The sequence below is a fragment of the Typopeltis vanoorti genome, chromosome 17, assembly GCF_054136105.1.
Source record: "Typopeltis vanoorti isolate ZY-2024b chromosome 17, IOZ_Tvanoo_1.0, whole genome shotgun sequence".
Taxonomy (NCBI): Eukaryota; Metazoa; Arthropoda; class Arachnida; order Uropygi; family Thelyphonidae; genus Typopeltis; species Typopeltis vanoorti.
The window spans coordinates 63,373,168-63,949,883 of NC_143565.1; the positions used below are offsets into that span (position 1 = coordinate 63,373,168).

General features: G+C 36.2%; 2 protein-coding genes across 3 annotated transcripts; both read right to left on the reverse strand.

The window, feature by feature from the left end:
- Positions 1-1,616: 1,616 nt before the first annotated feature.
- On the reverse strand, positions 1,617-293,446 carry Ctns (lysosomal cystine transporter cystinosin). 2 transcript variants are annotated; one of them, XM_090406887.1, is made up of 10 exons: positions 293,294-293,446; positions 246,127-246,236; positions 221,933-222,026; positions 186,809-186,988; positions 165,239-165,379; positions 56,730-56,829; positions 45,185-45,304; positions 28,403-28,582; positions 14,611-14,728; positions 1,617-1,945 (listed from the first exon to the last, which is right to left on the reverse strand). In XM_090406887.1, exons 1-10 carry the CDS (start codon positions 293,338-293,340, stop codon positions 1,794-1,796), a joined length of 1,242 nt encoding a protein of 413 aa, XP_090263013.1. In that variant the 5' UTR covers positions 293,341-293,446; the 3' UTR covers positions 1,617-1,793. The 2 variants fall into 2 exon arrangements, with proteins under 2 accessions (XP_090263013.1, XP_090263014.1); XM_090406888.1 differs by lacking the exon at positions 165,239-165,379.
- Positions 293,447-364,116: 70,670 nt separating this feature from the next.
- Positions 364,117-463,561, reverse strand: LOC150097445 (transmembrane protein 59-like). Its single transcript, XM_090407199.1, has 6 exons — positions 463,248-463,561; positions 447,666-447,774; positions 418,774-418,862; positions 412,813-413,005; positions 377,047-377,273; positions 364,117-365,536 (listed from the first exon to the last, which is right to left on the reverse strand). Exons 1-6 carry the CDS (start codon positions 463,371-463,373, stop codon positions 365,414-365,416), a joined length of 867 nt encoding a protein of 288 aa, XP_090263325.1. The 5' UTR covers positions 463,374-463,561; the 3' UTR covers positions 364,117-365,413.
- Positions 463,562-576,716: the final 113,155 nt, after the last annotated feature.

A 576,716-nucleotide genomic window follows, 5' to 3' on the forward strand; every position in this document is an offset into this window, starting at 1 on the left:
AAGCAATTTCAGGACTGGGCAACTCAGAGGCTAATAACTTCACATCGCTTGCCTTAGTATCCCATAATGCAAAGCACACATCCTTATTGACATGTATAATGCTAGGCACTATGGGAAGGGTCTGTGATGTGAAGTTATTAGCCTCCATATACCATATTTACTCGACTATAACTCGCCCTTACATATATCTCGCACCCCTGATTTTACTTTACAAAAAAAAGAAATTGAAAAGTTTCTCATATAATATCTCACACACAAAAAAAGTTTACAACTTTAAGAAATAAATAGTGAATGTTATTATGGCAGTTTCAGATATTTTGGAATTTGGTTGAAGAGATTCAGCATTTCAACTCAACAATCTTCAGCTTGCCTTTGTCATTGAGTCATGTGATATTTTGTTAATACCACACCAATCATATGTGAGACCAGAAGTAGCGAGAGCGAATAGGAGATTCTTGGTAAGTCATACCCATTTTCAGGTGTTTTTTTTTTTTGTTTTAAATTATGGTGATCTTATGATTCCAAAATGATAAAAGGACAAGCAATAATGAAACTGTTTTAATTTTTTTTTACACCGTCATTGTCACTAAAGATTCAAATATATTGCATGATTAAGTTGAGCTGCCAATCGCGTAAATAACGTTGATAATTAAAATACATTAATTTTATAAATAATACAAGCAATTATAAATTATAATGAATACTGAGAATTTAATTATAAATGTCAATTTAGTTTTTTTCCTGAAAAACTTTAGTTTCTGAAAATCCCAGCATATATCTCAGACCACGATTTTACTTTAATTTTTGGGGAAAAAGTGCAAGTTATATTCGAATAAGTATGGTATGAGTTGCCTAGTCCTGAAATTACTTCAGGTGCAAACTTTGTTTGCTTATACTTGGATAAAGGATTAAACCAAGAATATAATTTCTTGGCATCTTTATAGTATAGCCAACAAGTGGAAAAACTTCAAACATCTATCTCTAATCCAGAGTATTTTAGTAATAAGGTGTGACACCTTTATGCTACTCATATATGAAAATATGACTTCTGCATTACTTCAACCTTGGTATCACTTATGGATCTGGCTCCCACTGATGAAACCTTGATAAAGGTTGAAACTGGTCTGGGTAGTGACTTTTTCCATAATAGTATTATGGGATTATACATAGCATAGCATTATACATAGCATAGCATTATACATGTCCATAAAGGTATGTGCTTTGCATTATGAGATACTAATGTTAGTGATGTGAAGTCATTAGCCTCTATATACAAGTTGCCCAGTCCTGAAATTACTTCAGGTGCAAACTTTGTTTGCTTACACTGGATAAAGGATTAAACCAAGAATATAATTTCTTGGCATCTTTAATTTATAGTATAACCAAGTGGAAAAACTTCCAATAGGTAATACCTTAGTGCCAAAACACCCAGCCTTAACATAAAAAGTGAAATTAACTCTTACTCTTAAGGATAGAAGGTTAAGTGGTACAAAACCTAAGTGGTAATCAGTCACCTGAAATTAATAGTTCATGATGACTTAAAGAGCCTGCAAAATTTTCAAGTGTAAAAAAAAAAAATTTTTTTTTTTTTGCACAGTAAAAAAACAAAACACGTATTCACACAACTCAGTATTTTATTTCTGCATAAAGTTTTAAGTTAACGAACAAACTTTCTTTACCAAAAGTGTGCGTCTGTGAGAAAGGAAAGAAATTATTAGAAATACACATTTGCCAAGGGGTCAATTACAAAATAACAAATAACACATCATTTAGATAAATGACCTACATAATCTCTATTGTATAACAGCAATGCTCAGCAGAGGTCGTTCTTCTTCTTTGTCTCTGTACAAGCAGTAATGCTGAATCACGAATAATATATCAAACATGATTGATGCTAATCCCAATCCAAATTTAGTAAAATTCCCAAATATTGATGTCCAGTCATCTGAAATAAAATGGGATATTTCAGATTCATAAAATACTGCATAATTAATGTGGGAATAACTTCTTGAATCTATGAATCTCAAGTATTTGCATTTCAAGTTAGCTAAAATGTTTTGCAAATAAAAAGTAATTTCTTCTCAATGTATATTGTGTGTGCTATAGCTTCCTATGTTACCTTTCACAGATAAAAAAATATAAAAAAAAAAAAAAAAAAAAAAAAAAAATCAGTATCAATAAGTACAGGAGTGAGGACAGTAAAACTGGTACAGTACCTAACTCAGTCCAATTTTGTTAAGTGAAAGAAAAGCTTTTTTTTTTTTTTTTGGTATTTGAATCCCAGTTGTAGGTGCTACTTCTTTAGCTTCTTTCCACTTTCAAATATAGGTCTCTTAACTTTCCTAGATCATCCCTCCATCTTGTTCTTTGGTGACCTTTCCTTCTCTTGGTATCCACTCAGTGATTAATTGTGTCCACCTTTCATCTGGGTACCACAGTTAGCTAATTGAGAGTCCAGCTGTAGAAACCAAACATGGTACTTTATAAAGCTAATTTAGGTCTCAAATAAACATGGTGGTGATGATATTATCACATCAGACAGCGAAATCATCTATTACTTAGAGACTTTCACAAATATCTATACTACAGTGAGAGTCGGCCTCAGAACCAGTTGGTTAGAGAGTGGAAAGTTATTCACTTATATAACTTATTTATAATTTATATTTCCAATTAGTGAAAGTGAAAATTACATTTTGATTTGAGAGGTGACAAATCATATGAGAGCTTTGATTAAGATGAGATATATGTGAAACTATAAGCAGATAATTAAATTGGGAAGGCAGCTTAAAGCAGCACTTTTAAATGAAAAACATGAGGAATCAGCAGTGCATAAGAAACAATCAATGGGTGTGTCTGAAGGAAATTATATCTGAATGTATCCCAGAGTGAGGGGAATATGATACATGGAAGTTATACATAAAATTTGAAAGTGATTGCTGCTTAAGAAGAAAACAATGTGGCTCCAATATTATCAGAAGGGTAATTAATCAACAGGGCCAGAAGAGTGAAGCAATAGTGAGGAAGGCAAAACTGGACTACAAAAGGAAGTTAGCTAACAAGCCATGAAAATCTGAAAGTTTTTTTTTTTTTTTCAAGTGGCAATTAGTTTTTTAATATTATATTGTTTTGGCAGTAATTTTACCCAACCTTCTGCCCAAAGGAAAGTACAGCAATAGTTCTCAAGGGATTGAAGAATGCTAAACCAATCCTAAATACTCTGAGTATTTAAAAAAAAAGTTTTCCTGTATTCTAATATCAGCCACAGCAAGCACTAGCAGACAACATGCAGCTATACTGCAGCATGAAGCAAAAAAAGGTGGCAACATAACCAAGTGACAAGAGACTGCTGTTGTCACTTGGTTATGTCACTATGGCAAACAGGCCTCTTGAAACTTTAAAATGGCAACTGCAAACTAGGCATTTCAGAAAAGAAAAACGTTTTCTATGCAATTTTTGTTGCCAGTGGACTCAGGCCAATCATACCAAAATCAACAAATTGGCACTCACCTAAGCCAGCCATCAACCTGAATTTCCATTCTGAAACTGACACAATGTTAAATGATGACATTTGCAGGCTTGTTGAATAATGCAACTTTGAATCCAAGAAATTTGTTACGTGTCACTGCTTCAGGCCCAAGATTACAAACATCCTCTGCTTAATATAAAAGTGACCTGTGATATCCCAACAAGCAGATCTACATTCATATTGGCTGCAAACAAGTTGGAAGGCACTGGGAGTATTGTCAAAGTGGAAACAAAGCATCAACCTTTCATTATATAAAGAAGGAATAATGAGACTCGTGAAGTCAACAGCAAACTTCCACAGACTCTTCCAGATCCATTTCACAAAATATACACGAGCTCAGTTATTATTATTATTCAGGCCTCCATGGAGTCAAAAGACTCATCGCAGGAAGCCCTTCCTAAGAAAGAAAGTCTATCAAGATTCATTATGGGAGGTCACTCCTAGGAAACACAAGTCTATCATACCACTCCTTAAGCTCATTGACCGTTCTTGCTCTCACCACTCTATCAGGCAATGCATTTCATGGTTCAACCACCCTCCATGCAAAGAAACCACTCCTTACCCTCGTACTCACAGTTTCCTTTCATAACTTGAACTTCTCTTGGTTGAACAGCCGGAAGGAGTGATGACAAGAGGCCATCACTCCTTCTGGCTGTTCAACCAAGAGAAAGAACTCCCCAGTGTCAACCCTGTAAAAAACTCTCAACAGTTTAAAAGTCTCAATCATATCACCTCTCCTTCTATCCACCAAACTCTGCACTCCACATTCCATCAGCCAATCCTCATAACTAACATTGTACAGTCCTGAAACCATCTTTGTTATCCATTTTGTACCCTTTCCACAGTTAATTTATCCCCTTCAAATTCTGCAGACCAAATCTGAGAACAATAGTCTAAGTGTGGTCTGATCAGAATCTTATACAATGGAATGAAAACTTATCTCTGCAGATCAGTATCCTTCTCATTATTGCAGCAATAATGAGAAGGATACTGACAGGGGGATATTCAGTTGTTTGCGGATGATTCACAAACAACTGAATATCCCCCCCTGCAATCCACTGACAATGTCATTGATATAAAGGTTAAACAATATAGGTTTCAGTACTGAGCCCTATGGGACCCCACTTGTAACCTTCTGCCTCCTTGAAACTGCCATACACGACTCTCTGATACTATCGGACAGCCAATGCAGAATCCAGTTGACCAAACTGACATCCATACCCATGTGCTGCAACTTAAATATCAGCTTATCATGTGGTACCCTGTCAAATGCCTTCACCAAGTCCACGAAAATGGTAGTATATGCCTTTCCCTCATCTACGGCTCTTGTAACTTTATTATAAAAATATTACTAAAACAAGAGCGCCCCTTCACAAATCCATGTTGACTCTCACAGATAACATTACCCTCATCTTCCCAATGCTGTATACGGTCCCTCACTAATTTCTCCAAGATCTTAACAAATACCGATGAGACACAAACTGGCCTATAATTAAACACTTCCAGTCTGCTACTGCCCTTATGCAATGGCACTATCTTACCTTCCTTCCATTCCCTGATCACCTTTCCCATAGTCAGACTTTCACTGAAAAGCCAGGTCAAAGGAGCTGTCAGTTCTTTAGCACATTCTCTCAAAACTCATGATGAAATACCATCCAGTCCCACAGCTTTAATAACATTCAGAGTACTCAGTATTTGGAACACACTCTCCTCCTGCACCTCTAAACCTCGAACCTGCCCTATCCTTCTAGTATTAAAATTTACTCCTCCAGGATGAAATACTCCAATATAGTGTTCATTGAACAATTCCACTATGTCCTCTGCATCAGTCACTATTCCCATTTTTATCTCATGATGTCTTTCTTCCACAGCATTTCTCCTCCTACTGGCCACATAGCTAAAAAATTCCCTTGGATTTTCTTTGGATCTTAGGGCCAATCTCTTCTCATATTCCAGTTTTGCCTTCCTTACCATACTATTCAATCTCCTGGCCTGTGTCTTATATTCTTCATGCATCTTATCTTCACCTGTCTCCTTATATCTCTTCCATAGCCTCTTTTTCGCATGCAGTTCCTGTTTAACATTGTTTGTCATCCACTTTACTCCAAATTTTGTCCTCTTCTTCACTCATGGAATACAGCTTACTATTGCTGCTAACAAATATTCCTTCACAATTTCCCAACCACTAATGATATCTCATCTTTCCAGTTTCTCCTTCCATGAAACTTCCCCAAGTTGACATCTAAGACTATTATAATCACCTGCCTTATAATTCCACATACGTTCCCGTCTCTTTGATACTTGTGCATGTCTATTCATCTTCCAAGTCAAAACCATATGGTCACTCTCTCCAACTAGTGGACGAGATGTCATCTCAGTTATTATCAACTTTTCTGATGCTATGACCAAATCCAAAACTCTTGAACCTCTTGTTACTCTATTATGTGTTGCCTAAGACATTTGTCCCTCAAGAAATCTAGAAATTCCATTCCCATATTGCTACATGCATCTTCCTCTCCCCAATTTATACTACTGTAGTTAAAATCTCCCATAACAATCATTCTTCTTGCACTTGTCATGCTCAACTGTCTAAACATCTCCTGGTCCCCTCCTTGGTCTCTAGCAACAGCCCCAATAAATATCCTGCCTTGCCCACCTCTACCTCACACAATATGCTTTCAAAATCATTAGTGCCACTGCCTTCCAAAGCCTCTACTCTTAGAGTACATAAGTCGTCACTTATCATAAGCAGTACTCCACTACCACCACACTTTCCCTTCCTATCCTGCCAAAAAATGCTGTACCCTGCTACTTCTATTCCTGTTATTATATCCTCTTCTGTCAACCATGTCTCAGTGATCCCAATAATCTTTGGCCAGGCTGAAGCTATCAGCGCCAACAATTCCTCTCCTTTATTCCAAATACTCCTGGCATTAGCATAAAGCATAAAAATGCCATTGTTTCTATACCCAGCATTATCCCCTCTAGACTCCACTGGGCCCAGCGTTACCTCATGTCATCTCCCCTTCTCCCAAGTACCCATTCCCACAAGAGGCCACCCCTGCTACCATCCTGGGACACATTGACTCGTTCAGAACAGCAATCTCTCCAGATGCCTCCATCCTTCCTCATTCAAATGCAAGCGGTCTCTCGCCTCCAAGCATCCACATATTCCAATCCTCTCTTCTGACACATTGTAGCTATTACGTTATTCAATATTACTGCTCTTCTGCTCAGCTTGTCACTATAGGCTACACATACACTATCTTTTCTCTGTGTCTTCTTTCATACAACCTCAAGCAAGAATCTCATATCTCTCGCTGCCCAATTAACATTACCTCTCAAGTCATTTGTTTCTATCATCACAATCATCTCATCCACCCTTTCACCCCTCTTAATTGCCATCTTTCTATTGTTGCTCCAGACAAATACTCCTCACGCATCCTATCTTGAACACCACGAATCATTGAGTTCCCATACATTACACCTATTACCACCCTGTTCCTCGATTGCTCACATTCATCCCTCACTCTCTCTCTCCTTTAACACTTTCTCTCTGTGCACCCCTCCCTTCCTGACATCACTCTATCCCTGGTTTCAGTGCTCCCTTGCATTCCGCTCACTCCCTTTCTCCTACTGTTTCCATTCTCTCCTCTTCTATCATTCCCATATCTCTTTCTCTCATTCCCTCTCTTCCACTTATCCTATTCTCTCCTCTTCTATCATTCACATAACTCTCTCTCATTCCCTCTCTCCTATTGTTTCCATTTTCTCCTCTTCTATCATTCTCATAACTCTCATTCATTCCCTCTCTTATACTGTTCTTGTTGTCTCCTCTTCTACCATTCCCATAACTCTCTCATTACCTCTCTTCTACTGTTCCTATTCTCTCCTCCTCTATCATTCCCATAACTCTCACTCACTCCTACTCTGATTCGCCTTGCATTCATCGCTTCCATTTGCCTAATCTCATCTTTCACGCTTCTCATCTCATTCCTTAGACATTCCGCCGCTCTTTCAGCTCATCTCTCTCTCTCTCTCTCTCTGCAAGTCAGCCACTGTTATTTGCCATTCATCCTCTCAATTGAGACCATCTCTGAAAACTTCACAATCATTCAATCTTTCCATACTCCCCACTCTCATTATTTTATTCATATTTTTCTCACCTTCTATCATACCACTCATCTCTCTATGTGGAGAATATCCCGTCTCTGACTCAACGAGGTCAGTTATAGTCATCTGTAACTCACCAAGTTCCTCCCATTGCCTGCATTTTGCACATATATGTATTCCCCCTTCTCTAACCTGCCACATATACTACTGCCGGGATGCATACCTTCCGGAAGTCCTGCAAGGTACAAAATCCTTTATGATATCATGCAAAATGGAGTCCTTAAATGGGGGAGGACTTGGTGATGCGCCATTTGCAATTTTAACTGCCACTGTCGCCATTATTCAAAACAGTGTCGCTAATTAGTGTCAAAAATAGTGTTGCGAAAGTGTCACAACTAAACGCTAAATAAGTATAAGGGAGTACAACTATATAAGTAAAAGTACAAACAATTACAAACAAAACATTTAAGTATACTAAATATAAATAAAATAAAACTAAATAATGAAAACTTATGTTATCTTTGTCTTGTCTTCCACCATTATGCATCCGATTCTGACTCCATCTTCTCGGTAACCAAAATACACAATATAGCGACAACAACTAACTTCAAAAACAACCACTGAAGGACACTCATATTCCAGTAAAATAATGTAGCACTCCTTAATGATGTTGACTTCCACCTCCAGTCTCCAAAACATCACCTATTTTTCCTGAGAGAAACTCAAACCCTGCTCATGTCTGCTTTCCCAACTACGCTCTTTGACTCCTTTTGCCTTAGAGGTAGGGTTTGTGCATATTTTGCTCTAGTATACATTGCCAAAGCATATCTAACCTGGAATCTCCCAATTTTGGCCTCCTTTGGCTAAAAATCACTCTACCTCATTCTACCAAATTCATATACTGTCTCTACTACTCTCCTAATACCAACAACTACTCTGAACTCTTCAATTACCTTTCCCTAAATCTTGATTTTCTTTAATCCAACTTTCCTAACAGCTCAGTAATCTTCCTTGGCGACTTCAATGTTCACATTAGCAGGTTACCCTCTACCAACTGCACAGATCAAGCAGGTACAGAGGCTGAGATATTTGCAATCACAAACAATCTCAGTTCACATACCCACTAGAATACCAGATAATCTTAACCACTCCCCAAACAACCTGGATCTCTTCCTCACTAGTGACACATCTAAGTACACTATGAATGGTGTCTGACCTCTAGGCAGCTCAGACCACAATCTAGTGCAAATCTCTTCTCCCATGGAGTAACACAACCACTCATATCTATACACTGTATGGCATTACAAGAAAGCCAAGTAGGAAGATCTTTGCAACTTCTAGCCTCATTTCTTTCATCAGATTACTGTTTTCAGCCACCTGAACCAAAATTATGTGTGGAATGAATCACTGAAATAATTATCAGCATGGAAATATTTATTCCTTGCTCCATCCTAAATTCTCATCATCTATCCAAGCCCTGTGCAAAAGAAGAGTCAAACATATGGCAATTGACTTGCCTCCAAAACTGTATCTTCCTATACTGCTTGCATCAAAGCCTAGAATGGCTATAAGAAAATTATCACCACATCCAAAACTGACTTTGACAGAGCTAAAAGCAGGAAGCATTCTGCTCAAACAGCAGCCATGCCTTCTGCACTCTAGCCAAAGCTATTAGCAATAACTTCTGCTCAACACTACTCCCACCATTATTACACCCAGATGGTATGTATGCATTATCACCCACAGAAAAAGCCTGGTTTCCTACTCCACCTTCAATTCTTGCATAGCTAGAGTTGACTCATGCTGTATGTGACCCTTTTACATTTTCTTCTTCCACTACTAACTAGCTTGAAGTCTGGAAATTAGCCCATATACAACCTATTCCTAAGGAGGGTGACAAATGAAACTACCATCCAATATCTCTCTCTCACCTCAGTTCTTTTAAAACTAACGAGAAAAAACCATAATCACCAAATTTTTACACAAGCTCAAAGACTCATCTAAGAAATGACAGCACCCTCTTCTGTATAATGAATTCTATACAGAAAAGAGCAGTTAGATTGATCGATGACCCCTCTTTCACTAATACACTTCACTCACTTTCACGAGTGTTCAAGTTTCAACAGCCTACATCTTCTATTAATGCTTCTATGACCATTGTTCATTAGAATTGGCATCAGTGATTCCCCACCCTCTCTCAAATCCATTGAAATGCATACAGCAACCAATCAACATCCTCTCACAGTTCAACTTCAAAGCCACAGAACAAATTTCTCCTCTTCACTCATCCTTTCTGCCTGCCCACTGGAATAGTCTCCCACCATGTGTTTCCCAAAGAATAATCCATAGCATTTTAAGTTAATGCAAACAAGTTCCTTATTGGCCAACCATGGTACTAGTGCACTATGGGTTGGCCAACCTCTCGTGGATGAATTCTCAAAAAAAGTAAAATGAACATGGAAGAATAACTGTAGCAAATACAAATGGTTGGAAAGTGCTGATGCTAAGTCTATGATACAGTTATGATTTTTCTATTCTTGCAGGCAACTCTGCCACATGCTTCCCTTCAATCATTGTTTTCTTAAGCTGTGCCAAGGTTTGATCATTGTCTTCAAACTCTTTCATCTTTTCTAGTCAAAATTAAACGGTGATCACTTCTCATTTCATCATCATAAAATTCCTGACATGTACCCACAAGGGGTGTACAGGATATGATAGTACTACATGAAAAACTTACATCATTGCTAAATTCCTATCTACAATTTTCCTCCAGATCAATATGTTACCTGTCAAGATTCCAAAATTATCAGATCTTATATTCCTGTCTTCTAAGGCACTTTTTACTGTATCAATCCATCTACATCTGGGTCTTTTTTCTGTCGACCTGACCGAGAACTTGTTTTGCTAATCTTTCATCTCCCATTCTGTTTAAGTGACCATACCACCTGAGATTGGCTCTGCTAACACATTCCTAGATGCTATCAATATCAAGTTCTTTCCTAATATCCTCGTTTTTAATATGATATTGCCACTATGCCATCTGTTCATGCCCCTAATCTTTCTCAGGACTCTCATATCTATGGTCTCTAGTTTTTGGTCAAGTGTTTTATTTCTAACCCAGCTCTCAGATCCAAAGTTAAAATTGGTTTGAACACTGTCTTGTATACAGCTAATTTAGTATTATGACTAATTTCTCTCTTATTCCACATAAATTTGTGATTTCCTACCATACCAGCTTCGTTGAATCTGTTGTCTATTTCCATCTAAGTACTTGAAATGCATGCTGCAGTGACCCTTACTTGTTCTATAGGTTCTCCATTCACAATGCAGTTGATATTTTCAATGCTTCTGCCAATATTCATTGTCTTGTTATTGCTGACCTTCATACGAATTCTATTCAATCTTCTTACTTCAAATTCCTTATATACAAGGGTGGTCTGAAAAGTTCTCGACCTCGACCATAGATGGCAACACTATCGGCAAGATGTTTTTTTTATCTAAGTTGGTACATCTGTCATAAGCATCCGTGTGAAATTGCAAGTCATTCTATCAAGTAGTTTGTTTTATACAGCTGTCTGAAGCAAAAGTGTTGTCTGTACCCTTGAAATGGATAAAATTGAGTATCGTGTGGTTATAAAATTCTTTGTAAAAGAAGGTTTAACGGCAAAAGAAATTCATTCTAAGTCCATAAAAGAATATGGGCACTCTTCTCCTCAGTTTTCAACAATTAAGAAACGGGCTGCCAAGTTTAAACGTGGCCGTACCAGCCACATTTTTTTTTTGCTTGTTCATTCTGCCGATGTGATGAGATACTCCACATGAAATATAAATTTTTTTATATTCTTTGTAATTTCTGGGGGTATTATTTCTGGGAATTTCCCAGAAATAATACGTATGAAATATAAGTGTCTATATTAAATGCTTTATTTTGTCATTATGCAATTTACATGTATAGTAAGTTCATCAATACAGTACGTAGTTGGTAATAATTTCATCCCCAAACCTGACATTTTGCCACATTAAACCAACAACCATTCTTCTTTGCTTATACTGTTGGTTTCCTGAATCATCCTGCAATGTCTCTACATCATTTTCATCAACTATTGCTTTACTGCATTTTGCAACATCAGCAGACAACTGAATATTTCCTCTGAGATCATTTCTTATATCAGTAATGTATAAATTAAAAGTTCTTCTGGATTCTACTCCCTAATGTCTATCCATCAGCGACCCCCTTATCCATATCACCAGCATCATATCCATTCCATTTGCCCCAATTTATGTAAAACAGTTCCTGGTGTCCTATCCACGTCCAGCAGCATCACTGTGTAGCCATTCCAACTCAGCTGTCACTTTATTATGAAAAACAAATCCATGCATTCCTGAATTATGGCATTAATTTAACCAACTTCTCCAATATCTTGACCGGAACTCCTGAGATGTTGGTGGTTCTATCATTTGCTCCCTCTGTCTTGGAGCCTTATGCAACAGAACTATTGTCCCTTCCTTCCTTCCATTTCATTGAGAATGCAGTTTAAACAAAACTTCCATCCAAACAGCCTGGTCATAGGATTGCCTAGCACGCTAATCCCACAGTATTATTATTATTGGATTAGTGACTCATAAATAACTCACAAATGACTCATAAATGTACATAGAGAAATTAGTCAAAATACTAACAGCTGTATGCAAGGCTGTTCAAATCAATTTTAACTTATGGATCTGGGAACTGAGTTAGAAACAAAACACTTGATCAAAAACTGGAAATCACAGATATGAGAGGTTTTGAGAAAGATCAGAGGAGTGAACAGATGGTGGCAGAGGCAGAACCATATTACGAGGGCTGTTTGAAAAGTTTGGTAAAAATCCAATAAATGGCGACACAATTCATTGATACCAATGTCGGCACATATCATCTTTTTCATGATAAAATTTTAGCCATGTGTGACACATAGATGATACATAAACGAGTTTTGATCACAGATCAAAGCAGTTAAATGCAGTTCATGGGACTCCACACCAGCATTAAAGACTATTTTTTTTTGGATAAATGAGTTTAAATGTGGTCATAAGTCCATCGAAGATGAAGTGCACTCCGGACGTCCAACTGAGGTCACTACAAAGGAAATGATTGACAAAATCCTTAGTATTGTTATGGAAGACCTCTGAGTGAGATTGCAGGCATCTCAACTGAAAAGGTGTATAATATCCTACATGAAAATTGCACATGAAAAAGCTGTGTGCACGATGGGTGCCATGATTGTTGACTGTTGATCAAAAATACATGCGAAAAGACATTTCATCGCAGTGCTTGGCAATGTTTAATCACAATTCACAGGATTTTTTGTGTCAATTCATGACGAGACGAATCCACCACTACACACCTAAGTCCAAGCAGCAGTCAAAACAGTGGACAATGCCTGGTGAAAAAGCACCAAAAAAAAGCAAAGACCATTTTGTCAACTGGGAAGGTGATGGCAACTATTTTTTGGGATTCCCAAGGAATTATCATGATAGACTATTTTGAAAAGGGTAAGACAATAACAGGAGTCTATTATGCTTCATTGTTGGACCATTTAAAAGAAGAACTGAAGACAAAATGACCAAGATTGGCACATAAAAAAGTGCTCTTTCATCAAGAAGTGCACTGTCCCACACATCAACCATCGCAATGGCAAAATTGCATGAATTGAGGTTCAAATTGGTTCCGCATCCACCGTATTCTCTGGACTTGGCCCTGTGTGACTTCTTGTTCCCAAACTTAAAAATTTGGCTTAGTGGGAAAAAAAAAATTTTTCTTCAAACGGATGTCATCAAGGCTATCAATGACTATTTTGCACAATTTGACAAACCTACTTTTTAGATGGGATGAAAAAATTGGAAACTAGCTGAACCAAATGTGTAGACTTCAATGGAGACTATGTTGAGAAATAAATGCGATTTTTTCCAAAAAAAATGTGAATTTATTTTTTTTACCAAACTTTTCAAATAACCCTCATAAAAATTAGAATATTAGGAAGGAAATTGATACTTAGCATTCAGGAACGTGTAAACAGAGCTAATCTCAGGTGGCATGTTCACTTGAACAGAATGGAAAGGTTAGAAAAACAGGTATTTGTTGCCAGTATTGCAAAAAAAAAAAAAAGAGCTAGATGGATGATTGATACAGGAAGACGTGTCCTAGAAGATCTAAAATACTGAAATATAAAATTTGACAATATTGGAGTAACGACAGATAAGAGAAAAATTTGGCAGAAAATTGTTAATGGGAAGTTAGTGATAATGTATTCTTTTCATGTAATATTATCACTATGTCCTCTATTCCCTGCTGGCATGGTTGGCCAAATGGTTTGGGGAGCAAATCTGCTCTCCAAACAATAGAATGTGGATTCAAATCATACCATGAGCATGGATATTTTGTGATTCTTTAGGTGGGAAATGAATTTCAGAGCCTGGTGTGAGACTACCATCCCACTTATTGGAGGCCTGAAGTGGCATGAAAAGTTTTATGTTCTGTCTCTAGAGCTGTGTTTCCAGCTCTAGAGACAGAACAGAATAAAATTTAATTAAAATTTTATTTTAATTAAAAATAAAATAAAAATGTGTGTGTGTATATAGAATCAGTTAAAACAGAAAAAAAAATCCTTAGCTCATCCTCAGTAGAAATGTACTGTAGGTTTAGAAATAAATCTTTCGTGGATGGGAGCCACATAAAAAAAACATGTGGGTACATATCAAGAATTTGATTAAAAACAGCTGAATTATAGGAACCTAAGACAAACAAAACTGACTGTTATCAAATTTCACTATTTTTATAGCTCACCATTTGCAAGCATTCTGTAAGAAAAGTATAAAGAGAAATTTTTGAAAAGAGAGAGAGAGAGTGTGTGTGTGTATGTGTGAGTAAATTCTTTACAAAATTATTTTTGCAATTACTTCAATCCATGACATATAAGAAAATATATACTCACTATAGTTGTAAGCAGTAATAAACATTTGTAGAATGCTAAAAATTCCTCCTGTACAATCTGTAAGCACAGTACCAATACTCCACCCTTTAGTAGATTTTCTTCTAAAATTGTAATAAGCCTAAAATAAACACAACAATGTAATAATTTTTTAATGCACAGATAAAATTGCATTATATATATATATATATAGAGAGAGAGAGAGAGAGAGAGAGAGAGAAAGAGAGGGAAATACATGGATGCATAGATAAAATTGCATTTTATATATATCAATTTCACAGTAGCGGACCCTATGGGACTGGTGCCATGTATTGCTAAGGGTTAAGGAACTTATTGATATTTCTCTTGAAAACCTGAGGCTATAAATGATGAACACTTTACAAGAAAGGCTTTAATGGGGTATAGAGGCAGATGAAATGAAAATGGAAGAGGAGAAGTAGGTTTGATGGGTTTTTAGTTAGACTGTAAACAAATATGAGATAGCAGTTGAAGTGGGTCAGTAAGAAATCCCACATTTGGGATTTATACAGAGAATCAAAGTTAGTAGATGGAAGCTGGATAATTGGGAAAAAAAAAAAAAAAAAAAAAAAAAAAAAAAAAAAAAAAAGGAATCTTACATGAAAAAAGGACCATGTTTTTTTTTTTTTACAGGTTGATATTGTCTTGAAATGCCAACAAAGGCTAGAGGTGAATATCAGTCCAAGAAGAAAGATCTAATCGTATCTAATGATTTTGGCTATTATAAAAGGAAGGTGAATCAAGATTTTTCCCCCTCTTTTTTTATTTATGTCAAGGAGAAAAATGTTGGGTAGCTGAGAGTCTAGGTCACTCCTGGCTTGGTGAAGTTTGGAGAGAGTGAGGAAGTCATCCAGTAACTCACAAACAGTGAGGGCAAGAGGTTTGATAAGATAAGACATTTATCTCCCATTTTTGGAATGAACTGAATACTCACTTCATGTTGTTGAGGTAGCTGAGTATAAAAGAAAGAAACAATGCAGGATGCCATAAGACCAGAAGGCTTTTCAGCATCTAGGTAATATTATTATTATTTCGGGTGACTCCAGCAGTCCTTAGACTCATCGAGGGAGGCCCTAAACATCATGTCCACACAACTATGCGATTACATTCTCACAGTATCTATCATACCTTGCCTTGAACTCGTTCACCGTTATAGCACCCACAACAGACTCTGGCAGCTTATTCCACTCATTTACCACTCTAAAAGTAAAGAACCCAGCTCTAACACCCCTGCTAACCACACTCTTGCCCAGCTTCCGTAGGTGTCCCCTAGTTCTCCCACCACCAGTCCTGATCTCAAAAATATCCTATGAATTAATCCTATAGAATCCCTTTAGCAATTTGAATGTCTCAATCATATCTCCCCTTTTCCGCCAATCAACTAGTTTCTGCAACCCACAAATCTTCAACCTGTTCTCATATGGTTCATTCCATAGACCTGCTATCATCTTAGTCACTCACCTCTGGATCCTCTCCACCTCCTCCCCATCAAGAAGGAACCGAGGTGACCAAATCTGGGCACAGTAGTCGAGATGAGGTCTTATCAAGGCTTGGTACAGAGGTACAATAACTTGCTTGTCTCTGCTCATCAAGGTATTTTTCAACAACCAAGTGAGTTGATGAGCTGATTTAGCTACTTTTGCAATGTGCCCCCTAAACTTCATCTCCCTATCCACCAACACTCCCAAGTCCCTGGCCTCATCAATCTCTTGGAGTACAGTTCCACCAATGTGGTATACTGCTGCTGCTAATCTTTTCACCCCAAAATGCATAACCTTACATTTTGTCACATTAAATTGACATCCATTCTCCTTAGCCCAGAACTCCAATCTATCTAAGTCATCCTGCAAGACTTTGACATCTTCTGCATTCACTATTGCCCTACCCAACTTTGCATCATCAGTGAACAAATGAATTGTTCCATTTAGATCCTTCCCTATATCGTTAATGAACAGATTAAACAGCAGTGGTCCAAGAACAGAACCCTGCGGCACACCACTAGTCACAGGCCATCTTTTGGACTCTACTCCTGAATAAACTACTCTTTGATATCTCTCGATCAACCAACCACCTATCCATCTCACCAACCCTATATCCATTCCCATATGTTGTAGTTTATGGATTAGTATTCCATGTGGTATCCTGTCAAACACCTTTGCCAGGTCAGGCAGAATCACTGTAAACCCATTTCCCTTATCCAGTTCAGCCTTGTTATAAAACTTGAGCAAGTTACTGAAGCATGATGTACCCTTCACAAAGCCATGCTTTCCCCTGTACAGTATCTCATTTTCATCAATCCATTCCTGTATTTTTCCCTTGACTACTTTCTCCAAGACCTTGACAACGACTCCTGATATGCTGATCGGTCGGTAATTTGCAACCGTAGTCTTGGATCCTCCTTTATGCAGTGAAACTATTTTCCCTTCTTTCCACACCTTCGGGACTAAACCAGACCTGAGACTCAGATTAAACAACATGGTCAAGGGCACTGATAATTCCTTAGCCGCTTCATGCAAGACCCGTGCCGGTATACCATCCAATCCCACAGATGTGTTCACATTAAGGTTCTGTAATAGACTAGTCACCTCCACTGCATTCATCACTATTCCCGTATAAATTAACGGTTCCTTCATTTTTTCAATGTCACCACCTGGATGATATGCTTTTGCAAAGTGGGCGCTCAGTAACTCCACTATATTGACTGATTCAGTGACCTCCTTACCATTATCATTCCTTAAAACCTTTTGGCGTGTACAGTTTTTTCTTGCTTGCAGCATATTGAAAGAACTGTTTGGGATTCTCTTTTGCTTGCATAGCTAGTTTCCTTTCATAATCCGCTTTTGCTTTTTTTTACCACACTCGTTACCTTTCTGGCCTGCACTTTATACCGTTCGTGTGCCTGCAGGTCACCCCTTTCTTTAAATTCCCTCCACAGTTGTTTCTTTTTTTGCAGCTCAAGCTTAATGGTGTTATTCATGCATTTAACCCCTACTTGTTTTACTATTCGGACCCTAGGTATACAATCAGCCATAACCTCCTGTAAATGCTCCTTGACCACTTCCCATGCTCTATCGACATCCAGCCCTTGCAGTTGTACATGCCATGGCACCGATCCAAGCAATCTCCTAAGCTTGTCATACTTGCCAGCATGGTAATTCCACATATACCCTGTCCTACTCGAAAATTCCACACCTTTAGCCACCTTCCAGGTCAAGACCTTATGATCACTCTCACCAATAGGTGGCAACATGGTCAATATTCATTACAGTCAAATTCTCAGATGCTATTACCAGGTCAAGCACTCTCACACCCCTAGTATTTTTAATTACATGCTGTCTCAGATAGTTATCCCTTAATAATTGAATAAAATCCTTTTCCTTCCTCATATGTGTCCTCTCCTCCTTCCAATCAATGTTACCATAGTTGAAATCCCCCATAATAATTACCCTCCTTCCACTCATTTCATCAATTTCCCTATGCATACTATCTCCACCATCTATTCCATCACCTGGTCTATAGCAGCACCCAACTGTATATTTTATTCTGCCAGTCTCAATCTCACACCAAATAGCCTCAAATGAGCTCCTTTCACTATCCTGCGATACAACTTCAATTCTGCTTGGCTGCAGTTCATCAGCTATCATCAATAATACCCCTCTCTCCATTTTATTCTCTCTGTCCCTCCTAAACACACTATAACCTACACATTCTATCCCACTAACTATATCATCTTCCGTCAGCCATGGCACCGATCACTACATGAAATGCAGTGATCCCTTAGTCCCACCCCCATATTGATGCGTTATTCTAAATGACCCATACCCATTTTTTGTCCTTAGTGCTGGCTCGGGTACATTATATACATTCTTACACTCATCTGTCTCACTGATGTCTGCATATCCATTCCCCCCCCCCCTCCTTGGTAGTTCTAATTTCTCTGGTTTTGCACATCCATTTTCACTTCATTCAGCAACACTCTTTCCAGTCTCCGCACACCAAGTCCATTTAAATGCAGGCCATCCATCTTGTATAAGTCCTTTTGCCCTTCAAACTCATTCCACACATCCACGAATTCCACACCACATCGTCTGCATAACCTGCGCATAATGTCATTTGCGATTATGGCCCTCCTTCTAAACTCCTCTCTGTCATACCGCGGCAACAGACTAACCATTCTAACTCTGTCACTCCTTTCTTTCGCTACCTTTAACAATACTTTCAAGTCCTCTCTCATAAAAAATTTATCACCTTTCAATTCATTCGTACCCACCACAATTATTAATTCTTTCACCCAATATAAGAATATAAGATTCTTCAGACAGCTTTCTGCCAAGAGTGCACTCTGGTATGGCAGAAGATGATATTCCTTGATCACTATGTAGCAGTTGAGGAGAAGGATAATTCAAGGATCAGGTTTTTTTTTTTTTTTTTAAGATATTGCTACAGCAGTACCATCCATCTGAATGAGAAGGAGAGGAAGGTAGAAACATAAATGAAAGGTTGTGCTTAATGGACAGCATCAAACAAAAGGACTGCCACATTGCACAGAAGTTTCCTGCACAACATTTTTAAAGTCATTACTTACTAATATAATAACGGAATTAACTCACATAAATTATTCTTTATTCGTAGAATTTTTAAAGTCATTTGAATTTGTTAATGGTTATTTTGCATCTGCTGCATGCTTTAGTGAAGCTGAATGAATATGCTGAATTTTTTTTCTTGAACTTCTTTTGCATGTGTATGTTCTTAATTCATGGCTCTGTGTGCAAGAATATTGAATGGAAATGGAAAGGAAGGTGCAGACATTATTCCAGCAAGAATAATGTCTGCACCTCATCACAGAAGGTGATTAAGTCACAAGAATGAAAGCAATAGTAGAAGTCCAGTAGATCATCCCATATTGTGCTACTGTAGTGTCAAAGGATAAGGTTGAGAACTGCTAAGGCAAAGGTTTAGTAACAAGATGTCACACCTTATTGCTAAAATACTCTTGTTTAGAGATAGATGTTGAAAGGTTTTTCACTTGGTATACTATAAATTAAAGATGCCAAGAAATTATATTTTCAGTTTCATCCTTTATCCAAGTGTTTGCATGTGAAGTCACTTCACGACTGAGTTACTTGCATATAGATGCTCATGAGTTCACATCAATTGCCTTAGTATCCCATAATGCAAATATCCTTACAGACATGTATAATGCTATGCATTATGGAAATGCCACTACCCAAACCAGTTTCAACCTTTATTGAGGTCTCATCAATGGAAGCCAGACCCAGAAGTAATACCAAGGTTAAGGAATTAGAGTAATTTCTAATCCAGAGTATTTTAGTAATAAGGTGTGACACCTTTCAGCTACTTGTATATGCAAATATGACTTCTGCATTACTTCAACCTTGATATCACTTTTGGGTCTGGCTCCTACTGATGAGATCTCAAAAAAGGTCGAAACTGGTCTGGGCAGTGGCCTTTCCCATAATGCATAGCATTATGGGAAGTCATGAGCCTCTACATAAAAGTAACCCAGTCGTGAAGTGACTTCTCGTGCAAACTTTGTTTGCTTACACTTGAATAAAGGATGAAACCAAGAATATAATTTCTTGGCATCTTTAATTTATGATTCTCCTTTACCTAACATATTTGTTACCTTATCATAAAATGCAAGTAAATGCTAAAACAAGATCCACTCTTTACAAATCCATGCTGACCATCATAAAGAATCCTACATCCATCAACCCACTCCTGTAATCTATTCCAAATCAATCTTTCTATCACTCTGTTGTACAACTATAAACAACAAATTACATGATAACCACAGTAATTAACTTTAATGAAAATACAAATATATTTGTATTTTCATTAAAGTTAATTTTGTAAAAAAATAACAGAACATCATCAGTATGTAGAAAGAAAATCAAAGAACAGGAATACAAGGTACATACAACAATTGGTTTACCAATGAGAAATGGTTGCTGCAAGCTAGAAATTAATGTATATTAATAAATAATATTAAAACTATTTTTGATGTTTACATAAAATGAAAATCTCTCAAACTTTTGGGAGAGAGAGAGACAATGATTCCGATTCATGTTAGGCTGATGTAAAAGGGCTTTGCAACTTTCTTTGAAAAGGCTATGGAGAAGATGAGCTTCATCCCACCAAATACTGTGTTTAGTGTCAATACTATGCTGTGCTAGACAATACTTCTGAGGTTTCATGTGTTCAGTGTAATACTGATGTTCATTAATTCTTTTTTCAACAGAATGGCCTGTCTGCCCAAAGTATGTGAAATTACATTCAGAAAGTATCTGGTAAATACCAGCTAATAATAGAGGTGAAAGTTTGTTTTTTGTAGATAACAGACCAGAAATTTTGTGGATAGGAAAATATGTGGGAATAAGGTAATACTTCTTCAAAATTCTATCAATAGGTTCAGAGATACAAGGGATTGGAATCCTTCAGTGTTCTGTTGAATCCTTAGGTGTTGGAACATAGGAGCAATTATATGCTGGATTTGATGAGGGTTGTAACCATTTAATTCCATTAAAGTTTTGATAGCGAGAAGTTCTTGTTATAAGCATGAGAGAGAGGAGCATACATTATGTGCTCTATTAATTAAAGATTTGATTACACCAATTTTTCGAGAAATGTGATGAGCAGACTTTGATGAATGTATCTGCCAGTAAAGGTAGCTTTGCAATAAACATTGCCAGCAAAGGTTGGTCGATTGGTAAAGCCTTTGCTACTAATGGCTCACAAAAAGTTAAACAAGTTTCAGCGCGGTTAGTAGTTGGAAGGGGTTCAATCGTTCGCTGCTGTTGGCACACTCTCCCTCGATGAGTCTTTGGACTCCCTGGAGGTGTCACATAATAATAATAATAAGTACTGGAGGCTGTGCAAGTAAGAAGGATGTCCAAGAATGGTAAACTACCAGCATTTTCTTTTTCCATTTTTGCAGTTTGTTGTTTATAGTTATGTCACAGATACCTTCAAAGTGGTCTATAATTGGAAACTTCTCCTTAGAAACCTTATCCACAGCAAAACTTTCATTAAATAACCAGGTTAAGGATATAGCTAACTGTTGTGCACAATCCTTAAAAATACATGGTGATATGCCATCCATTCCCACATCCTTATTAACATTTAACCCAGAGGCGTATCAACACCTGATACTTTCATTTCCGACTCTCCTAATACTTGCCTCCCTTCTACATATTGCACAGAATCATTTACAGAAGTATGATACAGATGGTGAAGTGCACCTTCAATAATTCCACAATATCCTTTGCAATGGTCACTCTGAATGGAGCAAAGAAATCTTAAACTAGAGAAATTGAAAAATGGCAGATTTTGGCATTCTCTCACATAAAATATCAGATTGTACAAAGGCATAAGTCTCACCTGTGGCCAAACTAATATAGAGTGTACTTGGTATAGCTGAGATGGATTGTGGTTGATAAGGTCTATATTTAAGATTAGATCAGAATAAGATGTCAAGTCTGAATGTTTTTAAGTGAAGATATGCATAATTCAATTCATGTGCATCTTTGTGTTTATATAAAGTTTATACATCTTCACTTAAAAGCATTCGGACCCAATTTCTTATTCTGACCTAATCTCAAATATCAACTTACAATCACATACATCTCTACTATAAGAGATTTTTCTGCAGGTAGCCATTTCAAAGTCAGATTTCAATTTGTGGATGGTTATTATGCATTTGTTGTGTGCTTCATTGTATTCCAAGGATGATTCTGGGGTTTTCATCTGAAATCATTTGTAATATGCTAAACCTCTCTACTAAATATCCCAGGTAAGATTTATGCAACCATGCTTATGAAGAGGATAAGAAAAATTATGGAAGAGAAACTTGGAGAAGAACAAACTGGGTTCAGGCCAAATAGAGGCTGTCAAGATCAAATTTTTTCAACAAAGAGTAGTTGAGAAATAGTGAGAATATAACAAAGATCTGTACTTATATTTTGTAGATCTCAAAAAGGCATACACCAAGGTGCCCAGAGAAATCCTTTTCAAAACAGTACAATAATATGGGATAAATGCAAGATATATAGCGCAATGCATAGTCCATATTTAAGGTGTAAGTTAGCAGTTAGAATTAAAGGAAATACAGAAAGATGATTTGATGTTAAATCAGGTGTAAGACAAGGTTACACACTATCTCTGTTCTTATTCATCATCTATATAGATTGCATTATGAAAGAAAGCAGCATTAAATCTGACATGATTTATACTAAATCATGTGAATGATGAATGACATCTGTAACAAATTGGGCATGAAAATCAGCAATAAAAAACCAAAACAATGAAAATAGGCAAGAACACAGAAAACTTCAATTGGATTCTCAATGGAAAACCTATAGAACAAGTGAAATATTTCAGCTATTTAGGCACAGTTTTTAGTGTAGATGGCTAATAGATTATATAAGGAAAGTTGATATGGTGAGGAGCTAGTTTAATGAATTTCTATGGAATAAGAAAGAAATTAGCCAAACACTAAACTAGCAATATACCAGCAGTGTTCAAACTAGGTTTAAGCTATATATCTCAGAGTTGGATTAGAAATAAAGCACACAGATCAAAAGATTTGAAACCACAGATATGAGTTCTAAAAAAAAATTATAGGGGTGAACCGATGGCATTAGTGTAGAATCATATTAAGAATGTAGAATAAAAAATGAAGATATTAGGAAGGAACCTGACATTGTTAGCATTCAAAAATGTGTGAATAGGGCTCATCCGAGGTTGTATGACCAACTTATATAGAATAGGAGAGAAAAACAGGCATTTGATGTAAAAAAATCTAGATTGATTGATTCATTCAGAAGTACCCAGAAGACTGAAATGTTAGATGCAACAATATTGGAGAGCTGACAAGTAATAACTAATTTGAAGGGAAAACTGTTAATAGAAGATTAGTCATATAGCAGCCTGTACTCTCCACTTCAAGGTACATTATTAGGAAACTGACGACTCAGCTCTGAGAAAGTTCAAAGCAACTACAACGAACACAAAATAATTCTCTTACCTAAATAACACTGCAAGACAAAGGTAGAGAAACTATAGAACAATCAGTATCTCAGGAGTGATTAGTAAAGGTGGCAAAAGACAGAACTCAGGACTGAAGAGAAAGGAATAGGATTCTCTATGATAGAAGACAGAAAAGAAATGGCTATAAGATGATACTGTTGGACTTTGCAAAGGCATTTGACAAGATACTGTATAAGAAATTGAATTATGTTACATAAATGAAACAAATGGGAATGGATATAAAAGTGGTGACAAGCAGAAGAGGATTACAGAGAGAGAGAGAGAGAGAGAGAGAAAGACACATCGAAGAGTACTACATGGCAAAGTAGAATCCAGAAGAATGTAGGTGTGCCACATGGCTTTTGTACTTGGGCACAGCTATTTAATTATAGAATACTGAGTGAGGACAAGAGGTGACATCCAGATTTTTTTTTTTTTTTTTTTTGCTGATGACGATGCAGAAACTGGAGAGGGTAATAATTAATAAAGGTCATATAGAAATATCAAAATGATTTAAATAGATTGACAGTGTAGGCAAAACATAATGGTTGTCAGTTAAAGGTGGTGAAGTGTAAGGTTATCTGCTTAGGAATGAAAAGTGCAAAAGCTTTGTATTCCATTGACAGAACTAAAATACAGGAAACTGATGTGGCTAGAAAATTTGGGAGAGTGATGGTGGACAGAAGTGGAAAAATCAGCTTGATTTGTCTCTTTTTGTAATAGATTTCATGGTATGATATGAACACAGATGGATAAGAAAATAACTATTTATTAACTTATAAGCTAATATTTCGCTGGTATTATATCCAGCATCTTCAGAGCACACAACACAAAGTTTGTTACAAAAGCAAGACAATCACAATCCGGTGTAACAGTGGGGCTAGTATAAGTAATTGCAGCATGCAACACAAGACTAGAATCCTAATATGGCATCTAGGTAAAAAAAAAAAAAAAAAAAAAAAAAAAAAAAAAAAAAAAAAAAATTTAAAAAATAAAATAAAAGTAATAAATATTAATTTGGTCTTAGGATGACTGTCTCCCAAATCTTTGGTAGATTTATACAGCCATACTTGTTTAGGTTTGGAATATGTTTTAAGGCTTCTGTTGATTCCAGGAACAACCTATCTGACTTGTAGAAGATTTGTCTCTTTATATGGATTATGGAACTAGATTTTTTTTTTTTTTTTTTTTGCTTGAAGAGTGGTGAATAATTTGAATGGAATGCCAGAGTCAATCACAAGTGCCCTGTCAGTGGATCATATTAAGGAGCACCTATTAGTGGCGAATTCTCCATGCTTGCTGAGCAAGCTCATTAATTGAGAAAGAAGTAATATTTATTTGTTAATAAATGCATGCATTTATAAGCATTCCATTTAGGCTTTTATTTTTGTAGACAGAAGACGTCTTAAGCTTGCGTGGCAATAATTGAACTTTGTGTTGTGTATCGAAGGCCAATGCTTGCTCATCTAGTCAAAGCTACCTTGGCTTGCTTAGTTGTAGGCGCTTCCAGGTCCTCACTGCGGCACTGTGATTTCATGTGCACGCATAACCATTTCCACTCCCTTCATGTCGTCTTAAACACAAGGCCATACACAGTTAAAGTAGCTCTAGCCAGTGAGCTTCAGCCAGCCTTTACAAGTGTGCGTGTTGCTTGGAAAAATTAAGTTACAACCAACTTTTTATGATGTTATTGACCAGTTCATAAAGAAGAACTGTAGGGTAGAATTTGTATTCAAGTAGCTAAATTGAAAAAAGATAAAATATCATTTGTAAAATAAATGTACATAAATTTCTAATTACAGGTAACCCTCGTATAACGCAGATGTTAGGTCCCACAAAAAATGCCACGTTATATAAAACTTACATCACATAGAAAAAGTAGGGTTAGGTTCCGAAATCGTTTTTTTTTTAAGATTATATAAACAATGATATATCCAACAAAAAAATTTTTTATTTAATTCAGGTAATTCATGTAAGTTAAGAAAACAAATAAACTATGAAACAAATACATAGTATAAAATTATAAAAAGTAAGTAAACTTCATTGCACATAATACATAAATGTTTAAGGCAAAATAAAATAAAGTGTATATTTTAATCGTCATCACTCTCTTCAAAACTAACATTTCGTAGATATTCTTTATTTACGAGTGGCTGGATGTCGTCATCACTTGAAATCTCTTGGACATCATTTGTATAATTCTCATTGCATACTTAAGTTGGTTTAGTTATCAAGAAGTCAGTAATAAGATCTTGCTTACCACTATGCTGCAATTTTTTTTTATTAAGTTCATAATACAAAGCTAAACAAATATCCAATTGTCTCGTGAATTTTCCGGAGCACTCCATTGGGAGATCATTATTCATAAAATAACTTTCTTGTCAAGTCCAATCCTTCTGCTAATTTCTTTAAACTGAATTCTTTAATGGATTCATCACAATCAGAATCTTCAGCAGAACTTTCCCCGCCGTTTTTTTCAACGTCATCTATTAATTGTACCAGTTCCTCCTATTTAAATCTATTTCTCCATCAGTTAATTCACTAATTTCGTTTTCAACCATATCGCAAAAGCACTCTAAATGACCATTACTATAAAAATATTTTTTTTACATAAAAAAATGCATTACATATTGTATGTAACTCACCAAAAAATAACCTGCTCAGCTTGAGATTAACACACTTATGATTTTTAATGCGCTTTCCTGGCATAAAACAAAGACAATTTTCAACAATAAATACCTTATACAGTAAACAATTGAAGTACATGCGTGCTAAGGGGTATTCCCCCTAATATAAATTCGCTACTTATAACTACATGCATGATATGGGCAGACGCAAATTTAACAAAAATAAAATTTGATTTTTAAGTCACGCATTGAAAAATAAAGGGTTACTACAGTTTGTAGACCGTCTAATATTGAAACCACGTTGTATAAGTACCACGTTATACGAGGGTTACCTGTATATAGTTTTAAATGGTCAGTAATTCATTATTCCGCTAATCATACTTCAATCACACCTCTCACTCCCTGAACGATAACAAGAGTGTGAATTTCAAGACCAGCATTCACCCCTGGTACCTATAAAGGTAATTGTGTGAATAATAGTTAGTGTGGGTCTCCCATGATGAGCCCTCAGACTTTATATGTTTAAAAATAAGAATAATAATTAAAATTAAAGCAGTAGTATCATTTGTAAAATATAAAGCTATTACTGTTTTTTGCTATACAAGGTTAAGTCTTATAAAAGAAAGAAGAAAAAAAACAAATAAAAACTAATTATATTAATAAAGTACATATCAAATATTTTAAATGCTTTTTTTAACAGTCATAAATATCAAACAGAAGGCAGTAAAAATGCACAAATTAGTTGACCATCTACAAAACTATATAGGGTGTCCCAAAAGTCCTGGTATAGGTTTAAACTAACTTATAACATAAGATGTATAAATGTTGCAAACTTACAGTAAACATCATTCAAAAGCTTAATGAAGCATTAGTTTGCAAATTTTGATTTTTTTTTTTTTTTTTTGGTGTGTCCTTAGTCTTGCATTTTCAGTCCTTTCTGTAATGAAGTTAACTTTTTTTTTTTTCTTTTATGAAGAGTCAACGATTTTTAGGTGTGAGATTAATTTCATTGCCTGGTGTGAGACCACTGCCCTGCTTACTGGAGGTCTGAATGCTTGAAAAAGTTTTTTTTTTTTTTTTTTGCTGATGATGAAGAAACTGGAGAGGGTAATAATTAATAAAGGTCATGTAGAAATATCAAAATGATTTAAATAGATTGACGGTGTGGGCAAAACATAATGGTTGTCTCTTTAGAGCAGGGTTTATGGACTACGTAAAAAATAAAAAAATTACAAAACAAATATTTAAAATTTATGAAAATGGAAAAAAAAAATTCCTTAATTCATTCACAGTACAAAAGTACTATAGGTTTAACTAATAACCTTTTTTTGGATAGGAACCACATAAAAAAAAAAATCATTGGTTTGCAATGCTGCAGACATTATTTATTCCTGAATTCAGAGAGGTTAAATCTTTTAAATAACACATCTTTCAGAAAGACGAAGCAGCCTACCAGTATGCTTTGCTTGTGCAGCAGTTTCTGAATGACACTTTCTCAGATAACTGGATCGGTAGAAGAGGTCCTTCTTGGCCACCTCGATCCTTTGATGTAATGCAACTGGATTTTTTTTCTTTTTCATAATTTTTATTTTGGGGTCATATCAGTACAGTTGTCTGCACCAGAAACTTGTTCTTTGGATGATCTTAGGGTTAGAATTACAAATGCTATCCATTCAGTCACTGACCAGAAGCTGTGAATGTTTTCACAGAGTTTGAAAATTGTTTCAATAATGTATCGCACATGATGGTGATGTCAAATTCAAAGAATAAACCCGCACTGCATAAAGAACTTTGATAATTAAGCTTTCAAATGTTGTTTACCATAAGCTTGTAATATTTATACATCTTACATTATTAAAGTTTAAAATGCACAAGGACTTTTGGGGCACCCTGTATATCTAACAAGAGAAAATCAATCAATTACATATTGTAATTATACATATGTAATCAATTAAGATTACATATTATAAAAGCAGCATAAATAAAAATGCATTATTTTCAAATAACAATGTTTTTGCATAATCCTTCCTGCACTGTCCATACAAGAAATTTAATTTCATAAAATGAAACAGAAAGAATGATTGGGATTGATCAATTTTTACCTGAGGAATATATTTAGTGAGAGTAACCCCTAGCTTTACATATGAAAAAAAATATAAAAATGTGAGCCAAGGTGTTGAATCAATCACACCTATGACAATGAGGACTAAAAATATTCCAGCTGCAGACCACGAAAGGCTCAACACAAATATTACTGGATGAGAGACCATTTGATTTCCACGCTGCAAAAAATCAGATACATAATTATATTCAAATGTGTAGTAAACTATCCTTTCATTTTTAAAAAATTTTTTTTTGAAACTTAATGAAACAAATCAAATCAGTAAAAATAATCACTGGTAGTTAATTTCATGTGGGGATTATTAGTATTATTATTTTTTGGACATTTTTATACATTTGAAGACTTTCTGTGAGAGGCCAGTATTAACCATTATTCACACACCTTTCCTTGAAATCTAATTCAGCCAACAAAGTACTCACAACCACTTCTGGCAATTCAATCCAACCATTTACCACCCTCCTGACAAAAATCTAGTCTCACACTTACATAATTTCCTGCGGTGATATCTTGTTTGCTCACTTCCTACCATGTACTGAAAAAAAGTTGTTTCAATCCTATAAAATCCTTTTAATAACTTATACATGTGTTCTTCAACATCCAAGTAACCTGATGAGCTGTTTTGGCTATCACTGCAATAAGTCCTCTAAACTTCAATTTCCTGCAGACTAGTTCTAACAATGCAGTTGAGCAGTTTGTAATCTTTTGTTCTCAAATTTGCTCTCCAGAATTTGAAGGGTGATAAATTAACTATGCAAAGGATACAGAGGCAGATAATAAAGATGATATCATTACTATACAATGTTAGCTATGAAGATAGGATGAAGGAATGTGGACTGGACTGCAGAGTTTGGTAGATAGAAAGAGAGGTGATATGATCGAAACTTTTAAACTGTTGAGAAGTAGATATAGGGTTGACAGTAGGGAGTTTTTTTTGCTTGGTGGAAGGAGCGAGGACAGGTGTTGCAAACAATAACCAAACCTTACCCAGTGACAGACTCTGAAGAGAATACTAATTGATTCAGCTAAAGAGGCATTGTGGTGATGTTGTCTACAAAGATAGAAAAATCAGAACTCCATGGACTTGTGAAGGAATTTCAAGTGGCATGCATTTACCTTACACTTATATTAAAATGGCGGTTATTATCCTTTGCCAATATTTTCAACCTATTTAAGTAATCCTGCAGTATCACTATTTCAAGTTTTGGGTCATCAGTAATCAATAAAATATTTTCCCTTAAATCATTATTATTACCTATATCACTGATATACAAATTAAACAGCAGCAGTCCAAGTAAAGAGCCCTATGGTATGCTACTAATTAACTGTCTTCATTTCATCCATATACTACTCTTCAATATCAACTACCTTCTTATTCATTATTAGAAACAAGTATTCACAGTATCATGTCACAAGTGCAATTAAAAATACCTTATTCGTATCAACGGCCTGAACCTTATTGGCTCCAATTTATATAACAGCATTCCATGTGGTATACTGTCAAATGCCTTTGCAAGTATAGCAGTATCACTGTGCCTAAAACCTTTATCCAATTCAATTGTCACTTTATTATAACAAGCAAGCAAATTACTTGTGTAAGACTTATTTTTTCCAAAAACTATGCTGTCTCTATAAAGTATCATTTTTCTGTACACTCATTCCTAAATTTTGCCTTTTACCAACTTCTCCAATACCTTTATTGACGTAAATAGATATGGTGAATGATTTTTCTTTTTGGGTATTCATCTTCTTTAATGCCAAAATGTTAAGTAGATTTGTCCTTAGGATTAAGATACTCAATACAAAGAAACATCATCAATTTCCTGATATGTATCCTCAAGGGGGTGTTCAGACTGTTCTGTGAGATACGAAACTTTTATTTTTGGTGCATGTTCATGGTGAGGGTGAACTATTTTTTGCAAATCTTATTTACTTTGTTAAAATAACATATATTTATTTATTTATTATAGATACAAGGCTGAATTATGACGAGTGTCACTGTTGAAAATATTAAAAGAATTATATTTTTAAATTATCGTTACATGAAACAAATACACTGCGATCTAACACAGTGTCAGAATTATCACGTTTGGCGAAATGCAGCCATCTTGCCGATATTCATTTGCCCTTGTGATTGCACATTACAAGTCATTCCCGACACTGCTCGTCTGGGCAGTGTATCGTGTGCTTGCTGTTATTTTTGTGAGATACGAAACTTTTATTATTGGTGTTTGTTCGTGGTGAGGGTGAAATATTTTTAATATGTAAGTTTATTTATTAATAAATTGGTTACTGATTAGGAAAAAAATAATTTTTTTTTTTTTTTTTTAATTTTTATTTTGTATATGCAGCACTTAAAATTTTCACCGGCCGCCACTGGTTCAGACTACTATGACAGTGCTAAATGATTAAGTTTACACTATTACTAATCTCCTATCAACAATTTTCCTCCAAATTAGTCTTTTATTTGTCAGCACTCCAATATTGTTGCATCTAGCATTTCGTTCTTCTAAGGCACGGCACTTCTGATTGAAGCAATTCACCTAGACTTGTCTTCCTCTAGGTCTTTTTCTTTCCATCAAACCTGTTTTGCTAACCTTTTATTATTGCAAATAATAAAAGGTTAGCAAAACAGGTTTCCTTCCTTTTCTTTTTTTGCTAATCTTTCCTTTCCAATTCTGTTTAAGTGACTATACCATCTTAGATTAGCCCTACTCGCACCTTCTTGAAGCAATGTCAAGTTTCTTTTTAATGTCTTCATTTTTAATGATTCTGCCATTGATGCCATCTGTTCAGGACAGTAATTTTTCTAAGAACACTCCATATCTGTGGTCTCTAATCTCTGATCAAGTGCTTTATTTCTACCCCAACTTTCAGATCCATAACTTAAAAACTGGTTTGAACATTGTCTTGTACACTGGTGGTTTAGCTAATTTCTCTCTTATTCCATATAAATTTATTCAATTGGCTCCCCACCATACCAGCTTTGCTTATCCTGTTGTCCATTTCTAGATTTAATTAGTTATCTTCACAAAAAAATTATGCTTAAATAGTTGAAATATTTTACTTGTTCTATGGGCTCTCTGCTGAAAATGCAGCTAAAGTTTTCTATGTTTCTGCTAATTTTAATAGTTTTGGTCTTTGTATTGCTGATTTACATGCCAAATTTGTTACAGCAGTCATTCAAATTAGTGAGAGAATCCTGGAGACTAGCAATGGATGTGTTTGGAATACATCATCTGCATAAAGTAAAAACTAAGTTTGATATCTTCAATTCCAATATCAAGTTTAAATGCCACTTTCTTTCATAATGTGATCCATGTAGATGATGAATAAGAGTACAGATAATGTGCATCCTTGTCTTACACCTGATTTCAAATCAAACCATTTTCCTGTATTTCCTTCAATTCTAATTACTGACTTACAACTTAAATATAGATTATGTATTGCCCTGTACAATGTTCCTATCCAATACAACTGCAGTGTATTTGACCTAAATCCAGCTTGTTCTTTTCCCAGTTTCTGTTCCATAATTTTTCAAAACATCTTTTCAAGTATGCTTGCATAAACTTAACCTAGAACACGTAGTATAGAAATTCCCACATTCAGCTTTATTCCCTTTTATTTATAGATGAGTACTATGTGAGCTCTACAGCAATCATCTAAAATTCAACTTTCTGATCAGGCCCTCTGAATTTAGCAGTGTAACCACTGCAAAACTTTTATACCTCCATGTTTGAGCATTTCTGGTCAAATATCTTCTACTCCAGGTGCCATTCCACATTTCGAATTTTTAACAGCTTTTTCTTCTTCAAATATTGAAATGTACTCCTGTTTGTATTTCTTGAAATTTTTCGACTACAGTTCTGTCATTTCTTGTTTCATTTAACAGTCTTTCAAAGTAGTTACTCTAGTTTTTATGTCACCTTTATCATTTTTGATTCCTTTTACACTACTCTTTTCTCCATTTCTAAGCTTTTTCAATAACCTCCAGAACATTTTGCCACCTTCCTGATATTTACCTTCTATATTCTTATCCAAGTCTTCCATGAATTTTTAGCCACTTTCATACATACCTTAGCTCTCTTACATTTTTTTTCTGTGTATTCTTTTAGGGCATCTGCCGACTTACTTGCTGAAAAGTTTCAGTATGCTTTCTTCTTTTCCAGGATTGTTACTTTAACTTCTTGTGTCTACCATGGTGGTCCTGTTTTTCTATCCTTGCAGATAACTTCCCCACATGCCTCCCAAGCTGAATCAATGTTTTCTTCAGAGAGTTTGTCACTGGGCCTCCAAACTGTTTCATTCTTATTTCAATGTTTATATAGTTGAGGCTACAGTTCACCTGTAAAAATTGCTCAACTTTAATTCTTTTTAAATCTTTCTTACACTTTTATTTTCAATATGAAATTCAATTTTATACTACTTAAAACTAAATGGTGATCACTTCCAATTTCAAATCCTCTGTAGACTCATGTCCTGAACCAGTTTGAAAACATCACTATAATCAATAACATATCAATGAGACTTATTTCATGTTCTCTCCATGTGAATTTGTGCACATTTTTATGTTGGAACATGGTGTAGTAACTAGTCCATGTCCTTTGAACAGAAATCCAGCAGATACATGCCATTATTATTTGCCTTGCCCTTTTTTCCAAAACACTTCTATATGCCTGGTGGGATTCCCTTCCTACTCTGCTGTTTAGATTGCCAACAAGTACTCAAATAACAATAGGGTTTTTTATGTCAACTGCATGCTCTAGTGAATCAAAAAATTCCTGCACTTCTTCCTTAAAACTTTCTGTGGGACCATAGACAAAAATAAGTTTCATTATCCACTGCCCCATTTTGGAGTTTGCCTGCATAACTCTACTTGAAACTACCTTCCAGTACCTTGACCGATACGCTGATGTAAATAAGTAATATGGTAAATGATTTTTCTGTTTTTGTATTCATCTTCTTTAATGCCAAAATGCCAACTGGATTTGTTCTTAGGATTAAGATACTCAGTACAAACAAATATTATCATAATTATTATTCCAGCTGAAGTTAGAAATTACTCCAATTATATGCAAATAAAGAATTTAATTAATGAAATATTATTTGTAGTAATTTTATACAAAGTGATTTCATGCACATATATACAGAAGTATAAACTGTAAATTAGTAATTCATGCATGTTTTCTTTCAATTTAAACTGTACACAAAACAAATATAGCTGTGCACTAAGCTTAACTAAATTTAACACAGTGAGAAAAACATAAGTCAAGAAATACATCAAAATAATCCATCAAACTGCACTGCAAAACAAATTCAAGAAAATTTTCAGCACCATCTGCTCTCTGTTAGTGGACTAAGGAGTGCCAGTAAATTATTATTATTATTATTATTAAGAGACAGACCTCCAGGGAGTCAGAAACTCATTGAGGGAGGCAACATACTACACACACCAGCTATCATACTTATTCTTGAATTCATTCACGCTGCTTGCACTCACAACATCCAATGGCAATCCATTTCAATTATGCACCACCCTATGAGAGAAAAATTATTCCACACGCCCTTCTTAGCAGCCTTCATTCTCAGCTTCCAAGGATGCCCTCTCATCCTTCACCCTCCATAAATTGAAAAATTTCATCAATTGAAATATTGTATGACCCTTTCAGAAGTTTGTGAGTCTCAATCATATCTCCCCCTCTTTCTCCTGTTTGCTAGCGTACAAATTCTCAATCTGTCTTCATACTCAGTATTCCACAATCCTGATATCATTTTTAACACACTCCTTTGTACTCTCTCCAATATATCAGAATCATAATGGAAACCATGAGACCTGTGCACAATAGTCCAAGTGAGGTCTTATCAAGGCCTTGTAAAGAGGCAAAATAACATCCTTATCTTTGCATGTGAACAATCATTTCAGCATTGCAATTATCTTTTAAGTTGTATTTGCAATCTTTGCCACATGATCCCTGAACTTCAACTTCCTATCTATTAACACCCCAAGATCCCTAGCCTCAGTTTCTTCTAGCATAATCCCACCAATATAATATGATATTGGATATCTAATCATGCCAAAGTGAATGACATTACATTTACTGACAACGAACTGACACCCATTTTTCCATGCCCACAATTCCAGCCTATTCAAATCATTCTGCAAGTACTGCATATCAGCAGCATTCCTGATTACCCTACCTATCTTTGCATCATCAGCAAATAACTGCATGTTGCTTGTCAAATCCTTCCCAATATCATTAATGTACAGATCGAATAACAGTGGACCAAGCACTGATCCTTGTGGTACACCACTAATTACCTTAAATCTTGCAGACTTGCATCCCCCGTATACCACTTTTTGATATCTGTGAGTCAGCCATCCTCTTATCCATGCTAATATTCTATAACCCAGACCCATTTTCTCCAATTCATACAGCAGTCTGCAATGCTGTATTCTGTTAAAAGCCTTAGCAAAATCCAAAAGTATCATGGTGTATCCATTCCCCTTATCTAGTACAATGGTAACATTGTTATAGAATGTGAGCAAGTTGCTCATCGGCCAATAGTTGGATACATCGATCTTTGCACCATCCTTGTGCAATGGAATTACCATACATTCTTTCCATTCCTGCAGAATCTTCCCTGTTCTGAGACTCATATTAAACAGCCTAGTCAAAGCAATGGCCAGTTCAGCTGAACACTCTTTTAGCATACTTGCTGATATCCTGTCAGTCCCTATTGCTGAATTCTTATTCAATTTGTGCAACAGCTCTAATACCTCGAACTCATACACCTGTGTTTCTTCATCTAGTGAAGAGGTAACAGTGAGCTCAATGTTGCGTACACTAGGTTGATAACTTTTAACAAAATGGGTACTCATTAACTGAACAACCTCTTCTGCATCTATAACCCTCACGCCATAAGGATTTAGAAGAGTTATTCTTTCATATTCATTCTTTCTTTTACTTGCAGCATATTGATAGAATTCTTGTGGGTTGTCTTTAGCAAGCAGAGCCAGTTCTTTTCATACTCAGACTTTGCTTTCCGTACAACTATTCCAACCTGCTGCTTATAACGTTCATCATCCTTATGCACACGGTATTCATTCCACATCGTCCTTTTCTTACGAATATCTTGTTTAATAAGATTACACATCCATTTAACTCCAACTCTATTTATTCTTCGAACTCTGGGGACACATTCTTATATCGCATCATTCAAGTGTATCTATCTTTGTACTACATTATCAGGTTTTATCAGTCATTATTTCCTTTTTAACAAGACAGAGAATTTAACAGAAGAAACAAAATAGCCTTAACTTCCAGAAGTAAAAAGAATATTCATGAACACTTACTACTTTGATGTATGAAGAAATGTTAGTTCTTACATAGAATAACAGAAATAGGGTGTCAAGGATATCAAGTAAAAGAAATGCTGTTAAAAGATCTGTGATTTTGTTAATTTATTAACTGTTTTCTTAGATTTAATTGTGTATTTTTAGTATATTATTGTAGTTTTTTAGTTCAATTATTATACTACAGCATTATACACAGAAATATTATTAGTTTTTACTACTCTTAAGAATGGAGCATAAAACTCATCGTAACAAGGCAGTATCTAAAGCTATAGTTCTTACTACCAAGGAGAGAGTTTGTTCTGATGAACAAAAGTACTGCGGCAGTGATGATGATAATTTATCTGAGGATAAGTTGACATTAGAAATCAATTAAAAGAAATTATTTGAAAATCTACCAAAGAATTGGAAAAGGTGGAAAAACCTTTGAAAAAACTTAGACATGATAAGAAAAAGTATCAGAACAAGAATAGGCAGGAAAGTACTGAAATTGGTAATCATCATCATCAAATTCCTGCCATGTACCTTCAAGGGGTGTACAGGATATGATAGTACAACATGAAAAATTTATATCATTACTAACTTCCTATCTACAATTTTCCTCCAAATCAGTCTGTTACTTGTCAAGACTCCAACATTATCAGATCCTACATTTCTATCGTCTAAGGCACCTTGTACAGTATCAATGCACCTATATCTTGGTCTTCCTCTAGGTCGTTTTCCTACCAACCTGGCAGAGAACACTTGTTTTGCTAATCTTTCCTTGCCAATTCAATTTAAGTGACCATACCACCTGAGATTAGCTCTGCTAACGCATTCCGGGATGCTGACAATGTCAAGTTCTTTCCTAATATCCTCATTTTTAATATGATATTGCCATTGATGCCGTCTGTTCATGCCTCTAATCTTTCTCAGGACTCTCATATCTGTGGTCTCTAGTCTTTGGTCAAGTGTTTTACTTCTGATCCAGCTCTCAAATCCATAAGTTAAAACTGGTTTGAACACTGTCTTGTATACAGCTAATTTAGTGATCCGACTAATTTCTCTCTTATTCCATATGAATTTATTCAATTGACTTCCTACCATACCAGCTTTGTTGATTCTGTTGTCTATTTCCATATTTAATTTACCATCTTCACTAAAAATCGTGCCTAAGTAGCTGAAATGTTTTACTTGTTCCACAGGTTCTCCATTCACAACGCACTTGACATTTTCAACGATTCTGCCTATTTTCATTGTCTTTGTCTTTTTATTGCTGACCTTCATACCATATCTATTACAACAGTTATTCAATTTAGTCAGGGAATCTTGCAGACTTGTAGTGGATTTATTTAGAAGTATGACATTGTCTGCATAAAGCAAAGAGCTGACATCAACATCTCCAATTTTGATATCATGTTTAATACCACCTTTCCTTCATAATGTGATCCATATAGATAATGAATAACAGAGGGGATAATTTACATCCTTGTCTCACACCAGATTTAATATTAAACCATCTTCCTGTATTTCCTTCAATTCTAACTGCTGACTTACAACTAAAATAAAGACTACGTATTGCTTGATATAATGCCCCATTGACACCATAAAACTGTAGCATATTGAATAGCTTCTCTCTTGGCACCTTGTCATATGCCTTTTCCAAATCGACAAAACTTAAATATAGATCTTTCTTATATTCCCATGCTTTCTCAACTGTTTGTCATCAAGTGAAGATTTGATCCTGACAGCATCTATTTGGCCTGAATCCATCACAATCACTTTTTTTACATCAGGTGATTTCCTAAAACAAGATCATCGTCATAGATTTTTTTTTTATATATATACACTCAAGGGGGTGTACAGGATACTATGACAGTACATGATTAAGTTTACATTACTATTAATTGCCTATCAACAATTTTCCACAAAATTATTCAATTACTTGCTAGCACTCCAATCCATCAAGCCACCTAGATCTTGGTCTTCATTTAGGTCTTTTTCCTATCATCTTGGTATCAAACACCTGTTTTGTTAACCTTTCCTCTCCCATTCTGCATAAGTGATCATAGCATCTTAGATTAACTCTGCTCACACATCCTGAATGTTAATACTGTTAAGTTCTTTCCTTCATTTTTAATATGATTTTGCCATTGAAGCCATCTGTTCACACACTTCATTTCTTTCAATCTATGGTCTCTAGTCTTCTTTGATCAAGTGCTTTATTTCTAACCCAACTCTCAGATCCATAACTTAAACCAGTTTTGAACACTGTCTTGTATACTGCTAGTATAGTGTTTTAACTGATTTCTCTCTTATTCCACATAAATTGATTCAGCTTGCTCTCCACCATACCAACTTTGTTGTTGTCTATTTCCAGACTGAACTTGCTGTATTCACTAAAAATTGTGCCTAAATAGCCAAAATATTTTACTATACACTCTATTGAGAATATACAGCAACGCCTTAATTACGCTTCCCCTATTCAGAGCCTTATGTAGCTTGAGCTAACAAGTGGAATGTCACCAAATTTGGTAGTGAGGCTAATCAAAACATGGAAAGAAGGATTCTACACACTAAAAAAAAAAAATAAAAATCTTAGTTTTAAAAGTCACCAATAGGGAGAATATGGCATTGTTATAGCCCAGGAAGCTGAAAATTTGCATAAAATGAAGTTAGTTGAATACCTGTTTTTATGGCATCATAAGAGCTATAAATTCAAAAGAAAACTTTATAAATGCATTCCTATTGATAGTCACATTCAGCACATGCCTCACTTTACCTTATCACATATTACTTGTTAAAGTTATTTTACTTTAATGAGTATAATGCATCACCAGCTCTTCATGAGTTTAGAACGTGTGTAAATGTCCTCTGTCAGCTAACGCAGTTAGATCGATGATTCAGAAGTTTGAAAAAATAAGATCTTTAGAAAGTGCCGCTATTGGTAACTGAAGAAGTTGGCAAGGCGATTGTCGATTACATGAAAATGTTGCTGGTAGTAGCAGTGCCCATGGGGTAGCGTGACAATTGGATATGCCTTATTCCATGGTATTGAAAGTCCTATGCAAAATTATTACATTTTATCCATACATGATCAGCTGTGTACAGCAGCTGTTACATGATGATTATGATAAGCAACTGACATCTGCTCTGATGTTTCTGGTCAGACTGGAAGTCAACAATGCTTGGCCTTGGAAAATTCTGTGGAGAAATGAGGCATATTTGTATCTGAACAAGACTGTAAACACCAAAAATTGTCAAATTTTTGGTGTTTACAGTGCACTCCAGGAATGCCCATTACATTCATCGAAAATTACTGTTTGGTGTGGCTTCACAGCACATTTTATAATAGGGCCATTCATTTTTGAGAACATCACTCCGACAGGACCAGTAACTTGTTCCAATTACTACACAAAAAATATCACGTATGCTGAACAGTTTCATTATTCTGTAACTTCTGCAATGATGATATCTGGATGAGACCATTTTTATGCAAGATGGAGCACCTCCCCACATTGCAACACTGGTATATAGCAGCTTCTACAGCATCACTTCACAGAAGAAAGAGTGATTAGTCCTTTCTTTCCAGTCGTATGGCCACCTCACTCCCTTGATATTATTCCATGGGATTTTTGGTTCTGGTTATCTGAAGGCAAATGTCTATCGTCGTTGGTGTCTCAAAGTTGGCAGCCTTAAAAGATAACATATCACAGACTGTGACAAACATTCCTTCAGACATGTTACATTCTGCTGTTGCGAATGCTGTGTACAGGATACAGTTTCTGGTCAATGAGAAATGGTGGCCACATTGAACCAGGTCCTCTTTTACATGGGTGAACTCCATGTGCTCAAGTTGTGCAACAGGTTTGTGACAACACTTACACTCCAGTTACTGTAATACCATAATTACTATGCTAAATTAAATTGATATTAAATATTTTATTGCTGTGTTATCATAAATGCAACACATAAAGGTAATCTTTCATTTTAGTTTAGTGCTTGTTATTCATTTATCTGTCCATTTTAAAGCTTTTTTTTTACACTGTACAGCACCATATTCCCCACTCCCACTGGTGACTTTTCAAACTCAAAAATTTCTTTCATGGAATCCTTCTTCTCATATCTTGATTAGTTTTCCTACCGAATTTGGTGACAGATCAATCTACATAAGGCTCTGAATAGGAGAAGTTTAAATATGGAAAAGTTTCGAGAGAAGCAACAGGAGTTACATCTGGTTTTTATTGATCTGGAGAAAGCTTATGATAGCGTGCCAAGGCAAGAAGTCTGGAGGTGTTTGAGGGAGAAGAAGGTACCGGAGAAATATGTCAGGTTGGTGCAGGAGATGTACAGAAATGTGAAGACAAGAGTTCGAACCTACCTGGGAGAGACAGAAAGTTTTCCAGTGACAGTTGGCTTGCATCGAGGGTCAGCATTAAGTCTGTTCCTGTTTAATGTTGTGATGGAGGTGGTGACGGAGGAGGTGAGAGAAGACGTGCCTTGGACTATGTTGTATGCAGAATCAAGAGAAGTGGCAGCTAAACTGGAAAGTTGGAGGAAAGTACTGGAAGAGAGAGGTATGAGACTGAGCAGAGGTAAGACAGAGTATATGTGTTGAAGAGTAGATGGCAGCCAGGAGACAGATCTAGAGCTGGAAGGAAATGTCAACAGGAAGGTCAGTGACTTTAGATACTTAGGTTAACAATGAAAGAGGATGGTGAGGCTGAGAAGGAAGTGGGATACAGGATACAAGTAGGATGGAGGAACTGGAGAGAGAGAGAGATGGCTGGAGTGCTATGCGATAAGAGGGTACCGATCAAGCTTAAAGGCAAAATCTACAGCACAGTAGTGAGACCAGCTATGACATATGCTATGGAAACTGTGGCCCTGAGGAAAAATAACATCAGCAGGATGGAGGTAGCAGAGATGAGGATGCTTAGGTGGATGTGCAGTGTGACCAGAAAGGATCGTCTGAGAAATGATTATGTAAGGGGAACGGTGAAAGTTACGAACTCAAGAGCAAAGATACAGGAAGAAAGGTTGAGATGGTTTGCTCATGTGATGAGGAGGGAGGAAGAGTATGTGGGAAGAAAGGTCATGCAGATGGATGTGCAGGGGAAGAGGAAGCGCAGACGGCCAAAGAAGAGATGGTGGAGGAGGACTTGAGAATGAAGAACTTGGATGTGGCTACAGCTTAAGACAGGAGGTTGTGGAGGAGACTCACTACAAACAGCGACACTACTTAAGTGGGAAAAGCTACAGAAAAAGATGTAAATCTTTTTGTTCTGATATGAGTTGTTCTGCTTTGTTGATCTTTTAATCTCTTTTGTTCATTGATACAACATGGCAATCAGCATTCATTATGGATGGCAAAATTATGGACATTGCTGGAAATAATAATTGTAATTTAAGATAAACTAATTACTTAACATTTCAACCTTTATTTTAAGGACATTTTTCACACACACACACACACACACACACACACACACACACACACACACACACACACACACACACACACACACACACAGGGACACAAGCTACATTATAACTCGCACAGTATATCATGGCATTACTAAATTGCCTGTTGATCCTGGTCTAATCTCAGGTGAAAATGAAGAAGAGGAAGAATATATATATATATATAATGTGAATCCTATTCCCTAGGAAACTAGGGCTTGTTGGTTTTTAAAAACCGCCTATTTTTGGATAAATTTGTAAAATTCAAAAACTGGTTTTTAAATTAAAAAAAAAACATTAAACAGTTTTAGATACTAAAATTAATATGTAAAAATGAATTATTTAATTAAAAAAGTTAACATTTTGTTAACGTTTGAAAGTGAGAAATCGGAAGATGACATAGAGTGTGAAGATGACTATGGCGAGGATTTTTTAAATTCTCTTGAATTTAAAAAATCTAGATAACGACTATGGATTCCATATGTTGTCTGACAATTACAAACAATCAATTTCCCAAATTAGAAAAATTTGCAAATTTTTTTAGAAAATCTCCTGTAAGAGATAGCATCCTTCAGAATTATGTAAAACAAGAATGGAACAGTTTAAAGGCCACGATGAAAGATTTATAACATTAAAGGAATGTGTTGTTTTAGCTGAAAGAAAAGCTTGGTGAAGAACAAGCTGGATTAAGGTCAAATAGAGGCTGTCAGGATCAGATCTTCACTCTATGACAAATAGTGGAGAAATCATGGGAATATAACAAATATCTGTATTTAAGTTTTGTCGATTTGGAAAAGGCATATGACAAGGTGGCAAGAGAGAAGCTATTCAATACACTACAGTTATATGGCGTCAATGGGGCATTATATCAAGCAATACTTAGTCTTTATTTGAGTTGTAAGTCAGCAGTTAGAATTGAAGGAAGTACAGGAAGATGGTTTAATATTAAATCTGGTGTGAGACAAGGATGTAACTTATCCCCTCTGTTATTCATTATCTATATGGATCACATTATGAAGGAAAGTGGTATTAAACATGATATCAAAATTGGAGATGTTAATGTCAGCTCTTTGCTTTATGCAGACGATGTTATACTTCTAAATAAATCCGCTACAAGTCTGCAAGATTCTCTGACTAAATTGAATAACTGTTGTAATAGATATGGTATGAAGGTCAGCAATAAAAATAGGCAGAATTATTGAAAATATCAACTGTGTTGTGAATGGAGAACCTGTGGAACAAGTAAAACATTTCAGCTACTTAGGCATGATTTTTAGTGAAGATGGCAAATTAAATATGGAAATAGACAGCAGAATCAACAAAGCTGGTATGGTAGTAAGTCAAGTGAATAAATTTATATGAAATAAGAAAGAAATTAGCCAAAACAATAAATTAGCTGTATACAAGATAGTGTTCAAACCAGTTTTAACTTATGGATCTGAGAGCTGGGTCAGAAGTAAAACACTTGACCAAAGACTAGAGACCGCAGATACGAGAGTCCTGAGAAACATTAGAGGCGTGAACAGATGGCATCAATGGCAATATCATATTAAAAATGAGAATATTAGGAAAGAACTTGACATTGTCAGCATCGAGGAATGTGTTAGCAGAGCTAATCTCAGGTGGTATGGTTACTTAAACAGAATGGGCGAGGAAAGATTAGCAAAACAAGTGTTCTCTGCCAAGTTGGCTGGAAAACAACCCAGAGGAAGACCAAGATATAGGTGGATTGATACGGTACAAAGTGCCTTAGACGATAGAAATATAAGATCTGGTAATGTTGGAGTCTTGACAAGTGACAGGCTGGTTTGGAGGAAAATTGTAGATAGGAAGTTAGTAATGATGTAAATTTTTCATTTAGTACTATCATATCCTGTACACCCCTTGAGGGTACATGGCAGGAATTTGATGATGATGATGATGTTGTTGTTTTAGCTTTGAATGATATTGGAGCTTCTCATAGGTGGGTTGAAGCTCAATATCCTAAAATCATGGAGCTTCTTAAAGTGTTGGGACAAGTACATCTAGCAGCTGAGGCCTTAGAGTGGCGAGATGCCAATTTATTAACAAGTTATATTTGAATTTCTGTTAAATGAACTAAAAAATTTAAAGACTGAAATTAGTTCCAAATTATTAAATGCTTTAGAAGTATGAATTCAAGAAAGAAGACAAGTTGGATTGGTAACCCTTTTGCTACATTTGCAAAATCCACAAAACATTTCAACAAAGAAATCTAGTGTATTTCTTCTAACTTCAAAACTCGATATTATTAAGTTATCTGGAAAAATATTGTCTAGAAGAGGGGCCAGCAAACCTTTTAGACCATTGATCCTTTCATGGAATTCTTGATTACTCATCGACCCCCCCATCATGTTAAATAAATGTTATCAATAATAAATTTCTCAATTTAAAAATAATAATTCCTGCACCCTTCTACTTTATTACTGCTTCTCGATAAGAAATATTTAAGGAAAATATTTAATGAAATTTAAACCCCATTTTGACCCCTAGACATTTACTGACCTTGGATAGCCACATCAATCCCCAGGGATCAATATGGACCACTTTGCTGACCCTTGGTCTAGAATATATCCAAATTCTTGTGTGGAAACAGATTCCAATTATGAATATATTGAAGAAACTATTGATCAAGGCAATGTTCTAAAAGAAACCATGGAAAAATCAATTCATAGGTTTCTTGAGGAACCTGAAGAAATAATATCAAATCCGAAGACACTGAAGATTAAGTAATTGTTCAGTGGACATTTTATGTTTTTTGAAATCATATTTCCTGAAGAAAAATACTAAATGAAATAAAAATTTATAATTTGTATTTAGGACGGATTTTAGTTATTTCAGTTTTTTATTATTATTATTATTATTTGATTTTGTATGGAATACATTTTATTTTGTTATATTTTTGTAGTTCCATAAATATTAAATAAACTGAAAAATTTTAAAATAAGTATAAATATTTTTTACTGTCTTAATATTTTGTTTTGTTTTTTTGTAAAATTTCGAAACCAGTTTAACTGTTTTTTTTTGGAATACTGGAATTCGAAAACGGGTTTTTTCAAAAGTCGGTTTTTGTATAAACCCTATTGTAAACCTATTGCACATTAGTAATGTAGGTGGACAGAGTAAAATATTCTGGAAACCCTATTCTAGAGGCCAAACATGGAACTTTTTCAAGCCACTTAAGGCCTTTAATAGATAGACTGGTGATCTCACACCAGGGTTCATGCTTGAAGCATTCCTAAGCAGTGACAGCCGATAGTTTTATTCTTCCTTGATATCTGTGCTTACCATACAAACTGAGATTATTCTGTTAGGTGTCCAGAATCCTAGAATTCAAAATCGCTGGTAATCTAAATTCCTCATTTAGTTTATGTGAAACCTGGTTGACCTAGAATCCTATGACATATATTAAGAGCACTTTCAATTAGCCTGAACAGTGGACTGTCATTCCCGAACTGTTTTCTTGGGATCAATTGAGCTAAATGTTCCATGGACAGCACTAATAGTGTTGAAACCTTGAGCCTATCCTTGGATAATGGAAAAGGAAACTTCCTATAACACCACCAATTCTTTCAGGTAAGTTGTCTGATGGCTGAGTCATCCAGGTTTGCCATCTTGCTAAAGCAGTTCATGCACACTGCCAGATTTCCCCATTGCAGATTTCCATGGGTCTCACTGAACAGCAAATACAACAGCAGGATGTTGGAGTTCAGTGGTGTTCTGGAAAACAGAAAAGTAAAAAAGACTCAAAAAAGAGAAGAAGAGCAAAGCATACAGAAAAAAAAAAAGATAAGAAAAATAGAAGGGAAGATGAAAAGGGTTAGCATCATTAAGATCCCCTTCACCACAAACAGGTGCTTCCATATGGAAAGGGACCATTTCTGTTACAATATGCATTGTGATTTAGCTTAATTTCTGTGACTCAGAATAGAAGATTATAATAATACTTACCTCATAAATGAAGCACTGGAATATGGTAACAAGAGTAGCAAAAGCTGCATGTAGAGCAAATACAACATCATTGATTTCAACAGGAATTAGGCCAGTAGGAAATTTACTGTGGTACTCTTCCTAGAAACAATTTAATAACATTTATTTGTTAGCATTTATAAATTAACATTTATTTTCTCATCTACTTAAAAAATAAATAAAATAATAACAATGGTATAAAATGGAATATAGGAATAAATGGAATGGAAAAGATGGATAAATGGAACATAGAACATAAATAAGAAAATGACAAAATTGCTAAAAATAACAGGTGTAATAATTTCTGTGCTTAAACCCAACCTGGAACAAAGACAGATTCACCAACACTATAGTATGGAAATGAAATTTGAACAATAAAACAAAGATAAGCAAAATTAATAGCAACTGAAATGAAATTTATGAGAAAAACAGCAAAATATAATGAAAGAATTAAATCAGGAATCAATAATAAAGAAAATAAAAAATATATGAATGTAACTGGATTCAGCATGTTGGATTGAGCAGAATGCAAATGAAAAGTCTACCCAAACAAGTTCTTCATTATAAACTATAAGAAAAAATAAGATCAGATCACCCATTGAAGAGACTTGCTGATGGCTTCTGAGAGTGGAACAAGCCACAGTTCCTCATTGTTAGATGTAAACAGAGGTTCACGGACAATTCATCACGGGGAAAATTCATCGAGAGGAAAAATCATCGCAGGGAAAATTCGTTGCAGGAAAATTCATCGAAGAAAGAGTTATTCGCTAGAAAATTGAAGTCAGTTTAGTTTAACCCGTGTTATGTAAAGGTGCGTGATATTTGATAATAAATTGTATCTGAGAGATACCGCAAACTGCGATGTCAGTATAGTATTGGTTTAGTTTTTTTTTATTTGTTTCTTTTTTTTTTTTCAATAATTTCTAGATTGTATCTGAAAATAAATAAATCATCATGTATTATATTGTAGTCGTTTTTTTTTTTTTAAAGTTTTATTGCATTTCAGCACATACTAATAATGAATGCATCTCTCGGATACATGTGACCTAAGCTGCAATTTTTTCGCTTATGACTTCTGCAGGGTTAAAGAAAGTACCAGTGTAATTTATCCATAGTTGAAATAATGTACTTACTCGAATATAACTCACCCTCATGTATAACTTGCACCACGCCTGATTTTACTTTTCGGAAAAAGAAATTAAAAAGTTTCGCATATACCTCGCACATGAAAAAAAGCTTAAACACATGCAAGTTGGGGTGATAGTGACTGCTCCCGGGGTAATCAACATGCCCTTCCCAATAGCCACTATATTGCAGAGGCAAGAAAAACAATTACTTTTATTATGTCAGTAAATAAGGTATGAGCAGTCTGTGTAATATATTTCTCAACAAATAGTGTAATTAGAGACAACTTGGATAAAAACGACACTAATGAATGAATCACATGTCCCCTCATAGAGAAACTATGCTGTACAGACTCAAGCAAAACCATATGGCAAACACAGTATCTAACTAAAAACTATTGTCATTTATTAGATGTGTGCGAGTTCGCAAAGCAGCAATGAAATTCAACCGAATGTGTTAAAACTAAGAAATACATATAGTGAATGTAGTCATGACAGCTTCACATATGGAATTTGGTTGAAGAGAGTTAGCATTTCGACTCAACTGGCGGCTTGCTTTTATCTTTCGATTGCACGATCTTTTGTTAATACCGCACCAATCATATGCACTTCTTTATAACCTGTCATTGCTGTCTGTTTCACGTTAGGCTTAATTACCGTAAAAAGAGAAAAGTAACAAAACAGAAAAATGTTCCGGGTCCAGTGCATAAAAAAGTTCCAGGGCCAGGACCCGGAGAGCCCAGGCTGAATTTAACCACTGTTCCCAAAGTATAAAAGCCGCTGTTTCACTACTATGTTGGAGCTGCTACTGTGAATATATTCCTGCTTAGATATTTGAAAGTGAAGTTCTGCACTGGAAATTTCAAATTAAACAGTTTTGCGTCACGTGTTCTCAGAAGACCGATCCCAGACATTTTTTTCTTTTGGTAAGTGTTTAAAAGTTCGACATTTAAGAACCAATTTATAAATTAATTACAATTATTGCATGATGCCTCTGGAATTAATTTTAAGTGAGAAGCTGAAGCGTAAATTGAGTGATAATGGTCATTTATAAAAGACAAAGAAAATGAAGAAAAGATTTTTTGGAAATGTGATCGGTTTCAAAAAATGCACGTATTCATATAGCTGGTGACAACATTATCAAATGAATTAACCAACATAATCATGCTGGTAACATGGCACGGGTTGAAGCAGTGAAGCTACTTAATGAGATTAAAGATCGAGCCTGTACAACTAGCAATGGGACTTGTCGAATTATCATGGTAGCATACACAAAAATATCTCCTGCTGTCACCAGAAGTCGAATAGACGTCTTTATTACTCTGTAAAGAAGTCTATTCGAAGAACCCGAAATCAAGCAGGACAGGTACCACCAAATTCAAATTCGTTAAGTAATTTAATTATTCCGCCTATATATAAAATCACCTGTGGAAATGAAGAGTTCCTTTTGCATGACAGCAACAATGGCCACAACAGATTGCTGATATTTTCTACTAAACAAAATCTACAGTTATTGTTGCAATCGACATGGTATGCAGATGGCACTTTTAAAACTACTCCACCTCTTTTTGAGCAGCTGTACACAATTCATGGCATTATAAACGATAATGTGATTCCTGCTGTTTATGCATTGATGCCTTGAAGAAATGAAGATACATACCGTAGAGTTATAAACACGTTAAAAAATTTGGAACCAAATTTAATCATGACAGATTTTGAAGTGGTTTCAATAAATGCATTCCATGAAGCATTTCCAAACAGTCAGCAAAAAGGTTGCTTTTTTCACTTTTCCCAGTGTATATTTTGCAACATTCAAGCAAATGGTCTTCAACGATACAAAACTGATTCCGAATTTGCAATAAAAATGTGCATGATATCAGCAATTGCTTTTGTGCCATCTACAAATGTTGTATGTGCCTTTGAAGTGTTATGTGAAAATAATGACTATCCTGCTGAAGCTCAGTCTGTTCTACACTACGTAGAAGACACCTGGATTGGCAAACCTGATCGTCGATCACTTTGTCATCCACCTCGCTTTCCACATGCCTTATGGAATTGTTACCATGCTGCTCTGGAAGGGTTACCAAAAACAAACAATTCATGCGAAGGGTGGCATCATGCGTTCAGCGAACTAATTGGTGCTTCTCATCAGACAATATGGAAGTTTCTAAAAACTTTGAAGGATGAGCAACATTTCAATGAGGGGAAATAGAGCAATATATAGCTGTCACCCAACCTCCTCCTGGTAAGAAACCCTATCGAGATACTGCAAAAAGACTTCAGCTCATCGTTAGTGATTATGAAAATCGTGAAACTCTTGATAGAGGAGTTGCCCATAATTTTTTATTTTGAAAACTTTGTGGCTGTGCATTCACCTTTTTTGTTTCATATTTTTTTTCCATACTGCTCAACTTTGAATAGTATGAAATAAAAAGTGTTCCTTTTCATGATCATCAAAACAGTTCTTTTCAGGACTACAAATATTGATAGAGAGATGCCTGATTGTACTGATTCCAGTTCCTCTTGAAGATAAATTTTTAAGTTGTTTTAATAACAACAAAATAATAATTGCTCCTTCAAAGTGGCTAATAGTACAATTTTGAAGGAATAAAATAAAAACAGAACATCGCGACATTCATGCCTTCTAGGTGCACAACACTTGTTTTAATGTGATTTAGCAGATAACAAACAGTTCAAATAATTTTAATTTTCACTAATAGATTTCATATTATCTTTTCATATATAACATCATTTACCCCCTAAAAATAAGTCTCGATTATTACAGCTGTTGATTGTCAGAAATCTGACAACAATCAGCAGCTAGTTGGATATAACTATTCTTCCCAAATATTCTTAAATGTGGTGCTCTTTCTCCCTCACCACTCTATACCAGTTCTGTAACAATTAATATTCCATCTACAGAGCCTGTAGTAAGAAAGAAAATGAATAACTTTATATGTAAATTTTTTTAAAAAATTTTTTTTCACATATATCTGCAATGAATTATTGTGTGATTAATTTTCCCCACGATTAAATTTCCAGCGATGAACTGTCCAGACACAGTAAACAGATTGTTGAAATAAAATGATATCTTTTATATTTGGCTCTTTTCTTCAAGCAATGATATTGTTGTTGTTTGTAATTCTGTATGCTGATACATATATGAAGTTTACCTTGAATTACATGCAATTAACAGACAAAAAAAATACTATCAAATAGTATTACATGGTAGTCATGGCAGTGTGGATTGATGGAAAAAATGTAAGAGACAAAGGAGACTACTGTTAATAAAAATTCAACTGAACTGATGTTGACAGCTTCTTTTTTTGTTCCAAACTGGAGTATTTAAATCAGTCTGAATTAGATGCAAACGTATTAACTGAGGTGCATATAAAACTGATTGTGTGTACACACACAGTGTGGGCATGAGTAGGTGTTAGGTGTGTATTGAGGAAAACCAAACTAGCAATGTTTTCAAATATTTAACAAGGGTCGTATATATATATATATATCATTAAAATGGAGGTTTATTCGGTTTGTTGACATTCTTTTTTTTTATTTAATGACTAAAAAAAAAACCGAGATTTTGAGTAAAAAACTATTAATATACACAACTAGTTTCGTCTGAGGACAATCAGGTGTTTCAATCAGAAAGAACTCTGGCTGTATGAACATGGCTATGTGTGCATGTAAGATCTTGTGATCTCCAGTATCTGCTCAATCTCAAGCCATCCAAAGGATAGATATAATAATCTCCAACATCCTGGTGTCTACAGAGTTCTCTGCGAATGCAGCAAACCGTACTACGGTCAAATGGAAAAATTCATCTAACTCCATCTAGAAGAGCATAAAAGAGACATTTCCTACAACAGAACTCAAGCCAGTACCTTGCCAAGCCATGTATTATTTTTGGCAAACTCTAATGAAGAAGGCATACAACATCAAATACGCTGGGATTTAACTAACAGTGTTCACAGATCTTATGACGATTTAGAGAGACGGATTCTAGAATCTAAATAAATCGTTCTTGATCCCATCCACATAAATAGCAACCTGAGCTATAGACTCTCAACAGCTCTGCCATTTGATACTGGAGATCACGAGATCTTACACACACGCATAGCCAGAGTTCTTTCTCCCATTTAAAAGTTAACCTCTGTTATTTTATACGTCTGCTATGTAGAAATCCAGTATTCATATGGTTTTCTCTGATATTTTTTGTCCTTTTTAGCTTACACCTGATGAAGTCTGTCCTTCCTCAGACGAAACTAGTCGTGTATATTAATAAAGTTTTTTACTCAAAATCTCGGTTTTTTAGTCATATTAAAAAAAAAAAAATTTAATTTAATATATATATATATATATAAAATTTCAAACTTGATATTTTTGAATTATTCTTAAGATAAAGTTAAGTTTGTGCAGGCAGGGGATGTCTATGCATTTGTGTATCCCTATAAAATTTTAGTTAAATTCTATGTAAGTAAATGCATGTGTTAATTAATATGATGCAATTTCATGTGTTAATGATAATCAAACAGATACTTTTTTTTGTCTTATGAGTGAGATTAAGCTATTTTTTTTTTATTGTTACATTATTACTGTTACCTTTTTTTGCATTAAAGAATTTGGGTTTGCTTTCAAAAGAATTTTTTTCACTATATGACAAATAAGAGGAAGAATGATTATGGAAGAATAACTTCAAGTGATGGTAAGAAAATGACAATGTAGAAGAAATAGTTGAGTTACTAAGTGATCATTTCGCAAGTATGTATCATCCAGATAGGTTGCAGTTGTGGATTTGAGAGACATATCAGCCGAGGGATGAGCTGAACTATGTACTCAACATACCAAAAAATGCCATAAATACAGTAGTGGGACTGGATAGCATGTCAACCTGTGTGTTACAAGAATGTGCTAGAGAAAGGGCAGTGCCACTGACCAAGTTGTTTAATCCAATTCTCAACACTCTGACAAGGTTCCAAGGGAGTGGAAACAGAGCAAGATATTTCATCATATAAAGGAGGCTTCAAGGCAGGAGTCACAAATTACAGACTAATCTGTGTCTTAGGAGTGGTGGTTCAGGTATCACAAAAGTTTGTTAAAGATAGAATACAGGAATGGGTGGTTAATTATTCAAATTTTATAACAGAGTGACATTGGAATTGTATAAGGATAATGGCTACACCCAAGATACTGTTGGACTTTGCATTTGAAAGAATACTGCATAGGACACTATGCAGTATTCTTTCAGTCCTTTGCAATAGTGTAGTGCAGTGCTTCCCAAACTTAGGGATGTAAAGGCCCCCTTTGGAAAAATTAAAATATTTCACGGCCCCCATCGAAAAAAAAAAATCCTAATACAGACATGTATTTATTGTATTTATATTTAATGCAATTTATATTCAAGATTTTGCATTTGTGAACTTTTTTGTGCTTCTTATCAATATGAATAAGCATATATTTACTAATATTCATTAAGTGCCGAAATACGCAGGAAGCAAAATTTGTGAACCAACACCAATGTGTGATTTTTTTCCATTAAAATATAAAAAACAATAAAAAAGAAATAATAAATAATAAAAATTAAATACGTTTCTTTTAATATTAAAAAAAATCTACTTGGTCTTAAAACATTTTAAATTTGTTTTCATTATTTAAGCCCACAGTTTGGGAAGCGCTGGTGTAGTGGAATCCAGGAGAATGAGGCTAACCAACATAGTGCCTCAATGCTTTGTCTTAGGGACACTGCTGTTTAATTGTTATGCTAAATGCTACAGGAGAATTTGAGGAAAACATTCAGTTGTTTGCTGATGATGATGTAAAATTGAGGAACAATAATTGATAAAGGTGAGATAGACATTGTGAGGGTGATTTGAATAAAGGATAATGTTTGTAACTTCAATGGGGTAAAGCATAAAGTTAGATACTACAGGATGAAAAATTGCATACTGTGCATCACCTTCATGGTACTGAATTGCAGGAAACTGACGAGACTAGAAACTTAGAGATAATGGTACAGAGAAAATTGAAATTCAGAGCATATTATCCCTAAATGCCTAGCCTCATCAGTTTCCTGCATTCCAGTACCAGGAAAATGATGCACAGTACGATCATCTTTTTATAAGACTATGATATGTTTATATGTTTATGAAAATACATCTTAACTGCTGCACACAGATATGGTCACTTGAGTTTCTTGGAAATGAGGCTATAGAGAGGATTCAGAGATGAGTGACCACTTGGTCACTCATCTCTGAATCTCCAAGTGGTGTCACTGGGTGACTGGTGTGTTAAATGTTCCTTGTGAGGATAGAATGAAGATTTGTTGATTGCAAAGTTTAGTTGACAGATGGAAAAGAGAAAACACGATAAAAATTTATAAGTTGCTACAGTAGCCCCCCCCCCCCACTATCTGTGAGGGATATATTACAAGACCCCCTGTGAATATCTGAGCCACTGATTGTATTGAACTCTATATATACACTATGTTTTTTTTCCCTATTCATACATACCTATGATAAAGTTGAATTTATAAATTAGGCACAGTAAGAGATTAACAGAGCCTCTGTAGCTCAGTCAGTATAAACGAAGCCCTTTGGTTGGAAAGACCTGGGATCGATTCCCATCAGTGACATGAGGAACCTTTACCTGGCTCTTTCGACTAAAAGGTGAATTGTACTGGAATAAATGTATTAGTCTTAAGGGAGATTGTGTTGAAAAATAAAAATAATTTTTAAATTATAAATTTGTTTTTTCATTGTTAGGCTGAGAACTTTTCAGACCACCCTCATATTAACTTACTGCTCAACTCCTCGTTTTATGCTATGGCTCCAAGCTTGTCATAATCACCAGCCTTGTACTTCCACATATTATCCTTTCCTCACAGAAGTCATCATATGGCTAGCAACAGCCCATGTGATCACTTCATGACTACACCCTCTGATGAAACGCCTGATCTTCGCATGCCCTCCTGTACATGCTGTCTGAGATGGTAGTCGCGCAATAACTCGAGAAATTCATTTTCCTTATTCCCACATGTTATCTCTTCATTTAATCTCTACCACCATAATTAAAATCACCCATAATAATCACCCTTCCCTTGTTCACTAACCCAAGTTGCTTATACATTTCTTCATCACCCTCCACATTCTCTGGCCTATAGCAACATCCAATTAAATCTCTCTTCCTGTCAACCTTCTCCTCACACCACACTGCCTCAAAACCATTGCCACTATTTCCCTCTTTCATGTGTACCTTATGTGGACAATTTCCCCAACTATCATCAGCATCACACTCCCTTCTTATCCTTTATCCTCCCATTTCTATTCCCATCAGGATATCATCTTCATTCAACCTTGCTTTACTTATGCCAATTTTTGGGTGAATAAGCTCACTCAGTGAAACAATTTCATTTCCCTTATTTCTGATACTCCTGGCATTTGTAAATAAACACAGCAGTTCACTTTTAGGTCTATAACCAGTCCTACCCAAGCCATTGTTGGTTGTGATTTTCCTGCCACACCTGTCCTTGCCCAATTACTTTTATTACCACTTACCACATATATCTGTTCAGTATCAACTATGTCACTCACATCCTGATCTATTCCATTTCCACGCTGATCATCCCCATACATACGAGAGCTGTTCAATAAGTAATAAGACTAATTTTACTGTCGCAAAACCACTCATCACAATATTAATTTCTGTGGAATAAAGAAATGTTGCTGTCTGTATTAACAAAAGAGGTTGATAGATGGTGTATACGGGCTGATGTGCCAGAGTGTCACGTGACTAAATGCAGGCTCGTTTCTGCACGGCTACGAGCCGCGACCAGTCGTCGAAATGGAAGCGTCCTTGGAACAGCGTTATGCGATTAAATTTTGTGTGCATTTGGAAAAATCGGCATCGGACACTTTTAACATGATACGCACTTTCCACGATGAAGTAATGTCGAGGGCAAGTGTTTTTTGCTGGCATAAAACTTTTAAGGAAGGAAGGCAAAATGTGGAAGATCGTGAGGGAAAACCTTCAACGTCCATCACAGAGATAATGATCAACACAGCAGCGATTATCAGAAAGGAGGATCGCAGAATTACAGTACGCCAGCTGCATGTTGTCCTGAATATTTCTGTGTGAAGTGTTCACTCAATCATGGCTGAACATTTGGGACTGAAACGTGTTTGCGCCCGATGGATTCCCAAACTCTTGACACCGGAGCAAATACAGCATTGAGTGGATGTGTGCACAGAATGAAAAGAAAGACTGGAACAAGAAGGCGACAACTTCTTAAAACGCATCATTACAGCAGATGAAGCTTGGTTGTATCACTATGACCCTACAATGAAACAACAAAGCAGTGAATGGAAGCATCCGTCTTTGCCTACCCCCAAGAAAGCAAAAACTGTAAAATCGGCTGGTAAAGTTATGACCATAATGTTTTTTTGACTATGAAGGCATTGTTTACCAACATGCTGTAGAACCCGGGAATACTGTAAATGGCTCATACTATGCGGATGTTTTACGGACAATGGTACAGCACGTCAAAAGGAAGTGTCCATTGCTGAAGAATGGCTTCTTATTGCACCACGATAATGCAAGGCCACATATTGCTGGTTGTGTAGTGGACGTTTTGCAGAAGAACAACATAGATATCCTACCACATCTTCCATACAGTCCTGATCTCGCACTGTGCGATTTCTGGCTGTTTCCTCAGCTCAAGAAACCACTAAGAGGCTGCCATTTTGAAAGCAACAAAGAATGTGTAAAAGCTGCAGAGGTGGTTTTGAAAGAACTCTCAAAAAACGGACTTTCACATGCATTTAAGAAGTGGACGCAATGTTGAGACAAATGCATCGCGTCTCACAGTAGTTACTTCGAAAAAGACCATGTAAATGATGATGATGATTAAAGGTAATCTGTTTTCTGTATAAATATAGTCTTATTACTTATTGAACAGCCTATGTACATTCACTACCACTTCCAAAATTCATTCTTTGTCCACCCAGGCTCCCTCTCCATTTCCTCTTAATCTCTCACACTACTATTGTTTCTGTTGCCAAGCCTTCAGTCTCTTCCATACCACTCTCCTGATCTTTCACTTTACCTCTTACTTCTGATCTCTTGCTTGCATCACACACTGCACATACATCTAGCAACAGTTTCTCCAGTGTTCACTCACTCCAATTCAAATGCAATCCATCATGTCTGTATAATTCCATTCTTTCCTCAAATACATGCCATAATATTCACAAACTGCACTCCCTTCCCCTCAGCTCTGCCATCATACCATTCATGATTCTGGCTCTCCATCTCAACTCATCATTGTCATACCTCAGCAACACAATGAAAACTTTTCCCACTATACTGTTATCTTTCACTCTTCTTAATAACCTCCTGATATTTGCCCTTACCTTCTCTTATATCCACTTAAATCATTTGTCCCCACAACCACTACTAATTCTCTTGCTCGTTTCCCCCCATGCCCAAAGCCTTAATTATCTTGCTCCTTCTCCCTCTTGGATAGCAGACCTAATGGACTTGCTCATTAATCAATCCTCTAACAATGAAATCCCTATACACTACTCTTCTCAAGTCATCTTTTTTCCTTTTTTCTTTCATTCTATTTCTTTGCACTTTCATTTGTTTCCACTAAACATCTAATATCACTCCACATGTTCCCCGTTTCATTTTGAATAACTCTCTCTTCAAATCTTGCATTCCAGCAATTTACTCTCTGTCACTCCTGTAATTTTGCTACCTCTTGTTCTACCATACCTTACTTTCATTTCCTCGTTAATACTTCCTTTCACTCCCATATCACTTGCTTTTGGTTTTTCATTCTTGCATTCTTTCACTCTCTCAGTCTCATTGGCTTTCGTTCCATTTCCATTTCTTTCATGCAATTTGTCAAACATTCACTTCTTGTTCCCTTCTTTCACTTAATGATACGCTACAATCCATGAAGATGGCATACTTCTTACTTCCTAAAAACATAAACCTATCTCCTCACACATCTTATGTCACTTCTCTTATGAATTCTTTCCACATGCACACCTTCCCACATTCCCTACACATAAGCACTGACTCATAATAATGGAATCATCTTTTAAAAATATATATCAATCACAAAATTTGATTTTTACAGTGAACAATCGTGTCTCCAGCCTTGTTTTCATGGCTATTTTATCTTCTTTCACTGTAAAGTACAAACTATATAAAAAAAAAAATTATATAGTTCGTATTGTTTGTACAATCGTTAAAATTTGAAAATTTCATTGAAATACCACAGTATTCTCCAAATGTTACATAAATTTATGTAATCCATACATCCAACTGAAAATGCAGAATATGTGTTAGTCTCTTTAACATATTAAAGCTATTTATAACTGGAAAGAGAATCTTACCTGTACTTCAGGTACAAAGTATAGACCAATGTTGAAAATTGAATATGCAACAAACCCTGTAATATTCAGGCTAAGGAAATCAAAGTTCAGTCCAACAACACTATTAATAAATTAAAAAAAATATATACATAATTAAATATATGTTGTCAGAAGTAAGTAGCTTTCAAGTAAGTACAGTACTCAAAATCATTATTAAATTATATATGAGGAAAGTGTGAAAGCAATGCCTCCAATTTTTTTTTTCTTTCGATTTGAGTGCGGCAGAAAGTGCTACATGTCATCGAGTGGACAGCAGTAGTTTTTGGGTTCCACCATGGTGAGCAGCCCTGCAAATGGTCATATGAGCACAGTGCAAGTAGTTCAAATTGACTGTTACAGATGCATCTACAAAGCAGAGAATGGTGACTGATTTCTTTACTACAGAAGATATTAGTCCTGTGGCAATTCATAGCATCTAAAAATGTGTGTGGTGACAATACTGTTGACATGAACACGGATGATTGATATCAGATGCTTTAATAGTGAAACCACTCTTAAAGCATATGATGCCCAACTTCACATACCAATTTGCACATAAAGAATGCAAATAACATATGGCTGGACTGATCTTCCCTATCCCACCCACAGTCCAGCTTTGACATCCTCTGACTACCACTTGTTTGTCACTTTGAACAATGCACTGAGGACACCATTTTGCAGAGAGGCTTAAATAAACTATTCATCAAGAGCTCTGATGGAGTAAAGACTTGAGGTCAAGCATATAGCTCTCACTCAGTAATGACAAAAGTATGTTGGTCAATTGGTAGAGCCTCTGCTACTAATGGCTCATGCAAAAAGTTAAGCACATTTGAGCATGGTTAGTAGTTAGAAGGGAATCAATCGTTCGATGCTGTTGGCACACTCTCCCTCGATGAGTCTTTGGATTCCCTGGAGGTGTCACATAATAATAATAATAATAATAATATATAGGGAAGGATGGAGGCTTTATTGAAAAATGAAATAATGCTGATGAAAGATGATAGATTAATCCATCCAAAAGCCATTGTTAATTAAATTATATTTTCTGAGGGAAAAAAAAAATAGCAGGCTTTATTATATAAGTAAAGTGGATATAGATCCCAGCGTTATTTCAAAGCCGAATGTAGAAACTATTAAAGTTTCATAAAAGTTGCATTAGCAGGGACCACTTAGAAAACATAGGCACTGCTGAAGTGTCTATATGTCCACTTTCTATTAGTCCAGTTTGATAAGGTTTCACTGGCCTGACAGCTGTTTCAAACTGGTTGGTTCTCCTCAGAGACCAGGCACAAACCTTAAGAGAGCAAAAACTCTCGTTCAGTACTAAGGAACTTGAAATGTCCAACCAGTTCGAAGCAGCTGACAGGCCAGTGAAACCTTATCAAAATGGACTAATAGAAAGTGAATATATAGATGCTTGGGCTATGTTTTCTAAGTGGTCTCAACTAAGGCAATTCGTGAATGCCAGTGAGTGTATTCCTGTAAGCTCTCTGGTCAACTTATTTTTACGATGCTTTCATAGTTTTTACATTCAGCTTTGAAACAATGCTGGATCTAATATCCACTTTACTTATATAATTTTGCATCACTGAACTAAACTGAAGCCTTTTAGCTCTTTATTTTAGTAAATAGCAGGCATTACTTTCAATACCACACCTCATATAATAATGTCAAATAGTAAAAATTAGCCACAAATACTGTTCAATATCTGATAATTTTTATAGGGAATTTTATAGAAGCTGAGAGTACACACAATGAGTCAAAGATGGCAAAAAATGTAAAGCACATTTTATTAGATAAAATTACTGTCTTCAAAGTGAACAAATGATTGACTTGGGTTATCACAAATTGGGAAATTTTTTTACTAAAATTACAACACAGTTGTAAAGATTATAAACAACTATAACCTTATTAGTTATTTAATTATCTATTTTTTTATGTCAACCTATGGTAAATTAGTATTAGTACCGAAGGTGGGTTAATGGCCAGATAATTCAGAAATTCTTCTCTTTAGAAAGCAAACATGGTACTTTCTCAAGTCACTTTAGACTTCCAATAAGTAGGATTTTCTCACACTGGATGATGAAATTCATCTGCCATATCACAAAAAGACATTTGCAAATATCCATGTCATGGCAAGATTTGAACAATAGCCATAGGTATACATTCATCCATTCAGCCAGCATTTATTAATTTATTTATTATTATTATTATTTTGTAGACTTTTTTTTTTATTAGACTCTAAATGTCAGCTAGGACAGTCTGCTGTGTATTATTTCCGTTCATATCACTGTGCAATGTCACATCATTCACTGATTTATTCTAATCATTCTTTTTTATCTATTCCATTTTCTTAACTATTTATCACTGCACAAATATTGTAGCAAAATGATAAAAAATTCTGTTTAATAAACAACTTTCTCATGTAAGTAAATCCAATCCTCAATTTTCATTGTGAATTCTCTTACAAGTATCCTATCTAATCAAGAATATTATCCCCCTACCCTAAAACAAGTATCCTATGTAATTAGCTAAGCTCTTATTCATTCTATTAAACTTATTGTGAATAACAACAAAAGCATGTGCAACTTATGTTATATGCAATGTATACACAGAGCATTTATATCTAACAAAAGAAATACACTTCACATTTTTCCTATTTTCCCCCCCTAATTTAAACTTAAGTCAAAAAATAATCATATCATTATCATATTTATGCTTGAATTAAAATATAACACTACTTAAAATTTAAGAAAGCTTCAAGAGAGATTAATTAATGTCAAGAATTTGAAATCAGATATCAACCTCCTGTTTCTATGAAATCCAAAATATGACATACAACTGTATTTCATATACATTTATAGCATGCATATGTAAATTTGCTTCCATTTTTAAAAGGTCTTCCACTTATAACAGTTTCATTGACTAATCTCACTACTAACTATAAAATGTGAACAAAACTTGAATTTGAAGTGTCATTTCAGCTTTGTCATACATGGATAAGAATTCTATTATTATTGTATGACAACTCTAATACAACACAAATTCATCACAAGAGAGCCCACTACCAGGGTCATACACTTTTTGGGGATCCCCAGCTAGAGCCTTGTGTGCCTATACATAAGTACACCCCTGCCAACAACATAATCCACACTTGTGACACATCATTCCATCTAATATTCTAACAGTATTTTTTGTCTGTTTAATTGCATGTGTTTCTTGGCCACTTTTTCTGTATGAGGGATGAAAATCTCACATTTCACGATGAAAAATTCCTGCTACATCCATATAAGATCAGCAAACTCACATACAATTGAAAAAGCCCATATAAAGATTTCTCTTGTTGTGACAAAAATCGAATTTACTCAAGTTTGATTCTTGAGACATGCACCAATCAAAGGGCGCATGTCTCACTGTTGTTCCAACTACATTATGAAGGTGCTTGTCAAAGCCATCAACTATTTCCATTATGTAATGTGATAATCCTTTGAAGTCAGGAGAGCACTACTGGATTAACTTGGGCTTACAGGTGTGTTCTCAGAACAAGTGTTACTGGAAAGACACAAACTTTATGTAGTTCCCTACAATGAATGTAGACAAACATATAAAACTAAATGTATACAATACATTTTATAATAGTCTTTTTATCATATATTATGTTGCTAAGGGCAAAAATAAACAGCAGAAAAATGCAGGAAAAAAAAAATAATAAAAACACTTGTGACTATCAATGAGTAAGGCAGTATATGAAATCATTTACTGCACATGAATGCCTGTCAGCCTGAAAAATGCATAAATAGGAAGATAAGCAATTAAAGAGTCTAGAAGAGGATGAACATCATTATTATCTTTCTGTATTTTTTTTTTTTTACTTTTTTTTATATCCCTAACCTTGAAAGATTGTAAATGTATTGTACATTGGCACCATGGATGGACTTAAGATTTTTTTATATTTTTTATTTGTATTTTTATTTATTTTTTACATAATATAAGAAACCCTCCTTTACAGACTAAGCATGGAACTTTTTCAAGCCATTTCATGTTCAATAAGCAGGGTACTGGTCTCAGACTGGGTGATGGAATTCATCTCCCACTTAAAGACGATCATAAACATCCATGACTGTAGCAGGATTTTAATCCACAGCCTCTTGGTTGGAAAGTGAGGTATATTAACCACACAGTCAAGCTGGATTCATTCTGAGAATGCTGGCTGTTGACATGAAGGAGAAATGAATCTAGCGTCTGAGCCATATGGCCAAATGAATGTTATCTTAGCCAGATAGAATGTTTCTAAATGGTGGTATCAAAAGCATAATCTGTGTGTTAAGACTTAACTGTTGGGAAAAATTCATATTAGAAACTTAATGGAGTGAAACAGCACTGAGAAATGATTAAATTATTTAATTTTTCCAATATTTCTTCTCAGTCACTGAGACATCATCTGGGATTACAATATGAGACTTGTAACATACACACACACAAAACTAAGTGAAACAAATGGACGAAAGACTAGAGTAACTAGGTGGAGCACCCTCTGTGGGCATCTGTTGGCTGCAAACTGGGATCTCAAAGTATTAGTGTTTCTCATATTTTGGAAAGTTTTATGCAAACCAGATTTATTTAAATTAGATTGATTTCTGAGAACCACTACAGATTTCAAAAATAGTCTTTCTCTTCTAAATTTACTGTTATGGAGCATGGTGGTCTTTTTTCCAACTGATTCTATGAGCTGTATCTAAAGCATGGTCTGCAAAGCCAGATTGACCATAGTCATGACTGCAGATGTATTTTTTGTTTCTCTATACAGATGTTGGCTGATCTTCCTGTCTGTCCATAGTGGGCAAATTTGCAGGAACAGAATTTTGTTAGCAAGCTTTTAGTGGGGCTTGAAAGCCGTGCAGAGATTGTATTTCTTTAAGACTGGCTATTTTTTCTTAAGTGCCTCAGACAAAACACACCCACCCAATGACAACTTACCTTTTCAGTATACAGAAAGCCCACTCATACAGACAGATACATTCACAAACTTTCCCATTACCCTTTTAAACCTGGTTTTACTCCATTTTTCTCAAGTAAGCAAACAGACAAAATGTCAAGTTATTGCTTGGTATCTTTAACAATATACTTTCTATTTCCCATTACCCCTCAACAAAATATTAAAACACTGACCAATAGAGCCTATAACCTTTGTTTCAGTGAATCCTTCCTTACAACAGAACTTAATCATATACACCACCTTATCTAATGGCTACAGTTCTCACAGTATCAAAAAAAAAAATCAATCTTTCCCTCAATCCTTGACCTTCTCTTTAGAAAATTTTAGTAATGCTATCATCATCCCCTATGTCCGAGGAACTTCAGAAAAAAATAGCCAGTCTTAAAGAAATATGATCAGCTTTAAAGGCCACTGAAAACTTGCTAATCTTATACATTCCACTATAGATCAACTTCCTCCTCTCTCTGTGCCTGGAGTATACTGGTGGCCAAGTGATTAGCGTACCCACTCTCCAACCAACAAGTCATGGGTTAAAATCCCACAATAGACATGGATTTGTGATTATCTTTAGGTGGAAGATGAATTTCATCACCTGTGTGAGACCACCACTCAGCTTATTGGAGGCCTGAAATGGCTGAAAAAGATTCATGTTTGGTCTCTAGAACAGGGTTTCTAGAATATGTAAAAAATAAATTATTTAAAAATTATAAAAAAATATATAAAATTGATAAAAATGGGGAGGGAGGAAAATCCTTAGTGCACCCATAGTACAAATGTACTATAGGTTTAGCAATAACCTTTCCTTAGGGTGGTAACTAGGTTGAGAGAGAGAAAGAGGCATGGGAGTGCTAGAAGAGAAGTGAATGGAAACAGTAAAAGAGACGAAATGAGAGAGAGGTGTAGGAGAGACGGAATGAGAGAGAGGTATGGGAGTGCTAGAAGAGGAGAAAATGGAAACAGTAGGAGAGAGGGAATGAGAGAGAGAGAGAGGTCTGGGAATGAAAGAAGAGGAGAAAATGGAAACAATAGGAGAGAGGGAATGGTAAGAGGTATAATGAGGGGACTCAATGATCTGTGGTGTTCAAGATAGGATGTGTGAGGAATGTTTGTCAGGAGGAACGATAGAAAGTGTGGCTTTGGCAGTTAAGAGAGGTGGAAGGGTGGATGAAATGATTGTGATGGTGGGAACAAATGATTTGAGTGGTGGTGTAAATAGGGCAGCGAGAGATATGAGATTCATGATTGAGGTGGTATGAAAGAAGACAGAGAGAGGAAAGATAGTGTGTGTGTTGCCTAGGTATGATAATGACAAGCTGAGCAGAAGAGCAATAATATTGAATGACATAATAGCTATAATGTGTGACAAGAGAGGACTGGAATATGTGGATGCTTAGAGTGCGCTTGAGGACAGAGAGAAATTGTATGCAAGAGACCACTTACGTTTGAATGAGGAAGGACGTAGGCATCTGGAGAGATTGCTGTTCTGAACAAGTCGGTGTGTCCCAGGGAAGATGGCAGGGGGTGGCCTCTTGTGGGAATGGGTACTTGGGAGAAGGGGGACGATATCAGCTAACACTGAGCCCAGTGGAGTCTAGAGGGGATAATGCTGGATACAGAAACAACGGCATTTATATGCTTTATACTAATGCCAGGAGTATCCGGAATAAAGGAGAGGAATTGGTGGCGCAGATAGCATCAGCCTGGCCAAAAATTATTGGGATCACTGAGACGTGGTTGACAATGGCACTAATGATTTTAAAAGCATATGGTGTGACGTAGTGGTGGGGAAGACAGGATATTTAGTGGGGTGTTGCTACAGACCAAGGAGCACAGAGGGTGGGGACCAGGAAATGTTTAGACAGTTGAGTTTGGCAAGTGCAAGAAGAATGATTGTTATGGGAGATTTTAACTACAGTAGTATAAATTGGGGAGAGGAAAATGCATGTAGCAATATGGGAATGGAATTTCTAGATTTCTTGAGGGACAAATGTCTTAGGCAACACGTAATAGAGGGAACAAGAGGTTCAAGAGTTTGGGATTTGGTCATAGCATCAGAAGAGTTGATAATAACTGAGATGACATCTCATCCACTAGTTGGAGAGAGTGACCATATGGTTTTGACTTGGAAGATGAATAGACATGCACAAGTATCAAAGAGACGGGAACTTATGTGGAATTATACGGCAGGTGATTATAATAGTCTTAGATGTCAACTTGGGGAAGTTTCATGGAGAGAGAAACTGGAAGGATGGGATATCATTAGTGGTTGAGAAATTGTGAAGGAATATTTGTTAGCAGCAATAGCAAGCTGTATTCCACGAGTGAAGAAGAGGACAGAATTTGGAGTAAAGTGGATGACAAACAATATTAAACAGGAACTGCATGCGAAAAAGAGACTATGGAAGAGATATAAGGAGAGAGGTGAAGAGAAGATGCATTAAGAGTATAAGACACAGGCCAGAAGAGTGACTAGTATGGTAAGGAAGGCGAAACTGGAATATGAGAGGAGATTGGCCCTAAGATCCAAAGAAAATCCTAGGGAATTTTTTAGATATGTGGCCAGTAGGAGGAGAAATGACTATGGAAGAATGGTATTGTGGGATAAAAATGGGAATAGAGTGACTGATGCAGAGGACATAGCGGAACTGTTCAATGAACAATTTATTGGAGTATTTCATCCTGGAGGAGCCAGTTTTAATGAGAGAGGGATTGGACAGGTTCGAGGCTTAGAGTACATGTTTCAAATACTGAGTACTGTGGATGGTATTTCACCACGAGTTTTGAGAGAATGTGCTAGGGAACTGACAGTGCCTTTGACCTGGCTTTTCAACGAAAGTCTGGCTGCAGGAAAGGTGCCCATGGAATGGAAGGAAGGTAAGATAGTGCCATTGCATAAGGGCGGTAGCAGACTGGAAGTGTCTAATTATAGGTCAGTTTGTGTGTCATCAGTAGTTAGTAAGATCTTGGAGAAAGTAGTGAAGGACCATATACAGCATTGGGCAGATGAGGGTAATGTTATCTGTGAGAGTCGACATGGATTTGTAAAGGGGTGCTCTTGTTTTAGCAATATGCTAGCCTTTTATGATAAAAGTTACAAGAGCATTAAATGAGGGAAAGGCATATACTGCCATTTTCTTAGACTTAGCGAAGGCATTTGACAGGGTGCCACATGATAAGCTGATATTTAAGTTGCAGCACATGCAACTTAATGGGTCTGGATGTCAGATTGGTCAACTGGATTCAGGATTGGCTGTCCGATAGGTATCAGAGAGTTGTGTATGGTGGGGCAGTTTCAAGGAAGCACAGAGTTACAAGTTTAACCTTTTAACTTTTGTTTAACCTTTATATCAATGAGATTATGTCAGTCGATTGCAAGGGGATATTCAGATGTTTGCAGATGATGCGAAGCTGGGAAGGATTATTAGTAATAGTGCAGATGCAGCATCCCTGCAAGAGGATTTGAATAAGCTAGATATATGGGCAAATGAATGGGGTTATCAGTTTAATGCAGCAAAATGTAGGGTCTTGAGGGTTGGGAAACATCAATGGGACACTGCATACTCTATGGGAGGAGTTATACTGGAGGAAATGGGGGAGACAAGTGATCTGAGGTTGATGATTGATAGAAACCTGAAATTTAAGGGACATATTGCAAAGGTGGTGAAGGTAACACAGAGGATTGCTGCAATAATGAGAAGGACTTCTGACCTGCAGAGATAAAAGTTATCATTCCATTGTATAAGACCCTGATCAGACCACACTTGGACTACTGTTCTCAGATTTAGTCTCCAGGATTTGAAGGGGATAAATTAACTGTGGAAAGGGTACAAAGGCAGATAACAAAGATGGTTTCAGGACTGTACAATAATAGTTATGAGGATCGGCTGAGGGAATGTGGACTGCAGAGTTTGGTGGATAGAAAAAGGAGAGGTGATATGATTGAGACTTTTAAACTGTTGAGAGGTGGTTACAGGGTTGACACTGGGGGGGGGGGGGGTTCTTTTGCTTGGTTGAACAGCAGGAAGGACTGATGACAAGAGGCCATCCCTGGAAGTTACAAAAGGAATCTGTGAGCAAGAGGGTGAGGAGTGGTTTCTTTGCATGGAGTTCCATGGTGGTTGAACCATGGAATGCATTGCCTGATGGAGTGATGAGAGCAAGAACGGTCAATGAGTTTAAGGAGTGGTATGATAGACTTTGTGTTTTTTAGGGGGAGACCTCCCACAATGAGTCTTTGGACAATATGGAGGCCTGAATAATAATAATAACTACATTAAAAAAAAAAAATACAAAGTGTCTTGTTTCTGCAAGTTGACCTACTATGGACAGATAGAAAGATCAGCCAACATCCATATGGAAGAACATTAAAAACACACCTACAATGATGACTATGGTTAATCTGGCCTTGTAGACCATGCTTTAGATATGGCTCACAGAATCAGTTGGAAAAAGACCACCATGCTCCATCACAGTAAATTTGGAAGAGAAAGACTATTTTTGGAATCTGCAGCATCAGCCTAATTTGAATAAATATGGTTGCATAAAACTTCCCAAAATATGGGAAACACTAATACTTTGAGATCCTAGTTTACATCCTAAGCCATCAACTGGTGCCCACAGAAGGCACCCCACCTAGTTACTCCAGTCTTTCATCCATGTGTTTCACTTAGTTTTGTGTTGCCTCTGTGTATATGTTACTAGTCTCATATTGTACTCTCTGACAATGTCTGAGTGACTGATACTAAATATTGGAAGAATTAAATAATATTTTAATCCTTTTTCAATGCTGTTTCACTCCATTAAGCTTCTAATATGAGTATCAAAAGCATGTTTTTCAAAATGTTCCATATTAGGAAAGAAATGAGGTCCTCTTATAGTGTCGTTACAAATGAAGTAACTGGTTTGGATGGTAAAACTAAAGACATCAGTAACGTCAGTGGGAAAACATTTTTAAGTAATGCTATGAGTATAAGAGAATATTAGTAAATAAAGAAGTGATGCCAAAGATAATTATGATGTCAGTACTGCTAAAAATGAAATTTTGGATTAAAGATTTGAAATGGATAGAATTTTGTTAAGAATAATACTTAATGAACAGTAAGTGACGGTAAAGATTAGCTAATTATTTGACTATAAAAAGGAGGAGAGTAAGTAGCACATACTATGGGTCTGAAAAAACTATTAGGTTTATCAATTTTGGGTAATCTGTGTTATATCGGGGTGGGGGGGGTAGAACTAAAAGGCTTGTACTTGTAATTAATTCAGGAGATCATGAGGTAACACTTTTAAGTTATCTTTTTAATTTTCCTTTTTTGAAAATTAGTTGAGCCATCATATAAGGATTTGCAAGCTGTGCGGTCTCTGACCAAGACATTCATTTTACGATTGTATTTGCTAGCATTGAGGACCACAGTGGTATTGCCATTCTAGTAACAACTACATTTCTATCTTTGTATGATTTATAAGGCAGCGAGTTTGCTGTTAGAGATTTTCTTTTGGTGGGGGGGGGGGGGGAGCTCACATCATAAAGATGTTAACTACATCAAGTTTGATGTTGACAATATTTGGAGGCACACTGGATGCCACATTCTACATGAGGTCTAACATAAGAACTCGATATGGTGCTAATGAAAAAGTTCTGGCAGAGTTTATGGACAATCAGCTACAATTAATCCACTCCTAGCCTTCGATATTTCTTCAATTCCTCTATCATCTAAAGAATATCCATGCACAAAGCAGGATTCAAACTTAGGGCATATTGTGGTTGGAGAATAGAAACGTTAACCACTCGGCTAACCAGGCCATCAAATATCGAATACTGTAACAAATTATGGAATACAGTCATGAGAGATATCCAGTAAAATAACTTTTCAAAACTGGAAACATTTAGGCAGTTTCTGTTTAGGTTCAAATGCTGAATAAGGACTTCACAGTTTTCATTACACAGTTTACCCTTGAACATGGGTTGAAACTGTGCGGTCCACTTATACACAGATTTTTTTCAATAAATATATTGGAAAATTTTTTAGAGATTTGCGACAGTTTGAAAAAACTTACAGATGAACCACGTAGCTTAGAAATAAGATATTTATTATTATTACCCAAGACTCCATGGAGTCAAAGACTCATCTAGGAAGTCCTTTTATCATCCACACAGCTCATCATACCATGCTTTAAACACACTCAAATTCTCTGCAGACACACTCTCAGACAAGGTATTCCAATCAACAACTCTGCATGAAAAAAACCTGCTTTTCACTCCCCTACTCACACCCTCTATAGTTTTCAGGGATGATCCCTGGTTCTCCCCTGATCTCCCACTATTTTCTGTAGAACCTCTCCAACACTGATCCTATAACAAACCCTTACCAACTTGCAGGTCTCTATCATATCTCCCCTCTTCCTCCTGTCCACCAGACTCTGCAAGTTGCATCTTCTCAATCTTTTCATACTCGGCATTCCAGAGGTTAGAAACTACAATAGTCAGTCGCTTCTGGACCCCTTTCAAACATCTGTTCATTCTGAAAACCAGGTACCAAATCTGGGCACAATAGTCCATGTGTGGCCTAATCAAAGCCTTATACAACAGAACAAGAATCTCCTTACTTCTACATGTCACTGTCCTCTGTATCATTCCCAGAAGCCTTTGTGTTATCTTCACAATTTTGGCTATGTGTCCCCTAAATTTCAGATCCTTATCCACTATCATCCCCAGATCTCTTATTTCCTCCACCTCCGACAATATATCCTCACCGAGCATAAATTCTGCATCCCATTTTTGTTTTCCAAATTTTAAAACCTTACATTTTGCAACATTGAACTCACATCCCCATTCCTGTGCCAATCACTCAATTTATTGAAGTCTTCTTGTAAGGCCATATCTTCTCTATTCTTCATTGTTTGTCCCAACTTTGCATCGTCTGCAAACAACTGAATATCTCCATCGAAATCTTCACTAATATCATTAATATACAAGTTAAACAGCAATGGCCCTAAAACAGACCCCTGAGGCACACCACTAGTAATTTTCCTTTTCCTGGATATCACTGCCGATACACAACTTGTTGATACCTATCAGATAGCCAGTCTCCAATCCAATGCACCAATCTAATATCCAACCCCATCCGCTCTAGTTTGACTATCAACTTATCATGTGGTAATCTATCAAAAGCCTTTGCGAAATCTAAGTATATTACTGTATATCCTTCTCCTCTGTCCATGGAAGCAGTCACCTTATTGTAATAAGTAAGTAGATTACTAAAACATGACCTCCCTTTAGCAAATCCATGCTGTCCATCAAAGATAATACCATTGTTGTCAACCCAATTCTGGATCCTAGTTTTCACAAGCTTCTCCAACAACTTAACTACAACACCTGACACACACAGATAGGCCAATAATTTGATGCTTGAGTTCTATCACCTCCTTTATGAAGTGGCACAATCTTGCCCTCCTTCCACTCCTTAGGAACTTGACCCAGACTTGATCTGCACAGTTTCAACCCATGTTGTTCAAGGGTCAACTGTGTAATGAAAACTATGAAGTCCTTATTCAGCATTTGAACCCTAAACAGAAATGACTGCCTAAATGTTTCCAGTTTTGAAAAGTTATTCTACTGGATATCCCTCATGACTGTATTCCATAATTTGTTATAGTATTCGATATTTGATGGCCTGGTTAGCCAAGTGGTTAATGTTTCTATTCTCCAACCACATGCCCTGAGTTTGAATCCTGCTTTGTGCATGGATATTCTTTAGATGATAGAGGAATTGAAGAAATATCAAAGGGCTAGGAGTGGAATCGGGAGAATAAAAAAGTTCTGTTTTTGCCAGCCTGTATAGCCGAGTGGTTTGCATATCTGTTCTCTAGCCAAAAGGCTGTGGGTTCAAATCCCGCTGTGGGCATGAATGTTTGTGATTGTCTGTGAAAATACTATTGGTGGTGGGCGGTAGATGGTGTAGTTGGAGTTCGTTGTAGGTTGGTGGATTGAGTGGAGGAGATAGAGTTAGAGGAAGTGCCCACCCTCGATGAGTCTGACTCCCTGGAGGTGTCATATAATAATAATAATTTCATACTTGTATTAAAAAAATATGTCAAGGCTGATGTCAACTCCCTGGAACATTCCTTCAGAATATATGGTGATATATTATCAAGTCCCACAGCCTTATTTACATCTAGTTTGCTCAACTCCCCATACACCTCTTGCTTACTTACAGTCAGTCTCTCCTCCCCATCATCAACTGCTCTCAATCTCTCCATGAAGTCACATTCACAAGATTGAAAGACCTTTATGAACTGCTCATTAAGTATCTCCACCATACCTTCTGCAACAGCTGTCTTTATACCATTTTCTCCAATCAATGTCATCCTTCCATAATCATTCTTTCTTTTGCTGGCTACATATTGAAAGAACTCCTTAGGATTCTTTTTGGGTTCATTAGCTAACTGCGAAAGAGGCAGTCAATGTAGTATGAATAATGTAAGCACAATATGAGTGCAGTAGAAGTCGGGAATAGTGAATGTCATATAAATGTGGTGAATGACACAACAGAAAGTAGTAAGACAGAATAAAGTATTAAAGAGTAGAACAACAGAAGAATGAAATCAGAATAGTAAAGAAGGCTTGTATGAAAGATATGAACATGAGGAAATTAGAAAATAATTGTAAGATTTAGGAATGAATTGAGGTGTGCGTGAGATAGCACATTTAGAGCAAAGTTTGGTAGTTAGAGGTGTAAGAAGGAAGATGCTAGTGGTTCCAGTGGAAAGGAGACTATGCTGAAAGATGTGTAAATGGATCAGGAATCAAAAGTATGTCTGAGAGGAGTAAAGATAGGAAGAGTGACTGATGCTGTGGAGAGGAGAGGAAATTCAGAGTTAACTGTGTTGGGAATTTGTGAGTATTGCTAGAGACAGTGAAGTGGAAGAGTTTCAGTGGGAGAGTTCTGTCAAGCCATGAGAGTAGAGAGTTGAGGAGAAGAGCATTGATTATGAATGGCATGATAGCTGAAATGTGCAAGAAGCAAGGACATGCATATGTTGATATATCAGATAAATTTAAAGGTAGTAGAGAGTTGTTTGTTCCAGATGGTCTGCATTTGAGTGATAGTGGTAATATGAAGCTCTAGATTGTTGAGAGGAGGAGAGTGTGTGTGTAGTCAATCAGGGAAATGAAACCTAGACAGTGGAACTGTGTGTGAGTGATACCAGAATTGGTGTAAGATAAATGATGAAGGAAGGAAGACAAGGATGGCCTCAATGGGAGCACAACGGCTTCAAAGGTAAGGAACACTGGGAAGGAAAGAGGGACCAGGTGAAAGCTTATACATCTGCACAAGGAGATTAGGAATAAGGATGCAGTCGGTCAGTAAGTCATTCAGTCCAAAGATCACTGGTGTCAGTGAGCATGGTTAATGGAGAATGATGTACTTGCAGGAACAGAATATGTTGGTTATAACATTTTTAGAAAGAAAGATAAAAGAGGAGGTGGGGTATTACTGATGATTTCAGAAGAGTTGTGTTCCCTCTATGTGGACCTTTTAAAAAAACAGTAGTGATAATGACTTTGAGGCCAAATGTTGGTGTAAGGTTGAAGCATGAATTTTAGATATTTAGTGAGGCCTTGCTACGTTCCAGGAAGTGTAAAGAGAGATGATTCTAAAATGTTTAGACAGATGAGACTAGTGAATGGCAGGAGGGTGGTAATAATGGGTGACTAACTATAGAAGCATTGACTGGAAGCAGGAAATAATATATGAATAAGGAGTTGGATTCTTTGGGCTATTTAGGGATGTAAGTCCCTAAATAGACTAAATTTAGGGATATTATTATTATTATTATTTTATTATTATTATTACATCACACCTCCAGGGAGTCCAAAGACTCATTGAGGGAGGGCATCTACTCTACAACTCTTTGTCTCACTACTCCACCAACCTTCATCATCTAACACCAATGCCATCTACTGCCGACTACCACCACTAGTACTTTCACAGACAATCACAACATCCATGCCCACGGCGGGATTCGAACCCGCAACCTTTTGGCTGGAGAGCGGATATGCTAACCACTCACCCAACCAGGCCGTAAGTGGAAATCTTTTGAGAGAGTAGCATGGGTTTATTAAAGGGAGGTTGTACTTCAGTAACTTTGTACATTTTAAAATAGAGTGACTAGTTCCTTAAACAGAAGAGATGCTTATAAAATGCTTCATCTGGATTTTGCCAAAACATTTGATAGAGTACCACATGATAAGCTGCTTGCAGTTGAGCAGGATGAGGGTAGATAGTCATTTGGTAGCTTGATTACAGGAATTGTGTATAGTGCATTGTGTATAGGATTAAGTGTTCCGAAAAGGAAGGTAACAAATGTTAATTTACATATCAGTAATATAGTTCTAGGTGTGAGGAGAGTTACTGATGGATTATAATGGATGTTGTTGCAAGAGGATTAGGTTAATGCTAACTAGGAATGGGGATGTCATTTCAGTTGCTAAATGTAAAGTTATGCACTTTGGCCGGAGAAGATAGAATGAGGTTTATCATGTTGGAGGAATTTGGCTTTTGGTGGAAGAAATCGGGGATCTTGGTAGATAAGGAACTGAAGTTTAGGGGACATATCGAGAAAGTTTTAAGGGTTACCCAGAAAATTGCAGCTATAATGTGAAGAATGTTGACTTGCATGGATAAGGAGGTGATAATGCTGCTATATAAGGTTTAATTTGGATTTCTGTGTACACACTCTGGTTGATTTGCCACATTGATGAGGAAACAATGGAGAGAGTACAGAGGAGAAAAAGACTTTCTGAAATATTGAGTATGAGAACAAATTAAGGAAATGTGGTCTTCATAGACTGGCAGTTAGGAGAGGAGTGATATGATTGACATGTATAAGTTGGTGAGGGGAGCCTATCAGATAGATCATAGGGAACTCATTTCTTAGGATAATGGGTGATTTGAGAAGGAGATACCATTCCTGTAAACTGTATAAAGGTCATGAGCAAGGAAGTGAAAAGATGATTTTTTGCATGATGAGTGGTGAGTGGGTGGAATGCGTTGCCAGAATGGATAGTGAGTGCCCCAACACTGAATATCTTCAAAGCAAAGTATGATAGCTATTGTGGTTTTTGAGTGTTTGAACTCACAGGGAATGAGTCTTTGGACTCCATGGAAGGGAAGCCTGGAAGTAATGCTAATACTAACTATTAGTACAAGCGGAACGTTTGCAGTGATATCACTTTAATCCTTACTTTCTGAAATGAATCAGATATACCAGTGCGCTTATGATTTTTCAAGATAAACAGCATTCAATTTTTTTTCATTTATCATGAAAATACCATACTTTACATCTAATTCTTTAATGATAGAGCCATTAATTAATGGATTAACTGAAACGGAGATACATTTGTTGATATTACTCAAAGTAAATTGGTTTATTCTGAAATTCTTGTATCAGAAATCTGAATATCTTTCAATTGTTCAACTTTTTATGCTGTACATTATTTATTTCATTTGTTCTCGAAGAGGTATAAAAAGAATTTCACTTTGGAAGTATGTGTTAAAAATGGTTTTACATTAAATTAAATGTAAATTAATATAATTTTCTATTAAATCTGCATTTAATTATTAACTTCCAAAATTTTTATTACGTATTCATAATTTAAAAATGCTAACAATAAACAAAGTAATAAATCGTTAGAAATCAGTTTATTTATTACTGGACATAGTTATTATTATTATTATGTAACACCTCCAGGGAGTCCAAAGACTCATCGAGGGAGGGCATCTACTCCACGAGTTTCCGTCTCCACCAACCACAACTACCTTCATCAGTTACACCAACGCCACCTATAGTTCGCCCACCGATTTGAGGTCCCTCGACACTTCTGCACATCTCAGAAAAAGAAGAATCCATTCCGATAATAGGGTAATCAGTCCGTATAGTGGGATGAGTTGCTTATTATTACCGGTCGGAAAATTAATTTCTCTTTTATGATTATTGTAGTTAACTATGTTGCTTGTATAACAGTTGGAAAATTTTACCTATAAAGCACGTGATTTCGCGTGTTGGCGACCAATTCGGACGTCCTTCATTTTTTTCTCCCCTTCAGCATGAATCGACTATTCTTGGAAAGACGCGAAGCAGGGACCTGGAAACGGTGGGCGAACTATACCTCAGATCACCATATTTCACAGACAATCACAAACATCCATGCCCATGGTGGGATTCGAACCTGCAGCCTTTTGGCTGGAGAGTGGATAAGCTAACCACTCAGCCAACCAGGCCGGAATATTATTATTTCTTCCAATTTAATTATGCGATTGACTAACCGCGTTCTAGAAATACGAACACTGTTTACCATACATCAATTGCAGTTGTATTTTTCAGATTTGTATAGTGGAACAAGATATTTTGTTCAGTCATTTATTTAGGCTTACATGCTAGTTGAAGCTCTTATTTAATGGAATGAAGACATCACAATGAATGTAGTCATCACAAAGAATGAATTAAACAAATATCAATAATTCCATATATCCTTTCTCTGTCATGGAGACATCATCAGGGATACTGAAAATAAGCAGAAGAGATTGGTCCTAAAGTCCAAAGGGGAAGAGGACTGAGAAGTCTTGGGTGTTGGTTTTGGTTGGAGGTCTAAGAATTGTTTCCCATATCTCTGGAAGTTTTACATAACTATACATACATACATCTTCAAGGCCCACTCTTCCTAATTGGGTTGTGGGGGCAAAAGCTGCTAGAGGAACTTCCAATGGTCACAATCCTCTGCCACCAAGCTCAGGTGTTCTGGTGGGATTCCCAAACGTGTCCACCCAAAGTTTTGGATATTGTCTATCCAGCGAGTCCTTGGCCTTCCACGTGGCCTCCCACCCTCTGGCTTGGCAAAGAGGGCCTGCTGAGGGAGCCTCTCTTGTGGCATTCTGACCAGGTGCCCGTACCAGCGTAACTGTGATCTCTCAACACGGAGAAGCAGTGCTTGAGTATTGAGGGTTTCCCGAATTGCAGAGCTTCTGACTCTGTCGAGTTGTCAGCCCCGCAATCCCTCGAAGGAACCTCATTTCAGCCGCTTGGATTTGTGTCCGCATTCTTTCGGTCATTACCCAACTCTCATGACCATAGGTGAGGATGGGGACATAGACTGTATTGAAGACAGCCAGCTTTGCCTTCTGGCTTAACTCCCGCTTCAATACTACCGAACGGCCAAGCTCCCGCAATATTGAGCTTGCTAAGCCAATTCGAGTATCTAGCTCTACATCCCATTTTCCATCATTCGTGAATATGGACCCAAGGTATTTAAACTTCTCCACCTGTCTCATTGGGACTCCACTTACATTTAGAGTGCACTGGGATGGTTGTCTTGAGACCACAAACGTTTCAGTTTTGGCCACACTGATCTTCATTCCGGCGTCTGCACAAACAGCTACAAACCTATCCAGGGTCTGCTGGAGGTCATCTGTGGAAGAGCTAAGCAGAACTAGGTCATCTGCAAAAAGCAGACGTCCAATGCTACATTTTCCAATTCTGACACACTCACTGCCTCGGCTGTGCCTATCGATCCAGTCCATAAATATTATGAAAAGGAGGGGTGACAGAACACACCCTTGGCGGAGGCCAACGGAGACTGAAAGGTTCAGACTTTGTGCTGTTTACCCTGACACAAAACTCTGGGCATTCATACAGGGACTTGATGGCAGCTAATAGTTGACCATCCACTCCATACTCCTGTACTGCTTGCCAAAGCTTATCCCGAGGGACCCGGTCATATGCCTTCTCCAAGTCCACAAAACATGTGTAGACATTCTTGGCATATTCTCAAGATTTCTCAAAGACTTGCCTTAAAGTGAAGATTTGGCCAGTTGTGCTTCTACCAGGACGAAAGCCACATTGTTCTTCCTGGAACTTTGACTCAACTATGCTCCTGCACCGTCTTTCCAAGCACTTAGCATGCACTTTCCCAGGCAGGCTGAGCAGAGAGATGCCACGATAGTTACTGCAATCCTTCTGGTCTCCCTTCTTAAAGACTGGTATTATTATGCCTGTCTGCCATTGCTTTGGTGCTCGCCCAGATATCCAAGCAGCCTGACACACTCGAGTCAGCCAGAGAACACCGTCTCGATTTAAGGCTTTTAACATTTCGGGCCGAATTTCATCATCGCCAGCAGCCTTGCCCGATTTTAGCGATTTATTTTATAAATGGACCTCTTCTGCTGTGAGACTAGTCATTGCCCTGATCTGCACCTCTTGGATGTCCACAACTGCTGGGCCACCCAGGTTAAGAAGGCTCTCAAAGTATTCCCACCATCTGTGAAGGATATCCTTCTCGGTTGTTAAAAGTGCACCATCAGAGGCCTAAATTGTCCTTGCTGTGCACGATTTCCTCCGTCAAAGGCGGCAGATGGTCTGCCAGAATACTTTGTTCGCATTTGCATAGGATAAATCTAATCTTTCTCCAAAGGATTCCCAAGCCGTCTGCTTTGCTGTCTTTACTGCCTTAGCAGCAGCTTTTCGTGCCTCAGCATACCGCAAACACATCTCAGGTGACCTGACTCTAAGCCATGTTAGGTAGGACTCCTTTTTTGCCCGGACAGTTTTTTTACATAACTATACTTATTGAAATTCACTTAGTTTTTAAATCTACCATTGATTCCAAAAAAGTCATTCATGTTTGTATTTACTGCAATGAAGCATAGTAGTTTTTACTCATTTCATTCTGTGTGGGATGTCAAAGGTGCAATCTGCTAGCTGACCATAATTATGGTGGCAAATATATTTTTTATTTAAGTATAAAGAGCTAATAAGCTTCATTTCGGCAATGAAAACATTACTTAAATTAAGGGGATATTAAATCCCACATTGTTTTAAAACCGAATAAGAAACTCAAAGATTGGAATCAGAGAGTTTCTTGCCGAATATAGTAAACTATAAAGTATCGGCGAACACTAGCGTTAGCCAATGCAAGTGATCCTAGTACGTAGTACAATACCAGGGCAGCTCGTTGCAAAGGTGGGGGGAAGTTCAGATCGCTATTCTTAGGTATTTTCCATAATGTAAAAACACATTTCCTTTCGGTTTTAAAACTATGTGGGATTTAATATCCCCTTAATTTAAGTAATATTTTTTATGTTCTTCAAGAACATAAAAAATGGATGTTAGAAGATTCTTTAGTTTGTCCATAATACGACAAATTACAAGGAACTTTCAAAAATGCCGGCAAAGGTTGGTCGATTGGTAGATCTTTGCTACTAATGGCTCAGTTAAGTAGGTTTGAACGCGGTTAGTAGTTGGAACGTGTGGACAGACTTATGTGTTCGTCGAACATGTTGTTTATTATTTTAACAGTATAATAGAACACAGAAACTAAGTAAATAATTAATTTATTGACTTGATGCTGATATTTCGCTGGTATTATAACCAGCATCTTCAGAGCACAAAAACACTGTTTGTCACAATACGCGAGACTAAAACAACATGGTGTACTTAACCAAAATTGTAGCAGCAACACAAAGACTAGAGTCCTGATTTTGGCGCCCTCTATCTGAAGAAGAAAAAAAAAAAAAAAAAAAACGCTATCATATATTACTAGAGTCCTAGAAAAGTGCTAGTTTTTTCTTAATATGACTGTCTCCCAGATCTTCGGCAAGTTAATACAGCCATATTTGTTCAGATTTGGAGTGTGTTTTAGGGCTTCTGTCGCCTCTATGAACAATCTCTCTGATTTATATGGGTTTCTGTGTAGTACTTTTGTGTTTTTCCAGTTGATCCTGTGTGCAGGGGTATCCAGAGCATGGTCTGCTAGGCCCGACTTCCCATAATGATATTTCCGGACGTATCGTTTATGTTCGCTGATGCGGATATTCACAGTTCTTCCTGTTTGACCATAGTAGGCTTGATTGCATGAGCAGGGTACTTGGTAGACTCCTGGATGTGATAAAGGAGGAATGCTGTCCTTGGGTGAGCGGATGAGGGTGGCTAATTTGCTATATGGTCTGAATGTAGTGCGTAGTTTATGTTTATTGAGAATTCTTGAGATCTTTTCGGATGTGCCTTTAATGTAAGGGATGGTGACTGTTTTGTTGTAGTTCTCTGTGGTGGATGGTGGGAGGGGTTTCTTGGGAGTGTTCAGTAGTTTGTTTATTTTTTGTGGATTGTAGCCGTTGGCCAAGAAGGTGTGGCGTAAGTGAGTCAGTTCAGCAGTCAGAGCCTTGTCATTTGAACAGATTGCTCTCGCTCTATGGGTTAGCATTTTTAATATGCCATATTGTTGAGAAGGATGATGGTGTGATTGTTTGTGTAAGTATCTGCCTGTATGTGTGGGTTTTCTGAAAACTGAAAATGATAAGGAACCATCTGGGAGACGTGTGATGAGTGTATCCAGGAAGGGCAGACAGTTGTTGGCTTCCAGTTCCATAGTAAAGTGGATTTTTGGATGTTGGCTATTTAAATGTGCTAAGAATGTTTTCAATGTCTCAGGGCCATGTGGCCAAATAGCAATCACATCATCAACATAGCGTAGCCAAAGTGTTGGTTTGAGAGTGGCTGTATTGATTGCTTGTTTTTCAAGGTGTTCTATGTAAAAGTTGGCTAGGGGGGGAGAAAGGGGGGAGCCCATGGCTGTCCCATGGGCTCCCCCCTTTATTTGTGAGAGTGTTTGTGAGAGTGTAGATTGTTAGTGAGAGTGGCTAGTAGCGAAGCTACTAGCCACTCTCACTAACAATTCTCCCTCCTTTATCAAAAATTCAGCACACCTAAAAAGCATCTTACAACACCTCACCCTAAAAAGCTCAGACTTAATAGTAAGCTTTGACATCACTTCACTATTCACAAATGTACCACTAATAGAAACCCTCAATCTACTGAAGTCACACTTCCCCCCTGATATATTTGAACTATTCAAATTCACAATACATGCAGGATATTTCACATGGAAAGGGAAAATATACAAACAAATTGATGGGACAGCCATGGGCTCCCCCCTTTCTCCCCCCCTAGCCAACTTTTACATAGAACACCTTGAAAAACAAGCAATCAATACAGCCACTCTCAAACCAACACTTTGGCTACGCTATGTTGATGATGTGATTGCTATTTGGCCACATGGCCCTGAGACATTGAAAACATTCTTAGCACATTTAAATAGCCAACATCCAAAAATCCACTTTACTATGGAACTGGAAGCCAACAACTGTCTGCCCTTCCTGGATACACTCATCACACGTCTCCCAGATGGTTCCTTATCATTTTCAGTTTTCAGAAAACCCACACATACAGGCAGATACTTACACAAACAATCACACCATCATCCTTCTCAACAATATGGCATATTAAAAACGCTAACCCATAGAGCGAGAGCAATCTGTTCAAATGACAAGGCTCTGACTGCTGAACTGACTCACTTACGCCACACCTTCTTGGCCAACGGCTACAATCCACAAAAAATAAACAAACTACTGAACACTCCCAAGAAACCCCTCCCACCATCCACCACAGAGAACTACAACAAAACAGTCACCATCCCTTACATTAAAGGCACATCCGAAAAGATCTCAAGAATTCTCAATAAACATAAACTACGCACTACATTCAGACCATATAGCAAATTAGCCACCCTCATCCGCTCACCCAAGGACAGCATTCCTCCTTTATCACATCCAGGAGTCTACCAAGTACCCTGCTCATGCAATCAAGCCTACTACGGTCAAACAGGAAGAACTGTGAATATCCGCATCAGCGAACATAAACGATACGTCCGGAAATATCATTATGGGAAGTCGGGCCTAGAAGACCATGCTCTGGATACCCCTGCACACAGGATCAACTGGAAAAACACAAAAGTACTACACAGAAACCCATATAAATCAGAGAGATTGCTCTTAGAGGCGACAAAAGCCCTAAACACACTCCAAATCTCAACAAATATGGCTGTATTAACTTGCCGAAGATCTGGGAGACAGTCATATTAAGAAAAAACTAGCACTTTTCTAGGACTCTAGTAATATATGATAGCGTTTTTTTTTTTTTTTTTTTTTTTTTTTTTTTTTTTTTTTTCCAGATAGAGGGTGCCAAAATCAGGACTCTAGTCTTTGTGTTGCTGCTACAATTTTGGTTAAGTACACCATGTTGTTTTAGTCTCGCGTATTGTGACAAACAGTGTTTTTGTGCTCTGAAGATGCTGGTTATAATACCAGCGAAATATCAGCATCAAGTCAATAAATTAATTATTTACTTAGTTTCTGTGTTCTATTATACCGTTAAAATAATAAACAACAATTAGTAGTTGGAAGGTGACCAATCGCTCGATGCTGTTGGCACACTCTCCCTCGATGAGTCTTTAGACTCCCTGGAGGTGTCAAATAATAATAATAATAAATGCCTGGAAGTGAGAAGAGTGAAGGGGTATTTGTTTTCGTAGAGTAGATAAGGGCAACCAGCTTTTGTGCACAATTTGAAAGCAATGTGCAGAGATTATATTTCTTTACAGTTCTAGCTATTTTTCTGAGGTATCCCAGATTTAGGAAATAGTAATAGCATTACGTTACCTTTCTATTCTTGAGACACACTTGTGACATTAAATTAAGAATTATAAACATGTTAACACAAGAATATTTTATTTGACAAATATTTCAGTCTGAAACTAACAGACTATCTTCAGTGGCTTGATAGAAACAGTTTTTACAAGGTGGAATACAAACAATTGATCGTTCAAAAGTAAAACGAGCCATGCGATGTTACATTGCTAAGCATTAAAAAGTGGTCAACTTCATCAGGGTGAGGAATAAATTATAGGTATTAATTCACAATTTCATATAACAATCTTAATTTATAAATTCAATTAAAGATAACATTAGACTAATGTAAGAATTAAAGGTCTCAATTAAAAATAAAAAAAATTTTTTTTAGTGTGTTATCCAGATTAAACTTTGCCATATTTTTGACAAGGATATACAATCATTTCGATTCAAGTCAGGGCGTAGAAGTAAGGCCTCAGCACCTTCTTTAAATAGGCGTTCGAATTTATAGTGACATCTGTGTAGAAGGTGAGTCTTGGACCAGAGAATGTTGTGGCTTAGGATGGAGACAAGCCACAATGTTCTCTGGTCAGACTCGCCTTCTACACAGATGTCGCTATATATTCGAATGCTATAAAAATGCTGAGCCAATCCAGACTTATCGGATTTGTTGTGAAGAATGTATGATTGATGTTCTTGTATTCTTTCTTCTATAGTGTGTCCAGTTTGTCCAAAGTATGAGAGATTGCAGTTACAAGGAACTTGATATATACCAGGCAGAGACATAGTTGAGCATTTATCTTTAGAAGAGGGGAAATAGGTGAATATTTTGTTAATAGGGATATAAGTGGCTGTTAAATCATATTTCTTCAGAATTCTTGAAATCGGTTCTGAAATCCCGTAAATATATGGAATTGGAACTTGGCATATTGATTCTTTGTTGTTCTGGATTGGATTGTAGGAAATATTTGGCAAACATTAAAATATTCTTGTGTTAATGTGTTTATAATTCTTAATTACATTACCTTGCAGACAAGCAAGCAGGATTTAGGAAAGATAGAGATAAAGTTCAACAGAATTTGACAATGTGGTCAATAGCAGAGAAAGCTAGGAGAAAAAACAAAAACATATACACTTGCTTTGTTGATTATCAGAAGATATTTGACAGAATCAACCAGAAAGTGACATTAGCAGTGCTAGACTTCTATGGAATTGACAGAAAACTAATAGCTATATTAAAAGATCTTTATAAGAATGCACTGGCAGCAGTTAAAATAGGTGAGATTTGGGGAAATGGTTTAGAATATACAGAGATACTACACAGGGGGACCCAATATCACCAAGCATTTTCATTGCACATTTAGAAACAGCAATGGACAGAATGAAGGAAGATGCAAAAGGAAGATCAGTATATGGGATGAGAATTAACAATCTGAGATTCGCAGATGACATTGTTATTACTGAAGAAGACAGAAGAGAACTACAGAAAACATTGAAAATGTTAAATGAGGACGGGAAGAGATTTGTATTTGTTATGAACATGGAAAAAACAAAGGCAGTGGTATTTGGTGAGAAGAACATGAAACTAAAAATACAAGTGGATGGAAATGATATAGAAAATGTAGAACAATTCACATATTTGGGAAGTAAAATGATATATGACTTGGACTGTAAAAAAGAAATAAAGATCAGGATTGTAAATGGAAGAAGAAATCTGAAGGCCATGGATAACATCTGGAAAAGTAAAGCGATCAGCCTGCAAACGAAATTAAGAGTACTAGAAACATGCATCTTTAGTGGTGTACTGTATGGATCTGAAACATTGGTAATAAATAAGTAATCAATGCAGAATGCAGAAGATTATACAACAGAAACTACAAATATTTGTACACATCTGCAGAATGAGCGAGGATCGGAAGATAAAGACATTCATGTTTGGTATTATGGTTGTGTAAACAGAAGAGGTAGACCATACAGAGAATGGATAGCCAACATAAGGGACTGGTGTGGAATGGGTTTACAGACACTGCAACACTGAGGCATCGGACACCAACGGGCAGTGTGCTCATGGTTCCTGATGATGATGAAGAATAGCATTACTGCAATCTGCATTTATGGAAGGCAGGAGTTACAATTGTTTTGTTAATTTATGAATAAGAATATTATGGAATACAGATATGTAAGTAGTAGACATAACCATGGTCAGTTAATATACAGAATTCATTTATGTTGGAAATTTTAATGACTCAACTAGCCTTGACGTGAATACATGTTAAGGTTGCCATGGATTCCAAGTGCACATTAAAATTGTAATGCCACTGATGTTACAATGAAATATCATGGATGTGAAAACTATATCACTCCTCACATATTGTAGATATAGGGGAGTGATATATTTCATCCATATTGAAGTCAATGTAGTTAATATAAGCAGTGTTCTTTCATTTTCATATGAATTTTCTAGGATCTCCATTCCATATGTCAAAGGTGTGTCTGAGACTCACCAGACTTGTGTTAAATCTTGAATAGAAGGAATTTTAGTAATATAATACCTATTGTTCAGATTTAACAAGTATCAAAAATCCTGCTAAAATACTTGTCTGTTAATAAGAGAAATTGAGTGTAAATGAAATAACGTTAATGTCTTTTCCTTTAAATTTTGAATATTGTATTGAGTGTTTTGTATGAGAAAAATAGAAATTGTATATGTGGTGAATTGTGCATAAGTATACCAAGGTCAAGCTAAAGTTCCAGACAAAATAAGAGGATTAATTCGTGACCTGAGGCTAACACGAACGCAAAGGTCAACATTGCGAAGTGGTTTCCTGTCGAAATGCAATGACAAGCAAGAGTATCGGGTGGACGATGACGTAAGAAAGGGAAGGTCATCGGAGCCGGATATATAGAAGTTTACGACGCCAAAAAAGGGCTTTTTTTTTGCTGTTGTTTCCTGAGAGTCTAAGTTCCAGTATGGTCAGGAGTGGAGTGTCCGAGTGCAGTTATGTGGTCAAGTAGAATTCCGACATGAGATTTAGGACTCTGTACAGAAATGAAGTCAACATAACCCGAGGAGACTATGTGGAAATATGAGGTCGGACAATGGTAGCTGAGCTTCGCAAGGATCATGGGCAATGAATCGTGACCGTATTCCCAGACCTACATACAAGAAGCAAAGGCCAGAGGAATGTAGCAGCAAAAGAAACTCGTCTAGGAAGAAACTGATGTGAAATTATGAGCCACAGGAATTCAAAAGATGCTCGCAAGTAAAAGCCAGAGAGATCCCGACTTCAAGTAAGAACTTTCCATATGTCTAGTAGGAAGAAAATTAGTAAATTTTGTGATGGTGAATGAAAATTAACTGGAATTGTACTTTATGTAGTAATGCAGGACTTTAGGAACTATACCATTAGATGAGATCAATTACTCTGTGCTAGAGAATATAGCCAAGTTATAAAGTGTAATTCTAGAATCTGATGTTAATAGATAATTCCTGAACCTCAGTTTTATGTGATGATAATCTAAAATAAGCTAAGTTTTTAAGGGGTAAGTTTCTGGGCACATGGTCCCTGAAAAGTTCAAGATTAGTTAAGAGACAGGAGTGTATATATTATATCGAGTTGCTTAATAGAACCTATAAGCTAACCTCAGTTGAATTTATTGAATGACAATTGTATATCTCCTTTTCTTAGTAATGACTAAATTCTTTTCTTGTCAAACAAATAACTTGCCTGATCACTAAATTCAATGCACTGCTCATAAACAGAACCTATGCGTATGTATTTGGATATAGTCACGACTGCAAATTGAGAAACATATGTGATTATAGTATAGGAATAAGGTAGAGAATTAAGGATTGTGTGCCATACTGAGTGTTTTAATCTTGGATAAAGAAAGTCCTCTTATCCTGTAAATTTTGGTGGCGCAGCTTAAACAAATAAATTTCCAAAATTTTTAATCAGATTGAGCACTAGTAATCGAACAAAGAAATTGGTTCTAGCCCAAGGCACTGTCCTTGTTATCAGAGTTTCGCACGGTCGAACAATATATTAGTAGTGGCCATAAGTTTGAAGTACTACCAAGAATTAAGATTAGACAAGGGGCAAAACATAACATATAAGTAAATAATAAAATTAGCAGATTTTTCAAAGAAGAAGCCGAACAAGAATTAATTATAAGATTTAATTGATAACATAATATAAAATAACCAATGACTTTACACTTGCATTTACTGCCACATCTTCTTTGATTCAGTTCATGAACTAAATTCATTACTGCATTCTCCAAAGGATAAAATATCCTCTTCTTTCCTGTCCAGGAGTCTCCAGAATTCCTTACTTATGTCTCTCTTATTACGAACAAGCAGGTTAGGATGCTGAACTTTGTCTGGATGAATATGAAGATTATACCCATTTCTATGATTTTGATAAGTAATGCCTTGGCAGTTTATTTTTCACTTGGTTAGAGTATAATAAATTTAGTTTAATCCTTTATCCAAGTGTGAGCAAACAAAGTTTGCGCCTGAAAGTATCTTCAGGACTGGGGTAAGGTGGTACAACACCAGGGAAACTCGTTGCAAAGGTGGAGCAAGCTACCAACACTCCTATCTCAGTATCTCCTATAATGCAAAATTTCTCTAAATCCAGAGTAATTTATTAAAAAAGGGTGGCACACCATTTGGCAACTCCTATAGGTAGAGATGACCTGCTAATTCTTCTGCCTGGTATCTCCACTCGGGCCTGGCTCCCACTGAAGAGACCTCAATAAAGGTCGAAACTAGTCTGGGTAGTGGCCCTTCCCTTAATGCATAACATTATACATATCTGCAAGGAGATGTGTTTTGCATTATAGGAGATACTGAGATAGGAGTGTTGGCAGCTTGCTCCACCTTTGCAACGAGTTGCCCTGGTGTTGTACCACCTTACCCCAGTCCTGAAGATACTTTCAGGTGCAAACTTTGTTTGCTCACACTTGGATAAAGGATTAAACTAAATTTATTATACTCTAACCGAGTGAAAAATAAATTTTCAACATCTTTCTCTAAATCCAGAGTAATTTATTAAAAAAGGGTGGCACACCATTTGGCAACTCCTATAGGTAGAGATGACCTGGTAATGCTTCTGCCTGGTATCTCCACTTGGGCCTGGCTCCCACTGAAGAGACCTAGCCTAGCTCCCACTGATGAGACAAGTCCCAGATCCCAGATTTAGCGGCCCCGAGAGAAAGCTCCATGTTCCAGCTCTGCAGTGAAAGTATCCCAGCCTTGGATTCCAGTTTCCAGACCCCGAGAGAGAGAGCTCCTATTACAGTCCTGCTGCCTTGGTAAGAACCCTTTGTCTTTTTTTTCTTCTTTGGTTCTTTGTGTTCCCCCTGTACCTAAGTTTAACAGGTTTTTCTTATCTGCAAACAGGGAAAGCTTGGCCTTTTCTACAGGTCTGTCTTTTTGTGGACTTGGATCGTACAAGGGTCTACTCTTCCCTTTTTTTTTTTTGTTGAAGTATGTCTTCGGCTCTACCGAGAGTAAGAACCCTCGGGTTCGAAATCGATGCAAGTGTACACAAGAGGACGTTTGCAAAAGCGCTAATTGACTGCGTAGGGGCAGATAATATTTCTGGCTTTACCCCCTATGGGGGTGGCAGATATCAAGTAGTTTGTAAAAATACAACAACAAGGGAGAAACTACTCAAAGGGGTTGAGTGTGAAGGGAAACTTTGCCATCCTTTTGTCGTTGGTAGTATCTCTAAAAAGATGAGAATAGAGCGATTCCCTCTGGAATACCTAGAAGGAGGCAACGACATAATTAATCAAGTCTTTTCGAAATGAGGAACCGTACGAGATGTCCAAGTAGGCAAAGACGCTGACTACCCTGAATGGATGTCGGGGGAAGTCACGTTCTCGTTAACGATGAAAACAGAAGTTCCGAATTTTGTAATGATCGGATCGGCCAGGGTAATGGTGAGTTACCCGGGAGTAAAGAGGCAATGTTTTAAATGTGGAGCCCTGACTCATCTCGGGGCCCAGTGCCCGAAGTTAAAGTGTAAGAACTGCCTAACAGCGGGTCATACACTAGCACAGTGCCAATCGGCATGCCTAAAATGCGGCATTAACGGCCATAAAATAGACACTTGTCCGGACAGAAATCTGGCCGAAAAATTGGGAGGCACTATTACGCCCAACACGGAAACAACAGCCCAAAATGTTATTGGCGCAGAACTGAATGATTTCCCCACCCTGAAGGCTGCGCATGAGGGAACAACAAAGAATCATGCCGCCACCTCCGAAACACTGCCAAGTACACCAGTGGAGAAGCCTGCAACCAGGAGAGATGAAGGGCAGGAGGAACTGGCCACCGATCAAACCGCCACTACAGACGTAGCAACCAAAAATAACCAGCATCACCAACAAAATGGAACTATCACTGCAGTCACAATAGACAAGGACACGGAGGCAGTAGATATGGAAATCAACAATGCAGAAACCACACAAAAGAGGCCAGCCAGCCCTGAAGAAGTAAATATTAAAAAATCGAAACAAGGAAGTCCAGCACAAGTTGGAAATATAAAGTCAACTTCAGAACCCACAAAGTTCCCTCATGCAAAGGCCAATGCACCTATATTGCATCTCTTAAAAGATTTCCCCGAGGAGGAGGCAAGACTACGAAAAGCAATAGAAACATTCGGAGACATTCAACTGATACTCACAGGACAAAACGGGCCAAGAGTCGTCAGTGCAGAATGGAACGACGTGTTTGTCGATAATATAGATGAAATCACTCCTGAAAAGATCATTGGTCTTATCGATGCAGAGGACGACGTGGGACTAGCACTGCACAGAGGCCTCTACATGCTAAACCACGTCCGTGGAGACAAATTAGCAGATCTCATCATTAAAACCCACAACAACAGACAGCAGGAGGATTTAAACCTCGCCTAACAAGTCAGTCGACTCCTAGTATCGATCTGCCAGAGAGGAGGGAAAAAAAAATAAAAATAAAAAATTCTGGTTTGTTTTTTCTTCTTTTTGTCCTCTTTCAGATTAGAATTTTTGTTGTAAAAAAGGTCTATGTCTATTCCACACAGGAGGGGGTATCCTGAGAACCTGGGCTGCGAAGGCTTACACCGAGGCGGTGCAGCTCCTTGTGGGCTGCATCACCCAGGCCAGGCTCTGCCCCCGCTCTTCTCAGTATTAAACTGGTCATTCAGGTTGAAATTTCAGAATTTACCTAGTTTCTTACAAATTGTTATATGTAATTTTTAATGTTATTTACTAGTTCCTCTTTTTCATGTGGTGCTTCTTTCATTTGTTTTTCCCCACTTTCCTCGGGCAGACACCTGAAGAGGTGACTGACCGGGGAAAGCTGAAAAGAACGGATGAAGGGAGATAATGTTGGAGATCTGCTTGGTGCTGACATTTAAGTCAGGCCAAGTAGATCGATTGAGGCCTCTTTTAACTATCTACTACTATCCACTCTATCTTTTCTCCTCCTCTCTCACTATCAAGCTGACTCTCAGCACAACTTTTTTTTAAATCTAAAGAGGCCAGTGATGAAAGGCATGAACTCCCATTCGACCTCAATAAAGGTCGAAACTAGTCTGGGTAGTGGCCCTTCCCTTAATGCATAACATTAGACATATCCGCAAGGAGATGTGTTTTGCATTATAGGAGATACTGAGATAGGAGTGTTGGTAGCTTGCTCCACCTTTGCAACGAGTTTCCCTGGTGTTGTACCACCTTACCCCAGTCCTGAAGATACTTTCAGGCGCAAACTTTGTTTGCTTACACTTGGATAAAGGATTAAACTAAATTTATTATAATGTCTTGGCGGTTACACTATACCTATTAGGTGCCAGATTCACTGGAATAAGACTGAAGTTTTACATAAAAGCCAATTCTTATTAGGAAGATAGTGCAGTTGATTCTTGAACAACATGAGGGTTAAGGATGCCAACCCCCTGCATAGTCGAAAATTTGTGTATGTCTTTTGGCTCCCCAAAAATGTAAGTACTAATAGCCTACTGTTGACCTGAAGCTTTAACAATAACATAAACAATTGATTAACACATTTTTTTATAATATACAAAATATGTGTTAAATGGTCTATTAACACATATTTTGTATGTTACATGTATTATATACTGTATTCTTGCAATAAAGTAAGCTAGAGAAAAGGAAATGAATTAAGAAAATCGTAAGAGAAAATACATTTACAGTAGTGTACTGTATTTATTGATACCGTAAGTATACATCATCTGTCTGTCAGTACCTATATCAATATTGTCTTATATGATACAAAACACTGTAGATATTATATGTATTACTAACACTAGACATCAAAAATGAAATGATAATGTGAAAAATAAATTCATATTTATTTACAGGTATAATGATTCATGCACTGATAATGATGAAGCAGCAATATGATTGCTTTATGATAGCCTAACCTATACACCAATGAATGAATCGTTATAAAAGTTTTATTTTATGCTAATTAATTAAATTAACTAATTAATAAGTCTGTAAAAATCCACATCCATTTTGTAAGTGTTTGTGTGCATAAGTTTTGATAAATTTTAACTTTTTATAATATATTTGTGTATATTTCATGGTAGTAAATGACAAAATAGACTAGTATCTATATATAGTTTATGCATTCATGACATACCTAACTTTTCCTTAATTTTTTCATAAGATAAGGCAGTAAAATGAGTAGAGTGATTGAGGCATTGGATATGAGGAGGGAGTGAGCAAACGAGTATAGGTACGAATGACTTGACAGAGGACAAAGAGCACGTCAGAATGGATATCAGGAGGCTGCTCAGACAGATAAAAGAGAATAGTGTGACAGGAAACGTAGTAAGCGTGTTGCCTAGGTGCGACTGTGGTGAGATGAGGCAGAGAGCAAGGATTATGAATGATATATTGGCTGAAATGTGCGAGGAGAGGGGAGTACAGTTTGTTAATGTGTGGAATGAATTTGAAGGATGAAGTGAACTGTGTGGGAGCGATGGACTGCCTTTGAGTGGTTATGATGTGAGTCGCTTGGAGAGACTGCTGCTAGAAGGTTGAGAAGTGAGTACAGAGAATAAATCAGATCAAGTGGGAAGTGATGTTGGAAGAGCCGGAGAGTACGACAGGAGAGATTGAAGAGGTGGTTATGAATGAGGAAGTGAGTGGCATGATTATGGAAAATGAGAGAATGGGTGTGCAAGATGAACAGCGAAACAGGAGGCTCAGGGTGAACAGGGGTATACAGCATGAGAAAGGTGGATGCTCCAAGAGGATGTGAGAGCCTGTGTCGAAACTAATGGGGTGACCTGGGATCAAGAGGAAACAGTTGGAATTGAAGATGGTTCTAAAATGAATAAGCAGAAAGAGAAATGGCCCCAGTCGAGCATGGAGAGATCACATCGAATGAGTGGTATCAGTGGAACTAGTTGTAGATCCAGGAATGAGCTGTTGTGTTTGTATACAAATGCTAAAAGTGTAAGAAACAAGGCAGACGAAATGGTTGCACTAATTGAGTCTGTTCACCCAAAAATTGTTGGAATAAGTGAGACATGGTTAGATGAGGATGACATCCTGACAGGAATAGAGATGGAAGGGTATGATGTGCTGAATGAGGATAGAAGAGGTAAAAAGGGGGAGTGCTATTGATGATAAAGAGTTATGTCCATACAAAGTAGAGATGCAAGAGGGAAATAGTGCCAGTGGTTTTGAGGCAGTATGGTGTGAGATAGAGGTGAATGGAATGAAATACTTGGTTGGATGTTGTTATAGACCAGGTAATGTGGATGGTAGTGACTATGAAATGTATAATCAAATTAGCCAAGCAAATAAGAAAAGAGTGATCATTATGGGTGATTTTAATTATGGCAGTATAGACTGGAATGTTGGGATAGCAACTGGAAGTAAAGAAAATGAGTTTCTTGGGTTTTTGAGGGATAACTACCTCAGACAGTATGTAACAGAGGGCACGCGAGGATTGAGGGTCTTGGATTTGGTCATCTCATTCGAGGATGTAATTATAAATGAAGTGTCAAATCACCCATCAATTGGTGAGAGTGACCATGAGATGATTACCTGGGTGGTTGCAGCAGTGTGAGGACCTCTGTAAGAAAAGGGTATATGTGCAACTACAAGGGGGGGGGGTTGATTACGAAGAGCTCAGGAGACAGCTTGCAGGTGTAGCATGGAATGAGGAGTTAGCTGGAAAAGAGATCAATGCAGCTTGAGGATTTTCAGAAACTATCTAGTAGATGTAATGTCTAAATTTATTCCAAGGGTGAGAAGGTTAAATAAGGTAGGTGTGAAATGGATGAATAAAGAGATTAAGAATGCAATACAGAGAAAAAGGGCATTATGGAGGCAGTATAAGAGAAGTGGAAATAACCAATTCCATGAGGACTACAAAGACCAGATCACTCATCCAACTTCATAACTTTCTTACTGCTCTTTCAAAATCTCTCTCTCTCTCTTTGCCATCAGACAAGCAGTCATTCTTCTTGAGAGTATTCTTGCTACTCTCACCCTCAGGCACAAATACACCATTGCTCATCAATTCTGCATTCAAGTCACACTTTGCACAAACACACTCTCCTTTCATCCACCTTAAAAATCCATAACTTATTCACATAATCCAATGAATATATGTATCATACCTCACATTTGACAAATTGAAATTTAATTTGTGAATAGACAAAGCAAATGCCATCTTCCTTTTGATGCCCATTAGTATACACTGGTCTAAGTTTAAAGTGCTTTGCAAGAAAACTGAAATAAATAAGGATATACACACACACAGACAAATTCATCAAAACTTATCTGAACCTGCAGAATTCTTGTACGTCTTTCTCCAAAGTGCAAAATGAACGTATTTAAAGAGTAAAGAAGTCACACAGAATCAAGACAGGAATGTAACTCATCTCCAACCCTATTCCTTATATCAGGGTTTCTCAAACTGTGTTCCGCGGAAGGTGAATAGGTGTTCCACGAGAAGTCCTGAAATTTGTCATTTTAGTTTTCTAAGCATTTTTCATGAATAAATATTTTATAGTAAAAATATTCCGAGGAGGATAATATTCATGAATATGTCGAAAAGCTCAGACCCAGAACACCTAATAACATCTGTGTATCGTTAATTTTCACACATCGAAAGCCTTTCAACATTTGGGAGAGGGAATGCTGCTGTTTATGACGGGTCATAAAAATTGCCTGCAAGCCCATTACAACAATTGGTGTCATATCTTCTGTTCTCAAAACTGAAGGAAATGACATCTGTGTTGCAAATGTCAGTGACCAAGCAGCATATTTTTAAACATGGAAGTATTCATGAATTATTGTTAATTTTCACACAGTGAAATCTTTCAACAACGGGAAAGAGAATACCGCCGTTTATGACCGATCATAAAAATTGCCTGCAAGCTGATTACAACAATGGGTGGCGTGTTCTCAAAACTGAACGAAATAACATCTGCATTGCAAACATCAGTGACCAATCAGCAAATTTTTCCCCTGAAATTGAAGATCAAGGTAGTCTGTATCCGGTTCTCAAATCTCAAATCTATTACTACTGAATAATTTCTTCGCAAGTTCGTATTGCAGTGTGTAAGTGCTTGTTCTGAAACCGGAGTGCTGTGATTTTTTTAAAAGTAATAGGAATACAGAGTTAAAATCTGATATGAATAAGAGAAAAGGCACTTTGTTTAATTTTTGTATTGAGAAATCTCTTATGGAAGGTGTTTATGATGGAACAGAAGTGAGTCATCCACCTGAAGCCTACAAAGATCTCCAGGATGTAAAAAAGGAGGGGAAAACTACCAGCACACAGGAGAAAAAGTCTGCATTCACTTGTAAGTACTTATAATAATATTATAAATATATTTCGTGATTAGAATGGGAAATGTAAATGAAAATCAGCACAAATTAATTTAATGATGTTTGCCTGAATAAACTACGACATGCTACAACATTTCATTAGTCCAGTGATTGATAACTAATTTAAATGTAATTTATATTTGTCAACATGCCACACCGTATGAATAAGTGTACTAATACTCTTTATGATTATGCCATAATTAATTATTAATATTTATGTTAATGTATGAACTTTAAAAAAATTTGGAAAGGTATTTACGAGTAAATTTGTTGGGACCGGGCCCTCGGAAAAAAAAATCAGCTAATGCCTTTTTGTTCCCATATATAGGGAGTAGGCGAGGCGACTTTAAAAAAAAAGAATTCTTCTTACTCTTTTAACTAATTTTATAATTAATATCCGATTTATTTCGAACTGTTTAATTTTTGTTACTGAACATTTTATCAAATCATTCTTATTACAATTGCTTTTATATTATTTGACACGGTTTAGTACTTTTCTTACAAGTATTGTTACAATTCATATTTACTTTTGTGTGTTGCAGTCTTTTTTCACTATTTGCATTATTCATTTACTTTTATATTATTTGACATTTCTTATTTATAATCTTATTGTTTTTCATACTAAAGTTACCTTTACAACAAAATTCTATTTAGAAAGTATTTTTAACTTGGGTATAGTTATGTTAAAGATACCAAGCAATTTTAAACCTGGTTTTACTCCATTTTTTCCCAAGTAAGCAAACAGACAAAATGTCAAGTTTGCGCCTGCAATTTATGCAAGACTAGCTGATCCCACAGGTAGTGCAAGACCAAGGCAACTCGTGGTAAAGGTGGAGCAAGCTCTGATCACTAATCTTAATATTTACCCTTAATGCCAAAACACATCTCCAAGAAGGGGATGTATGATGTTTTGTATTAAAGGCAAGAGCTTTTAAGTATTTTACCAAAACAAGTTACCATAAGGTGTTATAACCTTATTAAATAAAAATCTCAGGAGGAGATATAAATGTAGAAAGTATTTTTAACTTGGGTATAGTTATGTTAAAGATACCAAGCAATTTTAAACCTGGTTTTACTCCATTTTTTCCCAAGTAAGCAAACAGACAAAATGTCAAGTTGGCGCCTGCAATTTATGCAAGACTAGCTGATCCCACAAGCAATGGAGAAGTCACATTTACCTATACGAATTGCAGAAAGGTGTCTCAACTTATTATTAAATTACTCTGGATTTAGAGAAAGATGTTCGAAGTTTCTTTTTTTTTTTCCACCTGGTCAGACTATAATAAATTTAGTTTAATCCTTTATCCAAGTGTAAGCAAACAAAGTTTGTGCCTGAGATATCTTCAGGACTGAGGCAACTCGTGGTAAAGGTGAACCAAGCTCTCATCACTCCTTGTCTTAGTATCTCCCATAATGCAAAGCATATCTCCTTGTGGACATGTATAATGCTATGCATTAAGGGAAGGGCCACTACCTAGACCAGTTTCAACCTCTTTCAGCTTCCACCTTAGTATCACCACCTCTGGGTCTGGCTTCCACTGACGAGACCTCAATAAAGGTCGAAACCGGTCTGGGTAGTGGCCCTTCCCTTAATGCATAGCATTATACATGTCTGCAAGGAGATGCGCTTTGCATTATGGGAGATACTAAGACAAGGAGTGATGAGAGCTTGGTCCACCTTTACCATGAGTTTACTCAGTCCTGAAGATACTTCAGGTGCAAACTTTGTTTGCTTACACTTGGATAAAGGATTAAACTAAATTTATTACACCCTATACGACAATTATAGAATAACGAATACCTACTTTAAGCATAAAGATATTCAGATATACTGGCAGGCAAGAAATACAAAAAACATCATAGATTATATAATAGTTAATATGAAATTATCAAATATGATCATAGACACCAGAGTATACAGAGGAGCAGCGATAGAGTCAGACCACTACTTATTGGTATGGAAAATTAAATGGAAACCAAGATGGGAGAGAAGGAAAAAACCAAAAGAAAATATAAACATATAAAAAATAAAATAAAAAATATAAGAACTATATAAGATTAAACTCTTTGATGATGAGAATATCAGAGGCTTGTATCAGAATAGAATCAGGGATTGGTTGAGTAAAATCGAGGAAAGTAAGACAGTGGAAGAAGAATGGTCAAACATCAAATATATATTAGAAAATGCTGCAAGAGAGAGTTTGGGAACAAAAAGAAAATGGATAAGACACAGATGTCTAAGACAATGGGGACGAAGAGATCAAACAGATAGCATATAAACAATGGCTAAATTTAAAGACAGATGAATCATTCATTGAATATAAAAGGAAAAGAGCAATAGCAAAGAAAGCATGTAGAAAAAAAAAATAGAGAAACATATGAAAATTTTATAGCAAAATTAGAATGGGACTGTAATTAAAAAGACCTAAAACATATAGAATCCTCAAACAAATGAATAACAATTTAAAAGAAAGAACAAAAATTGATATAATTGAACCAGAAACCTGGCATTAGTATTTCCAGAAGTTATGGCATGATAACTCTTTGATACAAGAATTCCCCTTGAAATACAACATCAGTAATATAGATGAATTTACGTATGAAGAACTGCAAAACATCCTAAACAAAGCAGAACAGGCAAGTCACGAGGAGAAGATAATATAAACACATAACTTATTAAATTTGCAGGTAAAAAATTTAATACCAGATTTCTAAAACTTATAAGCCAAATATACAAAGAGGGAAAATCCCCAAAAAGCTGGGGTAGAGCTCTAGTGATCCCAATTTACAAAAAAGGACAAAAAACTGCAATAACTATTGTGGCATCAGACCTCAATACAGGTTATAAAATCTATGCGAAGCTGTTAACAAACAAATTAATATCCTAAATAGAATCAAAGTGGAGAAGAACAGAACAGATTCAGTAAGGGAAGATTATATATAGACTCGGCTTTTATTTTAAAAATAATTATAGAAAAACATAGAGAATACTATATTGAAACATATACAGCTTTTGAGAAATAAACTATGGGAAACTCTAAAGGAATATCACATTCCAAACCAACTATACAATGCTCTATTGAACATATACCACAATAATGAAATAGCAATAAAGCAAAATGATACCATATCTACTTGGAAACCAATAAATAGAGGAGTCCGTCAAGGTTGTCCTTTATCACCTATATTATTTAACATATATATATATATATATATATATATATATGTGTGTGTGTGTGTGTGTGTGTGTGTGTGTGTGTGTGGACAATATTATCAAAAAAATGGAGAGAAGTAAATACGTGGATTCCACATTAATCGACATACAAAAATAGACATGTTACTCTTTGCTGATAATCAGATCATCTTTGGAAAGAATGAAGACAAACTGCAGAAATCAATTTATAATTTAAATAATATTATACAACAATATGGCCTGGAAATATCAACAGAGAAACTAAAGTAATGGCTTTTCAAGGAGATAACTCTGTCAGAAGTAAAATAGTAATAAACAATAAAATAATTGAGCAAGTCAATAATTTCAAATACCTAGGCTGTAAACTATCTTACATAAATGAAACAGATATTGATTTTAAGATGACAAACTTTATAAAAATTACTGGAGTAATTAAATTAGCAGAACCTTTAAACCTAATTACATACAGAAACACACAAGACTTAGAGTCTACAAAACAATATCCAAACCTACACTATTATATGAAAGTGAGATATGGGTCTTTGGAGAAAGATATACAGATAATTCAGGCAGCAGAAATGAAATTCCTTAGAAAAACAGAAAAAAAAAAAAAAACTAAAAGTAACCCTATTAGATAAAAAAAAGAAATAGTAAAATAATTAAAAATCTTAAAATTAATTCCATAACAGATTCGGTGATTAAATATAGGAAAAACTGGCTAGACCATATAGCAAGAATGCAGAGAGAAAGATTACCAAAAAAGATCTTAACATATAAGCCGAGAGGAACAAGAAATAGGGGACAGCCAAGAAGATGGACTGAGTCCAGAACAGGCCACTTGGCCCAGAACCTGGATAATAAGAAGAAGATGGAGAACAACAATAAAACAAAGTATCCAAGAAGTATAATGCTGTATGCAGATGATCACATTATTTAAAAGATAGTGAAAATGACCTTAAAAATCAGTTTATGAATTAAATAAAATAAGCCAACCATACAATCTAAAGATTTCATAGAAGAAAACAAAAATCATGGTAATCATGACATCCAAAATTATCATAGAAGATAAAATAATAGAGCAGATAACATGGTTTAATTCATAGTGAGGACTTTATGGAGACACAAACACTTGGTAGAATAATTACTTCACTTATTATTAAGAAAGTAACATTCGATGTTTCGACCTCTGTATTGAGGTCATCATCAGGAAAACTTACATATGTACAGAATACTAACTAATGTATCTATGTTAACGACAATACACTACACAAAAGTAAGATGAATCTAAATTCATCTTATAATAGTGTAGTGTATTGTCGTTAATTTTAATATTCTTATAATATAATAGTCTTAGATTATAATAGTCTTAGACGTCAACTTCGGGAAGTTTCATGGAGGGAGGAATTGGAAGGCCGGGATATCACCAGTGCGTGGGAAATTGTGAAAGAATATTTGTTATCAGCAATGGTAAGTTGTATACCACGAGTGAAGAAGAGGGCGCAATTTGGAGTAAAGTGGATGACAAACAATATTAAACAGGAATTGCATGCGAAAAAGAGGCTATGGAAGAGATATAAGGAGACAGGTGAAGAGATGCATGAGGAATATAAGACACAGGCCAGAAGAGTGACTCGTGTGGTAAGGAAAGCGAAACTGGAATATGAGAGGAGATTGGCCCTAAGATCCAAAGAAAATCCTAGGGAATTTTTTAGCTATGTGGCCAGTAGGAGGAGAAATGACTGTGGAAGAATGATATTGTGGGATAAAAATGGGAATAGAGTGACTGATGCAGAGGACATAGTGGAATTGTTCAATGAACACTTTATTGGAGTATTTCATCCTAGAGGAGTCAGTTTTAATGCTAGAGGGATAGGACTGGTACGAGGTCTGGAGGTACAGGAAGAGAGTGTGTTTCAGATACTGAGTACTCTGGATGTCAGTAAAGCTGTTGGACTGGATGGTATTTCGCCACGAGTTTTGAGAGAATGTGCTAGGGAATTGACAATACCTTTAACGTGGCTTTTCAATGAAAGTCTGGCTTTGGCAAAGGTGCCCAGGGAATGGAAGGAAGGTAAGATAGTGCCATTGCATAAGGGTGGTAACAGACTGGAAGTGTCTAATTATAGGCCAGTCTGTGTGTCATCAGTAGTTGTTAAGATCTTGGAGAAAGTAGTGAGGGACCGTGTACAGCATTGGGCAGATGAGGGTAATGTTATCTGTGAGAATCAACATGGATTTGTGAAAGGACGCTCTTGTTTTAGCAATATGCTAGCCTTTTATAATAAAGTTACAAGAGCATTAGATGAGGGAAAGGCATATACTGCAATTTTCTTAGACTTGGCGAAGGCATTTGACAGGGTGCCACATGATAAGCTGATATTTAAGTTGCAGCACATGGGTCTGGATGTCAGATTGGTCAACTGGATTCAGGATTGGCTGTCTGATAGGTATCAGAGAGTTGTGTATGGTGGAGCAGTTTCCAGGAGGCAGAGGGTTACAAGTGGGGTCCCACAGGGCTCAGTACTAGGACCTATATTGTTTAACCTTTATATCAATGACATAGCCAGTGGATTGCAGGGGGATATTCAGTTGTTTGCGGATGATGCGAAGCTTGGAAGGATTATTAGTAATAGTGCAGATGTGGTAGCCCTGCAAGAGGATTTAAATAAGCTAGATAGATGGGCAAATGAATGGGGGTGTCAGTTTAATGCAGCAAAATGTAAGGTCTTGAGGTTTGGGAAACATCGATGGGATGCTGCATACTCTATGGGAGGAGTTATACTGGAGGAAGTAGGGGAGACAAGAGATCTGGGGTTGATGATTGATAGAAACCTGAAGTTTAGGGGACATATTGCAAAGGTGGTGAAGGTAACACAGAGGATTGCTGCTATTATGAGAAGGACACTGACCTGCAGAGATAAGAGGGTTATCATTCCATTGTATAAGTCTCTGATCAGACCACACTTGGACTATTGTTCTCAGATTTGGTCTCCAGGATTTGAAGGGGATAAATTAACTGTGGAAAGGATACAAAGACGGATGACAAAGATGGTTTCAGGACTGTACAAGGATAGTTATGAGGATCAGCTGAGAGAATGTGGACTGCAGAGTTTGGTGGATAGAAGAAGGAGAGGTGATATGATTGAGACTTTTAAACTGTTGAGAGGTGGTTACAGGGTTGACACTGGGGAGTTCTTTCGCTTGGTTGATCAGCGGGAAGGAGTGATGACAAGAGGCCATCCCTGGAAGTTACGAAAGGAAACTGTGAGCAAGAGGGTAAGGAGTGGTTTCTTTGTGTGGAGGGTGGTTGAGCCGTGGAATGCATTGCCTGATGGAGTGGTGGGAGCGAGAACGGTCAGTGGGTTTAAGGAGTGGTATGATAAACTTTGTGTTTCTCAGGGGGGGACTTCCCCTCGATGAGTCTTGACAGACTTTATGTCTTAGAAAGGACCTCCCTCGATGAGTCTTTTGACTCCTTGGAGGCCTGAATAATAATAATAATAATAATAATAATAAATGTTTGTTAATCATTTGCCCTAGCCTGACCTCTGGTGGAAAAAACAGAATTACATTAAACAATTTCTCAAGTCCTCTCATATTAAGATTTTCTTCTGTTTGGGGTTGCTCTGGATGCTACATGGATTGAATATGGATACTCCATATTCTTGGAGTAATTAATCCATCATTCTTGTTCAGATTTGGATGATGTTTCAGCATTTTGCAGGAGTCTTCGAATTTTCTTTCAAACCAAGTTTTGGTGAGGTTGAGAGACTTGGTGCCTTTCCAGTCAATTTTGTAACATGATTGTAGTGCATGGTCTGACAGGCTTGTTTTAACCTAGTGCAGTTGTTTTTTCCCACCAGAGGTCAGGATATGGTTAATGATTAACAAACATATTCATCTTACTTTTGTGTAGTGAACTGTCATGTAGCTTGTATCCTGTACATATGTTTTCCTGATGATGGTTGAAGTGTCGAACGATAAGTACACCCTCTGTCCAAAAAGAAACCAAACTTTTGACAGAAAATAAAACAGGCAAATTATAATTATTCAAATTATTTATTTCAATCAATATACTCTCCCTCCGCTTCGATACAGCATTTGGCATAACTGTTGAGGGTTGTGATTACTGCCGCCACTAGAATGTTTTCAATGGTGTTGTATCGCTTTCCTTTCATCGGCAGAAAGAAGTCACAGGGTGCTAGATCAGGTGAATACGGTGAGTGATCGAACACACAATCTTCATTTTTGCTCAAAAGCTGTCTCACAATGGTTGAACAATGAGATGGTGCATTATCGCGCAAAAGTGACCAGCTGCCTGCATCATGATATTCATGCTGTACGTGACAAATTCTCACTATTAATCGCTTCAAAATTTTGAGATAAAACTCACCACCGACTGTTTGGCCAGGTGGAATGAATTCTTTGTGGATAATGCTCTTGGAATCATGAAACAAATCAGCATTGTCTTTACTTTTGACTTCTCCAAGCGACTTTTTTTCGGATGTCCCTCTTCTAGTGGTCTCCACTCAGCACTTTGTTTCTGGTTCATACTCAAAACACCATGTTTCGTCACCAGTAATGATCATTTCAAGGAAGTTTGAGTCCCTACGAGCGGTATTAATGAGGTCCTTGCGGTGTTCAATTCGATACATTTTTTGCTTGTCGGTCAACTTGTGGGGAACAAATTGCGAATTCAATTTACGAAGGTCCAAACTCTCAGTCAAAATGTTGTGCACAATTGATTTTGGAATCCCAAGTTCATCTTTAATCAATCTCATGGACGATTTCGGGTTTTCTTTGATGAAATCACTCAACTTTTTGGATGTTAACTTCGCTCAGTCCAGTTTTTGGATGGCCGGGCTTTTTGTCATCCTCAAGCATCTCACAACCACTTTGAAATCACTTAAATCACTCGTAAACTTGAGTACGGGATAAGCATTCATCACCGTATGCTTTTTGAAGCATTTGATGCGTTTTGGTAAAACTTGCACCAAGTTTAACACAAAAGTCAATCGCATCTCTCTGTTTGAAACTCATTTTCCGACAGTTCGTCAAAACACAATGCCACTATAACTCAGCTTCTAATGATAAATGTCATAAACAGTTGACACAACACTAATGAAGCTTTTGCTTTCGACAACAAAAAGATACAACAGGTGGCGACACTAGTTTCTTCTATTTTCAAAAAGTTAGATTTCTTTTTGGACAGAGGGTGTAAAGTAATTTTGTAATTTCTTAATGATAAGTAATTATTATAACTTGTTTTGTGACTTCTTAATGTCTTATTATTGTGAAGTGAGGTGGTTGAGTAAAGGTAAAATGTTAAAACAATTTTATGATCTGAGACAAGACATTGCAGATTTTATGGACATAAAAGGAAACACAATTAACCAAGTAAAAGATGATGAGTGGGTGTGTGATTTAGCATTCCTTATAGATGTCACCAGATACCTAAACAAACTGAATCTTAAACTGCAAAAACAAGGACAATTGGTTCGTGAATGCATGGACATGTCAAAGTTTTTTATAATAAACTAAGATTGTTGGAAAGTCAGATAAGAGCTAAAAATTGTTATCATTTTCCTAACTCTAGCAACTCGTAAAAATATCCCTTATGATTGTTATGGAGATGAACTGAAGGCACTAATAGAGCAATATGAAACAAGGTTTGCTGACTTCAAAAACAAAGACTCCACATTCGCTATATTTGTTCGTCCGATGGATGCTGATGTAAATAATATGCCAGAAAACTTACAGATGGAACTTATTGAGCTTCAGGCGGATTTAGTGCTAAAATCACAATTTAACAACATTGCTTTGATGGATTTTTATAAATTTTATTTGGTGGAAGAAAAATATACAAATTTATGCGCCTTTTCAAGAAAAATCATTTGTCTTTTTGGCAGCACATATGTGTGTGAACAGTTTTTTTGCAAGGATAAAATACAATGAAATCAAAAATTCGAACAAGAATAACGGACGAAAACCTCAAAAATTCTATGCAATTATCCTTAAGTAATATTAATGTCAATATTGATAGTCTCGTAGTTGAAGTACAAGGCCAATCTTCACATTAAACTGTTATGTCATTCATTATATTATAAAATTTATGTAGAGCTTTATACAAAGCATTATATTATAAATAAATGAAATATGAAGTAGCAACTTGTTTTAATTCATTTAATATTAATTTATTTTATTTAATAATTTGGTCCGGCCCTTGACTCAGAGACAGAATGATAATTTGGCCCCCGAACTAGGAAAGGTTGCCCATGCCTGTCTCCTAATTTAAAGAGTTAAGATCCTAGATTACCTACAGTCTTATTTATAATTGACTTTTAGGCAGAAAGGTTATGCAGGTAGAATATGTGCCTTCCATGTTCTTGCGATTTTTAGACTATCACTATTGTTAAGATTAGGGTGGTTGATAAGAATTTCACAGGCAGAATGAATTCTTTGTGGATAATGCCCTTGGAATTGTAAAAACAAATCAGCATTCTTTACTTTTGACTTCTCCAAGTGACTTTTTTTCAGATGCCCCTCTTCTGGTGGTCTCCACTCAGCACTCTGGCTCATACTCAAAACACGTTTCGTCACCAGTAATGATCGTTTCAAGGAAGTTATTTAGTCCCTACAAGCGGTATTAATGAGATCCTTGCAGTGTTCAATTCGATACATTTTTTGGTCGTCGGTTAACTTGTGGGGAACAAAATTGCGAATTCAATTTATGGAGGTCCAAACTCTCAGTCAAAATGTTGTGCACCATTAATTTTGGAATCCCCAGTTCATCTTCAATCAATCTCATGGACGATTTCAGGTTTTCTTTGATGAAATCACGCACTTTTTGGACGTTAACTTTGCTCAATCCAGTTTTTGGACAGCCTGGCTTTTCGTCGTCCCCAAGCATCTCACGACCACTTTGAAATCACTTAAACCACTTGTAAACTTGAGTACAGGATAAACATTCAACACCATATGCTTTTTGAAGCATTTGATGCGTTTTGGTAAAACTTTTCTCAAGTGTAACACAAAAGTCAATCGCAGCTCTCTGTTTGAAACTCATTTTCCGACCATTCCTCAAAACACACTGCCACTCGACACTATAACTCGGCTTCTAATGAAACAAATGTCATAAACAGTTGACACAACATTAATAAAGGTTGCTTTCGACAACAAAAAGATAGAACAGGTGGCGCCACTCGTTTCTTCTATTTTCGAAAAGTTCAGTTTCTTTTTGGACAGCGGGTGTACAATTCACAACTGAGATTGAAAGACAGAACACACTTCCTTTTAAATTAAAGATACCAAGAAATTATAAACTTGGTTTAATCCTTTATCCAAATGTAAGCAAACAAAGTTTGCACCTGAAGCATTTTCAGGACTGGGGCAACTCATATATAGAAGCTAATGACTTCACACCACTTCCCTTAGTATCCCATAATGCGAAGCACATATCCTTACATGTCTGTATATATTATCCATGTCTGTATAATACTGTTCATTATGGAAAGAGTCACTACCCAGACCAGTTTTGACCTTTATTGAGGTCTCATCAGTGGGAGCCAGACCCAGCAACGATACTAAATTTGAAGTAATGCAGAAGTAATATTTTCTTATACAAGTAGCCAATAGGTGTCACACCTTATTCAAATACCCTGGATTAGAGATAGTTGTTGGAAGTTTTTCACTTGGTTATACTATAAATTAAAGATACCAAGAAATTATATAGTTGGTTTAATCCTTTACCGAAGTGTAAGCAAACAAAGTTTGCAACCGAAGTATTTTCAGAACTGGGACAACTCGTATATAGAAGCTAATGATTTCACATTACTTGCCTTAGTATCCCATAATGCAAAGCAACATATCTTTCATATGTTGGGAAGGGACACTACCCAGACCGGTTTTGACCTTTGTTAACCTTAGTATCACCTCTGGGTATGGCTCCCACTGATGAGACCTCAATAAATTCGAAACCGGTCTGGGTAGTGACCCTTCCATTAATGCATAGTACACATACCTTTACAGATATTATACATGTCCATAAAGATATGTGGTTTGCATTATATTATGCTAAGGCAAGTGATGTGAAGTAATTAGCTTCCATATATGCGATCTGCCTCAGTCCTGAAAATACTTCAGGCACAAAGTTTGTTTGCTTTATACTCGGATAAAGGATTAAACCAAGTATATAATTCCTTTTTGTAATACTAAGCTAACCACGTCACCGTCAATATTGATAATGACGATATTGACGGTGACGTGGTTACCGTCAATATCGATAAAATACATCACTCCTCTACACTTCGTGTCCATCATATATTTTAATATAATATCAATGGTATTACAATTTTAATATGCACTTCGCATCCATGATAACCTGGACATATATATACATCTTGGCCGGTTGGGTGGTTAACAGTATAACCAAGTGGAAAACCTTCAACACTTCCTTTTCTAGATACACTTGTCATGTCTTCCTTCTAGCAGTCTTTCTTTCACTGTTTCCTGGAAGTCTAATGCATACTGGCCAATATATACACACATATACTCCTACCACCACCCAACACAAAAAAAGAGAGCTTTGAAGATTTGCTCCAATGAACAAGCACTTAAAGATGAATTAAAAGTTATCAGCAATACATTCCTGAAAAATGGCTAAAGAACCAAAATACTATCAACAAAATTCTTCACAAGACCTCACTTAAACACAAAAATAAACTAGATTACAATAAAACTGTAACCATTCCATACATTAAAGAGATATCAGATAAAATAAACAGAATACTACAGAAATACAATATGTGCTTTAAAGCCACCTTTAAACCTCCTGCAAAATTAAAGAACTTACTCAACTAATCCAAGGATCCACTTCCTCTGCTGGTCCACCCTGGGGGTATACCGTATTCATTGCATCTCTAATTTGTCCTATACTGTATAGGGAAAACAGGATGCACAATCCCTATCTGAAAAAAAGAAAACAAATGGCACATTAAAATTGAATTTAATAACTATGGTAAAGTCGGCCTTTCTGATCATGCCCTGAATACCATACATAAAATTCACTGGCATGGCACCTGTCGTTTACATGACACCAAAATGTGGTATGAACGTAAATTTAAGATGGTCTTAAATTTACGCCTTAAATCTTAACAATAATGATGGTCTAAAAATCCCAAGAAAATGGAAGGCACATATTCTACCTACATAACCTTTCTGCCTAAGAGTTAATTATAAATAGGACTGTAGATAATTCAGGATCTTAACTGTAATAAAGTTAATATGCACTTCGAGACAATGATTTGATCAACAGTTATTCTACTGGTTTGACCTCTAGTGAAAAAAAAATAAAAAATTAAATTAAATTAAAAAAATTAAATTAAATGACTACATCAAAGCTATATTATATTTATGACAACATCAGAGAACAATTTCATATAGATAGTTATATAGATAGTTATATGAAATTGTTCTCTGATGTTGTCATAAATATAATATAGCTTTGATGTAGTCATTTTATTTATTTTTTTAAATTTAATTTAATTTTTTATTTTTTTTTCACTAGAGGTCAAACCAGTAGAATAACTGTTGATCAAATCATTGTCTCTTTGGCATACTGTGTGAAATGTAATATAGCTTGTCTCTCTCTCTCTCTCTCTCTCTGTGTGTGTGTATGTGTGTGTGTGTGCACGTGCGCATATACTCCAGATGACCTTAATATGAAGTCGTGACGGGAAATTAAAATGATTGTTTCTAACACAGTTAGTCTGCATAATTTGTCTGAGATGAACATAGTGAGAAGCTGGAGTTTAGAAATTTGGTGAAGGAGGGACTCATATCGAGTGAGCAGAAGATATATGATGAATTAAGAAAACTTGATAAGGCAGTGGGACTTGAAAATATATCTCCACATGTTTGGAAGAAATGCTCAAGGTAATTAACAGCACCATTTATACACCTGTTTAATTCAAATTTTGCAATAGGGCAAGTTTCAAAGGAGAAAAATTGTTCCACTTCACAAACAAGGAGAAAGGGGGGAGATAGTGGTGAGACGTCTACAAATAATCACAAGAAATAGGGAAAATGAAATTGTTGTTTGGAGTTGTTGCTAAGATATTAGAGACTTTGGTGAGGAATAGGATTCAGCATTTCGTTGATAATAGCTGTATTCTTCATGATGGTTAACATGGCTTTGTTAGGAAGAGATTGGATTTTAGAAATCTACTTAGGTACTACAACAAGGCAACAAACTCATTGCATAAGGGATCTCCCTTATGCAATGAAATCCAAGTATACTACTATGCACACATAGTAGTATACTTGGATTTTTCAAAGGCCTGCGATAGACTGCCACACCAGAAGCTGGTAACTGAAACAGATGGGAATGGATAAAAGACCTAGTGAGTTAGGTAACTGGCTGTCAGACAGGTATCAGTGGGTTGTGTATGGGGGAGTGGTAACACAATAATATTAATAAAGCTAAACAATAATGGCACCTAAAGGAAGATCACTAGCAGAATACTGCAGGTTTTTCTTGGTGCTATTATTGTTTAACTTGTATACTAATGATAATGGGAGAAGCTTAATTGGAAATATGCACTTTTTTGCTGATGATGCAAACTTGAGAAGAACTATGAAGAGCAGAGCAGATGTGGCTTTGCAGGAGGATTTCAAGAAGGAAGTGATTGGAGCTATCAGTTTAATGTTGCAAAGTGCAAGGTCTTGAAATATGGTTAGCAAGTTGGGATGCAAAGTATATATACAGTTAAAGGAGGAATTCTCAAGGAGACCTGGGTGTAATATTGACAGACTTGAAGATTAGGTGTCACATTGCTAAAACTGTAAGAACATCACAAAGGATTATGGCAATGAGGAGGACCTTGACATGTAGAAGCAAAGAACTTATGGTTCCCATGTATCAGACCTTTATCAGGTTGCACGTGGACTACTGTGCACAGATTTGGTCACCTAGTGTTCAAGGGGATGAGAATATGTTAGAGAGGGTTCAGAATAGGTTCACAATGTCATTTCAGGTCTATGGAATGTAGAATGTGAGGACAGATTGAAGAAAAGCAACTTGCAGAGCCTTGTGATCAGAAGAAAGAGGGGGGGGGATATGATTGAGACATAAGTTAGTTGATTTCGTATTGGGTTTCTCCCCTTTCCTAACCATCCCTAACGATGGTTTGAGCCCTCCTAATGAGGGATTAAGTATATATTTTATGACTGTAGATCCGTGTGTGTTTACAGGGCCAGCTTGCCTGTTCTAAAGGATGAAAAACTTGAGTTTCTGGGTGATAAAAAAACCCTACCTCTGTATGAGATGGCTAACTCATCTTTAATCGAAAGAGAGACCAGATAACGGTTCCTCACGTCATGGACAGGAATCAAACCCAGGTCTTTCCAATCGAACGGCTTCATCTATACCAACTGAGCTATGGAGGCTCTATATAAGTGAGTGAGCGGTTGTTATCAGATTAATATGGAGGAGAGGGAGAAGAAGAGACCATATGAACAAGAGACCATTCCTGGATGCTGTATAAGGAGGATGTGTGAGAAGGTGCTTTGCATGGAGAGTGGTTGGTGCTCACCATGCCTGAAAGCATGGCGAGCACAGAAACTATGAATGAGTTTAGAACATGGTTCAATGAGTCAAAAGGCTCATCACAGGATATCCACACATTCATGAGAATGGGTGGATATCCTGTGATCAGCCTTTTGACTCTATGGAGGTCTGATGTTAAAAATAATAACATATCCAAAAATAAGTTATAATAAAAAATAAATGAATTTCAGAAAATCTGTGGAATAATTAATAGGACTCCAAATAATAATAAAAAAACTTAAAAGTATTGGCCACTCTCACTCTATTATATGGTTCAAAAATATGCACTTTTAAAAAGAAAGATAAAAAAAAATACAGACCGCAGAAATGGCATTTTTAAGAAAATGGATGCACAATATTAGACCATATATATATATATATATATATATATATATATATATATATATATATATATATATATATATAAAGAATTGAATGACTAGAACCGAGATTTAAGGAAAAAGGTTTTAATATAAAAACACGACTAGTTTCGGCTTGTAACAGCCTTCATCAGGTGACATTATAAAAGAAAGAAAAAAGAAAACACACTAAAACACTGAAGCTTAAATAAACTATGAATATCATAGAGAGTCTCTATACATAACTTCTTCAGTGTCTTGTTGAAGTTTCTTTTATTATTAATAATAGAAGCCTCATCATGAAGGTTATAGATGTAAGAATGATTATTAACTCGGTTAACATACATATTTTTATAAAGAATTGAATGACCAGAACCGAGATTTAAGTAAAAAGGTTTTAATATAAAAACACGACTAGTTTCGGCTTGTAACAGCCTTCATCAGGTGACATTATAAAAGAAAGAAAAAAGAAAAAACACTAAAGCTTAAATAAACTGTGAACATCATAGAGACTCTCTATGATGTTTATAGTTTATTTAAGCTTCAGTGTTTTAGTGTTTTTTTTTTTTCTTTCTTTTATAATGTCACCTGATGAAGGCTGTTACAAGCCGAAACTAGTCGTGTTTTTATATTAAAACCTTTTAACTTAAATCTCGGTTCTAGTCATTCGATTCTTTATAAAAATATGTATGTTAACCGAGTTAATGATCATTCTTTCACACACACACACACACACACACACACACATATATATATATATAAATTTTAGTGCTGATGGAGTCGAAAACAAGCAGATAATTACATTAAAGGCAAATAAAATGGAATAATAACATTTCGACGGTGTAAGCGACAGCCATGGCACTCATTCCAGCTGGATATGTGGCACGTTACAATGATGATGATAATAATAATAATAATTAAATTAAAACAACAACTTGCAAGAGACACAGAAATTAATGTAGTGATTGAACTCACAGAAAATAATGTTTTATTCATCAGAATCAGGGTCCCCTGGACCACATACATGATTTTCAATGTGCTGATCTTTCTTGTGTATGACAAATTGCATCCGGTATGCAACATGTTCTACAGCTGAGTATAAGGAGTCTGATTGGATGTTCATAACAGCCCATTTTATGTTCTCTTTCAAGACATGCAAGTCGGGAACAACACCAACATACACAACGGATTTCAAATACCCCCACAGCCAAAAGTCACATGGAATGATGTCTGGGGATCGAGGCAGCTATGCCATCGGAAAGAGCTGACTGATAACCAATCCTCTCATTACTGAAATGCTGTAGTAAAAGGCGTTGAACTGAACGTTCAATGTGTGGCCGTGCTCCATCCTGCATAAAAATTATGGAGTCCAAACATTGTTTTTGCTGCAATGCAGGAATGACAAAAGTTTCCAGCATTCATGGATAAATCTCTCCAGTAATGGAGCAGGTTACAGGACCTGTAGGGATAATACACTCAAAAAAGTATGGTCCTATTATGAAATCGCCTATGAAGCCACACCACACAGTCACTTTTGGAGAATGCAGTGGTACTTGCTGGATCACTGGGAATGTTCAGATGCCCAAATTCTGCAGTTGTGAGTGTTGACAGACCCATTCAGATAAAAATGAGCCTTATCACCCCACAATATTCTCCAAGGCCAGTCATTGTCGACCTCCATTCGGGCAAGAAACTTTAGCGCAAAGGTCATGCGCTTATCATAATCTGCGGTAGTCTATGTTATTTAGAATTATGTTATGTTAAAAGCATTTTCCATAAGATTTTCCAGACTGTACCATAAGCCATATCAAGTTTGCGAGCTATGGCACGAGCGTTTGGACCAGTACTGGTCCCTGTGTCGTCGAACACAGGAGTAGCAATGTCTGTTACTGTCTCTTCTTGCACTGCTTTCCATCCTCTGCCAGGTCTAACTCCTAGTGATCCATGTTCTTCAAACTTCTTAATGGCTCTCAGTGCTACAGTTGACACATGACCTATATGCAGGTTATGAAGTCTTCTAAATTCCTGAAGGGCCGCTACGGCATTGCCCTGTTTAAGGTAAAAGAACTTAACAAGTAAAGCACACTGAGGCAAGGTAGAATGCATATTGAGCACAATTCGTCAGTCATTCGAATAACTGCTGGAACGTTTCCAATCCCTTTTTAAGTGGAACTGGTGGCACTGCTGTCACATACACACAGTAAAATTTGCATAATCCTTTTTACCTGCATTTACTGCAAATATTTGACTGCTTTCGGCTCTGCCTGCGCCAAAATTTCCCCATCGCGATTTTTGGTACTAAATATTTTTTTGCGGAATTTATCTCCCCATTCCTGCGAAAGTCTCATTCCATGTATTAGTTTTAGTTACAGATACCTCCAAAGAGGGAAAGTTAATTTATGGCCACCCTGTATATATATATAAAAAAAAAGATATTAAAGGAAAGCTTGGTATTTATACTTTAAATTAAAAGATCAAAAATGGAGTTAAATGGAAAGAACATGTATATAAAATGGAAAGATATCAACTATCAAAAGAAGTAGGGATAAAAGAGACAGAAAACCAGTGAAGCCAGAACAGGCAAATGCCTAATCCTTGAAGAAAAGAAGTCACATGGGGTTTCTTCATATGGATAGTGTGCGACAAGAATACAGAGATTTGAAATGTGTAGAAGCATAGGCTTCAAGCTAAGCTTTGATGCATCTATAAATAAAAATCATTTAATCTTGTTTTCTTCATAGCAACTCCATTAATATCATTATAAAATTTACAGCCACACTCACAGAAAAAAACGACCTCTGGCGCTTTCAAAATCTAGTAATCCCCATGCACTTTTCAGCAAGGTTCAAACATAAGGTCTAGATGCTAAGATGATGGCTTATATGTGGGTAACAAGGTCACTCAAATCTGCACGACTTATTAAATCGGGTGGATACATAACCGGTAAAAGAAAATGTGAATGTAGTTTTCAAGATTATGCTGATACTCTGAGGCCATTAACATACTATTATTACGGGTATCTCCATGGAGTCAGTAGACTCATAACGGGAGACCCAAACTATCAAAACAATATTTATCGTATCTCTCCTTGAATTCATTTACTGACGAACTCGCAACTGAGTCAGGCAATGCATTCCATTCATTCACCCCCCTCCAGGTGAAAAACTTTGTTCTCCCAACTTTGTTAACCACACTTTTGCTTCAAATCCAGGGATGACCTCTTGTTCTTCCATCACTATCACACAGCTGAAACATTTCCCCTGCATCAATCTTATAAAAACCTTTTAGTAACTTGGCCAGCCAGCCTCGCTGACTGAGTAGTTAGCATATCCGCTCTCCAGCCAAAACGCAGCAGGTTCAAATCCCACTGTGGGCATGGATGTTTGTGTTGTCTGTGGAAATATTAGTGGTGGTGGTTGGTGGTAGATGTCGTTGGGGTAGTTGTGTGTAGTTGGTGGATTCAGTGGTTGAGACAGATTTGTAGAGCAGGTACCCTCCCTCGATGAGTCTTTGGACTCCCTGGAAATATCATCATCATCAAATTCCTGCCATGTACCCTCAAGGGGTGTACAGGATATGACAGTACTACATGAAAAAATTACATCATTACTAACTTCCTATCTACAATTTTCCTCTAAATCAGTCTGTTACTTGTCAAGACTCCAACATTATCAGATCTTATATTTCTATCGTCTAAGGCACTTTGTACCGTATCAATCCACCTATATCTTGGTCTTCCTCTGGGTCGTTTTCCTGCCAACCAGGCAGAGAACACTTGTTTTGCTAATCTTTCATCTCCCATTCTATTTAAGTGACCATACCATCTGAGATGAGCTCTGCTAACGCATTCCTGGATGCTGACAATGTCAAGTTCTTTCCTAATATCCTCATTTTTAATATGATACTGCCATTGATGCCATCTGTTCACGCCTCTAATCTTTCTCAGGACTCTCATATCTGCGGTCTCTAGTCTTTGGTCAAGTGTTTTACTTCTGACCCAGCTCTCAGATCCATAAGTTAAAATTAGTTTGAACACAGTCTTGTATACAGCTAATTTAGTGTTCCGACTAATTTCTTTCTTATTCCATATGAATTTATTCAATTGACTTCCCACGATACCAGCTTTGCTGATTCTGTTGTCTATTTCTATATTTAGTTTACCATCTTCAGTAAAAATTGTGCCTAAGTAGCTGAAATGTTTTACTTGTTCCACAGGTTCTCCATTCACAACACAGTTGACATTTTCAATGATTCTACCTATTTTCATTGTCTTTGTCTTTTTATTGCTGACCTTCATACCATATCTATTACAACAGCTATTCAATTTAGTCAGAGAATCTTGCAGACTTGTAGCGGATTTATTTAGAAGTATAACATCATCCGCATAAAGCAAAGAGCTGACATTAACATCTCCAATTTTGATATCAGGTTTAATACCACATTCCTTCATAATGTGATCCATATAGATAATGAATAACAGAGGGGATAATGTACATCCTTGTCTCACACCAGATTTAACATTAAACCATCTTCCTGTACTTCCTTCAATTCTAACTGCTGACTCACAACTCAAATAAAGACTAAGTATTGCTTGATATAATGCCCCATTGACACCATATAACTGCAGCGTATTGAATAGCTTCTCTCTTGGCACCTTGTCATATGCCTTTTCCAAATCGACAAAACTTAAATACAGATCTTTGTTATATTCCCATGCTTTCTCGACTATTTGTCGTAAAGTGAAGATCTGATCCAGACAGCCTCTATTTGGCCTGAATCCAGCTTGTTCTTCACCAAGCTTTTCTTCCACAATTCTTCTCAACCGTTTCTCAAGTATACTTGCATAGATCTTGCCAGGAACACTCAGTAGGGAAATACCTCTGTAATTCTCACATTCAGTTTCATTTCCCTTTTTATATATGGGTACTATGACAGCTCTACTCCAATCATCGGGAATTCGTCCCTCTGTCCAGGCTTTCTGAACTATGCAGTGCAGCCACTGTAAGACTCTTATACCACCATCTTCAGCATTTCTGGTCGAATATCATCTACTCCTGCTGCCTTTCCACATTTCAAGCCTTTGATGGCTTTTTCTACTTGAAGTATGGATATGTATTCCTGACTGCATGCCTGGTCAGTGTTTTTTATCACTGTGCTGTCATCACTGCTTGTTTCATTTAGCAGTTTTTCAAAGTAATCACTCCATACTTCAAGGATATCTTTTTCTCCTGTTTTCATTTCACCTTTATCATCTCTAATTCCTTTTACAGCACTCTTTCCTCCATTCCTAAGCTTCTTCAACAACCGCCAGAATATTTTGCCACCATCTTGATATTTATTTTCTATATTCTTGCCAAAGTCCTCCCATGACTTTTGTTTAGCTAGTTTTACACACTGTTTAGCTTTCTTACATTTGTCTCTGTATTCTGTAAGAGTAAAAGCTGACTTATTTGCCAGGAACTTTTGATATGCTTTCTTCTTTTCCTTCACTGCCTCTTTAACTTCCTGTGTCCACCAGGGAGTTCTGATATCTTTTATCTTTGCACACAACCTCACCACATGCCTCTCTGGCAGAATCAATCAATGTTTCCTTCAGAGTTTGCCACTGAATCTCCAAGGTTTGATTCCTGTTCTCAAACTCTTTCATTTTCTTTTCAATAATATTTCTGTATTTTAGTCTACAGTTTACATCTGAGAGCTGCTCAACTTTTATTCGCTTTAAAACTTTCTTACATGTTATTCTTTTCAATATGAAATTCAATTTTATCCTGCTCAAGACTAAATAGTGATCACTTCCAATTTCAAATCCTCTGTACACTCTGGTGTCCTGCACCAGGGAGAAAACATCACTATCAACAATAACATAGTCAATGAGACTTTTCTTATTCCGAGCCTCTTCTCTCCATGTGAATTTGTGCACATTTTTATGTTGGAACATGGTGTTAGTAATAACCAGTCCATGTCCTGAGCAGAAATCCAACAGATATTTGCCATTATTATTAGCTTTGCTCTTTTCTCCAAATTTTCCCAAAATATTTTTGTATGTCTCACAATCATTTCCTACTCTACTATTTAGATCCCCAACAAGGACCAACTTTTCCTTTTTCATTGTGTCAGTTGCTTTTTCTAAAGCCTCAAAAAATTCCTCCACTTCTACCTTAGTAGAACCTTCTGTGGGACCATAGGCACAAATAAGTCTCATTGTCCAGTTCCCCATTCTCATATTTGCCCACATTACTCTACTTGAGACTGACTGCCATTCAAGAAGATTAGCCTCGTATTTTGTGTTGAATACTATGGCTACTCCTTCTTTTCCTTGGTTGTTATTGCCTGAATATAACATTTTGTATTTATTGCTCAGAAAGATCTCACCAGTTTTGGTCTTTTTTGTTTCAGTCACCCCTATTATGTTGATCTGGTACTTATCTAATTCCTCAGCTAGCTCCATTTCTTTGCCATTCAGGCTTCTTACGTTGATAGTACCGATCTTTAACTGGAAATATTAAATAATAATAATTCGACCATATCCCTTCTTCTCAGCCTATCAACCAACCTCTGAACTCGCAAGCTCTCAATCTATCAATGTAGAGAGCATTTTTTACATCACTCACCAACTTAGTCACTCTCCTCTGAACGCTCTCCACAACCTCATCTCAAGAATCCAGGTGACCAAACCTGAGCACAATAATCCAAATGTGGAAGTTTCAATGCTTTATAAAGGAGAATAATAACCTCTTTATCTCTGGATGTTAGTGTGTTCCTCAATAACCAAGTAATCCTATGTGCAATCTTGGACACCTTAGCAATGTGTCCCCTGAACTTCATCTCCCTATCCACCAACACCTCTAAGTCTCTAGCCTCATCAATCTCTTGGAGTACTGTTCCATCAATGTAGTACACATCTGGTAATCTTTTAATCCCAAAATGCATAACTTGACACTTTTCCACATTGAACTGACATCCATTTCCTTTTGCCCATTTTACCAGCTTATTTAAATCATCCTGCAAACTCGCAACATCAGCTTGATTTTTTTTATTGCACTATACCAAACTTTGCATCATCAGCAAACAACTGAATATCTCCCTTGAAGTAAAATAAAATCTTAAACACCTGTGAAAGTCCATTTTTTGAGAGTTCTTTCAAAACCGCCTCCGCAGCTTTTACACATGCTTTGTTGCTTTCGAAATGGCGGCCTCTTAGTGGTTTCTTGAGCTGAGGAAACAGCCAGAAATCGCACGGTGCAAGATCAGGACTGTATGGAGGGTGTGGTAGGATATCTATGTTGTTCTTCTGCAAAACGTCCACTGCACAACCAGCAATATGTGGCCTTGCATTATCGTGGTGCAATAAGAAGCCATTCTTCAGCAATGGACACTTCCTTTTGACGTGCTGTACCATTGTCTGTAAAACATCTGCACAGTATGAGCCGTTTACAGTATTCCCAGGTTCTACAGCATGTCGGTAAACAATGCCTTCATAGTCAAAAACATTATGGTCATAACTTTACCAGCCGCTTTTAGTTTTTGCTTTCTTAGGGGTAGGCGAAGTTGTTGTTTAATTGTAGGATCATAGTGATACAACCAAGCTTCATCTGCTGTAATGATGCGTTTTAAGAAGTTGTTGCCTTCTTGTTCCAGTCTTTCTTTCCATTCTGTGCACACACATCCACTCGATGCTGCATTTGCTCCGGTGTCAAGGAATCCATAGGGCGCAAACATGTTTCAGTCCCAAATGTTCACCCATGATTGAGTCAACACTTCCCACAGAAATATTCGGGACAACATGCAGCTGGCGTACTGTAATTCTGCGATCCTCCTTGATGATAATTGCTGCTTTGTTGATCATTGTCTCTGTAATGGACGTTGAAGGTCTTCCCTCACGTTCAAGATCTTCCACATTTTGCCTTTCTTCCTTAAAAGTTTTATGCCAGCGAAAAACACTTGCCCTCGACATTGCTTCATTCGTGGAAAGCTTTGCATATCATGTTAAAAGTGTCCAATGCCGATTTTTGCAAATGCACACAAAATTTAATCGCATAACGCTGTTCCAAGGGCGCTTCCATTTCGACGACTGGTTGCGGATCGTAGGCATGCCAAAACAAGCTTGCATTTAGTCACGTGACACTCTGGCACATCAGCCATATATGCCATCTATCAACCTCTTTTGTTAATACAGACAGCAACATTTCTTTATTCCACAGAAATTAATATTGTGATGAGTGGTTTTGCGACAGTAAAATTAGTCTTATTACTTATTGAACAGCCCTCGTACAATCACTACTTAAGTTTCTCCCTCTTACATTCAACCTTTTCAATTTTAGTTTCCCTGCCCAATTACTTCAACTTGTTCAGAAAACAGTAATTTCTTCAATCGCTTATGACCTTCCATGTTCAGATGCAACCCATCTCTTGCATACTACTAAAGTCGCTCTCTCTATTGTTCCACCAGCCAAGCACTCCTCAGGCATACCACTTTCCATACCTTTAATCATAGAATCACCATATATTTTACCACTCATAACTTCATTCAAGTCCAAACAAGCGTCACTAATGGCTGCAATTTCTAAGCTATTCAGCATGACTCTCCCAGTTTCATTACTCGATGCTCTTCTACTACTTCCTCACTGTCACGACATCTCGTTTCTTCTAGACCTCTTGTGCTTTCATTCTGTTGACTCCCATACTATTTATTACTTCATCTATCACCAAAGACTCTCCCATACTTAATCCTGTTCTAGTTACTTCAGCTAAAGTAATCTCCATAGTCCTAATTTCTCTATTCAACACATTTAACTCAGTTTTAATTTCCAGAACCTCCTTACTGAGAACTTCCAATTCATCTTGCAGAAGATGAAGGTCACTTTTCATTTTCACAAACTACAACCAAAGTTCTTCCGCTATGGTCCTGACATCTGCTTCCATTCCTAATCGCTCCAGCCTATCCCGACACTTCTCACATATGTTGACGTTTTCATTCTTCTCATTTTGCCAAACAGTCAACAGATCCTTCACATTCTTCGGCGCATACATATAGCAGTTTTCGCAACGCATCCATTGCGAAAAATCCTACGCAGAGCCAGACTTTCATATAGAAGTCCTGCGAGCTGCTGACGTACGTCTCTTGTTTGACGTCATCTTTAGTCGCTGAAGTAGTGAAACAAAGAGCAGTGAAAACAATATATACAACAGAGTTTCAAACAATAACACCACTGAAGGACACTTGTATCCAACCAAAGCACAACTGCAGCATAATTTGAGACAAAAAGCTACGCTATACAGTAAAACCCCGAAGTTACGCAGTAGATGGGACCAACAAAAAGCGCGTAAATCGAATTTGCATAACTCAGGGTATAATTTTGCATGTAATTTATATATATAAACATACAATTGGGACCAAAGGTTTACAAAAACACCTATATTTTTTAAGAAATATAATCATAATTGTAGTTTTTCGAACATAAAAAAAGAAAGTTATTTCGATGTCGATGGTTTCATAAAATCTAATAGATTCGTCTGATGGCATAATGTCTTTTTCTTGTCACGCAAAATTTCTTCATAGCAAGCTAATGATTTTTTTATTCCTTGCCTTGTGGCTACAATTCGTTCCTCGTTAGAATCTATGTCCTCCAAAATCTGCAAACCTTTCTTTTATGATTGTTCTTACTGTGGATCGAACTTCTTTGCTAGCTCACAAATTTTCATTCTGCCTTCAAAATCGTTAACAATATTGAGTTTTGTTTCCAAAGTCAATGTTTTTCTTTTCTTGCTTGCTGTAAAAGAATCGGACTTGCTTCTTTTGGATGACATTATTATTTTTTATGTGATAAAATTTTTATCAAGAACATAACATTAAACAATTGCAAGGTTTGTAGACTATAAAAATCGTGTATGAATGGAGACTGCGCGAAACATGTCAGTGCTTGTTCACAGCATGTGCGACACTGGCGAATGCGGCCGGCACCTGAAAGATACGACTAGCGGTGAGGCGTGAAGCGGGACGGGAATACATACATATAAGAAACCACGTAACTCCGGATTCGCATACGTCTGGGTATCGTAAGTCGTGGTATGACTGTACTTTAATTTAAAAACGCGTTTTCTAGCATAACTCAACACGACTGCCACGTACTATCATCAAGTATTGGTTTCATGGCAAATAGGATATTATTTTATTACATGCTTTCACTTTGCAGAAAAGTTAGCAGAGGTAACAATTAAATGCATGGTCCGTAGGCTCCTTCTATACTTTGAGATGGCAAGTGGTATTGACTTAACCATTAATCATTTAACCATTAGTTAAATATCATACACACCTACTACAACGTATGAGATGAATTGAAGTCTATTTGCATTCAACGTACAATGTGTCACACATGCTTTCTTGATCAGATTTTTAATGATACTGCAATGTAGATAGCAAAATGTTCTATTCGTATGTTTATGAGGCACTGAGCAGCTGTAACTTCACACAGTGATCCAAATCATATTTTCTGGAAAATGAAGGAACAACTGCATGAAAATGCACTCTACAAAGTTAGTACATAATACAAATTAAGAGAAAGCAAATACTAACTGATATGGAAACAAAACAAGATGAAGTTATCAGAATGGTAGCAATATGCTGGATGATTCACTCATCAATATACAATCACATATGAGTGAAGTTATCTCACTGGAGAGTAAAGCAGCATGAATAGCCATATGATGTGATGACATGATCTTTACATGACTAAATGACCTGGAGAATGTCAATTTTAAACTGACTTGATGAATCTTGACACTGCTGACTTTTTCCAAACAATGAAAAAATACGGATATCATTTTTGTATTCAGTGCACAGTTATATTAAAATTGCCTTGTTTGCCTAAATGGCAATTTCACTGTTGTGCAGAGGTGTCAAAAGTATTGTGAATCAAAAAATATATATGTATGTCCTCAATACAGTACAATAACAGTAATTAACAAGATGCTGATCTGACAATGTAGCTGTGAGAGATAATAATAACAAAATGGTTGGAATAGTGAATGACATGTTGCCTATGTATCACAATAATAAGTTGAGGAGTAAATGACAGGAGTCTGAAATGTTGAAATGAAAAAGCTGAAATGACAAATGTATGGAGTAAATCTGAGGAAAAACTGAAGTAAAAAGATTTAAGAGAAGATGTTTTGGTGGTGGATATTTATTATTATTGTATGGGTACCTCCATTGAGACAGGAGACTCATCGCTGGAGACCCAAACTATCCACACAATCTATCATATCTCTACCTCTCCTTGAACCCATTAACAGACAAAGCACTCACAATTGACTCTGGCAACCCATTCCACTCATTCACACCTCTTCAAGCAAAAAATCTAGTCCTTACACCCCGACTAATCACACCTTTATTCAACTTCCCGGGATGACACCTTGTTCTGGCCCCTCCAGCCAAGTGGTGAAACATTTCTCCTGCATCAATCCTATAAAACTCTTTAAGCAACTTAAATGTTTCTATCATATCCCCTATTTTTCTCCCATCAACCAACTTCTGCAATCCACACACTCAATCTATTTTCATAGGGAACATTCCTCATACCACTCACCATCTTGGTCACTGAATCCACTCCACCACTGCCTCATCCCCAAGAAACCCAGGGGACCAGACTTTAGCACAGTAATCCAGGTGTGGACATATCAAGGCCTTATAAAGAAGAATAACAACTTCCTTATCTCTACTTGTTAGACATATGTCCTCTGTACTTTAACTCTCTGCCTACCACCACCCCTAAATCTCTAGCTTCCTCTATTTCATGGAGTACAGTGCATTAATGTGATACACAGCTTGTAATCTGTTTATCCCAAAATGCATAACTTTACATTTCTTCATATTGAACTGACACCCATTAACTTTTGCCCACACTGACAGCCTATTTAAATCCATCCTGCAAGCTCTCCACACCACCTTCATTAACTATTACTCTACCTAATACAACATCAACAAACAACTGAATATTTCCTTTCAAGTTACTTCCTATATCATTTATGTACAAATTAAACAGCAATGGTCCCAGCACTGAACCTTGTGGCACACCAGTCACCTGATTTTGCCTTGATTTACCACTCCATTTACCACTTTTTGATATCTGTCCAGCAGCCACACTCTTATCCATTTAACCAGTGTTATATCCATCCCCATTTGTTCTATGTGATATTCTGTCAAATGCCTTTGCAAAATCCAGCAGAATCACCATATAGCCATCTCCTTTATCCAACTCTGCTGTTACTCTATTGTAAAAAGTGAGTAAAATACATACAGTACCATATTTTTATCCACCTATTCTTGAATTCTCTTTTTGAACAATTTTTCAGTACTTTTACACCACACCAAACACAAACCAAATGAGTCACACCCAAAAAGTGGTGTTAGTAGGACTTGTTACAGAACCAGAGCCATTATGTTTGTTTATTTACAAATCCCAGAAGTAGCCAAAATAAGGGAACAAAATTGCTGCATTGATCAAGTTCATTCACTCAAAAATGGTCAGAATAAATTACATGCAATTGGATCAAAATGATAACCTAGAGAAACAGAAGGATATAATCAGTGGTGTGCTGAAGATAGTTCATATGAGTCATCTGTTAATTTTTTAAGAATTTTGGCAGCCTGTTGTTAATCCATGATGGCTAGCAGCATTTTTTTATTATTATTATTATTCAGGCCTCCATGGAGTCAAAAGCTTCATCGTGGGAGGTCCTTTCTAAGAAACACAAGTCTATCAAGACTCATCGAGGGAGGTCCCTCCTAGGAAACACAAAGTCTATCATACCACTCCTTAAATGCATTGACCATTCTTGCTCTCACCACTCCATCAGGCAATGCATTCCATGGTTCAACCACCATGGAGCTCTATACAAAGAAACCACTCCTCACCCTCTTTCTCACAGTTTCCTTTCGTAACTTCCAGGGATGGCCCCTTGTCATCACTCCTTCCTGCATTTCAATCAAGCAAAAGAACTCCCCAGTGTCAACCCTGTAACCACCTCTCAACAGTTTAAAAGTCTCAATCATATCACCACTCCTTCTTCTATCCACCAAATTCTGCAGTCCACATTCCCTCAGCCGATCCTCATAACTCTCATTGTACAGTCCTGAAACCATCTTTGTTATCTGCCTTTGTACCCTTTCCACAGTTAATTTATCCCCTTCAAATCCTGGAGACTAAATCTGAGAACAGTAGTCCAAGTGTGGTCTGATCAGGGTCTTATACAATGGAATGATAACTGTTTTATCTCTGCAGGTCAGAAGTCCTTCTTATTATTGCAGCAATCCTCTGTGTTACCTTCACCACCACCACCTTTGCAATATGTCCCTTAAAGTTCAGGTTTCTTCAATCAACAACCTCAGATCACTTGTCTCCCCCATTTCCTCCAGTATAACTCCTCCCATGGAGTATGCAGTGTCCCATCGATGTTTCCCAAACCTCAAGACCCTACATTTTGCTGCATTAAACTGACAACCCCATTCATTTGCCCATCTATCTAGCTTATTCAAATCCTCTTGCCGGACTACCACATGTGCACTATTAGTAATAACCCTTCCCAGCTTTGCATCATCCGCAAACAACCGAATAGCCCCTTGCAAAGCACGGACAATGTCACTGATATAAAGATTAAACAATATAGGTGCCAGTACTGAGCCCTGTGGAACCCCACTTGTAACTTTCTCTCTCTTTGATATTGCTCCACCATACACAACTCTCTGATACATATCGAACAGCCAATCCTGAATCCAGTTGACCAATCTGACATCCACACCCATGTGCTGCAACTTGAATATCAGCTTATCATGTGGCACCCTGTCAAATGCCTTTGCTAAGTCTAGGAAAATGGCAGTATATGCCTTTCCAGGTCAAGGGCACTGTCAGTTCCCTAGCACATTGTCTCAAAACTCGTGGTGAAATACCATCCAGTCCCACAGCTGTACTAACATCCAGAGTACTCAGTTTGCAGAACACACTCTCCTCCTACATCTCTAAACCTCGAACCTGCTCTATCCCTCTAGTATTCAAATTGACTCCTACAAGATGAAATACTCCAATAAAGTGTTCACTGAACAATTCCACTATGTCCTCTGCATCAGTCACTCTATTCCCATTTTTACCCCACAATGTCATTCTTCCACAGTCATTTCTCCTCCTACTGGCCACATAGCTAAAAAAATTCCCTAGAATTTTCCTTGGATCTAAGGGCCAATCTTTTGTCATATTCCAGTTTTGCCTTCCTTACCATACTAGTCACTCTTCTGACCTGTGTCTTATATTCTTCATGCATCTTCTCTCTTCACCTGTCTCCTTATATCTCTTCCATAGCCTCTTTTTCGCATGTAGCTCCTGTTTAATATTGTTTGTCATCCACTTTACTTCAAATTGTGTCTTCTTCTTCACTTGTGGAATACAGCTTACCATTGCTGTTAACAAATATTCCTTCACAATTTCCCAAGCAGTAATGATATCCCGGCCATTCAATTCCTCCCTCCACGAAACTTCCCCAAGTTGATGTCTAAGACTATTATAATCACCTTTATATGCTTTATAATTCCACATACGTTCCCGTCTCTTTGATACGCCTGCATGTCTATTCATTTTCCAAGTCAAAACCATATGGTCACTCTCTCCAACTGGTGGGAGAGATGTCATCTCAGTTATTATCAGCTCTTCTGATGCTATAATCAAATCCAAAACTCTTGAGCCTCTTGTTCCCTCTGTTACATGTTGCCTAAGACATTTATCCCTCAAGAATTCTAGAAATTCCATTCCCTTATTGCTACATGCATCTTCCTTTCCCCAATCTATACTGCTGTAGTTAAAATCTCCCATAACAATCGTTCTTCTTGCACTTGCCAAACTCAACTGTCTAAACATCTCCCCACCCTCTGTGCTCCTTGTGGGCTGTAGCAACACCCCACTAAATATCCTGTCTTGCCCACCTCCACCTCACACCATATCCTTTCAAAATCATTAGTGTCATAGCCTGCCAAAGCCTCCACTCTTAGAGGACATAGGTCGTCACTTATCATAAGCAGTACTCCACCACCACGCTTTTCCTTCCAATTCTGCCGAAAAATGCTGTACCCAACAACTTCAATTCCTGTTATTATATCCTCTTCTGTCAACGACGTTTCTGTGATATCAATAATCTTTGGCCAGGCTGATGCTATCAGTGCCACCAATTCCTTTCCCTTATTCCGAATACTCCTGGCATTGGTATAAAGCATAAAAATCCCACTGTTTCTATACCCAGCATTATCCCCTCTAGACTCCACTGGGTTCAACATTACCTGATGTCATCCCCCTTCTCCCAATTACCCATTCCCTGCTACCATCCACATTGGGACACACTGACTCGTTCAGAACAGCAATCTCTCCAGATGCCTACGTGATATTTGGATGATAATCTTGTATATGGTGACACAAAAATTCCTGGCATACTTATTTCAGCACCTTTTGTGTTCCCCCCCACCCCACCCCTTCCATATGTGGCAAGTTGTGCAAGGATTGCAAGAAGGGGACAAAAGGAAGGAAGCATGACTGATACTGTTTCATTGTAAGTGCAAGTGTTACTGACACTTGCACTTACAGCTAAAGACAAGCAAATTCCAAGTAAAACATAAGCAAGAGAAGTATGCCACTAGACCTGACGTAACAATCAATTAGACAGCCATCTAGATCTGAAGGTGTGAGCCACAAAAAAAAAACATCCAGAAAATATCAACAACCATTAGTTAATACTATAAAATAATAAATTCAGTGCTTTTCCTAAGAATGTGTTACTAAAAAATATAATTCAACACATTAATTTATGTCTTTTTTTTCAGATGATGAAAACAATTCAAATTATTTCAATTTATTAGAACTTGGTGTTATGAAGTACTAATCCATGGATAATTTGGGAGAAAAAAAAAAATTGTACTATTTAAGTGAAATTTTCAAGAAATATGAAACTGATCTGAATAATTTTCAGGATTTTGTAGATAACAAATATTTCAATCCATACAAGTATTCAAAATGCTAAAAAGATGGTTAGCACTGTTGCAATCTGTAGTACTGATGCTGAAATAGATTTCATTTTAATGGACATAATTCATATAAGGGTGGTTTAACAATAGATCACATATCGGATTTAATAAAGATAAATTTATTGGGAAGAGTTAGCAAACCGGGATGCAACTCCAATTATCAATCCATGAACATAGCCAATGGTTGCTATGTTCATGGTTGAACATGGCAACCATTGGCTATGGATAAAAGTGCTCAGCAAAAGTCAATCAAAACATTTTGTGAGAATCACTTGCTATATGGAAGCTGCAATAAAAAATGAATATTTTATTAGAAATTTTTTGTATTCCACATTGTTATAAATTAATTTGAAACGCAAAAATTAAAACTATAATAAAATAATTTACAATAAATATTTTTATTTATTTATTTTTTTTTTAAAGTGAGCTGGTTGTTAAGAATTTACCAGCAAGCCCTGGAGATAAAATGTTTTTCATAAAGACAAACAACAGAAAAAGAGGTGATGTTGATGGTAGTAGAGAAGTTATGCCCATCTGAGGTGGAGATGCTGGGAGCAAATAGTAGCAGTGATTTTGAAACAGTATGGTGTGAAGTAGAAGTGGACAGAATGAAAATTTATTTGAAAGTTTCATAGACCTGGTAATATGGAGGGCAGTGAGAAGGAAATATATAGACAAATTAGCCTAGCAAATAAGAAAAGGGTGATCATTATGAGTGATTTTAATTAAGGTAATACAGGCTGAACTGATTAGATAGCATCTAGGGGTAAAGAGAATGAATTTCTGGAGTTTCTGAGGGATAACTATCTTATGCAGTATGTAACAGAGGTAACAAGAGGACAAAGGCTTTGATCATATCATTAGAGGATATTATTATAAATGGTTACAAATTTTCTTCTAGTTGGTAAATGTGACCATGAAGTGATCACTGGGCAGAGACCAGCAATATGAAGACTTCTCTAAGAAAGGTATATATGTGAACTTTAAAGCTGGTGATTATGCCAAACTCATGTGACAGCTTGCAGCCATATTACGGAATAAGGGAATTGGATGGAAAGGAGATCGTTGCTGCTTGGGCCCTATGGGAGAACTATCTGGCAGAGGCAATATTGTAAAATGGATAAGACAATCCAGAAAAAGAAGAAAGCATTTTGGAAGCAGTACATAATGACTGGAAATAATCAGTTGTATAAGGAGTACAAAGAGCAGGTAAGGATGATAACTTGCATAGTAAGGATAGTAAGAGTGAAGTATGAGCAGCAGTTGGCAAATGATGCCCCCCTCCCCCCAAAAAAACTCAGGGAGCTCTTTTAATACTTGGCAATTAGAAGAAAGAATGAAAACTAGAGCTCTGAAGCCAGAAATAGATACAAAAAATCAACGCTTCCAAAACAGTGTTTGAAAGAGCAAAAAAACAGGAAACTAGCAGCCTGTCCAAACGGCAGCCAAGCCTTTTGGTCTCTCACCAAAGCAATTGGCCGTAACTTCTTCCCAACACTATTCCCACCTCTATCATACCCAGATGGCTCTATTTTGCATCATCATCCATAGAAAAGCCAATCTTCTGGCTTCCAATGCATGTATAACTGATGATGGTAAATGTTCCCCAACATAAAATGCCCCTATATCCTTTTGCCAGGATGAGATCAGAAAAATACTGTCCAAATTACACACAAAAAAAGTCTCCTAGCCCTGATGGCATTCCTCCACTTGTCCTGAAAGTTTGTGCACCAGAACTGAGTCCTATCCATGTCGCCTATATATACTCTCTTACTCCACTGGAATCTATCCCACAAACTAGAAACTGGTCTATAATCAACCCATTCCCAAGAAGGGTGCCAAGTCGCTGCTGTCCAACTACCACCTTATCTCACTTACCTCAGTCCTGCTTAAAGTAATGGAAAAAATCATCAATTCCCAACTTCTACACTATCTTGAAGACACCAATCTAATAAATGACTGCCAGTATGGATTCTGTCGCTGCCGATCGACAAGAGATCTGCTCACATGTTGCCCATCTCTGGAGAAATGCCATAGAGAAGTTTGGTGAATCTCAAGTGATTGCACTTGATATCTCCAAAGCCTTTGACCAGGTCTGGCACAAAGGCTTACTAAGCAAACTACCAGCATTTGGTCTAACCCAGGACTTCTGTAGTTGGACTGCCAGATTTCTGTCTGGATGCACACTGTGTGTAATGTTGAATAGCTCCTATCCTCTCATCATTCAATTAATGCTGTGCTTCCACAAGGTTCTGTCCTCTCACCAACCTGCTTCCTGCTACTTATCAATGACTTACTTCAGTTGACCTCCAACCCAATACACAGTTTTGCAGATGACAGCACATTACATTCCTCGCTTTCATTTGATAAACCTTACCCTACACAACTCACCTCAACCTAGAGAACATCAATCACCACCACCCTCAATTCCGATCTCCAAGCCATACATCAATTTCAATGCTAATGAAACCCAGTTCTGTCCTATTTCCCATAAAAAAAGGACCATTTTTCCCCAGTATCCTTTTTGACGATACCCAAATTTTCAGAGTCTGAGATCTCTTCTTGGAATTACCCTCACATCAAACTTCTCCTGGCATAAACACATCACAATCACTGCATCCTCAGCTGCAAAAAAACTAGGATTTCTCTTTCGCTCAAGATGTTACTTCATCCCTGAACAGCTGTTAACATTATACGTATCACGAATCCACCTAGCTATTGAGTACTGCTCCCAAATATGGGATGGGGCCCCCTAAAGCTCCCTCAAAATGCTTGACTCAATTCAGAGGAGAGAAATTACTTATTAATGACCTATCTCTTACCCTCTCTCCTCCCCCCCCCCAACTTTCCCACAGACATTTAATTTCTGCAATCAATATATTCTACAATTACTTCCATGGGAAATGCTCATCTGAAATAACATCGATAATTCCTCCACTCAATACTAAGGTTGTTGGAACAAATGCAGCTGCTGCTCAACATCCCTTCACAGTACACCTAGAAAAAACAGAACAAGCTTATTTTCCTCCTCTTTCATCCCTGCAATTGCTGCACTGTCGAACAGTCTCCCCCCATGCTGTTTCCCAAGGAATACAATTTACATTATATTACATTAGCCAGGTGCTATCAGCCCTGGGGCGGGGCTTTCGGCCTCAAGCACCACATGTCGCCACTGGGCATGGTCCTCTGTGACTGTCCGCCACGTTCTGGTCTCCAGCCCAACAGCCTGTAGGTCTTCCTTCTCCTGATCCACCCATTTCTTTCTCGGTCTCCCTGGCGGCCTCCCTGATCGGGGTTGGGCCTCCCATGCTTGTCTCACAGTCCTTTCGGGGCTCATACGATACAGGTGCCCCAGCCACTGAAGACACCGGGCTCGCAGCTCCATCAAGACATCTGCCGAGTTGTATAAAGCATGTATGGCAGCATTGGACCGCCTCCTCCAGACTCCGTCTGCCATGACCCCTCCATAGATACGTCATATCATCTTGTTCTTAAATACTCTCAGGGGTGATCGGCTTGTCTCGCCGTGAGAGTCCATGCTTCAGCACCATAGAGGAGAACAGGCCTGATCAAAGTCTTGTATAGTCCCACCTTTGTAGTCCAAGACAGCAAGCGCGAGGCAAAAAGGGGACGTACCTAATAATAGGCCACATTCGCAGCATTTACCCGACTCTAAACATCAGCCTCAACTTTGTTGTCTTCAGTCACGAAAGAACCCAAGTACCTAAATACCTTCACCCTCTCAAACTGTGCAGCTCCCTCTGGATCTTGAGCAGCATGGCAACTCATAAAAAGGTATTTTGTCTTCTCGGCATTTATTTTCAGGCCAACTTCTTCTTCAGCTTCTTCAATAGCAGTAACCAATGCCAGCGAGTCGTCCCGTTGATGCGCCATAACGTTCAGGTCGTCAGCATAGCCAAGAATCCTAACTTGCACCCCCATATCGACTCCACCTGCCACTTGCTGTGTGTTTCTAATTACTTTTTCCAACACTAGATTGAAGAGAATCAGAGAAAGCCCATCACCCTGCTTCACACCGGTCTGTACTTGAAATGGGTCCAAAAGGTCACCTTCTGCTTTCACTCTTGCTCTTGAACCAGCTACGCACACCTGCGCCATTTTTCGGAGTTTTCGAGGAATTCCCAGCTCTTCTAACACCTGCCATATTTTTGGGCGTATTATGGAGTCATAGGCTTTAGAAAAGTCTATGAAAATATTATGAACTTCCCGGTTATATTCCCAGCACTTTTCGAAAACTTGGCGCAGCGTGAAGAATTGGTCTATTATAGAACGGTTCCTCCTGAAGCCCATCTGGTAGTCACCAAGGCACTCTTCTGCATATGGTGTGAGGCGCATTAGCATGATGTTAGACAGCACCTTGTAGCCAGTCGACAGCAGTGAGATGCCCCTATAGTTGCCACATCGAGCCTTATCTCCTTTCTTATATACTGGGGTGATCAGCGACTCCTTCCATTCGTCTGACAGCCGTTCTTCTCGCCAGATCATCAAGATGAGCCAGTGCAGCTGCTCCAGCAGGAGGTCCCCACCATTCTTCAGGAGCTCCGCCGGTATACAGTCCACTCCTGGAGCCTTATTATTTATCAGCATGCGGATAGCACGAGTAATCTCACTAAATGTCGGCTCTTCAATAAATGGTTCAGCAGTTTGATAAGGAGTATAATCCTCTGATATTGACGTTCCAGCATTGACATTCAGCAAGATTGCAAAATATCTATGCCACTGAGCGAGAGCATCTTTTGAGCTTGTTAATAAGATTTCTGCTCTCATCTCTTATGGTTGCCGCTTGTGTCTGGGCACTGCACATGGCTTTGATCGTCCGGTACATCTCCCGTCCATTATTCGTCACCCTATTTCTCTCTATACTAGCCACTTTCTCATTAAGATACTGCCACTTTTCCCTGCGTAGACATGTATTCACCACTCTTCTCACCCTCTCATATGCAGCTTTCTTCCTGCTATCCGCTAGGTAGTTCAATAGTGCTTCCCTTTGTTTCGCTACAGCTTCTTCACACTGTCTATTAAACCATGCTTTTCTCCTCCTCTCTTTCCCACAGTTCTCAAGGCAGCTAACTCGACAGTATTTTTGATGGTGTCCCACATCCCATCCGGATCATCCTCTTCCTCTTGTAACTCCCCAAAACGATTCTGCAACTCTAACTGGAAAGCCTGCTTGCCTTCCGCTGTTTTCAGCTTGTCCAGGTCCCATGCCAATCGTATGGTAGGACACACGGGCTTCCGAATTGCAATTCTATACCTGAAATCATAGGCTACTAGATAGTGGTCACTATCCCCATCTGCTCCTCTGAAACTTCTCACATCCAAGATGGAGCTGTGGTGATGTACTGAAAATGTGATGAACTGTGGTGACTAGTACACGGTCTATTTGGTTAGCTGTTCTACCGTCCGGCAATCTCCAGGTCTGTTTGTGGACGTCTTCATGTGCAAACATAGTGCTCTTTACAAAGCATCCCATAGCGGCGGCAAAACTCGCAAGTCGGATCCCGTTATCATTGCACTCCTCATGTAGGCTCTCACTACCCACGAAAGGGCGCCACACACACTCTCTCCCCAGCTTCGCGTTGAAATCTCCCACCACTAGCTTCACATCATAGGATGGTAGATTATTACAAGTACGCACAAGCACTTCGTAGAAACAATCTTTAGCTTCCTCCGAGCTCTCTTCAGTAGGTGCATAACAGTTCACAATAGACCCATTTTGAAAACGTCCCTTAACTCTAATAGTACACAGCCGATTGTTCACAGGTTTAAAATTTAAAATATTACACAAAAAGTTATCACTAACTAAAAACGCAGTTCTGAGGACTCTTTGTCCTCTGTCATCATCACTATAGTATAGCGTGTACCCCTGATTGCAGGTCGAGCCTTGTCCTGGCCAATGCGCTTCTTATACAGCACAAAGTCCAATTTTATACTGTCGTATGACATTTGTCACATTCTTTCACTAAACTACGTATATTCCAGGTCCCAAAACGATTAATAATCATAGTCGCAAAGGCATCCGAATTCCGAGGCTTCTGTGGTGCTTGTTTCGTAACCAATAGGGTTTTTACAGGAGGGGTGGTTGGCCCCTCGCTAACCCTCCCCTTACATTCCTTAACTAAATTGAACAGCATAGTACTAGCAACAGAAATTCTTAAGCAGTTGTATACAACAAAGTACTATAATAAGCTTCTACTCAAATTAGGCTTAGTTGCTCGCACATTCTCTACCACTACAGTTTCATAAAGTATACTCACTAAAAACCAATAGACAATTTACACAACCCTGTATGCAATGTGCTCAACTTAAACATCATAATTTTAAAAGAAATACTCCTCAAGAAAAATATTTTACTAAAATGCGTAAACAACTTTATACAGCTAAATCAACCACCAGCCACACATCACCAATACAATTTACAGTCATTTAAATAAAATGTAAACAAGTTCCTCCTTTCCCAACTCACTACCCATACACAGTACTAATGTACTATAGGTTGATCAACCAACCTCTTGTGTATGGGCACAACATAAAAATAAACTGGAAATTGATCAGGCCTTCTGAAAGGCAGCTGAATTATGCATTGCAGCCACAGTATAACTTTCATATCTGCAAATTTCAGCATTTCTGGTCGAATATCATCTACTCCAGTGGCCTTTCCACATTTAAGGTGTTTTTTTTTATTGATTTTTCTACTTCAAGTATTGATATGAATTCCTGATTGTATTCTAGCTGAGAGCTTTCTACCATCACGCTGACACTACTTATTTCATTTAGCAATCTTTCAAAGTAATTTCTCTAGACACCAGAATATCTTCTTCAGTTTTCATATCATATTTATCATCTCTATTTCCTTTTACAGTACTCATTCCACCATTTCTAAGCTTTTTCAATAGCTTCCAAAATATTTTGCCCCTATCCTATATGTCTATGTTTGTACCAAAGTCTTCCCATGACTTTTGGTTAACTAGTTTTACAAAACTTTACATTCTTACATTTTTCTCTGTATTCTCTAAGAGCACAAGCTGATTTACTTGTTAGACACTTTCTATAAGTTTTCTTCTTTTCCTTCACTGCCTCTTTACTTGAGTCCACTGCAGAGTTCTGATTTTTCTATCCTTGTATACAACCTCACCACATGCCTCTCTGGCTGAATCAATCAATCAATGTTTTCTTCAGAGTTTACCATGGATTCTCCAAGGTTTGGTTCTTCTTTTCAAACTCATTTTTTTTCTTGAATAATATTGTGTATTTTAGTACACAGTTCATCTCTGAAAGCTGCTCAACTTTGATTTGTTTTAAAACTTTTTTACACACTTTTTTTTCAATATGAAATTCAATTTTATCCTACTCAAAACTAAATGATGATCACTTCCAATTTCAAATCTTCTGTATACTCATGTCCTGACTCAATTTGAAAACATCACTATAAACAACGATCATTTTTATGATAGCAAATGAGACTTTTCTTATTCCTTGTATGTTCTCTCCATGTGAATTTATGCACATTTTTATGTTGAACATGGTGTTGATAATAACTAGTCCATGTCCTGAACAGAAATCCAACAGCTACTTATCATTATTATTAGCTTTGCTCTTTTCTCCAAATTTTCTCAAAACATTTCTATATGTCTGATAATTATTTCCTACTATACCATTTAGATCTCCAGAAATGACCAACTTTTCCTTTTTTCATTGCATCAGCTGTCTTCTCTAATTCCTTGAAAAATTCCTCCATGTCTTCTTTAGTAGATCCCACTTTCTGTTGGACCATAGGCACAAATAAGTCTCATTGTCCAGTTCCCTATTCTGATATTTGACCACATCACTCTACTTGATACTGCCTGTCATTCAAGAAGATTATCCTGGTATTTAGTACTGAATACTATAGCTACTCCATTTTCCTGATCATTATTGCCTGAATATAACATTTTGTATTTGCTGCTTAGAAAGAACCCACCTGTTTTTGTTTTCCTTGCTTCAGGCACAATTATTATGTCGATCTGGATATTACTTATTCAATTCTTCTGCTAGTTCAATTTCTTTTACATTGATTCTTCTTATGTTGATAGTACCAACCTTGAGCTTGGCTGATGTTGAGTTGGGATATGTTCTGGGCTTTGTTCCAGTTGCTGATTTTGTGCTGTTTGCACTGGTTCCTGACAAAAACAACAAGGGTCTTTTTTAACCAGATAATGCCCCAGCCGGCATGAAATTCTGTCATGTTGTACTATCATTTTGAATTAATTTGACTTTGTTTAAGTCAATAAGAATACAATTTAGTCAGCTAAATCCCAAATTACCAGCTCATCCTCATTCATTCATTCAGTATCCAGTGATAACCATGAAAAGGTGTGGTTTGGACATCAGGTCAGAAGCCCTAGTCAGTTTTCTGCATAACTTAAAAGGCTACATTGGAGATCTTCCAGTTTATAGCTTTGATACTTAAGTACCCCTATATATATATATATATATATAATGATCCATCTTTCATCCAGTCTTATGGGACAAATCAGAAAATATCTTTTGATGCTATGATGAACTGGAAAGAAGAATTGTAGAATCTAAAGAAATCGTCCTCAATCCAGTACATCTCTACACTAACCTCAGCTATAATATCTCAGACTGTCATTGCACTGCTATCCAACTTTGGCATTCATGAAACCTTGAATGCATGCACATGCATTCAAGGTTTCAATGCATGCAACAATGAAGAGATACACAGAACAGCTTCAAATATTAATATGTTAATACTTTAATGTATGGATTTTTTGTCTTTCGCAATGTTTGTTGGTGGTTCCCTCTTGTAATGCACCCAAAGAAGTCTTTTAATAAGATGAAACTAGTTGTGCAGTTTACTTAATTAAAATAGTGTTTTTCTATTTTTATCTCGGCTTATAGTCATTTAATTGATTTTTTAAACGTATGTATTGTATGTATGTGTGTGTGAGAGAGAGAGAGAGAGAATTTTAGCTATCTTTTTAGTTGTACACTCCAGATACACAGTTTGTTGCAATCTTGTGTGTTTGGTGTGCTGCAGGGGGGGGGGGGCATAAATACTTTGTCTCTTTTAAACAAATGGTTACAATCTGTAAACAAATGGTTACAAAATGGTTACAAAAACAAATGGTTTTTTTAGCCATTTGTAAACAAATGGCTAAAAAAAGTGTTGTGAAGATAACTAAATGGCAAGAGCTGTGTTATTAGAACAAATAGCCCTGGCTCCATGTGTAAATGTTTTGAGGATGCCCTAACAATTGGAATGGATGGATGATGACGTGCTTATGTAAGCTTATGGTAAGAACATTCTAGTATGTGCAAAATTCCTATAAAGAGAAATGGATAATGAATGATTTGGTTCTAGAGTAACTAATGTGTCTAGAAAGAGAAAACAGTTGTTCGTTTCTTTTTTTAACAGAAGTGTATATTTGATGCCAGATGTCGAAATGCAATAAAATTATATCTAATGCACCTACACCATTAGAATAAATAGCAAACACACCATGTAGAGTAGCCAGATTGTTGGTTTGTGAGTAGTGGTGCTAAGTGTTTGATTTATTAAAATTTAAAAGTGATTTCTTATTCATATTAAATGTGACTGAGGAAGGGGGAGAAAAGGAAAGAACTCATTGCAGTCCCATCTGTCTGTTTGAATATTTTTCCCTTCCATGAAAAATAACCTGGTGTATGGTGAATTTGAATAATTCAAATCTGTCAAGGAAAAAATATGGCTTTATAATTATAAAAACGAAATTCAATGGGTTTATTTTTATTTGACAATACAAAAATAAGAACTTACTAGTTTCACCACAGATACTTGTTGCTTCTAGGTTAGGATGAACAAAATATATAATAAAAGGATAACATAAACCATAACATTATTAACATATAAAAAAAAATCACGTAGGAACCATTGCAATATGAAGCCATGTAAAACGTAAGAGTTGGCACAAGCTAGTTATTGTTCAGTAATGTGTGCAGATAATCAGACTGAATGCAGCGGTTCTTCTTCCATCATATTGCTCGCCAAAAAGCAACATCAACTCCTCAGAATCAAAAGATCTCTTTCTAATTTAAAAATGAACAAGGATATTATAATAATCAAAGCTGACAAAGGCAACTCAACAGTCATAATAAATCCAGTTGATTACCTATCTAAGAAATTTCCATCTTGCCATCAGATATTCTAGCTAGTCTAGATATCATATCTTTATTCTTGCTCTCGGATTCCTCCACTTATGCTCGTTAGATAACAACCTCTCTTGGACAAACTATGAAAAGACCAACAATCTTTTACACAACATACTTATTTGGCCTAGAGCTCTAAATTATCTTTTAACCAAACATCTTGCCAGTCTTCTAAAGAACCACATCAGACAATGGACTCCTTCATTAAGAGCTGGCAACACTTTGTACAAAATCTATGGAAATTTCCATCTTGTCATCAGATATTCTAGCTAGTCTAGATATCATATCTTTGTTCACAAATGTTTCAGTTGATGAAGTCATGGAACTTATAATCTGTTCCCTCTGATACCTCTTCAACACTAGAATGGAAAAATTTACAAGCAGCTATCTGGCCTTGCAATAGATATCATATCTTTATTCTTGCTCTCGGATTCCTCCACTTATGCTCGTTAGATGACAACCTCTCTTGGACAAACTATGAAAAGACCAACAATCTTTTACACAACATACTTATTTGGCCTAGAGCTCTAAATTATCTTTTAACCAAACATCTTGCCAGTCTTCTAAAGAACCACATCAGACAATGGACTCCTTCATTAAGAGCTGACAACACTTTGTACAAAATCTATGGAAATTTCCATCTTGTCATCAGATATTCTAGCTAGTCTAGATATCATATCTTTGTTCACAAATGTTTCAGTTGATGAAGTCATGGAACTTATAATCTGTTCCCTCTGATACCTCTTCAACACTGGAATGGAAAAATTTACAAGCAGCTATCTGGCCTTGCAATGGGAAGCCCTTTGTCTCTTACAACTTGAATAACATTTGAAAAATGTTTTCTCACATCTACACATAAAAAAACCTTCAATTAATGGAGATATATAGATGACGTCTTTATCATCTGGAAATACAGTGCTACTGAGTTACATGATTTTCTTTTGTCTATCAACTGCTTCCATCAAAAAATAAAATTCACTTTGAAACTGGAAAATTACCTTTCTTAGCTGTTTTAATTTCCAAAAAAGCCGAAGAACGGTTCTCTTTTAGTGAATACCACAAATCCACTCATCAGGTGGATTTGTGGTATTCACCTGCACTTATCCTCATTGAATCATATATCACAAAAACTGGGTATTATACATATGCTCAAAAAAAAAAAGGGGGCAGTCTCTATCACAAGAGATGAAGAAAACTGAAGGAAGAATTACAGTGTCTTCTCCAACTACTGGTGTGCAAGGATATTCTAAGAAACTCTTACAAAAATTACTATTCTCTCTACTCCTGATCCATAGGAAAATTCTGACATTAAGTACAGAACTTCAGTTTCCACCCCTTATGTTGGTAGACTTTCTCAATGACATAAGAGTGGCTTTCAAGCCCATTTTGACTATATGAGATTTACTCCGTTCACCTAAAGACCTCAACCGTCTCTATAAGTATCCTGGGGTTTATAATATTCCATGTTCTTGTGACCTTTATTACATAGGGCAGGCAATCTATAAGTCTGGAAATAAGATGTCCTCCCGCGATGAGTCTTCGGACTCCTTGGGGGTATCAGGAATAATAATAATAATAATATTGGAGACATCAATAACAACAGAGAAGACAACTTGGGCCTAGCATTTCATTTTTCCCACATGCATCATAACAGTGAATGGAATAAGAGCTTCATGTATTACATGGACAACCTCACTGCTCATAATAACATAAAAGAATCTACCATGGTCATTTATTCATGAGGCACACTCAATAGGAATCAAGGATTGATTCTGTGTGATATTCAGAAATCACTCATTAGATATTTCCATGTCATAATAACTTTTCAATAGCTAACTCATGAACAACAGATAACTCATGCCAGCTCCCATGTTCAATGTGGTTTAATTTCAACTTATATTGTAACAATTCTTACATTTTTTTTTTTTTTTAGTAATGTTATGGTTCATGTTAGCCTTTTATTGTAGTTTTTGTTCATGCTAACCCAGAAGTATCTGTAGTGAAACTAATAGGTTTTTATTTTTGTACTGGTTAGATCAAAAATAAACCCATTATTATATTTCTTTTTATAATTGATTTTTAATGGTCAAACGTCTACATAATCATCGTGGCATTATAATGTCAAGGGTCGCTGTTAGTGATAAGAAAGTAATATTAAAATTGTTTGTAGTCTCAGAGTTTTTTTTTTAAATAAGATTTTTTTTATTACAGTTTTGAAGTGAACCAAATTTTCGATGAAGTTGGTAGAGCTGCCTGTGAAAGGACAAAGTGATTCTACTAACCATCTGGCAAGTTTGTAAGTGGGACCTTCTATACTAAATAAAGGATGAGATGTTTGGGGTGGGGTGTGTGTGTGTGGGGGGGGGGGGGGGTAATGGCTTGCAACTTTTGTTGATATATATATATATATATATATATATATACACACATACACATACAGAATGATTTAACATGACAACAAAAAGGGAGAGGGGAATGAATCACAGGTGATAAAGGTGAGATCATAACTGAAGATAAGAATATTCTGGATGCCTGCAGTACTTTGAAAACTTAATAAATGAGATAAGCAGTGACAGAAATATTCAGAAGAAATTCAATCCTGAGTACATTTCAGTACTGAAAGTGGTATAAACTCTGCAAAATCTGAAATGTGGCAAGCAGAGTAGATGATATTTGACAACAAATACTCAAATATGAGCTATAACATATTTAGTTACTGAGCATAATTCAGAAGATGAGAAGATAAATTTCCAGATTATTGGAATTCATAGCACCCATCTCTAAAAAGGGAAATAAAACCGAAGAATTACAGTAGAATTACCTCAGTGTTCCAGGTAAAATTTATGCAAGCATACTTAACAAGAAGCTAAAAAAAATATGAAAGAGAAACTCTTTGGAAAGAAGCAGCAGCTAAGTGGCCAAACAGCAATTGTTAGAACCAGAATTTTAATTTGACAACCAGTTAAGAAATCATGCAAATACAGAAGAGAAACGGGGAAAATTTTAAGATGTAATGGTAGGAGTAGCAGAAGAGGTGTGTGGAAGAACAAGTGGAAGCAGAAGAGAAAAAGAAATACGCTGGTAGAATAGGAGAGTTAAAGAGGCAATCAAGTTAAAAAATAAAACTTTTCTAGAAGTTCATGAAGATTAGATCAAATGATGGTAGAAGTGTTTATAATCAGAGAAAGAGCCATGTAAAACTAAATAAATAAATAGGAAAGATAGATGATTGCTGGGCTGAATTTACATAATCAGGAAGAAGATATTAATGGGAGCAAAAAAAAAAAAATGTATATGGACTAATGAAGAATAGAAGAAGCAATGAGGAACCAAGTTTTTTTTAATAAATAGGGATGGAATCTTATGATGACTACAGGAAGAGAGGATAGTGTGGCAAACATCATTTTAAGACCTCAAATACAGATGAAAGTCATATTGAAATAAACTGGAATGAATGCAATGATAAGAGAGATAATAAAGAAATAAGTCTGGTAAAGGTTGAACAAGATTAAGGAATGTGAAGAATGGAAAATACTCTAGAATAGATGACTTTCCTGTTGAACTGATCAGAGCTTCTGGTAGTACAGGATTGAAATGGTTATGTGACATCTTTAGATTGATCTGGAGAAAGAAGGTGATACCTGATGATTGGACAAAGAGGATTATTCTTCCAATATGTAAAGGAGGCTCGAGAAGGGAGTGTAGTAATTATAAAGGAATAACATCGTGTGTCACTGTGCAAAAATTTATGAAAGGATAATGGCAACAAGAATAAAAGATTAAATAGAGGAAGGTCTAAGTAAAGAGAAACAGGGAATCAATTGCTGATTTGATTGTCACTGGAAGAGAAATGATTGAAAGACACTGGGAATTTGGAAAATGCCTATTTATGGGATTTCTTGATTTGGAAAAAGCCTTTGATTGGGTTCAACAGGAAGTCTAGGAAAGTTGGGTAAAGGCAGGCATAAAAAAAGAGAAATAGTCATGATAAATAATATGTATGTTAAGCTTAAGAGCCATGTGAAGACTAAATTTGGTCATTTGGAGTGGTTTACACTTAATAATTAACTGTGACGAGGTAGTCATATCTCCACTGCTGTTCATTGGTGATGTTATAGTCTACTTCACCTTATCTGTGCCATTATATTATTCGTTAATACACTTCATACTCTGACCTTCTTACTATTTCTCACACTGTAATTTAATGAATTTATTTGTTTTATGACTATGCCAGCTAAATTATGGTGATGGACCCAGATAAGAGAAGGCATAAAAACCTAAGATGTAAGACACTTCTTTTTCGATGACTGACAGTGGACTTCACGTGCCGGTGGACCAAGGGAAGAGAAGGTAAAAAACCCACAGAAGTAAGATGCTTCTCTTTCAATAATTGACAGTGGGTTTTCACATGAAGGTGGATCCAGGTAAGAGAAGGTAAAAAAAAACTCCTGAGATGATTTCCTTCAAGATGCAAGAGCTTATATATGCCCCGGACTCTGTGTAGTGCACATGCGCAATTCTCAATATTACCATATGTGGAATTGTGTTAACATTGGGATGCAATGATATCACACACTTGGTTTAATATAGTTTCTTAATGAAATTATTACATACAAAGGATTTTTTAGTAAGCTTACAGGCAATGACTATTCTGTGTGTGTATATATATATATATATATATATATATATTTATCTTTAGACATAACTTGTAAAACAAACATGAAACATTATTATTCATGTGAGATTTTACAATGGCTTAATCTTTTACCTTTTTTTTTTTTTTAACATCTTCAGGAGATTTTTTTTAACACCTTCACTGTGCTTAGAATTAAACTCACTATCCTCCTTAGGGGATTAACATTAATCTCATGAGTTACTGGATCATTAGAACTAAGGCGATTTTATTTCCTAATCGTATTAACAAATTATTTATTTATTTATTTAGCGTATGGCAATCTACATGCAGTTATAAAGGTACATAAAGTCAAAATAAATATATAAAAAGAAGTGACAAACAATTAGAATAAAACAAAGACACTTATACTTTCAACAAACAAACAAAACACTTATAGGTTAAGATCAAGTTGTCTGATCCAGTCTACAACAGGCAGTGTCGCCTCCAGGAAATCATTTCTTTGATCTGTGTATGCACGAAGATGGCACGCAGTAGAGATGTGGTGGATTGATTGATTCGGGTGCCAGCAGTCACATTCCGGTGAGGGAATTTTTCCCCACTTGTATAGAGAGCTTGCACATCTTCCATGTCAGGTGCAAATCCTGTTCAGCATTGTCCATGTCTCTTGGCTCAGTTCCATCCCCGGGATGTTGAGACGATGCCTATCAAACCAAGTTTGGAGTTGAGCATTGGTATTTATACTCCACATTTGTTTCCATTGTTCTTTGGTATTGTAGTCGTTCTCAGGTGTTTAGCTTCACAGAGAGGAGGCTTTCTTGATTTCAGTCTGTTGAGCTGTAGCTCTGTAGCAATTCAGTATATGAGTATTTTATCATATTCATGTAGTAGAGCATCATGTCTTCGTAGGTTTGGTGGTGTTATGTTACTCAGCATTGGCGCCAGTAAATAGGAGTTGGTTTTATGGTTCCAGTGATAAGTCGCATTGTGGTGTTAAGCTGGCAGTCAATTAGTTTGGTATGGCAGCTGCTGAGCCAAACAGGAGCGCAGTAATCTGCCACCGAAAAAACCAATCCGAGTGCAGATGTTCTTAATGTGGTTGCTGCTGCACCCCAAGAAGTGCCACATAATTTCTGGATGATGATGTTTCTAGTTCTTATTTTTCCAGCTGTGTTTTCAGCATGTTTCTTATATGATAAGGTGTGATCAAGGGTAACTCCTAGGTATTTAGGATATTTGTTATGGTGTAGAACTGAATTTCCAAATCAGATGTTCAGCTCATCATGTGCCAATTTATTGCTGAGATGGAATGTCGACACTTCAGTTTTACTTTCGCTTGGTTGCAGTCTCCATTTTTTAAAGTAGTTATGCATACCAGCAAGGTCATTTGTGAGAATTTCCTCCGTCCATCTTAGTTCTCTATTTCTGGTGGCTAACACAATGTTATCCGCATAGCAGAATTACCTAGATGCTGTATCTGGCAGGTCAGCTATGTATAGGTTAAATAAGAGAGGGGTCAGTACTGAGCTTTGTGGTAGGCCATTGTTGAGTATTAACAAATATTCTTGTCTTATAGATTTCATGCTTAATATGAGTCATAGTCATAATGGACTTTCTCAGTCTTGTTGCTTGGGTGTCTCATTCACTTCATTTATTTTGATATTTCGGATCTGTTCGAACTCCTTCTGAAAAGGAATAGGAACAATATCTGTTTTACTAATTTTAAGAGTTAGGAGCACAATTTCCTTTTGAAAGAACTTGCATTCTGAACAATTCCAGGATAACTTTTCTTCATCTAGCCTAGGAAGAAGCTTTAGTAAGGTTTTTCTGTGGAATATCAGGTCCTTGGAGTACACTAGCAATTTGTCCTGGAAACAAAATACTCCTTTACTTAATATACCAGAAAGGACTGAATTCATTAATGCCCGAATTGGCAGGGCTGAAGTTAGATCTAGCTTAGTGAAGAACTCTGCTCTTTCTAAACTATTTACTATTCAACTTTATATGGAGAAAGAAAGAACTATTCCACTCTGACTTGAACTCTTCAATTGTCCCTGCTTTTTCACATTCCTTAAGCAACAGCTGAAATTTCTCTGCGAGTTTCTTTGGCATCCGATATTGTCTGATACAGATTGGTGTCTGACTGTTATTTTGCATGGAATGTGTAACTGCATTTGTACAGGGTATTTGTGCAAGATCCTCAGTGAAGACATCAAGAAACAGCTGGCATGCAGAATCAAAGAAGGTGTTAATCAACTTCTTCTCATCTACCAAATTTGTCAATTTTGTCAAATTATCTACCAGATCTTTTAATTTCGTTAAGTCTTACTTCTCATTCTTATGTGTTGTTTCAATTTCCAGCACTTCTCTTTGTTCATTTTCAGTGCATTCATTAATCTCTGTAACATGTAAACAGAATGCTTATTTGGTTTATACACCATCCCACAAAGAGAAATTGCACCCTCCAAGGAGTTACAGGTAAACTGTAATTTTAATTTACAGGTAAACTGTCAACTGGATTTCCTAAAGATTTTCTCTTTAGGAAAATTTTTAGGAATTACCTGAACATTAGGTTTTAAGGCCTCAGGAAGCACAACCAGCTCATGAGAAATTGTTAAAGGAAAACATGAAATGTTAAGTAACACATTTATCTTCTTTGTAGTAGAAATCTCTGAGACAGAGATTTCTACTACAAAGCTGTCAGTCTGATTGGATCATTTAAACTAACAATGTCATCAGGAATTAAGTTACTAACCTTGTCATAGAATGACCAAGACATTACTGAGACATGTGCCCCTGTAAAACAACAGAATCTCACAAGGACATTCAGACCTTGTATGACCATTAAGGGCTTTTCATTACTGATATGAGCAATTTCAGAGCCATTAAGTTGATCATGAGTTACTACTAAATCTTCTAATCTGATTATTTGGTAAGTTACTATCTACTAACACAATATTTGAATCATACCTTATTCCTTTTCTTTCTTTATACATGTGGATAGGCTTATGTGTTATGTTTATAACAATTTTTAGCTAAATGTCCTATTTTGTTATATTTGTAACATCTAGGCAGAACTCTTTCTTTCCTTACTTCATTACATTTAGTCTTATTCTTACTAGATGATCTATTTGACATGATATGGGTGTTGTTACTTACCTTATTTGAAAGTTCCTCTAACATTCTGATTAGTCTCTCTTGTTCTTCCAATATCAGTCTCTCAGTTTGTTGTCTCTCTCTCTATTTCTTTCTTAATAAAATCTTCTAAGATTTCTAAGTTCTAGAGAATCTATTGATCTAGTTTTGGAATTAACATCTAAACTAACATCTCTATCTTGATTTAAATCTTAAACATATTTCTTACTATTTCCTTCATTTTTTGTTGACTTATTTTCATTTTCATTATTTCAGATTTTCATTCTTGCCATCACAACCCATATTATCTACAGTAACACTTATTTGTTCTAACAAGTGTACTTGTTTAGGATTTGAGACTGATATATGTCTCAAAACCTTTCTTCTCTTTCTCTAATTGAGAACACTCATCCAGATTCTTAATTTTTTTTCTTGTAGGCTACCTCTTTCAGTTTGTCCTTTAAGCGTACTTTGAACTGATGAAATATAGACTACTCCAGGTGGTCTACATTTCATCTAAGACACATAATTTATGGGCTACGCTTAATAATCTATTGTAATATTCTGAAATGGTTTCTTTACTTCCCTGAACACTTTATGTAATTTCCATAAATTATGATTTACATCTCTTACTTTAGAATATTTCGCTATTAATGTACATTCAAATTTATTGTAGTCAATCATATCTCAAATTAGAATTACTTCATGAGGAAATGAAGAGATATTGGTGTGATATACTAGGATTGGCAGAGATGCCATGAACATCATCTGGAAAGATCAATGGATGCGAAGTAATATGGTCAGGACATGACACCAAGCATGAAGCAGGAGTTAGCTTCCTTCTTAACAAAAGAGCTTGAGAGACACTGTTAGGCTACAAACCAGTCAATGAACGAATCATAGTAGCAAGATTTCAGTCAAAACCATTTAACATATCAATAGTCCAGATATATGCACCCACATCTGACAGCACAGATGAGGATATTGACTTATTTTAAAAAGATCTGACAGAGACAATAGAAACAATACCAAAGCAAGATGTGCTAATTATTGAAGAAGATTGGAATGCCAAAGTTGGAATAGATAATGATGGTTGGGAAAGAGTCATGGGAAAATAGTTTCGGAGAACAAAATGAATGAGGTGAAAAATTGTTAGAATTTGCTGTGGACCACGAGATGATGTTTTGTAACACAAGATTCCAACAAAAGGAGTGTAGAAAATGGAAGTGGTGATCAAATGATAGGAAAACCAAGAACATGACTGATATGATTACGATTAAAAGAAGATGGATAACATCATTACAGCAGTGTGGAACTTTTCAAGGAGCGGATATAGACTCGGACCATAGTTTAGTGATTGCAAACATAAAGTTGAAATTATAAATATAAACCCCAACATCAGAATAGAATAAGTGAAGCAGAAATAGGAAGAAGGTACAGAACAGTGTTAGAAGAGAAACTTAAAAATGTGGAGGAAGACAAAAAAACTCGAATCTACGAGTGAAAAGAGTAAAATGAAGGCAATAGAAGATGCAGTTGAAGAAACAGTACCAGAAGAAGAGAAGATCAAGAAGAAATGGATTAGACAAGAAACACTGAAGTTAGTACAGAAGAAAAGAATGTTCAAGATAAGAAGGGATACATCAGAACAAATAGAGGAGCAATATAGAAGAAAGTGTAATGAGGTGAAAAAAGCAGTCAGAATGGATAAGATTCTTTCTTTTAAGGTTACAAGGTGATCAGCATTCATATTTATGAATTTAGGGACACAAAACACATTTAAATCGGACAACCTACATAGAAAAGATGAACCATTTGGTATCGGACCACAACACCTACCAAATGGTGAATTACAACCCCACGCAACGCAACAAAAAGAAAACAACTGAATTACTTAAATTAGTTAACACATGGCCGGAAGAAACAATTAAAAAATTAATACCTCAATATGCCTGCACACTCAGAATTTATGGCCTGCCAAAAGTACACAAAACAGACAGACCATTATGTCCAATCGTGGAAGGAATCGACAGCCCGAGTTACTACTTAGCCAAAAAATTAGCAGCCACACTGAAGGAATTGGTAGGTCATTTCTCTTTCTACATAAAAAATACACATTTCATAAACAAAATTAAAAACATTACACTCAACGACCAAGATCTATTAGTCAACTTTGACATAACTTCCCTTTTCACCAATGTAGAAATTTCACCAATTTGATATAACTTCCCTTTTCACCAATTCTTCTTTTACAGAACATATTTCCACACGACATCACGGCCCTCTTTGCCCACATACTCAACTCCAGTTATTTCGTGTGGCAAAACAATTTTTACCTTCAAAAAGAGGGTACAGCCATGGGCTCATCACTTCCCCCCCTCCAATAGCAAACTTTTATATGGAAGGCTTTGAGCAACAAGTTCTAGAATCGGCATGCCTAAAGCCCAAAATTTGGCTCAGATACGTCGACGATATTTTCGCCATTTGGCCCCACGGCCACGGAGCACTAAATACTTTCCTTAGCCACCTGAACAAACAACACAAATGCATTCAATTCATCATTGAAATAGAAAAAAACAACTATCTTCCATTCCTAGACACACGTCTTCCTTCAGGCTGTCTCTCCTTCTCAGTCTACCGCAAACCTACACACACAAGCCAGTACACACACAACTTCTTATCACCACCCAACACAAAAACCAGGGATCATAAGCACCCTTAAACACAGAGCTCAAACTATTTGTTCAAATGAACCAGCTTTTAACCATGAATATGAGATCATCAAACATACCTTTATAAAAAATGGATACAGTATAAAAACTATTCACAAGATCCTCCACAGAGATACCACTAATAACAAAAAAAATTTCAAGAATGCTATTGCCATACCATATGTTAGAGGCATTTCCCAAAAAATAGACAGAACACTACACAAATACAACATCAAAACCACCTTTAAACCTCCAACAAAATTAAGACACCTACTCAGTTCTTCCAAGGATCCTCTGCCACACCTAGCCTACCCAGGGGTTTACAAAATACAATGTGCATATAACATACCATACATAGGGGAAACAGTGCAAAACACCCCAATCAGAAAAGATGAACACAAATGACACATTAAATACCTCCATTTTGGAAAAACCGGCCTTTCTGACCACGCACTCCAAACATATCACAGAATTGATTGGAAAGGTACCAAGTCCCTACACCACACCAATACCTGGTTCGAGCGGAAATTCAAAGAAGCATGTGAAATGCTCAAACATAATCCAAATCTGAATAAAGATGATGGTCTAACCATTCCAAGAATGTGGAGGACCCATCTGCAACCTTCATATCAACCAGAAAGAAAAATCTCAATACAAGACTTGAAGTTTTTTTTTTTTCCTGAACATTCAATAGCAACCTGTACTGTACAAATCCAGAATTTAATCATAATATAACAATATAAACTGTACAATTCCAGAAGAATCTTAGTACGTGAGGACTTTAGCAGAGTTTATTGTAGTTTTTATTTATAATTTTTACTTTTATTTTTTTTAATTTTATTTATTTATTTATTTTTTTTTTTTTTTATCACTAGAGGTCAGGCTAAGAAAAAGATCAGTTAACAACGTATATTTAATTTACCTTTATAGAGTGCAACAGCATGTAGCTTGGTTCCTATACACATGTATCCTTCTGATGATGACCTCAATACAGGGGTCGAAACGTAGAGTTATTATTTTATTAATAATCAGTAAAATAATCTTTTCAACACGTGTTTTGTGTTCCTAAATTCATAAATATGAAAGAATGGATAAGATGAAATGGTTAGAAGCCCAATGCAACAACATGGAACAGTACTATGGAGAGCATAAAACAAGGGAGGTATACAAAATGATCAGAACCATTAATAGAAAGTGGCAACCAAAACAGACCACAATTAAAGATGAAAAAGGCAAAGTATTGATGAATAAAGAAAAAATTGTACAGCAGTGGACAAGATACTGTAGTGAGTTATATGATTTAGATAGCGTTGGAAACTGACTGTAGAGGGGTGTATTCCTAGCTCGCCTCCACATGGTGCACCCTGGGTAATGCTAAATGAGCTAGAGCAACTGTTGGCAGCCAGACCTATAGACACATAGACCTATAGCTAGAGCTATAGACACATGAAATTACAAACTATACAATCACCAAACAGTCCTTTTCAGGACCACAAGAAAAGAAAACTAGGTGCTAATTTCCGGATTTGCCAGCTCAACATTGAAGGAATCAGCTTTGCTAAAAGTCAATATCTCTCAAACATCCTTCGGGAAAATGATATAGACATAGCTGTCATTAAAGAGATGCACACAGATAATGAACAACAACTGAAATCTAGAGGAAAAATTGAAGGGTACGATATACTAAGAGCTACACATCACCAAGCTCATGGCTGTGCAAGTTACTTACACAAAAATATAGAGAATGCCCATTTAATATCAGCACATATTAATCAGAATATACACACTGTCATAGCCAAAATTGAAGATCTCACAGTGGTTAACATCTATAAGCCTCCCCTGGTAGAATGGCCACCTGAAGTAATTCCCATATTTCCACATCCTACTATTTACAAGGAGATTTTAACAGCCATCACACCATGTGGAATTACAATAATAATGATGGAAATGGTGAAGCATTATCAAACTCGGCTGAGCAAAACAATCTTAGCTTAATATTTGATGCAAAGGAACCTTTAAGGCTGCAGCATGGAAGACGGAATACAACCCAGACCTCTGCTTTGTTACCCAAAATTTGCAAAATCAGTCAATAAACACAAGACAAGTCCTTGAAGATTTTCCACACAGCCAACATTGCCCAGTATTGGTAGAAGTAGGAATACAAATACCAATAATACGGTCTATTCCACGACCAAGATGGAATTTTAGAAAGCGAACTGGCAGGATTTTTCACAAGAACTGGATAAAATAGTAAGATGGATACCTCCTGTGAGTGAAAACTACAACAGATTTATTGGAGCAGTCATATCAACAGTGAATAAGTATATTCCAAGGGGTTTCCGAAAGGAATACATACCTGGCTGGAATAAAGACTGTGAAGAGCTATACCAAATCTACTTAGAATCTGGCAACTGTGACATAGCTGATGAATTACTCCAGAAGCATGATGATGAGCATAGAGAAAAAGGGATAAAAACTACAGAGGACTTAGATTTATAAAAATCAAGTAGAAAAGCATGGAGCCTATTAAAGAAGTTAGGTGGAAGTAACCCAATCACTTGTAAAGATCCTTTGGTGACTCCAGATCAAATTGCCTGTTGAATAACCTCGACGTCCAGAGCCCCTCGAGATCATCAACACACATGGGAAGTTAAACGAACACTCAGAAACTTACGACAAAGTGCAGATGGCAGTTCCCAATTTTCAAGAGAATTTACCACAGATGAAATAACTGAGGCCTTAAAGGAGGTGAAAACTGACAAAGCATCAGGCTTTGATGGTGTTCACCTGGAATTCTTGGTAAACTGTGGAAAAAATGCTCATCAATGGCTAACAAGATTCTTTTCTCACATTTTAAAGACAGAAACCGTCCAACAGCTTTTAAGAGAGCCAAAATAATAGCCATATTAAAACCCAACAAGCCTCAAGATCAAGAAGAGAGCTATCGCACAATTGTGCTCCTCAGTTGCTGTTATAACCTCCTCGAGAGACTCCTTAACAGAATTGGGCCAAAAATATCTGAAGTTATCCCTGTTGAGCCAGGCTTTAGGACTCAACGTAGTTGTACGGACCAAGTACAACTATGTTGTACTTGGTCCGTACTAACTTGGTCGTTGTACTAAGTCTTACTACCCATATCGAAGCAGGTTTCCAGAGATGTTTGAAAACCTCTGTTGTGTTTGTTGACCTAACTGCTGCATATGACACAGTATGAAAAGAGGGGATGCTATACAAGCCATACCATTCCAATCCATCATAAGACTTATTGGTAACATGCTTTCTGACAGGTTCTTCCATGTGGTACTGGGAAACAAAATGAGCAAACTAAGAAAGTTGAACAATGGGTTCAGTATTAGCACCAATCTTGTTCAACTTATATACATCTGATCTACTGACAACTAGGTCAAAAAAAATTTGCTTATGCTGATGAATAGCCCTTGCCATCCAACACAAGAGCATTGAAGTAACTGAAGATATTCTCACAAATGACCTTAGAACCATTGGGGAATACTTTCATAAATGGAGGCTAACACCAAACCTCAATAAGACCGAGGTTAGCTCTTTTCACCTAAATACCAAATAGGAAACTTCAGGTCAGCTTTAACAACACAATGCTGCAGCACCAAGATTTCCCTAAATATCTGGGTGTTACCCTGGATAGAACACTATCTTTCAAAAGATATCTGGAAAATCTCTCTTTAAAGATCAGAACCCATAATAACATCATACAAAAACTGTGTGGTTCTACATGGGGTTCTTCTGCTATTATACTGCGATACTCCACGTTGGCCTTAGTCTACTCTGTGGCAGAATATTGCTCACCAGTATGGCTAAACAGTCCTCATATCAAGAAAATTGACATGCAAATAAATACAACGATGAGGACAATAACAGGTTGTGTCAAATCCACTCCCCTCTACTGGCTTCCAACTTTGAGCAATATTGAACCACCGAACCTGCGTAGACAAAATGCTCTGGTAAAAGAATACAAAAAAAATAAACAGCAATCTCCTGTTGCCGATACATGAAGACCTCCCGTATATAAATATGAATCGCCTTAAATCCTGACGGCCTCCACTAATGCTGGCTGAAGAACTAGTAAATAGCAATTTCAACGTTAATTCGAAATGGCTAGAAACTTGGAAAGAAAAATCGCCACCAGATTTAAACAATTATATCCTTCCCAACCAAAATCCAAAAGGGATTAAGCTTCCACATCATCTATGGAAAAGCCTAAATAGGATACGCACAGGGCATGGTATCTGTGCAGACAGCTTACACAAGTGGGGAAGATCACCTACACCCCAGTGCAACTGTGGGGCCATAAACCAAACCATTGTGGAGGACTGCAGGATAAGAGCCTACCCTGGTAACCTGAGAGACTTTTTGAGGCAGATCCTTCAGCTCTTGACTGGCTACCTGAACTTGATTTAAAATTTTAGACTTTATTTTTTTTTTAATCTGATATTTGTATATGTGCATTACTTGTATCATTTTTTATTATCTGCACAAATATGTATTTATATATTCTGATGTCATGTGTCTTTATTAAATTGCCATACACTAAATAAATAACTGACTGAAGAATTGAAGCAGATATCAACCACCAGGTAATGAGCATGATATGGGCATTTTAAGATGAGAAGTAGAAAAAGCAATAGAATGGCTAAAACACAACAAGAGTCCTGGTAACGATAACATCACTGGAGAAATGATTAAATATGGTGGTGAAAGTATGGTTACAGAAATGTACCAACTATGTAATATGGAAAGGAAAGAAGGGAAAATGACAGAGGAGTGGGTGAAATCAATATTAGTGACATTATACAAGAAAGGAAATAAGCTAGAATGTAAAAATTATAGAACAATTGCCTTGACAAGTCACCTTGGTAAAGTGATGATGAGACTGACAGAAAGATTGAGAACACAATTGGAAGCATACCTTGCAGATGAGCAAAGCAGGATTTAGGAAGGATAGAACTACAATTCAACGGATTTTCACAATGAGGTTAATAGCAGAGAAAGCTAGGAGAAAAAACAAAAACATATATACTTGCTTTGTTGATTTTCAGAAAGTATTGACCAGAAAGTGACATTAGCAGTGTTCTGGAATCCCATGGAATTGATAAACTAATAGCTATATTAAAAGATGTTTATCAGAATGCAGTTGCAGCAGTTAGAATAGGTGAGATTTGGGGAAATGGTTTAGAACAAGCAGATATCACCAAGCATTTTCATTGCACATTTAGAAAGAGCAATGGACAAACTGAAGGAAGATGCAAAAGGAAGATATGTACATGGAATGAGAATTAACAATCTGAGATTTGCAGATGATATTGTTATTATTGAAGAAGATGAAAGAGAACTACAAAAAACACAAACTGTTAAATAGGATGGGTACAGAAAATCACAAATGAAGAGCTCTATCAGAAGATACAACCAAAAGAGAATTTAATGCAGTAGATTATAAAATATAAGCTGCAATTATTTGGACACATCTGTAGAATGAGTGAGGAACGGAAGATAAAGACATTTATGTTTGGTATTTTGGATGGTTTAAACAGAAGAGGTAGACCATACAGAGAATGGATAGACAATATAAAAGACTGGTGAGGAATGAGTGTACAGAAACTGCGACACTGTGCAAAGAAACGTGGAAGGCATTGGACACCAACGGGCAGTGACCCATGGTTCGTGATGATCATGAATCATATCTCACAAAATAGGTGAAGTATTTAAGAATATTTTTGCCTTACCCACTAATTTGTTCCTAAGAATAATTAGTAAGTGAAATTCCAACCATTTTTCTCTCTTTAAGCTTTTCTGCAAATTTAAAATAAGACTATATTTTCATGGTCTTCTTCTGAAAAAACTGGAATTACGAGATTAGATTTACTGTTTTAAAGAACTCACTGCCCTCAATTTCATTATCATCACCAAAAGTATCACAATCACTTTCTGTATCCATTTCTTCGTTAGTTTATATAAAAACCTTTATACAACACACTGATTCTGATGTCAAAATTAATCCAATCAAGTAAAGTCATCCCTCAACTTACGTCCGTTCGAAGATACGTCCGTGGTCCCATAATGGAACGAATAACATTTTTGACTATACTTTCAGACAAGATGCAAGTAAGCGTAAAGTAAAAAGGTCTCTATTTAACAACAATGCATCATACGCAGTGGCAACAGCACATTCAGAGACAACCTACCTCAGCAGTCGGCACGCATCTTCAACAGTTCCTCTGTTGATTTTATGTTGAAGAAATAGATTATTTGTGTATTTATCATTAAATATTTTGCGATATTTTATGCAACATGGCCCCTACATGCCCAATTAAAAATCCTAGTGAAGAATCACAGAAAAAGAGGTGAGCAATTGATTTTGAAACGAAGTTGCAAATTCAACGATAGTGACGAAGCAACGACAAGGTCCTATCGGTGATTAGAAAAGCTACCTCCATCATGCATAGAGGACCTGAACCAAAAGCGCATACCTCTTATCACTATGACCATAACTGCTAAGGCACTAAGTCTTTTCAACATGTTGAAGGAGAAAGCAGGACCCGATTGCGACTATGAATTCAACGCTTCTTCTGGTTGGTTCATGAGATTCAATGCACTGCATAATATGAAAATGTATGGTGAATCTGCAAGTTCCGATGCGAAGGCTGCCAAAGAGTTTGTGGAGAAATTGGATAAAATTATTAGGGAGGAAAATTATTTGCCACAGCAAATATATGATATGAATAAGACCATCTTGTTTCAGAATAAAATGCCCGAGCGGACAATTCATCCACAAAAAGCTAAAATCTATGCGTGGTTTCAAAGCTCTTAAAGACCGTCTTATGCTTCTATTACTGAAACCATTTGTGATATGGCACAGTGAGAACACACAAGCCTTCAAAAACATTAGGAAGCATACTCCTCCAGTTCATTAGTGGCGATATAAGAAGCGTTGGATGACTCAAAAATTGTTTACAGATGCCTTAATTAACCTTCCATAAAATGGAAAACTATTGTGTGAAAGTAAATGCTGAATTTAAAATTTTATTAATTTCAGATAATGCCTCAGGTCATCCGTCTTATATCTGTGATCTTCACCAAGTTCAAGGTCATGTTTCTCCCTCCAAACACTACTTCATTGATCCAACCAATGGATCAGCGAGTTCTTGTAGTGTTTAAGACTTATTATCTATAGACAACTTTTTCACAAGCCATTTCTGCTACTGAAGGAAACAACCAGACTCTCATGCAGTTCTGGAAAGTATTCAATATTTATCATGCTAAATATTAAATTATTAAAATTATAAAAAATTAAATTCAATATTAAAATATTGCTGTAGTTTGGGATGAAGTGATCTCTCAATCTGTGAGTGGCATATGAAGAAAGATATTAAAAAGGTTTGTGCACGACTGTGGAAGTTTTGAAAAAAATGAAGACCTTTGCAAATTGAGTGAAGAAATAGTGTGCCTAGCAAACAATCTGAATCATGAAGTGATGATAACGACATAGTTCAACTCATAGAAAGTGCCTCTGAAGAGTTGACCAACGAAGAATTACTTGAACTGGAGGAACAACGTGTTGCAGAAAAGGAAAAATGAGAAGAGGAAGAGAGAAAAAAGAAGAGATAGTTAAACAATTTACAGTGAAGGGTCTTGCAGAAATCTTCTCTGCAGTTAGCGATGTTCTCAAAATGGTTGAAGACATGGACTCCAATGTTGAACACTAGTTACTAGTAGAAAGGAAAGTACATGATGCGTTTGCTTGCTATAAACAAATTTATGATGAAAAGAAGAAGAGGAATAAGCAAAGCACATCAGACATTTTCATAAAAAATAACAACAAAAGATTACACCAGAAGAGCTGCAGTCTGGTCCTTCACATAGGAAAGGTAATGAAAGTGTGATTGTGGAGGAAGATTTGGGTGACTATTGTCCTGTTTTATAGTGAATGTAACACACAGTACAGTTTCATAATAAGGTTTAAAAATTAAAATGACAGTATATTTATTACTGTTAAGTCCCTAACTCTGTTGATTTAATCTATCGACTTATGTCCGAACCAACTTACATCCTGCCGGATGGAACAGAACCCCGACGTAAGTCGAGGGATGGCTGTATTAGATTTACTTTATTTCTTTATTGGATTTTATCTTGTCAGCTGTGCCATTGTTAATATTCTAATTTATTTTATGTTGACTGCGCCATTTGTTATAATGTCTACTTTACTTCACGCTCTGTAGATTAATCAAATTATTTGTTTTACGACTGTGCCAGTTAAACTACTTATAGTGCGAGTTTGTAAGACATATGAACAAAGATAAAGGCAGATATTATTTCATGCTACAGTCTTCTAGATATGGCTAAAGATCAGAAAGTAGAAACAGCTGTGGTTGCAGACGATGTCGTCATATGGGCACATTCAGAAGACAAAGAGCTACAGAAGAAATTGGATAAATGGAACAGAGTGATACAGAACTATGGGTTATATATTAATAGCAGAAAGAATGAGAGGATGGTTTTAAATCGTAGAGAAAATGTAAACATTAACGGCATTAGACTGAACGGACAAGACTTGAAGAACAGTGAAAACTTCAAATATCTGGGAAGTAGACTTTCTAATGATGGAAGTTTACACCAGAGGATAATGAGGAGGATTTTTCTGGGCCAGAAATTTTTTTAACAGCATAAATAGTCTACTTTAGGACGGTGAGGTCCCACCAAAGTGCAAACTTTTGATTAAAAGAAGTTACTTTTTGCCCATTTTTGACTTATGCTGCAGAGACAAGGAGACTAACAAAAAGAGACATGAATGGAATACAAGCAATGGAAATGAAAGTTTTAAGAAAAGCAAAAACAAGGAAAGTAGAATAAGAAATGTTGACATTAGGAATAGTTTAGGACTAAAAAAAACATTGAAGAACTGCTTATGAACTCTCGCTTGAATTTGTTTGGATATCTAATGAGAATGAATTTAGAAAGAATACCAAGAAGAATGTATGAAATGATCATGAGGAAGAACCCAGAAATGATGGATAGACCAGTTAAGAGAAGATCTAGACAAAAGAAATCTGAAGTGATACAGTGTTCCTGAAGAAAGAATTTAAAATTTAAAAGGACAGAAAGAAATAAAGAGCACTGATCTGCATGACCTGACTGTTTCTGTTGAAACAGTTGCAGATAAAGAGAAGAAGATAACAGAGATATGTATATACAGTAGCGAAAAAATTAAGTACAAGGTGGTATCAAAAAGTTTCGAGACTAGGTTTGTAACACCCCAACAGATGGCAGCACAAGGCTGCATGCACAGTCACAGGGAGCACCTACCTTCATAAGTCAGTGTGCCAAAAGACAGTCCTGTGTACATCGAGAGCTGTGCAACTGATGCTATTCTGACCACCTGTGTTACCACATCTGCGATTTCATCATGGACAGCAAGTTAGAACAAAGAGCAGACGTAAAATTCTGCATGAAACTGGGCAAATCTGCCACAAAGACGTTTGACATGATTCAGCAAGTTCACGCCGATGCTGCAACAAGTCGTTCGAGGTGTTTTGAGTGGCCACATGCTTCAAGAGCAGAAGAACATCACTGGAAGACGATGAGAGATCAGGAAGACCTTCAACGAGCTCAACCCCCAAAAATGTAGAAACCATTCGGCAACTTATGCATGAGGATCGTCGGAGAACACTCCACAATATTGCTGCCATTGTCGGTGTGTCATACGGAACAGTCCAGGCAATCCTCACGTGTGATTTGAACATGCACCGTGTTGCTGCCAAGTTCGTCTCCAGGCTACTGACCCAGGAGCAGAAGGAACACCGTGTCAAAGTCTGCCAAGAACTCGGTCAGCGTGCCATGGATGACCCATCCTTCATGTCAATGATCATTACTGGTGACGAAACTTGAGTGTACGAGTACAACCCTTAGACGAAGCAAGTCTTCACAGTGGAAGAGCCCATCATTTCCACAACCAAAAAAGGCGAGGCAGGTCCACAGCTCTAACCAAGTGCATGCTCATTGTCTTTTTTGACATTCGTAGCATTGTGCATCGAGAATTCATCATAAGGGGCCAGACCGTCAATAGCAAGTTCTACTGCCAGGTTTTAAGGCATCTGAGGGAGGGCATTCGGCAAAAGCGACCAGATCTGTGGGGTACGAAAAACTGGATGCTCCACGACGACAATGCACCCTGTCGCCTAGCTCTCCTAACATGCGAGTTTCTCACCAGAAACAACATGATCTAACTTCCACACCCACCCTACTCATCAGATTTGACTCCTGCAGACTTCGCTCACTTCCTGAAGATGAAGATCCAGCTCAAAGGCCACCGTTTTGACACCACTGCAGAGGTCCAGCACGAATCACAGAAGGTGCTTGACATGCTCCGAAAAGAAGACTTCCAGGACAGATTCCATAAGTGGCGAGAATGCTGGGAGTGCTGTACTGATATGCAAGGGGACTATTTTGAAGGTGATGATGTGTAAAACGTAAATAAATAAAGTAATTTCTCGTAAACAGAGCTAGTCCTGAAACTTTTTGATACCACCTCATATCTCCCATGTGCTAACGATCCTTCTTCCTTTAAATTCTTTTATCCGATGCACTGCTGGAATATGGTTTCTAAGTCTACTATGATAGTCTCTGTAGCAACACCCCACTAAATACCTTGTCCTATAAACATCCATCTCAAACCATATATTCTTAAAGTCATTGATGTTATTTCCACTGAGATTCTTCATACCAAGAGTGCATAATTCATCTCTTATCATGAGTAACACTTCACCACCACGTTTACCTTCCCTATCCTGCCAAAATATGCTATATGCTGATTATATCCCTGTTAGAACATCCTCCTTAGTTAACCAACTTCCACTGATACCAATAACCTTTGGAGAGACTAAGTCAATCAATGCCACAAACTCATCCCCTTTATTCCTAATGTTCCTAGCATTGGTATACATAAAAACCAGTGTATTGCCAGCTTTCTCACAGCCATTATCATTCCCCTCACACTCCACCTGGCTCTGTAATACAGCAACCCCCCCCCCTTTATTTCTTAAGCCACCATCCCCACATGAGACCATCCCTGCAACATTCCACCTGTGCAATTCTAGTTTCCCTGTTCCGCACACTCACTTGCCCAGAAAACAACACTCTCCAAATGCCTGTGCCCTTCTGCATTCAGATACAATCTGTCTCTTGCATACATCTCCCTTCTATCCTCAAATATACTCTACATATTCCAGACCCTCTTTCCCTGCACATTCTCGCTATCATCTCATTAGTCATCACTGCTCTTCTCCTGAATTCTGTATTATCATACGAGAGCAACATGCCCACTATCTTTCCTCCGATACATTTCTGCTGGACTATGTCTAACATTACCCTCAAATCTCATGCTACATGATTCACACTACCTCTCAGGTCATTCATCCCAACCATCACTATCATCTCCTCCACATTTTCCCCCTTCTTCACTGCCATTGCCACACTATCATTCCTAGGCAATCATTCCTTTGGCACTCTACTCTACACAACCCGAATCATCAAATCTCCATACATGACACTCTGAATAGATTCAATCCTCCTCCTTCTCTCATTGGCATCTCTGACTCTTACAGCTTGCAATCTCTTTCACCTCTCTATCCCTTGATTTCACACTCTCTTCTTTCTGCAATTTTTTTTCTTCCACTGTCTCTCCAATTCTCTTGCCTTTTTCTCTGACGCTGTTTTTTTACACTTACTCTCATTCCTCTCACACTAGCCAACCTTTCTATCCTCCCAAGATCTTCATTCACCCTCCTCAATACAGTTTTCATTCATTCCATCTCCTTTCTCAGTAACTATTTCTCTCTCCTTCCATTCTGCTTTCAACTGCTATTCACACACACACACACACACACAATCATGACCATCAGACAAACCATCTCCATCTGCTAAACTACCCAAGGCTAAACCTACATGAGATCTTAATATTCTCTCCATCCTCCAACATACACTACTGGCATTCACAAACTGAAGATCACCTGTTTCCAAAGCACTATCTCCACTACTGCTAAATCCCAAGATCAAGACACTCATGTCTCCCAGTGTCTCCACCTCATGCACATATAAACATTGCTCTCTGGCAGCACCTGCCACAACATTCTTAAACAACAGGGTGCATGAAAAATCTTTAACTAGATTATGAATAACGTAGTTTTTAAATAGGGGGAGGGTTAGGGCTGTTAATGAAACTGGCAACCGCCATATTGAATATAACTGCTACATGTGGAGACAGTACTGAGATTGTAAAATCCTAATTAAATACTAAACAAATACCACACACTTATACAAAATAATCATCAATTTGAATAGTACAAACTTATATACCAGTATTAACACAAAATAAACAACAATATCTTTCCTTACTACTGATATGTATCTTTTTTTTAACAGCTTGTGTCACTTGTTGTATCAGTCTTAGCACACTAGCAGTCAGTAGATTATAGCTAAATTTTATCAAGACTTATATACAATAAAGCTAAAGTAATAGAGGACAACAATAGCAAAAAGGATAATGGAAACTATAATGAACATACAGTCAAAAATGATGAAGTAAAACATGCACTTACAAAAATGAAAAATGGAAAGACATCTGGACTTGTTGGAATACTAATAGTAATGTTAAAAAATGGAGATCTCTTGCAGATAAAGCTAGCAAAATTGTATACTGAGTGTTTAAGAAAAGGAAGAAACCCTAAAATTTGGAATGCTGGAAAAACCATCCTTCTATATAAGAAAGGTGATAAAACTGACATAAGAAATTATAGACCTATAACCCTTCTACCAGTCCTTCATAAGCTGTTTACAAAAATCATAAATGGCAGAATAAACAATATATTAAATTTTCATCAACCAAAAGAACAAGCAGGTTTCAGAACATCCTTCTGAACTTTAGATCATTTACAACCCTTAAATCAAGTAATGGAAAAAACAAAAGGATATAATATACCAATTTCTTCAGCTTTCGTAGATTATGAAAAAGCCTTCAACTCAATAGACCTGTGTAAAATGCTTGAAGCTTTAAAACATATAGGAATAGATAATATTTATATTAATATATTAACTACTCATATACATAAGGGAGGTTCATCAGTAATAAATTTAAATGGAAAAGCAAGAGAAATAGAAATAAAAAGGAGAATCAGACAGGGAGACAATCTCATCAAAATTATTTGCTACAGTCCTTGAATATGCTATGAGAAAATTGAACTGGGTGAATGGACTGAATATTGATGGAGAATACTTTAGCAATCTATGATTTGCTGATAGTATCATTCTAACAGCAATATCACCAAAAGAACTAGAACACACAATTATTGAATTAAATAAAGTAAGTCTGGCTGACAATCATCAGAAGAAGACAGATGAAATGATTCGGACATGTGGAGAGGGCTAATGGCATTCCAAAGCAAGCACTAGAAGGAATCGTTCTGGGACCAAGGGTTAGGGGCCGACCTCGATTAAAATGGACTGATAACATCAAAAAATGGACAAATTCCTTCCTTTCTTAACTGACATCACGAACAAGAGACTGAGATGACTGGAGGAGGCTAACCAAGACTATCACCTACTAGCCATGAATGATCCAATGGTCCATTTAGGACTACAAGAGAAGAAGAAGTCTGGATATAGGCCTACAAATACATATGGATAACTCAAAAAACAACTTTTAGTGGAAATACTTCAGAACAAAAACAAACTGAAATAAATCAAAGACAGATTGAAATAGTGAATTCATACTAATATCTAGGACAAATCATTACAAACAACCATGAACTGGATAATGAAATTTCAGCTAGAAGGATTGAAAGTTTTTAATCATCATAGAGAGATATTTAAAAACAATTTACCAAATTGTCTAAAAAGAAAGATCTACAACGAGTATACTCCCAACAATGACCTATGGTAGTGAAACATGGAGTCTGACTAAAAAACACCTAGAGAAACTAAAAACAACACAAAGAAACATTGAAAGAGCCATTTTTGGAATAACCTGGTTAGATAAAAAGAATAATATCTGGATAAGTAAGCAAATAAAGGTAATGGACATTACCTTTGTAATAAAAGACAACGAATAGCACTGGGCAGGACATGTGATGAGCATGTCTAACAACAGATGAACAAAGAGAACAGAATAAACACTAAGAACTGGTTATCAGAAACAAGGTAGACCAGTGGCAAGATGGGACAATAAGATAACAATGGACATTTATGGTGGAGAGATGCACAAGACCGGCTAAAATGGAAGAAGCACAGAAAGGGACTCATCCATCAGTGGACTGAAGAAACCTGTTGATGATGATAGATGAAATAGTAAAGAAATGGAAGAAAAAAAATAAAATAAAACCAGCATTTAAACTGGATCATGAAATATTGCAGATGATCAGATAATCATAGCAAGAAGTGAAGATGAACTACAAAGATCCATAAACTCCTTTAAACATAATTGCTAAAAAATCTGGAATACAAATATCAACAGACAAAACAAAAATCATGCCTTTTAAAGGACCATCTCTGGTCAGAAGTAAATTATGATTGAAAATAAAATTTTAGAACAAATTAATTGCTTCAAATACCTTTGTTGTGCTGTATTATATACAAAAGAAGTTGTCATTAATATCAAAATTTCAGACTTCTTGAAGATAACATGGATAATTAATAATATTTTCAAACCTAACCAAGTTCAAAAGCATACAAGAATAAGAGTTTAGAAAGTTTTGGCGAGACCTTCTCTACTGTACAGAAGTAGATTATGGACCATAAAACCTGCAGAATAAAAAAAGAATAGAAACCGGAGAAATGAAATTCCTGAAAAGGACAGTAGGCTATTCTCTCTGGGACAACAAAGCACAAAAATACATAAACTAAAAATAGATTTGTTATTGGACAAAATATACAAATACCAAAAGAAGTGAAATGAACATATTGAAAGAATGGGCAGTTCGAGTCTACCCTAAAAAATACTCCGATACCACCCACTTGGAGGATATGGAAGTCAGGATGACCAAGGAAAAGATGAAATGAGACTAGAACAGGATATTGAGCCTAAACTCCCGAAAGGATGATGACATCGATACACACCTCAGCCTTTAAAAAAGGCATTCTTTTCCACTAAAGATGCTATTTTACATCCATCCAGCTATACAAATTAGAAATTTGCCCATCCATAAAATACCGTTCAAACAATTTGGGTGGTGCACCTAAAACATCTCTGAAAATTCTTTGAGATGTACAGCGGAAAGCAATTTGCCTCATAGATGATCCTTCCCACACAGACTCACGTTAGCCTCAAAACAGATGCTTGTTTCAGCTCTATGTATCTTCTACAGGTACTTCATGGTCACTGCTCCAGTGAACTGGCAAATAACATTTCTTCTCATCATCACTGCTCTTGTCTTAACAGTTAAGACAAGAACTGCGGTGGCCTAACACCCTTCTCAGTATGACTGCAAACACAATGAAGTTGCTTTTCTGCTTTCTCATTTATTGCACCTATCTTCAAGAAAAATGTCAACATGTCTTTCTCAATTCCTACCTGCATCTCACACACAGCACTGATGTGCTATAGATTCTTGTACCTCTCATGTGTCGGTTAAAAAAACTGGAGAGAAATGCCCACTCACATCCTCTGATGAAAGGATCAAATCTAAGACTCTTGATCCTTGTGTGCCCTCCTTTACATACCGCCTGAGATGATCTCTCAAGAACTTGAGAAACTCCTGCTATCATCATCAGTACATCCCCTTCCTTCTTGTTCTTGCAATTCTCATGAAAAATATTATACCTTCTGTTTCTATCTCATCAAGATATTATCCTCATCCAATCATATTTCACTTATTCCTACAATTTTTAGGGGAATAAACTCAATCAGTGAAACAATTTCATCTCCTTTATTTATGATGCTCCTGGCATTTGCAAATAAGCACAGCAGTTCGCCTTTATGTCTACAGTTAGTGTTAGTTCTACCCATGCTGCCTGCTGATTGTGATTTCTTCAAACCTGCCCAAGCCACAATGCCTTTATCACCACTTACCTCATGAATCTCCACAGATTCAATTACCTCAATTTTTATGTTGACCATCTCCATACACACATTCCCCTACTTCCAATTATTCTCCTTGTGCTATTTTTCCTGCCCATCCCGATTCCCCATCCCCCATTTTCTTGTCACTCTTGCATTCTCATTCTCTCATAATCATCTCTCTCACTACTGCTACTATTTCCATTAACAATCACTTCAGTCTAACGTGTTCCACTCTCTTGATCTTTCATTTCACCTCTCAGTTCCTCTGATCTCTTGCTCACATCATACACCTTGTTCACTCTTTTATATTAGCCTACCATTTATATTCAAGATGTAACCAATTATCGACTTCATAATACCCTCTTCAGAGCCTCCATAGCTCAGTTGGTATAGACAAAGCCCTCTGGTTGGAAAGACTTGAGTTTGATTCCTGTCCATGACGTGACCTTTATCTGGTATTTTTCGATGAAAGGTGAGTTAGCCAGTCTCATACACAAGTAGAGGGTTTTTTTCACCAGGAAACTTGGGTTTTTCGTCCCTCAGAACAGGCAAACTGGACCAGTGAACCCACACAGATTTAAAGCCATGAATATTGAAAACACAGATTTACACCCATGAATCAGGCATGTGGCTGTGCTGTTAAGCACAGCCACATGCCTGATTCATCAGCTATATTCCAATCCCAAGCCTGGATAAAATAGGGAGGGTTGGGGAAAACAATGGTGAACTACCCTGTAAAAAGAACATCACCAAAACACTTTATGGCACAAAACACTTGCCTACAAAAGTTATCAAGGGTCGGACACGACTGAACAGTTAAATCATCATCATCAATGCTTTCTTCTTTGTTTTGGACATTCAGGCATTGCTACTGTTAAATATTTCTTGTCCAGTTTCCAAATAGCACTGATCTACTTATCACCTAATTCCTCATTCCATCTATTATTAGTCCAATATGTTACTTAAGTTTTCTATATAATATATTCCTTGTATTTTCACATACTGTATATCTTTTCTCACAAAGATCCTACTATAGCAGGCCCCCACCTTGGAGCCAGCTATATTAGGAATTTCTCTAGTTCTTACACCAGCTAGAGAAGATTCAATAAAAATGGACAAATGAGGATCAAAATTCTTAGATTTTATCATCTCATTACAAAGTGGCAAAAAATCTGTCTTCAAAAACTCAAGAGCTTCATTTTCCTTGCACCCAGAAGCAATTTCTTCATTCGAATCTATATTTCCACAATTAAATCTGCCCATAATAATTCCACTACTTTCATTTAGAAAACCAATTTGCTTAAACATTCCTTGTGATCACCATTCACATTTCCAGTTCTACAGAAACAGCTTTCTAAATATCTTATCATTTTTTGCATTCATAAACAAACATAGCAAACTCATTTTGGAGTTTGTAACCAGCCAATGCATGCGCGCTCTCTCTGTCTTAACTCCTCACCAGACTTTGTTCCCTACTCTTTATCATCATATTAAGACATCTCTCCATTGGATTTCTGGAATATCTTCTACATCGTTAAGCGCCTCCATAGTGCAATTGGAAGAACGACAGTACGTTGCATCCTTTAATCAGAAAAGGCCTAAGTTCAATTCTTCATGATGGGAGGAATCTTTATATGGACTTTTTCAATCAATGGTGAGTTAGCCGATCTCGTACGGAGGTAACATGGTTTTTTACTCCTGGAAACTCTGGTTTTTCATCCCGCATAAAGACAAAATTGGCCCTTCAGAACATACGCAATTTACAGACAAAAAAATACTAGCTGTGGTGGTGGCCAGTAGATGGCATTGATGTAAGTGATTGGTAGTAGAGGTTCTGTGTAATAGTGTAGACGGAGAGTTGTACAGTAGGTGTCCTCCTGTGATGAGTCTTCGGACTACTTGGAGGTGTCACAAATAATAATATTATGGTCTATAACAATTCCAATACTGCAAAGCAAGTTATAGGCCTCATACATTAAGCTCTTCAAAATAAAGCAGACCAATAAGAAGGAATAAAACAACACCTTATGGTAGCATTCAGCACATTGATTAGTTGAGCATATCATATGCAACTGCTACTGTAAGTGTTCTACCTTTATTTGGGTGGAAATGAGCACTGTCTTTGAGCAAAACAAATTCCTGCCAAGAAAGTACTATCTCCAAGTATTTTGGATAGTACTCTCTGTTAGAACTTCTTTGAAAGAAGGTATTTCCTGTTGCCTTGGCTCAATGCTTCCATATAGACTATTCAGCGACTTCAACTTCTTTGACCTAAATGGCTGGCTGTACTGTAATCTGTTGGCATCTGACTTAAGACATCCTATTTCCATAAGCTTTGATATTACATTTCAAATTGCATATGTACGAACAGAGTATAATAGGCACTTCCCAAATTGCAGTGTCCTAGCACTGCTATCATTCTAATAGTACAACTTCACAATTAACATGTTCTGCTAAGGTGAATGTCATTTTTGTTATAGCTACCACAACTACTCCTAACACTCCCTTTATACCTAACAGCAGCAGACTGTGCAGCAGCAGCATCATTATTACATAATTTTTGTTTGTTTGTATGCTTGTTTTAGTTTATACACTTGATAAGTTTTACTATACAGTGGAACCTCGATTGTCGAACTTAATTCATTCCTGAAGGCTGTTCGGAAACCGAATTGTTTGAAAACTGAAACCATTTTCCCATAAGAATTAATGTAAAATGGATTAATCCGTTCCCGAACTCCAAATGATTGTTTATTTAAACCTTTACAACAGTACTTCATGCATAAGATCGTATACAAACATAATGAAAATGCATAAAATCTTACATAAAAAGAATAAACACAATAAATAGATAAAATAAAAACGAAAACTTAACTTCACTTTAACTATACATATGGAGGAGAGTTGATGCCGTAAGTGGAAGGAGGTGAGTAAGGGGAGTCCCCTTCCATAAAAACATCAGGTTACTGTCCTTATGGAGTTTTTTCTCTTTCCTGTCTCTTGGCACCACTCAATTCTGCTTGAGACACACTGGGCCTCTGTCTCACTAAAAACCTGTCCAATGGCATTTGTTTTTGCCTGCGTTTTAAAATGTTTCTGAAGTGAGACATGCCACTGTCATTGAAATGGTTTATGATGTGGTTTGCTACAGCTTTGTGAGGTATCTTGCCACAAAACTTTGCACCTCACCCCATTTTGCACACATTTCTTTGATCAAAGAACTAAGAACATCCTCAATCTCTTCCTCTGTGTCTGAAGACATTTCCTCCACCTCCGTCTTTTGCTGCTCCTTCTGAAGGTGTTCCAGTTCTTCTGTGACGAGCTCAATCCTGTGATCCTCCACTAACTCTTTTAAGCCCATGCTTTTGTCAGCATTGTCAACTTTTAAGCCCATGCTTTTTCCCAGAGACACAATATCATCGACAAGAGCAACATGCTCAGCCTCAATGTCTCTGTCTGCTACACAGTCTGGCCACAATTTCCTCCAGGCCGAGTTCATTGTCACTTGCGCCCAAGCTTTGTCAAGGATACTTAAGCAATGGAGGATGTTGAGGTGATTTTTCCAGAATTCTCTGAGTGTTAATTCTGTATCAGCGGTCACTTCAAAACATCCTTGAAACAGTGCTTTGGTGTAGAGTTTCTTAAAGTTCAAAATGACCTGCTGGTCCATGGGCTGAATTAGAGAAGTTGTGTTAGGGAGCAGGAACTTCACTTCACTGTGATAAAATCAGACTCCTCCACTAACTTGTCCTCCAAGCCTGGAGGGTGAGCAGGAGCACTGTCCATTACAAAAAGGCATCTAATTAGTAAATTTTTTTCTTGAAGGTATTTTCTCACACTTGGGGTAAAGACTTCATGGATCCACTCAATAAACAATTGCCTGGTTACCCAAGCCCTACTATTAGCCCTCCACATAACAAGAAATTTACTTTTCATCACATTATTTTTCTTAAACACCCTCAGATTCTCAGTGGTACACAAGCAATGGCTTGACCTTAAAGTCCCCACTTGCATTTCCACATAGCAAAAGAGTCAGCCTGTCCTTCATTGGCTTGTGTCCTGGCAATGCTTTTTCCTCCTGAGTGATGTAGGTCCTCTTTGGCAATTTTTTCCAAAATAGGCCGGTTTCTTCACATTTGAACACTTGTTGGGTAAGAAAACCCTCAGCCTTTACACAGTCACTAAATTCTTGCACATATTTCTCAGCAGCTTCTCAGTTTGAATCTCACAGCCTCCCCATGCCTAACCACACTATGTATGCCGCTTCTCCTCTTAAATTTCTCGAACCACCCTCTACTAGCTTTGAACACATCAGTATCAGCACTCGTACCAGTGCTGATACTGATACAGGGTTTTTCTTTAACAGGTCATCATGTAATCGCCTTGCTTTTTCACAAATTATAGCCTGAAAAACACTATCACCAGCTAACTGTTTCTCGTTTATCCAAATCAGCAACAATTTTTCCACTTCTTCAATCGTCTGTGATCTTTGTTTAGTAAGAACTTTCACTCCTCTTGCAACATCAGCTCTCTTGATCGCCTCTTTATTTTTGAGTATTGTACATACCGTTGATTTCACCATACCGAACTGCATAGCAAGATTCGAGACACGAACGCCATTTTCATGTTTGGATAAGATTTCTTTTTTCATCTCTATCGTGGTTCTAACAACTTTTCATTTCACTTTTCTGCTATCACTATTCTTCTGTGGCCCCATGGTGGCTTAATTAATAATAATTTATGAAAAAAAAAAACAACAAAACACAAAGAAAATCAAGAAAACTCACTGCAAATTCGAGCAGGTGTCTGCACTGAATGAAGGTTGCTGCGTAACTGACGCTTTCCTGCTTTACAGCTCAGCATGCAGAGCACGTAGTTGCGTTTGCCTGTTCAGGAACCGAAAATTCTGTTCGAAAACCGGGGCATATTTTTGTTCAGAAAATATGTTCGGGAGCCAAATTGTTCGAGAACAGAGGCGTTTGACAACGAGGTCCCACTGTACTAGCACCAAATATTGGCATTCCAGACAGCTAGGAGTAGAGTCAGTTTTAATTATATAATCCAATATAAAAATTGATATACTTTTTTTTATTGATGCAATTGCCTTCATTAAAAATTACTGATACCTTTTTCTTTTCCAATTACTGATTATCTGTGGATAAAAGGAAATGGACCAACAAATGAAATAAAGCCAGCCTACGATGGCACTGATGACATTTAGCATATATACTTTATAGACGCTGATCCGTAGAAAAGCATCACTAGTTCTATAAATGGGGGAAAAAAATAAATAAATCATCCACACATGAGTATATAACAATGATTTTCAGAAGCAAATTCATCAAAATAATAATGTCACTCTGAAACATAACAGTAAAGAATATTTATTATTATAATTACAGCTATTATAGCCTGTTTTTGTTTAGCATCACTTTATTATTATTATTTATTATGCTTTTACTCAGTAGGATATCAGTATTATGTTCTAACAGCCATAATACAATTCATAGTGATAATACAAAATATAAATAATTGATCAAGAAAACTTCCATATGCTATACTATTTAGAAAAGCTGAAAATGTTTTAAATGGATTTTTTTTTTTTTTTTTTTTTTTTTTAACAATACTTCAACAACTGTACAAAGGGAGTGAGAAGACAGACTTCAAATTACATAACAGTCTATATATCTGGAGTTGTGGTTAAGGTGTTAGGTTAGGGTGACCAGACCTCCCTTTTTTAATGGGATTGTCCCCTTTTTTTAGACTCCCGACAAAACCTTAACGGGACAATAATTGTCCCTTTTTTATTAACTTTAGTCTCATTTTGTACCTTTTTGGAATTTGTGATATGACTTCATTCTTGTATGTTCGAATATGGAAAGGATAATGTCTCTGCTGGTGACATGTGATAGCTTCAGATAGAAAACATGCATGCTATGACAATTATCAACCATTATGAATGTGCTCTCTCTGCGATAGGATGAAAATGCTGCAACCACTGGCAGAACTGCTGCATTAGGGCAGTAACAAGGTTACATTGTCTATCATACCATTGTTTTGTGCTTCTTATGCTGGGCTGTTAGTAATTGTGAAAGTTAAAGCAAGTATATATTGTGAGTAGTGATATTTCATCCAGATTTTATCATCCCGAAAATTAAGTGTAGTTTCACTTGGGATTTAAAAGAAGAATATCCCTTCTTGAAAGACGACGAAACAACAAACAAGTTGCAATGTACTGTGTGTTGTTCCGTTTTTTCAATTGAACATAGAGATCATTCTGACATAAAAACAGCGTATGACGAAGCAAAAACATAAATTGGCAGCCACTGCTCACAGTTCAAGTCAAGATGCTACATTATTTTTCACGAAAAATTCAAAAGGGAAATTAACTGATGAAAGTAAATGTCTTGCAGTTTAAGGCTTGTTTGTGTTCCATGCAATGAACCATAACCTTTCTTTGAGGTCAATGGACTGCACCTTTGCAATAGTGAGAAATTTATTTCAAAAGAAATTTACATGTGGGCGAACAAAGTTCCAATCAATTTTCATGAATGTCCTGGCACCTTATGCAATGAGAGAAATAGCAATTGAATTGAAGCAAGCCAAATAGGTGTCAGTTATGGTAGACACATCAAACCACAGAGATCTGAAGTTGGTGCCTATCCTTGTTAGGTACCTCATCGCGAATAAAGATATTCAGGTTAAAGTGATAGATTTTCGGTGTACAAACAAGATGGTTATCATTACTACCAGCTGTGAATAGGATTATTAACATGTACAATGGACTCAGATCTTACTTTTTATCACAAGATAAATGCCCTGCATTGTTGAAATCATTTTCAGTAAGCAACGATCAATATTTTGGCTCCATTTCATGCAAAGCCAGCTGAAAATATTCTCAGCAACAATAATGAAAATAGAAAGGGAAAATATTTTGGCAACTGAAGTGGCAGAAGAATCGGAAGTGCTCAGACAGAAAATTACAAATAAGAAAGCTGAGAACATTCAAACATTTAAAACGTCATCAATTATTTCAGAGTTCAAAGATGAGGGCGTCTTTGATGAAAAAGAATTTTTAGGCACTACAAATTTATTTGATGATACTTTCCTTGAATATTTAAGCATATGGACTTATTTCCAGCCATTGAAAGCATTTCACTGGATTAAGTTGTAAATTCCACTAACTTGGGCTGAAGTTGCAAGCAGCCTAAAAGCAATCAATGATGCTGACAGCAAAATATTCAATATTATTGATGAAGATGAATTATTTGATGAAGTCAGCCATATAAATAATGTTGTGAACTCCAAGATTGAAGAATGGAAGGACACAAATGCTGAAGTGGACAAAAAAGTGGTGGACAAAAGGTGCTCCATGAAAAAACATCCACTACAAAAACATACTGCTAGTTGTTGTGTTTGTTATGACAATCCGGAACAAACAGAGCTGTAGAGAGAATTTTTTTCTCTAATGAGTTCTTGATGGTCTGATGAAAAGAGCCGCTTCAACGCCAAGACTGTGAAAACAATAATTGTAATCAAGACACACTGACATTTTGTGTATTGATTTTTATTAGTGCATCTTGAAACTTTTGGAAATAATGTCTTCATATAAATATAATGATAATGCTGATACTCCATAATTATAATGCACACTTCAGTCCTGCATACTGTAATTATATGTTTATATGTTATTCCATTTTTATGTAGAGCATACCAGAAGTGTCCCGTTTTTGTCCCTTATTTTAATTGCTGTAAAATTCAAAATATCCCTTTTTTTGTTTTGAAAATCTCGTCACCCTTTGTTAGAGATTGGTAAAGGCTAAAATCCATGATTGAATTACTAACAGCAGGATTCTCTATGAAGAGGGGGCATGGATTTATTATAGAGAAGTTAGGTTTAACAATTTATCATATTGGAGGCTTAATGGATTGTATACAGCACTCAGAAAGGATTAAAACAGAATTTAATACTTCCTATATATTTCGTCTCAGTAAATGAGACATCTTCAGGGATTACAAAAAAACTAATGTAACATAAAAACAAATCACACACACACAATACTAAGCCCAACCACGTGGGTGACACTAAAGTCCTATCTAGGTGGAGCGCCCTCTAAGGGCGGTTGTAGGTGGCCTGGAATGTAAAGTGGGACCTCTGGTGATAAGCGTTTTCCAAATCTTAGGAAGCTTAATGCAACCATATTTGTTGAGATTTGGTTGATTCCTGAGAGCAGCTGCTGATTCTAAGAATAGTCTCTCTTTTTTGAATTTGCTGTGGTGGAGCATGGTGGTTTTTTTTCCATGAGATTCTGTGGGTGTATCCAAGACATGGTCAGCCAGGCCTGACTGACCATAGTCATGTTTGCAGATGTATGACTTATGTTCCTCCAAAGTATGCCAGTTTACAGGAACAGGGTACTTTACAGACTCCACGCACTGAGAAAGGAGGGAGCTGATCTTTTATAGAACGGATAAGGGTAGCAAGTTTGCAGTGGGGCTTAAATGCTTTGTGTAGGTTGTACTTTTTTAAAATCTTGGCTATTTTTCTGGATGTGCCACGGATGTAGGGTATGGAGATGGCATTTCTAAATCCATTAAGCATACAATCCATTAAGCCTCCAATATGATGTCCTCACAGCACTTAAGCTTCTACACATGGGTTTAACAATTTACTAACATATTACAACAGGATGATATATGTGTTAGACAAGAAGACATATGCACAGTAGTACTGCATATCTAGATTTTGCAAAGGCCTCTATTAGTTGGTATTTAAATTGGACAGAAATAATTCAATGATACATTAGTGAGCTGGATGGAAGAATGGCTGGCTAAAAAGTACAAAAAAGTTGCTTATGGAAGAAGAGTAGATCAAAAGAGGAAATTCACTAATGACATGGTACGGAATCTGTTTCAAGAGACTGCTTGTTTAATACATTAATGATATCAAGAGAAGCTTAAATGGCAACATGCAAATGTCTGCAGGTGATGCAAAGTTGAAGAAAACCAGAAGGAGTGAAAATGATGTTATGATGTTCCAGAAGAATTAGAGTCAATGTCGTGAAGTATAAGGTTTCTAAGTATGAAGGAATGTACTAGAGAAACAAAGGAGATAGGAATCTTGAGGTGAAGGTAGACTAGAGCATGAAATTTAGGAGATGCAATGACTGCAAATATACCATAAAGGATCCATAGCATAAATTTTGGCAGTGATGCAAAAATAATAATAAGTAATAATAATATAATAAATAATAAGGTTATAGTTTCAACTACCAGCTTAGATCACGTTCAAATCTAGAGCTGCCATGGTCATGAATGTTTATGAATATCCTTGGGTGGGAGAAAAATCTAGGAGTTACATACTGCCTAGTATGCAACTGCCACCCAGCTTTTTTGGAGACTTGAAGTGGCTTGAATAGAAGGAATGGTGTGAAGTTTGTGGATGTGTGGAGTGAGTTTGATGGAAAGAAGGATTTATATAAGGTGGGTGGCTTGCATTTTTTAAAGATTTGGTGTCAGGAATCTTGGGAGAGTGTTGTTCAGTGAGCTTTCAGAAGTGCAGAGTTGGGGAAACTAGAATGTTGGTGGGGGAGGGGGGGTGAAAGTGAAAATGTATCCAGGGACCCTAAAGGTTCCCAAGTGGGAGAGTGATCACATGATGCTAAATGTAACATCCCAAGTTCTTAACTTTAGTGGGCTAAGCAACACAGGGTGTAAGGGAGGTTGTGGGAGAAAGGGAGTATTGCAGTTTAAGTATACTAATACCAGAAGTATTCAAAATAAGGTGAGAAGTATTGGGCATTGGTTAATCCAGGTATCCAGGTCTATGTGCAGTAGTCCAATGTGGCCTTGTTAAAGCCTTACATAAGGGAACAATAACCTCTATCCATGCAATCTTCAAAAAGCATGTAATTCAGCCCAACAACCAAGAATACTTACATAGCCTGCTAGGAGGGGGCACCATCAGGACTTTTAGGAGAAACGATAGCTTCCTGCTTCGTCCTCATTTACTGTATGTAGTGCCAGCATGCATGTGTCTTTATTGTAAGTTCCTTTAAAAATAGCAACGTGAAGTTGCCGAAATATTGGAAATATATATTAAAGTTTAATTTAATTTATATTCTATTGTATGCTGTGAATTCCTTAAGTCGATTAATAAGCATGTATAACCAGCATATAAGCCTTTCTACGAGAATAATCATGTAATCTGATGTGCTGTTTTTGGTTACCTTTGCAATATACTGTAAAATCTTGTATAGAAAGAATTTAGTACCAATTTTTTTTCTATACAGATTTTACTTGGGAAATAAGTCAATATAAAATACTTGTCATTTAATTAATTTAACTCATTTATGCTGTATTAAATCTGGAAAAATATTAGAATAATTTCTTAGATTATTTAAGAATCACTGAAATTGTACAAAGAAATAGCTCAGACAGGATTAGTCATGTAGACCTGAGACTAGCGCAAATCGCGAAGGTCAATGAGTTACGAGTTTTCCCGCCAAAACTCAGCGGCAGCAGGGTAGTGGAGAAGACCCCTCCAAGAAAATCCGGGTGACCAAATCTAAAGAGGTTCCAAGGTTGGGACAATAGGATAAAAGGGAAGAATCGAGGGGCCAAATCGCTCTGTTCCTGGCTCTCGCTTCAAGGAGGTTCTCGTGTGTCCAGCCGTTCCAAGGATGGGGAGTCACGTCCTGCCAGCAGAAGTCCGACAATGATAGGAGATTCGTACCAGCAGACGGTCTATTCCAGAAGTCCCACCGCTAAGTTCCTTGACGATCTCCAAGTATGCTGTATCATTGTTGCCGTGAAATAGTGCCCGTTTGTGGTTTTAACCAGAAAGAAGAAGAAGAATATGTTTGTGATCTCTAGGATCTTGTATACTGAACTGGCTGACAAAGTAGCAAGTCAGATTTATGTAGAACTTTCCTAGATTGTGAAATTTAGAGCAAAGATTGCTGATCCTATAGTTTGTTAGCATAAAGAATAGTTGTAAAGTCGGAAAGCCGCACTTCTTAGTAATTGTGAACTAGCTGTTTACTGAGTTCTGAGGAATTTAGCCCATGTTATGTGATGAGAAGAAAACTGAATAAAGTTTTAGTTGTGCCTAATTCTTTCTATAGTCTGAGTTAGATTAAGTTAGAGTGTGAATAAGTCTATTCACGTGTCTGATTTCTATGTGAACGTATACATTTTCTTTGTCATTAAGCTTAGGTGAGAATGCTAATTTAATCGAGAGAAGGACCAGATACGTGGTTTGATATGTGTAGTATTAATCTTTGTAATTACCTTGACTTAGAATGAATGAACTGCTTTGTTTGTTAATAACTTGTCTGATTTTGGCTTGCCAATGCACTGTCTCAGAAAAATATAGAACCTGTGTGTCCTAAGAAGATAAAATAGCTATGACTGACTAATATTAAGTTTTAAACGTTGCTTGAATTAGAATAAGTTTAAGAGATATTTCTGTGTTCCGCTGAATATTTCTCTTGCATGTATAGGAAAAACAAACAATTCCTTTGCGCGATCTGTAATGGTGCAGTCTAAAAAACAAATAAATTTTTAAAGATCAAAGGAAGAGAAAGTTAAAGACATTGGTTAAGCCCAAAGCACTTCCTGAATCTAGACTCCATACACATGAAAGCAGCAAGTTTACAACTTTGAGGGGGGGAGGTAAATTGTAGACTGAAAGGATTAAGAGTAATTGAACTGGCTCAAGCAACGACGACAAACTCGGTAGTACAAAATAAATGATAGAGATATTATTATAAAGGTGCAGTCCAAAATTAAATAATAATAATAAACAAAAATAATATCAATAAAGTAAATAAAAATTAAAGGATAGATATTATCACAATACCCTCTAAACTTGAACTCCCAGTACACAATCACATTGAAGTCCTTGGCTTCATCAGTTTCCTGCAGTTTAGTTCCATCAATATAGTAGACTCCTTACACTTAGCCACATTAAACTGGTGCCATTTACTTTAGTACATAATGATAGTCTATTTAAGTCTTTCTGCAAGATCTATATATCACCATCAGTTACCATTGCTATTCCAAGTTTAGCATCATCAGCAAACAACTGAATATTTCCTGTCAAATTATTTTCTATATCACTAATATATAATTAAACAACAGAGAACCAAATATTGAGCCCTGTGGTACATCACTAGTCACTTGCTTTCTCCTGGACTCAACTCTTCCATAAGCACTCTGATATCTGTCCGTCAGCCATCCTCTAATCACCAGGTCCATATCTATCCCCATTTGTACCAATTTATGCAATCCAGTTCTATGTGGAATCTTGTTAAATGCCTTTGAATGGCCATTTCCCTTATCCAACTCCAATGTTATTTTATTGTAAAAAGTAAGCAAATTATTAAGGCAAGACCTACCCTTCACAAAACCATTTTGTTCGTTATATAGTATTATATATAGTTCGTTATGTAGTGCCAGCGAAGGTTGGTCGATTGGTAGAGCCTCTGCTACTAATGGCTTGCAAAAAGTTAAGCAGGTTTGAGCGCAGTTAGTAGTTAGAAGGAGACCAATCGTTCAATGGTGTTGCCACATTCTCCCTCGATGAGTCTTTGGGCTCCCTGGAGGTGTCGCATAATAATAATAGTATCATATGCCTCTCCACCCAATCCTGAATTCTGCCTTTCACCAACTTCTGCAATACCTTAACCACCACTCCTGAGATACTGATCAGCCTCTAATTTCTACTTCTATCTTAGAGCCCCCTTTATGCAGTGAGACTGTATTGTCCTCTTTCCACTCCACTGGCACATTCCTAGTAGTGAGGCTTAAATTAAATAGCTTGATCAGAGGAGCTGATAATTCCCTTGCACATTCTCAGAATCATTGGGCTAATATACTATTTAATCTCACAGCTGTGTACATATTGAGGTTCTGAAATATTTTAAGCACCTACATTTCTTCAACCTCTATTCTCCCATCAGTCAATGTTACATCTGGCATTGCAACATCACCACCTAGATAGCACACCCCTCCAAACTGCTCACTCAGTAATTCAACTATTTGGTTTGATTCTGTTACTTACCTCCTTAGCATCTGCACTTTTTTAAGTCATCTTTTCATAGTCATTCCTTCTTCTACTTGCCACATAGAAAAATTAACACTCTGCTACTAATGGTTCATGCAAAAAGTTAAGCAAGTTTGAGCACAGTTAGTAGCTGGAAGAGGATCAATCATTCAATGCTGTTGCCACACTCTCCCTCGATAAGTCTTTGGACTTCCTGGAGGTGTCACAAAATAACTTTTCGTTAAAATCTCCTCTTCTTCTTCTGCAGCTTGTCCCACTTAAGTAGGGTTGCTGTTTTCAGTGGGTCTCTTCCACATTCCCCTGTCTTAGGCTGTAATCACATCCAAGTTCTTCATCCTCAAGTCCTCCTCCACTGGCTCCCTCCATCTCTTCTTTGGTCACATGACCAAACCATCTCAACCTTGCCTACTGTATCTTTGCCCCTAAGTTCATAACTTTCACTGTTCCCCTTACATTTTCATTTCTTGGATGATCCTTTCTGGTCACACAGCACATCCACCTAAGCATTCTCATCTCCACTACCTCCATTGTGCTAATGTTATTTTTCCTCAGGGCCACAGTTTCCATAGCATACGTCATAGCTGGTCTCACTAATGTCCTGTAGATTTTGCCTTTTAGATTGATCGGCACCCTCTTATCGCATAGCACTCCAGCCATCTCTCTCTCTCTCTCTAGTTCCTCCATCCCACTTGTATCCTGCATCCTACTTTCTTCTCAGCCTCTCCATCCTCTTTCACTGTTGAACCAAAAATATCTAAAGTCCCTAATCTTCCTGATGACATTCCTTCCAGCTCCAGATCTGTCTCCTGGCTGCCATCCACTTTGCAACACATATTCTGTCTTACCTCTGCTCAGTCTCATACCTCTCTCTCTTCCAGTACTTTCCTCCATCTTTCCAGTTTAGCTGCCACTTCTTCTCTTGATACTGCACACAGCATGATGTCATCCACATACAACACTGTATAAGGCGTGTCTTCTCTCACCTCCTCCATCACAATATTGAACAGGAACGGACTTAATACTGACCCTTAATGCAAACCAACTGTCACTTGAAAACTTTCTGTCTCTCCAAGGCAGATCCAAACTCTTGTCTTCACATTTCTGTACATCTCCTGCACCAACCTAACATGTTTTTTTACGGTACCTTCTCCCTCAGACACCTCCAGACTTCTTACCTTGGCACTCAATCGTACACTTTCTCCAGATCAATAAACACCAGATGTAGCTCCCGTTGTGTCTCTCGAAACTTTTCCATCATCTGCCGTAACCCAAAGATAACATCTGTCATCAATCAATCAGGCATGAAGCCAAACTGCTCCTTTGCAATCATCCACCTCCTTCTTCAGTCTTCCATCAAGAACTCTTTCTAGAATTTTCATTATGTGGGACATCAACTTCATTCCTGTGTCTTACAGTCTTGTGCATCCCCTTTACTCTTGTAGATGGGGACAAGAATACTTTCCCTCCATTCCTTGGGTATATTTTCCTATTGGTAAACTTTTATGAACTATTCTTCATCCTCTTTATGACCTCCTTCACTTCCACTTTACTGATGTTCTGCACCATCCCTTTATAATGCTGCCCATCTTCTCTGTGAATCCTCACATTTGCCTCATTCAAAAGCCATTCAAAGTATATTCTCCATCTGTTTTTTATATCCACATCCCTCCTTAATACTCTTCCTCCAGGGTATTTGATCTGCCTCACATGTAAGATGTCCTTTGATGCCATATTTCTACATTTTTCCAATCTATAAATTTTTTTCTGTCCTTTATTTCAAATCGATCACAAAGATCTTGATATGCCATGACCTTTGCCTGTGCAACAACTCTCTTGGCTTCTTGCTTTCTCTCTCTCTCATGTCCTCTTCCATTCATCCCACTTCGTTTTGCCTTCCTCTTAGCCGTCACTACTTCTTGTACATTATTATTCCACCACCAACCCTCCTTCTGCTCTCTAATCTTTCCAGATGTTTCACCAAGCACCTCGGTTGCACAGCTCAGAAATGCTTTTAAATTATGTCTCCATCACTCTTGTACACTTTCTAGTCCATCCAAAATCCTCCCTAACACCCTCTCCCTAAAATGGTTCCTCACACTCTCTTCTTTTAAGCAAAACCACTTAACTGTCTTCATCCCATGGCTTCCAAAAGTTCTTATCTTTGACCTTATTTTAAAGTCTGCAGAGTAGCCAGTGTTGCTGTGCCACTTGTTCTGTTGGGATTAGATTACCTTACAATTTGTTACTTCCATAAGATGTTTTCTTCTAGTCAAAATGTAGTCAATCTGTTACCACTTCTAAATGTTATCAAATGTTCTTCCCTCTTGCAGAAAAACGAGTTCACAATTGCCAGATCAAACGCTAGTGTGAAGTAAACATCCTCTCCCCCTTCCTGGTTCATCATTCCCACTCCATACCTCCATGGCTGCCATGCACCCTTTCACAGTCCCTATTCTGTCTTCTTATGTGTCCGTTCAAGTCCCCTCTGACAATCACCATCTCGTTTCATCTAGTTCCCTCATTTCTTCATCTAGCACGTCTCCTCTGCTGTACAGCCAACTTGCAGGGCATATACACATAAGATGGCCACTTGCTCTTCTCCAAGACCCAGTTTCATTTGCATGATCCTGTCATTCCTCCTACCCACTTCCAGTACTTCGCCCTTCATTCTGCCACACACCACAATTCCAATCAAATTCCATTTTTTCCCTCTTTATTCACTCCACAGTAGAACAATTTATACCCGTTTCCCAGTTCCTTTGCCTTTTCGCCCTTCCCCCTTGTCTCCTGTACACAAAATGTCCAACTTCCTCTTCATGCCTGCCACCTCTCTTTCCCTTCCAGTAAAATCACTAAAATTCCCCTTCCTGTCATTAAAATCTCCAATAATCATACAGCATCTCCATTTTACTGAAAAACTCTCTTTTTTTTCATATTATCCTTTTTTTTTCTGCTGGTGTATGAGCATTTTTAATTCATAAATTTGTTCTGATCCTTGCTGCACATAATCTTTCATTCACAGGTCTAAAATCTAAAAGATTCTCTTTAATGTTTCCATCTACTATAAATGTGACTCCAAAACCATGTCTCCTTGATTCTTTCCACTTGGAAAAAATTGTGAATTTTCCAAAATTTTGGATCTGTTCCAATCCATTTGGTTTTGTGTACTGACACTAATTTTAGTTTATATCAGTAGATTGCTAATATGTGTTTAAGTGTTCCTGTCTTATATAACAGGGGTGGCCAGAGTTTTTGCAGCAAGAGCCCTAGTTACCTACCAGAAATTGTTAAGAGCCACATCCCACACTTACTAATTTACTTTTTGGAACATTTTTAAGGACAACATCAAAAGCTTCCTTAATATCAATGCCACGAGCACTATCTTTTAATGCTATTAAATCTAATAATTCTTCTCACTTCACTATGTCCTCAAGAATGAAACGAATAAAAATTGCTAATTGTGGTTGGTCTGTAATGTCAGTTGATTCGTCAAGCGCCAAACTAAATGCTACACAATCTTTTATATCGTTTTCTAATTTTGATAATAAATCCACGTTTATTTCTGAAATTCGACATTCATTTGTATGTTGTGAAGTAGGAATGTCGGTAATTAACTTTAAAAGTTTTGAATTATTAGGCTCCCTTGACTCAATTTTATCAAAAATGTTAATAAAAAATTAAGAAAAATTATAAATATTTTTTATTTGAGCCGCAATAAAACTTAAGAAGAGCCACATGTGGCTTGCGAGCTGCACTTTGGCCACTGTGGTTATATAATGTTCTTGTAGTCCATGTCCCAAAATCATAATCCAATAGTTGTTTCTTTGGTCTGTCCAGTTTGAGCCTTTTCCTTTCCAGGTTGCTTGACAAGTAATAGTTTTCTGGGAAAGGGTTGTCAGCCTAATGCCGAACCTCCAACCTCCAGGTAGGATGGGGGGGGGGGGGGGGCATTACAATAAGTGCAATCAGGAGTGCAAACTGATACTTAAGACAAAAAAAGCCATCAGAAACCTAAAATGTGAAAAGGCAGCAGGAATAAACAGTATTCACCCAAAAATGGCCAAATATAGAAGAACAAAATTTTACATATTTCAAAATACCTGGTCAGAAAGTCAAATTCAAGATGATATGAGGAGAGCTCATAGATTATGAAATCAGCTTGTTATATCCTGCTGCTGAGCAAAGATCATGACCAAATTGTTCACTCTTATCTTCTGAGCTATCTTCATCCAGTTGTTTTTTGCTATTTTTATGATTTCACCTCTCCACCTCATCCTCTGTGTTCCTCTAGATCTCTCTCTGGGAATCCAAACTGTACTGAGGATCCCTATTTCTCATTTTTCATTCAGCAAGTTACTACTTTAATTGGTTGGCTTTTTAATTCAATAATTTTTATGACCTGAATTTTTTACTTTTTCTGCTTTTTTAATTACCAAAGTACTTCTCAACAATGCTTACTACAATCAGCTAAGCTACCACTTTTTTTTTTTTTTTATATATTCCACGGTAAGCAATATAATGGAATCCAAAACCTTCATTTTAAGAGAAAGAGAAAGAGATGGATTACCAAATCACCATCCACCCACTGGTCCAATCTCCAGTAAATATATTATGCATTGGAATGTAACACTAACTGCCAATAACTGTCTGGACACCCCTGTTATTTGAAGTTATGGTCAGTTTTTATGGAACTGACCCATGTTACTATCAAGATGACAATTCCCCATGCAACAAAGCTGCATTCCAGGTTTGTTAATAACATAAAAACTGGTATACAGATAGCAGGAAGCAGTATTTCATCGTAGCAGTTGAGCAACATGATGCGAACTCAGTGACTTCGAGAGAGGTGTCATCATGGGCTGTCACAATGGTAGCATGGCTGCTCAACTGGAGCATCCAAAATCAATAGTTGGTGATGTGATCAACAAATGGAGACATTTAGGCATCACTAGTGCAGGGAAACACCCAGGGCGGCCACCGAAAATGACTGACAGAGACAGGAAGGTGTTAAAAACGGCTAACATGCAAAAACCGACAGCAACTGGCACAGACCGTCTGTGATTAGTTCCAGAGCACCAGTAACACCATGGTGAGCACTAATACTATATGAAAAGAACTCCAATTACTGAGTGTCCACAGAAAAGCAGTGGCACACACAAGCTGAACATCACAACAACGAACAAGGTGGCTCATCTGGCCTGGTGCAAAGAGCATGTGAACTGGACAATTGACTAGTGGAAAACAGTACTCTGGGGCGATGAATGAAGGTTCACCCGTTTCATCTGATGGCAGAGTGTGGGTGTGAAGGCAGCCTAGTGAATGCATGTTACCACAGTGTGTTGTACCCACAGTAGAGTTTGGTGGTGGAGTAATGGTTTGATTGGATTCAGTTGGTTTGGAGTGGGACCACTGGTTGTTGTCCATTCCATGAAGGCAGCTCAGTACCTTGATATTCTGGATAATCAGTGCTGCTTACACTGTAGAGTTTTTATGGAACTGACCCATGTTACTATCAAGATGACAATGCCCCATGCAACAAAGCTGCAGCTGTTATGGAATGGTATGAAGAGGTGGGTGTTAAACTGCCCTGGCTTGTGCAGAGTCCTGATCTCACCACCACTGAACATCTGTGGGAAGAATTGGAGCAGTGATGGAGGTCCAGAGGAGCACGTCCTCAATCTGTTGCTGAACTCAGTGCTGCTATGATGGAGAAATGGAGACAAATTTCACCTTATGTCTGCCGAACATTGGTGGAAAGTCTCCCTCAAAGGATGCAGAAGCTGATCAAAGCCAAAAGGTGGACACACTCGATATTAGGGTTCATCTTCTGGTATCAACTGTAAATTGCTAAAGTGTCCAGACAATTATTGGTAGATAGTAATTAAAAGAAACACACGTATTAGCCACAGTGAAAATTATTTAATGTAAATATTTCATCCTAAAGTATCTTAGGACATCATCAGTACAGTAGTTTAAACAATAATAGAAATAACATACAGTTAGGGCGCAAGATTACAATAGAATCTCATTAAACGTGCGTAATGTGTTACATAAGTAAAAAATAATAATAATAATAATAATAAAAATTTAAAAAATTGGTAGATAGTGTACTTCTAAGTCTTGTCAAATTTTCAAAGATATTAATTTTCTCAGATAGGTATACCTGTGGCAGCATATATAATGCTGATGTCAATAGCAAAGGAGGAATTTTTGATTTATTGGTCAGGACTTTTGTTTATAAAACTCATTTCAAGTTTTACAAGTTTGCTTATGTTCTTCATTCTGTTTATCATTTGCATCGATTCAGAGATGTCTTCTGATAAGATAGCAATATCATCAGCAAATCAAAGATCGTTTAGCTTCTTTCCTAAAGATGCTAAGACCCTTGCTGATGCAGTCAAGTTTTTTCAATGGACTTGTCAATGACTTCAAATGGACCATTATGCACAGGTCTCATCTCCAGGTTTCCTTTGCAATGCTGATACAATGAAGAGAATGCAAAGGAGAATTAAAGATGATATCGGGAATATGGAATACAGAGTGAGAATTTGTGTACTGCAGATACTAGCAAACATGAGAAAGATGATGATGATATGACTGAGACTTACAAACTTCTGAAAGAATCATACAGGATATCAGTAAACAGAATTTTTCATTGTATGAAGGATAGGGAGAGGACAAGAAAGCATCGATGAAAATTGAGAATGAATGCAGTCAAGGAGGACAGAGCTAGATTTTTTTCTTATAGTGGTGTGGTGTAAATGATTAGAATGAGTGCCTTTGAGGTTGTGAGTGCAGGTAGTATGAATAAATTCAAGAAAAGGTATGACAGCTGTCATTGGTGACATGTGGCCTTCCTCAATGAGTCCCTGACTTCCTGGGGGGTCTTTTAAAAATACTAACATGCTCAAGTATAGCTGCTAAAAGTCTAGAGCTGTTGAGTTACCTTATTTAACACCTTTATTGACTGAGAAGTAATCTCCCTTTCTTTCTATGCAAACAGCTGCTTGATGTTTACTGTCAATAATTTAAAATCTTTAATTCAAATGCCTTGTTATTATTATTATTATATAATAATAAGCAATGTACACAGATTTGTTATATTCATTACATTTTTCAACAATTTAATTTATTTTATGTGAGTGATGTAGTGTAGAAAAGTTTTTTTATCCTAAATTCTTAATTTTCAAAGAGGCTGCCACTATGCATTCAGAGTATACCTTAAATTCTATTATGTTTGCTTTACATACTGATCCTTGTTTTTTCTAATACAACAGAAAAAGTTTTCAATCATTCACTCTTCAAGTCAATTATCTACTCTGAGTTACTCCTCATTTTTGAAAGACCAAGATGTCCTATTTCTTTTTACAGCTCATGCAACCTGTCAATGTTTTGAACTCTGGGATTAATAGAAATATTTTTGAAGATTTTATCTTGGCAATTTTAGCTAATTGTCTTCTCTCTATGCACATTGAGTTTCAAGAATTTGATTGAAATATGAGTGGTTTATTTGGGTGTGTGTGTGTGTGAGAGAGAGAGAGAGAGTGGAGTGTATATGTGTGTTTAATGAAAGAGAGAGATAGTACACTTAAATGAAGTTTTTCACAAAACAAAATGTAAGATATAATAGTAAGAGAAATGCCTGGCAGGTGACATAGCATTGAAGATAAAAGGGGAGGGGGGGGGGATACATGAGAAGAGAAAGAGTATGAAAGAGCAAAAGAGAGAGAATAAGAATCAAATTTTGTATGATGATTCCATGATAAGAGGAGTGGATGAATAAAGTAGGACAAAATCTTGTTTCCCTGCAATCAAGATTAAGGATGTTAGCAATGCTGTAAAGATGCCGAGAGGGAAAGGGAAATTGTGGATTATTTTCACTGTACTGATAATCTAGCGGGTGACAAGTGTGATATGCAAATGAAAGAGTTATTGCTAGTACAAGAGAATAAGTACAAATTATGCGTCTGCTTCCATGGTGTGGTATAATAGGGGCAAACTGAGAAGAAGAGCTACAACTCAATGCATAGGTTGTGCAGGAGGAACAACCTATGTATATTGCTTCAGGCATAATTACAGTCATTTCAATTCACTCATGTCAGAATGAGTTAGATGGACAAAAATACTTGTGTTTAGGGAAGATACAGGTGAGTGGGGTGCATGAAACCTAGAGGTGAGTAAATGTGAGAATGATCACATGACAAATGCTGCTCCCCAGGTTTTAACTTTAGTGGGAAAATCAATACAAGGTTTACACTTTATATTAATTCTTCATCCTACAATTCCAAAAACTTGCAGTTTATATGTATACTAAAGTATTCAAAATAAGGGATAATAGGGAACTTGAAGTTCAAGAGTGCTTGATCTGGTGATGACAGAACTTATCAGAAACTGTGAGACACACAATTCTGTTAAGAAGGTGTATATGTGGAATTACAAAGCAGGTGATTATGATAAACTGAGAAGTCAGCTTAGAGCAGTGCCACGGCATAAGAATGTGGAGAAGAGAGATGTCAGTAGTGAATGAGAGATGATGCAATATTTGAAGCAGCAGCAGCATCAGACTATTAGCTGAGTTAGGAAGAGTTATATGAAAAAAACAGCATCATTAAGCAGGACATATAGAAAAAGAAAAGAGTGTGGAGGAAATATATATATATATATATAAAAGAAGCAATTAGCAAGTCTACAGACAATATGGCAAGACCTGTAATGCAAGGAAGGCTGAAGCTAATGAAAAAGTAGTTGACAAGGCCAAAACAAATCCCAAAGAGTTTTTTTTTCAATGTGTGATGAGTAAAAGGAAGAACTATGGAAGAATGATTTCAGTAAGTGTTGAATGTAAGGTGGTTTAGAAGCAAATCAAAGAGTTCTGTTACTTACTGATCATTTTGTAATGGTGGAAACACTGAAATTCCAAATGACATTGAATGATGGAAGAATAGAGGTAGATGATTTGGAAGTGCTTACAACATTACAGAACCTTAATGCAACATGGACATGAGATTAGATGGCTTATCTGCTCATGTACACTGCTTGGAAAGAAGTCAAAGAATACCATAGAGTGAGGAACAAACAGCGATGGCATCTACATTAATAACATGTTCTTGTAGATAGGCTTAAGCATTGGTAACAGGACTATTAAATTATTTTAGGAATTTACATTGTACACTGGAATATTAATTAACAGAAACTATAATAAATACCTCCTATATTTCGTTAATGTCACATCGCCATTTTCATGGGAACATACAACTATGACATGTGCACGCAGGCACTACAAAAAGCAAATGAAGCAGAAAGAGAAAACTAGAGCCCTAAAGGTGCCCCCTAGGGCTATATTGCGTTGTCTTGGCTGTTGGGCTGAAGTTCTCATGATGCAAGCTTCCCAAATTTGGGGCAATCTCATGCACCCAAATTTGTTGAGGTTTGGAAAGTTTTTTTAAAGCTGAGGCTGATTCCATGAATAATCTTTCATATTTAAATTTGCTGTGGTATATTAAAGTGGCTTTCTTCCAACGTATTCTGTAGTGGGTATCCAGAGCATGGTCTGCAAGCCCAGAGTGGCTGTACTGGTGAAACTGGATGTAGTCTTTGTGTTCCAAAATCCTGACATTTGCTGTCCTGCCTGTTTGACCAAAGTAGGACAGTTTACAGCTGCAAGGGACTTGGTATACCCCAGGTATACCTAGGGGAAGTGGTTGGTCTTTGGTGGATCAGATAAGAGATGCCAATTTTTTATATGGTTTGTAACAAGAAGTAGGTCATATTTTTTTAAGATTTTGGTTAACTTTTCAGAGGTGCCCCAGATATAGGGAATGGTGATGGATTTAGTATAATCTTTGTTATGAGGGAGGAAGTAGGGGGTTGTGGTTAACTGGTTTTAATATTTTTGGGTGGTTGTAGCCATTGGCTAAGAAAGTGTTAAGGATTTAGTTCAGTGGTTAGGGCATTGTCATCTGAACAGATTAATTTTGCCCTGTTATATAGTGTTTTTATAACCCCATATTGTTGTGTGTGTGTGTGGGGGGGGGGTTGCTGGTGAATGTATCTACCTGTATGGGTGGGTTTTCTGTAAAGAGAGAAAACCAAGGATCCATCAGGCTGGTGAGTGATTAGAGTGTCTAGAAAAGGGAGACTGTTGTTTTCCTCTTTTTCCAAGGTCAACTGGATTCTGGGATTTTGGTTGTTTAAGTGTGTTAAGAAGGAGTGGGGCTGAGTTTAAGGCTTTCTTTTCAAAAGTCTTCATAAAGAAGTTTGCCAGGGGTGGGGAGAGTGGTGAACCTATGGCTGTCCCCTCTATCTGTTTGTAGCATTTTCCTTGCCAAATGAAATAGCCTGAGTTAATTGTGAAGTGAAATAAGGCTGAGATATTGGGAGGAAATTTGGTTTGGATGAGCTCTAAGGTTTCCTTGAGTGGGACATTTGTGAATAAGGAGGAGACGTCAAAACTGACCATTATGTCAGTATTTTGGAGTGAGAAGTTTTCTATACTGGCTTTGAAGTGGGCTGACTTTTTTTTTTTTATGTGCGATGGTGTATTGCCAGTATAGTGTGTGAGCGCATTGGGGTGCCAAGACTACCCAATATAGCCCACTAGGGACACCTTTAGGACTCTAGGAACAACAGTAGTTTTCTCTCTTCTGCTTCATTTGCTTTTTGTAGTGCCTACGTGCATGTGTCATAGTTGTATGTCCCATGAAAATGGCAATGTGATATTGCCGAAATATAGGAGGTATTTATTAAAATTTCTGTTAATTAATATTCCAGTATACGTTGTAAATTCCTTAAATAATTTAATAGTCACATTAATAACATGTAGGACCTCCTTTTGCTGAAATGGCTGCAACAATCCTATGGGGCATACTTTCCATTTGGACCATTCTTCCTGAAGGTAGTGAGAAGAGTGGATGATGAATACAGGAGGAGCAGATATGTAAGAGTACAAGAAAGGATTAAGATGAAAAAGGATGTGGGGGGAAACAAACAGGTCTGAGAAGAGGTGTAAGGATCAATGTTCACAGAGAAGAATGCTGGGGTAGGGAAGATATGGAGGAGTTATATATGAGAAGTGAGGGTCAGTGAAAGTCTTTAGAGAACCAGATATAAGCTAGTATGTGTCTACAAATGCAGAAGTATTCAAAATAAAGGAACTACTCATCTTAACTTTCCTAACTACACAAAATATTTTCAACCCAAGTGTGGTATCTACACATATATCCACTCTGACATACCATGCCAGAGCACCCAACCTAGAACTGCCTGATTTTGACCTCCTTTGGTTGAAAATCTCTCTGCCCCACTCAGTCAAATTCATCTGTCTCTATCGCTCCCCCAATGCCTCAAACCATGAGCTTTAACTTCCTCTCCTTAAACATTGATCTTCTACAGATATGCTTCCCTAACAGTGAAATCATCTTCCTTGCAGATTTTAATGTCCACAACACCAACTGGCTTTCCTCTTCCAGTTGCACAGACTAAGCAGGCAGAGATGCTGAAACATTTGTCATCACTAATGACCTTACACAAATTACCAGATAACCCTAACAACTCCTCAAACACCCCCAGATTTCTTCCTCACCAGTGACCCTTCCAAGTACAGAGTGAATGGAGCAGGCCTCCTAGGTAATTCAGACCACAATCTAGTGCCAAGTCGGATGGCTTGCATGACTTCTATGTCTCATTTCCATGGTTGGACTATTGTTTTCAGCCTTCTAACCCAAACATATCACTAAATCCTTACTGGCATAGAAACATACATTCCCCACACTACTTTGAACTACCATCCCTTAAGCCTAGATTCTCCAAAAAAATATGCCAAGGCTAGACAAACCAAAAATCAAGCATACCATAACTGACCTACACCAAGAACTCTATCTTCCTTTAGTGATTATACTCAAGCCCGAAATAACTGCAAAAAAAAAAATTATCAATGCTTCCAAAACAGAGTTTGAAAGAGCAAAATTCATTTAATGATAGGCAGAAAAAGAAGGTATATGATAGGAATATATAACTTACTAATGAGGTTTTATGGAGTAGCCTGCAGATGATGATGATGAGAAGTGTGGTAAACTGGATTTTTTGCCAGGGGATTGGTGAATGAATGGCATGGGTTGTTTGTCAGTGGTAGTGGTAGGAGTACTTTGTTAATGAAGTCATTTAAAGAGAGATACGATAGCTATTGTGTAAATACTGATTAATGTGGACCTCCTGTACACAGTCTTTGGAATCCCTGGGGGATCCAGTATTAAAATAAAATAATTATTATAACCAGCTTTTTTTCTTCCCCTGCAATTCAAAATTTCCCAAAACACTTCAGTAAGTGGGATTAATTTCTTACTCTATATTTAATTTACGTCTTGCCTTCTTAATTGTTACATCACAATTTATTCTTGTAACTAATTGGGAGAAAAACTCTTATACCATTTCTTTATTAGAATCTTCAATGGGATCACAAATGTTGCAATATCCAGTTTTCCAATTTAAAATGTGACCACATCCTTGAAAGTGACTTATTCAAGAAGAAAACTGTCAGCATCTGCTATAGTACGCCCACACATGCGAGAGCTTCACTTGGCGACTTGCCAAGAATAGTCTATTCGTGCTGAAGAAGAGAAAAAAAATGAAGGATGTAAGAACTGGTCACCAACACGAAATCACATGCTTTCTTGTCTGTCGCCGTACTAGTAGTAACTTGATTTTTGTTATCGTAGAAGACGGATCGATTACCCTATTAGTGGAATGAATTCTCCATCTTGTGACATGCGCAGAAGTGTCGAAGGGTATCGCATCTGTGGGTGTACTATAAATGCTTTAAATTAGGCAATATCGTCGGATGAAATTTTTCATTATATAAAATAAAAATTGGGGAGAGAACATGGAGGCATCCATGGAAGTCAGGTTTGTTCACAGTCAAGAAAGGGGGGGGAAGGTAAGAGCTAGGTTATCCTCTCACAGAGCAGTGAGTGAGTGGAATAGTTTGCCTTTAGAGATAGTGAGTACATCTAGTGTGAATGAATTTAAGGGAAGGTATTACAGCTGGTATGGTTGATTTTAGCTTTCCTTGAGTCCTTGACTCTCTGGAGGTCTCAAATAATAATTTGTGTGTCACCAATGATTAAGAAATAAAAAAAAAGTTCTATTCAAAATAACTTTTAATTATGTCATAACATCAAGCTTGAAGCTTGAAAAAGATATTGGTCTCTTAAGCTGAGTCTCTAATTATCTAACCCTTAGGTATCCACAGTACTGATGTATTTACTATTAGTTAAACAACAAGTGGGTAGGATTCACATTTAAAAAATTGTATTAGGAACAAGCATCTCTAGTTGGCAAAGCATCTAATCCACAAAGTACAAATCCCTAATACTGCAACCAATAAATTTCCAATACCATACTTCAAGAGCATATATATTTTGAAAAAATAATATTGAAAAGAATATAAACCATTTACTATTTAAGTTTACTGTTTTTAACAAATTATATTAAATATTGAATAGGAAGCTTAAGCTTTCTTGGAAATATAACTGTAATGAAACTTACAAATAATATTATATTTCATTATGTTATTGCAAATAATAATATAATGAAATGTAGAAATAATATTTTAAATCAAAAAAGTACTTACTCAATCCATTTTGGAGTAACATTAAGTTTTAAGACACTGTGTCCAGCTTTCCGTGCTGTAACCGTATAATTTACAGGACCAGTAGTGCCTATGTCTATCTTGCAGTTATTGTGTAAATTATTTATGATGTTATGATCAGGATATATGAAGTTCAAGAATACTGTTGCATTTGTTGAGTTGCTATAAAGAAAATATTGGAAAAAAATATTTCCAATTATTATTGCATCACACCTCCAAGGACTCAATGCAGGAGGGCACTCCACTCCACTACAAACATACATCTGCCACACATAATGCTACCATTAAAGTTGACATATATTTACATAATAAGGATATATACAGTTTTTGTTTTCACAATATGATAGTAAAATTGGAAATATATCATAAAAAAACTCTTCTATAATACTAATCACAAGAAAATGTGGGCATTATAACCAGGAATTATACTGGATGTCAATGAAAAATTGAGGTATTCTCTCTAAATACATGTCAAGTTCTTTCACTATGTTTTGCGTTTATAAATTTATACAAATCCATATATAACAATAATGTTTAATAATGTATTGTTAAATAATTAAACATTACTTCACAATAATGTTAAATAATGTTTATAATGAAAACAATGATTATAAACATTATTTAATGATTAGACTTGACAACAGTGGCTGTATTTTTATAATGGAAGTCTATGGAGTTCTCATGCTAATAATAACAATAAATATTAAAACCTTTTTATGAGGGGAGGGGGGGGGGTAAATAACAAAGCTAAGTGCCAGAGCAGTCTGCACAAGCTATATATTTAAAGTTTTCAATAAACTGATCCCATAAAAAGAAAAGGAGCTTACTGTAGATGAGCTCATAAGTTGTTGGTTGGAGGACATTTAATGGGAAAAGAAAAGATTTCATTTACTTTCTTTTAGGCTTGCACGGTGATTCGAATGCATTTTTGGAAATTATGGAGACAACTACCGTGTTTGAATAAAAACTTTAGTTTAATATTACTAAAATTTACAATTCCATGTTTCGACCTTTATGTCAAGGTCATCTTCTGGAGCGTACAAATATACACAAGAAACAAGCTATACTACAATCAGACTGGTTCGTTAAAGACACTGACCAACCGCTACCACAATTGTTGGCCTGACCTCTGGTGAAAAAATGATTATAAACATTATTTAATGATTAGACATCATTTAAACTCGACAACAGCTAAATAACAAAGCCAAGTGCCAGAGCAGTCTGCACAAACTATATATTTAAAGTTTTCAATAAACTGATCCCATAAAAAGAAAAGGAGCTTACTGTAGATGAGCTCATAAGTTGTTGGTTGGAGGACATTTAATGGGAATAGAAAAGATTTCATTTACTTTCTTTTAGGCTTGCACGGTGATTCGAATGCATTTTTGGAAATTATGGAGACAACTACTGTGTTTGAATAAAAACTTTAGTTTAATATTACTAAAATTTACAATTCCATGTTTCGACCTTTATGTCAAGGTCATCTTCTGGAGCGTACAAATATACACAAGAAACAAGCTATATTACAATCAGACTGGTTCGTTAAAGACACTGACCAACCGCTACCATAATTGTTGGCCTGACCTCTGGTGAAAAAAAAAAAAAAAAAATTATACATCAACGCTAGAGTCCTATTATTTGTGTTGTCTACTATATACATATATTAACATCATTCCAGCCATTTGGAGTGGAATGGTTTCTAATACTAGCAGATTGGCTAGAGTCCTGACTTATGTTGAATCTTTCATATTAGGTTGACTGAATGTGTGCCATCCAGATCCTTGGAATTTTCATACCATCTTTATTGTTGATATTTGGGTGGTTTATCAGGATTTCGAAATCCTGATACCTTCCCTTATTGTCATGTTTGATTTAATCAAAGCATTTGAAGTTAAATTACCAATTTTTAATCGTGACGTCATTTCCAATACCTTCCGATATTTTCCAAATACAAAAAAAGTCTTTGCAGATCTAGAATCCCATGAAAAAACAGATCAAGTTAAATTGACAAAAGAGTTTTCTACAGTTATTCAGTCGATAATCAACGAATTTTCTTCAAGATTTATGTAGTTTAGGCAATTTGCAGAGACATCAAAATTTATTTTGCATCTGGACACAACATCAACAGATAAACTCAATTTGGAGATTTTTGAGTGGCTGAATTTGGAAGATATAGAAATGCAACTAATCGATTTTCAATCTAGTTCTATATGGAAACAAAAGTTTGTTGATATGAGAAATGACTTGGAAATAATGGAAAATGATCGATTATTGGGGGCAATTAAAAAGAATGCAGAAGAGGAAATACTGAGAACTTGGAATGCCATTCCTGAAACCTTTTGTTTAAAAAAACTAGTGATGGCTATATAATCAATTTTCTCCTCTACATATGCCTGTGCATCATTATTTTTTGAAATGGATTTTATAAAAGACAGTTTAAGAAATAGAATGACTGATGAATCTAGTTCCGTGTGTGTATTACTAAAAGTGACAAAATATGAACCTGATATAAAGCATTTGGCATCTAATGTACAACAGCAAAAATCTCATTAATAAATTGATATATTGATATTGATAAATTAATAAATTGATAATAGGTTAATAATAATACGACAATGTGTATGTCAAATTATGTATTCATTATTATGAAATTCTATATTAATTTTTAAACTTGTCTCAATAAAATTCTGCAATTAATTTTGTATTAATTAATGTTAATCAATTAGTGTTGTATTAATTAGTTGCTGACGTGACCGCCGCGTCAGCAACTTGATTTGTAAATTTTTGGCACACGCTGGCACGTCAGCAACTCAATTTGTAAACTTTTGGCACATGGACATAAAAAGGTTCGCCACCACTGCACTAGGTGGTGAAGAGAGAACTGTGTTCATGGAGATCTCTGTGAAAAGACAAGTTTAAAATTTAAAATTGTGTGTGGCATTAACAATAATTAGTTTTTTGAATATTGTTATATGACAGTTGTGATCAGTAGGCAATGTTTGGTGTAGTTATACTTCTGTATTTATTAAATTTCTTTGAGTTTCTTGTGTGCAGCTTTGAGCGTGAGTAAAATGACAGTGAAACATTAGATGGCACAAAAGACGAATGCAAGTGGCATGGATTTTTCAAAAAATGGTGAGATATGAATGCAGTGTGTATGTTTGGGGAGAGACAGAAGATATTTATGTGGAGAAGAAAAATAGGAGAGATGAGAGAGTTTGGGTGTGTAAGAAGTGCAAGCATACTTATGGATTATGAAATATCATTAAATGTAAGTAGTAGCAAGCAAAAGATCGTGGATATAGCTATAGGAGTAAACAGAGTTGACGGTACGGTTGAGTTCTTGAGTGGCAATGGTAAGACAGCAAGTGAAAGTGGCAATGAGTTAGTGATGTTGAATGGTAAGATAGCATGCATAGGTGGAGGCAAGTTAGTGGCATTAAGCAGTAAGAGAACTGGTGGAGAGTTAGCAGCAATGAGTTGCAAGAGAGCGGATGTGAAAGGTAGTGAAAATGCAATTTGCATAAATGGCACTGAAAAACTAACTGAAGATATGAAAGCAGAGTTGGTAAAGATGAGGTAAGAGATTAAACATATGAGGAATGAACTGAGGAGAATTACAGATTTGCATGGGGATGTAAGGAAGAATGGGACAAAAGATTTAAAAGAAATATTGAATGATTTGAGAGTAGCAATGTATGGATATTCAATGATAAGAGATGTGGTGAGTAAAAAGGTGCACAAAGTCTGTTTTTTGGGAGGTAGAATGAGCAGGGTGGTTGAAGCATTGGATAAGAGTATGTAAGCAAAACAGTTGATATTGGTAGTAGACACAAATGATTTTGACTGGTAACAAGAAGAATGAAGAAGGGATGGCATGAGGCTGTTGAGGAGAGTGAACGATAACAGTGTGGTAGGTAAGATAGTCAGCATGTTGCCCAGGTATGATAATGATGAGTTGAGAAGACAAGCAAAGATTATGAATGGTATGCCAGCAGAGTTGTGTCAGGAGAAAGGAGTTCATTTTGTGAATGTGTGGGATGAGTATGAGGGGTGGATGGAGTTGTATAAAAGAGATGGCTACATTTGAATGGATCTGGTGCAAGTCATTTGGAGAAACTGTTGCTGCAAGAGAGAATGACTGAAGTGAATGTAAGACCAAGAGCCTCGGTAGCTCAGTCAGTATAGATGAAGCCCTTTGGTCAAAAAGAATTGGTTCAATTCCTGTCATCTAGTCTCTTTCGATTAAAGGTGAGTTAGCCGGTCTCATAGAGATCATGTATAGAGGCTTAAGTGCTGTGAAGACATAATGTTGGAGGTTTAATGGATTTTTTACAACACTCAGAAAGGATTAAAAAGAATTTAATACTTTTTATATTTCGTCCTCGTCACTAGGACATCTACGGGGATTACAAAAATAACTAATGTAACATAACACAAATATCATACAGTACTAAGCCCAACCACGTGGGTGACACTAAAGTCCTATCTAGGTGGAGCGCCCTCTAAGGGTGGTTGTAAGTGGCCTGGAACATAAAGTAGGATCTCTGGTGATGAGTGTTTCCCAAATTTTCGGAAGCTTAATGCAACTGTATTTATTAAGATTTGGTTGATTTCTAAGAGCTGCTGCTGCTTCTAAGAATAGTCTCTCTTTCTTGAATTTGCTGTGATGGAGCATGGTGGTTTTCTTCCATGATACTCTGTGGGTGGTGTCCAAGACATGGTCAGCCAAGCCTGAATGACCATAGTTGTGTTTACAGATGTAAGACTTGTGTTCATCTAAGCGGATGGATTGTTCCTGTAAGCTGGCGTACTTTGGACAGACTGGCAGATCAGGATTAGTCATGAATACATCGCAGTCAAATGCCAGTCCTGAGCCCGAATAAAATTGGGGGTTGGTGAAAGAAATGGTGAACTACCCTGTAAAAACTCACCAGGAATACTTGGTGGGCAATGCCTACAGTCACCTACAGTCGGAAAAGACCGAAATGGAAAACCAGCCAGGCAATGCAAGACCTCAGGCAGCAAGAGGTGTAAGAGTGTGTGTAAAAATATGTGGAACAGCAGGAGAGTAAGGTAGGTAAGTTTGTGAATGGAGAGGTGAGTGAAGAGAATAAGAGAGAAGGAACAGAGTGGACAAAGAAATGGGGAAGGTCTGGGTGGACAGGGGAATACTACATGAAAAATGTAGATGATGATTTCAGGAGTAGATGTGTGAGTGCACAAGAAAGGATTAAGACAGTCAAGGAAGTGGGGATGGCATTTAGGTCTGGGGAGGAATGAACAGGGGACAGTGTAAAGAGTCATGTAAACCCTGTAAAATTCTCACCAGGAATACTTGGTGGGCGATGCCTACAGTCAGAAAAGACTGAAATGGAAAACCAGGCAGGCAATGTAAGACCTCAGGCAGCAAGAGGTGTTGTGGAACAGCAGGAGAGTAAGGTAGGTAAGTTTGTGAATGGAGAGGTGAGTGAAGAGAATAAGAGAGAAGGAACACAGAGTGGACAAAGAAATGGGGAAGGTCAGGGTGGACAGGGGAACACTACATGAAAAATGTAGATGATGATTTCAGGAGTAGATGTGTGAGTGCACAAGAAAGGATTAAGACAGTCAAGGAAGTGGGGATGGCATTTAGGTCCGGGGAGGAATGAACAGGGGAGACAGTGTAAAGGAGTCAGGTCCGAAAAGTGGGGTTACTGGGACTTGTTATAGAAATAAAAATAAGCTAGAGTGTATGTTTACAAATGCTAGAAGTATTCAAAACAATGGGAATGAAACTGTAGTACTGATAGTTCATTTACCCAAAAATTGTTGGAATAAGTAAGACATGGTTGAACAAGGATGACATTCTGACATGAACAGAGATGGAGCAATATGTAGTCTTTTGTGAAGACAGAGAAAATAAAAAGGCAGGAAGAATGTTATTAATAATAGCAGAGGAGTTGTGCCCATCTAGGGTTGAGGTGCAAAAAAGCAAATACTGACAGTGGTTTTGAAGCAGTATAGTGTGAAGTGGAGGTGGACAGGATGAAATGTTTAGTAGGGTGTTGCTATAGACCTGGTAATGTGGAAGGCTATGAGAAGGAAATGTTTAGATAAACTGGTCTGGCTAATTATTATTATTATGGGTATCTCCTTGGAGTCAGTAGACTCATTGCAGGAGACCCAAACTATCAAAACAATATCTATCATATCTCTTCTTGAATTCATTTACAGACGAAGAACTCGCAACTGAGTCAGGCAATGCATTCCACTCATTCACCACCCTCCAGGCAAAAAACCTCATTCTCAAACCCTTGTTAACCACACTTTTCCTTAATTTCCAGGGATGATCTCTTGTTCTTCCATCACTATCACACAGCTGAAACTTTTCCCTGCATCAATCTTATAAAAAACTTTTAGTAATTTAAATGTTTCTATCATATCCCCTCTTCTCCACCTATCAACCAACCTCTGCAATCCACAAGCTCTCAATCTATCAATGTAGGAAACATTTTTACATCACCTCGCCAACTTAGTCACTCTCCTCTGAACCCTCTCCACAACCTCCTCATCTCCAAGGAATCCAGGTGACCACACCTGATCATAATAATCCAAATGCAGAAGTATCAAAGCTTTATAAAGGGGAATAATAACCTATTTATCTCTGGATGTTAATGTGTTCCTCAATAATCAAGTAATCCTATGTGCAATCTTGGACACCTTATCATTGTGTCCCCTGAACTTCATCTCCCTATTTACCAACACCCCTAAGTCCCTAGCCTCATCAATCTCTTGGAGTACTGTTCCATCAATGTAGTACACAGCTGGTAATCTTTTAATCCCAAAATGCATAACTTGACACTTTTCCACGTTGTCATACCTTCCCTTAAATTCATTCACACTAGATACACTCACTACCCCTAAAGGAAAACTATTCCATTCACTCACTGCTCTCTAGGAGAAAAACCTAGCTCTTACCCCTTTCTTGACTGCAAATAAATTTAACTTTCATGGAAGCCCCGTGTTCTCTCCCCACTTTCCATATAATGAAAAATTTCCTCAGATGATATCCTATAACACCCATTCAAAAGTTTATATACATTTATCATATCACCCCTCTTTCTCCTGTTAACTAGAGTCTGCAATCCACATACTCACAATCTGTTCTCATAATCTAATACAGTGCTAAATAATAATAATACAGTTAAAATTTTAATAGCACATAACAATAAACACATAAGAAACAATAAATGGAAGAATGTGATTAGAATATATAAAGACTCAAGTCTTATGAGGGACATCCTCTATTGATGGTGTTGACCAGCCTTAGTTGTTGGACTAGAGGCCTAAGAATTAAGTTTCCCAAATGTTGACAAGTTTAACAATGATATTTATTAAGATTAGGCTGGTTTTTCAAATCTCCTACTGATTCTAAGATGAGTCTTTCAAGTTTTTTTATTTACTGTGATGGAGCCTGATAGTTTTCTTCCATCTAATTCTGTGTAAGGTATTCAAGGCATGGTCAGCTAGACCTGATTGACTATAGTTGATGGATGTATTTTTTGTGTTCGTCTAGGTGGATGTTAGCAGATCTCGCACTCAACTAAGGCTAGCCAACAGCACCTGTAGAGGGCTGCCCACTCATAAGACTTTATTGTTTATATATTCTCATATCATTTCTCTCACTTATTGTTTCTTATGTGTGTGTGTTATTACAGTTTCAACATTGTATCCCTGAAGATGTCTGTGACAGATGAAATATTGAAATGATTAAATTATATTTAATTATTTTTCTTTGTGCCGTAGTTATTATTATTACGGGTGACTCCAGGGAGTCCTTAGACTCATCGAGGGAGGCCCTAAACATCATGTCCACACAACTATACGACATTCTCACAGTATCTATCATACCTTGCCTTGAACTCACTCACCGTCATAACACCCACAACAGACTCTGGCAGCTTATTCCACTCATTTGCCACTCTAGAAGTAAAGAAATCAGCTCTAACACCCTTGCTAACCACACTCTTGCCCAGCTTCCATAGGTGACCACTAGTTCTCCCACCACCAGTCCTGATCTCAAAAATATCCTCTGAATTAATCCTATAGAAATCCTTTAGCAATTTCAATGTCCCATTCATATCTTCCCATTTCTGCAACCCACAAATCTTCAACCTGTTCTCATAAGGTTCATTCCATAGACCTGCTATCATCTTGGTCACTTGCCTGGATCCTCTTCACCTCCTCCCCATCAAGAAGAAATCTAGGTGACCAAATCTGGGCACAGTAGTTGAGATGAGGTCTTATCAAGGCTGGGAACAGAGGTACAATAACTTGCTTGTCTCTGCTCGTCAAAGTATTTTTCAACAACCAAGTGAGTTGATGAGCTGATTTAGCCACTTTTGCAATGTGCCCGCTAAACTTCATCTTCCTATCCACCAACAAAGTCCCTGGATTCATCAATCTCCTGGAGTACAGTTCCACCAATGTGGTATACTGCTGCTAATCTTTTCACCACAAAATGTATAACCTTACATTTTGCCACATTAAATTGACATCCATTCTCCTTAGCCCAGAACTCCAATCTATCCAAGTCATCCTACAAGACTTTGACATCTTCTGCATTCACTATCGCCCTACCCAACTTTGCATCATCAGTGAATAAATGAATTGTTCCACTTAGATCCTTCCCTATATTGTTAATGAACAAATTAAACAGCAGTGGTCCAAGAACAGAACCCTGTGGCACACCACTAGTCACAGGTCATCTTCTGGACTGACCTCCTGAATAAACTACTCTCTGATATCTCTCCAACAACCACCCACCTATCCATCTCACCAACTCTATATCCATTCCCATATGTTGCAGTTTACGGATTAGAATTCCATGTGGTGTCCTGTCAAAGGCCTTTCAGGTCCAGTAGAATCACTGTAAACCCATTACCCTAATCCAGTTCAGCCGTCACTGTGTTATAAAACTTGAGCAAGTTACCGAGGTATGATCTACCCTTCACAAAGCCATGCTGTCCCCCGTACAGTATCTCATTATCATCAATCCATTCCTGTATTTTTTCCTTGACTACTTTCTCCAAGACCTTGACAACGACTCCTGATATGCTGATCGGTCGGTAATTTGCAACAGTAGTCCTGGATCCTCCTTTATGCAGTGGAACTATATTCCCCTCTTTCCATACCTTCAGGACTAAACCAGACCCAAGACTCAGATTAAACAACATGGTCAAGGGCACTGATAATTCTTTAGCTGCTTCACGTAAAAAGACCTGTGCCGGTATACCATCAATCCCACGTATATCACATTAATTCTGTAATAGACTATTCACCTCTACTTCATTCATCACAATTCCCATATAAACTAATGGTTCCTTCATTTTTTCAATGTCACCACCTGGATGATATACTCTTGCAAAGTGCTCGCTCAGTAATTCTACTATATCGACTGATTCAGTGACCTCCTTACCATCGTCATTCCTTAAAATCATTCTGCTGTTACAGTTTTTTTTTTTGCTTGCAGTATATTGAAAGAACTGTTTGGGATTCTCTTTAGCTTGCATAGCTAGTTTCCTTTCATAATCTGCTTTTGCTTTTTTTTTTTTTTTTTTTACCACACCCGTTACCCTTCTGGCCTACGCTTTACACCGTTCATGTGCCTGCAGGTCACCTTTCTCTTTAAATTCCCTCCACAGTTGTTTCTTTCTTTGCATAATGGTGTTATTCATCCATTTAACCCCTACTTGTTTTGCTATTCGGACCCTACGTAAACAATCAGCCATAACCTCCTGTAAATGCTCCTTGACCACCTCCCATGCTCTATCAATATCCAGCCCTTGCAGTTTTACATGCCATGGCATTGATCCACAAGCAATCGCCTAAGCTTGTCATACTTGCCAGCATGGTAATTCCACATATACCCTGTCCTACTCGAAAATTCCACACCTTTAGCCACCTTCCAGGTCAAGACCTTATGATCACTCTCACCAATAGGTGGCAACATGGTCAATATTCATTACAGTCAAATTCTCAGATGCTATTACCAGGTCAAGCACTCTCACACCCCTAGTATTTTTAATTACATGCTGTCTCAGATAGTTATCCCTTAATAATTGAATAAAATCCTTTTCCTTCCTCATATGTGTCCTCTCCTCCTTCCAATCAATGTTACCATAGTTGAAATCCCCCATAATAATTACCCTCCTTCCACTCATTTCATCAATTTCCCTATGCATACTATCTCCACCATCTATTCCATCACCTGGTCTATAGCAGCACCCAACTGTATATTTTATTCTGCCAGTCTCAATCTCACACCAAATAGCCTCAAATGAGCTCCTTTCACTATCCTGCGATACAACTTCAATTCTGCTTGGCTGCAGTTCATCAGCTATCATCAATAACACTCCTCCCCTCATTTTATTCTCTCTGTCCCTCCTAAACACACTATAACATACACATTCTATCCCATAACTATATCATCTTCCGTCAACCATGTTTCACTAATGCCAATAACCTGTGGCCAGGAAGAGCCAATCAAGGCCAAAAATTCTTCCTTCTTTTTCTTAATACTCCTAGCATTAGTATACATGAAATGCAGAGGTCCCTTTGTCCCACCCGTATCTTGAAGCGTTATTCTAACTATCCCATTCTGATTTCTTGTCCTTAGTACTGGCTCGGGTACATTATATACGTTCTTACACTCAATTGTCTCACTGATGTCCGCATATCCACCCCCCCCCCCCTCCTTGGTAGTTCTAGTTTCCCTGGTTCTGCACATCCATTTTCACTTCATTCAGCAACACTTTTTCCAGTCTCCGCACACCAAATCCATTCAAATGCAGGCCATCCATCTTGTATAAATCCTTTTGCCCATCAAACTCATTCCACACCACACCGTCTGCATAACCTGCGCATAAAGTCATTTGCGATTATGGCCCTCCTTCTAAACTCCTCTCTGTCATACCGCAGCAACAGACTCACCATCCTAACTCTGTCACTCTTTTCTTTTGCTACCTTTAACAATACTTTCAAGTTCTCTCTCATAAAAAATTTATCTCCTTTCAACTCATTCGTACCCGCCACAACTATCAATTCTTTCATCCTCTGTTTATGCACTCTAATACTCTCACTTACATCCTTAAATTTCGCACCTGGTAAGTATGATTTAGTTAAACTCCCATCTAATCACTCCTCTTAATGAGTCACCATACAACACTCTTTCCTTCATTTCAGAAACTCTCCCACTCTTACGCTTATTTTTCCTTTCAAACACTTGTTTATTTCTGTTAGCCGAGGCACTCTGGAAAGAGTTTTGCAGGTGCTCCAACTGCCTCCAACTAGTTATTGAATTAAATTGCATTATAAGTGTAAACCAGCACCTAAGCCTCGATACTCATTATTTTTTATTAAATAAAAAACACTATTTTGTTCATTCTGCTGCTAATCATTAGGTAGCAAAATCTACTCACTACAGGTGAGTGAACAAGCATATTTGTCGAGCACTGATTATTATCATCATCATGGCCTCAGAACTGCCATCAGGAAGTCTCTTCAATGGACAATCTTTCTTTTTCCTGATGGTTGATAACAAAGAACTTGTTTCGGTAGTCTTTCCATTTGTATTTGTTTAACGTACTCCATTAATATTATTTATGTATATAAATTAATATAAAAATATTTAGTTAGCAATTTATACTGAATCCTTGAACAGCGTGGCAGAAGATGATGTGTCGTATGGCTGTGATCATGCAAGTGAACGTTGAGTGAAAGCAGGATGTGTGGAGATAGAAGTAGACCTGCTAAGAAAGGAGATGGAAGGCATGAAGTCTGAGTTGAGGAGGATGAATGAAGAGATTAGGAGGCTAGCAATGTGGGCTAGTGTGAGGGAAATGAGAGTAGGCATGAAATACGTGTGTGGGAGAGCAAGGAGAAAAGAAGGAGGAGAGGAACGTGGGATACATGGGAAGTCGGAAGGAACAGGGATGCCAGTGAGAAAATAATGAATGAAAACAACAAAATTACACGATAACCACAGTAATTAAGTTTAATGAAATGAAAGTACAAATATTTCATACTGAAAATAACAGTACATCATCAGTGTATAGAAACAAGCAAATCAAAGAATCAGGAATATGTGTGTGGGAGATTGCTCCCACACCATTTACCAATTAAAAACTGTTGCTACATGCTATAAATTAATATATTAATATTAATAATAATATTTATAATATTAATGTCCTCGCTGTTAGCTTGTGGCAATGTGCTTTGCAACCATATGCCTGGGAAAGGAGTGTCCTGGGTTCAATTTCCATTGCTGATGTGAGGAGCTTAACCCCTTCACATACAAAGACGTCTGTGACACATCTTTTGTTTATTGCACCAAAATTGATTTTGAATTTTGGTTTCACATATAAATATAACCGAATATAGACGCTAGACAATCTTGTGCCTATTTCCTTTCAGCCAATAAAAGTTGCCAACAGCGTGTATCGGCTATTTCGTTTGCGTTTGCACAATTTGATCCAGCAAATCACCCTCGCCAAAACTCGCCCAAAAAATTGGCAGAAAAACGAGTGCTTTCTGATTTTTAATTGGTACGTTAAGGGGTTAAGAATCTTTCTCAGACATAGCCAAGTTAGCCTGTCTTGGGTGTGGACAGCAGGGTTTTTCTCCCCAGTTTATCTGGGGGTTTTCCTCCCACAAAGCAGGCAAACTGGTCCCGTGAACACATGCAGCTACAGCCATGGAGTATACCGAGAGGCATAGGGCTAGTTACCTTATCCTCGGGACGGGTCCGACTTATAAGGTCTTAAGATAGCTCTATAACAGGCCAGTAGGCCTAACACGTAGAAGGGAGAAGAAGATAATTGGCAGAAGAAAGACTGATATAATATTAATAATATTTATAAATGTATTAATTTCTAGTACATTGTAATAGTTTTTAATTGATAAACCGATTGTTGTATTTACCTTGTATTCTCATTTCTTTGATTTGTTTGTTTTTATGCACAGATGATGTACTGTTATTTTCAGTACAAAATATCTGTACTTATTTATTTACCTTGTATTTTCATTTCTTTGATTGTTTTTATGCACAGATGATGTACTGTTATTTTCAGTACAAAATATCTGTACTTTTATTTCATTAAAGTTAATTACTGTGGTTATTGTGTTAATTACTGTGGTTATTGTGTTGTTTATAGTCATGTCACAGGTACCTTTTAAGATAATGAATGAAGTTGTTCAGAGTGTCATGTATGGAGATTCAGTGATTTCGGATGCACAGACTTGAGTTCCAGAGGAGTGCTTGCTAGGAGGAATGATTCAGAGTTTGGTGATGGTATTGAAGTGAGGTGAAAATGTAGAGGAGATGATAATGATAGTTGGCATGAATGATGCAGGAGCAGGAATTGTGTAGCAGGAGATTTGAAATTGATGCTATGAATAGCATAGCAGAGTGTGGCAAAGGGAAGATAATGAGTTTATTGCTTCAGTATGATAATGCAGAGTGGAAGAGAAGAGCAGCTTATTCAAATCCTCTGGAAGAGCTAAAACATCAGCACTATCACTAATAAACTTCCCAAACTTCACATCATCTGCAAACAACTGAATATTTCCCTGTAGTCCAGTGACAATACCACTGACATAAAGGCTGAACAAGAATGGTCCCAGTAAGGAACACTGTGGAACTCCACTTGTAACCTTCCTGCTAACTGATACTGTTCTCCATATACAAGTCTGGTATCTAAACCCATATGACACAACCTCAAACCCAACTTGTCACATGTCGCTTTGTCAAATGCCTTTGCAAAACCCAAGAATTACAGTACCTTCATCTACTGTTCTTGTTACTCTATTGTTAAAAGGTAACTAGATTAAAAAAACAGGAACACCCTTAACAAATCCATGCTGGTCTGCTTAAATAATATTGCTCTCATCTTCCCAGTTCTGTATACAAGCTCTCTTACTAATTTCTCCAAAATCTTAACTACAGAAGATATGCAAGCAGGCCTATAGTTTGATACTTCCATTCTATGCAGTAGCATTATCTTAACCTCTTTTCAGTTTTCAGGAAGAACTATTTCTCATTCTAAGACTTTTATTAAACAACCAGGTTAATGGCACAGTCTGGTCCACAGCATATTCCCCTAAAATGCATGGTGAAATTCCATCTCTAGTTCTCGTACTTTACTGACAATCAGTAACTCAATATTCAGAACTCATCCTGCACTTTACCACTCCTTATTCGCCTAGGAATAAAGTCTGCTTTACCAGGCTGCAACATTCTAATAAAGTGATCATTAAATATGAGGTGTGGCTATTAATTAACAAGACCGGTTGCAAAAATGTGGTTTATTATTACAATTGCATAAGAATTTTCAATTGTTGGAATCTGTGCTGCAAGTCATCAGGTGTTATCTTCTTCAGTAGTGCAGCAATTTTCTCCTTTCTTTTAGTGTTGCACGGTGATCAGCATTCATTTTAGAAATTATGTACTGTACAACAGTGTTATAAAAAACTCTTAATTTCCCGACGTTTCAATTTTCATATTAAGATCATCATCTGGAGCATATACAAATATACAGGACAAGCTAAGTTACATTACATACAGTAAGCTAGAGAAACAATGATTTGATAACAGGTTATTCTACTGGCATAACCTCTAGCGAAAAAAAAAATAATAATAATAATTATTTAGAAATTACATCAAGCTAAATTCTATTTATGATAACATGAATAAACATTCTTTCTTATAGATAGTTTTCTTTCAGTAAAAATGATGTCCTATTTTTAGTATGCTTTGTTGCTACATTTCATGAAAACAAACACTCCTCCATCTCCTACCTGCCACATTTTTAAATGATGGAAAGCATATGACACAGATGCAACATGCTACAAAATCTTGAATAATACTATTCAAAATGTATACTCTTCAAACAGCAGCAGGCAGGGCAATAATGTAACAATAAATGGCCACCATCATCAAGAAGAAGAAACAATACAATGCACACAATATATTAGAAAAGTACATGAAACTCAAAAAACAATACACAATCACAACTAAACAGGCTAAATATTAACTTTAAAGTTATAAAATTGCTAATAATATCAAAACCTTTTTTGTTTCACCTCACAGTGCAGAACACCAAACTCTTCACACCCCTAGCAGGCAATACATCCCTTATACACTTTCTTTTTTTTCCCTCCTTTTTTTTAAAGAGTAATTCCATTATTCTTTAAAATTCCATTATTTTTGTCAGTCACATGCATCATGTATATTAGAATCACAGTACTTTTGCAGTTATGAGATTACTGTTTACTGGTGTTTGCAAGTGTCTTGAATGTAAAGCAGTTTTTGTGTTCTTTTTTTCTTTGTTTTGATTTATATATCAAAAGTGGAGAGCAAGGATTATGAATGATATGCTGGCTGAAATGTGCGAGGAGATGGGAGTACAGTTTGTTAATGTGTGGAATAACTTTGAGGGATGAAGTGAGCTGTATGGGAGCGATGGACTGCATTTGAGTGGTTATGGTGAGTCGCTTGGAGAGACTGCTGCTGGAAGGTAGAGAAGTGAATAGAGAGAATGAATCAGATCAAGAGGGGAGTGATGTGGAAGAGCAGGGGAGTAAGACAGGAGAGATTGAAGAGGTGGATATGAATTGGGAAGTAAGTGGTATGAGTATAGAAAATGAGAGAATGGGTGTGCAAGAGGAGCAGGAAAATGGGGAGGCTCAGGGTGGACAGGGGTACACAGCGTGAGAAAGGTGGATGCTCCAAGAGGAGGTGACAGCATGTGTAGGCAGGAAAGGAATGGGATGACCAGGGATCAAGAGGAAACAGCTGGAATTGAAAAGGGTTCTAAAATGAAGAAGCACAAAGGGAAATGACCCCAGTCGAGCATGGAGAGATCATATCGAGTGAGTGGTATCAGTGGAACTAGCTGTAGATCCAGAAATGAGCTCTTGTGTTTGTATACAAATGCTAGAAGTATAAGAAACAAAGAAACAAGGCAGATGAAATGGTTGCACTAATTGTGTCTGTTCACCCAAAGATTGTCAGGATAAGTGAGACATGGTTGGAAGAGGATGACATCCTGATCCTGAGAGGAATAGATATGGAAGGGTATGATGTGTTTTGTGAGGATAGAAAGGGTAAAAAGGGAGGAGGGAGTGCTATTGATGATAGAGAAAGAGTTATGTCCATACAAAGTAGAGATGGAAGACAGGAATAGTGCCAGTGGTTTTGAGGCAGTATGGTGTGAGATAGAGGTGAATGGAATGAAATACTTGGTTGGATGTTGTTATAGACCAGGTAATGTGGATGGTGGTGATAGTGAAATGTATAGTCAAATTAGCCAAGCAAATAAGAAAAGGGTGATCATTATGGGTGATTTTAATTATGGCAATATAGACTCTAATGATGAGATAGCAACTGGAAGTAAAGAAAATGAGTTTCTTGAGTTTTTGAGGGATAACTACCTCAGACAGTATGTAACAGAGGCCACACGAGAATTAAGGGTCTTGGATTTGGTCATTTCATCAGAGGATGTAATTATAAATGAGGTGTCAAATCATTCACCAATTGGTGAGAGTGACCATGAGGTGATTGCCAACCGGGTGGTTGCCAGCAGTGTGAGGACCCCTGTGAGAAAAGGGTATATGTGTAACTACAAGGGGGGTGATTATGAAGAGCTCAGGAGACAGCTTGTGGGTGTAGCATGGAATGAGGAGTTAGCTGGAAAAGAGATCAATGCAGCTTGGGGGATTTTCAAAAACTATCTAGTAGATGCAACGTCTAAATGTATTCCAGGGGTGAGAAGGTTAAATAAGGTAGGTGTGAGATGGATGAATAAAGAGATTAAGCATATGATACAGAGAAAAAGGGCATTGTGGAGGCAGCATAAGAGAAGTGGAAATAACCAATTTCATGAGGTCTACAAAGACCAGGCAAGGAGGGTGACTTGGTTGGTGAGAGTAGCTAAAGAGAGGTATGAACAGCAGTTAGCTAATGAAGCCAAAAAGAATCCTAGGGCGTTCTTTCGACATGTAGCCAGAAAAAGAAAGAATGATTATGGAAGGATGACATTGATTGGAGAAAATGGTACAAAGACAACTATTGCAGAATGTGTGCTGGAGATACTTAATGAGCAGTTCATAAAGATCTTTCAATCTTGTGAATGTGACTTCATGGAGAGATTGAGAGCAGTTGATGATGGGGAGGAGAGACCGACTGTAAGTGAGCAAGAGGTGTTTGGGGAGTTGAGTAAACTAGATGTAAATAAGGCTGTAGGAATTGATAATATATCACCGTGTATTCTGAAGGAATGTGCCAGGGAGTTGACACCTGCCTTGACATATTTTTTTTAATACGAGTCTTGCACTTGGTCAAGTTCCTAAGGAGTGGAAGGAGGGTACCCCTTCATAAAGGAGGTGATCGAACTCAAGCATCAAACTATAGGCCTATCTGTGTGTCAGGTGTTGTGGTTAAGTTGTTGGAGAAGCTTGTGAGAACAAGAATCCAGAGTCGGGTTGATTATAATGGTATTATCTTTGATGGACAGCATGGATTTGCTAAAGAGAGGTCATGTTTTAGTAATCTACTTACTTATTACAATAAAGTGACTGCTTCCTTGGACAGAGGAGAAGGATACACAGTAATATACTTGGATTTTGTAAAGGCTTTTGATAGAGTACCTCATGATAAGTTGACAGTCAAACTAAAGCAGATGGGGTTGGATATCAGATTACTGCATTGAATTGGAGACTGACTATCTGATAGGTATCAACAAGTTGTGTATGGGGGTGCAATATCCAGGAAAAGGAAAGTCATTAGTGGAGTGTCGCAGGGGTCTGTTTTAGGGCCATTACTGTATATTAATGATATTGGCAAAGATTTGGATGGAGATATTCAGTTGTTTGCAGATGATGCAAAGTTGGGACGAACCATAAAGAGTAGTGAAGATGTTGTGGCCTTACAAGAAGACTTGAATAAATTGAGTGATTGGGCACAGAAATGGGGATGTGAGTTCAATGTTGCAAAATGTAAGCTTTTAAAATTTTGAAAACAAAGATGGGATGCAGAATTTATGCTTGGTGAGAATATATTGTTGGAGATAGAGGAAATAAAAGATCTGGGGGGGTGATAGTGAATAAGGATCTAAAATTCAGGGGACACATAGCCAAAATTGTGAAGCCAACACAAAGGCTTCTGGGAATGATGCGGAGGACACTGACTTGTAAAAGTAGGGAGATTCTTGTTCCGTTGTATAAGGCTTTGATTAGGCCACACATGGACTATTGTGCCCAGATTTGGTCACCGGGTTTTCAGAAGGATGAAGAGATGTTGGAAAGGGTCCAAAAGCGACTGACTAAGATAGTTTCTGACCTCTGGAATGTCGAGTATGAGGAAAGATTGAGAAGATGTAATTTGCAGAGTCTGGTGAACAGGAGGAAGAGGGGAGATATGATAGAGACCTACAAGTTGGTAAGGGGTTGTTATAGGATCAGTGGTGCAGAAGTTCTACAGAGAATAGCGAGAGATCAGGGGAGAACCAAAGGTCATCCTTGGAAACTGTATAAAGAGAGTGTGAGAGGTAGGTTTTTTTCGTGCAGAGTTGTGAATGATTGGAATGCCTTGCCTGAGAGTGTGGTGTCTGCAAAGAGTTTGAGTGTGTTTAAGACATGGTATGATGAGATGTGTGTGTGATAAAAGGACCTCTCAGATGAGTCTTTGACTCCATGAGATCTTGGGGTAATAATAATATCACATGTCCAGACAAAGAAATCTTCACATCACCTTAATGGATTTATAATTTTTATGCCTTTTTATTTATTTTATTTATGCATTTTTATAATATCTTATATTCATGGTTGTTGATTAATCAACCTCACTATCACCCACAAAGATCCAATGTTGTTTTTAATAAACAACATTGGATCTTTGTTGTTTATTAAAATATTGGACCTACTATAATGTAACTGCAGTAATAAAAATTTATATCGCAATTTCAATGTTAGATCCGATCCTAATCAATCGTAAACTATATTTATCATTGTTGATTTATAGCACGCTGCTGGTAGCATACTGAAAAAGTTGAATTCTATTGGCTACCAGCTGTTCACGCAACGCGCAGCATACGCACTCATGGGAATCCAGCTATGAGTTTATAATTGTCTGCTACAGTTAATCAGTGATATTTGAAGTTCAGTGCGCACGATTCAAAGACAACCTAGCAGTGAGAGAATCCCTTTTATTATTATTTTTTATTTTTAATTGCAATAGTATTGTGCACTGGTCTACAGATTTGTGCGTTTTTATTCAAACATTTTTATAAAAATTGTTAATAATATTAATAATATATTTATTCACCGAGGCAATGTCGCTTTCCAAGCCAACAAGAAAAAGAAAAATTGCTGATGAGAGGAGAAAATTTCAAGAAAAATGGGAATTAAATTACTTCTACACTGATACAAAGAACAAAATTGTGTGCATTATTTGTAACAAAACAATTAGTGTCACCAAAGAATATAATATAAAAAGGCACTACGATAAAATTCACAAAGAACAATATTCACGCTTTGAGGGTAGACTGAGAGAAGAAAAATTAAGAAGTATGAAGAATTCACTTGAAAGTCAACAAGTATTTTCAAAAATTATGAAAGATAATGAATCAGCAGTGAGAGCCAGTTATGAAATCAGCTATTTATTGGCGAAACATTCCAAACCTTTTAGGGACAGTTCCTTGGTTAAGAAGTGTATGATAAAAGCAGCCGAAAACGTATGTCCCAAAAATGTGCAAGTATTTTGCGATATTTCTTTGTCCAGAAATACCTTGATGGAAAGAACAACCGAAATGGTAGATAACCTGCATGACCAGTTGCAAGAAATATCCTCAAACGTACAGTGCTTTTCAATTGCACTTGATGAAAGTTTTGATATTCATGACGTGGCTCAAGTTACTTTGTTTCTTCGGGCTTGCCACAACAATATGAATATTACTGAAGAGTTCTTGGAAATGATTCCCATCCATTGAACCACTACAGGGGAAGACATTTTTGATGCCGTGTGGAGCATTTTTGAAAAATACGAACTTCCTCTGACTTGTAGCAGTGACAACTGATGGTGCTCCAGCAATGACAGGCAAAAATAAAGGTTTCGTGTCAAGACTTGCAGCTAAGTTAAAGGAAATGTAACCAGACATTCCAAAACTGCAATCTTTCCACTGCATCAGGGTCCTGTGCTCCAAAGTGTTGGAAATGAGCAGTGTACTCAAGCCTGTGACAAATACTGTGAACTTCATCCAATCCAGAGGCCTCAATTTGCTAGTTTGCACAATTTCTAAAAGACTTGTAGAGTGAATTTGAAGGGCTACCTTATTACACAGAGATTCATTGGTTATCTTGTCATAAGGTTCTAAAAAGCTTTTTTTTACTTTTAAAAGAGATCAAATTGTTCCTAGAAATGAAAAATCATGATGTTGCATTTCTTAATGATCAGACATGAGTACGGTACAAGATCTAGCATTCTTAGTTGGTATTACAGGACATTTGAATGATTTAAATGTCAAACTTCAGGGAAAAGATCAGTTAATTACACACACACACACACACACATGTATGATGCACTGGCAAGTTTTAGATGTAAGTTAGTTTTGTTTCAAAATCATTTAAATGAGAATATCCTAAATTACTTTTTTATGTGTGAACAGTTAAACAATAAGAATCAAAGTTTTACCTTTTCTCAATATTGTCCCAAACTAGAAAAAATAAAAGAAGAATTTGTTAGGTGATTTAAAGATTTTAAAGAGCAAGAAGAAGTTTTTCCGCTTTTTACAGATCCTTTTTCCTTTAATTTCAAAAAAGCTCCTATTTGTATTTAAATGGAACTTATTGATTTCCAAAATGATTCCATTCTAAAAGTGAAATACCAAGAAGTTGGTGTACCAAAAATATACAGTTATTTAGGTCAAAAATATCTGGAAATAAAAAAGTTTGCAGCAAATATTCTATGTTATTTTGGAAGCACCTATTTATGTGAACAATTATTCTCATGTATGAAAGGTAACAAAACAGCCCACAGATCAAAATTAACCGACATCAACCTTTCGTCGTATGGTCACAGTCTTTCAGTCCAAATTTTGGCAGGCTGGTTAATAATAAACATTGTCAACTGTCGGGGAAAAAAATAAAATACTGAAATTAAATTATTATAATTATATTATGCAAATATATATTGGGTTAATATATATATATATATATATATATATATATATATATATATTAACCTGAAAATATTATTTTTCCCCAAAATATTTTCTGTAACATTTAAAAAATTCCCCAAAATATACTCCCCCTCCCCATAAAAAAAATATAGAAGTATTTTATTTCAACACAAACACAAAAAATTTCAAACTAACAGGAGGCTCTGTAAATTTTTGTGATGGCTATTAATGAGAGTTTATAGAATGTATAAATATATAAATATTTGATTTATTCAAATAAAATTTAATTTCAGTTTAATTTGGATTAAATGCTATCTAATGTAAATATTAATATAATAAAAATATTCTTTATATTATTATTTTTTTTGAGTTGTCATAATCATTATACTATTATTTTATGTCTTGTAATGACTTAGAATAAATAAAATTTTTGTTATTAATTTTCCAATTTATTTATACTAATTTTTTCACTTCCCTTTGATTCTAATTAGTGGTTTTTTTTAGTAGAAAATTTTTTGCGGCCCACTTGAGATATACTTTTATAGCAAATGGCCCACGGTCCAATCGAGTTTGAGACTCCTGGTGTAGACTGTAGTGAGTTTGATGGAAAGAAAGATTTATATAAGGTAGATGGCTTGCATCTAATTGAATTTTGTGTCAGGATCTTGAGAAAGTGTTGTTCAGAAGTACAAAGTCAGAGAAACTAGAATGTTTAGGGGAAGGGATGCAGGTGAGCATGGTTCCAGGCAACCTAGAAGTTAGCAAGTCAGAGAGTGATCACATGATTTTAAATGTAGCACTCCAGGTTCTTAACTTCAGTGGGCTAAGTAACACAAGGTGCAAGGGAGGGTGTGGGATGAAGGAGGTGTTGCAGTACATTTATGCAAGAAGTATTTGAAATAAGGCTGAGGAGTTTTTGACACTGGATAGCACGACTTGGCCAAAAGTTATAAGCATCAGTGAAATGTTGGTGACCAAGGACAATATGCTCATATAGTGTCTTCAGAGAGGACAGGACAGGGTGAGGGATTTTGATAATGATAGCAGAGGAATTAGAGTGTAAGGTATGGGTAGTAGGGGTAGCACCTCTGTCTGCTCAGTAGTTGCTTCAAAATGTTTGATGGATGGGTGGAATTGGTCTCTACTATTCATACATCTCTCACTTATGGCTCCAAATAGCTGTTTGAGTGAACCAATGGCCACACCCTAGGAAAGTGCCTCGACTGGCATGTAAAACTAAGTGAGGGCATCAGCATTTTATGCTATAATGAAGAAAAATGTCTCCTCCTTGTTAACAGATGATCAAAATTTAAATTGACAATGGTAACAAAGGCATGACAGTAAACTATGTTACATAGTCCAGGCACACTCCAAGACAAAACAGAGATGTGGCCAGTCACACTGGAAGAGACGGGAACCTTGCCACGTAGCCATCCATAGTAAACAATGAAACAGAAAACCATGTCAGATTTAAGCAACAGAGACAAGGTTGGACCCTCTGCAACTTTTGTCTCCTGGAAACATTACAGGGAAGAAGAGAAAGAAACTGGGGAAATGTAAGACAGATACTATGAAAATAGCATATGAAGAAGATACCTTAAACCCTCCTGGGAGGATATCTCCTGATCTTTCATGTCAGAAAACCAAGAATCTTCTCCTAAAACTTGCAACTTGGAATGTAAGGACCTTATATGAAGCTGAGATGTCGGATAACCTTATACTAGAACTTGAAACAATGAAAACTGACATTGCTGGTATCAGTGAAGTCGAACAGACTAATAGTGGAAAAATAAACAGAAAGTCATTCAATTATATATTCATGTGGAGACAGTCATAGGAATGGAGTAGCATTTGTACTAAAACATAAGTTTGCCCAATCCTTACTTGGATTTTGGCAGAGTGACAAAGCAATTGCATTAAAACTTGCAGCTCAACCTGTTAATATTTTTGTCTAAATATATGCACCTACTTCTAATTACCCAGATGAAGATGTAGAACACTTCTATGAAGACATTCAAAATGCACTTAACAATGCCAAATCAGACAACTATCATAATGAGAGATCCAAATGCTAAGGTAGGAGGCTCTCTCCCTGCATGGGAAACCAAGGCCTGGAACATAGAAATCTAAGAGAAGAAAGATTAATACAGTTCTGTGAAGAAAACAATCTGATAATAACAAATACTTTGTTTAGCCAATCTCCTAGAAGACTTGACACATGGAAAAGCCCCAGAGACAGCTATAGGCAGCTGTCTATAATGATTAAAAAAGATTTTGAAATAACATCTTACAAGGCAAAACATACCCAGAGGCTGATACTGGATCAGACTACCACCCTAAGGTCATTCAAAGGCAGCAATAAAATTAAAGAAAACAATGACATGTCTACACATAGAAAAATATGATCTTGCCTCCCTTAAAAATTCAAGAAATACAAGATAATTTTTTTAAAAGAACTGGCACAATCCACTGCTATTAACATTCCTGATTCCACCAAGTATCTTTACCTTAAAAATGAGATTGAGGATAGATGGCAGAAATTTAAAGAGAGCATACAAAAGGCAGTAAAACAAACAATTCCCAAATTTAAGAAGATGAGTAAACCCTGGATGAATGACAAGATACTGATACAAGGGAGGTCATATTTTAGTAATCTATTTACTTATTACAATAAGGTGACTACTTCCATGGACAGAGGAGAAGGATACACAGTAATATACTTAGATTTTACAAAGGTTTTGATAGATTACTGCATGATAAGTTGATAGTCAAACTGGAGTGGATGGGTTTGGATATTAGATTGGTGCATTGGATTGGAGACTGGCTATCTGATAGGTATCAACAAGTTGTGTATTGGGGAGCGATATCCAGGAAAAGGAAAGTTACTAGTGATGTGCCTCAGGGATCTGTTTTGGGGCCATTGCTGTTTAACTATATCAAGTAACATAGTTAAACATAATAAGTATATTAATGATATCGGTGAAGATTTGAATGGAGATATTCAGTTGTTTCCAGATGATGCAAAGTTGGGACACACCTTGAAGAGTAGAGAAGATGTTGTGGCCTTACAAGAAGACTTGAATAAATTGAGTGATTGGGAATGGGGATTTGAGTTCAATGTTGCAAAATGTAAGGTTGCAAAAATTTATGCTTGGTGAGGATATATTGTAGGAGGTGGAGGAAATAAGAGATCTAGGGGTGATAGTGGATAAGGAATCTGAAATTTAGGGGACACATAGCCAAAATTGTGAAGACAACACAAAGGCTTCTGGGAATGATGCGGAGGACACTGACTTGTAGAAGTAGGGAGATTCTTGTTCCATTGTATAAGGCTTTGATTAGGCTACACATGGACAATTTTGCCCAGATTTGGTCACCTTGTTTTCAGAAGGACAAAAAGATGTTGGAAAGGGTCCAGAGGCAACTGACTAAGGTAGTTTCTAACCTCTGGAATGTTGAGTATGAGGAAAGATTGAGAAGATGCAACTTGCAGAGTCTGGTGGACAGGAGGAAGAGGGGAGATATGATAGAGACCTACAAGTTATTAAGGGGTTGTTATAGGATCAATGCTGGAGAGGTTCTACAGAAAATAGTGAGAGATCAGGGGAGACCAGAGGTCATCCCTGGAAACTGTATAAAGAGGGTGTGAGTAGGGGAGTGAGAAGCAGGTTTTTTTCATGCAGAGTTGTGAATGATTGGAATGCCTTGCCTGAGAGTGTGGTGTCTGCAGAGAATTTGAGTGTGTTTAAAGCATGGTACGATGAGCTGTGTGTTTGATAAAAGGACTTCCTAGATGAGTCTGACTCCATGGGGTCTTAGATAGTAGTAGTAGTAATAATAATAACAATACTGAAAATGATGGATGAAAGAAAGAAACACAAAAATCGTCCTGAATACAAGGACTTAAATAAAGAGATCAGGAAAGAATACAAGACTGCAAAAGAACTATGGCTCAACAACAAATGCCAGGACAAAAAACAAAAACCAGAAACTTCATGAAAAAGTTAAGGAATTTGCTAGTTATTACTAACTAGAAAATCTGGGGAAAGAGTAGGCTCTCATTGCATTGAAGATGCCAGTGGAAACATCCTAATGGAGAAAGACAAAATAAGGAATAGATGGGTGGAGTATTCAAAGGAACTCTACAATCGCAATAGAATAGATATGCTACTGCAAAAAAATTTGGAGGGGGTCTACTATTCTTACCTGGGAAGTAGCAAATGGCATCAGGAAAATGAAACTGGGAAAAGCTCCGGGAACAGATAGAATTATGGCAGAATGCCTAAAGGCTTTAAATGATAAGGCCATAAGATCACTGACTGATATATGTAACAAAATATACAAGAATGGGCACTAGCCAAAAGATTATAAGCACTCAGCATTCCTACCAATACCTAAAAAATCTAAGAAAGGAATGTGTCACAATCAATCGAATGTGAAGAGAACAGAGCAATCTGATCAGTAGGATAGCAAAAATTATGATATATATCATCCTAGAAAGAAATAAAGATAAAATGAAATTGAAAATTAATGAGACACAAACTGGTTTTCAGAAAAATAAAGGGACTTCAGGACTCTTCAATGTTAGAACTATTATAAAGATACTTAGAGAAGCAGAAACAAGTCTATGTTTTATTGACTACACAAAGGCTTTTAACAATAAAAACATGAACAACTGATAGAATGCATTAAAAAATTAGGAGTAGATGTCAAAGATACCAGATTACTGATAAAAATATATTGGGATCAAACTACCTCAATAAAAATTGCAGAACAAACAGTGGAGGAATTCCCCGTAAAGAAAGGTGTCAGACAAGGCAGTATTCTTTCTCCTATTGAAGTTGAAAGTTTATTTTTCACTTGGTTAGAATATAATAAATTTAGTTTAATCCTTTATCCAAGTGTGAGCAAACAAAGTTTGTGCCTGAGAGTATCTTCAGGAATGGGATAAGGTGGTAACAACACCGGGCAACTCGTTGCAAAGGTGGAGCAAGCTAACATCCCTCCTATCTCAGTATCTCCCATAATGCAAAACACATTATTTGCGGATATGTATAATGTTATGGATTAAGGGAAGAGCCACTACCCAGACTAGTTTTGATCTTTATTGAGGTCTCTTCAGTGGTTACCCCAGTCCTGAAGATACTTTCAGGCACAAACTTTGTTTGCTCACACTTGGTTAAAGAATTAAACTAAATTTATTATAGTCTAACCAAGTGAAAAATAAACTTTCAACATCTTTCTCTAAATCCAGAGTAATTTAATAAAAAGGTGGCACACCGTTTGGCAACTCCTATAAGTAGAGATGACCTTGCTAATGCTTCTGCCTGGTATCTCCACTGGGGCCTGGCTCCTACTGAAGCGACCTCAATAAAGGTCGAAACAAGTCTGGGTAGTGGCCCTTCCCTTAATGCATAACATTATACCTATCTACAAGGAGATGTGTTTTGCATTATGGGAGAAACTGAGTTAGGAGTGCTGTTAGCTTTCTCCACCTTTGCAATGAGTTGCCTGGTGTTGTACCACCTTACCCCAGTCCTGAAGATAATTTCAGGCGCAAACTTTGTTTGCTCACACTTGGATAAAGGATTAAACTAAATTTATTATAGTCTAACCAAGTTAGACTATAATAATATTTAATAATATTATTATAATAATAATAAACTATAATAATAATATAATAATGAAAAATAAGCTTTCAACATCTTTCTCTAAATCCAGAGTAATTTAATAAAAAGGTGGCACACCGTTTGGCCGTTCCCTTAATGCATAACATTATACATATCCGCAAGGAGATGTGTTTTGCATTATGGGAGATACTGAGATAGGAGTGATGTTAGCTTTCTCCTATATTGTTTAACCTCTATACTGAAAATATCTTCCAAGAATTAGCAGAATTTAAAGGAGTCAACATAGGAGGCAGAAATATAAACAACTTAAGAAATGCAGATGATATGGTACTGCTGGCTGAAAACAAAAAAAGATCTTCTAAAACTACTAGAAGAGACACTGAAACTAAATGAAAAATATGGACTTAATTTCAACTTCAAAAAAAAATCAAAACCGTGCTGATAACAAGAAAAAAGCAAAATTACCCAATATAAATATTAAGATCAGAGGAAATATTTGATATCAAGTAGAGAGTCATATATATTTGGGTCAACTAATTATAGATAATGGAAAGTGTGATAATGAAATATTAAGAAGGATAGAAATTGCTCGATCAACCTTTATTAGCATGAAAAACATTCTGACCTCAAAGGAAATTCACATAAAAACAAAAATTAGGCTGTAGGTTTCTGTGGTTTAGCAGTTCAAAAGAAAGATTACAGTATTGTGACCACATGTTTATTAAGATAAATAAAAATAAACAAATCTGACAAGTTTCGTATGTCGTTTGACTTACACCTTCAGGGGTTAAAGATAACTAAAAGTTTAAAACAAAAATGAGAAATTACTCAAAATAATCCATTCTATGATGATATGGCCGTCTAACTGTTCATTAAATTAAAAAATCTGAATGCAGAATCTGTGCATGCTAAGCTTGAACAATGCTGGATGTTGTCCCATTCACACTGTCCGAAGTACATTTTTTATCAATGCTGACCAAACTTGGTGTAGAATTAGGGCCTGGTTTTTGTTGCATTGAGTTAGAATTCTAAGCACATTTGCAGCTTCTTTAAATTTCCTCGTGAAACAGTTTTTTTTCAATATAAAACATGTTCGTTTTATGCCAGAGTACATTATGACCAGTGGAAGTTGTGTGGGATGCTAGGCCTGATTTGTGTTCTCTCCTTTTTTGCACATCTTTTTGTTGTTTGTTCATAGAAATTTCCCCTGATCTTTCCGTCTGGCCTATGTAGCAGATGCCACAGGAACAATGAATTTTATATACACCTGGTTTTTTTAAAGGGTGATGTGGAGGTTTTGGAGAGATGTAGAAATCTTGATATTTTTTCTAGCAGAAGAAAAGCAAATTTAATGTTATGTCTGCTTAGTAATTTGGCCAATCTGTAACATTCTTGATGTATGGTAGCATGATTGTGTTCTTGAAATCTTGCTTTTGTGAAATGTTTGTAGGAGGTGTGTTGAAGATTTTCTTGATTATCTTAGGTTCAAAACCATTTTTTTTTTTTTTGAGGATCTGTGATAAATAATGTAATTCTTCATTTCTCTTTTTTTCTGTGCTGGAAATATTGTAAGCTCTATCCCTCAAGGTTTTTATTAAACTTATTTTTTTGCCTGGGGTGGTGGTGTGAGGCCGCATTAAGAAATCTTCCTGTGTTGGTAGGTTTCTATAAATGGAGAATAAAAAGATAATCTATTATGTATGTGTGTGTTGAGGCTTAAGTGCTGTGAAGAATTCATGTTAGAGGTTTAATGGAATATTAACAGCACTGAGAAAGGATTAAAACTAATTTTAATACTTCCAATATTTCGTTTTCGTCACAGAGACATCTTCGGGGATTACAAAAACTTTTTGTAACAACACACACACACAAATACAATACAAAGTGAAGCAACCGTTTTTGTTTAAATTAGGTTGAAATCTTCAACCTAATTTAAACAAATACGGCTGCATTAAACTTCCCAAAATATGGGAAACTTTAATTATCAGAGATCCCTCTTTACATCCCAGGCTACCTGGAAATGCCCACAGAGGGTGCACCACTTAGATAGGACTTTAGTTTCACTTTGTATTGTATTTGTGCGCATGTTGTTACAAGAAGTTTTTGTAATCCCCGAAGATGTCTCTGTGACGGAGACGAAATACTGAAAGTATTAAAATTAGTTTTAATCCTTTATTAGTGCTGTTAATATTCCATTAAACTTCTAACATGAATAATTTATTATATTTTTCATTGATTTCTATTAGGATATCAAGAAAAGGAAGTTTTTTTATGTTCTTCCTGTTCCAAAGTGAATTTTATGTTGTTGTGTAGATTATTAAGATAATCTTTAAAAACAGTGACGTCCTCTGTTGTTCCTGGCAATATGATGAAAATATCGTATACATAACGAAGCCAAATTTTCTTTTTTTTATGATAGTTGTTTAAAGCATTATTTTCAAAATTTTCAATATATAGGTTAGCTAAACATTGGGAGAGCACATTGCCAGTCCTTTTAGTTCCCAAAATGTATCTTGATATATAAAAAACGTATTTTTTATGCAATGTTTATATAGTTCTACAATGTCTGGTGGAAAAAGTCTTCAAGGAGATTCACTGTTTCATTTCTGGGAACATTTGTAAAGAGGCTGACTACATCCAAACTTGCCAAGATATCTGAAGGTTCTATGTACAGGGTGGCCATAAGATAACTTTCCCTCTTTGAAGGCATCTGTAGCTAAAACCAATAAATGAAATGAGACCAAATTTTATATTGAGACTTTTGACGGCATGGGGAGATGATTTCTGCAAAAAAAAAGATTTAGTACCAAAAGTTGCCGATAGGGGAAATTTTGACTCTGGCGTAGCCAAAAGCAGTCAAATATTTGCAGTCGACGCAGGTAAAAAGGATTATGCAAATTTTACTGTGTGTACATGACAGCAACGCCACCAATTCCTCTTAAAAAGGGATTTGGAACGTTCAGGCAGTTATTGGAATGACTGACGAATTGTGCTCAATATGCATCCTACCTTGCCTCAGCGTGCTCTACTTGTTAAGTTGTTTTACCTTAAACAGTGCAATGCCGTAGCAGCCCTTCGGAAATTTAGAAGGCTTCACAACCTACGTACAGGTCCTATGTCAGCTGTAGCACTGAGAGCTATGATTAAGAAGTTTGAAGAAACTAGATCACTAAGAGTTAGACCTGGCAGAGGACGGAAAGCAGTGCAAGAAGAGACAGTAACAGACGTTGCTACTGCGGTACTGGTCCCTGTGTCATCAAATAATGTAATTATACACCTGTTTTCGGCTCCACCAGCACCAAAATTTCCCCCTATCGGCGACTTTTGGTGCTAAATCTTTTTTTTCGTGGAAATCATCTCTCCCGTGCCTTCAAAAGTCTCTATATAAAATTTGGTCTCATTCCGTCTATTAGTTTTAGCAACAGATGCCTCCAAAGAGGGAAAGTTATTTTATGGCCACCCTGTATATATCCTTTGCCTTCTCAATAAAATGTGCACCGTTCTTAACGAATGATGTTGTTTATCCTATGTGTGGTAAAATCATTGAATATATGCACTCCATATATTCTAGGTACTAATGGGTGTTTTGATTGTAGAATTCTTTTTAGTTCTTCAGTCCAATTGGGTATATTTTTAATTAAATCACTGGTTGTATTGTGAGCTCGCCAGGTGAGATCCCTAAGGGTGTATAGGTATTAGAATCTTCAAAAAGAATTTTCATTTTTTTTGTTATAATCCTCTGAGTTCATGACTACTGTCACATTCCCTTCATCTGCCTTAATTATAACGATGTTTTTGTCTGATTTTAGTTCTTTGAGTGCTGTCAATTCCGTGTATGGTAAGTTCCTGGGTGGAAATTTGCTTTGTAATAGTAATGCTGTACTTTGTATTCGGATGAGATCTGATGCATCCCCAGGCAAATTTCTTACTCGATTTGAGCTATGATGTCAATTTTTGGGATGTAGCATGACATTAAAGCAAAGTTGAAACCTTTCAAATGTAGATTTTTTTCTGTTCTTGATAGGACTCTTGGAGAAAGGTAATTACTACTTTGGAGTGATCTAGATGTTTTCTTTGTTTTTATTTTTCTTGAAGAATTACATTACATTTTTTAATTAAATTACATTTCTTTTGGTCAGAAATCGCTGCAGCTTTGTTGTGTGTAATATTGTCAATGTTATTCCAAAGGTCGGACAGAAGCGATGTGTCTAACTCATTGTGTAGAGTAAATGTATCTTGGCTTATTTGTGCTAGTTCTGATCTAGTAGCTGCAATTCTATCTCTCAAAGATAAGTTTAATAAAAAACCTTGAGGGATAGAGCTTACAATATTTCCAGCACAGAAAAAAAGAGAAATGAAGAATTACATTATTTAACACAGATCCTCAAAAAAAAAAATGGTTTTGAACCCAAGATAATCAAGAAAATCCTCAACACACCTCCTACAAGTATTTCACAAAAGCAACATTTCAAGAACACAATCACGCTACCATACATCAAGAATGTTTTAAAGGGCGATTCCACATCACCCTTTAAAAAAACTAGGTATATAAAATTCATTGTTCCTGTGGCATCTCCTATGTAGGCCAGATGGGAAGATCAGGGGAAATTCGTATGAACGAACACCAAAAAGAAGTGCAAAAAAGGAGAGAACACAAATCAGGCTTAGCATCCCACACAACTTCCACTGGTCATAATGTACTCTGGCATAAAACGAACATGTCTTATATTGAAAAAAGCTGTTTCACAAGGAAATTTAAATAAGCTGCAAATATGCTTAGAATTAGAATGTAACAAAAACCAGGGTCTAATTCTACACCAAGTTTGGTCAGCATTGATAAAAAAATATACCTCAGACAGAACGTGACAACATCCGGCATTGTTCAAACTCAGCATGCACAGATTCTGCATTCGGAGTTTTTAATTTAACGAACAGTTAGAGGGCCATAACATCACAGAATGGACTATTTTGAGTAATTTCTCATTTCTTTTGTTTTAAACTTTTTGTTACCTTTAACCCCTGAAGATGTAAGTCAAAAGACATACGAAACTTGTCGGGTTTTTTATTTTTATTTATCTTAATAAACATGTGGTTGCAATATCGGAATCTTTCTTTTAAAAATTAGGCTGTCCAAATGCTATGTTTGATCAACAGTGCTATGTGCAGTAGCAATCTGGACAATATCAAAATATTGTGAAAATAAACTGAAAGCTTTTGAAATGTAAATCCTCAGAAGAATCCTTACAGCACCATGGACTGCCAAAAAATTAATTTAGAAATATTAGAAATGAATGGAGAAGAAAGGACTAAAGTTAGAAACCATTAAGAAAAGGAAAACCACCTACCTTGGTTACATACTAAGGCATGAATTCCTACAAAAAAAAAACTTTTAGAAGGAATAATACAAGAAAAGAAGAAGAGGAAGCCAAAGAACGAATGGATAGGAAATATCAAGGACTGGACCTTTTTGTCTTATGAAGAATGCAAGAGTCAAGCACAAAACTGTACATGGTGAAAGTTCATGTAGTCAATCTCTTAGAAACAGGACACCTGATAAAACAAGAACAGAGGAATTAAAGCTGAAAAGAGTAGAAGTATATCAAGAGGAAACAAGTATCTGAGGGCAGTTTGTTTGAGGCTATATGGTGTGAGATAGAGACCGACAGGACTAAATATATAATCTGTTGCTGCTATAATCCAGGGAGTATAAGGGAGAATGTAGATGACATGTCCTCCCAAATTATCATGGTGATTACAGGTCAAGTAATTATTATGGGGAGGGGGGGGATTTCAACTATGGGGACATAGAATGGGAGAAGGAATGGTCATAGGCAGGGGAAGAAATGATTTATACCTGCTGAGAGATATCTACCTTATGTAACATGTTATGGAGGGGATAAGAGGTTCAAGAATGCTGAATTTGATCATTTCGGCAAAGAAATTAACACCAACCAATCTAACTACCTTATATAACATGTTATGGAGGGGATAAGAGATTCAAGAATGCTGAATTTGATCATTTCGGCAAAGAAATTAACACCAACCAATCTAACTGCTCTGCCTCCACTTGAAGAAAATGATCATGTAGTCTTGACTTGGGAGACGCCAGACATGCAGAATTTTCTATTAAGAAGGGATATATGTGGAACTACAAAGCAGGCAATTATGACAAGCTGAGGAGTCAGCTCTCAGCATAGCCATGGCATAATAATTTGGAGGAGAAAGATGCTGATTGTGCATGGGAAGAGATCCAGGGTTGTTTGAAGAAAGCAGTATCTGAATGTATACCTAGAGTCAGATGGATAAATCAGATAGGTTTTAGATGGATGGATAGCTTAGCATAATAGGTCAAAGCTAATTATGAGAAAAAGCTAGCCTGATAAGGCCAAAAGAAATACTAGAGTTCTTTCGCTATGTGGCAAGTAAAAGGAGGAATGACTATAGAAGGATGATTTTAAAAAGTAACAGAGCTAAACCACATAGTTGAATTACTGAGTGAGCATTTTGCAGGGGCATGACATCTAGGTGGTGACATTGACTGGTAAGAGAACAGACTGAAGAAATGGGATGCCTAAAATATTGCAGAACCTCAATATGAACACAACAATGCAATAACATGACATATCAGCCTGTGGGTTACATGAATGTGCAAGCGAATTATCAGTTCCTCTAACCAAGCTGTTTAATTTGAGTCTCAGTACTGGGAAAGGGAACCACTGGAGTGAAAAGAGGGGGGAAATAGTCCCAATTGCATAAAGGAGGCTCCAAAAGTAGCAAATTATAGACTGAACAGCATCTCAGGATTGGTGGTTAAAGTATTGCAGAAATTGGTGAAAGACAGTCTTTAGGAATGGGGTGGATATGAATATGATACTCTATAAGGGACAACATGTTCTATACAATATATACACGAAAACACAAGGTAAAAGTATTTATTAAATATACTGCCATATATTTCAGAGTAAAATATATGGCAGCATATTTAATAAATAATACTTTTACCTTGTGTTTTCGTGTATATATTGTATAGAACTATGGCACAAGTTTCTCTAAAAACAAAAAGGGGCAAATGATTTGGGGAGGGTAGCCTTGCCTTTGTAAGACACTTACTTTTTATAGTCAAGTGACAATAGAGTTGGATAAGGGAGATGGCTACTCAGTGATGCAAGACTTTGCAAAGCATTTAACAAGATTCCACATAGAATCTCTTTTGCATAAATGGAGATAGATATGAATCTGGTGATTTGGATTAGAGGGTGGCCGATGAACCGATATCAAAGAAAGGTTTATGATGAAAGAATTGGTCCAGAAGAAGGCAAGTGACCAGTGGTGTACTATAGGGCTCAGTACTTGGTCCTCTGTTGTTTGATTTGTATATCAATGATATAGTAAATGACTGACAGCAAATGTTCAGTTGTTTGCCAATGATGCTAAACTGGAAATGTTATGTAATGGTATATGAAGGTGATTAAGAGATCCTGCAAGAAGACTTAAAACAGACTAGCAGCATGGGCAAAGGTAAATGGCTGCCAGTTTAATGTGACCAAGTGTAAGGTGGTGATACACTTTTGAAAGAGATCAAAAGCTAAGCTTTGTACTATACTGATAGAACTGAACTACAGGAAACTGATCAGGCCAGGGACTTGGGTGTGATTGTGGATGGGAAGTTGAAGTGAGGGTATATTGCGAAGGTAACCAAAACAGTACATTAGATTAGTAGTTATTGAAGAACACACTAACAGGCAGGAATAGAGAGGTTATTGTTCCCCTATATAAGGTTTTAAAAATGCTACATTTGGACTACTGGTACAGAGATCTGGACTCCGACGATTCTGTAGGGATGAAGTGGCAGTCTGTGGAATGCTCCCTATGAGAATAGACTGACAGTCTGTAGGTTTCAAAAATTAGCTGATAGGTGAAAAAGAGGAGATATAATAGAAGCATTTAAGTTATTAAAGGTGTTTTTATAGGATTGACAGTGATGACTTTTTTAAAGTACATGGCAAGAAGGGAGATAACAGGGGGTCACCAGTGGAAGTTGTATAAGAGTGTGGTTAGAAAGGGTGTTAGGACTAGATTTTTTGCTTGGAGGATGGTGAATGGGTTGCCAGAGGTGGCTGTGGGTGCTTCATCAGTGAATGAGTTTAAGGAAAGTTATGATAGGTATTGTGTGAATGCTGGCTAGTGTAAGTTTATGAGTAAGTTTATATATATATATATATATATTTTTTTTTTTTTTTTTTTTTTTAAAGATAACTAACCTCAGATGCACTGAGAATGATCCTCCTCCTTTTATTCCAAATGAAAGATCATGTGACTGGTGACTATCAACCCACATTAAAGCAGAAATACTTGCTGAAAACAAGACTTCTTATTAATTAAAGTGAAAACTTATTTTGCATAGTTCTAAAATAATTCTTAATTTAAACTTAGTACTGACCTGGTACAGTAGTGACTATGAAATATATATGCAAATTAGCCATGCACATAGGAAAAGGGCGATTGTTATAGGTGATTTTAATTATAGCAGTATAGACTGGGATGACAGGATAGCATCCAAAAGTAAAGAAAAGGAATTTCAGTTTTTGAGGAGCAACTACTTCAGGCAGTATATAACAGAGGGCATGGAAGGATTGAGGATCTTGGATTTGATCATCTCATTAGAGGATGTCATTATAAATGAGGTGTCAAATCTTGATCTGGTTGGTGGAAGTGACCATGAAGTGATTATCTGGGTGGTTGTCAGCCCTCAGGAGAGAGCTTGCAGCTATAGAATGTAATAAGGAGTTGGGTGCTATTTAAGAACTATCTAGCAGAAGTAATGTCTAAATATATTCCAATGGTTGGAAGGTTAAATAATGTAGGCAAATTAGCTCACTGTTGCTCCTACTGCATTTTTGCTGCCTTTATCATCCAAGTTACTTTTCTTGCCTGTTCTTTGTACTTATCATGGAGCTGATTATTCCCAGAGCTCTTTTGATATGTAGCCAGCAGAATAAAGAATGATTATGGTAGGATGACAATGATTAGTATAAGGACAACTGCTGAAGAGGATATAGTTGAGATATTTAATGAGCAATTTATAAAGGTCTTTCATCTTGGTGAATATGACGTCATGGAGAGTTTGAGAGCAGTAGATAAGGAGGAGAAACTGACTGAGTCAGCAAGAGATATATGGAGAATCAAACAAACTTGATGTTAATAAGGCTGTGGGACTTGATTATATCACCATGTATTTTGAAGGAATGTGCCAAGGAGCTGACATCTGCTTTGGCATATTTATTTAATATGAATTTTACACTGTATCAAGTTCCAAAGTTCTACCGCTTCATAAAGAGGTGACAGAACTCAAGCTTCAAATTATAGGCTAATTTGTGTGTTGGGTGTTGGTTAAAGTGTTGAAAAACTTAGTGAACACCATGATGCAGAAATGGATTGACAACAGCAGCATGCTCTTTGATGGACAGCATGGATTTGCTAAAGGAAGGTTACATTTTAGTAATCTATTTACTTATTACAATAAGGTGGCAGGTACATTGGATAAGGGAGATGGATGCATAGTAGTAGTATACTTAGATTTTGCAAAGGCTTGATAGATTGCCACATGAAAATTTGATAGTTAAATTATAACAGATGGGGTTGGATATTAGACTAGTGCATTGGATTGGAGATTGTATATTTAATGGATGTCAGCAATTTGTGTATGAGAGAGCAGTATCCCACACGAGGAACATCACTAGTGGTGTGCTTCAGGATTCTGTTTTAGGACCATTGTTGTTTGGTGCAAAAACCAAGTGATGCCACTAGCAGTCACCATGATATAAAGGAAATGTGCAAGATCCCTGCAGTCAAACATATGACCCACAAAACCCTACAAATCCACTTCAACATTTGTGGCCTAAACTCCAACCTTAGGTGTCCACTACCACCTTCAGTCTACCAAACCCCACCTACTTTTTCTGGTAGAAACTTAAATCTCACCTTCCCCCAGCACTATTCATTTCAACTGTCAAAACTACACACACTTTTTAAATCCTTTTGACCCAAGGGTGGTATCTGTGCATACATCCGCTCTGACATACTTTGCCAGAGAGTGCCCAACTTAGAATCGCCCAACTCTGACCTTCTTTGGATGAAAATATCCCTACTCAACTCAGTCAAATTCATGTGGTGAACAGTATTGCATAGGAAATGGGCAAGACCCCTGGCAGTCAAACATATGACTCACAAAACCACTTCTCTATTGCTGCTCTAATGCAACCAACCACTCTGAGCTCTTTAATTTCCTCTCCTTAAAAACTCTGAGCTCTTTAATTTCCTCTCCTTAAAAATTAAACTTTCTCCAGTTCCACTTTTCCAACAGCGAAATCATCCTCCTAGGAAATTTTAATATCCACAACACCAACTGGCTTTCCTCCTCCTCCAGCTGTACAGATCTTGCAGGCAGAGATGCTGAAACATTCGCCATCACGAAGGACCTTACAACTAGTTCAGATGCCAACCAGAATACCTGATAACCTGAACACCACTCCTCAAATACTGTAGATCTCTTTGTTACCCCTCCAAATACACAGTGAATGTAGAGGGCCTCCTAGGCAATTTTGACCACCACGTAGTACTCATCTCCTCCCCCATGCAACAACACTTACACAGCCACTCCCATACAAGAATAGTTTGGCATTATAACAGTGCCAAGTGGAACAGCCTCTTCTAACCATGGGGGGGGGGTTAGAAGAGGCTGTTCTATGCCTCATTTCTATGATAGAGACTATTGCTTCCGACCTTCCAACCCAAATGCATCAAACTCATAACCAAAGTAATCCTTACTGGCATAGAAACATACATTCCCCACAGTACTCTGATCTGACGTTCCATAAACTAAACCCTGGTTTTCCAAAAGATGTGGCAAGGCTGTACAATTGAAAAACCAAACATACCATTATTGGCTCAAATCAAGATACCCATGCCTGAATAAATGCAAAAAAAAACAATCAACGCTTCCAAAACAGAGTTCGAAAAAGAGCAAAAAGCAGGAAATTAGCAGCTTGTCCAAATGGCAGCCAAGTCTTTTTTGTCTCGCCAAAGCAATCGGTCATAACTTCTGCCCAACACTATTCCCACCTCTATCATACCCAGATGGCCCCATTGCATCATCACCTACAGAAAAGTCCAATCTCCTGGCCTCACTCTTTGCTTCCAATGCACACATAACTGACAATGGCAAATGTCCTCCAACCATTCCAGATGCCCAACGCCAACTATATCCTTTTGCCAGAAAGAGATCAGTAAAATACTGTCCAAATTAGATTACACACAAAAAAGTCTCCTGGCCCTGATGGCATTCCTCATATTGTCCTGAGGTTTGTGCAGCAGAACTGATTCCTGTCCTATGTTGCCCATATATACTGTCTTACTCCACTGGTATCCAGTGGTGAGCTATGGAAATTTTAACAAAGGGCTCGCATCATCGAGCAAAAAAAAAAGCCGTATTTCACACAAAAATGTTTATTAATACAACTTGTGTACAAATGGCAATCAAAAAGTATCAGGGGACAATCAACCTGTAAAGGCTATCATTTTTAAACAAATATTTCATGATATAAACATGAAATATTTACACACAATCATCTGTGTTAATTTATCTTACATAAGAAAAACATTTTTTAACTATCAAAATATAATAAGAATAAAATCTTTTATAAATCGCACATATGAAATAGTCCACATTTTTTATAAACAAAATAAATTTCTTTTGTTTGCGATAGAAGTTTTAATGACAAAAAATCTATAAATAATAAATATTATCTAAACACAATAATACTGAAGTATGTTATATTTCTCTTTTGTTTTTATACTTCAAGTAATAATCAACGGTACCAATCAAGGGGCATTATTTTATAGTCCTATTTATTTATATGTGATTACCAAAAGTGAATTCTTATTTGTAAAATGGTAGTAACAGTAGCTATAATATTTTATTTAATAAAATCACTTTGTTAGGTTACTGTATGAGTTTTTCACTTAATATATTTCAAAAAATTATGTTTTTTTTTAATTTTTTTTGAAAAAATAAAAAAGTAAACAAGAAGACCAACGGGCTTGCAAATTTGAGAAAAATTTAACAAAGGGCTCGGGCGAGCCCCTTAAAGCTCACTACTACTGGTATCTATCCCATAGCCTGGAAATTAGCCTATATTTAACCCATTCCCAAGAAGGGCGACAAGTCACTGCCGTCCAACTACCGCCCCATCTCGCTCACCTCAGTCCTGTCCAAAGTAATGGAAAAAATCATTAATTCCCAACTCCTACATTAACTTGAAGCAACCCATCTAATAAATGACTGCCAGTATGGATTCCGTCACTGCTGATCAACAGGAGATCTGTTCACATGTCACCCATCTCTGGACAAATGCCATAGAGAAGTTTGGAGAATCTCAAACGGTAGCACTTGATATCTCCAATAGGAGAAGTCTCATGAGAACTGTAAATAACCTTGTTTGTTTCTATGTATATTTTGCTAAATATTAATGTAGTTAACCCTATGGGAAGTGACTGTATTTATGTTTTAACGTCAAAAACAAAGGCAATGCTTTGCCATCGGAACTTTGTATATAGCTATATATATAAGAGCACAAGAAAGTTGTTTACAGTTATGTGTGTGAGAAAGTTGTTTGCGAGCTTTGTGCATAACACCTTTAAAGTTAGTATCTAAGAGTGGCGCTAGGTTCAGACAAGTTTCTGCTGACCGGCAAGAAAAAAAAAAGAGAGTGCTCGGAGGAGAACAAAGAGTGGGTCGAACTTAAAAGATGAAAGAGTCAGGCCAAATTCTTCAGGGTTTACCACCCTTAGTGCAAGGACCCGAGATCGCAAAATAAAAGGGGACTGAGCCGAGCATAAAGGGCTTCCAGTCGTCGGCAGAGAAGAGGCAGTCAGAACCAGAGTAGTGGCAGCAGAGAAAGAGGAGAGGCAAGGCCCCAGTTACAGTCCAGGCTCAGTTACGAGAGAGGAGTGTCCAAGTCCAATTACCAACAGAGGAGAGCCGAAATCCAGTTGCCGAGAGAGCAAGGCGAAGAGCTGTTACTGAAGAGAGCCAGAGCCAGTCGGCGACAGTTACAGTCATCGGCAGTAAACAGTTAGAAGCACAGTCGTCGGCAGAGAAGAGGCAGTCAGAACCAGAGTAGTGGCAGCAGAGAAAGAGGAGAGGCAAGGCCCCAGTTACAGTCCAGGCTCAGTTACGAGAGAGGAGTGTCCAAGTCCAATTACCAACAGAGGAGAGCCGAAATCCAGTTGCCGAGAGAGCAAGGCAAAGAGCTGTTACTGAAGAGAGCCAGAGCCAGTCGGCGGCAGTTACAGTCATCGGCAGTAAGCAGTTAGAAGCACAGTCATCGGCAATTAGTAGCAGAAGTTCCCGAAGTAGGATCCAGAGGAAGATTTGCCTGTATGCTGAAACCTCTTGCATGTACTATTTGAGTACCGCAGATTGCAGTCCAAAAGCCCGCCAATATCCCGACATGATGCCGCTGAAGCAAGACACTCCTGAAGGAAGTCCAAAACTCCAGATGAAAAAAATGCCATAAAAACTTTGGTGCAAGACTCTTGAATGAATGTGCTATACAGAGCCTCTGTAAGTTCCATCCTTTTGTACATTTTCTCTTATAATCTAGGAGATATGTTATATATGGACTGTTAAGAATTAATTTAATAGTAATAAGAAGTGTCCATGTCATCATCATGTCATCACGTCATCTTCCTTATACCCTCTTTTACCTTGCGGTGTCGAGGGTCCATTGATCATCGGACCTCACTCCGTTTACAGGATAAGGTGGTCAGCCTTATGCCCTGGTGTATCCTATGGCCTGTAGTGTTGAGTTCTCAAGGCCAGTTTTGCCTGCTTTGCGGGATGAAAAACCCCAGAATAAACTGGGGAAAAAACCCTGCTGTCCATGCCCAAGACTGGCTAACTTGGCTATGGCTGAGGAAGATCCTTCAAGCTCTTCACGTCACCGACGGGAATCGAACCTAGGACACTCCTTCCCCAGGCATATGGTTGCGAAGCGCATAGCCACTAGGCTAACCGCGCGGACAAGAGAGTCAAATTGGCATGTTAAAAGTTGATATCAAATTTGTAAAAATAATTAACAGAGAGCTAGCTAACCTCTTTGCAAGTAAACTAGAAATTTAATAAGTTAAATTTGTAAGCAGAGAGTAAATAAGTTTTGAAGTTAAAGAGATTATTTAGTGTTGAAGAAAAGGGGTTCTAATTTTATGCTAAAGATTTTATAGATGGGTAGAAAAAGCAATCTCTGACATTTAATTCATGTATATTTCATATAAATGTAAATAAATATGTTTTAATTATTTGTTAAAAGTGCTGCCTGATCCTTTATTTTACAATGCACTGTTTCTAAAAAGAATCGGACTTGTGAGCAGGAAACAACTAAGGCATTAAAATAAGAACATACTTAAGAACTACGACTATTTATGTAAACTTTGTTGAAGGAATTTACAGGAGTAAGAGAGAGATCTACCAGACGTTTTATTGAGTCTTATGCCGAATATTGATATACTGGATGGCGCAGTCTAACAAATAAATTTTCCAGTGTTCATAGGCATATGAACACTGGAATATTCACAGGATGTGATTTATCATATGAAGATGAAAAAGACAGACATTAAACTATCAAACTTTGTTGAAGTAAATGGCATAATAAATAACATATTTAAGCCATCCTTAGTACAAAAACACATGAGATCATACTATATAATGTTCTGTCTAAATAAACTTTATTATATAGAAGTGAAACATGAATCATAAAAAAGAAAGATAAAAAATGAATTCAAACAGAAATTTTCCCAGAAAAACAGGCAGCTGGATATACCATGTGAAACTATAAAACAATTGAAAAAATTTTACAATCTTTACATATAAAAATAAATTATTACATAATTTTAAATTACATAATTGGCAATATGCAATATCAGGTTTAGATATTAAGCCAAATGGACTGAATATTGGGTGATAAATATCATTCTTATACAGAAAAGCAATAGTAATAGTAAAGTTACATGTGAGATCTGCAGAGACCTGTGGTGAGACTATTACTGTTCAATTTTTATGTCAATAATATTGTTACCGTATTGTAAGAAAATATTCAACTATTTACAGTTTATATGAATCTTAGGAGGGTTATTAGCAATAGTGCCAGTGTTGTAGCTCTGAGCTATGAGTGTGGGTAGAAACTAGGAATGAGGATATTGGTTTAATGCAATTATAATAGTGTAAGGTTTTGAAATTTAGGATTCACAGATGGGAGGCTACATACCCTACTGGTAGAATGATCTTGGAGGAAATGGAAGAGCAAAAGATCTTGAGTTGATGATGGATAGAAATTTGAAGTTTAGGGAATATATTGAAAAAGTAGAAAATTAAGACAACCTGGAGACTATGAGTCATACTGAAATGGCTGTTGACCAACAAATATAACAGGATGGTAGTTCCACTGTATAAGGTTCTGATCAGACCACATCTAGATTACATGCTCAGATTGTTACCAAGATTTTTAGGAGATAAAGAAAACTAGAGAAGGCTACAAATGCAGATAACAAAAATGACACAGGATGTGGAATAATGGTTATGAGGACAGAATGAGAGCTATGTTAACCCACAAAGACTGGTAGAGAGAGAGAGAGAGAGAGAGAGAGAGAGAGATGACAAAAGGATGGTATTTAAGCTGTTGAAAGATGTTTAATGGACAGACACTAGAGAGATTTTTTCATGTGGTTAGACAAGGGGTAAGGACAATGACAAGGTGCTCTATCCCTTGAAGATGCACAACGAAGTGGTTAGTAAAAAAGTGAGCAGTGAGCAGTAGCCTTTAGCATGGAGTGTGCATGGAACATGTAATGCATTATCTTAAGATGGTAGTGAGAATGCAGGCAGTGCATGAGTTTCAAGTATGACAGACTGCATGTCTGAGAAGGAGCTTTCATGATGAGTTTCATGATCCAATGATAGTCTCTGAATAATAATTAATAGTTTTATGGCCTGTGGACATAATTCCAAAATAATAAACAGCCTGAAATCTATATACTTCACCCACAAAAGGTTGAAACTTATAGGCATTAATATTTTAAGTTGGCTAAGGATTAAATAATCTGGAGACCCTATGCTATAGACCAGGAATCTCAAACACAGCAAAGGGCCAGTCAATTAGATGTATATCAGACACGGGCCGTATTCAATATTATTCTGTGAACCAAAACAAACTAAAAAAAGGAAAGGCTCTAACAAAGGCCCTTTTGTTGCTGGGCTTTTACGACTTACGCAAACAGTTATACCACCATTTAGATTTTAAATTTATAATCATTTTTATTTTTAAATTTTAAAAATATAACAAGTTTAGAAAATATAAGTTCAATTACATTTTATTCCTACTTTAAGAAAATTATTTAAATACATAATTTTGACTTACAAAAATAAAGATTTTTATCTACGAGTCCCTTTTTTTAATTTGATTTTGATCATGAAACCTGATATCTTTTGCTCTGTACCAACATGTCAATATCTGCTTTTTCGTTTCATGTTGCAATATGAACTATTGCATTTAATCTAGACTCATTTATCCGTGAGCAGAACTTTGACTTATTAAGTTTCATAATTGAAAATAACTGCTCACATACATAAGTGCTTCCAAAGATTGACAACATTTTTGCACAATAAATTTTATGTGTTGGATATTTACTGCCAAGGTATTTATAAACATTTGGTATGCCAATTTTGTTATGTTTATTTTTTAGTTCGGTATTGCACTGGAGTTCAAGTACTTCCATTTTGTAATTCTTCGTTAACATTTTCAATATTAATTAAAAAAGGTGAACTGAATAATAATAATTCATTTTCAAACTGGTTGAAATCAGAAAATCTTTTTTTCAAATTCAATTCTTCAATTTGAGGAATGTACTTTTCAGCATCATTATCATCATCATGCATATCAAGGATTTAGACCTAGCATGGCCTGTTCCAGCCTTAGAAGTCATCGTTGAATCGTTTAAGAGGACGTCCTGGTTTTCTTTTTCCTAATGGCTTGTACTTTAAGGCTTGTTTTGGTAATCTTTCTGTTTTCATTCTTTGAACATGTTCCATCCATTTATGTTTATATTTTTTAATTTTTTCTATTACTGGGTCTTAGTTTAATTCTTTCATAATTTCTTCATTTCTTTTGTGATTAAATAGGGTATACTTTGCAGTTTTTCTCATAAACTTCATTTCTGCTGTTATTAATCTTTGTTTGTCTTTTTGTTTTATTGTCCAGATTTCGTTTCCATACATTAAGACTGGTAGGGCTAATGTATTGTATACTTTTAGTCTGGTTTGATTTTGAACTAGGTTTGGTTTAAATATAGAGTTAATTACACCTGCTATTTTTAAATATTTTGCAATTTTTATGTTTATATCTTTTTCATATGTGATCATACATCCTAGGTAGTTAAATGAATTCACCTGTTCTAAGATCTTGTTATCTATTACTATTTTAGTTCTTACTGGATCTTGTCCTTTAAAGGCCATAGTTTTTGATTTTTCTGTTGATATTATCATACCATAATCTTTGGCTATTCTCATTTAGATCTAAAATGGCTTTCTGTAAGTTATTTTCAGAATTTGTAATTATTATTTGGTCGTCGGCAAACAGGAGAGTGTTTAAGTTCACAGTAGGAGAAAGTTTAATTCCTTGATGTAAATTTCTATTCCATTTTATTATTATTTCATTTAAGGATATTAAAGAGTTGCTGAGAGGGGACATCTCTGTCAGACCCCTTGGTTTATCTCTCTCGTATATGATAGCTCATGATTTAATCTTATTTGTATTTGATTATTTTCATATATACTTGTGATAGCTTTTAGGATATTATTTGGTATTTGTCTTTCTTTTAATATGTTAAATAATAATATACTTTTAACTTTGTCAAATGCTTTTTCAAAGTCAATAAATGCAATATGTGTTTCTAAATTGTATTCTCTTCTTTTCTCTATTATTAATTTAGGAAAAGGCCGGGTCTATACATGATTGTCCTTTTCTAAATCCATTCTGTACTTCTAAAATAAAGTTTTCGGAATATTTCATTAGTTTGCTATTTAAGATTCTGCTATATACTTTGTAACAGGAATTTAGTATACTGATACCTCTATAGTCTTTAGGGTCATCTCTATTACCTTTTTTAAAGATAGGAATCACAATTGCTTTTTTCCATTCTATTGGGAGGATACCATTTGAATAAATTTCATTTAAAAATAATAAGTCTTTCTCTGAATCTTGCTCCTGTGTCATTATTATTATTATTCATTATTATTGCGAGAAATCAATTTAGGTGTAGGAAAGTGGGCTTAATTATTCTTTGCCAACTGGGTTTGCCAAAGATAGTTTTGCCAGAAATGACTTAATTGAATCATACATATGACATATTAATTAACTGTTCATGTCCTTGCAGAGCAGTATTCAAAGTGTTTAAGTGGCTTGTTATGTCAACTAAAAAGGTCAAGTCTTTGCACCACTCTTCATTGGTAAGCTGAGGAATCAATTTTCCTTTGGATGAAGTAAATATATCAATTTCTTTTAAGAGTTCAAAAAATGCAAATCCAATTCACCCAACAAAGCATTGAATTGTCAATGATTCCAGAAGTGAAAGCATATCCAGTTTACTGTTTTAATTACTACACTCATGACGTGTTCTATCTTTAGTTTTTTGCATAATACACCAGGAGACACAAATGACTCCTGGTGTATTATGCAATGAAACGATTTCAGTTTGTTTCATTTGAAGTTTTGTAACAAGTCCGATGTTAACACCGATCATAGCAGGAGCCCCATCTGTAGTCACACTTACTAATATTGACCAGTCTGCGTGAGCATTTTCAAGACTTTTCTCAATATACAAATATGTCATTTCCTGTCATTGTTCCTGACATAGGCACTATATTCAATAGTTCTTCAGTCACATTCATATCGTCATCAATGCCACAAATAAATATTGCTAACTGGGAAGTATTAATAATGTCTGTACATTCGTCAACTGCAATGGAAAACACTACAAAACTCTTTATTTTTTCACACAATATATCTTGGAAGTTCTCTGCTATATCTTCAACATGCTCCGCAACTGTATTTCCTGATAGGCTTATACTTTGAAATGTTTGCTTTGAAATATTATCACTTGTTGAATGTTATCACTTGTTGTGATAACATTCAAAAATATCCTCTGTTGAAACTTCAGTTCATTTTTTAAATCTTTAAGTTAGTCATCACATCTTTCCGGTATATTCACAGTTCTTATGGTTTGTTTCATAATGGCATTTTAGGTTATATTCTTTCACCATGGCGACACTTTGTCTACATATCAAACATGTTGGAATATTTTTTACTTCCACAAAGAAATATGCCTCTCCCATTTTCCTTGAAAAGTTCTGCCTTCTTGATCTATTTTTCTTTTTTTAACTTTAAATTCAGACAATGTTATAAGCAAAAAAAAAAAAAAAAGTTATTGAGGTAACTTTTTATTAACACACTATCATATTACAATGGTAACCTGTAACTTATTGACATTGAATCACATGGCTTAAAATGGCTGCGTGACAAGTAACTTCCATTCGGTGTTGCCAACATTGGATGATAGAAACATGGTACAAAGAATTGTAGTAATAAGTTTTACTTTTGTTTAAAGCTGTCATAAAACATTTACAAGTTTGAATTTTTTCTGTTTTAATCACAGCACGATGTTAGAAACATTGATTTTTAAAAAAGAAATCATTAAGGTCATGGGCTGGATACAAAGCCTTCACTGAACACCAGTTTGTGACCCCTGCTATAGACAAAACATGAAACTATTTTAAGCCACATGAGGATTCCAGTTAAAGTGTGGTGGTCTTGCAATAAGCTTCACTTACCACCTAAAGACATCCACAAATCTCCATGCCCACAACCTGCTGGATAAATAGCAGAAATGTTACTCACCGGCCAACCAGTCAGCATAAACATAAATATCAGACACTAGCTTTGGGATTTGTGATGATGTCTTTATATAGTTTCTTTCAAGCCCTAATTAAAGTAAGTCATACAGCATCCAGCCTTGTCTCTCACACACTTATGGTAACAATTTTGAACTGACACAAGCCAAAAAATTTTATTAGCTGATAAACTAGTCAGACTGTAAAAATACTGTTCTCTTTCAGACAGAGCAAAGAATAACGTGCTGATTTTAATATTTCTGCCTAATGAATTCATTTTTGATGTAAGAGATGCACTGTAACTCTTTTTAATAAAAAAAAGAGACCTTAAATCACTTGCCACTAGTTTTCCTTATGAACAATTTTCCATACTTCATGAAAATCTTTATTGTAATTATAATAAAGATTTTCATGCTTAATAGCACAGCTTAAAGAACAACAAGGCAATTGAATCTGTATTTTGGATAGTTATGCATTCAAAGTCATATTTTGAAAATAAGGAGAGGAACTAAAGGTAACATATTTATTAACACGTCCGTTGCTCAAATGGAAGAAAGATAGTATACTGCACCCATCGATTGGAAAAGGCCTAGGTTCAATTCTCGTCGTGATGAGAGAAATCTTTATATGAGTTTTTTCAATCGAAGGCGAGTTAGCCAATCTCATATGGAGGTAGCAGTTGTTTTTTTTTCCCCCAGAAACCCAGGTTTTTCATTCCACCTACAGAAATCGACTATGAGAAGACACGCATTTTACAGACAAAAAATACTAGTGATGGTGGATGGTATTGTGTTTAGATGGCAGTGGCATTCTGTGTAATTGGTGGATTAAATGATGGAGACAGAGCTGGATAGTAGAGTGCCCTCTTCAATAAGTCCTTACACTCCTTGGAGGTGTCACATAATAATAACAACAAAAGCAATCTTCATATTTTGAACTGAAAGTGAGTTAGCCAATCAAATATGGGGGTAACAAGGTTTTGTCCCTCCTGGAAACTTAGGTTTCCAGGAGAGTTTGTCTGTTAACTACATGTTAACATGCAGTTAACAGACAAAAACACTATTACAGGTAAGTGCCATCAATTTTCCAGCAACCTTTGTTCCACTCCACAGCCTTCCTGTAGTAGTCATTTCATTGGAACAACAGAAGTCAGGTAATAATAATTCATCAGTATACCTCTGATCCATTAATAAAACTCTCGAGTGTCTCTAAAGCACCATGGACCTCTAGAAACTTAATGACTAAATGTGAACCAAGTGATTAGATGAAATGCATTAGTATAAATTATACAGTGCAAGTGGATATGGACTTGTGTTCATGCTTAATACCACCCACTTTTGCAGCCCACTGAGAACTGACCCTTGATTAGAAGTCCTAGCTAAGGTTAAATGTAAGCAAAATAAGCTTAGAATCACTCAAAATCAAATGATCACCATTAAGTGCAAATGTCGATTAAGCACAATTAAGCGAGAATGAGCATGCAAACACATAACACCATCCACGGCAGCCAGTGAATTTGTCCGGTAGTCATGTAATTTCAAGTACTCTTCTCATAATTTTGTCCAGACTTAAGGAGGTGCTGGACCATCCAATGCCAGAAAATTGGTAGTGTACCTGTAGTGAGTAGCAGATGGCATAATGTACTGGTGGCTGGTGGATAGTATGGTACAAATGGTAAATTATGTAGTGTGTGCATATTGAAAAATTGCTCTCCTGTGATGAGCCTTTAGATGCTATGGACATGTTACTTATAATAATAATAAAACTATCAATAATCAGTCTCCTTTTTTTTTTTTTTTTTAATTTGAAGCCCAAAGATCCCCATATGATCACCTCCATTACCTTATTAGATTTCTAGAGTGGAGCCACTGCTAGAGGAAGGAGTGGTAGGATCACAGATGCCCTTTCCACACAGAATAAGTAAAATTAGTGTGAGCATCCATGACCACAGATGCTGAATGGATATTGCATTCTGAATACAGTAAACCCTCGATTTTACGGACCTCGGGCAAAATTTCTGGTCCATATGACACATATAAAAATTAACACCCTGTTAATTTAAAATGCTTTTAACCAAGATTTGCTTATAATTAAATTAACAATTTTTTTGTTATTAATTTCTGTTATTTTTAACAAATTTTGGCAAACAGACCAAAATTTTCATGTAACATATTTATTAACACGTTATGTTGGAAAAACACTGTAGTAATTTAGCCAACATAAATGAGTCACTGCTCATAAAACATGTTCGGGAATGATTAGTATGGGATCACACCAATCACGCTGTAATTGGTTCTTTTTATTATTATTATTATTATTATTCAGGCCTCCATGGAGTCAAAAGACTCATCGTGGGAGGTCCTTCCTAAGAACATAAAGTCTGTCAAGATTCATCGAGGGGAGGTCCCCCTTAAGAAACACAAAGTCTATCATACCACTCCTTAAACTCATTGACCGTTCTCGCTCTCACCACTCCATCAGGCAATGCATTCCACAGTTCAACCACCCTCCGTGCAAAGAAACCACTCCTCGCCCTCTTGCTCACAGTTTCCTTTCGTAACTTCCAGGGATGGCCTCTTGTCATCACTCCTTCCCGCTGTTCAACCAAGCGAAAGAACAAATTAGCAAATTTGTCAATTTTTTAACATACACATTCCGAAAATCTACATTCACATACAGAAAGTTCATTATTATATAACAGACTTTCGGATTTAACGGACACCCCTCTCCCAAATTAGTCCGTTATAGCAAGGTTTTTATTGTACTGCTGATTCTCAGTGACACCAATTTTTTTTATACTATTCCTATACACAGGAGGTCAAAAAACATACCTAATTAAAGCAACTATAAAATTTTTTTAGAATTGTCTGTTACCGTTTAATTGCCATTTCTGTGATCTTGTACTGATGGTACCTATGATCATCAGTGTTCTGTCTCTTGACAGGTCCAATGGTATATCTCAGCAAATTCTCATCCTCTAATTTCCTCTGTCTCTTGCTTCCTCCTTCATTTCTTGATATCCTCTTGTGCTCAATATATCATCAAGCATAATTAGTCATCTCCTTCCTCTTGGTTGCTTTCCTTCAATTTTTCCCTTCTATCATTCTTTTTCAATAGGCTGTCTCCTCTTAATACATGTCCTATCCAGTTATGCTTTCTTTGTCTTATAGTCTTTAGCAAAATTCCTTTCTTCTTCAACTCTTTGTAATACTTCTTCATTGGTAATTTTTTCAGTCCACTTTATTTAATTCATAATTGCATTTCAAATGCCTCCAACATTTTAGCTTCTTTCTTCACAACTGTCCATGTTTCTGACCCATATAAGGTCATATTCCAAATATAACACCCAATAAGTCTTTTCTTTAAATTTTTATTCATTTTATTAATAAACAAATTTTTCTTCCTATAAAATGGACATTTTCCTTTGTTAATTCTTTCTTTTATTTCCATGTCACATTTTCCATTTTCTTGTATTATACTACCAAGGTATTTGTATTGTCTGACTTGCTCTACACTTACTCCATTCATCATCACCTTGACATTTTCTGGAGACTCTCATCACTCTTGGTTTTCTTTGTGTTAATTTTCACACCATATTTCTTGCATATACTTAAATTTTTGCATTAGGTGCTGTAGTTCATCTTCAGTATTAGCTAATATTGCTTGATCATCTAATATTTTGTATTGTTCTTCCTCCAATAGTGATTCCTCTTTTCTCTTCATCAAATGCTTCTTTTATCATTTCTTCTGCAAATACATTATTATGAGCAACTCCAAGGAGTCCTTAGACTCATCGAGTGAGGCCCTAAACATCATGTCAAGAACAACTATTCAACATCCACATAGTATCTATCATACTTTGCCTTGAACTCATTCACAGTCATAGCATCCACAACAAACTCTGGCAGCTTATTCCACTCATTCACCACTCTCCAAGTAAAACACCTAGTTCTAACACCCTCGCTAATCACACTCTTGTACAGTTCCCATGGATGACCCCTTGTCCTCCCACCACCAGTCCTGTTCTGAAAAATATCCTCTGAATTAATCTTATAGAAACCCTTCAATAGTTTGAATGTCTCAATCATATTACCCCTTTTCCACCTATCAACCAATTTCTGCAACCCACAAATCAACCTGTTCAACCTGTTTTCATAAGGTTCATTTCATAGATCTGCTATCATCTTGGTCACTCGCCTCTGGATCTTCTCCACCTCCTCCCCATCAAGAAGAAACCCTGGCGCCCAGATCTAGGTACAGTAGTCAAGATGGGGGTCTTATCAAGGCTCGATACAGAGGAACAATAACTTGCTTGTCTCTGCTCGTCAAAGTATTCTTCAGTAACCGAGTGATTTGATGAACTGATTTAGTCACTTTTGCAATGTGCCCCCTAAACTTCAACTCCCTATCCACCAACACTCCCAAATCCCTGGCCTCGTCAATCTCCTGGAGTACAGTTCCACCAATGTGGTATACTACTGCTAATCTTTTCACCCCAAAATGCATAACCTTACACTTTGTCACATTAAATTGACATTCATTCTCCTTAGCCCAGTCCTCCAATCTATCCAAATCATCCTGCAAAAATTTAACATCATGTGCATTCACTATTGCTCTACCCAACTTTGCATCATCAGCAAACAAATGAACAGTTACTCTCATATTGAAGAGCTTCAGTGACAGGCAGCATCCCTATCTTACACCTTTGCCAATCACACATTTTTTTTTTTTCCTATTTTTGTTTTTATTATGGCAGTCTGGTACACTAATGGCCAAAATTGTGGAAACCTTTTGGAAAAAGTGTATTTCTGAGGTTTGATGGCTCATAACACCACTTTTTTTTTTGGAGTAATACCATAAAATTATATATCAATGGAAAGATAATTTAATCAAGAATGTAATGCAATAACTTTTATGAAGAATTTTTTTATTAGAACAGCAATTATAAAGAAGAAAAGTGAAACACATAGAAAAAATGAGATATACAAAAATTCCCACAATGTGAGTTAATACTAAGTTGGGTAACCTTTAGCGTTAATTAAGGCCTTACAAAGCCTTCCCATGGAGTGAACCAAGTTTTTTTAGTTCTGCAGTTGTTATAATATGAAACCAAGATTGAATTATTGCTTCTATTAATTGGGTTTCATTACTGGGTTGCTTATGACTAACAAGCTTCTTTAGTCGGCTCCATAGATTTTCGATTTGGTTAAGGTCTAGGCTATTCCAGCAGTGGAATATGATTATCTTGAAACCACTTTTTGCACACAGCAGCAACATGACATGGAGCTGAATCCTGTTGAAATATAAATGCTTCATTATCTTAGAAAAGATCACGTGCGGAAGGCTTCAGTTTGGGCTGAAGTATTTCATTTATGTATTTTTGGGCATTTATATTCCCATTAATCATGCGAATTCTGCCCACACCTTTTGATGTCATACAACCCGAGATCATAACACTAAATGGGTGTTTCACGGTAGGTATAATGCAATCAGGATGCAAATCTTCTCCGATTCTTCTCCTTATGTATTTCATGCCATCACTACCAAACAGGGAGATTTTGGTCTCATCACTCCAAATAACACTGTCCCATTGTTCAGTTAACATGGGTTTTAGCCCAGTTTAATCTTTTCAACCTTTGTTTGAGAGATAAAAATGGCTTTTTTCGTGGAATTCTAGCATTTAGACCAAATTCCTTCAGTCTGCGCTGAACAGTCCTTGCACTCAACTTCACATTGCATTGCACCATTTCATCTTATATACATCCAGATGAGTTTCTTCTGTCACGTAAGCACAATCTCTCAATTCTTCTATCATCACTTGCTGTTGTGCACCTTTTCCAGTCTGGTTTTGTAGTGACTGAATCTCCTTATACCTCTTCAAAAATTTAGAAATGCCACCTTTGGTTAAGTTTCCACCAATTTTTCTTTTAATTTCTACATAACTGTAGCCTTGTTCACTTAATAGTACTATTTTACATTGCTTTCTGGGTGACCAGTCAACTCTTTGCACCATTTCTTTAATTTTCTTACATTTTACAAGCTCACTAAATGAAAGAACACAAAAAAAAAACAATCAACTTGATAGCGATCACATAACACACTGACAAATGCCCTCCTCTCAGCTCCAATACATGACATCAATAGCTGAATCCTATTGTGACCTTACTGGCTCATTGCCAAACCAAGATGACACCTGATTGGCTCTCTAAACACTCATGCTCATTGGCTACATTCAAATAAACGAAAGCTACTTCATATCAACCTAAGCAAGTTGTGCTTCTGTTTTCTGGTTATTTGGCTATAACTTTTCATTGGATACAGATAATTGAAAACTTTGTTGCATTACATTCTTGATTAAATTACCTTTCCAATGATATATAATTTTATGGTATTATACCAAAAAAAGTGGTGTTACCTCAAAAATACACTTTTTTCAAAAAGTTTCCACAATTTTGGCCACTAGTGTAATTCAGCTATTAACCTTCAGTCTCTCCAATCTAAACCTATTTTACATAACACTTCCATCATATTTTCCCATTTCACCATGTCAAATGCTTTTTCAAGGTCAAAGAAACATGTATAAACTTCTCTATTTATTTTATATTCCTTTTGCATATGGTCCTCCTTACTCCAATTGCATCACTAGTTCCTCTGTCTTTTCTAAATCCAAACTGATCATCCTCCAGAAATACTCCACTCTATTATCCAATCGTCGATTTAATATTCTTAGCAGTTCTTTAGAGGCATGTGAGAGTATTCTTATAGTTTGTAGTCACTGCATTAGTATGATTGCTTTTCTTTTCAATTGGTATAAGAATACTCTGTGTGAAATCTTTAGGCCATTCTCCCGTTTTGTAAATGAGGTTGCATAGTTTCCATGTTTCTGTTATACCTTTGTCCTCTAGCTGTTTTAGGATTTCACAAGGTATTCCCATCCACTCCTTCCATCTTTCCAATTTTTAATTCCTTAATTGCTGATTCTACTTCTGTCTTTAGTATTTCAGGCCCTCTTTCTTCTGTTGAGATTTCATTTTGCTCTTCTAATTCAATTTTCATTGATCTTTCATTTTTTGCATAAAGTTTTTCGATGTATTCCTTCCATATTTTACCTTGTACTTTAATATCATAAATTAATTTTTTTTGCTTATCTTCTAATGGCAGATTTCTTATGCTTTTTTTTTTAATATTTGTAAGTTCTTTTGCTTTTTCAAACGTTTTATCGTATCGCCACCTTTTATCCATTTCTTCAATTACTTTATATTCTGCTTTTAACCATTCCTCTCTTGATTTATCAGTTTGTCGTCTCAGTTCATTATTTAATACTTTGTATTTTCCTCTTCCCTCTTCAGTGTTTACATTTTTCCCATCTTCTTCTTTCTTGTCATTTCATTTGTAAATCCTTGGCTTCTTAATTCTTTTCCCTTCCACAAAACCTATCTCTTCAGCAGCTGTTTCATATATCAAGTTTTTCAGTCGATTCCATTTTGCATTAACATCACTAGTCTCTTCAGGTATATCTTCTTTGTTTCTTCTTTTATTCTTCAGTTCTTCTCTGAATTTCTCACCAGCATCTCCTTTGAGTTTTTCTAGGTGCCACCTTTCCTTGCTTTGACCTTTGTTTATTTTCTTAAATCGTATACTTAATTCCATAACAAGTAAATTATGGTCTGAGTCAATATCAGCTCCTGGATGTGTGGATATCCTTTTTAAACTGTTTCTATACCTGTTTTGTATTAACATATAACCAATCTGGTATCTTGCGATATCTCCTGGCATTTTCCATGTATATCTTCTTCTCTTGGGAAGTTTGAACCAAGTATTACCAATAATTAGTTTGTGTCTTTTACAAAACTCTATAACTCTTTTGCCTCTCTCATTCCTTTTCCAAGGCTATATCTTCCTGTTATTCCCATCTCTACTTTTTCACCTACCACTGCATTCCAGTCTCCCATCCAGATGGTATACCTTTTAGTTCTGTCTTCTTCCATTATCTCTTCTATTTGATTATATATCTCTTCCACTTCATTTTCATCATGGTCACTTGTGGGCATATATATCTGTATAATCATTATTTCCACAGGCTTTGCTTTCAGTTGAATCATAATCACCATATCACTTTTATATATATAGTTATTTCTACTGAATTTTTAACCTTTTCATTCAACACAAATGCTACTCCATGTTTCCCTCGTGTTCTTCAGGAATATATAATTCTATAAACATCACTTTCAAAATCTCCTATATCTTCCCATCTAACTTCACTTACACAACCACATCCAATTGATTCCTCTCCATTTCTTTCTTCCTATGATACTTAGGTGAAAATTCTATGTTAATAAAGTTTTTTTATGCGAGTTTTCCTCTGTTTTTATAGTTCTTTTAATTATGTCAACCCATTGTATTTCATTATTGAAACAACAACAAAAACATACCATGACAGTGGAGAGTGTGTGGGCAAGTGGTTAAAGAGAAAACAGGAACTTGTTAATATCTTTCTCGCATAGCTATAAGTTGTAGCATTTGATAGAACTATGTGAGAAAGTCTATCCTAAAGAATCAAAGTAGACTGAAAGAAACAGGATGGTGAGAAGCTGGGTTTGAAGTTTGACAATGAATGAATATAAACCAGCAACTATAGATATTTTTATAGGCCTAAAAGAAAACTGGAGTAATGACAACCACCAGCTCAGAAGAACAGTGCCAACCAGATGTATATAAAAATACATAAAATGGAAAACATCTAGAAAAAAGTGAATGAAGTGACTTTATGAAAGTGAATGGAGAATCATATATTAAACAAACAGTTCTCTTTTGGACAGCACCAAACATTTTTAGAGAGGTTTCTGATGCTTCATCCCAAGTACTAGAAAAATATTCTAAGGATGGACATGTATAAGATTTCTACACTGTTAGTAGTGTAGTTGTATGTGAGAAAAGAAATGTCTTCAGTGGGAAAGAACACTAAGTTTTTTTTTTTTTTTTTTTTTAAGGTTGAGGAGGTATGGATAGAAGTGTAAGTCAGTCCTAAAATAGAAATTTGACTTTAACTGGAGAGCCAAATATTGAGATCTCTCTCTCTTATGAGAAATAAGAGAGGACTGGGTTTACTAGCACTGAAGGTAACAAGGTTGCCTTTGCCCAGCAGGAGAATTCCAAAGAGATCAGTTTAACATCAATAACATGACCTATAACAAGACCCATAAAATGACAGTGCTGTGTGGACAAGTAACTAGAAGAGAAAATGAATTTGTTCATGTGTTTCTTGAAGAGTTGTATCTATATGTTTTTGATGTTGGCAAAGATTTTCTAACATCACATATCAATATTCAAAACACAACTGTCTATTCATAGGATTGAAGCTGGTAAGAAGAATGAGTTTTACTTGTAAAAAAAAAAAAAAAAAAAAGTCAGAAGAATTTCGTCATTATTGCTGTCAAATGTTAGTGATCATTTCAGCATATCATTCAAGAAGAGTGTCTTGAATAGACTCAAAGAAAAATTTTTTTCTTGAGTTTTGGTCAGCACCACTTTGATTTGGGAATTTGTCCTGGAGAAAGATGGTGTCAATTTGACTGTCTAATGTTGAAATGGATCTACAGTCCAGACTTTTATCAAAAACCCTAAGAATCTACACATAAAAGAGCTCTAGAAGTGCAAAAATATATTCCAGCTGACCGCACATGGTTCTATAACCCAAATTGTTTAAGAGAATAAAAGGATGCTCCCAAGCCTGATATGTAAATGATATAAGTTGTTAGGAGCATATAAATAATGATCTCGACTTGTTTTCTTGTTTATTTATATTTATGATCCTTGAAAGGGCTTATATGCATTAACACTTTCAACCATTCTCAGTACGAAATCAAAGCCCACGAATTTGTTTTTTGAATACTGCACCAGATAGAAGTGAAAAAAGTAATAATAATAATAATTGTAATAATAATATATGAAATTTAGAAAATACATATGTTATATGAATATCAGGGCAAAATCTGTGTGATTTTATCTCTATATTAGTGAAGTTTTTCTTCTCCCCAAAAAATTTCAAAATGAAACTACCTCCTTTTTCTGCACCAGTATATTCAATTTCTCCTGGCATAACCAATGATAACCCAGCATCTACATTAGCTTGCATAGCCCTTTGCATGCTGGCTTTTCAATGAAAGTCTGGCTATGGGAAAGGTGCCCATGGAATGGAAGGCAGGTAAGATACTGCCATTGCATAAGGGTGGTAGCAGACTGGAAGTGTCTATTTCTAGGCCAGTTTGTGTGTCATCAGTAGATCTTGGAGAAATTAGTGAGGGACCATACGCAGCATTGGGCAGATGAGGGTAATGTTATCTGTGCGAGTCAACATGGATTTGTTAAGGGGCACTCTTGTTTTAGTAATATGCTAGACTTTTATAATAAAGTTACAAGAGCAGTTGATGAGGGAAAGGCATATACTGTCATTTTTTTTGATTTAGCAAAGGCATTTGACAGGCTGTCACATGATAAGCTGATATTTAGGTTGCAGCACATGGGTTTGGATGTCAGGTTGATCAACTGGATTCAGGATTGGCTGTCCGATAGGTATCAGAGAGTTGTGTATGGTGGGACAGTATCAAGAAGGCAGAAGGTTACAAGTGGGGTCCCACAGGGCTCAGTACTGGGACCTATATTGTTTAACCTTTATATCAATGACATTGTCAGTGGATTGCAGGGGGATATTCAGTTGTTTGTGGATGATGTGAAGCTGGAGAAGGTTATTAGTAATAGTGCAGATGTGATAGCCCTGCAAGAGGATTTGAATAAACTAGACAGATGGGCAAATGAATGGGGGTATCGGTTTAATGCAGCAAAATGTAAGGTCTTGAGGTTTGGGACACTTCAAACTCTATTGGAGGAGTCGTACTGGAGGAAGTAGGGAAGATAAGAGATCTGTAGTTGACGATTGATAGAAACCTGAAATTCAGGGGACATATTGCAAAAGGTAGTGAAGGTAACACAGAGGATTGCTGCAATGCCGAGAAGGATGCTGACCTGCAGAGATAGGAGTTATCTCCATTGTATAAGACCCTGATCAGACCAAACTTAGACTATGTTCTCAAATTTGGTCCCCAGGATTTGAAGGGGATAAATTAATTTTGGAAAGGGTACAGAGGCAGATAACAAAGATAGTTTAAAGACTGTACAATGTTTTATGAGGATCGGCTGAGGGAATGTGGACTGTAGAGTTTGATAGATAGAAGGAGAGGTGATATGATTGAGACTTTTAAACTGTTGAGAGGTGGTTACAGGGTTGACATTGGGGAATTCTTTCATTTGGTTGAACAGCGGGAAGGAGTGATGACAACGGGCCTTTTCTTGGAGGTTGCGAAAGGAAGTGGCGAGCAAGAGAGTGAGGAGTGGTTTCTTTGCATGGAGGGTGGTTGTACTGTGGAATTGCATTGTCTAATAGAGTGGCGAGAGCAAGAATGGTCAATGAGTTCAAAGAGTGGTATGATAGACTGTGTTTCCTAGGAAGGAACTCCCGTGACGAGTCTTGACTCCGTGGAGGCCTGAATAATAATAATATTCACATATAAACAACCTGGTATAGTGATGTTGTATGGAGTAAAAATAGTGTAAAAAGAATGTGTAAAATTTCTACACAGTTTGTGATAATAGACATATATGAGTTCTTTTAATGCAGAGTTTGATTAGAATACATTTAGATGGGTCAAGTAAAATGTATGGCAATGAAATAAGCAACAGAGTCTTGCCTGGAGATGAATGATGAGAAGAGGATGTGGTGGAAACTTCTCTAATGGAAAAATTCTAGTGACCAGAATAATTCTTGATAAATTCTTCATGTGTAAGTTTCATAACCTGGTACCAATGTTATGTACTTTGTAGGATCCTGGTGAAAACAAAAGCATCTTAGATGTCTAGAGCAAAGTGGTGTGCTTAAGTAATCTTTCCAAAATTGACAGTACCAGTAAGCTATAGATTCCCAGTCCTTGATTAAAGAACTTAGCATTATAAAGGCTCCATAGCTCAGTCAATACAGACGAAGCCCTTTGGTCGGAAAGACCTGGGTTCGATTCCCGTTAGTGACATGAGGAACCTTTATCTGATCTCTTTCAACAAAAGGTGAGCTAGCTGGTCTCATATGAAGGTAAGGGTGTTTTTTCACCCAGAAACTCAGGTTTTTCATCCCCTGAACACACACAGATTACAGTTATGAATATTGCCCTTAGGGATTGCAGCAGAGGAGTGACATACTGACTGCATTAATTTGTCGTAAGCCCCTCAATTAGGGGAGAGGGGGAGAACTCAACCCATCCTAAGGGATGGAAGAAAAGGATAGATAGAACATTATGAAAAAAAAAAATTGTGACGGTATGCAGCTAGGACAGATCTGCCACAGTGAATTAAAAGATTCCATGGATATCTTTTTGTAATAATAACAGAAATTTATCAAATGGCACTTACCATTAATTAGCTGGAATCCAGTTCCAACAAGAATACTATAAAACAGGTACATTCTTGCAGCACTTGATGTTTTTAATAACTTGAAACAGAAGACACTGGAAAAATTTATGCTAAAAATATATAGAGAAAAGAAAAATTATTTAGACAGATGTAATACTTTTAGAAAGATTCTCATATTTAAGAAATATCTAATATAAAATCCTACTTGGAACAAAAATAACTTGACCAACAGAGAATATCTGTATCAATTTATTTTCTAATCAGTGAAATACTTTCATTAATTTAATCAAGTAACTGATGTCTTATTTTTCAATCACTGACATCAATCAACCACATGAAAGATATTTCAGTAATTATGAGACATAATGAAATAACATGAATATTTCCAAGTTACACTATCATGTAACTTTATTTATTCTGACATACAGATATATTGACATTTCAACAGCTAATGTGTTTCATTACTTTCCTCAGGAGGAAGTTAAATGTCTACACAAATACAGCAAACTGTCACTAAAAGTGCAAGGGACAGAGAAAAAAAATTCATCACAATGTAGACTGCTAGTGTGAACTTGAGTGAGAGAAAGGTATTCTCCTCAACACATCAGAATGATTCTTGATGATGAATATCCTTCAGAAATATCAGCATTCGGTGGGAGGGAGTGGAGAGCCATGACTTTCTTACTAGAGTGGTTTGAAAAGTTCTCGGCCTAACAATGAAAAAACGAATTTATAATTTCAAAATTATTTTTATTTTTCAACATAATCTCCCTTAAGACTAATACATTTATTCCAGCAATACTCCAGTGCCATTATCCTGTCACTGTAGTGGTTCTGAGTAAGATCTGCAAAATATCCCTCTATAGCTGCAATCATCTCTTGATTTGAAGAAAAACACTAACCAGCAAGGAAGAGTTTTACTTTTGGGAAGAGATAGAAGTCAGAGGGAGCCAAATCTGGGGAATAGGGTGGATGTTACAACAATTCATAGTGCAGATATGAAATATCTGAAATATTTGTGGGCAGGTGCATTGTCCTGATGAAAGATGATTTTTTTCTTCTGCAAACCGGGTCTTTTCATCTAGTCTAGTCAAAAGATTGGAATAATATTCCCAGATTATTGTTTTACCCTTTTCAAGATAATTAATAAACAAAATGCCTTTAGCATCCCAAAACATGCCCTTTCTTGCTGATGGAACCGACTTTGTCTTCTTTGGCAAAGAACAACCAGCTTCTGTCCACTGTTTTGACTGCTGTTTGGATTCTGGTGTGTAATGGTGAATCCAAGTCTCATCCATAGTAATAAATCAACATACAAAATCAGTTTTATTCTTGTTAAAACGTTCCAAGCACTGTTCAGAGATTTTCATGAGAGTGCATTTTTGATCTGCTGTGAGCAAGTGCAGAACCCATCTTTCACAAAGCTTTTTCATTTGCAATTCTTCATGCAAAATATATCCTACACGTTCTTTTGAAATGCCTATAGTCTCAGTAATTTCACGCACTGTGACTCGCCAGTCATCCAATACCATATCCTGCACTTGATCAATGATTTCTGGTCTTCTTAGACTTTTTTGACATCCTTCACGTGGATCATCTTCAAGGCTGGTACAGACACATTTAAACTCGGCAGCCCATTTCTTAATTGTCAAAAACGAAGAAGAAGAAGAGTGCCCATAAACTTTTATGAACTTCGAATGAATTTCTTTTGGAGTTAAACCTTCTTTTACAAAGAATTTTTTAACCGCACGATACTCAATTTTATCCATCTTAAGGGATACAGACAACACTTTTACTTCAGACAGCTGTATAAAAAAACTACTTAATAGAATGACCTGCAATTTCACATGGATGATTATGACAATGATCAAGTGTACCAACTTAGGAAAAAAAAATCTTGCTGATAGCATTGGCATCTATAGTCGAGGCTGAGAACTTTTCAAACCACCCTCGTAAGCCATTATATTCAGGCAATAATGATCAGAGAAATAAAGGAAGGAGTAGCTATTCTGTTCAACACTAAACATGAACATAAATTTCCTGAATGACAGGCAATATCAAACAGAGTGATATGGACAAACATCAAAATGGTGAATTGGACAATGAGATTTATTTTATTGGTGCCTATGGTCCCAAAGAAAATTTACTAAGAAAGAAGGGAGGAAGTTTTCAAACTAGGTGATACATAGAATAAGGAAAAGTTATTCTTTGTTGAAAATCTTAATAACAAAATGAACACCAGACATACAGAAATCCATCACTATACATTTGAAGAAATATTGTGGAGACAATAATATATTATAAAACACTCAACACACTGTTTTGAGTGTTTTATAAGAAAAATGTAAGAAAATTAGAATGCAATATCAAATCCTAATATATTTTATTAATTGTAACATAAGCATCATTCAGGGAGAATGCCAAAGAGTGATTACAATATTCAGATTAGGAAACAGAAGAATGAGTCATATAGCATGAGTATATTTCCTTGTGTTGCAGTCATAGCTGTTAACAGGAGAAATAAAAGTTCCAGGGAACAAGTATAGTTATGCAATCAAGGTTAACAAATATATATATATATTTGTGTGTGTGTTGAACAATTTATAGCTATTAGTTCCCAAACCATTGAGATAGACACACAGTCTTATTGATTAAAATCAGGGTGATGATACAGGGTTTTGCAAGTTTCAAGGAACAGACAATCAGTTTAAATCTACAGCAGTGCAAAAATCTTGGTTTGATTCCAATGAATGTCTAGGATACGTGACATGAGAAGCAAGGCTAGAACTCCGATTCTAAAAATCTTATACAGTCTTGGTTGGTTTTTGGAAGAACAGTTAGTCTGTCCAATGTAGCAAAGTTGGCAGGAACAGAGCACTTGATAAAAAAAATAGGTAAGGATAGGTGATAATTTATCATTAATAGATGGTAGGAAAGAAGATAATTTCTTTGTTGAAAGTGCTTCAACTTGGTTATACTATAAATTAAAGATACCAAGAAATTATATACTTGGTTTAATCCTTTATCCAAGTGCAAGCAAACAAGTTTGCACCTGAACTATTTTCAGGACTGGGGCAACTTGTGGTAAAAGGTGTATAACTTCACATCACTTGCCTTAGTATCCCATAATGCACATATCCTTACTGGTATGTATAATGCTGTGCATTATGGGAAAGATCACTACCCAGACCGGTTTTGACCTTTATTGAGGTTTCATCAGTGGGAGCCAGACCAGGAGGTGATACCAAGGTTGAAATAATGCAGAAGTCAGATTTTTACATACAAGTTGCCAAAAAGCTGTTTGCACTTTATTATTATTATTCCTGATACCTCCAAGGAGTCCGAAGACTCATTGCGGGAGGACACTTACAACTGTCTCAACCACTACACCAAACCTCTACTACGAATCATCTCCATCAACGCCATCTACCGCCCACCTCCGCCACCACAACTAGTATTTTTTGTCTGTAAATTGCGTGTGTTCTGAAGGGCCGATTTGTCTGTATACGGGATGAAAAACTCAAGTTTCTGGGAGAAAAAACCCTGCTACCTCTGTATAAGATTGGCTAACTCACCTTCGATTGAAATCGTCCAGATAAAGATTCCTCCCGTTGCGACGAGAATCGAACTTAGGCCTATTCCAATCAAATTAGTTGTTGAAAGTGTTTCCAGTTGGTTATACTATAAATTAATGATACGAAATTATATACTTGTAGGAGAGAATAAATTACTACTAATTGGGTTTTTTTTTTTTTGGTCAAATTTATTTTTAAACAAAGTTATACCAACTAGTTTCACCAACTGTGGCTGCTGGCTTCATCAGGGTAAAAGATGTATAAAAATAGTAAGAACACTTAAATGCTAAAAACTTAATGCTAAAACCATAAAATAAACAATACAATTGTATTTTACACAACAACGTTCCTACACAACAACTAGCAGATCATACACGTGCTATGCGTGTGATGTACGCATTCTTCTGCTTATAAAAAATACAATTGTATTCAGTTTATTTTATGGTTTTAGTATTAACAGTTTTTAGCATTTAAGTGTTCTTACTTATTTTATACATCTTTTACCCTGATGAAGCCAGCAGCCACAGCTGGTGAAACTAGTTGATATAACTTTGTTTTAAAAATAAATTTGACCAAAAGAAACCCAAATAGTAGTCATTTATTCTCTCCTATAGTTTGTGTGGTCAAAAATAACAGTATTGCCATAATTATTATTATTATTATTATTTGACACCTCCAGGGAGTCCAAAGACTCATCGAGGGAGAGTGTGCTAACAGCATCGAACGATTGGTTCCCTTCCAACTACTAACCACGCTCAAACTTACTTAACTGAGCCATTAGTAGCAGAGGCTCTACCAATCGACCAACCTGATAATGAATTATATACTTGGTTTAATACTTTATCCAAGTGTAAACAAACAAATTTGCTTACACTTGGATTTGCTTGAACTATTTTCAGCCCCAGTGCTGAAAATAGTTCAAGCACAAACTTGTTTGCTTATACTTGGATAAAGGATTAAACCAAGGACAGGGGCGCACCAGTAGTGCCAGGTGCCTGTGTGCAAAACTTTAGTTGGCATCCCTATACCTCCCCCCCTAATAAAAATTCACTTTATAAAAATGTATCAGTGAGTAAAAATGAAATACGAAATATATTAATTATAAGTTTATTGAACCAAAAGCAGAAATTACAAAAAAAATGTTTTTATGATATTAATAAAAAAAAAAACTTAGCACAAAACACAATTTTTACAATGAGTATTCCATGTATAAATTTACTAAATAAAAATTAATATTAAAAGAAAATGTCGAATTATTAAAATATATATATATATATATATATATATATATATATATATATATATATTAATTTCTTTAGTGAAATATCTAAAAGCGTGAAAATTTAATTTTTTCATGACAGCTTAAAAAAATTTTTAAATAAGGAATATATTACGTTATATGTACAAGAAAAGAATGAATAACTTACCTTAGATCTTAGTTCAAATTCAAATTTATTTCTTGTCCTTGTTATTACTGATGCACTGCATTTTACTGTCCTATCTCTAATTACAAAATCTTACAGTTGATACCTTTTGGATTAGTAATACGATCGAGTATGTACACCGTAACAGCATAATATAGAATAAAGTTAATAATTGCAGCAGCTTTTCTTAAATATGTTTAGAGCAAATGCCAGTTTGAACAAGAATAAACAAACTCAAACGCACGTCATCCTGTAAACAGTAAACTCACCAAAGTTAAAGTTTTTACTTCTTTACGCTAAACTACCTTGTTAGAACTAGGATCAGAATAAAATAAGATCTTAACACTCGGGGCGCTCGCATCTGATCTGACAGATACATGCTAATTGTTAATATGAATATTCTTTAACCTATCTATTGTATAGGCTGAAGGTCATGAGTAACTGCGTGCGAGTATATTATGGCTATTTCGCACTTTTGTTGCTGTCAGTTTGGTTTAACACATGTTATGCAAAGATTTGTGATATTTGACCCTGCGGAGGTCCTGGCAGATCTAACAGATACTTGTTAATTGACATAGATATTTTATTGTATAGGTTGAAAGTCATGACTAGCTGCACATGCATATTTTACGAGTGATATTCCGTACTGTTTTTTTTTTTTTTTGCTATCAGTTTGGTTGAACACGTTTTGTTTGTAAAGGTTTGTGATGTCTGACAGTAAATTGTATCTGAGAGATACCGCGAGCTCCAATGTCAGTATAGCTCATAAATATAAATGCTCAGATTATTCATATGCTAAACAACAATGTGAAAATACGGCGCAGAATATTTATTAGAAATCTAGTAATGCAGTTAGTGTCGGAACAAATAAAAAGGCATTCAGAAATCTCTACAGGTGTGGAAAATGTTGTAAATTTACTAATCAAGGAATTTTGATTAGTAAATAGCTTTACTACTATAATCAGTCGGTTTATTTTTAAAGAGGTCCAAAGAATCAGCTAAGTAGGTAAGTCAGCAAATTTCAAAACAAGGGCAATACGCTAGGCCTACTGCCATCAGTATCGCCATTGTTTCATTGCTTCATTTACTTCATTAGAAACCGTCTATTATTATTATTGTGGAAAGGGAAAGTCATGTCCTGCTCTACAGAACAAGACTTGGGTCTAAACATGGATGCACCATACAAAGAACTTAATTGTAAACAGCTTCTGGCAATATTTAAACATGTAGGAAATCTGCTTCACACAAAATGGCCAGGAAAGGTTGCAGTTCATGAAATAAAAGAAGTTGATACAGATGACTCTCAAACTCTTAGAACTTCTTCAAGACAGCGCTAGCGAAATAGCAACGACTGCTGAGAATAATCCCCTTACTGACCACACCGATTATCAGGAGGTTCACGCTCGCAAAAAACAAAACTGCAGCCTCTGAACCACCAAATGCAGATCAAATGGAAGAAGATGGCTCTGTCCCAGACTCTCCTACCTCCTCAAGGGAAAAGATACCCCCAATTATTCTGTGTGAAAAGAATAAATGGATGTCACTAAGGACTATGATGTACAACTTACAGATCTCATACAGCCAAGCAAAAAATGTCACAGACGGTATTAAAATCCAACCCAGGACAGTGATGGATTATTGACGGTTAACCTCTGAATTGAATACCAGAGGTATTCAGTACCACACTTTTTCACTGGGATCAGGAAAAAACCTCAAGTGATTAGAGGTGTATCTGAAGATGTTTCCACAGAAACAATCACTGCAGATCTATACCAGAAAGATTTACCACCCGTAAAGGTCAGCAGAATGACGAGGAGAGACAGGACTCCAATGCCACTGGTATTAGTAGAGATCAGTCAAACCTACAAGCACATATATGATCTGACGTCCATCTGTGGACTGAAAATCATTATAGAACCATTAAGAAAAAGGGCTTCCACAGGCCATAGATGTCAGAAGTTTGGTCACACCCAGAAAACGTGTAAGGCTGAATTTAAGTGCTTAAAATGTGGGGTCAGCCACCCAACAAATACATGCTCCAAGCCAAAATCCACCCCGGCTAAATGTGCCAACTGTGGTGGTCCTCACACTGCCAGCTAGAGGATGCACGCACAATCCAAGAAATAGAAAACCAGAAGAAGGAACATACTCTTCCTCTCTTAGCACAACTACATCAGCGACTACTCCACAGCCTCCTATAGTTCAACATAATGGATCAGAAGCCCATCTGCTTAAATCTGAGGCCCCTAAAAGAACAATTCAGAAACAACAGTCTAGGACATATGCAGATGTAACTCACCCTAAACAGACATCCCTGAACAGTCAACACCACATCCAAATCTGACAGCTATCATTACCTCTTCCTTGGCAAATATGCTGTTAGATTTTAGCAGATCCAACCCTTCACAAAGTTCTACTAACAGATTTCTAAAGGACACACGAGCCATTATTTCAGCACTCACTAATGAACAGTAACAAAGTAAAACCAGAATCTCTAGAGATCGTTGCATGGAACGTGAATGGCCCGAGGAGTAAGATTTTAGAACTTCAAAATTTCGTCCAAAGACATCAGCCAGATATCCTTTTACTAAATGAGACGTACCTAAGACCTTCAAGACAACCCCAAAATTTGTGGATACCAACTGTACAGAGCTGATAGATTATCCCACAGAGGAGGGGGCATGGCAATTTTCATTAAAAATTTCCTCTCTCATCACTCCATAAACATCCCTCCTACCACCAACTTCGAGGTCACCAGCATTGAGATTCTCACGAGTTCTGTCTGCAAATTAAAAATCTTCGCAGTATATCATCCTCCACATAAATCATTACTGTTCTCAGATTTGAACACCTTATTCGATACCGGAGAGCCTATCATTGTGGCAGGTGATTTAAATGCCAAGCATTCAACCTAGAATAGCCGTTCGACCAACAAAAATGGACAGATACTACAAAACTATGCTGGTTTCAACAACCTTCTTGTAATAGGTCCCGCTGATCCCACCCATCACAACACTTATGGTCGGGCTGATGTGCTGGACATAGCCATATTGCAGCACATCAGACTCCAATACAATTTAATGACGATTAACGATCTGTCATCACACCATAACCTAATACAATTAAAATTGGGAAACCTTGAAAAATTATCTCCACCCCCCTCACTCATTCATTCTTTGGGAAATGCTCTCCAAGGTACTTCCAAAATATATTGGTCCTGGTCCCATCATTAAATCAAAAGAGGAAATTGAAATAGCTGTTAAAAATTTAACAGAACAGATTAAAGCAGCCTGTGCAGCAGTTACTACCCCCTGCAACTACCCGCAAGTCCAACCACTTGCCAGAAGATATTATGAATCTGATTAGAGAAAAAAATAAGGCAAGAAAAAGATATTACAACACCAGGGTGCCACAAGACAAACGGATCCTGAACAGGTTCAACTCCGCAGTGAGAGATGCCCTTGCAGCCCATAGAAATCAACTCTGGGAAGAAAAACTAACCTCCATCTCTACTGATAACCACTCCATATAGAATCTCATCCGAAAGATTAAAAACAGAAATAAACCTCTTCCTCCCCCCCCCCCTCCAAACAGATTCAGGTTTCATCCACACGGATGCTGATAAAGCTGAAGCAATAGCAAATCATCTTGAAAAACAATGTACACCTGCATACGATCACCTCGATTTTAACCATATATACAAGATCCACCGTAATGTCAGATATTCACTCAATTCTGCTTTCACATATTCCACTCAAATTGCACCCACCTCACCTGCTGAAATATATGCTATTATTAAGAAGTTCAAGAACAAAAAGGCCTCCTGTTGTTTATTATTTTAACGGTATAATAGAACACAGAAACTAAGTAAATAATTAATTTATTGACTTGATGCTGATATTTCGCTGGTATTATAACCAGCATCTTCAGAGCACAAAAACACTGTTTGTCACAATACGCGAGACTAAAACAACATGGTGTACTTAACCAAAATTGTAGCAGTAACCCAAAGACTAGAGTCCTGATTTTGGCGCCCTCTATCTGAAAAAAAAAAAAAAAAAAAAAAAAAAAAAAAAAAAAAAAAAAAAAACGCTATCATATATTACTAGAGTCCTAGAAAAGTGCTAGTTTTTTCTTAATATGACTGTCTCCCAGATCTTCGGCAAGTTAATACAGCCATATTTGTTGAGATTTGGAGTGTGTTTTAGGGCTTCTGTCGCCTCTAAGAACAATCTCTCTGATTTATATGGGTTTCTGTGTAGTACTTTTGTGTTTTTCCAGTTGATCCTGTGTGCAGGGGTATCCAGAGCATGGTCTGCTAGGCCCGACTTCCCATAATGATATTTCCGGACGTATCGTTTATGTTCGCTGATGCGGATATTCACAGTTCTTCCTGTTTGACCGTAGTAGGCTTGATTGCATGAGCAGGGTACTTGGTAGACTCCTGGATGTGATAAAGGAGGAATGCTGTCCTTGGGTGAGCGGATGAGGGTGGCTAATTTGCTATATGGTCTGAATGTAGTGCGTAGTTTATGTTTATTGAGAATTCTTGAGATCTTTTCGGATGTGCCTTTAATGTAAGGGATGGTGACTGTTTTGTTGTAGTTCTCTGTGGTGGATGGTGGGAGGGGATTCTTGGGAGTGTTCAGTATTTTGTTTATTTTTTGTGGATTGTAGCCGTTGGCCAAGAAGGTGTGGCGTAAGTGAGTCAGTTCAGCAGTCAGAGCCTTGTCATTTGAACAGATTGCTCTCGCTCTATGGGTTAGCGTTTTTAATATGCCATATTGTTGAGAAGGATGATGGTGTGATTGTTTGTGTAAGTATCTGCCTGTATGTGTGGGTTTTCTGAAAACTGAAAATGATAAGGAACCATCTGGGAGATGTGTGATGAGTGTATCCAGGAAGGGCAGACAGTTGTTGGCTTCCAGTTCCATAGTAAAGTGGATTTTTGGATGTTGGCTATTTAAATGTGCTAAGAATGTTTTCAATGTCTCAGGGCCATGTGGCCAAATAGCAAGCACATCATCAACATAGCGTAGCCAAAGTGTTGGTTTGAGAGTGGCTGTATTGATTGCTTGTTTTTCAAGGTGTTCTATGTAAAAGTTGGCTAGGGGGGGAGAAAGGGGGGAGCCCATGGCTGTCCCATCAATTTGTTTGTATATTTTCCCTTTCCATGTGAAATATCCTGCATGTATTGTGAATTTGAATAGTTCAAATATATCAGGGGGGAAGTGTGACTTCAGTAGATTGAGGGTTTCTATTAGTGGTACATTTGTGAATAGTGAAGTGATGTCAAAGCTTACTATTAAGTCTGAGCTTTTTAGGGTGAGGTGTTGTAAGATGCTTTTTAGGTGTGCTGAATTTTTGATAAAGGAGGGAGAATTGTTAGTGAGAGTGGCTAGTAGCTTCGCTAAATGTCTAGCCAGTTTGTATGTGGGACTATTTATGCTGTCCACAATTGGGCGTAGGGGTGTGCCTGGTTTGTGAATTTTTGGTGATCCATAGATCCTCGGTGTTTTAACATGGAAAGGTTTGAGTTTGTTAACTGTGTCTTTGGGCCAGGAAGTGACTTTTTTTAATAATTTTCGTGCCTTATTCTTTTGTGTGTTGGTAGGATTGCGATCTATAATTTTGTATGTTGACTGATCTTGTAATAGTGTGTGCATTTTGTTTTCATATTCAGTTGTGTCCATCACCACGGTTGCATTTCCTTTGTCTGCTTTTGTTATGGTAATCTGGCTGTTGTTGTGTAGCTCTTTTATAGCAATGAATTCCTTATGTGGGATATTATTTTTTGGAGGCTTGGACTTGATTAGGATGTTGGCCACATCTAAACGTATGTTGTTAGCTATTGTTGGAGGCAGGTCGTAAATTCCTCGTTCGATGGACGCCAATACAGCCACTCTCAAACCAACACTTTGGCTACGCTATGTTGATGATGTGCTTGCTATTTGGCCACATGGCCCTGAGACATTGAAAACATTCTTAGCACATTTAAATAGCCAACATCCAAAAATCCACTTTACTATGGAACTGGAAGCCAACAACTGTCTGCCCTTCCTGGATACACTCATCACACGTCTCCCAGATGGTTCCTTATCATTTTCAGTTTTCAGAAAACCCACACATACAGGCAGATACTTACACAAACAATCACACCATCATCCTTCTCAACAATATGGCATATTAAAAACGCTAACCCATAGAGCGAGAGCAATCTGTTCAAATGACAAGGCTCTGACTGCTGAACTGACTCACTTACGCCACACCTTCTTGGCCAACGGCTACAATCCACAAAAAATAAACAAAATACTGAACACTCCCAAGAATCCCCTCCCACCATCCACCACAGAGAACTACAACAAAACAGTCACCATCCCTTACATTAAAGGCACATCCGAAAAGATCTCAAGAATTCTCAATAAACATAAACTACGCACTACATTCAGACCATATAGCAAATTAGCCACCCTCATCCGCTCACCCAAGGACAGCATTCCTCCTTTATCACATCCAGGAGTCTACCAAGTACCCTGCTCATGCAATCAAGCCTACTACGGTCAAACAGGAAGAACTGTGAATATCCGCATCAGCGAACATAAACGATACGTCCGGAAATATCATTATGGGAAGTCGGGCCTAGCAGACCATGCTCTGGATACCCCTGCACACAGGATCAACTGGAAAAACACAAAAGTACTACACAGAAACCCATATAAATCAGAGAGATTGTTCTTAGAGGCGACAGAAGCCCTAAAACACACTCCAAATCTCAACAAATATGGCTGTATTAACTTGCTGAAGATCTGGGAGACAGTCATATTAAGAAAAAACTAGCACTTTTCTAGGACTCTAGTAATATATGATAGCGGTTTTTTTTTTTTTTTTTTTTTTTTTTTTTTTTTTTTTTTCAGATAGAGGGCGCCAAAATCAGGACTCTAGTCTTTGGATTACTGCTACAATTTTGGTTAAGTACACCATGTTGTTTTAGTCTCGCGTATTGTGACAAACAGTGTTTTTGTGCTCTGAAGATGCTGGTTATAATACCAGCGAAATATCAGCATCAAGTCAATAAATTAATTATTTACTTAGTTTCTGTGTTCTATTATACCATTAAAATAATAAACAACATGTTCGACGAACACATAAGTCTGTCCACACGTAAAAAGGCCTCCTGGATGACCCGATGGTATCTCTAACAAAGTAATAAAGCTTCTAAAACGTAGAGCTATTGTCCATCTGATAAATATAATTAACTCTATCCGTCACTACAAACATTTCCCTTCCTACTGGAAACTGGCGGACATAATACCGATCCATAAACCTGGAAAAGATCCCAGATTACCTCAAAATTACAGACCAATCAGCCTCATCTCTAATCTCGGCAAAATTGCTGAGAAGGTAATTCTTACCAGACTTCAAGATTCAGTACTCCAATGAAATATCCTGCCTGAGGAGCAGTTTGGCTCCAGACAGTTGCATAGCACCATGCAACAAATACACAGATTGGTGGATTCCATCATCACGGGTTTTAACTGGCGTCAATGCAGTGGGGCTGTTTTCCTTGACATAGCCAGTGCATTTGACAAGGTTTGGCATTATGGTTTGCTATACAAACTGATATCATCTGGTGTACCAATCAGAATCATTCAACTTATAAAGTTGAATGATTCCAATTGGTACACCAGATGATATCAGTTTGTATAGCAAATTTAAATCATTCAACTTATAAAGGTATACCTCTACAATAGGCGCATGCAAGTCAGGATGCGTGGGGTAGTCTCGACACAAAAACGCATCTTGGCTGGAGTTCTACAAGGATCCTTACTAGCACCAATCCTATTCTCCTAATACTTGTATGATATACCACACAACCCATTATCTTCAATTAAAGCCCTGTACGCTGATGATACAGTGATATTAGCCAGATCTTTAAAGCCTCACCTAGCCATCAAGAAACTGCAAGAAAACCTACTGCTAATCGAACAATATTTTTCCAAATGGCAACTCCAAGTGAATCCCCTGAAGAGCGTAGCCATCCTATTCTCCAGAAGATCACTGCTTCCTAAAGAAGATATTCTCCTTTTCAACACTAAAATTCCGTGGAAAAAATGAGATCAAATATCTTGGTGTCAGTTTTCTGTCTAGAAAGTCAGTTTTCTAGACAGAAAACTGACTTTCAGCTCCCATATCAAGACTCTCTGTGCAAACTCATCAAAATCCATAGCCCAGCTCTATCCGCTAATTAACAGAAACAGTAAGCCGAGCACCAGAATCAAACTTCTCATATACAAACTGATGGTTCGTCCAATACTCACCTACGCATCACCAGCCTGGAGTCATACTTCAAATTCTAATATTCTCAAATTACAACGTATCCAAAATAAATGTCTCAGATTGATCCTGGGCACCCCATGGTTCATCCGAACTGTCCAGCTACATCGGGACACAAATGCCCCCTATATTTACACTTTCATGCAGACTATAGCAATCAAATTCTTCTCAAAATCATCTGTGCACCCTAACAAACTGATTCAACTGGCTGCAGATTATGATGCAATAGATTATTTCAAACATAAAAGATCTAAAGCTATCCTAAACTTCAACACTGAGGACTAATCTCCTAGCCCACTCAGGGCGAGCAATTAGCTCAAACTTTCTCCACTCACAGTTTCTCTCAAGATAGCCGGGAATATGAAAAGCTTTTGCTTGACCCCTTATGTCAGTAAAGTTGATAGTCTACAGGTGTGAATAGGTCTTTACACCTGAAACTTAATCAATTTCAGACACAGTTTGAAGGAAATTCTAATGACGAGATAGATACGGCTCCCTCGACAAACAGAAAAAGAAGTCTTATGTGCTATGCATCCAAAACGAGTCACTTATCAAAATATTTTTGCAAGCATTGCAAAAAGTATTTATGCCTTCAGCATAGCAATATTGTTTGCAATGACTGTTATGACAGTTCTGTAAATCCAACTATTGAAGATTCTGATTAATTAATATTAAATGCACTTGTTTAGTTTTATTTTCTTTCATTATCTATGTTTGCGTTATTTTGTAACAAAAATTTTTATTCTTTAAATTTCTTTGTTTCAATAATTTCTAGATTGTAACTGAAAATAAATAAACCATCATGTATTATTGAAATAGAGAGCCAAAGGCTTATTTATTTTTTTTTTTTATCATACATGTCCTCTAGAAAAGTGCTTCCCAAACTTCTGGATGTCAGGACCCCCTTTATAAAAATGAATCGAAAAAAAATCGTAATTGAGACATATTATTATAATATTTATTGTATTTATATTCAATACTAATTTATAATTTATATACAAAAACATATGCAGCGAATATTGCAAAAATCAAATGCAAATATTACATTTTTAGCATCTTACATACACATTTGACATGGCACATTATCTCAGATTTTTATATAGATAGATATATTGTTATTGTACATTTGCATATTGTACACAAGCACATGAAACGTAAGACGATTAGTAATAAAGAAAGAATTAAAAACATAAAAGAAGTTTAATAACAATTTAATGTGATGGATGTGTTTCAATACTGCTGCACAAAAAGTCAATATCACGTGAAATATTTGAAACAGCTATTCTTAGATTTCTTTCCAATTCTTCCATTGATAAGCAGGACATATGTTTATTTTTAATTATCAATAACGATGAAAATGCTGTTTCACAAAGGTATGTAGATGCAAAAGGAATTAACATATTTAAGGCTGCATTTGCTAATGGACATTCTTTTTGTCGTCAAATCCAAAATTCAGATAAATCACTGTTAAGAAATTCTGATTCGATGGTTGAATCAATTAGTTCTTCTTGGGATGACCATGGAAGATTGCTAAATTGTAAAGAAGGAGCAAATTGTGTTCTTATCCAATCATATTCTTTATCTTCATTCAAATTAGGAAAATATTTTTCAAAAAAAAACATAGAATTTGTGAGGTAGTTAATTATTATCCTTTTATTTTCTGTTGATAGTAAAATATTATTTTCTTTAACATATTTATGAAGAGAAGTAAACATTTCCATTTTATTATCCTTAAAACTTTTTAACCACGCAGAAAGTTTACTTTGAAATGCTTGCAATTTAATGTTTAGTGTTAATATATTGGTGCTTTTTCCTTGCAGAGAAAGATTCAATTCATTAACTTTTTTGAAAAAATCCAACAGATAAGAAATGAAACAACCAATTTTGATCACAAAAATGAAATGCTAACATGGGTTCTAATCAAGAAGAAAAATTCGTAGTTCATCTTTCAATATTGAAACTCGTTTTAGAACTTTTTCACAGGATAACCACCTTACGTCTGTCTGGTATAAAAGAGTGTCGTAATTGGAATCCATCTCTTGGCATTAAATACGAAACAGTCTTGTATTAGTAGCATTACTTTTTATATAATTAACTACAGTAGAAACTTCTGATAACACTTTACTCAGCGATTCTTCCATTTGTCGAAATACTAAGTTTTCTCTATGGATAATTTCTAGATTGTAACTGAAAATAAATAAACCATCATGTATTATTGAAATAGAGAGCCAAATGCTTATTTTTTTTTTTTTTTATCATACATGTCCTCTAGAACAAGGAGTTGAAGTTTAGGGGCACATTGCAAAAGTGGCCAAATCAGCTCATCAAATTACTTGGTTGCTGAAGAATACGTTGACAAGCAGAGACAAGCAGGTTATTGTTCCTCTGTATCGAGCCTTGATAAGACCCCATCTCGACTACTGTGCCCAGATTTGGTCACCTAGGTTTCTTCTTGATGGGGAGGAGGTGGAGAGGATCCAGAGGCGAGTGACCAAGATGATAGCAGGTCTGCGGAATGAACCTTATGAGAACAGGTTGAGGATTTGTGGGTTGCAAAAATTGGTTGATAGGCGGAGGAGGGGAGATATGATTGAGACATTCAAATTACTGAAGGGTTTCTATAAAATTAATTCAGAAGATATTTTTGAGAACATGGCTGGTTGTGGGAGGACTAGGGGACATCCATGGAAACTGGGCAAAAGTGTGGTTAGTAAAGGTGTTAGAGTTGGGTTCTTTACTTTTAGAGTGGTGAATGAGTGGAATGCGCTCCCAGAGTCTGTGGTGGATGCTGTGACAGTGAATGAGTTTAAGGCGAGGTATGATAGATACTGTATGAATGTCGAATAGTTGTGATGAATATGATTTGGGGCCTCCCTCGATAAGTCTAATGACTCCCTGGAGTTGCCTGTAATAATAATAATAATAATAATAATAATAATAATAAGGCAATGAACATGTCTTGCATTCGGATAAACTATTTTTACTTCTGCTACAAAACCTGAAATTCTCTCCATCATGGCTGTGACACCATCAAAATCCCAATGCAAATTCCAATGCACTTTTTCCAATCAAGTTCATATTCTTTAAAAAAATTATTCACTTTTTCAAATATATCTTTTCCTTTGGTTGTACTGGAAAGATTTCTGCAAAACAGTAGATCTTCATGAATTTGAAAATTATGGAGGTATCTAACAAAAACCAATAAATTAGCCTTTGTATTATCCGTAGATTCATCAAGCTGAATGGCAAATGCATTATTTTGTTTGATTCGTGAAATTAATGTAGACATGATATTATCGACAATGCAATCTATTCTTCTTTTAATTGTGTTATTAGACACAGGAATTTTTTTTAAAGGTTCTGATATTTCGGAACCATAGATAGTTTCGCAAATTTTTATTGCTGCTGGTAAGATGAGGTCTTAACCAATTGTATGAGGTTTCTTTGTTTTTGCAATTAACAAAGCAATTTCGAAAGATACTTTTACTAATTTGTCATTCAGTTTAACATGCTTTGAAAAACATTTAGTTTGCCGTTTTAATTCTTCAGCCTTTCTTTGAAAAAACTCAATTGTCTTATTCTTATATTCCCCATGAACAGTATCTAAATGGCGACAAAGTTTCCTTGGGTCGCATGCAATCATTTGATAACTGTTTACAGCATATTACACACATAGGTTTGTTTGGATTATTATATGATGATACAAACCCATATTTCAAATAAGGATCGTATTTTCGAATTTTTTCATGTGACGTTTTTTGCCCCTTACTGTTTGGTGCTGAAGACACGGGCAGTTCTGGTAAAATATGAAATACTGTTCCTTTTTTTTTTTTTTTTTTTTTTGAGTCTGTTTCTGCTTCTTCTGATTGTTCGCTGGATTTTTTTTTTTTTTTTTTTTTTTTTTTTTTTTAATCAGCCGCTTATCCATCTCGGGGTTAAATTTTTAATGTATAATAGATCAAATAATAGCACCACTTACCGATACTAGCACACCACAGAATAACAACATGGAAATTAGTGAATATTACCTGAATAAGGGAATCCCCGGACCAGGAACATTTTTCTCTTGTGTGATTTTTCTCCCTTTACGGTAATTAAGCCTAACACGCAACAGACAGCAAAGGCAGGTTATTAAAACGTGCTATGATTTGTGCGGTATTAAAAAAAGATCGCACGACCGAAAGATAAAAGCATAGCTGACAATCGAGTTGAAATGCTAACTCTCTCCAACCAAATTTCATATGTGAAACTACCATAACATTCACTATATATATATTTCTTAGTTTTAACACGTTCGGTTGAATTTTATTGCTGCCTTGCGAAATCGAATTCACACACATCTAATTAATAACAATAGTTTTTTTGTTAGATACTGTGTTTGTCGGTGCAACATATGGTTTTGCTTGAGTCTATATATACAGCATAATTTCTGTATGAGAGGACATGTGATTCATTAATTAGTGTCGTTTTTATCTTAGTTGTCTCTAATTGCACTATTTGTTGAGAAATATATTAGCAGACTGCTCATACTTTATTCACTGACATAATAATAGTACAGTACTTGTTTTTCTTGCCTCTGCAGTATAGTGACTGTTGGGGAGGGCATGTTGTTTACTGCTGCAAGCAAGTTACTATTGCCCTACATGAACTTGTTTAAGCTCTTTTTCATGTGTGAAGTATATGCGAAACTTTTATTGGTAATGGATGACAGTGATAATAAAAAACGAGTTTTGATATGTATATAAAGTCAATATCAACAGTCACTTGATTACGAACGAGTGATGAAAGGGACAGGAAGATTTGGAGCTTCCCCAGACAGCATTCAAAGTAAATACAATTAACCACTGCTTTGAAATGAAACTTATATAAATAAGCAAAGTTTGTGAACCAACACCAATGTGTGAATTTTTCCATTAAAATATAAAAAATAACAAACAAAAAAAAAATAAATAAATAATAAAAGTTAAATACGTTTCTTTTAAGATAAGAAAAATCATAGTCTTAAAACATTTTAAATTTGTTTTCATTATTTCACGGCCCCCTTCAACAAAATCTATGGCCCCCAAGGAGGCTGCGGCCCACAGTTTGGGAAGCGCTGCTCTAGAACAGTGCTTCCCAAACTTCTGGTTGTCAGGGCCCCCTTTGGAAAAATTAAAATATATCACGGCTCCCCTCGAAAAAAAAAAAATCGTAATATAGACATATTATTATATTTATATTCAATACAAACCATACACAGTGAATATTGCAAAATTAAATGCAAATATTACATTTTTAGCATCTTACATACACATTTGACATGGCACATTATCTCATATTTTTATATAGATAGATATATTGTTATTGTACATTTGCAGTACAAGCACATGAAATGTAAAATGATTAGTAATAAAGAAAGAATTAAAAACATAAAAGAAGTTAAATAAAAATTTAATGTGATGGATGTGTTTCAATACTGCTACACCAATATCAGGTGAAATATTTGAAACTGCAATTCTTAGATTTCTGCTTTCAAATGAAACTTATATGAATAAGCATATATTTACTAATATTCATTAAACGCCAAAATACACAGGAAGCAAAATTTGTGAGCCCGCACCAATGTGTGATTATTTTCCATTAAAATATAAAAAATAACAAAAAAGAAATAATAAAAAATAAATACGTTTCTTTTAAGATAAAAAGAATCTACTTAGTCTTAAAAGATTTTAAATTTGTTTTCATTATTTCAAGGCCCACCCCTCAAAAAAACCTACGGCCCCCAAGAGGGCTGCAGCCACAGTTTGGGAAGTGCTGCTCTAGAAGATGTGCTTTACATTTAAGGAAAATACTTAGGAAAGTGGTGTGGAGCTTTCTCCACCTTTATTATGAGTTGCCCATAAGGTTGTTTATGCTTGCATCCGCCGAAACTTTTAGTTTCTATATATTCGGCACGAAACTCTTGTAGTTTCGATATTCGGCTGAAATAATGTTGGATTCAATATTCACTTAATTTGTACCATCATGTATTATATTTGCAGTATTGTTTCTTTATGTTTTTTGCATTTTAGCACATACTAATAATGAATGTATCTCAGATATACCACGTCGTACGCTGCAAAATTACCGCTGCAAGCTGAAGCGTGTTAAGGAATAATAACAAATAAGTGATTATAAATGATTTGTTGAAGACAAATCTATAAAATATAATTAAAATTTAAACAAAAATGTAATTTATTTTGATATAATTAATGAATAATATTTTTTTTTAAGTATTTCCTCCACACCTGAAATCTTTGGCACCTTTACTATCCTGGCACCTGTGTGCGTTGCACACATTGCACACGGTGTCAGGATCATAAAACAACCAAATTTAAAGACATTTTTAAAAGCACCTGCCAGTGGAGATTATGAAGGAGGACTGACGGAATCATACAGCATCTCTCTCTTAATATAGCAAAGAAAGGAAAACCACATATCATTGGTGAAGAGATCATCATACCAACCATTAAAGATGTGATTGAAATTGTTATGAAGAAAGACTCTCAGCCTGTTTTAAAATCTATACCTTTAAGTGCAAAGACAGTGAGCCTGCATATTGATGAGATGGCCAATGATATGGAAAAAACTTTGGGGTCAGAGCTTCAACATTGCAAGTTTTCCATCCAACTTGATGAGTCAACGTTCAGTAGTTCAAATATTCTCATGGCCTATGTGAGGTATAATAGTCAAATCCTAAAGTGCATTGTTGATAAGTTTTTGTTTGCCAACTACCTTTAAAACTGATGCAAAAGGTGAGACAATTTTGTGATGCCTAGAGGATTATTTGAAGAAATTTAATGTTTCCCTCAAAAATATTACTGCAGTGACTACCAATGGTGCACCAGCAATGGCTGGCCGTTACAGAGGATTTGCATCCTTAGTCAAGAAAAAGGTTCCCAATGTGCATACTGTTCACTGTGTATTACACAGAAACCATCTTGTAGCCAAGAATCTAAGTGGCAAACTGCATGCTGCTTTAAAAGTGTGTATCAGGTCAGTGAATAAAATTAAAGTGTATCCTCTGAATTCGAGACTGTTTGCAATGTTGTGTGAAAAAAATGATGAAACCTTTAACCAACTTCTTTTGCACACAAAAGGTAAGGTAGTTGTCAAGAGATGATTCCCTGCAAAGACTTGTTGACTTGTATGACTCCACTGTCGAGTTACTTACAGATGTGGACCAATCAGTATGTGATGAATTAAAAAAGTGTAAAAATCATCTTTTCTATTTGGCAGACCTATATTCAAAATTTAACAAAATACGGAAACATCTGCAAGGTAAAGATGTTACAATTATTCAAGTCCAAACAATCCTAATAGGCTCACAAGCTAAAATAGACCTATTTAAATCTTCATTGGCACGTAAAGGTTACAGCTATTTTTTAAACTTACAGCAACTGGAAGATGGAGAAGAGGGAAAAAATTTCAGACTGTGATCTAGAGATATACATAAATCATGTAGAAAAATTAAAGGAAGACTTTAAAGTATGTTTCGAGGACTTGGAGAAAATGCACGTACCTGACTGGATTGTTACACCGTTTGATTTGGAAATAGAAAATGCAGACATTGAATTTGACTTACAAGATGAGTTCCCTGATGTGTGTGTGGATCATGAAGCTAAATCCTTGTTTAAAAACAAAAGCTTCGGTGACTATTGTTGCAATGTAAATACTAATAATAAACAGCCCAAGCTTAGTGCAGCAGTTGAACCCTTTTTTGCTTGCATTCCCAAGTTCATACATGATTGAACTTAGGAATGACTTAAGACTAAAACTCACCAATATCCAACCTAATATTGATGCAATGGCTACTATTCATCAAACACATCCTTCTCATTAACCATTCCAAGTAAATCAATAAAATGAATTTTTAATGTTCTTTATAAATTTCTTTAAGTATTTTCTTTAAATTTCTTATCAAGAAGCAGTAAAAAGGTGAAGGAATTATTTTTAAAATGAGAAATTTTTTATTGATAACACATATTCATTTATTTAACGTGATGGGGGGGGGGGGGGGCAATGATGGATCAAGGATTCCATAAAGGGGTCAATGGTCTAAAAAGTTTGCCGATTCCTGACCCAGATGAACATAAAAAATACATCTGTCACATAAATATGGTTAGTCAGGGCTTGCTGACCATTCCTTGGATGCTTTGCCCAGAATCAAATGAAAAAAAACTAGTATGCTTCACCACAAAAATACAAATTTAAAAGACTTTTTTTTTTAGAATCAGCAACAGAATTTAAAAAAAAAAAAAAAAAAAATCAACATAATCTATTAATATGGTTGTACTGAACTTCCCAAGATTTGGAAAACTAATTCTTAGGCCTCCCGCCAACATTGCTATAGCTAGCCAACAGCACATACAAAAAATGCCCTCGTAGGACTTTAGGCTTTCAGTTTAATCTTAGTGTTTGTGCAAATTTGTATGTGTTTTTTGCAATTTTAATATTGTTCCCCTGACAATGTCTTAGTGACTGAGATGAAATATAGGAATGATTAAATGTGTTGTTTAATTATTTATATGTGCTGTATTTAGTCCATTAAACTCCATAATGAACAAAGAGAGGAATGTGTTTTGATGGCAAATTTACTAATTATCTAATTGCTAATCAGCCAGTGAAAAGAATTGTGCAGGAGAAATAGTGTGTAGTTTATAGATGCATGGAATGAATTTTATGAAAGAAAGGACTTGAATATGCCTGCCAGTCTGCATTTGAACGATTTTGGGAGTCAGATATTTGGAGAAAGTGTTGATCAGTCTTGAGAGTGTTGATCAGTCTTGAGAGTGTTGATCAGTCTCAGTCAAGAAAGGGTTTATGTGGAACTAAAAAGACTGATTATAACAAACTTGGAATGCAGCTTGGAGCAGTGCCATGGCATAAGAAGTTACAAGGAAAAAATGAAAACAGTGCATGGAAAATGGACAGAATTGTTTGAGGGGAGCAATATAAGACTGCATACACAGGATCAAGAGGATAAACCAAGTAGCAGTTAAATAGATGAAGAGCAATATAAAGCAGGAACTGCAAAACAGGAAATATTGTGGAGGGAATATAAATAAAAAGGCAATGAGCATACTTATGAGAAATACAAAGCATGGGCAAGAATGGTGACTGGAATGATAAGGAGAGCTAAATGAGAATATGAGAGAAAATTAGCAAAACAGACCAAAGGAAATCTTAATTTTTTTTTGGTATGTAATGAGTAAGAGGAAAGTTGATTATGTAAGGATAATTTAAATTTATGCTGATGGTAGGGAAGTGACAGAAGCAGAAAAAAGAGTTGAGTTACTAAGTGATCATTTTGCAAGATGGTATCATCCAAGTAGTGACACAGCAATTGCCGATGTTACAGAGACGGGTAGGAGAACTGAGGTAGATGAACAAGATGTGCTCAGCATATTGAAAAATAGTGTGAATACAGCAGTGGTGTTGGATAGCATGTCAACCTGTGAGTTACAAGAATGTACAAGAGAACTGGCAGTGCCTCTGATCCAGCTGTTTAATCTCAGTCTCAGCTCTGGCAAGGTTCCAAGGGAATCTCCATTACATAAAGGAGACTCCAAGAAAGCAGTAGCAAATTACAGACCAATTACTACCAGGAGTGCTGGTTAAGGTATTAGAAAAGTTTAATGGTAGAATTCAGGATGGGCAAATAAGGATATGACATTCCATGATGGACGACATGACTGTAAAAGGTACATCCTATCTTAGTAATTTATTCGCATTTTATAAGAGTGACAGCAACACTAGATAAGAATAATGGCTATACCATGACAGCTGGACTTTGCAAAACTATTTAACAGAATATCCTATGGATAACTATTGCATTAGTTGCAGCAAATGGGAAAAGATATGAAGCCGGTGGCATGGATGAGAGCCTGATAGACAGGGACACCAGATATTAGTATATGATGGAGTGGAATTCTATGAAAATCCAGGTGACTAGTGAAGTGCTCCATGGCTCTGTATATTATTCTATATTATGCTATTAATCTGTATATTAGTGATATAGGGGATGATTTAATAGGGGAGGGTATATTGTTTTTTTGCTGATGATGATGTAAAACTAAGTAGGGCAATAGTTAATTTAAATAATTTAAATAAATTGGCAGTGCAGGTGAAAGATAATGGTTGTCAATTTAATGTTGCAAAATGTAAGGTTCTACACTTCGGAATGAAAAAAGATTACATATTGTGTATCACACTGATGGGGCTGATGAGGCTAGGAATTTGAGGGTGCTGGTGAACAGAGTTGAAGTTCAGAAGGCAAACTGCAAAACTTGGCAAAATAGTTCAAAGGATTACTTGAATGTTTAAGAACACACTGACAAGTAGAGACAGGCAGGTTATTATCCATCTTTATAAAGCTGTGATTTGAATGCACACCTTGACTGATGTGTATACACATTTGGTCACCTGAGTTTTTGGGAAACAAAAAGGTGGTGGAGAGGATCAAGATGTGTGATAAAGTGCTGAAAGATCTGTAGAATGATAATGCTCACTATGAAGATAGATTGAATGTGTGGATTGCAAAGTCTAGCTGATAGGTAGAAAAGAGGAGTGATAAAAACTATAAGTTACTAAAGGGGTTCTATAATATCGACAAAATAGAAATGTTTCAATACATGACAGAGAGAGAGAGAGAAAAGTAGGGGTCACCCCTGAAAGTTGTGTAACAGTGTGATTAGTAAGGGTCTGGAGACTAGATTGGTTGGTTGGTTGGTTAATCAACCAACCAATTTAGGATTTATGATTAGGAGTTTACTGGCACAAGGAAAGTAAGGTCATGCTGTGCCAAACCAGAGGTTACACTAGTACTCAAGGCAATAATAAACCATAGACAAATTAGTAAATGCATTATGTACAAAAAGCAAATTTTAAAAAAAATTAAGTATAGTAAACCATGTTCTACAGACTATATAGAATAAAAGCAGGGTACAGGGTGTCCCAAAATTCACGCAAGAAGTAATTTTGATAGAAAACACAGGTTTTTAATTAAAAATAGTAATTTCTTATTGATTCATAAAGTATACAGTATAGGGTTATGCATGGAATAGCATATTGGGTAAATGGCCTCCGTGGCTTTGCTGGCACATACGCACTCTTTTGTCGAAATTTTCCATGACCGTTTTGCATAAATGTGGCAAATTTTGTTGATATGGCGCTCAATTTCCTCCTTCAAGGCGTGGGTGGTCGTGGGCTTGTTGGCATAAACCTTAGACTTCAAAAAACCCCAAAGAAAAAAGTCCAACAGCGTTAAGTCACATGATCTGGGCGGCCAATTCTGATCACCAAAACGGGAAATTACACAACCAGGAAATGACTCATGCAGTAATTGAATTGTTTCTCGGGCTGTATGGCATGTGGCACCGTCTTGTTGAAACCACATGTCGTCCACATCCATATTTTGCAATTTAGGCACAAAAAAATGGATTATCATGTCGCGATAGTGAGCACCATTAACTGTTATTGCCTTACCAGCCGCATTTTCGAAGAAGAATGGACCGATGATGCCTCCAGCCCAAAATCCGCACCAAACAGTGACACGTTGTGGATGCATATGTTTCTCAACAATCACGCCTAGATTTTCTGAACCCCAAATGCGACAATTTTGTCGATTAACGAAGCCATCAAGATGAAAATGAGCCTCATCGCTGAAGATGATTTTGTTCGAAAAATAAGCATCCACTTGTTGTTGTTCCATAATCCATTCAACGAACTCTCTTCGCTGTGTGTGGTCAGTAGGCTTCAGTTCTTGAGTCAAGTGAACTTTGTAAGCATAAAGATGCAAATCTTTCATGAGAATACGCTGTAGAGAGCTTCTCGAAATGCCCAATTCAAGACCACGGTGCCGAATTGATGTTCCTGGACTCTCAGCAACACTCATGAACTGCTTCGATGTTTTCTATTGAATGACTTGTTGAAGGATGGCCAGAGTGTATAAGATCACTAATTCATCCAGTTTCCTTGAATTTTTTAATTAATCTTTTCACAGTTGATGAAGTTAAATCACTATTCCGACCATATTTTGTAGGAAAATTGCGAACTGTAGCTGCCAAACCTTCATTATTTTTAAAATATTGCTCAACAATGAAAATGCGTTGTTCTTTTGTGTAGCGCTCCATTTTTAATAACCCTGAACTGTCAACTGTCACGCTGTCTTTTTTTCTCGTTGGCAACACTTTACCGCACAAATGGCACTAAATTTAAATCTTGCGTGAATTTTGGGACACCCTGTATAAAGTAATTCTTTTTAAAAAGTTAAAATTTGTCTCAGTCTGATAAGATCTGTCTGAGGGTATATGGCTCAGCCAAATTAGTAAAATATTTATTCTTCTCGAGTAAAGTTTTGGCATTCCACCAGAGCATGACAAATGGTGAGATGCATTTTGCATTGTTCACACTTTTGGGTCATCAGCCATAAGTAAAAATGAATGTGACCTTACAAAGCCTACCAAGAACAACTTCTTCTCTTCTGTTTCTCAATTTGACTTGACTGCCAATTCTTAATTTTGGGCTTAATCTTGTACAATTTGTCAGTGTTTCCTGCCATGATGACTGTCAGTGAGTTATTAACTTTGACCTTATAAACTGCCTGTAGTCTGTATATGGGATTGGCAAAAGTACCTGAAAATGTGTGAGCTGATCTAGAAGCTGCATCTGCAGTCTCATTTCATCTAATGCCAGAAACAGGAATCCAGCCCAGAAGAATTTCAAAATTAAGGACACCTTCAAATTCATACAACTGTAGAATCTCACAAAGCACTGGATATGGATTATACACAAAATATGAGATGGCAGTGATGGTTTTCTTTCATGTGCACAAGTGCAAGCTGAAGCATGCATGCAGCCCTCTGTATAATTGCTACAATCAAGTGGAATTTGATTGGATATGATAAGGTCAGGAAATATAGCAAAACAGCCAACAGAGGTTTCAGATCTTGAACCATAAGACAGATGGGGAAGGAAATCAATGTTCTGCTCTGCACATTAACTAATATATGCAGACAGAGAGTGTGTCAGACTTCCTTAGTCTGACACACTCTCTGTCTCTCTATCTCTCCAGTTCCTCCATCCTGCTTGTATCCTGCATCCCACTTCCTTCTCAGTCTCACCATCCTCTTTCATTGTTGAACCTAAGTATCTAAAGTCACTGACCTTCCTGATGACATTTCCTTCCAGCTCTAGATCTGTCTCCTAGCTGCCATCCACTTTGCAACACATATACTCTGTCTTACATCTGCTCAGTCTCATACCTCTCTCTTCCAGTACTTTTCTCCAACTTTCCAGTTTAGCTGCTACTTCTTCTCTTGATTCTGCAGACAGCACGATGTCATCTACATACAACATAGTCCAAGGCGCATCTTCTCTTACCTCCTCCGTCACCACCTTCATCACAATATTAAACAGGAACGGACTTAATGCTGACCCTTGTTCAAGGTTCATGCCGATAGTTTGCATAATCTTTTTAACATGCATACCAAAAGGATGCATGGCAGTCTGATGTGTGTGATATTGAGCCTCCCAATGCAGAAAAAAGATAGGTCACATATGATGCTCTGGAAGAGACTTTATTTATAGAGCATAGTTAAGAGATAAGTTTCTGTGTAAGTAATAGAGCTAATTCATTTGCTTCAACATAGAGGCTAAGAGTGGGCAATGTGTAAAAAGCATCATAATCCCTGATGATGGATAGGATCCAACCATCAGAGACTACTCTGCCTTGCAGAACCTTAGACTTCTGAACCATAATCCAGCTTTGAATGTACAACTGCATGATACAGGTGTAGAAATGAAGATCAATCTGCACCTCAATCAGTAAAAGATAAAATGCAAAGGAGATTCAATGCTCTCTTGCACTTTTCACTTAATTGATAAATATGTGCAAGAAATGTGGGCAGCTTTCTGTCTAAGATAAGTCTCAAAAACTTGGCTTCTGAGGCTACTGGAATAATACTTTATTTGAATCTTAACTCAGGATCTGGGTGAAGAGTAAGTTTTTGAAAGAAGTGTACACATGCACACACACACACCAGACACTTTTCTTTGCTGAAAATCTGAACCCATTATTAAGAGCCCATGAAGAGAAGCGATCAACGGATTGCTGATTACCTTTTTTTCGATTACCCTTAAGAGTGGCAATAGATAATGAAATCATAACATACAGAGCATTGCCTACAGTGTGTAGAAGCTGTTCAGTGATTGAATAACTTTGACAGCAAAAAGAGCAAAACACTTAAGACAGAGCTTTGAGGAACACCTTGATGATATGGACAAGACAGCATACTTCCCACTCAGACTTGGAAGACTCAGCTAGACAAAGTTTTTAATAAATTCAGGAAGCTGCCTTCTGAGATCTAAGTTATAGAGGTATTTTAATATACCATATTGCCAGTCTGTGTGATAAGCCTTTTCCATGTCAAAGAACATTGAAACCAGATGTTCTCATTTCAGGACTGCATCTCTAATATAAATGGAACAATTGATCTAACATTAAACGATGACTACAAAAGCCACAGCGCATTGGAAAGAAGATCACCACTTTCTAAATATCACAGAAATCTGGCATTAACATTTTTCCCCAACACAGATTGCTGGTCAGGGCAATAGGTCAGTAATTGGTCGCTTGTGTTGGATACTTTCCTGGTTTTGGGATGACAATGACAATTGACTTACGAATCACAAACTTTTCCTCTGAAAGTATAATGTTGTACAGTAAGAGAAGATACATGGAAGATGAATGATGTTTTATAATCTCACATGATGTTTTATAATTGCACAGTTCCTCCTTAACAAAGGGTTGATTACGCAGTGTGCTTGTTAAGTAATGAGAGACAACAATTATTATATCAAAATAAAGAACTATATTTGGAATTGTCAATTACATAGATTCAAAATAATTTCCTTCCAACTTCAAATAATGTTTACATCTGTTGTACAGGTATTTGAAAGCATGGTGGAAGTCCTGAACGGGTGCCTCCTTCAGTGTCTGGGTCACACCACATTGGATGTTCTCAATGTTGCTGAAGCACTCCCATTTCAATGCACACTTCATCTTTGGGAAGAGGAAAAGTCTGCAGAAACGAAATCTGGTAAATGGAAGGGGGGAGAGATGTTCAATCACACAGATCTACTTTGAAGCCAGAAACTGCTTTGCAGGCAGTGCACTGGCATAAAACAGAAACCAACTGTTGTTATGAAACAGTCCTTTAATGACACATCACATGCATTATTACTCCTAAATAATACTGACCATTCACTGTGGTGCCCTCAGGAACAAATTCACAGTAGATAATTCCAGCAGCATCGAAGAAAACAATGACCATTGTCCTGACACGTGATTTTTGTAACCTGACTTTCTTCTGCCAAGAAGACATTTCGTGTCATTCCATGCTCTGGCGTTTCATTTCCAGATCAAACTGAAAACACCAACTTTCATCACCAGTGACAATTCTTTGCAACACATCACGATCTTGATCAACTGCATGGATGAAATTTTGACAATATGTTACCCATTGCTCTCTTTCTCTCTGCTCATGTGTCAACATGTGTAGCACGAACCTCAAACAAATCTTCCTCTTGTGCAAATCCCTTTCTAAGATTAATCTGGCTGTTTCCTTACCTACAGCAAGTAGCCTAGTGGTTATTTACCTGTCATGGGCAACAATTTCCCTAGCTTTCACCACATTTTCATTTGTCTGTGCAGAAACTGGCTATCCACAGTGTGGTTCATCATCCATGAACTCCCTCCCCGCTCTTTAAACGTTGAAAACCAATGGAACACCTGTGCATGGCTCAGACAGTCATTGACTTTTTTTTTAACTTTTTTTTAAGGTCTTGGTACACTTCTGTAGCAGTTTTTCCTAATTTATAGAAAAATTTTATCACAGACTTTTGCTCTATGATGCAACTTCTGACATGATCCACTCACACACTCTTACTTCAATGGCTGTCACACAAATATTGCTGCATACCCGACTTGAAAGTTGCACCAGCAATTACAACACACACTATAGCAATTAAAACTATAAACATATTTGTTACTTTTGTTCAAATGGCTGTCCTGTAAAAAATCAATCTCATTACTTAACAAGCACACTGTGTATACAGCTCTAGTGCATTGGTAAAGACATTTATCCATTGTTTCTCCTATTACTCTTTCAATATTAAAAAGTCAGGATATGAAGCTGCTGATGAGATTCTAGCAAAACTTTCTTCCAAAGTGTCTGCCATAGCTGTAAGAACAACACATCCAATACGTACCAAGGTATACAAATAGTGTATTTTATATATCTACCTTTCATTTTCCAGATTTTATCCCATATAATTTTTGCTCATTGTTTGAATAATCAATGATGTAAACTGAATCTAAGATTGGTTTTGACTCTGTCTCACATAACATGCTTTCATCTAAGCACATTTAAAAACTATTAAGTCTGATGTGGTAGAGAGCATAAAAAATTTGCCCCATGCTCTGTCTTGAACATTTTTGGCTGCTTAGGAATCTGAGTCCCACTAAGTCTTTGGATAGAGTGGAAATCAAGATGATGTTATTGGAATTGTAGTGGCTGCTACGTGGACGATACAATTTGTGGCATGCTTCATTGATAAATGTTTGACTGCTTCAGCATTAAATTGGGCAAGATGGGAAAAGAATGCCAGTCAGTCTGGCCAATTTTCCACATGGACATTTGTTTAGATGAACATGGTTCCTGTGAAGGAATGGTACAAATAAGAGGAAAATTATCACTTCCATAGATGTTCTCTTCAACATCCCAAATGAGCAGTGGAAAAATGGCAGGAGAGCAGATTCTACTGCAGAATATGAGGAGGTAGGCATATGGAAGAGGGTATTGACCATTATTGAGAGGGGTAATGATTGTCGAACATGCACTCAGTGACGTAACCTGTTCCATTTGTGTTGACATTACCCCACATAGTGTTATGTCCATTAAAGTCACGCATGAGAAATATGGGCTGAGGCAGTTGCAGTATATTATCATCAAATACAATCTTGTTTAACTCGCAACCTAGAGGTAAATAAATGGAACATAGTGTAATAAAAAAAAACCCACAGACAGGTGAATTGCTACTGCTTCCAGAACAGTATTAAGCTGGACATGCCGAATAGGAGGCATAATTGCCCACTAGGATGGCTACTCCAAGCATGAGAAGGACTACCTGCAGTTTGGTCCTTATGAACAACAGCAAAATGCCTTAGTGTTGAATGCTCTCTGAGTTCTAAATGTTTTCTGCAGTCAGACACAGAGGGTTTGGATTTCTGCAAAAGAACCTTAATATCATCAGTGTTTTTGTAAAACCAACAACAGTTCTATTGTAGAAATTTTCTTATTGTTTGGACTTTATAGATTTATCTGATGTCCAAGATGTTGAGGACTTACTTCATATATTAGGCTTATATTTATCTATAGATTTAGGGGAGTATGGACAGCCAATGTCATTTCTTCTGGAAAAATGCTTAATCCATCATCTGATGTGTCGGGGCTATTTTGGTGAGTTTAGTTCACTTTCTGTCGATACAGAAGTGTCCATTTTTTTTATAGGGGTGTCTGGTAGTTTATCTTTAGGAGAGATCCTCGCCATCATTTTCTTGACAAGCGAGTTCTCATCAAATGAGATCATTTCACTGCTTCATCAATAGGTGTTTGACTGACTGCTTCAGCATTAAATTTAGTGAGATAGAAAAAAAGAATTCCAGTTAACCTGGTCCATGTTTTAGATGGGCATTTGCTTAGGAGTTAATGATGAAGTAGCACTGCTAGCATGTAAAGATGGCAGTAACACAAGCTGTTAAAAAAAGATAAGTATTTGTAGTGAGGAAAAATATTGTGTTTATTTTGCTGCCAATACTAGTTTTCACTATTGTGCACTATTCGAATTGGCAATTTTTTTTGTATGACTGTGTGGTATTTTGTTAGGATTTTGTTGTCTCAGTATTGTATTAAACTATCTTGATTGTATTCAACATGGCAGCTGCCATGTTTTGGCACCTCATACAGCCCACTACCATTTAAAGACTACATTATTTATAGCAAAATTGATGATTTTGTAGCTTGCTACATGTACATTATGTATACATCCTGTTTAAAAATGTGGCAGGTGTGGGACAGGAATTTGTATGTGTACATGAAATGTAGACAGTGGGAAGTGCAAGAAAACATAAGTATCTCAATCTCAGGATTTAGGTGAAATTCAATTTGTGGATACCAGTAGTGTACTGGAGGGTGAAGAGATTATTAAAAATTTGCATACGGATTTAACCTTGGCCAGTGTAGCAGAAAGAGATGGTTAGTCTGGTGGGCATGATTGTGTGAATGCAAATTGAAAGCAGGGTGTGTGAAGAGAGAGAGAAACAGAACTGCTGAGAAAGGAGATGGAAGGAACAATGACTGAGTTGAGGAAAGTGAATGAAGATATTAGGAGGATGGAGAGGTTAACTAGGGTGAAGAAGAATGAGAGTAAGTGTAAGAGAACAGCATCAGAGAGGAATGCAAGAGAATGGGAAAGACAGGGAAAGAGGGAAATTGCAGAAAGTCTCGATAGAGTCAAAGCAAGAGAGGAGAAAGTGGAGCAGAAAGGGGAGAGATTGGAAGCTTTAAGAATCAGGGATGCCAGTGAGAGAAGAAAGAATGAATCTGTTCAGAGTGTAGAGTGACAGAGGAGTGCTTGCCTGGTGAAATGACAGAGAGTATGGCACTGGCAATAAAGAAGAGGGGGTTAAAATATGAAGGAGGTGATAGTAATGGTTGGGACATATGACCTGAGAGGTAGCATGAATTGTGTAGTGCAAGATTTGAGGTTGATGTTAGTGATAGTACAGCAGAAATGTATTCAAAGAAAGATAGTGAGAATGTTGCTCTGGTGTGATAATGAGGAGTGGAGGAGAAGAGCAGTGATGACAAATGAGATAATAGTGAGAATGTACAGGGAAAAGAAGTCTGGAATATGTGGATTCCTGGAATATGTGTAAGGATAGAAGATTGTTTTATGTGAGATGGATTACATTTGAATGCAGAAGGTGCAAGCATTTGGAGAGATTATTGTTTTCTGTGCATGTGAGTGTATCAGGGCAGAGAAACTAGAATTGCACAGGTGGAATATAGCAAGGATGGGGATAGTAGCTTGAGAAATGAGAGGGTTTACTATATATTAGAGAGCCAGGTGGAGTATGAGGGGGAGTAATAATGACTATAAGAATACTGGCAATGCACTGTTTTTTCTGTATACAAATGCCAGAAGCATTAGGAATAAAGGGAATGAGTTTGTGGCATTGATTGACTCGGTCTTTCCAAAGGTTGTTGGTATCAGTGAAACTTGGTTAACTTAGGAGGATATTCTTACAAGGGTAGAAATCAAATGTTTAGACAAATTAGTTTGGCAATTGCAAAGCGAGTGATCATTATGGGGAGAATTCAACTACAGTGATATAAACTGGCCAAAGGAGACAGTATGCAGCAATAATGGAACTGAATTTTTGGGGGGACAACTGTCTAAAGCAGCATATGGTGGAGGGAACACAATAATCAAGAGTTCTGGATTTGGTCATAGCATCACAGTATTTGATTGTGAGTGACATGTCATACTTGCTCATCATTGGTGAAAGTGACCATATAGTCCTGACTTGGAAAATGAATAGCCATGTGGAGGTATCAAAACAGAAAGAATTTATAAGATATGCAACTATCATATTAGACTTAGAAACCAGCTTGCAGCAGTGCATTGGATGAAAGAATTTAAAGGAAGAAGGATCATTAATGCATGGGAGATACTTAAGAAAAAATTGTTGACAGCAATGGCATATTGTATACCTCAAGATAAAGCAATTTGTAGCCAAATGAATAACAAGAGAAATACAAGAGGAATTGCAGAAGAAAAAGAGATTATGGAAGACATATAAAGAGAGAGAGGTGGTGAACAGTTGCATGAGAAATATGTGGGCTCAGGCTAGGAAAGTGACTAGTATTGTAAGGAGACAAAAATTAGAATATGAGAGAGACTGGTGTTGCAATCCAAGAGAATCCCATGAAATGTTTTTGCTATGTGGCAAGTAGAAGAAAAAATGACAATGGACAAATTACCTTGATAGATGGAGATGGGAATCGGGTGACCAAAGCAGATGACATAGTTGAGCTACTTAATGAACACTTTATTAGACTGTTCCATCTGGTACAGCAAGCTTTATTCCAAGAACAATAATTATTATTATTATCATCATCTGAGACCTCCAAGGAGTCAAGGACTCATCGAGGGAGGCTGTGAATTACCCAACCCAGCTATCATACCTTCCCTTAAATTCATTTACACTAGATGCACTCACTACCCATAAGGGCAAATTATTCCACTCACTCACTCTCTGGGAGAAAAACCTAGCTCTTAACCCTTTCTTGACTGAGAACAACCCTAACTTCCACGGATGCCCCTGTGTTCTCTCCACACCTTCCATATAATGAAAAATTTCATCATTTGAAATGCTATAACACCCATTCAAAAGTTTATAAACCTCTATCATATCACCCCTCTTTCTGCTGTTAACCAGAGTCTGTAATCGATATACTCGCCATCTGTCCTCATAATCTAAATCCCATAATCCGGATATAATCTTTGTAACTCTTCTTTGCACCTTTTCCACAGCTTCTTTATCCCCTTGGAACCCAGGAGACCAAAACTGCACACAGTAATCCAAGTCTGGTCTAATCAAAGCCTTATAAAGAGGCAAAATTATTTCCTTATCCTCACATGTCAAGGTTCGCTTCCATATAGCAAAAGTTGCAAATTCAACTCAGAGGATAATTGCTATGTAACCTTTGAACTTTAAATTCTTATCCACCAAGATCCCTTGCCTCTTCAGTTTCTTGTAGCATAACCCTGCTAATATAATATGCCGCTGGAATACTCTAATAACGCCAAAATGCATACCTTTACACTTACTAACATTAAACTGACAGCCATTTTTGTTTGTCCAGATTTCCAGTCTATTCAAATCATTTTGTAATTGCTGAATATCAGTAGCATCCCTGATTGCCCTGCCTATCTTCGTATCATCAGCAAACAATTGCAAATCTGATGATAGACCCTGCTTGATGTCATTAATGTATAGATTGAACAATAATGGCCCAACGACTGAACCCTGAGGTACACCACTGGTTACCTTAAATCTGGCAGATTCACACCCACTGTATACCACTTTTTGATATCTATCTGTCAACTATCCCCCTGATCCAAGTCATTAGATTATGTTCCAATCCCATATTCTCCAGTTTACACAACAGCCTATTGTGTGGTATCCTATCAAATGCCTTAGAAAAATCCAACATTATCATAGTGTATCCATTCCCTTTATCCAACTCGGCCGTAACATTGTTATAAAATATGAGCAAATTGCTAAAACATGACCTTTCTTTAGTAAACCCATGCTGTTCCCTGCAGAGTATAGAATGCTTGTCTCCCCCATTTTTGTATGCGAGTTCTTACCAACTTCTCTAAAATCTTCACTACCACACCAGAGATACTAATAGGTCGGTAGTTAGACACATCAGTTTCTGCACCACCCTTGTGAAATGGAACTATCATACATTCCTTCCATTCCTGTGGTATCATTCCTGAGCTAAGACTCAAGTTATACAATACGTGAAAGGCCTAGCCAATTAAACTGAACATTCCTTTAAAACGGGCAGATATTCCATTTATCCCTATTGACAAATTCTTAGCCAGGTTATGCAATAGTTCTTTAATCTCATTTTCATGAACCTCTAACTCTTCATCCAACATAGCAGTAGCACCATGTTACATACACCTGGTTGATATGCATTCAATAAAGTTATTCTTCCACATTCATTCATTCTTTTACTTGTGGCATAACGATAAAATTCTTTTGGATTGCCTTTATCTTTCATGCCCAATTTCTTTTCATACTCGGTTTTAGCTTTTCTCACAATACTCGTTACTTTTCTGGCCTGAGCTTTATATATTTCATAACTCCTCTCACTCTTATTCTCACGATATTCTTTCCACATCATCTTCCTCTTGTGGATCTCTAGCTTAATAAGGCTGCACATCCATTTCACTCCCAACTTATTTATTCTTCAAACACTAGGGATACATTCAGATACCGCCTCATTCATGCACTTTTTCAAAGATTCCCATGCATTGCTGACATTTTTTCCATTTAGCGACTGATACCATGGGACCAAAGATAGTATTCTTCTAAGTTGATCATAATTTCCAGCTTTGTAATTCAGCATGCAGCCTGATTTAATCAGAGCTTCAATACAAGTACAGCAATCCCTCGATTAGTGCACCTAATGTGTTTTTTAAAACAGGCGCATTAATCTAAAATGCACTAATCGAATATAATAACCTATGGGAAAAAGTATAATTCGTTCTTCAAATTTCTTTTTTGAACCTTAATTTTTTTATAAAAGAATTAAGGTATGTCTCAGGGCCTAGTTAAAGGAAAACCATGAAGCTGAAAGACAATAAGACATATTCAGAATATAAATTTTATTATTTTACTTCTTAACAAAGAATTGAGCTAATGTAGTTTGGCGGGCATTTTGTTTTTTTTTTTCATACAACCGACAGTATGGCCCTGTTGCCTCTTCTACTCTTCTGCAAATTTTACTGCTTCTCTCTTCATCAGGGTCAGCCTCTAAGCATTGCAGCTTAAAAACTTCGATTGTACAAAAAATACTTTCAAATTGTTTCTGTGAAATCTCTTTTGGCTGACTATCAGTGGTTAAATTTTCTTCATATTCTTCAGGATCTTCCCACTGTGCATCTAAATTTAGCAGGTCGGAATCACTCAATTCTTCAGAATGAGATTTAATTAATTCTTGGACGTTATCATTGAAGGAGAAAGAAATGAAGAACGTACGAATTGGTCGCCAATACACGAAATCACGTGCTTTATAGATAAAATTTCCCAACTGTTATACTAGCAAAATAGTTACTACTTTAAAAGAGAAGTTAATTTTCCGATGTTTGTAATAATAAACAACTCATCCCAGAAGACAGACTGATTACCCTATTATCGGAATGGATTCTCCGTTTTGTAACATGCGCAGAAGTGTTGAAGGGTCTCGAATCTGTGGGCACATAGCAGATGACATAAATTTTGGCGGTAAAAATTCGGAACATAGCGTATACGAAAGTAGTGTAGTATGCCATTAAAAATAACTGTAAAATGATTTAAATTGGTAACTAAATTATTTCATCCTGGTGAGTGATTTTTTAAAATAGTTAGCCATAAAAATGTATAGATAGAAAATTTTTAAAATCTGTAACATTTATTTTGAAGATGTGTGTAGGCACACTAATCGAATTTGGGTATCGAAAAAAAATGACGCACTAATCGGGAGCGCATTAATCGAGGGATTACTGTAGATACTTCCCAAGAAATATCAGCATGATCACTGTCACCAATTGGTGGTAAAATAGCAATATTCTTGACAGAGATCCCTTCTGACGCTATGAGCAAATCCAACACTCTTTGATCTCGAATTCCTTCTTTCACATGCTGCTTGAGAAAGTTATCTTACAACAATTCAATAAATTCCTGTTCTTCCTAATCATGAGATTTCTGTTCTACCCAATCAATGTTTGGAAAATTAAAGTCACCCACAATGATCATTCGTTTGGTACCCATAAGGCTAAATTGGCAATGCATTTCTTCATCCCCTAAAACTGAGCTGCCAGGTCTGTAGCAACACCCCACCATATATTTCATTCTGTTAACCTCCACTTCACATCAAATAGACTCAAACTCATTGCTACATCGGACATTGTTTTCTTGCATTTCTACCCTAACTGGACTTAAGGCATCTGATATCATTAGTAGCACTCCTCCTCCTTTCCTATCTCTTCTGTCATTCCTAAAAATAGTATATCCATTGCACTTGATCCCACTTACCATATCTGATTCTGATAGCCAGGTTTCACTAATGCCAACAATCTTAGACCACATCATATTCAATAAAGCAACAACTCAACCCCTTTGTTTCTAATGCTCCTGGCATTTGTGTATAGACAGAATAAATTACAACCTAGCTTATTCTTATAATTAGATATGCAATGTATTTGGTCTTGTTCTAGAATTTTCTCTTTTCCCTCCCCAGACATACTTAAAAGGTCCAAACCCAAAGCATATTTTTCCACTCCTTCGCCACATACATAACCATGTTCAAAGGCATTTATATCTTTATCATGTTTGTATACCATAGCTGAACTTTCACACACATTTTTCCCATTCCTCCCTTGATGATCTAGTTTCCCTGACTCTCTGCATTAAGTCTCATACCAAGAAGAAATTTCTCCAGGCTTCTGATGCCAAATGAATTCAAGTGCAGGTCATCGTTTTTATACAAATCTTTTCTGCCATCAAACACATCCCACACATCTAAAATCTCACATCCATATCTTCTACATAGCCTGTGTGTGAAATCATTTGCTATCATCGCCCTCTTTCTTAACTCCATACTATCATATAGAAGTAGTAATCCTACAATTTTTACTCTTTCACATTTCTTTCTCGCTTCTTCCAACAGACCTTTCATATCTTCTCTCATACTATGTTTGTCACTACTTAAATTATTAGTACCTACCAGCACTACCATTTCTTTTAAATTTCTTTTTTGGTTTTCAATTACATTTGTCATATTTTTAATTTTCGCTCCAGGGAAACTAAAAGTGGTGACTCCCTCGGCAAGCACAAATTTTAAAATTGAGTCACCATACCATATTACCTCTTTTTTCTTAGATATTAACTGATGACCTTGTTGTTATTAATATTTTGATTACCAAGTTTAGTATTTTCCTGCCTGTTCTTGTTCTCATCCTTTTTCTTATCCTGTTGAAGTTTAAACAAACGTTTTTCCACCTTTTCCAATTCCCTGGTCGATTTGCTAATAATTTCTTTTAACTGAGCTATTTCTAATGTCAACGTATCCTCAGATAAATTATTATCATTGTGAGTGATGAAGTGTGAGAAGTGAAAGGAGAGGTTATATTCTGAATACCGAGTATGCTAAATGTTACTAAGGCAACAGCCTAGATGGAATTTCAACTTGTGGTTTAAGGGAATGCGTTATAGAACTGAATGCGCATTAACTTGGCTGTTTAATGAAAGCAGGGTAAGATAGTACTATTGCATAAGAGTGATGCTAGAATGCAGGTATCAAACTATAGGCATGTTTGTATTGCTTCTGTAGTTAAGATTTTTGTGAAATTGGTAAGAACTTGTCTTACCAATTTCACGAAATTGGACATATTATTTATGCAGGCCAGCATAGATTTGTTAAAGGGCACTCTTGTTTTAGTAATCTGGTAACCTTTTACAACAGAGTGACAAGAGAAGTAGATGAGGGTAAGACATACACTGTCATTTTTTTGGATTTTTTAAAAAGGGCATTGGACAGAATGCTACATGAGAAGTTGGTTTTTAAGTTGTTGCAACAAATGGATTTGGATATCAGGTTAGTGGATTGTATTGGTGACTGGCTCTCTGATAGATATTAGAGAGTTATATATGGGGGAACAATATCAGGGAGTAAGAAGGTTACAAGTGGAGTTCTGTAGGGTTCAGTACTGGGACCATTCCTGTTCAAACTTTGTCAGTGATATTGTCACTAGACTACAGGGAGATATTCAGTTGTATGCAGCTGATGTGAAGCTTGGGAGGGCTATTAGTAATAGTGGTGATGTTTTGGCTCTTCAAAAAGATTTGAATAAGCTGGAAAGGTAAGCAAATAAAATGGGTAGTTTAATGCAACATAATGCAATGTTTTGAAATTTGGGATCCACAGATGGGATGATTCATAGTCACTTGGTGGAGTTATACTGGAAGTGGAGAAAGCTAGGGATCTTGCAGTGTTGTAGATAGAAATTTGAAGTTCCGAGGACATACTGCAAAGGTTATTAAAACAACTCAGAAAAGTGGAGCATTGTTGAGGAGAACACGGACAACGAGAGATAAAAATGTCGTGGTCTCCCACTGTATAAAACTTTGATCAGACCACATCTGGATTTCTGTGCTCAGATCTGGTCACCAAGATTAAAGTGGATGAAGTAATCTTGCAGAGGGTGAAGAGAGGGATAATAAAAATGATATCAGCCTCTGCAAGATTACTTCATCCACTTCAATCTTGGTAACCAGATCTGAGCACAGAAATCCAGATGTAGTCTGATCAAAGCTTTATACAGTGGGAGACCACGACATTTTTATCTCTCGTGATCAGTGTTCTCCTCAACAATGCTCCACTTTTCTGAGTTGTTTTAATAAAGAGGGTGAAGAGAGGGATAATAAAAATGATATCAGGACTGTACAGTTTGATTAGGACAGACTGATGATATGCACACTGCAGATTTTGATGGATAGAAGACAAAAGGAGGGGATAGGATCAAGACATTTAAGATGTCGAAGGGTTATTATCGTGTTAACACTGAGGAGATTTTTCATATGATAGAATGAGAGGAATGAGCAAGGACAAGGGAAGTTGCAAAAGGAAGTGGTAAAAGAATAAGAAGTAAATTTTTGCATGAAGATTGGTAGGAGCATGGAATATATTGCCTGAGAGGGTAGTGAATGTGCAGACAGTATAAGGGGTGGCATGATAGACTTCGTGTTGATGTCCCACAATGAGTTTTGTGATTCCATGGAGGTCAAGAAAATAATTTTTGTAGTTGCTTTGTTAGTGAGACGATAGGTGGTGTGATTGATGCACCCCACAGAGAAGCACTGACAATCATAACGTTCAGATGTGATGAAATTATCAGATGGTGGAACAGCCATACATGTTCGATATTGGTATTTTCTTAAGGGTCACCATCTCAGTATAAGATTTCAGGTGGTGGTGGCTAGCTTCCCTTCTGCATCCTGATATGACATTTTGTTCTGTTTTTATCTTTTATATTTCTTTTTTATTTTTCCATCATCAACATGCATGGGAGTAGCCTGGATGATCTTCCTGAGTTGATGCATTTAGCTTTTGCAGAGCATGATTTATCATTCCGCTCATTACTACCACATCTGGTAGAGCTATGATAGATACTTTGGGAATACCTATATTTCAATATACCTATAATAACAATACAATAATGGCTCATATGTGGCAATAATAATACAGTGTAATACTGTAATAATAATAATAATACTCCTGTACTGTAATAATAAGTTACAGAAACTCCTTCTTTTAATTCAAACAAACAGAACAAAAACAAACTCATACAAAAAGTTTATATAGGAGAAATTTCAAAAAAGAATAATAAAGTTACTTAAATATAAAGAGCCAATAGGCTTCATTTCAGCGATATAAACTCTCTGATTCCAATCTTTGAGTTTCTTATTCGATTTTAAAAGAATGTGGGATTTAATATCCCCTTAATTTAAATAAAAGAATAATAAAGGTTGCATCAATGTTTTGCTTATCGGAAGGGGCATTTCTGAGGCAAGAAGATACGCTAACATCAAGATTATGATGGAGATGGTGCTAGAGAGAGAATGGACCTGGCTGGAGAATCAGGATTTGATTCTGTCTCTGGAGAAGGGGAGCTTACCACTGAAGTCAGTTTCTTGAAAAGGTATACCTAAGGTTGTCTTGCACAGCCTTCTTTTTTTTCAACATAAATGGCCTTGTAGAAGCTGATGTTCTCACTAACTGCACGGTAAACCTTTGTAAACCACTGAATGTTACAATATAGCTGCTCAAGCTTAGAAATCCTGCTTCAATGAGATGAAAAGCTTCAGCTAATTCTTTTGTCATAAACATTTTGGCTCTGGATCTTCTGATTCTTCGTGTTCTTGTGTTTCTATCAGCTGCTGCTCTATCTCCTTAAGGTCTTCATTGGTTAATTCTTGTGAATGGGACTCTAGTAAGTCAATGACATTTTCATTGATGCCCAATTGCAGTGCATTGTCACTATCCACAACACGGCGATGTCTTCTGTGAAGCCACGAAAATCATCAGAGAATTGGGGGCACAGTTTTTTCCACACCCATTTATTTGTTGATTGCTTCACTTCCTCCCAAGAAGCAATGTTTTTGATGGCATCAAGGTTATAATTCTTTCTGAGCTCTCTCAAGGTCATCACATCATCTTCCACAGCCCTGAATGCTTGTGGGAATGTACGCCATAAGTAATAAGTCTTAAATGCAGAAATGACTCCCTGGTCAATGGGCTGTAGTAACGATGTAGTGCTGAGTGGTAAAAATACGACCTTTACATTAGGGTGAAGGTCATCTAAAGATGTTGGATGTTCAAGAGCACTGTCCAGCATAAGCAGAATTTTAAAGGGAATTTTCTTTTACGAACAATAACTTTCCATAGCAGGAATAAAACAGTTCAAGAACCAATCTTCAAACATGGCAAGTGTGACCCAGGCCCTTAATTTTGATTTCCAAATAACGGGAAGAGCTGCTTTAATAATGCAGAGAAATGCAGATTTGTTTACGTGGACGAAAGAAACTAGTTCCTGAATTATTCATTTAATTATTATCCTTATGGGGGGGGGGCCTTGGGAGCCCGTTCACAAGTCCAGAACACCATAAATCAGGTCGTCCATAGCCCAGGGGACCACGTATATAATATCCATTTCCAAAATAAAATGGATCTTGAAATAACCAGCATTATTCTTGATAATAAACATTTGGTGTTCAGATACAGAACTGTTTCAAATAGCAAAAGATATCTACATATCTAAAAGAAACTTAAGTCCTAGGATGCAAACTATTATTATTACTTGACACCTCCAAGGAGTCCAAAGGCTCTTCGAGGGAGGGTACCTACTCTACACCTCTCCATCTCCACCACTACAATGAACCACAACTACCATCATCATCTACACCAGGGCTGTCCAACCTTAGGTAATCCGAGGGCCACATTTAAAAAAAGATTTATCACAATGCGTATCCAATAATTTGGTGAGCAGCAACACAACCTCGACAGCTGAACAAACAAACAACACTGATCACGCGTTCATGTTCCTCGTGAGTGCCCAGAGCATGTGCGTTGGAACAAAACAGTATAAGAATGCTTCTTTGACACATTTAATGTTTGAGAAACATGTGGGTATACAGTGATGTAAAAACACCAAATAATGTTACCAGCATCGCGATTATCGATTAGTGATAGAATTAAAATATTTAATACACATCCGATTCAAATTGTTATTTTATTTTTTTCGCTCATGAAAATCAAAACCCACGGGCGGGCCGCACAAAATTGCACCACAGGCAGCCTGCGGGCAGTGCTTTGGACAGCCCTGATGTACACCAATGCCATCTACTGCCCACCACCACTAGTATTTTCACAGACAATCACAAATATCCATGTCCATGGTGCGATTCGAACCCGCAGCATTTGGCTGGAGAGCAGATACACTAACTACTCGGCCAACCTGGCCAGCTACAGAGGAGCTATGGAGGAAATTATTATGATGATGATGATTCAGGACCTCCATGGAGTCACAAGCTTATCATGGGAGGCCCACCCTAGAACATACAAAGTCTATCATACCGCTCCTTGATCTCATTCACTAATCATGACTATCAATCATATCAGGCAATGCATTCCACAGTTCAACACCCTTCCATGCAAAGAAACCACTCCTTACCTTCTTGTTAATGACTTCCTTTCACAACTTACTCGCTACTTCTCCTTGTTCCACCAAATGAAAGAACTCCCCAGTTTCAAATCTGTTAACACTGGGAAGTTCTTTCGACTACCTCTAAACAGTTTAAATGTCTCAATTATATCACCTCTCCTTCTATCTACCAAACTTTGCAATTCACATTCCCTCAGTTTATCCTCATAACTAACATTATGAAGTCCAGAAGATTGCAGCAATCCTCTGGGTTACTTTAATAACCTTTGCAATATGTCCATAAATTTCAGGTTTATATCAATATTGTTCAAAATTCTCTGTAAAGTACCTGCTGCTGCACTCTTTCCAAGATGAATTTATCCCCTTCAAATCCTGGAAACCAAATTTGAGCACCATCTCCAGATGCAGTCTGATCAGGGCTTTATGCAATGAAACAAATCTTATCTCTGCTGGTCATTATCCTTCTCTGTATTGCAGCAGTCCTACAGGTTACCTTCACCACCTTTGCAATATGTTCCCTGAATTTCAGGTTGCTATCAATGCTGTTAGGGAAAGGAGTCCTCTCAAAGTTGTGCTCTCTATTTGCTAGTTAAAATTTATTCTGGCAAGCAAAACAAACAGAATGAATGATAAAAAGTCTGTGAAAAAAATCTCACGTGAGTAAATCCTTGTTTACCAGCATATCTTTAGATATGCCGATAAACAAAAAAATGTTCAAATGGATCATTATGACAGATGAACCACAAGACAAAGTCCACCAATCTGTTTGTTCATCTCAATGCAAGATTTCTCAATGCAAGAATACTTTCATCTCAACAGTATTCTCAATGCAAGAAGTGACTGGCATATAAAGACAAAATGCAAGAAAAAACTACCAAGTAAGTTTATATTGGGGAGAGCCAATGCAGTCTTCCAATGGCTGGACTAGGATCTTAGGAAGACTATACAGCCTGGGAGGATGTCCATGGAAGCAAATTATACTTGATAAGAAATTATTATTATTTTTTATTATTATTATTCAGGCCTCCATGGAGTCAAAAGACTCATCGTCGGAGGTCCTTCCTAAGAAACACAAAGTCTATCAAGACTCATCGAGGGGAGGTCCCCTCCCCTAAGAAACACAAAGTCTATCATACCACTCCTTGACCGTTCTCACTCTCACTACTCCATCAGGCAATGCATTCCATGGTTCAACCACCCTCCATGCAAAGAAACCACTCCTCACCCTCTTTCTCACAGTTTCCTTTCGTAACTTCCAGGGATGGCCTCTTGTCATCACTCCTTCCTGCTGTTCAACCAAGCAAAAGAACTCCCCAGTGTCAACCCTGTAACTACCTCTCAACAGTTTAAAAGTCTCAAACCAAACTCTGCAGTCCACATTCCCTCAGCCGATCCTCATAACTATCATTGTACAGTCCTGAAACCATCTTTGTTATCTGCCTTTGTACCCTTTCCACAGTTAATTTATCCTCTTCGAATCCTGGGGACTAAATCTGAGAACAATAGTCCAAGTGTGGTCTGATCAGGGTCTTATACAACAAAATGATAACTGTTTTATCTCTGCAGGTCAGTGTCCCTCTCATTATTGCAGCAATCCTCTGTGTTACCTTCACCACCTTTGCAATATGTCCCCTAAATTTCAGGTTTCTATCAATCATCAACCCCAGATCTCGTCTCCCCTACTTCCTCCAGTATAACTCCTCCCATAGAGTATGCAGTGTCCCATCGATGTTTCCCAAACCTCAAGACCTTACATTTTGCTGTATTAAGCTGACACCCCCATTCATTTGCCCATCTATCTAGCTTATTTAAATCTTCTTGCAGGGCTGCCGCATCTGCAATATTACTAATAATCCTTCCCAGCTTCGCATCATCTGCAAACAACTGAATATCTCCTTGCAATCGACTGACAATGTTATTGATATAAAGGTTAAACAATATAGGTCCCAGTACTGAGCCCTATGGGACCCCAACATTATATTATATTATTATAACATTATATTATTGTTTAATTCTTTATCCAAGTGTATGCAAACAAAGTCCACACATTAAATATTTCAAAACTAGTCTACTATATACAGATGCTGTTGACTTCACATTAGTATCCCATTATAGTTATACAGTATATTAGTATACCACAACGCACACATCCTTTTAGATGTGTATATTTCACATCTAAAGGATATGAAATATTTAGATGTTCAAAAGGTTTTTCTTAAAGCCATCATGATACCCCACCTATAATTTTATTTATTCTGTTGATTTCAGGAAGATATGTCTTATTCCTAACTGCCTTTGTTTGTGCCAGCCTCTAATTTATTTAAAAAATAGCATTAAATACAGCAATAGAAATAAAATTAAATTCAGGAATAATAAAACATGCTAATATAAAGAAAAATCCTTTGGTTAATGGGATTATCCATGGTCAGGGTGAATAATGTATAAATCAAAGTTTTAAATGCATAATTAAAATAAAAGACAAGTCACTGATAAAATGGGAGAGAGAAGGAAGGAAGCTAGGTTAGGTTGTTGTGCATTAATCCCAAAGCAATGAAGACTATGAATGTACTATATCTATGTTCATTAATTGGGTGTATTATTATGGCTGGCTTGTCTATGTTTCAAGATAAAGGAAGCAAGCAAAATATGAAACATTAAAATGGGACTGTATATTAAGAGAAGTAAACAGGAAGGATAAAATACATATTATGAGCAAACCTTTCTCATCTGAAGGAAAGAAGTAAAAACAAATGAAAATTATTAGTAGTATCATTATTATTATTCAGGACCTACAGAGAGTCAAAAGACTCACCATTGGAGGCCCATCCTAGACAACACAAAGTCTATCATACCACTCCTTAAACTTATTCACTATTTTTGCTCTCTTACTATCTTATCAAGCAATACATTCCACAGTCCAACCACCCTTCATGCAAAAAAAGTCACTCCTCACTATATAGCATGGTTTTCTTGAGGGAAAGCCATACTATAAGACTGACTGAGTGGTATTCAGTTGAGTCAGCACTTATTAAAAAAAAAACTTCATGTCCTAGACTGGATTTGAGTCCAGATTTTTCCGATCAAACCACAAATGCTGCATAAAGAAAGTTTCATTAATAGAAACAGCAAATAACTTATAAAAGTTCCATGTTTTATGGTTAGAGTGGGGATTCCTGATTATTTAACTCTTAACCTATCCATGGTCACTAAATGTTCTATAGGGTATAAAACTTTCATATAACATAAATAAATAATACAGTGCAATTTACAAGCATTTTTAATTCGAAAAGGTTATGGATGAATAATGCTCATCATAATAATATAAAATTTTGTCTCTAAATTCAGAAAAGTTTAAGCTAGTCAAGATTCCCCCTCTACTGGAATCTGTTGCATTGCAAATATTAATTAGCACTAATCGCAACCAAAATTATAAAAGGAACCTGTCCTTACATTTTAATAAATTTACGATATAAACTATTCAGTATTGCATGCATTACATCTTATCTTGCAAATACGAAAATACAGTAGTGATTTTTTCGATATTAACCCCTCCACACACACACACACACCCTCGTTGTACATGAACAAAATTAATTGCCATCGTGTGTTGTGATGGCTGAAATTGAACCAAGTCTAAGTAAGTCTTGTGAAGTTATAGAGTTAAAAAGTACTGTATACCTCTTAACAGACTTAGCATTAGCATCTTTGAAGCCACTGTTTTAAAAAAAAAAAAAAAAAATCTGGTGTAGTTAGTCATTTCATTTATAAACTTTGGTAGATTATCTGGCCAATACGTAATCACATTACATTCTTATGCACTCGTAGGTAATATATGTTCCTTACAGTGTAAGTACATTACACGCTGTAATCGGTTGAGATTACAACGATTAGTGGTTACAACTTTCAGTTTTTAACCAGCTCGCTGAAAGATCATGTTCAAACATCTGAAAATAATGTTGGATTCAATATCCACTTAATTTGCATCTGAAAACTGTTATGAACCACGCTTTTCGACTTACATGACACGAAGCAATTAATAAGGAGCCCTACTTTATATTAATACATGATCACTCTGGTGTGCTAAAATAGGCAATCTCTATTAAATCGTAATTGGGAGTCATTAATTTGTTATAAATATAAATATGTGGATTTACGATGGGATACATCCCTTCAAACACAACATATACTTACTGAAGTCTATTAGGTGTTACATTCGGTTTGTTTCGGCAGTAAGGCATACATTATTGTATTCAAGACTTCGCCTTCTTTTGTAGAAAAGGACGATATCGAATTATCAAGTTCATTTTATTGCCTCTGGATTTTTTTTATGTTACTTCCTTTCAGATATGTTATCTGCTTTAAAAAAAAAATCACTGTAAACATATCGGACATACTTAGACTTTCTATCAGCAATGAATCTGGGTTAAACATTTGAAGAGATTATCGTGAATTCCATGAAAATTCTCGCGACTTTCTAATTTAGCTTATACGGAAGTTGAGGAACATGTAGTGTATAACAAATTAGTAAGTTTATAGGGCTGTTACCTGTACACTACATTATGTATTTCATATAAAAAGATAAATGTAGATCGATCTGATATCATTTACCAAATAACGACGAGAAATTACACAATACTGCTTCATTAAAGTATGCCGCACTATTTTTTGTGTTTTGTTTTTGTTTACTTAACACTTGTGTCTGGATGGACTTCAATCCCATGGATTATAATCCCTTCATCTCTATGAAAAATGGCTTAAATTAATGAGGATTTATCGAGCACCTGGCTCACCCATTTTAGGGCAGTGTGGGAGCGTCTGTACCGATGAGCAGAGCCGCTTTCGGACGCTTGTGTTTCCACCTATCGTTTTCATCTTAGTTAGATGACTCTCGAATGAGTTGATTGGGATGACTAGCTGCTTTGGTAAAATATGTAGTGGCAGTATCACGGAGAAGCATGTGAATATCAGGAATGTCAGCATCACAGTGGAGGAGAGCATTCCTGACAAACCACGGAGCATTGAATATCATACGGAGACATTTCTTCTGGATGACCTGTAGCTTTTTGATGTTGCCAGGAGAGGTGTTATTCCAAGCCGGTGATCCATAATTTAATGTGGGTCTAATGATGGTTGTATAGATCCGTAATTTGTATTCGGTGCTGACACGGCTTCTTCGGTTGAGAAAAGAGTAAAGTTGCATAATTTCGGAGTTTGCCTTGCTGCAGGCATAGTCTATGTGAGAGTTAAAGGTGAGGCGGTTGTCCAGTTGAATATACCTAAGTATTTGGTGCTGGATTTCCATGGAAGAGTTGTGTTGAAAAGTTTGACTTCTCCGTAGTGGGATGCCTTCCTTCTTGTGAAGAGAATGGCAGTACTTTTGTCGGCATTCACAGCTATTCTCCATTTCCTGAGCCATTTTTCGAGGTTTGTTGCTCAGTTTGTAGACGCTGTGTAGCTAAATTCGGCCTGAGAGATCTACTCAAAATTGCCATGTCATCCGCATAGCAAGCTGTGGTGGTTGATGTGTTAGGGGCGTCAGCAAACGAAGATGTTAAAAAGCAGCGGAGAGAGCAACTAGCCTTGAGGAACACGTGCAGTGATTCTTTTCAAAGAGGATTTGAGTCCTCTCAACTTGACCTGAAATTTCCGGTCTTTTAGAAAGGAGTCGATAAGTTTGATAAGGTAGAGCGGAACTTTGGCCATAAATAATTTATAGATGAGGCCTTTGTGCCAAACCTTATCAAAGGTTTTTGCTACATCCAGAAAAACAGCTCCTGTATGTTGTCGCCAATTGAATCCAGTAGTGATAAATTCAACCAGTCTGTGAACTTGTTGTGTAGTACTGTGCCCGGTTCGAAACCCAAACTGTTCTCTCGGTATTGTGTTGTTGTTGTTGTTGTTCACCACAACTTGAAGTCGATTGAGGATGATTTTTTCTGCAATTTTTCCCAAGCATGAAAGGAGACCGATGAGTCTGTAACTTTGCAGTAACTGAGGCGCTTTTCCCGGCTTATGAATGAGGATTATATCTGCTTGTTTCCATCGGGTTGGAAAATAGTTTAGTCTGAGTATTGCATTATGATTGCTACCAAATTATGACAGCTTTGTGCTGAAGGGCCATGATTGTTTTGTTGTTAAGCTTCCTAATGATTGAGTAGACCTCTTTAGGCGAGGTGGGACAGATATTTTCACGGCTGCTAGGCTGCCGGAGCGCAGTATGGATTAGACGGTGAATTTTTTCTATGAAGACCAAATTAGCATGTGCATAATTAGGACTGCACTGAAGTTGAAGAGCTTCAGTGTGGGTGTCTGCCTTTTCATCATCCTTATAAACTATACCTCTTTCTCCATGAATGGAGTGAATATTGGAACTGTCCTTACAGATAGCCTTTGCCAACTTCCACAAGGTGTTATCTTCAGTTTTCAGGGAACAAAGTTTTCTTTCGCATTGTTGATTTCTGTGATCTTTTAGTGCATAGCGAAGTAAGTTTGATGCTCTGTTCAGCTCTTGGCGATCTTGAGGAGATAACGTTATGAAAGCGACGTCTGATTTTATTTTTGTTTTTGATTAGAGCAAGTATTTCTTCTGGAAGTAGGATTACTTGAGCTGGAGTGGAAATAAAAGAGGCTGCAATTAAGCTAGTTTGAATTTTGCTTTCCAGGTTGTTGATTGCTGTGTCAATTTCTTCACAGGTGGAGATATTCGGCACTGAATCATGATAGTGTTGATTGTAGCCTTGAATTTTGTGAAATTAGTAAATGACTGACTGGGAATAAGTTCTGGATCCTCTCCCAGTTTTAGAAGTACTGGGGTTGTGGTCCAAACTGAGGTCGTTAACTACTTGCAGCTGGAATTGATGAGATGTGTTTTTGAATATGGCTATATCTAATACATCGGGCCTGCCATGTGTTCCATAGTGTGTTGGTTCAATCGGGCCTGCGATGATATTTCTCAACTTAGCAAAATTTGAAAGGATTTTTCGATTGTAATTGGTACACCTGCTATTCCATAAGGGATGTGTTGAGTTTAGATCACCTGCTACTATTGTTGCTTCCGTAGTGTCAAGGAGCTGAGAAAGATCAGAGGATAGCAGAGTTCTGCCTGGAGGGTTACAAACAGAATATATATGTTAAAGTTGCCTGCATTATTGGTGTAAATTTCTATCCCAGTTTTTTCCAGATTAGTTGTAGGAATCTCTTTTATCTCATTATAACGGATGTTTTTCTTTATAAAGATTGCAGTACCTCCACCTCTGGCATGAGGTCTATTATTTCTAATTAGCGAGTAAAATCTTAGCTTAGGATTATCACAGGGCCTCAGATGGGTCTCGTTAACTAACAGGGCATCATTTTTGTAGTAGGTAGCAAATTCTTGGAGTTCTAGAATGTTGTTGCTGAGTCCATTAGCATTCCAGAATGCAACCTGTATAGAATTTATTGTGATGGCCGAATTATCCATTAATCAATAAGAATATGACTTGGGTATTTTTGAGAAATCTGTTTGTGTCAGCCTGGTTTGGATTTGATTTGCTATAAGCTGATAGCATTTCTCCCAAAGTGGCAGCAAGCATTGCAACAGAGTTTTGGCTGCTTGGTGTAGTTTCTGCCGATTTGTTGCATGAGGAAACTACAGAGGCACATGATTTATCAGGTGTAATAGCCCGCACTTTAATTTCCGATTCAAGATGTGTGATTCGCTTCTGAGTGGACGGGGTTACTGCCTCCCTAGTCCTTGTCAGGTTAGATAGGTGGAGTGAGCAGCCCTTGTAATTAGCTGGATGTAGGCCGCCACAGTTGGCACACTTAGCAGGAGTGGTTCTTGGTTTGGCACATGTGTGCGAGGGATGATTATTTCCTCACTTCAAACATTTGTATTCCACCCTACAAAGTTTCTGCGCATGACCATACTTTTAACAGCGATGGCATTGTCCAGCGGATGTCTTCCTTCTGAGGGGTTCAGTCTTGATAATCAAATTGCAGACAGTTTTAAGGTCATAAATATCTCATTGATCTTTACTGATCTCTACCAAGACCAGAGGCATGGGCCGCTTATCCGCTCTGTACATGCATGATATTTTTATTGGTGTTAATCCTTGCGATTTGAGATCAGTGGCTATTTCCTCAGATGGTATGGTTTCTATCAAACCTCTGATTACCACCTTGAGGTTTTTTCACTTTTAAGTTGAAAAGTGTGATATGAGACTTTCAATTCATCTAAATGTCTGGTGAGCAGACGGTAGTCCGATGCACCTTCAGGCTGAATCCGGACTCCTTCATCGGTATTCTTTGCCGAGTTGAATTTAATGTTCTTGTTTATCATCAACCCTGCAATTAATAACCATTTTTCTTTGGATCGTAAGATTACTGGTGGAATTCTCTCTTTAGACTGAGTCACTGTATCTGCCTCTACCACTCTTTCAGTTTGTTCTGTAGTATCCATTGGTGTTGCTCTCTCTATCTGAGGTCTGAGGCAGTATTTCAGGTTCTAGAGACTCCCTCTTTCGCTTCTTCCTACTAACTACTTGGAAGTCGTCATTATCCTCAATTGTGTGAATATCAGCTGATGTGGCATTTTCTTTGCTGGAATCTTGAAGAGGGTCAGGGGATTGGCAGTCCTCAGATTCAACCTCTTCTATTTGGTGAATTGCTACCTTTCCCGGCCATTTCCTTTACAGCAGGCCTCCTACATGTTTAAAAATTGCCAATAGCTGCTAAAATCGAGCTCGTCGTATGGAAAGTCCATTATCTGGCTTCAGAGAAAATAGCAGTTGCTCGGGTTTCCCGAGTGGTTTTTAAGTGATCCTGTAGACTTTGAGAGTCCACTAGCAAATCTCGTAGACAGCTTAGAGTAAGCTTCCACCAGCAAAACGTTTGTTTATTATAGGTGACTATCTTAAAAACGAGGGAAAGGGAGTCTCGGGAACTTACTTGGGCACAGTGCAAAGTCCTACCTCCCTAAAATACCATTCGTCCACCACTGGTCCTCATTGTGGGTGGGGCCTGCCGGCCATCAGACCTCTGCATATTTCATACAGAGGGGGAGATAGTAGGCCTCGAACTGTGTTAGTTCCAATGCAATGCAGGCTTCCCGAAAAACCTTATATAAAATTCAACTAGGCATAGTCTAAAGGAATAATGACAAACAGGCAAAACTCTGTTCTTGTTTGTCAGATGTTTTGCTGTTTTAAGGATACTTGTGACATAAGACTGAATGATATATGCACGTAACCACAAGAAAAATATTTATTTAACCAAATATTTCGGCCTGGAAATATGTTCTATTTTTAACGATCTATTGTTAGTAGTCTAGCTTGTATTTAAAAAAAAAAAAAAAAAACTGTTCTTATAATACCACTGAGGATGGTCTGCTATTTCCAGACCGAAATATTTGGTTAAATAAATATATTTGTTGTGGTTACGTGCATATATCATTCAGTCAGATGTTTAAATATCCCACAACCTCCCATTCACAAACTATGAGATAATTATCTCATAGTTTGTTTGATTATAATCAATCTCCCTTCCAATATTATGTAACATATAAAAATTGTCTATTTAGAATAATTAAAATAAAAACAACTAATGATCAAATAATAATTAGTTTAATCATTTGTTTAATCCCTTGTACTGTTTTACATTTAATTAGCCAGGAAATTGCCATCACCGCTGATAGCAATAACACAGGATATTATCATGCTTATTCTTTTCTGTCCCAGGGTGACCACCTAGCAAAAATATTTTGTACCAAATTTTGCAAGAAAAAGGTACTAGCTCTGAAAAAAAGAGTACTAAATTTTTATTTGCTTTTGTTTCACTCTATTTAGGGCATGTTACGATATTACTACCTTATTATCATAGACGAACTTAATGTAAAACCGTTAAATTAACACATGTACGACAAATATGAAAAGAAAAAAGTCAAAACTCACCTTATGTAGTCATCTATGAATCCAAGAGCTGCAGTTGTCAATTATCATAACAGAAGTCCCAATTTTAACTCCAGCACTTAACATGTATATTAATTTACAATATAATTTTTATTCATATTATTCTTCTCATTATTATTACGTGACATCTCCAGAGAGTCCAAAGACTCATCGAGGGGGGCACCTACTCTACATCTCTCCTTTTAGTGTTTAAAATAATGTAACATTAAATTTTCAGTTATTGTTATTTAATATGCTATTTACATATATACAGGGGTTTCCACTCACAAGAAAAACACAGGAAGTATTTATTCATTATTTTTAGCAATTTTGCTAAATTAATTATCTTTTCAGAAATAGTAAAATCTGATGAATGTTTCAATTTTTCTTTTGTCAAAAGGAGTCCATTCATCAAGGGAGTTTGTAGTTGATTTCTTATTTTATTCTTATTTATTATCACTGTTGAAATTATTCTTTCAGTTGCTGCTGATGAATGAGTGAAGCACAGTACAGGTTTAACTAATGTTGCTAAATTAGGAAACATTTGTTCTCCTACAGCAGTTTTCATTTCAAAACTTTATTCCAAAACACCATGAATTCTTGACTTTTTTTTCAATGCTTCTACAGTCTTCAATAGTTCCAATTCTCTATCAAGCTCTTCATAACGCCCCTAGATATACATTTTCTGTGTCTAAAAACTGACCACTGTCGGCTGTATTTATCTTTTCAATGGCCCAAAATTATGCTGTGCATTAATAAAAAGTGGTTACTCATTAAAATATTTAATTTTTTCACTTGGTTTCATTATGGTAATGATCTTATAACGCGCGAGAAGTGTTTGAATAGCGAATAATATATTTTCATTGGCTAATGGGGGATTGAGACAGCCTTCCCGTGGCACCCCCGCCTGTAGTGTTGCCTTGTGGTACATTGTTGGTGCTTCAGACAAAAGAAGCCCCAGAGATGAATCACAGGTAACACGAAGCTAATGTCTCAAACCAGGCGTCCAAAGGTTTCCAAGCCTCCTGGACTACTTACAATTATGATGAATACAAAACATGAAAAGTTCCATGCCGGCTCGATCGTCGCCCTGAAAAACAAGGCTCGCGTTGGTTGTTTAGGTGAAGGGCAAGCTTCGAAAAATATGTTACAGTCCCCTAATCAAAACTACCTCAAGTTATGTTCCCTAAACATAGAAGGGATCCCTAAATCCAAAGCCGAAGTCATCGGCAAAATAGCCAAAGATAAAGTAATTGATATCTTGACTCTCCAGGAAACCCATGTGCCTGACACCGCCCTCACTAGACTAAAGATCACAGGACTCATTCTCGTGTCTTATACCTGCCACCTCAAGCATGGCCTAGCAACCGATATCCGGCCTGGTCTCAAGGATATAACCCAAAGTGTTCCTGATACAGAACACTCCATAGGTATTAAAGTTCAAAATATCATCATCTATAATGTCAACAAATCTCCATCGCAGTCCTGGCCTGATCAGATGGACCGACCTCCTCCTCACCCTGCTATCTATGTTGGTGACTTCAATTCCCATCACACCATGTGGGGCTATTCCTCTAACAACCAGGTTGGAAATAATCTAGCAAACTGGAGGGATACATATAATTTGTATTTGAATTATGATGCCAAGCAGGACGACACTCTTTACTCAGTCAGATTGAACAGAACCTACACCCCAGATCTATGCATAGTCACTAAAGACTCCGAAAACCACCCTCTTCCATCAACCAGAACCATCCTTAACAGATTCCCTAATAGTCAACATCGTTATACATTAATAGGGATAGGAACATTAATCCTAGTCATCAGCAGAACACCAATCGTTAGATGTAATCTCTGCAGGTCCGACTGGTCTGCATTTCAGAAACAAATCAAGCAAACCATTAGAGCAATTCCGCCCACTCCTAATTGCCATCCTAGATTTATTAAACTACTCAAATCTGCAGCAAAAGCCTCTATCCCTAGAGGCTACAGAAAACAATATATCCCATGTGGGAGTAGAGAAAGTGAGGAACTCCTAGCTAAATATGAGGAAACTGAAGATCTAGCTATTGCTAATTAGCTCATATCAACCCTGGATAAAACAGAAAGGAAAGATGGATCTCAATCATCTATGAACTCGATTTCGTCACATCTAGTTGGAGAAGCTGGTCACTTTTGAGAAAATTAGGTGGAGCAGAGCCAGCGACACACAAAACATAAGAAATAACTCCTGATCAAATGGATAACCATTTATTGAAAACCTCCAAGATTCATCCCAGCTCTACCAGGAAAAATGCTGTACAAGCTTCCATCAGACAAATCCTGAAGACGGAGCCTGAGCTTCCTGAATTCGTACACCCAATATCTCGGGAAGAGGTACAAATAACCTTAAAACTTACCAAGAATGGCAGAGCTGCAGGAGTGGATGGTGTACTCCCTGAATTCCTAAAACATCTTGCTCAACATGGCCAAACATGGCTGGCTGCCCTTTTCTCAGAAATCATCATGTCTAGTAAATTACCAAAGCTGTGGCGAGAAGCCAAAATAATTGCCTTCCCCAAACCAGGGAAAGATCCAAATGAAGTAAAAAACCTACGACCTACCTCCTTGCTTTGTATCACCTTTCAGCTCTTTGAAAGAATTCTCCTTAAAAGAATTTCACCACTCATCGAAAGAGCACTCCCGACTGAACCTACTTCAGGCTACTACTACTACTTGGCTTCAGGCCAGGAAGAAGTTGCTGTCACCAGGTCCTGGCCCTAACAACTCAAATTGAAGCAGGCTTCCAGAAGAAACTTAAATCTGGAGCAACTTTCATTGACCTAACATCTGCTTATGACACTATCTGGATCAGGGGCCTCCTCCTAAAACTAGGAAATATTATAAAGTGTAAAAAAACTCTATAACTTTTTGAATCTATTCTCTCCAACAGAAAGATCCGGATTCATATTGGCAGAAAAAAGAGCAGGCCCAGATTCCTTCACAACGGTCTTCCTCAGGGCTCTGTGTTATCCCCTATACTTTTTAACATCTATTTGTATGATCTACCTCATACCAGATCAAGCAAGTATATGTACGCCGATGACCTAGCGATCTTACATCAATCCACCTCCTTTACCAACCTAGAATCAACCTTGAATACAGACCTGAACACCCTGGAAGAGTACTTCAAGTAGTGGTACTTGAAGCCAAATCCAACGAAAACAGTGTCCTCAGTATATCACCTGTACAATGCAGAGGTGAATCGACAACTCAACCTTTCCTTCTATGGAAAAATTGTAGAACATGAGCCACACCCAAAATACCTTGAAGCGAGCCTGGACAGAAGCCTAACCTATAAAAGGCACATCATCAACCTCTCCAATAAAATTAAAACCAGAAATAACATCATTTCAAGGCTTGCTGGAACAACCTGGGTTGTGGTGCAGAAGTCCTAAGGTCGTCTGCACTAGCCCTCGCATTCTCTGCAGCAGAATATTGAGCCTTTCTCTGGGAAAGAAGTACACACACTAACATTATAGACACCCAGCTGAACTCTACCATGCGCAAAATTAGTGGAACAATGAGAAGCATCCCTCTCTCCTGGCTGCCTGTTCTATCAAACATTGCTCCACCACACACATACGGAGAAGACAAGCCTCGATTAAGGAATTTAATAAAGAATTAGCAACGCACTCCTACCCCTACACGAGACTCTCATAAACCCACCTAGTCTTTGCCTCAAATCTAGTAAGCCTCACTGGTCCATGGACGAACTCTCTTAAGCTGCGCTGCCATCAATATCTGACATATGGAGAGAATACTGGTCCAACAATCTCCCAACAAACGGCTTCCTGGTAGAAGATCCCTGTGCTCCGCAGCCTGGTTTTGATCTTTCTACGAAGATTTGGTGATCTATAAACAGAATCAGAACTAGTCAGGGCAGATATGGCTATCTTATACATAAATGGGGCTGTCAGATCACCCTTATTGTGATTATTCTCCCGTGGCTCAGACTCATATTGTGTACGACTGCCCAAGGCGCCAATTTCACAGTGGTGGCCTACTGGACATCCACAAGGTGACGGATGAGTCCTTGAATTGTCTTTACAGACTGGACCGTGACCTGTAGTTGGTATGATAGTGGCGGTGGTTATGGAGGAAACAGAAGATCACGGTTCCGTCTCACCACGAAGACGTTATTCTCGTAGTTGCTCTCATAGTCCTCATCATAGTATCAGCAGAACTCCTCCTCATGTTAGAAGATGATGATACAGTGTGAAATGGGCCTCCTCTAATGGATCAAGTTTTCTCACACAAGCCTCGGATACAGCTATTTTTATGTTGTGAAGTGTTGTGAGAACATGCAGCCTTGTCATACTTGCTGCAGCAGGACGATAATTGTCCCTGGCTTAATTATGACAAGTTACTTTTGCTTTATCATCATCATCACACGTATCAAGGATTTAGGCCTAGCATGGCCTGTTCCGGCCTTAGAAGTCATCGTTGAATCGTTTAAGAGGACGTCCTGGTTTTCTTTTTCCTAATGGCATGTACTTTAAGGCTTGTTTTGGTAATCTTTCTGTTTTCATTCTTTGAACGTGTTCCATCCATTTATGTTTATATTTTTTAATTTTTTCTATTACTGGTTCTTGGTTTAATTCTTTCATAATATCTTCGTTTCTTTTGTGATCAAATAGAGTATGCTTTGCAGTTTTTCTCATAAACTTCATTTCTGCTGTTGTTAATCTTTGTTTCTCTTTTTGTTTTATTGTCCAGATTTCGCTTCCATACATTAAGACCGGTAAGGCTAATGTATTGTATACTTTTAGCCTGGTTTGTTTTTGAACTAGGTTTGGTTTAAATATAGAGTTAATTACACCTGTTATTTTTAAATATTTTGCAATTTTTACGTTTATATCTTTTTTCATTTTCATATGTGATCATACATCCTAGGTAGTTAAATGAATTCACCTGTTTTAAGATCTTGTTATCTATTACTATTTTAGTTCTTGCTGGATCTTGTCCTTTAAAGGCCATAGTTTTTGATTTTTCTGTTGATATTATCATGCCATAATCTTTGGATATCTCATTTAGATTTAAAATAGCTTTCTGTAAGTTATCTTCAGAATTTGTAATTATTATTTGGTCGTCGGCAAAGAGAAGGGTGTTTAAGTTTATTGTAGGAGAAAGTTTAATTCCTTGATGTAAATGTTTACTCCATTTTATTATTATTTCATTAAGTAGATATTAAAGAGTTGCTAAGAGGGGACATCCCTGTCGGACCCCTTGGTTTATCTCTCTTGTATATGATAGCTCGTGATTTAATCTTATTTGTATTTGATTATTTTCATATATACTTGTGATAGCTTTTAGGATATTATTTGGTATTTGTCTTTCTTTTAATATGTTAAATAATATGTTTCTTTTAATTTTGTCAAATGCTTTTTCAAAGTCAATAAATGCAATTTGTGTTTCCAAATTATATTCTCTTCTTTTCTCTACTATTAAGTTTAGGCAAAAGGCTGGGTCTATACATGATCGTCCTTTTCTAAATCCATTCTGTACCTCTAGAATAAAGTTTTCGGAATATGTCTTTAGTTTGTTATTTAAGATTCTGCTATATATTTTGTAACAGGAATTTAGTATACTGATACCTCTATAGTTTTTGGGGTCATCTCTATTACCTTTCTTAAAGATAGGAATCACAATTGCTTTTTTCCATTCTATTGGGGGGATACCAGTTGAGTAAATTTTATTTAAAAATAATAAGGGTCTTTTTTTGAATCTTGTTCCAGCATATTTATATAGTTCTGAACCTAGCTTATCTTCTCCAGGTGATTTTCCGTTTCTTGTTTCTTTCAGGCTGATTTCTAATTCTTCTTCAGTTATTTCCTTTTCATTTTCGTTAATTGTTTGCCAGTTGTCTTTTTAAAAATATTTGTTTGTCCACAGTTCTGTGTAGTAATTTAGAAATTCTTCTAATTTTAATTCAGTGTTTAATTTTATGTTTTCTTTGGTATCTGCATTTAGGTGTTTCAAAATCTTATATATATTGGGTCTTATTTTATATAAATCATGTTCTAAATTAGAAACAAATTTATTCCATGATTCTCTATGTCTTTTTCTGACTTCTCTTTTAGCTATGGCTCTTATTCTTTTATATTCTATTTCATCTTCTAATCTTTTACTGCTTAACCATTTGTGATAGGCTTCTTTTTTCGTTTTAATTATTTCTCCAGATCTTCAGTATTTTTCTTTTATTGAATTTTTTGGTCTTTCCTAAGCTTTCATTTGCTGCTGCATTTAGTATCGTTTTTATATTAAGCCATTCTATTTCTATTTCTTCATTTTGTTTTATTTTATCTAGATATTGGTTAATTCTTTGATCATATAGCCATTGTACATTTGTGTCATTCAATAGTCTAGTTTTATAAGCAAATGTTTCAATTTTTCTTTCTGTTCTTGTTACTTGTAGCCATTTAGGTGGTAATCTTAATTTTATTTTAACAAGGAAGTGGTGACTGCTTATTTCATATCCTCTGTGAACTCTAACATCTAGTGAAAATTTTGATGTCTTTTCATTCAATATGAAGTAATCTAATATTGATTTCCATCCTCTTGCTGCCCAAGTATATTTATGTATGTCTTTATGTTTATAGAAGGAATTCATTATTTTTAGGTTATTATAAACTACAAAGTCAATCAATTTTTTACCATTTCTGTTTAGAGTGTGTTCTCCATGTATTCCTATATTATTATTAATTTTCGTGTTTCCAATTCTTGCATTTAAGTCTCCTGCTAAAATTATGTAGTCATTTTTATTTATTTTATTATATATGTTTTGCAGCTGATTATAAAAATCAATATTATCCTGTTCTCTTCCTTCTTCTGGGGCATATAAACCAATTATTGTTAAATAGCCTCTATCTATTTTTATTCTAGCTTCTATTATTCTTTCATTCCATAATTTATAATGTTTTAACTGTTTTGAAAGGGAGTTATGAATCCAAATCATGACTCCTGCTTGTGCTCTTTGGTCTCTGTCGACTCCACTGTATATCACATTAAAATTTTCAGTTCTCATAGTTCCTTTTAATATATTTTTTGTTTCAGTGATTACTGCTATTTTAAAATTTCTTTCATTTAGTAACTGATTCTATTTCTAATTCTATTTCTTTATATTATCCTGTTGCTTTATATTAAAAAAAAAAAAAAAAAGGAAAGACTGAGAAAGCAGGTCGTGCCTTTTATGTAACGAACTTTTATATGTTAAGATTTTCATCATTTGTTTCTGGAAATTGTGATTGTACTTTTCACTTACCAGTTTTCATAAATAAATAAATTGGCTAATGCCAGTCTGATTGCGTGAGTATGGGATCACGGGGAAGGGAAGGTTAGCGACAGTGAGAGGGAGGAGGGAAAAAAGAGAAATCATGCTTGTGTCACTGAATGTGACGTATGGGGAGGTGGGAGAAATGAAACATATTAAACTCAAATGTCTAAATCATGTTTTTATTGTTATCATTCGGAAGGAAGAGAGTACTAGATCTGTTGGTGAACGTACTAGAACACTAAAAATTTATAAAAAGAACTAGTAGTGGTCACCCTGCGGCTCCCCCCACCCTCATCTTAGCGAAAAAGACATGCTTTGGAGGTTGAATACTGGGATTGATTCTTTTTTTTATTTAACTCGTATCGTTTAAGCGGTGCAAATGAAGCAATTGGGAAAATTTTTGCAGCTCATGGCAGATAGTTGGAAAATTCGGGGTCTCCTTGAGAGCTAAGTTAGAGTGCAGATAGGATATGTAAGGTCCAGGTTCCTTTCCTGGCATGTGGTTAGTGCAGTGGCGCACCCAGAGGGTCCTGGCTCACCCCTCCACAAAAAAAAAAAAACTAGAAAATTTTCCAAAAATCTTTTCCTAATTAAAATTCATTTCTTTTTTTAATTTTTTTTTTATTTATGTTGTGTCGTGTCTTCTATTTCTATACTGCTTATGAATTAGCGTTTATTGCAGATGCTCAGTCATAGGTCGTATGCGATGCTTAGTGTGTATTCTTAAATCGTCTACTCAACTAGCCCCCCCCCCCAAGATTAAATCCTGAGTGCGCTACTGGGTTAGTGAATTGAAATAAACTTCCAATGGACCCCATGAGTGTGTCTCTGGTGAATTTACAAGGAAAAATATGTTAGGGACCTTAATTATTAATATTAATATACTGTATGCATAGGGTTCCCCATGTTAGGGTGGATAGTAGATACCCCAACCGCACTCCTGCGTATCGTAAGAGGCGATAAATGACCCAGCCCCGGGGGTATAGCTGGGTCCCCATCGGGAGTTGGGCGAAGGGCTAATCACCCCTCCCTGTAAAAATTATCTGATTATGGAAACTGCAAATCTGGATGAAGAAATGCTCCTGGCAACAGACGTGACTTGTGGTACCCCAGAAGACGGTTATCTAGCCTGGTCTGATGTGGATAACATATATATGACATACCAAGGAGAAAGCCTAATTAACTTGGAGATGAATGATGGAATCCGAAACGAAGGCAGCAAGATGGGCGAGTTGGACAGAAGCAAGAGCAGCTGTGAGGGACAGGGGCAGATGGAAAACCAGCATTGCAGCCTTATATGCCAGTAGGCACAGAAAGACTTGATGATGATGTATGCACAGGGTGGCGATAAAAGTAGCTTTCCCTCTTTGGAGGCATCTGTAGCTAAAACCAATAAACGGAATGAGACCAAATTTTACATTGAGACTTTTAAAGGCATGGGGAGATTATTTCCGCGAAAAATAGATTTAGTACAAAAACTCAGCAATAGGGGAAATTTTGGAGTTGGCGAAGCCGAAAACAAGCCGATAATTACATTAAAGGCAGATAAAATGGAATAATAACATTTCGACGGTGTAAGCGACAGCCGCGTCACTCATTCCAGCTGAATATGTGGCATGTTACAATGATAATAATAATAATAATAATTAAACTAAAACAACAACTTGCGAGAGAGAAATAAATGTAGTGATTGAACTCGCAGGAAATAATATTTTATTCATCAGAATCAGGGTCCCCTGGACCACACACACAATTATCAATGTGCTGACCTTTCTTGTGTACAATAAATTGCATCTGGTGTGCGACACGCTCTACAGCTGAGCGTAAGAACTCGGATTGGATGTTCATAACAGCCCGTAATATATTATCTTTCAAAACATGCAAGTTGGGAATGCCACCAACATACACAACGGATTTCAAATACTCCCACAGCCAAAAGTCACACGGAGTGATGTCCGGGGATCGAGGCGGCCATGCCGTCGGAAAGAACTGACTGATAACCCACCCATTACTGAAATGCTGGCGTAAAAGGCGCTGTACTGAACTTTAAATGGGTGGCCGTGCTCCAACCTGCATAAACATTATGGAGTCCAAACATTGTCTTTGCTGCAATGCAGGAATGACAAAATTTTCCGGCATTCATGGATAAATCTCTCCAGTAATGGAGCAGGTTAAAGGACCTGTAAGGATAATATGCTCAAAAAAGTATCGTCGCATTATGAAATCGGCTGTGAAGCCACACCATATGGTTACTTTTGGAGAATGCAGTGGTACTTGCTGGATCGCTTGGGGATGTTCAGATGCCCAAATTCTGTAGTTGTGAGTGTTGACCGACCCATTCAGATAAAAATGAGCCTCATCACCCCCACAATATTCTCCAAGGCCATTGTCGACCTCCATTCGGGCAAGAAGCGTTAGCGCGAAGCATAATCTGCGGTAGTTAGTGCTTGCACACGACTGAACTTATACGGATAGAAGTGAAGTATTTTCCGTAAGATTTTCCAGACTGTTCCATAAGCCATCAAGTTTGCGAGCTATGGCACGAGCGCTTGAACCAGTACTGGTCCCTGTGTCGTCGAACACCGCAGTAGAAATGTCTGTTACTCTCTCTTCTTGCACTGGTTAGACCTTTCAAGTTAGGCCTGGCAGCAATTGCTGCCAGGTCTAACTCCTAGTGGTCCAGTTTCTTCAAACTTCTTAATCATAGCTCTCAGTGCTACAGCTGACATAGGACCTGTACGTAGGCTGTGAAGCCTTCTAAATTCCCGAAGGGCTGCTACGGCATTGCACTGTTTAAGGTAAAACAACTTAACAAGTAAAGCAAGCTGAGGCAAAGTAAGACGCATATTGCGCACAAATCGTCAATCATTCCAATAACTGCCTGAACGTTCCCAATCCCTTTTTAAGTGGAATTGGTGGCGCTGCTGTTACATACGCACAGTAAAATTTGCATAATCCTTTTTACCTACGTTTACTGCAAATATTTGATTGTCTTCGACGTCGCCAGCGCCAAAATTTCCCCTATCGGCTTTTGGTACTAAATCTTTTTTTCGCAGAATTCATCTCCCCGTGACTTCGAAAATCTCAATATAAAATGTGGTCTCATTCCCTGTATCAAAGAGGGAAAGTTAATTTATGGCCACCCTGTATATACAAGTATATTTGCCTGTGGCTTCGAATGAAAGGTATTTTAGTCTTAAAAGAGGTTATTAACATTTCTTTCAATAATTTAAATGGTCACTTTCTCAACTAAATAGCTATATAACGTATAAAATCCACGTTTTGCCTCAAATATCAAACTAACGTGCGTAATACGGATAGCTCTAAAACTGAAGGTAGTGGCTGCTTTTTTTCCCCATTTATAAAATATTATCCCAAATAATTTGCTCAGATGCCTCTGTATAGCTTCATGGAAGTGGTGCTATACAAGGTGTCTAACTTGGTGGAAGTGGTGCTATACAAGGTGTCTAACTTAGTGACCTAGCACAGAGGATGCAAGCACCTCTGCGCTAGGCCACCAAGATAGACTTAGTTTCAAGTTCCTCTAGTCGCTGACTAGAGGAACTTTTTAAAAACTCGGGAACAGATATTCGATCAGTTCCCGAGTTAGTCGATCTCTAGGACAGGTAGGAGAGTTTTTCATCCCGTAAACTCAAGAAAATCGCCGTAGAACCCAAACTATGAACATAGGTTAGGTACCAAGAGATGGCAGCGTTTGTTTGCCAGTCTCTTCGTCGGTTGCCGCTTATAATTACTGTTAGTCTTGGACCAGCTATCTTTTACTGACTATCAGTGGAGATTAAACTGCCCACTCAGTCTCCAAAAGCTTGAATATAAAGGCCTCGCCTACTCGATATAAGGGAATAGGCGTTAGCTAATTTGATTTTTTTTTGTTTTGATAATTTGCTGAAGGAATCTTTTCACATCGCCACATTTTGCTGCAATCATGATTAACGACAAAAACATCTTAATTCTTTGAAGAGGATTCGGAAGAAATATTGTAATCTAACTAAGATTACAATATTTGATTTAATTTAGTACAAAATTTAATGGTACAGAAATCCCATCTAAGATAGTTCGGATCTCTGTACCTACCTGACCTATTGATTGGAGAAATATAGGGAGACCACAAACAATCTGGCCCAAGGAAATCATTAAGTATGTGAAAGAGAAATTCCAGCAGCATTTGCAATTAGGTATTTCACTCAGTTGGGGTCCCAATAACATCCCTATATTAGAGATAGGGATGTTATTGGACACAGAACTGGATTTTTATTCTCAAGATCTTGAGGAATGCCTTATCTAATACCATGGGTTCTTAAATCTTGATTCTGAATCGAATCTTTATCATCAAAAATAAATATGATAAATAAGCTTATTTTCACTATTAGGCTTTGTTAATATGCAGAACTGTAATTTCTGGAGGCACATACCTAAAAAACTTTAGATTAGACCAAGGAACCTACAAAACATCACGGGGTTCTGGTTCTATATAAAAAAAATAAGCTAACGCCTTTTATTCCCTTATCGGGAGGCGAGGCATGGAAATGTGGTTGGACTGTAATTCGAAGATGAAGAAGAAAATCCTCTTACCATAAATGGTGATTCTACAGAGCAATGATCTGAACCTGTTTTGGTGCTAGTTGGAGTATTTAGGTATAGAGAACATCTAGTTTCATCAGACGGTGCTACGGTACATTGCTCGAGAAACATAAACCATTTTGGGAGGAATTCTTCGAAATCGCACAATCTCAAAATATAATATTTTGATTTTTCTGCATGCTGTCCTGATTTGACGACCCCGAGTTTGCGTGCGGAGGGTAGGTGCATCTTTTCGGGAAAAGTCTATGTAAACAAACCAGCAACTGTGGTAGAGCAGAAAATTAACATCAAGCCGAAGTAGCTAATGCACAACAGTAACTTTAGTATAAAATGTAAGTGAAATAGCTACCCTTTTGCTATGCAGTAATAGTGGTGGTTGTAGTGAGGAGACATTTATTGGACATGACTTTCTCGACATGAAAAAATTCAAATAAGCTGATGCCTTTTATTCCCATATAGGGAATAGGTGAGGCCGCTTTAGTTCTATTTAACTTGCTTTTATAAAATGAAATGAAATAATTACTCTTTCATTTTTCCCATTTAAACATTACAAGCAAAACAAATGGAAGATGTCTTTTAATAAAAACCCTGTACTTAAATAAAAAGTAAGCCACAAGAAATAAAATCATGGTCTTCTTTTCTAGTGGTGATCCCCTAGACGGATTATTATGAAAATATGTGATCAACATGACCTTCCACAATGGTGACAAGTTATTCTGAAGCGTTTTTCCTCCTTTCATTCTCAAAAGATCTATTTTTCATTGCATTAGTTTAAGTAGCACTAACCATAACACGCCTCTTGCTATAATTAATCTTAAAGTATCTTTTAAGAAACGTTGGCGGCATTTTTCCACCAATTCTTGTTGTTGTGTCATTTTCGAATTATTGCCAAAGCAACTAGCTACGGAGCCACTCTGTTATCTTGTAAATTGTGGTCAACTTATCTAATTTTCGGGATAAATAAATAAATGAACTGTGTTTCTGGAGGAAAAACTCGTGCCAGCTTTCTTGGGTGGTGTTTTGCAACTGCGCAGTGATATTGATTTAATAAGAGTTTGGTTTCAGCATGTATATTATTTCAGCATGAATTAAGATATTCAAGTATGTGGAACGGACGGGGTAACACTTGTGTCTGGATAGAGATGAAATATCTGTGATGACAGAGAGGAAAGGCTATCGGAGAGGTAAGGAGGAATCATATCTGAGAAGTAGGGGCAGTGTGACATGTTCAAGAAACAGAATTGAGTTGGTGAGTATGTTGATGAATGTTACACACACCGGCCACTGAATTAGAGACTTTCATTTTATGTATAGGCATGCGACTGCAAATATCAACCTCTTCAAGTCCCCGCATAGTTCGGTGAGATATGGGTCAGGAACAGTCTGCATTAAATGCTTCAGTCAATTGCTGACATATGGAAATTTTGTTTGTCCGTATAAGCTTTCTCAGACAATGGCGAAGTCGATCTGACTGTCATAGGACCACAGCTACGCCTCTTAGATGAGCAATGTGGATTATTTTTCCACTGATTATACAGACTGGATATCTCATCTTTCGAGAAGCCAGTCCGCTCTGCTGTTTTCAAAGGCGTGGCGACTTCCAGATTGTCACCCACAATAAGCCCTGGTATCCGGAGAGTTCATCGAAAGGGCAATTCATCGAACGACAATTCGTCGCAAATGCAATTCATCGAAAAAACAGTTCACCGAAAATATAAAATTTTCGAAAATGTTATGAGAAAATTGATCCATTTAGAACAAAACCTGAACCGTGAATAAGGAGATTACAATGCTACTTTAACAGGGAAAAATTATAGAACAATATGGTTCTTATAGTCTTTCTTGTCCGATAACTGTTTCATGTCTGTTCATGGGACTGATTTGCCTGTTTCCGGAAAAAAAGCCCAGCCGTATCTATATTATGCCTGCTAACTTGCCTTTAGCCGAACAGGACTGATAAAAATTATGCGTAAATGGGATCCAACTACCCAGGTCTTTCTAACTAAACAGCTTCGTTTTTTCAGACTGAACTATGCGGGCTTCATTATTATTATTGTTTCTGACAAATGGAAATTTTGTTTGTCCGTACAAGCTTTCTCAGAAAATGGCGAAGTCGATCTGACTGTCATAGGACCACAGCTACGCCTGTTAGATGAGCAATGTAGATTATTTTTCCACTGATTATACAGACCGGATATCTCATCTTTCGAGAAGCCAGTCCGCTCTGCTGTTTTCAAACATCGGAAGATCCTCTATTTTTCCCATTGTGATCAACACTATTGATGATAACAGAGGAGATTTCTTAAATATTTGCCTAGAACACGTGGTGAAGCACGTGAACAAATATTTCGCATATATGCTGCATAAGTGACGTCCACGTATAACTGCATAAAGGTTTCTAATTCAGTGGCCGGTATGTGTAGAGATGATCGAAACAAGGGGAATTAAATTGTAGCGTTGATAGTTCGCTCCAAAATTGTTGGAACAAGTGAGACATCAGATCAAGATGACGTTTTTGACAAGAATAAAGATGATGTGATATATAGTTTTCCGTGAAGAGAGACAGGACAGAAAGGGAGCGGCTGATGTTCATAGCAGAGGTGATGTGACGAACTAAAGTCGGGATGCAAGGAGCAAGTAGTGATTGGTTTTGAAGCAGTATGGTGTGAAGTGGAGGTGTACAAAATGAAATGTTTAGTAGGGTGGAGCTATCGCCCTATAATGTAGAAGGCTGTGAGAAGGAAATGTATAGGCAAATTGTCTAGCTAATAAGAAAATAATGATCACTATGTACGATTTTAATTATGATAATATAGACTGGAATGAAAAGATAGCGTATAGGACCAAGGAGAATGAATTTCTTCCGTTTTTGAGGGACAACTGTCTTAGACAGTATGTAACAGAAGGTACAAGAAGATCGAGGATCTTGGATTGATTATATCGTCAGAGGATATGATTGTAAATGAGGTGTCAAATCTTTTCCAGTTGGTGAAAGTTACCATGATGTGATAATTGGGTTAGTGGCCAGCCATATCAGGACCCTTTTGAGAGTGTGGAACTAGAAAACAGGTTATTATGACAAACTCGGGAGGCGTCTTGCAACTATAGCATGGAATTCAGAATAGGATGGGAAGAAAATCAATATTCCTTGGTCAATACTCAAGGAATTATGATATCTGGCAGAGGTAATGATTGGCTGTATTCCAAAGCTCAGCGGATTAAATAGCTTTGGTGTAATTTCGATGACTAAAGAGTTAAAGAATACAATCTGGAAAAAAGGCGTTGTGGAGGAAGCAGAAGATGAATGGCAACAATCGGTTACAATAGGAGTACAAAGAGCAAGCAACAAGGTGACTCACTTGTTAAGAATAGCAAGAGCACATTATGAGCAGCGGCAGGCAATGAGGTTAAAAGAAATCTTAGGGAATTTTTTTTATATGTAACCAATCGAAGGAAGGTTGATAATGGGAAAACAATGTTGATAAAATGAAAATCACTGAGGAAGATATAGTAGAGATGTTGAATAAACAATTCATTGGGATATTCTCCATGTGAATGTACCATAATATGAAACTTGATAGCATTTGAAAGAGGAGAAAAACTAATGATGATCAGTGACGAGAGGGTATATGAGGAGTTGAACAAGCAAGGTGTCAATAAGGTTATAGGAATAACGGATGGAATGTTCAAAGGGGTTACCAACAGCTTTAACTTACTTTTTTAATATAAATCAGATCAGCCCAATTTCCAAAGGTGTGGAAAGAGGGCAAATTTGTTCTGCTTCATAAAGGGGTAGTAAGAATAATGCTTCAAATTATAAGAAAATCTGTTTCTCTAGAGGTGAGGTCAAAGTGTTAAGAGAGGAGAGTGAGGACCAGGATGTGGAATTGGATTGACAGGCAGCAGAATTTTCCTTGATGGACAGCATGGATTGCCAAAGGAAGAATGTGTTGTTTAAACAATCTGCTTACTTATAAGAACAGAGTGACAGATGCATTATAGAAGATGGAATGTATACAGCATAGAATATTTAGATTTTGCAAAAGGCCTCTGATAGATTGAAAAATGACAAGCTTGTAAATGAATTAAAACAGATGGGATTGGATGGCTGATTAGTGCACTGGATTGAAAATTGGCTGTCTGATAGGTATCCGAAAGTTGTGTATGGAAAAGTAATATTTCAAAAGAGGAAATTCACTAGGGTCTTCAAGGGTCTGTTTTAAGGCCACTGTTCTTTACTTTGTATGTAAATGTTACTGGGAAGTGTTTGATGGGTGAGGTACAGTTGTTTGCAGATGATTCAAAGTTTGGGAGAACCACTAAGATTAGAATGGACATTTTAGCTGTGCAAGAAAACCTGAATACACAGGATGAATGGGTGACTGTGTGGACTATCAATTCAACGTAGGATAGACTGACCATATTTCCGTGAGACAAAAACGGGAAGGGAATTATGTAATATTCTGTATTCATGAAAAAGTAGGATGATAAAAATAAATTTTTATTACATAAACACATTATTTTTCCGAGTCTTTGGCAACCACTAAAGTTGGTGTTCCTGTTATTTGCATACAAAGCAACAATTTTGTTTTGTAAGGCAAATTTGTCACTTACTTCCTTTAACATAGCACACTGTATGTCGGATGTTTCACCAAGTAAGGAAACAAAGTCTATAATTTTGTCTTGAACATCACAATTTGGCAAAAGTACTGCACAACGATTGGAGAAAGTCTGATGTCTTTTTTGTTTGATGCATTTAAACTGATTATAATACTTTTGTTTTATTCAAATCCTTTATTACTTCGCGCAATATGTGTGGTGTCCGCGCGGTTAGCCTAGTGGCTTTGCGCTTCGCAACCATATGCCTGGGGAAGGAGTGTCTTAGGTTCGATTCCCGTCGGAGACGTGAGGAGCTGAAGGATCTTCCTCAGCCATAGCCAAGTTAGCCGGTCTTGAGCGCGGGCAGTAGGGTTTTTTCCGCCAGTTTATCTGGTGTTTGTCATCCCGCAAGCAGGCAAACCGGCCCGTGAACACACAGGGATACAGCCAAGAATACCTTGAGGCATAGGAGTGACCATTCTATCCTCGTATTTCGGTTACGAAATCCAAGCATGCTTGGAAGGTTGTGGGCCTTAAAGGCCTGTTAAAGACATTGGGATAGATAGAATATATATGGTGATAAAACGTTGATAATTCTTGCTTCTGATTTGGTACGTGCTAAAGAAAATTTTGGTTCATAAATTTTATTTATCAATGTCGACAAGCAAGGAGCCTGTGTACCTCAGTAGAAGTTACATTTGCACTCTACGGCGCCTGACCGCAGAAAGACTTATAACTTCGTGTCTATTCGTCGACTGAAGAAATATTTTCTAAGCCCTTTTTCGACCGGTTTCTGAGTTAGTATCTCTCGCACGGGCAAGCAGGTTTTTCTCCTGGAAACTTTAGTTTCCAGGAGAAAAACGGAGAAAATCGGCCGTCGAACCCATACTATTTTCTTTAAAAAAAAAAAAACCAGCTAACGCCTTTTTATTTCCGTATACGGGAGTAGGCGAGGCCATTTAGCCCTATCTAACTTTTGGAGACTGAGTAAGCAGTTCAATCTCCACTGGTACCAATCAGAGATAGATGGCCCAAGGCTATCACTAATTAAGCGGTACACAGTGAAGAGAGACTGCTCAAATGTGCCACCATCTCGTGGTCCCTAACCCTAACACAATATATTTAATGTCTGAAATAATGTGGGTTCTACGGTCGATTTTCTTGAGTTTATGGGACGAAAAACCCGAGTTTCCGGGAGGAAAAACCCGCTTGCACGTGCCAGAGATCGACTAACTCGGGAACCGGTCGAAAAAAGGCTTAGAAAAATTTCCTCTAGTCGCCGACTAGACTCGAAACCAAGTCTTCCTTCGTGCGGCCAAACACCGTGGTGTGCAAACGCCACATCCACTGAGCTACACAGGCTCCATACTATTTTCAGATATCAAAAATATTGTACTTGGATTAGGGACCGAGATGGTGCAACTTATTAGCCGTCTTCTGCACTGCGTGCCGAATAGTGAGTCTTTGAGCAGCTATCTCTGATTGACTACCAGTGAAGATTGAACTGCCCACTCAGTCTCTAAAAGTTAGATAGGGCATAAACGGCCTTGCCTACTCCCAATACAAGAACAAAAATTTACTGTCGACAAGCAGTCATTTGCGCAAAACTTTGTCCACGACGCACAGTATGATAAGCAACAATAGCTTCCCTTGCTGTAAATTAATCGCTTTCACTATCACTATGCCTCACCAAAAACGAGCTGATGTTTTTAACTGAAGCCAGAGTCTTTTCAACATCCTTATGTTTCTGACTATGCAGATGTAGGTTGATGTCGCTTCTGTCTCCATGAGCAACGGAAAAATGGACATTATAATGTTGGCATATCACTTTTGTTCCATCACTACACAGTTTGTCCATTTTAATAAATGTGAATTCTTTCTGGAGATCGTCATTAAAATTGCAGTTTGGCCTCTTTGATTGTAAGGATAGACTTAAAGCTTTAAAAATATGAAACTTAAATCATGTCATTGAAAACAAAGCCCCAGGTTAGCATACAGGCAAAACAAAAAACAACGCTACAGCAGAACATATGCCTCGTCTGAGACGCGCAAGTGTTGCCAACATGTAATTTTTATTTTCTCTGAATAAGTCAGTGCAGATATCAATATTTAGTATCAAATAATGCGACTCCATGATTATACAAATTACTGGTGTCCATGATATTGATATATGATTATAGGTTGTGAATAATAATAATAATAATAATAATAATAATAATAATAATAATAATAATAATAATAATAATAATAATAATCGTATGATGATACACGGCCGTGAGTCCCATTTATGGGGAGGTATGACACCATCTCAGTCACCCCAAATTTTATCCAGGCTCTGGATCCGGCTTAGCTGACGAATCAGACCTATGGCTGGGTCAGTATTCCTACCTATATAATCCGTGTGTGTTCACTGGACCGGTTTGCCTGCTTGCGCGATGAAAAACCCCAGATAAACTGGTGGAAAAAACCATGCTGTCCACGCCCAAGACCAGCTAACTTGGCTATGGCTGAGGAAAATCCTTACGCTCCTCACGTCGTCGACGGGAATCGAACTTAGGAGACTCTTTCCTCAGGCATATGGTTGCAAAGTGCATAGCCACTAGGCTAGTTGCGCAGACAGGTTATGAATAATAATTTATGATTGACCAATATTACAATACATTTATAGTTTATTAAAAACGGGACAAAATTGACATTTTTATTAAAACGACTGGACGGCCGGGAAATATGAAAAAAACAGCACTGTCCTGTTCAAAATGGTTCATGTGGTCAGCCTAATGTAGGAAAGTGTCAAAAAAAAATCAGCTAATGCCTTTTATTCCCGTATAGGGAGAAGGCGAGGCCGTTTTAGCCCTATCTAACTTTTGGAGACTGAGTGGGCAGTTCAATCTCCACTGGACCCAATCAGAGATAACTGGCCCAAGGCTATCACTAATTAAGCGGCATACAGTGAAGAGAGACAGCTCAGCAAGTGCCGCCATCTCATGGTCCCTAATCCTAACACAATAAATTTTTAATGTCAGAAATAGTGTTGGTTGTAAGATCGATTTTCTTGAGTTTACGGGACAAAAAGCACGAGTTTCTGGGAGAAAAAAAAACCAGCTTGCTCGTGCCAGAGAACGACTAACTCGAGAACCGGACGAAAAAAAATAAGACTGAGAAAAATTTCCTCTAGTCCCCGACTAGATTCGAAACCAAGAAGTTATCCTTCGTGTGGTCAAGCGGCGTAATGTGCAAGCACCACAACCACTGAGCTACACAGACTCCTGTAAGAAAGTGTATGGTTTAAAATTTTAGAAGCAAACATGGGATGCAGAGTAAAAGATTTATGGTAATATCTTAGATCAGGTGGAAGAGATAAGGAATCTGGAGATTTCAATGGATTGGGATCTGAAATTAAGGGAATATTGGATTTGAATAAGATGGAGCACCTACACTTGAATGCTTTTGACATCAGAAGTCTCAAAAAATTAGTAATTAATACATCAGACTTACAGAGAGTCAAGGGGAACTGAATTCTGACCAGACGAATCGTGAGAATCTGAGGAGCGACAATGTTAGGTAACTGCGTTAATGATGAGAATGGCTATTATTATGGAAATGATGATGAAGAGAGAACGATTCTGTGTTCTTCTGGTTTGGACCTATCAAGCATATGTAAAGATGTCTGTATAAGAAAGTAACTAGATAAGAACAGAGATCTGCAAGTTGTCGTGCTGTATCATGTAGAAGACAGATAAGAGTATACAAACGAGCATGCAAGTAACTTCTTATGTCTGTACACGAATGCTAGGAGTATCAGAAACAGAGTTTGTCGCCTTTGTTAACCTATTCGGACTTCGTATTGTACGTGTTACTAAGACCTGGCTACCAGAAGTACAAAGGATACAGTACTTTTAGGAAGGAGAGATAGGATAGGAGAGGAGAGAATGGGCTACTAATGATATCAGGACTTACTGCAATACTAGTAACAGTTTTTCATATAGCAGTGAGTTTGAAGCCATCTGGTATGAGATTGAGTCTAACGTGATTAAGTACACAGTGGGGTGCTGTTACAAATCTGGAGGATCGGTTACTAGCGACGAAGAAATGCATCATCAAATAAATACGAAGGGATGCTAAAATAATAATTATAATGAGGGACTTTAATCATCAGAACATTGATTAGGTGGCTGTAAAATTGAATAAGAAGAATGAAACTGAATTTATTCAGCTGTTCGAGAGAACTTCCTCAAGCAGCATGTGACAGAAGGAATTCGTGGTCAAAGAGTGTTAGATCTGATTATAGTGAAGAGGGGGTTTCAGTTAAAGACGTAATTATTCTGCCTCCAGGTGGTTATTACACTGATCATGTGGTACTCACTTTAAAGTGGCTACGTTTATGAAGGTTCCACTCCGAAAAGGTCACATGCTGACCTACAAAGCAGGAAATTATTATTATTATTATTATTATTATTATTATTATTATTATTATTATTCCTGACACCTTCAAGGAGTCCGAAGACTCCTTGAAGTCTTCGGACTCCTTGGGTTCAGTGCAATGGTATCAGTTATTGGATGGGTAGGATATCGGCAATACGTGGGAAATATTTAAAAAATACTTAAATGATGCGATATCGAAATGTGTCCCTAGAGTTCGAAGGATAAATAGAGTAGGAGTAAAATGGATGTGTAATCTAATTAAGCACGAGATTCGTAAGAAAAGATGATGCGGAAGGAATATCGTGCTCATAAGGATGGTGTCAGTTATGATAATTATAAGCAGCAGGCCAGAGGAGTCACAAGTTTTGTACGGAAAGCTGTTCGGGTGTGAAAAGAAACTGGCTAAGCAAGTTAAAGACAATCCAGAAGAATTCTATTGTTATCCGGTAAGTAAAATAAAGAATGAATTTGAAAGAATAACTATATTGAATAGAATGGTGTGAAAATTACAGATGCAGAAGAGTTGAGTGCCCAATTTGCTAAAAGCTATCAGCCTGGTGTATGCAACATTGAGTTTACTGTTATCTCTTCACTGGATGAAGAAACTCAGGTGTATACTAAGAGGAGGTATTAACGCTGTTGCAGAAATTAAATAAGAATTCTGCAGTAGGAACATAGGGGACATCAGCATGGATGCTAAACTGCTAAACGAGCTTTCAGCTGAACTGGTTATTCCTTTGACCAGGCTATATAATTTCAGTCTCAGAACAAGGAACACAGGAGTGTAAAGCATGTATGGTAATTCCATTGCCAAAGGGTATATGTATCTAACTTTCGATCAATCAGTATCTCAGCAGTCATGGTGAAGATTTCGGAAAATTATTTAGGGGCGCATTCAGAAATGAGTTGACCGAGAATCATATTTTAGCAACTTGCTCACATTTTATAATAATTTTACCACTGAGTTAGAAAAGGGCAAGGGATACATTTGTGATACTTTTGGATTTTGCTAAAGCTTTTGACAGTATACAGCATGGGAGACTGTTGCATATATTGAAGAACATGCATTGTATTATACATTATTGACATGAATAAGAAGATTGCTGAGTGACATATCAAAAAGTCGTATATCGGGGATGTCAGTCTGCAAGATTCAAGGTAATCAGCCCTGGGCCTCAAATATCAATTCTTGGAGCATTGTTATTCAATCTGTACATTAATGACATTGGGAAAGATTTGACATGCGATATACAGCTATTTGTTGATTCAAAGATAGGTAGGAGTGCTGCTGATATGCAGTACTTGCAGAATGATTTGAATAGGCTGGAAATATGGGTATGTGAAAATGGCTGTCATTTCAATATTAATAAATTTAAGGTCGTGCACTTTGGTGTGATTAGATATACAATGTCGTATTATATTTGTGTGATTGTGCTAGAAGAAACTGTTGAGATTAAGGATCTTGACTTTTAGTAGACAAGAAGTGGAAGTTTAAGCATCATATAGCAAAAATTGTAAATACTACTCAAAGGATAATTGCAATGCTGATAAGCACGATGACATGTAAATGTTGGCAAGTCATTTTTCCACGTTACCAGACCTTGATGAGACCACACTTCTACTATTGCGCGCATGTATGTTCTCTTGGTTTCCGTGGTGATTCTGATACAGTGGAGGCAGTGTGAAAATTGATATCTGGATTGTGGCATACTGATTATTAAGGCAGGTTTTATGTTGGCTGCAGACACTAGCAAATAAGAGAAAAACGGAGTGCTACAGAATTTCAGTGAATTGAATTTTTCATTTTATGAGTGTGGAGAAACGACACAATGGCATCTTTAAAAGTTGAGAATGAATGCTGTCAAGAAGTGGGTGAGGACTAAATTTTTCTCTCATAGAGCAGTGAGTGATTGGAATGGGTTGCCTGTGGATATTGTGTGTGCAAGTAGCGTCAATGAACTTAAGAACAGGTATCAGAGCTGCTCCGAATAGTATGGCATACCTCGATGAGTTCCTGACTCCCTCAAGGTCTCTCTTAATAATAATAATTATTAGTAGTATTAGTATTATTATTAATTAATTCATTAAAATAATAAAAATATAATTAATTAACGTTTCATACAGTTCAATAACGAAACCTCTGAAGAAATGTTAGGAACCGTGCGAGAAATAAGGACAAAATTAACGGTGGCGATAGAAACACAAGAAACACTCAAGCGCGAAAATGAAGAACTGCAGAAAGAGGTAAACACACTCAAGTGTCAAATGGAGCACATGCTACAAAAAGAAAGAAGAAAAAAAAAAGAACTTCAAATTGAGGGAATAACAAAATCAAAGACACAACACTTAAGTCAAAAATACAGACTTAAGCAACATAATGCAACAGATCGGCAGCAAAATTGGCATTCAAGTCGCAACCACAGACATCGCCTTTATTAACCGAGGCCCACCAAAAAACAGAGAGAGAGACCGCCAACAATCATCGCTCGTTTTACCAGCAGAAGTCTGAGAGACTCCATTCTTGCAGCAAGCAAGAAGACAAGGCCGACAACATCGATCCTAAATGACAAGAAACTCCCAACACCAATCTATATAACTGAACACTGGACTCCATACTTCAAAAATCTTTTATACCAAGCAAGGAAGACAAAAATAGAGAAAAATTACAAGTTCTTGTGGAATAAGGATTCACAGATATTTATGAGAAAGAATGAAAACACTCGAGTTTATATAATTACAAGAGAATCCAACCTACAAAGCCTACCAATATTAAAATACTAACTCTTCACAACCTTAAGAACAAGATTAGATATCACTTAAAAACTATATAAAGGAGATCTCAAACATAGGCGAACATATCCAGTCAGGCAATATAAACTTCAGTCTTTGACTCTTTGAAGAAATGGTCAGACAACATTTCCACCAATACTAACTTCACTATCGTACACACAAACATAACAAGTATAAAAAAACACCTGCTTATATTGATAACACTGCTCAACTGCACCATGACAAACTTAGATGCGCTAATACTGACCGAAGTTGCAATAAACGACAGAAATTTACGCATACAACATTGCTAATTACTAAACCTACAACTTATTTAGACCAAACAAAACAGGAGGTGGTATCGTGGCATTTATCAAAGAAAAATATAACGTGACTGAAAAACAAATTCATTTTGAACATGCAGAAACACTAATTTTGAAAATCACAAATAGCCACAAACATAGTATCAAATACACAATAAACACAATATACAGACCCACAGATAATAATCGACTCAGCTGTCTTCATGGGTTAGACGCATGGCTAAGCGGCTCATCCTAATATATGATATTAACATAAATACTCTTGACCACGCTTCTTCAACCACTAACACATACTTTTGATATACTAAGTCAGTACAACATAAACCCTATCATTAACTCCCCAACAAGAGAAGAAGTACTGAACACTACACTAACACAATCATGCATTGATGATATCAACATACGGGCTCCCACCCATACATATACATCATCAGTAATTAATGTCAAAATTGCCGATCACTACTTTGTCTCAACTTCGTTTTATTACGTTACCTACCCCTCCCCCTCCCACCATTACAAAAATCAACAAAACTCGATCATATTAAAGAGCATTGCCGATAACCATGGCAAAAATACAGACTGGAATAGCCTACTTAAAATAAATTATCCTGTAACATTATACGAGAATTTTCAACTAAAGTTCACAGAAATATACAAAAAAGCAACAACGCATACACAAACGAGGCGATAAACAGACAACAATCCATGGATAAATGACGACATACTAAATAGTATTACTGTAAAAAAAAATCTATGGAAAAAACTCAAAAAGTCACCGAGTAACACACATTTACAAACTTTATACAAAAACACAAGAAATCAACTAACAACAAAAATTCATGGAATATAACGACAACATGAAGCAAACATGGGCTACATTCAAAGAATTAGTACTGGAACAAAGAAAACTTCAGCAGAAGATTTTATTGCAAAAAGCTTCGGTCAGGACACAAACCAAGAGGAACTAGCACTCATTCAACCATGCCATCACAAACAATATCACACAACTCAAAAAAAGACAAACTATCAACGACCAACAAACTATGTATTTTCACCCGTAATAAAATAGGAACTGAGAGAAGCACTCTTACAACTAACTAAAACCAAAGACTAGTCCAGGAATAGACAAAATAAGACTCACAGACCTTATACCACATTCAACACTGCATTATTCCACAATTTTTGTATATTTCTGTGAACTTTAGTTGAAAATTCTCATATAATGTTACAGGATCATTTATTTCAAGTAGGCTATTCCAGTCTGAATAATATTCGACACTGGCATTATTCCACAACAACTAAATACTGCAATAATTATGCCAATTTGCAAACATGGTAAAAGAAACGATACTCAGAACTACAGACCAATAGCTACCCTACCAGTCATTTCAAAAATTCTAGAAAAAATAACACACATTAGACTACAGAACTGTTTACAGAAGTACAACGTCATCTCCACCATCTCATCACAACATCAGTCGGCCTGTTTGGCCGAGTGGTTAGCGTATCTGCTCTCCAGCCAAAAGGCTGCTGGTTCGAATCCCGCCGTGGGCATGGATGTTTGTGATTGTCTGTGAAAATTATAGTGGTGATGGTGTACAGTAGATGGCGTTGGTGTAGATGAAGCGGTTTGTGGATGAGGTTGAGTGGTGGAAACGGAGAGAGATGTAGAGTAGGTGCACTCCCTTGATGAGTCTTAGGACTCCCTGGAGTGTCAAATAATAATAATCTCACAAAACCAATATGGCTTTCAGAAAACAAAAAGCACCATTACTTTATTAGAAGACATCACCGATGCAATAAACAAAGTTCTCGACAAAAACAAGTACGCCGTCCTTACACTGCTTGACTTAACAAAAGCAATTGATACACTTGAACATGACATTGTTGTGTCGGAAAAAGTGATGAGTCATCCCTTTTTCCCACCCAACGTTACGTTACCTCAGAAGGAAGGGATAAGGACATACTTATGCCTCCTGATGGGAAATGTACCGAATAATGTCCCATGAAAATGTAAATAACCAGATGTGTAAATTCTAAACACTGTTAAGATAGCCCATATGTTTATTGAGATAGTAATTGTGAATGAATTAAAGTAGAAAGTCATGTAGTATTAACAAATAAATATGTATAAGCTAAGTACAAGTTTAAGGCATGTAAAGACAGTTCGTAGCCACGGCGTCCAATCGGCTGCCGCCGTATGCGTGACGACACCGCCGAGTGAGGGAACTGTTCCGGAGTATAAAAGTTTCGGCGGGAGTTCGAATCGCGCTCTTTTTCTCTTATCTCCGATCTCTGGTGTCTTGTCTCTGAGGTTCGTCGGCACCTAGTTTTCCGTAGGAGAACTATGTAGAGCTTGCCGCCACGTGTAGCAAGAATCTCCCCTTGCTATGCATGTTACATCGGTCAAAGCTACAACTACAATGTGTTCAACACATAAGGAGAAAGAGCCGCTGATGAAATCCACGTCAGCATACAGATCTGTGCATGAGTGTTTTCGGTTCGTATGGAACAAAGGAACAAAGCCCGCCATCAGAGGAGTTACAGTGAACAGATCAGAATACCTAGTCAAAGCAGGAACGGTAAGCGAAGATTTTCTTATATTAATGTAGGATTAAAGTATCCGTGGAGTAAAGAAACAGAAGTTTAAGAACACATGCTATTTACGTGTTGTGCCATAGGAACAGTCTGCAATTTGGACACTTTTTTTTACTGTTAAGAAGAACGCATATTAGGCTCCAACCGAACAGGAGGCCGAGCTCCGGACTGTTTAAGTGATTTAAGAAAAGTAATGTCATATGTTCAGAAAGTAGTTAAGTGTTAACAGATATTTTGAGGGAGAGAATTAAGTAGAATTAAGTACTATTGTCCTAGAGAATTACATGTCAGATTTATTTAATTGTTTATTGTTTATATGTTATGTTTCATGTATGATATTATCAGGTAACTTAATTGTGAGAGTCTGAGGATAGATATATGTGTACAGAAGTGAGGAATTTATGCCCAATAAGAGATCATAGTGCAGAAATTTAAATGTGTTTAATTAAATAAGGGGGAACCCAGACTCTTTTAAGGTTAAGAATTTAATAACATGTATACATGTCTTTGTGAAATAATAAATGTGTTTCTTTTTATATAATCAATTTTTTCATATCTTCTGCGGATTTGAATTACCGTTTGGAAAATTTCGTACCATGGATTTAAAGGGGAAACCAATAGTGATATGTGAATAGGGACAACGACTGCATATATCTTCATCCCTACATTTTCCTTTAGTATTGTTGAATAATGTATCAGAATTTGGTGGCCGGCTGGCGCAGTCTATAATCTATACAAATTTGTCAGCAACCGAAGTCTGAGAAAAAGAGATACAAAAGTTAAAGCTAAATGTTAAAGTTAAAGTAAAGTAAAAGCCAAATTAAAGACAAAACTACAAAACGGGGATATAACAACATACTACTCACCAAACTATACTCAATAGGTATAAGAGGAACACTGCATACATGGTTCAGGAACTACCTCTCAAACAGAACACAAGTAACAAAAATAGGTACATGTCACAGCCGGGGTATACAAATAAAACGTTCCTCAACACGCCATATTATCACCCACTCTATTCAACATATACATTAATGATGTTCATAACATGGCCATAAGAAGTCAAATATTTCAGTACGCAGATGACACCGCACTACTAGCAATCCACACAGACATCAACATGGCTATCTCCAAAATGCAACAAGGCACCAAAACACAGATGTTGATAATACACAACCCAAGAATCATGCACCCCGCACAACTATCGATACACTGTCACACATACCGCTGCATTAACAACAAAAATACCTGCCAATGTCCCGAAATCAAACCTGTAACACATGCAAAATACCTTGGTCTCTACATATATTGCCACCTTAAATGGATAAAGCATATAGAATATCTACATAATAAACTCCGGATCATCGCAGCAAAACTCTTCCAAGTAAAGGACATTATTCCATCTAACATAAAAAAAAACTCCTATATCACGGTATCTGCGAAGACCAGCACATGGTGACACACAGAATCCTGAGCATTAAAAACCTGAAACACTACATAACATTAACAAGGAATTACTTCAACATCACCTATCGAAACAACAGAGACACTCTCTACATCCCTACACCCTTCAACAACACATACGGTTCTTTTGTGAGATCACATTAGATACCCACGCAACTCAACAACCTACCAAGAAACTTAAAACACATAGATAACTACAGAACATTAAAACACAAACTCTGGAAAATATACCAACCAAGTTAATATACCATTAACACTAATATACACATCACAAATCACCAGCATTCAATGCCTACATCCCGTACATAAACAGTAAGAACAACATAAATAGTGAAGGCAAAATCCCACTCTCTCTTCATAAAAGCTAACCCAAGCTTCAAAGTAGGTGGGATTAAAGCACCTCACTCATCTACATGTAATCCTTATAATCAAAGAATGCAGATTATGTAACAAAACAGTCAGTAAAGTGTATAACAATAATGAAGATACTGATATTAATGTAGTCTGATCTTTTATCAGACTACATATGAATTACTGTTCACAGATGTGGTGTTTTCAAAAGGCTGATGAGGTGTTGGAAAGAATTCAGATAGGCGAGTGTCTAACTCGGTGTTAGGTTTCTGGAATGTGGAGTTAGGAGGAAAAATTGAAAGTGCAAATTGCTGAGCCTGGTATGTAGGAGGAGAGGGACATGATTGAGACATGTATGTTGGTAAGGGGTAATTACTAGATTAAAGTACGTGAGGTTTTCCATAGAATGGCTATAGGCTAGGGAGAGGCCTTTAAAGAAGACTTCCCTTGTAACTCTATAAGGAGGTTCTGAGCAAAGGCGTGAGGAGTAGGTTGTTTGCATTGAGAGTGGTAGGTAATTGGAATGCCTTTCCTGAAAGTGTGGAGCATGTAGAGACGGTGAATACACTTAATTCAAGGTATGATGAGATGCACGTGTGAGAGTAAAACCCCCCTGCAGTGAGTCTTCTGACAACATGGAGGTGTGATGATAATAATAAGGAAAAAGAAAGGAAATCTGTTAAGGCCTTTTTCTTTCTTTCTTTTTTGCTAATAATAATAATAATAATAATGGTAATAATAATTTTTTAAAACATTTTATTATGTCTTAGATAAATTACATACATAGATACAGTAATAATTATATATATATATATATATATATATATATGTTTTTTTTAACATATATATATATATATATATATATATATATATATATATAATGCATTACAATTGTGAATAACAGATACTTGCAAGTTAATAATATTTTAATTTTTTTTTTTTAAATTGCTAAAAATATCTTATTGATTGCTAAAATATTTATACATACATAAACATCTTGTGTGACATTGCACCTTATAATTTTACAGAGTTCAGCACTAAGTGCTGCAATTCCTACATTGGATTTCAATTAAAATTTTTAATAATATTTTTTTTGCCTTTATATTATGTATTTACAACACATGTTATTCTAATATTAAAAATGAAGATTATACAGAATTTTTTGTATAATTTTCTTATTTTTTATTTTATTTTTATTTTTATTTTTTTTCAAGGTTGAGAAACAGTGATTATACATACAAATTTCTGCATTTGCTTATAAGGATTACTTGTAGATGATGATGATGATAATAATAATAATAATAATAATAATAATAATAATAATGCAATGCTGAAACCGACTTTCATATGTGAAGAAAATGGATGCCATTTTTCCTTTTTACAAGGCGTTAATAAGACCTCGCTTGAACTATTGTGCACAGGTCTGGATTCCATTGTGATGTTGATACAGTGAAGAAAGTCAGAGCGCAAAGGAGAGTGATAAACATGATATAAGGATTGTAGCATACTGATTATAAAGAAAGACAGGTTGAGATCCAATGGCAATCTATTTCTGACTGGAATGGATTGCCATTGGATTGTGTGTGTGTGTGTGTGTGTGTGTGTGTGTGTGTGTGTGTGTGTGTGTGTGTGTGTGTGTGTGTGTGTGTGTGTGTGTGTGTGTGTGTGTGTGTGTGTGTGTGTGTGCGTGCGTGCGTGCGTGCGTGCGCATATGGGTGTGGGTGTGCATGCGTGTAAATTCACGACCAAATATGATAACGTGGGCGTGTAGTATGTGGCCTCCCTTGATGAGTTGCTAACTCCCTGGAGGTCTCCATTGATGATAATAATTTTTTTTTTAATAATAATAATAATTTTATTGATTGCTAAAATATTTATACATACAATAAACATCTTGTGTGACATTGCACCTGATAATTTTACAGAGTTCAGCACTAAGTGCTGCAATTCCTACATTGGATTTCAATTACAATTTTTAATAATACTTTTTTGCCTTTATATTATGTATTTACAACACACGTTCTTCTAATATTAACAATGAAGATTAAACAAAATTTTTTTTATAATTTTTTTTTTTTTTTTAAAGTTTGAGAAAGAGTGATTATACATACAAATTTCTACATTTGCTTATAAGGATTACTTGTAGATGAGTGAGGCAAGTTAATCCCACCTGCTTCGAAGCTTGGGTTAGCTTTTATGAAGAGAGTGGGATTTAGCCTTCACTATTTGTGTTGTTGCTACTGTTTATGTTTGGGATGTAGGCATTGGATGCTAGTGATTTGTGATGTGTATATTAGTGTTAATGGTTTCTTAACTTTGTTGGTATATTTTCCAGAGTTCGTTTATGAATGTTCTGTAGTTATCTACGTGTTTTAACTTTCTTGGTAGGTTGTTGAGTTGCGTGGGTATCTGATGTGATTTCACAAAAGAACCGTATGAGTTGTTGAAGGGTGTGGGGATGTGGAGAGTTGTTGTTGGTCGTGTTATACGATATATGTCTCTGTTGTTTCGATAGGTGATGTTGAAGTAATTCCTTGTTAATGTCATGTAGTGTTTCAGGTTTTTAATGCTCAGAATTCTGTGTATTGCCATGTGCTTGTCGGATATTGGTTGTTGTGTGTAAGGTGTCCAGATCATTGTTGACACGATTTTCCTGTGTAGTGTTTCTAATTTTGTTAGGTGGCTGTTTGATGTATTTGAATAGACTGTTATTCCGTATCTGAGTAGGGATTCGCAGATACCGTGATATAGGAGTTTTTTTATGTTGGGTGGAATAATGTCTTAAACTTGGAAGAGTTTTGCTGCGATGATCCGGAGTTTGGTGTGTAGGTATTCTATATGTTTTGTCCATTTAAAGTGGGAATCTATATAGAGACCGAGGTATTTTGCGTGTGTTACAGGTTTGATTTCGGAACATTGGCAGGTATTTTTGTTGTTAATGCAGCGGTATGTGTGACAATGTATCGATAGTGATGCAGGGCACATGATTCTTAAGTTATGTATTATCAACATCTGTGTTTTGGTGCCGTTGATTAGAATTGCGTTTTGGTGGAAGTATGTTGTAATTTCAATTAGGTGTTGTTGTGCTTTGCAGGGAGCCGTGTTAATGTCTGTGTGGATTGCTAGTAATGCAGTGTCATCTGCGTATTGAAATATTTGACTTCTTATGGATATGTTATGAACAACGTTAATGTATATGTTGAATAGAGTGGGTGATAATATGGCACCTTGAAGTACACCTGTTTTATTTGTATACTCCGACTGTGATATGTACCTATTTTTGTTACTTGTGTTCTGTTTGAGAGGTAGTTCTTGAACCATGAATTTGAACCTTGAACCATGGTAGGGTATGCAGTGTTCCTCTTATACCTATTGAGTATAGTTTGCTGAGTAGTATGTCATGTTCAAGTGTGTCAAATGCTTTGGTTAGGTCCAGCAGTATAAGGACAGCGTACTTGTTTTTGTTGAGAGCTTTGTTTATTGTGTCGGCGATGTCTTCTAATAAAGTAATGGTGCTTTTTGTTTTCTGAAAGCCATATTGGTTTTGTGATATGATGTTGTACTTCTGTAAATAGGTCTGTAGTCTGGTGTGTGTTATTTTTTCTAGAATTTTTGAGATGACTGGTAGTGTAGCTATTTGGTCTGTAGTTCTGAGTATCTTTTTTTTTTTTTTTGCCGTGTTTGTATATTGGCGTAATTATTACTGAAGTTTTTAGTTGTTGTGGAATAATGCCTGTGTCGAATATTATGTTCACGAGTTTAAAAAGTATTGGATTTATTTGTTCAAAGTGTGTTATAAGCTCTGTGAGTCATATTTTGTCTATTCCGGAGTGGTCTTTGGTTTTAGTTGTAGGATTGCTTCTTTCAGTTCCTGTTTTGTTATGGGTGGAAAATGCATCGTTTTTTGTTGACTTTGTGTCGGTAGCTTTTTGCTGATCGTTGGTAGTTTGTCTTTTTTGAGTTGTGTGATATTGTTTGTGAAAGCACGGTTGAATGAGTCTGCTAGTTCCTCTTGGTTTGTGTCCTGATCGAAGCTTTTTGCAATAAAATCTTGTGCTGAAGTTTTCTTTTTTAGGGTTACTAATTCGTTGAGTGTAGCCCATGTTTGCTTAATGTTGTCGTTATATTCCATGAATTTTTGGAAGTAGCAGCGTCTTTTTGTCCTACGAATTTTTGTTGTTATTTTATTTCTTGTGTTTTTGTATAAGGTTTGTAAATGTGTGTTACTGGGTGACTTTTTAAGTTTTTTCCATAGATTTTCTTTTACAGTAACAGTATTTAGTATGTCGTCATTTATCCATGGATTGTTGTCTGTTTGTCCTCGTTTGTGTAGGTTTGGTTGCTTTTTTGTATATTTCTGTGAACTTTAGTTGAAAATTCCTGTATAATGTTACAGGATCGTTTATTTTAAGTAGGGAATTCCAGTCTGTATTTTTTACTTTGCTTTTTTGCTTCATGTTGTCGTTATATTCCATGAATTTTTGTTGTTAGTTGATTTCTTGTGTTTTTGTCTAAAGTTTGTAAATGTGTGTTACTGGGTGACTTTTTGAGTTTTTTCCATAAATTTTTTTTACAGTAATACTATTTAGTATGTCGTCATTTATCCATGGATTGTTGTCTGTTTATCGCCTCGTTTGTGTATGCGTTGTTGCTTTTTGTATATTTCTGTGAACTTTAGTTGAAAATTCTCGTATAATGTTACAGGATAATTTATTTTAAGTAGGCTATTCCAGTCTGTATTTTTGCCATGGTTATCGGCAATGCTCTTTAATATGATCGAGTTTTGTTGATTTTTGTAATGGTGGGAGGGGGGGGGGGGGTAGGTAACGTAATAAAACGAAGTTGAGACAAAGTAGTGATCGGCAATTTTGACGTTAATTACTGATGATGTATATCTATGGGTGGGAGCCCGTATGTTGATGAGTATTTCTTCTCTTGTTGGGGAGTTAATGGTAGGGTTTATGTTGTACTGACTTAGTATATCAAGATATGTGTTAGTGGTTGAAAAAGCGTGGTCAAGAGTATTTATGCTAATATCTCCTATTAGGATGAGCCTGTGTGTTGTATGCTGTTCGATGCCGCTTAGCCGTGATTCTAACTCGTGAAGAAAACTGAGTGGATTATTATCTGAGGGTCTGTATATTGTGTTTATTGTGTATCTGATACTATTTTGGCTATTTGTGAGTTCCAAAATTAGTGTTTCCGCATGTTCGAAGTGAGTTTGTTTTAATGTGACATTGTATTTTTCTTTGATAAATGCCACAATGCCACCTCCTCTTTTGTTTGGTCTACATATGTTGTAGGTTTGATAATTATTTATGTAGTATGCGTAAATTTCTGTGTCGTTTATTGCAACTTCGGTCAGTATTAGCGCATCTATGTTTATCATGGTATAATTGAGCTGTGTTATCAATGTAAGCCAGTGTTTTTTTATACTTCTTATGTTTGTGTGTATGATAGTAAAGTTGGTGTTGGTGGAAATGTTGTCTGACCATTTCTTCAAAGAGTCAATGACCTTGAAGTTTATATTGCCTGACTGGATATGTTCGCCTATGTTTGAGATCTCCATTATATAGTTTTTAAATGAGTTTTAATCTTATTCTTAAGGATGTGAAAAGTTAGTGTTTTATATTGGTAGGCTGTGTAAGTCGGATTCACTTGTAATTATGTATACTCGAATGTTTTCATTCTTTCTCAAAAATATCTGGGAATTCTTTGTCCACAGGAACTTGTAGTTTTTCTCTGTTTGTCTTCCTTGTTGGTATAGAAGATTTTTGAAGTATGGAGTCCAGTGTTTCGTTATATAGATTGGTGTTGGAAGTTTCTTATCAGTTAGGATCGTTGTTGTCGGCCTTGTTTTCTTGCTTGCTGTAAGAATGGAGTCTCTCAGATTTCTGTTGGTAAAACGACCGATGATTGGTAGCGGTCTCTCTTTATTTTTTTGTGGGCCTCGGTTGATATAGGTGATATCTTTGGTTGCGATTTGAATTCCAATTTTGCTGCTGATCAGTTGCATTATGTTACTTAAGTCTTCTGTATTTTCTTTCTTTATTCCCTCAATTTGAAGTTATTTTTTTTCTTTCTTTTTGTAGCATGTGTTCCATTTGACACTTGAGTGTGTTTACTTCTTTCCTCAATTCTTGATTTTCGTTGGAGTGTTTCTTGCGTTTCTGTCGCTACCCGTTAATTTCGTCTTTATTTCTTGCACGGTTCCTAACATTTCTTCAGAGGTTTCGTTGTTGAACTGTATGTAATGTTCCTACTCCTCGAATTTTTTGTTAATTTGTTCCATGTGTGCATTTAATAAGTCTTTCACCATGAGTTTAAATGAATCAAAGTTATCTGTAATTTTAGGATCCGGAAGCGGCTTACCTTGATATGCGTCGTTACTTTTCTTTGGTGTCTGGTCTTCGTTTTTTCATGGAACTGTTGACATCTCCATTCGGTCCGTTTCACGGCTCCTTTTGCTTTCCACGTGCTTTCTGAGATTCCTGAACAGTGAAAGTGTTGTTTTTTATTTCGTCCGGAACAATGCGGCCCGTCCCCTTCATCGCTTAATGGCTTATTGCATTTGTTACAGCTCATTTTGCTTGAACTTCGCTGTCTCGGTGACCTTCAGCCTTTCTTCCCGACTATAGTGCGACTTTTAAAATGGCGACGTCCTTTGTTCTTCGTTGGCTGGTGACTGCAGTACACTTTATGAACTTCCAACACTGAAAATTTCAATCTTACTTATCCGATCTTGGTGATGTGAACGTCCCTGTCTTCAGCGTGCCTAGTAGAATTAAATAGTAACACTTTCAAGTTAGAAACATGAGTTAATTAACACTTTAAACCTATAAAATAATAATAATAATAATAATTATTATTATTATAATAATTGCCACAATATAATCTATCATTAATTTTATAAATGGCAACGATCAGACCCTGGATGAAGTCAGTAAGCTATCTCGTGTGTTCTAGTTCTGAACAAAGAGACGAATGTTAAAGTGATGCTTCAGATCAAAACCTGTTGAATCATTCCGTTTTTTCAGAGAATCTGAGAAAGAATGCCTTAAGGACCAGAATTTCAGGTCAGTTCATTTGCTGACCAACATGCATATGGACAGTTTATGAACATCAACCAAAATAGGCAGAGCCATGTCATCGTTAATTGTTTTCGGCGGAATATCATTGAAAAAATTATTGAAAATTTGGATTATACTTAGCGTGATTCGTAAATTACCTTCCAACATTTTAAAATTAAAGTCAAGAATTAAAACACTTTAAAGTTATAAAAACTGAAGTAGCGATAACAGCGTTCGTGCACTCATACCTACACAACGACCACTTGCACTATAATTTCAATAATAATAATGACAAACAGAATAATTGAACAGTCTTATAATAAACAAGAATTAAATTCAGGATAACCACAAATATTTTGTTTGCGGTAAATATTATTATTGCAGCCTGTTTGGTGAGGTGCATAGCAAGTCTGCTCACTAGTTATGGGAAGACGGTTCGAATCCTGCATAAAGTGGCAGATGAAATTTTATGTATGGTGTAAGACCACCTTCTCGATATTATTGAGGGCTAAAAGGATCTGAATAAATTTCATGTTTTGTCAGGGGTTCCAGATTATTTAGCTCTTAACCCACCATTGACATAATATTAATATGCAATAATGTTACAACCTTTGAATATGAGATTCATATAAAAAACAATATTTAAAATTTCTCAACTTAGACTAGCTTGGAAATGGGACGTGTACTTTAATATGAAGTTTAGAATAAATCTGTTTATGCATTTAACATTACAACAGTGTGAATTTATTCCTTATCCCAACTAAACAATAATTATATATTTTAAGGACAATCTGAAACAGAACATTCTAAGCCAAGCTTTCTTTAAAAAAGGCAAATGAAGCAATATTATTAACCACGCTACCGGCCAAGACGTCTATAGACATTCAAGTTATCATGGATGCGAAGCACATATTAAAATTGCAATACCCTTGATATTACATTGAAATATATGATGGATACAAAGCGTATGCGTATTTGATCCATAATGGCCAGTAAGGTGGTTAAGACATACTTGTTAAAGTTACTTTATTCTATAGTTGATTTCACTTATGACACGTTAGAAATATTTTTAAATGGGGGGATAAATTTTACCAGGATGGTCTGAAAAGTTCTCGGCGTAACAATGAAAAACGAATTTATAATTTCAAAATTATTTTTATTTTTCAAATTTTATTTCGAATATATTTTAATAAACCTAACACCGAGGAAGAGTTTAAGTTTTCGGAAGAGATAGAAGTCGGAGGGAGCCAAATCTGGGAAATAGGGTGGATGTTCCAACAATTCCTAGTGCAGATCCCTTAATTTTCCTATTGCCAAAACACCTTTGTGGGCAGCTGCATTGTCCTGATAAATGACGATTTTTTTTTCTTTTGCAAACTGAGTCTTTTCTGACGAATTTTTTCGATTAGTCTGGTTAAAAGATCGGAATAATATTCCCCGGTTATTGTTTTACCCTTTTCAAGATAATTAATAAACAAAATGCCTTCAGCGTCCCAAAACATCGATGCCATGACCTTTCATGCTGATGGAACCGACTTCGTCTTCTTTGGCGCTTAACAAACGGCTTCTGTCCACTGTTTTGACTGTTGGTTAGATACTGGTGTGTAATGGTGAAGCCAAGTCTCATTCATAGTAATAAATTGACGCACAAAATTAGTTTTATTCCTGTGAAAACGCTCCAAGCACTGTTCAGAGATTATCATGCCAGTGCATTTTGGATCTTGCAAAATATATCCTACATGTTCTTTTGAAATGCCTATAGTCTCAGCAATTTCATGCACTTTGACTCACCGGTCATCCAATACCATATCGTGAACTTGATCAATGATTTCTGGTTATTACACTTTTTGGACGTCCTTTACGTGGATCATTTTCAAGTCTGGTACGGCCACGTTTAAACTCGGCAGCCAATTTCTTAATTGGCGAAAACGAAGGAGAATAGGTGCCCATAAACTTTTATGAACTTCGAATGAATATCGTTTGGCATTAAACCTTTTACAAAGAATTTTATAACTGCACGATAATCAATTTTATCCATTTCAAGGGATACAAACAACACTTTTGCTTCAGACAGCTGTATAAAACAAATTACTTGATAGAATGACTTGCAATTTCACATGGATGCTTATGACAGATTTGCATTTCCAAAAAAAATCGTGTCGATAGTGTTGCCATCTGTGGTGGAGGCCGAGAACTTTTCAGTCCACCCTCGTATGTAAATATGAAAAAGATCCACATCTTTTATTCCCTTCTAGGTAGTAGGCAAGGCTGTAGATGGAGATTGAACTGCACACCTCAGTCTCCAAAAGTTACATCCAAAGGGTGAAGGCTGAAACTTTGGAGACTGAGGTATGCAGTTCAATCTCCATCTGTAAGCAATCACTGATAGGTGGTCCAAGACTATCACTAATTATGAGTGTCATCCAGTGAAGAGATGGTAAAATCGCGCCATCATCTTGTGGTCCTTACAACATATATATGTCTGAAGTAATGTGGATTCTAAGGTCGAAAAACTCGAGTTTCCGGGAAAAAATCTTGCTTGCCAGTGATAGAGATCGACAAAATCTTGAACCAGCTTAGAAAAAGTTGTAAATATTCGTAAAAGAAAATAATAATTATTTTATAAGCAATAAAGTGAACATTGTTTGTTTATTGGCTATAACATAACCATCGGCATGAGTTATTTGATATTACATTACTTGATATCTGTTTTTTTAAGGCGGTTAATCATTTAAAGAGAGAGAAATTTGCAATACCTTTCTAGTTCTTGATGACCTTTGCAACTTACTTTCGAAAATAAATATTTGACAAGTAACCATAAAATAACATACATTAGTTATCTTTCTTTTGATAACTTTTACAACCAAATTGAAGCCGTTTTATACTTTAATTTATAATTAAAATATATTCAAAGAAATCTAATCTTTACTTCATAATTCGTTATTTACATGGAGCTTCTGCAACATGCTCAGGAGAATAATACACCTGATCATTAGTTTGAAACGCACTGTTCGAATCACAAGCCTAGGTGAAGACCATTAAAAAGGACTTTTTGAGTGAATGTTTATATAATCGGATGAGTCACCAAAAACATGTGATACTCGTCTGGAATCTACCTGACAACATAAAAGCAAATCTATATATCCAACAGCTCATAACAGCAGATACAACTCAACCACAATTTTCCTGTTCTTTGCAAATAGTTGTATTTATTGGCATCTTATAACAAGCCTTATTAATCAATTAGTGAACACTAATTTCGCTACGCATTAGAATTCCTACGATATAGTCATTTATTATACACCATGGTGTGGCGTCTTATGTTCAGATTTCTGATCCCTAGCTTGAGCTCAAGGGCTCTGTACTTTCACCCATGCTTTTCCTTGTGTGCATTAATACGCTCTCAAATCTTATCAAAATTGTGCTGTATACACTACTAAATTCCTCTTCTTCCTTGAACTAAATTATGCCCAAATGACGCAAAATCTTCCGTAGCCAATGTCTTGAAAGGTCGAACCTCCTTATCATTGCCCAGTGGAATGAGGAGAACTTACCGAATGCTCCACCTATAAAACTTTTTTAGAGCTCACTTAACTCCATGTTGGATGACGTTAAAGACTTTTATCACCTTGGGATAAATTGAACCGCTGTTCATCCTGACACATCCACATCTCATCTCAAGCTTCTAAAAACTTGGCCTCTTCTGTGTTAACACTATTAGAATTCCTAACAGTATAAATCTCAAATCAAACTCTACCAATCCCAGAATAGTGTATTCATATTTTGAGTAGTACATCTCCCTAAAAATGCCAGATGCCTATCCAGAAAGAAGTCCTAGCTCTTAATAATGACACTTCTTTTACATTTTCAATCCAACCACTTTCTAATAGATTAGCTGTTTTTGCATTATTCCTTTTCTTTAGGTAATTTCATGTAGGCTGCAGAAGCGAACGGGAAGCATGTAAAAGTGTTTTACAACCATCTGTTTCTGCACAACCATGGAAAGATCGGCAAAATGTATTGCATTCTCATTTCGTTTCATTACATCTACTTCTACACTTTGGAATAACATTGTGAATGTTGTTTTCTCTAAGCACAAGCTCCAACTTCAGAAATATATTAGATTCCTACTTAACCTCCTGCTCACAAATGGCACTGATAATCACAGTTGAGTAATGAGACTGGTGTTGGATATTATTCATATTATAACTTAGTGTCCTCTGTTAATTCAATCATAAAATCCCAAAATAAAATAGAAATTTAGTGCCTAATATTGTACCACATTTCATATAGCACATCCTTATATCATAAAAATCTACCAGGGTGGTCTAAAACGTTCTCGGCCTCGACCATAGATGGCAACACTATCGGCATCATTTTTTACGTTGGTACATCTGTCCTAAGCATCCATGTGAAATTGCAAGTCATTCTATCCAGTAGTTTGTTTTATACAGCTGTCTGAAGCAAAAGTGTTGTCTGTATCCCTTGAAATGGATAAAATTGAGGATCTTGCGTTTATAAAATTCTTTGTAACAGAAGGTTTAACGCCAAAAAGACATTCACTTGAAGTTCATAAAAGTTTATGGGCAATGTTCTCCTTCATTTTCAACAATTAAGAAATGCGCTGCCAAGTTTAAACGTGGCTGTACCGGTCTTGAAGATGATCCACGTGAAGGACATCGAAAAAGTGTAACAACACCAGAAATCATTGATCAAATGCACAATGTGGTGGATGACTGGCAAGTCAATGTGCGTGAAATTGATGAGAATATTGGTATTTCAAAAGAAAGTGTAGGATATATTTTGCATGAAGAATTGCATATGAAAAGCTTTGTGCAATATAGGTGCCGCGCTTGCTCACACCTGATCAAAAAAGCACTCGCATGAAATTCTCTGAACAGTACTTGGAACGTTTTAACAAGAATTAAAATGATTTTGTGCGTCGATTTATTACTATGGATGAGACTTGGATTCACCATTACACACCAGAATCCAAACAGCAGTCAAAACAGTGGACAGAAGCCGGTTGTTCAGGCCAAAGAAAACAAAGTCGGTTCCATCAGCAGGAAAGGTCATGGAATCGGTTTTTTGCGATGCTAAAGGCATTTTGTTTATTAATTATCTTGAAATGGGTAAAACAATAATCGGGAAATATTATTCCGATCTTTTAACCAGACTAGACGAAAAAATCGTGAGAACGGATCCGGTTTGAAGAAGAAAAAAACCACCTTTCATCAGGACAATGCACCTGCCCACAAAGGTATTTTGGCAATGGAAAAATTAAGGGATCTGCTGTGTAAATTGTTGTAACATCCACTCTATTCTCCAGATTTGACTTCCTCTGACTTCTATCTCTTCCGAAAACTAAAGCTCCTCCTCGCTGGTCAGAGTTTTTCTTCGAATCAAGAGGTGACTGCAGCTATAGGAGAGGGGAGTATTTTGCAGATCTTACTGAGATCCACTACATGGCATGGACGTGATAATGGCGCTGGAGCAACGGTGGAATATATGTGTTAGTCTTAAGGGAGGTGATGTTGAAAAATAAAAATAATTTTGAAATTATGAATTCGTTTTTTCATTGTTAGGCCGAGAACTGTTGAGACCACCCTCTTACAACAAAGCTATTATGTGTGTGTGTGTGTGTTTGGGGGGGGGGGGGAATTAAGATGTAATGTAACAAAAGAGTGAAACTTCCTATCATATACTATCAACTAGGATTGAATAATAAATCGGGAGCTGAGAGAATAATAGGTGAAGTTACAAGTCTTAAATTTTGGGTAAATGTAGTGGTTTTCAATACTGCTATTAATAATAATGCAAAAGTCTTATAATAAACAAATATATATTTTTGTAGTCAGCATTATTATTAGTCTGGTTGGTGAGATGCATGGCAAGTCTGCTCACTAGTTATGGGAAGAGAGTTCGAATACTGCATAAGGTGAAAATGAATTTTTTTGTATGGCGTGAGACCAACTTCTCGATTTATCGAGGAGTTGGTAAATATTTGAAGGATCTTTCAGATCCTTCAGATCCTTCTAAAAAGATCTGAAAGGATCTGAAGAAATTTCAAGTTTGTTCAGGAATTCCAAATTATTTAGCCCTTAACCCACCATTGACAAAATATTAATATGCAATATGTTTACAATGTGAAATTCATATAAAAAATACAATATTTAAAATTGTTCAACTTAGACTAAATTGGAAATGGGACATGCATTTCAATATGAAGTTTAGAATAAATTTGTTTATGCCTTTAACATTAAAAGATTGTGAATTTATTCATTATCTCAACTAAACAACACATCTATTTTAAAGACAATCTGAAACAAAAATTTCTAAGCCAAGCTTTCTTTAAAAAAAAGATAAATTAAACAATATTATTAAGGCAAACTTGTTGATGCAACTATTTTGCAGTTGATTTCACTTATGACTCGTTAGCACGGGCAAGCGAGTTTTTTCTTCCGGAAACTCGGATATTTCGTCCCATAAACCGAAGAATATCGACCATCAAACCACACTATTTTCAGACATTAAAGATTGTGTAAAGGTCAGGAACCACGAAATGGCGAGACGTCTTGAGCCGTCTTCACCTGCGGGCTGCTGTAATTAGTTACAGCCTTGGGCCAGCTATCTATTATACAGGAATAAAAGGCGTTAGCTGTTTTTTTTTTTGTTTGTTTGTTTGAAGGAGAAACACTCTACTTGCCTATCACAAAGTTCCTCTGAATGGTGGCTTGATTCATACATGCAGCCAAGCACTATGAATGCAAACGCTATTTCCACATGACTATTCAGAAGAAAGGAATATTATTCCATAGAAGCCAACACATCTTGTAATTCATCATGCCAACACAAAAAATAGTCTCTAAGAAAGACTATTTTCAGTGTAAGCATTCGCAATTGCCAGTAAGATGTGTGGAATTCAGTGTAATAATATGCCTTTCTTCTGAAGAGCATTATGGAAACGGCGTCTGCATCTACAGTGCTTGGCCACACAAAAAAGCTTGTTATGTTTGAATCAAGGCACCATCCCCTGGATGGTGCCTTGATTCAAATATAACATCATTTTTCTAAGACTTTCTTCTCACTTTTCCGTGTGAGTCAATCTTTGTCATAGGCAAGTAGAGCGTTTCTCCTTATAAAAAAACAAACAGCAAAAAAAAAGTTAATGCCTTTTATTCCTGTGTAGGGAGCAGGCGAGGCCGTTTTAGCCTATCTAACTTTTGGTGTCTGAGTGGGCAGTTCAATATCCAGTGATAGCCAATCAGAGATAGCTGCCCAAGGCTATGACTAATTTCAGCAGCCGACGGCGGGATGCTGAAATCGCAGCCCCTGACCCTAACACAATTTTTAATGTCTGAAAGCAGTATAGGTTCGACCATCTATTTTCTTGAGTTTACGGGACGAAACACCCAAGTTTCCGAGAGAATAAACGGGCTTTCCCGTGCGAGAGATCGACTACCTCAGAAACCACTCGAGAAAAGCTAAGAAAAAGTTCCTCTGGTTGGCGACAATATTCGAACCCAAGTCTTTTCTTGTGCGGTCAAGCTTGAAATTCAATTTTAATGCCACATCACAAAAAGTGACTGCAGAATTCACACTATTGCACACAACTGAGTGTTAGGGTTTAATGTCATGAAATGGCAGTGGTTGCCTGTTGTACTCTCTCTCTTGAAATACTCCATGCTATTGAAGAGTTGTGCTCACTATCAGGGAATGCTTGAAGACTGGAGATTGGTTTCCTCTCTATCTTAACGAAGATTAGTTATTAATAAAGGATCCCCTTTTACTCCCTTTGGGAAATAATATGTTAGATTTTTTTTTAATCTGTGTGAAAAGAGCTATGTAGCTCAGTGGAAGTGGCGAATAGGTCCGTGGCGCTAGGTCGCTCGAAGAAAGACGAGAAATGGATTCTGATCATCGACTAGATACCTCGACTGTTTCCCGAGTCAAAGAAAGTCTATTTACATCCCAAATGTACCATTAAAGGCAAAGAACTGGATATTACTCTCCTCAAATCGTTCACAATTTCATTAACACGTTGACTGTCATTTGCTTAATATACAAACTTGCCACATCCATACATATTGGGCATGCCGGTAACATCATCGGATATCATGATGGCTGGAGCATCCAGAAAGTTAGATAAAACTGAGTAAAATGCGATAATGAAAAAACCTCAAACTCATTTCAAATTGGTAGTGTATTACAATGATGTCTATTTTCGAATAGAATCGAAAGTAAACACCACTAGTTTAATAAACATTGATGGAAAACAAGTGGAGCTATCAGATTCATCATCATCATGCATATCAAGGATTTAGGCCTAGCATGGCCTGTTCCCCTTAGAAGTCATCGTTGAATCGTTTAAGAGGACGTCATGGTTTTCTTTTTCCTAGTGGCTTACTTACTTAAAGGCTTGTTTTGGTAATCTTTCTGTTTTCATTCTTTGAACGTGTTCCATCCATTTATGTTTATATTTTTTAATTTTTTCTATTACTGGTTCTTGGTTTAATTTTTTAATTATTTCTTCCTTTCTTTTGTGATCAAATAGGGTATACTTTTCAGTTTTTCTCATAAATTTCATTTCTCTTGTTGTTAATCTTTGTTTGTCTTTTTGTTTTATTGTCCAGATTTCGCTTCCATACAGTAAGACCGGTAAGGCTAATGTATTGTATACTTTTAGTCTGGTTTGTTTTTGAACTAGGTTTGGTTTAAATATAGAGTTAATTACACCTGTTATTTTTAAATATTTTGCAATTTTTATAGTTAAATGAATTCACCTGTTCTAAGATCTTGTTATCTATTACTATTTTAGTTCTTGCTGGATCTTGTTCATTAAAGGCCATAGTTTTTGATTTTTCTGTTGATATTATCATACCACAATCTTTGGTTATCTCATTTAGATCTAAAATAGCTTTCTGTAGTTTATCTTCAGAATTTGTAATTATTATTTGCTCGTCGCAAAGAGGAGAGTGTTTAAGTTTATTGTAGGAGAAAGTTTAATTCCTTGATGTAAATTTTTATTCCATTTTATTATTATTTCATTTAAGTAGATACTAAAAAGTGTTGCTGAGATGGGACATAAAGAGAGATAAACCCCTTGGTTTATCTCTCTCGTATATGATAGCTCGTGATTTAATCTTATTTGTATTTGATTATTTTCATATATACTTGTGATAGCTTTTAGGATGTTATGATGGTTCAGTGAGTAATCAGAGAAAGGAAGACATATTGATGATATTCACTATTCAAGTATCTTTATGTGGTTATTTTCAAAAGCAACTGGCACCGATACGCAACTGTAGACATGGTTGGTTCTACTGATCAGAAAAACAATTTTTCAAGTAATTAGATAGCGCAATTGATAAAGAAAGGTAATCAGAGTTCTCAGATATCTGAACAGCAGAGTATGGACTAAATACCATATTTAATGTCTAAGTTTCTGTGTAGCTCAGTGGATGTGGCGTTTGCATACCACGGCGCTTGGCCGCACGAAGGAAGACTTGATTTCGAGTCTAGTCGGCGACTAGAGGAAATATTTCTAAGCCTTTATTCGACCGGTTCCCGAGTTAGTCGATCTCTGGCACCAACAATCGAGTTTTTTCTCCTGTCAACTCGGGTTTTTCGTCCTGTAAACTCAAGAAAATCGACCGTAGAACCTACATTATTTCAGACATTAAATACGAGTGTTAGGGTTAGGAAACACGAGATGGCGGCACTTGTTGAGCCGTCTCTCTTCACTGCGTGCCGCCTAATTAGTGATAACCTTGGGCCAGTTATCTCTGATTGGGTACCAGTGGAGATTGAACTGCCCATTCAGTCTCCAAAAGTTAGATAGGGCTAAAAACGACCTATTATGTTAGTGTTGAAACTGACTACCACCTAATGGCGCACAAGACAATTAAATAAATATATTATATTATCGAAAATCGAGAATGCATACCAAGTTTTGAAAAGAATCGATGCCAAATATTCTCAGACATGAACTATAATCAAATATATAAATGCTTTTGCAGAAAAGAAACGGTCGTGGATAGAAGAACTAATACGAATATAAAAAACTGAAGAAAACATTACCTAAAGTAGAAAAAGTAGTGAAATTGTTTGCAAAGTTAAGATAAAAAATGACAGCTACAAGGTGGATACATGATATTAAAACAGCACACAATTTAAAGGGTAAAATATACAAAAGGCTTCCTAGATAGTAAGCATGTGCTTTTAAGTGTGTATCGCAAATATTTAGAAAAAAGCTAAGTCTGCATATAAGTAGCTAAACAAACAAAAGTTTGTGTCTTAGAACAAAGAAGATAATCATAAAGACGCTAAAATCATTTGGAGGTTACAAAATTTCAGAAATTGAGGAAAGAGTACCATAAAAGGAATAAGATGATAAAGGTGACGAAAACTGAAAATTAATACATGGCAAGTAATTAATTTGAAAATTATTTTAACAAGGTATCATAATGCTAAACTGCAAGAAAAAACTGTTACAGGTTCTGTTTGCCAACTAGATGAATGTTTTCTAGTATTTTTGGTCAGTTTCCAAGCTAGTTGATTTTTATTGCAAGGCAAACATTGTTTCTTTTCCTAAAAACACAGTATTTTAATCCTGCAACTCAGTATTATGGACATCAATAATTAGGATTCGGAATCGCATGATGATGGTGATGATGTTGCTGGGTTTTTTGCACATTCCCTTTCCCATGTCTCTCCCTGTGCCCATCTTTTAGTGATGGCAATAGGTGGAGCTATGCCATCAAATTTTCTAAGGGGTAATTATGATTAAAAGAACTGTACTTCCTTTGGAGAAATAAAACACATTTTTAGAGAATTTCTTTTTAAAACGAAGTTACAAGTAATAAACATTCATAGAAAATATTCACAAGGAATGCATAGGCCTGTGTAGCTTAGCAGAAGTGGCGCTTGGTCGCTCGAAATTAGACTTAGGTTCACGTTTAGTCGCCGATTGGAGGAACTTTTTCTAAGCCTATTTTCGACCGGTTCCCGAGTTAGTCGATCTCTGGCACGGGCAAGCGGGTTTTTCCTCCCGGAAACTCGGGTTTTTCGTTCCGTAAACTGAAGAAAATCGACCGTAGTAACCACATTATTTCACATAGTACATATCCTGTACCAAGAGATGGCAGCACTAGTTTGCCAGCCTCTTCATAGGTGGCTGCCAATTATTAGTGATAGACATGGGCCAACTATCTCTGATTGGCTACTGGTGGAGATTGAACTGCCCACTCAGTCTCCAAAAGCTAGATAGGTATAAAGGCCTTGCCTACTCCCAATAAGGGAATAAAAGGCGTTAGCTGATGTCTTTTTTTTTTTTGATATACTTGATAGAAAAATGCATCCAACACCTATAATTGATTATGATATTCGATGAGTCGCATTGTTCGATACTAAATGCCAATATCTGCAGTGATTTATTCAGAGAAAATAAAAAATACATGTTGCCAACACTTGCGCATCTGAGGTGCGGCATCTGCTCTGCTGTAGCGTTAGTTTTTGTTTTGCCTATATGCTAACCGGGGGCTTTGTTATTCAATCCTGGTGGTTTAAACTGTGTATTTTGTAAAGTTTTAACTCTTAGTTTTTAAAGCTTTAAGTCTACCCTTACAAGTTCAAAGAGGCGAAACTGCAGTTTTAATGGCGATCTCCAGAAAGAATTCGAATTTATTAAAATGGACAGGCTGTGTAGTCATGGAACAAAAGTGGTATGCCAACATTGTAATGTCCATTTTTCCGTTGCTCATCGTGGCAGAAGCAACATCAACCAACATCTACGTAGCTAGAAACATAAGGATGCTGAAAAGACTCTGGCTTCAGTTAAAAGCATCAGCTTATTTATGGTGAAAGGTGGTGATAATGAAAGCGATAAAATTACAGCAAGTGAAGCTCTTGTTGCTTATTATACTGGGTTTCCCGGACAAAGTTTTCGCGCAAATGACTGCTTGTCGACATTGATAAATAAAATTGGTGAACCGAAATTTTCTTCAGCACATTCCAAATCAGAAGCAGATATTAACCAACGTTTTATCACCAAACATACTGGACGAAATAATAGAGGATTTGAATAAAAACAAAAAGCACTACAGTCAGTTTAGATTCATCAAACAAAAAATACATCAAACTTTTCCCAATCATTGTTGTGTACTTTTTGCCAATTGTGGTGTCAAGACAAAATTATGGACTTTATTTCCTTACCTGGTGAAAAGTTTTTTTATCATCTTACTTTTTCATGAATACAGAATATTACATAATTTCCGTCCCGTTTTTGTCTCAAGGAAATATGGTCAGCCTATTTGTAAGAGCACTAGAAATGTGAGTTCATGCAATACAGGTTTGTCATAAAAAATTAGATAATCTACTAGTATAAATAGTTATGGCTAAAATGGATAACCTAGGTTTGATTTTTTTTTTTCACAGGATCAAACTTCACGTGATTAGAGGTAGAGTAATCAATGTATCAATTTATAAAAAAAAGAAAACTGATTGTAAGAAATCGTCCAAGAATTTTCTCATTGGATATATCTGGAAAGATTTATGCAAGCATAACTGAGAAAGGCTCTGAAAAACTGGGTACAAGCCAGAGTTTACAAAGACAATATTTTACCATACAGCAGTGTTTCTCAAAGTGTGGTATACATACTGCTGGGAGGATGTGAAAGATCTTCAGGGGTTCGTGACAATTATTGGCTATGAATCATTAACGCATGGAATCGCTAAGAAAAAAATAATTATTTTAAATGTATATATTTCTCAATAAATTATATATTATGTATGAATTCTCCTACTCAATTTGCGAGTTACTATCGCCACGACGTTCTCGTCCTGGCGATAGTAACTCGCTCCCTGCGGTAAACATGCTCTCCCCAACAACATCACTATATTGAAGATGCAAGAAAAATAAATACAGCAGTTTCTTTGTATCACTGAATAAGCTACAGAGATTGTTGCAGTCTGTGTAATATATTTCTCAACAAATAGTGCAATTAGAGACAACTGGAATAAAAAGCACTAACTAATGAACCTCACTCTCCAACAGAAACTGCTGTATAGACTCAGGCAAAACCATATGTTGGCGGTGCAACGTATGGTTTTGATTGATAACACCCCCATCGTGAACGTGATAAAACTATGAAATATATAGTGAATGTGTCTCAGATATTATGGAATTCGGTTGAAGAGAATTAGCATTTCATTTCAACATGTCTTTGGTTCGTGCGATCTTTTGTTAATACGGCACCAATCATATGCACTTCATAGCTGCTCTATCTCTACTGCCCTACCACTGCTGTCTGTTTCGTGCTCTGCTTTTACTTCTCATTAGTCATTTGTGAAAGTTTGTTCATTATGTATCTCGGTTTTGTAAATTACTGGTAATTTTTACTAGAAATAATGGGAAAGAAGATGAAGCCATTTGGGTAGATGACTTTGATGATGCACGCAAGGAAACTGTTCTCGATGCCAAAAGTAGCGATAGCGAATAGGAGCTTTATGGTAAGTCACACCATTTTCAGTTTTTTCTGAAAACTTTAGTTTCCGAAAATCCCCGCATATCTTTAATTTTGAGAAAAATTTTGTGCAAGTTATATTCGAGTAAATACGGTAATTTCTTTATCTTTCAAATTCTTAAGTATGGATCATTGGTTAAAGACTGGATTTATAAAACGCACAAAAGAGAGGAACATAGCAAATACCAGTAGTTGTAAGCAACAAGAAAGCATTGAGATTGTATCTGGATCAAATGAAATTGATAAAGGTGTGTCGTATAACATCTCTGGAGAACCAACTAGGAAGAAGATGAAAAACCTTCGTAAGTATGATATGAATTACTTGAAATGTGGATTTTCATGGACGGGAAATGAAAGGAACTTCTTCCAAATTTTGTTCTGTTAAAAATAAATCATATTTTTTGTTTACATTAACATATAAATTTAAATAAAATAGCCATTTACAATGAAATATACTTTATTTATTTATTATTTTGATAAGGGGGTACTTGGTAATAATGAAAATCTAAGAAGGGGTACGCCGATATCTGAAGTTTGAGATATCTGCAATAACTGTTGACAAACCATGGAGGAAAAGGAATATTTCAACTTTCTTGAAGAATATATGATAATTGGCCAATGCACCGAATTTCTATGGGTGCCTGTGTAGCCAATGAATGAAATAGCATTTGCTCCTGTACATTGCTGCCATAAGAAAAATTGTTCTTGTTTGATTCTAGTTGCATTAGAGGAATGTTTCAGAAGCCTTTTTTCTAGATGGTTCCCAAGTTAATTGATCTTCGAAACTAGCAAGTAGATTTTTTCTCCACCGAAACTCAGATTTTAACACTGCAGCAAAGGAAAATTGACTGAAGAACTCGTAGTTTCAGACAATAACATCGTATTGAAGTTAAGGGACAATTGGTATGGCAGCAGTTATCTACATACTCTTCTTACAGATGCCATTAGATAACAGAGTCTTGAGCCAGCAATTAGTGACGGATGACCATATATCTTCAAAACAGCTAGGGCCTTGTCTCCTCTCTTTGTAGAACAAAAGGTGTCAGTAGATATTTTATTAATTTTAGATAACTAATGAGAACAATATGCAGCTTATTATTCTTATTAAAAGAGACCTCCACAGACAAATCGAGGGAGGCTACATATCACTAATGTCACACCTCTTGAATTCATTCATGCTATCTCTGCACTCAACCTCCAAGGGACATTCCAGTCACAAACTACTCTTTGAAAGACAAATCTACATTTCACCCCTTTCCTGACTGCATTCATTTTCAACTTCCATAGAAGCCCTTTCTTCAACTCTCCATAAAATGAAGAGTTCTATCTAATTCTATCTACTGATATCTTGTATGATCCTTCCAAAGGTTTGTAGGTCTAGCATGTCATCCCTCTTTCTCCTATCTGATAGCATCTGCTGTCCACAAATTTTCAATCTCCCCATAATTAAATTTCAGTTCCAATATGATCTCTAACACTCTCCATTGCAACTTCCCAGTGTATCTGCATTGTCTTGAAAACCAGACCAGATATGTGCACAATAGTCCAAATGAGGTATCAAAACCCTGTAAAAGAAAATGACTTTCTTGTTCTTACCTGTCAGATCTGTCTCAGTACTGCAATTATTGACTGAATTGTATTTGTAATTTTTACTACCTGAACTTCAACTTCCCATCTGCTAAAACTCCAAGATCTATAGTTGGTCAGTTTCTCCTAGCAAAAATCCACAAATAAAATACATCATTGGATATCATGTTACACCAAGAATATTGAACTGAGAGCATTCTTCAAGTACTGCATGTCAGTTGCATTCCTGTCACCCTGCCAATTTTTACATACTCAGCAAACATTTGTGTTACATATTGAAGACCGAATAACAATGGACCAAGGACCAATCGCTGCGATATGCCACTGGTCATTTTAAATCTTGTGGACGCACATCTCCAATACACCACTTTTTGATATATCTCACTCAGCCATTACTCTTATCCAAACAAGCAATTCTACAACTTATGCAACAGTCTTCTATGCTGAATCATGTCAAAAGCTTTAAGAAATTCTAGAAGTATCATCGTATATTCCCCTTGTATAACTCAACTGTGACATTACAAAATGTGAACAAGTTACTCGACCATGACCTACCCTTAGTAAACCCATGCTGTTCACTGCAAATATTCTCTCTTAACCCATTTCTGTATGTGATCTTTTACCAACTGTTTCAAAATCTTCACACCCCCACTCCAGAGATACTGATAGATCAATAATTACAAGCGTCTTTGCAGCATCCTAATGTAATGAGTTAATCATACATTCTTTGCACTACGATTGGATCTTCCCTATGCTGACACAAAATTATTCAGCCAGGTCAAAGGAACATTCAGTTTAGCTGAACGCACTTTTAGTATTTCTACTGATATCCCATTAGTCCTTATTGCTGCATTGCATACTCAGTTTATACAACAGCAGTAGCCCTCCTCATACACCTGAGTGTCTTCCTCCAGTGAAGAGGTAGATAGCTTTTAGAAGAATGGATATTCGTTAAATGAACAATCTCTTTCGCACCTGCCACCTATATCACCGAAAGTAATATAGTTTTATATCTGCTGGTAGTTCATCGGGTCCACATGCTTTACCATTTCTTGATAATTTGATCATCATTACTACTTCAGACTTCAAGGTAGGTGGCTTGTGACTATATTCCTTGAATTTGTTATGTCTTATTTATTATCAAAAAATAGTCTTAATCTATTCTGTCCAAACCTGTTCTTTTTTAGATGTTTCTAGGATCTCTCATTCGTCCTAAATATCATATGATGCCATTTTTTCGTCAAACCCAAGAATTTTTACTTTTTTTTTGTGAAGGTTGAAGCAATCATGTTTTATTTTGTAGATCCTCAATTTTACATTTTTCTTTTATCCAGTTTTTTTTTGGCTTCTTTTATTTCAGAATTTATCTTGACCTGTATCGCTTTATTCAGTTTGCGTTGGAAAATAAGGGATAAGATCTCAACAGTCATCCAATCCTGCTTGTGAGATACTCTAATTTATCATCATTGGAGTTCCAAGTATTAAGTAATCTATAAGTTCTTTTTCTATTTTCACGTTCTTTAAGTTTTTTAAATTTAGTTTTCTCATCTTTTTTTTTTGTTTTCTGGATTTTCTTTAGTCTCAATTTGAGTTCTGCTACTAGTGGATTATGGTCTGAACCAATGTCAGCATTAGGCAGGTCTTTACACTCCTTGCACTATTTCTAAAATATTGATTGCCTAAGATGTAATCAGTTTGGTTTCTGAGTATACTGTTGCTATTGTCTTGTGATTTCCATATGTAGTCTTCTGTGTGGTAGCTCAAAACAACGTATTTATAATTATTAGGTCTTCTTGACAAAATTGTATTAGGTGATCTCTATCATTTCTTATCCCAAGTGCAAATTGTCCTACTGTGACTCCACATGTTTCTCTCCCTACTTTAGCGTTAATCTCCCATGATGTTGTAAAATTCGACGCAGCGTAAATTTTTATATTTTTTATTGCATCGACATTTACAGAGGTCACATCTAGAAAGACTTGCAAAAATAACTTTTGGTTGTTATTGTAAACAGAATACTAAAAGCCTATGTATAAAGCCCAAAAGGAATTTGCTATGCTCTGATCCATACACTTAATAATTCCAGCCATAAAATTGCATTAATTATTTTCAGGCTATAACTATCACATTAAGCTTAGCAGTCCATTAAGGTCCCTTACATCACATACAAAATAATATACAACAATTGACTCACACGAATTCTTTTTGCCATTAGTGCACTTCTTTATTCGTCTCAGAGTCCTCAGTTTCCTTTTCCGTCTCGGGTTTTGAATTTTTTCCTTAGAGGTTTACGAAGCACCAGCATTTCATTCAGAACAATTGGTGGGTCTGGAATGCGATTTTCCGGCGTCTTGGAGTTTAGGGCAAAGGGGATTCAGCGTATGGACCACATGCAGATTTGTGTGATCGGCAATGCATCTGGTCCGGCTCGGCTGCTCCCTCCGTAGTTAATCGCTTCTGGTAACTGTCATTTTTGATCTGGACGATTTACCGTGATTCGACCTCCACCTCGTTACCTCCTTTCGACTTCTCTGTTCTAGCCAAACCTGTCGACCCCTGATGGTTGAAGATGCTTGCCTTATATTCAGTCTTTTCTGGAACCTTGGGTTAAGGATTGAAATCCCCGTACTTTCCCGCGCAAACTCTGGATGTAGGTTTGGGAACCCCAGATATTTCCTTGTGACTCTCTTGATCTCAAATTTCCGCCGACATCTCTTTGTTCCCCTTTCATGTCTTTAACCACCTTACCGTCCGTTATGGATCAAATACGCATCCGCATACGCTTTTTATCCATCATATATTTCAATGTAATATCAATGGTATTACAATTTTAATATGCACTTCGCATCCATGAAAACTTGAATGTCTATAGACGTCTTGGGCTGTTGCGTGGTTTCCGTTTTACCGGACTTCGGAATTTATGTTTGATTCTTGCCACCCCTTTCTCCACTGACACTGAAGGTCGTCGCCTAAGACTGAACTTGTAAACAAAAGGGCTCTCTTACACTTTAATCAGAGCACTAACATCAAAATAACCTTCCGATGGCAAGGCTTTACCATTTTAACATTCTATGTTTATGCTTTTAGTATTCTATTTACAATAACAACCAAAAGTTATTTTTACAAGTCTTTCTAGATGTGACCACTGTAAAAGTCGATGCAATAAAAAATATAAAAATTTAAGTTGCATCGAATTTTACAAAGTCCCCCCCCTTCACGAAACATTTTTCAGCTATGAATATGGATGATAATTTTTTTTCTGTACATTATCTATATGCTGTGTGTTACTCTCTGGAGTGGATAATACTCAGTTTTATTGGCCTATTGTGAGTTAAGAAAGCGCTCAGTCCGATACGTGGTCTCTTTCTGTTGCAATACATGTTGGGACCCACATTTGTCAGAGTAGGTGCTTAACTTACTCCTTGGACATTTATTTTTCGCTTTATACCATGCTCTCTTTCTGTTTCCTTCAAAATTTGTGTGTTCATTTCTATTACCTTCTTTCGCCCATTGAATCTTCCATAGTTTAGCTAGGGTAATTAACTGCACGTGATCTGGACGGGTAGGATGTCTGCCGTTGCTACCTTTTTCTTTCTCTATAAAGTTTATTTCTATTGCGCCTTTATCATTACTTTCTGTGGGCCCTATATCCTTCTCCTGACTTACTGCCACCTTCACAATTGAGATGTGAAAGGTTTTTCCCACATCATCTTGTTGGATGTCTCTAATTATGAGGGATCATTTTCTTCCTTTCAGCCAACATTCTCACTCACCTTAGCTTGCTTGTGTCCTCTATAGTTGTGGTTGTTCATCCTTGTACCCTCACTGGCTCTGTCAGTTCAAAATCTCTGAGTATCCTGCTTCACCTCCATCAAGGAGACTTCCTGGGTGATGAAATTACATGAGAACCCATGACTTTTTAAGAAGTCGGTTTCCAGTATTATTCGAGCCCCACGTCAAGAGATCTGTGGGAAAATTAGCAGTTCAGGTAAGACATTCAAGCCGAAACCAGGCAACCACATGTTTACTTTTAATTTTCTTGGAGCATAAATAGTGGGATTTGCGATTCCACTTAGCTTAACAGGTCTACTTAGTCTTGTAACACAGTTAGATACTCTGGACCTTAATCTTTTGAATAGCGATCCAGTTATTACCGAAACTTGGGATCCATTATCTAATAAAACATCACACTGTATTCCCCTTATTCTTCCTTGAATGATAGTCATGAGTTTAGTGTGTTGATCTTGAAATTCTCTTAATTTCCTTAATCCGTTTGTGGGATGGTGGCGAGTACCCAGCATATTTGATACAAAATGCTTATTTCTAGAAAAATTTATTTTATTCCAAAAAACAGTACCTGGAAATGTGTATATAGTAAGAACAAACCAAGAACCCCCATCCACAACCAACCACCGAACTCAGCCAAAATAACAGCCGCCCTAGGCGAAATGCTACTCGCATTCAGTAAGACAAACCCCACCCAAGACTCAACAAAACATTTCATGAAAAACGCACAAGTAATCTTCTCTACCCTCACTCATGAATAACACAAACACCAACAATTCACTACAGATAATATATTGGAACGCAAACGGCATACTCAACAAAATGCACGAACTAAGTGAATTCATACAACGCATAGACAGACATATTAATAAACGAAACTCACCTACACCCATCAGACAACCCAAAACTAAGAAACTCCCACCTATTCAGAACCGACAGAACAACAGCCAGAGGTGGAGGAACAGCTATCTTCATCAGAAAACAACTCAGATTTAACGAAATAAAATCCCCCCAGCTCACAACCCTAGAAGTCAGAGGACTACAAGTTCACCTAACCAACACAAACAGTCAAAATTTATGCCACATACAACTCACCAAACAAACACATATCTACCACAGACCTGTCACAGCTACTAGACAATAATGAAACCATAATAATGGCTGGCGACTTAAACGCCAAACACCCGGCATGAAATAGCAGGATTGCAAACAAAAGCGGCAAAATCCTACACAATTTCATCGCTAACAGGAACATTGTGGTGGGGACCGATCGAACCAACACACTACGGCACGATCGGGCGACCAGACGTATTAGACATCGTTATCCTGAAAAACGTGAACCATCAATACCAGCTAATAACAATAAACGATCTAAGCTCAGACCATAACCCAGTCCTACTCCAGCTGGGTGCTACACCAGACGAAACAACAACAAACCCTACCACCACAAACTGGACACAACTACCCACAAAAATCAAGGACACTATAGGACCCATACCTATCATCTCCACGAAACAAGATATCGAAACTGCAGTCTCCAACCTAGAAAAACAAATAACGCTAAGCCTAGCACCAGTAACCGCGATTACATCCAGCACGAAACCAAACCAACTCCCAGAAGACATCCGGAAACTCATTCGGCACAAAAACAAAATACGCAGAAAATATCACAAAACACTAGTGCCACAAGACCTCAACTAGTCCGCTATGTAATCAAAGATTTCCGCAACCAACACTGGGAAAACATACTCCGATCTATACAACCAAATGACCAAGCACTATGGAAACTCCTCAAAGGCCTTCGCAACACGTCAAGCTACGTACCACCAATTCACGGGGAACGCTGTACGGTCTACCGCGATGACGAAAAAGCGGAAGCTTTCGCGGACAGCCTAGAGCTACAATTTAGCCCCAACTACAAGAATGTAGACCTAACATTTATCACAAAAATACACTGGCAGATGCGGCATGCACTAAGGCACCACAACCAGCAACCGAATATCCGCCCAACATCTCCAAAAGAAATACGCGAAATAATTAAACACCTTAAAAATAAAAAAGCGCCAGGTCCAGACAAAATCGCGAACAAAATAATCAAACATCTACCACACAAAACACTCATGCACATAGTTGCCATCACAAACGCGATGCTCAGGCTCAGCTATTTCCCAGACCGTTGGAAGACTGCAGACGTAATCCTGATCCCCAAACCAGGAAAAGACCCGAAATTCCAACAAAATTACCGACCCATCAGTCTCCTCTCCTGTCTCGGAAAAATATCCGAAAAAGTAATCCTGACCAAACTACAAGAAATAACCGCTAAGAACATCATCCCAGAAGAACAATTTGGGTTCAAACCACACCACAGCACAGTGCAACAAGTACAAAGAATCACAGAATACATCACACATGGTTTCAATTGGAAACAACAAACCGGTGCCATTTTTCTCGACATAGCCAAAGCTTTCGACAAAGTATGGCACATCGGTCTCCTACATAAACTACTAACAGCAAAAGTACCAATACATCTAGTCCTCCTGATCAGTCATACTTAAAAAACAGAAAATTCCGAGTACAAATACAAGGAATAATATCCACTGAACGCAAAGTCACAGCGGGAGTCCCACAAGGCTCACTACTTCCCCCCCCCTACTATTTGCCATCTACATGGCTGATATCCCACAGAACAAGACAACTTTTTCTGCCTACTACACAGACGACAGCCATTTTAACCAGATCACTATGCCCAAAACTGATAACAAAATGACTACAAACCGCAGCAAATGAACTCAAACTCTGGTTCAAGAAATGGAGGATTGACGTAAACGGAGACAAAAGCGCAGCAATACTGTTCACAAGAAGAAAAAAATCCTCCACAACTCAGTAAACATATTCAACAAAACGATTCCATGGGTAACAACGAAATACCTAGGAATACAACTTGACAAAAAACTACACTTCAATACCCACATTGCACACATATGCGCCAAAGCAAACACTCATAGCCCAAACATACCCACTAACCAACAGACGCAGCTGCTTAAGCATAGACAACAAACTACTCATCTACAAGTCAATAATAAGACCCATAATAACATACGGATCACCCACGTGGAGTCACACAGCACCTTACAACATCAAAAAACTCCAAACAATACAAAACAAATGTCTAAGAATGTCATTTGACGCCCTATGGTTCATACGAAACACACAACTCCATCGAGAAGCAAATATACCAACAATCCTCAAATTCCTCCAACAAACGGCCACAAGTTACTTCACACAAGCAGCCACCCACCCGAACCAACTAATAAGGACAGCAACAGATTATAATGAACATGATACAATGAAACACAAACGCCCCAAAACAATCCTGCTATTCCAAAGGCTAACTATAAACCACACAGCCTGAATAGGGCGAGCACTTGCTCAATAACTACCCCCCCCCCTCCCTCAAGAGACAGACACACAAGACAAAGGGAGTAAAAGCCAAGGGCTTGGTTCTCCATCACACCAGTTTAAGTCACAAGTCATTTCCAGACACATAGAGGATTAATTCATGACCCGAGGCCATCACGTACGCGGGGTTTTCCCGTCGAAGTGGATGACAAGCAACAGTGTCGGGTGCAGAATCTCGTGGTGCAGTGGACGATGACATAAGAACGGGAAGCAAATATATAGAAGTTGGCGACAGGGCTTTTTTTTCCTGTTGTTTCCGGAGAGTTGAAGTTCCAGTACGGTCGGGAGTGGAGTATCCGAGTGCATTTATGTGGCCAAGTAGAGTTCCAACGTAGGATTTCGGACTCCGTAAGGCAGAAAGGTCTTCGAGAATATGCGGAAGCACGAGGTTTGACAACGGCAGCTGAGCTTCGCTGAGATAGTAGACATCGAATTGTGACCGTATTCACAGATCTACCTACATGAAGCAAAGGCCAAAGGAACATAACAGCTAGAGAAACTCGTCCGGGAAGAATCAGATGAAGGAAATACGAGCCAGGAATTCAGTTGATGTTCGCAAATAAAGGCCAGAGATCCAGACTTCACAACTATAAGTAGTAAATTTTGTGACAGTGAATGAATTTAACTGTAACTGTGCTTTATGTAGTGATACCGAACTCTAGGAATTAAGCCATTAGTAGAAATTAATTGCTCTGTATCAGAGAACATAACTAAATTGTGAAGTGAAATTTTTTTTAGTTTGATCAAAATAGATAGTTCTTGAACCTGAGTTTATGTGATATTAGTCTAAGGTAGTGTTTCCCAACCTGTGGTCCGCAGGATAGTTTATTTTCATTTAAATTTATCTTATCATGTTGCTCACATCTGGCCTAATTGATATGTTCCATATTCTTCCGAATATCTCCATTTATAATGGTATTGCATTGTCATAAATGACACATTTAGTGTTGTAAAATTGTAATTTATGACATCACCTTTATGATATGTAAAATACCAGATATTTTATAGGGGACATATTAACATTCGCTACAGGGGGTCCACGACTTCAAAAAGGTTGGGAAACACTGGTCTGTGTATGTTGAGTAATTAAGGAGAAAGATTCTAGTCACATGGTCCCAGTAAGATTTTATGTTAAGGAACATGTGTATATAATATGTCGGGTTGTTTAATAGAGCTTTAATGCCAGACTTAGTTTAATGAATGACAAGTGTGTGACTTTCTTTAGTAATGAATAAATTCATAAATTCTTTTCTTGTCAATCAATTAACTTGCCTGATCATTAAGTTCAATGCACCACTCATTAACTGAACCTATGCGGATAAAATTTGGATACAGTCATGACTTCATAAAGAGAGACTTACGTATTTATTGTATAAGGATAAGGTTGAAAATTAAGGATTGTGTCTTACTAAGTGTTTTATTCTTGGATAAAGAAAACTCTCTTATCTAAATAATTTTGGTGGTACAGCTTAAACAAATAAATTTCCAAAATTTGAAATGGAATAATCACTAGTAATCAAACAAAGAGATTGGCTACAGCCCAAGGCATTTTCTGTTAATAGTTTTGTACACACAAGCATTATATTAGTAGCGGCCAAAAGTTACATGTACTACAGGGTTAAGGTTATACAGAATTTAGTAGGACTTGATTGAAGAAATTGAAGAGTAATATAAATAAGATCAATAAATAACAATAGACGAAATATACATAATTTTACAATGTTAATGTCATGTTTATCATTTTGAGTTCTTTGAGGTGAGAAAGAAAAGGTCAATTTCTGCATCATTTTGTCTGCAGTCTGTTCACATACTTGTATAATACTGATGTTGATTGCTTGGCCCTTGAGTTGTAAAGCATTAACCTATTGGAAAATGGAATAACATTAAGTACACTTTTGGATGTTTCTTTACTTATTATTCCTATTCCATGTCAATGAACATTATTACTTCTTCCAGAGTAATATAGTCATTGGATTAGCATTTATCTGCACCTGGCTATCTTATTGTATTCAGGCCTAAAATTTTTAATTTTGTCTTCTCATTTCTTCAATAACATTTCTCAGCTTTCTACCATAGTTCTAACATTCCACGTTCCTATTTTGATTGGTTTGCCAGGAACTCAGGGCCTTGTTCTTGTTTGCCATGGTGGTTGGTTTGGGGAGGTTGAATGCAGTAGTTTCTTTCTCTCTCTCTCGCTTTCTGCATCATGGTATGGCCATTAAAGAAGTTCTATTCATGCTCCTAGGTATCCAATCTTGAACTTTTCTGGTCATTCATCTTCAGCCTCAAGATCAGTAATGGTGTACACCACTGCCTGCAACCATGGAAGTTGATTTGCCATATCTGACTACTCCCTTTGCATAAGACGAAATGAAATAGTAAAATAGGAAAGATTCACCGCTAGCCCTCGAATACTCTAAAAGCACTGGGGGAATAAAAAGAAATGGGAGGGACCAGTCTACAGATAACATAACAGATGTATATTACATTACATAAAGCATCAGGTTTGCCACTCCTATACTCACTAAAGTGAGCCATTGATGTAAAACCCTTTCATTCAGTGAAAATAAACAATGAACTGTACTCATTGTATTAATTACGGAGTAAACTACTTTTTGAGATAAAAATATTTAATAATATATTACATGAAGTAAGGCATGGTCTAGCACCAGGTTTGCCACTCCTGTACTCACTAAAGTGAGCCCTTGAGGTACAAAACTTTCATTCAGTGAAAATAAACAATGAACTGCACTCATTGTATTGATTTATAGAATAAACTACCTTTTGAGATAAAAGAAAAAATTAATATTCTACATTTCAACCTTTACATTAAGGTCACCTTCAGGAATAGATACATTTATATACACACACTACATAACAGTAGCTAGAAACATACCACTGTAACTGTTGGTACATTTACATGGTACTGTATCAGAAGGTTGGTCGATTGGTAGAGCCTCTGCTATTAATGGCTCAGTTAAGTAAGTTTGAGTGCGGTTAATAGTTGGAAGGGGTCCAATCGTTCGATGCTGTTGGCACACTCTCCCTCGATGAGTCTTTGGACTCCCTGGAGGTGTCAAATAATTCTAAACTAAGTAATCTGCCTAGCTTGATTTCTTGTGGTATCATTAAAAAGAATTACAAACATCCAAGTAAGAAAGATTAATAATTAGATCAGCCAATAAGAATATTCTTATTAATGATATCTGGTTCTTAGATCTTACTTTTAATACTCAATATTATATTTCATTTACTGGTTTGACCTACAGTATGTAGCCTAAGGTCCTTTTTTGTGTGTGCGTGCAATATATAAATATATATAAAAGAGCATTAAGATCAATTATATTTTCTTTTTTGAGGTTACTATATCTGTATGAGTTATTATCTAATGTTAATTTTTCTTCTATTTTTTGTTTTATATAGTGTAGTGAAACAATAAATAAAATAAAGAGCTATATTGAGATAAATGCTGCAAAGGAGCTCCCATATAGTCAAGTGAAACTATAGAACTTTTAGTCAAATGCTATGTTCATTCTTTGTATAGTGTTTAATGTCATTCCTCAGAAATGAAGTTAATTTTACTCTAGAGAAAAAAAAGAGAATCGATATTATACTAAATTGCATCTATTTGTGTGTGTTTGTTTACAATAAATAATTTGATTTTTTTATACTTGAGCTGCTTTCTCTTTGGAATTTACAAGTTGATCATTGAGGTCAATGCATCACCACAGATATGAATCTAAAACATTCTAACCAATAAGGTTGGATATAGAGAAACCAGGTGGATTAATGTGACAAACATTACACAGAATTTCAGAAGAGAGCTGTTGATCAGAAACTACTCATGGAATCTTATGCTAGACTACCAATAAGTGATATATCCACTGAGGATATATATACCAGAAAATAACTGAAAAGACAAAGTGATATATACATACAAACTTCACAATCACTTTTAAACCATATTAAACTTGCAAGTAACTGCATTTTTGATACAACCAGAAATGCATACAGCACCATGTTTGAATTTAAAACAAGTTCTAGGTATTTGCCTAGGCATTTTAAGAACATAATGGGATCAAACCAATTACAAGACGCAAGGAGACAGTATGAGTATATATTAAGTTTGTAGGAAAGACTTGTCAAAGGTTATTTACTTTCCCAAGTGTTCAACTGTGATGAAATTGATGTCTTCTAGAAAAGATGCCCAAAAGGATATATATTATGAAGAATGAATAGAAACTGCTAAGATATAAGTGATCAAAAAACTGATGTTGGGATCAGTCTTGAGAGGCTCAAAAATAAATCCACTTCTTGTCATTCTGAACGCCCGAGTACATGCGATTAAATCAACTTTGGAAGTTTAAGAGTAATAATCCAAAGATGTGGGTGGCACGTGAAATTTTTTTCAAGAGTGGTTTATGAATTATTTTATGCCAGCAATAGAGCAATATCTTTACTTTAAGAACAACAAATAGGAGAACCTTCTTCAGTGAAGGAGGTTATTTAATTTGTTGCTAACACATCAGCTGATAGTCATACCTTGAATGTTTCCCAAGGTCTAACACTATAACACACCATCGATTCAACTGGTGGATCAGCATATTACTGCAAACGTCAAGATGAAGTACCATAAGCTTATATTTGAATAAATTTTCAAGGAAATTGATGGAGAAGGCAATATAAAAAAGAATTCTGGAAGAGTTATAACATAAGAGATGTTATAGATAGCATTAGTAAAGCATGGAAGAACAAACCAGAAACAATTGTCAGAGACATGAAAAAATTCATGTCTCCAAAAAGTGTTGATTTTGAAGGGTTCAATACCCATCAAAGAATGACAAAAAGTGATTAAAGTGGCACAGCTTAGAGATGTTTGGCCTTGAGGTGACATCAGAAGGTGATGACACACACTTAGCATAACAGAAGAATATGGCAAAATAAAAAAAAATAAACTAGCAACAATAACACAGATTAACATAATATTTTCTAAGTTTCAAAGAAGGTGCATAGTCTGGGAAATTGGAAAATGTTTCACCCAATCAGAGGTAAAAACATACTATAATATCCTGAGAAATCAGGATAAGCTGGGAGTTTAGTAATTACATTTATCATCTTCATCATCAATTTCCAGATATGTACTCCCATAGGATGTTCAGGTTACTATGACAGCACTAAATGATTAAGTTTACATTATTATTAATCACCTACCAGCAATTTTCCTCCAAATCAATCCATTATTTGTGAGCACTCCAATATTATCATATCATATCTAACATTTTGTGCTTCTAAGGCACTTCTGACTGAATAAATTCCTCTTGGGTTCTTTCCTGCCATCTTCCTTTCTTCAAATATTCTATTTAAGTGGCCAAACCACCTTAGATTAGCTTTATGGACACATTTTTGAATGCTAATAATGTCAAGATCCTTTCTAATAGCTTAATTTTTAATATGATTCTGCAATTGATCCCTCTAATTTTTCTCGGATCAATCATATCTGAGGTCACTAATATTTGATCAAGTGCTTTATTTCTAACTCTCAGATCCATACTTAAAACTGGTTTAAACACCGTTTGGTATACTGATAGTTGGGTGTTTTGGCTAATTCCTCTCTTATTCCATATAAATTTATTCAACTGGCTACCCACCATACCAGCTTTGCTTATTCTGTTCTCCATTTCCAGATTTAACTTGACATCTCCACTAAAAACTGTGCCTAAATAGCTGAAATATTTTACTTATTCTATAGGATCTCCATGCAGAATCCAGCTGAAGTTTTCAACTGTTATTCAATTTAGTTAGTGAATCCTGGAGAATTGCACTAGCTGTTTAGAAGTACAACATCATCTGCATAAAGCAAAGATTAATATCTCCAATTCTAATATCAGGCTTGATGACACTTTCTTTCATAATGTGATCCATATAGATGAATAAGAGTGGAGATAATGTGCATCCTTGTCTTACCCTTGATTTTACATCAAACCATCTTCCTGTATTTACTTCAATTCTAACTGCTGAATGACAACTTAAATATAGCCTATGTATTGCTCTGTATAATGTTCCATTCACCCCATATAATTGTAGTGTTTTGAAAAGCTTATCTCTGGACACCTTGTCATATGCCTTTCCCAGATCTAAAAAACTTAAATACAGATTCTTGTCATATTCCCGCAATTTCTTAACTATTTGTTGTAAAGTGAAAATCTGTTCTTGAAAACTTCTATTTGGTCTGAATCCAACTTGTTCTTCTCCAAGATTAGCTTTATTCCCTTTATTTTATAAATGGGAACTATGAGAACTCTACTCCAATCATCTGGAATTAGACATTCTGACCAGGTCTGCTAAATTATGCAGTATAAAATTACTGCAAAACTTTTATACCTCCATGCTTAAGCATTTGTGATTGAACTACTCTAGCTGCCCTTTCCATATTTCAAGTTTTTGATGGCTTTTTTTCCTACCTGAAGTATTGATATGTACTCCTCTTTGCATTCCTCTTGAAAATTTTCTAGTATGGTTTTGTCACTAGTTGGTTTATTTAACAAATAAACGGATAACATATTTAACAAATATTTAATATTTGTTAAATATTAAATATTTAATAAATATTTAACATATTTGATTCTTTTACAGTACTCTTTCCTCCATTTCTAGGCTTTTTCAATAGCCTCCAGAACATTTTGCACCCTCTTGATATTTATTTTCTATATTCTTACCAAAGTCTTCCCATGACTTTTGTTTAGCTACTCTTACATGCTGCTTAACTCTCTTACATTTTTCTCTGTATTCTTTTAGGGCACCTGCCAACTTATTTGCTAGGTACGTTTGATATACTTTCTTCTTTTCCAGGACTGCATCTTTAACCTCTATATTGCAACAAGGATAGAAAAATAAGAACACCATGGTGTTCTTATTTTTCTATCCTTGCAGACAACTTCACCACATATCTCCCTAGTTGTATGAATTAATGTCTTCTTCAGAGTTTGCCACTGAGACTCCAGTTTTGGTTCTATTTTTTTTTTTAATTACATTTATGTCATTCATTTTAGTAAGATTTACAATTAATCAGAATAATGTAAGTCCAAAACATCTCATATTCCCTTGTGTTGGACTCAATGACTTATCAGAGCCAAGTAACTCGGCATCTTTATGACAGGTTATTAAGTCTAAACTATTCAGTAATAATGTAAAAGTGAAATAAAGTTACCAAACAATCCAAATCTGTACCATATCAACTTTATTAAACTCTGAAATTACAAAGACAAATATATCTAATCAGAAGAGAGGTGGGAAGGAAATTAACTGAATTAACCTAAAATAACACTACAGATTGATGAAATGAAAAGAAAATTTTCCATTTAAGACAGCACATTTTAGGACTGTTCCACTGGACAAACATAGTTTTTGTACGTAAATAACACACACACACACACACACACACACATATATATATAAAAAAAATGCATGTATGCCTAAAGTCATGACTAGTAAGCAATGGCATACATATATTATTTTTGTGTTGAACATTATACCAAACTTTGACAAAAATATTTCCACCAAATCAACCACAATTATTAGATCAATTTTTATATTAATTTATATAAGATTGGGTGAAAAAGATCATTTTTTTTTTCTGTTACAAGAATGTTTTCTTTAATTATAATAATGTATTTTTCATTTAATGTTGCAACAATAAATAAGGGAAATTTAGTGATTTTGTATACAGACTTTTATACAATTACCTTCATATGTAAGAAATATTAATTTCATTATTTAACTACTGGAAATCAGCTTCTAAGGTTGTGCCATTCAAAGTCATAGATATTAAAAGATGACAAGAATTGTGAAAATGAAAATTCTGAATTTATATCAGCATAAACAGCTCACTTTTAAATATAATCTTACAGATGAACCCCGAAGTTGTTTAGTTTTATATTTGATTATACATAATAATGCATATAATTAAATACAGAGTACAATGAAAGTGAACATAAATACAAATTCCACCTTTTACCTAATATGACAATGCTGTTACAAAAGGCACACCAGTAAACAAGTGATTCAGACATAAATATTACAAGACAAAATAAAATGTTGAATATAATTCCTTAGATTAGTACTGCCCACTGGAGAAGAACATAAATGTTTCATTATTTCTGACTTACAGCTAAAGTCATAAAGCAATTCCTAGATTTTATTTAAATGCACAAATCTTTTCACCAGGTTACTGGTCACTTCATTTTCTTTCTTTACCCCCCCCCCCCGTTAAACTTTTAATGTATATATATATTATGCTTTTTCTAACTAAAAATCATTTAAAATTGCCTTAAATCACATATAATAAACAGTTAATGACAACTTAAACCACAAGAGATAGTTTATTATAGCCTTTTTTGCTAATATATATACAAACATTTTACTACCTTACCCTGGAGGTCTCTTTAGTGTAAATATATAAGCAACAACAGCCAAATTTACAACCAAGAATAAAGTTCCTTTCGAACTTCATTCTACTGATTAAATCTGAAATGATGACTTCACTGGTAAAGGTAAGGCCTGATCTTCTGTGGGCTGGATTTTAACCTTGTCAACTGGCTCACAAACCAAGAGATAATCCAGGTCTCGAGTAACTGGAATTTTCTGGGAAACATATAAAATAAATTTATTTTCCCTTCACATGAATGTGATTTTAGAATAATAATTTACTAAGATATGTATCAGTTACCACTTTAATCATTTAAACTACCATGCATAAGAAGTCGAGAAACAGAAGAATAGTAAATATTACTCAATCACCTCATGAATAAGATAGGTTCAAAGTTCTATAAGATGCTGTGTGGGGAAGGAAAAAACAGTAACATAGATGGTCATGCTTTTTTTTTTTTTTTTTTTTTTTTTTTTTTTTTTTTTTTTTAAAAACCACAATGGTGTCACAGAGCATCATCAGCTGTGTTGAATTTGGATGTCTGGGCTATGGATGAAACTACAAAGGACACAAAAGCTGGTGTATTACGTCTTAACTGTGTGTATGTTCATTCTGAAGGACAATTTGCCTGTTTCCCCTCCCAGAAACCCGAGTATTAATTTTGCATCTACAATAAGACAAAACTGTTCAGATCATACCAATTCAGTAAGGGAAGATCATCATAATTATCAAAATTAATAATTATAGGCCAGTTAATCTTTCAATGCAAAGCAATGGAAAATTTAATTAGAATTTCAGAACATTCTACATAGTGATCATTTATCCAACAAGGCACAACATGATTTTACTTAACATGCAAATGACAAAATCTAAATTTTATTAAGAGGTCATGAGAGAAACAGATTTTAGTAATGGTATGATGTGATTTAATCAAATTTTAACAAAGCCTTTGGGGATGAAAGATTGCAATCAGTGATATGAATAAGAATTTGTCATGTTTTGGGACAGGGAGAATATTCAGAAGTCAGGTGGTTAAGAAAAGATTATCCCAGAGTTTGATTCTAAGAACTTGTTATGATTTAAAAAACTTTTTTTTTTTTTTTAATTTAGAGAGAAGAAATGTCAGTATATACTATTTTATAAAAGGTGCTTTCTTATGTTAAGTTACTTTGCAAGCCAATATTGGATTAGAGTTTAGTAATCCAATACTGACCTTAACTTCAGTCATTCAAAATTTTAATGGATGCTAAGGAAATTAAGATATGCAAGAGAATATTCACAAAATGTGTGGAAGGAGGTAATATAATAAACTTAACTTCCAGTTATATAATTTTTTTACAATTATATAAATGTTATCTGGAGGGTAGGTTAAATAACATCAACTGATTATGAATAATTAATATAATCAAAAGTAACATAAATGTAGAAAAAACAGGATGACTACTATAAGCAGGGCTTAACAAGTTATGCAAAACCCTACTCACCACGTGAAAAATGTCCTTGCTCAAGACCTCCCATTTTTTTTAATGATGTGTCCAGATAAATTAATGAAGGAAATTAATGGGAGTTCCATAAAGTAATTAGTACTGGTGCTGCATCTGTGTTTTCTTAAAGTTAAAAAGATATTAATCAATGAAAGTGTATCTGGGAAGCCCTGACTATAAATACTTTTAGATGGTAGACAAATGTCACTGTTGTGAGACTCGTACACATCCTGTTTAGTGGAGGTATGAACTGGCTTACAAAATAAACAAGTCCTCTGTTTTTTCTCTAAAGTGAACTTCTAAGATTAACCCTCCTACTGGCCAAGGTGGATGAAATAGCCAGAAATTTTCATGGATGAAAACTTCATCGGTGTTCTACCTTTTATCAAGTATTTACCCTCTGCCGCTGTTAATCCCTTAACGGCAATTTTAGAGCCATTAGCGGATTAACTGTGGTGGAGCGACTTTTGTGTCACTTCACTTTGCATGTACTGTGTTACTTGGAATTTCCTTTACTGTATTAGGATACTTGTCGTGTTTTTTTTTTTTTTTTTTTTGCTGCACAATTTATTTATTGTGTCTCTTTCGAAAAATAAAAACAAGTTTCACATCTGCCAAAATAAATAATCAATCCTGAAATGACCACAGATCAACCTTTGCAATGAATATGTTTTAGTAATAGTAAATTTCCTTCACTTTATTGACAATATAGATTTTTTTTAGCAAATTTTCAAATGTTTGTTTGTCAAATATTTTTATTTTTAAATAACATTTAGTGAAATAAATATGACATTTTGCTTTCTTTCTTTGCGAAATACCTTTATATGGATCGTCACATTTCAATTTTAGGAACATTTAAAAAAAAAAAATTTTTTTTTTTATGAACAACAAATGATTATAAACTGCATTACTCGGTTTCCGATTGTGTCTTTTTTAGTATCAAAAATTTATATCCAATGGTATTTTATCAGAGACTCTTTACCTTCTTTTGCTTAAAATTGCAACAGAATATTATTATTATTATTATTTTTTTGTAGGATGCACATTACTATAATATCCAGTGCTTAACCACTGTAAATATGTTGAAAATATAATAGGAAGGATATCCTGTATGGAGTGATTCAAAATTTATGCCTATTTTTAAAATTTTTTACTGCAAACCCCCCCCCCCCCCCCCCCCATTCTCCTCTCCTGGAACTCAGATAACTACTTTAAATTTCTACTGGTTTGAAAGCTTTCAGACAGTACTCAAAATCTCTTATTTCAGTTTACCATTTTGACAAAAGAAATAAAGCAATAATATTGTTGTATATTCGAAGCTTCTAATTCTGTACACTCCCTTTGCATCTGAAATCAGCTGTTCAGTGGTCTGCTGAAATTATTCTAAGATTTAGAAATACTATGCTATATTTTCAATGTGTAAAACTGTTTATGCATATCACACAAAAGAAAGTTCAGTTGTGTTATTTTTGTTTCTTTTTTTTTTTTCTTTTCTTTTTTTTTTTTTTAAATTCTAAATATTACCACTTCTACTGCTGCTCGTTGCTATTTCTGAAATACATCTTAGAAATGCTGGACAATAATCCTCTTAGCTGAAAACAAGAGAGAAAGCTTCCCAGAAGTCGTACTCAATTGTCTCAAGCAAGAATGTCTTGTTTCGTTTCCAGTTATTCAGACATCCTAACACAGAAAACTGACATTTCTTTTACAGGCTGATGCAGTATTTATGCCAAATTATGAAACAATATGGGATGTAATATCCCTTAACTTAAATAAGTTTATATGTCGCCGAATTGAAGCCTTTGGCTCTTCATATAATTAATAATTTATTAGGACACCTTCTTGGCAATTCTCATTGTAGGGTATATGTAAGTTCTGTTTGCTACAAACTTGGTATTTCTAGGCCTACCTACTCACTGATGAGACCTCAATAAAGGTTGAAACCGGTCTGGGTTTCAACCTTTATTGAGGTTGAAACCCAGACCAGACACAAGACTTAAGTCCTAATATAGCACCATATTAGGACTTTAGTCTTGTGTTGCATACTGCAATTACTTTTACTAGCCCCACTGTTACACCGGATTGTGGTTGTCTTACATTTGTAACAAACTCTGTGTTGCGTGCTCTGAAGATGCTGGATATAATACCAGCGAAATATTAGCTTTTAAGTTAATAAATAGTTATTTTCTTATCCATTTGTGTTCATATCAAACCGTGAAATCTATTACAAAATGTCTGACGAACACATAAGCCTATCCACGCGTACACCCTACCTATGTTTGCATCATCAGCAAATAGCTGTATATCAGATGTCAAATCCTTCCCAATGTCATTAATGTACTGAATAGCAATGGATCATTTAAGTATTTTTTACACACTTCCCTACGTACTGTCGATATTCTTCAACCCAATATATGATACCATGGCACTGAACCCAGCATACCCCTCACGAGGTCATAATTTCATGCTTGATAGTTTGGCATATAGCCTTTTCTAAATTGCATTCATAAACTTAGCCACCTTGTTATTTTAATATTTATTTATATATATACAATTGACCCTTGAAAAACACTGGTTTGAACTGCGTGGATCCACTCTCATATGCGGAGTTTTTCAATAATATTAAAAATTTTTTGGAGATTTGCGATAATTTGAAAAAAACTTGCAGATGAACCACATAGCTTAGAAATATCGAAAAAATTAGGTATGTCATGAATGCATAAAATATATGTAGATACTAGTTTATTTTATAAAGGGCCTTTTTTTTGTTTGCACTCTACGATGCTTGACCCCATGACGAAAGACCTGGATTCAAATCTAGTCACCAACAGAACATTTTCTGTCTTTTCTCGACCAGTTTCTGAGTTAGTCAATCTCTAGAGCGAGTAAGCAGGTTTTTTCTCCTGGAAACTCAAGAAAATCGGCTGTCGAACCCACACTGTTTTCAGACATTAAAAATACTATGTTAGGGACCACGAGATGGCGGCACTTGTTAGCTGTCTTCTTCGCTGCGTACTGATTAATTAGTGATAGTCTTGGTCCAGCTATCTCTGATTGGCTACCAGTGGAGATTGAACTGCCTAATGAGTCTGCAAAAGTTAGGGCTAAAACAGCCTCACATACTCCTTATGCGGGAACAAAAAGGGGCTAGCTGATGATGAGTATATTTTTATCATTTACTACCATAAAATATACAAATCTATTATAAAAAATTAAAATTTATCCCTATAAAATACAGAAACACTTACAAACTGTACATGGTGCCATTTGCAGTCGAGAGAAATGTAAACAAACAAACAAAGATGCAGTATTAAATCATAACTGCATAAAATTAAGTTCATTAATTAGTTAAATTTAATCAATTAAAGTAGAGTGTACAGAGGATTTGAATGATATGTTGTATAAAAGGCAGTAAGACTTTTACACCACCATTTTCAGCATTTCTGGTCGAATATCATCTACTCCTATTGCCTTTCCACATTTCAAGCCTTTGATGGCTCTTTCTACTTCCATTATGGATATATATTCCTGACTGTTGAGTGTTTTTTAGCACGGTGCGCTTGTTTCATTTAGCAATTTTTCGAAGTAATTACATCATACCTCAAGGATATCTTTCTCTCCCATTTTAATGTCACCTTTATCATCTCTAACTCCTTTTACAGCACTCTTTCCTCTGTTTCTAAGCTTCTTCAACAACTCCAGAATATTTTGTCACCTTCTTGATATTTATTTTCTATGTTCTTGCCAAAGTCCTCCCATAACTTTTGTTTAGCTAGTTCTTTCATACATTTGTCTCTGTATTCTCTAAGAGCACAAGCTGACTTATTTGCCAGGAGTGTTTGATATGCTTTCTTCTTTTCCTCACTGCCTCTTTAACTTCCTCGGTCCACCATGGAGTTCTGATTTCTCTATCCTTTGAGACAACCTCACCACATGCCTCTCTGGCTGAATCAATTCGGGTTTTCTTCAAGGCTTGCCACTGAATCTCCAAGGTTTGGTTCCTGTTCTCAAACTCTTTAATTTTTTTCTTCAATAATCTTTGTGTATTTTAGTCTACAGTTCACATCTGAGAGGTGCTCAACTTTTATTTGCTTTAAAACTTTCTTTCATGTTCTTCTTTTCAATATGGAATTCAATTTTATCATGCTCAATACTAAATAGTGATCACTTCCAATTTCAAATCCTCTATACACTGTGGTGTCCTGCACCAGGGAGAAATCATGTTGGAGGCTTAATGGATTATATACAGCACTCAGAAAGGATTAAAACAGAATTTAATACTTCCTATATTTCGTCTGTCACTGAGCCATCTTCAGGGATTACAAAAAACTAATGTGACATCTACACAAATACCACACAATACTAAGCCCAACCACATGGGAGACTAAAGTCCTATCTAATGGAGTGCCCTCTAAGGGCAGTTGTAGGTGGCCTGGAATGTAAGGTGGGATCTCTGATGATAAGTGATTCTCAAATTTTAGGAAGCTTAATGAAACCGTATTTATTAAGATTTGGTTGATTTCTGATAGCTGCTGCTGACTCTAAAAATAGCCTCTCCTTTTTGAATGTGCTGTGGTGGATCATGGGTTTTTTCCCATGAGATCCTGTGGGTTGTATCCAAGACATGGTCAACCAGGCCTGACTGACCATAGTCATGATTGCAGATGTATGACTTGTGTTCCTCCAGGTGGATGGTTGCTGATCTGCCTGTCTGTTCAAAGTCTGCCAGCTTGCAGGAACAGGGTACTTTATAAACTCCAGGCACTGAGATATAAGGGAGCTGATCTTTTGTAGAACGGATAAGGGTAGCAAGTTTGAGGTGGGGCTTATATGCTGTGCGTAGGTTGTACTTTTTTAAACTCTTGGCTGTTTTTTCTGATGTGCCACGGATGTAAGGTATGGTGATGGCATTTCTAAACTCTTTCTGAAGATAAGACCAGGGAATGTGGGCAAACTGAATTTTTTTTTTTTAATACTGTGATCGCTGTAGCCATTGGAGAGGAAAGTGTTGTGTATGTGGTCAAGCTCAGTTGTAAGGGCGGTTCCACTTGAACAAAGATTGTGGGCTCTCTTGGTTAATAATGAGAGTTAACTTGGTTAATATTAAGAGTTTTAATAATGCCATATTGTTGAGAGGTGTGGTGGTGGGAGAATTTGTGAATGTATCTGCCTGTGTGCGTAGGTTTTCTATATACAGTGAAGGAAAGTGTACTGTTAGGAAGGCATGTAACTGAGGTGTCTACGAAGTGTAAACAACTGTTTTTTCCTTTTCCATCGTAAACTGGATTCTTGGATGTAGGCTGTTGAGGTGACTGAGAAAGGAATCTAATGTGTCTGGGCTGTGAGGCCAAATGGAGAACACATTATCTACATATCTAAGCCAAATAGAAAGTTTAAGAGGGGCTGAGTTTATGGATCATTTTTCAAAATCCTCCATATAAAAATTGGCAAGGGGGGGTTGAGAAACAGGGGGTGGGAACTCATTGCGGTTCCCTCTATCTGCTTGTAGATTTTGTTCTTCCAAGAAAAATAACCAAAATTGATGGCAAAGGAAAAGAGATCTAAGATGACTGAAGGAAAAATGTTTTCTAAGAGTGTTAAGGTATCAATTAAGGGAATATTGGCAAACAATGAGGAGATGTCAAAGCTTACCAAGCTTACACACGGACCAGGGAGAAAACATCACTATCAACAATAACACAGTCAATGAGACTTTTCTTATTCCTTGCCTCTTCTTTCCATGTGAATTTGTGCATATTTTTATGTTGGAACACGGTGTTAGTAATAACCAGCCAATGTCTTGAGCAGAAATCCAAGGTATTTGCCATTATTATTAGCTTTGCTCTTTTCTCCAAATTTTCCCAAAATATTTTTGTATGTCTGACAATCATTTCCTACTCTGCTATTTAGATCCCCAACAAGGATCAACTTTTCCTTTTTCATTGTATAAGTTGCTTTCTCTAAAGCCTCAAAAAATTCCTCCACTTCTACCTTAGTAGAACCTTCTGTGGGACCATAGGCACAAATAAGTCTCATTTTCCAGTTCCCAATTCTGATATTTCCCACATCACTCTACTTGAGACTGCCTGCCATTCAAGAAGATTAGCCTCGTATTTAGTGTTGAATACTATGGCTACTCCTCCTCCTTTTCCTTGATTGTCATTGCCTGAATATAACATTTTGTATTTATTGCTCAGAAAGATCTCACCAGTTTTTGTCTTTTTTTGTTTCAGACACCCCTGTTGATAGTACCGATCTTTAACTCTGATGATGTTGAGTTGGGGTGTGTTTTCAGATTTGTTCCAGTAGCTGACTTTTTCACTGTTTCTCCTGGTTCCCTGGCGAAAAAAATGGGAGCCTTGTTTAACCGGGCGACACCCCCAGCAGGCATGAAATTCTGTCATGTTGTACCATCATTTTGTATTTTGGTTTAAGCCAATAAGAATACAATTTGGTCAGCTAAATCTCAAATTGCCAGCCCATCTTCGTTCGTTCAGTATCCAGGTAGATACCCAACAGGGTGCACCACAAGAGGGTGAGGATTGGACATTAGGTCAGAAGCCCTGGTCAGTTCTCTGCATTCCTTTAAAGGCTATGTGGAGGTCTCCTCTCAGTTATACAGCTTTGACCCTTAGCATCCCCTTATGCAGATGTTATACTTATAAATAAATCTGGTAGAAGTCTGCAAGATTCCCTGACTAAATTGAATAACTGTTGTAATAGATATGGTATGAAGGTCAGTAATAACAAGGCAAAGACAATGAAAATAGGCAGAAGCATTGAAAATCAACTGCATTGTGAATAGAGAACCCATAGAACAAGTAAAACATTTCCGCTACTTAGGCATGATTTTTAGTGAAGATGGTAAATTAAATATGGAAATAGACAACAGAATCAACAAAGCTGGTATGGTAGGAAGTCAGATGAATAAATTTATATGGAATAAGAGAAATTAGTAAAAATTTTCCTATTGTCTCTGCAAACTTGTGAGCTTCAGGAGGTTGAGGGCTTACCTTTATCAGGTTTATACAGGTAACCTCATATAAAGCAGATGTTAGGCTCTGCAGAAATACCACATTATATAAATCGCATTATTCGAGACTCAGATCACATAGAAAAAGGAGTTATGTTTTGAAATCGTTTTTTTTTAAATTATATAAACAGCAATGACATATCCAACAAAAATATATTTTTATTTAATCCAAGTAATTCATGTAAGTTAAGAAAACAAACTATGAAACAAATACATAGTATAAAATTATACAAATTACAAATTGTACGTAAACTTCATTGCACATAATGCATAAATGTTTTAGGCAAAGTAAAATAAAGTGTATATTTTAATCTTTCATAGCACGAGGATCGGTTAATAAATATTGGTTTTGCATTTAATCACCTTGTACAAAACAGTAGAGTAATTCTATCTTTGAAAACTTTGAATCCAGGAGCTGATCTTTCATTTTTTGAAATATAGGTGCGTTTTTGCATTTCTTTCCAATATAACCCGGAGTCATCCACATTGAATACCTGGTCTGCACTATAAATGTTTATAAACTTTGAGAGCTTTTTGCTTAATAAGATTTTTATCCAAAGGAATTTTCTTTTAAGTGCAATCTTCTATCCAAATCATTAGAGATTTCTCCATTTTTTCCATTAGAATATCACGTACACGACCAACGCACTTTGCACTTACTGTTGACCCAGCAATAACACTTTCCCGGATTTTATGTTCATTTTGTTTGATTGTTCAAAATGTTGATTCATTTAAATTCAAAGTCCTTGCAACTACTCCTGGTTTTTCTCCAATTTTCAGCTGATTCATGATTCTAATTTTTTCTTCGAGAGAAATAAATTTTCTTTTCAATGTTGGTTTTTCGCTTTCATTGCAGTTTGTGGCCACTTTTTACTTACATAAAAAGATATGGCCATCTTTTTATGTAAAAAATAAATTTTTTACATAAAAAAATGCATTACATATTAATAATGTACGTAACTCACTAGAAAAGTGCTCAGCTTGAGATAAACACATAGACCGTGTTTTTATCTAAACTGCATTGTATAAGTACCGTATTGAACAAGGGTTACTACAATTTGTAGACCACGTTGTATAAGTACCACGTTATACGAGGGTTACCTGTATGTATCAACTGATTTTGGGAAGTATGGCCAGTGTCCATCTCTTCCTCTGGAAAAAAAAAAATTAAATATGTCATCTGAGGTGTCAGGATCAGTTAACAGGTTTAATTTATTTCAGAGGATACCCAAGTACTCATTTTTTCTGTGGAGCTGTCTGGTGGTTTATCTTTAAGTGATATCCTTTGCATAATTTTTTTTGACAAGTGGGTTTGCATCGAATGGAACCTGTTTCTGGAATGAGACCAGAGGTCATACGATTTATGCACTCAACAGAGAAGCACTCGTTATCATAAAGTTCAGGTATGGTGAAATTATCAGATGTGTTTGAGATGCTGTTGACATTTTCTTAGTTGCCACCTTTTCAGAGATTTTCAGAATAGGTGTGGTGATAGCTAACTTCTTTTTTACATCCTGATATGATGTATTTTGTTCTGTTTTAATCGTTTGCATTTTTTTTTTTCATCTTTCAACTTCTGACATGCACATGAGTAAGCTGGATGATCTCCTTGACAGGTGACACATTTTAACTTTCTTTGCACAGCAAGATTTGTTATCATGCTCTTTAGTACCACACTGGGCACAGGTGGTAGAGCCACTACAAGCTGTTTGGGTATGCCCATATTTCTGACATTTAAAGCATCTTAGTAGATTAGGAATGAACAGTCTAACAGGATAGTTGAGATATCCTGCTTTTACAGACATTGGAGGCTTAGATGTATTAAAAGTAAGGATGATGTTCCTAGTTGGAATCAGGTGATCATCTCCACATACCAGGATGTGCCTCACACCTGTCATTTTCTGATCTTGAAGCTCTGAACAAGCTCATCATGAACACCATTCTGACATCACTCTTCTATTAGAAAGAACCAAGTGTTTTTTTAAGAGGTGTTACTATGACTGCTATTCCACCCTTTGATGTTGCTCTCAACAGTTTCTCAGAATACTGCTGACATGTTTCCACAAGGACATCACCAGAACATAGTTTCTTAATTTTTAGAGATTCTGCCAGTCCTAAATCCTTCAGAATGAAGAAGGATGACATTTTCCCCATTGGCTTTTTACCTGTTGCATGGATGATCCGAAACACTGATATATTACTGGTACCACATATTTTTTGTTTCTTACTTCTGTTATCAAATGATGTATCTACAGTATCAGTACTTGGTTGGGACTTTGTTAGGGCCAGTGAGATATTCGAGGATGAAGAATTCATGCTCAAGGGCTTTTTTTTGTTCACCACCACAGAGCTACACAAAAGCACTTGTCTATGAGGTGAAAGACTTACTGCAACACCTTTGACCCTTGCAGGTAAACCCACTAGCTGATTGATTCTAGCTGGGCTATCCATCTTGCTGAAACAGTGGCCAAAGTAGTGCAAGACTATTGGGATTCCCCAACACCCCCCCCCCTTTCCCAGATGTCCACGGGTCACATCACACAGCAGCAGGGCATTGGATCCCGGTGATAATAGTCTGAAAGAAAGGATAGTAAAAAGATTTAGAAGTAGAGTGAAAAATACAGGAAGAAAAGCAGAGAAATAAAAGAGGAAGAATGAAAGGGCCAGTACCACCACTGAGAGGTCCCCCTCCATCCACAAACATGTGCACTTATAGGGAGGGATTTTAAGGATGGTAAGGCAGTCGTTATGATTAAGGTTTGGTTGATGAAGTAGGGATTCAACACTTGTCACTTAACATATCTTAGAACATCAAGGAACAGCAAAGATGCTATTCACTCAGCAAAATAAAACACAGTATACCAACCATGCTGATAGAGAGCATATATATATATATTAAGACGGTAATCTTTGCCTACTTTAGCAATCTTAAGAAACATGCACATTAATTAACAAAAATAGTTAATTCAAAAGTAAATTAGCCAGTCTCATATGAGGTCAACAGGATTTTTTCCTGCATAAATTTGGGTTCATCACACTGCAAGGAAGATATACTAGCTAGAAATTACATGCAATGGAGAGATAGTATTAAATATCCTATTGTATCACTAACTAGGTTTCTAAGCCAACTTGCTTGGCCCTAACAGGCCACTCAGCCTAACACTTTGAGAGAAGATTAGATTAATTATGTATGCATTTTTAAACTTACCTGCGGTGCAATATGATGGTGTGGAGCCGTAACTGTAGTTGCGCAACACAGCCAGACAAGGGCTACCACAAGGCCAAAGAGTACAACTACTAGTAACCAACGAGGAAGGCCTGATTGGTGAGAAATACAGTCCATCCAGTCTGGTGGTCTGTCACCTTCCCAAAGTGCTGGAAAGTTTTGTTCACTTGAATGACTTCCAAGATTATTTTGTTCCTCGTTGTTGAATGCTAATAAACAACAGGAGAAAAAAAATGTACATTTTTTTAAAAAAACATTTACATTTCGGTTGTTAAAAATTACACACATTATACACACTAAATAGTGAGCCTGTGTAGCTCAGTGGATGTGACATTTGCACACCACGGGGCTTGACCGCACGAAGGAAGACTTGGTTTCGAATCTAGTCGGCGACGTTCCCGAGTTAGTCGATCTCTGGCACGGGAAAGCAGGTTTTTTTTCCTGGAAACTTGGATTTTTCGTCCTGAAAACTCAAGAAAATCGACCGTAGAACCCACATTATTTCAGACATTAAATACGAGTGTTATGGTTAGGGACCATGAGATGGCGGCACTTGTTGAGCCATCTCTCTTCACTGCTTGCCGCTTAATTAGTGATAGCCTTGGGCCAGCTACCTCTGATTGGGTACCAGTAGAGACTGAACTGCCCACTCAGTCTCCAAAAGTTAGATAAGGCTAAACGGCCTTGCCTACTCACTATATATGGGAATAAAAAGGAGTTAGCCGATTTTTTTTTTGTCCACACTAAATATATACACATTAGGAAATTATACTTAATTATCAAATGCAATAGGCAGAAAAATAAGTTAAATAAAAGATGAAACAATGACTGGCCAAAAATATCTCACTATTCCTTCCTAAATAAAGCAGCATTGACACTGTAGCTTTGGTGCTTCTTCCCCTTTAAGTCAAATACAAAAATTTCTGTTTCACCACTTTTCATAATTAGAGTATGTCCTATGATATCTAGATATCATATCTAGACATCATTTCTAATTACAATCAATTGTTTCATGAAATGGGAAAAAGTTCAGCAGCACTGTTATGTGGCCTTTCCCAACACAAACAAAAATTTTTAACTGGCAAACTAGTCAGAAATATTGCTTTTCACAATGAGCAAAGATATAATTGCCCATCTAAAATCCCTTCATTAATAATTTTTACATAAAATTTTTCATACCTCTTTATGCATAAGAAATAGCAACCTCTCAGACAAACAAGTGCCATTGGGCAAGCACAATTCTGCATCATTAATATTATCAAAATCCCAGAAAATGCAATAGTAAAAGAAGATATTGATCTTGCATTTTTGTAAATTTTCTGAAGTAGCTTAGGCCACATTACAATTGGCTTTAAACAGTTGGTTTGGGGTATCCCAATTTTTAGGCAGATGGCAGGCAATATGTTGTTAGCGTGGTGTTTTTTCTTTGAGTTGGAAAGTACGTTGTACCTGAGAAATCACATTCTTATTTTTATCCATATTTTACTTGAGTATGTTCAAAAAGTTTGTGTATGAAGTATCATGGTGCATACAGGGAGTAGATAACTTCCCATCATGACGTGCATATATAACCATAATGAACAAACCCCCCCACCTTTCTCAGGTTGTATACAGTGCCATGCAGAGGGAGAATCACTTCCCAAAATGATGAAGACTGTTACAAAATAGCACTCTGGTTATGATGATGTCACCTAGTTTGATGACAAAAGACATTTCTCACACATAAGTAATTACAATAATGAATCACCATATTATTATACTCTTAATCTGAGGCAGATCAGATATTTAGTATCAGCAAAAACTTGCTGTAACTATCTCAAATCCAGATATATACAGGGTGTCCCAAAATTCACGCTTTGATTCAAGATTTAAATTTAGCGCCATTTGTGCGGTAAAGTGTTGCCAACGAGAAAAAAAAGACAGCATGACAGCTGACAGTTCAAGGTTATTAAAAATGGAGCGCTACACAAAAGTACAACGCATTTTCATTGTTGAGCAATATTTTAAAAATAATGAGGGTTTGGCAGCTACAGTTTGCAATTTCGTGCAAAATATGGTCGGAATAGCGATTTAACTTCATCAACTGTGAAAAGATTAATTAAAAAATTCAAGGAAACTGGATCAATTAGTGATCTTATACACTCTGGCTGTCCTTCAACAAGTCGTTCAACAGAAAACATCGAAGCAGTTCATGAGAGTGTTGCTGAGAGTCCAGGAACATCAATTCGGCACCAGGGTCTTGAATTGGGCATTTCGAGAAGCTCTCTAGAGCGTATTCTCACAAAAGATTTGCATCTTTATGCTTACAAAGTTCAACTGATTCAAGAACTGAAGCCTACTGACCACACACAGCGAAGAGAGTTCGTTGAATGGATTATGGAACAACAATAAGTGGATGCTTATTTTGCGAACAAGATCATCTTCAGCGATGAGGCTCATTTTCATCTTGACGGCTTCGCTAATCGACAAAATTGTCGCATTTGGGGTTTAGAAAATCTACGCGTGATTGTTGAGAAACAAATGCATCCACAACGTGTCACTGTTTGGTGCGGATTTTGGGCTGGAGGCATCATCGGTCCATTCTTCTTTGAAAATGCAGCTGGTAAGGCAATAACAGTTAATGGTGCTCACTATCGCGACATGATAATCCAGTTTTTTGTGCCTAAATTGCAAAATCTGGATGTGAACGACATGTGGTTTCAACAAGACGGTGCCACATGCCATACAGCCCGAGAAACAGTTCAATTACTGCATGAGTCATTTCCTGGTCGTGTAATTTCCCGTTTTGGTGATCAGAATTGGCTGCCCAGATCATGTGACTTAACGCCGTTGGACTTTTTTCTTTGGGGTTTTTTGAAGTCTAAGGTTTATGCCAACAAGCCCATGACCACCCACGCCTTGAAGGAGGAAATTGAGCGCTGTATCAACGAAATTCAGCCACATTTATGCAAAACGGTCATGGAAAATTTCGACAAAAGAGTGCGTATGTGCCAACAAAGCCGTGGAGGCCATTTACCTGATATGCTATTCCATGCATAACCCTATACTGTATACTTTATGAATCAATAAGAAATTACAATTTTTAATTAAAAACCTAAGTTTTCTATCAAAATTACTTCTTGCGTGAATTTTGGGACACCCTGTAGTAATAACATTATGGTACTGTAGGATATCTACTATTTAGCGATATCAGATTATCTTAGATTTTTAAAACAATATTTTAGTGATGGCTGTTTTTGAAATAAATAAAAAGGAAAGGATAACTCAGGAGATCTCCACGTAGCCTCTAAAAGAATGCGGAGAACCAATCTGGTCTTCTAAATTAATGTCAAATCCTCACCTGCTCATGGTGCACCCTGTTAGGTATCTACCTAGATACTGAACAAATGAGGATGGAAAAATCAGAACTCCATGGTGGACACAGGAAGTTAAAGAGGCAGTGAAAGAAAAGAAGAAAGCATATCAAAAGATCTTGGCAAATAAGTCAGCTTGTGCTCTTAGAGAATACAGAGACAAATGTAAGAAAGCTAAACACATGTGGTGAGGTTGTCTGTAAGGATAGAAAAATCAGAACTCCATGGTGGACACAGGAAGTTAAAGAGGCAGTGAAAGAAAAGAAGAAAGCATATCAAAAGATCTTGGCAAATAAGTCAGCTTGTGCTCTTAGAGAATACAGAGACAAATGTAAGAAAGCTAAACACATGTGGTGAGGTTGTCTGTAAGGATAGAAAAATCAGAACTCCATGGTGGACACAGGAAGTTAAAGAGGCAGTGAAAGAAAAGAAGAAAGCATATCAAAAGATCCTGGCAAATAAGTCAGCTTCTGCACTTAGAGAATACAGAGACAAATGTAAGAAAGCTAAACACCGTGTAAAACTAGCTAAACAAAATCATGGGAGGACTTTGGTACGAACATAGAAACTATATAAAGTTCGGCGATTCCAAGCGTAAGCAAATACCTGGATAGTGCAACACCCTACCCATTTGGTAGTGCAAACTGAGGCAACTCATAGTAAGGGTGGGGCAAGCTCCGATCACTATTCTTGGTATTTACCCATAATGTGAACTTAGCTCCCAGGAGAGTCTGGGTAGTCACCTTCTCTCATAATGTATTACTGTCCTACATTATGAGAGAAGGTCACTACCCAGACCAGTTTCAACCTTTATTGAGATCTCATCAGTGAGTAGGTAGAACTAATTTATAATACCAAGTTTGTAGCGAACAGAACTTACATCCCTTCTATGAGAATTGCCAAGAAGTTGTCCTAATAAATTATTAATTATATGAAGAGCCAAAGGCTTCAATTCGGCGATATGAATTTATTTAAGTTAAGGGATGTTACATCCCATATTGTTTCTTAGCCGAATATAGAAACTATATAAAGTTCGGCGATTCCAAGCGCAAGTAAATACCTGGATAGTGCAACACCCTACCCATTTGGTAGTGCAAACTGAGGCAACTCATAGTAAGGGTGGGGCAAGATCCGATCACTATTCTTGGTATTTACCCATAATGTGAACTTAGCTCCTAGGAGCCGTATTACTGTTCTACATTATGAGAGAAGGTCACTACCCAGACCGGTTTCAACCTTTATTGAGGTCTCATCAGTGAATAGGTAGCCCTAGTTAATAATACCAAGTTTGTAGCGAACAGAACTTACATCTCTTCTATGAGAAGGGATGCAAGTTAATAAGTAAGAGAATTAGTTAATAGAAAATAAATAAATAACGAGAAAGTGGCAAGATATTTTGGAGATTGTTGAAGAAGCTCGGAAATGAAGGAAAGAGTGCTGTAAAAGGAATTACAGATCATAAAGGTGACATGAAAACTGCAGAAAAAGATATCCTTGAACTGAACAGGAATGCAGTTAGGAATACATATCCATACTTGAAGTAGAAAAAGCCATCAAAAGCCTGAAATGTGGAAAGGCAGCAGGAGTAGATAATATTCAACCAGCAATGTTCACGTATGAAGGTATAAAAGTCTTACAGTGGCTGCACTGCACAGTTCAGAAAGCCTGGACAGAGGGACGAATTCCAGATGACTGGAGTAGAGCTCTCATAGTATCCATATATAAAAAGGGAAATAAAACTGAATGTGAGATTTATAGAGTTATTTCTCTACTGAATGTTCCTCGTAAGATATATGCAAATATACTTGAGAAACGGTTGAGAAGAATTGTGCAAGAGAAGCTAGGTCAAGAACAAGCGAGATTCAGGCCAAATACAGGCTGTAAGGATCAGATTTTCACTTTATGACAGACAGTTAAGACAACATGGGAATATACTAAAGATCTGTATTTAAGTTTTGTAGATCTGGAAAAGACATATGACATGGTACCAAGAGAGAAGCTATTCAAAATGCTAGTTATATGGTGTGAATCCGGCATTATATCAAGCAATACTTAGTCTTTATTTGAGTTGTAAGTCAGCAGTTAGAATAGAAGGAAGTATAGGAAGGTCGTTTAATGTTAAATCTGGTGTCAGACAAGGTTGTACATTATCACCTCTGTTACTCATTATCTATATGGATCACATTATGAAGGAAAGTAGTATGAGACCTGATATCAAAATTGGAGATGTTCATCATAGCTCTTTGCTTTATGCAGATGATGTTATACTTCTAAATAAATACGCTACAAGTCTGCAAGATTCCCTGACTAAAGTGAATAAATATTGCGATAGATACAGTATGAAGGTCAGCATTAAAAGACAATGAAAATAGGCAGAAACATTGAAAATCAACTGCATTATGAATAGAGAACCCATAGAAGTAAAACATTTCAGCTACTTAGGCACGATTTTTAGTGAAGATGGTAAATTAAATATAGAAATAGACAACAAAATCAACAAAGCTGGTATGGTAGGAAGTCAACTGAATAAATTTATATAGAATAAGAGAGAAATTAGCAAAAACACCAAATTAGCTGTATACAAGACAGTATTCAAGCCAATTTTAACTTATGGATCTGTGAGCTGGGTCAGAAGTAAAACAGATATGAGAGTCCTGAGAAAGATTAGGGGCATGAACAAATGGCATTAATGCAATATCATATTAAAAACGAGGATATTAGGAAATAACTCGACATTGTCAGCATCCAGGAATGCATTAGCAGAGCTAATCTCAGGTGGTATGGTCACTTAAACAGAATGGGCAAGGAAAGATTACAAAAACAAGTGTTCTCTGCCAGGTTGGCAGGAAAACAACACAGAGGAAGACCAAGATATAGGTGGATTGATACGGTACAAAGTGCCGTAGACACTAGAAATATAAGATCTGATGATGTTGGAGTCTTGACAAGTAACAGACTGATTTCGAGGAAAATTGTAGATAGGAAGTTAATGATGTAAATTTTTTTCATGTAGTACTGTCATATCCTGACACCTCTTGAGGGTACATTGCAGGAATTTGATGATGACATTTCACTAAATGTATAATTATGTATTGTTTCTCATCATCATCAAATTCCTGCTATGTACCCTCAAGGGGTGTACAGGATATGACAGTACTACATGAAAAAATTACATCATTACTAACTTCCTATCTACAATTTTCCTCCAAATCAGTCTGTTACTTGTCAAGACTCCAACATTATCAGATCTTATATTTCTATCGTCTAAGGCACTTTGTACTGTATCAATCCACCTATATCTTGGTCTTGCTCTGGGTCGTTTTCCTGCCAACCTGGCAGAGAACACTTGTTTTGCTAATCTTTCCTCTCCCATTCTATTTAAGTAACCATACCACCTGAGATTAGCTTTGCTAATGCATTCCTGGATGCTGACAATGTCAAGTTCTTTCCTAATATCCTCATTTTTAATATGATATTGCCATCGATGCCATCTGTTCATGCCTCTAATCTTTCTCAGGACTCTCATATCTGCGGTCTCTAGTCTTTGGCCAAGTGTTTTACTTCTGACACAACTCTCAGATCCATAAGTTAAAACTGGTTTGAATACTGTCTTGTATACAGCTAATTTAGTGTTCCGACTAATTTCTCTCTTATTCCATATGAATTTATTCAATTGACTTCCCACCATACCAGCTTTGCAGATTCTGTTGTCTATTTCTATATTTAATTTACCATCTTCAGTAAAAATTGTGCCTAAGTAGCTGAAATGTTTTACTTGTTCCACAGGTTCTCCATTCACAACACAGTTGACATTTTCAATGATTCTGCCTATTTTCATTGTCTTTGTGTTTTTATTGCTGACCTTCATACCATATCTATTACAACAGCTATTCAATTTAGTCAGAGAATCTTGCAGACTTGTAGAAGAGTTATTTAGACATATAACATCATCCGCATAAAGCAAAGAGCTGACATTAACATCTCCAATTTTGATATCAGGTTTAATACCACTTTCTTTCATAATGTGATCCATATAGATAATGAATAACAGAGGGGATAATGTACATCCTTGTCTCACACCAGATTTAACATTAAACCATCTTCCTGTACTTCCTTCAATTCTAACTGCTGACTTACAACTCAAATAAAGACTAAGTATTGCTTGATATAATGCCCCATTGACACCATATAACTGCAGCATATTGAATAGCTTCTCTCTTGTCACCTTGTCATTAAGGGAAGGGCCACTACCCAGACTATAAAGGTCGAAACTAGTCTGGGTAGTGGCCCTTCCCTTAATGCATAACATTATACATATCCGCAAGGAGATGTGTTTTGCATTATAGGAGATACTGAGACAGGAGTGTTGGTAGCTTGCTCCACCTTTGCAACGAGTTGCCCTGGTGTGTACCACTTTACCCCAGTCCTGAAGATACTTTCAGGCGCAAACTTTGTTTGCTCACACTTGGATAAAGGATTAAACTAATTTTATTATACTCTAACCAAGTGAAAAATAAACTTTCAATAAACTCCATAATGTTTGTTGAAAGGTTTGTGGTCTTTAAGTGAACTTAACAGAGCTTGTATAGTCACCATGGGCTTGAAAGCCCCTTTTATATTATCCCACTTGTTCTTCACCAAGCTTCCACTCCACAATTTTCCTTAGCATTTCTCAAGTATGCTTGCATAAATCTTAACAGGGACACTCAGTAGAGAAACATCTCTGTAATTTTCATATTCAGTTTTATTTCCCTTTTTTATAGATAACAGAGCTATCTGAGCTATACTCTAATAATCCAGAATGCCTTTTGAATTATGCAGTGCAACTACTGTAAAACTGTTATGCTCCCATGAGCATTTCTGGCCAAATTTCATCTACTCTAGCTGCCTGCCTTTCACATTTCAGGTTTTTGGTGGCTTTTCTACTTATGGATATGTATTCTTGATTGCATTTCTGTTGGGAGTTTCTACCACCTTACTGACACTGCTTGTTTCATTTAGCAATCTTTCAAAGTAATTACTCCAGACATCAAGAATATCAGTATCTTCAGTTTTCATGTCACCTTTAGCATCTCTGATTCCTTATACAGTGCTCTTTCATAATTTCTAAGCTTTTTCGATAGCCTCCAGAAAATTTACCCATCTTCTTTATATTTATTTTCTATGTTCTTACCAGTCTTCCCATGTACTTCTGTTTAGCTCTTTTACACAGTGCTTTGCTTTCTTACATTTTTCTCTGTATTCTCTAAGAGCACAAGATGATTTGCCAGGAACTTCTGATATTACTTCTTTTCAAGACAATCACGGACATCCATGTGCTAGACAGGATTTGAACCCACAACCTCTTGGCTGGAGAGTGGATACACTAACACTCAGCCAACCAGGCCAGCATGAAATGTGTAGGACATTGAAATTAATGTTTAAATCTAAATCACGACTATTCTCCATGATAATGCTGAATAATTCTATCAAACAATGACAGAACTAGTTTGTTATTGATATTCAATGGCTTTTGGATACAAGGCTCCAACAGAAATACAACCGATAAAAATATCTGAACATTCCCTCATAGTAGTGGACATAGCTCATACAGGTATTAAAAAAAAAAAAAAAACATGGTCTTGCAATTTCTGCCTTGATTAGCTGCTCCGATTAACTGTACATAACGCTTTTTGTGAAGTGGAAACACCTGGTAGCAACGACAACACAATCACAACATGGTAGGCCAGATAAAATCACAGGACAGGGCTGCTGAGTGATAGAGCATGTGGCACAAGAACAATTCCCTATCCTTGGTTGAAACGCCTGTTACTGAGTTATGAAATGCCTGTGCAAGCAACAACTGTTTATCTGGAGCTGAAGCACATGGGCTTCGATAGTCATGCAGCCTTGCACAAGCCTAACATCATCATCAAGAGCAAGTATTGGGTGGATATGATGTATAACTCACTGCATAGGATCTGGAGCAGTGGAAACGTTTTCTGGAGTGTTGAATTATGCTTCACCACTTGGCAGCCCAATGGATGAGTCTGGGTTTGGTAGCTGCCAGAATACTATCTGCCTGAATGTGTTGTACCAAATGTGAAGGTTGGTGGAGGAATTATCAGGTCTGGGGCTGTTTATCATAGTTCAGGCTGGGCCCACCTATTTCCAGTGATTGGAAATCTTAACAATGTGGCCTATAATAACGTTCCAGACAATTCTCTTCTCCCAACTTTATACATGACAATTCCCCCCCCCCCCCCAATCCAGATATGTGCAGAAATAGTTTCATGAAATGGGTGTTGAAAAATTTGACTGGCTTGCACAGAGTCCTAGTCTCAATCCCATCTAGCACCTGTAGGATGAATTCAAATATTGATTGCAAGTCAGGCTGAATGGCTAAAAATCAGTGACAGACCTCACTAATACTCTTTAACAGAATGGAAGGGAATTATTACAGCAATGTATCAAAATCTAGTGGAAAGCCTTCCTAGAAAACTGAAGGTTGTTACAGCAGCAAAAGGTGGGCAATTTCATATTAGAGTGAGGGTTGAGATAAGCAGGTATCCATATATTTTTGATCAGATAGTATTTCATTTCACAAAAATTATAACCAGAGTGGACAATAAATAAATCGAACTATTAAAATAGTAAAACTGTATTTACATATATGTTAATTTAATTAATACTTTTTTTTCTCTAATATTTGAGTAAAATCTAAATATGTTTGCACAAAATCTATAGCATTATATAGGCAAGTCATTAAGAAGTTTTATAATTCATCAATTATCAAGAAGCAATTTATTTTCTTAACTTTTAATTTGTGTTGATTTATGAAAGATATATGAAGTTGTGCAGCAACAGTTTTTACATCAGAAAAAATAGTAGTTTGATGTGATAGCTCACAGGTATGATGGAAAAGATACCATGAAGATGAGGAAAAAACAATCTATGGCTTGCGAAAATCATAAGAAAGGAGCACTTTCAATAGACATTCAACAGTATGGGAAAGGAATTGCATAAGTAATTTCTGATTTATGCATTGTAGACTTTTTTTTTTGTAGCTGGTGTTGCTATAACATAAAATTGTATTGTAAAAATATTGGTTTTTCGTATTGTAAACGTTTCTCTCTATTTGCCTTTATTATTATTTCCACTTTATTATGTTGTCAGCTGCTGCGCCATTGTAAACTCCTGATTGTTCTCTATTATTACTACAAATTCTGTTTCTATCTTACGTCTTCTTAGTGACTTACTCTTTTGAACAAAGATCTATTCCACCTTTCGACTACTTGTCGTATGCCTCAGAGAACTGGAAAATTTGTTTGTTCAGACTGCGCACACCAGCATTCCTTTCTGGGCATAAGACTCAGTAATATGGCTGGCAGATCTCTCCCTCTCTAGCATAAATTCCTTCAAACAAAATAGCATAAACAGTCGTGGTTCACATGCACTTAAATTATGCTTCTAATACTTTATTTGTTTCCTGTTCTAATGTCCGAGTTTATTTAGGAACAGTGCATTGTAAATCAAAAGATCAGGCAGCACTCTGTTGACATATAATTAAAATACATTTATTTACACTAATACATCAATCAAATGATAGGGAGGTTACTCTCTCTACCTATTCGTTAAAAACTTCCCTTTGCAATTCTAAACAAACCATACAGCATAAATATTCATTTTTACTTCTCTGCTTATAGAAAAACAATTCTAATCTATTCATAAAGAAATCAACTTGTTATGCCAAGTTAATTTCTTTATTGTATTCCAATTACTAACAAACTAAAAGGCTTTCTTATAGACACTGATTATTCCTGGTACCTCATATCTTATCAGTCCATCTAAATTATTTCTCCTAGATTACATAAAAGAAAAATAGAACAATAATGGAACAAACTCACATAGGCTCTGTCATCTGGGTCGTGCATTCATTCAAGGTTCTGCTCCAGAGTTCTCAGACTTTTCTTCCGTCTCAGGCCTTAGATTTCTTTCTACAGTGTTTTGCTTCACCTGCGTCTGATCAGGGATTGTTGGCGGGGTTTCAGAATGCTGATCTCCGGCACTCATGGGCTCGAACGAGAGGGTCCAACATGCGGAGCTTATACAGTCTCGTTCAGATGGCAATGCATTCTTCTCTGGGCGCTGAAGTCCGCTCTTCGATTATTAGCTTCCAATAATCTTCCACAGCCAATTCCTAGATCTAGACAGCCTCAGGTGGATCGGCGTCCTTTTCTTCTCTGCCTCCCTCCGACCTGGCGTGCCCTGGCCGTATAGTCGTGTCTTCTATTTCGACTGCTGATCTAGATGTTCTCCTCAACTGCTTTTTATTTCTCTGTCTCTGGGACCTTTCACGAAGGGTTGAGATCCCTGAAGAATTCGATGAGACTCCTTGATCTGATATTAAAGCCGACCATTTCTTTGTTATCTCAAGCGCACTTCAAAAATCCGATTTGTCGGGCAGCGGAACCTTGTCTGATCCACGTGGACCTTTTTAAGAATGACCTTGAAGTTGGCATACACAGAGCTTGTAAACAAAGGTTTTCAAAGCACTTAGTTAAAACAATAACATACAGTTTCCTGTGACACAGCATTCTGGAAACTATGATCTAGAAAGCAAACAGAACCCTTTCAAGACACTTTTAAAGATGACTACAAACATCCACATCCCTGATGGGATTTGGACCTGCAGTCTCTTTGTTAAAGAGAAGGTATTGGCACTTGGCCAACACTAAAAATGATTTCAATATTCTGACAGTGTTTGTGAAAAGTTTATTACAAAAACTACATTATTCTTTTCAATGAATAATTTTTATTTAGATAAACATAGGAAACTTTTTTCCCTCATGATATCATCATTTCATGATACATACCTTCAATACTATATTAAAGTACTATGTAATTAAGTTTACATCATTACTGGATTTCTGCTCAGAATATGGACTAGTCGTTACTAACATCATGTTCCAATATAAAGATGTGCACAAGTTCACATGGAGAGAAGACACAAAAAATTAAAAAAGTGTCACAGACTATGTTATTGCTGATAAGGGATATCTTCATGCTGGCAAACAGGATACAAGAGTGTACAGAGGATTTGAAACTGAAAGTGACCATCACTTAGTTTTAAGTAGGATAAAAATGAATATCATCTTGTAAAGAACAGTATGCAAAAAAAAGTTTTAAAAATAATTAAATTGAGCATTTAGAAATAAACTACACATTCAACTATATAAACATTATTATAAAAAAAAATGAAACAGTTCAAAAACAAGAACCAAACCTTCGAGGAAAACTGAATAAAAAAATGCTGAATTGGATTTTAACGGTATTGATGCGAACACAGATTGTTAAGAAAATAACTATTTATTAACTTAAAAGCTAATATTTTGCTGGTATTATTATTATTATTATTTCAGGCAACTCCAAGGAGTTGACACTCATCAAGGGAAGCCCTAACATCATATCAAGAACAACTATTCAACATTCACACAGTATCTATCATACCTCGCCTTGAACTCATTCACAGTCACAGCACCCACAACAGACTCTGGCAGCTTATTCCACTCATTCACCACTCTCCAAGTAAAAAACCTAGCTCTAACACCCTTGCTAACCACATTCTTGCCCAGCTTCCATGTATGGCCCCTAGTCCTCCCACCACCAGTCCTATTCTCAAAAATATCTTCTGAATTAATCTTATAGAAACCCTTCAGTAATTTGAATCAATCATATCACCCCTTTTCTGCCTATCAACCAATTTTTGCAACCCACAAATCTTCAACCTGTTCTCATAAGGTTCATTCCACAGACCTGCTATCATCTTGGTCACTCGTCTCTGGATCCTCTCCACCTCCTCCCCATCAAGAAGAAACCCTGGCGCTCATATCTGGGCACAGTAGTCTAGATGGGGTCTTATCAAGGCTCGATACAGAGGAACAATAACTTGTTTGTCTCTGCTCGTTAAAGTATTTTTCAGCAACCAATTGATTTGATGAGCTGATTTAGCCATTTTTGCGATGTGCCCCCTAAACTTCGACTCCCTATCCACCAACACTCCCAAATCCCTGGCCTCATCAATCTCCTGGAGTACGGTTCCACCAATGTCCAACATCTTCAGAGCACACAAACAAAGTTTGTTACAATAGCAAGACAACCACAATCTGGTGTAACAGTGGGGCTAGTATAAGTAATTGCAGCGGGCAACACAACACTAAAGCAAAATATTAGCTTTTAAGTCAATAAATAGTTATTTTCTTAACAATATGTGTTCACATCAATACCGTTAAATCCAATTCAACATGTGCAACGAACACATAAGCCTTTCCACATGGTTGAATAAAAAAATGATTCAGCTAAGCAGGCATGTGGTGAAGTTGTCTGCAAAGATAGAAAAATAACAACACCATGGTTGACACAAGTTAAAGATGCAGTCCTGGAAAAGAAGCATGCATACCAAAAGTGCCTGGCAAATAAGTTGGCAGATGCCCTAAAAGAATACAGAGAAAAATGTAAGTGAGCTAAGCTATGTGTGAAAGTAACTAAACAAAAGTCATAGGAATAGGAAGACTTCAGTAAGAATATAGAAGGTATATATATCAGGAAGGCAGCAAAATGTTCTGGAGGATATTGAAAAAACTTAGAAATGGAGGAAAGAGTACTGTGAAAAGAATCAAAATGATAAAAGTGACATGAAAACTGAAGATAAGGATATCCTAAATGTCTAGAGTAATTATTTTAAAAGACTTAAATGAAACAAGCAATGATAAAACTGTAGTAGAAAGTTTTCAAGAGAAACGCAAACAGGAGTTCATATCAATATACTTGAGGTAGAAAAACTTTTGGAGCAGAGTTTTAATAGTTCCCATTTAAAAAAAAAAAAAAAAGGAATAAAGCTGAATGTGAGAACTGCAGCAGAGAAATTTCTCTACTAAGTGTTCCAGGTAAGATTTATGCAAGCATACTTGAAAAGAAGCAGAGAAAAAAATGTGGAAGAAAAACTTGGAAAAGAACAAACTGGATTCAAGCCAAACAGAAGTTGTTAGGATCAGATTTTCACTTTACACCAAATAGTTAAGAAATTGTGGGAATATGACAAGGATCGTAATTCTGGGAAAGGCATACGACAAGGTGCCCAGAAAAAAGCTTTTCAAAACACAACAATTATATAGTGTGAATGGAACATTATATAGAGCAATACATAGTCTATATTTAAGTTGTCATTCAGCAGTTAGAATTGAAGTAAATACAGGAAGATGGTTTGATGTAAAATCAAGGTTAAGACAAGGATGCACATTATCTCCACAATTATTCATCTATATGGATCACATTATGAAAGAAAGTGTCATCAAGCCTGATATTAGAATTGGAGATATCAATCTTAGCTCTTTGCTTTATGCAGATGATGTTGTACTTCTAAACAGCTAGTGCAATTCTCCAGGATTCACTAACTAAATTGAATAACAGCTGTAACAAATTTGGCATGAAAATCAGCAATAAAAAGACCAAAACTATGAAAATAGGCAGGCTTATAGAAAACTTCAGCTACATTTTGAATGGAGATCCTATAGAATAAATAAAATATTTCAGCTATTTAAGCACAGTTTTTAGTGGAGATGTCAAGTTAAATCTGGAAATAGACAACAGAATAAGCAAAGCTGGTATAGTTAGGAGCCAGTTGAACTAATTTCTCTCTTATATGGAATAAGAGAGAAATTAGCCAAAACACTAAACTAGCAGTATACAAGAGTGTGTTCAAACCAGTTTTAAGTTATGGATCTGAGAACTTACTAGGATTAGAAACAAAGCACACTTGATCAAGGATTAGACCACAGATATGAGAGTTGTTTGAAAAATTATGGAGGTCTGGACAGATGGCATCAATGGCAGTATCATATTAAAAATGAAGATATTAGGAAGGAAATTAACATTATTTGCATTTAAGAATGTGTGAGTAGAGATAATCAATCATGGTATGGTCACTTAAATAGAATGGAAGACCAAAGTCTAGGTGGATTGATCAGCCAGATATGACAATATTGGGGTGTGCTGACCAGTCATAGACTAATTTGATAGGATTTAATCATGTGGTCCTTTCTTTTAGGGTTACACAGTGATCAGCATTCATTTCAAAAATTTTATGGAATTTACAACCGTGTTAAAAAAACTTTTTTTATTATCCCGACGTTTCGATCTTCACATCAAGATCATCATCTGGAGCGTACATAAATATACAGGACAAGTTGAGTTACATCATTAACTGTAAGCTAAAGAAACAATGATTTGATCATATGTTATTCCACTGCGTGACCTCTGGTGGAAATAAAATAATAAAATAAAATAAAAAATAAATTTTTACATCAAGCTAAATTCTATTTTTACAATGACAGGAATAAACATTCTTTTAGATGGTTTTCTTTCAGAAACAACTGGTATCCAATTTTTAGTATTACAATTCTTATTTTTGATTTACAATACTGGATTTTCTACAGTCCTGTTTATAGTTGTTCTTGGTGAGGAAGGTCGAATATATGCCTTCCATATGTTTGTGATTTTTAAACCATCATTGTTGTTCAGATTGGGGTGGTTGCTAATAATCTCACAGGCTTCCTTGAATTTCCATTCATACCATGTTCTAGTGTGATGTAGACAGCTGGTGGTTTTCCAGTCAATTCTGTGTAAGGTATTCAGGGCATGATCAGAAAGGCCAGCTTCACCATAATTATTATATTTAATGTGTCGTTTATGTTCTTTTTGTCTAATAGGAATAGTGCGTCCTGTTTCTCCTATATATGGTATGTTGCAAGTACAATAAATCTGGTATACTTCAGGGTGAGCTAGTGGAGGGAGTGGGTCTTTGGATGAGTTGAGTAAGCTTTTTAATTTTGCAGGAGGTTTAAAGGTGGCTTTGGGGTTGTACTTTTGTAGTACTCTGTTTATTTTGTCTGATATTCCTTTAATGTAGGGAATGGTTATAGTTTTACTGTAGTCTGGTTTGTCTTTGTTTTTTATTGTGGTTTTGTAGAGAATTTTGTTTATAGTATTTTGGCTGTATCCGTTTTTTTGTAGGTTATTACTGATAATTTTAAACTCGTCTTTCAGTGCCTGTTCACTGGAACAAATCATCTGAGCTCTGTTTTTTAGCGTGTTGATGACACCTAGTTTTTGTGTATATATTGTCCCATACGTGTCGGTTTTCAGTAAACAGTGAAGGAAAGATTGCCTGAGGGAAGACGTGTGACAAGTGTATCTAGAAACGGAAGTGTGTTGTGTTTTTCAATTTCAATTGTGAACTGTATGCGTTTGTGTTGTTTGTTTAGGTGGCTAAGGAATGTGTCTAATGTCTGGCGGCCATGGGACCAGATCGCGAAAACATCGTCAATGTATCTAAGCCAGACTTTGGGTTTTAGAGGGGAGGAATCTAGGGCAAGTTGCTCAAAATGTTCCATGTAAAAGTTAGCAATAGGGGGGGGGGGGGGGAATAATGGCAAGCCCATGGCTGTGCCTTCTTTTTGTAAGTACAAGGCGTTTTACCATACAAAATAACCCGACCGTAATACATGCGCAAAAAGCGCCGTGATATCTGGAGGGAATTTGTTCTGTAGGAGAAGGATTGTGTCATTGATTGGGACATTCGTAAAGAGGGCAGAGACATCAAAACTGACTAATAAATCATCTTTTTCTAATGTAATGTCTTTGATGATGTTTATGAAGTGTTGTTTGTTTTTGATATAGGAAGGGGAATGACCTACCAACTCCTTGAGTGTTGCCGCAAATATTTTGGCTAAGTGATACGTCAGGCTATCAATTCCTTCAATGATAGGTCTTAGCGGGGTGTTTTCTTTGTGAATTTTTGGTAGCCCGTAAATTCTAGGGGAGCGCGCGTAATGAGGGAACAGTTTTTTGACTGTATCTTCGGGCCATGTGGTAATCGATTTAAGTAGTTTCTCTGTTTTGTTTTTTGTTCTGTTAGTTGGGTTGTAGTTAACTAATTTGTATGTGTTATTGTCAGAGACCAGCAGATTAATTTTTTCTATATAAGTGGTACGGTTTAAAATGACAGTGGCATTTCCTTTATCAGCTCTGGTTATTACTATGTTCGGATTTGTTTTAAGTGATTTTATCGCTGTTAATTCATGTTTAGTTATGTTGCTTGTTATTGTTTTGTTATGGTTTAAAATGTTCGCAGTTCCTATACGTATTTTGTCTGCTATGTTATTAGGTATGAATCTTAGGCCTCTTTCCATATTACAAATAACTTCAAGTTTGTCTATCGTTTTCGGTGCTATAGCAAAATTTAAACCTTTGTTAAGTATAGAGATTTCGTCTTTGTTTAGAGCGTGGTTAGATAGGTAGATAGATAGATAAAATTAATTATGTGGTGCTGCCATAATTGCCTGAACATCCCCTCAAGAGTACATATTAGGAAATTGATGAACTTCTTTTGTCATTATGTTATCATTTATGATACATACCTTTAATACTATATTACAGTACTATGTAATTAAGTTTACATTATTACTAGCTTCCTTCAACAATTTTCTTCAAAATTAATCCATTATTGTTGGGTCTCCAAGCCTGTCAAAATGAAATTTTGGTCTTCTAAAGAGGTGTTGCTAACTTCATCCATCAACATAGATCTTGTTCTTCTATCCAGCCATATTAAAATCAAATACTGTATGACTAACTTTTCTTCTCCCATTCTGTTTAAGTGATCACATCTATTTTGACATTCTTGAATGCTAATAATGTAAAGTTTCTTGCATCTTCGTTTTTTAATACAATTCTGTGATTGCTGACATACATTCATTCCCATAATCAAACTTGGAACTCTCAAATTTGTACCTTAAGTCACTAAACTGTTCAATTTCTAATGAAACTTCCAGATTCATAAGATAACATTGGTTTAAATTTCACTGTCTATATACTGCAAATAAAAAATATTTTCAAAACAAGAAAAACAGCAGGAAATGACAATATCCCATCAGAACTATTTAAAGTGAGAGAACATGTTGTTAGTACACCTCACAAAATTTACCAGCAGGAGTGGAACATTGAAATCTGCCCAAAAGATTGATGTAGTTATTTCCATTCAAAACAAGAAACAGCAAAAAATGCAATAATTTTAGGACAATTACCCTCATTAGCCATCCAAGAAAAATATTTCTGGATATCTTACTCTCAATGAAATTCGGATTTTCAGACTTCCAGGATGAATTTAGAAAGACCAGGAGTACAACTGACCATATATTTACGCTCCATATCATTGGAGAAAAATACACAGAACATAATAAAGTAATGTGTCAATTTTATTGCCCCACAGAAAGCCTTTGATTCTATTTGGCATGAAGCTTTTTGGAAAATTGTGCAACATTGTGTGGAATAGATAGCAAATAACCCAATTGACTGAATCTCTGTATTCATGTACTGAATTGATTGAAATCAAGGGGAATTATAGCACTTCTTTTCTGTGGAGCATGGAGCAAGACAGGGATGCAAATTATCACTAATGTTATTTAACTGCATTCTCGAATATGTTGTAAATGAAGCCCTAGAAAAGTGTGATATTGGAGTGACAGTAAGAAGAAGAAGAAGAAACCATCTAAAGTTTGCTGATGATATTGATCTCCTAGCAGAAAAGAAATCAGATCTTCAGGAAATCACCACAAAGCTCATATGCTTAAAAAATATGGCTTAACCATAAGTACTGTAAAATCAAAAACAATGACAAATATCTGCTGACCAAGAAGGAAGTGCTGTGGCAGAAACTGAAAAAAAATCCTACGTGAGGATACACACAAAAGAAGTTGACTAGTTTAAATACCTAAGCAATATCTATAATAAGGATGGGAGATTAAGACAGGATATTAGAACAAAAATTGCAAAAGCAGCACCAGCACCCCAAAAACTAAAACTACTATGGACAAATAACAAGCCAACAATTACAAACAGATTATGTCTCAATGACAGGTTAGTTAATTCAGTAGCACTATATAAATGAAACCTGGATCTTCCTTAAAAAAAAAAAAGAGTAATGTGGGGAGAGAGAGAGAGCTGGATTAGAAGATATTCAAGAAAATGCTCAAATATGGAAAAACAGAAAATAAGGAACTATCCATTACACTATTGTGACAGATGGTCCTTATCTTTTAACTATTTAACTAATACCACAATGTTAAGATCTCCAAAACAACCTTATCCAGTTCTTCTCTCAACCATGCTCTTCTTTTTCAGGAGCACCTCTGACTTCGAGTCACGACAAATATCTGATTTTTTTTTTTTTTTAAATCCTTATGTGCAACTTTAATTCCTAGTTAAATTTTTTCTTCAGATTTTTCTGCTGGATTGCTAAGGTTAGGTTCTTGTTTTCAAATTTTTAACCTTTTCTACAATAATATTTGTATATTTGAGTCTCCAGTTCATTTCTAACAGCCTCTCAATCTTGATTCTTTTAAAAACTTTGGTATATATATATTGTTCTTTTCAATGTGATACTCATTATACTGCACAAAACTAGATAGTGATCACTACTTCTTTCAAATCCCCTGTATACTCTTGTATATCCTGAAAACTTTTATTATCAATAAAAGTTTTCTTATATCTTGTGCATTCCCACATGTGAATTTATGCATATATGCTGGATCAGAGTATTAGTAATAATTATCCATGACTTGAATAACAATGGTAAGTACCTGCTAGTACTAACTAGGTGAGATTATAGGCACAAAGAGATCTCACTGTCCAATTTCCATTTTGAAATGTGGCTTACTTGAAATGCCTTCCATTCCAGTAGTTTATCTTTGTGTTTAGTGCTATCATCTTTTCCTTAACCATTATTGCCCAAATATACTATCTTACTAATTACAATGATCTGATATTTATGTAATTTTTCTTTTCCACTGACACTTTTAATGTTGATGGTACTGATGTTCGATACTGTTAGCACAAAACTATTACAGTATTTTATTTTTTCACATGCATCCCAGTTACACAATTTAAACAGTAGGAGCCACATTTAACTAGATGATGCTCTAGATGACATCTGACCATAAGTCTGTTATTCATATTTGTGTGTGGTTCAAGTCAATATAGAAACTGGGACTTATTGTTCAACTAAGTACAACACTGTCAGCCCATCTTTGTTCATTCAGTCACTGCATGGATACCCTAGCCAGTTTACATTATGTGTAAGCTATGTGGAAGTCTCCTAGTTATACAGCTCTGACCCTTAAATGACCTCTTTCATTAAGTCTACTCTGAAAATGTCACATCTCCTCAAGCATGTCTCCTATCAGTCATAATATACTGTCACTAATACAAGATAGTGTATCCATACAATAAATAACATCCTTATAATGTGTGACTTTACGAAAAGTCTTGTATATTATATATTGAGATATATCATGATCTAAGGAATGTAAGTAGTTTGTATTTAACCAAAGAATATTCTTGAAAATAAACAGAAGAAGCCAATATAGAGAAAAACAACATATATATATATATATATATATTAGAATCTGAGGCTGAAAAATGTATTAATAAAAACAATCTAAATTTTAGTTTCTATATCCTCTTAAAAAATGATTTATGTTGTTTAAAATTCACTGCTTTGTGTCACTTTTGCAGTACAGTTATTATCCAGGCAACAACTTCCTAATTTCTTGCAGACTATGTTAGTAAATACAGGTAACCCTCATATAATGTGGTACTTATACAACGCGGTTTTGATATAGCATGATCTACAAATTGTTGTAACCCTTGTTCAACACGGTACTTATACATGGTTTCGAAATAACAGTCTACAAATTGTAGTACCCTCTATCTTTTCATATATTTTTCACTGCGCGACTTAAAAATCAAATCTATCTATGCTAAATTTGTGTCTGTCCATAAGTAGCAAATTTATATTAAGGAAAATACCCTTTAGCATGCATGTACATCAATTGTTTATCGTATAAAGTGTTCTTGAAAATTATCTTAATTTCCTGCTTGGAAAGCACATTAAAAATTGTAACTGTGTTAATCTCAAGCTGAGCATTTTATTTTCTAGTGAGTTACATAAATATATTGGGTTGGCAAATAAGTTTGTTCGGTTTTTCAGAGTGGAATGAAACACATTTTATTTAATATATATAATACATACTAGTCAGTTATATATTGACCCTCTTTATCAATGACCTCTTGCCACCTGTCTACCAACTTCATTATGCAGCGTTCATAAAACTCCTGAGGTTTACTGGCGAAAAACTGACCTAGGTGTCTTTTGACAGCCTTCTCATTAGCAAAGGCTTTCCTGTTCAGAGAATTCTGCAACGATCGGAATAAGTGGTAATCGGAAGGTGCCAGGTCCAGTGAATACGGAGGATGTGGCAAAACATCCCAGATAAGACATAACAATTTACTCCAGGTTGTTAACGATGTGTGGGTCTGGTGTTGTGGTGAAAGACAACTCCTTTCCGATTTGCCAATTCAGGACGTTTTGTGCTAATTGCACGGGCCAGTTGCGTTAACTGTGAGCAATAGACAGTTGAATCAATCGTTCTGCCTGATGGTAACACCTCGTAGTAGACTACACCTTTATAATCCCACCACACAGAGAACATGATCTTCTTTGGGTGCAATCCCGCTTTTGAGGTTGTTTGCGGCGGTTCACTCTTGTACCCCCATGATCTTTTACGTACCACATTACCGTACATGATCCATTTTTCATCTCCGGTAATCATCCATTTCAAAATTGGGTCGTTTTCTTGGTGACGTTGCAGCGAATCACAGATGGATATGTGAGCAGTCATATTGGCCTCGGTCAATTCATGTGGCACCCAAACATTGAGTTTTAAAACACATCTCAGCTTGTGCAAATGGTTTTCAACACTTGTATGGGATATGTTCAGTACTGCAGCAATCTCCCGCACTGTTTGTGGCAGATTTTTGTCGACGATATCCTTCACAACACTCGAATCAACCTTGGTTGGGTGACCAGCGTGAGGCGAATCACTGACATCAGAATCTCCAGAACGGAATTTGGCAAACCATTTTTGGCATACACGTTCTGTTAAGGCACCATCCCCATATGTGCTGCATAAAAAAGCAAACTATGCCAGTAATGTACGTGTTATATGTTACACACACATGCAACTGAAGTAGGGCGAATGAAAATTCACTGAAAGGTTATGTGAAATGTTGCCTTTCAACTGCACAATAGCATTGCACGGTAGCGCAACAATACCGACAGGCGAACCACCATAAACTTGTACTAACGCATAAACTGAACGAACTTATTTGCCAACCCAATAATTAAGCTCAGTATCCACTGGAGTTGGATGCCGAGCTGAGTCATATAATAAACGTCACACACATTTTTGCGACATGGTTGAAAACGAAATTAGTGAATTAATTGATGGGGAAACAGATTTAAATGCGGAGGAACTGGTATAATTAATAGATGATGTTGAACCAAATGGTGGGGAAAGTTCTGCCGAAGATTCTGAGGGTGATGAATCCATTAAAGAAATTAACAGAAGGATTGGACTTAGCAAGAAAGTTAGGAAGTTATTTTACTGATAATGATCCCTCAATGGAGTGCTTCGGAAAATTCATGAGACAATTGTGGTAAGCAAGGCCTTATTACTGACTTCTTGATAACACAAGAAGTCAACAATATAAAGTAATCATGCAATATAAATATATAAAGTAGTCATGCAATGAGAATTATACAAATGATGTCCAAGAGATTTCAAGTGATGACGACATCCGGCCACTTGTGAATAAAGAACATCTACGAAATGTTAGTTTTGAAGACAGTGATGACGATTCAAATAAGCACTTTATTTTATTTTGCCTAAAACATTCATGCATTATATGCAATGAAGTTTACATACCATTTGTAATTTTTATAATTTTATACTATGTATTTGTTTCATAGTTTTTGTTTTCTTAACTTACATGAATTGCCTGAATTAAATAAAAATATTTTTTTTTGTTGGATATGTCAGTTGCTATTCATATAATTAAAAAAAAAAAAAAAAAAAAACGATTTTGGAACAGAACCTTACCTTTTCTATGTGATCTGTGTCTCACATAATATGATTTATATAACACAGCATTTCCATGGAACCTAACATTCGCGTTATTTGAGGGTTACCTGTACTAACAAATTAACAGGATATAAATTATGAAGTGATGACTAAACGCACCCGCCCTCCCCAACTTTAATTTCATTTCACATTTGTTCACAAGAAATATAAAAATGAATATCAAAGGAGAATGAATGTATAACATCCAAGAAAATTTTCAACTGGTTTTAAAACACAACATTTGTTTCTGAAACCCCCACAAAACACACCTGAATTATATAGGTGCAGACCTCTAAAATATATAAAATCTGTGACACTTCTGCATTTTCCCACATTATCATCAGTGAAAAAGAAAATGATACATTATTTCACTAGCATTGGCTGAATAATAAATCCTCACTAACAAACAAGCTACATGTCTGAAACCTGCCATGACATGTATACCTTAATATGTTTAGGAAACATGAATTTCACTGAATAGTGTGAATGTTTATCAGAGGCCTAAAGTGACTTGAAAAAAGTTCCATGACTAGTCTCTGAACTTGAATACAATCAATTTCACATGAGACCAGTAAACTTAACTCTTACCACCAACAATACTGTTTATGTAAATCTCACTCACAAATCTGTGAGTGAGATTCACATCACCAGATTTAAATTTAATCATGCGGAGATTTCTGTGCTTAAGAAGTTCAATCGAATTATTCTGCTTTTTAAAACTAAACAAATACTAAAAAACAAACCCAACAAGTTTCGTTAATCATCAGACTAACATCTTCGGGACTAAAGAGAACTAACAGTTTAAAGTACAAACTACAAGAAATTACGAAAATTAGACCACTTGTTGGTATTATTAACATCAAAAAAGTTCGTTAAAAAACCAAATAACATATCTATACAACCATTAATGCGTCATCATCATCAAATTCCTGTCATGTACCCTCAAGGGGTGTACAGGATATGATAGTACTACATGAAAAATTTACATCATTACTAACTTCCTATCTACAATTTTCCTCCAAATCAGTCTGTTACTTGTCAAGACTCCAACATTATCAGATCTTATATTTCTAGTGTCTAAGGCACTTTTTACTGTATCAATCCACCTATATCTTGGTCTTCCTCTGGGTCGTTTTCCTGCCAACCTGGCAGAGAACACATGTTTTGGTAATCTTTCCTTGCCCATTCTGTTTAAGTGACCATACCACTTAAGATTGGCTCTGCTAATGCATTCCTGGATGCTGACAATGTTGAGTTCTTTCCTAATATCCTCGTTTTTAATAGATTTTGCCATTGATGCCATCTGTTCATGCCCCTAATCTTTCTCAGGACTCTCATATCTGTGGTCTCTAGTTTTTGGTCAAGTGTTTTACTTCTGACCCAGCTCTCAGATCCATAAGTTAAAACTGGTTTGAACAGTTTGAACACTGTCTTGTACAGCTAATTTAATGTTCCAACTAATTTCTCTCTTATTCCATATGAATTTATTCAACTGACTTCCTACCATGCCAGCTTTGATGATTCTGTTGTCTATTTCCATATTTAATTTACCATCTTCACTAAAAATCGTGCCTAAGTAGCTGAAATGTTTTACTTGTTCCACAGGTTCTCCATTCACAACACAGTTGACATTTTCAATGATTCTGCCTATTTTCATTGTCTTTGTCTTGTTACTGCTGACCTTCATACCATATCTATTACAACAGTTATTCAATTTAGTCAGGGAATCTTACAGACTTGTAGCAGATTTATTTAGAAGTATAACATCATCCGCATAAAACAAAGATATCAGGTTTAATACCACTTTCCTTCATAATGTGATCCATATAGATAATAAATAACAGAGGGGATTATGTACAGTCTTATCTGACACCAGATTTAACATCAAACCATCTTCCTTCAATTCTAACTGCTGACTCACAACTCAAATAAAGACTAAGTATTGCTTGATATAATGCCCCATTGACACATGTAGCGTTTTGAATAGCTTCTCTCCTTGCACCTTGTCATATGCCTTTTCCAGATCTAAAAAACTTAAATACAGATCTTTGTTATATTCCCATGATTTCTCAACTATTTGTCATAAAGTGAAGATCTGATCCTGACAGCCTCTATCTGGCCTGAATCCAGCTTGTTCTTCAGCAAGCTTTTCTTCCACAATTCTTCTCAACCGTTTCTCAAGAATACTTGAGAAACGGTTGAGAATAAATCTTACCAGGAACACTCAGTAAGGAAATACCTCTGTAATTATCACATTAAGTTTTATTTCCTTTTTTATATGTGGGAACTATGAGAGCTCTACTCCAATCATCGTTAATTTGTCCCTCTATCCAGGCCTTGATGACTTTTTCTACTTCAAATATGGATATGCATTCATAATTATATGCCTGTCGAGTGTTTTTTTTTTTATCACTGTGCTTTCACTGTTTGTTTCGTTTAGCAATTTTTCGAAGTAATTACTTCATAATATATCGAAATAAGTAATTATTTCGAAGTAATTACTTCATATATATCCATACTTCAAGGATATCCTTTTCTGCAGTTCCCATGTCACCTTTTTCATCTCTAATTCCTTTTACAACACTCTTTCCTCCATTTCTGAGCTTCTTCAACAACCTCCAGAATATCTTGCCACCTTCTTGATATTTATTTTCTATGTTCTTACCAAAATCTTACCATGACTTTTGTTTAGCTAGTTTTCAGCAGTGTTTAGCTTTCTTACATTTGTCTCTGTATTCTCTAAGAGCACTAGCTGACTTATTTGCCAGGAACTTTTGATATGCTTTCTTCTTTTCCTCACTGCCTCTTTAACTTCATCTGTCCACCATAGAGTTCTGATTTTCTTATCCTTGTAGACAACCACACCACATGCCTCTCTGGCTGAATCAATCAGGGTTTTATAAGATTAGCCTTGTATTTAATGTTGAATACTATGGCTACTCCTTCTTTTCCCTGATTGTCATTGCCCGAGTATAACATTTTGTATTTATTGCTTAGAAAGATCTCACCATTTATGTCTTTTTTGTTTCAGTCACCCCCTATTATGTCAATATGGTACTTATCTAATTCCTCAGCTAGCTCCATTTCTTTGCCATTCAGGCTTCTTATGTTCATAGTACTGATCTTTAACTCTGGTGATGTTGAGTTGGGGTGTGTTTTCAGATTTGTTCCAGTAGCTGACTTTTCATTGTTTTGCCCTGGTTCCCTGGCGAAAACAGCGGGAGCCTTGTTTAACAGGGCGACGCCCCCAGCCGGAATGAAATTCTGTCATGTTGTACCATCATTTTGTATTTTGGTTTAAGCCAATAAGAATATACAATTTGGTCAGCTAAATCCCAAATTGCCAGCCCATCCTCATTCGTTCAGTATCCAGGTAGATACCCAATAAGGTGCACCACAAGAAGGTGAGGATTGGACATTAGGTCAGAAGCCCTGGGCGGTTCTCCACATTCCTTTAAAGGCTATGTGGTGGTCTCCTCTCAGTTATACAGCTTTGACCCTTAAGCACCTCACTGTTAATGTGTGTTAGCTGGAAACAATGCTATTTGATGTCGCATTCTGTACTTGACTCTATACCTGGACAAACCTTGATAATCCTATAAGAAATCGAATAGATTTTATAATGATAAATGATACTAAATAATAATGGTGTCTTCCATAGTGAAATTGGAAGAACAGCAGAACATTGTGCTCTTCGACTGGAAAAGACCTGGGTTCAATTCTCATCGTGATGAGGGGAATCCTTATATGAGCGTTTTCAATTGAATGTAAGTTAGCTGATGTCATATGGAGGTAGCAGAGCTTTTTCTCTCAGAAACTTGGGTTTTTCATCCTGTGTACAGACAAATTGACCTACAGAACACATGCAATTTACAGACAAAAAATACTGTTGTTAGTGGTGATGATGATGGGTGGTAGATGCCGCTCATGATAGTAGCGCCGTAGTAGGGAATTAAGTAGTAGTGGAGAGGTGAGATGTATTTAGCAAAGTAGAAGGCAAAAGGGTAGATTGCCCTCCCTCAATGAGTCCTTTGATTGCCCTCCCAAAGAAGACCTGGAAGTGTCATGTAATAATAATAATAATAATAAAATAATATAACCAACACTAAAACATACCCAGGTGCTGATATAGGTTCAGGAATATTGTTGTGTCTACTTTAAAGATCAAACTAAAAAACATTTCTAAAAACAATCATATTGAAAGGCTTGACTTGACAATTCTGAATATACCTGACAACATAATGACGTTTAACTCATAAATTAGGAAAAAATTAGATAATGTAGGATATAAAACAGAAGACAGCAAAAGACTCAGCAAAATGAGAAGTAAATTAAAAAAGATGGTCAAAATTTAGAAGTACAATATACGAGACAGCCAACAAGATTATTTCAAAAATTAAATACAATAAGAAAAAACCCAGGATGACAGAATCAATATTTGAACTTATGAATGAAAGAAGACAAAAGAAAAACACACAGCAGTATAAAATACTTAGTAAAATGATAAAAAAATGTACAGAAGGGTAAAGACAAGTGGCTAAATGGAAAATATAAAGAAATAGAGGAATTGGACAACAAACAATAGTAAAGAAATGCATAAATCAATTAAAGCTCTGACAAATAAAAAGAAAAACTTCAACCATCATCTTTGTATAAAAGATCAAATTAGAAAATTATTACTAGAAACAAAAGATATAAAAAAATGGAAAGAATATGGAAAAGAACTGTTTGACTCTGATTGCACAGAGGCACCTTCTTCTTCAAGTGTCATCTCCTAGAAGGAGGTTGGCAACCATATCACGGAACCTTTTTCTTTCTTTTGCTGCTCTGGAACATTTTTGGTAATTCAAGCCAGTCCAGTCCTTAATGTCTTTGAACCACATTCTCCTGGGTCTACCACTTCCTCTTTTTCCATCCAATTTCCCTTCTAATATTAATTTCTGAATGCCTTCTTGTCTGGTTAGATGTCCAAAATATTTAAGTTTTCGCTCTTTAATTATTTTCATTAATGTTCTTTTCATTTTTGCTTTCTTTAAAACATCTTCGTTTTTCATTTTCTCTGTCCATGATGTTTTCAACAGTCTTCTGATGGTCCACATTTCGAAAGCTTCTAATTTTTTCTCTGCTTCTTTATTTAGAGTCCAAGTTTCACTGTTGTAGAGAAGGCTTGACCAGATATAGCATTTTTTTAATCTTTTTCTTGTGTCTATATTAATGTCTCTGGATGTTAGAACAGTTTTCATATCAGTAAAGGCTTTTCTTGCTATTTCTATTCTTCTTTTTATTTCTTTAAGGGAATTTCCTCTGTCTGTAAACATTTGTCCCAAATATATAAAAGACTGAACCTGTTCAATTTTCTTTTTGTTAACAGAGGCATCAGATATACAAAATATGTATGGTGAACCAATTACACACGAAGAAATAGAATATGCTATACGCCAAATGGAAACAAGTAAAACACCAGGCCCTGATCAGATCCCAGTCGAAATGTTGAAGAAAGTAAATGAAAACACAATTAATTATCTAAAAATTATTTTCACTAATATATATGATACAGGGTACATTCCTGATGATCTAAGACAATCCATCTTTGTTACTATCCCCAAAACTTCAAGAACTTCTCAATGTTCAGAACATAGATTAATAAGTTTGGCAAGTCATGTCACGAAAATGTTAATGAGAATAATCCTAGAAAGAATAAAATGCATTTTGTCAATAGAAATGGATGACACTCAATCAGATTTCCAAAAAGATAAGGGTACAAGAAGGAATTTTCAATTTGAAAACATTACGCAAAAGAAACCTTGATAACCAGCAAAGCATATATTTTGTACCTTTGTTTTATTGATTACACCAAAGCATTTGATTCAATAGTTCACAAGAAATTAATACATATTGTACAGAATAATGGTCTAAAAGGAAAAGATCTACGCATAATGACAAATATATACTGGAATCAAATGGCCTGAATAAAATACAAAAATTAATATTCTGACAGCTTTGAAATAAAAAAAAGAAATGAGATAAGGAGGACTTATCACCTTATTGTATAATATATATAGTGAACAAGTTTTTAAAGATAGAATTGAAGGGGTGTAAAAGTTGGAACTTCAACTTTAGATATGCAGATGACATGGTCCTTATTGCAGAATCTGAAGATGATCTTCAAAACTTAGTCACAGAAATATACAACAGAAGCTTAGAGATGGGATTAATTATCAACCTGAAGAAACAAAGTGCATGATCAACTCAAAAGGACCAACAATTAAGAAACTAAATATAACTGTTAGCCAAAAGAAAATTGTCACTGCAGTTAGCCTAGTGGCTCTGCACCTCGCAACCATATGCCTGGGGGAAGGAGTGTCCTAGGTTCAATTCCCGTTGATGACGTGAGGAGCTTAAGGATCTTCCTCAGCCATAGCCAAGTTAGCTGGTCTTGGGTGTGGACAGCAGGGTTTTTTCATCCCACAAGCAGGCAAACTGGTACCGTGAACACACACGGGTCACAGTCATGAATACTACCCTTAGGGGATGCAGCAAGGAGTGACGAACTGGCCACATTAATTTCATTGTGAACCTCTCATTAGGGGACTCTACCTGTCCTAAAGGGATGGATGAGATCAATCAATCAAATAAAAAGAAAATTGAACAGGTTAAATCTTTTATATATTTGGGACAAATGTTTGCAGAAGGAGGAAATTCCCTTAAAGAAATAAAAATAACATCCAGAGACATTAACACAGACACAAGAAAAAGATTAACAAAGCGCTATATCTGGTCAAGCCTTCTCTACAATAGTGAAACTTGGATTTTAAATAAAGAAGCAGAGAAAAAATTAGAAGCTTTTGAAATATGGACCATCAGAAGAATGCTGAAAATATCATGAACAGAGAAAATGAAAAATGAAGATGTTTTAAAGAAAGCAAAAATGAAAATCATCAAAAAACAAATATTGGGGTGTTTAAAGGTCAAAGCTGTATAACAGATTGGTTGTCTGCCTTTCTTTAAAAGAAAGGCAGAGATCAGGGCTTCTGACCTAATGTTGAATCCTCACCTTGTGTTGCACCCTGTTAAGTATCTATCTGGATACTGAACTAACAAGGATGGGCTAGAAATTTGGAATTCAGCTGACCAAACTGTATTCTTATTGGCTTAAACAACAATGTAAAATGATGGTACAACATGACAGAATTTCATGTCAGGTGGGGCATCCCCCAGTTAAACCCTGTTGTTTGCACCATGGAACCAAAGCTAACAGCGAAAAGTCAGCTACTGGAACAAATCCTTAAATACATCCCAATTCAACATCACCAAAGTTTAATATCAGTACGATCAACATAAGCCTGAATGGCAAAGAAATGGAACCAGCAGAAGAATTGGATAAGTATACCAAATCAACATAATAGGGGTGACCGAAAAAAAAAAAAAAAAAAAGACAAAAACTGGTGAGATCTTTCTAAGCAATAAATACAAAATCTTATATTCAGGCAATAACAACCAGGGAAAAGGAGTAGCTATAGTATTCAATGCTAAATATGAGGCTAACTTCTTGAATGGCAGGCAATAATGTGGACAACTATCAGAATGAGAAACTGGACAATGAGACTTATTTGTGCTATGATCCCATTGAAGGTTCTACTAAGGTAGAAGTAAAGCAATTTTTTGAGGCTTCAGAGAAAGCAATTGACATAATGAAAAAGGAAAAGGTGGTCCTTGTTGGAGATCTAAATAGCAGAGTAGGAAATGACTGTCAGAAAACAGAAATATTTGGGAAAATTTGTAGAAAAGAGCAAAGCATATAATGACAAATACTTGTTAGATTTCTGCTCAGGACATGGACTGGTTATTACTAACACAATGTTCCATCATAAAAGTGTGCACAAATTCAAATAGAGAGAAGAGGCAAGGAATAAGAAAATTCTCATTGACTATGTTATTGTTGATAGTGATGTTTTTTTACTTGTGCAGGACATCAGAGTGTATTTACACAGGATCTGAAATGGGAAGAGATCACCATTTAGTCTTGAGCAAGATAAAAACTGAATTTCATACTGAAAAGAACATGTAAGATTTAAACAAATAAAAGTTGAGCAGCTCTCAGATGTGAACTGTAGACTAAAATACACAAACATTATTCAAGAAAAAATGAAAGAGTTTGAGAACAGGAACCAAACCTTGGAGATTCAGTGGCAAGCCCTGAAGAAAACACTCATTGATTCAGCAAGAGAGCATGTGTCTGCAAGGATAGAAAAATCAAAACTCCATGGTGGACACAGGAAGTTAAGGAGGCAATAAAGGAAAATAAGAAAGCATATCAAAAGTTCCTGGCAAATAAGTCAGAAAGCTAAACACTATGTAAAATTAGCTAAACAAAAGTCATGGAAAACCTTGGTAAAAACATAGAAAATAAATATCAGAAATGGCAAAATATTCTGGAGACTTGAAAAAGCTCAGAAATGGAGAAAAGTGCTGTAAAAGGAATTAGAGATGATAAAGTTGACATGAAAACAGAAAAAAAAGATATCCTTGAAGTAAGGAGTAATTACTTTGAAAAATTGATAAATGAAACAAGCAGTGAAGACAGCACAGTGGCAAAAAACACTCAGCAGGCATATAATCAGGAATACATATCCATACTTGAAGTAGATAAAGCCATCAAAAGCCTAAAAACTGAATATGAGAATTAGAGGTATTTCCCTACTGAGTGTTCCTGGCAAGATTTATGCAAGTATACTTAACAGTGAGAAGGATTATGAAAGGGTTCGTTGAGAAATCATGGCAATATAACAAAGATCTGTATTTAAGTTTTGTAGACCTCCAAATGGCATATGACAAGGTACCAAGAGAAAAGCTATTCAATACTTAGTCTTTATTTGAGTTGTAAGTCAGCAGTTAGAACTGAAGGAAGTACAGGAAGGTGGTTTAATGTTATCAGACAAGGATGTACATTATCCCCTCTGTTATTCATTATCTATATGGATCACATTATGAAGGAATATGATATTAAGAAGGATTATTAAGAACAGTTATTAAACCTAATATCAAGATATTAAAATTGGAGATGTTATTCAGCTCTTCTACAAATGGGGCTTTGGAAAGCATTGCCAAAGTATATATTTCCTAGTCAGAAAATGCCGACCAGACCTGTTGGTGGTAGATGTCTTTCATCACCAGTGAAATACCATCACTTTGCTTTATTAAAGACCTGAAGTGGCTGCAGCCATGTTTGGTCACTAGAGCAAGGGTTCCAGTTTCTGTCTCTCCTTTTCCTCCCACATGTCATCCTTCTCCCATTCAAGGATACAGCAGTAAAATGGTTCTGCAGGTTGGCCACTGGTTAGTGCACAGGATTGAACCAATTAGTAATGAATCTGGAGGCTTCCAGATCAGCTAGTGTCAAATCCTGCGGCCACTAATTTTGCCAGTTCGTAAGTGGCCAGTGGCCAACCTGCAGAACCATTTTACTGCTGTATCCTTGAATGGGAGAAGGATGACATGTGGGAGGAAAAGGAGAGACAGAAACTGGAACCCTTGCTCTAGTGACCAAACATGGCTGCAGCCACTTCAGGTCTTTAATAAAGCAAAGTGATGGTATTTCACTGGTGATGAAAGACATCTACCACCAACAGGTCTGGTCGGCATTTTCTGACTAGGAAATATATACTTTGGCAATGCTTTCCAAAGCCCCATTTGTAGAATATACTTTTAAATAAATCTAGTACAAGTCTGAAAGATTCCCTGATTAAATTGAATAACTGCTGTAATAAATTTGGTATGAAAATCAGCAATAACAAGACAAAGACAATGAAAATATAAACTGCATCGTGACTAGAGAACCTATAGAACAAGTAAAACATTTCAGCTACTTAGACACAATTTTTAGTGAAAACGGTAAATTAAATATGGAAATAGACAACAGAATCAACAAAACCAGTATGGTAGGAAGTCAACACTGAATAAATTTATATGGAATAAGAGAGAAATTAGTCAAAACACTAAATTACCTGTATATAAGACAGTGTTTAAACCAATTTTAACTTATGGATCTGAGTGCTGAGTTAGAAATAAAACACTTGAACAAAGACTAGAGACCACAGATATGAGAGTCCTGAGAAAGATTAGGGGCATAAACAGATGGCATCAATGGCAATGTCATATCATATTAAAAAAAAAGGATATATAGAAAGAACTTGACATTGTTAGCATCCAGGAATGTGTTAGCAGAGCTAATCTCAGGTGGTATCGTCACTTAAACAGAATAGGAGAAGAAAGATTAACAAAACAAGTGTTCTCTGCCAGGTTTGCAGGAAAAAGACCCAGACGAAGAAATAGTGCCTTAGAAGACAGAAATATAAGATCTGATAATGTTGGAGTCTTGACAGATAACAGATTGATTTGGAAAAAATTTGTTGATAGGAAGTTAGTAATGATGTAAGTTTTTCATGTAGTATTATCATAATATCCTGGAACCCCTTTAAGGTACATGTCAGGAATTTGATGATGATGAAGTTAAATATTTTGGACATCTAATTAGACAAGACAGCATTCAGGAACTAATATTAGAAGCAAAACTGGAGGGAAAAAGGGGGTAGAGGTAGACCCAGGAGAATGTGGTTTGAAGACATTGAGGAGTGGACTGGCTTGAATTACCACAAATGTCCAAGAGCAGCAAAAGAAAGAAAAACGTTCCATGACATGGTTGCCAATCTCCTTTTAAGGGATGACACTTAAAGAAGAAGAAGCATAGTAGTTTTTTTTCCATGAAAGCTATGCAGGAAAGAGGCTCCAGTGGGCAAAAGTGTACAAAGATTGGACTATTGAGAAGTGGAAGAAGGGTTATCCTCAGATGAAAGCTATTTCTTTGTCTAAGGAGAGTGGGAAACCTATGTTCACAAATCAGCTGCCGGGAAGACTTTTCCCACCCGCCTTCAACAAGCTCTTAAACACCCAGGATCAACAGGCACAAGTGGTCCAGGATCACTTGCACCTGCTGATGGTATGATTAAAAGTGCCCAATACATAAAAATACTGGAGAAAAGAGTGGTCCCACAGATCCAGAAAGACAAAGAACTCATCTTCCAACATGATCTCACTCCATGCCACTCTTCAAAAAAAGTGAAAAAGTTCCTTAAAAATCACAAGAACCAATTGCTTCAGTGGCCACGTAATTAACCCAATAGAAAATTTGTAGGCCATAGTGAAAAAAGAGACTTGGAAAATTAAATTGTGATACAAAGGATAACTTAATACAATCCATTATAAAAGTATGGTTTCAAAATGTAGAAATAAGAAAAATGTGTTCTATGTTGGTAGAGTCATTCCTAAGAGAATGAACTTATTAGAAACAAGAGGAGCAGATAGTTTAATTTTTGTACTTATTTTCTCGCAAAATTAAAATTTTTCTTTAAAATGTGAGTGTTCAGATTAACTTGTTCACTACTGTATGCCAGTACCATGGGTGGGTTAAATTTTTGTTTGCATTTTTACTTATTTTTTACATAATCTGAAAACCTTGCTCTAGAGATCAAACATGGAAACTTTTCACACCACTTCAGACCTCCAGTATCCAAGATGGTGATCCAATCTTGGCCAAGTGATGAAGCTCATCTCCTACCCAAAGACAATCACAAATATCCATGTTAAAGGTGAGATTTGAACTTGCAGCCTGTTGGTGAAAGAGAGAGCGAGAGAGGATACACTAAGCTTGCCCAACCAAACTTGCTAAAGGCAGAACAAGAATGCGATATGAATATGATATTTACAAGGGCAATATGGTTTTGGAAGGGTAGTTGATTTTTACTGTAGAAAGTTAATCATTTTCTACAGTAAATGATAACTGAGTTGGATAAGCAGTTCACCCTTTATTCATCCATTTGTCACCTACCTTATTTAGTCTTTTGATCTTCAGAGTACATTCACACATTGATGCTGTTAAATTTTTTTTTGGTCAGTTTCGAAGCAGCATTTATTTCCTTACTTTTCCTTACAAGAGGAGCACATATAAATTATTAGGTAAGGTTAGAGTTTCATTTTCGTACTTATTTTCTTGCAAAATTAAAATATTTCTTTAAAATGTGAATGTTCGATTAATGTTCACTACTGTATATTAGAATAAATTTTTGTGCGATTTTTTTAGGTGTGTGTGTGTGTAAAAATAAGCAATTTTAATAAAATTGTTTACAAAACAACTTTCAAAAACTCAGGAAATACTTAGTTTTAATCATACTCACATTCATAAAGAATTTTAGTTATTTTATGTGTGAAAATAAGCAATTTTAATCAAATTGTTTTTGAAAGAACTTTCAAAAACTCAGAAAACACTTAGTTGTAATCATACTCACATTCATCAGGCACAATACTTTCTGCAATAACCTCAGGATGAGATTTCACAACTACTACCTGGCCTGTGTCTTGCTGCAAGTAAAGTGTCCAACTTGTAGTGATAAGTTTACGTACATGGTTAGCAAGGGTATTATATGCTTCTCTAATGTACAACAATGGTGTAAGAAGATGGAGAGTTTGCTGATGTGCTAGCTATTGTAAAGAAAAATAAACACTGATCAATTAAGTATTACTAAAATATATTTGGTGAATTGATCGCACACAATTTAAACAAAATATATCAAAAATAGCAAACAGCACTCAGACTGATTAATAATTGTTATTTTTATCTTTTATAGGAGAAAAGAAGATACAAACTCATGACATTAACTCTGTAACTTAGCAATTCCTACTGTATACTGAAAAACAGTATACTACTCCAAAAAGTGTTCAAGGTCAGCTTTATGTTTTAGAGGGAAAATCAACACTAAAATCACAGCTTGAACTGGTGACTCAATGAAAAAAAAAAGGGAGAGGGGAAAGATAAGCAGTAGGTGAACCATACTACTGGTTCAACAAATTTGACACACAGAACACTAGATTCTCTGCCCACAGAAAAGCTAGCTTGCTATGCCAATTCATGATCACACCCACCCTTCCTTTTATTTTCAACCTTTTTTATGTCAATTTAAAAGTTTACACACACACACACACACACACACACACACACACACACACACACACACACACACACACACACACACACACACACACAACAATGATCATGTGATCAAAGAATAAAGCAAAAGTAAACCAGAGACCATTGCTCTGGAGTCGAAATGTACACTTATTTAGACTTGTGTAGGCTACGTATGTTAATAAAGAACTTCAAATTGAATATTTTAATCAAATGTTTAGTTATGGTAAATGAAGGATAAAGATTAACAAAATAATATGAACGACAACAGAATATCAAGCAAGCACAAAAATATTTTAAACTATACCCTCCAGTCCCCTGCACCCCAGAATCACAGTCTCACAGATGTTTGAATGTTTTTTTACACCAACTTGTTCAGAGTACTCATAACATAAAGCACATTCCTAATGTTTACTTAACATCCAAAACCTGTTCGACTTTAATTCATTTTTATCCTGCTCAAGTTACTTCATATTCCAAATACTGTATATATTCCTGTATATTGATATCTTGCAGTCTGAAGATACAAATATCAACAGAGTCAAGATTTTTCTATTTTTCTCATGTTCTTCCCATATGAATTAATGTACATCTTTATGCTGGAATATGCTGTCAGTGATGACTGGTCTATGTCTTGAAATCCAACAGGTTCTTACCATTTATTATCTTTGTATGTCTCCAAATTTTCCAAAAACATTTCTGCATGTCAGGTATTCATTTTCCACTCTGCTATAGTACGCCCACAGATGCGAGACCCTTTGACACTTCTGCACATGTCACAAAGAGGAGAATCCATTCCGATAATAGGATAATCAATCCGTCTTCTGGGATGAGTTTGTTTATTATTACAGGTCAGAAAATTTAGCTTTTCTTTTACGAACATTGTAGTTTTTAAAGTGCTTGTATAACAGTTGGAAAAAATGTACATAGAGTATTAACAAAATTAAAAAAAGTATAACATAAAATAAAAATTTAACGAAATTTATTTTTTAAGAAAGTTTTGTATAAAATAAAAATAATTATACAGAAAAACAATGATAAGTTTCCTTTTATTCTGGGACTTTTTGAAACAAAATCCGATTTAATGAAGTATTTTCTTTAAAGTTTCTCTTTTCCAAGGAAAATTAATTTTTCTTTCAGCACAGGAATCAATTTCAGAACAGTTGGCACTCTTTTTTTTCGACCACATAAAATTCTTGAAGAGTTCTTCTTATAACGTCTACATCAAAATCATTAAAAGCTATGTTTTCCATGGTTTTCTTTCTCTGGTGCTTATTAAGAGATTAAAATTTTGGCTTACCTTCATCTTTTGATTCCCTACGAATTCTTTTAACAGTCGACTGCGATACACCCGCAATTGCACTTGCACGTTTTATGACTTGAGAAAGGGGCACAAGGAGACTGCTTTCTAACGATTCTTTTTCGCAGAATGTCAGCACATTATTCAATATTCTTTTGCAAGAGCTACTGAAAGGTTTAACATCAGAACTTGTTGACTGTACTGGATCCATTATACAAATTAATATTAAAAAAATTAATGCAAAAAAGCGACAACAAAAATCAAGCTACTACTAGTACAGCGACAGACAAGAAAGCACATGATGGCTACCAATTCGTACATCCTTCATTTCTTTCTCCCCTTCAGCATGAATTGACTATTCTTGGCACAAAGTCAAGCAAAGCTCTAGCAAGTGAGGATGTACTATATTTTGGTCTCCAAGAAAAACTAGCTGTTTCTTAATATCAGCTGCTCTCTCTGACTTGAAAAATCCATCTACCTCTTCCCAACTAGATCCAGACACTAACAAATGTCCTGGTCCAATTGTCTAATTTTCCAATTTGAAATTTGTCCACATCATTTTACTTGAAACTGCTCCCATTCAATAAGTTTATCTTCACATTTAGCAGAGAATGATGCTATCACTCCTTCACTCTTTCTGTAATGCCTGGTACTTTTAATAAATCATTATGTAGAAAAATTATAGCTGTTTTAGTCTTTTTAGTCTCAGTAACACAAAATACGACATGTTGTTTCTATAATTTTTCATCAAGACATCTTATGATGATGTTATCTAACTTCTGTTTTGTTACTGTTTCAGTAGCTAACTTCACAATTTTCCATAACTAGAAAATACTCCAAACATAATATCTGTTTCACAAACAATTACATTTAGCTGTCCGAATTTTGAGAATTTATGTTACCCTTCTACCAATGTTTTGTATATATACAATGGCAGTCTGAAAAGTTCTCGGCCTCGACTATAGATGGCAACACTATAGGCAATATTTTTTTTTGACTAAGTTGGTACATCTGTCATAAGCATCCATGTGAAATTGCAAGTCATTCTATCAAGTAGTTTGTTTTATACAGCTGTCTCAAGCAAAAGTGTTGTCTGTATCCCTTGAAATGGATAAAATCGAGTATCCTGCATTTATAAAATTCTTTATAACAGAAGGTTCATTTAACTGTTCATTAAGAAATGTGCTGCCAAGTTTAAATGTGGCATACTGGCCTTGAAGATGATCCACGCGAAGGACATCCAAAAAGTGTAACAACACCAGAAATCATTGATCAAGTGCACAATATGGTGGATGAGTGGCAAGTCAAAGTGTGTGAAATTGCTGAGACTATAGGCATTTCAAAAGAGACAAATACTGTTGAAATTAGCAACAACATCTGAGCTCAAAGAGTCTTTTCCAAATTTAGCAAAACTATCTCTGCATTAAAAAGGATAAAAACCTGTATGAGGAATCACATCAGTCAGAACATTCTAAATAATCTGATGCTGATTTCACTGGAGGGACCAGATCCAAAAGATTTTAATTACGAAAAAGCTGCTGACAACTGGGCTTCAAAGAAGAAGAGAAGAATTAATGTATAGAATTTTAAAAGCTTTGCACAAGATGGGTGCTGTGCTTGCTTGCAGCAGATCAAAAACGCACTTGCATGAAAATCTCTGAACAGTGCTTGGAGCATTTTAACAAGAATAAAACTGATTTTGTGTGTTGATTTATTACTATGGATGAGACTTGGATTCACCATTACATACCAGAATCCAAACAGCAGTCAAAACAGTGGACAGAAGCCGGTTGTTCAGTGCCAAAGAAAACAAATTCGGTTCCATCAGCAGGAAAGGTTATAGCATCGGTGTTTTGGGATGCTAAAGGCATTTTCTGTATTAATTATCTTGAAAAGGGTAAAACAATAACCTGGAAATATTATTCCAATCTTTTAACAAGACTAGGCAAAAAAATTCATGAGAAAAGACCTGGTTTGCAGAAGAAATAAATCATCTTTCATCAGGAAAATGCATCTGCCCACAAAGGTATTTTTGGCAATGGGAAAATTAAGGCACTATGAATTGTTGGAACATCCACCCTATTCTCCAGATTTGGCTCCCTCTGACTTCTATCTCTTCCTCTCTGGTCAGCATTTTTCTTCGAATCAAGAGGTGATTGCAGCTGTAGAGGGGTATTTTGCAGATCTTACTGAGAACTGCTATAGGGATGGGATAATGGCGCTGGAGTATCGCTGAAAGAAATGTATTAGTCTTCTTCTTCTTCTTCCTAACATGGAATTTAGGCCATGTGGCCTGTTCCGGTCTCATGCCATCTCTTTCTGTATTAGTCTTAAGGGAGATTATGTTGAAAAATAAAAATAATTATTGAAATTATAAATTCATTTTTTGATTGTTAGGCCAAGAACATTTCAGACTACCTTCATATATGCTACCCCTCAAAATGTATCAATGGTTTGTTCACTGGCTTACTTTAAGTGAAAATGGTTCATCTCATGGGGTCAAAGTGTGAAGATGAGTTTGTCATTCTCCTACAGAGATAGAAGGTTTTTTACCTTCCAGAAACCAATTTTTCATCCCACAAAATAAGCAAATCAACTAAAAGAACAAATTCAATTTACAGACATAGCAGAGAATGCAGATAGGATTAACCTATCATAAGCAGTAATGCCAGAACGCTAAAGATTACCTACCACCTAAAAAAAGAAGAAAAAAAAAACATGTTAGTAGGAGTTGAAACCCAATATACTGGTGATAGCCTTTGTTAGCCTGGTTATCTGAGTGGATAGCATCACTGCAATCCATTCTGCCATGCTAGCAAAGTGGAATGAAAATAATCATCTTCGGGCTTTTTCATGATTTTATCATTTTTGATGAATGGCAAAATATCACAAATGGGAGTATTTTTTATTTACAGTATGATAAAAAAGCTTTTCATAAAAAGACCCAAGATCATTATGTTTTGTTCTGTTCATCTGTTCTCAATGCTGAGATTAGTTTGTCATTTAAACTTTTTTTTTTCTTGGTTTATGAAACACAGATTTACTAGTTGTGTGAGATAAACAAACAACTGAATTTTAAAGAGAATACAGATAAGAACATGAATTCATAATTCACAGTCCACTGGGCACTACAGCTAACTTGGAGAATGCAGGAATAATTTGTTGGAAGTTTTCAAACTTGGTTATACTATAAATAAAAATATTAAAGATACCAAGAATTATATGCTTGGTTTAATCCTTTATCCAAGTGTAAGCAAACAGTTTGCATTTGAAATATAATCAGGACATGGCAACTCGTATATAGAAGCTAATGGCCGGTCTGGTTGGCCGAGTGGTTAGCGTATCCGCTCTCCAGCCAAAAGGCTGCAGGTTCAAATCCTGCCATCGGCATGGATGTATTTGATTTCTGTGAAAATACCAGTGGTGGTGTTGGACAGTAGATGGCACTGGTGTAGATGATATGGTTGGTGGATGAGGTTGAGTGGTGGATATGGAGAGCTGTAGAGTAGGTGCCCTCCCTTGATGAGTCTTGGACTCCCTGGAGGTGTCAAATAATAATGACGACTTCAAATCACTTGCCTTGATATCCCATAATGCAAAGCACGTATCTTTATGGGTATGTATAATGCTATGCATTATGGGAAGGGCCACTATCCAGACCGGTTTCAACCTTTATTGAGGTCTCATCAGTGGGAGCCAGACCCAGGGGTGGTACCAAGGTTGAAGTAATGCAGAAGTCATATTTTTATATACAAGTTGCCAAAAGGTGTCACACCTTATTATTAAAATACTCTGGATTAGAGAGAGAGTTGTTGGAAGTTTTTCCACTCGGTTATACTATAAATTAAAGAAACCAAGACACTAATTATTTGTTTTTCTTAATCACACCATTAATTCATCAAGCAGATGAGGTCCTTACTAATACAGGCTATTTCTTCAAAGTTCAAATGTCACTATTAAACAAATGCAACTAAATATATTTACCTTTTGATGTGATATATCAGAGATCTGTCCTTTACAGCCACTGGCACAGGAGTCTAATTCAGTAACATTGCTATATGCTTCTTTACAAGCTATAATACAAACAGCAATTATGAATTACTTTTGGAAGTTAATAACTGAATGTCAACTTCAATGCATAAGATGATCACAGAAGCAGAATATATAATAATGTTCAGATAAGCTGCAACTTCTCTGTGTGATTTACATAATGTACGAATGAAGGTAAAACAGGTTTCTGAACACATACAAGGTAATACCACATTCCCTGTCATTCTACACCTTAAAACTAACAAAAAAATGATCCAATAAACAAGAGCCAAGAAGTTTTATATTCCTGGGATGCAGCCCAACGTAGTTTCAACACAAACACTGCAATAGGTAAAGCAGACACAACTCAATGAATCATGTGATTGCAAATAACAAGAATCTCACATGAAAAGTGAATGGAGTTGTGTTCACTCTAAAACTGACCAACATGCATTTTTATTATGGATGTGTCAACTGAAATGCACATACATCACATCAGCTTTATCAAGAGATTTTCCTGGATTGTAAAATTCTGTGCTTTTTGAATGATTACTTACCTTCATCATAGTGTTTGTGAGCACAGTATTGTTATATAAATAATTAGAATGAGTTAAAATCATAGATTAAAAACTAAAATAATTCTTCTACATGTTTTGCTGTCTTTTGGCTCACAGCATCTTTTAGACTGCAATATGAAACAAAAGAAAGAATATGAAATAAAATAAAGGACCATGTGGGTATGGAAAGTGAGGAAAACACACTGCATCTAGTAGCATGGAATCCATGCACCCAGCACATGGAGGATTACTGGAGAAGAGGATATCTCTCATCCATCTGCATGAAACCAGGCTTTACCCATACCATTTCCGGGATAGGTTTTTGTTTGTTTGTTTTGGATTTAAGGCTGAAGCAACCAAGACTACAAAGCTAGTGTATGAAACCCTGCCACCTCTGTATGAGACTGGCTAGCTCACCATCAATTCAAAAGCCCTTATAAAGGTTCCTCACATACTAGATGAGATTTGAACTCGGGTCTTTCCAACCAAAGGGCTCACTGTTGGCACCAATTGATCTGCAGAGGCTGTCAGACAGGTATTGTCTATAGTTTATATAACGATGTATGCAAGTTCAAGGATATCACTTGTGTACGTTTCACAGAGAGGCAATGTTCACTCACAATGATGTTTTCAATTCTCACAATAAACACATGTGGGCAAATCAAAATCCATCTGCAGTTATTTAGTCAAGACATCAGCAGCAATTTTCCATCACTATATGGGCAGATCATCTTTGGAGACAAATTAATAGGGTCGTATATTTGTCGAAAACACTCTCAGCTATGTCGTGATGATGATGGAGCACCATCCTGTCCTGAGGCCAGAAGGTATCTTGATCCAAGGTTTCCTGAAGGAAGGAGTGGTCGAAGTGGGCAAATTACATAGCACTCTCAGTCATATGATCTTTATCAATATTTCCCACCCAAGTGGGAAATACTGATGAACTCCAGGAACATGTTGAATATGCATGCACTGTGAAAAAACACCAGTCAGCAACTTTCATGCAGAGGATGGAGATTGCTTTGGACATCAGTTTTTGATCCTTGACATTTTGCATTTATGTGCATTGCAGACTGTCAATGTCAAATGCAAAGTTTTTGAATTTGTGTTTATTGAGACATTTCTTTTTGATAGTTTTGATGTACAGAATACACATATCTTTCAAGTTTATGACAGGCATGTAGAACAAATCTATATATAAACAGAACTATTTGTAAATTACCTAATATGGCTATCAAACAACCATTTCACACTAACCTTCTGTGATTACTCACCAAAGTAATGATCACACTATTGTCTGTTCTGCTTTATACATTTACACACATACTCTCTCTCTAGTGATTTGTCAATTATTTGACCTTCAAATAACTGAAGTTTAAATTTACCAACCTTTGAATGGGTTAGTATGCTATATAACTTCTGGAAAAGTGCCATATAATTGTATACCCTCAGTTAACAAACCTTACAGTTATCCATCAAGTAAGCTGATTTCCTGCTGTAGTCAGATAATTGAAAAATTAATGTATAAAGAACTTCAGACTATTACTGAAAAATCATCTAGAGCTGAATGTAGTTATTATCATTAATACTAAACCTCCATGGAGTGAAAATGAAAATAGTCATTGCAGATTGTATGCATCAAATCCGTGTGAATCTCATCCATCTATGCTTTAAACTCTTCAATGTCTGCATTCACCATGCTGTCAGGCAATGCATTCCACTCTCAACTTCTCTATGCAAAGAACCTGTTCCTCATTTTCTTGCTCACATCATCCTTATAGTTCCCAGGGATGGTCTCTTGTTCTCTCCCCTTCTCCCATTCTATAAAAATTTTCACATTAACTAGCTAACAATCCCTAACTAATTACTGTAGTTTTCCATGTATAAGACGATACTTTTTTCTAAAATTTTAAGACCAAAAATTTAAGGTTGTCTTATTCACTTGGGTGGGGTGGGGTGTGTGTGTGGGGTAACCAGTTGAGACACCTGTGGCTGCCATGGCGAAACTGCTGGCACCTTGTCTCTGCAAACAGGCTTCCCCAATCACTAGCCTCTGTTAACTCTGTCAATTGACATCATTAACGGCTGATTCTGAATAAACCAATCAGAACTCTGAAAGCATTCATATACATCTGTAACTTGTTGGAGGGGAAAGTTAATGCATTAACAATATTTTGTGCACTAGCCCATAAAAATATCCGAAAATAAAAAACGATTGTCATATTCTTCAAAATTCAAGTTAAAAGTCATCGATATTTCCATGTTCTTGTGTGTAAACACAAGAACATGGAAATAAAGCTTCAGAGACAGTTTGGACCTCCTCCTACTGAGTGTATGATTAGACAGTGGAGAAAACAGGAAGAACAATACTCAAGATGCCAAAAAAAAAAAAAAAAAAGAAGAGGGCCTTAAGAGGAAAACCAGCAAAATGGCCAAACTTGGAGCAGAGGCTTAAGACATGGATTATGGAGCAGCGCCAGAGTGGGATATGTGTGTCAACCAAGCTTATTCCATATGAGGCAAAAAGGTTTGCAAGAGAAATGAACATTGTTGATTTCACAGGAAAGGCAAAATGGCGCTTCAACTTCATGAGGGGAGAGGTGTTGGTCATGAGAACACGAACCAAATTAGCCCAGAAAATGCCACCAGCTTATGTAGATAAAATCCAACAGTTTTACTCCTGTCATAAAACTTCGGAAAAAATATGCTTTCGAACCAAGTCAGATTGCAAACATGGATGAGTTGCCTCTCAATTTTGGTGTGCCTTCCAACAGAACTGTTGGAAGGCACATCATAATATGAAAGTGGTCAAAACAGTGGCAATCAAAACAAGTGGTCATGAAAAGACACTATACTTCTGTCCTTTCATGCTGTGAAGATGGTACCAAACTGCCTCCTATGCTCATTTTAAAGAGGAAAACATATCCTAAAGAGAGCATACCACCTAGCGTTCTTGTCCAAGTTCATGAAAACAGCTGGATGAACGAAGAGATCATGGCTATTTGGTTTGCAAAGATTTGGTCCAGAAGACCTGAAGGGCTCTCAAAGAGGCCAGCTCTGTTTGTGTTTGATCAGTTCCGAGCACATTTAACAGAAAAGACAAAAAGGGTTGCAGCAGATTTGCGAACACAGCTAGCAGTTATTCCTGGTGGACTTACAGGTCAGCTAAAGCCACTAGATATTTCTACCAACAAGCCCTTCGAACTCTGATGAAAGAAGAATGGAATAAATGGATGCAAAAATCAGGTAATAACTTGACACCGACAGGAAGAGTGAAAAAACCAACCATTACTGAGGTATGCAAATGGGTCCTAAACTCATGGAATGGAGTCAAGCAAGAGGTGGTTGTGAAGTCCTTCAAGAAATGTGGAATCAGCAATGCCATGGATGGAACTGAGGATGATCTCATATGTATAGACAAGTGACTCAAAAGACAGCAATGATGCAGTAGAGCTTAAAGAAAGTGATATGTCTGGAAGTGATGAAGTGATGAAGAAAATGATATACCCAGAACTGAGAGTAATGCATAATTTCTTAGTATGCATCTTAAAAATATTACTTAATTACTAAATATACTTTGAATAACTAAAAAAAATATCAAATGTAAGACTATTACACTTTTTTTATATAATGTTCGCCAAGTAGCTTTATTTTATTATCCTACATGTTTCGCCAATTTTTTTCCTATCGGCATCTTCAGGGAATACAAACTAGTAAGCTATACGAAGGTAACAGACTAGGTTATAACTGATGGTTCTAATTCATACACAAAATTAGTATCGAACGAGTCAATGCGTGTGTAAATAATAGTCAAGAAAAAATTCAACACAAATATCAAATGTGTTCTGTTTTATGTTTAAAATATTGATTTCTTAAATTTGGGTTTGAAAAAGTAGGGTTCACGGGAGTGTCATCACAATCACATTCCCTCTCCTCCTGTTCACAATATTTTGCAAATTGTCTTCTCTCAATTTGTCATCATTGCACACATTCCAAAGGTCAGTTACCGCTTCAGTCAATATGCTCTGGCCCTTTCTAATGTATCCTCATTGCCATGAAAACCAAGTGACCAAATCTATGCAAAATAATCCTGAAGTGATGACTTCAGAACATGCAGTGACCCCTGAACTTTAGGTCTTTGCAACCACCACCCCAGATCTCTCATCTCCTCTATCTCCTTCAAAATTACCCTAACAAGTGTATATTTTGCATCCCGTTGTTGCCTACCAAATTTCAGAAATTTACACCTCACAACATTGAAATGATATTTCCACTCACCTGCACACACTCTATACAATCTCTTCACATTCTCCTGTAAAGCTGCAACATCTGTTAAACATCATTCTTCCAATTTTGCGTCACCTGCATACAGTTGCATATCTCAAATGAAGTCCATCCCAATATTGTTAATATAGAAGTTAAACAACAGTGACCTCAAAGATCCATGTAGCACACCACTAGTGATTTCCTTTTCCAGAATACCACCATATGCAATTTGCTGATGCCTATTTGACAGCCAGTCACTTATCCAACTCACTAATCTAGTATCCAATCCCATCTGTTCCAACTTTAGTTACCAACTTGCTGTGTATCAATTTATGAAAAGTTGTTTGAAAATTAAGCGTTTCCTTGAATATTCCTTTTTAAAACATCTATAGCAGCATTTCTCAACCTTTCTCTAAGCCCAAGGACCAGTAAAATGCCTAAAACAATTCTACAGACCACTAAGTTACAGTGTCGTAGCTGGGGAGGGATTCGACCTGAGCAGCACTTTTTTGGCATTTAAGAAATCATTCCACACTGTCTATAAAACAGCAACTGAGTGATGAAATAGACTTTGACAATGACATCAACGATTTTGCGAACAGAAAAGCAAGAATACTTGCAAGTTTTACATCAAAAATAAACATAGTGCTTTAATTTATTCTCTATACGTCGTTTTGACTTTTTGTAATTTTTTTAAAAACCTATGTAGGAATTACCAACATTTAGGGAAAACTGTGCCATTTATAACATAAGTCTAAAAGCATGTTTTGAATACATATGGAAACATAATTAATTAAATTGGAAGTAAACGATTAAAAGTGTATAGTCATTGAACAAAGTTTTAATTTTTATTAAACAAATAAATAATATGATATAATTATGTTACCACTTTTAATGAGATGGTTGAGCTTCTCGGCCCTTGCAGAGTTGCTGGATATCTGGCTCAATATTGGGCAACTTCAGTCAAAGATTGGCACACACACACCTAGACGATTTCTGTATTTTGTTTTTATTTCAAGGAGCAATAAAAATCCTTTCTCACAAAGATAGGTTGTAGAAAACCGTATGACGATTTTCAGTGCTTCAGATAATTTGAGAAATTCACTTCTCTTAAGTCTACTATTATTTGAAAGCTCAGTTAACTGTTCTTTTTTCGATAACGAAAGATCATTCTCATGCCTGCAAGCCTGAAATGGATCGCGAGCCAACAGAAATTTCTTATGAAAGTTATTCAGAAAATATGTTTCAAAATTCTGTTTCAGATTTTTGAGGTGGTCACAAACCCTTTCCAGAAACTCAGAATCGACAAAATATCATTTTCCACTAAAAAGGATTCCAATGTTGGAAAAGGTGCAAATTGTCTGTCTTTTATGTAATTAATCCATAAAACAACCAGTTTTTTCTTGAATGTGCTTTATTTTGTCGTAGGCATTCAAAAATTACACTGAAGGAAGATATTTAGTTCTTTTAATTTTGAAAAAATGACTGAAAGATAGGATAGTATTGATAACCATGCTTCATCGACAAGGAGTGATGCAAAATAGAATTGCATTCATTTACAAATAATAAAACTTCATGCCTTAATTGAAATAACCTTGTTAGTATTTTGCCCCTGGAAAGCCAGCAAATTTCAGAATGAAGCAAAAGATGTATATATTCACTACCCATTTCATCGCAGAGTACTGAAAATACCAGGTTATTTAACAGTCGAGCTTTAATAAAATTAACTAGTTTCACAGCGTTGTATAGCACAGATTTAAATTATGGTGGCATTCCTTATGTATGACACATCGTAACCAATTCATCTCCTGAGTTATTTGCTTGACCATAGAAACAACCTCACTATGCCTGCCTGTAAGGGTGTGAGCTCAATCCGAACAGAAGCTTATACATTTTTCCCACTGGATCCCTTTGTGTATTATGTGATTAATGAGAGTGTGAAATATTTCTTCTCCAGTTGTTTGGGATGGAAAAGTTCTATAAAACAGAATATCATCAATGTTGTCATGCGCATATCTTACGTAGCATAATTCTGTGTATCATTTGTAACATCAGTAGTCTCGTCTATATTTGTAACACACAATAAGGGCTCTTCTTAACTCTTTCGATTAACTGAGATTCATATCATTAATCCTGCGTCCGACAGTGTCATTTGAAAGAGAAATCAAATCAAATTCTTTTAGTAACTTGTTGCCAAACATAGTTTTTACCACATCTTTTATAGCTGAAAGTAGCAAATTTTCCTCAATAGCATCAGGTTTCCCTGTTTTCGCTATTCGCAAACTTAAGAGATAGAATGCTTCCTATGCCTTGCTAATAATGGAATCAATGGCCGAAACTATATCTTTCCCATGAGTTAATGTCCCTAAGCGTCGCTGAAAAAATACAATTTTCTTATTTTTCACTTCACAATGTTTAGTATCTAAATTTCTAAATCTCGGAGTTTTGCAGGTTTCGTGCATTCGTTCGACAACACTTCATAACACAAAACACATTGTGGTTTCTATTCACTTTCATCTCCACATCAAGTAAACCCAAATTCCAAATACGAAATGTTATATTTCGTACTGTATTTTTTCTTTGAACTGCTTGTTCCTTCTATTTTAATAGCATTAGATTTACTCGCCCTTACAACACATGTGTCACAATTAGGGTTAGCTTCACCTGCTTCATTTGCTCTTCTTTTCAAAGCCTTGTCCTAAGTCACTTTTCTATTATTAAAAAAAAACGTTTCCGAAAAATATATAAATACTGCAGTTAACTCAGTCCAAGTATCACTTAGCACTTCTGAAGATATACTAAGTCTTGGTTGAAAGAGGGAAACCTTCAATAATAAAAATCAATAAACAACAAGCAATTGGTTGAAATGTGGATAACACATGTTCACTTCAAATCCGAAAAACAGGAAGGGAAGGTGGAAGCAATAAAAGTATATTGTTCTTCACTTCACACCTCTTATTATTCATCATTCTGCCTCTACAAATTAATGTAATGCCAGAATAACAAATAATAAAAGAGGGGTGAAGTGAACAACAATATAGTTTTATTGCTTCCACTTTTGAATTCTGACCCTATTTGTTGGTTTTATTAAGTCTCCATTTGATTTCAATAATTTTTACTTACCTATTCAATTTAATTTCGTTTGTTTGGATAATTAAAAAATATATATTTATTTAATTTAAGTCTGTGGACCACCTGTCCCCATTGTCACGGACCACAGGTTGAGAAACGCTGATCTATAGCAATATTTTCTTTCACTTATCAATACTTATTCCACTTTGAAACTTCATAGTTCCACAATTCCTTTTTCGTAATATACTATTTATTTTTCTTCCGACTGTCACATAAAAAAAAACTCAATTTCCTCCTGAATCTAAACATCTATCAGCCTGTGTTCTAAATTCTTCCCGAACACTTTCTTGTTCATATCCGTTACTCTGATACCGAACGCTGTTCTTGTCAGCTGTCAATCACACATCAAACTTCTCGGCGAGCATGTGCACTCCATGAAAATGGCAAGCGAAAAACTAAATATAATGGCTGACATGCTGTTTCCGTTAGCATAATGAGGATGTCTCTTCAAAACACAACACTTGATAATTTTAAACTACAATAAAATTGTTTAAAGTAACAACTATCAAACCCAGTAAGTACATCAATTTTTTAACTTCTTTACATATCACTTTGACAAAATAATTTCAATAACAGGCAGATTGCAAGTACCGATAATGCGTATTATGAAACCAAAACTAATAAATATACTAACATAAACCATACGTAAAAATACAATAAAATGCCGATAGTTCTTCGGCATGAAACTGTTAGATTTCGATCTCCGAGTTTCGTATCCGGTTTTGAAATAAAAATAATGAGGGATTTATTATCCCTTAACTTTGTTGAAACCTCCTGAAACTTTTGCTATGACCTTTGAACTTCAATTTCCTATCCACCATAATGTCAAGAGCCTTAGCCTCATATGTTTTATGTAACATAACCCCACTACTGTAATATGCTCTTCAAAATCTTATCACACTTTGGTGTGATAAGGTTTCGACTTTATGCTTACTAACATTAAACTGATAGCCATTATCATTCATCCAAATTTCCAACCTATACAAATGATTCTGTAGGTGCTGGATATCAGCAGCATCCCTGATTGTCCTACTTATCTTTGCATCATCAGCAAACAACTGCACATCAGTTAGATCCTTCCTAATGTCTTTAATGTATAGATTGAACAACAATGGTCCAAGGACCAAACCCAACAGTATACCATTGGTCACCTTAAATCTGGCAGATTCACATCCCCCATATACCACTTTCTGATACCTATCCACTTATCCAAGCAAACAGTTTTATGTTCCAATCCCATATTTTCTCATTTAATCAACAACTTTCCATGTGGTGCATTTGTAAAGTCCAACTGTATCCATTCCCTTTATCCAACTCAGCTATAACAATATTATAAAAGACAAATAAATTGCTAAAACATGGCTCCCTTTAGTAAACCCATGTCATTCCCTGCAGAGTATAGCTTGTCTGTCAACTCTTTTCTGTATAAGTTCTTACTAACTTCACTAAAATCTTCACCAATACACCAAAGATACTGACAGTTCAGTAGTTAGAGATATCGGTTTTTGAACTGCTCTTGAATAACAGAGCAATCATACATTCCTTCCATTCCTATGGTAATTTTCCTGAGGTGAGATTCAAGTTATACAAGTATGTCAAATGCCTAGTTAATCCGTGCTGACATTCCATCTGTCCCTGTCTGAGTGCTGTGTCCATTAAAGTCATCAATGAGAACTATGGGCTGAGACAGTTGCAATATAAGATTATCAAATTCAATCTTGTTTAATTCATAATCCATTTGGAACATTCTGTAATAAGAAATCCCATGGATAGGGGAATGGCTACTGCTTCCAGAACAGTATTAAACTGGACATGATGAAAAGGATTATGACTGGTCACTAGGACAGCTACACAACCATGAGCAGGACCATTTCCAGTTCTGTCTTCATGAGCAACAGTGAAACTTCTTGAGGCAGTTGCAATACAAGATTATCAAATTTGATCTTGTTTAACTCATAATCCATTGGAAAATATATGGAATATTCTGTAATAAGAAATCCCATGGATAGGGCACTAGCTACTGCTTCCAGAGCAGTATTAAACTGGACATGATGAAAAGCATTGACTGCTCACTAGGATAACTACAAAACCATGGTCAGAACCATTTCCAGTTCTGTCCTTATGAATAACAGTGAAACTTCTTAAGGTGCAGTCTTCACTGGGTTTTAATTATGTTTCCTGAAGAAAGAAATGGAAGAGCCTGTGTTTCTCCACTGGAGTCTTGATATCATCAATGTTATATCAAAACCCACAACAGTTCCACTGTAAAAAGTTTCCTATTGTTTGGGCTTTGTAGACTTGCCCGATTTCTGAGATGCTGAGGGCTTACCTTTGTCAGGTTTATATTTGTTTATTGGTTTATAAAAACAATGGATACTGAAGTACCCATTGTTTCTGTGGGAGCATCTAGTGGTTTATCCTTAAGTATAATCTTTGCAATAATTTTTCAAAAGTGGGTTCTCATCAAATGGGACCATCTTTGGAGTTGTTTCAGCAGTAAGAACTTAGGTTATGTAGATGATGCACTCTAAAGAGAAGCATTCACGATCATAAAGTTCAGGTATGGTAAAATTATCAAATAGTGGAATAGACATGATTTTGAGATACAGATGATATTTTTTTAACCACCACCTTCTCAACAAAAGAAGATTTCCAGACAGGTGTGGCAGTGGCCAACTTGGTTTTTGCATCCTGATATGTATTTTGTTCTATTTTAATATTTTGTGTTTCTTTTTCATCCTTCCAGTTCTGACGCACAGGAGTAGGCTAGATGATCTCTTGACAGATGACACATTTAGCTTTCTTTGCAGAGCAAGATTTGTTATCATGCTCTTTACCAGAAACAAGTGGTAGAGCCACTACAGGCAGTTTAGGCATGTCCATCTTTCTGACATTTAAAACATCTTAATGTATTAGAGATGTTCACCCCAACATGATAGTTGAGATATCCCGCTTTTACAGATGTTAGAGGCTTAGGTGTTTCAAAAGTAATGATGTTCATGGCTGAAACGAGGTCCTCATCCCATGTATTAGGTTGCATGTCATACCTATGACTCCCTGATCTTTAAGCTTTAAACTTATCCCCTCATTTGGAATATCAATGAGATCCCATTCTGATATTACTCCTCTAGAAGAATTTAGTGTTTTATGACGCATTGTAAAAACTCTCATGATATTTAACTATGTAACTTATCATGTTTGCTTTTACATGTTTTTCTATGGAGATTGCACTTAAAGAAATGACAATTTTTGTCTAATAATGTTGTATTTGTACTAACTTAAATATAGGCCTTTGTTATAATAATGTGGTGCATAACGTCATTAGGAAATGCTGTTAATCCATGACCATATATGGCAGTTTCAAAAGACGTAAAGTATGGCATCGGCATGTCCAAAGGTCAATACATGACCATATATCGAAGTTTTGAGAGATGAGCACATGCAGACAATGGAAGTCCTGGCCTTTATAAGGCAAAATGTTGAGAAGGACTTTGTCTTACGGTTTTCACCCTCTCTTACCAGGGTCCTCTGCTACGTGAGGCCCATTGTTGGTAACTGAAAGAGAAGCAGTGCAAGTCATGGGTTTCAAAATCTTCGACCTGGGTCTGCCGCCACATGGGATCTGCTGTCGATAATCGAAAGAGGAGCACTGCAATGATCTTAAAGGGCATAGAATGATCGATAACTCGGACAAAGAAGAAATCTGGTGGGAAATCAAGAACGAGCCAGCAGAAGGAAAGAAAAACAAAAAAGGAGCACTTTCATATGAACAAAAGGTTCATGTAAAAGGCAGTGCTGAATGAGAATTGCAAGTACTAATGTATGTGATAATTCTGAACAAGAATGTAATTACGTGTCTGTTTATGAGTACAATAAGATAATGTATGTTGATACTGAATTAAAGCTTACTCAAAGTATGCTTTATTGTCAGTTTGTATATTTGACTAGCAAAACACATTCTGTCAATGCACTATTCTGAAAATTTGGAACCTGCATAAGATAAAAATTTGAGTGATCAACAATTAAGCAATGACTAATTAAAGGTAAAGATCAACATAAGCAGGGAATGCTAACAATGTCTGCTTTGTCTTTGGCTAAAAATCTTATAATCTCACACTCAATAAAGTCTCACTGGCACAGTTGTAAAACAAATAAATTTGTTAGACTATAGAGTGGGAGAACATAGGATCCAGCAGAAATAAATAAATGACGGCAATCGTTAAGGCAGTTGACAATTCACAACAGTTACAAAGTTAAGTAAAGAACAACAAAAACAAAGCAGGATTGAGAAAAATATAATAGAAATAACAAGAAAGTATAACAGCATCACTATAATTGGTATTCCACCAGAAGAATATCACCAGAACATAATTTCTTGATTGCTCTGGGAGATTCTACCACCATCAAAATCCTTTTGAAAAAAGAAGGATAACATTTTCCCTACTGGTTTTTCACCTGTCAAATGCTGGTACATTTATATTGGTATCACATCTTTTGTTTCTTTTGATTGGGACCTTGTTATGGACCCTGAAATATTTGAGGATGAAAGTTTCATGCCCAAGAGATTTTTTTTGTTTCACACTAGAGCTAACCACTCACCATGGAGCCACACATGGACATCACTGACCAGCAAGCAATGACTGCTCCTGGGAGTAGAACAACAGAGCTGCCCAGGATACTATGTTAGCACCACAGCAATCCTTGTGTCCAACTCTAGACCATGGGGTGAGAGACTTACTGCAACAACATTCATCCTTGCAGGCAAGCTATAATTCTACTATACAAAATGTACAGTAGAATACTTAATGAAAAATTGAAAATATGCAGTGAAAAAAAAATATATATATTATTAGAACGTCAAAATGGATTTAAAGGACACTCTACAATGGATGCAGTTTTTTTTTTTTTAAACTACTCATAGAAAGAAAAAAAAAAAAGAAGAGAATTTATTTTAGAAACTCATCTTTTGTTTATAGATTAGAAAAAGCATTTGCCAGAGTAAAAAGATGTAGTGTTTGATATATTAAAAAGAATAAATATACCTAATATTTTACTAAATGCAATATTAAATACATACAAAGATAATGTAATAAAAATAAAAATAAATGAAAAAATGTCAAAAAACAATCTATAAACCAAGGAGTAAGACATGGATGTCCTCTGTCTCCAACATTTTTCAATATTTATATCAATGAAATATTAATACAGTGGAACACCTTAAACAATCCAGTTATAGAAATTTCCCAGAATAACAAAAATAAATACGCTATTATTTGCAGATGATCAGGTAATACATCAGATAAGGAAGACAATTTACAAAGAGCAATATATAATTTAAACTTTATAGTAGAGCAGTCCAGATTGAAAATATCCATAGATAAAACTAAAATGAGTCCGCACAGTTAGCCTAGTGGCTGTGTGCGCTTCGGAACCATAAGGAGTGTCCTAGGTTCAATTCCCGTCGGTGATTTGAGGAGCTGAAGGATCTTCCTCAGCCATAGCCAAGTTAGTCAGTCTTGGGCATGGACATTGGGTCCCCCCTCCCCCAGTTTATCCTGGGGTTTTTCATCCCACAAAGCAGGCAAACCAGCCTTGAGAACTCAACATTACGGACATAGGATAGACCAGGGCATAGGGCTGACCACCTTATCCTGTGAATTGTTTGAGCTCCGATGATTAACTAACCCTCGACACTGCAAGGTAAAAGAGGTGAAAAGAAAGATGAGATGAGATGAAAACTGAAACAATGGCATTTTGTGGACAAACTCCAGTTTGAAGTAAAACAGTTATTAATAATAAAATAATAGAAAAGATAAATACTTTCAGTTATCTTGGATGCGAAATATCATATGAAGGAGAAAAAGACATAAAATTACAAAATTTTTACAGATTATAGGCCTGATAAAGAGAGCACTCAATCCAAATATAGTACAAAAAGAAACACGCTTGAAAAATACAATACTTTAGCAGTGCCCACATTATTATATGGCAGTGAAATTTGGGCAATAAATAAACAAGATAAACAAAGAATAAAAACAAGTGAAATGAGACTTAAGAGAACTGCAAAATACACATTATTAGACCAATAAAGAAACAAAGATATTTTAAAAGAACTAAAAACAAAATCAATAAAAGAAAAACTAAACAATTATAAAAAAAAATGGATAGGACATTTAACTGAAAGGCCAATACCTGATATCCTAAACAAATAAAATTTAAGCCAACTGGAAAGAGAAGTCTGGGTAGATAGACCTCAAAAAAGGATATAAGATGGATAATGAGACCGAAACAGACCAATATGGTCTATATCCATAATTATATAGTGTTATGAATAGTGTTATGAAAATGACTTAACTGACACATAGGAATGTGCTGTGCCTTCTTGGGGTTTCAGGCTCTCCTGAGGGGGAAAGGGGCACAAGATACTATGGCTCATTATATAACAATTATATTACAGAAGTATAAAACATTCAAGAGTACATACGAGTACAGTGTACTTGAAATTTAGAAAAGCATCAAAAATCAGAAATGTGAAAGGCAGTTGAAGTTGATGATATTCAATCAGAAATGCTCAAATATAGAGATATAAGTTTTAACAGTGACTATACTACTACTACTACTAATAATAATAATAATGATAATAAACATGAAAACCTTGCTTAACGCAAATTCGACATGGATGATGATCAGTTAGCACGATTGAGTGAAATGATACTATTTCCAGCTTTAAGCAAGTGATTAATCAGTTAATGTGATTTTGTTAAACTATGCAAAATTTTTTATTGCCAATCTGCAGCGAGCGGAAAAGCTGGAAGTCATTAAGAGACATGAAAGTGGTGCTAGTAATATACGATGATTGTGTGAGACCTGGGATGCAGCGAGTCTACAGCTCAGACTCGCTGAGCTGTAGACTCGCTGCATAATCCTAAAGAGCAAAGAATAAAGAACAAGGAAATGTTGTTACTGTTTCTTTAAGCATGCAGATCACCCAAAATAGAAGCCATTTAATGATCGAGATGGAGCATCTTCTATCGCTCCGGATTGAAGATGCTCATAACCAAAAAATAATAACTCGGTGCAGGGAATATTCAGGCAAAAGCTCTCAATATTTTTACCTCATTGAAAGAGACCAAATTTCAAGAGGAATGTGAAAGCTTTACTGCGAGTTTAGGATGGTTTGACCATTTTAAAAATCGAACTGAGTGCATAACGTAAGAATAACTGGAGAATCTGCTAGTGCTGATAAAGATTCTGTGGTCAGGTTTCCTGAAGAATTGCAAAGCACGATTCAGGAGGTTGATTATGACAATCAGCAAATATTCAATGTCGACGAAAATGGTCTCTTTTGGAAGCATATGACAACAAAAACTTTCCTAGCTAAAACTGAAGCATCTCAACTAGGATACAAAGTATCTAAAGATTGTCTTACGCTTTTATTAGGAGACAATGCAGAAGGCGACTTTAAACTCAAGCCTATATTAGTTTATTGTGTGCAAAATCCAAGATCTAACATTATTGAAGAAATCAGCACAATCGGAAAAGAACTTGAACATAATGAACTGGATAATGAACATGTGAGAAACTTGCTCGAATCCCATTCAGAAGAGTTAAGCAAGAATGATTTCCTTCAACTAGAAGAACAGCGTGCATATGAAGAAGATAAGGAGTACGAACAAGAAGAGAATGTTATGACTAAGAAGCTGACTGCAAAAGAACCTGAGGTAGTTTTCAATCACATTGAGTATGCTAAGGAAATTTTATTTGATGCTGATCCTGATATAGAACGAAGCTTCGAAGTATACCGAAATCTTGATAAAGCAATCACCAGCTATCGCAAATTGCATGACAAGATGAAAAAGTCAAGCACAATTCAAACATCTTTACTTAACTTTTTTGTAAAAAAAAGTAGCTCAATTGTTTTAGACATTAAATAAAAATGTAGGCACCTGATTTTTATTAACTTAATTGATTTTATCCTCTTATATAGCTTATACTATATTTTTTTCCCCCAAATTTATGCTAACTGATGGATGAAGTATAATGATTCCTATTGTTTATTGTATTCACTTAACGAGATTTCGCTTAGCACGTGCATTAATTGATGGATTTATTAACTGCGTTAAGCGAGGTTTTCATGTACTGCATAATTCAAAAGGCTAGTTAGAAGGTCAAATTCCAGATCATTGGGTAGAGCTCTCATAATTCACAGTAAAGAATTTATGGAGACACAACACACGTTAGAATAATTGCTTTACTTAAACTTTAGAAAAGTAACATTTGACGTTTCAACCTCTGCATTGAGGTCATCATCATCAGGAAAAATACATATAAGATACAAGCTACATGACAATGCCCTATACAAAAGTAAGATGAATCTAAATGCTTGTTAATTATTTAACCTAGCCTGACCGCTTGTGGAAAATAAAATAAAATAATAAAATAAAATAAATTAAAATTAAAAAATTAAATAAAAACTTTTTATAAAAATAAAAAAAAATTAATAAAAACAAAACATAAATGGAACTACATTAAACATTTCTAAAGTTCTCTCATATTGGGATCTTCTGTTTGGGTTTGTTGTTGTTGCCATACGGATTGCAGATGGGTCCTCCATATTCTTGGAATGATTAATCCAACATTTTTGTTCAGGTTTGGATAATGTTTCAGCATTTCATGAGCCTTTAAATTTTCTTTCACACCAGGTTTTGGTGCGGTGCAGGGACTTGGTGCCTTTCCAGTCAATTCTCTGGCATGTTTCGAGCGCATGGTCTGATAGGCCTGTTTTGCCATAGTTGAGGTATTTAATGTGTCATCTGTGTTCATCTTTTCTGAATGGGATGGTGCGTTCTATTTACCCTGTGTAAGGTAGGTTACAGGTACACTGAGTTTTGTAAACTCCTGGGTGGGCCAGATATGGGAGAGCTAAGTAAATTTCTTAATTTTGTTGGGGGTTCATTAAGACTACCTTCAAACCCCCTACAAAATTAAGAAATTTACTTAGCTCTTCCGAAGATCCTTTTCCATACCTGGCCCACCCAGGAGTTCACAAAATTCAATGTACCTGTACACAGGGGAAAACAGGACGCACCATCCCAATCAGAAAAGATGAACACAAATGACACATTAAATACCTCCAACTATGGCAAAACAGGCCTATCACTCGAAACATGCCACAGAATTGACTGGAAAGGCACCAAGTCCCTACACTGCACCAAAACCTGGTTTGTAAGAAAATTCAAAGAAACTTGTGAAATGTTGAAACATTATCCAAACCTGAACAAAAATTGGAGTAATCATTTAGTGGTTTTGTCTGTTTTTTGTGTTTTTAACTGAGAAAATTAGTGTTTTATAGTATATTAGTGTTGATTTTAGTGAGTGTATTAGGTATTTTATAACATATTTTTATTAAGATATTTCTATTATAAGTTTAAAATGGCACCAAAAAAGAACAAGAAATGTACTGCTAAAAAAAGAGGTGCAGACGAGAACAAGGTTATCCGCACTTACGAGATTATTAGAGATATCGAGAAGGTTAATGAAAATGAATTAACCTCCAAAATAACCAAATTGAAGCAGATCATCAGAGAGATGACGTGGGAAATGCAAAAAAAAAAGTCGAAAGGTGTTTGAATGAGCATAGGGAGAAAAAGAAAGTTATGCAAGAAAATAAGAAACAACAAAACATAAAAAGAGGTAAGTCAGGAAGAAACGGAAATGAGGTAAGTGACATTGTTCGTAAAAAGAAAGAAGTTATTTGGAATGGTGACTATAATAAACCATGCTATTTATGAGAGAGTTATAACTTCCAGTTTTCCTGGAGCAAAAATTAAGAATATAAAGGAAGCAATTCAAAAACAGAAAAGAAAAGTTAACGAAATTGTAATTGTCATAGGTGCTAACGACTTAACCAGTGATAAGTTCAGCATGAGAGAGGACATGAAAGGGTTGTTGAAGAGGCGAGAGTGAAGAGTGAGAAAGTGAAATCGTTAGTATTTTACCTTGATATGACAAAAATAAATTAAGAAGAAGGGCTATGATGGCAAAAAATTTGATGCGTAGGCTGTGTACAAGGAATGGATCTTCCCATTTGACTTCCCATCTGGAGTCAAATGGGAAGACTGGATTTGTATAAAAGGGACGGCCTACACCTGAATGCATTTGGTATCAGAAGTCTGGAAAAACTAATAACTGGTATATGAGACGTAACACAGAGAAAATAAAATTATAAACTGAGGAGTGGTGTGAATGTGAGTGTAAGAGCAGCAATGTTATATAACTGTCTTAATGATGGAAATGGGCTTTATCGTGGAAATGTTGAGGAGGAGAGAATTATTTCGTCTATGTGTTCGTCCGTTTTGGACCCATCAAAGGTGTGCAAAGATGTCACACTACAAAAGAATACAGATCTGCAAGCTGTCCAACTATGTCATGCAGACTGGAGTATACAAAAGAACATGCAAGTAGATTATTGTCAGTACACGAATGCTAAGAGTATCAGAAACAAAGGGATAGAGTTTGTTGCTTTAGTATGGTAGGAACTTAGATCGTAGGCATTAGTGAGACCTGGCTATCAGATTTACTACTGGTATCGAGTGTAACACGTATACTATTTTTAAGAAGGATAGAGAGGATAGGAGGGGGAGGGCATGCTGCTAATGATATTGGATAACTTGACTCCAGTTAGAGTTAAGACCTATGATAGTAGTACTTCTACTAACAGTATTTCATGTGGCAATGAGTTTGAAACCATCTGGTGTGAGATGGAATCCAACAAGATCAATTACATAGTGAGGTATTGTTACAGACCTGGTGGATCGGTTGCTAGTGATGAAGAAATGCATCGCCAAATAGAAAAGATGAGTGTGAAAAGAGTAATTATAATGGGAGACTTGAATTATCCAAATACTGATTGGGTAGCACTAGAATCTCATGAGAAGAATGGAAATGCTTTTATTGAGCTGTTGCGGGACAACTTCCTCAAGCAGCATGTGACAGAAGGAACTCAAAGTCAAAGAGTGTTAGATTTGATTATAGTGTCAGAGGGCGTTTCAGTTAAAGACGTGACTATTCTGCCTCCGTTCGGTGACAGTGATCATGCAGTAATAGTGAGTAACATTCATAAATTTAGCTACTTGGGAAGTAGCTAAATTTATGAATGTTCCATTCAAAAAAGGTTACATGCTGAACTACAAAGGAGGAAATTATGACCAACTGAGGAATATTCTGAGTTCAGTTGAATGGGATTGTTGCTGGATGGAAAGAGTATTGACAGTGCATGGAACGCATTTAAAAAATACTTAAATGATGCGATATCAAAATGTGTCCCGAGAGTTCAAAGAATAAATAGGGTAGGAGTCAAATGGATGCGTAATTGTATAAAGCAAGAGATTCGTAAGAAAAGGATGATGTGGAAGGAATACCATGTGCATAAGGACGGTGTCCATTATGAAAGTTATAAGCAGCAGGCTAGAATAGTCACAACTGTTGTACAGAAAGCAAAGTCTGAGTATTAAAAGAAACTGGCTCTGCGTGCTAAAGACAACTCACAAGAATTCTATCAATATCCTGCAAATAAAAGAAAGAATGAACTTGAAAGAATAACTCTTCTAAATACAGATGGTGTGAGGGTTACAGATGCAGAAGAGGTTGTTCAATTAATGAGTGCTCATGTTGTTAAAAGCTATTAACCTGGTGTAAATGACATTGAGCTCACTATTACCTCTTCACTGGATGAAGAAACTCAGCTGTATGAAGACGAGGTATTAGAGCTGTTGCACAATCTGAATAAGAATTCAGCAATATGTACTGATGGGATATCAGCTCATGTGCTAAAAGAGTGTTCAGCTGAACTGGCTATTCCTTTGACCAGGCTGTTTAATATGAGTCTCAGAACAGGGAATATTCTGCAGGAATGGAAGGAATGTATGGTAATCCCATTGCACAAGGGTGGTGCAAAGACCGATGTATCCAGCTATTGACCAATTAGTATCTCAGGAGTGGTGGTGAAGATTTTGAAAAAATTGGTTAGGGCTTGCATTCAGAAATGGGTTGACAGTGAATATCTACTTTGCAATGAACAACATTTACTAAGGAAAAAATGTTTAAGGTCATGTTTTAGCAACTTGCTCACATTCTATAACAATGTTTCCATTGAACTAGACAAGGGGAATGGATACACCATGTTACTTTTGGATTTTGCTAAGGCTTTTGACAGAATATAGCATGGTAGACTGTTGCATAAATTGGAGAATATGGGTTTGGGTTATAGAATATTAGCATGGATAAGAGGATGGCTGACTGACATATCAAAAAGTGGTATACGGGGGATGTGAGTCTGCAAGGTTCAAGGTAACAAGTGGTGTACCAGAAGAATCAGTTCTTGGTCCACTGTTATTCAATGTATACATTAATGAAATTGGGAAAGATATGACAAGTGGCATACAGCTATTTGCTGATGATGATGCAAAGATAGGTAGGGTAATCAGGAATGCTGCTGATATGCAGCACTTACAGAATTATTTATATAGGTAGGAACTGTGGACACGGGAAAATGGATGTTAGTTCAATGTCAGTAAATGTAAAGTCATTCGCTTCGCCGTGATTAGATATCCAATATTGTATTATATTGGTGGGATTATGCTAGAAGAAACTGATGAGGCTAGGGATGTAATGATGATAAGAACATTCACATGTAAATATAAGGATGTCATTTTGCCTCTTTACAAGGCCTCACTTAGACTATCACAGGTCTGGTCTCCTGGTTTCTGTTGTGATTCTGATATACTGGAGATAGTGCAAAGGAGAGTGTTAAAAATTATATCTGGATTACAGAATACTGATTATGAAGACAGATTGAGAATTTGTAGATGCAAAACAGGAGAAAGAGGGGTGATATGATTGAGTCTTACAAACTTCTGAAAGGGTCAAACACGATTTCAACTGATGGAATTTTTCAATTTATGGAAGGTGGGGAAAGGACTATAGGGCATTCTTGGAAGCTAAGAATGAATGCTGTTAAGAAGGGAGTGAGCGTAAGATTTTTCTCTCACAGGGTGGTGCATGATTAGAATGGATTGCCTTAGGATGTTGTGAGTGTGAATGAATTCAAGAATATGTATGATAGCTGGTGCTTGTAGTATGTGGCCTCCCTCGATGAGTCCCTGACTCCCTGGAGGTCTCTCTGAATAATAATAATTCCAAGAATATGGAGGACCCATTTGCAATCTGTATAGCAACAACAACAACAGGCCCAAACAGAAGAAGATTTCAATACAAGAGGACTTTAGAAATGTTTAATGTAGTTCCATTTATATTTTGTTTTCATTAAATTTTTATTTTATTTTATTATTTTCATTTATTTAATTTAGGTTTAATTTATTTAATTTATTGTTTTATTTTTTTCCCCACAAGAGGTCAGGCTAGGTTAAATAATTAACAAGCATTTCGATTCATCTTACTTTTGTATAGTGCAGTGTCATGTAGTTTGTATCTTATATGTATTTTTCCTGATGATGACCTAAACACAGAGGTTGAAATGTCGAATGTTACTTTCCTAAAGTTTAAGTAAAGTAATTAATCTAACACGTGTGTTGTGTCTACATAAATTCTTCACTATTAATGCTGACTACTGTGTAACCTTAAAAGAAAGAAGAGCTCTCATAATATGCAGATATAAAAAGAGAAATAAAACAGAATGAGAATTACATAAGAATTTCCATGCTGAGAAAAAGCCAGGAGAAATTGTGGAAGGGAAACTTATATACGTACAAGCTATGTTCAGGCCAAATAAGTTGTCAGGATCAGATTTTCACTTGAACATAAACAGCATAAATAAGGTAAAGTAAATAGAAAATGACAAGGCCATAACTAACAGGCAAAACAATCTATGCATTTTTCTCATTTCAGCATTAGATTTTTTTTTTTTTTTGCTGTCTTGCATCATTTTCAATCTTTAAGATTTGTAGACCAAGAAAAGATATATGATGAAGTGATAAGAGAAAAGCTGTTCAAAACAACCATCAATCTTTGAATTGTAAGTTACCAGTTAGAACTGAAAGGAGCAGCACAAGATGGTTTGATGATAAATCAGGTGTAAGACAAGGACACACATTATCTCTGCTGTTATTCATCATCTATATGGATCACATAATGAAGGATTTGGGCTTTTTTTTTTCCTTTTTTTTTTTGGAAAAGGGAAATCAAGTGTTGATTTTTGCTGTAAGGGAAATGGAGAACCACTGAATGTGAAAAAGCCTTTACCTGGGTTCAACAGGAAGTCTGGGAAAGTTCAGAAAAGATAGGCATAGAAAAGAAGAAATATTCATGCAGAAGACAAATATAAAAGAGACAAAGCAGAATACAAATAATGGAAATGAAAGGTTTAAGAACAATGTTGGCAAAAACAAATACAGGATAAGAAATATGAATATTAGAAATGGTTTGGAACTAGAAAGTATTGAAGAAATATATGCAAACTCTTACTTGAAATGGTTTAAACATATGAGAATGAATTTAGAATGCATACTAAGAAGAATGTATGAAATGAAACAGAGGAAGACACCAAGAGGAAGATACTAGATAAGAGAAGATTCAGAAAAAAAAACAATATTCATGAAGAAAGAATTTAAAGAAATAGAGGGCTCTGATCTGGCTGACTTGATGTTATACTACTAAAATAAATCTGGTACACGTTTACAAGACTCCCGATGAAAATAGGCATAAACATTGAAAACAGCAACTGCATTCCGAATGTGAATGGATATCCTACAGAACAAGGTAAAACATTTCAGCTATTTACCATATTTACTTGAATATAACTCTCACTTTTTCCGCCAAAATTAAAGCTAAAAAATCATGGTGTGAGATATATGCAGGGATTTTTGGAAACTGAAGTTTTCAGGAAAAAATGAAAATGGGTATGACTTACCAAGAATCTGCTATTAGCTATTGTTACTTCCAGCCTTAAGAGTGCTTTCCTTGTGTGCATTGTCAAAGTCATCTACCCAAATAGTGTCATCTTCTTTACCATTATTTCAAGCAAAAATTACCAGTAATTTACAAGATTTAGATATGTAATGAACAATCCTTCACTTATGACTAATGAGAAGTGAAAGCAGAGCACGAAAAAGACAGAGCAGCTATGAAGATGTGCATATGATTGGTGTGGTATTAACAAAAGATCACGTGATCCAATGACAAAGGCAAGCCGATAATTGTTGAGTTGAAATGCTAATTCTCTTCAACCGAATGCCATAATATCTGAAACAGCCATAACAACGACATTCACTAATATATTCCTTAGTTTTAACACGTTCACGACAGAGTGATGTTTTGACCGTTTATCGTTCCGACAAACTTCTCATTACTGTTTGTGTACCGCTTTCATGTCAACGGGCAGGCTCAACTCACACAAAGTTTCAACCCTTTGGTTGAATTTTATTGCTGCTTGTTTGACTGCTACTTCTGTGTCTTTCAACTCGAGGTACAATTTTTTTTTTTTATTATTAAATATAAAATATTCTATTTTGTCTGATCTGCAGGTACTTGCCTGCTATCAAAATCTACTTGCTACAGGTGAATGCACAAGTCTGTTTGCCAAGTCACGGTTATGATGATACATCCTTGAAATTAAACTGTTCATATTTGGTCTAATGTGTTAAAACTAAGAACTTTTATTGTTAAAAGATCATAAGATTTAATGATTACAAATACAAAGAGCCAACAAGTTTCACTAGCCATTGTCTAGCATTTTCAAGGCTGTACTGGTGTGAAAACAAATGCATCAAGTTACATGAAAGCATACACTTTAGTAACTGCTAGGCCATTACATTTGATAATTCGTGTTTGATAACATGCATGCATTCAAATGCTTCAGTCAGAATCCAGTACATGACCACGTGTTGTGTAGTTTTTTGCATATTGTAGTTCTGTTGAGCTGAGAAAATTGATGAGATATTTCCATATGTCTTTAAGAATAGCACCTTGATTTCTATTTAAATTACTGCCTGCGCATAGCACCACTGCTGCTTCTTTGAAAGTTCTGTCTGTAGTCATTCTCGACGTAAGGCATAGAACTGTTTTTCCAATCTATAACGTGATTTGATGTTGAGAAATGATGAGCTAAACCAGATGTGATGATTCTATTGTGATTAACATCCCCCACATGTTCCTTCTGTCTTATTTCAAAACTTCTAGAGGTCTGTCCAATGTAAGAAAGGCCACACGTGCATGGAATTTCATATACTGCAGGAAATTTGAAGAAAGGTAACTCATCTTTGGGTGATCTTAAGACTTGTCTGATCGTGGTAGTTGGTTTAAAAACTACTCTGATGTTATGAGCGTTTAACATTCTCACCAATTTTGTGGATACTGAATTAATATATGGAATGACAGCTGTCATTTTACCCTGAATTTTATTCCTAAAATGGATTTCATATGCGGGATAGAAAAAAGTCTTTATCATCTTCCAGAGGCTACAGCAAATACTATCAGATTCAATAGTATGATTATTCTTGCCTCAGCAAAACCACCAATACCTAATACTACTCCATATGATAAGAAAGCAATTGGCAATTTACGTAACAACAAAGACATTATAATAACCAAAGCGGACAAAGGAAATTCAACAGTCATTCTCAACTCGAAAGATTACTTTAACAAGATTAACTTGTTTACTAGCAGAGAGTTCCACTTACCAAGTCTTAGATAAAAATCCCATCACGAGTAATCATCTGGAGACTAACGCTCTTATCCGCAATATGACCGGTTGGTTGGATGAACTAAAAAAACAACTTAAATCCTTACACCCTATTACTCCATGCCTTTATGGGGCACCGAAGATTCATAAAGAAAACGTCATAATTCATTCAATAGTTGATGGAAGATCCTCACCTACGTACTTACTAGCAAAGCATCTGGCAAATTTAATGAAAGGAAAAATTAGACAAACAGAGACCTACATTAAAAACTCTCAACAATTTGTGGAAAAAATCAAAAGTATCAAAATATCACAAACAGACATTATGGCTAGTTTAGATGTAGTGTCCTTATTCAATAATGTACAGGTCGTAGAGGTAGTCAACATTCTACAAGATCTCTTCCCTCAGGACATCACCCAGTTTCATCATTGCCTGAAATCAAATTTCTTCAAAGTAAATAACATAGTATACAAACAATCGAAAGGTCTAGCCATGGGTAGTTCCCTCTCACCACCATGTGCAGACCTATTTATGGAAAAACTTGAAAAGGATATTTTTTCCACCATTTCACCTAAACTGTCCAATTGGTGGAGATATGTCGATGATGTGTTCATCATCTGGAAAGATACCATGGAAAACCTTCTCGTGTTTCTTAATAAAATCAACTCACTACATAATAAGATCAAATTCACTATGGAACTGGAGAAGAACAAAGAACTACCCTTTCTTGACATACTGGTGAGGAGAGAAGATAACAATTTCCAACTGTCCATTTACAATAAACCCACAGATACAGGTAGATATCTACATTATTCGTCTAACCATCATAGATCACAAAAACACAGCATCATTCAAATGCTCCGTAAGGTCTGTTTTAAAAGAAGTAGATGTATAGAGAGAGAACTGTCACAAATAGCTAACACTCTATCTCTGAATGAATACCCTTCTAACATTTTAAACAAATTGCTTTTTAAAGACAACCCCCAACAACGTGGAACAGAGTCCCAGTATGTGTCCACAACTGTCATTCCATATATTAATTCAGTATCCACAAAATTGGCGAGAATGTTAAAAGCTCATAACATCAGAGTAGTTTTTAAACCAATTACCACGATCAGACAAGTCTTAAGATCACCCAAAGATGAGGTACCTTTCTTCAAATTTACTGGAGTATATGAAATTCCATGCATGTGTGGCCTTTCTTACATTGGACAGACCTCTAGAAATTTTGAAATAAGACAGAAGGAACATGTGGGGGATCTTAATCACAATAGAATCATCACATCTGGTTTAGCTCATCATTTCTCAACATCAAATCACGTTATAGATTGGAAAAACAGTTCTATGCCTTACATCGAGAATGACTGCAGACATAGAACTTTCAAAGAAGCAGCAGGCAATAATTTAAATAGAAATCAAGGTGCTATTCTTAAAGACATATGGAAATATCTCATCAATTCTCTCAGCTCAACAGAACTACAATATGCAAAAAACTACACAACACGTGGTCATGTACCGGATTCTGACTGAAGCATTCGAATGCATGCACGTCATCAAACACGAATTATCAAATGTAATGGCCTAGCAGTTACTAAAGTGTATGTTTTCATGTAACTCAATGCATTTGTTTTCGCACCAGTACAGCCTTGAAAATGCTAGACATCTAAGAACTTTTATTGTTAAAAGACCATAAGATTTAATGATTATTTAACAATAAAAGTTCTTAGATGATACATCCTTTTTCTATTTCATCATCCCTTAAGAGATTAGTGCCCAGCGATATGGTCTCATTCCATCTTTTTCTTGGTTGCTCAACTTCTATGTCCTTCAAATGGGTAGTATCAAAGTATCTTTTTTGGGCAGTCTTGAACTGTCCATTTTTTAACATGTTCAATCCACTTCTTTTGGTATTTGTATATTTTGTCCAATAGTGATCTACTGCTGTGTTGCCTATCCGTACTCTTGATTTAATTCTTCCTCCCATCCACGAATGAAAGCCAATGTATACAAATTCAATTTTTACTGTGGATTACAAGAAATCTACCATAAAAGTAATTAAAGCAAAAATCGAATAAAAAAAATAAAAAAATCACACTAACACTTAAAAAAAAGTTTCTACATGTACTTCAGCATTTGTGACCTTAACAGCAATTTTGATTATGTATTCTACCACTTAGTCCTCTGAGAAGACATGTTATTCCTAACAGAACCTCAGTTAGTGATCTCAACAACGACCATCCACATCAATTGTTCAAACTTCAAAAAACATGCTTTCTTCCTTTGCAAGGGGAGCAGGTTTTTTCCCCCATCACAACTGACATCCCATGCCAAAAAAATACTAAACCATGAATCCCTCATCCATTGAATCTGCTCAAAATTTTCTGCATTCACCTGCTGCCATTATCACTCTCTGAAGCTGAATTTTCTGCAGAATGAATACCTAGACAGTGAGATAATTTCTTTGGATACTTCAACATTCACAAAACAGGATTCCTATTTTCTATTCCCTTGATTGATCTCAGAAGGATGCCAAGGTATTTACAGTTAGCAAGAATCAGACAGATGATCTATGCACCAGAATACCTTACAATCCTCACCATCCTGCTAACACCCTGACATTTTCTTAACTAGCTCCATCCAAAAGCCACTACAGATGTCGGTTCTCCACTTGGTAACCCAAACCATACTCTCATCCAAGTTTTCTACCTTGCAGAACATCCTTCACCCAGCCATTCTGACTTGTGTTCTTGTAAAGGTGTCAAATGCGATAGACTTCATAACTTCTGCTCCTTCTTTCAACAGATGGAAAAAAAAAAAAAAAAAGAAATTTGAATCTGATAGCCAAATGTAACACTCACTTCCTATCCAAACAGCAGCCATGTACTCTGATCTCTCATGAAGGCCAATGGGTGCAACTTTTGTCTATCCATGTTTCCACCTCTCTCTCACACCCAGATGATGCTATTGCAACATCACCTAAAAACAAAACTGAGCTACTGGCATCATTCTACCTCCAAATCCTGTACTGATTACCAAAGCAACCAAGATCTGCTCACTGCATGCCTTCCCTTACTTTTTAACATTTATTAATATTTAATAAACACCTATCCTACATCACCTTTTCAATCTTTTCTACTTGACTGGCATGAACTCTACAGCATGGAAACAAGCCTATATATAGCTAATTCCAAAAGGAGCAATAAGCCAGGCAACAAACTACTGCCCAGTTCTAAAAACTCGTTGAGGCTATCCACAATCAACTTCTTCACCACTTGGAGGTTGACCACTAACCAATGATCCCAGCAATATGAATTTTGCACTCTCAATCCACAGCCAATGCCTTTGGCATCAAACTATGGCAACATTTAGAGAAACTCAAGTAGCTGCTCTTGTCATTTCTAGAAAATCTGATCAGGTCTGGCACAGAGGTCTGTTCAAGCAGCAAGCTACAATCTTATGATCTACACTTTTTGAATCCTTCCACCGTTTGCTATTTACATGTCATGGCTGATGACTTTCTCTCCTCAGATTTCTTCCATGAATGCTGAATTATCCCAGGGCTCTGTACTTTCAACCTTCTGCTGACTGCAAATCCTATCCATAGCTATGATATGACAGTATACACCATTTTTCATTTTACAAATCTTGCAGTGTACAATTATTAGAAGCTCTCCTTGTTATTGTTCAGAGGAGCTCTGCAACTTCCAAAACATAAGAACACAAGAAGCTGCTTTTCTAATCAATATCCATTTACTGTTTAGCTTCAAACTTACTAAGTCAACTTCTCTCATGAACCATCCTCTTCTTTCATTCAATATATTTGTTCTTTGGAACAGCCTCTCTTACATTATCTTCCACAAAGTTCAAAAACTGTCAACAGATCCCTTCTTTCTCTCTGGTGCACAAATAGTACTGTCATATTAATTTTTTCAAACCTCTTGTATGTGGATTGCAAAAACAATAAAAAGAGTAGCATCAAGGAGATAATAGCTGAGACTTTGTCCTCTGATTGATTTTTTCTTCCTATCCAGAAGATTTTTATTTCTTAAATGAAGAAAAAATAATTAATTTCTTATAGATACATTGTAACACAGGATTCCAACTTTTTTTTTTTATATTACAGGCATTTTTTTTTTTTTTAGAAGACAGTAGCCAAAAATTAATGGTTATAGTAATCATAAAATGAAACACTTACCTGAAAGACATGTTTCAACAGTAAAGTTGAGGTTGTTTTGGTCATGTTTAGACAGGTCAATCATTGTAAACAACCTACATCCTCTTTTGCAGCAGGTTAAACACTTTTCCTACAGCACAGAAAAAAACTCTTTCAATGTAATTTGCATATATCAAATGTTTAATGACATACTATTCTATAAATCACTGTAACATTTTCCTTTAGTTTTCAATTAATTTTTTATTTTGCAGGGTTTTTTTAAATGATAATTCCAAACATGGACTAATAATAATGTTGGTGGACTAATGATGACATAGGCTCAAGAAGTTCACCTTCCTTCCCTCCATAGCAAAGGTCACAATTTTGATGCACAGAATTTATATTTTATATTTTAACAAATATAAACCCTGTAGCACATTTCCATTAAATGAAGAAACAGTGGATAACTTGTATAACAAATTGTTTATTATAAAATTTTCATGTAAATATCAAGGACACCTCCAATATACATACCAGTATGTTGGAATGTTCATCTATGAGTTAACAGAGTAACATGGTAACATATTGCATTAAAGTTCTAATGTTTCAAAAAATAAAATATGATGAGCAGAACTGAGCTGCATAACTTTCACTAACAGGATAACTGTCAACTCAGAGCTATTGATGCATCAATGCTTCAACCTTTTTTTAATGATAATTCCAAACAATGTTTTTGGAAAAGCTTTTTTCCCCTTCTTCTGTATAATTGCTCTATAAGGAAATGGCTTTTATATAGGATTTTGTGTTTTTCCAAAGAAACTTTTATTTAGAAGCAATAATTTTCCAGCTCATGGTATTTAAGGTAATTTCAATGTTCTTTGAGATGAACAGCTGCCAAATTTCAGAAGTGGCCAAAGTAACAAAAATCACAGGTGCAAGGGATCTGATAAACATTAGGAAAGGACAATGGCAGAAGCCTCTGCAGAACTAAGAAATGAAGAAATTCTAAGACATGACAGAGGTCACCAAAAACCAAAATATCATGGAAAAGAATCATGGTTATTTAATAGTCAATTAGAAGTGCCTTTAGCAAAAAAGGGCTACACTGTCTACTTCTCTTAAAAAACCGAAGCCTGTTATTGATGGAAGACACTGCAACCATCAGAAAAGAAAACAGATTTGATGTGCTTCATTTCTTATTTCAATAATAAGGGTGTGATGAGACAAAAGGAGTATGCTATTTGATGAGTTTTTATGGACCAGTTTTTTTTGAGTCTGAATATAACGACTATTATTTTTAAAATTTGAGAGCTTACCCACCCCTATTACTGTCAAAGAATGAGATCTAAACAGGCATTACTATTTTATCTTCCATTTCTAATATACACTATATCCTAGAACGAATGCCATCCATCTCAGAGTTCAGTTACACACTAGCCAAACAATCACCCACACACATATATAGGTATCACAATGAAGGCTTAGGGTGAATTGGAGAAGCCATTGTTTCGCTATAATTAACAAGTGCAGAAGAAAGAGTAATTAATAATTAGCAAGTATAGGAGAAATATTTTTATCAACAAATGTCCCATGCCTTCTATCTGCTAGTAAGAACTTATTCTGAGAAGTGAAACAGCTAAATGAATAACAAAGTCAACAAACCAAATAATGTTGGCAGTAAAATCTTTTACCAAATTAATTCCAAGGATTCTTCTAAAGGAATGTTTACATAAAAAGTGAAGCAATAATAAATGTGCAAAGCAGACAAAGTTCTTAGTTATGTTCATTAGAAACTTCAAATTCATTAGAAAAATTCATTAGAAATTTCAAAAAAACTTTGAAAAACATCTCATCCTAGTGTTTCATCTCTGCCTCTGTTTCTTCAATCCTTTAGTTTATATAGTTTTCCTGAGTATTCTATCATATGCCATTTGTTCTAGATGATCTTTCCATTTGGTTTTGAATTTTTCTATTGTTTCAATTATTAGCGTTCAATTAGTGATTTAGTTCTTTAACCACCTCACCGGCCATTATGGATCAAATACGCATCCCATACGCTTCATATCCATCATATATTTCAATGTAATATCAATGGTATTACAATTTTAATATGCACTTCGCATCCATGGTAACTTGGACATATGTATACGTCCTGGCCAGTAGCATGGTTAAGCATGTTTTCATTTCTTATTGCACAACCTGCTGTTTTCCTCACATATTTCATTTCTGCTGCAGTGACTTTCTTATTGTTCTCTTATTGTCCATGCTTCACTGCCATATAGCAATGATGATTTTGATAAAATATTATATATTCTATATTCACTACTTTTTTTTTTTTTTTTTTTTTTTGACTATTGCTGGCTTTAATGTTTTGTTTATAATTCCATTAACTTTGGAGATTTTTTTTAATTTTGTTAGGTATGTCTAACTACTTCTTCTTCAACCTTCTGGTTCTGTCCACTGCTGGACGAAGGTCTCCCCCATGATTTTCCAGATCACTTGGTTTTCTGCTTCTCCCATCCATCTCACTCCTGCAATTTGTTCCAGTTCATCTCTCCACCTTCTTCTCGGTCTTCCTCTTTGTCTTGCTCCATCCATTGGTCTCCACTCTGTTGTTTTTCTAGTCCATCTCCCATCACTGCATCTGGCAATATGGCCAGCCCATCTCCACTTAGCCTGTTTAATATAATTTACAACATCCATGACACCTGTTTGAGATCTTATCCAGATATTTGTCTTCGTATCTCTTAATGTTATTTTTAGCACACTTCTTTCCATGCGATGTTGTGTTGTTCTCAGCTTTTTGTTTAGGGCTTCTGTTAAAGTCCATGTTTCTCCTCCATGTGTTAGGACAGGAAGTATGCACTGGTCGAAAGCTTTCCTTTTTAGACTCATAGGGATGTCACTTCTGAATATGTCTCTCATTTTCCCATAAGCCATCCATCCAAGGTGAATTCTTCGTTTAATCTCTTTTCTTTGGCAATCCTCAAAGGATAACAATTGGCCCAAATATACATATGAAGTAACTTGTTCTATTTCATGGTTTTCAACTTTGATAGTTCTATGGTTTATGTATTTATTCATCATTATTTTTGATTTTTCTCTATTTATTTTTAATCCAATTTTTCTGGAGGCTTCATTTAGCTGATTTAGCCTTTCTTCCAGATCTTCAAGATTATCTGCTATCAGGACAATATCATCTGCAAATTTCGGATGATGCAGCCTTTCTCATGTTTATTCCTTTTGTTTCTCAATCAAGGCTTCTAAAGACTTCCTCTAGTGCAGCTATAAATAATTTGGGCTATAAATAATATGGTGTCACCTTGCCAGATGCCTTTTTGTATTGGGAACTTTTCACTGTTTTATATAATTTAATTACAGAAGTTGCATTATTGTAAATATGTTTTAGTGTTTCAATATATGGTTTCTCAGTTCCCTGGGTTTCAAGTGCTTTTAGTGTTGCAGATGTTTTAACTGAATCAAATGCTTTTTCATAGTCTATATAGGCCAGACATAAGGGTTTATTGTATTCAATTGATTTTTCAATGAGCTGTCTCTTAATGTGTGAATATGGTCCAAAGTATTGTAATTCTTCCTTAATCCAGCTTGTTCACAGGATTGCATTCCCTCTAGTTTAGATTTTATTCTATTATTTATAATTTTTGTGAAAACTTTATATATGGTGGGGAGTAGGCTTATAGGTCTGTAGTTTTTAATTTCTTCCTTATTGCCCTTTTTAAAAATTAATATTAGAAGTGAATTGTTCCAATTTTTCGGCATTTTTCTCTGTTTTAGGCATTTATTGAAGAGTTTACTCAACTGTTTGATGACAGGGCTTCCTCCCAGGTTTAAGAAGTCTACCATAATTCCATCTTCTCCTAGGTTGAAAGTTTATTTTTCACTTGGTTAGAGTATAATAAATTTAGTTTAATCCTTTATCCAAGTGTGTTTTTCCTTTATCCTGGTTTGCTCACACTTGGATAAAGGATTAAACTAAATTTATTATTATCTTCTCCTGGGGCCTTTCCATTCTTCATTTCCCGCAGTGCCATTTCCACTTCACCTTGTAAGATCTCAGGGGCATCATGTTCTTCCTCACTCGAGTAATCCATAGATGATTCTTGGATGTCCCGGTCTTTGTCTTCATAGACTGCAGTATAACTAAACTTTAGTATGCCTAACTTCACTGTAGCTTAATTTATAACCCCCAAAATGTTAGACTTCAATTATTTTATTGTCAATTACTATTTTAATTTCGATGGACATTTTTCCCTCTGAATGTCATAATTTTAGTTTTTTTCCTTGAGTGATTGACATTATATTGTTTTATTACTAAATTCAGTTTATATACAGCTTTCTGTAGATAGTCCTCAGTTATTCCAAATTTCACTTGGTTATCTGAAAAGAGTGATATAACTAAGATAAAATTATTTTTTATTTGGATTCCTTCCTTGTTGGTTAACTTCCATTCTTTTATCATTTCATTCACATCTATTCCACACTATCTCCAGTATTAGATGTTAATCTAATACTGGAGATAGTGACATCCAAGTCCTATTACTTCAAATGTTTTGGATCTGTTCTCACCTTCTTTTAGGCTAATTAGTTTTCTCATATAGGCTGTAAAGAAGTTTTAATAAATTTAGAGGTAAGTGGTTTTTTAATATATCAGTTTATATTTGTCTATCTTATCAAATTTATGAATGCTAGATGCATTTCTAAGTTGAATTCTCTTTTCATAGTTTGAGGGTGAACATAGGATCTATGCAGAATCATTTTTTTCTAAAGCCATTCTGTTCTTCAGTACTGCCATTTTCCTAGACTTAGCAAAGGCATTTGACAGGGTGCCACATGATAAGCTGATATTCAAGTTGCAGCACATGGGTCTGGATGTCAGATTGGTCAACTGGATTCAGGATTGGCTGCCTGATAGGTATCAGAGAGTTGTGTATGGTGGAGCAATATCAAAGAGGCAGAAGGTTAGAAGTGGAGCTCCACAGGGCTCAGTACTGGGACATATTGTTTAACCTTTATATCAATGACATTGTCCATGGATTGCAAGGGGATATTCAGTTGTTTGTGGATGATGCAAAGCTGGGAAGATGTGGTAGCTCTTGCAGGGCTACCACATCTGCACTATTATTATTAGTAATAGTGCAGATGTGGTAGCCCTGCAAGAGGATTTGAATAAGCTAGATAGATGGGCAAATGAATGGGGGGAGTCAGTTTAATGCAGCAAAATGTAAGGTCTTGAGGTTTGGGACACATCAATGGGACACTGCATACTGTATTGGAGGAGTTAAACTGGGGGAAGCAGGAGAGACAAGAGATCTGGGGGTTGATGATTGATAGAAACCTGAAATTTAGGGGACATATTGCAAAGGTAGTGAAGGTAACACAGAGGATTGCTGCAATAATGAGAAGGACACTGACCTGCAGAGATAAAAAGGTTATCATTCCGTTGTATAAGACTCTGATCAGACCACACTTAGACTATTATTTTCAGATCTGGTCCCCAGGATTTGAAGGGGATAAATTAATTGTGGAAAGGGTACAAAGGCAGACAACAAAGAAGGTGTCAGAACTGTACAATGTTAGTTATGAGGATCGGCTGAGGGAGTGTGGACTGCAGAGTTTAGTGAATAGAAGAAGGAGAGGTGATATGATTGAGACTTTTAAACTGTTGAGAGATGGTTACAGGGTTGACACTGGGGAGTCCTTTTGCTTGGTTGAACAGCAGGAAGGAGTCATGACAAGGGGCCATCCCTAAAAGTTACGAAAGGAAATTGTAAGAAAGAGGGTGAGGAGTGGTTTCTTTGCATGGAGGGTGGTTGAACCATGGAATGCATTGCCTGATAGAGTGGTGAGAGTGAGAACAGTCAATGCATTTAAGGAGTGGTATGATAGACTTGTATTTCTTAGAAAGGACCTCCGACAATGAGTCTTTTGACTCCATGGATGCCTGAATAATAATAATAATAATAATTTTGGCATATTTTATAACCTGTGTTTGTCAGTTGTTTTTACTTCCTTTTTTAAAGAAGGGAATCACAGTTCATGATTGCAATCATTGAGTATTCTTTCATTGTTATATATATTTTTTTATTAACCCCCTAACTTGCCACGGCATCTATAGACGTTCAGCTAAATCTGGACACGAAGCTCTAACACCCATTGAATAACATGGATAAGAAGTGCAATTTGGTGTCACTATTTCATCCACATCGGCCGGTAGGGAGGTTAATGTAAGAAATCTTTGGTTAAATCTGTTTTCTGCATACTTTATCAGTTCTATTGGATTTTATCTTCTGGTGATTTTCATTCTTTTTTTTTTTTTCATTTTTAAAATTTCAATTTCTTTTAATGCTTCTGATGTAATGTTATTTGGGAGTCTATTAGCAGTTTCATTTTCTAAAATGTCTTTTAATTAATAATTCTGACTAATTCCTTGCCAGAGTTTATAATAACAATCTATTCATTGTTGGTCATCTATCTCTTCACTATTATTGTTTCTTTCCATAAAAACTTTATATATTTCTTTTTCTAATTTACTAATATAATTATCCAACTTTTTCTGTGACATTTTCTAGTCTGTCTTTATGCTATTGCTCTTTTCCTCTTTATATTCTGTCTTCCAGTTTCCTTAAAGTAAGCCATTTAATAAGATTTTTTAGCTTTAATTATATTCATGATTTCATCATTTCATATTTGGAGTCCTTGATTTCTTTTCCAATTTTTATTTTTAACCAGCTTTTTTTTCCTGCTGATTTGTGTACAATTAGTGTCAAAATTTTTCATGCTTCTATCTGCTATTTCCATTCTGTTTAAGTATTTGTTTTCTTGAGAGGTATTCTTTTTTTCCGTTTGTAGTAATGTATTTATTTTATAATTCATGTTCATTACTATTTTCTTTTCTTTTGGAGTTTGATGGGATTGTTATATTTCCAATTACTAAATGATGATCTTAATATTGTCAACTTTTACATCGTTTATTAATTTTGACAGTTCATTATTGACTATCAAGTAGTCAGTTATTGATTTTTGTTCTGAAGCTGACCAGGTAAATTTACGAGCAGGTTTATGTCTAAAGAAACTATTCATACAGATGTTAAGGAATCAATACCATCTGTGATGAGTGACTGCAGAGAAAATTGTTTGAATGAAAATGGAAAAACATTATTCTAAGATGCATATTCTATTAACCATTTTCCATTTTCATTAAGAAAATTTTCTCTATATCACTGATTTTTGCATTTTTGGGTTTATTTTACCTAATATATCTTGCAATAATTTATAAAGTTATTCATCTTCTACTGTGTTAGGCAATAGGTTCATATAATTGTTAGATGGCCTATTTTTTTGTTTCTAAAAATCTTTTGCTCCATTAGTTATATTTTTGTATATTTTCTTTTCCATCTTTCTTTATCCATATCATTAAACCTTTAGGAATGGCATTTCCTCCAATCCAAATGTTACGGTTATACCACTAATGTGTGGTTGTTGTCAGAGTCATTTGTTTACTTCATACTACCCAACATGGAGGTAACATTCAGTTGGGAGGGGCTATGTGTTGGGTATTACCAACCCATTAATAGTGTGAGTCATAAGTATAATGTACACAATTTTGTTTCACCTAATTTTGCCATTAATATGGTCAACTGAAACTAAACTGAATTAACTCCAAATTTCAATTGATCCTAAACACCAAATTAAATTCTATCACCCCTGGGAACAATTATCATTTTGAATTATTTCACTAATAAAAATGTCCTGTTATAACAAGCAAAACGGTGTATTAAATAGTAAAAATTAGTCTAAACATTGCTATAATAATAATAATACTGAAACTGAATGCTATGCAGCACATACATGTAATCAAATATACCAGAGGTGTTCAACCTGTCAATCGCGGAGCGATTTTTGGTCGATCTCTTGTGTATTCCTCCTTACTTACAAATTTAATTAAAACTGAAAACATAATATTTTATTTATCGTTATTTTGTATTATTTTAAATTCGCTTTAAGTGTATTGCTATTGTTTATTTATTTTTCGTTAAAAGTGTCAAATCAGTAATTTTCTTATAAGTCCGGGTAAATGAATTAATTTGGATCGGTGGAAGTCAAACAGCGAGCCGAGTGAATACGATTATAAGCAAAGTGTAAAAACTCGATTGTAGCTTAAATATTAAATATTCCAAAGCACATTACATCGATTTTTTTACTTAGGTTAAGTCCCATGTGAATATTGTAAAAAAATAAACTTGTCTCGGTATAGTTTGTATTAGATGTTTTTGTAAATAACTCTTTTGAAGCTAACTGTATATACTGCTTTAATAATATGTTTAATAATAATACTGAATATGTTAGAGTGTTAAAAACAAAGGCAATGTTTTTGTCGCCGAAGCTGTACATGGCGGCATTAGAAAGATTGTTACTGAAACTTGTATGAGAAAGGCTTGCAGGCTCTAAGTGTAAACATCTCCGAAGTCAGTCAGAAAGAGTTCAAAAAATTTTGCAATGGGCCAGCAACTTACAATCAAAAGAAAGCGGAGGAGAAAAAAAGGCGTGCCAAACTTGAAACTTAAGATGAAAGACTCATACCGATTGTTTGGGGGTTGCCAAACTTCATGCGAGGTCTCAGAGGAGGCCTAATAAAAAGGGACTGAAGCAAGAAGGGATCACGGTTCCATAATTGCTGTCAGAGAGGAGGCCACCCGGCCGAGAGTCGCCGTCAGAGAGACTACCCGGATCCACGTTGCTTGAGAGATGAGTTTCCCACTTCCAGAAAGGAGCTTCTCGGTTCGAGATGTCGCTAGAGAGAGACTACTACTTCTAGCTGCAGACAAGGTCTCAAATTGCAAAGAGGAAGAGTTCCAATTGCCGGAGAAAAGTTTCCAGGCCAGGTTAATGTCAGACATTCACCAGTGTATTGAGTTTTCATTACAATTTGATGAATCAAACAACTCCCCTGATATTGCTCAGTTAATGGTATTTATTCGCATGGCATTCCAAGATTATTCAAGTAAAGAAGAACTTTTGAAAATTATACCATTATTGAGAAGGACTAGGGGAGAAGACATTTTTTCGGCATTTGATGAATTTGTGAAACAACACAAACTTCTGCTTTTTAAACTTGTGTCTATTACTACTGATGGTGCTCCTGCAATGATAGGTAATAAATCAGGCTTCATTATGTAAAAACGATGACAAATATCCAGATTTTTTAACGTACCACTGTATTATTCACCAACCAACAAGTACTGTGTAGTAAAAGATTAAACACAAAAGTTGTTTTGGATATTACATTTAAAATTGTAAATTCTGTTCGTGGAAAAGCCCTGCAATGGCGGTTATTTAAATTACAGGCAGATGATGATAGGGAACTTCTGTTGTACAATAATGTTCGCTGGCTCAGCAGAAGTCAATTTTTAGAAAGATTTCTTGTATTAATTAATTAGAATATAAAATATTTCTCGATGAAAAAGGAGATATTTATTCACAATTGAGTGATAAAAGATGAAGTCAATTTTTAGAAAGATTTCTTGTATTAATTAACAATATAAAAAATTTTTTGATGAAAAAGGAGATATTTATCCACAATTGAGTGATAAAAGATGAAGTCAATTTTTAGAAAGATTTCTTGTATTAATTAACGATATAAAACATTTCTTGATGAAAAAGGAGATATTTATCCACAATTGAGTGATAAAAGATGGTTGTTACACTTATCATTTTTAGTAGATTTCTGTATGAAATTAAGCAATTTAAATTTAGAGTTACAAGGCAGAGATAAAAATTTAATTGACATGTTAAGTTCAATAAAAACTTTCCAACAATACTTACTTTTATTAAAGAAAAATATGAATGACTGCGAATTTAGACATCTCCCATATTTATTAAAATTTTTTGAACAAAATCAAGAAATGTTTCGCTATGATTTAAAAGAATTTATTCGTGAAATAGAATTAATTGAGGAAGAAATAAATTCAAGATTTAAAGATTTTAATAAAACTGAAATGATTGTATCTTTTATCAATAATCCATTTCAAGAAAACTTGACCATCACAGAAATTTCAAATAAAATTAGTGGGCTGTTTGATATAAACCAAATTCAGAATAGTTTACATTTAAAATCAATAAACAATGAAGTAATTTGGAAGTATGCACATGAAAAATTCCCAATATTAACTGATGTTGCACGAAAAATTCTGTCGCGTTTCGGATCGACATACTTGTCAGAATCCGCTTTTTCAAATATGACTGTCATAAAAAATCAATTAAGAAACCAAATTACAAATGATCATTTGGATGATTGTCTGCAATTGGTCACTTCTTCATATCAATTTGACTATGAAAATATTGTGAGATCCAAACAATGCCAAATTTCACATTAACTTTTTTTTTTCTTTTAATCAACCAGCATTTCCTGTAACTTATGAGTTTGTAATCAATCTGTTGTTTTTTCTAACTTTGGTTTTCCAAAATAGAGAATTAAATATTTTATTCCAATATTTTTTTTTGTTGTATTAAAATAATTAAATAGATAAATTTTTTAATACACAAATAAAGTTTTTAGTTGTGTATTTTTTTTTAGTTCTTTATTTGTGCATAATCAGATATCAGGTTGGGGGAACGTGATCTATATAAGAGAGTAGATCGCCGAATAACTTTTTATAGAAAAATAGCTCGCATAGCAAAAAAGGTTGAACACCACTGAAATACAATTTACTCTTCTACAATTTTTTTTGCAAGAACCTTTTGCCACTCTTTTTTGCAGTCTAATTTCAAAATTCTCAACTTAGCAACGTATTTTCAGATATTAACCATCTACTACCACCAGTTTCTCTCTAGATCTCCTTCTATCAGATCTCATCTTAACTTCTTTGACTATTCTTTCCACATGTTCAAATAATCTCACCTCGTAAGCCTTAATATTTTGTCAGTTAACAGTGGAGGTATACAGTTGTTATAGCTCTTGATTATGTCTTGACTATATCTATCTATCCAAGCATGAAAGATTTTATAACCTATAACATAACAGCCATGTGTAGGAAAGTGATTAGAGAGAAGAAAGGAATCTGTTGTTTTGTGAAGAGTTGGAGATTGTATTCACTGGGAAAAATTACATTGGGAAGACAGTTCAAAGAACAGAGGTACATAGAATGAAGAAAAAGAATGACAAGTTGGTTCAGTGAGTTTGGAGTTAAACCATATATGGAAGGTGACCAGACGCTACCCATGGTTATACATGAATAAAGGAAAGTGGAGGAATGGTGGTCAGTTCAGGGGGAGCAGCATTTATGGAAATACCTATAGAAAAGACAACGCAGAAACAGAGCATCTCCTGGAAAGAGTTGGAAGAAGTCAGTGAAAAAGAAAAAATGGGGGGGGGGGGGAGATCTATTAAGCAAACAGCTCTTTTCTGGATACAATTAAGCATTCTGAAGATTCTTCTTCAGCATTTCCTTCTGTTGCACAATCAGAGATGTGGGAACAATAGTCTTATAATGAGGAATAACCAAGTAATCCTATAAGCTACCTTGAACACCATAATATGTTCTCTGAACTTCAACTCTATTCCCCAACACTCCTAAGTCCCTAGCCTCATCAATTTCGTGGAGTACAGTTCCATCAATGCAGTACATAGCCTATAATCTTTTAATCTCAAACTGCAAAACCTGACTTTTCTAAATTAAACTGAAATCCATTAACTTTTGGCCATAGTGCCAGCTTATTTAAATCATCCTGCAAACTAACATCAGCTTGATTAATTATTATGCTGCCCAACTTTACATCATCAAAAAACAACTCAATATCTCTCTTCAAATCATTTTCTATATCATTTATGTACAAATTAAACAATAATAGTCCAAGCACAGAGCTTGTGGCACACCGTTTTTGGTATCTGTATATGAGCCACTCTTGTATCCTCATCACCCACAGAACAAGTTTCTTCTTCCCCTCCATCCCTGCAACTGCTATACTATGGAACAGTCTTCCCCTTGATGTGTTCCCTAAGGAATACAATATAGAGTCATTCAAATCCAATGTGAACAAATACCTTCTTTCCCAACCCATACACAGTAATAATGTACTATCGGTTGATCTACCAACCTCTCATGTATGGGCTCAACATTAAAAAAAAAATAAATAAATAAAATATATATATATCCATCCCCATTGTTCCAGTTTGCATAACGGTATTCCATGGAGTATCCTGTCAAACACTTTACCAAAATCCAGCAGTATCACTATATAGCCATTCTCCTTGTCCAACTCAGCTGTCACTATTATAAAAAGTTAATAAATTACTAAGGCAAAACCTTTAATAAAACCATGTCACCTCCCAAAGAGTATATATTCTTATCCACCCATTCCAAAATTGTCTTTAACCAACTTTTCCAATAATATTACCACCACTTCCAAGATGACAACTGGTCTGTCATTTTACCCTCCTTCCACACCATAAGAACTTTACCAGAGCTCAGACTTAAATTAAATAGCAAAGTAAGAGGCACTGACAATTCCTTTGCACATTCATGTAATACCCAGGTGAATATCCCAAACAAGCCCACAGCAGTAATTGCATTTAAATTCTGCAATATCCTAAGTATCTCCGATTCATTAACCTCAATTCTCATATCAGTTATTGCTACATAAGACACAGAAATATCCTCATTCAGGTGATATTCATAGACTTTTGAACTCTAATAAACTTTCATAGACTTTTGAACTCTAATAAAAAATTTTGAACTCTGAATTCAAACTCTACTATTACATCTGATTCAGTCACCTCACTACCATCAGCACCCATTAAAGTTTCTTTTCCAAAGCCATTCTTCCTTTTACTTACCACAGAGTGAAATAATTCTTCAAAATTTCCTTTGACCTGGTTGGCTAAGGTCTATCTGATTTAGCCTTCCTTATTATGCTGGTAACCTTTTTAGCCAGAGCTTTGTACTACTCGTGAGGTTGCGATCACCTTCCACCTTGTAAAACCTCCATAACATTTTCTTTTTTGGCAGATAACACCTAATACTACTCATCCATCTAACACCTACCTTATTTATCTTCCTGACAATGGGAATACATTCCAATATTGCTTCCTTCAGATTCCTGTTAACTATATCCCATGTGCTGCTACCATCCTTCTCCTGCAAAATCTTATACTATGGGTGGCTGCAAGCTGCTTTCAAAGCTTGTTATAATCACATGCCCTATAATTCCACATATATCCTTTCTTAAGAGAAAAAAAAAAAAAAAATTGCAACCTCCTGAGTCAATACCACATGGATCACTCTCTCTCACAAATCAGAGGTAATATCAACACCTTACTTATGAACAGATCTGAACCTATGATCAGATCCAACACCATCACACACCATGAGTCCTATCAGTCTCAAACTGTTTCAAATGATTATCTCTTAGAAGATGCATAAATTCCATTTCTCCTCTTACCATGAGACATGAGATCTTTCCTCTTTCTAGTCGACATCTCTGTGGTAAAAATCCCCCATAATAATTATTCAACTTGCACTCATTGTACTAATTTGCTGATACATGTCTTCCACATCACCCCTGAACCCTGTGGCCTATAGCAGCAACAACTGTATATTTGTTCCAATAGCCACTATTTTATTATTATTATTATTATTATTATTATGTAACACCTCTAGGGAGTCAAAAGACTCATCGAGGGAGGGCACACCTACTTTACAACTCTCCGCCTCCACCACTCCACTAACCGCAACTACCTTCATCATCTACACCAATGACATCTACAGTCGACCACAACCCCTACTATTTCACAGAAATCGCAAACATCCATGCCCACAGCATGATTCGAACTCGCAGCCTTTTGGCTGGAGAGAGGATATGCTAACCACTTGACCAACCAGGCCAACCAATCACACCAGTTTCCTTCAAATGAACTACTACTCACATACCTGTCTTCTTGCCATCCTACTTTTTTTTTTGCTGCAGTTCTTCAGCTATCAGCAGCATTCCTCTCCCTGTTCTATCTTCTCTATCCTTCCTAAAAATACTATACCCCTCACATTCAATTCCAGTAACCACATCTGCTGTCAGCCAAGTTTCACTAAAGCCTATAACTTCTGGTGAGATTGCACTGACTAATGGCAAAAACTCTTGCCTCTTATTTCAACTGCTTCTTACATTAGTATAAAAAAATTGTAGATTCCCTTTAATTCTCATACCATCTTTACACCTTATATACATTCTTGTAGTTTCAGTATTCACAATAGCCCTATAATGATTTTTATCAGCTCTATGTTCTAAAATATTCCACGATAAATGAATACCTAAAATAGATTCCCTACATAAGCCTCTTAACTCCCTCTCAATCTTAACAATTTTACTGTCCCTGCCCAAATACTTCAACCTTGCTTAAAAAACCTCTTCAAATCCTTATGACCTTCCATGTTCAGACGCACTCCACCTCTTGCATATAGCTCTCTTTTGCCATCAAATACACTCCAAACATAAACATATTCCAGAGTTCTTTTTTTTTTTACACATTCTTGCAATCAGATTTTCATTATTACTGCTCTTTTACTTAACTCATAGATATCAAAAAAGGACAGCAGACTCACTATGTTCCCTCTGACACTTTTCTTCTTCAAAATATCTAACATTGCTCTTAAATCCTTTGCTACCTGATTTTTGATTACATCACATGACAAAGGATTTTTCTTTTATATCTTCTCTTTTACATCATGCCCTCTCATTATCACTAAAGTCACCCTCTTTATTGTTCCAAAAGACAAGCACTCCTCAGGTTGCTTGTCTTTAATCATTGAATAACCACATATTATACCATTCATAACTTCATTCACAACCAAACCAGCACATTTCTCACTCCCTCCTTTTCTACACTCTTCTGCAACACTCTCCTGGTTTCATGTCTTTTCCTCATCTCTCTCTTCCTTACTCTCACATGGCATCTTCTTATTTCCTCTTGACCTTGTTCTTTCAAAACTTCTTGTCACTTTCATTCTCTTTATTACTTCTCCTCCACTCACCAAATTCTCCCTCTCACCTACTCCTGTTCTAGTTACATCAGCTAAAGTAATCTTAATGATCCTAATCTCTCTCTATTGATCACACTCAATTCAGTTGATTACTGATTGATATTTTAACATTATGACTTTTAAAACAAAAAGAGAAATTAAAGCAACGTAAACACATCGCTAATTGCAAAGGCTGAAAATATTATTTATGTCGTGATTATTATTTTAAAGGGAAATGCACAGTCTACGTTGATCTCGCGATACACTTGTGGAAAAATTGCCAGAACCGGACGCTCAGTACGGGTCGTGTAGCAATGCTAGGAAAGTACATGTGTATAGCCATGAATTCATTTAAAGGTTTTACTGCAACTCGCATTGGTTAATTCGATATATCAAATAACAACGATTAAGCAATGAATTACAAATAATTTTAAAATATACCATTTCAAAACTACATGTGAAATGAAACAAATATTTCACTTAATTATATTCAGTAGCTTTAAATGAGTGCCCTCTTAAACTCAAATCATGTTTCATATAACTGAAACTTGACCTCAGCTGTATTTATTGTATAACAACATCGAATTAGGCTTACCGTCGGTGAAGTATACATATCATCACAGTGATTTTCACATCCAGAAGCATTTTCAAATAATTCATGCAATACTTCAGCAGTACCAATATGACAAAACACAAACACTATTAAGAGATATACACACATTGTAATTTTTATAATGTTACGGTAATATTATGGAGATTCAATATGTAAATGTATGCATGCACTCATATTGTATTGCACAACATAAACAATGGACATGGAATCAGTTCACCATTAATAAAGCACGGTCGACGAATTAACAACTACGACTTCTATTACGTGAAGGTAGAATCAGAGAACAACATTACAAAACGACGAAATGGTATGAACGCCATCTATTAGTACACAAAATCTAAATCTCCGATATTATGATATTAAAAAAAAATCTACGATATTAAAAATTTGCTTATGATGTAACGATTTTCACAAAGTCTGGAGAGGAAACAGAAGAAAGACTTTAACAATGAAGGAAAGCTCTAGAAATCAGCGGTTTGAGAATCAGTGAAAATAGGACTAATTATATGTCTTGCAGAACGCAGCAACGGGGAAGGGTTAACATTAAAGGGCACAGAGATGCCAACTGTCTAGGATCACATAACTAGGATCATATGTCAAAAGGGATGGAAATCTGGACTCAGAACTCAATAGGAGGATCAAGTAAATATAAACTGGGAAAAGGTTTCAGGTATCTTGTGTGATACAAAAATACCTAGCAAGTTAAAAGGACAGATCTACAAAATAGTAGTAAGACTGGCACTCGCGTATAACAGCGAGAACTGGCAGGTCACCGAGTGATGGGAGAAGAGAATGGACATGACTGAAATGAGAATGCTGAGACTTATAAGCGGTCACTGATCCGGTGGACAATGAAGGTAACCCAAGTATCAGGGAAGATTAAAACATCACGTTTTTATATAACGAAACCTGTGGTGAATTCATCACTATAAACACACGTACTGACCATAGTAATGACTATTTAATTCGTAAATATTTCATCTGAAGTATCTTGGGACATCATCAGTACAGTAGTTCAAACAATACTAGGAATAACATACAGTTAGGCGCATGATTACTACGGAATCTCAATATACGTGCAGTAACGTGTTATAGAAGTAAATTAAATATAACTGGAAAAAAAAAAAATAATAATCTTCATAATAAATACCTTAATCTGCTAAATCGATCAAAAAAGATCACTAACAAATTACCAACGGAAAAATGGGTAGTCAATTTATCAAACTGTCCACTAACAACAGACGAATTAAATGTTCTAGCAAGAGGTCATAAATTTGCGATTTCACCCAACTGTTTCCCATATTTAGATTTCATACATTACACAGAGAGAAACATCTGGCATCTTTCCACTACTGAAGCCAACAGACTTTGTTTCGCTGTAGCAAAGGTAATCTACGATGCTAAACTTTCGGACTTAAATATCCCACTATCAGAATTGAAAGCCCTTACATCCTTAAAACGTAATAAAAATATAATCATTACTAGAGCTGACAACAGAAATACCACTGTGGTTCTTGATACCAATTCATATGACCGAAAAATGAATTTATTACTCCGAGATCGTAATACTTACGCCAAACTGGATTATGATCCTACAAAACGCCAACTCAGGAAATTAAACAAGTTACTTGATGAAACCTCCTCCTTAGATGATGAAACAATTAAAAAACTCAAGCCATACCATGCTAGACCTCCCAGAATTTATGGCTTACCTAAGCTTCACAAAATTAATGTTCCACTCAGACCCGTCGTAGATTCTATTAGCAGTCCAACTTACAAGTTAACAAGATTCTTATCAAACCTTCTCCATCCTCACATAGGCCACTCAGCCTCGTCAATCAAATTCCACAGAGTTTCATGCAAAAATAAAAGACATTCAACTGTTAAAAACTGTCTTTTTCATTAGCTTCGACATTGTCTCCCTCTTTACGAACATTCCACACAAAGAAACACTAGAATTATTAACTCAGATATTTCCTTCTGATATAGCTGAATTATTCAAATTTGTTATTACATCTGGTTACTTCACCTGGAAAGGTCAAATTTACAAGCAAGAAGAAGGAACAACAATGGGATCTCCTTTATCACCAAACTTAGCAAACTTGTTTCTAGAACACCTTGAAGAAAAAATATTCACTTTTGAACCCAAACCAAAAATTTGGTTACGACATGTCGACGACGTATTTGTAGTCTGGGATCATCCCGAACAGGGATTACAACAGTTTCTAGATAAAAAAAAACCTTCTTCGCCCTCGCATCAACTTTACGCTAGAAAAAGAATCTCCACAGGGTATCTCCTTTCTGGATTTACACATTCAAAGAAAAGACGGTTCCACCGCCACTGTCAATCGCAAGCTTACATTTTGAGGTCGCTACATTCACAATTGTTCCACTCATCATCCATCTCAGAAATTTGGCATCATTAAATCACTAGTTTCCAGAGCACACAAATTCTGCTCCTCTGAAGATTCTCTAAACCAAGAACTAGAAAAATTCAAGAATATAGCCGTACTAAATGGATATAATCTTAAAACAACTCAAAAAATCATCAGTCACCTTCCAACACATCAACCCAGAGAGGAAGAAGTCCATAGGATTCCCATACCTTACGTCAAAGGCATCTCCGAACGTCTTTCAAAAATTATGAAGAAATACAATTTTGCCACTACTTACAAACCTATCAACCAAATCTATAACCTGTTACCTTCTGCTAAGGAAAAAACTCTCACCTCTGATGTTACCTGGCATTTATGAGATCCCATGGTCATGCAAATTGTTCTACTTTGGTCAGACAGGTAGGCCTGTTCAGAAACGTATCTCGGAACATCAAAACCACATTCGTCTTTTCAAACTGCAGAAATCCAGTCTCTCCCAACACGGAGTTGAAATTCCAAATCATTGGATCCATTGGGAGAAGTTGAAACTTTTACACAGATCTTTATATAAATATGAACGTTTATATAAAGAAAGTGCTGAAGCCCTACTACACAGACCAAATTTAAACCTTAACGACGTTGTTCTTACTATTCCTAAAGTATGGAGTATGGAAAATTGTCATACAAAATTGTGTAAAATAATCTTTATATATATATATATATATATATATATATATGTTAAAAATACCAAGATATTTTAAACCTGGTTTTACTCCATTTTCCAAGTAAGCAAACAGACAAACAAGTCAAGTTTGCACCTGCACGTATTAGAAGTCTAGCTGACCCTCAAAGTAGTGCAAGACCAGGGCAACTCTTGGTAAGCCAGGAAGTTGATATCAAGATCCTTCAACTTCCAGAGAAGCTGGGGAGGCTTCAGTCTTCCCATCCTTAACATCAGATATCTGGGTAATACCGCATTCCATCTTAACAGGACACTGAAAACCAACCATCCTTGCAGCTATCCTGTACAGTATTTCTTAGGTTTCACACTTCTCCTTTTTGGGATCACAAACCATCAAAGTCCCAAAACAGAGATTGTTCTGCAGGAATACAACAGACTTTGCCAGCTTATAGAACAACTCTGCTCATTGGATGTTAACACCACCGAGATTCGAAACAGCCACATCTGATATCACCATTTCTTCAACATCCTCCATACCGATGTTTTGGATTTAGGGATCAACAAGAGAATCCTTTTCGGCCACCTCTCCAAACATCAAGGCTACCCATCGAGAACAGACCTGGCTTGCAGGATAGCCTATGGCCACCTTCTAGTTAACCTTAACATCTGAAGGTTCCACAACATCAGGAACCCCTTTTGTGACTTCTGCCAGAGCTTGGACACCATAGAGCATGCAGTCTAGAAGTGTCCTCTATCCAACATCATCTGGAGGATGTTAAGCGACGTGCCACACATCCATCCCCCTCTTACTGCAGGAACAAATCATCCACCTGCAGTTTGCTCCACCAGCCACCAACAAGCAGCAGTTAGTGGTATTCATCATTAATGAGATAAAATACCACATCTGGAAAGTAAGGAAGAAATCCCCTAACAATGCTAATCCTCCCAGTCAGTTGCAACTCTCCCGAGTCATCCTCTACAAGTTTTATAGCTCTTTGAGGAGGTTCCTACATCTAGAGAGAGAGAGAGAGAGAGAGAGAGAGAGGCTTTGGGTAAAACCAGATTTAATATCCAGTGGTGTACACCTCCTATCCTGTGCACTAACAGAAATAACACCATCAAGTTCTGTTTGCTTCTACTTCAACATCTCCATCTGTAGCAGCATCTCCACTCCTAGCCAGCATTCTAGTCTTTGCATCCATTATGAATTTTTCCAGTGGTTAAATTCTACACCTCAGGAATAAGTTCTGGGGTCCTATACAAAATAACCAATTGTGTTTACCATTGAATGCTATCCAGGGAAGCTCTAAACCTCCCCATCCCTTTCATCACGCGTTCATAATTAGGTGACTGCTGGTATTGACTTTATATACACATTCAAAACTGTAAATAATTGTTGAATAATAACAAAATAATGTAGGCATAATTACCGTAAAGGGAGAAAAGTCACAAAACAGAAAAATGTTCCTACATAATAACCAATTATATTTACCTTTGAATGCAATCTACTGGTCGAGTGTCCAGCAAATCTTTCCTTTTGTTCAATGTATTAATATTATCACTTTGCAATTGATGGGAATTTCTGTTTCTCTGGATTCGTTACAGACCCCCCCTCTCTCTCTATCTTCAAAAACTACACACAAGTTGTCATTACAAACTCGTTTTGTATTATCACAGTCATCCGAGCTAAGGAATGTACTTATCCATAGTTGAAATACCGTATTTACTCGAATATAACTCGCCCTCGCATATAACTCGCACCCCTGATTTTACTTTTCAAAAAAAAAAGAAATTAAAAAGTTTTGCACATACCTTGCATATGAAAAAAAGCTTAAATACATTTATGTCGGGGGATAGCAACTCGCTTGCAGTGGTAAACAACATGCCCTCCACAACAGCCACTATAATGCAGAGGCAAGAAAAACAAGTACTTTTATTATGTCAGTGAATAAAGTACAAGCATTCTATGTAATATATTTCTCAAGAAATAGTACAATTAGAGACAACTGGGATAAAAACGACACTAATTAATGAATTGCATGTCCTCTAAAAAAGAAACTATACTGTATACTCAAGCAAAACCATATGTTGCACTGGCAAACACAGTATCTAACTAAAAACTATTATTATTAATCAGATGTGCATGAGTTAGCTTTCTGCAAGGCAGCAATAAAATTCAACTGAACGTGCTAAATTTCGTAACGTGTTAAAACTAAGAAATATATATATATAGTGAATGTTGTTATGGCAGTTTCACATATGGAATTTGGTTGAAGAGAGTTAGCCTTTCAACTTAATTGTCGGCTATGCTTTTATCTTTCGGTTGAGAGATCTTTTGTTAATACCGCACCGATCATATGCACGTCTTAATAACGTGCTATTGCTGTCTGTTTCATGTTAGGTTTAATTACCGTAAAGGGAGAAAAGTCACAAAACCAAAAAATGTTCAGGGTCCAGTGCATAAATACCGTTGCCCAGTATTTATGCATTGGTATTTATCACAAAATTCCGGGGCCCTGGCTGAATTTAACCACTGAGTTTATCCCAGTTCAATCTGTTCCCTGGTCTCCCACGGGGGTTAACTTGGAGGAAGAACTCGGGCAGCGCAGGCCTACTCGAGGCGGTCTGCCCTGAAGGGGCGGACCAGTCGTCGAACATTGAGCTAGCAAGATGAGCATTATGAGCTGAGGCCTATTTTTCTTCTTCTTCCCTACTACCCACCTGCCCTTCCCTTCCCTTTCCTTCCCATCCCATCCCATTCCCTTTCCTCTCCTTTTCCCCTCTCCCCCCAGTATCCCACCTTAACCTCTATGTCACTTCCTTGGCCTTCTTTTTCTTCTCTTCAGGGGCGTTCTGATCCCTTTTATTTTTCATTAGACCGATGAGAGTATCTTTACTTTCTCACCTGAAACCGGTCTGGGTAGTGATCCTTCCCTGAATGCATAGTATTATACGTGTCTGCACTGCAAGTAGATGTGCTTTACATTATTGGAGATACTAAGGAAAGTGATGAGAACTTATATCACCTTTTTCAGAGTTGCCCCAGCCCTGAAAGTACTTCAGGCATCAACTTTATTTGCTATCACTTGGGTTTTTAATGCTTTGGTTTTTTCTTTTCTTTAAGTGTAATACCCAACTACTAAAGATGAAGAGGATATCGAACTGTTTTTTATTTTTTTATTTTTTTATATTATCTAAATTATGTTTTTCGTTTGTCGATAAATGTCCAACTGTATTAACTTTCTCTTTCTCTCTCTCTCTCTCTCTCTCTTTGTGGGGAGAGATCTGCTTTCGCTTATACTAATTCATTTCTTACACAGTCAATCTATCATCTACAGTGAAGAGAACTGAAAGACAAGATGCATTATATTTGAAATAATAACTGGGATCAAAATGAAGCATAATGGATAATTTATATGCAACGTCATTAATCAGATTATTACATAATTTGATTAATTGCGGTTTCTGATGCATTCACGATTTACATTTTATGTTGACAAATTCTATAATACAGTATTAGAATACATACACGAATGAACTCATCTTTCAAACAATTTAATTCTAAGTCCTGGACAGCATTGAATAAAAAAATTGAATGGAAAAATATCATCATTAGCTTGACAGTTATACATCCAGTCTACATTATAAGATGGTCATGTTATAATCAAAGATCGTTAATTTATTGAACGAATTTTGCATTCTGAAAATTTACATTGATGAAAAATAAAAGAATTTTGGAAGGTTTCATGAGACTTCTGTTAGTGCTAAATCAAAAGAAAATTTCAAACATTCACAATGAAAAATTTATTTTGAGAAACGTAAGTCACGGTTTATATTGCAGTGCCTAGTTCTGTTGTTTCAGTGGAAATAGTTTTTTTCTTTAGTAAATTTGTTATGGAGCAAGGAGAAAAATTGATTGCATATTAACACTATAAAATAAATAATTATTATAACAATCCTTGTGAAAGGAATGAAAGATGATTTTCACAAGTTTGTGTATAGAGAAACAAACAATATCAAAAACATACATTTTTTTGAGAGTGTTACCAATTTATTTAAGTTAAGGGATATTACATGCCATATTGTTTCTTAGCTGAATAAGAAACTCAAAGAGTTTCATGCCAAATATAGAAACTATATAAAGTTCGGCGATTCCAAGCGTAAGCAAATACCTGGATAGTGCAACTGACCCATTTGGTAGTGCAGCACTGAGGCAACTCATAGTAAGGGTGGGGAAAGCTCCGATCACTATTCTTGGTATTTTTCCCATAATGTGAACTTAGCTCCTATGAGCTGTATTATTCTTCTACATTATGAGAGAAGGTCACTACCTAGGCCGGTTTCAACCTTTATTGAGGTCTCATCAGTGAGTAGGTAGACCTGGTTAATACCAAGTTTGTAGCGAACAGAACTTACATCCCTTCTATGATAATTAACCAGGTCTACTTACTCACTGATGAGACCTCAATAAAGGTTGAAACCGGTCTGAGTAGTGACCTTCTCTCATAATGTAAAACAGTAATACAGCTCCTAGGAGCTAAGTTCAAATTATGGGAAAAATACCAAGAATAGTGATCGGAGCTTGCTCCACCCTTATTATGAGTTGTCTCAGTGCTGCACTACCAAATGGGTCAGGTGTTGCACTATCCAGGTATTTGCTTACGTTTGGAATTACCGAACTTTATATAGTTTCTATATTCGGCATGAAACTCTTTGAGTTTCTTATTCGGCTAAGAAACAATATGGCATGTAAGATCCCTTAACTTAAATAAGTTCATGTCGCCGAATTGAAGCCTTTGGCTCTTCATATAATTAGTAATTTATAATTAGTTACCAGTTTAGCTTTCTTGGGGCTAGATCTACCTCCTTTTTTTTCTCCTCTGGCTCCAAAAAATTTAATCTAGCTCCTTCAGAACTTGTTTCAGCTCTTTTTAGTTGTTTTTATAACCTACTCTTAAAGAAATTGTTTTAAAGGTTTTTCAGATGTTCACATTTGATAAAGAATTGTATTGCACGTTTGGTGCTATTATCATACACGTTTCAAATGTGAGATGACGGCAATTAGTCGCCTGGCCCAACAGTCTGCCGTTTTGCCGCCATGAAGTTGATAGCGCCGTTAGTTCGTTGCACAGCCTTTTTCAAAAATGAACAAAGAGAAAAATAAAGCTTGCAAGCAAAAATTTAGGAGGGAGTGGTTTTAAATGGGAATGTTTAGTAAATTTTGCAGATGTGATATAGCTGCTAAATATTGTCAGCTTGTAAAGCATAGTGAAATTAAGAAACATCTTACTGCAGTTCCATATAAGGCTCTATTACAAATAGGCTTGTGAAGAAGTGTGATTAGACAGCGAACTTTGATGGGGGAAGCTTAGCATTATTTATTATTTATTTTTGCTGTGACTCATCATTGAACAGTTGCGATTATCTAGTAGATCTTTGCAAAAATATATATCCCAGACAGTCAAATTATGCCGAAGGTAAAAATACACAGAGCCAAATGCTCTGCAGTTGTAAGGAATATTCTAAATGAGCATTTTGAAGAAGATCTATTTGCAGATATGGAGATCTTGCTAATAGATGAATCGAATGATATCATAGTGAATAAGATTTTAGGAATTGTCATAATTTATTATAGTAAGAAATTCAACAAAATTATACATTCAATTCCGAGCATGGTGGTTCAGAAAAGCACGAGGTAAAAAATAAGTGGTATTGTGGCTGCACTTTAAAAGACTTCTTGACCAAGAAACTGGACATTAAAAATCTCATTGCAATTGGTACAGACAATGGCAGTGTTATGGTTGGTGTCGATAACGATGTTTATGAACAACAGAAGGCATATATTCCCGCTATAATCTTATTAGATGTGTATGTCATTCATTGCAACTGCCAATGTCTCACTTGTGCAGAATCTCTCCCACGAATATTAGAATTTTTAGTTGCCAAAAGGTATAAGTGGTTTCACATTCTTCTCCAAGACAAGTAGCATACAAAGAGCTGTATCAAGCTATCAATGAAAATGATGTTCTTCTGAAAATTGCAAGCAACTGTGCAAGGTGGCTTTCCATTGAACATGCAGTAGATAGAATTCTCAGCCAGTGGTTGAAATTAAAAACTCCTTTCGAAAAACTCACTTTGAGAGATGTTACAAAGCTCAAATTTTGTGGGAGATGTACAAAGATGAAAGGAATCTGTTGGACCCTTTATTTCTGCATCCTATTCAAGTTCCAGTTCACCAAGTTAACAAAAGTTTCGAATCTAACAGTGCAGATAATACGAGATTATTTGAAGATCTTTCTCGTTTGATTCGCTCTATTGCTAATATTTTTGTGCTACCATCATCCAGAGTTGATCCTCTAGAGTCAGAAATGATGACATTTGGATCGCAAACCAAATCTTGGTTACAGATTTGAAAGAAAAATTTCAGAGTTGATGATACAAAAGAAAATAACACAAAATTATGAGTCCAATCTTAAAAATACAGCAAGGCAGTTCTTCTTGGTCTCTTGAAACAGCTTATGCAAAGGGTGCCTGATAACTTGAACAATTTAAGAATGTCTTTTCTTTTCTGTTTGACACTACCCTAAAACATATAAAAGAACCTGGTACTTCCATCTTAGAAATAATCCTGAAAACAGAAAAAGATGTTGCTTCTGCTGAATACCAGAACAGTACAGTACTATCCACTTAAATAAATGGAAAAATATAGATAATACTGAGCTATTCTGGGCTGAAGTACTAGAATACAAAGATGCATCTGGAATAAATCCATTTAAAGAAATTGCTCAATGTGCAATAAGTTTAATACTGCCAAATTCTAATGCGGAAATTGAACGAATTTTTAGTTTCATGAATATAGTTAAAACTAAATTAAGAAACAAGATGGAATTGCCAATGCCAACAGCTGTTTTGTCAGTCAAGTATGGCCTCAGGAGTAACAAGTGCTGTAGAAACTATCATTTGCCAGCATCTACACTGAGTAATATTGAACGATGGTCACATATAATAAAGTTAAAAATTTAAGTGAAAATCGGTGAATTAAGCGCAGACAACCATTTGGAAGATGTTTAAGCCACTTAAATATAAGTACCACTTCATCTTGAGTAAAGTAGGTAACTGAAAAGTATCTGCTGCTACTACTACTAAAATTTTAGCTTCAAAGTTTTATTTTCAACTCCTTTTTAACTCTCTTCTAACCTTTTTTTTAAAAGATTTAGCTGTTTTTAGTAATTTTCATTTGGCAACACTATGCACCAGATGCATCAGCTACTACAGTAAAATTCCAATAATGAAACTTTAGGGATTTGTATTTGTAATACCATTGATATTACATAAAAATTTATGATGCATACGTAGCTTCAATTGAGGGTGAGTATTTGATCTTTAATGGCCGGTAAGGTGGTTAAACATATGGGGACGTATGTATATTTCCTAGCTGGTAGCGTGGTTAATGGAAATTACACTTTATTATTAATAAAACGTCAAGTTTTGGATTAATTACTATTTACTAATTTAACCTTCATTCTTTACTATTGCTTTAACTCAGTGGAAGTGACGTTTGAATCCTCTGTGCTAGACCACCAAGATAGACTCAGATGCCAAGTTCAAGTCCAGTCACCAACTAAAGAAACTTTTGCTAAGCCTCTCTGGCTTAGCAAAAGTTTTTTTTGTTTTGTTGTTCAGCAGGTTATTTCTCCAGGAAACTCGATTTTTTTCCCTCCCATAAACTCAAGAAAATCGCCGTAAAATCCACACTATTTCAGACAATAACATATCCTGTTAGGGTTATATATACCTCGAGATGGCAGCACTTATTTGACAATCTCTTCATCGGTTGCCGCTTATAATGAATGATAGTATTGGACCAGCTATCTCTGATTGGCTACTGGTCGAGATTGAATTACCCACTCAGTCTCCAAAAGTTAGATAGGGCAAAAACAGCCTTGTCCACTCTCTACAAGGGAATGAAGGTGTTAATTATTTTTTTTTATTTCTAATTATCTGATACTACAAATACACAAGTTCTCTAAAACATTAAAATATCGTAACAGGCATCTTTTTAAATACATAATTTTGTTCAACTTACATTAACGATTTTTATTTTCAACAATCATAATAGCGAATGTTTACAAAATGATATTCTAACTGATCAATGTCTGAGCATCTTGCTAATAAGATTTTCTTATTATATATATAAACAGCTAGCATGCATTCAGAAACAACATAGCAGAAGAAGAAATTACAATATTATTCCAATACTTCATGAGACATGCATTAGTCTCCTCATTGCAGCTGTCTCATGAAGAGACAGCTGCAATGCAATGGTCTAAGTATTCCAAACATTATATAGAAATAAACAGCAACCTATGTCAATTATTATCCCTTTCATCTATTCCTGAATATATTTCAGTTCAATAAATTAAGCAAAGGGCAGTGTTATTTACTTACATATCCTTTATTTTTACATTACTGGTTTCAGTTTTTTTACCCCAAAAATAAAAGGTCACAAAACCATATATGAGGGGGACCAGAAAGTATTCAATTTTTGAACTACATTTTTAATATAAATTTTATTAAAGAACAAATTAACATTATCTAATTCTATAATCGCCATCGTTAATTATAACCTTATTCCAACGATCTACTAAGTTTAGAATTCCTTTTTTGAAAAACGTTTTTCCTTTGGAAGCAAAAAATGATATCAAACTCCTTTGGACATCATCTTGCGAACGGAAGGTTTTATTTCTTATGCTGTGTTCTAAGGACCTGAATAAGTGATAGTCACTAGGGGAAATATCCGGCGAATATTGAGGATGTGGTAGAAGTTCCCATCCTAACTGCCTAATGTTTTCTTGAGTAATTCTTGCAGAATGTGGTTTTGCATTATCTTGCTGCAAAATCACCCCTTTTCGATTGACAAGAGCAGGACGTTTGATTATCAATGCTTGATGTAGTCGCTGACTACATCAAGCATTGATAAGAAAATTAATAATTCCATGAATATCCTACCAAACGCACAACAGAACCTTTTGTTGATGAAGTCTATCTTTAGGAATTGGAGTTTGATTTGGAGAAAGCCACTGTTTTTTGCGTTTATTATTCTTATACAGCACCTATTTTTCGTCACCAGTTACGACTCGTTCCAAAAAGGGGTCATTTTTTTTGTCTGGTCAACAATGAATTGCAAATCGCTCGTCTCTGTGCTTTATTGTTTTCTGACAGTTCATGCAGTACCCATACACTCTATTTAAGAACCTTGCCACTCTTATGTAAGTGCTCTTGGACAGTTGACCATGATGAATTAAGTTTCTCTGCTAATTCTTCTATGGTTTGTTTTGGATCTGATTCAATGAGAGTCTAGAGTAAGAGGTCTTCCAGATCGAGAACGATCAGCGAGATCAAAATTTTTTTCTGCAAATCTCCTAAACCATCGCTGACATTTGTTAACCTTCAATACGTCTCCATAAGTTGAGCAAATGATTTTGGTAGCCTCGGTAGCATTCTTCCCTTGGTGAAACAAAAACAGCATACAACGATAAATGGTGCTCTTCAGCGTTAAAATCCGCCATATTAAAAAAAATCTAAAATAAAAAAAAAAACAGATTTTTTAAATAGAAAAGTAATGTTAATATTTAAATAAAAATCACATTTAACAATTTATGTGTTATTTAAGAAAAAACAATCGGCTAAAAATGACCTATTAAAAATAATTGATTACTTTCTAGTCCCCCTTATATATCATAACAGCGACGTATGTGGGCACGTGATTATGGGTGAGAAGTAATATGTTATGTGTTTCTTGAAAAACTTGGTGATTGTGCTCATTGGGAAAAACAGTATGGCGATATTGTTTCAAAGAACAGAGATCAGTGGAATGAAGAAAGGTGATAAGTTTGTTCAGTATATTTGGAATGGACGGTCTATGGGTGTTAACAAGATGACTACTAAAGTGACTACTTTAGCCCTTAAATTTAGAAGAAAGTGGAAGAGTGGTTGAGTGAGGGGCGGGTTTTTTTCGTACAGAGTTGTAAATGATTGGAATGCCTCGCCTGAGAGTGTGGTGTCTGCAAGGAGTTTGAATGTGTTCAGGGCATGGTATGATGAGCTGTGTGTGTGATAAAAGGACCTCCCAGATGAGTCCTTGACTCAATGAGGTCTTGGGATACTACTACTACTACTACTACTACTACTACTAATAATAATAATAATAATAATAATAATTATTATTATTATTATTATTATTGTTATTATTATTATTATTACAGTTTCTCTTAAAAGCTTATTTTCTGTGAGCTGTCAGTTAGTAAAATATTTTGTTGCGAGCTACGTACCTGTAATGTACAGTAGTAATGGTTATCTCCATCTAGTGGCCGACGTGCACACTAATTAGTTCAATGTAAAATTAAAAATTCATTACTTTTTGTTTACAATATTGTGTAATATTGTTTAATAATATTTAATAATTATTGTCTAATAATATAATACTTTTATTTATTCAATAACATTAATAATTGTTAATGTTTTGTTTTGTGTAATAAAATTGATTTACTAAAATTGTTGTTTGGTAAAATTAAACAGGTATTAGGAGATAATTTGCGAGGGGGGGCCGAGATTTCGACTGCCTAGGAACCACAGAAATTTCAACCACAGAAGTCAGAGACAATTATAGAATTTTACGCTTTAGGACTACAAAATGGCGACAGATGTGCGCACACTATACACTTTCTCCTGAAAAGTATTTAATCATTGATTCTTTGGGCTCATTATCACTGAAGGCTTCAAGAATAGAAACAGGATGTGACCTATACTTTAAAACGTTAGGAGTATATAAGTTGTGTCTGCTCCTTGTTGGGAACAAAAGCCGTTACATGACTCATTTATTTATTTAATATTATTGCTGTTATATTAATATATAGAGTCTGTGTATCTCAGTGGATGTGGCGTTTGACCGCACGAAGGAAGACCTCTTGGTTTCGAATCTAGTCGGCGACTAGAAGAAATTTTTCTAAGCCTTTTTTCGACCTGTTCCCGAGTTATTCGATCTCTGGCACGGAAAAGCGGGGTTTTTTCTCCCGGAAACTCGGGTTTTTCGTCCCGTAAATTCAAGAAAATTGATCATAGAACCCACATTATTTCAGACATTAAATACGAGTGTTAGGGAACCACGAGATGGCGGCACTTCTTAAGCCATCTCTCTCTTCACTGCGAGCTGCTTAGTTAGTGATAGCCTTGGGCCAGCTATCTCTAATTGGGTACTACCAGTGGAGATTGAACTGCCCACTCAGTCTCCAAAAGCTAGATAGGGATAAACGGCCTCTCCTACTCCCTACAGGGTGTTCGGGATAAATTTGACAGTTTCGTAAGGAAAAAGAAAATCTTCTTTGTATCTATTAAATTTAATGAATTGACAAAAAAACATTACAGGCAGAGTTAATTACAATACTATCAACAAGATTTACTCAAAATAACCACCATTAGCATCGATCACAGCTTCAATTCTGCTTCGGAACCTCGAACAAGCTGATGCTACAGTCTCCCTGGGAAGGGCCGCAAAAACTGTTTTAATTTTATCCATTAACTGGGCTTTTGTATTACTGGAAGTGCGATTGGTGTCTTTTTCAACTGCGCCCCATACAAAATAATCCATGGGGTTAAGGTCTGGGGAGTTTGGAGGCCAAACATTTGGACTGGTGAAGTCGTAGAAATTTTCAGACAACCATTTTTGACTTTTCCCAGAGGTGTGGCAAGGGGCCGAATCCTGCTGCCATACATACGGCCTACCATTGGCTACCCTTGTTATCCAGGGCTTGACTACAGTTAGCAACTCCACGAACAAAGCCCGAATTCCAATGCCAGGGTTCTTCAACACCTGTTCCTGCAGATTTGCGAGGAATTCTGCTGTACGAACGCAATCAGATCGTCTGCTAGGGATCTTTCTTCTTGCTACATCCTCGTAGTCACCATTGCAAGTCTCTAGTTCATGCCTGATTGTTTTTACTGTATTCAGGGAGCATTGGGCAGCAGTCGTAATATCCTTATTTTGATGGCGGGCACGAATCATCATGATACAAGTTATTCTCTTCCATGATTCAGGTGGGTTCCAGCTATCCATCCTTTCTGACATCTTGTATATGAATGAAGAAGGGTCCAAACTTTTAAATGAAGAGAAGTGTGTGTTAATACATGTAACTTACGGAAAAATATAATTAATTATAAATATGTCAAATTTATCCCGAACACCCTGTATATACGGAATAAAAAGGCGTTAGCTGATTTTTTTTTTTTTTGATTTATTATTAATATATGAGCATCTTAACTTAGTTTGTAGACTGATCCCAGTAGGGCCTAATATATTTTGCGAATACCAACCATTTTAAGTGCATATTCATGAACGAAGAACTCGCCACAGACTCTGGCAACTCTTTAATCACTATCCTAGCAAAAGAAAAAGCAAAAAGAGTATAGTTGTTTAGCTACGTTTACATATAGTTTAGCTATCTTATATTCTCCTCTGCATTCGTTTATTGCATGTGTCTACTTATTTGCTAGTAATTTTCTGTACGCTTTCTTCATTTCCCGAACTGCTTCTTTATCTTTTATGTCCACCAACGAGTTCATATTTTTCTATCCAAACACCTCACTACATACCTCCCTAGCTGAATCAACCAATGTTTCCTTTAGAGTTTGCCACTGAGACATCAAGGTTTGACTCTTCTTTTCCAATGGCTTCAAAAATTTTTCAATACTGTTTGTATGATTGAGTCTATACTTTACCTGTAAAGTCTGCTTAACTTTCCTACATACTGTTATTTTCAATGTAATATCAATTTTTATCTTGCTTAGCACTAAGTAATGGTTATTTCCAATTTCAAATCTTTTCTGGCCTTGTATTGTGAAACAGTATTAAGTTATCAATGATGTAGTCAAAGAGGTATTTCGTATTGCTTGTATCTTTTCTCCACTTGAACTTTTGCACAACTTTATGTTAGAACATAGTGTTAGTAATGAGTAATCCGTGTCCTGGGCAGAAATCTAGTAAATATTTACCAGTATTATTGGTTTTGCCCTTTTCTCCAAATTTTTCCTATTTGGAATTGATTTCCTATTCTGCTGTTTAGATCTTCAAAAGGAACCACTTTTCCATTATATTTATATTAGCTTTCTGTTCTAATCACTAGAAAAATTCTTCCACTTCTTCCTTAGAAGAACCTTTTGTGGAGCCACAGAGACAAATACGTTTCAGTGTCCATTTTCCCCTTTTGAAGTGTGCCCACCTCAATCTGCTTGAAACTGCCTTCCCATCAAGTAGTTTATCTGCATGTTTGGTGTTGAATACTATCGTTACTGTCTATCTTCTTTGTCTCAGCAACGCCAATTCTGTACAGGTGGTACATTTTCAATTCTTCTGCAAATCTGATTTGCTTTCCATTAATACTCTTTATATTGATAGTTACTATCTTCATTTCTTCTGATGTTGGGTTTATGCTTCTTCTAGATGTTGAATTGGAGCCTGTTCCAGTAGCTGACTTTATACTGTTCGCACTCATTCCTGACGAAAACGGCCGTAGCTACTATTTAAGACTTAAGCGACCACAGTTTGGTCGCTTAAGTCTTAAATAGTCAGTCCATCCTCCTTTGTTCAGTATTCGATAAATATCCTCTAACGTGGTGCACAATGTGAATGTGAAGATAGGACATTATGTCTGAAACCCAGTAGGTTCGCCGCATTCCTGAAAAGTGATGTGGTGGTCTCCTCCCAGTTATTTGGCTTGACCCTTACTTTTTCTTAGAACTCTTATGTCTGCAGTCTGCAGTCATGAATTACGGGTTTTATTTCTAACCTACTCTTAGATCCCTAAATGAGAATAGTTTGAACTCTGTCTCATATAACTAGTTTAATGTTTTGACTAATTTCTGTCTTAATCCATATGAATATATTCAGTTCATTCCTAATATACAAGCTTTGCTAATTTTGTGGTCTATTTCCATATTTAATTAACCATCTGCATTAATATCATTCCCAAGAGCTATAATGATTTACTTGTTTTACAGGTTCTCCATACATGATGCAGCTGATGTTTCAACGTTAATGCCTAGTCAAAATCTTTGTCCTTTTATTCCTGACTTTCACATCAAATTTATTATAAACGTATTCCATTTAGATACGGAATCCTGAAGACGTATATTAGATATACTTAGGCGTATAATATCATCTCAATAAAGTAAAGCGCTGACATTAACATCTCCAATTTTTATATGATGTATATTGGCTCATTCCTTCATAATGTGATCCATATAGATGACGAATAACGAAGACAATGTGGGCTAATGACTTACACCTGTTTTAATATCAACCGTCTTCTTCTATCGCACTTAATTTTAAATTCTGACCTAAAACTCAAATATAGACTATGTATTGCTTGTTGTAATATACTGTTTACAGGATATAACTGTAGTCTTGAACAGTATTACATTGTCATATGCCTTTTCCAGATGTACAAAACTTTGACACAGATTCTTGCTATATTCCATAGATATTTCGACTGTTTTGTCTTCAAGCTAAGGCCTGAGTAGCTAAGTCGGAGTGGCGTTTGCTTCCTCAACGGTAGGTAGCCCGATAAAAGGCCTAAATTTAATTCTAGTCGCCGACTACAGGAACTCTTTCTATGCCTTTCTTCGACAGGTTCCCGAGTTAGTCGATCTCTGGCACTTAGAAGCAGGTTTTTCTCCTGGAAACTCATTTTTTTCATAATGTAGAGTCCACATTATTATTATTATTATTATTGTACAGGCGCCTCCATGGAATCTAACGACTCGTTGTAGGAGATCCAAACTACCCACACTATCACACCTCTCCTTGAACCTATCAGCAGAAAAATAACTCATACCTGAATCTGGCAACCCATATCACTCTCATTTACAACTCTTCAAGCAAAAACTCTATCCCTTACTCTCCTATTAACCACACCTTTATTCAACTTCCAGAGATGACCCCATGTTCTGGCCTCTCTAGCTGGAGGCGCCTGTACAAGTACTGAAACATTTTCCCTGCATCAATCCCATAAAACCCTTTAAACAACTTAAATGTTTCTATCGTATCCCCTCTTTTTCTCCTATCAACCAACTTCTGCAATCTACCTACTCTCAATCTATCCTCATAGGGATATGAGGATAGATCTGAATCTTCTCTCCACTGCTTCCTCATCTCCCCAAGAAACCCAGGGGAAACCAGACTTGAGTAGAGTAATCTAGATGTGGGTGTGTTAAGGCCTTATAAAGAGAAATAACAACTTCCTTATCTCTACATGTTAGTATGCTTTTCAAGAGCCAATTAATATTATGGGCTGCCTTAGCAACATTAGGGCCACTGTAGCTCAGTCAGTATAGACGAAGCCCCTTGGTCGGAAAGACCAGGGCTCGATTTCCGTTAGTTACGTGAAGAACCTTTATCTGGTCTTTTTCGACTAAAGATGAGTTAGTGTCATACGGAGGCAGGGATTTTTTTCACCCGGAAACTCAGGTTTTTCGTCCCCCAGAACAGGCAAACTGGCCCAGTGAACACACATGAATTACAGATTACAGTCATGAATACGTCCTAGCCATATTCCAGTACCGAGCCCGGATAAACTTGGGGGGGGGGGAAAGCGATGGTGAACTACCCTGTAAAAATCATACCTGAATTACTTTGTGAGCAATGTTTAGAAAGTCACTTACTATCGAAAACGACTGAAAGGGAAAATCAGTCAGTTAGCAACCTCAGAAATATGTCCTCTGAACTTTAACTCTCTCTCTACCCCCCCTAAATCTCTAGCTTTATCTATTTCATGGAGTACAGTTCCATCAATGTGGTACACAGCTTGAATCTATTTATCCCAAAATGCATAACTGCACATTAAACTGATACCCATTATCTTTTGACCATACTGACAGCTTATTTATATCATTCTGCAAACTCCCCACATAGTCTTGATTAACTATTACATCTACCTTATTTTGAATCATCAGCAAACAACTGAACATTTCCCATATCTTTTATGTACAAATTTAACTGTAGTGGTCCCACCACTGAACATTGTGTCACACCACTAGTCACCTGTTTTTTGCCTTGATTCTGCTCTTCCATATATCACTTTTTGATATCTGCCCAGCAGTTCACTCTTATCCACATAACCGGTGTCATATCCATCGCTATTTGTTCTAATTTGTGTAACAGTGTTCCATGTGGTATTCTGTCAAATGTCTTTACAAAATCCAGCAAACTCCTTCAGTAGTCATTTCCTTTATCTAACTCAGCTGTTCTGTTACTCTATTATAAAAAGTTAGAAAATTACGTAGGCATTACCTAACCTTCACAAAGCCATGTTTCTCCTCATACAATATCATATATTTATCCACCCACACCCATTCTGGAATTCTCTTTTTGACAAATTTTTCCAGTACGTTTACTACCATCTGGGATACTGATTGGTCTATAATTTCCTATGGCAGTCTTAGAACCTCCTTTATGCAAGGGAATTATCTTACTGTCTTTCCACTTCCCTGTAACTCTACCAGAGCTGAGTCTTAATTTAACGAGCTTAATCAGAGACATTGCCAGTTCCCTGGCTCATTCTTGCAAAACCCGAGCTGATATCTTATCAGCTCGGGTTTTGCTCATGTTCTAACCTAACCTAACCTTATCTCACAGCTGTATTACATTGAGATTCTGCAATATCCCAAGAACCTCCAATTCATCCACCTCTGTTCCCACATTAGTAGTCTGCCACATATGTTAAAGCAGCAACCTCACTTGAATGATATACCATTGAAAAGTGACTCAACTATTTTATTTGCTTTTGTCACCTTGTGACTAACATCACTCATTAAGGTTAATCTTCCATTGTCATTCCTCCTCTTACTTACCACGTAACGAATGAACTCTGTGAGGTTTCCTTTGGACTGCTCGGCTAGATTCTTCTCGTATTCTGATTTTGCCTTCCTTGCTATGCTGATCACCTTTCTTGCCTGGGCCGTGTATTGATCGTGTGAGTTTTCTGGTACTTTCCCTTACATACCCTCCATAGCATTTTCTTCTTCTGTCGCTGACTCTTAATGATATTACTTATCCTAGCTCCTACTTGATTAATCCTCCTTACCTTAGGTATACAATTTAATATTGTAGATGACCTTAACTCTCTCTCATGCACTACTAACATCCTTACCATGCAGTGTTGTATGCCATTGCACAGACAGATTTATGCTTCCTCCTAAGCTTGTCATAATCACCTAACTTTTACTTTAACATATACCCCTTCTCTGCAGAACATCCTTATGGATAGCTCTTCGAGTTCTATGACCAGGTCCAATATCTAGTTCCCTTCATCACCTGCTGCCTCAAATAGGTTTCTCTCAGTAGGTGTATATATTCCATTTTCTTACTGCCACGTGATCTCTCTTCCTTCCAGTCAATATCTGCATAGTAGAAATCCTCATAATAATCACTTGGCCTGTACTCGTACTAATTTGCCGATGCGTGTTTTCCATATCATCCATTGAACTCCCTGTTCTATAGCAACAACCAGCTGTATAGTTTGTCTTACTGTCATCGATGTCACATCAGACTACTTCAAATGAACAGCCACCCTCCCACCTATCTCCTATTCTTTTTGGCTGCAATTCATTTACTGTCATCAGCAGTGCCTCTCCCCATCACATATTCTCTATCTTCCCTCAAAAATACTAAACCCTCTACATTATATTCCTATAACTACTCCACCTGCTGTTAGCAAAGTCTCACCAATGCCTATAACTTTTATCGAGGTTGCACTAATCAATGCCAAGAATTCCTCCCTCTTTATCGTGGTACTTCTGGAACAAGAAGAAAGAAGTCTAGTACAATTCAGGAAATCATTACTTCCTGAATTGACGATCCTATTCATTATTTTTTCTTGAGAGGCTAGATTCCGCAAGTAGTCATTCTTACACTCATTCGCCTCATCAGTGCCTTCACACAAACTCACCTGCTTCTACAGTAATTGCTTAACTTTTCTGGAATTTGCGCTTCAGAATGCTTGGTGATCAAAGCTCTCTAGACTGCTAAAATCAAAATCATTTAGATGCAGTCCATCAGCATTATACAGAGCCTTCTTTCCGTAAAGCACAGACCACAGATCCACAAATCCCATGTCATTCCTTCTGCAGAATCTACGTATTGATTCATTAGCTATCAACACCCTCCTCCTCCTTCTCAGCTCGCCTCTATCGTAGCATGGCAGGAGACTCATAATCTTCACCTTCTCGCTCTTCAGTTTTGCCTCTTCTAACAACTCCTTTACAACCTCTATCATATAATACTTCGCTCTGAAATCATTTGTGTCAACCAAACAATCAAGACAAATATCTGAAAGGACTCATTGCAGTAGCGCACTCAACTCCATTCGGCCACAGAACATCTAATTGTCTCTGTTCTAACTGCACGCAAATACCATCAGCACCATATACCGCCCATCACCAACAGTATTTTTTGTCGGTAAACTGCGTGTGTTCTGAAGGCCTATACGCAGGAGGAAAAACCCGAGTTTCGGGGATAAAAATCCCTTCTACCTCCATATGAGTCGGCTACCTTACTTTGAAATAAAACGCCCTCATAAAGAATCTTATTACATAACGACAAGTATCGAATTTAGGCCTTTTCCAATCGAAGGGCGCAATACACAGCCATTCTTGCAGTTACGAGTATGTTATGGAGGCTTTTCTTCTAAATATTAGGTAGTGGTGGGATTCGAACAATCCCCGTCTCAAAGAGAAAGGTGCCTAAAACCAACACTTTAGACCGTCGGCCACACTACCTACTTATGAGCTCAATTTTAAGCTTATTACAGATAATAACATAGGACCACGAGATGGCAACACTTATCAGTCATCTCTTCATTGGATGTCACTTATAATTAGTGAGAGTCTTGTGCCAGCTAACTTTGAATGGCTATCGAGGGAGATTCAACTACTCACTCAGTTCCAAAAAAGCCAAATAGGACAAAAATGGTTTCGCCTACTCCCTGTAAGCGAATAAAAGGCGTTAGCTGATTATTATTATTATTATTATTATTATTATTATTATTATTATTATTATTATTATTATTATTATTATTATTATTATTATTATTATTATTATTATTATTGTATGAATCGTGACGAGTGGAAGTGTCCCCATTGCAGAGATAACAAAGGAACGTCGCCTTCGACCGCAGGCGGAAAACAGCCAACGCAGAAAACAACCGCAGGCAGTAAACAGCTATCAACAGCAGAGGGAATTAAAAACAAAGAAAACAACAACGGAAACCCAGGTGAGCCATCTTTAAATGCATTACTTGAAAATAGATTACAAAACCTAAAAGTCTGTTTAATCGATTTTGTTGGAGAACTATTTAAAAAACATACCGCACAAATTGCAGAAAAATTTAACCAATACGAGGCATTTATTAAATTTAATAATAACTCGATAGAAGATATGTTACAGACCGTTAGAGAAATTAAAAACTGCGTCAAAGAGCTAACTGAAAGACAGCATAATTTAATTAAAGAGACAACGGACCTACGGCAAGAACTAAACTCTCTAAAGCAACAGTACGAGATCTCAAACCAACAGCAGCACAAAAATGACCTCCTCATAAATGGTCTCCCAGAAATAGCTACGGAACCTCTAAGAGACACTGTAATACAGCTAAGCCAAAAAATCGGCTCCCCCATTGAACAAAGAGACATCCAGTCAGTGCATCGGTTACCACAAAAAAGGAAAAGAGAAAATAATACCCGTCCTTCTCCCGTCGTAGTGCGACTCACCAACAGCCTAACTAAAACTACACTTATAAAAGCTAGCAGGATTAAAAATCCAGTAGTAAAGGATCTGAAAGGAGACCACGACAACACCCCAATATACTTGTCAGAATACCTTACTCCACACTATCAGAAAATATTCTACCAAGCAAGGAAAGTAAAAACAGAAAACAATTACCAGTTTATATGGATAAGAGACAGCAAAATATTCCTTAGAAAGACACAAGACTCAAAACCAATCGAAATAAAATCCGTAGATGACCTCAACAGGCTGTTACATTGAAAGGAATATTGACAACTCGTAAAGAAGGACCAGCACCCCAACCAACATGAATGCACACCATCAAGCAGACGTAATCACCCCGGAACATGATAATTGCCACATTCTGAAATCAATATCAGAATGGAAACAACTGACAATCCCCAAAAAAGGACTATCTATTCTCCACATCAACATCAGAAGCATTCAAAAATACTGGCTGACCCTGCAAGCTTATCTGAAGGAAGATATAGACGAAATAGACATTTTAATACTGACTGAAGTATCTACGACAAACGAAGAGGCATCCTCCTACCAAATGCCACACTTCCAACAACACAAACACTGCAGACAAACAAAACGAGGCGGTGGTATAATAATATTTACCAAACATAAACTAGAAGTAACAGAAATAAACTATAAATTAGAATACGCAGAAAACATATGCATCGAAATTAAAAACATCAAACAAGAAAACTCCCTGATATTAAACGCAATATACAGACCACCCAACTTAAGCACCACAAAATTCCTAGAGGAACTAAACAGATGGCTTTCAGCCACGAAAGTAGGCACCTCAAAATACTTGATAATAATAGGAGACATTACTATAAACATTAGGAACATAAATAACAACACAGAACAATACCTAGACCTATTATCGGCATATAACATAACCCCATCCATACAGTCGTATACACGAGAAGAGATAGTCGGAAACACAACAACCTCAACCTGCATTGATCATATAAATATAAGGGCCCCTCCAAACAGCCACACAGTAGCCGTCATAACATGCAAACTAGCAGACCATTATTTCACAGTATTGCAGTTACACACTGAACCAGAACCCATAAAAATCACTGAGACTACAAAACAGTATCATAGCATTGTAAACGAAGCAATAGTGAACGATGAAATCAGAAAAACAGACTGGATGCAGATAGCATCTTTAGACGCTGCTGAAGCTGTATATAATAATCTTAAACTTGCATTTAACAAAATATACAACAAAGCATTAACAAAAATAAAAATACGCCCCCAAACGAAACAAAATCCATGGATAACAGACAACATACTAACAGACATATAAAGAAAAGATGCCCTATAGAAACAACTTAAGAAGTCACCGAACAATATCGCTTTAAAAGCTGAATACAAAAGAAAACGGAATCTCCTAACAACCCAGATTCGAACGGCAAAAAGAAACTATTACAGCAAGAAATTAACAACAGCACAGAATGACATAAAGGAAACCTGGCACCTGATTAATGAAATGCTGGACAATATACACAGAACCACTGCCACAGAAACAATAAAACACAGCTTTGCCTGCGACCCCAAATCCCTTAAACAGTTGGCAAACAACTTTAATCAGCACTTCGTGAACTCTGTCCAAAAGCTACAAGAAACAACCTTTCCTCACACATACGAACATTCTCCACTAGGTCCACGAGCAACCCAGTCGATGTGGTTCCCCACAGTAACAAAAGAAGAACTATCACTGGCAATTCAACAAATTAATCCTAACAAAGGACCGGGGATAGACGGAATCAGACCAAAAGACATCAAGAAATACTCAACCGACCTACTTCCAGTTATACAAAAACTGTTAAATAAAATCTTCGAAACGGGACACATACCTGAAACACTGAAGACTGCATTAATCACACCCATACACAAACAGGGAAAAAGAAACATAATAAGTAATTACAGACCTATCGCCACGCTGCCTGTAATCAACCAAATCATGCAGCGCATTGTACATCAGAAACTCTCCACATACGTTGAAAAATTTCAAATCATACCCAAAACACAATATGGCTTTCAAAAAAATAAAGGAACAGCAACACTCCTGGAAGATTTCACAGATCTAATAAACACTGCATTGGATAAAAACAGAATAACATTAGTGGTATTCATTGACCTAACAAAAGCATTTGACACACTAACACATAAAACCTTGTTAACGAAACTTACCCATATCGGAATTGGAGGTCGTCTACTCCAGTGGTTTAAAGCATACACGAAAAACAGAAAGCACATCACACGTATAGGATCAGCACACAGCAAAGAGGTACATGTAACCTGTGGAGTACCGCAAGGAGCTGTCCTATCTCCCATTCTATTTAACATATACACACACGACATAAGCCAACTCCCCCTAAAAAGTAAAATCTTCCAGTATGCAGACGACACTGCCATAGTATCCATTCACAACACTGCAAAAATCGCTTACAAAAATATGCAACACGACATTAATCAAATCACTAACTGGTTAACCGAAAACGGCATATATATAAACCCTGGAAAAACAAAGCTAATGATATTCAAAAACCCCAAACCCTGCCCATAGAAACTGAATATCTCACTATCAAACATTCATCCTCCTATACAGAAAGTGCAGAACCTAAAATCACAACCATCACACAGGTGAAAACAACACGCTACCTTGGACTTCACTTCGATGCAGATCAAAGTTGGAATAGCCATACAAACTACCTACATACCAAGCTTAGGATAATAGCAAGCAAACTATACAGATTAAAAGACATTGCCCCAACCCACATAAAAATACTAATCTATAAAGCATTATGTGAAAACATTTTAAGGTATGCAATCACATCATACGCATTCTGCGCAGACTACAGACTTAACAGGCTACAATGGTTGCAAGATAAAATGATAAAACTGATATTCTGGGAACAACCCAATCTTATGCAGGAAGCATGGACAAAACACAAAATATTTAAGGTGAAACACTTACGCCACTACACAGTCATGTTAAAACACTACTACAGCCCAACATATAGAGTAACCAGAACAACATATCAAATAACAAGACCACAGTCAACAAACTACATAACATATAGGTACAACAATCACTACGGCAAAGCCACCCGAAACTTCTACGTACCTGACATGATAAACAAACTGCCGTTCGACAACAGAAACCTAGGAACATACAGAGAGCTGAAACAGGCACTATATAAATATTATAGCGAGAATAAAAATTAGAGCAATTCCTGTTTCTCTCTCCCCCACCACACATACACACACACACAAACCACGACAACCCCCCTCTCAAAAAACTACCACTACAAGAACACAAAGAAACAAACACACCATGTCTAAATCCAACCCTATTTGCACAAAAAAAAAAAAAGTTAAACTGTAATAGCAGTTGAAGTCTTTCAAGCACGTACCAACAAACAGTAAAATCAACACCTGGCTTGTGACCACTATAGGAACACAACCATGAAACCACCACCCTCTGTCATCTATTATCTTCCTCAGATAAGCTCTGCTAAGCTTTGAGGAAGAAAATTACTAACTTGCAAGTACAGGGTGTTCGGGATAAATTTGACAGTTTCGTAAGGAAAAAGAAAATCTTCTTTGTATCTATTAAATTTAATGAATTGACAAAAAAAACATTACAGGCAGAGTTAATTACAATACTATCAACAAGATTTACTCAAAATAACCACCATTAACATCGATCACAGCTTCAATTCTGCTTTGGAACCTCGAACAAGCTGATGCTACAGTCTCCCTGGGAAGGGCCGCAAAAACTGTTTTAATTTTATCCATTAACTGGGCTTTTGTATTACTGGAAGTGCGATTGGTGTCTTTTTCAACTGCGCCCCATACAAAATAATCCATGGGGTTAAGGTCTGGGGAGTTTGTAGGCCAAACATTTGGACTGGTGAAGTCGTAGAAATTTTCAGACAACCATTTTTGACTTTTCCCAGAGGTGTGGCAAGGGGCCGAATCCTGCTGCCATACATACGGCCTACCATTGGCTACCCTTGTTATCCAGGGCTTGACTACAGTTAGCAACTCCACGAACAAAGCCCGAATTCCAATGCCAGGGTTCTTCAACACCTGTTCCTGCAGATTTGCGAGGAATTCTGCTGTACGAACGCAATCAGATCGTCTGCTAGGGATCTTTCTTCTTGCTACATCCTCGTAGTCACCATTGCAAGTCTCTAGTTCATGCCTGATTGTTTTTACTGTATTCAGGGAGCATTGGGCAGCAGTCGTAATATCCTTATTTTGATGGCGGGCACGAATCATCATGATACAAGTTATTCTCTTCCATGATTCAGGTGGGTTCCAGCTATCCATCCTTTCTGACATCTTGTATATGAATGAAGAAGGGTCCAAACTTTTAAATGAAGAGAAGTGTGTGTTAATACATGTAACTTACGGAAAAATATAATTAATTATAAATATGTCAAATTTATACCGAACACCCTGTATCTGTTATACACACTTGTAATGCGTTATAAATATTATATACATATAATTACTACAGCAACTATGTATGCAATTCATCTGAGACATAAAAAAAAAAAAAAAATTCTGTATAATCCTTATTGTAAATACTGTAAATATTATTATTGTATGTAACTTATACTGAGACAATAAAATGTAAAAAAAAAAAATTATTATTATTATTATTGAATTGTGTGTGTATGCTGCATTACTGCATTGTATCGTGAATTGTGTGCACATTGGTGCCAATCCATATTTAGCTAGTTTAAAAAAATGTATATTCATATTTATAAAATGTACTCTGCATTTTGTATATCGAAATTTCGTACTGTACAGAAAAGATAATATGTTTTTCATTGTGTGTGTGCAGATACTCTGTGTGATAGTAAACCTTATCATTTTCATTGTAAAAACAAATAAGTCGTTTATAAAAAAAAAAAAAAAAAAAAAAAAAAAAAATTATTATTACTATTATTATTATTATATTCTAAATTCAAAAATTCTGTATAAACCTTATTGTAAATATTGTAAATATTATTATTGTATGTAATTTATACTGAGACATAATAAAATGTTTAAGAAAAAAAAATTATTATTATTATTATTATTATTATTATTATTATTATTATTATTATTTGAAAAAATTATTATTTGAAGCTTTTGAGGATGCGTATTTGATCTTTAATGGCCGGTAAGGCGGTTGCCCATAAGAATACAATTCGGTTGTATTATTCTTAAATTGTCAGCCATCCTCAGTTCCGTATATCTGAATGACCCATGAGTGGATACTCTAACTACTCGGCTAAGTTCATATGTTCCAGTATAACAGATGCCAGTTCAGACTAAATTTCTTTCAACACTTTCTGAGGTATATGTCATCAGCTTGATGATCATAGAGTTGAATTTCCAAGCTATATATAGCTACCTCCTGATGTGTTGCACTACAGCTGCCGATTTATTACGAGTATGTAACGCTTGCAACTCAAGCTTGGTAAATATTTTGTTGTAGATAGTAAAATTCTTTTGGTCCATTAGCCTTTGTTCTGTTACTGCTGATTCGGAGAATTTTTGTTTCCAAATCCTGCGCTTAAGTTTTCTAAAACCCCGTTTTTCTCATGTTGATTTGTAAAAACATTTCAGAACTTTCTTTTTCTTCTACAATATTTTTTCCCCGTTTGGTTTATTCCAGTTAGCTGTCAGCTTACTGCTCTGCTTTCTTATAGTCAACTCATTTGTCATTTGATGCCTAGGTTCTCCAAAATTTGACGCAGTCCTTGATAACTCAGTCCTAATAAATTTTGATTCTTGAAGTTTGGCTGTAATGATTCTTGTTATCAAGAACAATTAGAACCAAAATTCTACTTGCTGTAACTTCGATTCTGAGCTAAATATTATTAATTGCTCTTTTATTCGATAGAAGTGTTCTATAGTTTGCAAAAGAATCGATTCCAAGTAACAAAAATGAATAAAAAATAAAAAATAATAAAATATAGTATATCAAAAAGTATTATTATTCTTTTTCTTTACGTTTACCCTCTCCTTTGTGGTATCATTTAATCGACAGTGATCAGATTTAAAACGTAGGTTGTTTCTTGCGTCTTTATTGAAGGTCCAAATCGGAAAAAGAGGGGTTGTTATGGCAGATGATCGAATCATTCGCAGGCACCTCCACAGTTAGCCTCTGACCATCTTAATCAAGTCGGTTGCGACTTGATTAAGAACACCCTTGTTTCGAATACTTCTTGAGGTCCTCTGAAACAGTCAACTCAATTGGAGTACAGTGAAGTGGGAGAGCGCAACGGTCATTGCAGACAACTCTACAACTTTCAATTGATCTCGACGAAATTTCGAATATAATTATTTTTTATTTTGCTATACGTCCTTATGAGAAATTCAGATCAATCGAATTTAACTGTAGGGGAAGAGAGAATTGTGTGCGCAGTTCTTTCAGATAGCTCTGCTAGCCGGTCTCATGATTCATCTCTTTTCGACCAATTTTGGAATATAGCTGTCTCATATATTGCTTTAAAGTCATCCGATAAATTCAGCCCAAGTGGAATAAAATATAGCTGATTGTGTTTGTGTCGTTTCCTCCTCAGATACTTATACTGGTCACATTTTTAGTTCTATTTGTCAAAATGTGGAATGTAATAATAATAAATTCTTATTTTGTTTAAACTCCTCGATAATTTTTGCACAGTTGAACCAAAATCGAGGTTGGGGCCCGAAAGAAAGGAAAATAGAAAATGCTGCAGACACTATTACAGATAAGCTGGTTCAGTTCGACCAGTTATCTGCGAATTCTTTTAACCTGTTTTATAACAAATGAGTGATATCTCCAAAATAAAAATAAAAAACATATGCAAATTTTTTTATCTAAGGTCTCTGGAAACACGAAGATGGCTATACTTGAGTGTCTAGTAATGTGTTGATTATTGAGGATGTAAATTTTCCAACGACTGCCATAACAGAAGCACAAACATGCTAATTATTAAAAATAATGTCAGCCAAATAATCCCATTTAAAATGTGATCTTGGTATTTAATAGTCTTGCTATTTGACTCCGTGTTTACATGTGAGTTGTTTTTATGGGATATTCTACTTATTTTAGTGGTTCATTTACAGAGGACTTTCTATAAATGAAGCACAAATTTCTGTAAATTAAAGAATATACTGCGGTTTGACTCGACTGTTTCACTCTTCAACTAAAAACTGATTCCTTGATGCAGAATTTTTCTCATAAAGCATGGGTAGATTTCAAGAACACGTATTGTCAACTCTCTTATTTTTATATTACGTCTGTTTCGTGAAAACATGACTTTTTAATGTGATTTATACCACGAAAAGTTGGAAACTTATCAGGTAAGCTTGGTCAGAGAATACATTAAGACCAAACATGGTTAAGTTCCAAGCTACTTCAGGCTTCCAGTACCTAGAGCTCACATTCAGCAATGTAAATCGTCTAATCTAAATTTAATTTATTAAAGCGACCGGTCTGATTGGAGGAGTGGTTAGCGTATCCGCTCTCCAGCCAAAAGGCTGCGGGTTCTAATCCCACCATGGGCATGGATGTTTGTGATTGCCTGTGAAAATACTAGCAGTGGTGGTGGTGGTGGACAGTAGATGGCGTTGGTGTAGATGATGCGGCTCGCTGTACTTGGTAGATTGAGTGGTGGAGACGGAGAGTTGTAGAGTAGGTGTCCTCCCTCGTTGAGTCTTTGGACTCCTTGGAGCTGTCACGTAATAAAAAAAAAGCTCTAGAGCTTTCAGTTATAAAGTAAAAGCATTTATTTTAACAGATATAATCATGCGTAGGAAGATTATTTAAAGGATATCTGAAATAGCAATTTTGTTTGGTCTGCGCATGATATGCCCCCCCTTTAGTTCTAAACTATGCCAAGGGATGGAGGCACTTATCCAAGTATGGAGAAAACTGAATAAAATTGTTTTTTAAATTCATTTTTCTTTAGTATTTTCGAACTTCGTAGCAATAGTTTTGTTACGAATAAGATCTGGTCTTCTTTTCTCCTCAGCCTACTAGTTAGTGGGTAGTAATGCTACTTTACTAGGGAGTAATAATAGAACAGAGCTTTTTCCACCCCTTCGCCAGATACATAGCCATGTTCGAAGCCATTCATATCTTTATCACGTATACATACCATAGCTGGACTTTCACACGACTAATTCCCATTCCTCTCTTGATAATATATCACCATCCATCTTAATTCATTCATCCTTGTCTTGTGATTTTATTTTACTTCTGCGCGTATTTTTAATCCTTTAGTGTCTTACATTTTTAGTCATTTAAAAGTTATCGTGTTGTCCTTAAGTTCATACCTAAATTATCGTTTTAAAATGGTTCGGTGTCCCTCTTCAGTTCTTAAGGTATTTTATCTTATTTATATATTGACCCAGTTAACTTAAATTAGCATGAACATTAGTATATATGTTAAGGCCAAAGTCAGAATTCCAGTCTGTTCGCGAAACAGCTGGCCATTTTATGATTTTGAATTCAATCATTAAACTACAGTGTGGCTAGACAGCCAGTTCAGAACTCAGGGGTGCTCATAAACATAACATGCTTGCTATCAAATTCTATTGACTAGAAAAGAGAAACACTTCATGAATAAATTTCACAAAGATTCTATCATCATTAATGTACCTTTTCTATAACCTAGGTTGTATAGGGTAAGCGATTTGCCCCCCCCCCCCATTTTTTTCACACTTTTCCATACAGATATTGGCTCGGTGAGTAACTGAAAAAGAGGGTCTCCATTACCGAACCAAGTTTTGTTTGTAGGTAGTAGCTTTGTATAAGAAGTAACCGAATCTAAGCCATGCTTTTGGTGACCTAATTTTCGATTGAGTATATTTCACATCGACTAGTATCGATTATATAATTTCTATCATAGTATAATTTCTACTAAAGCGTTCATAAAAAGAGCTATAACATCAAAGCTTACATTACTTTTCGCGACAGAGGTCTTTCATCCAATGCAAAATGCTAAATAATTTGATGTATACAGTTCAGTCCGTTAGTTCTTTAGTAATTTACGAGTAACAAAATATTTAGATAACCTATAGTGTGTGATTCAGTACTTTCAACAATTAGTCAGAAAATGCTTTGTGAATTTTTGACACTCCTTAATTTCGGAATAAATGGATGAAGAGCTCTTTATAACTAAAATAATGAAACTATAATTATGGATAACTATAAAATAACCCATGTTTACGATGGTCATCAGTTAACATGTATTTTTCTATGTTCACACATAATTCTGGGTGTGAAGAATTTAATTATTAGGAAAATTCACAAAATTGTAACAAAATATTGTTTATGCTTTCTTTATAATTAAATATTTGCCCTACCGTGATCAATGTTAGCCTTCTGGATTCAAGAACAGAAATAGGTGTATACTTCCACTCCTGACTTTTCTCCTTAAATCCCTCCTCTTCTCCCAAAAAATAATTTCTATCTTCAGAGCCTTCCCTCACCCACCCTCCAAAACGCTCTCTACCCACCCTTAATAATAATATTATACATATATTAATACCTGGGGTTTTCTCAAATAATTCCCCCAAATTACTTTACTCTCACTCCCCGCCCCCCGAGAAAAGCCTTTAGTAGCAGGAGTTTCATTTTGAACCAGATCAAGATCGAGATAAGATAAGGATTCGTGCCGTGATTGGTCTGCGGGCAGGGTAAATGGGGGAAGTGACGTCAGTGTCTTGGGTGTGAGTTGTTATGAGATGTAGATAAATGATGTAATTTGTTAGGTGTACATAAGTGACGTCATTGAGTTGAAGTGGAAAGGGGACGTTATTGTCGTGGGTATGTGTGACTTCCTCTGTGTGCATGACTTGTGTGAGTGTTTTGTTTTTGTTTGTTTTCAGAGGTGGCTTATGGCTAATAGTTTTAGTATGGAATTCTGGGTGATGTTTAGAGTATGGAATGTTTGTAATTTCCGTGGGGAGACCATCCGTCATTGACGTCACGTTGTGTCTTTGGTTCGACTGCGGAATTGTGGGTAAAGGTTCGAATATAGAGTTCTGGGTGATGGTTAGTGTATGGAATTCTGACAAGATTGAGATGATGATAAGATAAGAATTAGATAAGTGATGTCGCGTTGTGTCTTTGGTTCGAGTATGGAATTGTGGGTAATGGTCAGAGCATGGAAATCTGTGATGTGATGGTGTTTGTCAGTGATGTGAGATGAGCTTTTTATTCGCGTGTGGCATTATGGATAATGATTAGAGATTGGAATTCTGGGAGGATATTTGGTCAAGTGTTGGGGTCTTTGGCTCGATTGTGGAACTATGGGAAAATATTTGTCTTTAGGTGGCAGCATTTTCCAATATAAGTGTGTGGAATTTCATTCCTAATTTTGATTATGAGCATTTTTAGTTTAGAGTCAAGAGATGGCGTCAGCAGTTAGACATTTTCTAAATAATTAATTACTGGATATCAGAGGTGTCGCCTCACCCCCCCCTTCAATCACACGCACATTATATATATATATATATATATATATATATATATATATATATATTTATATATCCGTATATATACAGGGTGTTCGGGATAAATTTGACTTATTTATAATTAATTATATTTTTCCGTAAGTTACATGTATTAACACACACTTCTCTTCATTTATAAGTTTGGACCCTTCTTCATTCACATACAAGATGTCAGAAAGGATGGATAGCTGGAACCCACCTGAATCATGGAAGAGAATAACTTGTATCATGATGATTCGTGCCCGCCATCAAAATAAGGATATTACGACTGCTGCCCAATGCTCCCTGAATACAGTAAAAACAATCAGGCATGAACTAGAGACTTGCAATGGTGACTACGAGGATGTAGCAAGAAGAAAGATCCCTAGCAGACGATCTGATTGCGTTCGTACAGCAGAATTCCTCGCAAATCTGCAGGAACAGGTGTTGAAGAACCCTGGCTTTGGAATTCGGGCTTTGTTCGTGGAGTTGCTAACTGTAGTCAAGCACTGGATAACAAGGGTAGGCAATGGTAGGCCGTATGTATGGCAGCAGGATTCGGCCCCTTGCCACACCTCTGGGAAAAGTCAAAAATGGTTGTCTGAAAATTTCTACGACTTCACCAGTCCAAATGTTTGGCCTCCAAACTCCCCAGACCTTAACCCCATGGATTATTTTGTATGGGGCGCAGTTGAAAAAGACACCAATCGCACTTCCAGTAATACAAAAGCCCAGTTAATGGATAAAATTAAAACAGTTTTTGCGGCCCTTCCCAGGGAGACTGTAGCATCAGCTTGTTCGAGGTTCCGAAGCAGAATTGAAGCTGTGATCGATGCTAATGGTGGTTATTTTGAGTAAATCTTGTTGATAGTATTGTAATTAACTCTGCCTGTAATGTTTTTTTGTCAATTCATTAAATTTAATAGATACAAAGAAGATGTTCTTTTTCCTTACGAAACTGTCAAATTTATCCCGAACACCCTGTATATCCGTATATTTTGATCTGTCTAAAATTTTAAGATCTTAAAGTTCATTATTTTTTTCTAATTAAATGTTAACTTTATTACAAATTCTAAACAGAATAGCAGAGTAAAAAATAAATAAATAAATAAATAAATTGTGTGTGAATTCACTGTGACTTCAAAAATCATCATCATCATCATCATCATCATGCATATCAAGGATTTAGGCCTAGTATGGCCTGTTCCGGCCTTAGAAGTCATCGTTTAAGAGGACGTCCTGGTTTTCTTTTTCCTAGTGGCTTACCTACTTTAAGGCTTGTTTTGGTAATCTTTCTGTTTTCATTCTTTGAACGTGTTCCATCCATTTATGTTTATATTTTTTAATTTTTTCTATTACTGGTTCTTGGTTTAATTCTTTCATAATTTCTTCGTTTCTTTTGTGATCAAATAGGGTATACTTTTCAGTTTTTCTCATAAACTTCATTTCTGCTGTTGTTAATCTTTGTTTGTCGTTTTGTTTTATTGTCCAGATTTCGCTTCCATACATTAAGACTAGTAGGGCTAATGTATTGTATACTTTTAGCCTGGTTTGTTTTTGAACTAGGTTTGGTTTAAATATAGAGTTAATTACACCTGTTATTTTTAAATATTTTGCAATTTTTACGTTTTTATCTTTTTCATTTTCATATATGATCATACATCCTAGGTAGTTAAATGAATTCACCTGTTCTAAGATCTTGTTATCTGTTACTATTTTAGTTCTTGCTGGATCTTGTCCTTTAAAGGCCATAGTTTTTGATTTTTCTGTTGATATTATCATACCATAATCTTTGGATATCTCATTTAGATCTAAAATAGCTTTCTGTAGTTTATCTTCAGAATTTGTAATTATTATTTGGTAGTCGGCAAAAAGGAGAGTGTTTAAGTTTACTGTAGGAGAAAGTTTAATACCTTGATGTAAATTTTTATTCCATTTTATTATTATTTCATTTAAGTAGATATTAAAAAGAGTTGCTGAGAGGGGACATCCCTGTCGGTCCCCTTGGTTTATGATAGCGCGTGATTTAATCTTATTTGTATTTGATTATTTTCATATATACTTGTGATAGCTTTTAGGATATAATTTGGTATTTGTCTTTCTTTTAATATGTTAAATAATATGTTTCTTTTAACTTTGTCAAATGCTTTTTCAAAGTCAATAAATGTAATATGTGTTTCTAAATTGTATTATCTTCTTTTCTCTATTATTAATTTTAGGCAAAAGGCCGGGTCTATACATGATCGTCCTTTTCTAAATCCATTCTGTACTTCTAAAATAAAGTTTTCGGAATATTTCATTAGTTTGCTATTTAAGATTCTGCCATATATTTTGTAATAGGAATTTAGGGTACTTATACCTCTATAGTTTTTAGGGTCATCTCTATTACCTTTTTTAAAGATAGGAATCACAATTGCTTTTTTCCATTCTATTGGGGGGATACCAGTTGAATAAATTTCATTTAAAAATAATAAGAGTCTTTCTTTGAATCTTGTTCCTGCATATTTATATAGTTCTGAACCTAGTTTATGTTTCTTTCAGGCTGACTTCAAAAATAGATGTGGTTTTTCTCAACGACACCGTAAGTTGTTGATTTAAGTTGACACGTTTTATTTGACTTAAATATTATTTACAATTTTGTATTTTCTGAATCTAACATACAAAAATAAGGATTTTTTTGACATCACCATTGCCTGTGTTGTTTTTCTTGTCGTAACATTTCACTGATGAGACATGTCCGATTGGCTGTTTTTGATGCCGGTTTCCATAAGAGAATACATATTTCACAACACACAAACATGAGCTGAAGTACTATAAAAACAATCAGGTGACGGTTTTGTGATGGTTCTTGATTTTCACCTGCAAAGAAAAAAAATCATACTGTTAGTGATGCAAAAGTTAGCAGATTATTATAATCCTAATAGAGTAGGTAGTTTTGGCAGTATCAAAGCTTTACAGAAACATACAAAATTACCACATGAAACCGTGAAAAATTGGTTAGCAACACAGCCTACTTATGTGAGACATAAACCAATTAGAAGAAAATTTAAACACAATCTATTCAAAGTCCTAACCTTTTACACACATATTAATGCGATTTAGCAGATATGTCATCCCATACAAAAGAGAATGGGGGCATGTGTTTCCTTCTTGTTTGCATTGATTATTTTTCCCGATTTGCGTGAGTTCGAACACTGAAGAAGAAATCAGCAGACGCTGTTGTTAATGCATTCCAGTCAATTTTTAAAGAAGTGCCTTGTTACATAAACACAGATCAAAGAAAGTAGTTTTGCAACAAGAAAGTTCGTGCATTATTTTAGAACCATACTATTCATTTCTACACAACCAGGAGCGAAATGAAATCACCTACTGCAGAAAGATTTATCAGAACATTGAAAACGAAGATCTAAAAATGGGTGATGTATACTAAAAGTAAAACCTATACGAAAGTATTGCCTTGCCGACCCTTGTACATACTTATAACCTCACTCCACACCGCACGATCGGTATGGCTCCTTCAGGAGTTAATGTTCACAATAAGGATAGTGTTTGGAAATGGAAATATTTTTATGAAACCTAAGAGGAGACTACCACACCAAAATTTCGCTTAGGCGATTGTGTGGTTTTAAGCGATGATACCCACAAATTTAGGAAAGGGTTTTAAGGTAACTGGACATGAGAATTGTTCACTATTGCACTGGTTATTAATAGAAACCCTGTAGTATATAGATTTCGCGGTCAGGATGGAGAGATAGTGGAGGGAAGTTTCTATGAACCCCCAACTGCAAAAGACTGATATACCCATTGAACTTCCCGAAGACGTGTATCTAATCGAACGTGTACTTAAGCAGCGAAAGCAGAAAGGAATGATTCAGTATTTTGTTAAGCGGCTCGGTTAGTCCACCTCGTATAATTCTTGGGTTCGTAGCAAAAATGTTTTACTTAACCGTTCCCAGTAACGCTAGTATGAAAATGTTTCCTACTAACACGCAAACGAAATTTCAAGTAGAATTACCACACAAGATCAGACTTAAAGGTAAATGGGAAGTTGCTCTTGCCGAAATTCATCTTCCGGGAGAATTTAATAACATCGATTCCGGTTACGATGAGTTTCATATGATACGTGGAGCAGGAGGAGGAGTCAATATCATCAACATAAACATCACAGGAAATAATGTTTTCGAAAAGTCTAAAGAAGGATTTTACAAAGTGTACAAGATTCCCCATGGCAGTTACAATTCACCTTCGGAACTTCTTTAAGCAGGGTTTGATGTGAGTTCTGTGATTACTGGAAAAAAGAACCCAAACAACACCATTTCTCTGACAGGCCCAAAAGATTATAACCTGTTGTTTCCCAAGGCGACCCTGGGTTAGGCCTTCTACTGGGTTTTAATCAGATTGGTGTAAGACTGAAAGGCACAATCACTCGGAAATATCCGATTGATATAAAGAGGAGTGTTGCCGCATATTTTGTTTATTCTAATTTAATCCAAGAGCAGACAATTGGTGATACATGTGCACCACTGTTACGAGTTGTTCAGTGCATCACCAAGTGTTCCTTCGTTTTTGCTCACCCTAATTATTATCCGTTACGAAAACAAGCATTTCAGTCAATCAGCATTGAAATCCGTTCTGATTCTGACAGTGGCGAACTGTTTCACTTTTGTGGCGGCAAGACAATGGTTAAATTACACTTCCACCAAGTGAAGGATGACTGATTATCTCAGATACTACACACTGCAGGCAAGTGGGACTCAAGTATTTGCTGTGCCATCAATACAGCGTGGTTACAGATTAGGTAGCATTTTCAGAAGTGCCATCTCCTTTTTAAGTCCACTTTTAAAGCCGGCAGCTCAATTTGTCGGTCGTCAAGCCTTTAAAGCCGGTCAGCAAATGATAGGATATGTATTGGAAGGGTTACCTGTAAGTCGCGCTTTTATAAACAGGGCATCAAAAGCTGGTAAAAACCATTGCTGATAAAGCTCAGAGCCGATTACTTCAGAGAGGTCAAGGTAGCAAGAAGAAGAAGACGAATATTAAAAAGTGAAAGCGAGATGACATCTTTTGCTGAGGATAGGATATAAGAGTTAGATCTTTTTCCTGTCCTCGTGTCAACTTGTGTGTGGAATGAAGTTCTTATGTCACCTACCAACCAATATCCAATACTGACAGTGGAGGTCCCGTGGAAGTTTGCATACCAGGTACGTCTGAAGAATACTTGATTTGGGAAATTCATACCTAAGCGTTCATGTGCACATCACTGATTACAATGATGGTAAACCTATTGAAGATTCTTCAGTTGGTGTCGTGAACAATTTTCTCCATTCCCTATTCAGTCAAATTGACTTTTTCCTCCAAGACAAACTAGTGAATGTGGCATCAGACACGTATCCTTATAGGGCTTATATTGAAAAGATGCTAAATTATGACAGAGATGCTAAATGCAGTCAACTGACAAGCGAGCTCTTTGTTAAAGATGACGTGGCTAATGTTAGTGATATGTTTACTAAATGCGAATGTGGGATTCATAGATAACAAGCCCGAATTAACCAATCGAAAAGTTTCGAGATGCTTGGGCGAATACACACCGGCATCATGCATCAAGACCGGTACTTGATCAACAACGTTTCTTTTCATGATCGTTTTGTTCACAGTTCTCCCGAATTTTGTTTACTGACTGCAAGTGCAGATGCTAAGGCTAAAGTGCAAATTGAAGACGCTACACTTTTTATCCGCAAAGTCAAAATAAACCCAAACAAACCCAAAGATTCAGCTGACTCACCTGTCTGTGTTAGACAAGTCAAACATGGTATATCCAGTCAATCGAGTGTGTCTTAATTTTCGATTCCAAAGGGCAAGTCAGATGACACACGAGACAACCTGCATCTAGGTGAAATACCATCTAGATTAATTATTGGACTGGTCGCTAGTGATGGATTTAATGGCACTTTCAACAGAAATCCATTTAATTTTCACCATTTCAGCCTGAGTTTTCTTGTGGTGACAGCTGATGGCATTCAATATCCCACGTAACCTTTGACTCCGAGCTTCAAAGAAGGGCATTATTGCAGATGTTACATGCCACTGTTCACATCACTCGGCAAGCGGAACAGAGACTTGGTAATGACTTTTTTATGAGGAATACGTAAAGGGAAACGTTCTCTATGGATTTGACTTATCGACAGATCAAAATGCCGTTATCCCCCATGTCAGCCTGTTAAGAAGAGGAAGTGTGTGCCTAGAAGTTAAATTTACTCAACCTTTTCCTGAAAACATCACAGTGTTTTTTTATGCAGAATTTGAGTGTACGTTATCCATAACAAAGGATAGTTCTGTGATACTGGACTATGAACACTGAACAGTTAGTAAGCATACTAGAGTTAGAACCCACCACAAGAAAAGCGGCTTTAGGAGTTTGTGCTCATGACGAATTGCCACTCCATCTGATCAGACGAAAACAGTCGATATTCGTCGTGAACCCAGGTCCGACATAGTTGCCAGGACAACATTGGCAAACTATCTATATCAAAGAAAATGCGGCGATTTTTTTGAAAGCTTCGGTCGTCCACCCTAAAGTGACATTGTTAACTTTCTGAATATCAACACTAATATATTGCATTATAATAGTGCACCTGTACGAGCTAAGGAATCTGTCGCATGTGGTTTGCACTGTGTATATTTTTTAATATTGAGATGTCGTGGTCTTTCTATGCAAAATATTATTAGCAAATGTTATTCTAATGATTTGTGGTTAAATGATATTGTTGTCACCTACGCTGTAACAGATCATTTACTGAAAATAAAAAATAATTAAAAAAAAATATTTCACTTGGCATTTTTTCCACACCAGTTTCTTATTCCCACACAGCTTTCGGGGAGATAAAAAGACAAAATTGGCATTGGTTCTCCGACCTCTCCTACGGATGGGGGAGTGGACTGGAAACATTTCCTCACTGGCAGTGGCTGATGTTGATGCCTGATGGGGAAGGGAGTGGGTATTCTGTTTGCACACTGTAGGAGCCAGATGCTTTTTTTCCGAATGTGAGCAACAGGAGCAGCGGCTCCTGTTGCTCTCCTTCTGAGTAAGCCAGTTGGTTTTTCAAACCTAAATAGTTCTGCAGAACAATATGCTTTTACTTTTTCATCTGAATTTTCATTAGACCTTTTTAAAATGGCGCTCATTTCATCATCTAGATTGTACAACTCACGCTGCTCTGGTGGTTGTAGAAGCATACATTTTTTAAACACATGATTCATTTTCTAATAAGTGAACTCAATAAAGGAACAATGATACTGCCTAATAATGGGAACAGGGCTCCACCATGCTGCAAAACCAGTTTTCTTCTAGTTGCTTAGTGCTCTTATTTTTTTTTCTTTCGTAGGCATGCCTTCTGGATATTATTTAGTGGAATATTGCCAGATATAACATTTTTGCAGATTACACAGAGCATCGTGATTTGGCGGGAGGTGGAGTGTTTTAGAGCATCATTTGCCAGTTTGGAAGAGGAATGAGATAAGTACTTGATGAGGTACACATATCGTTTGAGTCGATCAACCATTCTGGAACATAGACAACATTGGTTATTTCTCCAGGCAATATTCTTCAGTGCAAGCTTAAATTATTCGGCGTTTCCTGACTAAAGTCTAAAATTAAATATGAGTGGGGATCCCATGTTGCATCTTTATAAATACCTACTAACACACCCGACTGCCCTGGAAACACTTGAACAGCAAGATGAGAAATTTCTAAATTTCTCATCTTGCTGTTCAAGGATTTTTAAATGCAATAACATAGTGGGTATTGAGAGAAATTGTCTGAAAATGTGTTTCTTGGCAGAATAAATTTTGTGTCAGCAGGATGATGCTCAGGTTATAGTAAGTGAACGTTTTATGAAAACATCAGCTATTTCCATGCTGTCCTTAGCCTGGTGAACCAAATCATCGATTATGAGTAAATTTCTCATATTCGGATCAAATTTAGGTAACCGCAAACCATTCACGAATTCTATGTTCGGAAATTTTTTACATTTATCCTGATTTTCACTGTAACAGTATACGATTCACTCTGGGGTGGGTTAATTAGATTCGCTCAGGGGGTGGGTTGATTATAATGTTCTATGGGTGACAACACGAAGGTTGTTTTTCCTGACTGAGCGGCGCCAAAATAATGCATGTAAATGGATGTATGAACATAGCAAAAATGATAACATATTTAAACTGTGATTATTTTTATATCATCAGAGATCATGTAAGAATTGATACATAATTGTTCTTTTTTAATACCAGTTAAATCTCCCCATCAAGATTTTTTTTGTATCACAGTCACCATGTAATTATTCCAAAGTGAACCTTCTTTTAATTCTAAACTTTTTAAATTTTAATCTTACTATTATCATGGAATAATAGTAATATTAACAGTGATGTGCGAATTGCACAAGAGAAGGCTGACACTGCAGATTATCGTGTGGTAAACAACTATGGATTTTTTTTTTACCTACCAGGTAGAAAGTTGTTTAGTTTTCTGTCCCATAGATGGCATCTTTTGCTTATGGAGTATATGAGTGTAAGGAATTATCCTTTAAATTACCAATAGGAAAAAGTGCATGTATCTGTTGACACAATGAACTTCGCAAAAGTGTCTCCAAATCTTTTTGTTATGGAGATCGTTTTGAGTTGACAGCTCCACTTGTCATGTGTGTATGGACAGAAAATGGCACAGGAATTTGAATGTTTTGTGGCTCACCCCTTACTGCTGCTACCATAGATTTCAGGTTAATATCTGTGGGCATGCGAGAATTTAGAGTAATACGTTTGCATTTGGTCACAATCTTATGCCCCTTCCCCTCACGTTTTGTAGGAATAATATTTGGGACCTGTTGTAACAAACTCAACAATTACATCTCCATTCAGTTTTTCGCATAGCTCCCACCTTGGGAGCTATGTGACCAGCGGACGGTGAATAATCACCTGGTTTTTTGGTGAAAATGACAGAATCCATATCAGTGTACAAAAGACATATTTGCAAAGGTTCCAATGACCTCATATAACTCCATCCTGCTGTAGGCAGCTACAAAATGAAGAGATGACAGCATACCCTTTCCTATTTTCAGACCAGGTGCCTTCAATAGGAGAGTAGACAACCATCGTCTGCTCTTCTGAAACTCACCTGGCATCTTGTATATCTTTACTGTTATCTAGGAATAGTTCTATGAGGTCTTCATAATAGGAAACCACTTGGGTTTGATTTCTCAAGGTTCTCATGCCAAGCCTTCCCCATAGGGAATTCAACAAAGCTTAGCAAGTGAATGCTTATCAGGGATTTTTACTAACATGTTCACTGTCTAATATAATACCTTCCCTTAGCAAAATCTCATCCAGATAAGCTTGCTGGTTTTTACCTTCAGGCCATCCAGATGATTCCTGTTTCAGATTCAGAAATGTATCAATATAGTGAGCAAAGAAGTTTTCTTCACCTTCAAATTTTTTAGAAAAATGCCACAGCTCGTAAATTTCTAAAACTTTATAATCACGAGCATGGCAAGATCTAATTCTGGAGTGCACTAAATACAAACGAACGATCGGTCATCATGAGAATAAGTTGGGGCCATTTCAGAAGCATGCATTCCACACAATTGGAAGATTAAATTTTCGTTCACAGTGATGGGCAAAACCGTAATAAGAGTTCATCAGGTGCTTCCACTTTTGCATAGCAAATACCAAAGTATACCCCAGTACTATAAGCGAAATTATCGAGAATAACTTTGGAATGTCCCATAGGAAATACTTTGTATTTCATTACACATGGATAAAGGCCATTGAATCCAAATATTGAATAACTTCACCTTCTGACTGAGTTTTATGATACATTTTATAGCAGTCGTTTTTTCTGCCACCATGCAGAGCACTATGAGGCAAAATGGGATATGGATTTCTAAGAGAAGCAATAAAGTTTTTCATGGCTATATTTTCCAAACTTTCAGTATTTAGTTGGCATTCCCAATTGAGATTGCATCGAATCCTTTCTTATGAAAATAGCATTCGATCCTTTGTGTCCTCAAAAAGGGTAATCATGATAAAGTGTTTCCACTTTTCCCATCGACAAAATAAGGTCTGATGCAGACTTCACCCCCCCCCCCCCACAGAATGTGCCTGTTGTGTGGATATGTTGTTCTGTTGTTCTAACCATTTGAGCTATGCCAAAGCCTTTCGACTTTGCATGTTTTCCCCCTGTAACCCCAAGCAGGAAAAAGTGTTAGGTTTTAAAAAGTTCTGGAGAAATACTCTCAAACATACCCCTGCAATTGTTATGTCATAAAGAAATTGGTCAATTTGCATCAATGTATGAAGAGTGTGCAAAAGGTGTTGCAGCTGTCACACAAAACATGCACTTCATCCTTTGTATAAGCCAACAGTTCTGTTTTCAGACAGTATTCAGTGTCAAACCGATTTTCATGCCAATTCTTGAACTCTGTATGAGTTTCTTTGTTCATAAATTCTGACTAAAAATATGATTTTTTGGTGATGGATATCACCAAAAAATCATATTTTTTTGGTGATATCCAAAAATGATAATCCAGCGAATCAGATGTATTTAACTTATGAGGAAAGAAACCATTATGGAGGTTTGACAGATCGAACATGGCGGGTAGTTTCCTTAGAGCTACACACTAAGGTATGAAAAACTGCCAAGAAATATGTTTAATGGGTCATAATAGATATCAATTATCTTCGATCCATCAAACACTAGACAGGGCTGGATATTTTTTGCAAAAGAGATATTCCAAAATGAAATACCTGTCAAAACCATGAAAACTGTGTGCAATCACAAGGACATTTTCGTATTTTGGTTTGATATTCCAAAGGATCGTACCATCTTTGCCCCATTTCATGCTATTCTTGACAGAAAATAACTGATCTAGAAACTGACCCACACAGTTTTCACCCCAAAACTCACATCAGTGACTATCAAAATCAGCTATACACAATACTGGAACAAGACGATGATAGTGCGATCGTGACTGTGTCAAAATAGATCATCGAAACTTTAGAATTTGTGAACTCCAATTTGAGCACATAAGATTGTTGTTGAGGATATTCAATCTTGCAGTGTCGACAGTAATTTTCAGGTGGACAGAATATGGCTTTTATCTGTATAGAAAGTAGCCAAACATTGCCTGCAGTGATGGATTTTTGCACAAATATTATGTTTAGGTGAAAATTCAAACATTCGTTGCTGTAGAAAACTCTATTGCATGACTTCCACAAAAGAAGTTCCTGCTCACTATGACTGGCATTAGTGTGACAGAAGATGCATACATTTAAACATCTATGTATTTGCAATTTGATAGAGTTGCTGAATGTTTTCAACTGGGGAAATAATAGACACCTCCAAACAGAGCTGGGACACTACGCACAAAATCATAATGAAAATTGCGATATAAATCACAGATCTGTTTTTTGGCATTTAGCCCCCGAAACACCACAGAAAAATCAGCATCTGCCGAAAAAATGACGATTTAGTATTCCAGAGTCAAATGCCTCTGAAATACAGCTGCCTTTTGAACACCGTATATACTGAGCTGAACCCCCTTCAATTTTGTGGAGAGTTAAAGCCCTCATTGTTTGTATCTTTTTACTATCTAACCACGCTTGTCTGTATGTTTTGGCATCATCAGTGTGTGAAGAAATACCCAGAACAAGTGCTCAGGCCATGCAAAAATTGTCTTTGTTGGTAATTTCCACAATAGCATTGTTGATTTTCAGAAAATCGAAGCTAAGCAGCATTCTTTGTTTCACAGTGGTTCTTCCACTATGTTGTTACTAAAATTAATAAGAACAATATCTATTGTAAGATCATTTGCCAATAGGAAGTCACGTTTCGATTGGGTGACAGCATAGAAGGCATCAATTATCCATTGGATGGTTAATTCAAAGAGTAACATAAATGGTAAATTTATATTGTCTCTAAACTGGAGGCACTGACACCCAACTGAACATGAGAAATATTTCCCAAGTTTGATAAATGATGGATGATCTCATTAAGCAATTGCTCTCTAAACTGGAGGCACTGACACCCAACTGAACATGAGAAATATTTCCCAAGTTTGATAAATGATGGATGATCTCATTAAGCAAATCTCAAAACATCTCAAAAAATGACACTGTGGGAGGAGTTCGAGGTCGCAAAATCTTATTTGGTACTCCATTTGATAGGTTTGGTATTGAAAGAGAATCATGACCAACCCACTGAAACTATAAAAATGCCCGTAGAGTGAGGCATCAGTACTAGAAGAAGAAGAGACAATAGTTTCACATCCAGAATGTGGATGTAAAATTTGTTGGGGTCTCTGCTCCCTCCTGCCACACCAGTAACAATAACACGATTACAAACACCACGGCCTGTGGGTTGTTCATTCTCTTCTTCCAATGTTTCTCCCAAATCTACTCTACAATTAGGGAAGCTTGATTTTAGACAATCTCATCGGCATCAACATACTGCATTACAGATGATTGCTAATAAAAAAATTTAAAAATTACATTCTAGATTTCGGAGATCTCTTTTAGAAAATGTTTCTAATATTATAATACTACTAACAATACTAATTCTACACTAAGCGATCTGTTCTCTGATACATTTTTTTACTATTCATCCCATCCCTTTCATGGACATGTTTTTATTTAATTTCCATTGAAAAAACCACCTTATTACCATATATTAGTAACATAGACATTAAATTTCACTAATATAGCCCATGCTGAAAGTTGCTAATGTACCCTATGATTGATCTTGTGAAAAACTATTCAGTATTAGAATTGCACTTACAATAACACATGAGCAGTGGTCGTGTGTTATTGTAATTTCAAATATAAAGTAACGCATTCAACAAATATTCCCTGATTTGGGTATAGAGTGGTACCTGGGATTGTGAGTAACTTGGTCTGCGAGTGTTTTGCAAGACGAGCAAAAATTTTTAATGAATTTTAACTTGATAAACGAGTGAGGTCTTGCAATATGAGTATTACCTAAACGCTTTGTCTGCCGAGCGTCATGTGATCACAAGCCGCTCGGGATTGTGGGTAATCATCTCGCATGTTCGGTCTCAGTTGGCATACCTCATTCGTATAGTCAACATTCATGCTGACTATAGCATTGTGACCACGTGTGTGTGTGTGTGTGTGTAAAGCATTTTTTATTTTGTGTCCAAGTGTAGTGACTGTTCTTTATTAATTGTACTACCAATGGCGGCCGGTGAAAATTTTAAGTGGGGGTGCTGCATATACAAAAAAAAAAAAAATTCTAATCAATAACAAATTTATTAATAAATAAATTTACATATTAAAAATTGCTTTATTAAAAATATTTAATCCTCACCACGAACAAAAACCAATAATAAAAGTTTTGTATCAACAGCTATGACAAGTGCAAACGAATATCGTCGGTAGATCGCAGTGCATTTGTTTCATGTAAAGATAATTGAAAAAATATAATTCTTTTCATATTTTCAACAGTGATACTAGTCATAATTCAGCCTTTAATCTATAATAAATAAATAATTATATGTTAATTTAAAATAATAAAATAATATTGACAAAAATAGTTTACCACGCACACGCACCAATAATAAACGTTTCATATCTCACAGAAATAACATGCGTAAGGATATTAAAAATACACTGCCGTTTGGGCAGTGTCTGAATGACGTAACGTGCAATGACAAATGCAAAGGAATATCGGCGTTAGATCGAAGTTTATCTAAAGTGTTAATCCAACAATTCCAATTATTAACTATTCAATCAATGTCAAAACATAAGCTGTAACCTTTAACATGTATTGCATTTATATAATGTTGTAAGCATTGTTAGTATTTATAAACACAAACAAAATTGAAATTTTTCATTTTTTTCCTTGAGGGTGCTGCAGTGTCACTGTGCTTATGTACGGGCCGCCACTGGGTACTACAACAATGGCCCCAATGAAGAAAATGGTTGAAAAGAAAGGCGGTAAGAAGGAGATGATTATGGTGGAAGTAAAGAAGGAAATTATCGGGAAGCATGAACAAGGTATGCAAGTGGTCGCCATCGCAAGATTTTTTAAGAAGTCTACGTCAACGATTTGCACAGTATTAAAGAAGAAAGAAGAACTAAGGGGGCTAGATGTAGCAGAAGGAGTCACGAGAGTATCAAAGAAACTGTCACGTATTCTGGAAGATGTAGAAAAGTTGCTTTTGGTGTGGATAAACGAGAAGCAACTAGCACGTGATACTGTGACTGACAACTTTATCTGTGAGAAAGCAAAGGCCTTGTACGCCGACCTCGTAAGTAAATTGGCAGGTAAGTCTACAGAAAATGAAGAAGGCTTCAAGGCGAGCAGGGGATGGTTTAATAACTTTAAGAGGAGAAGTGGCATCCATAGTGTTGTGAGGCACAGAGAGGCTGCAAGTTCGGACTCAAAGGCAGCTGAGGCGTTCGTTGCCGAGTTCCAGAAGCTCATGGTATCTGGGTATTACCTGCCGCAGCAAGTTTTTAATTGCGATAAGACGGGGATTTTTTGGAAAAAGATGTCAAAGAGGACCTACATTACAGCAGAAGAGAATGCAATGCCGGGTCACAAGCCCATGACCTCACCATCTCACCCTTTTGCTGTGTGATAATGCAAGCGGTGATTTCAAAGTCAAGCCCCTGCTCGTGTATCATTCTGGAAGGCTTGGGTCACTCGTATCTTATTCGTTGAGTGGATTAACGAGATCTTTGGACCTACAGTGGAGAAATACCTTTTAGAAAAAAAATTACCACTCAAATTCTTGCTGGTTACGGATAATGCTCTGCTCATACTCCAGACTTTGAGGACGACTTACTGGAAGAATTCGAGTTCATTATGGTCAAGGTCCTTACTCCCAACACTACTCCATTACTCCAGCCCATGGATCAGCAGGTCATTTCGAACTTTAAAAAGCTTTACACCGAGGCACTATTTCAGCGATGCTTCGAGGTGACCGAAGGAACTAATCTTACCCTCCGAGAGTTTTTGGAAAAATCATTTCCACATCGTAAACTGCGTCAAGATCATCGATAAGGCCTAGGATGGGGTAACCAAGGGAACTCTTAATTCTGCTTGGAGAAAACTGTGGTCTGATTGCGTTGAGGGGTTTGCTCATGAACAGGAGCTGCCAGTTGTCGATTAAATTGTGTCCTTGGGGAAGACCGTGGGACTGGAGGTGACTGAGGATGACATTCAAGAGCTGGTGGAGGAACATGGCCAGGAGTTTACCACCGACGAACTGATGGATCTGCATTGCGAGCAACAGCATGAGGTTATGGAGGAGATCTCGTCTGAGAAGGACGAGAAAAAGACAGAGACATCCCTCTCTTCAAATGAGATTAGGGAGGTGTGTAAAATGTGGGAAACAGTGCAAAATTTTGTAGAAAAGCACCATCCGAGTAAGACTGTGGCAGTGCGAGCGATGAATCTGTTTAACGACAATGCAATGCCATATTTCTGTGAAATCCTCAAAAGGAGGCAAAAGCAAGTGTCATTGGATAGGTTCCTTGTTAAAGTCGCACAAAAAGAAAAAGAGTCAAAAGATAGCAGTGATTCCGTTAGTGACAATGAATGTCGTCCTACCCAATACAATTACTGCAATATGTAATTGTAATGTAATTAATAAATTCGATTACTTTATGTATATTACATTTAAATAATAAAAATATAAAAAGGTATATATATATATATATATATATATATATATATATATATACTGTATATAAGGTATACGAAGGTATATGTATTTTGTATTAATCATTTTTATATGAATATTTTTGAGTTTTGGAACGAATCATCTGAGTTTCCATTATTTCTTATGGGGAAATTCGCTTTGATATACGAGTGCTTTGGATTACAAACACGTTTCCAGAACCAATTATGTTCGCAAACCAAGGTACCATTGTATATGATAAAAAAGCTAAACTGAAATTAATATTTTCAAATGATCATTGCTATGGTTAATCATAGCAATGATTAACAAAATATACAAAAAAAAAACCATTATGTTACATTTTCTCCATGATGGCTCATTTTGCAGTTACTAAGTTCTGAATGTGCATAGTTATCCCAAACTAGTAGTGAATAATAAGAATGCTCAGAAACCAATAACTGTGTATATATATAAAGAATCATAACCAACGGAAAACGAATAACGAGAACGTGACATCCAATAAGCATAGTTCTCCCCGCTCACATGAGATCAAATTCCAAACATTGGTACCCTACCCTACTGTTAGTAATTCGTCTATCTACTCGAAAACCAGAACTGATAATAATCCTATTTAGTATGTGGATGTCACTACCACCACAGACGGCCGCCATATAAAGATCAAAAGAGAGGATATGAGTCATGTTAAGACACCATTGACTTTTACCCTCACATAAAGATAACACTATAGTCTAAATTCTAAATGTCTGGAACTTTTGTAACAGAGAAATTAACATAAACTATACTACTAAAGGTAATTTCGCTTGATATAATAATAATAAATAACTATTTATTTGTGCTGGCAAAAGAAGTAAATGTAATATGGATGAAGAAAAAAGAAAACGACACGAATACAGAGTGTAAAAAATATATTTCAGAAATGACTACTATTATAGATGCCCAATTTCTTTATGATGAACACTCAACTTTATTTCCTAAAGAAATTTGTATTTCTGATGGAATTATTGTAAGATATGCATTGACAAAACCACCTTGAAACTGGAAAGAATTACCTGAAAAAGTTAGAAAACAGAATTCTTGGTTAATTAAATATAATCATCAGCTGAAATGGGACAATGGTTCTCTATCTCTGAACAAACAAAGAGATTGGATAATTGAATCAACATGCAAATATCAAATATTGCTCACCGCAGCAATATTTGATATTTGCTTTGGTGAGCAATATCAAAGGAAGAAAATAATCAAAAACATTAACAAAATTAATAGGCAGACCTGTTCTTGATTTAAATGATATTGGTTGCCCAAAACATGAAAAAACACAGTGTACTTCTTATACATATTATTGGAAACATAACCAAAGATTTTGGGCTTATAACAATGCTCAAAATACACGTATTGGATTAAAAAAATAAAAATATATGCATCATTTTACTACAGTAAAAATTTCCCAAGAACACACAAATTGATAAATCTTCCCCAGGTGACTGTCACAAAGTAGGAAACAACACAACAACGTCACTTCCACAACCGTGGGAAAACATCCACAACCATGGGAAAACATCCCCTTGAGCAAAAGTGTGAATGTTACATTATGTTACAAGGTAAAGAATCCTATAAGGAATAAGAATAGAGTGCATTTTCAGTTTATTTAATATCTGTATGTTAGATTCAGAAAATACAATATTGTGAATAATATTTCAATTAAATAAAATGTGTAAACTTATGAACAACTTACGGTGTTGTTGATGTGTTCTGAAAATTTAAGAAAGACCATATCTATTTTTGAAGTCAGTGAATTCACACACAATTTATTTATATATTTTTTTATTTTATTTTATATTTTGCTCAGTTATTCTGATTAGAATTTGTAATAAAGTTAACATTTAATTAGAAAAAGTATTGAACTTTAAGATCGTAAAATTTTAGACAAATCAAAATATATACGGATGAGTTATGTATATATACAGTGGGTGTGATTGAAGGGGTGAGGGGACACCACTGACATTCAGTTTTTAATTATTTAGAAAATATCTAAATGCTGATGCGATCTCTTGCCTCTAAACTAAAAATTCCCATAGTTAAAATTAGGAATGAAATCCCACACACTTATATTGGAAAATTCGTGCTGCCGCCTAAAGACAAATATTTTCCCATAGTTCGAGAATTGAGCCAAAGACCCCAACACTTGACCAAATATCCTCCCAGAATTCCAATCTCTAATCATTACCTATGATGCCACATGCGAACAAAAAGCTCATCTCACATCACTGACAAATACCATCACATCCCAGAATTCCATGCTCTGACCATTACCCACAATTCCATACTCGAACCAAAGACACAACGTGATGTCACTCACCTAACTCTTATCTTATCATCCTCTCAATCTTGTCAGAATTCCATACTCTAACCATTACCCAGATTCCATATTCTAACCATCACCCAGAAATCCATATTCGAACCTTTATCCACAATTCCACACTTGAACCAAAGACTCGAACATGACGTCACTTATCTAATTCTTATCTTATTAACATCTCAATTTTGTCAGAATTCCATACTCTAACCATCACCCAGAATTCCATACTCGAACCTTTCCCCACAATTCCACATTTGAACCAAAGAAAAAATGTGATATCAGTGATGTATGGGTTCCCAGGGAAATTCCATGGATTCCATACTCTAACCATCATCAGCTCAATGATGTCTCTTATCCTTATCTTATCTCTAACCATACCCACAATGCCATATGCGAACCACACTCAAACTAAAGACACAACGTGACATCAATGACGGATGGCCCCCCCCAACAGAAATTCCAAACATTCCATACTCTAAACATCACCCAGAATTCCATACTAAAACCATTACCCATAAGCCACCACTGAAAACAAACAAAAACAAAACACTTGCACAACTCATGCATACTCTGCTCTAGAATTTGGGTAATGAGCCAATGACATTGTAAAAAAAGGGGACAGCTAAACAAAAGTAGGCTATATTAGCCATTAAATTAACAGTTTATTTTTAGAGGAGTAACAGAGGGAGTCACACATACCCATGACAATAACGTCATGTGTATGTGTGACTTTCCACTTCAACTCAATGACATTACTTATTTACACCTAACAAATTATGTCACTTATCTACAGCTGATAACAACACACACCCATGAAAATGACGTCACTTTCCCCATTTACCCTATCCCTATTTTTTTTAAAGTGTCTGACCAATCATGGCACAAGTCCTTATCTTATCTTGATCTTGATCTGGTTCAAAAATGACACCCCTACTACTCCCCTTCCTTTAACAGCTTAATAGCATATCAAGGCACATCTCTGGAATAAGGAGACAGAGAACAACATCCCAAAAGGTATGTCCAAATTTTCTCCTATTTTTATTCGTCATATATTAATTTTATAACACTTCAGTAATGCCCTGGAATTTGGGTAAAGAGCCAATAACATTGTAAAAAAAGGAGTACGAAAGTAAGCTATATTCTCTTCTTCTTCTCTCTACCATCATCTATGTGGATGATGAAGAGGCCGAATGGACTCATTCCAGTTCTGTCTGTTCCGGGAGAGTCTAAACAAATCTGTCCAGTTTGGTGTCGCTTGTTGTGATTTCGTTTTCAGGTCCTCTTTTATTTTGTCTTTCCATCTAATTCTGGGCCGTCCTTTGGATCTTTTACCTTCCATCGTTGTATTTAGGGTGTAATTTTGTATTTATACAAAATTCAAGAAAGAAGACTGCGATGGTAGTCTTTCTGTTCCCATTCTAGTCACATGGCCAAACCATCGCAGTCTTCTTTCTTGAATTTTGTCTATTATTGTTATTTCTTGTTTTAGTCGTTTCCTTATCTTTGTTTCTTAGTCGATCCAGCAGAGATACTCCAAGTAATCTTATTAGCCAACCCATTTCAGTAACTAATAATTTTTTCTCTTGAACCTTTTTGAGATTCCAGCATTCACTTTCATAGAGGAGTATTGGGAGGACCATTGTTTCATAGATTCTTACTTTTGTTACTTGTTTGATGTCTCTTGACTTCCATATTTTATTAATTTCCAAAACTTTGGGATACTTGACTGATTCATCTGTTTATATCTTTTATAATTTCACCATTGTACTCAATAACTCCTCCAAGGTAGGTGAAGTTTTCTACGTGCTCTAGATTCTTACTATCAATTTCAATTTTCAGATTGGTGCTTCTTTTCCTATTTGCATAATTTTTGTTTTGTCTATGTTTATGTTTAATCCAGATTTTATACACTCCTTCATTTTATCAGAAATTCGCTGTAGATTTTCTTCTGTGCTTGCAAGTAATGCAATGTCGTCTGCAAATTTTAAAATTGTCACATTTTCCCCATATATTTTGATTCCAGAGTGTTCATTGTTTAAGGCCTTATTGGATGCTCCTTCCAGTGTAAGATTGAACAGGTCTGGTGACAGATTGCACCCATGTCTTACTCCGCTCTCTGTGTGGAACCAGTTGGTTAAGGTGTCCTCCATTCGTACTGCACTTTCAGATTTCTCATACAGATTCTTTATTATTATTATGGTTTTGTTGGGAATTCCAAATTCTTCCATAGTTTTCCATAGTTCTCTTCTATGGATTGAATGAAATGCCCGACAAAAGTCTCTGAAATTTATGTAGCAACTTTGGTTGTACTCTAGTGTCTTTTCTATTAGCTGTCTTAAGGTGAATAGTTGATCAATTGTGCTTCGCTCTGGTCTGAAACCAGCTTGTTCTTCTCCTAGTGCCAGTTCTATATATGGCTTAATCTGATTTTGGAATACTTACTTGGAATACTGAGGAGGCTAATGCCTCTGTAATTATGGAATTCTGTTTTATCTCCTTTTTGTATATAGGCGTTATGACTGATTTGGTCCAATCAGTAGGCACTGCTTCGTTTTTGTAGATCCTTTCAAACAATGTTTTTAATGGTTCCAAAAGTTGTTCCTTTCCTGCTTTTAAGAATTCTGCATGCATTTGATCAATGCCAGGTGCTTTCCTAGTTTTGATTTTTTCTATGCTGTGTGCTATTATTTCTTTGGTAAAGATATTTGTTTTCCTCTTCCATTTCAGTGGCTGGAATCGTAATATCCTGGGAGCTGTTTTTATTATATAAATCTTAGAAGTATTCTTGCCATCTGGCCATTCTTTTAGTTTTATTTTCAATTAGTTGTCCCTCTTTGTTTTTGATCATTATGATTTTTGTTGTCCATGTCTTACTAATTTGGTCTATTTGTTTATATAATCCATGAAGGTTATTTTCTTTTGATAGCTTTTCTGCCATTTTGCATTTATCTTCTAACCAGTTATCCTTATCTCTTTTAACTAGTTTTCTGACTTCTCTAGTTAATCTATTATATTCATTTCTGTTATGGTTGTGTTTTAGTTTCATGCTTTTCCTTTGATTGCTTAACGTTTTACTTCATTCAAGATCCAATCCTTTTTACTTTCTCTTTTTGTGTAACCTATTGTTTTTTCTGCCGAATTTAATATTATTTCCTTTAATTTGCACAAACGTTCTTCGATGTTTATATTCTGTTTTGGTAGTTCCTTCAGGTTTTACCTAGTTCTAGTTGATATTTTCTTAGAATATTGTTGTCTTGTAGTTTTTGTTTTACATTCAGTCTCCTTCTGACTCTAAAAGTGCTTCCAGATTTTAACTTTATTCTTAGGTTTGCTAATGCTAGCTTATGGTCTGATCCACAATCTGCAGAGAAGGATCTGCAGTTTAGGATACTTGATTTTCATCTTTGGTTTACAATAATATAGTCTATCATATTCTTGGTTTGTCTGTCTGGTGATATCCATGTCCATTTTCTTTGGGGATTTGGATGTTTAAAGAGAGTGTTGGTTATTGTTAATCTATTATTTGAGCAGAAGTTTAGCAGTCTTTCGCCAGGTTCATTGCTTTCTCCATACCCGAACTTTCCGATTATTCTTGGCCAGGTATCCCAGTCATGGCCTACTTTTGCGTTTAAGTCCCCCATTACAATTAGGAAATCTTGACTTGATGTCTGCTGTACTGCTTTTGCAAATCTATATAGAACTCCTCAATGTCTTCTTCTGATGATGTCGAAGTTGATGACTATACTTGAATAATAGTTAATGATCCGATTGATGTTTTAAATCTTGCTTTAAGTATCCTAGGTGAGATAGGATTGTAGGACAATAGAGAGTTTTGAGCCTTTGGTTTTAATATAAGTAGTACTACTTCTTGGTGTTTGTTGTCCTCCCTGCCTGAAGTTAAGATTTTGTACTGTCCATGGTGGAATTCTCCTTTCCCAGTCCACCTGGTTTCGTGGAGTCCAATCACTTCCCATCAGTAGTTGTCTAATTCATGCAGTAATATTTCCAATGCTCCTTCCTGGTAAAGAGTTCTTACATTCCATGTTCCTATGCTTGTTATGTTTTTTCCTGTCTACTAGGTGATGTTTTGTTCCAATAGCATATTTTTCGCCTTCACTATCTTGGTTCCCTAATAGTGGGAGCGACCCTTGTTTAACCGGGTGACGGTCGAGCCGGCATGTATCTTTAAGTTGGTTAGAGTTCATTCGGTTTCAATAGTTAAGTTTTCGTAAAGTGTCAACCACCACTCCTGAAATCACCTGAATTCAGCCGCTTTTTTTAGTAGCTGGTGGAAACTACAGTTCGAGAGGAAAGAGTCATCCCCCGCCCTCGAGTTGTTCTAATAGCACTGGGGGTAAGGAGTAAGAAGTAAGAAAGAGTAGAAGGAAAGAAGAGTAGAAGACCAATCTCCAGATATGATATACCAAGTGTATATTGCATGAAGTAAGATCAGGTCTAGCTTGGGTATCTCGGGTTTGCCATACCCGTACTAACGAATGTGAGCCGCTGAGAACAGGCTATATTAGCCATTAAAATAATATTTTTTTTTAAATAGCGAAACCTGTGGTGAGATCATAATTAAAAGAAACACACGTATTAACCAATAATTTTCACTTGTAAATAATTTTCACTTGTAAATAATATTCCTAAGTGTCTTAGGACATCATCAGTACAGTAGTTAAAAATTATTTACTCGTAAATATTTCATCCTAAGTAAACTACTGTAAACTACTGTACTGATGATGTCCTAAGACACTTAGGAATATTATTTACAAGTAAATAATTTTCACTTTGGTTAATACGATGATGTTTAAAGAGAGTTTTTTCCCAAGTTACTCCTGTAAAAATAAACTATTATTTTAATTAAAAGAAACACACGTATTAACCACAGTGAAAATTATTTACTTGCAAATATTTCATCCTAAGTATCTTAGGACATCATCAGTACAGTAGTTAAAAATTATTTACTCGTAAATATTTCATCCTAAGTAAACTACTGTAAACTACTGTACTGATGATGTCCTAAGATACTTAGGATGAAATATTTGCAAGTAAATAATTTTCACTGTGGTTAATACGTGTGTTTCTTTTAATTAAAATAATAGTTTATTTTTACCGGAGTAACTTGGGAATTTTTCCAGAAATAATACCTATAATATCTTGTTTTTTAACCCAGCAACCCATCAACTATTGGCTCTCTATTGAAATCCCTCCAACCGCCCCACCCCCCCGCACAGAACACACTTAAAAATAATATCTCTTAGTGCACGCACCATCACAAACCTATATCATGGTCTTATGGTACACATTCAATGAATGCCTAAAATTCACGAAAGTAACATACCAAAAATCATCCTAACATACATCGCGCAAACAATACACACAAAATTCCTCCAAAATTGCCTCAACATCACACCAATATTCGCATTACGCAGCAACAGCACAATTCCGGGAAACAAAAAAAATTGTTTGCGAGCATCCAGAGCTCTCATAAACAGACTCTAAATGAGAGATTTAAAAAGAAACAAGCATATTCATACATTCGCCAAACAAAACACAGACTGAAAACTCTAGTGACTCCAAATGAATGGATACTTTTTTCGGAAAGTACCCAGTCATACATCAAAGACTACACACAATTAATTGAAGCTCGACATGCAAAAAATGGAGTACCCTAACGGTCCCCCAATACATCAAATGCACAGCTTTCAACCCTTCGGATATTACTACCTATCAATCCACACAAAAGAGTTCATTATAAATCTATCACATTACAATCTCACCCTCAATGAAATCACCATCTTGAACAAATGGTTAAACTTCGCAATATCCCCAAAATACGTACAAACAACGACATTATAATCGAAATCCAAGCAAACTAGAAACTGACCCAAACAAAGAAATAATATTCCAGAAAATAACCAACATCATAAACAGCAAAATAATAGTAAAACGCAACATTACTCCCAACATACACAAAGCCCGAATATCATTAAAAAAAGAACCCAAATATAATGATCACAAAGGCAGACAAAGGTGATACAGTAGTCATCATAAACCAAACAGATTACCACAACAAAATAACAGCTATATTAAACGACCAACAAGTACCAAAAAATCCAAACTGACCCCACCTCGACCTCATAAAAGAAATCAACAACACCCTACACACTCTAAAAATCAGAAAAAGATAGACAAAATCACAATGAAAAACACAACACCCTGCACCACATTTGTATGTTCAGTCAAATCAAAAGCCACAAATTTGGTTATCCAATACGGCCATTAGGCTCTTAGAAAAACACCACCACATCACCCTTATCGAAATTCGTAGCGAAGCTACTCAAACCGTTACTTACAACCTCAAAATCTGTGATAAAAAAACACAGACGACCTTTTCCAAAAAATAGAAAACCTAAATTTATCCCATGAAGACGTCCTGATTTCATTGGACGATACTTCGTTATACACCAACGTGGACGTCCCCAGAACACTAGACATTGTACACACACTACTCCCAGAAGACCACACACTACATACATGAACAAAATTAACACCCAGTAATATCATTAACCTAATCAAACTAGTAATCTCAGCAAACTTTTTTAACTTTAACAACAACATATACATCCACATTTTCGGACTCCCTATAGGGCAAAACATCAGCAGACATTTAGCTGGGTTTTCTAGCAACAACTCAAGAAAAAAACGCGTTTTTTTTTTACTCTGCAGTTATCAGTATAAGTTGGAGGTGACACTAAAAGATATCTGCAAATGAGGAGCTCGCTCATCTCCACTAGGGTGAGCAGATATCTTCTGGAGGAGAGGGGAGTGAGAGGGAATGGGAGTAGGGAGCATTTCAGGGAAGACCACTGTCACCCGCTCACTACCCTTTCACCTCCAACACCTGCGTTTTTTTCTCTGAAGTTATCACTATCAGTTGGAGGTGACATCACTCAAAGATATTGGCAAATGGCGAGCTCGCTCATCTCCCCATGGATGAGTAGAGGAGAGGGAGGGTGGGGGAGGTGTAGGGTAAGGATGCCTTGCAGTAAAGACCACTGTCAACCTCTCGACAACCCTTTCACTTCCACGATGTAATGCTTTTTTTTTCATCCAAACAATTTCAGACATCTGCAAATGGCTAGCCCTCTCATCTCATTGGTTATCAGTTTGAGGTGACATCACTAAAAGATATCAGCAAATGGAGAGCTCGCTCATCTTCCCTTGGACGAATTTGAGCCACAGAGATAAATTTTGCACCATAATGTCACAAAGTTAGATAAACTCACATCAACATCAAATCCAGCAGCATACCAAAACATGTCTGTGAGACATCTGCACGAAAGTTTCATTTTTGAAGGAACGGTTAAGGTAAGGGTCAGGTAAACAGTACTATAAGGAAAAACAAATGAGTTGAGTGCCTTTTCAGTTACTGCAATTCGTTCATCCAGTGTAGCTATCATATTGTGTTGTGGTATTTTGGGTCCAGTAAAGTAAACTAATGAGTGAACCACAAAAGTCTGAAATTTTCTTTCTTCAGGAAAATAGCATGAAACAAAACTCTTCATATAGCTCTAAAAGGATGGAAACCGATTATTATTTTAGAAGACACATACATTGTGATGTATTTATCCAGGACCACTTGGGAAAAGTTACGCTGGAAGTAGTCTGATATCCTCGGCTATTTGCAAAGTAGAGTTGACTACAAAATGGATCTCAGTGACTGTTATATTCTGAAATGCCAAGATGGGGATTTAATGCTCTATGATACAGGAGCTGGTAGATATAACGTTTTCTCTATTAGTTGTGAAGAAGCTGAGAGATTTTCACCAAAAATGTACGACATTGATAATCATTTATTATTTTTGGAAACTGAAATACCAGCAATTCGTATCATGGGGAAAATTATTGCTATTCATCTAAATCCATCAATGGTAAAATTAGACCTTCAAGATTTTATTCAATTCGATAAAGATTCTTTATTTTGGGATATTTACAAACATTTTACAAAAACTGCTTGTGTTTTTGTAAAATGTTTTGTAAAATATATCTGGTGACAAAAGAATACACAGAAAGCTTAATGAGGCATGGTGTCATTTCAAGACTGACAATATCAAAAGTATGGAGCTGTACTTACTATGGTAGATGATCTACAAACTCTTTTGCGTGACCAACTATTTTAATGTAATGTAACCAAGAAACAGTGAGTAATGAAAATTTTCTTTATTTGAACTCTGGAAAATGTTAAGAGTGTAAACTGAATATTGTGAAATATTTTTAGGTAATTACAAGTTTCGATTTTTTTTCTAAAAAAAATCAGCGAATGCCTATTTGTTCCTGTATAGGGAGTATTTCAGCAAAATAAAATATGCATTGTAAAACTTAAATGAAGAAAGGTGTGTGTTATTGTTATGTTTTCCACAGTGAAATTTTTATTCAATTATTCAGTTTAGAAATTGATATTTAAATCCATAACTTTATACCTTAATGCAATTCTATTTAATTATTGTAAAAAATCACTAGTGTGAAATTAATGCCAAGAAAGTGGGAAAAAACAAGTGACGAAACTGATATCCTGTACTTAATTATTTTAGAAAATTGTCTAATGCTACCTATTTGACATTGCTTGAGTTATCTGTAAACATTTTGTTCACATACTCGAAAATCCAACCTGTTAGAATTTGGTGTTTTTTTCAGAGAGAGACAGCGGATAATTCAACCCAAAAACATGACTTAAATCTCTTTAAAAAGTTTGGTATAGAAAAAGATTTGTACTCTCCAGATAACACAATCTGGAGAGTACAAAACTTAAACTTGTATTTACCTTTCCCCACATGAAGTAAGATAATAACACATCAACAGTATATCCAGCAGCATGCAAAAACATGTCGTTGAGTCATCTGTGCGAAAGGATCATTTTGAAGGAACAGTCAGGATAGGGTAGGGAAAAAGGGAAATAGTACTATAAAGAAAAACAAATGAGTCAAATGACTTTGAACTTGATGGCCATTCTGTAAGCATGGGAAGAACCTTTGAACAACAGTGCAAATTTAACAATAAGAAGATTAAGAAAGAAAAAATAGATTGCATTTTTCACTTTATTTATTTTCTGTATGTTAGATTCAGTAAATACAATTTGTAAATAATATTTCACGCAAATAAAATATGTACATTTAAATGAACAAATTGGTTGTCATTGATGTGTTATACAAATTTAAGTAGGACCATTTTTTTCCTTATGAAATTTCATGCCAAAAACTAACCAGAGACTATTTTTTTTGAAAATCTACTCAGTCAATTAAAAGTCTTATTTGTTCATGCAAGCCCTCAAATATTTCAAGAAACTGTGTCAACTCTTGGAAGCAAAAAGAATCGGGTATTAAATTAATAGCCAGAATTTTAGTGGAGAATATTTCACCTAAAAAGTGACAATTTTGTTATTATATCTGTAGATACTTCCAACAGACAGAAAAAACAGTCATATTTAAAGTACGACTGTTAGAATTTGGTTATTTTACAGAGAGAGAGAGTAGATATTTTAACCCAAAATTTTGGGGGGATTAAAAACAGAGACCAAAGCAAATAATGGAATTATAGTTTGTGAATAAAGTACAAATGAACTGAAAAGTGACAATTTTGTTACTACATCTGTAGATACCTTCACCAGACTAGAAAAAAACAGTCGTACCAAATTCTAACAATATGACTGTTAGAATTTGGTTATTTACAGGGAGACATTAGATATTTTAACCCATCAAGTTACTAAACTCTTAACCACGCTACCGGCCAAGACGTCTATAGACGTTCAAGTTATCATGGATGCGAAGTGCATATTAAAATTGTAATACCATTGATATTACATTGAAATATATGATGGATACGAAGCATATGCGGATGCGTATTTGATCCATAATGGCCGGTAAGGTGGTTAAAACGTTTGTTGTAGAAAATAAAAAGGTATCATAGCATGCAGATAACAAGTGAATCAACATGCATATATCAAATAATATTTGCCATTGGAAGAGAAAAATCAAAAAACATTACTGACTTAATAGCCAGACCCATTCTTCATTTAAATGATACCAAATGATGAAAACAACATGGGTAACAATATGGGTAGAAATTTCAAAACTTTGAAAAGCTGATTAATTTCTTGCTTGCTGTGATCATAAATATTTATTTGAAGGTAAACATTTTATTTTTCTTTAAAATTTTTCTTTCTTTCTCCCTTGGTTGACATTGTTGCATACTGTTTTCAAGAAATATGGTAACCCTGCTTTCAGACACGTGTTAAGTTTAATGTCTTAATTTTTTTTTAGTTAGGAATGTGAAAAAAACTTGTTTTTCTCATTTTCGTTACTTAAACTTACTAATGCTAAAGAAAGAAAAATAAATAAATTTCAGTTACTTAAGTATGTTCAGTGCTTTGGAATTAAACTGCGACTGTTAGCATTTGGTGATTTAATATGTGAGCAATATAAAATATAAAAGGTGTGTAGTGTTCGTGCAAGCTCCGGATAAGATAAGTATTATTTTCAGTTATCGTTGATAAAATTACTTAATATTGCGTGGTTTTGTTTCCCTTGCGTATTTTAGTGCGTCTATTTGTGTGTTTTTGGTGTGTTATAACTTATTATTTGATAAAACACGTTGCAATAATTATGGCACCTGTACGAAGGAAAATGGCGGCCAGTAATGATGGTTCGCCATCTTTATCAAAGAACGGTAGTATAAAAGAAATGAGTCAGTGTACTAGCTGTGAAATGTACGCTTTACGAAGTGCGGTCGGAATGTGGATAGATGATAATAAAGGATTGAATGTGTGTGTAGAAAATGTAGGGAGAATGAGGAATTGAAGTGTATTTCGGATCGTGTGATAATTTTGTCAAACTTCAGAATGAAGAAAATAGCGATATGACAAGAAACGGCAAGGTTGTACATGTGAATTATGAGAGTGTGAATGTAGAAAGTGTGAATGATAGTATTAACGGTTTCTCAGAGAATAAAAAAGATGAGATAGATGCATTGAGTGTGATCGCGTTGTTGAATGGTGCGATAGAAAGGGCAAAACAGCAGCTAGAGTGCATGAACAAAAGTCGACTGAATGAACCAACCAGTAATAAAAGGTATGACAGGAAAAATAGGCGTATCAATGTGAACATGAACAAAATGAAGGATAGAGTGCTGTATGGAGACTCGTTAGTACGAGGTGTGTTAGTAGAGGATTTGACAAAATCGTTCCAACCTGGTGCGACCATAAAGGATGTAACTGAGTCTATTAGAGAACAAAAGGAAAGGGTGAAAGAAATGATTGTTGTGGCAGGTACGAATGATTTGAAAGGAGATAAAATGGAAATGATAGAAGACCTGAATGAATTGTTTGAGGTAGCAAAAGAAAAGAGTGAGAGAGTTAGAATGATTAGTCTTTTGCCACGGTATGACAGTGAAATGTTTAAAAGGAGGGCCATAATTGCGAATGACTTCATGCGTGGGTTATGTATGACGAGTGGTGTGGAATTTGTTGAAGTGTGGAGTGAGTTTGATGGGCGAAAGGATCTATATAAGATGGATGGCCTGCATTTGAATGGTTATGGTGTAAGAAGACTTGAGAGAGTGTTGCTGAATGTAATGGATGTGCCAATTCAGGGAAACTAGATTTGTCAAGGGGGGGGAGTAGATATACAGTCCTTAGTGAGGCAGTTGAATGTAAGAATGAATATAATATGCTAGAGCAAATAAGGACAACAAACCAGAGTGGGATAGTTAATATAAGGCATCAAGGTAGGGTTGGGGCTAATGGGGGTCTTAAATTCATGTACACTAATACTAGGAGTATTAGGAACAAGAAGGAAGAGTTTTTGGCCATGGTTGGCACTTCCAGACCACAGGTTATTGGTATTAGTGAAACATGGCTGACTGTAGATGATATAGCTAGTGGGATTGAATGTGATGGGTATAGTGTGTTCAGGAATGACAGAGAGAATAAAATGGGGGGAGGAGTATTGTTGATGATAGGTGATGAGCTACAGCCAAGGAGAATAGAAGTTGAATTGCAGGATAGAGAAAAGAGCACATTTGAGGCCATTTGGTGTGAGATTGTGGCTAGCAGAACTAAATATACAATTGGGTGCTGCTATAGACCAGGTGATGGAAAAGATGGTGGTGACAGTATGCACAAGCAAATAGAAGAAATGAGTGGAAGGAGTGTGATTATTATGGGAGATTTCAACTATGGTCGCATTGATTGGAGTGAGGAGAGGACACACGGGAGGAAGGAATTGGATTTTATGCGGTTATTAAGGGATAACTATCTGCGACAGCATGTAATGGAAAATTCTAGGGGTCAGAGAATGCTTGACCTAGTAATTATATCTGAGGATTTGGCTGTAACAAATGTGACCACATTGCCACCAATCGGTGAGAGTGATCATAGGGTCTTGACTTGGGAGGTGGCTAAAGGTGTAGAATTTTCAATTAAGACAGGGTACATGTGGAATTATCGGGCAGGAAAGTATGACAAGCTTACGAGTTTGATTGCTCAGTGCCATGGCATGTACAACTGCAAGGACTAGAAGTTGATAGTGCATGGGAGGTAGTTAGGAAGTGCTTGCATGAAGCAATGGCTGACTGTATACCTAGAGTCCGAATAATAAATCAACTAGGGGTTAAATGGATGAATAACACCATTAAGCTTGAGCTGCAAAAAAAGAAACACCTATGGAGGGAATTTAAGGAGAAAGGTGACCGGCAGGCACATGAATGGTATAAAGCGCAGGCCAGAAGGATGACGAGTGTGGTAAGAAAAGCAAAAAAGGATTACGAAAGAACATTGGCCATGCAGGCTAAACAGAATCCTAAACAGTTTTTTAGATATGTAGCAAGTAAAAGGAAAAATGTACATGGATGATTTTAAAGAATGCTGATGGTAGGGAGGTAACTGAATCAGTTGAGATAGCTGAGTTACTGAGTGAGCACTTTGCAAGAATATATCATCCAGGTGGTGACATTGCAGAAACGAATAAACCAGTAGATTATACGGGAATTGTGGTGAATGAAGTGGAGGTGAGTAATCTATTGCATAACCTCAATGTCAATACATCTCTGGGATTGGATGGTATACCAGCTCATGTAGTACGAGAAGCAGCTAAAGAATTGTCAGTACCCTTGACCATTTTGTTTAATTTGAGTCTCGGGTCCGGGTTAGTCCTGAGCGGGTGGAAGGAGGGGAAAATAGTTCCACTGCATAAAGGTGGTTCCAAGACTGCTGTTGTAAATTACCGACAGATTAGCATATCAGGAATCATTATCACGGTCTTAGAGAAATTAGTCAAGAAAAGAATACAGGATTGGATAGATGAAAATGGGATATTGTATGGGGGACAATGTGGTTTTGTGAAGGGTAGATCATGCCTCAGTAACTTGCTCACGTTTTATAACACAGTGACGGCTGAACTGGATAGGGGTAATGGGTTTACAGTGATACTACTGGACCTTGACAAGGCCTTTGACAGGATACCACACGGAACCCTAATCAGTAAACTGGAGCAGATGGGGATAGATATAGGGTTGGTAAGATGGATAGGAGGGTGGTTGAAGGAGAGATACCAGAGAGTGGTTTATTCAGGAGTGGAGTCAAAAAGACGTCTTGTGACTAGTGGAGTGCCGCAGGGCTCCGTTCTTGGACCACTGCTTTTCAATTTGTTCATCAATGATATTGGAAAGGATTTGAGAGGAAGTGTTCACTTGTTTGCTGATGATGTAAAGTTGGGAAGAGCAATTGTGAGTGCACAGGATGTCAAAATTTTACAGAATGATTTGGATAGTTTGGAGGACTGGGCTAGAAAAAATGGATGTCAGTTTAATGTGGCAAAGTGTAAGGTTATGCACTTTGGGGTGAAAAGAACAGCAGCAGTATATCGCATTGGTGGAACCGTACTCCAGGAGATTGATGAGGCCAGGGATTTGGGAGTGCTGGTGGATAGGGAATTGAAGTTTAGGAGGCACATTGCAAAAGTGACTAAAACAGCTCACCAAATCACTTGGCTTATGAAAAATACTTTAACATGCAGAGACAAACAAGTTGTTGTTCCTCTGTATCGAACCTTGATAAGACCCCATCTGGACTTCTGTGCCCAGTTATGGGCACCAGGGTTTCTTCATGATGGGGAGGAAGTGGAGAGGGTCCAGAGACGAGTGACCAAGATGATAGCAGGACTGTGGAATGAACCTTATGAGAATAGGTTGAGGATTTGTGGGTTGCAGAAATTGGACGATAGGCAAAGGAGGGGTGATATGATTGAGACATTCAAATTACTGAAGGGTTTTTATAAGATTGATCCAGAAAATATTTTGGAAAATATGACTGGTGGTGGGAGGACTAGGGGCCATGCATGGAAGCTGGGCAAGAGTGTGGTTGACAAGGGTGTTAGAGCTAGGTTTTTTACTTGGAGAATGGTGAATGAGTGGAATAAGCTTCCAGAGTCTGTTGTGGGTGCTACGACCGTGAATGAGTTCAAGGCAAGATATGATAGATACTGTGTGAATGTTGAATAGTTGTTCCAGACATGATGTTAGGGCCTCCTTTGATGAGTCTGTCGACTCCGTGGAGTTTCCCGGAACAATCACAATAATAATAATAATAAAATATGCATTTGTAACTTAATGAACAGTGATGTGTGCTCTTGTTGCATTTTTCACAGTGAAACTTTACTCAGTTATTCTGATTACAAATTGATATATAAATTCATAACATTATACCTTAATGCAATTCTGTTTAATTATTGTAAAAAAATTTGCATCTCTATGCTTCTAGAGATGTGAATTTATCAGTCACTGGCAGATATCAGTCAGGAAAAGACATGTTGAGTTAATGTAAAATTGTTGCCTCTACTGTAAAATCCATAGTTCAACTCATGAATGCTAAAATCACTAGTCACCGTGGGAAACTGAAAGAGGACTGAAAACTAAGACCAGAAATAAATGAGTAATCTTCAAGAAAGACTAATGAAAAAATAAGCAGAGTGGGAAAAAATTCACACACAGTTTATTTATTTATTTATTGCTCAGTTATTCTGGCTAGAAAAATGTAGTTAACTGATTTTTAAAAATAAAATAGAGAAAAAAAATTACGGGTCCTAATAACAAATCTACCAGAATTTCAAAAACAGGTACTAGCATGTAGCCTCAATACTATGATGTCATTGGGGACAGATAGCTTAATGAAAACATGAGCACTGTGGGAAGGAATTATCAAATAGTACAGAAATCTAAAGGATGTAGTCAACTAGATTTTCCGGTTATTTACAGAAATATTGTTCTTTCTACTCATGTGTGAGTGTGTATTGTGCTGTGGATATAAAATTCAACTATTTTGGAATATTTTTTTAGAATATTTGCATTTAGACGAACCATTCTGGAAAGACTGTAAGTAATTTAAATTATCATTCGAATTTCTAGACTACATACAAAAGTTGTTGTAATCCATTTAAGTCTCTGTTTATTTTAATTTATTTTTTTAAAATACCATTTGGTTTTTCTCTTGACTGTAAACTAAAAATACTAATAGTCAAAATATTTTGTAAAAAATATAACTTTAATTAGAAAAAGTAATGATGTTTAAAATATTAATGTAGACAAATCAAAATATTCAGATGAGTTTTGTATATGAGAAAACAAAAAATTTTACTATTTTTTTGTTTTCACCAGCATATAATTAAATTATTCAGAAAAGCCTAAATGTTGCCACCATCTAGACTCTATTCTACTCTACTCTATGAATTCCCATAGGCAATTAACAGGAAAGAAATACCCTGAAATGTATTGGAAAATTAGTATTGCTATCTATAGAGATTCAAAGAGAAAACTTGATGACATTGACGAATGTTTGTCACCCTGGGAAAATTCCAACATATCTTATCTCAAAAACAACACCCACAATTCCATAGCAAACCAAAACACCATGTGATGTCACAGAGACATATGTTCCCAGAAATTTCCAAACATAACAGCACGATTCCTTACCTCTAAAAACATCCACAATATGATACGTGAACCAAGCACACCACGGGATGTCCCTGAGAGAAGGTAGCCCCAGCAAAATTCCAAACATTACAAACTCTATGTTATCATTATCCATCACCCATAATGCCATATGCAAACCATTAACTTATCTACAGATCATAACACCACACATCCATGACACTGATGTTGCTTCCCCCATTCACCCTACCCCTGTTTGGTTTAAAGAGTCCCACCAATCATGACACAAATTATCCACTAATATATCTTCCTTTTCCATTCAGAACAATAACATCACTTATTTACAACTAACAAATTACATCACTTATCTTCATCTGATAACAACATACATCCATGACATGAACGTCACTTCCCCTTTTACCCTATCCCTATTTGGTTTAAAGTGTCCCAAAAACCATGGCACGAATCCTTATCCACTAATATATCTTCCTTTTCTATTCAAAACAATAACGTCACTTATTTACAAGTAACAAATCACGTCACTTATTTACAAGTAACAAATCACGTCACTTATCTATATCTGATAACAACTCTCATTGACATCGCTTCCCCATTCACCCAACCCCTATTTGGTTTAAACTGCCCCACCAATCACGAAACGAGTCCTTATCTCTACCATCACCCATAATTCCATACGTGAACAAAAACAATTCGTTATCTTATCTTGATCTTGTTCAAAGTGCCCCACCAATCACGACATGAATCCTTATCTCTAACCATCACCCATAATTCCATACTCGAACAAAACAAACAACATGATGTCACACACACAGATGTTCCCCAGAAAAATTTCAAACATTCCAAACCCATGATTTCACACACAATGACGTCCTCTTCTTATCAACCAATCACGTCATGATTCCTTATCTTATTTTGATCTTGATCTTGTCAGAAGTGCTCGGTATACTACTCGCCTGGTCAAAGGAATAGCCAGTTCAACTGAACACTCTTTTAGCACATGTGCTGATATCCCTTCAGGCCCTATTGCTGAATTCTTATATAATTTTGTGCAACAGCTCTTATTCCTCGACCTCATACACCTGCGTTTTTTCATCCAGTGAAGAGGTAGCAGCGAGCTCAATGTTGTGTACACCAGGTTGATAGCTCATTACCTGCTTATAACATTCATAATGGATGTCATCCTTATGCACACGGTATTCCTTCCACATCACCCTTTTCTTATGAATCTCTTGCTTAATACGATTACACATCATATGATTCCAATCCTATTTATTCTTCGACCTCTCTGGACACATTCTGATATTGCATCATTTAAGTATTGTTTAAATGTTTGCCATGCATTGTCGATATCCTTTCCATCTAGCAACTGATTCCATTCCACTGAACTCAGTATTATCCTCACTTGGTCATAATTTCCTGCTTTGTAGTTCAGCATGTAACCTTTTCTAAATGGAACATTCATAAGCTTAGTCACTTCCCAAGTCAGTACCACATGATCATTGTCACCAACTTGGGACAGAATAGTTACATCTTTAACCAAAATGCCCTCTGACCTATAATCAAATATAACACTTTTTATATCAACCTCGAGTTCCTTCTGTCACATGCTGCTTGAGGAAATTTTCCTGCAACAGCTCTATAAATGCATTTTGATTCTTCTCATGAGATTCCAGTGCTACCCAATCAGTATTTGGATAATTAAAGTCTCCCATTATAATTACACTTTTCACGCTCATCTTTTCTATTTAGTGATGCATTTCTTCATCACTAGCAACTGATCCACCAGGTCTGTAACATCACCCCACTATGTAATTGATCTTGTTAGATTCCACCTCACACCAGATGGCTTCAACCTCGTGGCCATGTGAAATATTTTTATTACTAGTAGTACTACAATCATAGGTCTCAACTCTAACTGGACTCATGTCATCTGATATCATTAGCAGCAGACCACCTCCTCTCCTATACTCTCTATTCTACCTAAAAATACTGTACCATTGACACTTGATACCAGTTAGTAGATCTGGCTGGTATCGAGTCAATATGTTGTGACCAACAATCTGAGGTCGCAACATGACTAAGGCAACAAACTCTACCCCTTTGTTTCTGATACTCCTAACATTCGTGTACAGACATAATAATCTACCAGTTTTTCCTTTTGTACAGTGTTGTCAGCAGTCTGCCTGACACAGTTGGACAACTTGCATTTCTCTAAGTAGTGGGGGCCCCACTAGTGACCAGATCAAGATCAAGATAAGATAAGGAATCGTGACGTGATTGGTTATTCATTTGATGACGTCATTGTGGGAATGACGTCATGAGATTAAAATGTTAGGAATTTCCCTGTGGGCAAATGTGTCAGTGAGGTGAGTTCTTGTGTTTTGGTTTGCATATAGAATTATGGCTGATGGTAGAGATAAGGATTCATGTTGTGATTGGTGGGGCACTAGTAACCAGATGGAGATCAAGATAAGATAAGGAATCATGACGTGGGTGTGTGTTGTTATCAGATGAAGATACGTGACGTCATTTGTTAGTTGTAAATAAGTGATGTTATTGTGTTGAATGGAAAGGAAGATGTATTAGTGGATGAGGAATCTTGTCGTGATTGGTGGGACACTTTTGACCAGATCAAGATCAAGATAAGATAAGGAATCGTGACGTGAATGTTTGTTGTTATCAGATGGAGATAAGTGACGTCATTTGTTAGTTGTAAATAAGTGACATCATTTGTTAGTTGTAAATAAGTGACGTCATTTGTTAGTTGTAAATAAGTGATGTTATTGTGTTGAATGGAAAGGAAGATGTATTAGTGTATAAGGAATCGTGTCGTGATTGGTGGGACACTTCTGACCAGATCAAGATCAAGATAAGATAAGGAATCGTGACGTGGATGTTTGTTATTATAGAGTTTGGAATGTTTGGAATTTCTCTGGGGCCCTCGTCTGTCAGGGACATTACATGGTGTTTTGGTTTGGCTATGGAATTGTGGGCAATGTTTTTGAGATAAGAATCGTGACGTTATGTGTTTGGAAATTCACAGTTTCGAGGGTTTTCTGTATAATTTAATTATATGCTATGTCACTCAAACATACAGTTTTTTTTCTTCTATAGGTGGTAATACTAATTTCCAATACATTTTGGGATATTTCTTTCCTGTTAAAGGGTGGGAGTTCTTAGAGAAAGTCGTGATGGCGGCATTGTTTCGAGCTTTTCTGAATAAATTAATTATATACTGCTTTCCCTCAAACACACATTAGACAATGTATGTGTCTTCTAAAATAATAATCGGTTTCCATCCTTTTTTCTACATTCACGGACATGTAGAAACGTTTCCGTGAATCATCTGCATGAAGGTTTCATTTTGGAAGGAATGGTCAGGGTTAAGGGTCAGGTAAACAGTACTATAAGGAAAAACAAATGTGTCTTTGCAGATACAGCAATTCGTTCATCTAGTGTAGCTATCATATTGTGTTGTGGTGATTGGTATTCAGGAAAGTAAAGTAAAATAATGGGTGAGCCACAAAAGTCATTGAAATTTTCTTTCTTCAAGAAAACAGCACGAAACAAAACTCTTCACCTAGCTCTAAAAGGATGGAAACCGATTATTATTTTAGAAGACACATACATTGTGATGTATTTATCCAGGACCACTTGGGAAAAGTTACACAGGAAGTGGCTGATATCCTCGGCTACTTGCAAAGAAGAGTTGACTACGAAATGGCCCTCGGGGAGTGTTATATTCTGAAATGCCAAGATGGGGAACTAATACTTCATGATACAGGAGCTGATGGAAGTAAAGTTTTTTCTATTAGTTGTGAAGAAGCTGAAAGATTTTCACCAAAAATGTATGACATTGATAATCATTTACTATTTTTGGAAACTGAATTACCATCTATTCGTATCGTGTGGAAAATTATCGCTAATCATTTAAATTCATCAATGATAAAATTAAACTTTCAAGATTTCATCCAATTCGATAAAGATTCTTTATTTTGGGACATTTACGAGCATTTTACAAAAACTGTTTGTGTATATTTGCTGACAAAAGAATACACAGAATGTTTAGGGAGGCATGGTGTCATTTCCAGACTGACACAGTATCAAATGTATGGAAGTGTGGTTACCATGGTATCTGATTTAAAAATTCTTTTGTGTGACCAGCTATTTTGATGTAATGTAACCAAGAAACAGTGAAAAACAAAAATTTTATTCATTGAACTCTTTGGAAAATCTTAAGAGTCTAAACTATTGTGAAATATTTTTATGTAATTACATGTTTCGATTTTTTCTCAGTGAATATACTTGTAAATAGTATTTCAGCAAAATAAAATATGCATTTTTAACTTAAATGAACTAAGATGTGTGCTTTTGTTGTTGTGTTTTTCCATTGTGAATTTTTTACTCAGTTATTCTGATTAGAACTTGATATTTAAATCCACAACTTTATATCTTAATGCAATTCTGTTTAATTATTTTAAAAAATCACAACTGCAAAATTAATGCCAGGAACGGGAAAAAAGTGTTGAAAACTGATATCCATGTATTGATTATTTTAAAACTTGTCTAATGCTACCTATTGACATTATTTGAGTTATCTGAAAACAATTCGTTCACATAATCGAAAATCTGAACTGCTAGAATTTGGTTGTTTTACAGAGAGAACAGATAATTAACCCAAAACATGACTTTAACTTCTAAAGTTTGGTATAGAAAAAATGTTTGTACTCTCCAGATAACACATTTAGAAATTTTACCTTTCCCCACAAAGTAAGATAAAAACACACCAACAGTATATCCAGCAGCATGTTAAAACATGTCGTTTTGTCATCTGCGCAAAAGGTTCATTTTTGAAGGAATGGTCAGGGTAGAGCATTGTAAGTGTAAACAGTACTATAAGAAAATACCATAGAGTCCAGTGACTTTGGATTTAAGGTAATCGTTCATCCACTGCAGCTGCTGTTTTGTGTTGTGGTGTTTTGTGTTTGGTAATGTAAAAATAATGGGTGAACCACAAATTCTTTGAAAGTTTCTTTGTGAAAAGTTCTAATTGTTTAGAATTTTGTAACAGAAAGTTACCATAAAATATACGATCAGAGTTAATAATCACTGAAATAATAATAATAATAATAAATAAATAACTATTTTTTTGTGGTGCCATATGAAGTAATCTAAGAAGAAGAAGAATGAAGGAAAACGATTATGAAAAATCGACAGTGGGTGAAAAATACGAATTTTCAGTTATCATTGGGATAATTGAATGCCAATTTCTTTTGAATAAGAGTTCAAATTTATTTCCTAAATCTGATGGAATTATTGTAAGATATGCATTGAAAAAACACCTTGTAGTTGGAAAGAATTACCTGAAAGAGTTAAAAAACAGAATTCTTGGTTAATGAAATATAACCATCAGCTGAAGTAGGAAATTGGTTCACTATCTCTGGACAAACTAAGAAATTGGATGATAGAATCAACATGCAAATATCAAATATTACTCGCCAAAGGAAGAGAAAAATCAAAAACATTAACGGGGTTAATAGGGAGGCCTGTTCTTGATTTAAATGAAATTGGATGCCCAAAACGCAAAAACATAACATGTACTTTTATGTTTTTGGAAACATAGCAATAGGTTTTGTGCATTTAACAATGTTCAAAAATATATGTATTGGTTTAAAAAAAATATATGCAACCCTTAATTTTACTACAGTAATAAATTCCCAACGATCACCAAATGAAAAATTAACTTTCAGATGAGAGTCACATTGTCAAAAACCACATGATGGCAATTCCACAAGCATGGGAAAAACCTTTGATGTATTTTTCAATTTATTTATTTATTTTCTGTATTGTTAGATTCAGTAAATACAATTTGTAAATAATATTTCATTCAAATAAAATGTGTAAATTTAAATGAACAAATTGGGTGTCGTTGATGTGTTATACAAATTTAAGAAAGATGATAACATTTTTTTTTTTTCCTTGTGAAATTTTATGCCACAAAGTAACCAGAGACTTTTTTTTTGATTCATTGAATTAAAAGTCTTATTTGTTCATGCAAGCCCTCAAATATTTCATGAAATTGACAACTCTTGGAAGCAAAAGGAATAATCAGGTATTAAATTAATAGCCAGAAAGATTAATTTTTCATAATTTTTGTATTTAAGATGTAATCATTTTCTTGCTATCCAGATATTAGGAGTAATCATATATGTATACAAATGTATTGGTTTTGATTAATAAATTTTATATATAAACATTTATATATAAATTTTATATATAAATGTTCATAATGATATTATTTTTATAAATATCCACATATGTAGGTGTACGTGTGCTTGTGTGAGTATGACAAAATATATATACAGCAATCCCTCGATTAGTGCGCCTAATGCGTTCTTTAAAACAGGCGCATTAATCGAAAACGCAGTAATCGAATATAATAACCTATGGGAAAAAGTATAATTCGTTCTTTTTTGGACCTTAATTTTTTCATGAAAGAATTAAGGTATGTCTCAGGGCCTAGTTAAAGTAAAATCATGAAGCTGAAAGACAATAAAACATATTCAGAATATAAATTTTATTATTCTACTTCTTAACAAAGAATTGAGCTAACGTAGTTTGGCGGGCATTTTGTTTCTTTTCTTTTTTTTTTTTTTTTCATAAAATCGACGGTATGGCCCTATTGCTTCTTCTACTCTTCTTCAAATTTTACTGCTTCTCTATTCATCAGGGTCAGCCTCTGCATTGCTGCTTGAAAACTTCGCTTGTACGAAAAATATTATACGCCGCCATTTGTTGTAATCAGCTTGCAGGCAATTTTTATGATCGGCCATAAACAGCGGTATTCTCTTTCCCAATTGTTCAAAGATTTCGATGTGTGAAAATTAACGATAATTCATGAATATTCCATGTTTAAAAATATGTCTCTTGGTCACTGACATTTGCTACACAGATGTCATTTCCTTCAGTTTTGAGAACAGAGGACGCCGCCGATTGTTATAATCCGCTTGCAGGCAATTTTTAAGACCGATCATAAACAGCCGTATTCTCTTTCCCAGATGTTGAAAGGTTTCGGATGTGTGAAAATTAACCATACACAAATGTTATTTGGCGTTCTGGGTCTGAGCGTTTCGACATATTCTCGAATATTATTCTCCTCAGAATATTTCCACTATAAAATATTTATTCATAAAAAATGCTTAGAAAACTAAAATGACAAATTCCAGGAACTTCTCGCGGAACACAGTTTGGGAAATCCTGGTATACATAGTGTACATAGAAGTAGTGCAGTATGCCATTAAAAATAACTCTGTAAAATGTTCTAAATCGGTAACTAAATTATTTCATTCTGTTGAGTGATTTTTTAAAATAGTTAGCCATAAAAATGTATAGACAGAAAATTTTTAAAATGTGTAACATTTATTTTAAGAAGTATATAGGCGCACTAATCGAATTTGGGTATAGAAAAAAATGACACACTATTTACTACATAAAGACAATGTATAGGGGCGCCTAAATTTTCTTTGCCTAGGGTGATCAGATACTCTCGCACTGGCCTTGTGCTGGTGCAACATAAGGTTCTGCTTGAAACTACCCCGTGTTAAAACTAAGAAATATATAGTAAATGTATTTCAGATATTATGGAAATCGGTTTAAGAGAATTAGCATTTCCATTCAATTGTTGCTTTTTGTTTGGGTCGCGCGATCTTTTGTTAATACCGCACCAATCATATGCACTTCTTAATAGCTGTTTTTTCTCTACTGGCCTACAATCGCGCACATCTTTCACTTCTCATTAGTAATTTGTCAAGGATTGTTCATTACATATATCAAGTCTTAAATTACTGGTAATTTTTGCTTGATATAAATGGGAAAGAAGTTTGGGTAGGTAATTTTGACGTTGCACACAAGGAAACCGCTCTCAAGGACAGAAGAAGTGATGGAGAATAGAAGCTTCTTAGTAAGTCATACCCATGTTCAGTTTTTTTTCCCGAAAATTTTAGTTTCCGAAAATCCCCGCATATATCTCGCACCACGATTTTTTAGCTTTAATTTTGGGAAAAAAGTGTGAGTTATATTAGAGTAAATACTGTAATTTTTTTAGCTTTCAAATTCTTAAGTATGGATCATTGGTTAAAGACTGGATTTATAAAACGCACAAAAGAGAGCAATACAGCAGATATAGAAATAAGCAATTTCATTCCCCTCATCGATAATAAATTATTTATATTAAGTAAAAATGTATAGTATCTTTATAAATTTTGTTCTATTAAAAATAAATTTTTTTTTATTTAAATGTACATCTATATTCAAATAAAACAGACATTTACAATGAAATATATTTTTATTTATTATTATTATTATTATTATTATTATTATTATTATTATTATTATTATTATTATTATTATTATTATTATTATTATTATTTTGATAAGGTACTTGGTAATAATGAAAATGAAAGAAGGGGTACACGGATATCTGAAGTTTCAGAAACACTGATCTATCCAAATATTTAGTCTGAAACATAGGTGTATATTACGCTGTTCCTTTTCTTAAATTCTGCTTCAAATTGGGATAGACGAAACAGAGTGACATGCAATTACATTTTTTTCAGCGTTATTTCAATTTTAAATGTGAAACATATTGAGTGTATTGTGTATTCTGTGTTTAAGTGACTTTGGACAATTTTTGACTTTGTTTTTAATTGTGTACTTATTTTTGATTTTTGATAGACAAATAAAATTTTAAAGATAATAGTTTACAAATTATAAACATATTAATCAGAGGCGCATCTTGCTTAAATGCCAAAATCAGTAATTATAGTTAACCTTTAATTATCAAATTTTCAAATTATTGTATAAATTAATTATTTATAGTAAAAATCCGTAGAAGGCAACTGTTTTAAATCGATTTTTTTAAATAAGATTTAATTGTTTCAAAACTCTTAAAAATAATAAATTAACTCAAAATTAATAATTAATAGAAAAAGAATCATTTATCAATACGAAGTTTATTGTCATTTAGATCAGTAATTTGAAAGAGAAAAAGTTATCGGGAGCTACTTTTCTTAAAAGGAAAAGAGAAAAGGAAGAGCAAGTAAAGAAAGCAACAAGCGATATAAGGAGATTTGGAATTTGTGTGAGCTAGGTGTGCTCACCTTGCTCACACAAAGAGAGTCAGGAGCAGGTTTTTTGCATGGAGAGCGGTGAGTGATTGGAATGCATTGCCCGAGAGTGTAGTGAGCTCAGAGACAGTAAATATATTTAAGGCGCGGTATGATAATCTATGTGTATAATAGTGGACCTCCCACGATGAGTCTTTGACTCCATGAAGGTTTTTATAATAATAATAATTATTATTATTATTATTATAAATCGTTCACATATCCGCAAAATTTTCTTACATGCCAGTTCGCTATCTCTGTATTAATGTGTATTATATTATTAGCTTGCTGAATGAATTTTGTTACTTCGTATTTATGAAGGTACTTCTCCAATTCAATAATTGATATATTAGTAAAACGAGGTCCTCCTGCTGAATCAAAAGAGACTTTTTTTCCCACGCGATGAACATAATAGACGTTTTCATGTATCGCATTATAATAGGATTTTGAGTAACAGAGAAACCATTAAAAGATCTTGGTTAATTTACTCGAGTTCAAAAAACTGTAGTATTTTGTTTCTGCTGCAAATTATTTTCTAATATTCGAACTATAAACTTAATTTCAGAAGGAAATAACGATTGGAAACATATGTCCCAAGTTCTTCAGTGCCACGAAAAATCTCAAGAACATTTTAATAATTTTGAAAAATGGATTGATTTGGAAAAGCGTTTAAAAAATGAAACTACAATTGATCAACATCAGCTAAAATTACTCAAAAAAAAGAACAATAACACAGGATGCAAGTTTTAAAACGTATAATATCGGTTACTAAATTTATTGCAAAAGAAAACATAGCGTTCAGAGGAAGTTCAGATACTCTATATACAAATAATAATGGAAAATGTTTGAAACTGATTGAATTATTCGCCGAATTTGACAGCGTATTACAAAAACATGTAGAATGCATAAAAAACAATGAAATTCACGTTCATTATTTAGGGAACTGTATACAAAACGAAATCATTAATGTATTGAATAATGAAATTTTAAAAAAATTGTATCTAAAATAATGAATGCTAAGTAGTTTTCAATAATTGTTGATTGCACCACTGATATTTCGCGGCAGGAGCAAATGTCCTTAATTGTAAGATATATTTTTATAAAAGAAAAAAATGAAGAAACCCAAGATATTATACAAATAGGGAAAAGATTTCTAGATTTTATTAAAATTAATAATACAACAGGAAGTGGTATTGACTGAAGTAATTTTAAAATTATTAGAAAAAAAAAACTTATATATTCAAAATATCCGTGGTCAGGTATATGACAACGGGTCAAATATGAAGGGGAAGAATGCAGGGATACAAGCACTTTTGAGAAACAAAAATCCTAGAGTATTTTTTGTTCCGTGTTTTACGCATTCCTTGAACTTGGTATTGAGCGATGCAACAAAAGCTGCAATGTAGATACGGTTTTATTTTTTGACATTATTCAGTCAATCTATAATTTCCTTTCTTCATCAAGTCATCGATGGGAAGTTCTTCTAAACCACATCCAAAATTTACTTTAAGACATTTATGCACGAAGAGATGGGAAAGTCCCGTTGAAGCTGTAAAAGCAGTTTAAATGGGCAACGAGGCATTAAAACAATATCGGAAGCCAGTTCGTTAGCAAAAAAAAAATACATTCTTTCAAGTTACTTAAGTATAAAGAGCTAATAAGCTTCATTTTGGCGATGAAAACATTACTTAAATTAAGGGGATATTAAATCCCACATAGTTTTAAAACCGAATAAGAAACTCAAAGATAATAAGAATCAGAGAGTTTCTTGCCGAATATAGTGAACTACAAAGTATCGGCGAACGCTAGCGTTAGCCAAATGCAAGTGATCCTAGTACATGGTACAATACTGGGCAGCTCGTTGCAAAGGTGGAGGAAGAAGTTCAGATCGCTATTCTTAGGTATTTTCCATAATGTAAAAACACATTTCCTAGGAAATGTATGCTGTTATTACATTATGGAGGGAGGTCACTACCCAGACCGGTTTCAGCCTTTTTTGAGGCTTCATCACTGATGCTCACTGATGAAGCCTCAAAAAAGGCTGAAACCGGTCTGGGTGGTGACCTCCCTCCATAATGTAATAACAGCATACATTTCCTAGGAAATGTGTTTTTACATTATGGAAAATACCTAAGAATAGCGATCTGAACTTCTTCCTCCACCTTTGCAACGAGCTGCCCAGTATTGTACCATGTACTAGGATCACTTGCATTTGGCTAACGCTAGCGTTCGCCGATACTTTGTAGTTCACTATATTCGGCAAGAAACTCTCTGATTCTTATTATCTTTGAGTTTCTTATTCGGTTTTAAAACTATGTGGGATTTAATATCCCCTTAATTTAAGTAACATTCTTTCAAGTTTATATTTGGCACATTTGTTTGGTATGACAATCTAAGTGAAGTCAATGCATCTAGCAAACAATTGCAATATATCTCTTGCAATATTATGGAAGCCTTGAAATCCTTAGATGTCACGAAAATATTCTTGAAGTCATACAGAAGCGAAAATAATTTTGAAAGTTAAGCACCAAGCCCATAACTTTGCTCTAAATATTGGGTTAAATGCTGATTTCCCAACTAACGACAGCACACGAACTCGACATGTAAAAACTCAATTCGATTATGAATGTCCTGAAGAATCAATTACTAATTTTGAGAAACAGTTTCAAATGAATTTTTTTAATGTAATTCTTGATTCAGCAATGACATCAATTACTGAGAGATTTGAACAGCTAAATAAATATGAATCAATTTTGGGGTTTCTCTTTAACATTGTAACTTAAAATTTGATAATGATACAGTAAAAAAGCTTGTTTCGACTTAGAAACTGTTCTGTCTGATGGTGATCAAAAAGATATTTCAGCAATAGATTTATTAGATGAATTAAAGATATTCTCTCGGAGGATATCAAATAATTATTCTCCCAAAGAAGTATTAAATTATATTTGTGCAAATAACTGCATAAGTCTTTTTTCCTAATGTGCACACATCACTACGAATTCTTTTAACAATCCAAACTACAGTTGCAAGTGCAGAGCGCAGTTTTTTATAATTAAGACTTATTAAAAACTATTTGAGGTCCACAATGTCCCAAGAGAGATTAGATGGCTTAGCTACTTTCTGTTGAAAGTGACATAGCCGACACATTAGATCTAGAAGAAGTAGTAAAGTCATTTGCCGAAATTAAGGCTAGAAAGGTTTATTTTTTAAGTAATTAATGTTAATTCTTAATTTAGATTTTTTCATATTTGTTTTGTCATATATAATGTGATTTAGTAATATATATAAATTGTGTTAAAATTATGTACTCATTATATAATAAACAGAAATATTTTATTTATTTATTCACTATATATATATATATATATATATATATAATTTTTATATATACATATACAATTTCAACCGAAGAGCGGGAAAAAAAATCTTTCTCACACTCAAAAATTTGCTCTGGCCGGCGCTGCACTGAGGCGTAGGATCTGTTACTTATAGAAGCTCGCAAAGGGTTTTGTGGTGTAGGAGGTGTAGCATGCTTCTGAGTTGATGGGACTCCTGTTTCTCTAGCTTTAGACAGATTAGATGGATGGGATGAGCAACCTTTGTAGTTCGCCGGGTGCGGCCCACCGCAATTTGCTCATTTAGCGGGAGTAGTACGTGGTTTAGAACACTACTCCCGCTAAATGAGCAAATTGCGGTGGGCCATGAGAGGGATGCCTGCCTCCACATTTAACGCACTTGTGCTCTGCTCTACAAAGCTTCTGCGCATGCCCATATTTCTGGCAGCGGTGGCATTGACCTGCAGATGTCTTCCTTCTGAGAGGCTCTGTCTTAATTACTAGGTTGCAAACATTTTTAGGTCATATATTTCTCTCTGGTCTTTACTAATTTCTACTAAAACCAGAGGCATGGGAAGTTTGTTTGCACGGTACATGCGCGAAACTTTTATAGATTCTAAGCCTTGTGACTTGAGGTCAGCGGCTATCTCCTCTGATGATATTGTTTCCACTAGACCTCTGATGACTACCTTCAAGTTTTTCTCGCTTTTTAGCTGGAATGTATGATATTGAATTTTCAGCTCGTCCATAAATTTAGTAAGCCGACGGTAGTCCGATGCCCCTGGTTGAATGTGGACTCCATCTCAATTTTTAGCAGAGGTGAACTTGATTTCGGTGTCCTTCATCACCTCCGCTACTGTCGACCATTTGTCTTTAGATCTTAGAATCACTGGTGGAATTCTTTCTTTGGGCAGAGCCGCTGTGTTCCCTGAAGCTGCTCTTTCAACGGGCTGTATCGATATGTCCATCAGTGCTATCCTATCTTTGGGCTGAGCCTTTGTTTCCGCTGTTGTTTCAGGTTCTGTAGCTGGAGACTCCTTCTTACGCTTCTTTCTACTGACCATCTGATAGTCTGTAGAGTCATCTGAGTCCACTAGGGGCTGACCGATAGCTGGCGACATAATCTCCCTGGTGTTATCTTGAGAAGTGCTGGAAAGTGGAAAGGGGGTTGGCAGTCCTCTGATTCGACTTCAGTAATCTGGTGGATCTCTACCCTACCGGGCCTTTTGGAGTTAAGGAGATATCCAACATGCTTGAAAACTGCAAGCAGTTCCTTAAAGTTTAAGTCATCATATGGGGTATTCATGATTTAGCCTAATCTGTAGTTTGAAGGGCATTTCGCGTGGAACAGGACCTGCCTTGTCCCTTCCTACCACCGAGTGTAGACCGACAGTGGAAATCTCCTTTTTAAAGGCGGAAGACAACTGCCGGGCACTTGGAAGGGAACAGAATATGCCCTCAGAAAATTTCAGTGAGATAAAATCTTACCTTGAACAAAATATAACTGAAGAACGCCTTGTTGAAGATCATTATCAATCAAAACACTCCGACACCTACAACACAATGACTACAAAATCCAGAATTCATATCTTGAAAAGCTCAGTACTTACTTCAATAAACCTTAAACTGAATAATAATCGAATAACATTTCTGAAAACTGCTGTCTGAATGTTTCTGTGACATTCGCACTAAAAATTAATTTGTATACAATATCATACAGACTTATAAAAAAAAAGCGAGATTCAACGGTATGAAACATGAGTATTCATTTAAATTCTCTTTACACAATTCAAAAATATATGGGTTTCTTAGTTGACTTCAGAATAGAATCTTAGATTATATAATTGTTGATTATTAGTTGGTTTTTGCAAAATATTTAGGAATTTTATTATTATTCCTATGTAATATACAAATAACATATTATTATTATTATTATTATTATTATTAATTATTATTACGGGCAGCTCCAAGGCGTCCTTAGGCTCATCGAGGGAAGCCCAACATCATGTCAAGAACAACATTCACACAGTATCTATCATATTTCACCTTGAACTCATTTACAGGCATGGCAACCACAACAGACGCTGGCAGCTTATTCCACACATTTATCACTCTCCAAGTAAAAAACCTAGCTCTAACACCCTTGCTAACCACATTCTTACCAAGCTTCCATGGATGGCCCCTAGTCCTCACACTACCAGTTCTATTCTCAAAAATATCTTCTGAATTAATCTTATAGAAACCCTTCAGTAATTTGAATGTCTCAATCATATCACCCCTTTTTCACCTATCAACCAATTTCTGCAGTCCACAAATCTTCAACCTGTTCTCATAAGGTTCATTCCATAGTCCTGCTATCATCTTGGTCACTCGTCTCTGGATCCTCTCCATCAAGAGGAAACCCTGGCGCCCATATCTGGGCACAGTATTCTAGATGGGGTCTTATCAAGGCTCGATACAGAAGAACAGTAACCTGTTTGTCTCTGCTCGTTAGTGTTTTTCAGCAACCAAGTGATTTGATGAGCTGATTTTGCCACTTTTGCGATGTGTCTCCTAAACTTCAACTCCCTATCCACCAACACTCCCAAATCCATGGCCTCGTCAATCTCCTGGAGTACAGTTCCACCAATGTGATATACTGCTGCTAATCTTTTCACCCCAAAATGCAAAACCTTGCATTTTTTCCACATTAAATTGACACCCATTGTCCTTAGCCCAGTCCTCCAATCTATCCAACTCATCCTGCAAAATTTTGTCATCCTGAACATTCACTATTGCTCTACCCAACTTTGCATCATTCTCAAACAGATGCACAATTCCACTCAGATCCTTCCCTATATCGTTAATGAACAAATTAAACAGTAGTCGTCCAAGAACAGAACTCTGCGGCACACGACTAGTCACAGGCCGTCTTTTGGATAAACAAACCACTCTCTGATATCTCTCCATCAACCACCCTCATATCCATCTTACCAACCCTATATCCATTTTCATATGCTGCAGTTTACTGATTAGAATTCTATGTGGTATCCTATCAAAGGCTTTAGCAAGGTCCAGTAGAATCACTGTAAACCCGTTATAACATTATGTATAATGTTATCCTAATTTTTTTTAAAAAGTACCTTAATAAAAAAATAATGAACTATGCAGCCACCCTAAATTTCGTGGCCATTTTTGAGTCCACCAGGAAAAAAAAAAACTTCGAATGCAGTATGCTGCAGTAATGGAGGAATGAAACTATCAGCAACAATATTAGTTCTTTGTATATACTGCAGACACGACATATTAGTTTCTAAGGTCTAGGTGCTTCGGTCGTAATCAATGCTAGGCTTTTACGTATTTGTAAACTGCTTGCACAGAAAAGTAGCTACGCTGTGACATCTGTTTTCACAATAATACGAATTCTAAATGAAAAGTATCGAACGGACGACTTTGTTTCTCCGTTAAATACTCAGGGAGGTAATGCAGTACATACCATGATATGTCTGGGAAAGTGACTGTAATTGTAGACACGGTTATGTCGCACTGTACTGCTTGAGTTTGTGCTCTAATCTGAAACTGAACGTGTTTTGCACGTTGTTGAAGAATCGGGAACAATTTGTGTGTCCCTTGCATTTCACGTTAAAATTGATAAAATAACTGCCTAAAGACTTGGATGGATGTAAAGAGATGTGCCATTCTAAAGATCAAAGCAATAAACAAAGATTTCTTGCGTCATATCATGATGAGTCTTGTGAATACTTTCCCCAAACCATTTTGGGGAAAGTATATCTGCATTTTGAAATTGACTCATTAAAATAAAGATCACGATTGGTTTGAATTACAACAAAACTATGCAGTCTAAAAACTGGTTTTCCCAAACTTTACATAACTGAGACCAGTTTTTTTTTATTATTATTTATTTTTTCAGTATAATGTTTAAGGCCCATCATCTGCACATACATACATATATCTAATTTGATCAATTAGATAACTAGATTTGTAATATGGCGAAAATATTTGATATCTTTAGTGGTATCTGATTTCGATTAGGCAATGGATCCGGACTAAATATGTATTTTCTGTGTTGGTGTACGCATGCCATTAAACCTGAATACACAATAGTTACTATCCTATAATTTTATTATTTAATTTTATTTTTTATTTCATGGTCTAATTTTTCTCTCAACAGTTCTGCCATATTTGAATCTTTATATTTTCTGAGGACCAAGTAGGGGGCGGCGGATTGCATTTTCGGAAACTGGGCTACACCGAGTATATTTGTATGGCTGACCGCATGCGTCCTCGGACAGGATGCCGCTTTTACGGGAATCAAAACTAGATTTTGATTCCCGTCCGTTAACGCGGCTGATATTTCCGGTAGGGTTAATGAAACCCACTAGTTCACTTATTAAAAAGATATTACCAATTATATGGCAGCTTAGTTTATTAAAATATAAATTATGAAGCTTAAAATACGCCAAGTAACAGAATAAAGAGTTGGATAAGAAATAAAACGAATCTGTTTGCTTCCTTGGTAAAGAGCACATTTTTCAGTCGATTTTATTGATCCATCATAGTTAGAATAACGATATTTTTGTTCTTCGCTGAAGAAACATGATAAATCTGATATATTTGCTCAGAGAAAATAAAACTAAAATACGGTGTGTGTAAAATCATCTGCATGACGTCCGTTAACGAGGCTGATATTTCCGGTAGGGTTTGATAAATGCATGTTTCGTTATGATCGGATAATCCAGTGGCTCATGTCTTGTTTTAGAAGTGATTCGTGGAAATCGAAAGAATTTAAATGATTCGCAATTATGAAGAACGGTTACATGTTTTTGTAGTGTGACTGGAATCAATAAATATCACGAACTCAGCGTGAGTACACCAGTACGAGACTCTTTGCCAGTTGCAGAGGTAAGGTTATTTTGCTTTGGTTTACAATGCAGTGAATTATTTGTGAATTAACGAGTATAAACGTATAGAAGAAAACAATTTTTGTTTCCGTAGAATTGAAATGAAAAAAAATTTTTATTCTCATTATTCATCCTACGAGCACACGTCAGTCATTTATGAAACTGCATTCTCGGACAGATTTTGTTCCTCCCCGCAGTCGACTAGAAGTACTGCAGAGTGTGAATACGATAATAAATTTCCGTAACGATATGCAAATTTATCTAGGGAAAACTGAGAAACGTGATTGAAAATCGGCTTAAATTTATCGAATTTTTTTTTTTAATTTGACTCATCTACAAAATATAGTGGTACTGTATATTTTGTAGTTGAGTTCCAAGTTAATCGATTGTTGTTTGCTTCGGTTAGAAAACGTTTTGTCGTTATATTATGATGTATCCATGCAAGCAGCTTTCAGGAGTTAGAAGCAGGAGATTTTCTTAAAAAATTACCGGAAGTGTAATGTGCGTAAAACTACAATGCCCTTAACTACCTCACCGGCCATTATGGATCAAATACGCATCATCATACGCTTCGTATCCATCTTATATTTCAATGTAATATCAATGATATTATAATTTAAATATGCACTTCGCATCCATTATAAACTTGACGTCTATAGACGTCTTGGCCGTTAGCGTGGTTTTAATTTGGTTGCTTCTCTTGCTTGGTCATTTTAATTAGCTTTCACTAGATTACTACCCTAGTGAGGCAGAACAATCATCCCAGTAAGTCTGAAATATCAGAATTTTCCAAAGTGTGGTCCACGATACTGCTCCTTGAAAAAAAAAAAAAAAAAAAATTAAATATGGCATGTGAGGTATCAATAGAGAAACTTAAGCTATAAATAATAAAAATTTTCAAATGTGTAACTGTTGCTTATTCAAATTTAGTAACATGAGCAAACAAAAATATAAAATATGCTCGTCTTGAAATTCACGCATCATTCAGGGCGTGAGAGGTGTGATTGAAGTCTGATTAGCGGAATAATGAATTACTGACCATTTAAAACTATATATTTAGCAATTTATGTACATTTAATCATACAAATAGAATATCATTTGTAAAATAAATATTGTATCTTTTTCAATTTAGCTACTTGAATACAAATTCTACCCTACGGTTCTTCTTTATGAACTGGTCAATAATATCGTCATAAAAAGTTGGTTGTAACTTAATTTTCCCAAGCAACACGCACACTTGTAAAGGCTGGCTGAAGCTCACTGGCTAGAGCTACTTTGACTGAGTATGGCCTGTGTTTAAGTCGACGTGAAGGGAGTGGAAATGGCTATGCGCGCGCGCATGAAATCACAGTGCTGCAGCGAGGACCTGGAAGTTCCTACAACCGAGCAAGCCAAGGTAGCTTTGACTAGACGTTGTGTATCGAAGGCCTTTGACTAAAGGCCTTCGATACACAACGCAAAGCTCAACTATTGCTACGCAAGCTTAAGACGTCTTCTGTCTACAAAAATAAAAGCCTAAATGGAATGGTTATAAATTCATGCATTTATTAACAAATAAATATTACTTCTTTCTCAAGTTATGAGCATGCGCAGCAAGCATGGAGAATTCTCCACTGAAAATATGCGTACATGTAACGTGACTGACAGAAAAAAAAATATTGAGGGTTGGGGTGGGGAGGCCTCGTGTTGTGTGAAGCTGAAAAGTGCTGTGCGGGATGATAAGTTGGTTAGGGATGAGAGGTTCGCGCATGTTGTCTATTGGCGTCTTCTTTCTCCCTCTTCTTCAATTACATGCGGTATGTAACATACTCAGTTATATATTTATTTATTTATACTAGTTAATTGCATTTGAGAAATTTGCACCGAACATCAAAACAAAAACACTTTTAAGGGATATAATAAATATGCAGTCCCGTTGACGTCACTATATGTTTACGTGAAACAGAGATCACAGAGAAATACTGTAGGAGCTAAGAAATGAAACTATTTAGATTAAAAAAACAACTAGGAATGAGAATGCTCGAAGAGATAAGTTAGAGTTGTCAAAAGTAAAGCAAATAAATAGCAGAAACAGTCTCATTTCATTTCTCACACTGCCGACACCTGCTGACAGATCACTGTGTATATCCAAATGTTTTGTCTTTGAAAGGTCATCTGAAACCTAATTATTTTGACATTATTACTTTTTGAACGTCATATCTTTCTGACTGTCTTGTTCATGCTTACTAATAATGTTACATCTGCCACCGCTGGGTCGTCATCTTCTTCGTGGACGGTACAAAATGTTAAATGTTACTCTGAAGTATCGAAGATACACGAACCGTTGACAATGACAATGGCAGGTGCTCATTAGCCGATACAGTATGGTAGCTGGTACGGTGATATCTATGGATAGTGACTACTGTTCTAAGAGATTACGCCATAACGTTCTCGTTAGAAAATCTCTATATTTCTACAAAACTACACAAATAAATTTAACACCTTTTTTCGAAGTCATTAAGAAAGATGATCAAGGAATCAAAATAGCTGTTTGTATAAACACAATCACATTCTCCGTATTTTTAAAGAATAGTTCGAATCTGGGAGGTAGTACTTAGGAAATGTTTGCATAACGAAGGTTACAAACCCATAGCATATGATTGTTATCATGGGTGTGGGGGCAAAAGTGTAAATGAATCGATGAAAAACAACTCTGATATTTTCACGTAGCACTATCGTTGTAACTTTATGTCACATCTCGACATTTCGGTAACTAATAACCAGTTACATTTTTGAGTTTTTGTTTTTTTGAGCTCCTCCTGAGAAGGTGAATGAATAAACGAGTTAAGAAAATAGTTGAATTACCTGCATACAGATAATCTTACGTGGAAACAGTATTTTTTTTTTTCGTGCTTGCCTAAGAGTTGGTTGAAAGTAGAAAGTGATAGGGAAGCTTGAGTCATAAAATGAGTATAGAAGTGTTTTTTTTCTCCTCGTTCAAAGATGATAAATCTTCTGAAAACAAACAAGAACAGGAAATGTGACGATAAGATTTATAAGATAAAAACATCAACCGCTGTACCTTTTGAGAAGAACTTTCAAATAACACTTCCGAACCTCTTCTATTTTTACTGTTTACAAACAACATATTCTGTTCATAAAAATAATAAACCATTTGTATGGTCCAAGCAAAAATCGCTAAAATTAAATTATATCCTCTATTGTCGTCTACTGACGGAGTCTCCATAGCTCAGCCGGGTTCAACGACACCCTTAAGTTGGAAAGACCTGAGTTTGAAGTGGCAGGGTTTTTTCTCTCTCAGAAACTCGGGTTTTTCACCATGCAAAACAGGAAAACGGGATAGAAGAATGCACACGTATACAGAGATGGGAGACTCCGAGAATAAGGAATAACCACCCTATTCTATCAGAGTTGTTTCAAAAGTCCGCATGCTACATACTTGCCTACCACACTCTTTAGACAATTTCTAGGAATAACCCCTTGCTCTCTCCCTTTTTGCAATGTACGGATGCGAAAAACGGACAAAATAGTTCCATTGCGTGATTCAGTTTCCCCAATATACTATTCTTTGATATCTGTCCATCAGCCACCCTCTTATCCAAATAACCAGCTTCTTATCCATTTCCATTTGCTCCAATCTGATAAGAGAGTTCCATGTAATGTGTCCTGTAAGATGATACTCTCACTCCTGAATTCTGCCCTTCACCAAATTATCCAATCTTAACTCCCGAAATACTGATTAGTGTATAATTTTCTACTTTTGTTTCCTGGTCACATTCCCAAAATTGGGGCTTACACTGCTTGGCCAAATGAGCTACTAGTTCCCCTTGCACATACTCTTAATACAAGGGCGGATTGTATCTAATCCCATGGCCATATTTGCATGAAAGTTCTATAATATCATAAGCACATCCAGTTCGTCAACCGCTATTTTCATATCATTCATTGTTACAAAACTGGCACTACAATATCTGCACCTGGGATACCCTTACAAATGATCAAGCAGCAACTGAACTATTTCATTTACTTCCTTATCTCCCTACCATCAACACTCGTTAAAGCCATCTTTCCATTCTTCGTTTATTTACCATATAGCAAAAGAACTTTTTCGGGATTTGCTTTGGTCTCCTCACCTAACTTCCTCTTACAATTAGCTTTGGACTTGCTTACCATATACGTACGTCATCCTTCTTGACTCTGCATTGTACTGCTGATGCTGATGGACTTGCCGATCATCTTTTTCTTCACAGACCCTTCACAACTTTCTTTTTCTGAAATTCCTACTTCGAGGACTAATAAACATCAATGCAGTTTGAATGTATGGTAAAGGTGGCTTAATATTGACTTAAGATGAAAGTCTAAGCTGTCGATATCTAAGATGTAAATGAATAAATTGCTTTAATTAAATGAATGTCAAATAAACTACACAAAATTAGGTTTTGCTTTAGGTTATTAAAATCTGCAACCTCGTGATTTTTTTCTTGTTATTAGCATATTCTTACTGTATATTAATAGAATGCATGCAAGGTGCTACTTGATTATATAATGAAATCTCATCTCATTTTCCTTTTCCCTGGGGGTGTCGAGGGTTTATTAATCATCGGACTTCAAGCGAACACAGGATAAGGTGGTCAGCCCTATGCCCCGGTGTATCTTATGTCCGTAGTGTTGAGTTCTCAAGACCGGTTTGCCTGCTTTGCTGGATGAAACACTCCAGATAAACTGGGGAGAAAACCCTGCTGTCTACGCCCAAGACCGGCTAACTGGGCTATGGCTGAGAAAGATCCTTAAGCTCCTCACCTCAGCGACGAGAATCGAACCCACGACGCTTTTTTCACAGGCAAATGGTTCCGAGGCGCATAACCACTCGGCTAACCGAGCGGACGACATAATCAAATTAATTTTACCAATATCACGTAACTTACTATTTTCCAGAAATGCTTAAAAACAAATTTAAAATTATTATTCTTTGAATGAAATCTTGCCTATACAAGAATGTCATGACATTTTTTTTTTTTTTTCAGAAATAAAAGCGCTTAACGTATCGGTCTGAGTATTTTAAAGTGATGTTGTGAGTGAGTATTATTACCCAAATTCTAGTCATAATTTAACTAATAAATTAATGGATTAAAAATTAAAAAAAAAATACGTACAGTGAATGATACTGTAACTGGCAATTCAATCTTTAGCAAATAGGTTTTAAAATTATTAAGTTTATTTATAACAAGTTACAATTCTATGGTAAACAACTTACACAAATGCTTTTTTTTTTCACTCTCTTGTAAATAAAGTTAAGCTCGCTGATTTTTCAGTGTTCCCCCCCCCCCCTACTTAACTAACCGATTCGTTGAGTCCAGACCTGCTGTACTAGCACTAATTAGATTCCAGATCACCAACGCTGCTACTTAATAATTCTGTATTGCAAGTACGTTTCATTCAAACTGCATCCTGTTTCCAATGATCATCCTACTACTATTCAAATTAAAATACTGCAATGACTGTAACTCTAATATATTATACTGTATAATTATTGTATTTAGTAGAGTTTTTTTTTTATTTTGTTTCCGCTCAAGTACATGTCTGTGCAAAAAGAAAATACCGGACAGGCATACTTTAGCACCATTCACCAGGACTGTAACAACGACGAGGCAAGGGAGAAACTAGCCTCTGGATAACAAGATAAAAGGGTGCAGAAATAATAAGTTTTATAATTTTTCTTAATTAAAAATGAAAAAAAAAGGAAGATAGAGTACACGACATATCACATAACACTTAGAATGTGCATATCACATAACATTTAGAATGTGCATATCACATCACTCTTTCAAGCTGACAATCACGATCTATTTTCCTTTTTCCTACAAAATTGCTGCTATAAAACGATATTGGGGGGGGGGGGGGGCCACAAATTTTTAGTCTCGCCTGGCGCTCATAAAGAAATACAGTTCGTAACTGGTATGAGACCTAACAGAGAGTCAGGGAGACTAAATCTAAAGGGAGGAATGGTGTGAATATGAGTGTAAGAGCGACAATGGTATATAACTGTGTTAATGACGGGAATGGGCTTTGTCATGGAAATGCTGACGAGGCGAGAACGATTTCAGGTTTGTGTTCGTCCGGTTCGGACCCATCATATGTGGTCAAAGATGTCTACATGTGTAAGGCATTAGAGAAGAATAGAGATCTGCAAGTTGTCCAACTGTGTCAGGCAGACTGCAAACAAGAGTATACAAAAGAACATGCAGGTAGATTATTGTGTCTGTACACGAATGCTTGGAGTATCAGAAACAAAGGGGTAGAGTTTGTTGCCTTAGTCAAAAAGTTGTGACCTCAGATAGTAGGAATTAGTGAGACCTGGCTATCAGAATCAGACCTACAAACTGGTATCAAGTGTCATGGATACAGTATTTTTAGGAAGAATAGAGTGGATAGGATAGGAGGGGGCGTGCTGCTAATGATATCGGATGACTTAAATCCAGTTAGAGTTGAAACCCCTATGAATGTAGTAATACTACTAACAATATTTCATGTGGCAGTGAGTTTGAAGCCATCTAGTGTGAGGTTGAATCTAACAAGACAAATTACATAGCGGGATGTTGTTACAGACCTGGTGGATCGGTTGCTGGTGATGAAGAAATGCATCACCAAATAGAAAAGATGAGCGCGAAAAGAGTAATCATAATGGGATACTTTAATTATCCAAATATTGATTGGGTAGCAGTAGAATCTCACGAGAAGAGTGAAAATGCATGTATTGAGCTGTTGCGGGACAACTTCCTCAAGCAGCATGTGACAGAAGGAACTCGAGATCGACTAATTAGTATCTCAGGAGTGGTGGTGGTGAAGATTTTGGAAAAATTGGTTAGCGCACATTTAGAAATGGGCTGACAGCGAATCTCTACTTTGCTATGAACAACATGGATTTACTAAGGGAAGGTCATGTTTTAGCAACTTGCTAACATTCTATAACAATATTTCCATTGAACTAGACAAGGGGAATGGATACACCATGATACTTTTGGATTTTGCTAAGGTTTTTGACAGAATACAGCATGGCAGACTGCTGCATAAATTAGAGAAAATGGGTTTGGGTTATACAATATTAGCATGGATAAGAGGATGGCTGACTGACAGATATCAAAAAGTGGCATACGGGGGATCTGAGTCTGCAAGGTTTAAAGTAAAAAGTGGTATACTAAAGGATCAGCGCTTGGTCCACTATTATTCAATCTGTGCATTAATGATATGGGAAGGATTTGACAAGCAACATTCAGTTATTTGCTGATGATGCAAAGATAGGTAGGGTAATTAGGAATGCTGCTGATATGCAGTCTTTGCAGAATGATTTGAATAGGTCGGAATTATAATCATGGGAAAATGGGTGTCAGTTCAATGTCAGTAAATATAAAGTCGTTCACTTCCGCGTGATTAGATATCCAATGTAGTATTATATTGGTGGGATTATGCTAGAAGAAACTGATGAGGTTTGGGATCTTGCAATGTTAGTAGATAGGAAGTTGAAGTTCAGGGGCCATGTGGCAAAGATTGCAAATACAACTCAAAAGATAATTGCAATACTGAAACGACCGTTCACATGTAAAGATAAGGATGTTATTTTGCCTCTTTACAAGGCCTTGATAAGACCTCACTTGGACCATTGTGCGCAGGTCTGATCTCCTGGTTTCCGTTGTGATTCTGATATATTGGAGAGGGTATAAAGGAGAGTGTTAAAAATTATATCAGTATTGTGGAATACTGATTATGAAGACAGATTGAGAATTTGTAGACTGCAAACAGGAGAAAGAGGGGTGATATATGTGATATATACAAACTTCTGAAATGGTCATACAGGATTTCAATTGATGGAATTTTTCAATTTATGGAGGGTGGGGACGAGAGATCATCCTTGGAAGCTGAGAATGAAGGCCGCCAAGAAGGGTGTGCTAGCTAGATTTTTCTCTCAGTGAGTGGTGCGTGATTGGAATGGATTGCCATTGGATGTTGCGAGTGCAAGCAGTGTGAATGAATTCAATAATAAGTATGATGACTGGTGTGTGTAGCATATGTCTCCCTCGATGAGTCTCTGACTCCCTGGAGGTCTCTCTTAATAATAATTTTTTTTTAAATTATGTAACATTTTATTGTCTCAGATAAATTACACGCATAGATACAATAATAATTATATATATACACGTGTGTGTATATGTGTATATATATATATATATATATATATATATATATATATATATATATATATATATATATATATATATATATATATGTGTGCGTATATATATATATATATATATATATATATATAATATTTATAATACATTACAATTGTGAATAACAGATACTTGCAAGTTAATAATATTTTCAAATAATAATAACTTTTTATTTTTATTTTATTTTTTTATTGATTGCTAGAATATTTATACATACAATAAACATCTTGTGTGGCATTGCACCTTACAATTTTACAGAGTTCAGCACTAAGTGCTGCATTTTCTACATTGGATTTCAATTAAATTTTTTAATAATACTTTTTTGCTTTTATATTATGTATTTACAACAAATGTTCTTCTAATATTAACAATGAAGATTATACAGAATTTTTTTGTGTAATTTTTTTTTCAAAGTTTGAGAAAGTGATTATACAAATAAATTTCTGCATTTGTTTGTAAGGATTACTTGTAGATGAGTGAGGCATATTAATCCCACCTACTTCGAAGCTTGGGTTAGCTTTTATGAAAAGAGTGGGAATTAGCCTTCACTATTTATATTGTTACTACTGTTTATGTGTGGGATGTAGGCACTGGATGCTAGTGATTTGTGATGTGTATATTAGTGTTAATGGTATCTTAACTTTGTTGGTATATTTTCCGGAGTTCGTTTTTTAATGTTCTGTAGTTATCTACGTGTTTTAAATTTCTTGGTAGGTTGTTGAGTTGCGTGGGTATATGATGTCATCGCACAAAAGAACCGTATGAGTTGTTGAAGGGTGTGAGGATGTAGCGAGTTGTTGTAGATCGTGTTATACTATATGTGTCTCTGTTGCTTCGATAGGTGATGTTGAAGTAATCCCTTGTTAATGTAATGCAGTGTTTCAGGTTTTTAATGCTCAGAATTCTGTGTATCGCCATGTGCTTGTCAGATGTTGGCTGTTGACAAGATTTTCCTGTGTAGTGTTTCTAATTTTGTTAGGTGGCTGTTTGATGTATTTGAATAGACTGTTATTCCATATCTGAGTAGGGATTCGCAGATACGGAATACTATATAGGAGTTTTTTTATGTTGGATGGAATAATGTCTTTAACTTGGAAGAGTTTTGCTGCGATGATCCGGAGTGTGGTGTGTGTGGTTATTCTATATGTTTTGTCCATTTAAGGTGGGAATCTATATAGAGACCGAGGTATTTTGCGTGTATTACAGGTTTGATTTCGGAACATTGGCAGGTATTTTTGTTGTTAATGCAGCTGTATGTGTGACAATGTATCGATAGTGATGCGGGGGCGTATGATTCTTGGGTTGTGTATTATCAACATCTGTGTTTTGGTGACGTTGATTAGCATTGCGTTTTGGTGGAAGTATGTTGTGATTTCATTTAGGTCTTGTTGTGCTTTGCAGAGAGCTGTGTCAATGTCTGTGCGGATTGCTAGTAGTGCAGTGTAATCTACGTATTGAAATATTTGACTTCTTATGGATATGTTATGAACATCGTTAATGTATATGTTGAATAGAGTGGGTAATAATATAGCACCTTGAGGTACACCGTGTTTTATTTGTATACTCCGACTGTGACATGTACCTGTTTTTGTTACTTGTGTTCTGTTTGAGAGGTGGTTCTTGAACCACGTATGCAGTGTTCCTCTTATACCTATTGAGTATAGTTTGGTGAATAGTATGTCATGTTCAAGTGTATCAAATGCTTTGGTTAGGTCCAGCAGTATAAGGACGGCGTACTTGTTTGTGTCGGGAGCTTTGTTTATTGTGTCAGCGATGTCTTCTAATAAAGTAATGGTGCTTTTTGTTTTCTGAAAACCGTATTGGTTTTGTGAGATGATGTTGTACTTCTGTAAATAGTTCTGTAGTCTTATGTGTGTTATTTTTTCTAGAATTTTTGAGATGACTAGTAGCGTAGCTATTGGCCTGTAGTTCTGAGAATCTTTTTTTTTTTTTTTTTTTTTTTTTTGCCGTGTTTGTATATTGGCATAATTACTGCAGTTTTTAGTTGTTGTGGAATAATGCCTGTGTCGAATATTATGTTCACGAGTTTCAAAAGTATTGGATTTATTTGTTCAAAGTGTGTTATAAGGTCTCTGAGTCTTATTTTGTCTATTCCTGGAGTGGTCTTTGGTTTTAGTTGTAGGATTGTTATTATTAATAATAATATAAAAGAGATATCTAAAATGCCAATCGAAATTACGGAATGCAAAAAATGAAAGGCTGTTATTTTAATACGCCAATAATTGACTTTTCCCCCCGTTCCCAGAAAATCAGTCTACTTCTTTGGTGCATCAATCCGAAAATTGGTAAATATAGCAACACATCACAACATCCTGTCTTTTCAGAATATTCTTATCAAATGCTTTGGTTAGGTCCAGCAGTATAAGGACGGCGTACTTGTTTGTGTCGAGAGCTTTGTTTTTTGTGTCAGCGATGTCTTCTAATAAAGTAATGGTGCTTTTTGTTTTCTGAAAACCGTATTGGTTTTGTGAGATGATGTTGTACTTCTGTAAATAGTTCTGTAGTCTTATGTGTGTTATTTTTTCTAGAATTTTTGAGATGATTAGTAGCGTAGCTATTGGCCTGTAGTTCTGAGTATCGTTTTTTTTTTTTTTTTTTTGCCGTGTTTGTATATTGGCATAATTACTGCAGTTTTTAGTTGTTGTGGAATAATGCCTGTGTCAAATATTATGTTCACGAGTTTCAAAAGTATTGGATTTATTTGTTCAAAGTGTGTTATAAGGTCTCTGAGTCTTATTTTGTCTATTCCTGGAGTGGTCTTTGGTTTTAGTTGTAGGATTGTTATTATTAATAATAATATAAAAGAGATATCTAAAATGCCAATCGAAATTACGGAATGCAAAAAATGAAAGGCTGTTATTTTAATACGACAATAATTGACTTTTCTCCCCGTTCCCAGAAAATCAGTCTACTTCTTTGGTGCATCAATCCGAAAATTGGTAAATATAGCAACACATCACAACATCCTGTCTTTTCAGAATATTCTTATCAAATGCTTTGGTTAGGTCCAGCAGTATAAGGACGGCGTACTTGTTTGTGTCGAGAGCTTTGTTTATTGTGTCAGCGATGTCTTCTAATAAAGTAATGGTGCTTTTTGTTTTCTGAAAGCCGTATTGGTTTTGTGAGATGCAGTATGGATGGAGAAAATCAGTAGATTAGATAAAATAAAGTATTTGCTGACCCAGTAGCAAATGACTTTTTTATTGGAATACACATAAAATTATATTGCAAATGTATTTTCCAATGCCATTTTCTGTATATTGTAAATATAAATCTTTTGGGCTTCTTTCTCTTGTGTGCATTTATAAATCTCAAATTCAGGATGAACTTCCATTTACTGAAATGGAAGTCCTGAATGTCAGTACAATTGAGCACTACTTAAAAGTACGAAATCCAAATATCGCTAAAGCATGAATTACAATTATATCATTAATAAATGAAATGTTGTCTAATCATGTTTTTATCGATCATGTCTTCATTAGTTACTTGTATTTAATTTTTTTATACGTTTCTAATATATTTGAACCTAGCATTCTCACCTAAGAATGAGTGGAAAGTTATAGCTCATTGGTTCTCTTCGTGAGCTAAAAGTTAGTTCAACGGGGAAGCTTTTTCGAATTTTTTTTTTTGTAACATTTCAAGCTTTCAATAAGCAAGGTGATGATGTTTTACCCAACGATGAAGACCATCTACCACCAGCAAACTTTCAGAAATATCAATGTCCCATTGAGATACAAAGCTACAGCCAGTTGATGGGAAAAGAAGTTTATTCACCTGTTGAGTGGGCAATCCTCGTGTTACATATGTAATAACTTAAAATGACGCTGCGATTGTGATTCAAACTATTGTCTAATATTTTAGATGATTTTTCTGAATAAAAACTGTTTTTAGTTTCTTTTGAATACAAATGCAAGAAAGGAGAATAATGATAGCTATAAGATTCGAGTTACTCAGATATTGCACTTATTAAAAGACGATCTTCGACTAACTCGTATTCTTTCTATCCATCATCCCGTCCGTTTTTAAATAGGTTTAATTCTCTAATTCGGGGTTTTAGGAAGTTTAATGCAGCGACTTGCCATTCCTCCGCTGCATCCCTCTAAACGTAAGTATTTTTGTTCACGGGGCCGGTTTTTCTGTTTGTGAGATGAAAAACCCAAGTTTCCAAAGGGAAAAAACCTGCTATCTCCCTATGAGACCGGCTAACTCACCTTCAGTTGAAAAGCCCTGATATTCGTGTCTTAGACGGGGTTCGGACTCAGGTATTTCTACCCAGAAGGCATCGTCTATAACAACTAAGCTACCTTGTGCTACGGAGGCTCCATCTATTTTTATCACTTGGAAATGAACAGCATGTTTTTTGTCGTTTCATATGAAAAAAAAATCTGACCCGTTGGGATTTATCATTTTTGGCTTTGCTATAGTTTTACCTGGTGTCACTTTCTCTTTCTTTCTTTCTATTTATTTTCTTCTGCCGGCCTATTTGGCCGAGTGGTTATCATATCTGCTCTCCAGCCAAATGGCTACGGATTCGAATTCCGCCGTGGGCATGGATGTTTGTGATTGTCTGTGAAAATACTAGTTGTGGTGCGAGGACGGTAGATGGCGGTGGTGTAGTTGCGGTTCGTTGTAGTGAGTGTATTTGAGTGGTGGAGACAGCTGTGCCCTCCCTCGACGAGCCTTTGAACTCCCTGGAGGTGTTACGTAATAATAATAATTTATATATTTTTTATTTTGCCACGTTCTTCCAGTCGCGAAAAAAAAACAAGCTAAAAAACATTATCAGATACTGCATAACATTATCTTCTTATCTTATTTTATCTTACTATATTATGATCTCACTGCAGCTTTTCTAGTTTTATCAGAACTGAATGATAAAGGGAAAACATTCTCTTCAAGAATAGAAGATGTCTCTTCAGATTATTTTTGCTGAAAGTTGTACTTTTAAGGAACGCTTGGCGATAAATGCTGTTAGACAGGAAAGTTCGATGATATGAAAAGAGGATTGAAAAAAGGATAGATTCTGTTGCATCTGGACTATGAATAGATCATAAACAGAGAATTTCCCAGCTTGATAGGCTTAAATAAAGTGGTAGAATTATGAAGATCAGAATCTATGGAAGCCCGTATAAAAGATGGTGTAACAGACCCACAAAAAGAAAGTCATGACTAGCCTTGATGTTCCCTTCTGTACAGCTTCAAGCACTTTTAAGAAGACTTTAATTGTGATTTGGTGGATTTGGGATTTGTACAAATAAGCCAAGAGTGTGTAACTGAATACGAAGGTAATGACTTGAGAGGAAAAAAAAAATACAAGATCTATATGGCTTTTTTTTTAGGCTATGGATGCGATGTGTTGTTTAATTCGTTCTAATTCGTCTTAACTATTACAAGCTATTTTTGTATGCAATACGAATGTGAGCTGTAGACATAAACTTAAAAGCAAATGGGAGAGGGGGAGTAGTATGGTGGGCACTCTGAACCAGAGCAAGATAAGATAAGGAATCGTGACGTCCTTGGGTGATAAGATCATTGATGTCATTGTTTGTGACTCGCAGCGTGACGTCATGAGTATGGAATTTTTGGAATTTCATATAAGCTTCGAGGATGAAAGCAGAGAAATTAGTTCTCATCCAAGATGTATCATATGTAACCAAATGCATGTAATGTACGTATCACATGAAAACCAACGTATGTAATGTATGTATTATATGTAAACCGATGTACGGAATGTAAATATCACATGTAAACAAATGCATGTAATGTACGTATCACATGAAAACCAACGTATGTAATGTATGTATTATATGTAAACCGATGTACGGAATGTAAATATCACATGTAAACAAATGCAAGTAATGTATCATATGTAAACAAATGTATGTGATGTATATAATAACTGTAACAAATGTATGCAATGTAAAAAAAAATTCTTTTAAATGTAAATCATGAGTTTACACTGTATGTTTGTGAGAATAAGGAAACATAATATTTAAATTGCATATGCGTAAATACTGTTGTATAATCACACCTTTTCAAACTTGAAAAAAAAATAGTAAACTACAACATGTAATATTATACAACTTATGTAACTCTGAACAATATAAGTGTAAATTATTATTATAATGTTTATATAAAAAAATAAAAAAAAACTGTTATTATCATTACTATTTAAATCTCATTATATGTAGCACAAAGTGCTGAACCTTGTAAAATAATATACTGAATAGATCATTGCACATATGTAAATATTTGAAAGAACAATAAAAAAAAATTTCATTCCATATTAGCTCTGGTGGTATACTTTGTTAGCTTTCTGTTACAAAGTTCCAAACATTTAGGATTTTACTCTATAGTTTATCTTTAATCATGACTCATATCCGCTCTTTTGATCTTTATGCGGCAGCACCTGTTGTGGTAATGACATTTTTTTTCTTTCATGTTCACATTTTTCCAAAATAATTAAATTTTTCTTTTGGTTTTTTCTATTCTAATCCGATGGACACATTTAATATAGTAACAAAATTGTCACTATTTAACATGTTTGCTGCCACGTTCCTCTGGCATACTTTGTTACCACATGCAAAGCACTTTCACTTCTTGGCAGTAAATGACGTACGAGTATATTTGTAGTTGACTTGTGAGACTCATATACCAACTGCGAATATACAAACATTCGCTGGTATGCTCTGCATGCCAAGCATTTCCACTTCTTCAAGGTCAGAACGAGTAATCTCATTGCCGGCAGTAATCGACATATGAGTATATTCATAGTTGGCTTGTGAGACTCATATACCAACTATGAGTATACTTGAAGTTGGCAGCGAATGTGTTAATTCATTTTGCACTTTATCCATTAAAAAATCCACAATTACATTATTTGTTAGGTTAATTAAAAGTTCCAAACATTTAAAACGTTAGACTATAGTGATATATTTAGGTGAGCTATGTCAACGTGTCTAATCATGACTCATATCATCCCTCCCACATCCCGAAAATTCGCATCTCTCGACGCGGACTTTTGATATGGTTCTATGTACATGTATCACTTGCTTAACGCAGTTTTGCTAAACGCAGGATTAACACATGTAAATTAATTGTGGCAATCCATTGATATACATGGCAAGAGTTTTGATTAATGCACCTAAACCCCGTGGAGCTCGCAGCTGATCTGACAGATATACATGCAAAATGTTTAATATAAATATTCTTACACAATTCAGTGTATAGCTTGGAGGTCATGAATAGCTGTGCATTCATATGTTATGCATGATAATCCACACTGTTTTTTTTTCCTGTCAGTTTGGTTTAACATAAGTTATGTAGAGATTTCTGATATTGACAGGAAATTATATCTGGGAGATACAGCGCCCTCCGGTGTCAGTATAGTATGGTTTAGCTGTTTTTTTTTTATTCTTTCTTCAATAATTTTGAGATTGTAACTGAAAATAAATAAACAATCATGTATCACTGAAATAGAGAGCCATAGGCTTAATTATCATACATTTCTTCTAGGAGATATGCTTTACATTATGGAAAATACTACGAAAAGTGATCTGGAGCCTACTCCACCTTTACTATGAGGTGCCCATAAGGTTGCTTATACTTGCATCTGCCGAAAATTTTAGTTTCTGTATATTCGGTGCGCAACTCTTGTGGTTTCTATATTTGGCTATGAAATAATGTTGGATTCAATATTCACTTAATTTGTACCATCATGTATTATATTTGAAGTGTTTTATCTTTATATGTTATTGCATTTTAGCACATACTAGTAATGTATGTATCTCTCAGATATACCGCGACCTACACTACAATTTTTACCACCGCGAGCTCTTCAGGGTTACATTTACCATGCAAAAACATGCAATCCTCAGGACGTGAGCATGATGCCGTCAATCCTCCTATGCAGCCCCCTACAAATTATTAATACAGTAATCGAACATGGACGAATTTTAATTTTTACCATTGATTATTAGAGTTAATTAACGCGATTTATATATACATGGTAACATCGAGGGATTAATTAACCACTTTAATCGAGGGATCTGTATCTATTTTTTTTTCAATCTGATTGGTTGTTACCTCTATTTTACTTTTAAAAATTCAAAATATGTTTTTCAAAATCTAGTTTTTCATGTCTCATTCGTTGGCATACACAAACTGCTTTTGCTTGCAAAAACTATGAACTGGTTGTCCTTCTCTGACTATTAATTTTACCTTCGATTCCTCATGCTTCAAACCTACTTCTGTAACTGAATTTTTTTTTCTTCATTAGCATTAGCAAGTTTAAGTAAAGGAAATGAGACAAAGAAGGCTTTGAAATTTCCGTTAGTGATTTCTCATTAGAAACTTCTTTTGTCAGCACAAAAAAATAGTTATTTCTTATTATTTCAAATGAATATTAGCTCTGTAGTATACTTTGTTAATTTCTATGTTACAAAGTTCCAAACATTTAAAACTTTAGAGTATAGTGATATGTTAAATGAGCAAAAAACTCAACATGTGTCTAATCATGACTCATATCCTCCATTGTGATGTTTATGTGTGCTTCTTCTGTGTTCTAATGACACCAACATTGTATTTGAGATTATCAGTTTGGGTTTTCATATGTTAACAAAATGTTTACAGAACTCACACAATGTCAATAGGTAGCATCAGACAATTTTCTAAAATAATTAATTACAGGATATCAGTTTTCCCCACTTTTTTTCTGTTCCCAGCATTAATTTCACAGTAGTGATATATTTTTTGTTTTGTTTGTTTTACATTAATTAAACAGAATTGCATTAAGTTATAGTTATGGATTTATATATCAACTTCTAAACAGAATAACTGAGTAAAAATTTCACTGTGGAAAACACAACAACAATACACATCTTTGCTCATTTAAGTTTACAAATGCATATTTTATTTTGTTGAAATATTATTTACAAGTATATTCACAGAGAAAAATTCGAAACATATAGTTACCTAAAAATATTTCACAATATTTAGTTTACACTCAGCATTTTCCAAAGAGATCAATAAAGAAAATGTTCATTACTCACTATTAGATGGTTACATTACATCAAAATAGCTAATCACGCAAAAGAGTCCTAAGATGGATAACATAGGAAGCACAGCTCCATACATATGATATTGTGTTATTCTGGAATTAACACCATGCCACAGCCTTTCTAAACTTTCAATGTATTCTTTTGTCACCAGATATACACAAGCAGTTTTTGTATAATGTTCGAAAATGTCCCAAAATAAAGAATCTTTATCGAATTGAATGAAATCTTGAAAGTCTAATTTTACCATTGATTAATTTAGATGGTTAGCAATAATTCTTCTCACGATACAAATAGCTGGTAATTCAGTTTCCAAAAATAGTAAATGATTATCAATTCATACATTTTTGGTGAAAATCTCTCAGCTTCTTCACAACTAATAGAAAACATTACTTCCACCAGCTCCTGTATCATCGAGTATTAGTTCCCCATCTTGGCATTTCAGAATATAACAGTCACCAACATCCAATTCGTAGTCAACTCTTCTTTGCAAGTAGGCGAGGATATCAGACCACTTCCCCCATAACTTTTCCCAAGTGGGCCTGAATAACCACATTACAATGTACGTATATTCCAAAATAATAACAAATTTCCATCCTTTTAGAGATATGTGAAGAGTTTTGTCTCGTGCTATTTTCCTGAAGAAAGAAAATTTCAAAGACTTTTGTGGCTCACCCATTATTTTACTTTATCAGACACAGCACCACAATACAATATGATAGCAGCACTAGATGAACGAATTGCAGTAACTGAATATTCATTTGTCTTGATTGTTTTTCTTTATAGTATTGTTTACTCTGACCCTTTCTTCAAAAATGTAACTTTTGTGCATATGACTCATGGAGATGTTTTTGCATGCTGGTGTATATAATGTTCATGTGATTTTTATCTTACTTTGTGACATCATGGGGAAACCTCTGTGGCTCGAATGGTATTCTATATTATTATTCTATATTATTAAAAACGCGTTTTTTTTGCTCCGAATTTATCAGTATCAGTTTGAGGAAAGTGACACCACTAATAGATATCTGCAAAAGGAGAGGTCACACAGCTCCCTGGTTATCAGTTTGAGGTGACATCACTAAAAGATATCTGCAAATGGGAAGCTGGCTCATCTCCCCTTTTTGAGTGGACATCTTCTGGAGGAGAGGGAGTGGAGGTGAGGGGAGGAGTTAGGGAGCATTGTAGGGAAGACCACTGTCACCCTCTTGACTACCCTTTCACCCTCCACCACCTAATGCTATATACTGTATATATTTTTTCCCATCCCAACAATCTCGGACATATGAGTGAGAGAACTAGTCATATGTCCGAAATTGTTGGGATGAGGAAAAAATATACAGCATTACGTAGTGGAGGGTGAAAGGGTAGCTAGTGGATGACAGTAGTTCCTTACAGTGCTCCACAACCCCTCTTCTGCAGAAGATGTCTGCTCAAAAAGGGGAGATGAGTGAGCTCACCATTTGCAGATATATTTTAGTGATGTCACCTTAAACTGATAACTAGGGAGCTGTGTGAGCTCTCCTTTTGCAGATATCTATTAGTGATGTCACTTTCCTCAAACTGATACTGATAAATTCAGAGCAAAAAAACACATTTTTTAAATGATATAGAATACCATTCAAGCCACAGAGATAAGGTTTGCCCCATGATATCACAAAGTAAGATAAGTCACATGAAAATTATATACACCATCATATGAAAACATGTCCATGAGTCATCTGCACGAAAAGTACATTTTTGAAGAAATGGTCAGAGTAAACATCACTATAAAGAAAAACAATTGAGTCGAGTGAATTTTCAGTTACTGAAATTCATTCATCCAGTGCAGCTATCATATTGTGTTGTGTTTTGAGTCTGGTAAAATAAAGTAATGGGTGAGCCACAAAAGTCTGAAATTTTCTTTCTTCTGGAAAATAGCATGAGACAAAACTCTTCACATAGCTCTAAAAGGATGGAAACCTGTTATTATTTTAGAAGATACGTACATTGTAATGTGGTTATCCAGGACCACTTGGGAAAAGTTATGCAGGAAGTGATCTGATATCCTCGCCTACTTGCAAAGAAGAGTTGACTACGAATTGGATGTCAGTGAGTACTATATTCTGAAATGCCAAGATGTGGAACTAATGCTTGATGATGCAGGAGCTGGTGGAAGTAGTTTTCTCTATTAGTTGTGAAGAAGCTGAGAGATTTTCACCAAAAATGTACGACATTGATAATCATTTACTATTTTTGGAAACTGAATTAAATTACCAGTTATCCATATCATGGAAAGAATTATCGCTAACCATGTAAATCCATCAATAGTAAAATTAGACTTTCAAAATTTTATTCAATTCGATAAAGATTCTTTATTTTGGGACATTTTCGAACATTATACAAAAACTGCTTGTCTATATCAGGTGACAAAATAATACACAGATAGTTCAGCAAGCCATGGTGTCATTTCCAGAATAATGCAATATCAAATGTTTGGAGCTGGGCTTCCTATGGTATCCATTCTTAAGACTCTTTTGTGTGACCAGCTATTTTGATATAATGTAACCAAGAAACAGTGAATAATGAACATTTTCTTTCTTGATCTCTTTGGAAAATGTTAAGATTGTAAACTAAATATTGTGAAATATTTTTAGGTAATTATGTGTTTTTTCGAATTTTTCTTTGAGTATGCTTGTAAATAATATTTCAGCAAAATAAAATATGCATTTGTAAACTTAAATGAACAAATATGTGTTTTGTTGTTTTGTTTTCACGGTGAAATTTTTACGCAGTTATTCTGTTTTGAAGTTGATACATAAATTCATAACTTTATACTTTAATGCAATTCTGTTTAATTATGGTAAAAAAATCACTACTGTGAAATAAATGCCGGGAATGGGAAAAAAGTGGGGGAAAACTAATATCCTGTAATTAATCATTTTAGAAAATTGTCTAATGCTACCTATTGACATTGTGTGAGTTATCAGTAAACATTTTGTTCACATACTCGAAAACTGATAATCTGAAATAGATTGTTGGTATCATTAGAACACAGAAGGGGCATGCATAAACATCAAAAGTGAGGATATGATTCATGATTATGCATGGTGAGTTTTACGCTCATCTAAACATATCACTATAGTCTAAAGTTTAAAATGTTTGAAACTTTGTAACATAGAAATTAACAAAGTATACTACAGAGCTAATATCATTTGAAATAATAAGAAATAACTATTTTTTGTGCTGACAAAAGAAGTTTCTAATAAGAAATCGCTAACGGACAGTTCCAAAACCTTCTTTGTCTCATTTTCTTTACTTAAACTTACTAATGCTAAAGAAGAAAATAAAATTTCAGTGACAGAAGTAGGTTTGAAGCACAAGGAATCGAAGGTAAAATGAATAGTCAGAGGAGGATAACCAGTTCATCAGAGTTTTGCAAGCAAAAGCAGTTTGTATATGCCAACGAAGGAGACAAAAAAAAAATAGATTTTGATAAGCATATTTTGAATTTTTATGAGAAATGTATCTCTTATTAAGAAATGGGAAAGCAGGCTCAAAGCTATAGAGCAGTTTTCATAAATACAATGAAGTCAGGATTTTGAAGTTCAGTGGTCAGATGTAATGCATCTTCAGAACTTGTTAATTCCATATCTCAACTTCTGAAAAATCAGTTTCCATAAAAATACTACTGCAAGATTTAAAGTAAAACAGAGAAAAACAACCAAGCAGATTGAAAAAAAAAAAAAAAAAAAATATATATATATATATATATATATATATATGTATGTATGTATGTATGTATAGAAACATATCATAAGACCGCATCAAGTGATGCGAATTTTTGGGTTGCAGTATTCCAAATGATGAAATAATATGGTGTGAATGTCAAAGCTTTGAAAAGCTGATGAATTTCTTGTTTGCCATGATCATAAATATTTATTTGAAGGTGAACATTTTTTTTATTCTTCTTTACAATGTTTTTACTTTTTTTTTGATGGTTGACATTGATGTTGCATATTGTTTTCAAGAAATATGGTAACCCTACTTTCAGACACTTGTTAAGTTTAAAGTTTTCTGTTTAGTTATGAATGCGAAAAAAAATAAAAATTACGAGTGCAAATTACCATGTCTTAGGGCAACTGTCACACTACATTGTGAAAATTGACAGAATAGGATAGCGGTGACTTTACCTCCAATCCTTGTTTGTCTCGTTTCTTTTCACTCAACACTTACTAAAGCAAAAGAAAAATACTGATTCTAAAGTATAATAATCTTTGGAAGTTGTATCAGAGGAATTAAGTTGAAAATCATAGTACCAAATCTAATATTCAGTTGAAATAAGAATAAATAATTATTTATTTGTACTTAAATAAAGAGCCAATAGTCTTCATTTCGGCGATGTAACATTATTTAAATTAAGGGGATATTAAATCCCACATTATTTCAAAACCGAATAAGAAACTCAAAGATCGGAATCAAAGAGTTTTATGCCGAATATAGCAAACTACAAAAGTATCGGCAGATACTAGTATAAACCAAAGCACGTAGTACAAACTAGGGCAACTCGTAGCAAAGGTGGGTAAAGCACTATTTTTAGTATTTCCCATAATGTAAAAACGCATGTCCTAGGAGATGTATGATTCTCTTTGATTCCGATCTTTGAGTTTCTTATTCGGTTTTGAAACAATGTGGGATTTAATATCCCCTTAATTTAAATAATGTTACAGCGCCGGAATGAAGCCTATTGGTTCTTTATTTAAGTAATTTAATGGGTGCATCTGTTTGACAACTCGTAAAGCAGAGTATATAAGTTCTTTTCGCTATACCATCAGTATTAATTTGGTCTACCTACTCACTTATGAGACCCTGATGAGGGTTGAAACCAGTGCGGGTTAGGCTTGGGTTCTGAGAGGCTCTGCTTGGGGATAGGTTTTTGCCCGTCTGTGAGTAGGGCCACCGCTAAGATTATGGCTCTGCTTTGTGGTGGAGTGAGCCTGCCACTGGGTAGAGCCAATGCTGAGAAGTTCTACTCGGTGACGGGGTGAGCCTGTCATTGAGTGGAACAACGCTGAGATGGGCGATCTTTCGGGATCGCCTAATTTTTAGAGCCCGCTTCACCTATACAAAAGGTCGAAACCGGTCTGGGTAGTGACCTTCCACTATAATGTATAACATCATACATCTCCTAGGAGATGTGTTTTTACATTATGGGAAATACTAAGAATAGTGTTCAAAACTTTACCCACCTTTGCTACGAGTTGCCCTAGTTTGTACTATGCTTTGGCTTACGCTCTAATAATCCAATAACGTTACTGACAGGATGGGTGAAGCACTAGTGCTTTTCATATTCCCCTTTATCTGTAATGAGAGTTGTTTGGGAGTGGGAGATTTGTGAGCAATTAAGCTCGCCCTCTGAGGGCAGTTGTGTTAGCTATGATCGGTTGAGAGAAGAATAGCCTTCGGTCTTTTGTGTTTGTAGTAATCAGTCTCGTTGTAATTGACAGCTTGTACTATTAGTGGGTTTGAATGTGAACTTGACTTCACGAAGAATTTTTCTGCAAGATCACAAAGAAGGGAGGAGATGTATGGAGTGCCGGTTTCTCAGTGAATCTGTGAATTTCTGACGAACCACGGTGCATCCAGGATCATCCTAAGGCATTTTTTTGGATTCTCTGTAATTTTGAAATGCTTGATCTTGAAGTGTGACTCCATGCTGGTGAGGCGTAGGTAATGACTGGACGTATTACCATCCGGTAAAGAAGCAATTTATTATGTAGGTTCAATTTGCTCTTACGGTTGATCAATGGGTAGAGCTGAGCTATGACTTTGGAAGATTTGGAGCAAATGAGATTGATGTGTTTGTTGAAATGGAGTTTCTTATCTAATAATACCCCAAGATATTTGGTCTCTGATTGCCATGGGATCTTTTGACCAGAGAGCAGGATGTCTTCTTTGTTGCAGATTTTTCTTCTTGAAAACATTATGGCTGAGCTTTTGAGGGGGTTCACTTGAATCCTCCAGTTGGTGAACCAGTTTGCTAGCCTATTGATACTTCCTTGGAGTCTAGTGATTGCTAGGCGAGGGCTCAGTGATCTAGCTAGAATAGCGGTGTCGTCGGCATAAAGGGCTGTAGTAGTTGTTCTTGGATTGAGAGGAATATCTGCCATGTAAGTTGTGAAAAGTATTGGGGCCAGAAGAGAACCTTGAGGTGCTCCTGCCAGAATTTTGCACCTAAGAAACAATTCCGTTGAGTTTTACTTGCAGGTATCTTTCATTGATATATGAATATATGAGTTTCACTAGTTTAATTGGGATATTGTTTTCAATTAGTTTGAAGATAAGGCCTTGATGCCAGACCTTATCAAAGGCCTTGGCAACATCCAAAAACACAGCAGCAGTGTGAAGGTGCCAGTTAAAACCATGAGTAATATGTTCTGTTAGTCGGTGAATTTGTTGCACCGTGTTGTGAGCTTTGCGAAACCCAAATTGCTCATTTGGGATTATTTTCTGTTGGTCCACTGCTGATTGTAGTCTTGATAGGATGACCTTTTCTGTTACTTTGCCAAGACAGGAAAGAAGACTGATGGGCCTGTAGCTTTGGGAAAGTTGTGGGTTATTGCCAGGCTTTTTCAGAGGTATAATGTCCGCGATTTTCCAATCTGTGGGAAAGTACTGGAATCTTAAAATGGAATTGGTAATATTAAATAGATGAATTATGGCTTTCCATGGGAGTAGCTTTATTATTCTAATGGTAATGCCGTCAGGGCCGGGGGCCTTTTTATTCTTCAGATGGGAAATGATATTTATTATTTCTGTTGGTGATGTGGGGGTGATGGTTTCTGAATCATCCTTAGGCTGACTTAGTGCATTTCTAATTTTACAATGAACTTTGTGAATAAGATTAACATTTAAATTAGCGTAAGGTGGGCTGCATTGATTTTCCAGATTGTCAATTAGGGCTTCTACTTTTTCTTCATCTGTGTGTGCAATTCCAAGATTGGTCTTTAAAGGGGGAAGTGGTTGTCTTTTGGTACGAAGAGATTTTACAAACTTCCACATGGAGTTATCTTCTGGGTTGATTTCTTTGAGTTTGGTTTCCCATTTGGAGTTCCTGTGGATCTGGAGGGCTTCTCGAACCTGTCTGTTCAAAGTGTTTAAGGTTGCTTTGTCCTGCGGGGCTCTAGTATTGTGATATCGCTTTCTGGCCTTATTTTTGGCCCTGATCAGGTCCATTATCTCTTCTGGGATCTAGTTAGGAGCGTGGAAGACAGTGGTTTGAGTGCCTGATGCTATTGCTGAGTTGATTTGCCTAGTTAAATTGTTTACAGTTTGATCTATTTCTTCTTTTTTACGAATGACAGGGGGCGGACCGATGTGGACCAGGAGAATCTTAGAGAGCTTGTCCCATGGTATGAAAGAATAATGGGGAGAGAGCTGATCTTGAAGTCCTAACCTGAGTAGGATGGGATTATGATCTGAGTTAAGCTCTTCTACTGTCTCCAGCTGGTATTGATATTTGATGTTTCTGAGGATGACTATGTCTAATACATCAGAACTTCCTGATGGGCTGTAGTGTGTGGGCTCAGTGGATCCAGCTACTATTGATGAGTTGAGTAACGTATAGTTGAATAAGGTACGGCCTTTGGAGTTGATTGACGAACTGAACCAGGCCGTGTGTTTGGAGTTTAGGTCTCCTGCTATAATTATGGAATCCGTGGAGCCGAGGATGGAGTCTAAGTCTGATGTCAATAGTGGAATACTGGGAGGGTTGTACGCTGCATAGATTTTGAGTTTGCCTGCGTTATTAGTGTGCACCTCCACACCCGTCACCTCAAGGTTTAGAGTTTGGGGGTTAGTCAGTGAGTTGTGGCTTAAATAATTTTTGATAAAAATAGCTGTGCCTCCTCCACTAGAGTTAAGTCTGTCTGTCCTGTATAAAATATAGCCTCTTAGTTTTGGATTGTTTGATAGTCTGAGGTGGGATTCACTGATCAAGATTATGTCTGGATTGAATCTTTTTGCAAATTCTTGCAGCTCGAGAATTTTATTTGTTAAGCCATTGGCATTCCATGCTGTGATCATGAGAGAATTTGGTTTAAATTTTTTAAACATTATAGAGAGCTGTTAATATGGATTTGGTTTCTAGGTAGAATCTTTTTCTGGAGGATGGTGAGGTGCTTGCTTTGCTGAATTCATGCAGCATTGTTGCAAGTGACGAGGTTGAAGCTGATGTGAGATTAGAGCTTGTTCGCTCTTGTGATGAAAAAGTCTGGGTTCTTACCGCTTCCGCATATGATTTGGACATGGATGAGGGTCGAGTGCCTTCCTGTGTTATTGATTGCGAGGTATTATGATCTGGAGGGCGAACTGCTTGGTTGTGTGTTGTGTCATTGCTTGTAGGAACGTGGTTAGTTCTTGTTGATCCACGGTTTTTTGGATGGAAAAGGCAACCCTTGTAATTAGAGGGATGTGGTCTTCTACAGTTGGCACAACAAGCAGGTGTGGACCTGGGTTTGGTGCAGGAGTTAGTTTGGTGACCCTCACCGCATTTTAGGCATCTATATGCAGCTCTGCACAGTTTTTGGGCATGCCCGAACCTCTGGCATCTGTGGCATTGCCCTGCCGATGCCTTCTTCCTTAGAGGTTCGGTTGTAATTTTAAGCTTACAAATGTCCGTAACTTCATAGATGCTTTTCTGTGTGTTGGAGATTTCGACCAACACCGGTGGCATTGGTGTTTTATCTGACCTCAACATTCTACTCACTTTGGTTGGAGTCAATCCTTGATTGATGAGGTCAGCTGTGATCTCATCAGTTGTGATACCCTCAGCCACTCCTCTTAGAACTACTTTTAAGTTCTTCTCGCTAGCGAGCGCAAATGTGTGGAAGGGCAATTTAGAGTTGTCAAGCATTTTCGTCATCAAGCGATAATCAGTGACAGTAGTAGGTGAATCTTTACACCCTCTTCAGTATTTCTTGCCCAGGAAAAATTGATATTTTGTTCTCCTAGGGATCTTGAGACTGAGGTCCATTTGTCTTTATCTCGATGACTGGAGGGACCTTTTCTTTTCTATCTTGGGTGGTCTGAATTTGTTGAGTTGTTACATCAACTTCCAATCCACCTTCCGATGTTCTGCGTCTTTTATTAGAATGTTCTTCATGAGAACAGTCGAACTGCCGGGGAGTCTTTGAAGGTGGAACAGGTGTAATGTCCTCTTCAATGTCCAAATCATCATCTTCAGTGTCATTTACTTGAGTGAAGAAATTCAAGCAACCAGGATAATCTGTTTCAAATTTCTTTAGGAGGAATTTGAGAATGTCAAGTGACATATCTTTGTTTAACTGTTGAATGGCATCTTTGATATCGTTTACATTCTCCATTCTTGAATAGGTATATAATATTTACAATGGCAAAGAGAATAGGCTAGGGCCAGAAAATTGTATCAAAAGTCAAAGTCTTACCTTGTATTCCGCAAACAAAGCAGATTCACAATATATAAAACTCAATAATCACCACTTAAATCAAAAAAACATTCTTCGCAACAACAACCATCATACGAGACTACAATGCAATGCGAGCCGCCATTTTTTTTCTTAGCTTACGCTAGTATCCACCGATACTTTTATATCAAAGAGTTTCATGCCGAATATATTCGGCATGAAACTCTTTGATTCCAATCTTTGAGTTTCTTATTCGGTTTTGAAACAATGTGGGATTTAATATCCTCTTAATTTAAATAATTGTTTATTTGTGTTAGAAAAAATACGTAACATAATAAATGAGTTAAAAAAACATCTCATGCCCACAACAAAATCGTCGCGTTTCCACTTCATCTCAATGATGTCACTTTGAACTTTGGACACCTATAAGGAACCTAGAAAATAACGTAATTGTGGGTTTTTAATGGATTAAGTACAATATGAATTAAATAGTGACACTTTTGTTACCATATTAGTAGTGTGCAACAGATTAGAATAGATAAACCAAAAGAAATAGTTAATTATTTTAGAAATGTGAACATGAAAGAAAAAAAAATTTACAAGTGCAGATTACCAAGTCTTAGTACAATATGTCACAATACATTGTGAAAATTAACAGAAGTGGATAGCGGTGACTTTACTTCCCATGATGTCACTAACTAGAGAACATCCACAACCATGGGAAAAAAACATAGCGATGAGCCACACTGCGAATGATATTAACGAAACGGACAGAAATCCATAAGGAACAAGACAACTGTATTTTCAGGTTATTTAAAGCAATTTCGTTCTCTCAGGCATTGTGTTTGTGTGTGTTGTGCTATGAATATATTGTTATAAGTCAACTTTTTGGAATATCTGAAGTGTACCGTAAAATAAATAGACAAAAAAAAAAATAAGGGTTGAATTGTTGAAACAGTGCATAAAGAGATTTTTTTTTATGAATATCAAATGTTTATTGAAGCGTCTCTTTTTATTTTATTTATTCGTTTAGAATTCCAGGTTCTCTGTAATTGACATCCCTATCGTTTTGGTATTCAATATATAGTCCTCAGTTTAAAGATCATTTAACAATGTGAGCACTAATTTTATCTGTTTATTTTACACTATATGCTAGTTTTGAAAAATGATAACTGGTCCCGAGAATCAAGGCTGTGATAGACAATTATATCTGAACGAAAAGATTGATTAAGATCATGAGAAGATTAGATCCACATGCATTGTAAATTTGCGAATCTTTTGAATAGAACTATTTTGAAGTTGAAAATGAAGGCATTATCCAGAAAGGTGCGTGCATTCAGTAACGACTAAGATGAGGAGGATAAAAATATCGCAAAACAACGCATGTGAGAGAAAGTTTAATGTATCGCTCGAAGATATTTAACTTAATGGGAATGAGGAGATGCATGTCAATATTTCCTCATTTGTACGAAATACAAGTTAGTATTACCTAAGAAGTGATATTAAAATAAAATTGCTTTTATGCAAAATCAAAACATCCCATTTAAGTAAAGCCAAATGGATTTCTGGCTTATCTTAGCAGAGCTGTTTAAAGCCTGGTTTAAGTATTACCTGAACTTTAAATCTGGCTCCGCATCAAGCTTGTTTTTGTATTTTAAATCCTATCAAAGCGTAAGTGGAAAATATTTTCATGCAAACGTATGCCAATGAAAAGTGAATAAAGAATAATATCACTGTTTTAATCAAAAAGAAACTCAAAATACTCACGAACTCGATTGGAATATTTACAAGGTTTTCATTGTCAGCTAAAATGATTCCTGCTTGGCTGTTAAACTGTGACTCCTCGAAAG

Bases quoted from the DNA above. Each gene is read 5' to 3' on its own strand.
- Ctns (XM_090406887.1), bottom strand. From the start codon at position 293,340: ATGCCTTACTGCCGAAACAAACCGAATGTAACACCTAATAGACTTCA. The intron at 56,830-165,238 runs GTATCAGTAATT...ATTTATTAATAG, and splicing joins AGTAATTGGAAAAGAAAAAG to TGTTGTTGGACTGAACTTTG. The intron at 28,583-45,184 runs GTAAGTATTATT...GATTTTTTGCAG, and splicing joins TCCAGTGCTTCATTTATGAG to CGTGGAAATCAAATGGTCTC.
- LOC150097445 (XM_090407199.1), bottom strand. From the start codon at position 463,373: ATGTGTGTATATCTCTTAATAGTGTTTGTGTTTTGTCATATTGGTACT. The intron at 447,775-463,247 runs GTAAGCCTAATT...TCTGTGCTGTAG, and splicing joins ATATGTATACTTCACCGACG to GAAAAGTGTTTAACCTGCTG. The intron at 413,006-418,773 runs GTAAATATATTT...TCTTTACAATAG, and splicing joins CTGATATATCACATCAAAAG to CTAGCACATCAGCAAACTCT.